Genomic DNA, 547,557 nt, shown 5'->3' with positions numbered 1-547,557 from the left:
GCATTCACTGCCAGCGACCGGCCAGATGGGTTATCTTTTCGTAGACGCTTTTCGCTACATACGGATTTTCTCAAGTTATCGGCTGCGCTCGTAGCTCGCTCTGGTCTTGTTTGTGTACTTGAAATTGAGGCTTGGCATACGTACCCTAAATTCGCCTTTAATACATAACTTCGCCTTAAGAGGTCATCCGTTAATTACATCACACGTTTAGGGGGAGGAACGGGGTCGAGAAAATGTGACATGTCACAGGGTTTGTCACGTCACTTTAACTTCGCCTGTAACCGAAAACTGTTTTTTTTAATCAATCAATCATTTATTTATTTACAAAAATATAGTAACTTAAGGTGTTAGAACTATTCAGGTACAATGTGTATTTTGTTTGCAAGTAAAATACTTCGAAAAGACGTGCAAATATAATGTCAAATCTAAGCATTGAAAAATAACAAAATTGAAATTAAGACGAGAAATAGTTAGAAAATTAGAAAAATTAGGAAAAAGTCAGTCAGTCGCCATAAAATATTTTTTTAATTCGCTTTACTAATAAATAACAAGTGTATGAAATGATAAATCGTTTTTATTCGTGATTTGTTTTTCCTAATCGGTTTAGTGTCGTAAAACCAAATGTTTTTAATTCTACTGATAAACTTGTTTGACCGGCTATATTTAATACTTTCATTGGGCGAAGTTGGGCACCAATGGTGAACTTGGGTGAATTAAGGGTTACTTACGATAAATAATTTTACTAACCCCAAGTACTTTCCATATATAAAATTACAACATTGATAACAAAATTTGATAATCACCTACTAATAATTAAGCGTTTTCTTACCATTAGTCGAACTGTACGCTTGTTTGCAACCGTCGTGATATTAAAAAAGTTACGTCTAAGTCGTAGTTATTAAACATCGTTATTTAGGTCACTAGTTTTGCTAGGAAAGAAGACATACCGATCGCTCTGTTTGTGCATTAGAGCGGCGCGGCGATGAGTAAAATGTACATAAAGTTGTTTAATCGAGTATTTAAGTTTTGTTAGATACACTTTTTTCTCCGATCAATAATGAATAGTTATTGGGGTCCTTCAGTATATCTCGGTAAATGTTGATTGGAGAACATAAGTGCACATAACACACTTATTTAAACACATTCTTTACGATGGTAAAAGTGAAAAAAAAAAAAAAAAATATGTTTCATCAAAAATTTTCTGTCCTAAAACCGACCCCTACCCCATACCCTAACCATTAATTTAGTTTACCAGCATGTGACCAGCATTAACTTAATTTTGACATATAAATTTACACATTTAATATTTACCTTGACTTTGAAAAAAAAAAATGTTTTGCGACTTCATGAATTCTAGAACCACGATATGCTACCAAAAGTCCTAAGCCTAGTTATGTTCTTTCTCGGGACTCAAAACTACATATCTCTATAATATATATCGGCATCTTGAGAGCGTTTGCGGAGATATTTGACTGCCAGTGCCTGAATCACTGTCATATGATTCACGTACTGGTGTCCAAGCCTCTCTAGAATAGGTTAAAATATGAGTATATTTGACTTAATTTAATTTAGTTTAAGTGAAATTTTAATCTTACGTTTAAATATAATAAGTTAAATGTAATATGATCCTAAGTTGGTCGAAATAAATGAATTTATATTATATTATAACAAATTCTAACTAAATTGGTTCAGCGGTTTAAGTGTGAATAGAGTTAAAAAAAGATTTTGTTTTCATACAGCAATATGTATAGTAAATGATGTGTTAATCAGTTAAGTTGGACAGGCCTAACGGGTATTAATAATGGCGCAATTAGAGCTAATATATGATGCATTATTATCATGATATGAATTATCGGAAAAGCATTTCAAATTCAATAAAGCGTGCTTCTTTCAATCCGGAGGTTGCAGACTGCGATCCAGGTTCATACCAATGAGTTTTTCGGAAGTTATGTAGGATATATCGCTTTTCGGTGACGGAAAACATCGCGATGAACACCAAAAAAAAGGCCTAGTTTCCTCTCTGGGTTTGAAGGTCTGATGTCAGTCGCTTTAGTCAAATTTTGGAATTTTCTGCCAAGCGGACCCCAGGCTTCAATGAGCTGGGAGCGGGTGTGCAATTAAGTTGAGATGCTTTTATTATTAAAAGTTACTTGAAACCTTCGCAAGGAGATTAAATGTTGTTGTATTGTGTCGCTTGCTCGGATATGAGCAAGCGACACAATACAACAACATTTAATCTTCTATTGTTCCTCTCGAGAGAGGATATTAAACAACAATTTGCCCTCTTGTAAAACAAATTATAAAGACTACTAGAACCACATAGAGTTGCGACGATTGTATAGTAATATATTTGTGTGAAGAATAACGCATGTGATAAACTGCAGATGTGTGGAATAAATATTGTGTAGAATCGCTACTAGGTAGAGTCAAGATTGTGTTGAAATAATGACTGTGAAGAATAACGCACGTGATAAACTTCAGCTGCGTGGAATTCATATTGTGTAGAATCGCGACTAGGTGGAAACAATAATGGCATAAACATCGCATAATCCATCAATTTACGAACAACTTAGTCTTTACCGACCTTATTTTAGTGCGTTATTACTATTAGTAAGGATGGTATACACATAATTAGGTATGTTGTGTGCGGAAGAATTAAATGCTTGTAATGTCTAATGTCCACTGAAGCGTGCACTCGTGAAGTCGGTCGCGGGCCTCAGTAATTGTGTTACTAGCAATTTGCGATTAATTTGCGCTACGTACAGTCGAGATGAATAGTGGTAGTAGTGTATGTTAATTAATATGACAAAGAGAAGACAGAATCTCCCACTTAAAAATACAAAAGACAGTCAAACTATTATAAATAATAATAAATAAATATCATAGGACATTATTACACGAATTGACTAGGCCCCCTAGTAAACTCAAGAAGGATTGTTTTGTGGGTATTTAGATTCAGACAATACATAGAAAACACCCATGATTCAGGAACAAATATCAGTGTACATCACACTAATAACTGCCCTTACCGGGATTCGAACCCGGAATCATCGGCTTCATAGGCAGGGTCACTACCCACTATGCCAGACCGGTCATCAACAAATATGATAAAATATGATGTATTTTAGCTACATAACGGGAAACCCATTAACATATCTAAGGACGGGCCTTACGGGCAATAAGAAAGAGGTCTGAATACCTGCCATAATAACACGTTATCGAGGCAGGCGGTAACTTGCCGCTGACTAGATGGGCCCCTGAAACTGCCGTCGTAAAGACGACCAGGAGCAACACCGGTCTGAGCGGCTCAGGGGTGTCGAGAGGTGTGCGCCGCTTTCTACCCAGTGGCTGATAACAGCCACTGTGCCAACTCGCGTCTTTTGCATCTTTCACTTCCACCCCCGGGGCATATAGCTCTAACGATTCCTCTCTGGACGGCCAAGGAAGGCAAGCCAGAGCTGAGAGTCCTGCGGGTCCCCTTGGGGTCCACTCCGACCAAAGAAGGCACGCCGGAGACGGAGACCCTACCGACTCTCGGGAGCACTAGGGTCTGTGGGGTCGTTACTCCCCAACAGCTCACCACAAGCTGCCCTGCGGGCTTATTATTATTATTATATTTAGAGGGCATTTATTCGTGTGACGAGCATGGATATTTGTTCCTGAGTCATGGGTGTTTTCTATGTATTTAAGTATTTATACATATATATATATATATATATATTATATATCGTTGTCTAAGTACCCTCAACACAAGCCTTATTGAGCTTACTGTGGGACTTAGTCAGTTTGTGTAATAATGTTCCATAATATTTATGTATTATTTATTTATTTTAGAGGTAAACTACAATGTGTTGCGATTAGCGTTAAATGGGTAAAACAGGACGAACTCTTCATAAACATAGATGAAATAAACACTCGTGCAGCGGACTGTACTAGCGATAGGTTACCTACATTGTGTAATATAACGCACTGCTTGAACGAGTACATGCAAATATGCCCGTTCCTTCGTCATAAGATGTAACAAGGTCGGATTCTGTCGTGCCGTAAAACCAGTGAACTGTCAAACTGGCATATTCGCTAGCGTGAGCGTAACTTACTTTCTATACATCTTGCTCGATTTGCTTCTATACATCTTCTTCTTCTCATTCTCGAACGGAATTAGACTAATATTATTAGTCCACGAACTGTCAAGTCTATGTCAAGTCGTATGGGTTACCATGGCAACACACTGATAATATTAGACTAATACCGTTCGAGAAATGGGCCCATGGCTGGCCTAGTGGGTAGTGACCCTGCCTATGAAGCCGATGGTCCTGGGTTCAAATCCTGGTAAGGGCATTTATTCGTGTGATGAGCACGGATATTTGTTCCGAAGCGTTTATGTGTTTAAGTATTTATAAATATTTAGGTATTTTATACATTATATATACCTATCGTTGTCTAAGTACCTGCAACACAAGCCTTATTGAGCTTACTGTGGGGCTTAGTCAATTAGTGTAATAATGTCCTATAATATTTAACGGTTGTAACGAAAAAAATCACAACATTAGTGTAAATTTATTCGATAGCAAAACGTGACGTACGCGTTTGGGTTAAGTCTCATTTTGTCCCGCTTGGCGCGCTGTTTCTAAATCCCATCCAAAATGAGACTTAACGCAAACGCGTACGTCACGTTATGCCATCGAATAAATTTAGACTAGGGGTACAGATCACGTTTCTTCTACAGTGAACTAAACTAAGAAAACATATTTACCTTTTCTCGTTTACGTTAAACATAAATCTTCATTTCGCACTTCAAAATAGCGAATCTATTTTACGAACATATAATAAGTTTACTTCTAGTTGTGACTAGTAATTGTGCCTTATGTACGATTCCCACTGAACGGGCGGAGTCGGGGCGTATTCCACATTTGTACGGCCGCAAGCCGGTCGGCTGCTCGCATAGATAATGTATAGGCACATTGAAAATGCGCTCCTGCTTGGCCCGACTCCAGCCGGTCGGTGGGAATCGTACATTAAGTGAATCGGAGCCCGATCAAAATATTATAAATAATAAGGTTTTCAACTGTTTTTGATCCTGCTAATCACCAAGACGGTCGTCAAGATCGTGTCAAAACAAGTTAAAAAACAACAAATGGCGAAGGCTGAATCGGGTTCCCTGTCTCGCGTTAGTTGCGTTGTACCAAATTGGTGGAAATATGCTTCACCAATGTTCTTTTACAATTTATTCTAATAAATCGAGATTTTATTTACAGTAATAATATACATAAGGGATATATACAAAGCAATACTATAACTAGCTTAAATCTCAAATAGGCCCTCAAGGCATTGTATCAAGGATACTGGCGGCATTTCCTTCTTGTATCGCAATAATGATACGTTGTGCGAGGAAGCCGCCAGCTCTTCGGTCACCAGGTTACGTCAACCAGACGCTTCGCGATTTCTGCAAAAAACTTGTGCGTGCTGGGGCCCCTTGTTTACTGCTAGCGACTCGCTAGGCGGGTTCTCTGTTTGTAGTCAATTTTCGTTATAATGGGAAAAATCGTATCCTTGGCTACGCTATTAGCGCGTAGCTCGCGTTGACAGTAAATGTGTTAACCAAGGTTTGCTGCAATTATGCTAGTTTTCAAAATTGGTTGCAAACCACCTATGACACGGTTAGAAACCACCAAGGTCATAGTATTGGGGAGCTTGGTTGTAAGCTGTGTAGTCAGTTCTTTATTGTTAACGGATATAAACCGATTTTGAAAGAGCAATAGGTTTTTACGTATACGAGTAGGTATAATAGTTGGGCTAAAGTTTTTTAAAACTTTGTTAGGGCTAGAACTCGGGTTTTATGGCCCCTCTACACGATGGCCCAGCGCTGGCCCAGCGAGAATGGCCATGCGATGGTTGAGAGCACGCACTATGGAATGGGCCACGTGTAGATGTGTACGCACCATCGCTGGCCCACTGCCTTTGATGTGCGGATGAAAAACCGACACCGTGGCCATCCCATCGCCATCCCGCCGCGCCATAAGCCATCTGACACCACTACCCTCTCTACACGCTGGCCCCACAAACTGCACGAATTGACTCAAATTCGTGAGTGACACCGCTGAACTAGCACTATTCATACTATTAATAGTGCCCGTAAGGCCCGTCCTTAGATATTTGTCAATGGCTGGCCCATCTTAGTGGGCTAATATGATGGCCCATCGTGTAGAGGAGCAATTAGGCGACAAATTTAAATAACAAAACTCATTTTGTTTATCGATATAAAAACTTGCTGGCATTTAATTTTGAACACTAAAATCCGATGTCTGATTAGGGCTAAAGGATCTTCCTTAATTATCTTGCGTACAAAGTATTTTAATAGTGTTAACTTTCATGTTAAGCGACCCCACCCGACCCGATAGATTCGGTCGACTGAGTTATTGGCAACGCTATATATGACGGAGTTTCATCACGCGTCCACATTCTGTGCAGTGCTGTGTTGTGACCATGAGGGTAGGTGTATTTTTTTTATGTATGGATTTGTCTATATTAAGTGGACAATATTTATAAGCTTTGAAAAGGAGTGGACCAGTTTATATCTTTACCGTAATCTACATGTTCGTTTGCCAAAACAAGGCGCGAAAGACAATAGTGAAAAATTAGGTATATAACTACATTATTTTGAACGTTACCTAAGGACGTTCTCAAGATATTATCTTCCTGAAAAGTTCCTGAAACACACAAAATTAAACTGTCTGTCATAGGCATTGTACTTATTTATATTCGAGTTAAGCTAACCTCAAGTTTTCCTTCCACATTCTAATAATACGCGCGCATTCTGTGTGCGTGTGGTCATGACGGTCGGTGAATTTTTTTCTGTATGGATTGTACCAAGTGAACAATTTCTTAGGCTACAAGTTTTTAAAAGGAGTGAACACGCTTTTATATCGATAGGCTACCGTAGCCGCTTACCATCAGGTGTATTGTACGCTCGTTTGCCATCGACGAGGTATAAAAAGAAAACAAGGCGCGAAAGCCATAAAAAGGGGAAAAAACTGTATATGTTGGTGAAACCAAAGAGAATTTGGAACAGAGGTGGATTGTCAAAGAAAACTTTGTAGCCACAGTAAATTTACTGCCATCTTTCGACACATGATAAAAAAATTTAGAACGCTATTTGACTTTGATCCTTATTCTTTCACTGATATGTGTGAAATTTGTTAAATATCATAAAGTGGCGCCATCTAATATATCAAAGGCCAAAGGTATGGCGGCATCGTTTCGAGCGATCGCGTTCCAATTCTACGTCGGTGGCAAACAAGCGTACGGCCCGCCTGTTGGTAACCTTAGCCTATTGACTCCAGAGGTGTTACATGTGCGTGTTGCCGACCCTAACACTCCGCACCCTCGTTGAGCTCTGGGAACCTTACTCACCGGCAGGAACACAACACTATGAGTAGGGTCTAGTGTTATTTGGCTGCGGTTTTCTGTAAGATGGAGGTACTTCCCCAGTTGGACTCTGCTCTGTATGACAACTGCTGTGCTGTGCCCTACCACACAAAGAGAGATGACATTCACGCTGTGCTCATACCTGAATAATGACATGAATAATAAATAAAAAAGTAAAAAAGCAACATTATAAATACAACAGCCAATACCTGCCTACTACCTACTACGGAACCCTCAGTATAGGCATGGCCAGACATGCTTTTGGCCGGTTTTTTTATTAAGTATTAAAGATGTATTAGTTGCTGTTTCAGTTATGACGGTGTAAAGTTGGTGCACGTTAAATCCGGAGTTCGCGGGTTCGAATCCAGTCTCGTACTTACATTTTCCCAAAATCATTTTCCCACATTCGGTGTAGTATTGTACCCTCGTTTTTAGGGTTACGTAGTCAACCCTTATAATTTCCCCATGGCCGTCTGTCTATCCGTCCGTGGCTTTGCTCCGAGATCGTTAATTAGGTACTACATAGTAGGTACATACACAGAAAGCTGCAATTTGGCATAGATATATAAATCAATCATGCCGACAAAGTGGTTAATTTTTTTTGGGTGTGGGTTGTCGTTCGATAAGGAGGTATTTTAAATCGAGGTGTCTTCAACAATCAATTGTTTTATAAAGTGAATATGTTCGGAAATAATCGCTTAAGGACAAAATGTGTACCTCCTAACTTAAACTTTAGGGAGTGTGAATCAGTGCGCACAAATTTTTGGCAGAAATCGCGAAGCGTCTGGTTGACGTAACTGGTGACTGAAGAGCTGGCGGCTCCAACTACAACGCATCAGTATTGCGATACAGCGAGGAAATGCCGCCAGCATCCTCGGTACAATGTTTCAAGGGCCTATTTTAGATTTAAGCTAGTTATAGTAATCCTCTGTATATATCCATTATGTATATTGTTCTTATGAATAAAATATTAGAGAATAGGCGGGTCCACACAGAGCGAGCATACGCGCGAGGCAATCTCCTAGCGCACAAACCGGCCAGTGTAGACGTGCCTCGGCCGAGGCGGCACGGCGCGCTCGGGCGCCTCGCGCGTATGCTTGCTCTGTGTGGACCCGCCTAATAAATAATAATAGAAATATTAAATCATATTTGATTTAAATTGTAATTATTAGCTATCGCACAATATTTACAAATGTGTGTTTCCAGTTGATATGCATGTGGTGTGCGGTAATGGCGGCGGCGCGCGCGCAGGAAGACTTCTACGCGCCACAGACCTTCAAGCAACACGTGAGTCCCTAACCGTTGTGCCGTTACAAAGCTAGTATAAGCGGTTCTATGAACGGGTCCGAAGTCGGATCCGATGCAAGGGTCGTTTTCCGTTTCATGAAATATCAGAAGATTGTTAACATTTAACAATATTTGAAATGAAAAAAAAGTGTAAATGTAAATATATAAATAAATAAATAAAAAAAAAAAATTAAAAATAATAATAATAATAATAATAATACGATAGTCGTTTCAGCGAACGGTCTCATAGCGAAGAGTCTCGACCAACACCTTGAGAGACTCTCGCTAGGTGGTTGGATCAAGGGTCAGATGCAGAAGGCGGTGATCTTGGACACGGCGCGGATAGTCCGCCGGTTCCTCTCTCTGCGGCCCTGACCACCGGCAGCTTGGGCCCTGCCCCGCTGCTGGCGGCACCCTAGGTTAGGTTTTTTATAATGTGTTTATATATATTTTGTATTGTTTTGTGAGTGTTTTTATATTTTACTTTTATATTCATATTATAAATGACCTAGCCTAAGACCAAAAATAAATAAAGGAAAATAATAATAATAATAATAAAAATTATAGGACATTATTACACAAATTGACTAAGTCCCACAGTAAGCTCAATAAGGCAATAATAAGGTATATCAAACAGTGAATATTTTTGGTAACTCGAGAAAAAGTATTTTTTGCATTTACTCGTAAAATATTTTAACTAAGCGTTAGAGAAGATCTACGTTTTGATTCGGATGTTATCCTCTAAGGTAGCAATTCTCAAATGAATCTCGTGAATTTTATGTACGTTTTGTTTTTTGGAAAATATTCAAAATGGTGGGAATTGGCATACTCGTAAAGGACTTAAATGCCATTACGGTCTATGGCCATTGTGAGTACGCTGTGAAAATGGCTCAACGAAGTATTATTTTTGTTTTTACATATATTAAGCTTATCGGTATTAAATAGGTGGCGCTACAATACCTAGAATACTTGAAAAAATCATAGACAGCGCATTTCACTTCGACAATAACACCTAGGTTCTTAGCTACGCTAGGGCTACTCTGGAGAGATTTGGAACTATTATTTATAGCTCACAGCAAGCTCACAGCTGGATACTTTTGCAACAGTTTTACCATAAGAGATTTCACTCCTTTTAGTTCCACACTCCATATTACATGTGTATTCATAATTTCAGCTCAATCGGAAATCGGGAAGTGGGTGAAATACCTTTCAAGATTTGACCCACAATAATTTAATTGTATGTAATGTATGTATGTATGTGGCAGGTGAGGGGAGCACTCTTCCAGCCCATGCACCAACCCTGGAACATGCCAAAGGAAATGGACAAAGTAAGGTTTAAACAAGTTCAATCCAACTTTTCACATAAAGTCCACATTCACACAATCTACAAACAACATACATCCACACAACCACACTTACACACATAACACAACACAAGTTACATCCACACTTTATCAGGCCTGATATCAGACCCGATTTCGGGCCCGAAAAATAATATTTTTCCGCTTCGCCAAATATCAGCACATTGTTTAGGTACAATATTTGGAATTTAAAAAAAATGCTTCATATGCACAAATTTTAAACATTGAACATTTTTGGCAATAAGAGACAAAGTATTTTTTTACATTTCAAATGTTGTTAAAGATGTGCTGATATTCCGAAAACGATTTCGGGCCCCTAAATAGGGAAGTGTGGATGTAATTGGAGCTTAAAATACGGACCGAAACAAAAAGTTATTAATCATTTAATCATTGCATATTAGTAAAGCTAAAGCCGTTTTCATGTCGAGATATAAATTTACTTCATTATAAAAAACCGGACAAGTGCGAGTCGGACTCGCCCACTAAATAACCACTTACTTTACCTTCCTTCTCTACCTGACAACCTTAAGGCTAAGCAGAGATATTGTGAGCGGTGCTACAATTACGACAACAAAAGCAAATCAAACAAAATAGCTTGCTTGAGGTTATAATAAATAAATAAATAATAAATAAATAAAAGAACTGCAGAACTGGGTCGGCGTCTTCGGGAGAGGGGCTGCGACCCCCGCTCTGGATCGTACCTGGTTCAACAGATCTCAATTGCAGTGCAGCGAGGAAATGCTGCAGGCATTATGGGTACTTTTGAGCCAGGTACGATGCAGGGTGGAGGCGCATATTAATATTGATGTTTGTTCGATTACACTATAGTTTTGATAATTTAAATTTAAGTTTATTGAATACCTATTGTGTATTGCTTTTTCCTTTCATATTAGATAGCTTTAACATAATATTAAATTATAAACGTCAGTAAATAAATAAATATTATAGGACATTATTACACAAATTGGCTAAGTCCCACAGTAAGCTCAATAAGGCTTGTGTTGAGGGTACTTATTAGACAACGATATATATAATATATAAATATTTATAAATACTTAAATACATAGAAAACACCCATGACTCAGGAACAAATAACCATGCTCATCACACGAATAAATGCCCCTTACCAGGATTTGAACCCGGGACCATCGGCTTCGTAGGTGGGGTCACTACCCACTAGGCCAGACCGGTCGTCAATAATAATAATAGCTAAACTTTTGTCGACAGTTGGAGTCATATCAAAAGGGCATGTTCACGCCGGCCCTGCGTAACGACGTGGATCCCCAGGCGAGTCAGAATTGGAGACCAGCTGTGAACGATCGGGATTGGCGAGGTTAGTGTCTTCTTGTTTATTATTACGTTCTAACAGTAAACACCTTGATACCTACGTGGTTATTGATGACTCTGCGTAATAATGTGGATCCCCAGGCGAGTCAGAATTGAAGACCATCGGTGAACGATCGGGATTGGCGAGGTTAGTGTCTTCTTGTAAATATTACGTTCTAACAGTAAACAACTCGATACATGGTTGTTCACGGCTCTGCATAACGACGTGGATCCCCAGGCGAATCATAATTGGAGACCATCGGTGAACGATCGAGATTGGCGAGGTTAGTGTCTTCTTGGTTAATATTACGTTCTAACAGTAAACATCTTGATACATGGTTGTTGATGACTCTGCGTAATAATGTGGATCCCCAGGCGAGTCAGGATTAGAGACCAGCAGTGAACGATCGGGATTGGCGAGGTGGGTGTCTTCTTGTTAACATTACGTTCTAACAATAAACACCTTGAATACCTTGATACAGGATTGGTCACGGTGTAATTATGTGGATACCCAGACGAGTCAGAATTGGAGACCAGCTGTGAACGAACGAGAATGGCGAGGTTAGAGTAGCTACTTAAATCATGTTACCACCACTGAGTTATTATCACTATAGAGAAGCCATATCAAACCTGTACCACACGACCAACACGTCGTAAGCGCCATAAAAGTCGCGAGATTCATACCCCACTTCCATACTTCGTTGTCAAAACAACAACAACTCATGGCATATTGGTTTTCTGTGCCAGTTCTATACGTAGTAATAATGGTTCAATGTTCAACTAAAATGTCTCTATACGTGTTTCGGCTCTCTCAGAGGAATTATCAGGCGTTGCGTGGAGATTGTGTGCCAAACTCCCTGTCTCTCAAATGACAACTGTCTGTCTGTCAATGACATTGACAAGTAAATCGACCGGCCGTTGGATCGTGACGTGTTAATAAAGTTTGAACTTTTAATGACTGGAATATGGCATGAATTGGCGTGAACAGAGGTGTTAAATAATGCCGTTTAATTTTACGCAACAATAAAATTGACTTATTGAATAGACCGAAAAGTAAAACTTTCTCTAGTTAATTATCCTGTTTTGTTTCCCAGGTTCCCCAAGCCCGCTTGCCCCCGCAGCCCCTCTGCAGCCGATCCTCCAACCAGAACCCTGGAGGCCCCCCTTCAGCCCCCAGCTCACTAAGGAACAGCAAGCCGCCATTCTGCATCATAAGCAGGCTCTTACGTCAGGTATGAAATTAACGACAAGAGAGATAAATAAATGACAAGGGAATGAAAAAAACCGGCAGGGAAATGAGAAAGCACAGGGGGATCACAAACATAATACAGTATTTGAGATCGATCATTTAGGTAAGGTACCTACTAAACATAAAATTAGATTCATCATTCAAAGCTTGTGGCTTGGTCTTTGTGGTTTATTTGAAATAAACTACTCGTAATAAACTACGTATAGATAAACATTAAAATTACCTCCGAAATTTCGAGGACAGCATCCCCGTGGTCTCGGAGAAAGACTGGTTAAATTTGACCTCAAAATCTTCTTGCTGCGCGAATATATGGAATAATATTTACAACATCAATAAATTGCTCTGATAATTATATGGAATACTGTCTTACTATTCATAAGTGCTTGTTGCTAGGCCTACATGAATAAAGTATATATATTTGAACTTGAGAACTTGTAATACTCGCGCTCTTTCTTGGTAATTACGTGTTAAAATCGTAAAAGCGTAAAACAGTGTGTTCAACTAATCATATTTGGTCATAAAACGTTTCATTCTCAACAGATGGCGCGTTCCGTTTCGAGTACGCCTCCGACAACGGCCTGGCCGCCGGCGAGCAGATTGAACCCGACGGAACCCGAGTGGGAGCATATCAATACAAGGATCCTAGCGGGCAATTAGTCAAGCTGAAGTATAGAGCTGGAAAGGAAGGTTTCCAGGTGAGAAATTCTTTTCTTAGTCAAACCCCCATGTTCAGGTGGTCGTAGGTTGACTTGATAGTTTGGGTGCCCTCCCCAAATCTATCACAATTGTTTCCGTTTACCTGGTATGTTCCCTGTTAGGGTCATTTTGGATTTAGATATCAGGTCATTGTCTAGTTGGTAATGTTTGTGGGAAGGACGATTTCCAAGTAAGAAGTAGATAAATAAATAAGAAAGTGAGAACTGGTATCAGCTGGTGAGCAGATAGAACCCGATGGGACCCGAGTTGGAGCCTAATATCATAGGATCCTAGTGGACAAATAGTCATTCTGAAGCTGAGCTGGAAAGGAAGTTTTCCAGGTACGTTTTTGTTTTCACTAAGAACTTCGATTGTATCCAGAGTTGAAGCCTACCAATGTAAGATGCCCGCGGGTCAAATTGCAGTATTTATACTTCCGAAAGGTTGGTTTCTACGACAGTTATTACTGAGAACAGATTTTATCTAGGGAGGAGTCTACTACTAAAAGGATCCCAGTGGGTAAAAAGTGAAGCTGAAGTATAGAGCTGGGATGGGAAATTTCAAGTCAGTAAATTTACTTCCCTTTCTATAAAATTTCTAGTTTGAGGGTGGAGAGCACTTTGGGATCCACCTTTACACCCATCCATCACCTCATCCTCATCCTGACAGAGTGTGGTAGAAATCTAGAGTCATGCGTGAGTATTTCATGCCAGCTATGTTCCATGTCAGGGATAGTTTGGATAAGTGGGTCAGAGAACACTTTTTAAATCAGAGATCAGTTTCTCTGTTTGTATTATTTGGATCCTGTTTGAATTTTTGCTTGAATATCAAGAATGTGCATTTAAATCCTTTTTCGTTTTTCAGATCCTCGAAGGCAGCCATCTCCCGAAGAGCCCAGAGCCAGTAGCACCGCCAACTTCTGGTGAGCTTTCAACTCGAATTTTCTAATTGATCAAATGATTGACTTTTTCGTCATCACTTTTTGAAACTTATACTTATTCTACAACTACCAATGTGCAAAAGAGATTTGACAAATTATTATTATTTTTTTATATAAAAATGGTTTATTTACCGAAAAAAATTTTTACAAGATTTCCTTAACCACTATAGGGAGCGTGCATGAACTGTAGGAGGCAGCACAGGAGCCGTCAGATTTTTGGCGCGAGGCGTAAATGTGATGTATTTTGTTCCGATGTAGCCCGCAAGATGGCAGAACCTACTATGCACAAGAAAACACGTGACGTGTAAATGTGCATGTTTATAGTTCCGATTCAGGCCACAAGATGGCAGACCCTCCAACGCGCACGGTCCCTATAATTCAAAGTGCCCATGAATGAATGCTCCCGGTACTTATTTATTTTTGCACGTTTATTACCAAATCATCTTAGAGTTTAGTTTCAATTTTTATGACACTTGAAATACTTACGATGCCAAAATGAGTGATTTATATTAAATGAAACAACATTGAGTAGGTAATAACCCCTAATCTGAACGGGAACTTTCTAAGTGGAAACTTGTATGAGAATTTTCTTATGAAAGTTTCCAGAAATCTTACAAATTTTGAGAATGTTTCGCAACTTTCACATTTTGAGAATGTTTGTAGATAGCAATATCTACAACACCTATTTTTACGGAGCATTTCGCCTGTCCTTACAAAAACTCGTTAGCTAGTTAGGAACGAACACGTATAATCTCGTCGGTCGTACATGCTTCACACCGTGTCATACTATTACGTGGAATACCTACTCCTTATTTATTTTAATACCACTTCGGTGGCAAACAGGCGTTATACGTAGGCCACTAGATAAGTTTTGCAATACACAAATATGAAACAAAGAGGTGGCCTATCACATATATTTGTTAAAATTAAAACTATATAAACATAGACAATGTTTGGCTGGACAACGTTTACTTACTTTTTAAATTTACTTATTAAAAAATAGATTTAAACGTCAGCGAAGGCTAAGGACGATTTACGCATATTTTATACAACATTTTGATTTCATACAAAGTTAGATTTTTTAATAAATAAAATTAAAAAGAAAGTAATTTTTTTCCGGCCAATCATTGTCTATGGAAATATAGTTTAAAAAATTATATGTTAATAAATAATAATAATAAATAAATATTATAGGACATTATTACACAAATTGACTAAGTCCCACAGTAAGCTCAATATGGCTTGTGTCGTGGGTACTTAGACAACGTTATAATAATTCTAAATACTTAAATACATAGAAAACACCCATGACTCAGGAACAAATATCCATGCTCATCACACGAATAAATGCCCTTACCAGGATTTGAACCCGGGACCATCGGCTTCATAGGCAGGGTCATTACCCACGAGGCCGGTCTGGCCGTCGAAATTTCGAAATATGTTATATGCTAACTATTTGTTTCAAATTTGTCTATTGCAAAACTTATCTAGTGGCCTTTGTGTTAAGCGGCTTCCATAATCTATGGACGCTGGCAACTCCAAGGATGATAAATGCGCGTTATAGAACCTAAAAACTAGCTCAGATCTATATAAGAAAATGGGAGAACTCCATAATTGTACCTACTCTCTTGAATGTAAAATGTTAAACTAGTATTTATTATTGCCCACAGACCAACATTACCAGCAGGCATACCAGCAGCAAAGACAGCAATACGACTTGCAGCAACAGTACAACCAGCAGCGGATAGAGCCGCAGCAGCAAAACTGGCAGCAGAATAATGTGAGACCACTGTTGATACTGTATCACATATACACATAAAAAGTCTTGTAAAAAACAAGATTTGAATAGCAATTTCTGTATAGCCTGCCAAACTACTTAGAAGTCAAGAAGGTCAGTAGAAAAAGGCGCGAAATTCAAATTTTCTATGGGACGATAACCCTTCGCGCCTATTTTTTTTTACTTTGCCGTTTTTTACTAAGGTAGAAGTACTAGTGCTCGACGCTGCACTAGTACTCGACATGGGCACTTTATGTCAAAGTGACAAGGATTAAGTTCGAATACAGAAAAATCTTCGTTGTTCAAATTTAACCTATATTTCCATGAAATAAAGTGCCCATGTCGGTGACTAGTGCACTAGTAAGGTAGAAGTACTAGTGCTCGACGCTGCACTAGTACTCGACATGGGCACTTTATGTCAAAGTGACAAGGATTAAGTTCGAATACAGAAAAATCTTCGTTGTTCAAATTTAACCTATATTTCCATGAAATAAAGTGCCCATGTCGGTGACTAGTGCACTAGTAAGGTAGAAGTACTAGTGCTCGACGCTGCACTAGTACTCGACATGGGCACTTTATGTCAAAGTGACAAGGATTAAGTTCGAATACAGAAAAATCTTCGTTGTCCAATTTTAACCTATATTTCCATGAAATAAAGTGCCCATGTCGGTGACTAGTGCAGCGTCGAGCACTAGTACTTCTACCTTAGCTTTTATTTAGTTTCACCTGTCCCGTTGTCTGTAATCAAATCTTGCAAGTTTTTGACCAACATCTCGATTTCCGATGAAGCTGTAAATTTTCGTATATACGTAAGCCGGGTGACGATGCAATATTATGGTACCATCGAGCTGATCTGATGCTGGAGACAGGAGGAGCTCTGTGATAATACAACGCAACCCAATTGTGTTTGAGGGTTTTTATAATTGTCTCGACGAGTAAGTTATTGCCTGTGGAAAGAAAAGTAAAAATGAAATTTTTGCCAAAAACTTATTTCTACTGACGGACTTACGGCTTGACAGACTTTAATTATGTATGTTTGTACGGGTCAATTCTGCAAGTTTAATTTGACCAACTTCCCGGTTTCCGATGAAGCTGAAATTTTGTACCATCGAGCTGATCTGATGATGGAGACAGGAAGTGGTCATAGGGACTCTGTGATAAAACGAATTGTGTTTGGATTTGTTAGAATTGTCTCGATGAGTACACACTAGTTGCCTGTTGGAAGAAAAGTACTAATATTTCTAGGACTAATAAATTCATTACATTGATATTTTGATACCGACTTCTTTCGCAGCGATTCTTTCCAAAAATATTCACGTTATGAAACAAATAGACCCAAATAGTTTTACAATTTACAATTCAACTATACTTCATGATCCCACACCACAGGGTTGAAGTGAAAAAAAAAATCACTTTATGAGTAGCAAAGAGAATTTGAAATAGAGGTGGATTGTCGAAGAAAACTTTGTAGCCACAGTAAATTTACTGCCATCTTTCGACACATGATTAAAACTTTTACAACGCCATTTGACTTTGATCCTTATTCTTTCACTGATATGTGTGTTTTTATTTAGTAGAGTTTTTATTTTACCGCTTTGCCGCTATGCCGCCGTGATTGATTTATACATATTACCTATGCTAGTCCTGTTTATGAAGCGTAAATTACAATATGATTATTCTAAACCGTTTGTTTATTATTATTATTCTCGTTTCAGTGATTTATAATCTTAGAGAAATAAATATATTTGAACTGAACTGTTTATAGGGTGGCGAGGGCGGTCAACAGAGGGCGACAGCGTCACAATATTACCCTCAGAGTTGGAGGGCGCAGGGCCAGGAGGACGATGGACAGGTAACTTCAGTCTAACATTTGCTTAAGGGGCTCCCCGAGGATTTCATCGATGTTTGACAAGTTTTGAGTCGTTACTCCTACATTTGCACTGTAGATAGAATTATAAGACAAACGGCTATCGGTTCTTTAATCTTTTATCTCCATTCTGGTCTATCGGATTTTAAAAGAAATGAACACTTATTTTATTTTTATTTTTTTTGAAACATTGTCTAAATAAATAAATATTATAGGACATTATTACACAAATTGTCTAAGTCCCACAGTAAGCTCAATAAGGCTTGTGTTGTAGGTACCTAGACAATAATATATACATATATAATATATAATTATATATACTTAAATACACAGAAAACACCCATGACTCAGAAACAAATATTCGTGTTCAGCACATAAATATATGCTTACCAGGATTTGAATCCGGGACCATCAGCTTCATAGGCAGGGTCACTACCCACTGCCTGACCTGACCGGTAGTCAAAAAAACACTTATTTCGTTATTCGATTGCTGTGAAGGATTTTACATGTACGAAGTCTACATATTTAGGTTCGTCTTTAACGTCTCTAAAAACTGGTCTGAGATTTTAATTTTAAACTAAATAACACAAAAGTTATGGTCAGAAAACCAGTTTTTTGGGCTAAAATTGTTCAATTTTGATGCCAAATATCTCGAAGACAGTGAACTTTGAAGTAAATATGGGATACTATATTGCTTAAAGTCGTTGCTGTTAATATGATAAGCTACAAAAAAACGGTTATTCGCGGATTGTCTAAAACGCAAAATGACTAGTGTAATATTTTGCCTATATCGCTTTTAGTCTACATCGCGAAAGGTCTAGAACGCAAAATGACCACTTTTTTATTTCATTAGGTAGGTTAGTTTTGTTAGTTATCTTCAAATGGCCGAAGGTCAAACCGCCCAGAATAGGAGCCCCGCGGCAGCGGGGCTCCGTCGACATCGCTAACGTAAAGATAAAACGACGAAAATTTTGCGTTCTAGACCGTTCGCGATGTAGACTAAAAGTGATATAGGCAAAATATTATGGCTCCTCTACACGATGGCCCAGCGTAGGCCAGTCCAAGGAACGCATTTATGCGTTAGAGGGAGCAAGTGATATTGCTATCTCATTCCACTGCATAGCTGCGTCCCTTAGACTGGCTTACGATGGGCCATCGTGTAGAGGAGCCCTTACACTAGTCATTTTGCGTTTTAGACCATCCGTGAATAACCCCAAAAAAACATTAGAAAACTAAGGGATTTAGACAGTGGCGGGGCAAGACCAAAATTTTATATGGGCAAGGTACATTTAGCGAGGCCCTCTGGTGGCGCATGAAATAACGAACATTTTTACGGTGCCGAGGTACAGGTACTTATTTGAGGCGCGAGGCCCCTCAGACCGCGAGGCCGTAGGCGGTGGCCCACGTCGCCTACGCCTAACGCCGCCTCTGGATTCAGATCGAAGCTCATTTTCGTTAGGGAGCCCCTTAATGTAGGGTGGCGTCAGCAGAGTTCTTCTCTCTTAGATAGATAAAATACTCTTTATTGGCACACCTCAGCAAAAATATACAAGAAAAATAACACCTCCAAGGCTACCCTCACGACCAAACCCCTTACCCTCCCATGGCCGCCTTCACAGTACCTCACGCCTAACCCACCACCATCCCCACTGCTAATTTTATTCTTTTTTTTTTCAGTACCGTCCACAGGAGAACGAAGTCCAAAGTGGGCCTCACAACTTCGGCGAAGGCTTTGCCTTCTCCTTCCAAGGTTAACCAGTAGTTATATAAACTTAGGATGTAACTTTAGACACACTTCAATCCGATATGCACGACAATGCGTCGTGCTTGGCGCTGAATGCTTAAACTGCTTTCTAAACGGATACAATTTTGCTGTGGTTTCATAAGCAGTAATGTAAACTCCTACAGCAGCAATAACTTACAGCTATCCTTCAGTGCTTCACACACGAACGCAGAATGACGACAATGTGTCGTTAATGGCGCTGGGGGTCCGCTTGACAACTTGACAACTAATCCCAAGATTTGACGTAGGCACTAGTTTTTACGAAAGCAACTGCCATCTGGCCTTCCAACCCAGAGGGTAAACTAGGGCAGAGGGTAAACTAGGGCTAATGTCGTTAATGGCGCTGGATTAAATAAAAATTAAAAGCATAGAGATCACGCGAGACGATGTCCTCCTAAGTATATTTATATAATAAGTATATTTAGGGTTAAGGTTAATAGTTTAACCTATGTTCTAATTTATACATCTAAGCATGTGATAAAGCCAGTTTAAATAAAAAATATTTTCAGTCTGTGGCTTCTACTTGCGCATTGGTTCGTACATAACAGAGGCACTAAGATGTCTGACTAAAAAAAGGATGCAATTTTTTCTAGTCTCTAACCTATTTTGCACTTCATCTTTAAAAAAATCTAAAGTATTTTTAAGGTAGTCTGAGAGCTACTTAAGCAAGAATTCGACTATGTTTTTCTCGAAACTGTCAAGTTATTGTATCACAGGCTATTTCAAATAGCAAACATTGTTTAGATAAGTATATGTTTAAATTTATATTTATGACTGTTTCTTGAACTTTGAATGACTTAATATTTATAAATATATTATAATAAATTAGTAATATTTCTAGAAATTCATTTCAAAACGAGTTATTGCTTTTTTTCGAAAGTCCGCCTTCCTTGGAATAGGTGGGATACTTTAAAATATATTACTTATGTGACCATACCAGTGTACTTAGTTTTAGTAAAAATAAATGTGATTTTTTTTTACTTATCAGTTTTTTATTTATAAAATATGTTAAATCCAAGCGAATGTACCTTTATATTATAGTTTTTATTTTATTTTATTCGTTAGCATACATGCTTTTTACAATAACAGGGTAGATGTCTCTTTTTAAGTATTCAGAGATACTTGTGATAAGAGACGCCGCTCTTCCGCAGTAAAGTATCTAACTAACAAAGGTGATACAGATTAACTAGTAGTGAAAAAGATTAAACATATTCTGAGAGCCAGGGTTCTGCTCTGCAATAAGTTTTATGAATGCGACTGCCATCTGACATTCCAACCCAGAGGGAAATTTAGGTCCTATTAGGTTTCATATACTATTAAACGATATTCATTGAATAAAACAAAAATGTAGTTCATATACCCACATTTTATTAAAATAACACCCCAACACAATTCAAGACATTTATAACCACTACAAAACTTGTACATTCATGTTATATATTGTTTCCTAAGCGACTCAAGATCAGAGACCAACTGGACAGGACTAGATATTCGCCATAACCATAATATATTAATAAAAAAATACAATACAAACACAATTTAACACTCAAAAATATAAACAGATTATCACAATGTATATTTTGTAAATTATTAACCAACGCATATATTTTATAGTAAATAATCTATAAATGGACGAGAAATAATAACTATAAAAGCCAAAACTTACTTTAACTACATAGTTATATTATTTAAATTTAAAAAGCTTCAAAATATCACTAAAACTATCACATATATTTTTATATTCTAACAAGATTATGATGCGAAAAATTTCACTACCTATTAAAATATATACTTAATATGTTATAATCGTAAAATATTTAATATATCATATAGAATAGCAATATTTTACAGAGGTTTCCGTTTATTTATTACTAACATACACTTTTCAGCTCATGGCTCTTGTACTAATATTAGTTATTTATACTAAATTTATAACTATAATATTTATACCAAATATATATTATAATAGTGATAGTGTATATATGTTATATATTTTATGATCTGTACAATACATTTAAGAAATCTAAAGTAATGAATAAATATTAAAATAACTCAATTATACATTTACTTAAATTATAATAATAATAATCTAAGGTATACTTATCATTTATATAATAAGTAATTAATTAGTAGAGGACCCAAACCCAGCTATTGCTTAATAAGGTGTTTATGCACAGTGTTGATAGATACCGAGTTCAGCATGGCTACCACGAGTTGGCATTTGACATTTACGTTAACGATTGCGTGAACTCTATCGCATTCCCTCTCTATCGCGTCAATACATTCATTGCGAGCGAGTTGGACTGCGACCGAGTTTACGCATTTACTAACGTAAACGTCAAGTGTCAACTCGTAGTACGGCGAAAGGTCGCTAAGACGAAATGGTGACTTCATGGCCAGACGATTTCGCACGCACACACATTCACTGATCGTGTTTAAGCCATTTACCGCTCGGAGTTATAAATGTGTGAGTGTCACGAATAAACACCAGGAAATTGGCTTGTTATGAAATCACAGTTTTTGTCTTAGCGACCCTGCGTCTGCATATTTTCTAACTCTGTGTGTTTATGTAATAATTTAAGCAAGTTGATTAAACACGATTACAAAAATATAATCATCAAATACGAATGGTAAAATAAGACGAAGATAAATATAATGAAATAAAACTTAATTTAATTACACTTAACAAAAGTCTGAAATGTAACATATGAAGCTTCTCATTAAATATGATGTTAATTCTAAAAATATAATGAAAATATTTCAAAATGTAAGACGATGGAATGAAGATGACTGATATTCGACTTAATATAAACCTTATGTATTCTATGTATATACAGCGCATGCAAGCTACTTTTATATCTATTACTGGAAGATTACGTGATTAAATATGTTTTAGATATATATTTCCAGCTTATTTTTGCTAATTCATTAATTACTAGAATTTTTAGAGGACACATGTTTGAGGACGATATTATATTTGATATTATTTTAACTAAGTATATTATATTTCCTTGAACATAATTATGGTAATCAAAAAATTGTCTTATGGAAGAAAAATTTGAATTTGATTTTATTTAAATGAAATCAATCAAATAGAACGGGAAGGTACATTTCTGTTTGGCTCGATCAGTGATTGACTGGTAGATAATTAAATCCGCCTTGACTGCTTTTTATTACTTATATTCGTGCAGTAACCTTCAAAATAAATAAATACAAAATGTAAAATGAATGGAATGGACAATATTTCGATCACTTCCCTTCAAACTGCCTGAGCAGCCATACACAGGCAATTTTGCTTTAAAATTATATATAGTTGTATTTTTTATTTATTTACTCAGTTTTATTTAATATAAATAAAAAACATATTCTATGTTTTGGATCTTTGCAGTGACATTTTAATTGTTTTTCAAAAATTGTGAAAAAATATTGATTCCATTCCATTTCTTATCAGATATGGGTGATATAGCTATAGACACATACATTTTAAATATTCTAAAGCTCTAGTATCTAATCTACTGAGTAATATTTGTAAATAGTTTGGTTTTGGTTCGATGTATTGAGACTATTTGGAACTTAACACGTTTCATTATTTTGACGTAATTTTAGTTATGGACTTTTGATATCGTGACTGTCTGACTGAAGATCAACCTATAATATAAATTTCACATTATATGTAGCTTATAATTAAAATCTTAGTACAAATGCACTACGGATAGCTATATATGTATTTATTACTACTAACTCTAATTATTATGTTAATGCAATATATATTTTCGTATATGAAAGATTGATTGGTTTAAAAACATTCATATTTGATGATTATAATCGTTGGTAAATAAAATATAACTGTTCTGAAATTCAGTATACTACTAGTAATAAATAAATATACTAATTTTTTTTTTTAAATAAACCTAATAATATATGGGGTTGATAATGCTGATAATACAATTTATTAAGATTATAGTGATCGAATGAAAGCTTTTATTGCCTTTTTATTTACAAATATCTTATGTAAGCTCAAAAAATATCACTCAAAAGTAAATCTACTTGTCTTTGGTCCGTCACCCAAATATTTTTCAAAATATTTGTAAAGAAAATATAAAAAGTGCTTCATTTAACACGTGTAACAAACTAAACACTTTATTGTCATTTTAATACAAAAATTAAATAAGGTAATTATTGTCTACAAAACGTTACGCATGTAGAAATATTGTCAATTTATGTCATTGGAATATTTTGCTGGAAACTTATATCTGCATACCTAATATAATTTAGGTACCGATATATTTATTATAAATGGAAAATACACTTACCTTTATTGCAATAATTATATTTATTTCCAGCAAAATATACTAAGTTACAATCAATTTTATTGTCTATAAAACGCACACAAAGTCATATTTATGATTAAATATAATGTTAATTAACATAATTATACATATTTAGAATAATAAGAAACATATTGTCCAAGTCACACATGCAAAACCATACATTTATCTTTATGTGACATAAATAGCAATATATATATTCAATAAATGAACACCCAAGTAACCTGTGGATCTAAATAAAGATTCAGAAATACAGACACGACTTTATTAAATATATTAAAACGGGTCACTCGTTTATTTGAAGTCGATAATTGCTTGACATGTTTCGCTCCATACCGAGGAACATCAATAGCAGGCGTTGGCGGACCGACGCAGACACATGGAAACAATTTTCGCTTTAATACACGCGAGCTTCCCGGTTTAATATATTTAATATACAGACACGAATTAATATTCCCTTTGTTTACTACTATTAGTGTAGACATACAATATATTTCGCACAGATATGTTTGGCATATAGTTTTCTAAAACAGAGACCCTGACTAAAAGGCTAAAGATATTCGTATATCGAAATATATACCAATAGGTATTTACATTGATAATCATATTTGAATCAGAAAATTGGTCGAAACTATGAAGATAGAATAGTTGAGATATATCGAATAAATATATAGCTACTTCTCTGGGCAATAAATAGGCCATATATTTGGTCTCATTCACACTTTTTTACATTGTCAGAATACTCCTTAGACGCCTCTAAAGCTACTAAGCAAACCCCTTGAAATAAAAACATTTTGGCACATTTAGTCATTTTAAAATTTAAATCTACATACTTGAAACCTTTTGGTCTCGGTTCAAAATCAAGGATTTTTTTTTACTTTTTCAAAATGGCGGGCGGTTAAGATGGTGGCAAAATAGATGTTTATTCTTCTTCCTCGTTCTGGTAGCTCACGTAGCGCACCGATGACTTGTCGCTTATTATCAGGCTCTGGAATTTTTTTTTAATGAATATTATAAACAAAACTAAGTTATAAAAGTTCACACATTTGATTAAAACACTTTATTTAGTTTTTAGGGCTCGTGAACGTATGTTTTTACCACACCAGCTCGTAAAGACTATCTTTATTCTTCAAACACTGATGAGAGAGTTACAATTTATCCACAAGAGTAGCAATAGTAGAGTGTTAATCAAAGGATGAAGGGCACCCATTTCTATTAAGACAGTTTCTCGACAGAAATACTCTACTTTGATTTCGAGTACAACGAAAATAAAATACATCATGTGAATTTTTAAAACATGAATATGTATAATTTTATAAAGAAATTGAAGATACTTTCAACTAACCATTTAGGTAAAAGTATCGTTAGGTATTTATGTAATGGGGAGTTAAATCCATTGAAAACCAAATTTCAATTGCTTGTTGTAAAAAAAATATTAAAAATCATACTTGGAGAGCAAAATTCTCTAGTGTACAAACGTATCAATTTCTGCACACTTTTTAGAAATACACCCTATTTCAGAGCAATCAGAATATGAGAAATAAAAAGTCTTTTTAACCCTCGTGCCATGAAACAATCGCGTGTACCTATTGTCTCTGTACCAACCTGCTTCTCATCTCTTGCTGAAAGCGAGCGTAGAAGCAACAAGCACGGTGCGTAGGCGAAGTTGATCAATGTTTGGTTGTTCTTGTTGTGTAGTGTTGTTGTATGTTGTTGTACCAACCTGCTTCTCGTCTCTTGCTGGAGGCGAGCGTAGCAGCAGCAGGCACGGTGCATAGGCGAAGTTGAGCACAGCGATGATGACGAGCATCCACTCGAAGCCGATGCTGTTCACCAGGGTGCCGGAGAACGCGGGACCTGAGCGGTAAATCATACTTATTACAAGTGAAATTAAACTGTCGCTGTGGAACGACGCAATAAACATAAACATAGCAATGTACAAGTTAGAGAACATTCACAAAATTTCTGAATTTTTTTGGAAATATTCATCAGAAAATTCTCTTGCAAGTTTCCACTTAGAAAGTTCCCGTTCAGATTAGGGATTATTACTCAATGTTCTTAACTGCTGACGACTGTTCTTAACTGCTGACGACTGATTCCTTTAACATTTACGTCACTCATTGGCGTCTATTTCAAGTGTCATAGAAATCTGAAACTAACTTCAACAAGGTCTAGCAATAAAAGTAGAGAAAAAAACCGAGAACATTTCATGAGAACTATCCAATTTTTACAAGCTTTATTTAACTTACCATGTTAGTATATGTATGTATGTTAATATTTAGTTAGTGACACGATTTCCGATAGAATTGAAATTTTTCATACTAGATGTAAGCAGACATGGAGCTAATTGAATGATGGAAACAACGTAAACTAAATGTGTTTGGGGTTGTTAGAATTGCCTCGATGAGTATTAGTTGTATTAGTTGCCTGTGGAAAGAAAAGTACAGTCAGCGATAAAAGCTTGTACAAAAAATGATTGTTTTGCCAAATTTGTTGAATTACTTGGTCCAATTAACAAGCCTCGACGCCTCGAGTCGACGCTTATGAAGGCTATAGGCTGTTCAGCAATTTTTTAACCAGGCAAACTGCTGGTGATGTCTTATGTTTTCATCATTGGTCACCATAACAATGGTGACTCCACTCATCCACGGTATAGCCCAAACAGAAGGCCGTGTCCCCGATGGCCCACACAGAGCAGTAGACCTCAGCGTGCCTGATGTCTACTAAAAAGCCCAGTTCCGGTAAGTATCATGCTATGCTCGAATCCATCATGCCGATGGCGAAACCGAGGCTGGCGTTTGGGATGATCAGGTGCAGGTCATACTATCTCCCTCTAGCTACTCTTCTCACTCACCCACAGCATAGCCCAGACAGAAGGCCGTGTCTCCGATGGCGTACACGGAGCCGTAAACCGCTGCGTGCCTGATGTCCACTAAAAAGCCCAGTTCCGGCATCATACTGGAGTCCACCATGCCGATGGCGAAGCCGAGGCCGGCGTTGGGGATGATGAGGTGCTCGAGCTTGCGGGCCATTGGGATCTGGAGGGTTTAAAAGTATTGCATCAATCTAATTACTATAGGCACTAGGCAAGTCCGGATGTATGGTAAACATCCTAATGTTCGACATGATAATGCCCAATATCTGACACCCTGTCGTCATCTCTATTGGCAATGGCTTAAGTTTAAAGATGACATGTATCGGGACAGTAACGAGCACTACAATCATTTTAATTTATTTTGAGAAAAATGGCTTGATTATTGGTCACGGATGACCCAAAATGTGAATCCACCGAAACCCCCTAAAATTAAAAGATTGTCGATTACAACCAATAGCCATCTGCTTTCTTCTGTATATGGTTACTGTACCTAATTAAGAACCATCTATCTCATGTCTTTCTCTCATTGTAAATGTATCGTATCGTATGGCACCTGGTAGAGCGCCGTCTACAATTACTTTTCATCGGACTTCCCAATTACAAATACAAATACAAACAAATAATTTTTATTGAAAACAGTATAAGTACAGTGTTAGCACTTAAAGACTAAGGATTAAGGATAAGGAAAAGTTTACAAATGCCTGAACTAGGAGTTCCTGTGTTTCAGGCAGAATAGGACCATATTAATTAATTTGTAATTATTCACTTAATTATAATAATTATAAATAGTACACAATAAAAATCTGGTAGGGTGATAACCTTAACAAAATAACTTATTTAAGTATTCTATATCCAAGTACAGTAAGAAATCATTTTACGACTATTAGTAAGTTCTCTGTATCATCGTATGTCATTTTTTGAAGGGCGCGTCGTAGAATATTCTTACAACCAACATAGCTAAGTGGGTATAAGTCTAATTTTGAATTTAACCTGTTGTACAAATAAGGGCCCAAAAAGACAAAAAATCTAGAAGAAAATACGTGTTTTCTTTGTACGGTTTGTATACATATAATATCTTTGCGCCTTTTGTTAGTATATGCAGTGTTGAAAGGAATTTTGGTGTGCTGCTTAAGTGTTGTGCTTAATATAAATAGTTGACGAACAGTTAGTACTTCACATGCTTTATAAAGGAGTTCAGTGGGGTATAAGAATGGGCGGTAAGTAGCTACCTTTAGTACAGCTCTCTGGGCTCTTTCTAGGTTTATTAGTGTTGTTTTAGCTGTACCACCCCAGGAAGAAATACAGTAACTTAGTATCGATTGACACAGTGAAAAGTATACTTGCTTGATTAAAGTTTGATCACCTATCGATCGAAGTTTTTTAAATACAAATATTAATTTTCGAACTCTATTGCACAATGCTTCAATGTGATTTTTAAAAGAGAGAGTTTCGTCAATAATGACTCCCAAATACTTAATGTTGTCAGTAATAGCTATAGATGAATTAATCGACATTCATGCCAATATCATTTCTTCCTATTCGCAATTCTACACAGTCTAAATTCCTCACAGTAAGTATTTAACCACATTCGCTATTGTGCACAGTCATTATTTGTGTACAGTAGCGATTCAGCCTTTTCGCAATTCTGCACAATCTGAATTCTACACAACGGCATTTCACCACAGTCGCTACTGTGCACAGTCATTATTTGTGCACATTAGCGATTCAGCCTTTTCGCAATTCTGCACAATCTGAATTCTACACAACGGCATTTCACCACAGTCGCTACTGTGCACAGTCATTATTTGTGCACATTAGTGATTCTCCCTGTTCGCAATCTCGCACAATCTTAATTCTACGCAATATCATGTGATAATAATATCATTATTTATTTATTAGGATAATGAAAAGACGACTAAAAGCTAAAAAATATAGTATAAATTCTATTAATAGAACATTATTACAGAGGCCGGGATGAAAGGGGTTGCCGGCCGAATGCATATAGTTATGAGGCAGGCAACCTTTTTTCACGCCTAGGTATGTATAGTGCTTCTCTCAAACTAGCAATGAAATTAAAAACAACTATTAAATAAGAAATATTGTTTTCAATTATTTTTTTCATTTCTGAATGTCATGATGCTGTGTTCCTATATCTGTGAAATGAAAATTAAAAAATAGTACTTAGTCGGCCTAGGCCTTTAATTTAATTGCCGGCTTCTTGGATGTGCTCCGCCCGAAACGAAATGTTTGAAGCCTAAAATACCGAACAGAATGACAATATTTCATTGCATGCTTGAGAAAATGATATTGCGTAGAATTAAGATTGTGCGAGATTGCGAACAGGGAGAATCGCTAATGTGCACAAATAATGACTGTGCACAGTAGCGACTGTGGTGAAATGCCGTTGTGTAGAATTCAGATTGTGCAGAATTGCGAAAAGGCTGAATCGCTAATGTGCACAAATAATGACTGTGCACAGTAGCGACTGTGGTGAAATGCCGTTGTGTAGAATTCAGATTGTGCAGAATTGCGAAAAGGCTGAATCGCTACTGTACACAAATAATGACTGTGCACAATAGCGAATGTGGTTAAATACTTACTGTGAGGAATTTAGACTGTGTAGAATTGCGAATAGGAAGAAATGATATTGGCATGAATGTCGATTAATTCCTATAGATGGGCATGTACAGGGCTTATTTGTTTCGTCCTCACAGTTATGTGCGTAAAGTGTGTGATTATTTGACATTGGGTCTGATTTCCGCATGGAAAAGCTTATAAAGTTTGTTTTGTCAGAGTTCAGTGTTAGTAGATGATGTTTTAGCCAGTTAGTTACAACATTGAATCCTCGTTGTGCGTACTCGTAAACCTCGTTTGTTGACTTTGCGGAAAAAAGTAGCGCAGTGTCATCTGCGTAGGAAATGATTTTGCCACTATCCATCTTTAGATTGCATAGGTCATTAATGTAAATTAAAAATAGGGTAGAGGCCAAAACGCTCCCTTGTGGCAAGCCGTAAGATGTGTTTTCTAAATCTGAGCTGATGATGTTATCTATTTTTACGCATTGAGTTCGTCCGTTTAGGTAGCTCGCGATTAATTTGTGCTGTGTGCCCCTAATACCTAGTGATTCAAGCTTGTGCAGTAAAATGGAAATAGAAACGGTGTCAAAAGCTTTTGCGAGGTCCAGAAAAATTCCAATTGTCTTATTACCCTTGTCTAGTTCCTGAACTAAATAGTCTGTCAATTCGTGTACAGCATCTGCAGTTGATAACTTGGACCTAAAACCAAACTGCGTCTTTGACAAAAAAGCATGCTTCTCCAAATATTGCACAAGTCTATTATTAATAATTTTTTCCAGAATTTTTGATGTCGCTGGCAAAAGAGAAATCGGTCTATAATTTGTTACTTGAACTTTGCTTCCAGATTTATAGACAGGGATTACAACGGATTTTTTAAGACATTTCGGAAATATTCCTTCAGAGATGCACTTTTGAAATATATATGTTAGTGGTGGAACCAGGATATGTCTGAATGCCTTTATTATTTTGTTCGATATGCCATCCCAACCGACCGCGGAATCGTCTTTTAGGCTCATGATAATCCTTTCAACCTCAGCTTCATCCGTGTTTAATAGGACAAATGATTTCGAGAATTTATATGTACTAAAATGTATTCTTGAGGGGGGTGAAGACGGATCCTCCTGGATTTTATCAGCCAGGTTTTTGCCTATGTTAACGAAAAATTCATTTGTGCTATTTGCAGCTAGCAATTCAGACGGGCCTACTTTCAACAAACTTGCAGATGATTCACGTTGTTTTGTTGTGTATGTTACGTTTTTAATATATTTCCAAACTAATTTACTGTTTTTTCCAGCAATTTCCAGCTGTTTTTTGTCGTAGTTTGTTTTTACGTTTTTCAATAGGTTGTTACAAAAATTACGATATCTTTTATACGACAGTTGCAATATAAGATTGTCTGGATTTGCTTTAGCTTTCAGGTGAAGTTTATCCCTGTGTCTCATGGATCGAAGAAGTCCTGGGGTAATCCATGGTTTTATATTAAAATTCTTGCTATTTAAACGTGTATTATAAGTGTTAAGTAATATTGCTTGTTGGACATTTTTAATCAAGTAGAGCATACTATTTTCTGCATCAGCAGAATTATAAACGGGGCCAAAGTCAATATTGCATAAATCATCTCTAAGTTTGTTTATGTTTAATTTAGAGACAAATTGCGTGCGAGTGCATGTGTTACGTGATTTACGATATAGGGTTAGTAGGGCAGCTCTATGGTCGGTCACTGTAGAGTTAGTAACAAGTGCTAATGCCGAATAATTCGATTTTACCATAATATGATCTAAGCAAGACCCGCTTTGGTGCGTAGGAAGCGTGTGCGCTGGGAGTAAGCCATGGAAAGAGCATAGGTTAAGGTAGCTCTGGGCTGTCAAAGACGATTCGCTGCTTTCAGCTAGTATATTGATATTAATATCTCCTATCAATATTATATTTTTAAAGGATGTTAATTTACTTAGATTTTCATCCAGAGATTCAATAAAATTACTTATATTTTTAAAGGAGGGGGGTCTATACAAGGCTAATATTGCAGTATCTGATCCGATTTTAATTAAAAGCCGATTGCAATCTAGTATATGGGGTTCCTCAACTGTGATGTTTAAGTTATTTTTAACATAAACTACTACCCCGTCGTTTTGGTTATAATTAAACTTACTGCTATACGATATGAAACCTGGCATATTTGGTAGATTAGTATGGGTATTAAGCCAACATTCTGTCAGTACAATGATGTCACAAGTAATATCCAGTCTTTGTTGAAATACATTAAAATTATCAAAGTTTTTGGAAATACTGCGTATGTTTTGAGTTAAAATTGATAATGAATTCTGACAGAGACGAATGTGTTGTTTGCAAGTTTCGACATCGCATGCTTTAGACTCTGATACAGAGAAACTATCTAGGTCAGAGAATATGCTATTATTCATAGGTAGTTAAACTAATGAAAACAATAAGTGCTATATAAATATGTGAAAAGTTAGCGCTCTTAGGCGCCTTCATAATCTATGGAGTTTATATACCTTTTTTCGGCCATTTGTCTAGCTGGGCATTCGGCGTCGCCTGTTTCGTGGTCGCATGGTTTCTTGTAGTGGAAGCATGTTGCACACTTTGGTGCTTTGTCCTTTTTTGTACATTCCTTAAATGAGTGACCCGCTTCGCCGCAATGTCCGCAGACGTTAGACTCCATTTTGCAGGTCTTCGCTGCATGACCGTAGAATTGACATTTAAAGCAGCGGGTAACCAGGGTGAAATCCCTTACAGGGCACGATGACCAGTTCACAAAAACTCTATCGTTCGTAATTAAGGCCTTGCGTATCACTCCAGAGACCTCAATTATATAATTACAGGTCTCGGCGCCTTTTTTCCCGGATTTGTGACTTAGCTTAATCGATGCCATAAATTTTTCAAGCGACCAACCTTGTAATTTATCGGCTAAGTTTTGTTGGTAAATACATTTCAGAACTTCAGGTTCCTGCATGTCCGTGGGAACTCCGATGACTACAATTCTGGGCTTGCGTTTTTGTGGCTCATCAACAGTAAGTCCAGAGGTCGTAAGCTGCGCTGATTGCTTGAGTTTTATGACGTCCTCTCTGGAGTCAGTGCTTATAACTACACCGCCGTTTCTGATCTTGCGCAACCCTCTCACGTGCAGCTTCATTTCGTCGGGCCGGATAATCTTTTGAACGAGGGATTTTGTCTCCTCGCTCGATTTCAATTTGTCGACCGGGTAAATTGCGACTGAACTGATGTTAGATGGTTGGACGTACCTTGATCCATTTTTCTTAAGGGCGTCGGCAAACGAGACAGATCCCGAGACTGATCGGCTTGATTCCTCAATCGACTCCTTTAGTTCTTTGAAGCGTTGTGCGAGGTCTATTTTTTCCTGGTGAGCTTGGCGGGACTGATATGCTTGGATTGCATGTTGTTTCAGGGCTTGATATTCAACAGCCATTTGTGAGGCATAGTGGGTCACGGTACGACACAGGTTGTTAATTCTAATCTTCTGGTCAGAGTTAAGTTTACCTTCTGCAGATGTAGCGCATACGTCTTGCAGGTTCAGTTCAATCTTCTTTAGCCAGGTTTGGATGTCACTTGTGGGAAATACCTTCGGGGGCTCTTCTTCCTGTTGCATGTTTGCGGGTGCGGGCCCGGGCGGGCCGGGCTGCGGTGTGGGTGTTGAGGGCGGGCTGCGGCGTGTTAGTCCACTACGATTAAATGGGCTATTTTCCGACATTTTTGCTCCACTTAGACATTATACTATAGCCGTGGGTGCGATAGATGACTAATGACCCAGATAATGCACGATTGGAAATGCAGACAGTCACGAAATTTGCACGCGAATAATTAATTATTTTCATAAACACGTCCGATCTCATTGACGCCTCTCTACATTCCCCAATTGAAAGTTAGTCAGAACATATGTTGAGAGTTCATATGCTAAATAAAAAATCGTCAGGCGGCTGTTATCGCAGTGGAAAGACCGTCAGCTGATGCCCTGAAGGCCGAAACTTTGACCCATTCTAAGGGAGAATCTATCAACTATTTAAATATACCTACTGGATTCTTATTTTATTGCCAAAATTGTACCAATTGTAACATGAGAAGCTGATGATCTGATTCTTCACCGACGACGCAAGGAACTTACCAGGATAAGGCAGACGCCGATGATGATGAGTCCGGAGCAGGCAGCCAGCCACCGTCCCATCTTGTGTCCGAGCGGGCCGAACAGGTTCGTCCCTGCAAACATTATACTCGTAAATAAATAAAAATAATTAAATATTATAGGACATTATCACAAAAATGTACTATATGTCCCACAGTTAGCTCAATAAGGCTTGTGTTATGGGTGCTTAGACAACGATATAGGAAAATTAAATACCTATTATTTGTACTCATCACACAAATAAATGCTCTTTACAGAATTTGAACCCGAGGCAGGGTCACTACCCACTAGGCTAGACAGGTCGTCAAATTAATTTCACATCATACGTAATTACGTATGGATGGCAATGATATCGTGCTATTAAATTTCGGTTGAAGAGGCAAAAATATTGGTCGATTGATTGATTTGGATTGGAAGATTGGTTGGATTGGTTGCTCTTTGGCCTCTTTGCAGATCGTCTTCCACAGCTTACCAATGAGATAGCAGATACTAGCGGGCAGGAACGCCACGCCCTGCTGCCAGCGGCTGGCCTGCATGGTGTCCACCATCCAGATTGGCAGGCTAGGTTCCAGCATGGCAATGCCCACGTTAGCGAAGGTTATGGCTCCTGTTAAGTAATAAATAAATCAAGTTAAGCTTTCTTCAGTATAACATATTTATTTTTAATTGGATGTCGATTTTTTTTCGCTAGATTTCGATAAAATTTGGCTGGTTTGAAAAGCTCATTCAGGGCGAGATGAAAACATTAATTTTCTGTAGAGTTACGACAATACCATACTTTATCGTAATTTGGTGGACTATTTTTAGGACATACGAGGAATTCAAATCATATTGTAGAGTGGGGAACTCTATCTATCCACCAAATTTTATCAAAATTTCGGCAACAAAACAAAGTCGGCCCTAATACCTACGCTTTACTGCTGAACACAGGCCACAAGAGGGTTTGGACTTGAAAAAGTTATGGACCGCACCGCATTAGAGCTATTTCCATGAAGTAACGTATAAAACAGACAAACAGAAAAGTATTTGCCCGCCAAATATTTTCCAAAATCTCTGATATACTTACGTAAATGTTCAGAGTCAGACCAAGACAAGTCTGCAGCGATCTTGATAGCACACGCAGTGCAACTGTTATTTTAAACGTCCAACTTGAAAGAAATTGTGACGTATAAATAACACTTATTGGGGGTATTAATGGGGCCCAACTAACACCTTCCGGGCCCCAAGTCAAACTCTCCGGCTCGTGGTATACCCTGCTGAACAACGAACGAGGCTCTGACGACCCACCAACCTGCACTGGACCAGCGTGATGAGTGGCGGAAGAAGGCCTTTGCCCAGCAGTGGGACATAAGATAGGCTGTTATAAAATAATAACACTTGCACTGCGTGTGCTATCAAAATTATATTAAATAAAGAAAAGAACAGCCACCAGTTCTATGATGTGGCCATGAATAGGAGTCGATGGAAGAAACTCATATCTACACATTACACGGTTTAAACATTTTGTTTGGACATGAGGAATAATATACAACATACCAGCAGCAACGATGATGTAGGGATCCATGATCAGCTCCTTCAGAGATGGTGGGTCACTCTCCTGCCGGACGACGCCAGGTTGCAGAATCATTAGTTGCAGTACTGTGAACAAAATTCAATAAGTAACATCTTCGAAAGAACTTCAGAGGGCCTAGCCAAGGTGAATCATAAACCGAAAAATATAGTGTCCTCTCCTTTCGCGGCATGTACCTAAGCCCCCCGGTTACCCGGGCTACGGTAGCATGGGTCAAATTTTCCAAGTATATGCAATTTCCTGTGGGCTTATGGCGCCCCCTGGCTATCCCTAAGGTAGAACGGTATTTGTCGACCTCCTAACCTAACCGAATTAACTCTGGTGATTCCGGGTTAGCGGGAGAAATGGAGCTACCCATCATCTGCAATACTATTAAAATATTTACAAAAATATTGAATTTATTGTAATACATCGTTGGTAGAATAAGTTAATCGAGACTTAAATTGTGTATGGAAATAGTCACGTTTGTTGATTGACATTAATTTATAGACAAACGCCAATGAAAAAATAAAAAGATTTTAGAATGACTGATGTGAACCAGAAACCACGACATCATTTCCAGTAATTACCTTACTTACTACCTAAATTATTCAAGTTTAATTTGGGGTTTTCTACAAAGAAGTGTAACTTAGTTAGTAGCACCCTGCCTTGATCAACCATTTACGTCAAAGGGCAATTTTATTGTACCTTTATCTATTTTTTGCTTCACATTCTTTGTTTCGTTACGCAAATTAACCATACAATCATTATAAGTTTTCAGGAGCCAAAATACACATGGAGTATAATTCTGTCTAGCTCGCACTTACATCCGTCTCCAAGTGCCAGAGCAGAAAGCATTAGGAAGGGTGCAGTCTTTCCCACGAACTCGTACATGAGGCCTCCGAACGGGGGTCCAATCAGTACGCCCAGAGCCAGGCCTCCGAGAGCTATGCCCATAGCGTTGCCGCGTTCCTGTGAACGTTTTAAATCAATTTTCATCACGTTTTACTTCACTGATCCGTTAAAGACATTTGATAGTGTTGACCACGAGAATTTGAAGAAATTTTTTGTCACTATGGGGTAAAAAAAAATATTGTCTCATATTTCTTTAGTACCTTTGGATTAGAATATATCAAGTAGTTAATGCGATAGAACTCAATCTGTTGGGTATTTTGTAGCCCTTGGAGCATTAGAGTACCTCAAGGGTCTATTTTTGGTCCTTTCGTGTTTTCTGTATAATGTATACTGTAAATTGTAAATTGACTACCTAAATTAACATGATATGCAAGATAAACATGAAATACAGTTACTTGTATTACCACAATAAAATTCGAGCTACCAAACGTCAAACAAGTTAACATCAGCAAGATTAAAAGAAAAGGTGATTTGCTGGAAGTTTGAGTTCGAACTGTTTTCTTGAGTACAAAGATATTGTTGGACCTTGTCATCAGGGTAGCGTTCTGCCAGCATGCCCATGCCAGACACGGAGGAGCAGGATGAACCGATGCCTTGCAGCGCTCGTGCGATGAAGAGGACGCTATATGAGCGACCGAAGGCGAATACTGAAAAAAAAAATTTGGGTAAACGATTAATCCTCTGATATTTACTTAAAATTTATTTTTTTAGGAAACAAAATTGGGTTAAAAATAGATTGGTTGCATAAGCTATAATGATGATATAATCAGGGTCGGTTTTTAAAAGAATGAAAGTACGGTCGTTACAAAAAAAAATAAGTACGAGTAACTTGACGATAATGATAATAATAGTTATAAGTAATATGTGTCAGAACAAGCTATTATCATCGTACTAATTCCCCTTTAGGCGGGCCAGGGCAGATTCGTATTGAGACAGTTTCGTTTTTGGGCCCGAATCTGAGTAAGCCCGACTCTGTAGAGGCCAGATTCGCCATAGGTATCTTTCTGAACAAAACAATATCGACATACGACTTATGATATAGAAGTCACTTTCTTTTTAAAACAATTTCTGAGTAGGTCAGATTCGTATATGGTCCCGTGACATGACAGTAATACGTCTGATTGGTAATAAGTTGGGATCGGATTTATGCAGTTTCTTATCTCATCCGATTAGCAACGATTCGATTAAAATATTAAGCAGATTCTTTTAATGATGAATTCTGGAAATAACGCTTTCTTATTAGGACAGATTTTATGTATATTTAATTTCGAAAAGGCCAGGTACAATCAGCAGATATCTGAGATACTGGCCACTTTAAGATTAAATATGATAAAGTAATTAATAGATAGTTCTTAATGACAATGTCACAATGGTTATGTGATTTTCTGACCTACTCAGAATCCGGCATTATGAGAATCTGAAGAGCTAGGAATTTGAGATCTTAATAACCTGACATCTTAGGAACTTGGATAACTAATAAAATGCTCTATACATTATCGAACTTACTCAGAATCAGAATTAAATAGAAACTGGCAACATTAGAGTCATACTTACTCAGATTTTGGCCTAAAACTCAACTGGTTTAATACGAACCCGTCTTGCCCCGCCTAAAGGACTAATTACTTTTATATGCTTGAGCATTTTCTACTTGTAGGTATAGTCCTCCTCATCGTTTTCGATGACGGTGACCCTAAACAAACATTATGGACGTTGTCTAGCATGAGCCCTAATGTGGCTGGCCAGACCGAACTTGCTCTTAAATACTCTATTGCACGCGTGACAATAAAGTTGGCCAGCTGCGTTGAACGTGTACACGTAGGAGGGCTTAGGTCTCTCTTTCCGTAACTTGCGTTTTATGTCTTGGCTACGTAGTGAGGCGGTTATTTTCAAATGTTTTGACACCGTTATGGATGATAGAACGCCAAGAAGACCTCCTACAAGTATTGGACCCTATACATTCCACGACTCTTCTCTTTCCGCACAGACTCCACTACGCGTAACTTAAACTTTAAAAGGTTAGGTTAGATTCGTGTAGGGTATGCAACATTTCAGCTACGAATTTAATAGAAACTTGTTGCATTAATTATCGTATGCCTTACAACGTGAAACAGAGGGCCTATAGCTGATATCGATAAATTGAAAATCGTTATATTATCTCTATTGCTCTATAGAGAGGCAGATAACGAAATTCGATTTTTCGTTGTTGGTGGTAGGTGGTAGATTTAAATATAATTTACTTACTCAGTGTAGACAGGAACATGAGTATGAATCCGGTGAACATCGGGATGCTGTAGCCGATTCTGAAAATAAAACCAAACGTCACATTTGTCCAAATACGTTTTTTTTCCAAAAACCTTCAGATTTTCAGAAGAAGGGCCGTACACTAATATATCATAAATCTAACGGAACCTAATTTTTTTACACTAATTGACTAAGTCTTATAGTATTAAGCTCAAGAAAGCTTGTCTTGTGGGTATGTAGGTAATCAGACAACGATATATATAATATTTTAATGCTTAAATACATAGCAAACACCCATGACTCAGAAACAAATATTTGTGCTCATCACACAAATAAATGCTCTTACCGGGATTCGAACCCCGGACTGTGGTGGTGGTTTGGGATTGGTAGGAGGTAAAAAAATAGTTAAGTAGATTGTAGATTTGATCATTTTGCTCCTAGATAATGCTATAATCGGACAATTATTTGTGCGCATTTTCTTAATCTAAAGGTTACAATCTCAAAATCGGATTTCGAAATTATAATCGTCAGATTAAGGAAATGCGTATGATGTTTTCAGATTAAGTGACAAAAAAAAATATAGCATTAACTTGGACTAAAATGACCAAATCCACAATCTACTTAACGATTTCTTTAACCCTCCACGAAATATTTAGAAATCTGTAATCGCTTTCCTGAGCACTGTAGAAGAAAACATTATATAACCTTTTTTTCTTCCTATCATCTTATCTATATACATATATATCTAATATCTGGGGGACTGAGCTTGCTTTGCTCGAATCTAATATAAAAACTTAAAAATGCACGTTTTCCCAAAGATAAGACCACTAGCTAGATCGATTGTACCTACGCCCCCGAAAACCCCCATTTATAATATTTCTATTTCAATAGGGCTCTACGACGCTTGAGTACACATTAGTACACATTTAGCATCGCCGGCTCTCCAGCTATAATAAACTTACTTAGGTATGCGTCATAGGTATTGGGACTCACTTGTGCGTCAGATGTCCTACGAAACGGTAGGTAAGCAGCTACAATAGCCTTGCTTGGAAACATGACTTCGACTTCGACCGTTGGACTAACTCTTGGTGGTAGGTTATTGTCAGGTGCGTCATAGGTCCTAAGAAGGGATTGGTGAGTAGCTGTACTGTATGGTGACTCCATGACGCACATATGCGTCATTGACACTACACGTATAGAAGGACTCACTTGTGCGTCAGAGGTCCTACGAAGGGGTTGGTAAGCAGCTGTACGATGGCCTTGCTTGCAAACATGACCCCGACCTCGACTGTTTCATGGACGAGCTCTTGATGGCGGGCTTCTTTCTGGGCGGTGATGTTGACTGGAAGAAATTGCACATGTCAAACGCAGTAAATATAAACTGGAGTCCGTAAGTTCATTCTGCCAGCCAAATTTGTTCTTCATGATTTAGGGGTTGGTCCCACAGTAAAAGTTGCTCAGTATGACGTATATATTCACATCGTAAATTATTGCAGATGTCTAAATTTACACCCTGTATACTACACAGGTGATTATTTTTATATACAGGTGACTTCACAGTACCTTGCGTGGCATTGCTGACGGCGAGGCTGGTGTTAAGGCAGGGGCAGTACGGTGTGGGGGCTGCGGTCGTGTCCAGAGACATGGACAGCGGCGCCTCGGGATGTCTGATGTCGTAGAGGAACTCCGGGATGATCGGGACTGTGGTGAAAGTTTATTCATTTTATAGTACATGAAACAATCCGGAGGTCGTGGGTTCAAATCCTGGCTCGTACCAATGAGTTTTTCGGAACTTATGTACGAAATATCATTTGATATTTACCACTAGCTTTTCGGTGAAGGAAAACATCGTGAGGAAACCTGCATACATCTGCGAAGAAATTCAAAGGTGTATGTGAAGTCCCCAATCCGCATTGGGCTAGCGTGGGGACTATAGCCCCAGCCCTCTCGCGCATGAGAGGAGGCCTGTGCCCAGCAGTGGGACGTATATAGGCTGAGTTATTATTATTAGTACATGAAACAAGTTGTTTAAAAAATTATACTATAGTGATTTTGATGGTCACATTGGTTCTGAGTGGTGATATTGTTAGTTTGAAAATACATGGCGCCATACATCCCATGACTGGAGCAGTAAAACTATAGTTTTAATTTATTAATAATATTGAAACCAATTGCAGCAGCTTCGATTCAACTTTTAACGCATGTTATGATTTTTTAATAATAATACTAAAATAATAGTGTAAGCACATATGAATTTTACGTTGGCAACATTCCTAAAACTTCCTTGCCAACCGCGTTTTTATCTTTTTATCTTCATTACTGTTGAATGCAATAAGGTTCATAATTGAGTGGAGAATTAAAACACGTCCTGTTGCTATGATTTTTGTAATGCTACTAAAAATGAAATGCATATATAATACTACTAGTTATGATAAGTTCGAGTGCGCGTTAACATACCGCCGGCCAAAGGACTACTAAGTCCTTTAAAAACAATTATACATTTTAATAAGCTGAAAGCATGCAAATATATTGGTACATTAATCATTAATCTGTATTGGTAATAAGCATAGTTTTGTAACTGGTCTTTTCACCACACTATCACCACTTTTAACACTATACACTCGCGTAATATGGTCTGGACCTGGATGTTTAGCGACTATTCGGCCGAGAGCCCATTTTCCAGGTGGAAGATTGTCGGTTTTAATGAGAACAATCTGTCCCTCTTTGAACTCTTCTACTCTCTTTAACCACTTTGGTCGCTGTTGCAAACGTGACAGGTACTCGTGTTGCCATCTGCACCAAAGATCTCTGACCAATTTCTGTGTGTGCTGCCATCGTGATAGTGAGCTCATTCGAACATCCTTCAAGTCGGGCGATGGGACGTTTATGGGTGCTTCGCCGATCAGAAAGTGTCCGGGTGTTAGGGGTTCTATACTGTCTGTATCGTCGTTATCAATTGGACATAACGGCCTTGAATTTAAGCATGCCTCAATTTCGCAAAGGACTGTCACAAATTGCTCGAAGGTAAGGTGAGAGGTGACGATTCTTTTTAGATGATGTTTCAGGGATTTTACACCAGCCTCCCACAAACCACCAAAATTCGGACTATAGGCGGGGATGAAATGCCACTGCGTACCGTCTTTAGCCAAGGAATCGGAAATTTCTCCTGTAAAATCTAGTTGTGCCTCTTTCCATGCGTTAATCAATTCCTTATTGGCTCCAACAAAGTTTCTTCCTTGGTCACTCCACAAATGGTTGCATCTCCCTCTCCTGGCCACAAATCTCTTGAAGGCAGCTATAAAGGCTTCAGAAGTCAGGTCACTGACTAGCTCTAGATGTATGCATTTAACTGATAAGCATATAAATATAGCTACATACGTCTTCGTAGTCTTTGCTCCTCTACCCTTAGACATTAGGGTAGTGAAAGGTCCTGCAAAGTCGACGCCACTATGTAAAAATGGTCTAGCAGGCGTAACTCGTTCTCTTGGCAGGTCTCCCATCAGCTGTGCTTTTGGAGCAGCGTTTTGTCTGACGCATACAAGGCATTTATTGACGTGAGCCTTTACTAAATTCTTTGATTTTATAATCCAAAATTTGGAACGTAAATAACTCATCGTGAGTGTTATTCCACCATGCATGGTCTTTAAGTGTGCGTCGGCTATTATCAGAGGAGTTAAGTGGTTTCTATTGCCCAATATTAAGGGATGCTTTTCTTCATTATTTATGTTTGCAAGTCTAAGCCTTCCTCCCACTCTCAGTAGACCTTCTTCCAAATAGGGATTTAAAGATTTTATAGTGCTCCGTTTATGTACTTGTTTGTTCGTCGTTAGTCTATCTATTTCTTCTCCAAATTCTTCCTTTTGTACAAGTCTTAAACATATTTGCAGTGTGTGGTCTAAGTCATGAGTAGTTAATTTTAAATTGTCTATTTGCAGTTTTTTCACGTTCAGAAATTTGCGACAATATGTTACGGTTTTTATTAATTCTTGTAAATTATCAAAGTCTTTAAATTGCTCTGTCAATTTTCTCTCCTTCTCGCTTCCATACACGTTTAAATTTGCCTGTATCACGTTTTTCCTTTCTATGTCGGTTGAAATGACATTTGGTCTTCTATATTCTATTTCCTTTCTAGATAGCCATTCAGGGCCTTCCCACCATATCTTAGAAACCTTCAACTCTGACAAGTACATTCCTCTAGATGCAATGTCAGCGGGGTTATCCTCTGAAGTAACGTGATGCCACTGGTTTTGACTAACATTGTTTGTTATTTCCACAACTCTGTTTGCCACAAACGTTTTCCACCTTTGTGGTTCGCCAAAAATCCATGAAATTACAATGGAAGAGTCTGTCCATGCGAATATTTGTGAAGCTGGTATTCTCATAGCACAGCGGACTTGTCTTAACAATTTTGCCAACACAACGGCTCCACATAATTCCAATTTAGGTAAAGAGACAGGTTTCACTGGAGAGACTCGTGTTCTCGAAGCGATTAACCTTGTTTTGACTGTACCGTCTGCCTTTTCTACTCGAATGTAAACGGCTGCACCGTAAGCGGAGATAGAGGCGTCACTGAAACCGTGTATCTGAATATTTGCTCCTTCAGTGCTCAAAGTGTCCAGCCATCTATCAATACGGACCTCATTGACCTGTCTCAAGTCTACTCTTAATCGAAGCCATTCATCTTTTAAGGGTTGACTAAGTTCCTCGTCCCAATTCACCTTTGCCAGCCACAACTTCTGTATCAGTATTTTAGCCATCAGGACACAGGGTGAGATCCAGCCCAGAGGATCAAACAGTTTCTGGATGTCAGACAAAATGGTTCGTTTGCTGATATGATTAGTTACCTCTGGAAGATTAAGGTTGTACTCGAATTGATCTGTTCCCATGTTCCATTGAACACCAAGTGCCTTGATCGTGCCATCCATGTTTAAATCAATATGTGCGTTAACTGATCTATCTTCGGGCTTCAAACTTCGCATAAACTCGACACTATTGGATGACCATTTCTTGAGCTGAAATCCTCCTTTTTGCATAACTTCTTGCAATTGTTTGCTGGCTTCTATTGCTTGTTCGATAGTGTCACATCCGGACATCAGGTCGTCGACGTAGAAGTCTTCTGTGATCATCTTTGCTGCAACAGGAAACTCGTCTCCTTCATCTATAGCCAGCTGTTGCAACGTTTTAACTGCCAGATATGGAGCTGAAGCTGTTCCGAAAGTTACTGTTAGGAGACGGTAATCTTCTATTTCCTTGTCGCTGCTACTTCTCCATAAAATTCTCTGATAGTCGGAATCTTCTTTAGTTGTTAGAATCATCCTATACATTTTGTGAATGTCTGAGACGAAGCATACAGCGTGCATACGCCATCTCATTATCAAACTTCTCAAATCTTCTTGTAAAACTGGCCCAACAAGGAGGTCGTCGTTTAAAGAGAAACCATTGGTACCCTTACACGACGCGTCATACACGACACGCGTTTTTGTAGTTTCCTTCTCTTCTCGAATAATTGCATGATGGGCTAAGTATACACTCTTCTTTGTATGTCTTTCATCGGTTGGTACCTTTTCCATGTGCTTCTGTTCGATGTAATCATCAATCACCTTTACATATTCTTCTTTAAGCTTTGGCATTTTTAGAAATCTTCTCTCTAGTTGTATTAATCTGTTCTGTGCTATTTCTCGTGTATTTCCTTCACATGCTCTTGGTACTTCTGTCTTTAAAGGTAGCTTGACGATGTATCTTCCTTCTTCATTTCTTTTGTAGGTATTTTTGTAAATTCTTTCACATGTCTGTTCTTCTTCCGTTAATGTTCTCTTTGTATCGGGTTCAACCTCCCATATAGTCTTCAATAAATCATCTACATCGACTTGATGATGCATTGTAATAAAAGATTTTTCCTGTATACTTGTATCCGTCTCTCCATTATCTCCAAATAGGATCCAACCCAAGTAGGTTTTCTGAGCACATGGTGTACCCGGGGGACCCTTGATTATTGGTGTATCTTCTTGAATAATCTGTGCATATACTTTAACTCCAAGGAGAAGATCTACTGGACCTGGTGTGTTATACTTTGGGTCGGCCAGGTGTAGATTTTGTATGTGAGACCAATTGCTTGTATTCATAGTTTTCACAGGCATTTCAGTGGTCAATTGCTTGGAAATCACATAGGCTCGAAGCTGTATGGAATACGACGTTTGATATTGCGACGAAACCTGTAATTGAACCACTTGATTTGCGTTCGCCTTTATAGGCCCCAATCCAGTTATACTTGCTCTTGTTGATTCTCTTTTAAGTTTTAATAATTGGGCCGCTTTCTCACTAATGAAAGATGCCTGTGAGCACGGGTCGATAAGAGCCCTGAGTGCAATGGTGTGACCTTGCTCACTCTTTACGTTCACGATTGCAGTTGCTAATAAGCCATCACTATGTCTAGCTGTGTGGTGTGATGCAATTGCCACGGTAGCTTGAATTCCTGGTTCAGTCTCGTTGTCCTTGGATAGCGTCGGTTGGGTATTGTTATCTTGATCTGCTGTTTCCGGGCTCTTGGATACATGGACGAGTGAATGATGGCGCTTGCGACATATTCGGCATGACATGGGCAATCGACACTTGAAAACCGCATGTCCTGGTACTAGACAATTATAACATAGCCTATTGTTTTTTACATATTCACATCTCTCATTAGGTAGCATCTTTGCAAATTCTTTGCAATGAGAGAGTGTGTGATTACCTTTACACATGACACAACTCTTCTCTGTATGCGATTCTGTGGCGTGGAACGTGCGCTCTTTGACTATGTTTCTTTCGCGCGGAGTTGATAAAGAAGCGGTGATGAGCTCTAGCGTTCGGAATTTAGCTTCCAGAAATTTGACGAAGTCTGTCCACTTGGGTAATTCCTCGGAATCATCCTTGTGAGCGTACTCCTCCCAATCCTTGTGTGACTCCGGGTCCAATTTCTGCACTACCAGAAAAATGATTAAAGGATCCCAGGAATCGGTGGCCATATTCAAATTATGTAAACTATTTAAGCATTCAGTTGTAGTATCCAATAATGATTTCAGGTTAGTGGCCGACTGAGTATTTAATCTCTTTTGCATAAATAACCGCTTCAATATAGAATTCACTATTAACCTTTTGTTTCCATAACGCTTTTGAAGAATGTCCCACGCTTGTGTATAATTACTTTCGGTAATTTGAACGTGCTTTAAAATCGCTTCTGCCTCGCCGGATACACTGGTCTTCAAATAATGCAATTTTTGTACATTACTAAGCGACGCATTGTTATGCACAATTGACAAAAACAAATCTTTAAAAGTGGGCCATTGTTCATAACCACCGGTAAAACTTGGAAGTTGAATTCGAGGTAATTTTCCCACTTGGTTATCCGAGTTATTTGTATTGAGGTTGATTTGTTTTGTGTTGCTGTTCAATAAGTCTTTCAGATCGCCTTCAATGTTCAAGTATAAATCTTCGTAAATAAAGTATTCTTCGTTAATAAAATATTGCGTAACAGCTCGTTGTTCGCGTGGCATAACCTTAATAAGTTCTTGATGTGTTTGTTTGAACGTCGCCCAGTATCCTTGTATGCAGCTTAATCTCGCCTCAACATAACCTCTTGTTAATCGTGCCTTAGAGCATTTCTTTAAATTCACTTGTGTTTTCTGAAGTAAACCTGCCGTATCTTGTAAAACAGTCATCAATTGTTCCGCCGTAGCCATTTTTCGTAAGTTGAATCTTCACTTATTCACGTATAAACACAAGTAAACACAATGATTTGAAATAAATATTTAAGTTGAAACGAAATTGCATTGAAATCTTATCTTTTAACTTGTTTCTATCGGCTTGTTTATCACATTCTTTTGTTCTCGCGGCCAGGTGTCCAACGGCGAGCGCTCGAAACACTTTTTCCTTATCCGGATCGTTTGGACCATATGTTGAATGCAATAAGGTTCATAATTGAGTGGAGAATTAAAACACGTCCTGTTGCTATGATTTTTGTAATGCTACTAAAAATGAAATGCATATATAATACTACTAGTTATGATAAGTTCGAGTGCGCGTTAACAATTACAATTTACCAAAAGTCCATAAGATGGAAAAAACACGCACACACGCATATATATGTATACACTCACTCATATAATACTTATAAAGTACACGGCACACACACACAAATTGCACAGTAGTTTTTCTTTATTTCTTGTACCAACTTAGGTGTTTAAAAAGCGTTGCCCATTTTTGTGTAAGGTACTGGCAGAATACCAGCGATGTGGCTTGCTGCATCATTATGCTTGCTTTGGTAAATACTGCTGAATTGGCACCTGTTCTCTTTGAAACAGAAGTTATTCCGCTTTCATCGCAAGTGAAGAACCTGGGACTAACAATCGACAATGGGCTCACGTGGGAACCTCAGGTGTCCGACGTCAGTCGTAGAATAATTAACACGTTAAGAGCACTCTATCGTTTTAAAAAATTTCTCCCGGTCAGCACAAAAACTCTCCTCGTCCAAGCCCTTGTTCTGCCTGTCCTTGATTATGCTGATGTTTGTTACACTAATCTCAATCAAGATTCCTTGAATAAATTTGACCGGCTCCTTAATAGCTGCATTCGGTTCGTGTTCGGACTTCGTAAGTATGACCATATCTCCTCTTTCCGTAGAAAACTTAATTGGCTCCCTATTCGAGAACGTAGACTGCATGTAACTGCGTTGAAATATCGGGAGCTCCATAAAAACAATATAAAAGGTAATCACGGTTTATATCCCGGTCGATTTAAATGTAGTGAAACTAACCGTGAATCATTCAAAACTATTTACTTATTTATTTATAGCATCATCTTTATAAGCGAAGTGCATAGAAGCTCTTTACTTAACGCCCTAGAAGCTAGCTCGCAATGTGTGACCTAGGCATTCGGCTAACTTTAATGGCTTTTGTAATCTGAGTCGAGGCGAGGGTCGCACGTCTCTAATGGCTAATACCCTGGCCGTATGTGTAGCAAGGAAAGCAGTTAACAATATACTTTTCACCACAGCAACTGGTAAAGGCCCCATTGATTGTTCAAAAAAGAATGAGACAGTTGCATTTATACACATGTGGGGTATCAGATGCAGATTTTGAGTTGTTTCCTTATGTTAGCTGGTAGAATTGACTTTTAAATCATGATTTTGAATGGTTTATTCATTACGTTCTGTTGGATTTGATTTGGTTAGATTTTTTGCTATTTTATAGTTAGTATTTTCCTTGCGTTAGTGTGGTGAAAATTGTTGTGTTTCTGAAAAAGGTTATGAACTGACAAAAACGTTTTACTTTTTAAATTGGGTCCTCTTTTAATGGTGCGAAATCTAGTATTTTAAGCCTTTGTAACCTAGAATCCGATGTAATTTCCTACATTAAAGAATGTCTGACCTTATCAAGTTTTACGCTATGCCCCCGGGATGCGGGTTGAATTCTGGACACAGAATTAGATGAGACTAAATTCTATCCAATGTGTTTTAAATTTTTGTGTCAAATATTAAAAAAGCAAAATGCTAGCGCTTTTTAATTTATTTAATAATAAAATTAAAGTTATCTAGAGTTAGAAAGATAACTTATGCAGGGTGACCTTAGCCATTGGACAAACCCTGAAACCCCACGTAGGGTTACTTCCCAGGAATGCTCTGACGTTAATATTTTTTTAATTAGAACAAAAGATAAAAAAAAAAATTTTTCCAAAAAAAGTTATTTGCAGTAATCGACAACAAAAAGAAACATACTGTGTTAATCTTTGGCAGTGTTTTTGACAATTTGTTCGAAATATTTGATAATGATGACATTTTTCAAAAGTCAGAAGCTTAGGTACTAGTGTCATAAATAAAAAAGATAATCGAAAAGGTTGAAGCAGGTTCCATACTATTCTTTGAGGATATTACCTTAGGAGCTATACTAACACATACAGGCTGCTTCAAAGTAAAAATTGGTAATTTGTTAATTTCTTCGAAACCGCTACACCGGCTGTTATGATACTTTGTACACTGGTTCTAAATACCCTAATGCATATGTACATTTTCAGCTTTGTCCAATGGCTAGGGACACACTGTATGAACATTATACTTATACAATGAAAATCACATAGATATTCGTACAGAAAGTCACTAAGCATACTTTTTTAAAATACTTTGTCGGTGGCAAACAAGCATACGGCCCGCCTGATGATAAGCAGTCTCCGTAGCCTATGTACGCCTGCAACTCCAGAGTAGTTATATGCGCGTTGCCGACCCTAACACTACACACCCACGTTGACCTCTGGCAACCTTACTCACCGGCAGGAACACAACACAATGAGTAGGGTCTAGTGTTATTTGGCTGCGGTTTTCTGTAAGGTGGAGGTACTTCCCCAGTTGGGCTCTGCTCTAGATCTGGAATGACATCCACTGGCTGTGCCCTACCACACAAAGCGAGATGACATTCACAATGCCCATACCTCTCTTTTGGTTTTAGTTTTAGAAATTTATTTACAAACTTACCTACATTTATAACCAAAAACTAAATCTGTATTATGAATATTGTACATTAATTAATTTATTTATTTGACATTTTTAGTGATCTCATGTGTTATATAAGAATTGCTTCATGACTTTCTTAAATAAGTAGATAATTTTGATAATATGTTATGAGTTATGAATAATAAGATATTATGCTGTGCCCTTGCAGGGTCCATGTGAGACATTGTATATCATATTGTATAACATCTGTACTGTACCATGGTTGCAATAAAGAATGATTATGATGATTATGATTATGATGTATCTAAGGTAGGGACGCGTACTTTATTTGATTATTACATTACGGTATACATTTAATACTTTTATATGTATTTGTATATGTAAATGATTTGTCCTTCTCCTTTGTATTATTACAAAAATAAACTTTTTTCAGTAATTCCTAGCAAATTCTGAAGACAACTTTCTCTAGTGTTCCGTTAAAGCAAAATTCAAAAACTAAATAGAATCTGTCAAAATCGTTAACCAATCAGAGACGAGAACACTCGATGGGAGTTTTGAATGCCAATTGCGGAGCGTGGCGTTGACAGCTCATTTCCCGCGTAGTGTTGTGCTGAAACCGGTATTCACTGGTAATGGGCTGCTATAAATATCGCGAAAAAACCGGAAAAATTGTAGTTCTTTTAAGATACCGATTTTATATATTTAGGGAGTTTTAGGTTTTCGTAGTTAAAAAAAATGCTATATTTTCTCCTTCTCTCGGTCTGCTCGTGAGTCAATCCGGCAGTTTATACTTAGTCGAATAAGGTCTGATTTTTCTATCATCGGATAAAATTATCTGTCAAATAAAAATAACACTCTCTTTTTCTTCTTGCTTGTGAAAGAAAGGGAGCGTGTTATCTTTATCAGCAGTGGCAGCATGGTTCCATTTTTATCGCTTGTCACTATGCCCGTCACATTCGCACTTACATACTTGTTAGAAAGTGACAGGCATGCTGACAAATGAAAAAGAGCCGACCATCTTAGCCCTACTGACTGATAATTTTATCTGTTCTGTGAAAAATCAGACCTTAGTCGATATAATAATATGAATTAGGTTAAAACACAGATTATAACGTTTAGATATACTTACTTGTCAGAAACACAAAATAATCTATAGCCTGTGGTTTATGTTGCATTTATCCATTGTGACATGGACCTCAGCCCAACATATAGCCTAGTATTTAGTCCATCGCTTTCATCCAATTTTCAGCCTAGTTCATTTTAGATGCCATCAACTCTCAATAGTCCTTGCACCCTGGCGGGTGCTGCCTCGTGCATCCCATGACATGGGCAAAGACAGCACCCACTCGGTGTAGCCCTTACATCTTATTAAAGAGTCAAAAGGGTCTCTACGTGTTGGCTCCGGCTCCGCGCACGCCTCCCAAATGTTCCAAACACCATTGTTCCGTGATGGGTACTTTCATAAACTTTTTCAGTACGTAAATAAATACAGCTCGGCCCCAAAAAAATTATATAAAAGAAAAAAGTAAAGAATTGATCAGCATTCTTTACTTTCACGAAACAAAAAGTTCTGTTGTTCGCGTTTAAGCTCATAAATAAATATTAAAATACTTTAGTCGGAGCTTTGGGTACTGACGTTGATGTATAATGAAGAATTGGGCCCTTCAGGCCAAGATAAGTTGAAGGTACTCGTACTTTCTTTAATACTGTAAGTAGGACACAATAAATAATAATATGCTTTAAAGAACAAATAATAAAAACTGGGAATTGTAAAATATAGAATCTTCGGAGAGGGAGTCCAACTCGCACTTAAGGCTTGTAGTTACTGAACGTGTTTGAACACCACACAATTAGCCGAGTAGATTAGTCAGTGATTTAGGAGAGCATCCATTTTATTCACTTTATTTATTTATCTTCTTAAGTTAGGATTTTTTTTATAATATGAATATAAAATAAAATAAAAAACACGCACAAAAACAATACAAAATACATATTAAAATGTTATAAAATGCCGCCAGCAGCAGGGCAGGGCCAAGCTGCCGATGGCCAGGGCCGCAGAGAGAGGAATCGCCGGAATATCCGCGCCGTGTCCAAGATCACCGCCTTCTGCATCTGACCCTGCGAGTCTCTCAAGATGTTGGTCGAGACTCTTTGCTAAGAGACCGTTCGCTGAAACGACTATCGGGACAATGATCGTCGAATCAACATCCCACATGGCGGTTATCTCGTGAGCCAAGTCTTAGTTACTTACTGGACTTGTCCTTCTCGAGATTGTCATCATGGGGATGGTGATGTCGACGAGCACGGCCCGGCGTTGCGATCGATTTATTACCACGATGTCAGGCTTATTGGCAACAATAGTCCTGTCAGTCATAATAGATCGATCCCAATAGAGCGTGGCACGACCATTTTCGAGAACAGGCGCAGGTGAGTACTTGTAGTACGGTACTTCGCGGTCCACAAGGCCGTATAGAAGAGCAAGTTGCTGGTGAATAATCCGGGCTACGAGATTATGTCTGTGCAAGTACTCACCGAATGTCATCAATGACAAATGTCGACCATACCGTCCTTCAGGATATATTTCCGATAGTTGTTCGTCATCATAACTTCGTTCGCAACTGCACCGACAAAACCCTCGGTTTCTCCGCAGAGGTCCCCGAATCGTAACCAGTTTACCGACGCGAACAGGGCCTTGTAGAACCCGTGTAGCACCTTATTATTAAGTATTATATATGTATATTAGTACCTAAATATTTTAGGAACTAAAAAAATATGTATTTCATTTGACAATAACAATATACATAATGGATATATACAGATGATTACTATAACTAGCTTATATCTAAAATAGGCCCTTGAGGCATTGTACCAAGGACGCTGGCGGCATTTCCTCGTTGTATCGCAATACTGATACGTTGTGCGAAGAAGCCGCCAGCTCTTCGGTCACCAGTTACGTCAACCAGGAACTTATAAATGATTGAATATTACCGACATTCGGTGAACGCTATTATATCATTGGGCAATCCGGTACTCTTATCGAAATCTGTAGGTAATTTTTAACTAGTCGTTTTGTAACTTCGGCTCTTGAAATGAAAGAACCTTATTATGTACCTGTTGCCATAGATAAATATAAGTAAAGAGGGCATGGTACCTCCACACTTTCATACCAAAACGCGTCTACGAAATAACTCGCGTTTTGGTAAAAAAACCGATGTATGGAATTACCAGTCTTACTTTTATTATATTTCTCTATGATTATGGCACACCTCAAAAAAAGAACATACAAATAGAAAACAGCAACACAAATATAGGTAAACAACAGGCGGTCTTATAGCTAAAAATAGGCCAAGAGCATATCGGGCCATGCTCAGAGTAGGATTCCGTAGTTACTCTTCTGTCACAATAAGCTAAACTGGAGCTTAAAGTATAGGGATGAACTGTGGATGGTACGTCTTTTTACTATGAAGGGGAAACTTTTTGCCATAACTCAAATATAGTTTTCATTTAATGTCTTTCTTAAGCTCTACTTCCAGGATTTTTTTTCATATTTTTTTGACCTATAGTTCAAAAGTTAGAGGGGACACATTTTTTTTTCTTTCGGAGCGATTATCACCGAATATATTCAATTTATCAAAAAATGTTTGTTGAAGACCCCTATTAGTTTTGAAAGACCTTTTTAACGATATTCCACACTGTAGGGTTGAAGCAAAAAAAAAATTTCACCCCCACTTTACGTGTAGGGGCGGTACCCTAAAAAAATATTTTAGATTTTATTCTACGAGTTTGTCGGCTTTATTGATATATATATATATATATATATCCATGCCGAATTTCAGCTTTCTAACACTAACGACCACGGAGCAAAGCCTCGGACAGACAGACAGACAAACGGACATGGCGAAACTATAAGGGTTCCTAGTTGACTACGAAACCCTAAAAAGCGATCTCTTCAAGACAACCTTTAGGTAGCGGTATTGCGAATACATTTTATAATAAAAACGCCCTTATACATCCTGTAAGTATAGAATCCCCCGATTCTCAAGATGGCCACTCCACCGTCCAATCGCCAGAGTGGCTCATGTCTTATTCATCAGGTGTTGGGTTCGATTGTACTTGCGTTGAGTACAGTCCGCTCTGTAAGTAGGAAAGTCTATCATTATGACATATCATATATCTATGTATATGTAGTCTGGCAAAAATGTTAGTGACAAATGCGGCAAATTTGAAAAATGATAGCGCGAATAATAAATCTCCTTTAAAACATTTGTATTTATAATGTATTTGTCCTACTGACAATAAGGTCCCTTTTCACAGATAACGTCACATATATCTAAAGTGATGAAAAGAATATAGCAAAGAGTATAATAATATAATAATATATTGGAATACAGAAACAAAAATGTGGCATTATCTAGGAAAAGGGACCTTATCGTCGATGGCGCTTACGCTGCACTGCGTCGCGCAGCGTTGTATTTATATCGGAGCATCGTTTATTACGGCGGAAGCGCCATCGACAATAAGGTAAGGTAAGGTAGGTTTTCATAGATAACGTCTCAAATAAGAACGTAACAGCCCCAATGACAGACGAGTCAAGAGTGACCATCAAAACCCCACTCCTTTTTGTATGGCTCTGTGACCTGTAGATCTTGTGACCCTCGCGATAAGCTTAAAAATGTAAAAATACTTCTTTGAGTCATTGTCACAGAGGAACTCACAATGGTCTTAACTTAAGTGTCATAGACCCTACTGGCGCTTAAGTACTTAATGCCAATTACCACTATTTTGAAATTTGTCCAAAAAACGAAACGGCAGAATAATTATATTTAACTACCGAACCTGCTCACAAAATTTCACATGAATCGGTTCGTCACTCGAAAACCTGTGGAAAACGGCGAATTGATATTTTAGAAATACGAGCAATATAAATTGGGAATCTAGTGGTATTGACCACTCGTTTTCAATTATATTAGTAGAATTTAAATGCCTAGTAGTGGAAATAAATTGAAGGGAATTACACAAAATCGAGCACTCGAAATTCAAAAATCGGCCCCCTGTAGGGGACAAAATCCGGACATACGAAAGCAGTTTGCTCAAGTTAAAACGGAGATTCTACACACACTATGACCTTGAGCACTATAACACTTCGGTCTATCTATAACCTTGAATGAACTATTATTTCTGTTTATTTTCTTGGTATTCGCTGTGATACTTCTCATTTGATTGTCTCATCGGAAGATCAGTGCTGGAAGTCGCCAGCAACTTGCCGAGATGCGGCCATTTGGTGTAACTTTTTTCTTTGTACGTTTTTCTTATATGTATTTTGATTTAATATTATTATTACAAGCTTTTATTAATTAGTTTCACCTGTCCCGTTGTCTGTAATCAAATTTTGCAAATTAAATTTAAGCCCCTTCTTGGTTTCCGATGACGCTGAAAATTTGCATACATATGTAAGTCGGGTGACAATGCAATATTATGGTACCATCGAGATGATTTGATGATGGAGACACGAAGTGGCTATAGGAACTCTGTGATAAAACAACGTAACCTAAGTGTTTGGGGTTTTTCGAATTGTCTCGAATTTAGAATTGCTTGTGGAAAGAAAAGTATAGTTAGCGATACAAGCTTGTACCAAAAATGAAATTTTTGCCAAAAACTTATTTTATTCTATTGTTTGTGCTGTCCATCGATTTAATTGTGACCATTAAATAACTATGCTTAATATGGAGTGTCAAGTCAAGGCCCAAAGCATTACTATGTAGCTGTGGTCCTCAGCCTTAAGCCCTCTAGCTGTAACCCAATTGCTTTGACATTACCGCCTCTACCGTACTCCTTTAACAAACTAAATTCACCATTATAAAACTAGCAACAAGGCTCTTTTTCCCACGTTATCGTAGGGTGGGGTTAGGTCCTTTTTAAACGGAGACGACGCAATTTTCCGTGATCAAAGTGGAACTCACTTAAACGCCACAGGCGCCGAGTAGGGATGGGACATCGCTTTACCGGTTTTTTGTTGAAATTTTAAATAGATGGTAGGATCGTATTGATGGACAGAACATACGCAATGCGACAAAATTAAAAACACGTTTTAACATCCTGACTACATACCAAAAACGACCCACGTATTTTGGTCGGGTTATTTGTTGCCCACCATAAACCGTACTAAAATTTACGATGGAGAATTAAAAAAATGAAACTGTGATACGGACAAAAAATAATAACGTGTTCTCTGCTACTCCTACTGAAAGATACATAAGACTATCACGTTCTGTCAGTTCCCCCCACCACTCATGCCCAATTCATACTAAATACTATAGCTGTCAAAAAAGTTTGTCAGTAGGAAAAGGCGCGAATTTCTCGTTTTCCATGGGAAGATAAACCTTCGCGCCTATTACATTTTTCAAATTTGCAACTTTTTCCTACTGACGGAAATGGCTTGACAGATTATCGATTCATGAAATAATAGCGTTTAGCCAAGTGGGGTAAACACATTTCAGAACAAGGTCACTTCTCTAGATAAAACATCAAACGTAAACAACCCCGGTGCATACCTATTATTTGTGTCTCAAGTACTGAGAAAATGTATCCCACCTGTAAATAAGGGTATGATTCAAAAATTAGCTTTTTATGCTTTTAGTTCTGAGGTGTAAGGCGCGCACGATATAAGCATATAATAAAATGTGTATGACTTAGTGACCTTTTTCAGGGTTCCGTAGATAACTAGTGTATCATACAATTTCAGTAACTAAAAATGTGCCGGCCTACTTTAAAAGACTACTGGGGGCCTACCGCGAAAACCGAAATTCACAAATTGCGGGGATCTTTTTCTTTTACTCTCACTAAGACGTAATTAGAGTGACAGAGAAAAATGCCCGCAATTGACGAACTTCGATTTTCGCGGTTATAGGCTTATAGCCCTGGGGGCCTACCGGGAAAATCGAAATTCGCAAATTGCGGGATCTTTCTCTTTTACTCTCACTAAGACGTAATTAGTGTGACAGAAAAATGCCCACAATTGACGAACTTCGATTTTCGCGGTTATAGCCCTGGAGTCTATGGAATCATGTAGCCCTGGCCGAGGTAATCTGTAACTTATTGACATAAAACACAAAGTCGAAAGCTCTTGGTTAGGATTTTAATGATAGGTACAGCCGTCATCAGATATATTGAAGCGGCCGAGGTGCTCAAAATATCTGAACAGCCGGCCTAGCCAAGGTGACACTCGCTATCGCTTCGACATCGAAACGCTTTGTGTCTCTCTATCAGTCTTCCATATTAGTACGACTGTGACAGTTGCGTTTCGATCGCTACGGAGCGTAAGCGATTTGCACGTTGGCTATGACCAGGTACTCTATCGCCTTAACAATAGAGGCGTGCTCAGATATTTGTGAGCGCGTGGGTCGCTCCAACATATCTGCGACTGTAGATTAGTTTTAATCAAAAAATAATAACGAGTAAGCCCCGTAAAAGTTTTGCTTAAAGGTTTATTGAAATCTCTTTTATTACAAAAGGTAAAGGTATTTTATCATAAATCATATAATATTATATTCACGGCAGACTTGGTTTTCAATGAGAAAATAAGGAGGTACCTACTGATCTGGAAATAGCTAATTTGCGACGGATATCTAATATTAAAAAGGTTATACACGCTGGTCGAAACCTTGACGTTCAAAGAAATAAATTATGAATGTTAGCCGCTTTTTTGTAGTTTTCGAGTTATGACTTTTTTAGCTTATAAAATCTGGGGGGAGTGTGTACATAACTTTTAAATGAGCTTTTTGTATAACAGTTTTGAAAGATTCACGTTTAGTTTTACTACACTTAAACCGACCGGGATATAAACTGTGATTAATTGCAATCCGGAGGTCGCGGGTTCAAACCCCGGCTCGTACCAATGAGTTTTTCGGAATTTATGTACGAAATATCATTTGATATTTACCAGTCGCTTTTCGGTGAAGGAAAACATCGTGAGGAAACCGGACTAATCCCAACAAGGCCTAGTTTATCCTCTGGGTTGGAAGGTCAGATGGCAGTCGCTTTCGTAAAAACTAGTGCCTACGCCACATCTTGGGATTAGTTGTCAAGCGGACCCCAGGCTTCCATGAGCCGTGGCAAAATGCCGGGACAACGCGAGGAAGAAGAAGATTGTTTTTATTGAGCTCCCGATGTTTGACGCAATTACATGCATCTTGTTCACGGTAAAAAGGTAATCACGTATGACATCCCGGTCGATTTAAGTGGAGCTTTTTGTATGTTTTTTTTTTACATTATTGTTACGAATTGTACATTAACTCAAAAAATAATCAGTTTCCATACTTACAAGCAAGTTGTAAGAAAAAAAAATCACTAATGTGTTTTAGGGTTTTACATTCGGGCAAGTCAGACTTAAATTTTGAACTCAATAAAAACATATCAAAAAATCGATTGCAAAGATTGAAGGTAAATTTACTTAACAACAATACAAGTTACTTAACAAGTCATACTTTACTAGAGTCTCTGTTCAAACGTACCTAGTAATAATCAATATATATTGCTAATTCAGAATAATTCAAAATATTGGTAAATTCCGTATATCACTCATAATTCCATCATATTAGAGTCCATTTTAGAAATTACCAAACATTCAGAGCTTCTATTGATGACCTGTCTGGCCTAGTGGGTAGTGACCCTGCCAATGAAGCCGATGGTCCCGGGTTCAAATCCTGGTAAGGGCATTTATTTGTGTGATGAGCATGGATATTTGTTCCTGAGTCATGGGTGTTTTCTATGTATTTATAAATATTTATATATTATATATATCGTTGTCTAAGTACCCTCAACACAAGCCTTATTGAGCTTACTGTGGGACTTAGTCAATTTGTGTAATAATGTCCTATAATATTTATTTATTTATTCTCGGAATTACCTGAATACACCTTAATATTCAAACATATAAACAAGGTGGAAAATAATTTATCAAAAAAATATATTAGTGGATAGTTTTCCTTAACAGACAAAAACAAAAAAATCGGTTAAAATTTCAAGGGAGTCACTACATCACTATTAGTCGCAGCTCTATTACTCACGCCAACTAGATTAGTGCTCAGTTTAGTTTCAAATTTGCTGCAAATGTAGTTAAATCTCCGTGTCCAAAGTTCAAACAACACGCCGCGATCAGCAATCTCGTTTAATATCAAAGGATATGGCGTGTAACTAATTTAAGAGTCACACTAAAGCAGACGCCACCATTCAGTTGAAGTTACGCTCTCAATTTTAGAAGATATTCTTTAATACTATGACATTTGACATGAATATTCAAGTAGTAAATCTAAAAAGGCCGGTTTCGATTTGACGACCGGCTTGGCCTAGTGGGTAGTGACTCTGCCTACGAAGCTGATGGTCCAGGGTTCAAATCCTGGTAAGGGCATTTATTCGAGCGATGAGAATAGATATTTGTTCCTGAGTCATGGTTGTTTTCTATTTATTTAAGTATTTATAAATATTTATATTATATATATATATATATATATATATATATATATCGTTGTCTAAGTACCCTCAACACAAGCCTAATTGAGCTTACTGTGGGACTTAGTCAATTTGTGTAATAATGTCCTATAATATTTATTTATTTAAAAGGGCGGCGTAATAAATATAAGAACCTCGGTAGAGAGTACCATTTTGTACCATTTGGCGTTGAAACTCTAGGGCCCTTATTCGACATGCTAAAAGTGACGTTTCGTGTTGATTTCCATTTGATGTGGGAAATATTGTGACTTGTCGAATTGCTATCATCAACACCTGTCAGTGAACAATATCCACACTAGAGGCGGGGCGTTGTACCGGAATAGTTTTTGGAACAGGTTTTTTGTAATAGACTACTTTTAGCTTGTCGAGTATTTAAAAGTACGAACTTTGATTTCTGAAATAAAACAAATATGAAACTTTCATCACCTCGTACCTCCATTCTTACCGTTACTTTAAGCAAAACAAAATTTTGTTAACAGACGGTCGTCTGGGCGTCTGTTGTATCTAAAAATAGTGTAATAATATATAATAAAAATATGTCAATGGATTCATAGCCTTCACTCAAAACGTCATAATATTTCCGACCCCTACCGAAATAATAAGTCGATATTTGCATAAATAATCCTTATTTGTAAGACGCCTAAGACAGGCAAATACGTAAACTGCCTATTGGGGGTCATACTCGTAAAAGTGGTATTTTAGACGTACTTTTGGTACGAGTAACAGAGACGTACTTTTGGTACGCAGTCCCAGCTCTAGTCAGGATTCTAGTTGTCAAATATAAGCGTGTCGAATACGTATTAGTTAACTGTCAAATGAAATTAGATCAACGGTAGACTTTTTTGTCGATGGGTATGGCTGCCATGTTTGGATTTATGACATTTGAAAGGGGATCCTAAGGCAGAGAGTAGTTTTTTCTGTACGATTTTGATTCTTCTACTCGACGCAAGATGGAGTTAGCTGCCAAATTCCGATCTTGGCGTTATAAAAATAAACCGCAAGAACCATGACAATGACATGCAGTTGCGTCGATGTAGATCTATCATAAAAACGTACATGTGACAATTGTCCAGGATTTAAAAAAATCTTGACAATTAATAAATGTCAAAAAGAAAACTGATTTATTATAAAAATACAAATTATATATAAAGTTTGATTTTAAAACCAATGATCGTGGGTCCTAACCCCGGCTCTTAACAATGAACATCTTGTAACTTGTGTGCAAAATATCATTTAACTTTTACCAATTACTTTTCGGTTAAATAAAATATCACGAGGAAGAAGTAGCCCCAATAAGGTATATTTTCCCCTCTGGGTTAGAAGGTCAGATGGCAGTGAGACAGGGAGAGATAGTGAAGAATGCGGCAAAATAATCATTAATTGTGTTGTTAGACTAGCTTTTTTTGTTAATATGAAAATTGACGCAACAGCAAGCTCAAAGCCCCCTATGAGCCAGAGCCTGTTAGGTGCAGGCTTAATTGGCTCATCCGAGGGAAGCGGAGCTTCGGCGACTAGCTGGTTGCGTCTGCTTATCAACTTCTTCCAATTCACTTTTACATCAACTCCTTATAAATTTGTAAATTAAGGTCAACTTTGTAAGAACTAATACCTGTGCCATACTATAAATTGGACGATATGCCTAATTAATTGTTATTAATGTTGAATTTTTAATGGCGTATAATATAAGACAGCGGTCGTATAATGACTGAGAAATTTGGATTTTTCTGTTTGAATAAACAGCAAACTGGAGACATTGAGATTAATTATAAACTTATTATTTTAGGTGTTATCAAGAAAAAAGGTCTTAACAGATTTATGAATAGGCATTGGCAGAAAAACAGGCGTCCGACCACGCATAATGGAGGATTCTATTTCTTTTATCATGTAGCTATATCTATATGACCTCTGCCGCCGACTTTTTCACCCGTTGGCGCCTGTGCCCAAATCCTTCTAAGACCGAAGTTTGCTGTTTCCACCTGTCCAATAAGCTGGCACATAAGACAGCCTTACAACATAACTAGTCCCCAAAGTATCTCGGTGTTACACTGGACAGAAGCCTGACATACCGATTGCACATAGAGAAGCTAAAAAGTAAAATAAGGACCAGGATATTTTAATTACGATACATAAATAACTACTAAAACATGTTTTCTGCAAGAAATTAGTTATCTTATTATATTATAAAATATTTATTATCCATCTGTGATGTTTATTTCTTGTGAAGATATCGAAGTTTCGCTGTGTAGCACTTATTGATATATAATATGATCAAAATCGACCCGTCCACATCCCTAAAAATCCACACATACACATTTTTACGCACATATACAAAGCAGTATAACCACCAAAATGGCTACGGCTTGAGTATTCAAATTTGTATTGAGAAAAGGCAACTATATCCTGTCTTTATTTGCCTCTCTATCGCTCGAATATGCAATACGCATGCACTCTTCGTCAAAATCGGTTTCAAACTTTTTCGACTGAGTACGCGCAATAAACGCCTAGTAGTAGTATTTAAATGTTTACCGTATTCATTTAAAGCATCGTAGGACAATGCCGCTATGTAAACTGTATGGTGGGTCTTAAATTAGTGTGAGTTATTTTGGCACCGGACTCAACCTTCACGTTACAATATTTAAAGTATTGCGCTGTCATAGTAACGAAAATGATAAACACGTCAATCGGAGTAAACAAGTAACTAAATGATGCAAACAAGAAAATATTGCAAAATAGGTACATATATATGTACCGATAATTATTTTGTGTTAAAAATATGAGGCAAATTATACTGCCCGATTATATGGACTACATATTAAAAACGATTATCTTGGAAACAGTCAATAGGTGAACAAAGTTATAGTAAAATTGGTGCATAATTTCAGGGCTTGCCTGGCCCACGCATGATGTACCTACCTACCACGACCACGGCCGTCTCCTATTACTATTTTTTTCTAATTCCCTAACTAGCGAACAATATTTCATGTTCATAGTCTAGAATTTAAAACCTTAGCTACATATTTGTGGCGCTTGGGGTTGAAGTTGAAACCCTGGGGTCCTAGCGTGGGTCTATGAGGAAATGTCAAAACGCCTTTTAAAGGTTTCTGGTGACCAGAGGCCTGGCCTATATTTCAATCGGCGGATCAGCATTGTTATCCAGAGGGGCAGCAGCCTTCTGGACACACCACAGACCGACCAGAATTTATTTATAAGTTTTTATCTTAAGTGTTTTTATGATATTTTATATATAAACTTACAGATGTCGAACCACCAGCAAAGTTTTTGAAGAGGTGTAGTTCCTGGTACCAACTGGAAACTGAAACTAATATCTACACTCAAGAAAATGAAATATAGTCACAGAAAACTTTAATGTTTTATTTTATTAAAGAAAAACGTTAAAAAAATGTGTAAACAGAAATGTATATTTTTTAATTCGTAGTTGAATAACAATAACATAATATGTATTTAATCTCTTGTACATAGGAATCGTCTTTTTGTAGGTTTATATAAACAATAAGTACTTAGGTCGATTTAGGCATCAACTCATCACACCAAAATTTTGTTCTAACCGGTCACACCGCCAAAAGCAGTATTATTTGTTTCAACCCGTCACAAGTAGATTTAGTTCTATTAGGACACATCGTAATTTTGTAGCTATTGGTCAAACTGCAAATCTGTTCCTATTCGTCATCCCGTCAAACTGTTCTAACTAGTGACAAGGAGGATACCTAAACAAATTTCACTACCCGCGAAACGTGTAATATAGACCATACAGTAGGTCTTAATGGTGATGGCGACTGTACAATGGGGTTGCGTATACATACAAAGAGCATTCAAATAGTTGGTGATAGACCAAGTGACCGAGTTACTAACAGTTATATTATATCTTTTTTATAAATAATGTAATAGCGTAATTTTTGGAAAAATAATAAAGGATTCATGAACCATCTCGTAATTTTAAAAAAACGGACTTTAAATCATATGCCTGAAAGATGTGTTAAGGTATACTTACAACTTGGATCGTGAACGTGGTTTAGAAGCAACTGGGTGCGGAGTAAATTGCTTGAATTTTTTTAGAATTTTGAGCGTTTCTAGGAGAATATGTGGAGCGAGCATTATTCGACGTGTAGGTGTGGGTTCAACAAAAAGATCGCATGTCAATAGTGCTTTATTGTCGTTAAAATTCAATTAATAATCGCCTTTATCGACCATCAACTGTGTGGTCACTTTTTAATTGATTGACATTGTCAGGTATAGTTTCACTACTCGCCGCCGCATTATTCATAGCGCATTACTTATCCTATCGGATACAAGATGTCGCTGATTCTTGTAAAGTTATGTTTTAAAAAAAAAGATGCCTTACTCTATGCCATATATTGTATGAAAGGAAGGGTATTCCCTGTCGTACGTCAAAAAATCCAAGATGGTGCCCAAGCCCATGGACAAAAAAGTTTAGCAATAAAATCAACATGTGTCAAAATTTGACATTAGCAATCCACAGTCAGGTGACAATCAAATCAAACCGATCCACTTCGAGTTCAGAGCCATTACAAACTGTATAGTAGTAATAAACAAAGTTGATTTTAGTTTGATTATTTTTTCTATGAATGAGTTTTGATTGTTTCAAATGATAATATCCACAGTTGATAGAATCAACACTTGATACAATCAACATGCGATAGAATCAAGTGTTGATTTGATGTGGACGCGAAATTTGACAGTTGTGCATGTCGAATAAGGCCCCAGGTCCATGGGGTCCCAGCGCGCACAAGTTTTTGGAGAAATCGCGAAACATCTGGTTGACGTAACTGGTGACCGAAGAGCTGGCGGCTTCCTCGCAGAACGTATCAGTATTGCGATACAACGAGGAAATTCCGCCAGCATCCTTGGTACAATGCCTCAGGGGCCTATTTTAGATATAAGCTAACCCGCTTGGCGGGCGCTCTGCTCGTAGTCGCTTTCCTCTACATAGCGGGAAAACGCTAGAATCGGCTACGCGTGAAGCGCTACGAAAACGTTGACAGTGAATGCGTTATAGTAATCATCTGTATATATCCGTTACGTATATTGTTATTGTAACTAAAAAAATCGCATGAAAAGGGCGGCAAATTTAAAAATTGTACACGCGAAGGATTTATCTTCCATACCAATTTCTACTTCTTCTAAAATATGGCCTCCATCAAATCTATGATGTTTTGCCAATGTCATCAAATGGTTGTTCGGTAGTTACTTTTGTTTAATTTAAAGTTAGTGTGGTCATAGTCTAAGTGTAAGGCCTGAGAAGGCGATCAAAGCGGAGCGTTCGGCGGAGCGTGCAGCGTGGCGTCGGGCTCACGAGGGATTTGAGCAGCATGCACTAAGGCCGCTCCTATATGTAGAAAACATCAACCTATCTATATCTGTACCCCTAGTGTAAATTTGATCGACATCATAACGTGACGAACGCGTTTGCGTTAAGTCTCATTTTGTATAGGATTTTGAGTTTCCAAAACGTCCCGCTTGGCGCGCTCTTTCTAAATCCAATACAAAATGAGACTAAACGCAAACGCGTACGTCACGTTTCGAAATCGAATTTACTTACACTAGGGGTACTGATCAATTAAAATTGATGAAACAGTCAATATTTTTCCACAATTTCAGGGTGGGTAGCCCATAATAAAAGCAGCTCAATTTTACAAGCTTTTATTTAGTTTCACCTGTCCCGTTGTCTGTCTGTCGGTCTGTAATCAAATCTAGGCAAGTTAAATTTGACCCACTTCCCGGTTTCCGATGAAGATGAAAATTTGCATATGTAAGTCGGGTGACAATGCAATATTATGGTACCATCGAGCTGATCTGATGATGGAGACAGGAGGTGACCATATGAACTCCGTGATAAAACAACGCAACCTAATTGTATTTGGGGTTTTTAGAAGTGTCTCGATGAGTATTAGTTGCCTGTGGAAAGAAAAGTACAGTCAGCTATAAAAGCTTGTACCAAAAATGAAATTGTTGTCTAAAACTTATTACGAGTAAAATCGCACCCTGCATTTAAAGTCCCATAATGAAAGATACGCTGTATATCGAAAACGTGATTTGTTGCATGGTTTATGATAAAGCTAGAATCTATCTGAATGTGTGTATATCTGTGTGTATCAATCTGCCCGTATGCCCCACAACCCATTTATCTTATGTAGATACATGGAAATACGGTCAGTAAGGTAATGTGTGTTTTTATCGGATTGTGGATTTCTTCGCAACAACCTCCAGAATTTTTACTTCCTTTAGTAAAGGGCTTTTTACACTCATCCTTATCTTCTTCGTCTTATCTTGGGCATTCGTGTTAATGTAATGTACTAATGATGAGCTTTGCCGATGATACTGTTCCAGCCAGAAGGAATCTAAATGGCCTTCAAACTATGCTAATCAAATTAAATGTAGTAGTAATTTCCAGTGGCGCTAGTGAGCACGTTGATGGACTCTTAAGCCATGTAGCAAGTGGTTGAAACCAAATTTTGCATGACCTTTAAACGCCCTTGGTAGACAGGCGTGCTCTACCAACCACTGGTTTTGGTCTTATTGTAAACCTGTTGTTTATTTATTATTATTTATTTACATAGGCAGCCGCGCTTCTACCAAGGTCATCTTGCAGAAACTGTGGTTGTCTGCCGTCTGGCACATGCTTTATTTCCGACGTTTCGACTAATACGTAGTGATTATATGCTCTTTGGTTTCGACGCAGGTTTCACTGGCCAAATAAATATAACAAATAAATTCGCGATAGACCCAGTTTTAAGTATGTTTTAAAATGTGTTCCAAAACGCCAGCCAGTCGGCGCTGAAGCCACTGTGATTATGGATAGTGGCGCCACCACACGTATGTTCAACAGAACTTACCAACTGTTGTAAGAAGCATGTTGTCCAGCAGTAAGGCTATGGCCACGATGACGAGCACGAGCTTGCGCGACTCGCGGCACGCGGCCACCTGCGCGCGCAGCCAGTCGGCGCTGAAGCCGTCTGATGCCGCGCCCATGCTTGTCTGTGGACAACGGAAACAAATTTGTACATAACTGGTAGTTCGCCCCGAACTGAGAACTAGAAGCCAAAAAGATAGATCAAATGAATGCATCTACGTAGTCGGCAAAAGATCGAAACCAGCATGCGATTTATTGCAAGGTATGTGGAGCCCTTAACTGATAGAGTTATTACCATAGAGATTAAAATAAACTGTATCTATGGTAGGCCATAATCTTTCTTGTCAAATGTCAAATACCTACATTATGTTTATTTTATTTCGTTTTTATCTTGCTTATTATTTTAAAATAGTATATTAAAAAACAAATGTGTAAACCGAGCACTTTCATTTGATATCAAACTCGACCATACTTTCTTGCAAATAAGATGACCAGAAAAGCAAGACCCCTTACAAATAGCTTTTTGGCCTTCTAGGCTCTTCTAGTTCCATAACCCCTTTATCCAGCTTGCTCATTATTTAATGACTAAAATATAATGCCCTCAACTACGCGTTTACCCAATTTCATTTAAATTAGAACAAATTTACCTAAGTTATTGTCCATCAAACTATCCTCTGATAGGTTATCTTAAAAACATCGAAATGCCGAGACGTGCCCTTAGCCAGCCTTGTGTTCCAAGACGAATGTAAGAACTTCACTTCGCTTCGCTCGTTTGTTCGATAATTACTAAGTAATATATCACGTTTTTCTAAATACCTGCATTTAAACTTTTTTGTCATCTTGAATGTATTGCACACTACACGTAGGGTTATCACTCGGTTAGAACAATGCTCCGTTTATTAAAATATTTATAATAATTTATATATTTAAATTCTTTATGTTATGAGTGCTACTCACTCACGTGACATAAACATAGGTATTAAATAGCATATAGCATCACCCACGATCAACCTATGGCGCACTTGAATCCAGAAATGGAGCAGATAATCAAAATATGCCTGGATTGAGCGAACGATACTTATTTATAGCTCACATCGCAATTGAACACAGAATATTTATCGTGACATAGGGAATAAATAATTTATCGTTTAATGCTGAGATTTCGGTTTCAATTAGTTGATTACTGTTTGTTTGTATTTTTTCGTCTTTTTGGAAATTTTTATTAATATTTCTTTTTACTTGTTGACATTTTTAGATTTTTTTCTCGTATTTTTTAATTATGATTGACAATTTTTTTATTACTATTCATGTTTTTTCATTGTGGGCTATATTTGCGACGGTGCGATTTATTTGAATTAGTTTTAATATTTATTTTTATGTTATGATGTTTATATTTTTTTTTTTTTGTATGCATATGCCAAGATTTATGATTTTTCAAACACAATGTAATATTATTATTGAATAAATTATGATGATATATCCCGGTCGAGTTAAGTCAAGTGAGGATAGAGTGCTAACTACATAATAAGTCGACATCTAGCGTCAAGTAATGGATTTATAAGTAGCGCTACTTGACAGCAGATGTCACAAGTGTCGCGACTGTCGAAAAAATTGCCAAAACAATTTACAACCAATATTATAAGCAAAAGGAGTTGAAAATAGAGTTCCGGTTATAATATTAGCTGAAAATTGTTGAGCATTAGACTTTTCGTTCGTCGCGACATCTATTGTCAAGTAGCAGTACTGATAAATTCGCTACTTTACGCTAGATGTCAACTACGAAAATAACCCGCCCTTGGGTAAGAAATGATGACTGATATTTCTCTATACTAATATGGAAAAGTGATAGAAAGACAACCTATGTGTAAAATAAATAAAAAATAGCGTTTCGTAAACAATTGTCATCTTGGCTAGGCCCACTGGTCTTAAATTAAACGTTCTTTGGATAGATTATGTCATGATGTGGCGCACAATTACCTAATCTGGCAAATTCACTGTCGGAGCGGTGATCGCATCACTTTGGGTACATCCGCGCCCTTAGAGCTGCAATGTCATGGTTTCTCTCCTTGTTGCAATAATATTGTTTCTTAAACTATAAATAAATAAAAATAAATAATATAATTGGGCTGACGTTTAATTTGTTGTCGATTTTATTTTCGTCAGAATTCAATCCAATTTTGTGAATATGTAGATAGAGTTCCCTATATTTATAGCTTTGTTCGGAAAACATATAAAAACTCCGAAAATGCACGTTTGCCCATAGATAAGACCCCTATATAGAAAATTTCATCGAAATCATTAAATGCGTTTCCGAGGTCCCCGATATATGTATATATAAGAATTGCTCATTTAAAGGTATAAGATATTATGTGTAATATATAAGTGTAATCTCGTCGTATATTTCCTAAAAATTCTTCCATCGAGTTGCGATTATGTATCTTTTAGGGATAAGTTCGCCTTTGTACATAACATTTTTTTGTTTGGTTTTGTCTGGTTTTTAGGGTTCCGTAGCCAAATGGCAAAAAACGGAACCCTTATAGATTCGTCATGTCCGTCTGTCTGTCCGATTATGTCACCGCCACTTTTTTCCGAAACTATAAGAGCTATACTGTTCAAACTTGGTAAGTAGATGTATTCTATGAACCGCATTAAGATGTTTACACAAAAATAGAAAAAAAACAATAAATTTTGGGGGTTCCCCATACTTAGAACTGAAACTCAAAAAATCTTTTTGCATCAAACCCATACGTGTGGGGTATCTATGGATAGGTCTTTAAAAATGATATTGAGGTTTCTAATATCATTTTTTTTCTAAGCAGAATAGTTTGCGCGAGAGACACTTCCAAAGTGGAAAAATGTGTGTCCCCCCCCCCGTAACTTCTAAAATAACAAAATGACAAATCAAAAAAAAATATATGATATACATTGCCATACAAACTTCCACCGAAAATTGGTTTGAGCGAGATCTAGTAAGTAGTTTTTTTTTAATACGTCATAAAATTAAAAAAAAAAATTTTTTTTCATCAGACCCATACGTGTGGGGTATCTATGGATAGGTCTTCAAAAATGATATTGAGGTTTCTAATATCATTTTTTTATAAACTGAATAGTTTGCGCGAGAGACACTTCCAAAGTGAAAAAAAATGTGTCCCCCCCTGTAACTTCTAAAATAACGGAATGAAAAATCTAAAAAAGAAATATAATATACATTACCATGCAAACTTCCAACGAAAATTGGTTTGAACCAGATCTAGTAAGTAGTTTTTTTAATACGTCATAAATGGTACGGAACCCTTCATGGGCGAGTCCGACTCGCACTTGGCCGCTTTTTTATTGTTTATTGTATACCTACATATACAGTACAGTGATGCATCAAGATACATGGTGTTAAATATAATTTCTTACAAATACACTGATTTAAACTTTCACAATTTTTACACATTACATTATTCACTTACACAAACGGGACTTAATCGCGTATTAAGTTTTAAATTTACCTCCGACGTTTCGAGGACGGCGTTGTCCCCGCGGTCTCGGAGAAGACTAGCTAAAGTTGACATCAACATCTTCTAGCCGCGCGAGTTTTTCGAACTACCCGCACTTGATCTTGTTTATTGACTTGAACATTCTGCGCACTAGGGATTTTACTCTGTCGACACACAACTCTAACGATATTCGATTTTTCGACTGTCGATATTCCGCTTACATGTACTAATGACTGGATTCCATGTGGATGAGATCCCCAAAACCTCGTCCCGATTGAAATTGCAATGTTTTTTTATTTCAATGGCTTCCCGCACTTTTCTACTGTAGAAATGGCGATCCGTGGAAAGGATTTTAGGGTTATGCAGCTCGATCCAGTGGTTTGATCCTGACTCCAGTAAATGCTCAGCCACAGCAGACTTGTTCACCTGACGAATAGTACATGCTGCCCTAACCTTTAACCTGTTTGTGCAATAAAGTGACATACATACATATACATACAATGTGTCCCTAGCCATTCGACAAAGCCAAAACGTTACATATGCATTAGGGTATATAGAACCGGTATACAAAGTATCATAACAACTGGTGTGACAGTAGCAGTTACGAAGAAATTAACAAATTATACTTTGTATACATATGTTAGTAGCTGGGTCAAAATTCCTTTCATTGTCTTGTTTTTTTGTTCCCAAAAAATGTGACGGAGTGTAGCATTTTGTATAAGATGAAATATAGTTTGTAATTTATCTCATGACAAATGATAGCTACAGCACCAACACACATATAACAACACTTGTCTTTTTTATTTATTTGATAAAATACAGAAATACAAGCGTGACAGAGCGGTACAAAACAAGACAACGAATATATTTAAACCCAGCTCCTCAGCTAGAAATAATACTCATAAGAATAGTATGACACCTTCTCACCTTGACCTTTTACTTATGACACTAAGAAGATTCTGACTTTTGACAAATGTCATCATTGCCGAACATTTTAGATTTTAGAACAAATTGCCAAAAACACTGCCAATTATTAAAACTGTATATTTCCAAAGAGAATTAAGAAGACTAAAAGTGTTCACTCCATACAACGGTTTTGTTATCAAAAATAATACTATTATTTTCGTAGTTAACATCTAGCGTCAAGTAGCGGAACTCTCAGTACTGCTAACTCGACAATAGATGTCGCGGCAAACAAAAACTCCAGTAAATGCCTCTTTGATATTTCTTATTTTTTGCGATTATTGGACATAACTTTTATTTGTTTTTTTTTTATCTTTTCTTCTAATTTAAAAATATGAACCTTAGAGCATTCCTGAGAAGTAACCCTACGTGGGATTTCAGGCTTTATCCAATGGCTAAAGACACAGTACTCGTATTTTGTTTTGGGATGTTATTGTATCGTATTTTTCCGCTCAGAAAGAGGAGCTTCAAACCAACCAAACTTTATCAAAATGTAACCTAAAAAAATCGACCACAAAACACATCGGCCCATATGAAACTTATACGTTACATATTATATAGTTTGTTTTTTTTTATTAGATAAATAGTAAATAATCAAAATATGTCTTATTTACGGGTTTGTGTAAATGGTTTTAGTTAATAAACATATTGTATATACTTTGCCGTATATTCTCGACTCTTCATTATTATCCGGAGATTCCATATCGTGTTACACTACATTGAAGTACATTTATGATCATTTAAACTATTCAAAGGAAGCAATGAAGATAAAATGGTTCAGGAAATATGGCTACATTACATACCGACATGATTTATTTATTCATTTACTTTATTGCACAAACTTTTGACTGTCATCCTACAAGTACATTTAGTAAAACACGTACAGTACCCCTAGTGTAAATTTAGTCGATAGCGAAACGTGACGTACGCGTTTGCGTTAAGTCTCATTTTGTATGGGTTTTTGAACAGCGCGCCAAGCGGGACGTTTTGGAAAGTCAAAAATCTCATACAAAATGACACTTAACGCAAACGCGTACGTCACGTTTCGCTGTCGAAAATATTTACACTAGGGGTACAGTTGCAGGTTGGCAATACCAATACACATGAATTATACATTTTAAGAAAAATAAAAGATCCAGCTTTAACTATATGTAAAAAAAAAGAAAAATAAATAACAAGGGATCAAAATCACCTCGAACAGGTCGCGTATTTTCGCATGTTTTTTATAACATTTTTCTGAATATTACATAGAATTGTGCACAAGTGAGACAACAAATTAAGTTTAATTATAATGTAAGTAATTCAGCATTAAATAAGCTTTCCCCCATATATATGAATAATAAGGCATCTTATCCTTTAGCTCTTTTATCAGTCAAAACCTTTTTGACAGAACTTATGACCCAACTAAGTACTGAGCCAGATTATATTCTTTTACAACAGTAGACCTTTAAATAAGCAATTCTTGTATATTTATATATATTTCGGAGATCTCGGAAACGGCTCTAACGATTTCGATGAAATTTGGTATATTTTGCTATATGGGGTTTTTCGGGGGCGAACAATCGATCTAGCGTATTTTTGAGTTTTTATATGTTTGCTCGGTCTCCCAGATATTTTTTCTTTTAAATTGATCTTTTTTTAATTCCTTTTGTTATAGAAGATAGGAATTTTAAATAGATTAGAAACAACATAAAAGAAATACAAGTTTAAGCTGTAATTTGTATTTTCTCTTCCATAGACATAGAACATAGACATAGAAAATTTTTATTCAACATCACATGAAATGGCAGAGTTAACAGACAGTGACATTTAATACAAATAAGCCTTAAATTCAGACTTAAAAACTAAGAAATTGAGTTGTATATATGAGGGAGAAATATTCATGAGTGTTAAAAAGGAGCTTGCCTCAGCATAGTGTTGCAGTGTATTTACTACAACGCTGGTTTTCAGGCAGACCCTTGATATATTATCCCTTACTCGCTGTTAGTCGGAAACTAAATGGCTTAGAGTTATGTTATTATGTTTGAGTGTACACTATATGTATTATAATTTGGACAAAACAAGTGCTAATGTGGTGTGAGCTAAAATGAAAAGTAAAGTATATTAACTTATAAGATTGATACGAGAAAGATAACATAATGTAAGATATACATGCGTGCAAATATACTTAAAAAGGTAAAAATAAATAAATAAATAAAGACATAAGGTGCATAAATATTATCATTATAAATATGACGGCGTGGCTCTAGTACCAGGAGGTAGCGTGATTTGTATTGCTATAAGATGTTGCTTAATTCGCAATTTAAAACTACTTACAGTATTTAAGTTTTTGAGGGGTGGAGGTATATTATTCCAGCATTTCGTTGCTGTATATTTGAAGCTACCTCGAAATGCAGCAGTATGTTGACGTGGTAATACCAATTCGCTACAAACAGATCTGATGCCATACAAGCTCGACCTGCTAGCGCGCCATGTGAACTTATCATACAGATACTCTGGCTCGGAGGTTTTAAAAACTCCAAACAATAAAGATGACAGGTGTAGTTCTCTACGAAGTGCCATTTTGAGAATACCCGCTGAGTTTAAATAAGGTGTCACATGCTCTCGCGGTGGAATTCCGAAACAATAACGAGCACATGCATTCTGCACTCTCTGTACTACACGGTCAGTGCGGGCTAGTAGACGTGGACCATAGACTATGTCTGCATAATCGAATTTAGAAAGTACCAAAGAATTACAAAGTTTGATTCGCAGATCGACGCTGAGAAAATTCCGGATTCGATAAAGTATTTTGAGTCTATAAAATGCATTTCTTGTAATTTCCGCAATATACCCCTCGAAACGCAATGACTGATCCATTAGTAATCCCAGATTGCGTGCCTCCGATACACGTTCGACTTCATTTCCCGCGATAATAACTGCTGGTTTATGGCGTTCGATCCTCTTAATTTGATGTTTAGAGCCAAATACCATAACTTTAGATTTACTTGGATTTAACACCAAGCAGTTGGACTCTGACCAGGCTGTAATAGTTTCTAGATCTTCATTTAGTTTGGCAACAGCGTGTCCTGTATTATTTGGATTAAATGAGATGTAGATTTGAATGTCATCAGCGTAAAGGTGGATATTACAATGCTTAATGGAGTTACGGACATCTGCGGTGTAGAGAATAAAAAGCAGTGGACCCAAGATGGAGCCCTGTGGTACTCCTCTGGAGACAGTAGATGGCTTTGACTTTACACATGACCCTGTATCATTTTGAAGTTTAACGATCTGAGACCGACCACTAAGATAACTGGCAAACCATGCAAGTGTCTGTGACTCGAAACCGTAGTATTTCATTTTGGACAATAACAATTGAGTGTTAATAGCATCAAAAGCACGAGAAAAGTCAAGGAGAGTCATTATCGTGCCTTGACCCATATTTTGTGCAGATAAGATGTTGTCAATCACATCCAAAAGTGCTGTTGTGGTGCTGCGGGACTTACGGAAACCTGATTGCTGGACAGGAAGTATTTTGCTCTTTTCAAGAAAAGCTGACAGTTGCATATATACCACCCGTTCTAGTATTTTGGATAAACACGGAAGAATACTTATAGGCCTCAAATCTTTAAGGTTAGTAACATTACTTTTTTTAGGAAGTGGCGTGACCAATGCCATCTTCCAAGCATCAGGGAAAACCGAGGATGAAATAGATTTATTTATTATGGTGGTTATGGCACCTAGAGAATGGGGAAGGGTAAGTAGCAACATGTCCAAAGAGATACCGTCATGTCCCAGAGCAGCAGACTTTAATGACTTTATTATTTTAAGTATAAGGTTTTCTCCCACTGGCTCTAATCTAAATGACGTGGCATGGAAACGATCAGTTTCAAATTTAGCGAGATATGCTTGTGATGCTACTGTGGTGCCTCCAACTTCTAGAAAATGTGCATTAATTGAATCAGGATCACACAAATTGGCAGGTATTTCTGATTTATGCGAGTTATCGGTTATCCTGACAGTACGTTTAAGGTTGTTCCAGAGAGCCCGAGAGTTGCTGACATTGCGATTAATATTTTGATTAAAATATGCCCGGGTTTCATTAAATAAGGCTTTATTGACGCAGCCCTTCAGGTCAAGATAATACTTTTTATGTTCGTCTAGACCCGAAGCTTTATATTTACTATGTGCTTCGTCGCGTAAACGCATCATTTCTTTAATCGTATGAGTTATCCATGGATAGCTTTTCTCACTAATAACGATCTCTTTTTGAGGCGCATACACGTCGAATAAATTTAAAACTATACAATTTAAGGCATTGACCATATCGTTGATGGTTAATAAGGAGGATATATTTTCCCATTTGATAGTCTCGGCTGATCGATTGAATAAAACTAGATCAATATCCTTAATTGGTCTAAAAGTTATCTTCTGCGGCACAGGTTTACTTTTTTTAACATTTAATTCGCAAGATAAGAGCGCGTGATGACTCAGGGTAGGAATATAATCCACTACAGTATTTAAAACAGGGATGTTACTACATATAACGTCTATTAAAGTACCACTATTGTTAGCAAAATGCGTGGGCGCGTCAACATGTTGTTTCAAATTAAAATAGGTTAAAAATTGTATGAGTTTGGAGGAGTTCCTGTCGTTATTTAATAAATTTATATTAAAGTCTCCCATTAACAAAATATCATCGTAATTAGAAAATGAAGAAATAGTGTCGGTCATTGCATCTATAAAAATATCAATACTTAACCAAGGCGGCCGGTACGCTGTGCCTATCAACAAAATCAAACCGTTAATTGGTAACTTAAGCCACATTTGTTCTATGCCCAAGTCAGGGGGGTGGGGACAACGCCGAGCAGTAACGCCGTTCCTCACATAGAAACCGACGCCGCCACCGCGCGAGCGCACGGACCGCGGCCGTGGGATGTGACGCAGGCGATAGTTAGGTACCACCGGCGCCTTCCCCTCCTCCCCCTCATGAAGCCAGGATTCATTGATAGCTATTATGTCAATGTTACGTTGTTCAACAGCAATTATAAATTCATCGTGACTAGTTCCGAGAGAACCTGCATTCAGAAATCCTAATTTTAAATTTTTTCGCTTACCTGCGCCCTTGCCACGCTAAGAAATGATCATTATGAAATTGATAAAATGCAGAAAGGAAAATAGCAAGTACTCTCAAAGGAACCGATTTATTGTTACTTAGATACATTCGCTGTCTAAAACAAGATATATATACATATGTCATAATATTGTCTGTAAAATAATATAGTAACGTATGATTACAATCATATAATATACTATGAAAGATTATATGCATTACAAATGTGGTATAGTAGAATATGTGTAGTTTGAGTATAACTAAATCGAGACCCTGACAATATCGCTCAAACATAATACTTAAATAATTTAGAGAAAGTTGAAAATAATAGTTGACTCCAAAACTTGAGTGAGTTACATGCAAGATAGTACGAGTAAACAGAGTTATCGCAATAGTACATTTTATGTCGCAAAAATTACTTATTATGTAGAGAAATAATGCAATGATAGTTAACATACAACGTATTAAACAATGAATGTCAAACGTTACAAGCAAACAGACTGAACACCAAAAATTTTTATCAGGTCATCTTCCGAGCGCACTCTGTGAGATTGAGTGTTAGGCTGGCGCCTGGCGTATATTCGACCGTCTCGCGTCCAGATGTATCTCCAGTTAAGGCGCGAGCCCTCGTGGCGCGCTTTGTAGAAAAGCTGCCGGTTGGTGCGCGTCAATCGCTCATTCACATAGAATCTACGGGGTGGCCCGGGCAAGTCGAAGCCAGAGGTGTCCGCGCCACGGGCACGGCGGGCCGCGCGCAAAAGGTTGTCCCGGTGGAACCGACGCGCCAGCCGCACCACCAGCGCTCGCGGCCTTCCGGCTGAGCCGTCGCTGCCCTCACTGCTGTCGGCGTCGTTCGGGCCACGTTTCATCCCCACGCGCTCCGCACTAACCACATCTTTCGACTCCATTTCCACACCCAATTTCTGCGCCACCAGAACTGCTAGATGTACCGGACTTTCGTTACTTGTTTCCACAATACCCGTAATCTCCACTTCAGTAGCAAGAAGCTCCTGGTCCCGATCGTTGAGTTCTAGCTTGAGGCGGTCTACGGTGTCCATCAAACCCTTGATATCGTTGTGCACATCATCTGGTTGCGCGGGCTGATCTTCCAATACCTGTACCCTCTGTTCGAGGCTGGTTAGTCGATCGTCCAATCCACTGACTGTGTTTGAGAGTTTTTCTAAGTTAATGTTCATTGAACTAAGTTCCTGGCGCATCCCCGCTAGTTCTAGTCGAAACAGCTGCAATTCACGAACAAGACTGCTTTCACTTTCGCCCGTCACAGAACACGATTGAATTTTGGTCTCCAAAGTCGCAGGGGACTGTGCTCCCGGGGGTTCTATGGATTTTTGAGGCTGTTGTATGGTCTTTTTTCGCACCGTAACGTTATCAACAAGTTGGTTACGAACTGGGGTAGCGGAGTTATCACCGCCTTTCTTCGATGCCGCTTTACAACCAGGGCAGGTCCAGCTTGTTTTTTCTGTTGTTGACAGATTCTTTGAAGTGATACATAGCCTGTGAAATATTTTCTGGCACGTCTCGGATGTACACTGTAACACATCTTTCATGTCCGTTATAATGTCTTTGCATCCTGCTGCACATAACAGTCCTTTATTGTTTATTAAATGCGACATAATTGTTGTTATTTGTTCTTAACACCCCGTACCAAGAGATCAGTCGCGCAGCGATAACCAGTCGAAATAGTACAGCGACTACGACGAGCTACAACGCACAGTTGCTCTCGGCGCTTTCGTGGTACGGGGGCGCACAATAAAATCTACCTCACACTGCACTTTATTATAAACCTTGTCCGAACAAACTTTTACACTTAATTATTCTTCAAATTATTTATGAATATGTAACACACTAATATCAATGGTTGAATAAAGTTTAAATATTGTGAGTTTTGTAGGAATTGCACTTATTCTAACAACTTGTACAATTTTACGAATTTAATTAACGAGAAGCCGATGTTAACGACAACAGCGCGGTGTTGCCATCTCCCTTCCCTAAATCGTTGGCATCAAACTTTACAAGAAATTAGGCTAACCGTAACTTTCGGCATAGAGAAACAAGTAAACATAGTGTTCACTCCATACATCAGCTTTCTTACCAACACGCTTATTATTTTCATAGTCGACATCTAGCGTCAAGCAACAGATTTATCAGTACCGCTACTTGACAATAGAAGTCACGGGTGTCGCAACTGACAAAAGTGTATTGCTCTACAATTTACAATTTGTTATTACAAGCAGGAGTTGAAAATAGAGTTTCGATTAATCCGGTCATAATATTAGCTGAAAATGTTTGAGCATTAGACTTTTCGTTCGTCGCGACATCTATTGTCAAGTAGCAGTACCTACTTTAGTACTATTGATAAATCCAGCATAAATCCAGCGCTTAACCTACTGATAAATCCGCTACTTGGCGTTAGATGGACATTTCAATTTTTAATTTATATCAACCTTCATTGTTATGTTATTTATTTTTATTGTTGGATTTAAGTCTGATTTGATTTGCACGCTTGCATGCAGGCAAGGCACACAGTACATCTATAAATAAAATTATATTACATCCCATTACTGTATCTAAGCAAATAAACACTTCTGATTTCTGATGTCGACTCCGAAAATAATAAGCGTTTTGGTAAGAAAACTGATGTATGGAGTGAGCACTCTATGCTTACTTATTTCTATATGCTCTCAGGCACAAAAAAAACAACTCTGTTTTCTTTAATGTATTTGTCCCAAACATTATGTGATGGTACCCCTATTCGCGGAACGAATCACACTTTTTGTTATATTTAAGTTTGAATAAAGACTTTTTGGCCGAAGATAAGAGTAAGCCAGTAAAAATAAAATAATTTAGTACTTAGGTATAAGTCACGAAACATTTCTACGCATTACGTTTTCCAAAAACAATTTACACCTCCAATGCATCTGAAAGGTTTAACAGATGTAATAAAACTTGGTTTTTTGAAATTATGAAAATATGAGCGTCCAATTAAAGCAGAGAATGGTTCCAAAACGGCGGAAATGAGCGGGAGCGGTAACGACCCGCTTCCGGAAGATGGTGGCACGTTCCAATTTCAATATCTCACTTGACTCTTACTTAAGTTAGTCGAGTTTCAATCACCGATACAAGTACGGCTATCACCAGGGGCCCATTTCCCGAACGGTATTAGTCTAACATTATTAATGTGTTGCCATGGTAACCCATACGACTTAACAGGGCCCCATTTCCCGAACGGTATTAGTCTAATATTATTAATGTGTTGCCATGGTAACCCATACGACTTGACAGGGCCCCATTTCCCGAACGGTATTCGCAGGGCCCGTACTTTTCATGCCGTTGACGCAAAAATGACGTAATTTAACATACAGGGAGTTACTACAAATTTAGATAACTTACTTATTGATGGGTATCATAATAAATACTTGTTACGTGAATAAAAGCATGTTACGCTGTTAAAAACCAAAAATATATGTATTATTTCATAAATTAATAAACTATTATTTATTTGTGTGACAATAAATTAAAAGTCAGTTAGACGTTTCTATATTGATTGTCAAGTATATGTATCAGTTACCTAAAGAGGTTGACAAATGATTAATTATTACGAAAATACTAATTGGAATCATACCCTATGTAGCGTGACGTCATTTTTCTGTCAGCGGCATGAAATGTACGGGCTCTGGGTATTAGTCTAATATTATTAATGTGTTGCCATGGTAACCCATAAGACTTGACAGGGCCCCATTTCCCGAACGGTATTAGTATAATATTATTAATGTGTTGCCATGGTAACCCATACGACTTCACAGGGCCCCATTTCCCGAACGGTATTAGTCTAATATAATTAGTGTGTTGCCATGGTAACCCATACGACTTGACAGTTTGTGGACTAATAATAATAATACCGTTCAAGAAATGAGCCCCAGTACGAGTGAGATGTATAGAAAATAAGTTACGCATACGCTAACGAAAATGTCCGTATCAGGGCTATAACCGCGAAAATCGAAGTTCGTCAATTGCGGACATCAATGTCAGTCTAATTACGTCTTAGTGAGAGTAAAAGAGAAAGATCCCCGCAATTTGCGAATTTCGGTGTAGGCCCCCTGGTCAATGCGAGGCCCCGACGCTGTCTGTTCTCAGTACATAATATAATACTCAAGCTGTGTATGTGTGCGTATAAATGTGTATGAGCATGTTTTAGGGATGTCGACTTGTCGATTTTAATCATGTTATATATCGATAATCCCCACACAGCGGAACGGAATAGCGATTGAAACTTCGATATGTTTACTAAAAGTAAAATAATGGAAATGCTAATGGATATAAGTAGAATGCTTTATAATTTAATAAAATGAATTATTGCGGAAAACATATTTTAGTTGGTTTTGGCCGGTGTACCATGGATTTCCGCGCTTGATTATTGTAATATCAAATCAAGCTCAATCTGTTTATTTTAGGTAGTTTACAACCTTACAAATAAAATAAAAAAAAAATAAAAATGCCGATAGTTAATCGACATGGCCTTGTTAATCGTACGTAAAAATGTGGCTGCGTGTGTGTGTGAGGCTACGGTGAAAGCTGGCATAGACTACATGTTTAGGAACATGGGTCTGGTCTAGTGGGTAGTGACCCTGCCTATGAAGCCGATGGTCCCGGGTTCAAATCCTGGTAAGGGCATTTATTTGTGTGATGAGCACGGATATTTGTTCCTGAGTCATACGTGTTTTCTATGTATTTAAGTATTTATGTATAAATATTTATATATTATATATATTGTTGTCTAAGTACCCACAACACAAGCCTTATTGAGCTTACTGTGGGACTTAGTCAATTTGTGTAAAAATGTCCTTAATATATTTATTTATATTTATTAATGAGTTTAATCACATGTGGTAAGCGTAAAGATTGCCTGTCAAATATCAAAAATGCGATCATAATCTCATTTCGATTTTACCAAGCAAGGAGGTATTTAATTCATAAATATGTAACTGCGTAAATTTTGTTGCTTTGTTACAGTATATTCTAAGATGTAATCAATTCATCCTAGAGCATTTTTCAAAAACTCATCTGAACGCCCTGCACCTTAATTTTAAAAATAAACTATTATTGTCTATAGTGTAAATAACCTATTTAAATTTCTGTTCTTAAAATAGGTACCGGTACACGTGAATTGGCACCTGACCAGGCCGATATGTGACCGGATTTGTGGAAAACCAGACGAACGTCAAGATAACCTCAAATATATCGCCGCATAATTTATACCGAGGGTGGGTGGTCCCGATAACGCGACCAAAAAGGTTTTGAAATTGGAACCCGGTTTTAAATATGTTTTAAAATGTGTAAATATCGTTTCTATAATTTTAATATACAGAGAGGAAAATGAGGACATTTGTATGGAGAAGCGGTCCTCTTAAGAGTCTTAAGTTTCTCTGTACAAACGTACTCGACTGTTTCCTCCGTGGTTTATGAAGCTAGAGCAATGATTTTTTCAACACAAATTATTATTAATATCTGTGTCGGACTTCGGACTGTTTTTTTTTTTAATGTTTTTGTTTCTTATGGCGCTAGTGCTCTTCAAATATTCGCAAAAACGGCCTAATTTACTAGGCCGCAAAGAGAACCATGGTATCCGAAACTGAAATCAATTAGCCTAAAAAGCAAAACAGTCCGACACAGATAATTTAATTACCATTTAGATCTCAAAATTTCGTTACATTTCGTTAAGCTTTGGAGGAGGAAACAGTCGAGTACGAAACATCGTTTTTTGAGATTTTTACGCGGGCATTTTCGCCTAACCTGGCGTTGTCCTTATCGCACTAGTTTTAGGAGCCGCTTCCGTTAGCGAGACGGATATATTCACCGAAAATATTTAAATCTCAGCTGCCGTATCCTCTTAAAGCGTTCAATTCCAAGATTTCTCTAGGGAGTGTATTATCTCCGGCTTAGTCCGTAATAGGGGAATAGGGATTTCAATATCTATTATATTTCTAAGAAATTATTCATGTCATTGAATAAATAAATAGGGATAAATTTGCCTTTGTACTTTCAATTTATATATCAGTACCCCTAGTGTAAATTTATTGACGTACGCGTTTGCGTTAAGTCTCATTTTGTATAGGATTATGAATTTTGCGTTTCCAAAACGTCCCGCTTGGCGCGCTGTTTCTAAATCCCATACAAAATTAGTCTTAACGCAATCGCGTATGTCACGTCACGCTATCGAATAAATTTACACTAGGGGCTCTGATGTAACCTACTTAGTATACAAGGTGGCCAAAAAATATGTGCATTCCCGTTGCCAGGGAGGTTTTGGGATTATACTGGGCAACTTTTACTATGGGACCAACCCCGAAATCCTGAAAAATTATTGTAGCTGTTTCATACATTTTAGCTGGTCCATTTCCATGTATGTAAGTATTTGTATTTATCTTTTTTAGGGTTCCGTAGTCAACTAGGAACCCTTATAGTTTCAACATGTCCGTCTGTCTGTCTGTCTGTCTGTCCGAGGCTTTGCTCCGTGGTCGTTAGTGCTAGAAAGCTGAAATTTGGCATGGATATATAAATCAATAAAGCCGACAAAGTCCTACAATAAAATCTAAAAAAATATTTTTTTTAGGGTACCTCTCCTACACGTAAAGTGGGGGTGAACATTTTTTTTTGCTTCAACCCTACAGTGTGGGATATCGTTGGAAAGGTCTTTTAAAACTAATAGGGGTCTTCAACAAACATTTTTTGATAAAGTGAATATATTCGGAGATAATTGCTCCGAAAGAAAAAAAAATGTGTCCCCCCCCTCTAACTTTTGAACCATAGGTCCAAAAAATATGAAAAAAATCTTGGAAGTAGAGCTTAAGAAAGACATTAAATGAAAACTATAGCGGATATGATCAGTTTAGCTGTTTTTGAGCTATCGCAAAAAGTTTCCCCTTCATAGTAAAAAGATGTACACCCACAGTTCATCCCTTGGTTAACAATCTACCATACTTTAAGCTCCAGGTTAGCTTATTGTGACGGAAGAGTAACTACAGAACCCTACTCTGAGCATGGCCCGACATGCTCTTGGCCGGTTTTTTAAATACATAATACTTTTAACTTATTATGTTATTTACATTAACAGGGTACAGTATATACAGAGGATAATTATAACTAGCTTAAATCTAAAATAGGCCCTTGAAGGATGCTGTACCAAGGATGCTGGCGGCATTTCCTCGTTGTATCGCAATACTGATTCGTTGTGCGAGGAAGCCGCCAGCTCTTCGGTCACCAGTTACGTCAACCAGACGTTTCGCGATTTTACCAAAAAAACTTGTGCGCGCTGGGACCCCATGGACTTAGAGTTTCAACGCGAAATGGTACAAAATAGTACTCCCTACCGAGGCTCTTATATTTATTACGTTTTAAAATTTCGGTGCTTTCCGCCCCTATTTATCTATATACGTATGAATATCGTTGCCTTGTACCCATAGTAAAAGCTTTGATTAGTTTGGGGCTAGGTCAAATATTTATTTATCTATTTTAAATCTGAAAACTATACACCGTGTTTTTATTGAATTTCGTTAACTTCGGGGTATCGGTAAGTACGTTTAAGGAAACTAAATGGCATAGTTAATTTTCAAAAAAAAAAAATTTTTTTGTTTTTTTTTTTACTTTTTTTATTTTTATAAAAAGTAACTAAATGTTGCATATAGCGTTGTTGAAACACGGGCATTACATTTAACTCAACCAAACAATTGAAAACTGTGACATATCAATGTCATTTCGAACGTCGATCGTCCGAGATAGTGCTTACGTTTAGTAGCAAATGTATGAACTCGCACTAAACACTAATCAATAAGTAAACAGGCCATAAGGCAAGTGTACACGCTCGTAAGGGCCTTATATGATAAAAATTTATGATTGATTATCTCCGAAATGGAGTTAATTAGAATATCGGTGTTTTTGAGAAAGTTACTTAATTTAAGCTCAGGAATGCACCGTCGAAATTAACGCAAATCAAAAAAAACACGGTGTATATGTCTTTGTAGAACATTTAAAAAAGTTAAATTTGGGTTCCAACCCTCGGTGATCGAGTCCGACTCGCACTTGTCAGCTTTTAGGGTTCCGTACCCAAAGGTTAAAACGGGACCCTATTACTGAGACTCCGCTGTCCGTCCGTCCGTCTGTCACCAGGCTGTATCTCATGAACCGTGATAGCTAGACAGTTGAAATTTTCACACATGATGTATTTCTGTTGCCGCTATAACAACAAATACTAAAAACTGAATAAAATAAATATTTAAGGGGCCTCCCATACAGCAAACCTAATTTTTTTGCCTTTTTATAGATGGTACGAAACCCTTCGTGCGCGAGTCCGACTCGCACTTGGCCGGTTTTTTTTTATAACTGTTTGCGTTTTTTTAATTATTATTATAGTTTTTTTTTGTAATACGACATTTAGAGACTTTATACATCTCTAAGTAATAATAATACTTTACTTACTTTTACTTCAAACAATAATACTTTAGTTTGCATTTTGCTTGTAATTCGACATTTAGAGACTTTATACATCTCTAAGTAATAATAATACTTTACTTACTTTTACTTCAAACAATAATACTTTAGTTTGCATTTTGCTTGTTTTTGTTTGTATGTAAATTCCATGTTGACGTGTAAAAGTGCCCTTGTGGCCTATTTGCTGAATAAATGATGAAGTTCTGTCTGTTTTCAAAGAAATTTGGCCATTTCCATGACTGGAGAAAAAACATAGTTTTAATTTGTTAATATTGTTGATACGAATTGCAGTATTTTTATCACAGAGGTAAAAAACACGTAGAAAACAGAAAAGACGAATACCTATGAATTCAACTTTTAATGCTAGCAGCGGTAGAAATTTTACAGATATCAATTAACTGTCAAAAATAAGTCCACATTTTCACTGTCAAACAGATATTATACAGACTCGAAAATATACCCTCTTTTCTTTGCGAGTTGGTAAAAAAGCCGATCGCAATTTTACGTAATAAAATCGTTTGATGGACAGAGTAATTTAAAATATTTTTTTCTAATTCCCTATTTAAAACGATTTAATTAAAGAAATTAAACATGACCAGGCTAAGCTAGATAATTACGTTTTTCAGTCAAGCAATCAAATTATACCATCTAATGAATTAACTAAAGTTTTCTTACACGTAAATCATTGAAAAAATCACAATTCATGTATTCTTTCAATCAATATGTTCAAAAAACATCAGAATTACAATAGTTTTATAAATAATACTTACATTTTACCAGTTCCCCATTTAAAAAAAACACAAAATATACTAAAACCACGTCTTGACGGCCCGAGGTCCGAAGACCGACTGGAAATTATGGCAAGAACGGTTCTTACCCAGACTCCGACCAGATTATATCGACCTGTGACTTACTTCACTCGTTTCCTTTATACTGAGGAGAACGCATTAGGCGCGGGGGGCGGGGGGGCTCAAAACAAGATGGCTGACATTATCAAGCAGTTTCATACTGCACATTAGATTTTGGACTTTATAGTTTCACTGTTAAAGTTGCTTTTAGGTTGTGGGTGTTGAGTTTTATTAAAGTGATGCAATGTTGTTGGATTTTCGACTTTAGTGAGGTAGGTTTAAGGTTGGGTTTTGGGTGGGAAAGAGACAAAAGCTACAGGTTTTCGATAAGTTCACGCTGAAAGTGCGCGTTTGTGGCGCTCCGTGGAAAAGGCTGTAACTGTAAGTGTGTTGTGTATTTTTAAGTCTGTTTTTGTTACACTTAGAAAACTAAATATTTTACAATTCCGTAAATGATAAGAAAAAGAAAACTAAATATTTTACAATTCCGTAAATGATAAGAAAAATAAATACTTCGTTCATTTATGAATATTATTTTCTCTAGGTACCACTTCAATATTTATCTAGTTCACCGACTCAATATAATAAACAAAGTGTAGGTTTTAAGCATATAGATCAGTGGGGCCAGATTTTTAGCTGCTAAGCAAAAATGCTCTTGAGAAACCTGTAGCCCTGTAGTAAGTATTCCACTTTATTTAGAAGCAAAAACTTTTAGTCGTTCTAGATTAAGATTTGATCTAAACAAATGTATATGTTTTAACACACACACATGTACATATTTGTAACTAACAAAATATGGATTGTGTCATCCGATTTTTTTTTTTAACGAGTAGCTGTAGAGCCGGTAGCGATCCTGCCTACAAAGGAGGTGTTGGGTTCAAATCTGGTAAGAGCACGTTTTTTGTGTAACTTATGTTTATCACGGATGTTTGTTCCTGAGTTATGGATGTTTACTATATATACACGGTATTTTTTTTAAACTCCTATAATTTTAAGGGTGCATTCCTGATCTAAAGAGGTACTTAAATACAAAATACAGTACGTAACGCCCCCCTTTTTTAAATATTTATCGTTATAATTAAACAATCACAATTATTTTCCAGTGGCGCTAGTGAGCACGTTCATGGGCTCTTAAAGACACCGTTATTCTAATTAACTCCATTTCGGAGATAATAAAAAATCTAGTTTTTTATTATTTATTTAGGTAAACAAACAGTCACTACAAGAAAGGCTTAAATATAAAGTATTTTAAACACTGTTTACAGTATGTGTGACCAACACCGTTCACCACTTATTAATTAGGTACAATTAGTTAGATATTCCGAGCATTTTTTTAATAAGTTTTACAACACTGGAGCTTAAGGCTCCGGGAGACATTGACATTGATAAATTCATGAAGAAGATAAAATAATCTTTAACGCTTAACAGTTAACAGTGCATGCAGTGTTACGTTAATTAATATTGAATAGTTACTTTTTTTTTTCGCTTCATATCAGTAGATGTTACATTTAGTTATTGTCTCTAAGTACATCTATTACAAGTTTTTTATATACACCAGTTACTAGTTTTATCTAATAAGGCCCGTATGAATGTGTACATTTGCCTTAGGGTTTGCTTTCATTTTTATTAGTGTTTAGAATGATAATGATATGTTTTCAATTGTTTGGTTAAGTTAAATAGCATGCCCATGTTACAACAACGCTGTATGCAGCATTTCATTACAAAAAAAGATTTTTTTATGTAACTTTGCCATTCAATTTCCATAAATGAACCTGCATAATCATACCCCGAAGTTAACGGAGTTTAAAATTAACACCGTGTATAGGTATTTAAAGATATATGCTATATATTATACATATCGCCTAGTACCCACAACACAAGCCTTATTGAGCCTACTGTGGGACTGGTTTGATTTGTGTTAGATTATCAATATAACTTAATATTCAACTAATGTCTTGGTTACAAATTCATTTCGTTTAAAACCCCTGTACCTAGTGCCTGCACCTACTTTATCCCTTTGGTTGACTAGTAGAGCTATCTATATCTATCCCTCAAGGCATTAAGTCAGCCATTTGTACTGTTAAATACAGACTAAATAAATAATACACGCTCCGGCTGTGGAATGAGCTACCTACCGAGGTTTTCCCGAGGGTCTACAGTTTGAGGTTCTTCTAAAAAGGAGTGTACAGATTTTTAAAGGGTCGGCAACGCGCATGTAACACCTCGGGAGTTACAGGCATCCATAGGCTACGATGGCTGCTTACCATCAGGCGGGCCGTATGCTTGTTTGCCACCGTGGTATATAAAAAAAATCATTGCAAGTTAAGCAAATACTTATAATAAAAATTACAGCAAAACTCACTTACATCCTTCTTCGCGTAGTCGGCTTTGGTCCTTAATTTCTATCTTCATCTCCCTCGCACCCGTGACCTCACGTATCGCCGTCTCGCTCCACCATTAAGTACAATTCCATCATTTCATTGTAGGAGAATATAGTGCGGTTTAAGATAAGATAAGATAAAATGGGCGAAAATGGTTTTATGGCTCCTATGTTTTTCATACGGTGGCAAACAAGCGTACGATCGAAAGTGGATATCGTAGGCTATAGAAGTGTATCGGGGGTGTCACATGTACGTTGCCCGGTCTTTTGAAAATAATATATTGAAAACCCCTCGGCAGGCAGTCAAGCTATTAAATGTCGATTCGGACAAAGTGACAAAAATATGTACACACTACCTTTATTTACAGGCAATAAGGTCGTGTATACATATTTTTGGCACTTTGTCCGTCTCGATATTTAATACCTTGACTGTACTTTAATTGGTATTTACTGGTACCAATTGCTTTTATTGGTAGCGTCGGCAACGCGCATGTATCACCTCTGGAGTTGCAGGCGTCCATAGTCTACGGCAACTGCTTATCATCAGACGGGCCGTATGCTTATTTGCCATTAATGTAGTATTAGAAAAAAAACAACTAAAAACTTTAATTTATTCCAATAGTCTTGAAGGAACTTTACGAGTATATTTATTATATGTATATGTGTGTATGTATATTTATTTATTCTGTACATATTATTTTTTTATATATTGTATTATATGATTTCGTATTAAAATCTTTTTAATTATAATCTGTTTGACCCTACTACCTCAAGCTTTCGGTTTAGCCCATGGTTGACTGGTAGAGAATGCCTTTTGGCATTAAGTCCGCCATTTTTACTTTCATGTATTGTGCAATAATGTTTAAATAAATAAATAAACTGCTACACGAACTATCATTTTACGCGAGGGATATATACATCGTGGGCCAATTAAACCCGTAAAACCCGTTAGAGGTGTATTCTTGACCGCATTTAGAGACTAAAATTTCATAATTTTCATACAGTTTCCTGAAATCGATCATGTTTTAGAGATAAAGACATTTTTTGTGAAAATCTGTTTCTGATATAACTTAGTGAAAAACGCCTTTTTAATTGTGTCGCTGCTACTATGTGACTTGGTTTAGACAGACACACAGACATTCAAGTTTAAAGGAAACTCGCAATTATTAAGTATATGTACATATAAGTAATCAATAAAAGTTTACTTATTCGTTGTATTTTTTTTTTCACTAAGGTGTAAGGATAAATAACGTGTCGTGTGCAGAAAAGGCAATTTTTTTTTTCGGTGAAAACTTTTGAAGCTATAGTTCGTGTCACTCAGTTCAGTTCAGTGCCCCTAGTGTAAATTTTGTCGATAGCGAAACGTGACGTACGCGTTTGCGTTAAGTCTCATTTTGTATGAGTTTTTGAACAGCGCGCCAAGCGGGACGTTTTGGAAAGTCAAAAATCTCATACAAAATGACACTTAACGCAAACGCGTACGTAACGTTTCGCTGTCGAAAATATTTACACTAGGGGTACTGTACTCCTAGTGTAAATAAATTCGATTTCCAAACGTGACGTACGCGTTTGCGTTTAGTCTCATTTTGTATTGGATTTCGAAAGAGCGCGCCAAGCGGGACGTTTTGGAAACTCAAAATCCTATACAAAATGAGACTTAACGCAAACGCGTTCGTCACGTTATGATGTCGATCAAAGTTACACTAGGGGTACTGTTCAAATATACTACATATATTCATGTAGGCCTAGCAACAAGCACTTATGAATAGTAAGACAGTATTACATATAATTATCTTAAGCTAATTATCAGAGCAATTTATTGATGTTGTAAATATTATTCCATATATAATACTAATGAATATAATTCATAGATCAAATTTAATACTAAAAATTTCACAAAATATCGTCATACAAAAAAACAATTGTATAAAAAATACTAGTCTAGATTGTTTCTAGAATAAATTCTAAATGTCAAACAAATATAATAAAAATTAAAAACAACAAAGGAAGTACATGCATTGGGATATCCATTTCATCATCATTATTCAAATATAATAAATAATTAATAATTTCGAATCCGAATTAATCCCACGTTGTTTTATCATTCATGTAGTCTTATGTGGTATAATAAGCTTTAGAAATAAGTTTACGCTTTACATGATTCTTAAATTTATTAATTGATAACTGAAGCGATCACGAAGACGCTTGCCGTAGCTCGTAATGTAATGTTATTAAAGGTTAGATTTGACAAATCTACGCGTCATCGTGGATGACACGAACTATACGTCTACGTCGTAGACGCCTACGGCGTAGCACTAACTGCATATACTCGCGTAGCTCTCGCTACACTTTTACTACGAAATTTTGATATGAAAATTTACCTCTGGAAATCCACCTTCAAAAAAGGGAATTTTTAATTTGTTAGGTACCATTCATTTATTACGTAAGATGATTAAGGAGGGAGGGGAGTCGAAGATGTCTTATTTTTCTTACATGGGGGGGAGGGGGTTTTCATAGTTCTTACGTAAGATCACAAAGATGCAAAAATTTTCAAATTTCTATTAATTTATGAAAAGAAAAGAAAGACAGAACAGTACTTGTTAAATTATGACTTATTTGATTAATTTAATAATTGTGCCTGCAGCAGCCATTTCTTAAGTCTGCTTTTAAATATAGGCGAGGACGGTGCATCCCTGATACTGTCCGGTAGCTTACGGCCCGATACGAGGAATGATAAAGACACGTTTAAGATCTTGGAAAGATCGATAACTAAACGACATATCATAATTTACATTTATTTCGATTCCGCTGTGATCCCAATAAGATCTATCTACGAAATTTCTAACGTCAAAGTGACATTAGTTGCCCGAATCGAGCTGCTTCTGTCAATTATGCGACATACAAACGACACAACATTTAGATAAAATGAGAATTTATGTAAAACTCGTATCTCATTCTTCGAATCGGGCCGTTACTGTATACTAGAGGGCCGAGGACGTATGCTGACCGTTTGGTTTTCGCAAGCCACGAACTGGCAAAAATCTTCTTACGTAATAAATGAATGGTGCCTTATGTCATTAACACATTTACCGCTGAGCTACGGTCGTAGCCAATAACATAGCTTTCCCTGTATGTAGAGGAAATGCTTCGCAGATGCACAACAACGTGTCGTGATTCGCGCTGCATTGGTATCTCAGATCATAGAAAGTACTAGATGGCTGACGGAGGCGTGGCGCGTGTCGCCGCGACATGGCCACATCGTGGCCATACCGGCCCGCCGTAAGACATTAGCAACTTAGCTGTCATTGAACAATGTGCGCGTCAATTTTATTGAAATGCCGAATTATAGCGCTATTTTGTGTCGAAATAGGAGTGCATCCAAAAACTATAAGGATCATGGAGTTACATAGTACATTTTTTTTCACGTATTAGTCAATAAAACCACACATTTTAACAAATAAATCCAGTGACATATGATTTTTCTGAGTCAGACCATGTTGTCATACAAACGCGTGGCAATTTGTCTATGCATTCTACATTGACGCTTTGGCATGGAAAACTATTTGTAGTCTCCTTAGCAACGGCGCAATGCATTAAACCGCTTACGATATTCACAGGGACATTATTGTTTCTTGGTACGACCGCCAACCGCTCCCTTCATTGACGCCGCGAAGTAGAGTGGTGCTCGTGCATATAATTGATCTTTGAGCGTTATCGATAAAAATGTTTGGATATAGTGTATACACACATTAAAAATAATTACTTTCATACGAAAGTAATTATTTTTCAAGTAAAATTTTACAATTATTTTATATGCACCTAATGTTTAATTTAATACTTTTTAATTTGGATTAAAAATCGAAAAGGTTAGCCAAAAAATAAACTGATTTAATTAAGTACAATTGTACAAATGTTTTATTTCAGAAATAAAATAATAACAGTATTACATTTATGCTGGCCCCCACACTAGGCATAGCCTGTCCTGTGGTGGATAATAAGGTTTACAAGTTAAAAAAAACAATACTACAATTGAAAATAATAATATACAATTATTTAGAGTAAACAATTGAAAAAGAAACGGTGGTGAATGGAATTTACAGAGGTACAGTTTACAGTGAGTCAAAAAAGAAATATGTTCATGATTGCAATTTTTTTCAGTTTCCCTAAAAATCCCAGTATTAACGAAAAATGGATAGATGCTACAGGAAGAGGGCCCTAACTGGTTTATGAGCGAGAAAAGTGTTATTTGTTCGGATCATTTTCAAGAAAAATGTTTCCAGTTACAGTTACAGATAGAATATAAATATGTTTAAAATAATAGTATATTGTATACTTAGTCGATCCAAAAGTTCTATCAGAAAGATTTTTACTGATAATTATGATTATTGTTTCCTTATTATTCGTACATATGATATAAAAGCTTATTTAATGGTGCATTATACTTACTATATATTTATTAACATGCTGGAATTGCTTTCAATTGGTGACGAAATATGCTATAATAAACTGAAACTTTTTTTTTAATGAAGCGCTCGCGTCTAACGACAATCCCAAAGTAAACAATTTAAACAAATATTCCATCAAATATTTACTGAAATTTAAACCAATTTGATTAGTTAAGCATAAACAAGCTTTCGCATCATGGTACATGTTTTTTTTTTAAAATTAAAACTTTGTATTACTTTTTATCAGTAAAAACCTTTGTGAGAGAACTTATGGCTGTTGAGCCATAAGTTCTCTCACGTAATATACCTTACACGTACCTTAAAATTCTAAGCTCGTAAATAAGGTCAAAAATTTAAAGGAATATAAATTAAGTCTATGGCAATTATTACTTAAAACAAATATGTCAAAACTCTAAGGTCATTTTCAGAACATGTAAAATATCGATAGCTCTATCGAATTGTCCTCACTCTAGTGCCGCCGCTCTAGGCTCCTACACCGCGCGGTTTGGCCAATCACAGCGCGTGAGTTGGTTGTCTGGCCACGCCTTTAATGATGTGGTGGGGGACAGTTGGAGACAGCGAGACTCGTTGAAATTATGCTTCGTTATAAATCTCCTTACTTCTTATATCTATGATTGGTATTGTATCTCCTTTACTATTTTTTGCGATTTATAAAATAATTATTAAACTATATTTTTTATCTCTGCCTTAAGTTTCCATTTTATATATTGTATATATGTAAGATTTTTTCTGTTAATTTCAAGGGTGCATCCCTGAGCTTACGAGTAAATTAAGTAACTTTCTCAAAGACACCGCTATTCTAATTGACTCTATTTCGGAGATACGCACTATTTAATTTTTATCTTATAAGGCCCTTACGAGCGTGTACACTTGCCTTAGGGCCTATTTACATATTGATTAGTGTTTAGTAAGAGTGTGTACATTTGCTACTAAACGTAAATACTATCTCGGACGATTGATGTTCGAAATTACATTGATATGTCACAGTTTTCAATTGTTTGGTTGAGTTAAATCTAATGCCCGTGTAACGACAACGCTAAATGCAACATTTAATTCATTTTTATAAAAATAATTTAAAAATTTAAAAAAAAAGTTTTTTTTTTTTTTATTAACTATGCCATTTAATTTCCCTTAACCTACTTACCGATACTCCGAAGTTAACGGAATTCAATCAAAACACGGTGTATATTACCTATATTATATATTTATTAGTGTATTAGGTATTATTTTAATACTTATATAAGTAGTATGTGTATGTGTTTAATAGTCTCCATTTTTAGCTCCTTGCATTACCTGTTGACTTTTATATGAGTTCTACATTTCCTGCTACCTGAAGGTTGTCTGGAAGAGATCGCTTTTTAACGATAAGACCGCCTGTTGTTACCTGGTTCTATTTTCCTTTAAAAATTATTTGTAGTTTTACATGTATGTAAAATGTATAATTGTTGGTGCAATAAAGAATATTTACTTACTTACTAATTTCTTTTCACATTCGGACCTTGATCAATAGAAAAAAAAACATTCTATAATTTAGCCTATTTGTAAGTCTCACAGTTGGGTATTATTACTCATAGTATCTGCGTAGTTTCTGGCATTATAGATATCATTAAAACATTACGAACTCTGCAGTAGCTATAATTTTGGAGATGAAATGCCTACAAGCGAAAACCACTTCTAATGCGACCGACATTCACGCCAAACTAAGCCTTATTAATATCATAATATCAGTAAAACACCTTAAGCGCCACTTATAAGGTTCAATTTCGCTTGTATAATGTCACATGTATTAGACGTGTAGATCGTGTCATTCACGAAGACGCCTGCCTTGAATCGTAGTGTCATATTAATAAAGGCTAGATTTGACAAATCTGTGCGTCATCGTTGATGACGCGAACTATCAAAATGTAAGGGGATATGAATCTTTATGCCGGTACTTACGGAATATTGGAGATTTTGCCGTTTTAGATAATAATATTACGTACGGTCACGTCTGGAAATATTGATACGGACAAAGTGCCAAAAATATGTATACACTACCCTAATATATGTGCTATAAGGTCGTGTGTACATATTTTTGGCACTTCGATCGTGTCAATGTTTTCAGACGTGACTGTGCCGTAAAATATGCTTAGTTTGCACCAACATTCGATATATAATATAATTCAATGTGAATGATAAATAGGTATTTAATACCATTTTATTCACTAATAATACAAGAAAAAAAAAACAAATAACAGAATTATATAATTAAGTAACCCACAAAACTTAAAATCTACATCTTTTATTTTATTCCACATTTATTTGCATTGTATTTTTTTATGCATGTTAGTTATAATGTAATGTTTTGAAAAAATGTGTCCCGCCGAGTTTCTTGCGGTCCCACATTGGGATACCCTCCTACAATTCAGGAGGGATTTAAATCTTCTCGGGTCAGAGGTGTAGGGTTAGAGCCGGCGTAGCTTTATTTGACTAGCTATCACGGTTCATGAGATACGGCCTGGTGACAGACGGACAGCTGAGTTTTAGTAATAGGGTCCCGTTTTACCATTTGGGTACGAAACCCTAAAAAGTAGGTGACTTGACCGTGACGTCACAGTTCAGTTTTCATATAAGTTCCATAGTGGCTAATCGTTTTGACAGTTCGAAAAAAGAAACTGATTTGACTAGTAGGAAATTATACCCTACTGCCCAGTGGGGAAGAAAGCAGCACGTTATTTATATGTGATGTATATATAACAGCTAAAATGAAATTACTATGTATACTTTAGCATCTCGAGCACTAAGACGTTTACAATACTTGTTAAATACTTAAAAAACAGGAATACATATGTATAAGTAGTCCAGCAGTCGGTCAGTCAGTTGTCAGTCAGGCACGGCGGAGTGCAGAGCTGTGTAGCGCGAACAGCGCACGCCGTGGAGTCGAAATTTAATGCTTACTTTAACAAACTTTTGCTCACTACCAATTGTAAACATTATTGATTAAATCTTACTAGTCACTACCAGCTTAAAGTTACAGCTTTTCCTCAAACCTTTTATTAATATGTCGCTGGAATAGAGGCCTACCTAATGAGACGACAGCTACGATGGTGCGGTCACGTCTCCCGCATGTCCCAAGACCGAGTCGCGAAACGCATCTTCTACTGCGAACTGAAAGATGGAAAGCGCAAACAAGGCGGTCAGTTCTTGCGGTTCAAAGATGTGTTGAAGCGGCATATGAAGAGAGCTCATATAGAGCCAACGGAGTGGGAGAGTCTAGCCAGTGCCAGTGGGAGAGTAGTCCACGTTGGAGGCATATTGTGCAGACTCAGGTGCGTCAGTTTGAAGCCAGGCGGCTCACAGAACTCAACGCTAAGCGCGACGAGCTGAAGGCCAGACCACCTGCGGCCATACTTTACAATTATGTCGGAGGGGTGCTGACTTGCAACGAGTGTGGTCGCACATTTGCTGCAAAAATTGGCTATATCAGTCACCTGAGAGCGCACCAGCGACGCTCTCAGCGGTAGAACGCAGTCGCTGTGGTCGAAAACGGCTAGGAGATGATGATGATGATGATTTATTAAACTGTGTGGATGGTTATTAGATTTTTTTAAATTCAACTAATGATTTTTTGGTATTTAATTTAATTTAACGTAGACATTTATTTTAACATTTATTATGAACTTTATCGTTATCCAATAATTATTTAAATGACGTTTCTGAATAATTTTATTTTAATATATATAGCAATAGGCGCCGATGACGCGCACCGTGCGCACACCGAACCTCACAGCCACGCCTATATAGAGCTATTCTCGTGTATGAGGGAATTCACAAGAGTAGCATTATTAACAATATGTTATATTTAATAGGTAGTATGTAGGCAAAAATATATTATTTGTCATATACAGGTTCTTGTATTTGTTTGATTATATGTTTCATATAGATGCTACAGTATGGCATTGGGTTCAGCCTGTGTCCAACCTCAGCATGTATTTCTTAGTTTTATTTGCAAGAAGTAAATTTTAGTTGTCAAATTGCCTGCTAGATGTCGCTGTGCCGTGTGTTGTACGTTGTAAATCCTAGTCTGCGGTGTTAATATTTTTATGAAAAACATGAGGTCTGGCCGGTACTAAATCTCGTCAAGATTTTAAAACAGTTGTACCTTTATTACATTATAATATAATCAACAAGAGTGCTTTTCTTTTTGGGCCTTTTTACATGGTCCTTTGAACCGGCGTCCGTTGGCCCGAAGCTTACCAAATCCGGCCATATACAAATAATAATTGTATACGTGGATATAAATAAGCAGAAATCTTATGTCACTCTTACACTTAAGACGAGGCTAATGACCACTTTCCCTCATACCTCTGATGAATTCTGTCAAAAAATAGCGTAAGCACGTTGTAGGTATGAAGTATTAATTAGTATAATAGAAGTAGTAGTACGTTACAATACAAGTGAAAAAAAAATAGGAAATTTGCAACGAGTGGCGATAAATTAAAACACGACCGAAGAGAGTTCGGTTATACAATGTCCCTAGCCATTGGACAAAGCCGAAATGTATATATGCATTAGAGTATTTAGAACCAGTGTACAAAGTATCATAACAACTGGTGTAGCGGTTTCGAAGAAATTAACAAATTACCATTTTTTACTTTAGAGCAGCTGTATGTGTTAGTAGCTCCTAAGGTAACATCCTCAAATAATAGTATGGAACCTTCTTCGACCTTTTTTATTTATGACACTAATAAGCTACTGACTTTTGAAAAATGTCATAATTATCAAATATTTCGAACAAATTGTCAAAAACACTGCCAAAGATTAACACAGTGTGTTTCTTTTTGTTGTCGATTATTGCAAATAACATTTGTACGAAAACAAAAATTACCTTTTGTTCTAATTAAAAAAATATTAACGTCAGAACATTCCTGAGAAGTAACCCTACGTGGGATTTCAGGGTTTGTCCAATGGCTAAGGTCACCCGTATACACTTATTTCTCTATGTGCTTACTAAGCTTACTGTGGAGTGGAGCTTGGAACTAGATCGATATGTAAAAAAAAATGTCCTATAATATTGATATATTTATTTCAATATCCTAATTGGAATAGTCGTCAACAATAATAATTTCCGTTGTATTTACGTTATATTATTACCATACCAATGCATATTTGTCATACAAAGCTTATTTTCATCTTCAATAATTAAAAATATTTACCCCTAATACCTACTCCACAGCCCCCTGTTCCCATTTCATCATCTCTAAGGGTCTGTTTAAGTGGCCGAGCGGGACGGCACGTCTCTCCCCCTCGAGTGCGAGTGAGATAGAAGCCGGGGTGCAAATTATAATGGAAATAGCTGAAATTCGATCTGGAATACCCGGCGGCGGGGGAGGTTCTGTGTTTAAGTGGAACGGACAGAGAAATGGGTCTTTTTGTAAGTTTTCGAGCTTTTTACGGTAACTAGGAACCCTTATAGTTTAATCATTTGGCGTGGATATATAAATGAAACAATCCAAAAAAGTCGTAAAATAAAATCTAAAAAAAATGTTTTGCGGTACTTCCCATATAAAATGTTTTTTTTTTTATTTATAAACTAAAATTAATATCATATCCTAAGCAAAAAAAAAAATTCTGAAAATTATTTAATTTGTTCTAATATTTCTAATACCTAGTATTGTTATTTTTTCGATTTATCTTATTAGTGTGGAATATCGAGCTCAGAGGACATTACTGTTGCGATATTATTACTGCATCAACGACACAGCTGTATCTGTCAATTTCCCTGATAAAAAGATAATGAAAAGAATATATTTCGTGTCATTCACGTTGAGGTGCAGATTTGTCAAATATACGCCGGGGTGCAGTGCAGGCAGACCGAAAGGAGATAGCGAGACGACTCGTACGCATTCTATCCAAAATGTTTTACAGAATTCTCGGACCGTCTCCTGAAAATTAATTCCCACATGGCGCTTTGTCTTCTATCGTTCCTGCCTTTTTGTTCCCAAATTTACATATTCTGTGCGCTGCAGTTCTTTATGGAAGTTTCCAAACATTACCGCATCAATAGACTCAATTGGACTACACATTCAACTGGAAAAAATTTTAAATGTCAAAATAAATGATCGCCAATTTCTTCATGCTACCCTACCGATCAGATTCGGAGGTCTCGGTATCCGTCAAATATCAGGTGTCGCTATACCCGCGTTTCTGTCCTCAGTACATAGTACGCTCCCCCTCGTAGGCAACGTGGTTTCGAGGACGTACATGTCTGAGGCTGAAGACGCATGGAAAATGACTTGCCCAGGAAGAGATTTACCCATTAACAAATCCATCCAGAGAATCTGGGATCAACACATCTGTTCACAAGTACATACACACCTCTTAAATTCTTGCTCCACCAGCCAGGAAAAAGCACGCATCCTGGCTGTGGCGGAAAGAGAATCTGGCTCCTGGTTGCACGCTCTCCCCTCATCAAACTTTGGAACATTGCTAGACAACAATACCCTCGGTCTTCGCTTGGGATCCAATATAGTCACACCCCATCGCTGCCCCGAACTTCTGTGGACAGCCTTGGACACCACGGGCTGTCGTGTTCTAAGAGTGCCGGCCGCCTATCACGCCACGCCTGCCTCAATGACATCCTCCGTCGTGCCTTTGTCAGTGCCAACGTCCCAGCCATTCTCGAGCCACCTGGCCTCGCACGTGACGATGGTAAGAGGCCCGACGGAATGACTCTTGTGCCCTGGAGTGTTGGACGGTCCCTTATTTGGGACGCAACGTGTGTGGACTCCCTGGCACCGTCTCACCTCGGCTCAGTATCATTGAGAGCGGGCGGGGCGGCCGTAGCTGCAGAGCCTGCAAAATGCCGCAAATATATAGCTCTCACTGACCGGCATATATTTGTGGCTTTTGCAGTCGAAACTCTAGGACCGTGGTGCCCAAGCGCTCATAAATTAATTCGGCAACTTTAAAAAAATATCATTGATGTCACAGGGGACCGTAGGGCTGGCTCCTTCCTCGCCCAACGGATCGGCATAGCGATCCAAAGGGGGAATGCAGCCAGCCTTATGGGAACCCTTCCACAGGGCTCTGACCTGGGTGATCTAGCTTAATATAAACATATTGGGCTAGGTCACTCATGTTATGGTTTTTTTTTAGGTTTTAATTTTAGTTTTGTAGGTAGTTTTAATTTTAGGTTACTTTTTATTCTAAGTTTGTTTTTATTTAAATGTATAATTGCTTGATTAGAGGTATGAGATTTCTCTATGCTAAGACTGACTGATATTTCCGTGAAAATACGATGGTAACAGAATATGCACTACATCAGAGCCCCTAGTGTATATTTATTCGATTGCGAAACGTGACGTACGCGTTTGCGTTAAGTCTTATTTTGTATGGGATTAAGAAACAGCGCGCCAAGCGGGACGTTTTGGAAACTCAAAATCCCATACAAAATGAGACTTAACGCAAACGCGTACTTCACGTTTCGCTATCGAATAAATGTACAATAGGGGTACTGTAACGCTATCGCAGTATTAATTTAGGTGTAATGGCCATCCCAACGTCAGCTTATAATAAATAAAATAAATAATTGGGGGATTGTATATTTGTATCAATGTGTAATTGTGTATTCAAAACGTGCATTTCATTAATTTCAGTAATTGTACACTTTTGTTTGTGTTTGTCATTCATTCACCGTTACTTCTGTTTTACTCATTTCCTCAAAGGTTAACTGGAAGAGATCCCATACAGGGATAAGTGCGCCTTTGTTGTATTTAATTTACTCTGTAACTGTGTTTTTCGTGTTCTTATTTCTATGTACAATAAAGTATATACATACATACATACAATCTTACACAGATCGACGTAGCCCCAAACTAAGCAAAACTTGTATTAAAAAATAAAATAAAATAAATATAATTTATTTTCAGGCAACTAAGGCCCATATATACATACCTTACAGACTAACCTAAATATTCGTACAATAATAAAAATCTTAAAATATAAATATCATTTTGACGACGCAATTTTCGGTTGCGCCACCTGTTCCGGTCCGGGATTCGGCAGATTCCCACGAAACCACCGAAATATCACACCCTTCGGCCAGAAGTCCGCGCTCGCGATGGTTTCCAGCAGCGGCCGCGGGACGCGCACCACAAACGAGCTGAAGTATGGCTGAAGTGCACGTAATGCCGCGATCGCACCTGGAATACTTTCAGCTCGTAACGGATCTTCTTGCAGGCATATTCCACCACATTTTCTGCCGTGGCGGACACATGCAGGCAATATTACTGCAATGTTCTGCCGCCAGAGTGCAGCACTAGCACCTATCGTAAACTATAGAGTAACTTATACATACTGTGCCTTAAACTGTTTTTGATAAGTTTTCACAGATAATAAAATATGACATTGATGTCTCAAGGCGGTTTGCTTACAGAGGGCCTACCGGGAAACGCGAAAATGGAAATTGAGTTATCTGCCAATTTAATGCTCGAATACGCAAGAGTGATAGAGAGACTAGATAACGACATTTCGATTTCCTTTTTTCGCGGTAGACCCTCAGATTGAGATGGATTGTGGTAGTGGCGCCCCCTACGCAGAGTTTCGCGTAATATATAGGAATACTAGTTGACGATATACATACGTGTATATATAAATACGTACTTATATACAGTGGCGGGGCAAGACAAAAATTTAGTGTGGGCAGGGTTCAATTAGCGAGGCCCTCTGGTGGCGCAAGAAATAACGAATAACGTTGCTTCCCAGTTATATGTATTTGAAGCGCGACTGGCGCGAGGCCCCTCGGACCGCGAGGCCGTAGGCTATGGCCCACGTCGCCCACGCCTAGCGCCGCCTCTGCTTATATACACAGAAAACACCAATGACTCAGGAACATCTGTGTTCATCACACAAATACCCTTACCGGGAGTCTAACCTGGCACCATCGGTTCATAGGCAAGGTCAACCCACTGGGCCAGACCGATCACCACCTTAAGTATTAAGTTTATGAAACTCTGATCCTTTTCAGAACTTCAGAAATTGTTGGCAACATTTCAAAGCCAAAAGGTCTACAATCCACGCTTATGCACAATAACCGTAAAGTACAAGGAATAGGGAAGAAAATCGCTTTCGAAATAAAATTATTTTTAGTAACAGTTGGAACTGTTTCGTGCTAAAACGATATTAGACCAATTTGGTAGTTCTGCGCCGTCGGCTAAAGGTGGTTATGTGTTTACTGTCGGTATTCAGGGAAAGATCTCTTATAAGTGAATTACGTTTACTTTTATGACAGGATAAAGGTACCCATTAAGAGGCTGTCAATACCTAAAGCGCGCACACTGTCTATTTGTATCGGAGTAAATGAGATAGCACTGTCGCATGTTACTGGGCCTGGGCAAGGGAATAATAAGAAAAATATTTAAATAAAAAAAAGTGGATTATTAGTGTAATATTTTACTCAACCACGGTTTAGATATAAATGTTTTGAAATTGTTATTTTAATTGCAGACCCATAAGTCAAAACAATAAAGACATAAAACCGTTTAATTGTGATTTTAAGACCAATCTTTGCAATTATTTTCTATCGAGCCGATTTCGTTCAATCGTGTATCGAGTACAACCACGGTCTTTGAAATATAATTAATATGAACATATATTTTTCTTACTTGACTAAAACAAATAGTCTTTCTTAAAAAACTGTTTATGTAACATCAATTTCAAGGACATTGGGTGTTGACAGCCTCTTAAGTTATAAACTAGTTTTGTACAGTCGAGGTCAAAGATATCTTTACAATTGAGCGTTATAAAAATATCCTTACATTTAAATAAGTTTACACACGTTTTATCTTTTCACTTAATGCACCAAAGTTTAATATGCAATCTTTCTTCAACAGAAGAGTTATCATACATGGTGACAAATAAACAAATGTTTACATTCAACGTTACAGAAAATGAAATTTCCAGTGAATGTGCCATGCTGACTAGCAGTACTGATAAATTTCGCTACTTGACGCTAGATGTCGACTAGAAAATAACTCGCGTTTTGGTAAGAAAACTGATGTATGGAGTTACCACTCTTTCGTTACTAATATTTCTCTATACTTTAACGCAACGAAAAAAAGGTCAATTTAACTATATTTTACACACTACTAAATTCATAACATAACCCTTCCTTTTATGCCGTAGTCGGTTTCAAATAGTTTACCGCACGATTATTTTTCACTCAAACCATAAAAGAAAAAGCTAAACTTCAAAAAGCCCATTCTTGCTCTCATTTCCGTTTCCCGAGCGGAAGGCTCCACCAGTAACCCATTTAAAGGAAATTCCTTTTGAAACCCATTTAGCCCTCATTTCATAGAAATTTGACCCCTATTTTATATATACACCCTACTTTTAACATCCTTAGACTTGACTAATGAAACTCAGAAAAAACAACCTTAAACTAATAACATTACAGTTAATATTTCAACAACGCGATTATTTACTTAAGTCGTTTTAGAACTTAAGGGTTCTTAGAGCAATACAATCTTTAAATGAATTCCAACCTAAGAACAAACAAAATAAAGCTCAATTTGATATGCTAGTATAAAATATTCAATATAGTTGATATGCGAATCAGCGCCAGGCTGAATTGGACTTTAATTCGTTGTATTAGAGTTCAATATAGCTTGTTATTTATTTACATTAATACGCTCGTAAGTAGGGCGACCAAGCGATTTTAAAACAATGGAAAGGATTTAAGCTGAAGAATGCGATCTTTATTCTTTTATGGAAGTAAATGCGATTAAAACGTTTGTTAAGAGGAAACATTAGTGGTCATTTTTCATACAAACGTTCTGGACATTTCCCTGTCTGGATTTTAGGCCTATATGAATATTATTTATACGAGAGAATATTACCATTACCTGAGTCCGTACGTTTTGCTTTTTTTGATATTCTGGCTTTTATAAGAATGAGGTCACTTTAAACAGCGCAAAAAACGGCAAATGCGCCGTAAACAGACGCATACCATAAAAAAACAACAACAATATACGCAAAAATCAAAACGGTCAAGAAACCTTGGTGAATGAGATTTTTACGCGGGGTTTTCTGCCTACGCTGACGCGACGGAGATATTTACCAAAAATTCTACAATCTCAGAAGGGTCTCAGCTGGTATTTCCTCTTAAATAAGTACCCGTTTTAGTTTTCATTCTTTAAGACAATGATAAAAGAGTAAAATTAGCTGTACTTAATATGGGGCTGATAAAAGATTCCGACAATTTGAGAAGCTCTTTCTTTTTGAAGTCTGTTACTTAAATAACTGATTTTAATCATACAGGCGTAAAGCCAAGAAATTAGAAGGTAACAAAAGGCATCGGTCGCCAAGCGAAACTTGCGATGGCAGTCGTCTTAATTATTCTGAAAATATAATTATGTTTAAAATTTTGCTAGTCGTATCCCACGGCGGTATCTCTAGCTATAATTATACTGCTATAATATGCAAGGTAACGATTTACAATTGAAAATAAATGAAAATTAAGGGTCCCACCCATTACAAGACCCTGGACGTCGTATCGGGCGGCCTTTCAGGGCAATAACGTCTACATGACATACATAAGCGATTGATGCCTGCCGGCAATAGCCTGCTGCTACCGCTGCGAATAGACACTAAGTAGTAGTTTAGAGTCATCAGCGTCGGCCGATATCTGTCGACGCTGATTGGAAATTTAATAATTTTAAACATAAACAAAAATATTAAATTATAAGCGTCATCGTCAGTACTATTTTAAAAGTAAAACTCATTTATGCTACTTGGTTTGTATGAATAAGTAACATAATTTAAAAAAGCTATAACTCCCGCGGGAGTTTTTTTTTAAATTTAATTATGTCACTTAATCATACAAACCAAATAGCATAAATGAGTTTTACTTTAAAATACTGACGTTTATAATTTAATATTTTTGTTTATGTTCAAAATTATTTAATTTTATTAATTTAACAGCCATTTAAAATATGTTTGCATAATTTTCCATCGTGGCTGAATGCCGAATAAGTCTGTGCCTTCGATGCCTAACCTGTCAAGAAATTACAAAATGGCGGACGAATGTTTTATACACCTATGGTTGGTACTCTCTCTCCATGTACTAAAAAATGTCCATCAATAAACCTTAAATATGTGGCGCTACAATACCTAGAATATTTGAAAAAAGAAAATACATAGGTATCATAGACAGACTAATCATAGACTTCACTCCGTCAATAACGCCTAGGATCTTAGCTACTCTAGCGCTACTCTGGAGATATTTGGAACTATTATTTATAGCTGACAACTGGACACTTATGCAACAGTTCTTTTCTCCACCTTCCATAATGTCACCGTATTTAAGAATTATTTCGCTTAAAATTTAGTTTTTTCTACGCAAGTGTGATGAAAAATATTGTGTGTAACCCAGAGTTATCATATTGCAAACTCGGGTCTTTAATTTACTACAGCCTGCGGCTGTCGGGAATTACCACCCTTGTATCCAAAATTTCACTCACCCCCGCGTTGCACAATGTACTATTATACAGTGTGTCCCTAGCCATTGAACAAAGCCGAAAGGTACATATGCATTAGGGTATTGAGAACCAGTGTACAAAGTATCGTAACAGCCGGTGTAGCGGTTTCGAAGAAATTAACAAATTACCAATTTTTACTTTGGTAATATCCTCAAAGAATAGTATTTAAAGGAACCTTCTTCAACCTTTTTGATTATCTTTTTTATTTATGACACTAATAAGCTTCTGACTTTTGAAAAATGTCATCATTATCAAATATTTAGAACAAATTGTCAAAAACACTGCCAGAGATTAACACAGTGTGTTTCTTTTTGTTGTCGATTATTGCAAATAACTTTGTTCGAAAAATATATTTTTTGCTTTTGTTCTAATTAAAAAAAATATTAACGTCAGAGCATTCCTGAGAAGTAACCCTACGTCGGATTTCAGGGTTTGTCCAATGGCTAAGGTCACTTTGTATATACAGAAGGTTTAAAATGAAGTGTCCGCCTAGAAGCGTCAAGCGTGGCCACCGTACGAACGATGTGTATGCGGCGCACGGCGCATAGCCAACGTTCCGAATATTCCATGCGACGCGTTTATTGATAAATTCTTTTCCGTTAAATGTCGGTATTTGTAAAATAGACTACGAATAATATGATTGTAGTCTGGGAGCGAAATTTTTGAGGTCATTGTCCTATAAAACATTTTAACAAAAAATAAAACCGACTTCAAATATTACCAAAAGCGCCATACATGTACCTATAACATTTGAAGAGTCCTCGATTTCTCCAAGACCCCGACTTGGTGCCAACGGGACCATCTCGGGGTTATACCCGTTCGAATAATTATAAATTTGAAAATCGGTTCACGATTCTCGGAGATATCGAGGAACATACATACTCTCCTTTTTTGAAGTCGGTTAAAAATATGAAAAGGAATATAGCAGAAATTGTTAAGTAATAATCTACCAGGTTTCGTTGCTAAAAATTGTTCTACGAAGAAAATAGAGCGAGTATTCGTTTTGTATGTAAAACTATACTCGCTCCAATTCCTATGTGTTAGATACAATTTCAAGCAACGAAAAATAAACAGTTTATAGATATTATGTTACTTATATTAACTGTAACTTATATTGATGATCATGTCAAAATTAATCGTCGGCAGAGTCGCTACCGACTACGCTAGGAGGATATAGTACTTATAGTAAAAACAAGAAAATCAATCTACACCGTGTTTTTATTCTTTTTATTGAATTCTGTTAACTTCGGGGTATTGGTAAGTACGTTTAAGGAAACTACATGACATAGTTAATTTTCCAAATAAACATATTAAAAAAAAATCTTTTGCTTTTTTGTTATAAAAAACATCAGCTTTGACTCTAAGTTTACATTTGCGAGGTCTAATCTTTATAATGTAAACTTAATTACTCTTTTATATTGTTATCTTTAGATAGTTATTTGGTGTTAAAGTAACATTTGCGCTTACTTGTAAAGCATGCTGTGTACACTTGTTTTGGATCTCATGCTAGTTTTTAAATTATAATATGCAATTAAGAGGCTGTCAACACCGAATGTCCTTGAAATTGATGTTACTTAAACAGTTTTTTAAGAAAGACTATTTGTTTTAGTCAAGTAAGAAAAATATATGTTCATATTAATTATATTGCAAAGACCGTAGTCGTACTCGATACACGATTGAACGAAATCGGCTCGATAGAAAATAATTGCAAAGATTGGTCTTAAAATCACAATTAAACGGTTTTATGTCTTTATTGTTTTGACTTATGGGTCTGCAATTAAAATCACAATTTCAAAACACTTATATCTAAACCGTGGTCGAGTTAAATATTACACTAATAATCCACTTTTTTTATTTAAATATTTTTCTTATTATTCCCTTGCCCAGGCCCAGTAACATGCGACAGTGCTATCTCATTTACTCCGATACAAATATGCTCAACAGTGGGCGATAAAAGGCTGATATGATGATGATGAATATGCAATTTTACGATATCTGTGTAGTGTATCTAATAAAAAAAAAGCGGAGGCGGGTGTAGACGTGTCATGATGCCATCATAGAATAACGTGAAACAGAATAGCCCGAATAGTCTGCCGGTGACTGCTATGAATATGGCTCTCAGAGGCATACTTACGGCCCGATTTGAAGAATGATTAAGACACGTTTAAGATCTTGGAAAGATGTTTAAAAGATCGATAGCTAAACGACATGTCAAAATTGACGTTTACTTCGATTCCGCTGTGATCCCATTAAGATCTCTCTACTATGAAGTGTGGAATTAAAAGGAGTGAAATCTCTTATGGCAGAACTGTTGCAAAAGTGTCCAGCTGTCAGCTATAAATAATAGTTCCAAATCTCTCCAGAGTAGCGCTAGAGTAGCTAAGAATCTAGGCATTATTGACGGAGTGAAGTGCGCTGTCTATGATTTGTTTTATTTGTTCAAGTATTCTAGGTATTGTAGCGCCACCTATTTAAGGTTTTTTGATGACACTTTATGGTATACATGGAGATTTCATTCCTTATCTCCACCTTCCATACCTACTATCTACGATAAATCTAACGTTAAAGTGACATTGGTTGCCCGAATCGAGCTGCTTCTGTCAATTATACAAACGATATCTAAATGAGATCTTACCTAAACCAGAACTTATCGTTATCGAATCTCATTTTTCGAATCGGGCCCATACTTAGTATACTCAAGCGTAGGACTCGTAAGTACGTTTTCACACTGTTCAATTCGAGCCAGTATCGAATGATCCTTGGAGAAAAGCGGTTGTTATGATAATGTTCAATGGCATCAAGTCCTTCTTGTTTGGTTTAAGGTTATCATTTAAACTATAAAAAACGGCATTTATAATATGGCATTTTCTTTATATTATAACTAAATAAATATTTACTTTTTCTACTCGTCGACTGTAATGATTTTATATACCAAACTATTATTGCATACTTTTCATGTATCGGCTCCCAACTCAACTATAACATTTATTTCGATACGATATAGTCAACTATAAAAAAAAATTACCAATCACGTGCCGCCGACTGTAGGACTTAGGTAGTCAATTTGTGTAATAATTTCCTATAATATTTAATATTTATAATACAGTCTGCTGTATCTGATCTGTGCAGAGCAGACATCGGCACGTCGGCACAGGCTTACATGGCCGCCATCTTGGATACTCGTATTAACGCATTTTATTGCGATAATTATATTTTTACTTATGTATATTGTAACACAATTTTATCATGAGCAATAATAAAGTTTGGCAATGGCATTATCAATGACAAATTTATATGAAAATATGACGTTGCCAATAATACTCCCTCACTTTGTTCTATTTTATTCGGTATAAAGTTAGCTTAGACGGACTCTAGTTATATTCTCTTCTTGTATGATTTCAAGCAGTGAAATGGCAACGCTCATGTGATACCATATGCTACGGTCATCGCTTACTACCAGTCTAGTCCGCGTGTGTCTATGTATGTGTGGTACTAAAAGAAAAGGGTACAGTCTGCATTATCTGATCTGTGTGGAGCGGACATCGGCACGTCGGCACTTACCGGCTTACATGGCCGCCATCTTGGATTCTGGTATTAACGCATTTTATTGGGGATCCTACTCTCTGTAGCCATTTGTATGGATAGTGTGTCTATGACGTCCAGACTGCCGACTTAAATCTATAGGACTATAACAGCTTTCCATACGTTTTTTAACGAAGTCTAGGTTTATTTATTTTATTTAAACTTTATTGGACAAAAGAAAAAGGCGTTGTAAAGTTTTAAATGCACAACTTAAAGAAATATAGAGAACTAAAAGAAGTACATAGAGGTAATTGGTTTTTTTCTTCATTGGAGGTGTTTATGAAATTCCAAATTCTTTAAATATTCTTGAACAAACCCCACTTATCACGCTGAATTCGGAATTGTTTATTGTTAATTAAAAACAAGTTATCAAGATAGAGGTCTGATTATATTTTTCCTGGAAAATTTATAGTAATGTTAATATAAGTAAAAAAAAAAATAGCGTTTCTTTGGTAAATTTCGGAGATAAGGATGCAGGTTTCGGAAAAAAAATGTTTTGGAATGTAAATGATATTTGATTCCCCAGTTGACCTAGTCACTAGACTTAGAAATTTGGCCCCCTCTTTATGTTGAGCATTTTCCATAGTTAATAGGAATAACATAAAATAAAATATACTTTCATTTTGTTTGGGTTAGCGTTGTTCATAACTATGCCAAATTTTAAATCGAGAGCTTAAGTGGTTCTCGAGATAATTAGCGATGTGACAGACAGACGGACGGACGGACGGACAGAGTCGCACCATAAGGGTTCCTTTTGTACCTTTTTGGTACGGAACCCTAAAAACATCTCTATAAGGAATAAAATTGGCTATTACACCCGCTAAACCTGCGTGAAATTAAGTGTGTTAAAATAAGTATGCTTAATTTTTGAGTCCGCGCCAAAATATACCACGAAACAAATATCCACGCAACAAATAAATCTTATAGCGTATTTAAATAACATTATGCAATAAAGAGTACATCAATGACCTAATCGCTTGCGGTTTACCCCGAGTTATAGCATTGTTACCTATTTACTTCGATGTTATAATTAGTTATAATCTCGACAATGAGGAAATTGTAAAAATGTAAAAATTTACCGGTTATACCTTAACTGATGCATTCGCGCTTTGGTCGATCTCCGCGCTGGTCGAAGTTTCGTTGGACAATGGAAACGTAAACGTCGAAGGAGCTGTCGGCCATACCGGCGAAAACTGAGGAGGTGGTGCAGCGAGCCGAGGCTGAACTGCAGAAATGCAGAGCAGTCTTTGCTCGCTACGCCAGTAGCCCAGAAGAAAAGCCTTCGCAGTCTTTGCAGCAGTCTTCGCAGCAGGAAGACGGGTCTGCTGTCGAAGACTGAAGAGGAAGCACGAATTAGACTGAAGGTAAGAACTAGACTCTAATAGTGAACTATTTTTGTGTTTGAGTGTCGTTCGTGTATTCTACGGTAAGTGGCGAGTCGTAAAAGTTATTGTTCATTTTTTTCTTATACCTTCTGTTGACAATGTGAAATTCGAAAAATACAATCATCCAGAACTCGCTGAGACTTGGAAGATGATGTAGGAATATTTTTTTAATTCTTGCGAAATGTAAGAGTTTACGAGCAGTGTGTATGACTGTAGCATCTGACCAGTAATGTATGTTGACACTTGACCAACATGGACAAGTTGGAAATATTCAATAACTAATCCTAATCATCGGGGAAATAGCAGAAGGTGACTTGAGTAAGTATTCTGACGTCTGCTTCGAGGCCTCACTTGCTGTTCCAGCTGGGTTCCACACAATGTTCTATACTGTCGTTGCAAAGACTTTTTTTTTCTTCGGGTATTATAATTTGGTAAAAATAATTACGTATCTGACTTGGCAATGAACCACAGCTTGTGTAAAAATTATTAATTCACATTTGGACCACCATAAATTGGTGAAATAGGGCCATGTTCCATATGTTCCGTGGTGTTCCAGGCTTTTGGGACCACAGTGTTCTCTACAGAGATCTGTACGTGATGTTCAGTGTACCACTGTTTATCTCTTATATATATATAATAATTATTATAATTAAGTATTAGAGAGTAGTAGTATAGTGTTCACCTGGCTACGGGCTTTGGGTCTCCAAACCCCGGAACACCTTGGAACATATGGAACATGAACGTTTTGACCCCCTTAATGTGATACAATAATGAAAATTGATAAGTCCACTTAACACTATGACGTTTACTTAACACTTGCACAGGCCGGGCTATCAAAATCGCTACCAACTTACCTTGGTCTGTCTCTTGGTGTATTTTAACATTATCGCCATGTGAGCCAACGTCAGAAGGCGGCGGCAAATTGGAATTTATGAATTTTATTCTCATAAGTACAATATTTATCGCCATTCTTGCCCAGTTATTTCATTATCTCCGGCCTTTCTTCGCTTCAGACCTGCTTGAGGATAATCTATGCTTGTACTATTACTACTGCCAATACTAATGTTAGGTATATATGTAGGTAGTACAAAGTGCCCGTGAGCATTGCGAGACATTTTAACTAAGCATTCCTGGTAATATTTAGAAACTAAAATGTCATATAAGATTTTCTGGATTAAGAGATAATTGAATGTTTTTCGAAATCATTCTTTCGCCATAAGGCGGTACAAAACACATTTTTGACTGCGGTATTACCACTTTGAGGTCTAGTCTGGACATAAAATTAAAAAAATGTATTCGAGAGGCTACCCCCAAATAAAAAATACTTTTTAGTTAATTTTAGGTTATGTGCAGGGGTCGGACAAAAAGTGCGCATGACGTCAAACCACTTATAGGATGATTTCAAATAGTATTTTTGATTTTCATAAACAATTATCACTTATCATTTATCAACCTCTTTATTAAACGATATCGCCACTTGAAATGAGTATGTACGTTTTTGACTGACACATTGTCAATCAGATGAACAATAAATTGACTTCGTTCTTGTTTAGCTATTGTATCTTCACGATTATATTTAGCTAAAATTTATATTTACTAATGTATAAGAAAACGCTCTAAAATGTCATCTTTACTCGAATATTGTGGCAATTTTCCGTTTTTAGAGGTACGTGACAAACACGTATACTGCTCTTGCTGTAATCAAGATGTACCAACGAAGGTAAGCAATATTAAAAGACATTTGGAGACAGCCAAACATGTCGGAAACGTAGAAAAAAAGGGCAAAGTGAATTTAATATGAACCTTACAAATTTTATGATAGCAGCAAATATACCCTGGGTGCAACTACAAAATGAAAACTTCCGTAATTTCATAAAAAATGCATAAATGTATTATTAATTCCATGGATTTATTTACGATTATTTTGTTACTTCATTAATACTAATTTGTTACTACATGTCACACGGAAGTTTAAATACAAACTCAAACATCATCCTGTGTGCAAGATTACGTCATTTTTACGTCATCCGCACTTTTTGTCCGACCCCTGGTTATGTGTTTATCAATAAAAATTACGTTTTATGTAAAAAAAAATTTTTGTCGAATTTCACAAAAAGTCATATAACATTTTTTGCTTCTGTAGCCATCAGTAATGCACCGTTAAATTCTCTCGCAATGCTCACGGGCACCTTGTATGTAGGTAGTTATAGGTAAATATGTAGGTAGGTATGGGTATATATGTAGGTAGATGAGTGAATGATTATTGATTCGTAATTTAAGAAGCAAATAGAACCAACGGAAACACACATTTCAAATTTGAATAGGGAACGTTACGCGAAACTCTGCGTAGGGGGCGCCACTATTACAATCCATCAAAATCTGAGGGTCTACTGTGAAACAAGAAAATCGAAATTTTGTTATCTACTTCGTATTCTCTCCATTACTCTTGCATATTCGAGCGATAAAGACGCAAATAACTAAATGTTGATTTTCACGTTTTCCGGTAGGCCCTTTGTAAACAAACCGCCTTGATGCACCAGTGTCGTATTTTATTATCTGTGAGAACTTGTCAAAAAACATTTTAAGGCACAGTATGTATAAGTTACTCTGGTTTACGATAGGTGCTAGTGCTGCACTCTGGCGGCAAAACATTGCAGTAATACTCCCTATTAGCGACATTTAGGTACCTACATGACGTCCTAAAATGAGATATATTCCTACTAAGCAGGGAGCGTGCATGAGCTGTAGGAGGCAGCACAGGAGCCGTCAGATTTTTCGCGCGAGGCGTAAATGTGATGTTTATTGTTCCGATGTAGTCCACAAGATGGCAGAACCTACTATGCACAAGAAAACACGTCACGTGTAAATGTACATGTTTATGGTTCCGATTCAGGCCACAAGATGGCAGACCCTCCAACGCGTACGGTCCCTATACAGTCTGTAACTTCAATACGGGCAGACCTTTATGGCTCCTCTACATGATGGCCCAGCGTAGGCCAGTCCTAGGGACGCATTTATGCGTTAGAGGGAGCAAGTGATATTGCTATCTCATTTCACCGCATAGCTGCGTCCCTTGGACTGGCCTACGCTGGGCCATCGTGTAGAGGAGCCCTTAAACGATGGTTATAAGCATAAGACCTAAGAAGTATATTGAGATAACTTTTGCTTAGAAATTTGATGAAAATATTAACCATACAAAATAATTCGACCCGCAATATAAAGCAACACACAAGTTAAAGATGACTCAGGCTAGACCGGGCCGGGGCCGGGCCGGAGCATCCGGCGCTTCGTTTTCTATGGCAAACACCACGTGATCACCGATCAGCCGTCATAGAAAATGACGTGTCGGACGCCTCGGTGAAGGCCCGGGCCGGTCTAGTGTGATCATCCTCAAGACCAGCTTTTTGGTGAAGGAAAACATCGTGAGGAAACCTGCATACTGCGAAGAAATTCAAAGGTGTGTGTGAAGTACCCAATCCGTATTGGGCCAGCGTGGGGACTGTGGCCCAAGCCCTCGCGGATGAGAGAAGGCCTGTGCCCAGCAGTGGGACGTAGGCCGAATTATTATATTATTATATAAGGGTAACTTCGAAATAGAAGTTAATTCGAAAATTGCATATACCTCTTGTATTGGGCCCATAAAGCCTTTACTTCACTTTTATATTTAAAACATACTTTTGTTATTTGTTTAAATGTAGTTAAAAACAATATCATACGTAATGGATTAACGGGTACGCGATTAGAACACATACCAGAAGATAAGATACCAATGAGTAATCAATAGATAAAAATATCGGTGAGATATGGATTGTATGTACTGACAACTTCATAGTATTTGAAGTATGTGTGTTGAGTGAGTGAAATGTTGGTAAATATAAAAGTGAAATAAGAGTATTATTTGTGAATTGTGTAAACGTAAAAAATCGGCCAGTTTGTGTCGGGCCATGGATTTCATTAGACCACAGCACACACATAAAAATATATAACTTATATAAGATGTTAGCGTCATTTAAAAAATACCGGACAAGTGCGAGTCGCACTCGCCCACCGAGGGTTCCGTACTTTTTAGTATTTGTTATAGCGGTAACAAAAATACATCATCTGTGACATTTTCAACTGTCTAGCTATCAAAGTTCATATACAGCCTGGTGACAGACGGACTGACGGACGGACGGACAGCGGAGTCTTAGTAATAAGGTCCCAAGGTTTTACCCTTTGGGTACGGAACACTAAAAAGGACATTTTACCTGTGTGAGTGTATGTGTGTGTGATTTCATTCTGTCGCCCTTCCCCTTTCTTTATTTGCAGAACCGTACCTACTAAAAGTAAAAAAAATACAAACAAATTCAAAATTCAAAAATTTATTCTGCAAGTAGGCCTCAAGGGCTCTTTTACAAGTCAATACAACATTTATAGTAACATCATATAGTGACATGAAAAATACATAACAACATTTATAAATACAACAGCCAATACCTGGGTAAACATTACATTATAATAATCTTAAAATAAATAATTACTACAATACAATAGAGATGTATAGTCTCTATGGTTAAAAACACATTAAATCTTAGTGGTACTTTAGGTTCTTTTGTTACTTAGTAGGGCTTAGGCTCAAAAATATCTCAACTAATAAAAAAAATGTTGAAAGTACAGGGTGGGCGAATAAGAAGTATCCATTTTGTTTTTAAACTTTAAGTATATTAAGTTCAAAGATTATAAAGTATAGTTTTAAATATATATTATTCAGGATTGGCAAATGTAATCCCATCGCAATTTTCAGCATATTTTCGCACGTTTTCGGCGTTAACTTAGTAAATTTGTGTCGGATGGTCGGTTTTAACTGTTTAAATTTTATCAGCGTAATTGTAGATAGCCCCACAGAAATAAATGAAGAGCTGCAAAATTAGTGGAATTTGGGTGCCATCATTATCACTGTTTCTCGAAAATAATCGGGCAAACAACGTCTTTTAAATAACACAAACATTTGAGAAAAAATTGCTTACTGCTAGAGGTAGACATTTGGCAGAAATTATCTTCCGTACCGATACAATTGCCAACCCTGAATAATATATTTATTTTAATACATTTTACACTTAATATAATTAAAATTTAAAAACAAAGTGTATCACTCTTATTTGCCCATCCTGTATAAACTGAATTACATGTCATATGTATATTGCTAAAGGAAAAGTGACGAAGCCCTCCAGTGGTGAAAACCGGTGTTTTTAGCTATGCCGGCTAACGCCATGAGCCCCGAGGCTACCTCGCCACGGCGGAATCTGTCCCAATTTTATTACGTAAAATTTTTATTTTTATCAAAAATATTTGATATAAAATTAATGTGATTTGTTCCCAAAGTTGTAATCGTTGAAAGAGTTCATAAACAATAGTTTTTCTTGAAAAACTTTAAGGAATGTTTTGGACTTTCAGTTTCATTAATTCTAGAGCTATAGGGGTAAACTACTAGCTTCATCTCCCCACCCACAATACCAGTAGGGCTAAGATGGTCGGCTCTTTATCATTTGTTACCATGCCTATCACGTTCTACCAAGTATGTAAGTACGAAAGTGACGGGTATAGTGACAAGCGATAAAAATGGAACCATGCTGCCACCAGAGGGCGTTTTAAAAAGTCGTTGAACTGAACGCAGAATACACCAAAGCAGCGAAAGCAACTTGTAGGAGTTGTAGGTATTTTTTTTTATTGCACCTGAAAAAGTTAAATAAATCTATCTACCTGGAAACTCTTCAGAACAAATTAACTTTTGTTTAATAAATATATAATAAGTATATTATAAACTTAATCACTAAACATAACTATATCTAAACCTGAAATTAAATATACATTCATTGTTAGTTAGTATTCATACATATAACGTGACTGTTTTATTCATTTATCAAGATTCACTGATCAATTTAACTAAAGACTGAATTAAATATCTTTTGAGTGATAATGATAAAGATAAGAGTGCAGTGTGTTTATCTGTCGATAATTTAATGGATATTGAACACAGTCGGCTGCTGAAGTTCCTGCTGAAAGAGTGAGTATTATTATTAATTAATTATATTTATATTCATATTTATTCACTACCACTTAGCTGGTACCTCACGTGCCCTCAATGTGAACGGGGGTTCACCTCGAAGATCGGCTACGTCAGCCATCTTCGGGCGCACGAGCGCCGAGCTAACTAGGAGTCGAAGTGATCGCCATGGTCGGTATCGGCCTGAAGCATCATCATTATTCATATTTATATTACATAAATGTTACATTTCTAAACATAATAATCTTTTATTCATAATACAAAGGTAATCCGCCACATGCTTCGTCAAAACACAAATGTAATCCCCTCAGGCATCGTCGCAAACTTATTCTATATTAATACTCGAACTAAACCCATAATTTCTGCAACAAGCTTCGCCAAAAACATCTATACACTAACGCCCATCCCTGCAACAAAGCCCTTAAGTTCCCATTATGCGGACAACATTCGCACTCTGTATGGCGATGGAAACTTGTTAGACCAGCAAGACCCAGAGCGGGGATCATTAGTTCAACCCTTCTCCCGTAAACGCCAGCCCAGATGCCTAAAAAGCTCCAGAGCCTCATTACCCCAGGGTCCAGCAGTGTTCACAGTGACCGGTACGAAATCGTACGTCACTTCCAAGGAGGATTGTTCTTTTTATATTAAACTCGTACATTTGCAATTAAAATTCATTTAATAAAATAAAACTAAGGCTTTTAGGAGTTTCAGGTAAGAAAATAAGTGCCATCTGTAGGTTATTCTTTGCTATTTCTTACAGACCGAAAATGGAGAAACACACCCTCAAAATAGAAAACCTAGGGCCAACAGACATCGAGTGCGAAGTACCAAGGCAACAGAAACTCCGAGAAGCTTCCGAATCAACCGTTGAAAACAAGGAGCCAACCCTCGAAACAGTCCAAAACGTAAGTGACGGAAAACTAACCTTAAAACAAGGGGATACGGTCGAAACTTACGCGCCCGTCATTACTGTTAAAACTGTGGAATCCAACTTCGGTAAAGAAGGCTTGAGATTCCAGAAAAAGACAGTGACAGAGGATATTTCTGTCCAGTTCCAACACTTGTTTAAGACAGAGGTAAAACCGGGGAAGACGGTTGTTACTCAGGTTCAGAGGTTTGAGTATAAATATTGATGAATAAAGAGTGAAACGAAGAACTGTTTTATTTTTACCTTAAATAGCAGAAAAAATGCTCCTGGTCTATGTAGTTATTTTTTAAAACTTATGCAGAATCATAGAGAAATAAGAAGTAATAGAGTGCTCACTCCATACATCAGTTTTGGTACCAAAATGATTATTATATACGCAGTCTGGACATCTAGCATCGTGTAGCGGAACTCTCAGTACTGCTACTCGACAATAGATATCGCGGCAAACAAAAAGTCTAATGCTCAACGATTTTCAGCTAATATTATAACCAGAGTAAGTGTAGGAGTTGAAAATAGAGTTCCAGTTACTGGTTAGCGGAAAATAGAGCGGCGTGTCCAGTCTGGATCCCAACGATACAGGCTGTGCCTAATGTGGGGATCATTATAACATTTATCTTACTCTGGCAAAGCCACTTTGACAGAAGAAAAAGTCGAGTAATTAAAAAAAAAATTAACAAACAGAAGCGTCTGCGAACGATTACTAAATTAAGTTTAGAATAAATTTACAAGAAAAATTTATCCAGATACCGTGACTTCAAGTCTCGAGCTCGACCAAGGCAGTAATTTTTCCACTTTTGAATTTATTCTAAGGTTAATAGCATCGTCCGCAGAAAACCCTGCTTGTTAAAAAAAATAGTATGGGTATCTCATCGTAACTGGTGAATGTCCAATATGACTTGGAACTCCAGTAGCGGTTTAAGAAGTGTAACGTTCTTACGGTGGATGTCGCTAGGGTCCCCTAGACCCATATGGTGGGAAAATTTCCTAGCTATGGAAGAGGTCTTGGTGGCTCAGATGGCAGAGCACTGGAGTATCGATCCAGAGGCCGTGAGCTCAAATCTCAACTAAGGCATTAATTTTTCGACTTTTAAATTTATTCTAGGCTTAATTCAAATGTGCAGTCAGCTGCAGAGAGAGGTGACCCCCCTCCCCGCATACAATCAGTCTATGCAGGGGGGTCACCTCTCTCTGCATCTGACTGTACTATTGAAGAACAACCCTTCGCACCTATATCTATTTTAATTTGCCGCCTTATTCTACTGACGGAAATAGCTTGTCAAACTTGATGTCCAAATTTTTTTGTCGTACGTAATATTTTTTTCTAGACGGGACAAATAGAATGGGTGGATCTACGGGACATGATAAAGAAACCAATCTACATGGGGCTACAAGAAGAGGTTATACGCTCGCCGCATCACATCAGGGAACCTAGAGTAGGAGATGAACCTCCCGTAAACAAGACAGGTTTATAATTTACTATAATTAATGGCTTAATATTTCCTGGTCGATAATTTTTTTGTGTCGCTTAACTTCAAACTCGGATAAATCCATTTGACCCTCTTAGGAAATATCTACCTTTACTTCAGAGTCTGTGCGGAAAGAGAAGAGTCGTGGAATGTAATATAATTTAAAAAAAATAATTTAAAAAAAATAATTTAAAAATAATTTAAAAAAATCCCCATATAATTTAAAAAAAAAATCCACGACTCTTCTGTTTCCGAACAGACTCTACCAAAGTCGCAAAATCTGACAGTTGGATGTTAAATAAAAAGCGGCCAAGTGCGAGTCGGACTCGGCCATAAAGAGTTCCGTACCATTTATGACGTATTAAAAAAACTAGATCTCGTTCAAACCAATTTTCGGTGGAAGTTTGCATGGTAATGTACATCATATATTTTTTTAGGTTTTATCATTCTGTTATTTTAGAAGTTACAGGGGGGGGGGGGGGGACACATTTTACCACTTTGGAAGTGTCTCTCCCGCAAACTATTCAGTATAGAAAAAAATGATATTAGAAACCTCAATATCATTTTTGCAGACCTATTCATAGATACCCCACACGTATGGATTTGATGAAAAAAAAATTGAGTTTCAGTTCTAAGTATGGGGAACCCCCAAAATTTATAGTTTTTTTTCTATTTTTGTGTGTAATCTTAATGCGGTTCAAAGAATACATCTACTTACCAAGTTTCAACAGTATAGTTCTTATAGTTTCGGAAAAAAGTGGTTGTGACATAAACGGACAGACAGACGGACATGACGAATCCATAAGGGTTCTGTTTTTTACCATTTGGCTACGGAACCCTAAAAAGTAAGTTTAAAGTCAAATGCGACGCATTTATTGTTTTTATTAGAGATGCAGCGGATATCCGGTTACTATCCGGTATCCGGCCTAACATGTAATTTAGCATGATATGTATGAAACCAATATGCACTAAACACTATAAAACCTGGTAATGTACCGCTCTACCGCTATTCAATACTCACTGTAGGTGAACTGACGACCCGATTCAAAGAATGATTAAGGTACGTTTAAGATCTTGGAAAGATCTTTAAAAGATCGATAGCTAAACGACATGTCAACATATACGTTTATTTCGATTTCGGTGTGATCCCAATAAGATCTATCTACGATATTTATAACGTCATAGTGACTTTGGTTCCCCGAATAGAGCTGTTTTTGTCAATTATACGACATAAAAACGATATCTAAATGAGAACTTATTTAAACCAGAACATATCGTTATCGTATCTCATTCTCCGAATAGGGCCGTTAGTTCACTTATCTATCGCACGACTCGGAACAAGTTGCAACCTGCATCGAACTGCAATCGCGCGATCTAATTTAATCGATTTTTTGTCAAATTTTTTATATTATATTCTGCGGCCGGATACCGAATATTCGGCGGACTCAACGGCCAAACCACTCTCTGTTGCATCTCTAGTTTTTATTTTGTTTGGTGAAAACTGTAGCACAGTTGGCTCAAACACATCATTTCATAATAAAATTTACTTAAAGATAAACCTTTATTAAAACAAAAAAAAATACAATCATTAAAAATACTTAAGAACTAGGGAATACATTAACAATAAACTTAATTGAATAGAAACTAATCCACTAAAATACAATGAAAAAAAAAAAACATTAAAATAACACAACATAACATTAAACTTAATTATATATTAAACTAAACCAAACTAATTCAAACAACCCAGCCCGCATCGTTCCCGGCGCAAAGGTGTCCATTACGCTTGCCGCGTTTCTGCGTTGACCCGTGATGTAGGTACAACCTCTGCGCCAGGAACGACCTAGCTCCCCGAGAAAAATTTTCGCCTCCGTGCAACAATAATTTACTTAAAAAAACCAACTTCAAAAGTGAGTTAGTCAAATATTGGGTCATTACCTATGAAATTGGCGTTTTTGTTCATAAGTATTAGTCATGTTATAGTTTATTTATTTTAATAGTAACTTCGAAGTAGTTTTTTATTTCACTAGTGCGCTACATAACAACGATTTTACATACAATTATTTGCTACTTTTATTGTTTTATGTACGGAAGTTTTATGTATTCAGAAATACCGCCCTGAAAACAGCTCTTTTCGTGTGCTGCCGGCTCGAGTATTTAAATGACTTATATTTTTCTGACGGGACAGATTAAAAAAAAATAGATAGAAAATGTGCCTAAAAATGTCTCAGATTACTGGCAAAAATTTGTTTGATATTTGTTTGGTTTGAAAATGCTATCACAAAATAATCCGCAAAATTCATTATATGAAAAATCGATTTTCGTTAAAATTCTCCATACAAAACGCCAATTTCATAGGTAATGACCTAATATTATACCTTTTTCTTAATACAAACATTTTTATGTAATTTTTATATTAATTTCTACAGATAAACCACCAATAGAAGACAACAAGCCCCAAACCAGAATACCCGTGTCCAGATTCAAACCTGCGGCCGAACGCGTGCTGAAAGAGAAAAGAAATGCCGATGCACAGAAGAGTAAAAGAGAGGTGAATAAAGTTGCTTTCGTTTTTAGAAACCAACATACATGCAGTTGCCATCGATATAGCGGCCGATCGTAAGATCAGGCATATCGTGAAATTCCTAGGCATATCGACGTTGCCTCTTGTATCTGGACAGTTTGCTCTTCGGGCATCTGAAGCACCCTTACGAACCTATCCTACTTATCCGTTGGTTTAATGTGACTACCGTCAAAACATTACACTGGAACATTACGATCAGGCTGATCTTACAATCGGCCGCCAACAGATATACTCTTGCTTAATTGTTGTAAAATTTCAGAAGAAATGGGTAAACAAAACGTGCAAGCACAGATGTCAGAACATTAATGATGACATTCACATTCATTGACCTTTGGATTTATTTTGTAATATTTTACAGTTTATTTTCCTCGTGTTGATGTGGAGAAAAAAATATTTTTCACTCGGTAGGATACTTTGTTTAATCCACGTACCTTGAAACCTTTGGAATATTAGTACGAAAACTTAAACAACAACGTTGCCCCTTATAAAACAAATTACGATTGTTCTATCAAATTCGGCGCAGAGTTAGCTTAGACAGACGCTACTTACATTTATTTTCATTTCAGGCACCAGAAAAACCACGTCATACATCCATACCCAAACTAAAAGACAGAACAATTGTAAAAAAAAATCCTCCGACAGATGAAGATCATTCCGATAAAACAGAGAGTAAGGCGGTAACAGAAGCCAAAGATGAAAGACCAGTCAAAACTAATCTAAAGAGAGCAACACGAAAAGATAGAATACCGGTTATGAGTAAAGATCATTACAAAATAACAAAGAAAGATGACGGAGTTAAAAAAGATGAACCAGTTAAAACAAAAACAAGTGAAAAGTTAGATGATGAATTTGATAAACTTTATGACGAAATAGTTGACAATGATGCAGCAAGCATACCTGAGGAGATTCTAGAAATTAAAGTCAAAGACCCTGAGAAGCTTGAAATAAGGTTTGAAGAAATAGTTCATCAATATGACGATCCACCGATAGAGCAGGTTAAATTAGAACCGATTGACAAGGCACGATATTCTAAAATACCATTACTTAGACGCAGGAGTTCGCATGACGTAAAGTTACCCGGGCAACTCGAAAGAAGGTTGTCACTCAAAACCGGTACAATTAATAAATCAACTCCAGGAGGCGATCAAGAAACAAATAATAGTACTGTGAAGAAAAAAGACATTGATAAACCAGACAACGTTACGGAAATTAATAGAGCACAAGTATCTGATAATACTGACAGTGAAATTGCTGTTGAGGAAAATAATAATGACGAAAATAATGAAGATCATTACCTCGGAACGGAATCCCCACCTCTAATACCAGATTACAATACAATTGCAACTCCAGATTCTGAACTAGTAAAAGTTGGAATATTCGGGATATCACCTCGAAACATTCCATTAGACGAAACAAATCAAATTGTGACAACGCCTGAGCTAGAAACTGTCAAAGTAGCTGTTATAGATACACCTTCTGAAGAACCACCGAAACAAAACAGTGAAGATATTCATTTAATAGAAACAAAACCAACCTACTCACCTGAAGTACAAGATGATACGTATATACCGGCCATAGATAATAAGCACGAAATAGTAGATAATGTATATTTATCTGAAGAAAATAATACTGATGTTCCGAATAATTCAACAGAAGAAACTTATTTGAAAGATACTACTAAAGTAGCAATCTCAAAGGACGACCCAGTTGATCACAATAAAATCAATCGTATCGTATATCCCGACAATGATTTAAAATCTTATAGTTTATTGAAAAATACTACTAATATTGAAGAAAGAACCAAATCTAGATATATTAACAAGCCACCAAATAAAGAAACAAAACCAAATAATGTAGAAACAATAGAAGAAGATATACCTAAGGGTAAAGTTAGTAGAATTCTGAAAAGACTCACTTCACAAGAAAATCCTAACACTGAGCACACTGAAAAGTATAATGATACAGAAGTTATAGATGCAAAGAAAGAAACAGACAATATTCCTAAAAAGAAGTCTTTACTTTCTAAAATTGCTATGTTTGAGGTAAGATATGAGGAATATTATAGATTAAATTGAAATTTACTGCATTGATAATGAAAATTAATTAATCTTATTTTCTTTTCAGCGTCGAGACCCAGACCCTCCAAAACCCAAAACTTTAACACATAAATATTCAAAACCAGTACGAACTATTAGCGAAGACGTAAAACATTCACCAAAAATAGTTCAAGAAGTCCTTAAACCCAGAGGCGTACAGATAGATAAACATACTATAGTTACTGTTGATATCGTGAGACCTGTTGAGGTTATAAGTCATAAAAAAGAAGAAGTACCAGTTGTAGAGAATTTGAAAGAAAATATAGTCACATATGATAACTTTGACGATTCTCGACTCAATAAAACCGAAAATAAGATAGTTCATGATGTTCTACCACCTAAAGGCGTACTCACAAACGAGCATACAGTTGTTACTATTGATGTTATGAAGCCAGTTGAAGTTGTTACCAATAACGAGGAGCAAGTAACTGTTGTTGAAAATTTCAAAGAAAATACAGTCACTTATGATAACTTTGATCATGATAGACTGAATAATATAGAACCCACTGAAATTGAACCAAAGAGTCTAAATATTGTGAATAATGATGCTGTATTGTCAGATATTAGTGGAAATCATGATAACTATAATAAATCAGAAAGAAGCGATAATTCAGAAGGTGACCTTAAAATTGTAAAAGAAAACAAACCAAAAGGCCTGTTTCTTAAAGATAACGACAACAACGAACCAGTACCAATTAATGAAATAAGACGTAATAATGATTACAATAAAGAAAAATGGAAAAGCACAGATGCTCTAACAGATTTCCTTCCAGTGAAAGAAAAAATAAATAGACTCAAATCTTATGAAGACACAAATATGAAAAAAGCTAAATCTACAGCAGAGTTGGACTTAGGAGATGCCGTTAAAGGAAAAGTAAAGAAGATGATTGTAAGAATGAATTCGTCCGAGTTGCTAGATGATGTGAGGCCGAAAGAGGTAGAAGTTATAAGTGCGAAAGAGAGACCTAGAAAGAGGTCGGTGTCGGAGAAAATTGCCTTATTCGAGGTGAGTAATCTATAATTCTATATCGATATACAATACCAATACTCTGGGGGCATTCCACAAAAACGTCTACTTTATCGGGGAAATGACGCGTATAGCAGCTACCTTAGGCCCTCCGTACATGTAGCGTAAGCGTAAGCGTCTCATAAGCGTATCGTAAAAACGTTACGAGTACGAGACGCGTAGAGTTCTGCGCACGAAGCGTCGCGTAAGTGTAATCGTTTTATAAGTGAAATCTCATTATTTTACGCTTTGTTTTTTACGCTACGACGGTCGTAATGACGACAGAAATCTTATACGCTACGCCACGCGCTTCGTGTATGATCTAGTTTGAAGTTGTTCGTGTTCGTAGCGCTCTTGTTCTATGCGCGTATTACGGTACGTTTGCGCGTTTCTTACGTTACGACGCCGTATACTGCTGAGCGCCTTAATATGTTCTATATATACTACTACTATTACTACTCTTTGCCTTAATAACATGCAGAAATCTTTACGGGCTTATTAGATCTCCACGGTCGCCGGGCCGCTTGCCAACGGGGCCCGATGTCAGGCCCGATGACTCTTGCAAGGGTTGTTTTCGTTTTCGTTTATCCTCACGATCTAATAAGTGGGTAAGTGCGAAAGTGATGCATGGCACGACAGGGTATAAAGAAACGACCCCGTTGAATAGGGGATATTAAGCCAAACTCTGCGTAGCGAGGGCCTATTACGAAACACAAATATCAAAACTTCGTTATCTGCCATAACTCTTGCATATTCGAGCAATTAAGAGGCAGATAACGAAATTATAATTTTCGCGTTTCGCGGTAGGCCGCTGTAAACAAACCGCCTTGGTGCATCAATGTCATAGCGAAATCTTCTCAAAAAACTGTTTAAGGGATAATCACAGAATACTTCCTACAAAACCGAAGTTTGACAGTGATTAAGGGACGAATCTTATTGTCCCTTTCGTGTGTGGCACTATTCCTTTCGGTTATTTAGGTTTGTCAAAATTCAAGTCATTATCTTATCTGTGGTTATGCACGAAAAGGAACCTGAAGTTCTGTCAACCCTAATAATTGCTTGTAGCAATGCAGGAGGCCTACCGCGAAAATCGAAGTTCGTCAATTGCGGGCATTTTTCTCTGTCACTCTAATTACGTCTTAGTGAGAGTAAAAGAGAGAGATCCCCGCAATTTGCGAATTTCGATTTTCCCGGTAGGCCCCCTGAGCCGAACGGAGTGGAGAACGCCCGAACGCTGCAGTTTCCCACCACTGGCTCTACAAACGTCACCGAAAATCGCATGCGATTTGCAATACATCGCAGAATTTGTTCGATCGATTGAATTCGTTGCTCAAACTTTAATTATAAGTACTCTTTGTCATACTTTGCCGTAAATTATCTAAAACCACATGCCATTTGTTGCAACGTTTGTAGAAGCCTTTACTGCGAAACCGTGGTGTAAAAAAATACGAACATATGCTCTTTGATACGAACGTGGAAACAAGATCTTATTTGAATGAGGTCCAAACTCCAAATGAGGTCTCAACGATTCTTACTATTTTATCTATAAGGACCTGCATGCGGAAAATACCTCATAATATATTCTTTTGTTCCTTAATTACCATAGTCATTTACTTCGAAACAGCAAAATTTACCTTTAATCAGTTCATTTTCAAGTCTTCATAAACTTAGCTGCCAGTTCAGACTTTTTACGGCTACCCTCAGTTAAAAAATGTACAATGACCATTATGGTAAACAAATATTAATTGTGACGCTTATTATAAAAATAATATGAAGTTTTACTTGTTATTATGTGTTTTTGTATTCGTAAGTATATTTAAATAAGTTAACTACTCATACCTGCAGGGTTTTTATAAAATATATTTAATTCCGTTATTAATATTCATATTTATAGTAATTTAATATTGACATGTAATTTTATCGAAAAACGCTTTTTAAGAATCAGTAACTATTACTTATGAAAGCAAAAGAATGTACATTATCGTATATGATTTAAAATTGTTACATATAATTTGTCGCGATTTTTTTTTTCAAAATTGTTTTTGATTAAAAGACACGTCAAAATCGCTTACCCTCTTTTTATTACTAAAAAACGTACGATGGGTGCCGTCCATTATTATGTTTTTGTACAATTTTTTTTTCCTGTTTTTGAAATTAGAATTAGATTTAACCGTCGTAACGCATGAACTCAAAATAGAGTTCTACATCGTGTATAGTTCGGAAAATTGAAAGTAAGTTATAATATTTTTTACTAGAACTAAACGTATTTTTAACTACCTATTAATGCAGAGGGCTGATTTCTATTTCGTTGTCGATTTTAATTTTTTTATTAAATTTAGATAAAATCTGGCTGGTTTCAAGAGCTCTTCATTTTGGGTGGAATAAATACGAAATTCTAATTGTGTACAACAGAAAATGTAATATTCCAAACAAAAATATAGATCGTGTCATTCACGAAGGCACGTGGCTTGACTCGTAATGCTATGTTATTAAAGATTAGATTTGACAAATCTGCGCGTCATCGTGGTTGACACGAACTATACCGTATGTATTCGTAGTCAGTGGAAGAATTTTTAGGTAATTAATAAATTGCGCTTATTAGTTATATACAGCAGAGAGGGAACTCTATTTAACACACCAAAATTAATCGCAATCTGACAAAAAAACGACATTCAAGTAAAAATCCGTCCACGTAAAACATCTATTCATAGATTTTTCGAATACAATATGCATCGACATTGTTGCATGCGACATGGATCAGAACAAAAAATGACTGCACATACCATGTGCAATTTTAATTTTATACTTAATTTTAATTTAATTTTAACATGAGTGGCACCCCTTTACAGTGTCAATTTAGTTTAGTTTAGTTTTAATTTAGTAATAATAACTTTGTATGCACTATGGGTACTGACTGCCTGAAACAAAAGCCTTTTATTTATTTATTTATTTTTATTGTAGATATTTTTTATCTATTTAGGATTATGGAAAAGGGGATGATAAATAAATATCTAGATTAATCGTGTCCCGCAAAACACATTTACTTTGCTTGTTATTAAATTCCATGATCTATTATTATATTTATTATCACATTTTCAAATCAAATCAAATATGTTTTGCTCATTTTTCATCCGCATGCTCTTAAAGTGTGTCAGTAGGGTTTAAAATGACACATTTCTGCCCTAACTTTCCAAGTAGAACATATCTTTTTTTACGATTGACTACAGAAATTCGGTTCAAAATGGATTACTCCTGATTCCACAAATAACGATATTTTTACCTCAAACCTTTTTTTTATATAATGGCTCCTCTACACGATGGCCCAGCACTAGACCAGCGAGATGGCCATGGGATAGTCGAGAGCACGCACTATAGAGTGGGCCACGTGTAGATGCGTACGCACCATCGCTGGCCCACTACCTTTGATGTGCGAACGAAAAACCGATACCGCGGCCTTCCCATCGCCATCCCACCACGCCATAGAGCATCCGACACCACTACACACGCTGGCCCATCTTAGTGGACCAGTATGATGACCCATCATATAGAGGAGCCATAACATTATTATTGCAGCTCTGATCGGCCAATCCGTCAGCCAAAGAATTAGATTTTTACTCACATTTTTTATTATATTTTTTCCAGAGAAAACTAACGCCAGTAACAATGGACGACGTGAAATTGAAACACAACGGCCGCGCTCTAAACCCCCACACCAAACCTGTCAAGGACACTGTCAACGCCGTCCCTGTCAACACCAAACCTGTCAAAGACGCTGTCAACGCGACAAATGGAATGCAGATAGAGACAGATATAGGTAAATAAGTTAGCTAGAACGCCGGCCGTGCTCTAAACCCCTACGCCAAACCTGTCAACACTGTCAACGCCGTACCTGTCAACTTCAAACTTGTCAAAGACGCTATCAACGCGACAAATGGCACGCAGATAGAGACATATATAGGTAAATAAGCTAGCTAGAACGCCGGCCGTGCTCTAAACCCCCACACCAAACCTGTCAACACTGTCAACGCCGTACCTGTCAACATCAAACTTGTCAAAGACGCTGTCAACGCGATAGCAGATAGAGACAGATATAGGTAAATAAGCTAGCTAGAACGCCGACCGTTCTCTGAACCGTCACACTAAAACTGTCGACACTGTCGACGCCGCCGTACCTGTCCACGCCAAACCTGTCAAAGACGCTGTCAACGCGACAAATGGAACGCAGATAGAGACATATATAGGTAAATAAGCTAGCTAGAACGCCGGCCGTGCTCTAAACCCCCACACCAAACCTGTCAACACCAAACTTGTCAAAGACGCTGTCAACGCGACAAATGGCACGCAGACTGAGACAGATGTAGGTAAATAATATGATAAGATTATTATACTAGCCGTGTCTTATCCAACCTCGACATTGGCAGAATCATAATAGTACATTACGATACAAGTGCGAAAAATAGGAAATTCGAAACGAGTGGCGATAAATTAAAACACGACCGAAGGGAGTGTTTTAAATCGACACGAGTTGCGAATTACCTATTCGCACATGTATCGTACAACGTTTTACAGTACATATGGCCCTTTAAATGTTCGACACAGTAACGTAATATGATACTTCTCGCACTAGTGCTATAAAGTAGCCCCATATGTACTGTAAACACCTTTATGGAGCCATAACACGAAAAATTTATTGATTAGGTAGTGGTCGTGCTCTGAACCACACCAACCTGTCAGTACTGTCAACGCCGTACCTGTCAACGCTGCGACAAATGGCACGCACTTTCGTGCACTAGAGACAAATACAGATAAATAAATAAGTTAAGGTAGCTACAGCTGCAGCCACTCTTGCAACACAGTACAGTAGTAGTTGCAGTAGTGTACAGTTTATAAAAAAAACGCATTTTTAAATAAGCTGTGGTAAGACTAATAAATTTAACCGTTATGTGTCTGTATGTCTGTTGCACAGTAGCTCTTAAACTAGTAAACCGATTCAGGTTCGGTTTTTTTTAATTTCGAAGCAGGTTTGATATAGATTAACGTAGAATAAATTATACTGTTTTTTATTATTATGACATAAACTAAATTTAACTATCAAATCCGGAACATTTGTTTCACTGCGTTAAGGTAATTATTAATTTTTAATTTATGTTTTTACTTCAACAGATTACGCAGCCAAAATTAAAGAGCTGAATAACGCCAAGCTAACATATGGCAGCGTCAGTGACATGAGCTACATACAGCTGAGAGACGGGAGGAAAATGCCCGTTATCGCGCTTGGGACTGCTTTGGTAAGATATTTCCATCGTTTCATTATATACCGGGTTTATTCAATATATTTAAACGGAACACTCACGTAATTTAAGTCAATTATTGCTGGACAGGTTTCGCTCCATAACGAGGAGCTTCAATCTAAACATCTTGGAATCGGGTGCCGTTCAATTTTAATACAAACTTTTAGCATAATTTCATTTAACTACTATTGAAACTCATAATAAAAATTATGTATAAAAACAAAACATATAAAGTTGTTAGTCATACTAATTTAATGACAGAATGCTCTATAATCATAAAAACATTCTTCATAACAATCCTTAGGAATAATTTTACTTGTTATAACATACATTTCGTATAATAATTAAAATATAGTACTAAATTTTGACGAATGGTGACATAGTGTTCTATGATATAAATAAATATTATAAGACATTATTACACAAATTGACTAAGTCCCACAGTAAGCTCAATAAGGCTTGTGTTGAGGGTACTTAGACAACGATATATATAATATATAAATATTTATAAATACATAAATACATAGAAAACACCCATGACTCAGGAACAAATATCCATGCTCATCACACGAATACATGCCCTTACCAGGATTTGAACCCGGGACCATCAGCTTCGTAGGCAGGGTCACTACCCACTAGGCCAAACCGGTCGTCAAACTATACTTGGTGTCAATCAAACTATAAAATTATACAACAATCTACCTTTTCAACTTCAAAGCTGGTCGCCGTTAGGTACGACGACGAGCGAAGCGAGGAGGAGTGTTAGGTAGAACTGCGACCATATGGGACCATATGTCTCGGAAATTGTATTTTTGCTTGTTCATTTTCACTCGGCGTTTATATGAAGTTTATCTGAATCCCTTAGGAACCACAGAGGTTCCAACTCACACTGGCCGCTGCTTTGCGGTAAAATGATATATGTCGACAGACGTAAAGTACGGATGTAGGTCAGTTTGACGCTTAGAAAAATCGATTATGTTCCATGCAAATATAATGTTTAAGTTTTTTTTTATTAATTAGTAATTCAGTGTGGTTAAACTTTCAGCAAACTCAATCAAATAAATAAAGTTTATGAACGATTTGCCGAGGTTTGATTGTGAAACCACACCTTCAATATTATGCTGTTGGTTTTCATGAATAAAAAACGTTCTGAGTATAAAATAGTATACAGAGTGAACATTATACTGGTTGCCTGTTATGCAAATACATTACTATGCTACTAAACTATAATTACTTTCGAAATTATGCAATTCGTTTTTATTGTATTTGTTTTTATACCAAATCATAATTTCTGCATATCAAAATTATGCAATTCAAATTATGAAAAATGAAATTTCGCAAATTGTTATTATTAAAAACATTACACACCCCTTGGAATCTTTCCCTGGCTCTAGTATCTATATTAGGGAGGTCCCTAACGCCAATGACCTTCGATCTGAATCCATTAGTTTTCTAATATTTTTTGTAGCTTATCATATTAACAGCAACGGCTGTAAGCAATATAGTATACGATATTTACTTCAAAGTTCACTGTCTTCGAGATATTTGGCATCAATGTTGAACAATTTTAGGCCAAAAATCTGGTTTACTGGCCATAACTTTTGTGTTAATTAGTTTAAAATTAAAATCTCTGACCAGTTTTTAGAGACGTCAAAGACGAACCCAAATGTGTAGATTTTGTACATGTAAAATCCTTCACAACAATCTAGTAACGAAAAAAGTTTATTTTTAGACAAAGTTTAAAAAAAAGTGTTCATTTCTTTCAAAATCCGGCAGACCAGAATGGAGATAAAAGATTTCAGAACCGATAGCTGTCTAATAATTCTATCTATAGGGCAAATGAAGAAGTAACGACTCAAAACTAGTCAAAAATCGATGAAAAACGCGGTGAGCCCCTTAACACGAAAGGTTAAACGAAAACTTTTACTCCTTGTAAAACAATAGTTATTTTTCATCACACTTGCTCGAAAAAGAACTTATTTCATGCAGGTGTACTGAAGGACAAAGGCCTATTTTGTTCCCGGGGGAGTTATGGATTGTGAAAAAAAGCTATAACTACCTAGGGAGTTATATTTTTTTTCTTAAATTATGTCACTTATTCATACAAACCAAGTAGCATAAATGAGTTTTACTTTTAAAATACTGACGTTTATAATTTAATGTTTTTAAAATTGTTTAATTTTATTAATTTAACAGCCGTTTAAAATATTTTTACATAATTTTCAATCGTGGCTGAATGCCGAATAGGTCTGTGCCGTCGATGCCTAACCCGTCCAGTAATTACAAAATGGCGGACGAATGTTTGATATGATATGTCACCGTATTTAAGAATTATTTCACTTAAAATTTAGTTTTTTCTTCTCAAGTGTGATGGAAAACATTGTGTGTAACTCCGGGGGTAAGATTATTGCATACTCGGGTCTTTAAATCCCGACAGCCGCAGGCATTACCGCCCTCGTATACAAAATTTCACTTACCCCCCTCGTGGCACAATGTACTATTGTTTTACAAGGGAGCAAAGTTGATGTTTAATTTTTAATTGAAGTTATGAAATAAGCGTTGTATTACAGCTGGACCCCAAACTAGCCACGCACATAGTGGCAGCGGCCATAGACCTCGGCTATAGGGCCATAGACACGGCGTTTATCTATGGCAATGAGAAGGAAGTGGGAGAGGGGATACGGGCGAAGATACTAGATGGCACTGTGCGACGGTAAGTCGATGTGTGGCCAACACAACTAGTCTTTTATTTACCCATTAAAGTGCCTAAGTATTACATCCACACTTTATGAGGCCTGATATCAGACCCGATTTCGGGCCCGAGAAAGATTATTTTTCTGTTTCACCAAATATCAGCATTAAAATAAATAATAACAGCATTATTATAAATAATCGTTTACAACATTTGAAAAGTAAAAAATGGTTCATGTGCAAAAATATCAAACATTAATTTTTTTTGCCAATTAAAGACATAGTATTTTTTTACATTTCAAATATTGTTAACTATGTGCTGATATTCCGTGAAACGGAAAACGATCAGGTCCGAAATCAGTCACGATTTCGGGCCCGATATCGGGAAGTGTGGATGTAATTGGCGCTTAATTATTAACTGTAACACGGGACTATCGGGTATACACGGTGTTTTTTTGTAACTCTGATTAAAATGTTAACGTAACCTAAGGGTTATGTTTTTAATCCTTTGAACGCCTCGCCTAAAATTGCCTGAAGGCTTACTGTGCTGTAGCCGCATGCGTCAGTTGACGTCTTTGGCGGTTAAAGTGTTAAAGTGTGCAGGGTTAAAAGGCTACAGTCAGCAATACTTTTCGCATGGCACCTTTGCATACAACTTCTACGTAGGGTGTAGTCACTTTTCTCTGCAGCTGACTGTATATGGAGCGCAAGCGAGCAACAAAATGGTTGTGGCTAAGGTTTTATCAGCGATCATTACACACATCAGATGCCGCTCCGTGGGCAATTTATCAAACCGAAAGAAATTAATTAAACTGTAACCTACACATATCATTCTCCATTTGTTTCTTAATCCCTTTGAATGGATGAATACCCATGTTTCAGAGAGGACCTATTCATCATGAACAAGATGTGGAGCACCTTCCACCGCCCTGACCTGGTGGAGGCGGCCTGCCGCGCCTCCCTGGCGGCCACCGGCTTGGACTACTTCGACCTGTACATGATACACAACCCCATGTCTTTCAAGGTAAGTGATGTACACACTTGTTCTAGCATGGAGCTGTTCATCATGAAGATGTGGAGCACCTTCCACCGCCCTGACCTGGTGGAGGCGGCCTGCCGCGCCTCCCCGGCGGCCACCGGCTTGGACTACTTCGACCTGTACATGATACACAACCCCATGTCTTTCAAGGTAAGTGATGTACACACTTGTTCTAGCAAGGAGCTGTTCATCATGAAGATGTGGAGCACCTTCCACCGCCCTGACCTGGTGGAGGCGGCCTGCCGCGCCTCCCTCGCGGCCACCGGCTTGGACTACTTCGACCTGTACATGATACACAACCCCATGTCTTTCAAGGTAAGTGATGTACACACTAGTTCTAGCAAGGAGCTGTTCATCATGAAGATGTGGAGCACCTTCCACCGCCCTGACCTGGTGGAGGCGGCCTGCCGCGCCTCCCTCGCGGCCACAGGCTTGGACTACTTCGACCTGTACATGATACACAACCCCATGTCTTTCAAGGTAAGTGATGTACACACTTGTTCTAGCAAGGAGCTGTTCATCATGAAGATGTGGAGCACCTTCCACCGCCCTGACCTGGTGGAGGCGGCCTGCCGCGCCTCCCTGGCGGCCACCGGCTTGGACTACCTCGACCTGTACATGATACACAACCCCATGTCTTTCAAGGTAAGTGATGTACACACTTGTTCTAGCAAGGAGCTGTTCATCATGAAGATGTGGAGCACCTTCCACCGCCCTGACCTGGTGGAGGCGGCCTGCCGCGCCTCCCTCGCGGCCACCGGCTTGGACTACTTTGACCTGTACATGATACACAACAAAAGAAATCATACAAGGTCCTAGCACTTGTCCTAGCATGGAGCCGTCATCATGGTAAGATACTAGTGGCTCTCTGAGCTGTAGACCTCACCAATCCCACACAACTGCGCCATTATGAAAAAATCTGAAATGACAATGAAACTCCATAATATATAATCATAGAACTTGCTCACAAAATTTCACGCTATACGTCCTCTGCTATCGCGGCAGGTGCCTGAGCCATTCGGCCACCGGGGTCACGGCGGCATAGGTCGATTTTTTTTTATTTATATAGGTTTAGGTATATGCATTTCTTACTGAAGGCTTACGGCGCCCCCTAGTTATTCCTAAGGTAGAGTAGTATAGTTTGGACAGTTCTGTGGTTTGGACCTTCTAGCTGAATCAAACTCAGGTAATTCTGAGCTAACGAGAGAGATGGCGCTGCCAATCAATACTATTAGAATTATTATAACAAATTAAATTTTAGTCTTAGTATTCTTTTGTCTGTATGAATTTATCCTCATGCTTAACCTATGAATCTACAGGAAGGCGGTGACCCCCTCCCAAAGATTGCCAACGTGCTCCAATTCTCCGACTACGATTACTTGGACGCGTGGTTCGCCATGGAGAGCCTGGTGTCCAAGGGGCTGGTGCGCAGCATCGGCGTTAGCAACTTCAACTCGGTGCAGCTTGATAGGGTGCTGGATAAAGGCAGGATCAAGCCCGTGGTCAACCAGGTAACTATTCTCTCCAGGAGTATAGTATTAAGTTACTGGTGTCTCTAGAAGTAAGGGTGCAGTGCGTAGCAGAGCTGTAGCTTAGTATAAGGACTATGATTATCTGGACACCAGGTTCGCCATGGAGAGCCTGGTGTTCAAGGGGCTGGTGTGCAGCATCAGCGTCCGCAACTGCAACTTCAACAACGTTGTCAACCAGCTGATTATTATTCTCTCCGGGAGTACTAAGTAACTAAGTATCTCCAGGAGTAAGGGCGTGGTGCGTAACATCAGCCTCAGCAACTTCAACTCGGTGCAACTGGACAGTGTACTGGATAAAGGGAGAATCAAGGCCGTGGTCAGGTAACTCACTTTCTCCAGTTCTGTGATTTCTACTTACTACCTGGCCCAAAGTATAGAAGTTTCACTGTTTAATAAACCCAATCTTTGATAACCTCGAGGCCATGTCATATTGTTCCTCCCTGAAGGATGACTCACGCTAGACCGGGCGGGGCCTGGACCAAGGCGTTACGACACGTCATTTTCTATGACGGCTGATCGGTGATCACGTGGTACTTTTCATAGAAAACGAAGCGCCGGACGCTCCGGACCGGCCCCGGCCCGGTCTAGCTTGAGTCATTCTTTAAACATAGCATGTTTTCTTCGACTCTTAATGTTCCTTGATTTGGGCGACAACTGCGTCACTTTACGCAAAAATAAAGTGAAGGAAACATAATTCACGGAATAAGTATTAACACTAAACGTAATTTTGTAGTAAATTTACTAAATTACTTAAGAATTGTGTTATGCAGTGGCGGGACAGGATTAATAGCTGATTTTTATTCTTATTTTCTACCTTTATATGTATTTAAGAAGACATTTAATGACTGAATACTGAAAAAATATTTATAAGACTCCAACTTCCGACCCGTATATACGAGTATCAGCTCGCCTTTCCAACTGAGATAATCTCACAAAGTGTGCGGAGAATATTTTCCTTAACCTATTTAATTTATTATGATATTAATATTTAATATTCCAGGTGGAATGCCACCCGTACCTGAGCCAGCAGCGCCTCTCGGACTTCTGCGAGGCGCGCGGCGTGCGCCTGAGCTGCTTCGGCGTGTTGGGCTCCAAGGGCACCCCGGCGGACCTGAAGGCCTCGCAGGCCGCCGCCATCGACGACCCTCTGCTGCAGGTCATGGCTGCTGGGCTGGGGATCACTCCAGCACAGCTGCTGATTAGGTAAGTCATAGAAAGAAGGAACCGTCTGAGCTGCTTCAAGCCTCGCAGGCCGTGATCTCTCCAGCACAGCTGCTGATTAGGTTAGTAATTGAGACCCGAAAATAATGTTCTATAAACCAGTTTCACGCTGATCCCGTGCCTTAACACATTCACTGCCGGGAACCCACCTGGTGGGCGCTCGTGCTGGGCGGGTTGTTTTGTACGCAGCTATAGACCACCGGTTTCTGGGGTAGTGCGCCGTTTTTTGTATGGCAGTGAATGTGTTAACTAATGCTCTCAGATAGCACCCTGAAAAAATGTTGATTTGACCGAATTACAGCTCCATTTCAATTTACTACCCAATCTTGTTTTTTTGTGGTATATTACTGATATAGTTCGTGCCGTCCACGATGAGGCGCAGATTTGTCAAATATAACCTTTAGTAACATGACATTACGATTCAAGCCACGCGTTGTCGTTGAATAACAAGATCGATCAAATGTCAGATCAAATGAACAAATTTGAGATTGAGGTTAGTCTCGCTATCGAGGAAGAACTCTCAAAGTAGAGAGAGTTATTCCTGGGTTATGAAAAATGTCTCTTAAAATTATTTTCATGTAGCGGCACTAAATCTGGCAACTGCCTCTATAAAAATTGTAAATAAGATTGTCTATAAATTGTCGCCCAAGTGACATAAAAGTCTTTGTAGGTTATTATTTAAGATACCTCAACGCACTGCACGTGGTAATAATTTTTTGCTATCCCTTTCGCTCGTACAAAATATTGCTCAAATTCTTACTTCAACCGTTATGTCAATTATTATAATATAAATGTATCCCACATTAATTTTTCTTCGTATAAAACCTGTGAAAGTTTTAAGAAACAAATTATTACTCACTTAAGATCGAAATTATAAACATTAAAAAACTGTTTATTTAAGTAGGTAACGTTAATAAAAGTAGTTATAATTATACCTTTGTAATAACCTCTGCATATTAGTACCTATAACATTGTAACATTGTAGGTATTAACTGATGTATATAATATTCTTGTGTACCCCGTGTGGATGTATGTACGAGTATCAACGAACCTGCCCGTGCATACATACATGGATGAATGAATAGGGACCGTGTGCGTTGGAGGGTCTGCCATCTTGTGGCCTGAATCGGAACAATAAACATGTACATTTACACGTCACGTGTTTTCTTGTGCATAGTAGGTTCTGCCATCTTGTGGGCTACATCGGAACAATAAACATCACATTTACGCCTCGCGCCAAAAATCTGACGGCCCATGTGCTGCCTCCTACAGTTCATGCACGCTCCCTATACAGATTCACTCAAGTTACTGATAACTTTATTGTTACTTACTAATAACTTTGTTTTCCGCTTACTGGTCCTACACTAGCTACTTTAGATTAAAACATATTATTATTAAGGTAGGGCACTCAAAGTCCATTAACACATTGCTTATTATTACATTATTTTTTGTATAAGACTGTTTGTTGCCTAAATAAATTAACAAAAAAAGGCCCTTTAGTAACACCAGGCCTGTAGTTCCTAATAACCAAAATTCGGCATGTTTGAGGGGTAATGATTTCGTTTCAGATACCAGATCGACAGCGGGCACGGCGTGGTGGTGAAGGCGTCGTCGGGCGCGCACCTGCGCGACGACCTGCGCGCGCTGCGCGCCGAGCTGCAGCCGCCGCAGCTGGCCGCCATGCACGCGCTCAACAAGAACAAGAGGACCTTCACTTTTGTCGGGTAATTGTTTAGTACCAACGAAACGGCAGCTGATGTTCACGAGGCATAAATCTCCCTTGACCTTTTGAACGCCGGACGGCGAAGGAATATGCCCTGCCCCGGACGCCAGAAGATCTTATTTAAGCAAAATTGAACTTTACGGAGTCTCGCGTGTCTCTATTGCATTGACGAAGCTGTCGGCTGTGGCCGTCGTTGGCGTCCTTGGCGAGACTCCGATGACGGCCATAGCCGACTATGACGGTCAAAAGGTTAACCACTTCAAGAGCAAAATGGGAGCAAATGATTAGTTCAACCATAGAGAAAAAAAGTACATAGAGTGCTCACTCCATACATCAGTTTTGGTACCAAAACTGAGGGCCTACCGCGAACCGTTCAACGGGTTGTCTCCCTGTCACACTTACGTACGAATTTACAAGTGCGACAGAGAGACAACACGTCGAACGTGGTTCGCGGTAAGCCCTCAGGAAGCCTACCGCGAAAACCGAAATTCGTCAATTGCGGGGATCTTTCTCTTTTACTCTCACCAAGACGTAATAAGAGTGACAGAGAAAAATGCCCGCAATTGATGAACTTCGATTTTCGCGGTAGGCCTCCTGATGTATGGAGTGAGCACTTTATGCTGACTTACCTCTAATGGTTAAACATAAGCCCCCTTATTCATAAACGTCTACTAAAGTTGACAAGCCGCTAATAATCGTTTGTCCCTTTCCGACGTATTGGTAGGATGGAAAGGGACAAACGATTATTAGCGGCTTGTCAACTTTAGTAGACGTTCATGAATAAGGGGGTAAAAGTATAAGATTTATACGGTCTAATTTTCGACCTAATAATAACACAATTTGTATTAGTAACATGATTTATTTACTTTCAGAATGGGCGACACACACAAGAATTATCCTTTCAAGATTGCTTTTTAATCCGTATGGGATTTAATGTGAAAATTACCGCCAATTTGGTATTACGCTTTTTACATGCTAATCTTTCGTAATTTGATTATCTTATTGTACCTACGAGAAATACATTTATTTATTGTCTTTATTACTATGATATGTGTGTTCTGGCAATTCAAAATTTTCCTCGTCATATAGTCGAACCAGGCTAACTCTGCATTCTTTGTTATGACAAAGTGTACTAGTGTCAGTATAAACATAGGATTTGGAACACGTCTTTACCTGAATACACTCATTTGATATAAATAAATACAAATCCATTGTAGTTAGATCTAAAGACTAAAAGTAATGTATTTTTGGTGGCGATCTTTTTTGAATGTGTGTTCAATTAATTTTCTTTCAAATATTGTGACCGTCTTAGAATAAGCTTCTCTAAATATTTTTTTTAGAATTATGTTTTTTTTCTATAATTAATCATTTTATATTCTGACATTAAATCGATACATTTATGCTCTTGTGTTGTGTGAAGAGTAATTTTATATTATTTTGACTTTTTATACTTACCATATTTTCATAAGATTAAGAATAAAATACATTTTGTATAAAACGGTATTTTTATTTACTGAAATCCTAAATTACTTAAAAACTCAATACATAACACCAACTAATAATATTTACTATAGATATTTCCATCAGAGAATGTAATGCTTCATCTTCAATAAGGACCTTTTTATCAGAATTTCCGCTGGAATTTCAGATCGAAACGACCTTATTTCACTTGAAACATAAGGACTTTCTGTGATGCAAAGCCACATATTGAAACATGATCAAAAAAAAAACAATTCATACTTAAAAGGAAAATGGAGCACCCGCGCGAAATCACCCTTTTCATAGAAATGTAGACCTCATTTTCCTCTCCGGATATTAACATTGTGGAAATATTTTTACATAACTCGATTTTTTTCGAATTTTTAATTTTTTTAAGAGTTAGAGGCATTTAAAAATTTGTCCGAAAACTGTTTTTCGCTCCTAATTTTTACAATAATCAAAAAATTTAAAAAAGACAAACGTAGTGGCATATCTATTGTTTATATACATCAAATTATGTAAAAATATGGGTTATTCCCACTAGTTACCATCAAGTTGTTAACAGTGGTAACTACTGGGATTTTTTCCCCACCTTTTACCACTGGTAACTACTGGGAAAAAAAAAACCAAACCAAATCGAGTTGGTGGTAACTACTGGGATTTTTTTTCCCAGTAGTTACCACCAAAATTTCGTTAGCGTTCAATACTAATAAAACCAGTAGAAATAGTAAAGTTGGTGGTAACTAGTGGGATTTTTTCTCCCAGTAGTTACCAGTAGTAAAAGGTGGGAAAGAAATCCCAGTAATTACCACTGGTAACAACTTGGTGGCAACTAGTGGGAATAACCCAAAAATATTTTCCATAATGTCAATATCCAAAGAGGAAAATGGGGACTACGTTTGTATGGAAACGCGGCCGTCCTTTTCCTCTTAACACTAAAACCAAGCGACAACACACAACAAATACAATACATTATCAATTAATTAATTATATTAATTTTGTACTTCATGTCACGATTAATTTAAAATATCAATACTTATACATGATAAATAATTTCAAATTTTAGCCATGTTTTAAGAGGTAAATAGACTGACCACGCTAACTGCACCAACTTGGCAATAAAAATGCATATTATCCCTATAAGCATAATAAGAAAGAAAAGTAACTCCATACATCAGTTTTCTTGCCAAAACGCGAGTTATTTCGCAGTCGACATCTAGCGTCATGTAGCGGAATTATCAGTACCGCTACTTGACACCAGAGGGCCTACCGCGAACAACGTCCTACGTGTTGCCTCGCTGTTACACTTACGTAAACATTTACAAGTGCGACAGAGAACACACGTCGAACGTGGTTCGCGGTAGGCCTGCAGATGAAGTGTCGCGACTGGCGAAAAATGTATTGGCAAAACAATTTACAACTACAGCAGGAGTTGAAAATAGAGTACCTGTTATTCCGGTTATATTAGCTGAAAATTCTGGAGCATTAGAGTTTACGTTCGTCGCGACATCTATTGTCAAGTAGCAGTACTGATAAGTTCCGCTACTTGACGCTAATTTTTTTTTTTTTTAATACTACCTCGGTGGCAAACAAGCATACGGCCTGCCTAATGGTAAGCAGTATCCGTAGCCTATGTACGCCTGCAACTCCAGAGGAGTTACATGCGCGTTGCCGACCCTAACCCCCTCCCACCCTCGTTGAGCTCTGGCAACCTTACTCACCGGCAGGAACACAACACTGTGAGTAGGGTCTAGTGTTATTTGGCTGCGGTTTTCTGTAAGGTGGAGGTACTTCCCCAGTTGGGCTCTGCTCAGAGCGGGATGACATTCACAAATTGCCCATACCTCTCTTATGGACGTAGTTTAAGGACATACCCGGGTCGGGTAGATGTCGACTATGAAAGAACTCTCGTTTTGGCATAGAGAAATAAGAACATATTATATTCTTTGAAGAAGAAGTAATAGAGTGCTAAATGATTATTATATACGTAGTCGACATCTAGCATCGAGTAGCGGAACTCTCAACGATTTTTGAAAAGTCTAATGCTCAACGATTTTCCGCTAATATTATAAGTATTATAACTAGAATAACCGGAACTCTATTTTCAACTCCTACGCTTACACTACTCGATGCTAGATGTCGACTGCGTCTATAATAATAATTTTGGTACCAAAACTAATGTATGGAGTGAGCACTCTTATTACTTCTTATTTCTCTATGCTTGGGATTAGTTGCCAAGCGGACCCCAGGCTCCCGTGGCAATAAGCCGAGGCAAACGCTAGGAAGACTTATTGAACAACAGAATTTACAATCATGCTTGTTTATTTACATTTTTGTCTATCCTTAATGTCATCAAAATGCCCCTGAATTATTGTTTACTTGTTTGAAAACCCTTTGGACGCCGGCTTGAACGTTGGCAGTTTTCCTGAAAAAAAAAAGTTTGTTAGATTTGCGAATATTCTCGATTCCTTCTCACCGTGCTGGTTTTATGTCCAACTCCTTCGCCGTTGAGGCAGTCCATCTATTTAATACTTATAAGGAGGTTTCTTACGTATTGATTCTATATTCTATACAAAAGTTTGATGCAGAAATCCTGGCTCATTTAAAATCGTTTGACACCGTTCCAGAACAGAAATAAATTTGATAGACCGCGGGCCAGGAGCATATTTTGTCAGTCATCGCCTCCCGTCTCATACTTTATCAGATAATAGTTTATGCTATCATGAATTTAAAAAACAGCGCGGGCTAAAACTCGTATACGGTAACGGCAATGTATGATGAACCCACGTAGACGTCAGCTGCTGCTCCGTTGGTGGAAACACCCCAACAGTCAGGACCCCCATTAAACATAAGTATAACGATTTACTTACTTGGGCTGTGTCTGGTGGGTAGATTTTTTGCGACTTTCTTGAAAACGGGCAGACTCTTCTGTGAAATCTTAATCTTTTCCTCCGCGTTACTATTTTTACCTGCATTGTTCATTCCTAGTTTGTTACTTAGTGAAGAAAACTTCATTTTGTTTTTCATCATTGGTATCTTAGTTTTTAACTTATCTGCGATTTTTATCTGTTTTTCTTCTGTCAGTTTTGATATAGGTAGGATTTTAGATTTAATCACATTAGGCATGTTATTTATTTTCTGGTTTGTTTTATTTGTATTGTTTTGAATAATTCTGTTATTTCCGACAGCTTTTTGTAATGTTTCATTGCGATTTGGTTTTTCTTTTAAAATTCTTGTGTTTACGGTTGCGTTAGGATTGTTTTTAGAATTTTCTGTATCAGCAGTAGATTTCTTAGGCTGTTCATTGTTATTTTTTACGTTCTTAGTTACTGGTTCTGTAGTTTTACTTTTCTTTGCTACGACGTCATCAGTTTTCTCGCTTTGTTCATCATTTCTTATTGTTTTTGTAAAAGTTTTATTGACTGTCATTTTATTATTATCTTGACCAGTTTTCTGCTCAGTGGTCTTAGGATTATTTTTTCTTTTCTCTCCTGCCTGACAGTTTTCTTTATCTGTATTGTCTTTAGTAGTAATTTTAGCACTTTCTGCCTGCTTTTCTTTAACAACTCTGCTTTCAGATACTTCGCTAGATATTTTTGTATTTTTATCATTATTGCCTTTCGTAACATCTTTGTTATTGATCTCACCATTTTTCACATCATTTGGCTTTGTTGCGTTGCCTTTAGATTTTTTAAGAACATTAGTTTTAGTTTTCTCTGATCCTGTCTTACCGGCTGCACCCTCTAAATTTGTATCTTTATCAGCATTTTTAGTAACCTTCTTGGGAACTCCGTTTTCTTCATTATCTTTGATGTTTCTTGGTACTGGTTTATCTTTTGCTGGTGATGCTGCTGATTTAGAAATTGCTCTACTAACAGTTTCCTTGTTATTCATATTTTTCTTATTACTTACATTTTCTTGTGTATTATCGTCCTTGGTGTATGTAGCTCTTTTAGAAATACCAACACCATTTAAAGTATTTTTGATTTTCGAGGTAACATCTTCAGCATTTTCAGAATTTTTCGTTACGCGTTTTGAACTCCCAATATTGTCATCGTTTTTGGAACTGACCACTTTCTTACTGTCGTTCTTAGTAGTTGTTGTAGTTTCTGAATTTGTTGAGCTTAAAGTATTGTTTTCCTTATTCTTATCTTTAGACTTGACAGTATTTTTAACAGTAGGTTTAACATTTGTAGAGTTCTCTGTATCTTTCTTCGGGTTTAAGTTATCCCTTTCTATTACAGCCTTCTCTTTTTGCTTAACAATATTCTTGTTCACAGTTTTATCATTTTGTGTCTTTTCTGTGTTTTCAGTTTCTTTTTCAGATCTTCCAGCGTTACCTGTTTTCGAATCTTTAGAATTAACATTTTTGTCATTATTTTTCTCGACCCTTTTCTTGGTAATTTTTGAACGAACCTCACTGCTATTCTTTGAACCATCATCTTTATTCTCATTGGTATTTTGAATACCAACAACTTCGGTGTTACTAGAAGTTTTAGACTGAATAATGTTGCTGTCTCCCTTTTTCGCGGCATCACTCTCAGGACGAACTATAACTTTTGCAGTTTCTTTCACAGTTTTTGTCGTCGTTTTACCAGATATCTTTTTCTGTCCATTAATTTCCGAGCCAACGTCTTTCTCTGTACTGACAAGTTGTTTGTCATTTCTTTTTTGAACTTCTGAAGTAGCAACTGCTGGTTCAACTTTATCTTGAATAGTACTACCACCTTTCAATCCAGCTTTACTCGTGTTATTATCACTATCATCAATTCTTGATCTTTTCGCGTCATACCTATTATCACTCTGAGTAGTTCTTTTAACGCTTTTCCGACTATCATCTGTATTATCCTGATATGGTTTACTCTTTTTAGCCTTCTTAGGAATAGTTTTAGGCGGCGCCATGTCAGTTTTGCGATTTTGGGGCTTATTCTCTTTGCCAGAAGGTTTTTTCGGTGATTTTTCCACGTTCGGCACGTCCGGTTCTTGATCGATTGTTGTGCGACGCTCGTGGAGGCGACCTGTGAAAAAAGTTTTTAATTGTGAGCCAATTAGAATGAAAAGGAAATACACATCCATTTGAAGTTAAGTTTTAAAGCGACGACCATATGGAATTTTATGCATCATTTTTATGAGATAATATCTAAAAAACTAAAACTAAATGTAAAAGTACTACCTATGAACAACTCTTCTTAGAATGTAAAATTTTAACAGTTTATGAAAAAGTCACGTTATTCTTAGCTATGGAACAAATGTATAATGATGAGTTTAAAACACCTATTGTCAATCAAAGGATAATAAGAAACAGAGATAATAATAAATTGCTAGTACCTAGTTTTACGAATTATTTTGGCCAGAGATGTAGAAAATATTTAGTCCCTATGATCTATAACGAGTTACCATCGGATTTGAAGACCAAAAGGATAACAAAACGAACATTTAAAAAGAAACTTAGCAATAATCTATTAAATAAAATAAAAGGTAAAATACAACCGCTATAAATTGTACACACCCACACTTCATGTCGTAAACAAAAGTATTAAATCTGTTTAAAAATAAACTTTAATAGCTATCAATAGAATTGAATATTAAAACTGCCATATAGGGCTGCGCATGCGGTAAGGGGTTAAATAGATAATAATATAAGTAACATATAGACTACCTAGCTTACATATTATAGGAGCTTCGTCTGCCAACAAACCACTCTGTGGTTTGGCAGAAGTATATTGCAAATTTTTATAAGGCATGAAACGTGAATAAACATTTATTTATATATATATATATATATTTACGGCAACCATGGTATCAATCTGTAAAAAGAGCATACTTCTTTCTTCCGATTCAAATCTCATATACAATATCTGAAAAAATCTGCTACTTTCTGAGTTTTTGTGGTGATTTAGGTGAACCAACTAGTTATTATTGTATTGTTTACTTCTTACTTCTGTCTATGTGTTTTCTTTCTTTCTGTTTCTTTTGTCTTTTGTGTGTCTGTGTGTGTGTTCTTCTTTAGAAAGGAAATAGGTTTGGTGATGCACGGAGCCCGTACATTTCATGCCGTTGACATAAAAATGACGTCACGCTACATAGAGTATGATTCCAATTAGTATTTTCGTAATAATTAATCATTTATCAACCTCTTTAGGTAACTGACACATATACTTGACAATCAGTATAGAAACGTCTGACTTTAATTTTATTGTCACACAAATAAATAATAGATTATTAATTCATGAAATAATACATATTTTTGGTTTTTAACAGCGTAACAAGCTTTTATTCACGTAACAAGTATTTATTATGATACCCATCAATAAGTTATCTAAATTTGTAGTAACTCCCTGTATGTTAAATTACGTCATTTTTGCGTCAACGGCATGAAAAGTACGGGCCCTGGTGATGCACATGTGACACCACTGAAGCTGTAAGCGTAGGCTATGGAAACTGATTATCATGAAGCGGGCTGTATGCTTGTGTATCAACATCGAGGTCTATAATACATACCAGTGGTTTCAGGGTCTGATTCGAAGCTCTCCTGCATCTCTCTGGCTGGTCCAGCAGCTTGCAGGCAGATGTCAAAGATCTTGGACAGTATAGAGGTTCGTTCTGAGGTCTCTAATGATGGGTCTTTAAACTGCTTGTAGAGTTTGCTGATGGCGCTAATGTAGTCTTTCGCTGTAGGAGTAAAAAATAAACATAAGAATTTGTTTATTATTGTTTACTATGACAGACAAGATGTTAAGTAAATAAAAATAATAGATGCAAAGTCATCCGATCAGCTAGATCAAGCTGATCTATCGTGGTCAAACGTCTGCCTATACTCCATAAAAAAAAAAAAAACTAGAATGGATGGATATTACAATACAATACAAATACTTATTGCACACCTCAACAAAAAACAATACAGAGAGAAAAGAGCATCAGAAGTAGAGTTAATCAGGCGGTCTTATCGTTGAAAAGCGATCTCTTATTATGGAAATTTGCAGTTACCAAAGTTACATAATGCGTGTGAAATTTCAGCTCAATCCGATAATGGGTAGTGGGTCTATTAATTTGGCTTACAAGATTTGACTTCAATTTCAATAAAAGCTTGTAAAGAAGTATATCCATCCAATATGTTAATTAACATATTGGATGGATATACTTCATAACATATTATATTAATATAATAACATGAATCAGTATTTGTAGCTGTATTACAGACGACGACACGACCGGTCTGGCCTAGTGGGTAGTGACCCTGCCTATGAAGCCAATGGCTCTGGGTTCGCATCCTGGTAAGGGCATGTATTTGTGTGATGAACATGGATATTTGTTCCTGAGTCATGGATGTTTTCCATGTATTTAAGTATTAGTATATTATATAAATAGAATCAAAATTGTATTTTTTCTTATTTAATGCAAGTTTATTATAATATGTAATGTTTTGACCCGCCGAGTTTCTTGCCAGTCCATATTGGGATACCCTCCTCCAATTGAGGGGGGATTTAAATCTTCTCAGGTCAGAGGTGTAGGGTTAGAGCCGGTGTAGCTTCATTTGACGTTCATAAGCGCATTGTAATATGCCTACTTGAATAATAAACTATCTTTATCTTATATTTTTGGCAAAAGATACATACGCATGTACTCCACCTCGAACTTCATACGGTGACAAAAAGGCACAATGGGAGACCACAAGTTCTCTAGCGTCCAGTCCAGTTGGAGAAGGTCCAGGAATCGAACGCAGTACCCGCCTTCTGGCTGTGAAATTGGTTTTTGGAGTTTTAATATTTATGTAAGTTCCTGAAATACTTGAGAAAAAATATAATTAAGAATTGATACATCATAATCTTTTAAGTGTAGTGTAGTGTAAAGCTACACAAGTACACATGCTACGGCTGCTTACCATCAGGCGGGCCGTATGCTTGTTTGCCACCGACGTAGTATAAAAAAAAGTGTAATTTTTATCTTTAGTGCCCAATATAAAGAGGGGGCAAAATTTCAAAGTCTAGTTACTGTGTCAAGTGGGGTATCATTTAAAAGAACTCAAATTGAACATACCAAAATATATTTTTTCATATTTGAAAAATAAAGTTTATTGAAGGAAAATGTGAAAAAAAAGAACAAAAATGTTATAAACTTATTTGCAATTCGACCTCCGTTGCGGGTGTTTATTATACTTGAAATTTCTAAAAGATTGTAACAAAAACACGTATTTTCAAAAAAAAAAACAAAAATTATTGAAATCGGTTCACGTAATAAAAAATGTCCCAAAAAACAGGTGGCGCAAATTAGTCAGCCAATTTACCGATAGATGGCGCTGTTCACCATCATGCTTAGTATATTAGGTCATTAGTGTCATTACCTATGAAATTGGCGTTTTGTATCAGAGACATGTCAGTCGCTTCGCTTGACAGACAGATGAAGTGTGCGAAAGGGAAGCCATGACGTATATGAACAAGCCATAAGTGCGAAAGAGGCAGACTACATATGAGAAAACGTAACCAATTTTGAGTTCGAAGGCGGCCGAGGCGGCCAAAATCATATTGCCGTATTTTTTAACGTGAAAAATATAAGAGAATCAAAAAGAAAAATATATATTAAGTAAATTAGGGACGATGGTGTCATGTTGTGTGCCGGGTTGTAGTGTTTCAGTGCCAAAAAACCCAGGAAAATACTCATTTCACAGGTAATTATGATATTCCTAGCGAACTTTTCGTAACGATATTTTATCAAATTAACAGCATAAAAAGAGTAAAAAACCAATTTATACAGTTCATTATAAGTTTTTCTTCAATTGTGTGTTAATATTTCATCATATTAGTCAATAATTTAGAATATTTTGTGTAAAAACCTAAACTGTTACTTTACGCTAGGGCTTGACAAAATGTTCATATGACTGTATCGATAACTTGTCGGTATATTAGTAGGTATGGTATTAGTTGTTCACAAGATATCAAAAGAGATATTACCTTTATAACCGACTTAAAATAATAACGATTGTTATAATACCTTTTTTGAAGGTGCACATGTTTAGCGATAAATTTAAACTTCACTTTCCAACACAGTACTTAACTTTTCCACGGCTTTGCCGCCAACACAAGGAAACACAAGACAGCGTATACACACCCAACCCAACTTGTCAGCAGGAAAAAGCGCGAAATTCAAATTTTCTTTGGTAAGTCAACTCTTTGCGAACACATTTTCAAACAAGTTCAACTTTATCATTTTCAACTTTTTCAAACACATTAGAAAAAGTAGTCGATAAAGCAGTTAAACATCGATAGATTATTAATATGTTGTAACATGACATCACTATTTTTGTTCGCACATAGACAATTTACGCACACACTTGCATTTCATTTTTGGCCACACTTTCGAAGTTTGACAGTCGTTCTATACTATCCTATTTCTATGTTTTGTATAGAGAACTTTATTCGATTTTTCATACAATGAATTTTGCGGATTATTTTGTGATAGCATTTTCAAACCAAACAAATTTTTGCCAGTTATCTGAGAAATTTTTAAGGCACATTTTCTATCTCACATTTTTTTTTAAATCTGTCCCGTCAGAAAAATATAAGTCATTTAAATACTCGAGCCGGCAGCACATGAAAAGAGCTGTTTTCAGGGCGGTATTCTGGATACATAAAACAATAAAAGTAGCAAATAATTGTATGTAAAATCGTCGTTATGTAGCGCACTGATGAAATTAAAAAATACTTCGAAGTTACTATTAAAATAAATAAACTATGACATGACTAATACTTATGAACAAAAACGCCAATTTCATAGGTAATGACCCAATACTTATGGTCAAAAGCCTTTGGTGTTTGTTAGATGAGACAATTAAAAGCTTGTATGGAACCCTCGGTGCGCGAGTTCGGACTGGCACTTAATAAATTAATACATAATATAGGACATTCTTACACAGATTGAATAAGTCCCACGGTAAGCTCAAGAAGGCTTGTGTTGTGGGTACGCAGACAACTATATATATAATATACAAAACACCCATGACTCAGGAACAAATAAAAAAATAAAATAAATAAATAAATAAAGTTTTATTTCAGGCAACACGTACAGTTGTACACCCATATCAGACAAATATCTGTGCTCATCATCGACGACCGGTTTGGCCTAGTGGGTAGTGACCCTGCCTACGAAGCTGATGGTCCCGGGTTCAAATCCTGGTATTCGTGTGATGAGCATGGATATTTTGTGCCTGAGTAATGGGTGTTTTCTATGTATTTAAGTATTTATCTTATACCTTTAAACGAGCAATTCTTGTATATATATAAATATATATATATTTCTGTGATCTCGGAAACGGCTCTAACGATTTCGCTGAAATTTGGTATATGGGGGTTTTTGGGGGTATACAATCTATCTAGATTAGTCTTATGCTTGGGAAAACGCGTGTTTTCGAGTTTTCATGCGTTTTTCTTTCGACGCAGAATATGGTCGCTAATTTCGTGTCACCGGCTACTGTCCGTCTGGTCCAGCGGGTTAAGACGCGGACTGCTAAACGAGTGTTACGGGTTCGAATCTCGCCCGGTGACTAACTTTTGTTTTTTTTTTTATATGTTCAAGTTTATATATAATTTTTTAATTTTTATTGTTTTAGACAAGTTTAATTTAGTAAAAAATGTAGTTAAGATTATCACCTATAGACCACCATATTACAATAAATAGTTATAACCGAGCAAAGCTCGGTCGCCCAGGTACTAAATATTTATATATTATATATATCGTTGTCTAAGTACCCTCAACACAAGCCTTATTGAGCTTACTGTGGGACTTAGTCAATTTGTGTAATAATGTCCTATAAAATTTATTTATTTTATTTTATTTTTTATTTATCACACAAATAAGCGCCCTTACCAGGATTCGAACCCAGGACCATAAGATAAGAAAACTTGATTCATAAGATAAGAAAACGCATGTAAGTAAAATTGCATAGTTACCATGGCTTGCATGTTCAGTTTGTCGGCATATCTCTCGGCCAAGTCCAGCAGCGTGGTGCGACGGGAACGGGCTGCTGTCGCGTAGCTCTTTAACACCTGCAAATCACACCATTTTATAACCATAACGATATAAAAATAAACCGGCCAAGAGCATGTCGGGCCATGCTCAGAGTAGGGTTCCGTAGTTACTTTTCCGTCACAATAAGCTACACTGGAGCTTAAAGTATAGTAAATTGTTAACCAAGGGATGAAACGGTACCTTTCACCCGAGTTAAACAAATAGGCAAATTTGCATAATCAGTACCTAATTAAAGTCTTTTTACTATGAAGGGGAAACTTTTTGCGATAACTCAAAAACAGCTAAAGTGATCAGGTCCGCTATAGTTTTCATTTAATGTATTTCTTAAGCTCTACTTCCACGTTTTTTTTCATTTGGACTTATGGTTAAAAAGTGGTGCCCTTTTTGATATTTAACAAACTTATCACATATCAGTGAAATAATAAAGATTAAAGTCAAATGACGTTCTAAAAGTTTTAATCTTGTGTCGAAAGATTTGCTTTGACAATCCACCTCTATTTCAAATTCTCTTTGGTCATGATATACTGTTAACGTGCTGCCACAATCGTTTAAAGTACAAACATTTATTTTTATTTTTTAATCTATTTCCTAGCGTAGTAGGTAGCCATACAACCTAGGTTGTACCAGCGTTACTGCCAGGTTTCTGTAGCGGTCGATGCCCCATGATAGCACCCCGTATGGTAGTATACTAACCTGCAGAGCGACGTTGGGTAACTGCAGCTTGAGTAGTATGCTCTGTGCTAGATCTTTCTGATGAGCTGGCTTTACCAGCATTCCTGCCAGGTTTCTGTAGCGGGTCGCTGCCCCATGCTAGCACTCCGTATGGTAGTATACTAACCTGCAGAGCGAGGTTGGGTAGTTGAAGCTTTGGTAGTATTCTCTGTGCTTGCTCTAACTGATGAGCAGGCTTTACCAGCATTCCTGACAGGTTTATGTAGCGGGTCGCAGCCCCATGATAGCACCCCGTATGGTAGTATACTAACCTGCAGAGCGAGGTTGGGTAGTTGAAGCTTTGGTAGTATTCTCTGGGCTTGCTCTAACTGATGAGCAGGCTTTACCAGCATTCCTGCCAGGTTTATGTAGCGGGTCGCAGCCCCATGCTAGCACCCCGTATGGTAGTATACTAACCTGCAGAGCGAGGTTGGGTAGTTGAAGCTTTGGTAGTATTCTCTGTGCTTGCCCTAACTGATGAGCAGGCTTTACCAGCATTCCTGCCAGTTTTATGTAGCGGGTCGCAGCCCCGTGATAGCACCCCGTATGGTAGTATACTAACCTGCAGAGCGAGGTTGGGTAGTTGAAGCTTTGGTAGTATTCTCTGTGCTTGCTCTAACTGATGAGCAGGCTTTACCAGCATTCCTGCCAGGTTTCTGTAGCGGGTCGCTGCCCCATGCTAGCACTCCGTATGGTAGTATACTAACCTGCAGAGCGAGGTTGGGTAGTTGAAGCTTTGGTAGTATCCTCTGTGCTTGTCCTAACTGATGAGCAGGCTTTACCAGCATTCCTGCCAGGTTTATGTAGCGGGTCGCAGCCCCATGATACCACCCCGTATGGTAGTATACTAACCTGCAGAGCGAGGTTGGGTAGTTGAAGCTTTGGTAGTATTCTCTGTGCTTGCTCTAACTGATGAGCAGGCTTTACCAGCATTCCTGACAGGTTTATGTAGCGGGTCGCAGCCCCATGATAGCACCCCGTATGGTAGTATACTAACCTGCAGAGCGAGGTTGGGTAGTTGAAGCTTTGGTAGTATTCTCTGGGCTTGCTCTAACTGATGAGCAGGCTTTACCAGCATTCCTGCCAGGTTTATGTAGCGGGTCGCAGCCCCATGCTAGCACCCCGTATGGTAGTATACTAACCTGCAGAGCGAGGTTGGGTAGTTGAAGCTTTGGTAGTATTCTCTGTGCTTGCCCTAACTGATGAGCAGGCTTTACCAGCATTCCTGCCAGTTTTATGTAGCGGGTCGCAGCCCCGTGATAGCACCCCGTATGGTAGTATACTAACCTGCAGAGCGAGGTTGGGTAGTTGAAGCTTTGGTAGTATTCTCTGTGCTTGCTCTAACTGATGAGCAGGCTTTACCAGCATTCCTGCCAGGTTTCTGTAGCGGGTCGCTGCCCCATGCTAGCACTCCGTATGGTAGTATACTAACCTGCAGAGCGAGGTTGGGTAGTTGAAGCTTTGGTAGTATCCTCTGTGCTTGTCCTAACTGATGAGCAGGCTTTACCAGCATTCCTGCCAGGTTTATGTAGCGGGTCGCAGCCCCATGATACCACCCCGTATGGTAGTATACTAACCTGCAGAGCGAGGTTGGGTAGTTGAAGCTTTGGTAGTATTCTCTGTGCTTGCTCTAACTGATGAGCAGGCTTTACCAGCATTCCTGCCAGGTTTATGTAGCGGGTCGCAGCCCCATGATAGCACCCCGTATGGTAGTATACTAACCTGCAGAGCGAGGTTGGGTAGTTGAAGCTTTGGTAGTATGCTCTGTGTTAGCTCTAACTGATGAGCTGGCTTTAGCAACGTTACTGCCAGGTTTCTGTAGCGGGTCGGCGCGAATTTGCGGTGCTAAGGACATTTATACAAATTAGCTATAGTATATATAATTACATTTTTATAGGTACTTTTTATTGCCAGTAGGTATGTTTTTATTTAAGCACTAACAACGATATAATATTGCTTCATCTCTACAAATCATTTTCGTTATACAATGTCTTTCTCTCCCCTCGAGTTGTAAGCGTACTTAGGCTACGGAGACTGCTTACCATCAGGCGGGCCGTATGCTTGTTTGCCACCAACTTATTGGTTTCAAAAGATAGATAGATAGATAGATAGATAGATAAACCATTTATTCGCTTGACACAATACACACAACTATACAAAAAAATAATACAAACAATAGCAACACCAAAATAAAAATTAAATAAAGAGCAAAAAGCATCAATAAAAGGTAATGTGTGCTGTGTGCGTTGCAGCAAAACAAAAGGGTTCTGGCTCAGTAATACGCTCCACTCTTTCGGGTGAAGCACTGATAATTCTGCTAGAACCCAGATCACGAACGATTCACGAAGTAACAAAAAAAAAAACATATATATACATAAATATTTAGTAGCATGCCTACTAGAGCTTAGGCTTAGAAATTTAAGTGTAAAAGCAAATCGGGGGTTCCTAGCATTCTCAAAAAAGCAGTAAATATTTCGTTAAAGATGATTAAAACATAGAAGGCTCACTGACCGGCTTATGAGCATAAAACATGATAGTGAAAGAGACTAGGTCAATCTTGCACTCCGCCGCCACCTCGTGCCAAACGCCATCCTCTTGCACTGGTTTCCTGGAACCACAATAATATAAATCTTAATATCATGTGTATGTCTCCGTTTTTTAGGATTAGAAAAAGGTAAACAATCTTTTTGTTTTATTATTATTATTTATTTTTATTAATACAATTATTTAAAAACTTATAACTAAAATAGTCCCCTGCAAAACTGAAAAAATAATAGTACTACGGTATAGAAATGACACTTCCTACGAAACCTAAGTTTGACCGCGATTCAGGGACAAATCATGCTGTCTCTTACTAATGTATGGCATTCTTTTCGGCTATTTAGGGTTGTCAAAATTCAAATTCAAATTCAAGTGGTTGTGCACGCAAAGGGACGTCAAGTTGTGCCAACCCTAATGATTGCTCGGAGCAATCCTGAGCCGAGATTGCCCGAACGCTCTAGTGTCTCCCCACTGCCGAAACGGAGGAGACTGGACTATGACAGACTACAGTGTAAAGAGCTAGAGGACACTTTTGCCAAGCTGCACGGTGAATTAAAGTTTTTGCCACACTGGATGCGTTCTGCGGTCTGCGGTCAGGTCAGGTCAGACCTGAACGCAGACCGCAAAACGCATCCAATGTGGCAATCCATATCTCTTAGGGATTCTGGACTCTAGTGCAGCAATACTCACCCTGCGACCTTTGGGCGTGTAGATAAATACTATGTTACATACATCTATAGAGTAGATGGGCCTATATTTTGTACTTAAATGAAAAGATCCATTCAAGAGCGGATCCAGGGGCCCGGGGCTGGATCTAGGAACTCTAGGACGACAGTCAATTATTCTAAACTCATGGAAAAAATAACAGAAACGCACTAAACTTGGAGCCCTTGGATTTGGACAAATTGTAACTTGTGGCAATACAGTTAGGCACTTAGCATCTCTTTGAAGGCCGTCACAGTTGGAGCGATAATACAGCAAAAGTTTCCTTATAGCAGGGCATCTTACGATATTACGTAACGTTTGGCAGAGTTCACACACAAAGCTATAATATATACGTCTCTCTCACAAATCTCACAATGTAGGTGCTAGACAGACAGCGATATATATTTTGGTATTGTTGGCATGTGTGGTGCTTAGCTATACTATATCTGTTGGTAATAATAATAATAATAGGCATATTCATCTATGTGAGATGTTTTATGCAGCATCCTGGTAACGACACTTGCGTTCGTGGCTGTATAGCCCTATGCGAGAGAGGATCCCACGTCGACACACGCGGCAGGTGTATGCTCCCCAGGTGGGCGAGGGTTGGAGGCCTGCTTGTGGCGCCTCATGCGTTTCTCTCTTAAAGAGGTAAACCAGGCATCGTCGTGTTTGGTTTGACCATCATGAATAGCACGACGCCATACGGGTCGGTCTTCGGCCAGTTTTTGCCATTGGTTACATGTGATATTAAAAGCAACCATATCACGCTTGACGCAATCTTGCTGCGCTTCAAAGATTGCGTCAAGCGTGATATGGTTGCTGTTGGTATGTTACGGTATATTAATATATGTTATCGCTCCGTGATAGGCTTTAGCATTTAAAAATTACGACATATGTACCTGACTTCCGGAGGTGTGACCATAACATTAACCTCGGACTGCATGATGGTCAACTTTGAAAGTTCCAGCGTCATCCTGACTTGTTCGTTCAAGCTGGCTTCCTGCTGCTTCAGCTCATACTGAGACGGTTGGATCTTGAACTTGTATGGATTCTTCACATCTTCAAAGCTGAAAGAATATTGAAACTTATATCATTCCTGTGAGAATAGGTTGATCTGTGTAAAATTGTGTTATAATTTTATTTTGTACTATTTTGGCAAACAAGCATATAGCCCGCCCGATGATAAGCAGTCTCCATAGCCTATGGCAACTCCAGAGGTGAACCCTAACACTCTGCACCCTTGTTTAACTCCAGCAACCTTACTCACCGGCAGGCAGGAACACAACACTATGAGTGAGTCATGTTATTTGGCTGCGGTTTTCTGTAAGCTGGTGGTGGACTCATTTCGCTCTGCTCTAGATTTATTTATTTATTTATATTTTATTGCACATAAAATATTAAGTATAAATGGTGGACTTAATGCCTTAAGGCATTCTCTACCAGTCAACCACTGGGTCAAAAAGAGACATTTGTTAGGTGCAGGCTAGATCTGGAATGACATCCGATGTGCCTTTCACCAGTAAGATGACAATCATAGTGCGCATACCTATCTTATGGACATAGCTTAAGGACATACACTACTGTCAAAAAGTTTAAGACCAAACACAGAATATGCAAATAATCAACATTTTAATGATTTTTTTACGAAAATACTCCTTTGCAGTAGATAAAATAAAGAATTAAACAATTTGTTAATCAGAATTTATTAAAAAAAAGCAGATATATAATAATAAAAAGTTTTTTTCACAGTTTCTCATCGAAAAATCGTCAATCTTGACATTCTTTCCACAAGTTTGTGTAGTAGCGTTGCTTGTCTTATGGATTTCCACTCATATTGCAGTATCTCCCATAAAGTCGGTCGGTCATTGTTTTCGGACCCTAAGGGCGAATTCATCCCATGAAAGCTCGATCAGGTTAAGGTCTGGTGATTGTGGTTGACAGATCATGCTTTTTAACACACCTTGCTGTGCTTTTTATTGGCTGTGTAGCCTCTACAAATATTTACCGAATGTTTGAGATTGTTGTCTTCTTGCAAAGCAAATGGGTTATCGATCAAACATGTTCCTGAAATCGAAACTAAAAATTGAGTTTGGTCTTAATCTTATTGACGTCCCCCGGGTCCAATATTTATTTATTTCATTGAATTTCGATGGGCAGGTTATGTAGCTCAACTTGAAGATGGCTGATGGCCATTAGAGATCACGAAATGGAAGGGCTCCCTAGGCAAATGTCTAGTTGTGCATGTTCCAGATAGAACAAAGACATCAAGAAAACTGATGACCTAAACCCGATCCAAATACATAAAGGCAGAGAGAGGAATATAATGAGGAGGGATGAATACCATATAGGCAAATGAATGTTAGGGATGAATGTTGATGGATGGAGAGCAAATGGTAGACCCAAAAAATTATGGATGGAAGAGAAAAACATGTTGGGCCGACCCTACATAACGTGGGATAAGGGCAGGAAGAAGAAGTAGAAATTGATGAAGGAGGAGTAACAAATTTAATCTAATATTTTGAAATATAATATTAAAAGGCTTTTTTTTTAATTCATTAAAGAATATTAGAACTCAGTCAGGGGTGTAACATTCAATTATTTGGACAAGCTTAGCTTGCAACTACTCCAAGCAATAGATTTTAGACCTAGGAGGGACAATTAGACTTGTCCTTCCACTGTCAAACATTTTTGTTAGATGAACAGGGGGCCTACCGCAAAAACCGAAATTCGCAATTTTTTTTTATATAAAGATAGGCAGGCGTTTTTCCAAGATCACCTGATGGTAAGTGATGATGCGGTCTACGGTGGAGCACGCTTACCTATGAGATACCTATTTACCCTAGCCTTGACTCTTGAGAGACTCAGATTGTACTCATGCAGAAACACAGACTCGGGCAGGACATTCCACTCCTTGGCATAAGGAATATTGAAGCAAAACGCTTCGTTCGTATTTGTGGAATACCTACCATGAAGGGATGCCAGAGTACCAATTGTCTGGTAGTCCGATGAAATTTACTCCAACAAAGGCGTAATTAGAGTGACAGAGAAAGATGCCCACAATTTGCGAAATTCGATTTTCATAGTTATAGGTTTTATTTGATTTACGCTGTATGCAAGGTATTTTTTATTACATATACTAAAATTGCAGCTCAAAAGACCAATTTATTTTATATCCCATGATCTTGCTTCTGTACCATTTTTATATCAGTAGAAAAGGTTAAGGAAGCATAGAATAAAAAGCATTCGTAACGTAATTCATTCAGCACTATCTAATAACATTGACCATTGCATCCATCATCCAAAAGATTAGCTTTTAAGTCTTGTTTTAAGCATTATAGATAGTAAACAAACAACACCCTTACATTCTCTTCATCCGAACAATTTTGAATCATAAGGAGTTAAAAGAATCTCTCCTATATTTCAACCAACTTATATATCCACAAAACCTCGAGTTTGGTTTAAATATAATTAAAGCAAGACTGTACCTTTCGTCTTCGAAGAAATTTTGCTTCCGCTTGTTCAACGCCTCTTCTATTCGTTTCTCATAGTGAGCGATTTCTGCTAGAAGCTTTTCCTTATATGCCACAGACACAGTTTTCTTAGATTTCCCGAACATTTTCACTTATTTATGACAAAAAGCGTATTAAAATAGTATCAAAACACAATCATCGCAGCGAAGCAAACGCCCGATTCAAAATAACAGATTGTTTTTTTTTTACTGACACTTGTAGTGATGTATGCATATAGCATTATCGGTTTTCGTTGACTTGGCAAACGAGTGATGCCATAGATGAGTGACTCACTGCCAAGTTTTACTTTAAAATTATTGGCGAAATAATCAATACTATTGAGGAACGGTTTTTACTATAAGTGAAACAGACGGAAGTTTTTTTTATATGTCAATTGTCAAAGTAATACGGCCAGCCAGAATTGCATTTTTCTAATGTTAATTATAAATAATAAATAGATGATAACTTAGTGCTATAATAATGCGGTCCCGCGAAATAATAACTCTAACTACAATGTACATCCGTTTGATTTATACCCCAACCGATTCTAGTGCATAAGTTACGAGATTCTTATAAGAATTGGCTTTACATTTTTTAAATGGACGTGAGTGATATAATTGAATATTTTATAGTAAACATGCGTTTGTAGAGTTCATAGTTCAAGTTACTCGTGTGTTCTGACTGTGCGGCGTCTAGCGATCGTGTAAACAGGACATTAGTTGTTTATACAACAAATTATTGAGTGATAATAAGTTTGGTAACGAAGTAAGAAAAATGGGGCAAAGTGGCAGTGCTATGCCAGGTAAGTGCTTCTAATTCGCTCTAATTACACGTTCAAACGGTATTTGATAGTTCTAATCTCGATTTTTAGCGTTTCCGCTTTATAACCTGTCTATTTTTATTAATGTAATTAATAGTACATTATCACGTGACACGCGCGTGTATATTATCTCACACGCCTGTATGTCTATTGTGGACCAATAACTATCGTTTCTATGACAAAGATTTATAATCCGTAAATATTTTAGTATTAACACATGTTACTGTTAAGAATGGCATATTTGCAACAATATTAGCATAATCTTTGATATTAGATAAACAATTTGTTTATGAACAATGTAAACAAAAGATACAGGTTCAATTTGACCCACTTCCTGTTAAAATATTATTAATAATAACACATTCAGACAGAAGTTTACATCAAATTGATTGTGTAAGATGCATAAAATTTAAGATAATTTTGTGCTTCAAATTTGACAGGTAAACGAGATGGCGCTGTACAGCTCCATACATTTTGTGGTAACTCTAATTGTCAAAGTATTATATAAAAATCGCAGTACAGCGCCATCTGTTTTGGATGTCAAACTAAGGGGCATGTTTTTTCTTAGACTTTACCTCTTTATTGTCCATAAAATACAGAGGCACAAGACGACACAAAGCTTTTGAGTGCGAAGATGGTGCAGGAATCAAATACTGAAAGCCCCCCAAGAGCGCTCTCTTCTACTACCTTTTCACATCACTACTGAAGGCTGCAGTATTTTTTATTTACTCTCTACCATCTCCATGTTTATGTATATTGTGTCTTACGTTATCTGAATAAAATACATTCTCTTTGATTTACATAATATGGGTGTATGTATGTTGGTAGTGTGTATTGATAATAATCAATAAAATACCCTTTAAATAAAAAAAATATATAAAATAAAACAGCCTTTATTTACAGGACAAAGAACAGTAGGAACTATCTCTCTATTATCTCCCATCTTTTGTATTCTTTGCCTGCTTGCCCTTCGGCAAAGGCCTCCTCCAACCTTCTCCACTCTCTCCGATCTATTGCCACTCTGCGTACGGCCAGCTACCTGCGCAACACTCTGCTCCAGGTACGGCCAGCTACCTGCACAATGTCATACCTATATAAAATACCCTTTTACTTTACAATATCTAAACACTAACCATTACTTAACTATAGTTCGTGTCATCCATGATGACGCGCAGATTTGTGAAATCCAACCTTTAATAACATGACATTTCAAGTCAAAGCACACATCAGTGAGTTTTTTTTTATACTACGTCAGAGGCAAACAAGCATACGGCCCGCCTTATGGTAAGCAGTCTCCGTAGCCTATGGACGCTTGCAACTCCAGAGGTGTTACATGCGCGTTGCCGACCCTAACAACCCTCCCTCCCCTCGTTGAGCTCGAGCAACCTTACTCACCGGCAGGAACACAACACTATGAGTAGGGTCTAGTGTTATTTGGCTGCGGTTTTCTGTAAGGTACTTCCCCAGTTGGGCTCTGCTCTAGATCTGGAATGACATCCCCTGTGCTATGCCCTACCACACAAAGCGAGATGACATTCACAATACCCATACCTCTCTTGTGGACGTAGTTTAAGGATGTACCTGGGTCCATAATTGGCACAATCTATAGACACCAAACAAATCGTTAAATGCCGAATTAACTTGTATTGTATACAACTATACAATTTAAAACTATGTGAGAAACAAAATTAACATAATAAATTGCCATAGAATAGCTAAGTTTTTACCTTCATAATAGACTTTTTCAGGAACCTAGTTTAACTACTTTTTACATTTTGGATAGATCTAAGGTATGCTCTCTAAAACGTCGACATTTGTTAAATCCCTTGAGTATTGTCATACAGCGTTTACACTGTATATAAATGCATTACACGGAAGATTAACATTTTAGTTAAATATACACGGCCTATTATAACTGTCAGATTTTAACCACGCATTCCTGAGGTCAAATTCTTTATTAGTGAAAAAAAAAAATCTTTGTGGTTTGTGCACACGCCATGTTATTTATTTTTACACCTTGGTAAAAAAAATCTTTACAACGAATAAGTTTTTTTTTACAGATAAATATTACAAGTTTACTTTAAAACTGTAATGTCTGTCAGTAAGTATAGACCGCGGGCCAGGAGCATATTTAGTCAGTCATCGCCTTCTGGCTGATACTTAGTCAGATGATAGTTTAGATGTTGTTTTAAATTTAAAAAAACCGTCAGCCGGTTGTATCGCGGTGGAAAGACCGTCAGCTGTAAAAAGTATGCCTAATTTGTAAATTGCGTAATCCGTTTATGGCTCTTCAGACGTTTCTCCTGATGCAATGCTACATGCAAAGTTTCATGATTTGTTATTGCTATCATAAAAAGGTAAGGTGCTTATTTTTTACATGTTCATGCGACCAGATGACGTTGTTACCACCGCGATACAACCGGCTGACAATTTTTTAAATTAATAATAGCATCTGAACTATCATCCGGCAAAGTATCAAACGGGAGGCGATGGCAATTTTTTTTACGTATTTCGGCGGCTGCTATTCCTCAACCCACCAACGGAGCGGCAGCTGACGTCCACGGGGGTTCATCATACATAGCCGTTAACCACTATACGATTTTTCACCCGAGAGGCGACTGGTCATGGAAATCTGTTGCTGGCTCGCGGTCTAGTATATCTCGTGTTATTTCTTGGGCTACCAGAGGGCCTAGCTACATGTACCGTGCCCACATAAAATTTTGGCCTTGCCCCGCTATTGTCTTTCTTCAAATATTTTTAAACCAAACTCGAGGTTTTGGGGATATAAGTCTGCTTAAATATAAGCAAATAGAATGATGAAGACCAAGAGTGCTCACTCCATACAACGGTTATTTTGAGTAAGCGTAGGAGTTAAAAATAGAGTTCCGGTTTCTCTGGTTACAATATTAGCGGAAAATCGTTGAGCATTAGACTTTTTGTTTGCCGCGACATCTATTGTCGAGTAGCAGTACTATGAGTTTCGATACTTGACGCTAGATGTAGACTACGAAAATAATAGTATTTTTGGTAACAAAACCGTTGTATGGAGTGAGCACTCTTTGTCTTCTTAATTCTCTTTGATACAAATATAATCTCTCGATTCATTTAATTCTCTTTATGATTCAAAATTGTTCTGATGAAGAGAATGTAAGGGTGTTTGTTTATTCTCTATAATGCTTAAAACAGGACTTAAAAGCTAATCTTTTGGATGATGGATGGAATGGACAATGTTATTAGGTTATGCTGAATGAATTATGTTACGAATGCTTTTTATTTTAATTGAATGTTTGTAATTATGTATGCTGTCAAAATGTTTTGCCGTTTTCAGTTTGCTTCTTTAACCTTTTGTACTAAAATAAAAATGGTACAAAAGGAGCAGTTTCCAATGAGGAAACGATAATTGGTCCTTTAAGCTGTAACTGGCTTTTTAGTATGTGTTATATAAAAAACAGCTTACATACAGCTTACATCAAATAAAACCTGTTTATATAACAAAAATCTAACAGAAAAAAACATAGGCTGCATATCATTAGGATGCTCCAAAAAAATACCTACCTACTTCTATTCACTAAATCTTGGCTAAAAGTTTTTTTCTGAAATATGCTTTGGCCATTAAAGAAAAGAGTGAATTCTATGCACAATTATTTGAATTGCATTCAAATAGCCTGGACGGTATTCGACTTATTAACGGAAGTTTGTGACATGGCTACCATATGACGAGTTTTAAGAGAATTATTAATCACCAAGTTTTTTCTGGTTAAAATGCCAACAGTACTAAAAGTGAAGTTAAAGATGTAGGCATATTACAATGCGCTTATGAACGTTAAATAAAGCTACGCCGGCTCTAACCCCTACACCTCTGAATCTGACCCAAGAAGATTTAAATCCCCCTCAATTGGAGAAGGGCATCCCAATATGGGTCCGACAAGATACGAGACGATTACATGTTATCACGGTCATATCACAATATTAGATATGTCACGAACTTAAACAGTAAAGTCGAGTAACGTTTGTGGACCCTGTGGTCTTGTACCAATAAATTATCGTCTACAATACTTCCAAATTCAAATTTTCAGTACGTTTTAAACAAAGAACTCGTATATTTGCCAACTTGAAAATAAACCATAACTCCTTAAACTTAAAGCGCAATTTGAAGAACAACAAAATGTCTATGTCAAAAACTTACAAACTTATCTTCGCGGTTTTGAAAGCGCTACTGACAAATGCTTATATACAAATTAATATGAGACCGCGTTAGTTCACAATTTTGCCGCGCGCAAAGTTTAAGTTTGTCGCTTGAACAGCTGAGCATCAGCTGAGTACCTGTTCTTTTTTTTTAACGCACGTGCATTCCGCCATTGTCCAGTTGTGCAAAATGTACTTTAGAAAGTACGGCCCGGTTTAAATTTGATCTCTATTTTGCTGGAAATAGAACCGATTTTAGAAAAATATTGGCATGTTTCCTACTGTTATTATTTTCGGAAATGTCGTATTATAAATACAGACTTAGTTTGTATGGTTTTAAGGTTCAATTTTACCTGTATTTTAAAGACAAAGGAGCTATTGCACAAAGTCGGGTATGTAGGTACCTGTTTTTTTTTTCAAAATCAGCTGATCCGAAAGCAGCGATCATATGATTTCTCACGTTATGCTACTTTCTAAACAGAATGGGGATGGTTGAAAAAACTCGATATGATTTCCTCTCACGTGTGGATAATTGGATATTTTATTGAATATATGTATCTTTGCCAGTATTATTTTATTAATGGGTAGAAATTTAAAAAAAAACTGTTAACATAACAAATATTCACTTAATCACTTTACAGACTTCTCTGTAACAAATCTAAAATTTAAATCACAAATTACTATGTGTACCTAAACATAATGTGTCATTTTGTCGATATAAATGCGTCACCTTCACCAAAAAATAATTATATATCTCGAAACACATGCTTGTTTAACATACAATACTATGCTATTTTTATCCTACCTTTATAGACAAGTTAATAAAAAAAAAATATATAAGTAATACAATTAACTAACCTAAAATTACTATATAAAACTAAAAATCTAAATCTAAAATGGGCCCCCGTGGCAAGGTACCGAGGATGCTGGCAGCATTTCCTCGCTGGATCGCTATGCTCAAGCGTTGGGCGAGGAAGCTACCAGCTCTCTTATCCCCGGTCACATCCACCAGCCGTTTCGCCAATTGCCGGTATAGGCCCTGCGCTGCGGGGCCCCACGGACCAAGAGTCTCGACTCCAAATGCAACAAAGTTGTAGTTGGTGTCGAGACTCCCGTATTTGCGCTTTTTGAGGGCCTCTGCCGCTTCCGCCGCCGCGCCGGCTTTGTGTGTAGTACCGTGGAGGTGGGAAGGTGCCAGCGTGTCAACACAAGTTGCGTCCCACACGAGCACACGTCCCATCCTCCACGGAATCAAAGACATCCCGTCTGGTCTCTTGCCATCGTCTCTGGCAATACCGGCAGGCTCCAGTATAGCCGGAACGTTGACGGTGGCAAGTGACCGACGGTTAATTTCGTACTCGACTCGTCAGAAGTTGCCAGTATTATTAGTTTTCATTACTAGAAATTGTCATACAAATAAATATGAGCGAGTAGATTACATGCAAAACTTTTTTATATACGAAAAACGTGCCAAAAATATGTATACACTACCTAATATATGGGCAATAAAGTCGTGTATACATATTTATGGCACTTTCGTATCGATATTTTCAGACGTGACCGTACAGTACTATCGCGCCAAAAGTATCTATCACCCTGGAACTCTCTTCCGAATAATATATATTTTTACAGTTCGCGTTGAAACTGTTATTTGTTTTACTAGGGGGCAAAATAATAATAATAATAATTTAGCCTATGTACGTCCCACTGCTGGGCACAGGCCTCCTCTCATGCGCGAGAGGGCTCGGGCTATAGTCCCCACGCTATCCCAATGCGGATTGGGAACTTCACATACACCTTTGAACTTCTTCGCAGATGTATGTAGGTTTCCTCACGATGTTTTCCTTCACCGAAAAGCTAGTGGTAAATATCAGATGATATTTCGTACATAAGTTCCGAAAAACTCATTGGTACGAGCCAGGATTTGAACCCGCGACCCCCGGATTGAAAGTCGGACGTCATATCCACTCGGCCACCACCGCTTTTTTGACGGGACAAAGTCGTTGTTTAACCGCTCGTGCTAATATTGATACCCGAGCAAGCGAAAGATTCCAAAATTGAACCACGAGCGAAACGTGTGGTTCGAAATGTTTTTTTTTTTTTATTGATTCAAAAAATGTACACAGCATTACAGCGAACTAATACACTGTGAAATTTATAATAGACAGTATTTATACAACCTTGGTACATGATACAGTCTAAAAAGGAAAAACAGAAAAATGTAAGAAAGAAGACTAATACAAGACAGAAGATTCCCGCTTATCCATCGTCTCACAGAACTTCATTTCATACATTCTTTACACAGATCCATCAAACTACTTGCAATGTTAAGATAAAGTAAGAAACTGTTAAGTTATTAGTGAATTATAGTAGATAAGTAGTATATACTTTGACGTGTAATTTAATTCTTTACTATTGATGCTGACTGTACATATAGCGTGCGTTACAAACGGAGAATCCATCGTAAAAAACGCTTTAAACATTTTAACGTTTTATTAGACCGCGAGCCAGGAACAGATTTCCATGACCAATCGCCTCCCGGGCGATAACTCGTATAGTGGTTAACGGCTATGTATAATGAACCCTCGTGGACGTCAGCTGCCGCTCCGTTGGCGAATGGCAGCCACCGAAACACGTAACAAAATTGTCATCGCGTCCCGTTTGATACTTTGTCAGATGATAGTTTAAATGCTATTGTGAATTAAAAAATGGTCAGCCGGTTGTATCGCGGTGGAAAGAATGTCCGCTGATCGCATGAAGCGTGTATTTTTTATATGTTCATGTGACCAGCTGACGGTCTTTCCACCGCTATACAACCGGCTGACGGTTTTTTTTATTTAAAATTGCATCTAAACGATAACAATCAGGAGGCAATGACAGTTTTTTTTAACTTGTTCATGTCATCAACTGACGGTATATCCGTCGCGATTACTGGCTGACTATTTTTTTTATTCATAATAGCATCTGACAAAATATCAGCCGGGAGGCGATGACAAACCGTATATGCTCCTGAACCCGTACCATGAGTCACTGACAGTGTCAAAACTGACATATACGTAATTGAGAACGTAATTTACTTTCCATACATCTCGCTCGCACTTATATGCGAGTACGAGCGAGATGCATAGAAAGTAAGTTACGTTCTCGGTAGTGTTTATGTCAGTACCGAACTGGTGGAAGCCACACTGGCCCGCGGTCTATAATGTCTATATGCGCTGTGAGAACCGAAAGCTTCGCTTCGCTCTTTATCTTTCATCTCTTTCAACATGTGTCTACCATATTAGTACGTGTCTGAGCTCACAAAAGGGCGCATTATAACATATAGCCGAACTGTAACGCATTGTTATACCCGTCTGTGGAAATCTGTTGATAAATTGGGCTTTTTCTGTGAAGAAATATACTTAGTAACAGTACTAGAGGCCGCCTAGGCATAGGGTTGTACATAATATGAAATTAAATATCCTGACAAAAATCCGGAGATCAACCTAAAAATCCTGCCATTCCCTGAACGGTCATTTCTTCAAAACCATACGCCGGGGATAGATAAGAAAACGATTAGGGGGGGACAAATTCAATAAAAATTAAAAAATTATAATAAAAAAAATGGGAATACACCCAGGGGACCACCAGCCTCTTAAGAGGCTGTCAATACCTAAAGCGCGCACACTGTCTATTTCTATCGGAGTAAATAAGATAGCACTGTCGCATGTTACTGGGCCTGGGCAAGGGAATAATAAGAAAAATATTTAAATAAAAAAAAGTGGATTATTAGTGTAATATTTTACTCAATCGCGGTTTAGATATAAATGTTTTGAAATTATGATTTTAATTGCAGACCCATAAGTCAAAACAATAAAGACATAAAACCGTTTAATTGTGATTTTAAGACCAATCTTTGCAATTATTTTCTATCGAGGCGATTTCGTTCAATCATGTATCGAGTACAACCACGGTCTTTGAAATATAATTAATATGAACATATATTTTTCTTACTTGACTAAAACAAATAGTCTTACTTAAAAAACTGTTTAAGTAACATCAATTTCAAGGACATTGGGTGTTGACAGCCTCTTAATTCAATTTCAATTTATTTTTTTGCAAAATGTACAATAGTAATACAATAAGTGGTTATTGGTGCGTAGTGCGCACATTCTACTTGAATAAGCATACAAATATTTACGTATGAGCTACTTAACTAAAACTATTCTAATAAATTATAATTACTTACTGCTATAAAATAATAATTTTTACATATTATATTGTACATTAAACATTATTAACACAGTGCACACCTAAGATTATTATGATAATAAATATATACATATTTCATGTCAAAATATTAATATATCCACCACCATATGCTGTGGTTACAGCATAGTTGCCTTAAAATACTTATTTTTTCATTTTTTTTCATAACCTACCCTTTGTCTCTACCAAACTCCAAACTTTCGGCTAACTTCTAGAAAACCCTGACACCCTGACCTCCGCAATCCTGACATAGAATCGAAAATCCTGACATGTCCCGGGAAATCCTGATGGATGGCAACGGGAACCCTATATATAGACCGTTCTTTTTCAGATAAGAAATTTTATAATCTCAAAAGTAGTGGTAACTTTTTCCTTACAACATTAAATTTGAGTAACTATGCGGTGAAATGTTAGATATCATAGGAACCCTAGCATTTCGGAAGAAAAAGTAAATTACCAATACTTTTGAGGTTAGAAAAATTCTAATCTTAAAAAAAACGGGGTATAGACATAGAACTCTATCATTTATAATATGGCAGTAGACCAGTCTAAGGGACGCAGCTATGCGGTGGAATGAGAGAGAGTAATATCACTTAAAAGTCCTGATAAGCTACTTGCCACTTATCTGACGAATAAATTCATAATAACGTCATCGTTGGCGTTTCACAATCTTCAAATAAGATTAACGTAGATAAAGTGCTAAGTTTTGCAGGAAGTTTTATCTGGCAGTTAATTTATTTGTTAATTAGCTATCCAATACTTTACTTGTACATTGTGAAACAGGCCCTTGCACCATCCCACTAACCCGGAGTTAACCGGTTAAACCGTTAACCCAGTGTCTAATGGTACTGGTAACCATGGTAACTACAGGTTTAACCGGTTAATCTTGGGTTAGTGATTGGCGTAAGTGGTCCTAATAGTAATAGTTCCCTGTACCTTTAGTGTAAATTTATTCGATGGCGTAACGTGACGTACGCGTTTGCGTTAAGTCTCATTTTGTATGGGACTTTGAGTTTCCAAAACGTTCCGTTTGGCGCGCTGTTTCTAAATCCCATAGTAAATGAGACTTAACGCAAACGTGTACGTCACGTCACGAAATCGACGTATTAAAATGACCTAAAATAGGGGTAGTGAACCTTCGTTGAAATACTCGAAACTGTTTTTTTTCCTGAAAAATTAAAGGTTCCTAGTTTAAGTTCATTTCATATGGTCATTTCGTCAAAGAATATGGGTATCAAGTTTAACGGGTTAAACATAAACGATTTATGTATGTATTAACAATTTTTGCCTTCATTCGTCATAATTTTTTAATTATAATCTCTTTATTCTTCCAAAATCTTGCTGGTACTTCATATAGGAGCAAAATACAGTAAATGCTTGAAACTTACACACTTACAGCTACGCGTACCTAAAATAAGTGAAACTATAAGAACTATACTGTTGAAACTTGGTAAGTAGATATTATGTTCTGTGAACTGCATTAAGATTTTCACACAAAAAAAAAAAAAACAATAGATTTTGGGGGTTCCACATACTTAGAACTGAAAATCAAATATTTTTTATCAAACCTGTACGTGTGGGGTATCTATGGATAGATCTTCAAAAATTATTATTTCTAAACTGAATAGTTTGCGCGAGAGACACTTTCAAGGTTTTTTTTTTTTTTTTTTTTTTATATATAGTAACTTTATTAACAGCATTTTGTTTTATACAATTACCATTACAAAAAGTGCATGCAGAAAAAACGCAAACAAAAAATACAATCAAAAATAGAACATACAGGAAGGACATGCGTATTTTTTATCCCTAGGGAATATGCTAGTCAGTTTGCTCTGGCTCCTACACTAGGCTCAGCCTGTCTCGTAGGTAACCCAGACTCAAAAGAGTTTATACAATTGATACTTAAAGCCTATAAGAAGAGGAAATACTAAAATATTATAATTTAACATTTTTACAATTAAATTAATAAACAAGCAAGCAAGCAAGCAAGTAAAAGAAGTTTTATGTGACAGTTAATTTATTTGTTAATTACAGTAAATGCTTGACATAATCCGTCGATCTCTTGCCACCATCAATGTGCCTGCTCTTCTTGAGCCGACTGGCATTATCAGGTATGATGGCAAGAGGCCTGATGGGGTGTCCTTGGTTCCTTGGAGCTTGGAACGGATGTTAGTGTGGGATGCTACCTGCGTAGACACACTGGCACCGTCCCACCTCCAACGGACTAATGTAAAAGCGGGCGCAGCGGCGGAAAGCGCCGAAATTTTGAAACGTAATAAATATAAGAGCCTCGGTAGAGACTTAGAGAGTACCGTTTTGTACCATTTGGCGTTGAAACTCTAGGTCCATGGGGTCCCAGCGCGCACAAGTTTTTTGGAGAAATCGCGAAAGGTCTGGTTGACGTAACTGGTGACCGAAAAGCTGGCGGCTTCCTCGCACGGCGTATCAGTATTGCGATACAACGAGGAAATGCTGCCAGCATCCTTGGTACAATGCCTCAAGGGCCTATTTTAGATATAAGCTAGTTATAGTAATCATCTGTATATATCCATTATGTATATTGTTATTGTAAATAAATATATATCTTTAAATAAATAAATTAGTTTGGTATATAAGTAAATAAATATGTTTTACGTAATACATACTTGCACTATAAAGTAAGAAAATATTTCTCTTATTAACTTTTGGCAACGTCAATCTAATTTGCTTATAAATTACTTGCTTTTTAAATAAGCTATAATACCTTCGTTACGATACTATCCTTGAACCATGTTTTTTTTTATACAATTTACTAGGTACTTTGTCTGGTAAATACGTATGAAATATCTTATGAACAAAGAAACTTCAATTTCATGCACAAAGTTGACCGATTTCGTCAAAAGCTGCCAAATGGCATTCCCCGCAAAAAAGCTAAAACAAAAACGCAATATGGCAATATTTGAGAAAAAAACCACCCTTACTACTTACCATTTTTCCAGAGCGTCTGAAGTAAATTTTTGGAAGTTTATACGATTTTCTCTATAAACACGCCTTGACTGTTATATCATAAGATCTAAAATGCTATAAACTTCTAGCACATTTGTCGTTTTAAAATTAAAAAGAGCCCACAATACCTTCAGACCGCTTTCTTCAAAAAAAGCCTAATGGTATATCAAAATTTAAACAGCTTAAAGACTTTATGACAATGTTATTAAGTTAAAATTCGTCTGGCTGGTTATGAGATTCTAGGCAGTTCAGACCATTTGGATCGGGCAAAATGCTGTACTCTTATTGGTGGAGACGGCACGCGCCGCGCGCGTGTCTGACAGATGTTCGAATTTTGAAATTTCCTTTTTTTTAAGGCTTTGACCGTCCTTGCTGGTGGCCGGGTGAAATTTATTTTTAGGTTGGCAATTGTGATGCGGTATGTAGTTCGGTTTTAATTTTTAAATGAGATTAAAGTTTTTTTAATCGTATCGTACTGCGATCGGAGCTCATTTTCCATTATTAAAATATTTAAGTACTTATGCTTATTTTTAAAATACATCTGGTGCCTGGCTAACACTTCAGCATCCATTTTTCGAAGCCATTCAGGACATTGACTCCTATAACTTCGTTGTGGATAACTGGACAAAGCTATAAGCCTGAATTTTTTGTGACTAGAATGATAATATCTGGTGTATTTCAGATTAAATTAAATTTAAACTTGTACTGTCAAGTGAACAACTTAGTTCATTAGTTCTGTCATATAAGCCACCCCCGAAGAAGCTATCAACTATCAAATAATTTTACACTGACGCGCTCGAGCTGTTCGGTGGAACATTCTGCCGTTAGACATTAGGTGTGCAAAAACTCTTCTAAGCTTTAAAAACCTACTGAAAAATCATTACTTGGTCTCTTCCTTAGTGTGTGTGTGTATATATAGTATATGTATGTATAAATATTTATTTTACTATTTTAGATGTATTGCTATATATTTATTTAATATGTATATTTACGAGTATACTGTTTACTTATAATGTGTGTGTAACTTTTTTATTCATGCACTGCCTGTTTTTTTTAAGTTTTTTGTTCTTCATATCCTGCTACCCTAAGGTTGTCTGAAAGAGATCGCTTACTGCGATAAGACCGCCTGTTGCTACCTTTATTTAAACTATTGTAACTCTGGTTTGAATTGGTTTCGTATGTGGTTTGCCACGTTAGTTTCTTATTTGAAAACGACCATGATATAGAGCGAATGAGAGGCGATCGGGCGGTGAAAAGAGCGTTTGAGGGAAAACGACAGCACGCCGTCCGGCCGGTCTATCTAGGTATCGAATCATCGATGGGTGGATGCGGTAGACGCAGATCTGCGCGAGGTCCAGGTGGCGAGAATCTGCACAGGACCGGGATCGGTGGCGAGTAGTCGTGTTAGAGGCCAAGACACACATTGGGTCGCTGCGACAGAGGAGTACGTAAGTATTTGAAAACACTCAAGTGAATCTTACCAACATTATTAACCTAGATGGACCGATTTTTCGCCCTCGCAAGCCTTTGGTTTGTGAATTTCTTGGCATCATTACTTTACAATTTAATATCCACCGGACTTATAGATCGTATCATTCACAACGAAGCATGGCTTGACTCGTAAGTCGTAATGTCATGTTATTAAAAGGTTAGATTAGAAGCTTTTAGGTACATTGCATTAAATTGTTAAGAATGAGCGCTGTCTCGTCACCAAACAGAAACCGATTGAAAAAAAAAAATTGTACAAACTATTTTAAAAATGAAGTCTAGTTTGATCGAATTGTCGTTTTCATCGGCCCTATAATATAAATTTCATAGAAATCACTAGAGCCGTTTTGAAAAATTCTTAAAAAAAACATGCAAATACTATATGATATATATGATTTGTTTTTGTTATATCATGTAATTTAATGTGTCTTGTTTGTGTTTACGAATAAATTATTCTATTCTATATCTGAAAAAATATAATAGATTATTTGCCGCTACTGTATGTCCAGTTAGTCTTACAGGTGGTATTAATGATGATAGTATCTACATATTGACATTCTTCACCAGTGAACCACTAGGTCAAACGCTTGTTACAGATCAGGTGCCGCAATTATATAAATTAAGCACGCAGCAAAGATGCATAGGTCGTAACGTCGATTACTGACAGCTGTCATTTCGACAGATGGTGAGAAAGGTCACAAACTTTAGTATTAAGACAAAGCATCTGCGAAGATGGTTGACCTGCGTTTAATGTATGTGTGGCGTTCACATGGGAGTAATGTGCGACTTTCGCTGCTTGACAGTTCTTGTCAAAAATATATTTTTGCTACAATCTTTTATCACTCATCGAGACAATTCCAACAACCACATTTAAGTTGCATTGTTTGTTCCCTGAGATGGCCAACGCCTGTGTTTATCATCAGTACCCCTTGTGTAAATAAATTCGATTTCGAAACGTGACGTACGCGTTTGCGTTTAGTCTCATTTTGTTGTCATTGGATTTAGAAAGAGCGCGCCAAGCGGGACGTTTTGGAAACTCAAAATCCTATACAAAATGAGACTTAACGCAAACGCGTTCATCACGTTATGATGTCGATCAAATTTACACTAGGGGTACAGATCAGCTCGATGATACCATAATAGGGATAGCATGTTCACCCAATTTAACATATCTACAGGGTAGATTTTCTTTTTTGGTCAGCGAGGGCACGGGATCTGGTAGCTACCAGAAGTGAAAATGACCTTAAAAAACCTTCCCTCGATTTCAAATGAATGAAGATTGGCATTTACAGATTTTGGAAAAAACATACAGGTTGCGAGAAAAAGGTCATTTTCGGCAATCTTTTTTTTTGTTGCCAATCGATCCCATTCCTATCGAGGATTAAAATCTCACACCTATGTCCGTTTGTGTCGATTGTCATATTTCAAATAAATATTATCGATGGCACGACATTAAGGATGCAATTTGTACATGGCCAATTGCAAATATAGGGACTTAACAGGCATACCAGCTACCGGTAATAGTGTGTTCTTTGGAAATTATGGTTAATGAAATGAAATTATAGTTAGGAAATATATCTTTATTAACTAATAAAATAAATATTAAACTAATCACTCGCCCTTTGTCCATCAAAAATGCTACAGACCAGACCAAGAAAATATACCTACACTACTCAAATACAAAGCTCTCATATTTTTTTCAGCCATTTCTATAAAACAACATTTTCTTGAAACAATAACCGAATCAAAAAAAGAAAAAAAAAGTTGACTACGCTACGCCAGATGCGCACGCGACATATGTCTGAAGCCATCCGGCTCGAAGGACCATCATAATCTGACCTTCAAATGCGTACAGCTACTAGAGTCAGTCCAAGCTAAAAGCACAGACTTGGCAGTAACAAAGTGTGAAAGTGCCACCATGAACAAAAAATTATACACTACGCCACACTGTTTTTGGGTATTTTTAACTTAGAACACGAGCTATTTCGATCCTAATAGGAGAGAAACACTCTCCCCAAAATTTCATACATTTTCGTTACTGCAATACAAAGTTTATGAAGAATGGTAACGAAATGGAAATAAAAATTTTAGGATACTTTCTATTAGGATCAAAAGAGATTGTGATTTTGAGTAGAAATTACATAAAAATACCGAAATCAAAAACTAAAACTTGGCACAAATGTGACGTCTATAGTGGTGCCCTCATATTTTGCAAAATCTATGCAGAGTTAACTTGGTCTGACTAATAATGAAGGGGTCAAGTAATACTGGACTGTGTTCGGACTTTTTTAGGTGAGTCGGCGCCTTTGATCGTAACATAAGGTGCGACTTATCGAGTGTATAATGTAATGTTTTATTTAAGTAGCGATATATGATACGGTATGTCTATACTTGAGGTTACTAATTTATTTTTTTATAGTATAGAACTATTATATAATCGGTGATACATATATATAGGCACATCCCAATCATGCCATGACGAACTCTACTGATCTACATATGCTACTATTATATTTTAGTCACATTTTTGATGTTTCAGACATATTACTCGATGAATATATAGCTACATATATGGATATTTTATGTATTTTTCCTTTTATTTTTATTTTTTGAACAAGCGGCAGTTAACAGTAAGAAAAATATTGATATATTTATCGTGAATAATGTGAAAAATATATAAAATAACTACAAAAAGTTACTTACGATTCACACTACTTCATATGTATTTGCTCCACATATAAGCCCTGGTATTATTTATGGTATGCTTGACTTAGAAACAAGACTTAAACACCTGTAAAAGTCATTATTGCCCACCTTTTATAACATTATTAATTTATTACTAACCTATCATAACTGTTCATATTCTCCATATGTGCGAAGAATGTGACCTTAAGCCACCCTAACAAGATGTGCCACCACCTTTACCATAATAGGGCTTTCTATTGAACTTTCCAAGCCCTTCAATTATTGAAAAAAAAAAAACATCTTTCTAATACGCACATGCCATTGCAAAAAAAGGTTTCGGGCCACTGTCTTGTAAATACAAAGAAAAATGTACTATACATGAGAAGATATTAGGTCGAAAATAAATGAACCAATTTTCTTATTCATTCATATGACGCGTGCGTTACAATTTTATTTTGCGGCTGTGAAATTAGATTTCTTCCAATATTGCATTAAAAATAAGATCATGTTTGTTTTTTACATAATCAAATTGAATTTTATCTTATGGACTTTTCTATTTTGCTAATCGACAATTCGAATTTACTTGAAATAAAACGATATTTCTATGGTCATAAATTGGTTAGACATTTTTCTATCCGCAAATAAGTTTGTCTTATTTTTACTAACTTACTGTTTCGTCTTTGAAAAATTCGAATAGTTTCAAAATGACCGTTATTGCTTAAGTCATAAAGCTCCAAACAATATTTCGTAATTGCAAACACAACTTTGTCTTTCATTTATTCGTCTCCTTAGTGATCATATGCCCAATGAAATACAACTCTATTTCTTTGTATATGCGGTTGAAATTAGGTTGTTTTTAATTCTGGCACGTGCTATATGCACCTTGAATTAATAGAAATATGAATTAAATCGTAACTGTACACAGCTGAAGTATGCAGTTGTCGAGTGTCAAAAAAATGTCACATGTTTGAAAAAGGTCTCATATTTTGAATTTTCGTATTTTTGCAAAAAATGCATTTGGTTACCAAGTGTAATAATTTTCATCACCATTAAATACATTTTAATAAAAATATAGAATATTAAAGGAATAATAGTATTGACTATTTTGAACAAATGGTAAACTGACATAAGTTCGTTTTCAATTTTTTTTGCGTTCCGTTCGAAAAGATTATAGAAACGGATAGTTGCTTTGTTTTAGAAAGTTTTTATACTAATACTTATAAGTACTTAATATCATTATTGTTTATCCTCTTCATAAGTTGGCGACGTTATCTTAAATTACTATTAATTTATATCGTATTATCAACTTAAAAATACCATATTAATTTAATTATAGTTATTTAAAAACTGTAAACCAGAAGATTTTAAGGACGATTTTTACTGTCATAGTTGTAGTACATTGTCATAGTATGTATGTATGTATGTATATACTTTATTGTACATAGAAATAAAAAAACGAAAAACACAGTTACAGAGTAAATTAAATACAACAAAGGCGAACTTATCCCTGTATGGGATCTCTTCCAGTTAACCTTTGAGGAAATGAGTAAAACAGAAGTAACGGTGAATGAATGACAAACACAAACAAAAGTGTACAATCACTGAAATTAATGAAATGCACGTTTTGAATACACATTGATACAAATATACATAGATAGAAAAATAACCACAAAATAATGCATACATATATATATAAATAAAAATAAATAAATATTCAATATATAATATAAATAAATATGAATTCGAACCAGAAAAGTAAAGGAAATTAAAAAAGTAGAAGTACTCCAAAGAACTAGGAAGTCGTAACCAAAGTATCGGAAAGCCACAATTTTTTAAGCTTCTCCTTGAGTGATGCTACAGATTGGGATTGCCTCACGGACACCGGAATCTCGTTCCATAACTTGACGGCATGGACAGTAAAGGATTTCTTGTATGTGCGCGTCGTATTGGAAGGAATCGTAAGTAAAAGATTGGTGCTTGATCGAAGGCGATGACCACTACCAGCAGCTAAATAACTAAACCTTTCGGAAAGGTAAGGTGGCGAAGCAGGATTAAATAGAACATTGAAAAGCAATGATAGGACATGCACATCTCGTCGACGACGAATCGGAAGCCAGCCAAGCTGAGATCGAAACTGGGATACATGATCAAACTTACGTAGACCGAAAATGTATCGAATACAAATATTTTGCAATCGCTCGAGTTTGTCCAGTAACTCCTCACTAAGGTCCAAGAAAGCAGTATCAGCGTAATCTAACAACGGGAGTAAAAGTGAACATGCGAGAGTTATTTTGGTTTGAAGAGGAAGGAAATTTTGAAGACGCCTTAGTGAGTGGAGAGACGCAAAAAGTTTATTGCTAATGTCAGAAACATGAGCTGACCAGGACAAGGTTTGATCAATGATGATACCCAAGTTCTTAACTGTAGAAGAAAAAGGGATAATTGTTCCGTCAAAACGCACTTTGGGTACCACCATCTCGGACAATTTGGACACAAAATAAGGACCACCAATGACAATTGCTTGCGATTTTTTTGTATTAACTTTCAAACCAAACTTATTCGCCCAGCAACGAATTGACTCAAGGTCGCCATTTATTCTATCAACTAAAGATGAAAAATCATCAATGCTAGCCGCTGCGTAAATCTGTAAATCATCCGCGTAAAGGTGGAAGTTACAATTTAAGGACTCAGTAATGCCATTAATGAAGATCGAGAAAAGGAGAGGAGAGAGTATCCCTCCTATAGTATATGCTATAATTGTCATTATATGACATGAATCGTATAATACGAATTTATCCGTTCAAAATATCCAATTTGTAGAGATGTGTTACTTATGTAAGAGAATAAAAAATCCGAAAGTTTGTTTTTTTATTGAATTTTTTTTTTCATATACAAAGACGTGTAGCCTGAGTTTATCAATTACCAGAAAAAAAGTAACATACAGCGTGTGTTTTGATACGACTGCATAATCAAAGGGTCAGGGATCGGAACCGGTTTTTTGAAAAAACTCTGAAATAAACATATATTTCGGTTTATTTTATACTCCAAATATAGGACTCGGTTGTGTTGTTAGATAACGACTTCGTATTATTAGATTGCCCAATTAGAAATGAAATAATTAACAAAGAACGAAAAAATACCGTTATCGTTCCTATACAAAAAATACCGGTTTCCGATCCCTGCAAAGGGTACTTAATTTAGGCTTTAATGAACACACTATCATAGGTTTTGTAAAAAATATACTACTTTTATTTTTCCATATAAAATAATTCAGCAAACAATGTATCACTACTTTGTTTTAACTCAAAACGTCGCATTTAATGTCGCGACGTCACAACTGTCACAAGTCATGTACGGAATACATTGTCGGTCGAAAAAAAGTCAAAAATTTATTATGTTCTGGTAATTAGACTAAATTTAAAAAAAATCTGAATCATTTTATAACATTAAAACCTACGTCTAGTTTAATTTTGCGATTATATCAAAAATACACACTATTGTCATATAATTAAATAAAAATGTGCGTCTAAAATATTGGAAAGTTTCCGTCCCGCTCGTGCCCTCGCTGCGGATGTAGTTAACCTAATCAAGGGTCTAATTGGCCCCGTAAACTAATTACGGGTCCCAGGGGCCCCTTGGGGGCAGAGCAATTCAAGTTATTGAAGTTACAATTACGTGTTGAGCTGTAAGTGCTGACTCATTCAATATATTAGGTCTAAACACTAAAAATGTGACGGGTGCAAGAAAATCGTGACGGGTGCAAGAGCCACCAGCAGCACACACGTCCACACAAAGACATGGAATGACCTCCCCACATCGGTGGGGAGCGACCCGCTACAGCCGTCGCAGCCTAACGGCGGAAACGGCCACTCATACCTCCCAACAGGAAGGTATCGTACGATATCCAGTCCAGCAGGGGTAAGAGAATTTGCTGGCTTAATTCGAAAACAGACGCATTGTGTTATTTTTTGTGGTTCACATAACATAATCAGATTTCCTATTAATAATAACATTTAGATTTCCATACAAATCTATCACATTTTGGTGAGTTCCTTGACCCCGCAGCTGTCAAAGTGCAAAAAAGCCGCACGCGCAGCCTCCGGCAAGGTGCCCGCGCATCTGGCAGTTGGCATTTGCGGCTGAAGTTCACAATAATAATAATTGTGAAATTACCTTTGTTTGGCATAACTATTTCTTATGCATGGAAGTAATTACTTTCATTTATTTTATTAACTACATATTCTAAAATACCGTGATAGATAATTGTATGACTGTTTTATGTTAAGCAATTATATGTATATCAAGTAAATTGCAATTAATTAAAATAATCACATGTGTTCTTTCATAAGTAGAAAATTAATGATATCTACTCGTACTAATTAGTGAGTACATATCGTTAATACTAATTGATATAGTTTATAGCTATCGATATTATAAATTGATATAAGATAAGAAAATAATGCTATATATTTTTACTATTATTATTATAATATGTGGAATTGTGTGACCCCGTTTGTTGTGTGTTTTAGATTTTCTTTGATTATTGTAAAAGTTATGAGCGAAAAACAGATAACATATTTTTAAATGCTCCTAAGACCGGCGCCCCACTGCTGCGCACGCTATGTACGCGATCCACGTTCCTATACAAAATTGTGTGGGCTTGCCCACGGTTTGTATTAAAACTTGGGCCGTGGATGTAGCGTGCGCAGCAGTGGAATGAAAATTTTGTAGAAAATCACATGTTTATAGCTATGGGATAGCTGTGGTTGATATACAAAAAATTGTGTCAACATATTATCAATAATTATCATAACCAGAGAGAAAAGTGAGGACTACGTTTGTATGAAAAGCCGATTTCGCACGGGAGGACCAAAATTAAATTATTTATTCGTTAGCATACACAATTTTTACAATAACAGGGTAGATGTCTCTTTTTAAGATACTTGTGATAAGAGACACCGCCATTCCGCAGTAAAGTATCTTAACAAACAAAGATACAGATTAACTTAAAAGTACAGAAAATGCAATATCCTATATCATTGCTACATTATGAGTTAATCTGAATTATGTATTTTGTTTTATTACTTGTCGCAAACTGAGGTAAAAGAACGTTCAGAGCCCCTAGTGTAAATTTATTCGATAGCGAAACGTGACGTACGCGTTTGCGTTAAGTCTCATTTTGTATGGGATTTAGAAACAGCGCGCCAAGCGGGACGTTTTGGAAACTCAAAATCCCCTACAAAATGAGACTTAACGCAAACGCGTACGTCAAGTTTCGCTATCGAATAAATTTACACTAGGGGTACAGAGAAACAGTCATACTATGAATTGGTCATATCCGCTTCTAACGGTTACACCAGTACCATTATGCCAATTGTACTAATGGTATGTCAAATTATGGCACTTGGTGCCAATCTTAAGCCTAAGTAGAACCTGGATCTGAGGCCTAGACTAGAGAGTTGAGATTAAGAAAAGAGAAAACATTTTACCACTTCTAAATATTTTCTATTCTCCGTGATTTATTAGTATGTTATTGACACAATGAAAAACTAGGTTTATAGGTATTCCTTTTTTTTCAAAATTTTGCAAAACAATTTTTTTTCACTTTTTTCCAAAAAAGCGAAACCTATAAACTTAGAATATATTATGCTGAAGCGATCGACATCAAAATCAAAGTGATTTAGTGGAAACAGTTTTCTACCGAAATGGAATTTCATAAAAAAATACCCGTTATTTCGTTAAATTCAAAAAGCTATTTTTCCCTAACAATTGAAACTAAAATAAGGCGCTCTTGTTACGCATGCATGCTTACATTACATCTAGGGCTAAATCTAATAACATAAAGATGCCATTTTATTTAAAACTTACACTTTTGTTCAAATCCAATTTTTTAAACGTTATTACTATGAGGTCAAGTTTCTTTGCAAACTTTTTGGCTTGAAACATATACTTACATATGTAATGTATTATATAGTATAAAATACATAAGTACTACAGTTTCATGTCTATCAGCAATCAACACTGTTATAACTCAAATAAGTACTTGCATCTCAACGGGAGCGTTACATCTGCCATTCTCTCCCTCGTAGTTAAACGGCCCATATGTACCTAAATAACAATACACATACGTCACTATGCACTAAGGGGATTACAAAATACGCAGTAAATCGAAAAAAGTCCTAACTCTTTATATCTCGAAACATACTTACGCAGTTTTAGCGCTGTGCCGTTGTGCGCGCGCATCGCTCCCCTGAACATTTCACGCAAGCGAGCGTCACTCCGCCAGTAGGGCCCGTGCTGAGCGGACGTCGACGCGTCATAGCTTCGCCGCGTACGTCGTTCGTCATTCGAATTTTGAATTTAGAACTTTCATTTAAATAGTGATTAATTTTTTTTTTAAACAAAGTGCGTTTGTAGTGCCGTTTGGATTTGGAATTTTTCGGACGTTACTGTGTATGGACCTATGTTTTGATCTGTAACAATGATGGGTGTCAGTTGTATGAGCGTACGGCAGGCTAGGGGCGCTTGCCACTGCCCCGCGTGCCCTAGGGCTTCGCATTTGCCCCCGCAGACGTTGGTGCTGCCTCCGATGGCTATGGAGCCCGAAACCACCCCCGTTAAGGACAAAAAGGGGGGCAAGATGAAGGTGCTTAAGAAAATTAAAAAGAAGATTGGATTAGGTGAGCGATTGTTTTCTTAGTTTTTGTTTTTATGAAAGTAAAAAGCTCATATATTACCAACGCCCAACAAATCTATAAGAAATATTGCAAATAATATTATAACTAATTACATAATAATGAAGTTGAAACAACTTATTCATAAAATAACTGAAATAGTAATCAAAATATAAAAGAGTACGGAACAATATGAATACATATTTACATATCTAAATTCAAATACCAAATTAAATTCACCTACCTTCAAACATGTAATGTCAAAGCATGCATATTTTTTATACTACCTACCAAACTTATAAAAACCATATTGCATTAAAGAACACCGCACGCTATTCCACTTTTAATATCCGTAATAATCGTAATGTATTTAAAAAATAGTATTAATTAGTGATTCAGCCTCCATTAAAAGTGACTCAAATCCAAATACTGCAAATACTGCAGTTTTATAGTTATGGCACTTTTCTTAAAGCGTTCCGGTAAGTGAATTCAATTTAAATTCGTTCTTATTGTCGTTATATTACCAAGTTGTATTTGCCGTCGGTAGCGGCGCCACTGTCCTTAAATTTGTATTAAGAAACCAGAAATTCAAAATTTCGCCACCGAATTTAAGTTTGGAATTGAATTTGTTCTTATAATTGTCGTTATTTTACAATGTTACATTTGCAGTCCTAAGAACGCTAGTAGTCATACTTCAACATTTATTTGCACGCGCTTCGGCTGATTTAGCTGTTGGCCACTGGCATATGTAATATTGTAGGCGGCACGCGACATCTGCCCATAATAATTTAGTTTTTTATTTTGTCTTAATCTGACAGCTGTTAAAGCACCTTGCGTTTTTGTTATTTAATTTAAACTTGGTAATGCAAAATACGGTAACTTAATATATGGCATACATTTTGCTTAAAATAAAATACTATGAAGTCGTTACCTCGTCTGTCGTCGGTAAAATTTTGAAAAAACAATTTTAGCTTTAGTTTTGTTTTTAAATTTGAGCGCAAAGCGGAATTCCAAAGCGTGCAACGACGATAAATAACAACATTTTAGTGACACAATACAATACAAATAAAAGGGACCTCAATTTCTCCCTTAAATTGTCCTTTTGGACAAATCCTGATCAAAAATACACTCCTCTTTTGTGAAGGGTTTTCATAACGCCTTATTTCTCTACCATATAAAAACCATCCAAAAATACTTAAGCCATTTTGAAAACACACTTCCCAAATATACTGTCTTATCATTATATCAACTATGATTATATATACAACAGGTGTGAGATATTTTAAATCCACCCAATTTAACTCACCCCTGCACAGACATGTCAGAAATACATATGAAACGGAAGGGAGGTCACTTCTCTACTCTTGACCATAAATTTAAATATAGAATCATGTAAATTTCCAATGCAATGTACTGGAATTTTCTATAAATGCATACATTTATTATTGTCCAGACTTAGTAATTACACAAAAAAATCCGACATCTGGCAAAAGGCAATAACCAGAAACTCGCAAGTTTCACGTAATATCCGCTTACTCATCAAATGTCGTTTCTCACACCAGAAAATAATCCTAAAATCGACCTTAACCACTGCAAAATACAGTCCAAATATAACTAAAGAAATTGACAAGTGATCACATCTGGCAGTTTAAAGTTCCTTAGTCCATAGACTAAAGACTTCCGGCTTTATGTTCCGTTTTCAAATTTGAAAATAGAACATCTGGCGGTTATTTTTAAATGACTTGTATTGTTTCGCACTTTTGTTTCAAATCACAGATGTTCTGACTTAGGGGACAATGATTGTTTGAAATCGTGTTTTTTTGTGTTTCTCACGCATTGGTTACAGTACAAGACGAGACATTTTCATTAAAATTTGAAAACAACACAATTTAGTATTATGTATTATCATTATGTATCAATATACAAAAATAACTAGTATATACTAGTTATTTTTGTAAATCAACATTTAAAGTTACATTAACTAGTTCTTTCTTCACCGTCGATCTATGTCTGTCAAGATAGGTTAGATAGGAATAGCAAATTCATTCGTTGTAATTATAGTAGCTTAATGAGAAGAAAACACTTCTGTAAAAGACAAACAGTCATACAACAGATGCGCAATTTGCTAAAAGTTTCCAAGAAGTTATCGAGAATTTAAGGAAAAATTCAAAGGAAACTTGTTTTGGAAGTGGAAAATTTCGATTCCATATCGTATACCTTTAAACGAGCAAGTCTTATCTAAGATCTCGGAAACAGCTCTAATGATTTCGATGAAATTTGCTATATATTATGAGGTTTTTGGGGGCGAAAAATCCATCTAGCTAAGTCTTATCTCTGGGAAAACGCGCATTTTCGAGTTTTTATATGTTTTCAGAGCAAAGCTCGGTATCTCAGATATTAAAAAGAGAACGTGGCACATGGGTAACACGGCCTAATGTAACTCTACACAGACTCAGTGACAACCTGACAAGGTGTTGACGTTCTGATATAAACGTCACATTTTCACAGGTATAAAATGGACGTAATTAGCAGGCGCTTTGTCAATTAAAACTTTTATAGACTTTGCAACAAATCGCATACGCTTGCCAATGCCAGCCAAATAAGGAGCAACGAATTCAATCGATCGATCAAATGCCGCAATTTGCAAATCGCATGCTATTATCGGTTATATTTTTAGAGGTTTTTATCGGGTGCAGAGTTACCTTAGACGGACTATAAACACAAAGAATTAGTATATTCATCGATTTAAAACGTGATTACGCGATCGCGTGACGCTCGTGCGTCCCGCTCGTGAGACGTGTCGATTGTCTATTCTACGACCGTAGACTAATGGGTAATGGTTCACGTTTTACATTTGAGGTGGTATATGCTTAAAATATCCCTTGAGACGTCTTAAAAAATATTTGGGATATACAATATGACCAGTGGTGGGCAAAACCAGTACTAGACCAAACCAAACCAAGCTCTAGTAGCTTATAGATTTCGGGTTAAAGTTTTTTTTTTATTTATCTCAAAAGATTTCTGTAACCCATTCTCTTATAGCTTAGAAATACAATGATAAATACTTTTAAAAACCTATATTCAAAAATGATGCAAGGCATATTTGACATAAAATCCATTTTATGTCAAATTTATATGGCTTACATCATTTTGGGAGCTGAAACTCTCCAAACTGCTTGATCGATTTTTATCAAACATAGCTAAGAACCACCGCAATAAAACTCGCTATTACGTAAAAAAAAACCGCATCTAAATCGGTCCATCCGTTGGAGAGCTACGATGACACAGACAGACATTGGCGTCAAACATATAACACTCTCTTTTTGTGTCGGGGGGGTTAAAAATGAGATTGTGAAAGATTTTTTAAACGCGAATTGTAGAAATACATCGCTATTGTGAAAAGTATTCCAGGGTGACAGGTACGCTACTGTTCAATGAATATCTTTTCACCACACCAATTGGTAAAGGCCGTCTTGATTGTTCAAAAACGAATGAGAAAGTAATTAGATGCAAATTTTGAGTTGTTTCCTAAATGATGATTTAGAATTTTTTTTATGGCGGTCGTGGGATTTGATTTGGTTAGCTTTTTTTTTGCAATTTCATAGTTAGTATTTTCCTCGCGTTGGTCTTGTGAAAAAAATTGTTTCACACCGAAGCAAAGTTTGTAACCCTCGCAACGCTCAAAATTCCATTTCTCGAACCAAATCTTTCGTCTGCTCGGGTGTAATTTATTTATTTATTATTTATTTATTTCAAGAGAAAACTTAAGTGGTAGGTATACATATTTTTTCGCCAAACTGTGGACAGTTTGTTGGCGAATAGTGCGCTCCAAAATAAGGCTAACAATGTTGTGTCATACCTACTCATACATTATACAAACTTATTTTAGTAGGTGAGTACTGAGTTAAATGATTAATTTACAATGCTTACTTGTAGGTATCAAAACTTACACACTATTTAGTTATCTATATATCTAAGAAATATAAGTACTATGTATCGATAATAATGATAATGTATGATGTTTAATATTAGCACGAGCGGTTAAACAGCTTTGCTCCCTTGTAAAACAAATAACTATTTATTTTTTATTTATTTATTTATTTATTTCCTTTTAATACATTTTAATATTATTGCTTACTTGTACATGGGAACAAAGCTTTGATGCTGAGTTGCTGTTGTCTCCAAACTCGTACATATGTAGGAACTGGCTGGATCATTCGCTACACTATTTACTGCGGAAGGTCGACATGTCGACAATCGACTTGGATCGACATAAAAACACAATGCACAGCTGTTTTGGGCCTCTTAGAGGCAGCTGACTACCCTTAGTTAGGGTTGACACTGCCAAGTTTTACAAACCTTAATTTCTAATTATACGTAGACTACCAAATTGAGATATTAGGCAATAGGTAATAATATGTTTTTTTAAGGTAATTTTAAGTATTCAGCTATTAAGGTAAACTTACTATACCCTACTCAGGGTCCATGTTGTGACAATTTAATTTAAGATAACATCTGTTCTGTATATACCATGGAAATCAATAAATGAATTTTTTTTTTTTCAATTGCTTTAACTGCTAATTCACTATATGTATAAAACAATTCTTTCGCTGCCAATTAATTCACTGTATAAAACAAATTCGCCTTATAAAACAAAGTGCCCCGCCGCGTCTGTCTGCTTGTATGATGTTCGCGATAAACTTAAAAACTACTGAACGGATTTTCACGCGATTTCCAGTAACCAATAGAGTTATATTTTAGGAAGGTTTAGTTGTATAATTGATTAAGGTTTTTTGTAAACCGTAAAAGGGTCGCTAGTAGTATGATAAAAAAATTAATAAAAATGTAACACTAAAATTTCAATCTATTTAATTTACGGCATAATAATCACGTTCAGAGAAAATCGCATAAGTAAAGATCATCATTAGTATTTTATGGGTATTTATAGGTAACCCATTAGCTGTTAATCCTATAATTAAATCAGGTCTTTTTTTTTAGAACCCGTGAAGCCTTAAATGATACAAAAACAATATGTCGAACACTGATTAGTAACGGATCCATTCATTTAATTACAACACTTATAATAACTAAAGTTCAAAGCCCATTAGTGAAGGGATTCATAGAACATTGATCTTTATCGATGACGTCATAGTAGTTAAAGATTTATGGACATGACGTCACATTACAGCTCATCGAGTTAAATGTACTTAGTCATAGAAGAGCTATTAACTGAGTTTTAGCTTTCACGAGCACCTACTTAATGGTGTTAATGGAGTTTTGAACATGATTGTTTCCATTAAGTTTTTCGTATAACCATAACCATTTAACCATAGATAATGTCCTTACTTATATTTAATTCGATAGATTTATTGATATACATGTACGAAATTACTAATAAAAATAACAATGCTGATTGAAAATCTTAAAAAATGCATGGTATTCTAGCAATATGTCATTAATTTTATGAAATTATCTGTGTTGTTTATAAAAAAAAACACCGTTTATATCCCTATATTCTAAAATGTTTAACAAAAAAAAGCTAAATTATTGTTTTGTATAAAACACACTTACTACACTTTAGCGACAGCCCTGAGCTGAGCTGAGCGCACGGTCCCGTTGCAACAGCTGACGTTTGGAAACGCGTGCGAGCGAGACGGCGCTATACCAACATCGCAGAGTAAAAAGAGACGCAAAATTCGCAGATAAGATATGGATCCTGATAGAAAAAATGTGTACTTTCTGATAAGAGATTCTTGCTCCTTTGCTACGCTTTCGAAAAAAAAATGGTTAACGTATTTCTATTTTAGTACTGAAATTATTAGTTATTCGCGTGTAAAATTCATAGTTTGGTAACTTTATTTTTAAAAAGAGTTTTTTATTAGCCGTAATTTAGGAAAAAGGATCCAATCCACGAAAATATAACAATAGTATTTGAACTTAATCTCAAATAAGTTAAAATGACAAATTTTAAAGTATAGATCCTTTTCATTGTACTATGTCAAATTTAAATAATTTAAACCTGAATAAAATATATGATTTTTCAGAGGTCTATCTAAAATAATGATTCAGTCGTTTTTATTTTTATCGTTTAATTTATAATTTTCTTCACCATTTCCTTTCAGCTAGAGGTTGACATTAACCAATAAGCGTTTCTCTCTCAAAGATGTTCAATGCCCGTATATTTCACAATAAACCTTTATATGGAACCGTTTGAGCCCAACTAGAATCCTAAACGATCACCCGAACTAAATTATTGTACCCGTACTAGAAACAGCTGCCTTAAATAAAACCCAGTCAAAAATCAACCTTGCACCCGAAGAACAAGTCTCAAATTCCATTGCGAATATTTCTCGCAAAAGGTGTAAATAAAATGGTAATCGGACGATGAAATTTCAGTCTTATTCCTGAATAAGAAGTATCAATTTCATTTTGAAACGGCACGCGGCAAGGTGTAAGGTAACAGCTGATGATTTTTTCTTAAAACGGCTGATCCAGCCAGCATCTTTGTATTTTTTCTGTAATGGCCAGTATTTTTTTTAAGATATGTGGTTTTACTTGAAATTGTGCAACGGATATTTTTGAATGTGTTCTCGGAACGAAACGCATGAATGAAGTTGAAGTATCGTTTATCAAACGTTTAAGTACCTTATCGGTTTGAAATTCGACGGTTAAATGTCAAACTTACATAACAGACGTGTATTGTAAATGATATATGAAAGTTTTACGGTATTGTAATGGAAAAATGTGAATTTTATGCAAGTAGTAAAGATTATTCGTTTAAAAAGTGAATTTTCAGTTGCTCACGAACATCTGACACGAATAACTGGCCAGATAACCAAGACTTAAAAACTCACAAATCAGAAGACAGACGAAATTTTAAAAAGAAAAAGTAAAACCCAAATTCCAAATTTGAAAATTCCTACCATCAGCCTCCCCAAGTCCAGTACACGTTAACCGAAATAAGACTTTATTTCAGTTGTGATAAGAGTTATGGTGGAATGGAACTATACAAATCAACGGCTAATGATCGTGAGAACGGAGAATGGAATCTTGAACGCGTGATTCCAAATTCAAAATTTCAATTCCATGTTTGATAATGTTGCCGTGTTTTAATTAAACTACTAAATTGGTGGATTTGAACGTGTAATAAGATATTTTCAATGTAATTTTATACATTTTCGATTAGAATCTTGTTAAGTAATTTGTACATTTTGTGATTGTTTAAGTTTTTATGTGTCGAATTATGTTTTGATTGTTTTGCTTTGTTTACAGTACATATAATGAAGTCATGTCATGGCGTAAACAGTAAATTTCTACTAGTTTCCTATACAATAATAACATATCTTATTAAACTAAATCATAAATATCGACTTCACGATGCAAGAAACATCTGAAACTTACGATAAATCAAAAGCGGTCCATAAATTCAAGCTCTAGCACTCTATACTCTATGCCACTTGTCTATAACTCCACACTAGAGGTCACCGGGTCGTGGGAGATGCACGCAACGTTACGGTTCCGGTATCTGGCATCTGGTATCTAATTCACAAACTCTGCACATCACTAGTGTAACCTGATCTCGCGATAGTAGTAAATGTGAGTATTTTGTGGTTGCACTTATGCTAGTGATGTGATCGATTATCGTCAATAAGATTAAAGAGTATCGTTAAGTTTTATGCTGATTGTTTTGATTACGAATGAATGTTACGGTGTATATTTAGATTTTATAGTAAGCTATCATAAGGCGCTGATGGCCTAGCGGCTAGAGCGTACGACTTGCAATTCGGAGGTCGCGGGTTCAAACCCCGGCTCGTACCAATGAGTTTTTCGGAACTTATGTACGAAATATCATTTGATATTTACCAGTCGCTTTTCGGTGAAGGAAAACATCGTGAGGAAACCGGACTAATCCCGACCAGGCCTAGTTTACCCTCTGGGTTGGAAGGTCAGATGGCAGTCGCTTTCGTAAAAACTAGTGCCTACGCCAAATCTTGGGATTAGTTGTCAAGCGGACCCCAGGCTCCCATGAGCCGTGGCAATATGCCGGGAAAACGCGAGGAAGAAGGAAGTAAGCTATCATAAGAAAATGAATGGAATACCTACGTGTAACGCATTTTATCTTTATCAAAATGTTAGAAAAAAAAAAATTCATTGGCATCGCGCTGATGACTCCAGAGGAAACCCCCATGGGCTGCGGTATCCGCTTCCAATTAACCAGGTTATTATCCTATTTTCCACCATTGTGACTTGAAAAAGTATTTTTTTGCTGTAGTAGGTAAATGATTCATTTATTTTATTTCCGCTATTAAACGTAACCGGGAAGCAATTATATCGTTTTTTAAACTGTAAATATACATATCTTCAAAATAACAGATAATCCTTTAGTAAACTATCAAAAACAGATAAAAATGTAGGTTAAGTGTTATATCTAATCTCACCAAGTATCAAGAATCAACAGAAACTTTCCCACGCATGAAACTAAACTAATTATGGTTCTCTATAGAATTCGACAAAAGGCTTATTAGGGATCCTTAAATGAAAACCCTTAGTTGTTTTATAAAAACGGACACACAGTCGCCATTAGATATATCGGAGCTGCCAAGGTGTGCATAAATATCTGAACAATGCTTCTATTATCAATTTATCACCAGTACCCCTAGTGTAAATTTATTCGATAGCGAGACGTGACGTATGCGTTTGCGTTAAGTAAGTCTTGTTTTGTATGGGATTTTGAGTTTCCAAAACGTCCCGCTTGGCGCGCTGTTTCTAAATCCCGTACAAAATGAGACTTAACGCAAACGCGTACGTCATGTTACGCTATGGAATAAATTTACACTAGGGGTTCTGGTCGCTCCGATATATTTGAATTCAGATGGTAACTGTAGATTTAATGTTTTACATTATCTGTATAGGTCGTGTCATTAACGATGACGCCTGCCATGACCTCTATTGGCATCTTATTAAAGGTTAGATTTGGCAAATCTGCGTGTCATCGTCAATGACACAAACTATAGCGAATAATATTGCAATTACTATATATAATACGAATACTATTACAATAAAAATAAAAATTGGTCTCCACGGTTCAGCAGTGGGACACTAAACTAGGCTAAACGAAAACAAAAAAAAATTTCTTTGAGAAACGACTCGCACTTGGCCAGTTTTTTACTTGCGCCCACGCAGTAATCCGATTAATTTTGATCACGAGCGTCGACTTAAAATGATTCAACGTGACGAGTCCGGAACGCCTTTTAATGGTTTCTTTAAAAATTGGCCTTATTGTCTATCGCACAAGGTCTTAAGACAAATGAACAGAGAGTTATTATGATGTTTTATCAAATGTACTTACTTAAAGCTTATAAAACACTCTCTACTCTACTCATATTTGAAGAAAGGCCTATTCTTCTTCTAAATTATAACAATAAGCTCTCAACTCTACGCGTAACTTTTTTCTTAAACTTACATTTATGGAGTTTTACAAAATAAAGTGTTAGTAATTTAAATATTAAAAAAAATTAACAGTGTTAAAATAGCAGTTACTACAAAGAAACTTTGAATATAAGAATTCTGAAGCATTATATTTAATGAAACTCACTGAAATATAAAACAAATATTTCATCGTGTCGAAGCTTGAAAAACGTCATAATATTTTTTAAAATTACTAGGAAACGCACTGTGTGAAATTTACACCGGAACTAAAATTGCCAAACTACAAAAAATAACAGTTGTTACAGTTGAACATCGACAATACAAATTTATCACCTGCAATTTCAAAAACTACTAAAATCTACTAAACATCTGGTACCAGTAAAACATCTGGTAACCCTTTCCGATTCAAAAATCGAATTTCTTCGAATATCGTGGGAAACATTTGACATTCGCATTTTGCAGCCGGACTAATTACCAATGGACTCTATCGCATTCTAATAAAACAGACATTGTTGCAATTTGTAATTTTGTTTTGCATGACACATTGTGAATTGATAATCGATAACTTTCGCGAATTAGCTTCCGTATAGATTTAAAATTGAATTCTATTCTAATGGAATGAAGGTTGTTTTTACATTCTCATAAATTAGCGAGATGCGAGTTTTCGAAAGTTCTTTAAAGTTTTGAGCATTTGAATTTGGCGAATCCTTCCTGTGTTTTTTTTTTCGTCACCTGTTCCTGGCAGGTTGTACTGACAGTATTGTTACTATACAAGGTGCAAATTACACTTTTCAAATGCCATTGTAGTTGCAAGTACACTTGACGTTTCCGTTCACATAATTTTATGGTTGTATTATGAAATGAATGTACTTATAAATTGGGATGTATTAATTTCTTTATTTAGTTTTGTAATATGGGCTAAAACCAATAATTTGGCAACTATACAAGCTTTTATTTAACTAATATATGTACCTATGTATGTTTGCACGGGTCAAATCTTGCAAGTTAAATTGACCCACTTCCCGGTTTCCGATGAAGCTGAAAATTTGCATACATATGTAAGTCGGGTGACAATGCAATATTATGGTACTATAGAGCTGATGATGGAGACAAGAGGTGGCCATAGGAACTCTGTAATAGAACAACGCCACCTAATTGTGTTTATGGTTTTTAGAATTGCCTCGATGAGTATTCGTTGCCCGTGGAAAGAAAAGTACAGTCAGCGGTAAAAGCTTGTACCAAAAATGTTTTTTTTTTTGCCAAAAACTTATGTAATTCAGTAATATTCTAAATTTCAATCTCCTTGATGAGGGCAAACAAGCATACGGCCGGTCTGATGCCCTTAAGTATAAACATAAACAGTAGCCTAGAGTTAGACCAAGCTAAGTTGGCAGCGATTTTGATAGCACAGACTGTGCAAGTGTTATTTTAAACGTAAAATTTCTATGAAATTATAACATTTATGACGTTTAAATAACACTTGCACTGTCTGTGCTATTAAAATCGCTGGCAACTTAGCTTGGTCTAACTCTGACAGCTTGCAACCGTGATGTTGGCGTGATGGAGGCTTTCCTAACTTGCATGATGTGAAGTTTTTTTAGATCTAGATACATCAAAATGCTAAAGTTAGTATTGTGTGAGATCTATAAAGCCTAGTTCTCCCAAATCGACATATAAATCCTAAATCAAATCTCATTAACTCTGTCGCAACGCTCTCACGGTCCGTGGGAACCTCACCTTTCGTTGTCAACGAAGAACTAACTACACAGCTGACACAAGCCACAATAAACCTTAACTCGACCGTATAAGTGTTATAACGATCGCAGATTAACTGTGCTACCATTCGATGGTGTACAACATTATAAAAGCGCTGGCACAAGCTAAAACAGACCGTGTTACAATGAAATTAAAGGTAGTATATACGCACGTTTAACGTTGTTGTGAAGACACGGTGTATTACAAGCGAATAGGCCAATTCGAGTTTTAGTTATTCGATGTATTGTCGATATGATATTGATCTGCCAGTGTCCAAATTCACGTTTTTGTTTAAAGAAATGTCTCTTTTGACACTGACAGATCAGTATCGTATCGGAAACAGATCGAACAACTAAAACTCGAACCGGCCTGATAGTCAATAAACAGTGTACAAGAATGAAGATAGTATAAGGGAATTAAGACCTTATTTTTAAGGGCGGAAGAGTGGTAAGAAATATATTTTGATATTTGTTTGGTACAATTTTAGCGTTCGATTTGGATGTTAGAATTCGAAATAGGAATTCTATGGCTGAATTCACTGGATGCAATTCTCACGTTGCTCCGATGTGCGAGCGGAATGGCGCTATAATACGGACATAGCGTTGACTCGCTCAAAAATCGTAGCGACGTGCGAATCGCATCCAGTGCGATAATGATAACCGCCTGAGGAAAAGTTCACTTCGAAATTTAAAATTTAAAATTAAAATGTAAGATAACATCACGTAAGTCAGAGTGAGATAGCTTTGACATCCGTTCCCGTTTTCCGGATAGATACATGTAAACATTGTAAACAAACGAAATACCAAGCAACTTTAAACAGGTAGTGTTCCAAAACCAAAGCGATATAAGTCGTCGTTTAAATGTTCTTTAATTTTAAATACAAATTTTCTTGATATAGAGTCTAATAAAGAAAAATGTACATTGTTGTAATTAACGGAGTTTCAAAACTCCGTATAAAGCCGTTATTAAAATAAATGGCTGCTGTAGCAATATAACGTGTTAAAATAAAAACGTGTACCTAATTACCTATGGCAATTTTAATTTTATAATGATGTAAGAAGTTGGTATAATTTACAGCTAGTTTTCATTCTAATATTACATATTATACTGTTGGCATTTTAGTGGTAAACCTTAATTTATTTTGTGTACTTGGGTATTCTAGGCTAATAGCCAGAATCGTCCTAAAACTAGGTCAAAATACAGCAATCAAAGGAGCAGTCTATAAATAAAAAATATAAACAAATGGCTGTATGATCAATTTCCCACGCCTTGAGATTGCAAGTATTGCCACCGACTTGAAAAAAACAACCTGTCATACTGGCTGAAATCGAGTGCACTTGCCAACTTACATCATACAGCCGGCAAAATATTGTCACATATCAATTTCTAGCAGACCTAGGACTTCACGACAGCAAAAGCAAAGTTTGTAAAGAAATATTCCTTTTGGCGCCCGTTTCAAAAATAGAACAAAAGCCGTGTCCCACGGATGTGTCGATTAAAAATATTGTAACCGCTTTTAAAAAGTAAAAACAAAACGGCCTACGTGAGGTGAATTAATTGTGGGAAACGCGATGTGGACCGTTACGAAGGGCTCCATTTTTGCTTTTAAAAATAGATAATTGCAGATCTATAAAGATGGCGAAGCGATGTGAGATAAGAATTATGTGGACTGGCTGGATGGACGTTCCAAAGTTTATTGGCAATGTAGTTAGAAAAAGTAATCTATGGTTTGTTACGCGGGAAAATGGAACCCAATTTTCAAAGGCAAAATATAAGTTTATGGTGTGAATGTTGCCGCATTAAATATTTCCCGGGTTTTGGGGTAAAGTTGTATGTAATGCTTTTGATGATTTGATAACTTTTTTTCAACTGCCAATTTTTCTTTCAAATATATTCATAATCATAAATTCAGTGTCTTTAGTTTATAACATACAAGTGACTTATGTTTTTAATTGTCTATATCGTATATACTACTAAATATTATAGGAATATAAGATACTGGTTTACATGCTCTTAAACCCTATCATTTTTCATTCATAACTAAGGACATTTACGATGCAGCGAGGCATATTTGTTTGTCAACATATCATACAAGAAGAAAAAAGTTGCAGTCGTCGTGAGAACCAGGCTACCTTGTTGGTATAGCCATTATTACTATCGCAATAAAGGTTTAATTTGTTTAATAAATACCAACTGTCTATATCACTTATACATGTATTTAACTGGAAATGGAAACTACTTTCATCAGTTTTATTTGAATGCTACTTGGGGGCTACCGCGAACATTGAAAACCGAAATTATCTATCGCTTGAAAGATGGAACTTCGGTTTTTGATGGGCTATTGATACCGGGGTCTAAATTCTTTTCGTTGTCTTGTTTTGGACCACTCTGTCACGCTTGTATTTCTGTATTTTATCAAATAAATAAAAAAGACGAGTGCTATAGCATGTCTTTTTAGCTGTTGATTACATTTACCATGAGGAAACATAAAAAAAAAAAATTGAATCTCAATCAAACAGCTACACTCCGTCACATTTATTGGGGACAAAAAACATGTCTACGTGAAGAATTTTGACCCATCACAAATGTGTAAAGTGCTTGGTTAGGGAAGTATACTAGTAACAGTGCCCAAAATGCGATTTTTGGTGGTACTGCGAATGTTTAAAAAAAAAAACACTATTTGAAATCTGTCTACTGTTGACCGTTGACAGCTGTCAAATAATATTACTATAACGTGTCCTAAAGCCGCCAGGAAGGCACTAATGTCGCACACACGGCCAATAATGCTTCCATGGCCTTGCTTTCAATTGTGAATTCGTACACTAACAATTACGTTCACATATATCTTAGAAGAACGAACGAAATACCCTTGAGTGTACTGACTGAATTAATGTTTATTATGAACGCATTGCATCAACATGTTTTCAATGTAAAAAGATCTTAAGTTTACGTAAAACGTATAGGGTTTTTCGCGTTAGGAGTATATCTAAGCCACATTGTGTAATAGAGTTTTTTGTTTTGTAGTTTGTGGTTTTCATTTCAACCTATAAAATGAAAAGGATATAGGTATTATGTGTTTTATTTTATTTTTATGTGTTATTTGCCATATACTTACATATTATTGGGTTAGTATTGTCAAGACCGCAATTTTTTTAATACTTAGTTAAAAGTATCCAGAAATATAAGGACAGTTAATTTTTTTTTTTTTTTATTAATTTATTTTAAACTTTAAACGATTCTTAATTAATTATATTACTCAAATAAATAAATCTAAACTAATTATTGTAATATCGATTTCTCGTATCATAGATTACATAAAGAAAACACGTTTTCTTCTCTATGGTTCCCACGCCCTCAACAACATAATGATGGACTAACCTTATCAATTAAATACCAACCTTATTCGAAGCTTAATAAAATTTAATTTTATTTGAACAATGACTTGACGGTGTACGTATTACCAACTTTATATTTTCCCTTAACAAAGGCCTTATTTAGCTGTAATTAGGGTTTAAATTCCTTTGGTTCGGGTTTGTAGTATTTTCTGTGTGGCCAGCATCATTGTTTTTAATGAACCGGTCACGTTTTGTTTTTAAAATTGGAACGTTTTGGAGGTGTGATGCGCCCATCACCCGTGAGATAGTGAAAACTACTAATTAATTAATTACATATATATAAATTATGTAACTGAACTTGTTTTTATTTCCCAGATAGCAAATTGACCGTTCGATTGCCCCAATTTGTCAAGATCTGTCATTTTACTGATTTTTGTACAAAATTGATAGTAGAAATGTCATTTTAATATCGGCTTAGCAGAGGCAAAGTTACTAGAATTAGCTGGGTTAAAGAACTATGCCCCTTAAGCTTAGAATGGGCAACGCGTGAGATCTCGGGAGATACAATACAAGACTGTATTCAAACTTTAAGGTGGTGGGCCCGTATCCTTGATTACAACCATTGTGTTAAAATAAGGTTTATAAAGCAAGACAAACAAGAATCGACCACACAGGAAGGGATCTCCCGGATGCTGCCAACTTGCCAAGTCGAGTGAAACCTATCTATACGTTCAAGTTACCAACGGATTAAAAAAAACTTGTCTATGAGAACTTAAACCTTAGTCTAATTATTTTAGCGCCTTTGAGTTAGACAGATAAAACTGAGGTTTTTTTAACGGTCGGCTACGCGCATGTGACACCACTGGTGCATTGCATGCATCCATATTCCATAGGCTTACTGTCCCTAGCATCAGACAGTAAGCTTGTTTGTCAATGATAAACAAAAACACTTTTACCGTCTTATGTTGTTATATGGTTTAAAACATTAGATTACTCTCGAAAATCGCAAAACGTTTAAGAAAACTGGAATAGAAATTTACCGCAAGCAACTCATCTGGGGTACTTTCTTACCTTTAACACACAGCACTACAACTAAACAAAAGTTTCTGTTACTCAACTTCTTAAAACCACGTAAAGGCTTTATATGTTTCAGCCGCCCCTGAGAAACAATGAATTTTAACAAGGACAACATGAGAAAATAGACCACGCGTGTGTTAAAAACATAAATAGAGCCCTCCAGCCCCCATGGGTACAGCCATGTGTGAACGTGACAGTTGGCTTACTTTACTCCCCCGCATTTATCTGTGGACTAAATTTAATGCTATTATGCGAAAATACCTATAAGAGTAAAGGTAGGGGGTTTAAAAGCATCTTACAAAGTTGGCATCCAAATCTAGTAATCTGAATTATAAATGGCTAAAATACTAGATGTCAAAGCATAAAAAAACACTTGCAACATCGAAAATTTAAATTGGTATTACTATTCTGCATTTAAAAATCGACGCTGCACTGAATACAAATAAAAAATTGAATTTTGAACATACCAATGCGAGTTTTTAAATTGACACTGCTTCGAGTAGAATTTAAAATTTGAATTTGGAATCTTCGATGCTTTATAAGCAAATGTTTCGTTCAGAAACACTACCATAGACAAATCCATGACTTTTTGCGAGTTGCCAGCTCTACGAGTAACATCATCTCCCCATATCCATGTTGATGCAAAAGCAATAAGACGTAACTTCCTTTAGTTTTTTACACAAAAACTTCGTTTAGAACACTAGGAGGTCATAATTTCCAAGCCACAGGTGCGTGATCTTCTGTCACGCGCCAAAGCTTTTTAGAACACCACGCTTTGCTGAGCAATGTTCATACATATCATACCTTATTGTACTTTACTAAAGGTTTACTTTTGCCTATTTTAAATGTATTGGTAATTATTGCCGTGTGTATTACTTTATTCGCGTTCTCTAGTCCTTATGCCATGGATTAAAGGTTCTGTTTTGTTTGTTACAAATGTATTGTCAAGTTTGTTCATATCATACATTAGATCGCTACATTTTGCTGAACAAATAAAAAATACTCATATGAGCCTTGTTCTTAAGGTCTGTAAGTTTATTTTCGCTTATTTTATATGTATTAGTTAGATGCATATGCATTTTCTTTAACACAATGTATTTAAAGTACATATTTACTCGTTAACTAACGTTGGTTTATTATGATTTTTCTCGAACATAACTGCAACTCTTGAGTTCATTTCACTTTTTTCTCGTGAGCTGTGAATGTGGTTAGCAGATTTTGTTATTTTCATTATCTAAATCGTGCTACCTATAGAAAATAATCCTGACTTGAATATGTAACACAACCCCTAAACTAAAACAGATTTGTTATGAACATATTTAATATACTTGCTTAACTGATATGAGTATGATTAAAATTGTATCGTTGGGAAAACAATAAGCGTTGTTCTTATCCTAGAAAAGAGCGTATTATCTAAATTTTCACAACTGAAGTAAACTGAAGTAAATAAGTAGTAACTGAAGTAAGTAGTTTATAAGGCCTCTTATAAACATTCAACTTATCCTTTAAGTCGGTCAGTATTTTATACTACTATACCTACGTCTCATCACACAATAGTTTCTCCAAAACAGTGCGCAAAATGTTGTTTTGATAATACCCTCTAACCATCAAAAACTCAAGGGACGCAGGAGGGTCAAAGGCACTTACAACCCCTATTTTATAAATTCCTCCGCTTTGAAATGCGAAATGGGCCACTCAAACAAAGTCAAAACGTTTTAAAACATGGCTTTAAAGTGTAAAAGTATATAACAAAATGCATTCTTGTTACTTCACTTTGTTACTGTATTAAGTTAAAATGTAAGTACAAACAATATTCAAAATACTCAAATATAAAAATGACATTTAAAATGCTCTCGGTCAAATATAAAATAAACGTCCTTTCTAAAGTACAAACTATTTAAGGCGTGTCAAAGCTCAGACTTTCAATTTGTATTAAGCGTTTGAGACTTTTGAATTTCGAACTTGAAGCTTGCTTATTGAAATCCCTAAGGATATTCAGGACAAGGACGCGTATAACAAGTTCAAGACATGATTCATCCTTTTGTTCAATATTTAATCTGTTGTTTAATCTTTTGTTTGTACTTAAACAGGTTTGAACTCACTTTCGTATAGAGGTCATCTTTGATTTCTTTGTTTACGACTTTTTTATTTCAATAAATGTTCAAATCAAAACAAGAAAGACCTTGCACGTATATTTATTATAGGTACTATATAAAGAACAAATTGACCTGAAAATAAAATGGTTGTTTTTTATGGTTACCTACTGAAGGGCGGTGTAGATTCAAATTAAACTTTACATCAATTCCAAGTATTAGTTCATCTTTCTTTTTGTGATTCATAAAGTACATCTCGAACCTCGATGTTTTAATCGTTGAAATTCGTTTTAGCTAATAGAAATAACAGTAAGTTAACAAGTGCGGCGTTCTTTGTGTGAACGTGCGAAATTAGCACCGAAAAACGTGACATATGAATTACAACTCTAAATCCATTCAGGCAAGGTCCCATTTTGAGTCCAACCGACACGCACGAGCGATACTTACATCGGTTAAGATCTTTAGATTCGCGGCCGTTAACTTGTACAGTCGCCATCAGTTATATCGGAGCGGCCGTGATGCCTAAAAACATCTGATCGCGCACTCTAGCTCCTTAACAATAGAGGCGCGTTCAGATATTTGTAAGCACCTTGGCCGCTCCGATACATCTGATGGTGACTACTTCAACAAGAATATTAACTGATCATCGGTAGACTTTATCTTGTTGCAATAAGCACTAAAAATGATCAGTTACTTTTACAGTGGTACTTCTACGATTCATTTTCACGTTCTAAATTCAAAAAGCCGTCGCACTCCATTACAAAGCGTTGCTAACGTTATAATTTAATTGTGATTTCGAAAAAAGAATCGGTACGTTTGTTCGTCACGGTCTTGAACCAACGGTCGTCGACCTGGTGTTGCTAGTCGAGAAAAAATCTCCCCGTTTTGTGGAGTTTATGGTCATATCATGTGTTATGGTTGCGGTTGGTAATTAAATTTGTTTTTTTAGTGTGTGCTAAGTTGAAATATTATGTGCAGTCGTTAGCCAGTAAGCTGCTTTGTGAGACATAGCAACTTTGCCCCCTTGACAAACTCTAATCAAAATATGTATCTACTATTTTTGCTTTATATTATATCTAACTAAAAAAACAAGTCTTAATAATGACCATTGACGTAATGACCCACATTTTTCTAACACTTACTGTGAAAAGGAAAAATTTTGTGATATGATAAAATTACCATTACTTACCAACAAATTACTATATTTGTGACCGCGGCCGGAAAAACGTCTCACTTTGTCGCTTGCGATAAGGATAAGATTTGCTTGTATTTCTATACGAACAACCTGAAAAGGCGTCCTTATGGCAAGCGAAAAAAGTGTGACGTTTTGCCGGCCGCGGTCACATTTTGTCCACTGAAGTTTTCTTCATATCAACATAAAATCATATAGGTACTACCTACCTATAACGCAACATCAAAAAAAAATGTACGTCATTTCATAGAAACAAAAATCTTTAATACAATCTCAAAAGATTAATAGCGTCTCTTAGCGTAATTTGGATATATTTGCATAAGTTTCAACTTTAATATTCTACTCCTGTTCCCCTCTGTCCTACTCTGAATTCCCACGAAACTTACCTTTATACCGTTTATTAGCTTTCCTTCAAACGATTGTTCAAACTGTTTGTAAACCATGCTGTCATCCATACGCGTCATTCGTTTGTAAATCATTGTTTACCAAACATATACGGCATGGTTCCGTCAAATACCGAATTGTGTACGTCAGAAAATCATGCATAGCTTCCTAGGACACAGCTTTTGTTTAGAACCATCCTGTCTTTATAAATCTAACTTGAAATTTATTTTTGTCCATTAAATGTGATTATTATTGTAAATATAATCAACTGAGTATTTGCATGCCATTTGTCGCTAGACATGTACTATTTATAGCATGTCATTTCACATTAATTTTTATTTTAGGTGTAAAAAAATAATAATTTGCTTGCCATTTTGTGGCTAAACATGTATTGCTACTCAACAATAACGCACCTACCATATTTATCGCAATAAAGTATTTCATTCATTCATTCAAAAGGCCTCAGTGCAGACAGAACCAGCCAGAAAATGGTCATAACTTGGATTTTCTTTCTACACACAGGCTGCCGTTTTCTAAAAGGTATGCTTATAATACCTAAGTGTGAACACAGGTCTATTTATAACGAGGCACGCGCTCATAATATAAACTATATTAAAATATAAACACACATAAAGTGTAAACTAGTCTACCATCCAACTAATAAAGGTTATTGAACTTACTTTGGATATGTATTGGTATAGTTACTATAATTTTATTGATAGAGCAATTATAAACACCTGATTACGTTACCGTACCCCAAAACACCAATAAACTGTATTTTAGCAAGTACATACATATACACCGTAGCAAGTACATACATATACACCGTGGGCTGGTAAAACCCGACAGAGTTTAAAGGTGTATTCTCGACCGCATCTAGGGACTAAAATGGCATACAAAGTTTTCTGAAATCGGTTTTGTTTTAGAGATAATGACAATTCTTGTGAAAATTTGTTTCTGTAATAATTTAGTGAAAAACGCCAGTTGCACTGAAAAAAATAGATAGCCGAACTGGTTTTGTAACTTTACTAAATAACTAAACTACGGTTATAAGAAAATAAACTTTGCATAAATTTACAAACTTATTTTGTAGTGTATACCCAGTACCTGAACACTGATAGCCAAACACGGTTTTGTAACATATAACACATAGTTCGCAAGTCCCAATTTTTGTGTAAACAGTAACCAAAATTTTGTTACAGTTATGCAAACATTTCTTTCAGTGTGGCTGGGACGCTGCCACTGTGATTTGATTTAATTGATTTATGTAGATATTACCTACTGACAGACATAAAAGTTTTAAAAGAAAACTCACAATTTTTATCTGTAAATAAAGAAAAACTATACTTGTTTGTTGTAATGTTTTTTTTGCCAAAACGTGACGTGTGCTGAGAAAGCAAAAAAATTACCAAACCTCATTTAACGTTTTTTTGCTTCTTATGACCATGAATGCGTGGTTAAAATGTATCTGGTTTTACCAGCCCACGGTGTATATCAAATGTCACATTTTCCCGAAACTTAATATAATACAGTAAAACTTAATATTGCTTAACTAAAGTGTAGAAGTCTACACTTTAGTTAAGCAATATTAAGTTTTACTGTATTATATTAAGTTTCGGGAAAATGTGACATTTGATATACTCCTGTTCTATATGATTATCCTCTACACTCTAGAGGAAAGACAAATTAGAACCTAAATCTTCCAATTCCAACAATCGTACATACATAAACTTGAAAAATATACGCCGTGTGTCGCAGTCGCAGCAATGGCGGTTGTCGTATTATTTATTTAAGACGGACATTGGGTCAAGGATTTAGGACTTACGAAGCCCGACAAGAAGGCTTTACATTAAATAATCCAGATTATTTACTAGTAATGCTCGCGTATTTCTTGTTTTAGGGATAAAATAATATATTACGAGTACGAGTATTAATAAATAATAATAATAATAAATAAATATTATAGGACTTTATTACACAAATTGACTAAGTCCCACAGTAAGCTCAATAAGGCTTGTGTTGAGGGTACTTAGACAACGATATATATAATATATAAATATTTATAAATACTTAAATACATAGAAAACACCCATGACTCAGGAACAAATATCCATGCTCATCACACGAATACATGCCCTTACCAGGATTTGAACCCGGGACCATCAGCTTCGTAGGCAGGGTCACTATTACCCACTAGGCCAGACCGGTCGTCAAGTATTACGGAAAACAATATTTGCTTTGCTTACCCGGGTACGTCCTTAAACTACGTCCGAAAGAGAGGTATGGGCATTGTGAATGTCATCTCGCTTTGTGTGGTAGGGCACAGCACAGCGGATGTCATTCCAGATCTAGAGCAGCGCCCAACTGGGGAAGTACCTCCACCTTACAGAAAACCGCAGCCAAATAACACTAGACCCTACTCATGGTATCGTGTTCCTGCCGGTGAGTAAGGTTGCAAGAGCTTAACGAGGGTGCGGAGTGTTAGGGTCGGCATCGCGCATGTAACTCCTCTGGAGCTGCAGGCGTACATAGGCTACGGAGAATGCTTACCATGAGACGGGTCGTATGCTTGTTTGCCACCGACGTAGTATAAAAAAACTTCTCGAATGATTGTTGCGATAAAAAAAAATGTGTCCTTAAAAAAAATCATCACTATACATTATACCAGTGGCGCTTATGAAAGTTACTCACAAGTGCTTCTGAAAATTCTACGAACTGAAAACCTTAAGGTTGGGCTGAAGACTTTAACGATATTAAAACAAATCAGGTCTAAAAAAAACCTTTGTAAACATCATTAGTATATTCTTCTTCTTCTTACGTATATTCATTAAATTCTGCACTATATATAGAAGAGATCCGTCCTATATATAGTTCACAAGGGAAGATTAAATCGGCAGCGTAACGTTAACCCAGTAAGGCCCTTCATCCCTTGGGGGTGGATTCGATTTACTTTTAATAGGCACAGATGTCGGGTAGTTTCGCGCCTGAATGCGTTTCTAGGTTAATTTGGGGTGAAGAAAATTTAAATTTAAGTAAGTAAGTTTGAGGTTATGGTTTATCAGAAGATACACCAAGCTTGGTTACCGTGAGGAAGAAGGAAATGGAGCGCATCTCCTGCGTCTTGCGATGTTGCCATTATGACAACGTAACATGATTTCCTTTGCCTAATATTATTATTTAGTAGTTTCTTTAAACGGGGTATTTACATATACTAGTATATCTTCGTAATAGAATTAATTGAAAAGCTATACATAGGACAATTTATAAGTATAACATATAAAATTTTGTATTGCATTTTTTTGCTGATAAAAGTCAAATCACAATTTAAATTCTGTTTTAGATATGTTCTAACTTACTTCGTAATAGAATTGATCGAAAAGCTCTATGTCCTGTACATAAGACAATTTATAAGTCATGGGTGTTTTCTATGTATTTAAGTATTTATAAATATTTATATATTATATATATCGTTGTCTAAGTACCCTCAACACAAGCCTTATTGAGCTTACTGTGGGACTTAGTCAATTTGTGTAATAATGTCCTATAATATTTATTTATTTATTTATTATTTATATATTATAAGCATAAGACACAAAAATTCGTCTTGCATTTTTTTTCCTGTTAAAAGTCAAATCACATTTTATATTCTGTTTTCGATATTTTTTAACACTTGTACCTTACTTAAATAAATTACTATCGTAGTAAGCTAATAAAAAAACTATCATCTCCCATCTTTAAGTACTAGGGCGCCATAAACGCAAAGAGTCACAATGGCCTTTTCATTACACAAATCCCCTTGAGATTCGACACATGCACAGCTGCAAGATTAGGGAGGGAGGAGGGACCCTCCGAGTTGACGCGCTAAGAATATTTACACCCCCGCGTAGCTCACACGAAAACTACTAATCTGTGCTTTTGTATTCCATACTAAAAGACACATCGATTGGTCAATATATCCTAAGTCCCAGATTAATTTTTACATGTTTCAATTTGGAACCTACTTTTATTCCATTGCAGTTCAAAAATCGATGGAATTTTGTTCTTTTAAAAGGAACTTGGGAGTTAGGAGGATATTACAGATCTATATAAAATGACAGGTTTGTCGGAAAAATTTGTTGAAATCGGACTGACATTTTAGTATCTTACATATAAAACGAGGTTTACATTGAAATCCAGAATTAGAATAAATTAACAGCAGATTAGAAATTTTTTTTATCGTAATTGACGCATTTTTTTGCAAAAATATATTAAAAGAATTAGTAGAACCATGAAAATAAAAGTATCTTCAATTCTTAAAAAGTATTGAATTTGTATCTAAAAGTCTAGTTGAATATTTGTGATTCTGAATATCAGGGTGCGTAGCCAACGTGCCAATCGTTAACGCTCCGTAGCGAACAAAACGCAACTGTCACTGGCGCACTAATATGGAGTGATAGAGAGATATGACTACGCTACGCTACGGTGCGTTAACAATTGGCACGTTGGCTAAGCAGCCTGTTACAGTTCTACCGGTGTAGTTAAGTGTGTTTCTGTTAAATTTAATGTTCTACGAGTAACATACAGTTACATTTGTTGGCGCGTTGCGTACAAAACTAAATTCAGCTGGATGTATACAGGTTGCTGCTGTGTTCTTGGTAATCGATTGGCTAAACATGTGAAAATTAAAGGGAACATAGATATATAGACAAGTTAGTCAAGATCCCAATTGAAAACGTGCTAAGAGTTCTAAAATCCGTTCGAAATCTACAAAACATATATTTGAACTTAAAGCCACTTTGACTAACATGAAATTCAATGGTTAAGTCATGTAAATAGTATTGCGTCACTCACTGGCAAGACAATGCATATACAACTCTCTGATTGGTCGCCTTTCCACCAATCACAGGCCTCGTTACTCTCGGAGATGCGCACCGATGCGCCGGCGACCCGCAGTTCCTTTTTCGAAAAAGGAAATCTGATAGTTCTCTATAATTACACTAGGGGGAGTTTTGAAGTTATTCGACCGTTGATTTCGTTAGAAGTTCTATAGATAGAAAAAGTAAACTTCCGTTTATGGTTGTTATTGTTTTATAATATTTTTAACGGGCGTAAAATAATCATGATTCGGATACATTTTGACTTATCTAGAGTCCATCTAATGTGTAAGCCAATTCTGCACGGACTAGAATTGAACAATTAAATTTAATAATAATAATAAATTGCGGGGGTCTCATTATAAACGTCATATTTTCATAGAAATTTGCCATTTACGATGACATTCCCTTCCCAGTTATTACAAAAGCCATGCACAGTTAACTTGGCCCGACTTTAAACTGTGTTTTAATATCTCAAATATTAATGACAGTTCTATTTACTAAACTTCCTATTTAAATACTAAAGTGACAGATGAATCGGACAAATTATTATTTTCGATATAAAAAACAGGAATAATATTTATTTTAAATTACCGTTACACCTTGTATACTTTGCGTTTCGTTCCACGATTAGCACAACAAAGGTTCTATTTTCAAATCAGACCATTGACGTCACAGTCCTAGAATTAGACCAGGGATTGCACCAGGAAGACGTCATGACGCACGGGGTGACATTTAGTGCGCTTGCGTTCTGAGAAATGCGTTTCGTTACTGCTATTAATGTTTTGGCTTGAGTGACAGTTATTGCAAAATCGATTTGGTTAAATAATAGGTAATTAGTCTATTAAACTTTGAGCGTATAGATTTAAAGTTTATGTTCTTAGAAATAATTATGTTTTTTTTTTATTCTTGCAATTTGTTGATAATAAAACGCAAAGACTAAAGTAACGAAAAAACTTGCCTATGCTCGAAATACATGTTCTTCGAAATAAATGCCTAGCCTAAGGATGGTATTTGCTGGAGTTCCAAATCATTTAGTAACAGCTTATAAGTAGTTGAGTTCTTATCAGGTGAACTTTTTTCACTCTACTAGCCCAAGCTGGAAAGTTCGCCTGATATTATCTCCATTCAGACTATTCTGCGAAAAGAAATATTAGATTTTAGGATTACTAGTTAAATCTACGTGTCTAATAATACGAAACACCCCTATATTTGCGCCCTACACCCTCAAATAATTAGCCAAGGGAATTAGTCAATATTTACGGCCCTGTCAACATTAATTGACAACACGTGACTGTCCTATAATTAGATTTACCGAACAGATGTTTGGTGTTACGATATTTTGACAACTATTTCTCCTTGTCACTTTCAAATTACAAATTCTATATAGTGTTTTCGATTTCCAAAATGGTGGTCGAATATAACTGACGCGTAATATTAACGCCTTTTAAAAAAAAAACGGCAAAGTGCGAGTCGGATTCGCGCACCGAGGGTTCCGTACAAAAATTTACGGTTTTCGCAATTTTCCTTTATCTGTGCTATAAGACGTTGCTTCGTACCAAATTTCAAGATTCTGAGTTCACGGGAAGTACCCTGTAGGTGTCAATAATTTGCGGAAATTTGCGGCATAAACGGCTGTATATTTTGATTGCGTTGGCTTAGAAGTTTGATTTTTTTCACAGCTCCAAGGGACAGTAGACCTGAGTATATGATATAAATTCCAGCTTGATACATCCACGCGTTCCTGAGAAAAAGGGTCTTGACAGACAGACAGTCGGACGGACGGACAACTAAAGTGATCCTATAAGGGTTCCGTTTTTTCCTTTAGAGGTACGGATCCCTAAAAAAGGTCGATTCTACGGAAAATACACATCGATCTATGAAAATACATAGCAAATTGTCGTCCTTTTAAAAAAGTATTCTCCAATTTTTTCATATAAGTATTGTATATTGTACTGTTATAAGGGCGAATCAACTCTTAAACAGACACTTTTCACGTCTCTCGCGTTACCTAAAATATCTAAAATATCAAAAGTTATAAAAAAAATCACGTTTCCACGTTAATATTTGTCTACAAGTTGATTCGCCAGTATACATCTAATTATGCTAAACGGCCGAAATAGAAGGCAATAGCTAATTGTTCATTGTTATGTTTTCTTCATAACCTAAACTACGTACTGTTATGTGACCTGTTGAAACTAAAAAATACATTTAATTGGCATTATCTCCGGTATATCGAGTGATCTTTAAAACAGGTGAAACGCAGGTGTGTTAGCCACAAAGAAGATGGCTGTTTAATTGGGAACAAGTATTATTAGTTATTAGTATTTTAACAAGTGGCCTAAGAGCCGTTTTAGAAAACTTAGAAAGGACTAAATAAAAAATAAATAAATACTAAAATTCAACGGGACATTAAAGGAATATTATCGCGGTTTTCTCTTATTGGCCTTTGATACATTACTTAAACGTGTTTTTAGATTTTAGGTTTTTGTCCTATGTATAGGACATTAGGGTGTTTATGGCCAAGTTATGTCATATTTATATAATATGCGAAAGAGCTATCTGAAATTTTTAAAGTAAACTTGCTTATATTATTAGCATACCTTAAACTTTATTTAATTTTGAAAAATCATATATGCCTATATTCTCTTATAAGACGTTTTTGAAAAAAAAATCTATGATAGCAAAAAAAGAATCAATTTACAATTCGCACGCCATAACATATAGTTTTTACCAACTTCCGACTCCTACGCCATTTCCGAATCATCCCCCGACCAATTGAAAGAAAACCGAGATCGATCTGCTTCCGGCGGATGTGCCTATATTCAAAATGGCCGCCCCCTGTGACAGCCACCTGGCACGAGTACCCTCATAGTTTTTGTATTATCTTACATTAGGGCGTTTATCGTGTTATATTCTTTATTAGATAAGTGTTAGAACGATTTTAATATCAATCATTGACTTGTACGAATATAAGTTTTTTTTTACAAAAAAAAATTGGTTGAAAAAGCATCCTTGCCCAAACTGAAACGGGAACGTTTCGTTCACGCTCCGCGCTTGTTGGTTCATAACTAGTGATAAATAGGACCAAATAGTTGAAACAGTACAATGAAACAGACCAGAAAGCCTACTTTCGTCGTAAATCCCCGCGTACTTGTAGAAGTACAAATTAATTTCAAGTTAACTTATAGAAACAGAAGAAAGTTCCAGGCTCAAAAGCACGAAAACTGCCCTAGCTCTTGCAGAGGATGAATTTTGCGATAGGCATTCTCTACAACTATCGGTCCAAATAGTACAGTCGGCGTAATTGAGGCAAGCTGCGCACGCATCTGCCGCGCAGGTGGCCATCTTGTGGGGTGCGCTGACGCAGGGGAGCGTCTTGAATTGAGTGCCGTGACTCGGACTGTGCCACGAAAATGTTTATTATACTTAAAGCCCGTCACAGAATATACCAAAAGATATCTTATATCAAGGCTTCTTACGATATATTTTACGTATGTGACAGAGTCCACACGCGAAGCTATAATATATATTTTGGTATCTTACGATATCCTATAGCAAGGCATCTTAACATACCTTGCGATATATAGCTTGGTATATTACGATATATTTTGGTATATTTCGTATTTCTTACAATGTAGGTGCTAGACAATATATTTTGGTATCGCTGGCGTGTGTGGTGCTTAGCTATACTATAAGATATCTGTTATATTAATATTTATTATGGCTCCGTCTGTGACAGGCTTTAAGGACACACGCTAGCTCTGCGTGACATTTGCAAAGGCAATTTCATCAGTAAATTGTCAAATGTCTATAAAAATAAGACATTTACAATGACACTCGCACACTTTGTAATATCCAAGATGGTGCAGTTAGGTTAGACGTACTCTAAAGTAGATGCCCTAGTGCTGTGTATGCTAATAATGCTAATACCCAATATATCCTGCTGTCAACTCTATAGACAATGCCTTACAGGGGACAGGTACTGACGGAAAGAACGGAACCATAAAAATAAGTATAGTGTAAACTCCAAATAACGTCAATCGATATAACAATTCACTTCCTATAACGCCGATATTTTTTGTTGCCTATAGTTGGTTTACTTTCGTATTATTTCTCTCTATATACCGAAAACTCTATAACGTCAAAAAACGTCCGGTCCTTTGAGTGTCGCTATATATAGTTTACATTGTATATTCAAAGTATGATGCATGTATTAAGACCACTTTTTTTTTTATCTTAAGTCCTCTCTAAAAGGACTAGCGTATCTAGAGTTCTATCTTCGAGATAAACTGAAATAGCTAAGACAACGCCGTTATTCGGCTTAACCAAATATTGTTTAAGACTCGACGTTTGAACGCGAAAATGATGTCAAGAGCTCCGAGCGCTAGCGCTAACCATTTCTAATCTAAATACAATTATATAAGATTTGTTTTTATAGTATTAACATTTTAATTAAATAAAGAACTTGATATGAAAACTGTGTGAGAGTTTTGCGCGCCTGCTTACTAACATCTAAAGAGGGGATATATTTTCTGTTTTTATAATTGTTTTATTTATTATTGCTAAGTTTTCCAAAGGTTAGGATCAAACATGGTTTGTTGCCTGATATAATATTTATATTTCTTGCATTTTACTTTAGAAACCTACACTTTCTGTCCACCATACCCATACAGTACAGGTCATTCCACTACATTACAAAAAATACCTAGTAGTTCACATTATACCCCTTATTCCGTCGTCATAAGGCGCCTGTATACATATTTCTGACGCCCGCACCTCAGGGTTCTGATCGATGACGTGTTTAACAATTTTGTACCTTGCTCCATTATAATAAGAGCTGTCTTTTGACACGAGCAACAAGTAGCCCTCACAAGCGTCGAGGCGGAACACCCCTGCACGTGCTTCCTCTGCTCAATGGCGTGAACTATTGGGGGAGAGCTTTTGTTACAACATTCTGTAAAGGGTAATACGTGGAATATTGTGTTTTAACGCTTTGTAATTCAATAGTAGCCGTATAAAACAATCTTAAATCAATCAATTGCGATTTACATTTTAAATTATGTAAGATTTAGGATGCCTTGACTGTCAGTGAGGGCTTGTAGAAGCACCTACAACAACTGAAATAATAAAATATGTATTATTCGTTAAAATTACCTTGTTGGGACAACCATTCGAATGATGATCAGAATTAATATCATCATTTTTGATAGGTAGAAACACTTCTTTCCTTAAGCTCCCACACTGTTACTATTCGTTCGCAACGAAACCTTTATAGCCAAGAACGTTAGTGCTTCCAGCCCCCACCTTATAATAATAAAAAAAATCTTTAGCACATTTTAAATAGCCCCTTCTTTGTTACAGCGCCCCGCACCTCCTGCACCGGCGGCGCCCCCAACAACCTGCCCCCGCTGGGATTTCACAGCGTCCACGGAGAGAACATCAGGATATCGAGGGATGGATCTGTCGCCCGACGAGTCGAGAGCTTCTGCAAGGGCGTCGCGTTCAGCGCGAGACCGGTCAGGGTTAATGAGAAGGTGAGACACTTCTGATGCTGTTAAACACTCTGAAGACAACATCAAAATGTCAAACAATAGATCAGTAGCCAAGTGTGTGAAAACTTTTAGCAAGTGCGTCACGTTTAGTGCGAGGGTTAATAAGAAGATGGCATATATCCCAATTCTGTATAAAGCCACTAGCTTCTGCTCGCGACTTTGTCTGCATGGAATGATGATAATGATTAATAAAAAACTATCTTATGTCCTTTCCCGGGCCTCAATACCATATTTTATATAAATGAAAAGAAGTAACAGTCAGACAGACAGAGTTACTTTCGCATTTATAATATAACCTAGTAGGGATAGATCTTATTTCTGATGTCCTGAACTCCTGAAATATGTAGACTGCTTTCATAACCTCAATTCGACCCTTGAAGAGGAAGTGTTTTTCGGGTTATTGTTGAATAATTGCTAAAGGCACTATTTCTTTTTCCAGGTCTGCCTTCGCTTCGTCGAGATCTCCAACAGCTGGAGCGGCGTCATCCGCTTCGGCTTCACCACCCACGACCCCACGACCCTGTCCCACTCGCTCCCTAAATACGCCTGCCCCGACCTCACCAACAAACCAGGGAACTGGGCCAAGGCTTTAGGCGAGAGGTTCTGCGAAAAGGACAACATCTTGTACTACTACGTGAACTCCGCTGGAGATGTCCACTTCGGCGTCAATGGAGAAGATAAAGGGCTTTTCTTTACAGGAGTAGATACTCGCTCGCCGCTCTGGGCGCTAGTAGATGTATACGGAAACTGTACAGCAGTTCAATTCGCTGATCCGAGAGTCCCGAATCAAGTTAGAAGACCGAATCAAAGTCCTGTTGAAGAAGACAGGCTTATATCAGGAATGCGATCGCTGTCTGTCGAAGAGTCACTCCCGCAGCCTAGATACCAGAACCCATTAGTGCCTTTAAGCCTACACAGGACTAAAGGCAGGAACGTGCAGTTTATTAATGATAGAGGAGTCGCAGCTAGGATTGAGGCTGAGTTCTGCCAAGGATACGTGTTCACTGCGCGTCCTATGCGTCCAGGGCAAACTATCGTAGTCCAAATCCTGTCTACAGAAACCGCCTACGCCGGCAGCTTAGCTATCGGTCTGACCTCCTGCGATCCGGCGACATTAAGACCTTGTGATCTGCCTGATGACGCCGAACAGCTCCTAGATCGACCAGAGTATTGGGTAGTGCGTAGAGACGCCGCCAACGGTTTACGCAGAGGCGATGAGCTGGCTGTAACTTTAACTTTAGACGGTGAAGTCCGTGTTAGCAGGAATGGATCAAATCCTATCACAGTCATGCACGTAGATCATACCTTAAGATTATGGGCGTTTGTGGACATCTACGGGGCTACGCAGAAAGTAAGGATGCTGAGCTCTCAGACGGCTCAAACGCCGCCGCAGCAGCTGAGGGTCCTGGCGGGCTCAGCACAGCCGATACAGACTAGTGCAGGTGGAACTGTGCTGGTCGTGAGTCTGCCGCCGCAGAATGGTGCTCAGAATTTGGCCAATCAGCAGATGACGTTGGCCAGCGCGCATTATATTGAGGTGAGTTTAACTGAACCGTTTTCTGTCGAATTACGGAGTTTTAAGTTGAGTTCGAAAGTCATTTTCTCTATTCAAAACGGTCTTTACCCCGTATTTATAGTTAAAAGGTTTGCCCTCTGTAAATACGAATAGAAGAGCCAAGGTGATATCTTAAGTCTCTTTAAGATTTCCTAACAAAGTTAACAACTAATAACTGCTTTGATCATTTGGAAAGCGGCAATTAGGCCTATCCCGTCAGAACGTTCTTTATTTATTTTTTCTTTTCTTTCCAGCCAATCCAGTCATCCCAACTGTGCCTGAGCAGCCTCGCGGCCATGTCGCCGCCGGCGTGCCCGGCCGCGCCGCCCTACCCGCGCCGCGCGCCCGCCCCCGCGCCCGCCCCCGCCCCCGCCGCCGCCCCCGACGCCTGCTCCGCCACGCAGAACAGCTGCAACGAGCTCGTCAACATCCAGCCCGAGCGCGTGGAGCGACCCTCCACCTCTAGACAGCCCGCCCACCACCAGCCCATCTACTCCGTCATCGGCGAGGGGCAGAACCTCACCGGCACCGAGTGCACCATCTGCTACGAGAATCCTATAGACTCTGTGCTGTACATGTGCGGACATATGTGCATGTGCTACAGGTGCGCGGTTCAACAGTGGAGGGGCAAAGGTGGCGGCCAGTGTCCGCTCTGCAGAGCTCAGATCAAAGATGTAATTCGTACGTATAAGTCTTGATTTAATTTTACTTTTAGGGCGTACGGTGTTGCCAGGTGAGATTTAAAAAATGTTATAATTGTTGATTTGAACTGGCAATACTGTTTAATTATTGTACTTATTGATTCGGTTTAGAGATTGCCAAATATCACTTGACGTTATTTATTTTGACATTTGCATTTGGCCGCTCGAACTTATCTTTGGTGATTTGCCTGTTCAAATGTCAAGGATAAGTTCGAGCTGTCAATTTAAGTTAAGACACTGACACTTAGTTTAGTATATGACGTGACATTGATATGAGCACCTTATTTCGTCCACTTAAAGAAATTTTACATTGCTCCAAAATATTGAACTGTTTCGAATTTTGGAGTTCTGTTGTACACTATTTGGACTTATGATATATGACAAAAACTATTTATAATAATGGAAAACCTAATATATAACCTAAAATATGTAACTATTGGTATATTAGTTGCTTTATAAGGTCAAAATTATAATTTCGAATTGACATTAACTGTTTTGTTTTATGGCTATGAAAAATTTATGTAATGAATACTGGCAGTTTAGAAAAGAAATTATCGCCAGTATTTTTTAACCATCAACACTTTTTTTTCAATATTGGCAACTTAAAAACCTGACTGTCAGTTTGACAGCATTAAATGCAGTGTTCAATATGAACTCGCTTGCATTCAAAGAAGTTTCAGTTGCCATTTTGGAAATACTTGTTTACTGACTGACGAAGGTAGACTTTCACAAAAGGAATTTGAATGTAGTTAATTCAAATGAATGTATGGAATTCACATGTAATACCATATGGAGTCAATATAACAAAATATTTTTTAGCAATAATGTATAAAATTGACCAGGAATCTTAACATGACAAACAAGTTTTCAAAATAAAATTGAAAAGAATTAAAAATGCACAAATGCTACTACATCCATATTGATTTATACGCAATTTTTATATAGCATTACATGTGAATGATATAAATATGTATGTATGAAAGCAGTAGTAACGGCTAGGTATTATAATAAGCAGATAGGATTCCTAGCTTACAATATTCACTGTATATGCGTATACCGGAACGTACCATAATCAATGAAAAAAAAGCTATAAAATATGTGGCAACACTTTTGGTCAAAGTGTTCGACATATTTATATGTAACCAAATCTGTTAAGTAACGCAATGGATTTTTTAATTGAATAATTAGTTGATTTGATGAATAAAATGTCAATTCATGATCTTCCATAGACTATACCTTCATTTTTTTGATTGTGGTCCGTTTCGATGCACGCAAAAAAAACATGGCTACGAAAATACGTACGTCCATATTGATTATAAATTGATGATAGATGATAATCGCATTTAATGATTTTATGATCATATCATTGTTTCTATGTGTTACCGAGGTCATTCGCTTACATTTACTATAGTACAATAATTTCGTTTTACATTAGTGAATGTTGGGCTATGGCCTATGGGTAGGGAGTTCCTATTTACGGTTTTTTGGTAAATTTTCTCTTTGGTCGCTCGATTGATGCTTCAAAATGTCATTTTTAAAGTAAATACGAAGACTAACGTCAAAATGACATTTGAAGAGACCAAGCGCCATGACAGATAAGCGGAGTTGCCAGTAGATATAAAGCTACCGAGCATTATTGCCAGTGCTAAGCTGCTCGGGAAAATTTACCTAAAAAAACGTTTTCTTCGAGACAATAGTTAACCAGTAAGCTTTAAAAATCTCTATTGGTATCATTCCTTTCTTGCTCAAATATTTTTCTTCATGGCAATACTGAGTTGACATATCTAGACTTTGACATATCTATCCTTTTGAATTTGTACATATATTTAATAATCATTCCTTAGTGTGATTGTACTGAAAGTTACATTGGACTTTTGAATCATTAAAAATGCAATTTTTTAGTAGAATCACACTTAATTTTTAAATTACCATTAATTTTGTGTATACCAAACGTTTGCAGCCAGTTTTATATTTGATTTAATTTGTATGTTTAATTTATTTAATTAATATTTTAATCAGTGGAATTCTAAGTTTACAGAGACTGAATATGATAGTTTCTTGATAAAAATATCTCGAGTTGGTGGCAGACGCATGTAACACCCATGAAGCTATCCATAAGCTGCGATGACCACATTAATTTTGGTGAGATGGGGAGATATAATAAGTAAATGTTTAGCACAAAAAATACTGCCACTGCCTCAGATATTTTTGTATGGCAATACTATATTAAGACTACTGATTCTACATACCAAAACAGTGTGACCAGTTTTCGACTACAATATCACAGTTTCAAGCCAAATCTTTGTATAAGTTAGCATTATAATATGTAAATATTAATTGAGATTAAGATGTTTAGATGCTGGTACATGTCTGACTGATATTTTTCTCACTACTCTAATTTATTTTTCTGAAAAAATATTTTATTTTATTTGGCAACACTTTTGATCAGTACTACCAACTGAAAGTAACAAGTTTTCCTTCGAATAAGAGGTAGCCCACATACGAAGAAATCCAAATCACTATTTCTATAGTTTTGTGGAAAAGTTCTTCGAAAATCTGTTATTTTGTTCTGACAGATTTTCGTGGACATGACCCTGATTTCCGACGCGTCTGTATTGGCCATAAGGTTGTCAAAAATACTAGAAACTTTATTTATCTTCGATTATTTTAAGTTGTTAGGTCTTCTAAATTTCTTCATTTTTCTCTATTCATTTGGACATGTACCATCATCGCGCAACCAAGGTTTTCTGATGTACTAACTTCAAAATATCATTCGCTGTGTTGCTTTTAATGTGTGTCTCAAAACGAAGTGTTTTGCTTTTGCTATCCTGCTAGAGCGGAGATTTTTACTTGAGCCTCCGATTCCTATAAGATACTACATTCTTACGGTAGATGTCGCTATGCACCTCCCTACGGAAGATAAAGCCAGACCGAGCTAAGTTGGCAGCGATTTCGATAGCCCAGCCTGTGCAAGTGTTAAGCAAACGTCATAATTTCATAGAAGTTTGACTTTTAAAATAACACTTGCACTTTCTGGGCTGTCAAAATTGCTGCCAACTTATCTTGGTCCGACTCTATGGAGAAATTCGCACGCACGGTGAGCTGCGGTAACTCAGTTGCTTAACACATTCACCGCTGAGCTACGGTCATAGCGCTACGTCGTAACAGATAATATAGGTTCCCCGGTATGTAGAGGAAATGCTTCGTAGAGGCAAAACGACAACGTGTCGTGATTAGCGCTGAATGGGTTAAGATAGACCAAATGTTCCAAAAGGTCGCAAGTTCGAATCTTGCCCTAAGTGATGAATTTTTCCATTTTTCTTTAAATTTAAAAAAATATAGCTTTTTATTCCGACCTCATCTACCAGAAATCTCCAACTCTGAAGTATTGTGCAAAGGATTAACAATTTTACGTGACTTCCAAGAAAAGCCTTCAAGAACAAAAAGCTTACTCCCATCCTTTACATCACGTAATGCACTTGCAACATCTCTGGTGTCCATGAGCATCGGCAATTGCTTACCATCAGGCGATTGTCCTCAAAACAAGCAGTTATAATATGTGTGAAAGAAAGTTTTTTTGTTATTTTTGAAGTTTGGCCACCGGAGAACCTCGGTGTATGTGATATGATTATTTCTGCGGCTCACGTCTGTACAGCTGTCGTCTAGTCGTTAGTATATTTATTTACGTTCTTGCTACGATGTTGGTTAGATTAAGTTTTCGAATAAAAATGATTATTGAACACGTTTTTGTATTCCTTTCCTACCCAAAAAATTGGTAATATGAGGTTAGAGAAACACTGTCTTGTCCCGAGCTAAAATAAACTACGATTATCTTACACCACACCATATGCTGTTCTTTATAATGAATATCCTAACAGGCGGGTATACACATAAAACGGCCAGTGTAGACGTGCCTCGGCCGAGGCGGCGCGTGCGCTTACTCTGTGTGGATCCGGCTAACGATACAGAGGGCCTATCGCTAAATTTCGCTATCGGCCTCTTCTTGCACATGCGAGTGATGGAGAGGCAGAAAAATGAACAAAGTTGTTCGCGGTAGCACACAATAAATAATAGTACTACCATACAGAAAAGAAACTTCCTACAAAGCCGAAGTTTGACAGCGATTCAGGGACGAATCATGCTGTCCCATTCTAATGTCCCTTTCGGCCATTTAGGGTTGTCAAAATTCAAGTCATTATCTTATCTGTGGTTGTGCACGGAAAGGGACGTCAAGTTGTGCCACACGGTGCAAGTGTTGTTTTAAACGTCAAACGTCTATGAGATTATGACGTTTAAATAACACTTGCACCGTCTGGGCTATTAAAATCGCTGCCAACTTAGCTTAGTCTAACTCTATAACTTTTGGTAATGACACCAATTATTACTGTAGTCTGTTTAATTCTTCATGTATCGTATGAAGCTATTTAATATGTAAGTTATAAAACGTATAAATCTAAAAGTCTTAAATTAATAAATATTATAGGACATTATTACACAAATTGACTATGTCCCTCCCACAATAAGCTCAATAAGGCTTGTGTTCGAGTCTTGCGAGTCTTAACCGGTAACATTTGAAAAGCTGGCACTCCATTGGGCAAGCGCCTGTCAATAGTAACAATGTTGCCGGTTTAGTGTGGTACTTTCTACTTTTATCAGCTTTTATTTATTGTGTGCTACTTAAATACTCGAAAACACGCAATCGACAAAAAATAAGCATGATTTGACTCAGACATGAAATAAAAAGATTGATATTTTTTCTATAAATAAGAGATAAAGGTTAGAATATTTAAAGCCTCGGCGTATGTGATAAGTCGGGTCCACACAGAGCGAGCGAGCGAGCACGTACGTGCGAGGCAATTTCTCACGCATAAACCGGCCAGTGTAGACGTGCCTCGGCTTAGGCGGCGCGTGCGTTTTCCTCGCCCGAGCGCGGCGCCTCGGCCGAGGCACGTCTACACTGGATGGTTTGTGCGTGAGGAAATTGCCTCGCGCGTATGAACGCTCTGTGTGGACCCGGCTATACACCTACGATCCTGCCACAACAAGGCAGTCTCGAGGAAATACTCAAGCAATGGTTTGAAATCGCGATTTGAAAGTTTTCACAACTTTTTTGTCTGACATAAAGTATTGTAGAATTTGTAGATGCAAAAGGGACAAAATAAATGCAATAAATCATTGTCAGACATGAGATACGATACGATCGTGCTACCGAGCGTGATGTTGACAATTGTTGTAGTATAGAGATAGTATGCTTAAAAACTAGCTACTTCACAAAATACCGTGGAAAAATTAAAACCATACAAACATAAGTAATGAATCATTGAACACCGTTATTTGTAATATTTAACGAAATATCCGGAACTAACACATGAGTCATATTTAAAATGATTGTGAAATCGGGTAACATTATTTTATGACGTGCCACCCCACAAAATGTCAAACAATAGAAAAACCGTTCTAGGCTCAACTAACGTCAAAAACACACCTTTTTTATATAGTTAGCAGTAAAAAATAAACCCTATCATAATCCAATAGAGTCTATTATTGTTTGATAGATTGTAATGTTTGAGGTTAATGTTTGCATGATTAGTACCAACATAACAACTTAAAACGTAGCGTCTGATTGAACGAACGGAACGATTTGTTATTATTATAAGTGGGCATAACCTTTATTCTTTTTCGCTTTTATTTTAATCGAGAATCGGTGCAAATCCTTATTAATTAATTCTTTTTACTTACACTAAATGCTTCATTGACTAATTGTGCCGTATAAAGTGTGAGAAGGTATGTTTTTCATTCAATATAAAAGATATTATCGGTAAGAGATAATTAGATCAAGTACTACGCGTAGCTTTTTAGTGGCATGTGCAGTTATTTCATGTGATCCTCATTGTTTCGTACTTTTACAAATTATAGCGCCATTTTGTTGTTTCCGTAGCTTTTATATGCTATTTCGACGTTTATTTGATTTATGGAAGAATTCTCGACATTGAATGGTGTTTTTAATTTTTGATTTTGGAATCGTGAGTAGTGTTTTGTTTTTATCGGTCGTGAATTTTAGGATCGGCAAACACTGGAATTGTATGATATAAACATTTTAAGCTACTTGTAATGTTATTTGACTGAATATTTCATGAGTTATTGAACCCTGGTAAATCAATAAGTCAAACAATGTTAACTGTTATTTATACAAATCATATGTAAATTATGTTTCATCTTTACCATGTGGCATTTTTGTTACTAACCAGTTTTTACAATTTGCTTAATATAGTTTAAATTATACATGACATGGCATTTGTTTTATTAAATTGGTTTTTGTCATAGTTATTTACATTAATAGTAACATGGGGGTCTAATAATAAATAAATAAATTATATCTGTTGACTATAATCATTAGTACAAAATTTTGCTTAAATAAATTTTAACTTAACATTTAATTCAAATAAATGTAGCCAGCAATAGTGTTCAACCAATATCTTTGCAAACAAGTTTAAAAAAAATGTCTACAGTATAACTTAAAGCAAAAACATATAAATAATGTATATATTTTATGACAAATGACAAAAGCACTTGAAAATGCCAAAACTCCTAACTCCAAAGCGTTTTTGATTTTAATAACTTTTGTACAGCTGAAAAATTGTAATGGAAAGAGTTGAGATGTTAATAATTCAATTAGGGAACAACTAAAACTAGAACTAGGGAATTATGTTATTATTTATGTATTGAAATAGTCTAACTACTGAAAATAAATTATATACTGAAATAGATGTCTTAAACTAAAAAGTCAACAAGAACTCTGGTGGCAGACGGTGGCAGAAATCTATCATCATTTTCAGTTTACATTGGTAACATCCAGACCAGTATACCGGCCATGACAGTACCCATATTCACATCTTAAGTATATAAACAGAAAATTAAAAAAGTAAAAATTGTTTATTTCTTACCATCAGTATCCATAGTAAAGGTAATCTTTACTTTGGTTTTTTTTCATTTATTTTAAGAGTAAAGGTTAACATACAAAAAGAAAAAAAATGGTAATTTTTTTTAATTTAAAGGTGCATTAGCTAGGTATTTTGATGCGTAAATTAAGGAAACTAAAGGTAATTTTTTTATAGCCTTATATCACTTTAAAAAAAAACCTTAATCTACGATAACCGATTCTGTGCCTTTGAGCAAATTCCTCCCCCAATTTTCTCCACTCTTCCTTATAAATAGACCTTTCCAATTAGGAAGAGTGGGAAGGTCCATTTACTGCTGCTTAATCTACTGATTAATGTTAATGAATGACTGTTTGTTTCTCAATAGGCGTGTCCACACAGAGCGAGATGTGTGGACCCGGCTAATAAATAAAAAAAACAGACAAGCGTGAGTCGGACTCGCCCACCGAGGTTTCCATACTTTTTAGTATGTGTTGTTATAGCGGCAAGAGAAATACATCATCTGTGAAAATTTCAACTAGCTATCACGGTTCAGGTGACAGATGGACGCACAGACAGCAGAGTCTTAGTAATAGGGTCCCGTTTTACCCTTTGGGTACGGAACCCTAAAAAAGACATAAAACTACTTACAAATACTTTTGGACGACTTGTACTCTTAGCGCGCAGTCAAGACGCTCAGCCATACACCTCAGCATGCCGTTGCCTGCTGTTGCCTTGCTCTGAAGGGGCCCACTACCAGTTCGCCGGATGACATCAGCCTGTCTGTTATTTGGAAAAGCTGACAATCACGAATAACAGACAGGGCGATATCGGCGAACTGGTAATCAGAGGGCACCTTTCAGTGGCGGCGCGTCACAAACATTCGTAGGGAACCCGGAGTTAATTTTGCTTTCCTTTTCTCCATGAACCGATCGTGAAAGTACTCAACGGGCTGAAGTTTAGACAAGCCGGTGGGAATCGAGTTCTTTGAACGATCCGCCACTGGCACCTTTATACCTGTGTTAATAAAACATCATTCTCACTTAATTCTTTAAGGTGCTGACAATTTCAAGAGTAAACATACACAATTGTCTGTCTGAGACCTCTTCATAGTTCTTAGTTCTCTTCTTCTTCTTCTTCTAGTTCTTAGTTAGCCATTCTCTCGTCTTCCTTATAAGAGTAAGCTATGCCTTGCAGTTACTACTGCAGCTAAGTATGTTTTACGATTTAAAGTTACTAGTTTTTTTAAATAAAAAAAATGGTTTTTTAATCTTTTTCAATGCCGTGTCAAACACAAAAGCTGTCACTCGGATGCCATGTCGAAGTGTAAAAACTGAAATTGAACTTTATGTATATGCATTTAGGTCTATGTTGCTCTGTGGTCTGTGACGGATTAATCCGTCTTTGGCGTTGGACCTACAGTGCGGATAAATCAGTAATTGGTTAAAAAGGTTATAACAGTTGAGCTACTATTATTATATTCATCATTTAATAAATATAACTAAAAACCGAACAAGTGTGAGTCGGACTCGCCCACCGAGGGTTCCGTACTTTTTAGTATTTGTTGTTATAGCGGCAACAGAAATACATCATCTGTGAAAATTTCAACTGTCTAGCTATCACGGTTCATGAGATACAGCCTGGTGACAGACGGACGGACAGACAGCGGAGTCTTAGTAATAGGGTCCCGTTTTACCCTTTGGGTACGGAACCCTAAAAATGATAGCATCGTATTATTATTTTAGCATCGTTAATAAGAGCGTATTTGGCAACCCCCATAATATCTTTAGCATTTAAATAAAAATACACAAAGAAATTGTACATTTTCGGGTAGTTATAACATTTATTGGCTAGCCAACCAAATACAAAACCGCCTGGATCTGTCACTGAACAACCTGACTTTTTCAACTGGCTTAAGGAGCCATTTGAGGGTACATTTTGTTTATATTTACTTTAATACCTAAAGATACAGAGTATACAAAAAAAACACACTAACATAATAATTTATTATTAAAACTTCTAATTTGTTCCAGATGTTCTGCATCCAAGAAAAAGACTCTCACACGGACCCGTTCGCCACCACTGAAAAAGACCCGCTAGCAGCCCAGTCCTCCTCCGACGATGAACCAGCCCCGAAGCGCCTCAAAACCTTCACACCATCCCTCAACCTTCAAGTGTACCAAATACCTGCTTTCAACAAGGGTCTATCCATATTCCCGACCCCGGATGTGAAACTGCCAAAATTTGTGAACAATCCATTAAACTTGGCTAATCCTCTGGCGTTGCCAAGTATCCAGGCCAGTAATGTGGTCAAGTCGCTGCATAGTAGATATTCACTGCCGGCCAAGCTAAGCATAACGCCGGTGCAAACACCGAAGAGTTGTGATTCAGGTGGAATTGTCAGGTAAATATAGCCATTTTTTTTTTATTAATGCTATAAACATAGCAACAAGCGCTGGTGGCCTACTGGTAAGAGCGTGCCACTTGCAATCCGGAGGTCGCGGGTTCAAACCCTGGCTCGTACCAATGAGTTTTTCGGAACTTATGTACAAAATATCATTTGATATTTACCAGCCGCTTTTCGGTGAAGGAAAACATTGTGAGGATACCGGACTAATCCCAACAAGGCCTAGTTTACCCTCGGATTGGAAGGTCAGATGGCAGTCCCTTTCGTAAAAACTAGTGCCTACGCCAAATCTTGGGATTAGTTGTCAAGCGGACCCCAGGCTCCCATGAGCCGTGGCAAAATGCCGGGACAACGCGAAGAAAAATGATTAAAGCCCTAAAAATTAAATTAATCGCAGTTTCTTAACTGCTAAGCCAAAAATGGCTTGTTTACAGCCAAAGTATGGCTTAATTCACTATTTAGGTATGTTATAATATTGTACACATGCTACCGAGTTGCGTGATAATATTTAAAAACCTGACAAGTGCGAGTCGGACTCGTCCACCGAGGGTTCCGTACTTTTTATTATTTGTTGTTATAGCAGAAACAGAAATATATCATCTGTGAAAATTTCAACTGTCTATTACGGTTCATGAGATACAGCCTGGTGACAGACGGACGGACAGCGTCTTAGTAATAGAGTCCCGTTTTACCCTTTGGATACGAACCCTAAAAACAAAAAACGCAGCCAAATAACACTAGACCCTACCAACCACATGTCAAGCGTAAACTAAAGACATAATTACACAAATTGCCTAAGTCCCACAGTAAGCTCAATAAGTAAGGCCTGTGTTGAGGGTACTTAGACAACGATATATATAATATATAAATATTTATAAATACTTAAATACATAGAAAACACCCATGATTCAAGAACAAATATCCAAGCTCATCACACGAATAAATGCCCTTTATACCAGGATTTGAACCCGGGGACCATCGGCTTCATAGGCAGGGTCACTATCCACTAGGCCAAACTGGTCATCAAAATATGCACTTGGCAATACATATTCCTTTCTTCTATATTTCTTTTTTCTTTCTTTCATATTCTTTTCTTCTTTTTAAATTCCGTTGTCTGTGTTTTTCTTTTCATATTTATTTTTTTATTTAGGATCATCATTGGCCACAGCATCTTTGCAGATGATAGTTGCAGCGAATGAGGTATTTTGAGGAAGTAGTCTACAGCCTACATCGACTGCGATGACTGTATAGACCAATGGCCGATCGGCATTTCTTGCCGCATCGATCACAGATATGTCTTGACTCCTGGGGTGGTCCAGCAGCTCTGCAAGTTCGCTTTTGCTGGAGGTGGTCCATCCAGAGCTCGTCATGCTTTGCCATGCCTTCCCGCAGGTTACGACGCCACTCCGGTCTCATCTCCGCACGTTCTTCGCATTTTTTTTATTAAGGATATATTGTACAATTTTTTTTTTATACTACGTCGGTGGCAAACAAGCATACGGCACGCCTGATGGTAAGCAGTCTCCGTAGCCTTTGTACGCCTGCAACTCCAGAGGAGTTACATGCGCGTTGCCGACCCTAACCCCCCCCCCCCCCCCTTGTTGAGCTCCGATAACCTTACTCACCGGCAGGAACAACACTATGAGTAGGGTCTAGTGTTATTTGGCTGCGGTTTTCTGTAAGGTGGAGGTACTTCTAGAGTTGTGCCCGCTCGGTCTTTAAAAAGAGCGCTCCGATCTCGGTCAATCGGTCAAACGAACTAGTTCGCTCTTTTAGGTCCTTTAGTTCCTTTAGTTCAGGAGCAAATCTCGAGATCTGAATGAGTATGACTAGGTTATATCTTGCTCTCGCTCGCAAATAAACAGAGCGAGAGCGTGAGAGAGCGAATTTCTTGACCTTGACTCATTCCGATCATTCGCTCCCGACCGATTTGTTACTTGGTACTGAGGGCCTACCGCGAACCACGTTCGACGTGTTGCCTCTCTGTCGCACTTGTAAATTCGTACGTAAGTGTGACAGGGAGGCAACCCGTCGAACGTGGTTCGCGGTAGGCCCGCTGACATACCGACTACTGAACTAAAGGACCGAGACCGATTAAGAGCGCTTAAGATGAACTAGTTCCTTTCGGTCTGTGGTGGGATTTCATTCCTTTTAGTTCTTCGGTCCTGACCGACTCAAGCCTAGGTACTTCCCCAGTTGGGCTCTGCTCTAGATCTGGAATGACATCCACTGGCTGTGCCCTACCACACAAAGCGAGATGAAACTCACAATGCCCATACCTCTCTTTTCCAGGTATAAGAAGAATGGTGAGGTCGCCAAGAAAAGGGGCCCACCAAAAGGTTACAAGAGGAAACCTAAAGTCGATCTATCACAGAGTTTAAATAACGGAGCACTCTTACAGGTATTTAATTCATTGTTATCTACTATTAAGTAAATAATAAGTAGTAGATAGTTTTTTCTCTTTGAACAGTTAATACGATTAGCGACTACGACGTCAGGTTCTTTTTTTTTCTCAATAGCCGGGTCCACACAGGGCGAGAATACCCGCGAGGCAATTTCCTCACGCACAAACCGGTCAGTGTAGACGTGCCTCGGCCGAGACGGCGCGTGCGTTTTCCTCGCTCGAGCGCACGTCTACTCTGGCCGGTTTAAATAAAATAAAATAAATAAATATTATAGGACATTATTACACAAATTGACTAAGTCCCACAGTAAGCACACTAAGGCTTGTGTTGAGGGTACTTAGACAACGATATATATAATATATAAATATTTATAAATACTTAAATACATAGAAAACACCCATGACTCAGGAACAAATATCCATGCTCATCACACGAATAAATGCCCTTACCAGGATTTGAACCCGGGACCATCGGCTTCGTAGGCAGGGTCACTACCCACTAGGCCAAACCGGTCGTCTAAACCGCCGGCCGGCCGGTCGGTTTTTGCGTGAGGAAATTGCCTCGCGGGTTTGCTCGCTCTGTGTGGACCCGCCTATTAAAGAATAATTTGCAAATGCTATAAACTAAAATGTATGATTTCTATTAATAGTATTTGACATCTATACTGTGCCTACGTGTATTTCTGACTCTGATATCCTAATCTGTAATGCATTGTTATTGTTATGATTGTTTTATTATGTTTTTTGTTGATTTTATTGTGTACAGTCTTGACTGTAATATATATAATCATCATCATCATCAGGCCTTGTACATCTTTACAGATGATTTAAGCCTCATCTATGATCTAGCGACAGCGCCGCTCGTGGCTATACAAACCGATTCTCAGTTTATTTGCCATAAATGTGGGCGATTATGCCGTTCAAGAATCGGTTTGTATATATATAATACCTTGGTATTAAATATCGACATGGACAAAGAGCCAAAAATATGTATACACAACCTTATTGCCTCTATATTAAGGTCACGTCTGAAAATATCGTTACGAAAAATGTGCCAAATAATATATACACAATCTTAATATATGGGCAATAAAGTCGTGTATACATATTTTTGTTACTTTGTCCGTATCGATATATAATATCTTGACTGTACCATAGTATAGTATTTGAATGCATTTAACCTTTTGACCGCCAAAGACGTCATATGACGCGCGCGGCTACAGCCCAATATCAGCCTTCATGCATACCGATAAGGTTCACGATTACGCGCCGCGTGCGATAGGCGTGGCGTTCAAAGGTTAAGGAAGTTCTATAGAAAATAAATTGATTGATTGAATGTTTCAGGCACAAAACACGATCCTGACGAGTCTCCTGGCCGCCACCAACACCACACTGAGCGTGAGCCAGCCCAGGCCAGTGCCTGTAGCGCCCAAGGTCACTATAGTGCCCAAAGTTAAAGTTCCAGATGGTAAGTTACAATAGTATGAATAGTACATTATTGCAGAGGCCGGGAAACGGCAATTCGTGGATGAGTTTCGAATTGCTGTTCCTGCCGAGGCATATACAGGGCGTCCCAAGACTATGGGACATCAAGGAAAAGTACCTTAAATATTGTAGATAGGATATTTTGCTGAAAGAAGACTTTATTTTATTTTTAAGTCAGTGATTCTGCATGAGATACAGCCTGGTGACAGACGGACGGACGGACAGCGAAGTCTCAGTAATAGAGTACCGTTTGACCCTTTGGTTACGGAACCCTAATAAACATACAACCGAATTGAGAACCTTCTCCTTTTGAAATTTTGTTATCGGTTAAAAAAACACGGGTAGATTTGAGCCCATGCCTTTATGTTCCAGGCGTGGAGCTCGTAGAAATGACCTTGGACCCTGAAGACTGGTTTCCTGCGGAGCCCTACCGCATGTCGTTCAGCCGCAAGAAGAACCCCAAGTGGAAGACCTTCCCCTACAGATGTGAGCACTGCTTCAAGGTTAGTATTGAAAAAATAGTACTAAGAAATAAAAAAATAAGTAAAGGAGTGGTAACTCCATACATCAGTTTTACCAAAACGCGAGTTATTTCATAGTCGACATCTAGCGTCAAGTAGTGGATTTATCAGTACCGCTACTTGACACCAGATGTCACAAGTGTAGCGACTGACGAAAAATTTATTGTTTAAACAATTTACAATTAATATTACAAGCAGAAGGAGTTGAAAATAGATTTCCGGTTACTCTATAATATTAGCTGAAAATCGTTGAGCATTAGCCTTTTTGTTTGCCGCGATATATATTGTCGAGTAGCAGTAGTGAGAGTTCCGCTACTCGATGGTAGATGTCAACTGCGAATATAATAATCATTTTGGGACCAAAACTGATATACTCATACTCATTTATTCATAAAGTCAATTTACATGTCAAAATAAAATTACTACTAAATTAAAGTTAAAACTAACTTAAAATTAAAATAAAAATTAAAACAAAGCCTGTATGGAGTGAGCACTCTATTACTTCTTATTTCTCTATGGTACGGGTCAAATCTTGCAAGTTAAATTTGACTCGCTTCCCGGTTTCCGATTAAGCTGAAAATTTGCATACATATGTAACTTGGGTGACAATGCAATATTATGGTACCATCGAGCTGATCTGATGATGGAGACAGGAGGTGGCCATAGGAACTCCGTGTAAAACAATGCAACTTTATGGTGTTTAGGGTTTTTAGCATTGTCTCTATGAGTATTAGTTGCCCGTGGAAAGAAAAGTACAGTCAGCGATGAAAGCTTGTAATTGTTTGTTCCAGGGCTACCGAGTAGCCTCAACCCTCCTGCAGCACTCCGGCGAGCGCCACGGCTGCGTGCCCCGCGCGCTGGCCGTCCCGTGCCCGTGCTGCCCGCACGTCAGCCCGCGCAGGAAGCTGCACAAGAAGCATCTCGAGACGCACGAGGGCAAGAGACGGAGGATATTCTGTCTCTACTGCCTGCCACCTAGTGAGTCAAATAACATTCAAAGCGTTCAGTTTTACGCCCACAAATGGTCTCGCCAGAAGACCAGCGCTGATCTTCAGGTCAGCGTTATGCTGAGGCGAGCCCATTTCGTGGTAAACAATTTCAATATGTTATAATTTTTTTTTATGTAATATGTATATATTTCTATATGTAATTTAAGTTTTACCACGGAATAAAAGATTTATGATTATGAAAAACTGAAGTTGGGAATAAAAACTGCGAAAGGATATCTTTCAAATTCTTTGACGACCAGTCTGGCCTAGTGGGTACTGGGTAGTGAGTTGCTTATAAAGCGGATGGTCCCGGGTTCGAATCCCGGTAAGGGCATTTATGTGTGATTAACACAGATATTTGTTCCTTAGTCATGGGTGATTTCTATGTATTTAAGTATTTATATATTATATTGTTGTCTAAATATTCACAACACAAGCCTTATTGAGCTTACTGTGGGACTTAGTTAATTTGTGTAATATCCATAGGAATTTTCAACTATAATAAACACCCGCAAACCGGATTAAATAATTTGTGTAATATCCATAGGAATTTTCAACTATAATAAACACCCGCAAACCGGATTAAATAATTTGTGTAATATCCATAGGAATTTTCAACTATAATAAACACCCGCAAACCGGATTAAATAATTTGTGTAATATCCATAGGAATTTTCAACTATAATAAACACCCGCAAACCAGATTAAATTGCAAGTTAAATTACAAAATGTTTTTTGGTCATTAAAAAAAAGTTATCAAGATAGAGGTCTGATTTTATTTTTCCTGTAATTTTTATGACAATGTTATTATGAAAAATTTCTTAATTTTTCATTCGTAAACTTCGGAGATAGGGGGAGGAGGGGGGGGGAGAATGGTATTTTTTTTGCCAATGCTTTGGCAGAGGGGAAATAGTATGAATGCCGTCGCCCTTCCCTGTGTTGCCCGGAGATTAATATACATGAAATTATTTAAAAATATTTTTTATAATGTCAATATGCAGAGAGGAAAATGGGGACTAGGTTTGTTTGAAAAAGCGGCAGTCCCCTTTCCTCTTAAATTTTTATCTCATTGTTTCTAGGAGACCCATCAGAGCCCTACGTGAAAGAATCCGAGAAGTACCCGTTCGACAAGTTCCCACAATACTGGTACGCCTCCGAGGAGTCCCTCCGGCTGCACAAGAAGCGGAAACACCCGTACGCCGCCATGCTGCACTACAACTGGTTCAACACGTGGACCGACGCTATACCTAATAGCTAGTAAGTTTCATTTCTAACTTAGGGTTAGCCGAAGAATTCTACGACATAAACATCTGGCTGAATTGCTCACTGGATACAAGCGACGATAACGCATGGTGTAACAAAAACGTGAATACGCAACGTAATATGACATCTGTCAATTTTCAGAACGCCAGGGATATGGAAGGTAGAGGCAAGGAACAGAATCTCCTTAGGCAGAACTGTTGCAGAAGTGTCCAGCTGTCAGCTATAAATAATAGTTCCAAATCTCTCCAGAGTAGCGCTAGAGTAGCTAAGAACCTAGGCGTTATTGACGGAGTGAAGTGCGCTGTCTATGATTAGTTTTTTTTCTCAAGTATTCTAGGTATTGTAGCGCTACCTATTTATGGTTTGTTGTCGGACACTTTTTGGTATATGGAGATTCTGTTCCTTGCTTCTACCTTCCATAGCCAGGGAGGCGCCATAGTTTGGGCACAGAGCGTATATTTTATCAAAGATAATTTGAGTATTTGTAGCCATAGCGGCAGCATGTTTTCGAGTGATGATCTATTAGATGGCGCCACTTTTTGATATTTAACAAATTTAACACATAAGTGAAAGAATAAGGATCAAAGTCAAATGGCGTTCTAAAAGTTTTAATTATGTGTCGAAAGATGGCAGTAAATTTACTGTCGCTACAAAGTTTACTTTGACAATCCACATATTTCAAATTCTCCTTGATTTTACCTACAAAATCACGTTAAGGAACCTTTGAAATGATTAGTCTCAGAAATCAAGACGATTGGACCAAAAATGCAGAAGTTCAAGATGGCGACTACTTTCATTTTTAAAACTTTTTGCTTCTAGCACTTCTGGTCGATAGTATCTCACGCCCAGGCAGACCGTACGCTTGTTTGCCACTATGTTAGTTCAAAAGTGACAATTGTAGTCGCCTCTGGATCCAGTGTAGTAAGAAAGTATAAAATATGTCAATCGTAGAAATTTTCAGTAATTTAGTAGAATTTTAGTTGACAGCTGACAGCATTAGTATTCCTTATACTGGAATGGTAGATTTTAGTAGAATTTTTAGTTGTAATTATTTTATAATGGTTTTTACCGACAATCGTTTTTAACATTTATTTTTGGACTAAAATTGTCTAATCAGTGAATCAGAGCCATTTAATGGTCTTTATATTAATAAACTGGCAAATTTTGAATAAAAAAGTCAGTGTTTCGTTTTTTGTCACGTTTGTTCTGAGCAAGAATTAATTTATTTTTAATTTTAACATTAACTCTTGCGTTGGCAAATTTTAACGGAAGCTAGCAACACAGCTAAATAACTTTGTCGAAAAAATATATAATTAGTTAAAAAAAAAAAGCTTTAGAAGGCAGCTAAAATGCTACTTATTTAAAAGTAAATTAAGTATAAGTGTAGTGAACATTTTGATGAAGGAATAGAGAAATAGGCATAGAATGCTGACTCCAGCTCAGTTTTGTTACCATAAAGCTTATTATTTTCGTAGTCGACATCTAGCGTCAAGTAGTGGATTTATCAGTACCGCTGCTTGACACTAGATGTCACCAGTGTTACGACTGACGAAAACTGTATTGATATAAACTTTCTGGATTTTTACACGTTATTAAATTTACCTCCGACAAATAAAATAGGTAAATTTAAAACTCAATACGCGATTAATTCCCGTTTCTATAATTTAATAATGAAACTTGTATTGTTGAACAATTTACTACTAATAGTAAAAGGAGTTATAAAAAGACTTCCGGTTAATCCGGTTTTAATATTATCTGAATATTGTTGAGCATTAGACTTTTCGTTCGTCGCGACATCTATTGTCAAGTAGCAGTACTAATAAATCCGCTACTTGACGCTAGATGTCGACTAAGAAAATAATAAGCGTTTTGGTAAGAGTGAGCACTCTATAAGGTAGAAGTACTAGTGCTCGACGCTGCACTAGTCACCGACATGGGCACTTTATTTCATGGAAATATAGGTTAAATTTGAACAGCGAAGATTTTTCTGTAAACTAACTTAATCCTTGTCACTTTGACATAAAGTGCCCATGTCGAGTACTAGTGCAGCGTCGAGCACTCGTATTTTTACCTTACTTACTTATTTCTCTATGACAAAGGCAACCAATGTTACATCAAAGTTACAAAGATTTGATAAATTGAAGCGTTTTCAATGTACCCTGATTGCTAATTAGATATAACATTTCAAACTTCGCGTTTTTAAAACATTTTAAACCGGATCTATCGCAAACTTATTTTGTTACCTTTATTCTCAACGCTTCGACGCATGTTCAGTCAGCTGCAAAAATATGTATCGAGAGAATCGTCTCATAAATATGGTGCTACGCTCTTATTACACTGGAATAAGATGCTATGGGACATATTTTTGAGTAAGATGTGTACAACCATATTTTTACACTTGACTGTTCACTGGGCGTGGTCGCGGATAACTAAATAATAGTAAAAGGGAATACTGGACTTACTTTGCTCACTTCAATAGCAGAGTGAATAATCTCGCACGAGTCAATAATATCAAAGCGCGGCTGACCTAGAAATGCATGGTAGACATTATTTGTATATTTTTTGAACTATGTAGGAACCTAGGTGTAGTAAGATTGCCTTAGCATTGTGAAACTTGTAACATTTTGAAATATTTATTATACTTAAAGGCACTTTTTGTGTGAAGAAAGGCAGAATTTGTAGAAAATAGAACATTCTGGTGGGCAAAGTTGGAGTGATATCATAGAAATAGAAATGAGGTACTAGTAGTTACCACCAAACCGAGTCGGTGGTAACTAGTGGGATTTTTTTCCCAGTAATACCAGTGGTAAAAAGTGGGAAATAATAATCCCAGTAGTTACCACTGGTAACAACTTGGTGGTAACTAGAGGGAATAACCCCCTTTTGTGCATTCCGATAATGTCGCGCCGCAAATGATAGGCGCGGCGTTCAAAGGGTTATAAAATTCCAGATAACAAGATTTTGGACTGATAATTTTGAGCACTTCATCAATTTAGTAACTTCAGCTATGCAATGATTTTGATATGATCACAAAATATTTATTTTTATTACATACATGGAAAACCAACAGCTTTAAACATCTCTATAAGATATAATAGAAATACAGAGCCAAATACAGGTTCTCACTTATAAAAATTAAATATAACAAAGATCAAATATAATAACAATTCAGTTACAAACACAAGTATATATATGTACTATGATGCAAAGTCTGCGTTCCTTCTAAATACTACAATGTGCCTTCGATGTAAAATGACAACATTCCTCAGGCTTCTTATGATAAATGCCTTGTACTCGTATATCATACATGTAGTAGTCGTATGTGTATTGTACTTTTACATATAGTTCAGTGATGTAAAGTTAAATAGTGATTTGATTGTGTGTGTTAATTCCGCTAGTTTGGGGCCAAGTTGCCACTCTTAAAGGAACTTTAACGCGGGCTGTTTTAGCTCAAATGGGTAACGTTTATTACAAATAAAATCTGTTTCGAAGGAAAAAATATGAAAATAATTTAAGAAATTAAAAATACTATGAAATGAATAATTGTTAAAATAAGAATAGATTATTATGAGTGGGCAATGTTACCCTTTAGGGCTATAATAATCCGCGTTTACGGTACTTATGATAATTCCGATGTATCCAACCTCTCAAATGTATTGTATTATTGTATAGGTATTTTTGATAACTAACATAAGCAGCTTATATCAGCAAAGATTCATTGAATGTATAAGATGTGTAAAGTCTAAGAAAAATGCTTAATATTTGACAACCATGTAGGCGCAGTACCACATTATATGGTCACTCTGTCAAAAGTTGACGTTTGACAATTCAGTTAGGTACCACAAAACATGACGGTTTTTTGTTCGAACTTCAAAATGGCGAAGTCATGTCGAGAATATTTTTTATTGTTTATTGCGCATTAATGTTGTTTAATAATATATATATCTTATACCTATAAACGAGCAATTATTATATATTTCGGGGATCTCTGAAACGACTAACGATTTCGATGAAATTTGCTAAATGGGGGTTTTCTGGGGCGAAAAATCGATCTAGCTAGACCTTTCTATGGGAAAACTCACATTTTTGAGTTTTCATATGTTTTCGAAGAACAAAGCTCGGTCTCCCAGATATTGTTGTTTCAAGTGTTATATTATTGATCGGTAAATTTGCAGTAAACTAATGTGGAAGTGTGCAGCAAATAAAGAATTAATCTCGGAACGCGTTTAAACCATTCTTTAGTCCACACCCGGCATTCCATCGTGGCTATTTGCTACTAACTATAGCTTTACACATCTTATAAAATCAATGAATCTTTGGTAACAGTATTGAATTACACGCATTTACTTAGTATTATATTACAATACTAGAGCTTAAGTCTTCGCAGTAGAGACCAAAACCAAAACAGTATTATGTTCCACGACCATTTTAGAAATATCACTAGATTTAAATAGGTAAGTTTTATTTAATCTACTTATTATTTCTATATCATACAGGAAAATATGTTGCACCAGTGAAAAACAAAAAAAAAACAATACTTTATTATTTTTACACGAATCGTCATTAACTGAAAATATTTGAATGAATGTATTATAAACACTAAATTGGTTAATGTAGAAAACTGTTTATAATTATGAAAGTGAAGATTACCTAAAAATATGAAAGTTATAAAAAAACAACAATCATGAAAATTCAAATTTGGTGTATTTTTTACATACAGAAACAATAATATGTACAAAACTACCACTATTTAGTTTTTCTATATTGTAATTATTGAGATTATATTAAGACTTATTTTTACCAAGTGACAAGTATTGAAAATGAAATAAAACCTAGTATTTTTTTCGCAAACATTTTTATATTGTTCCAAGCTCTAACATATACTTTTGTTGTATGTTGAGCCTTGCTAATTATAGTTGGCGTTCTGTAAGAATATACTTTTGACAATTATGAATTGACCGTTACATATATGAATCTAAGACCTACCGTTTAACCGGTAGCATAAGCTTGAATATTCAGTATGTTACTTATGTCTGCCCATACGCTGAGGGGTGAATATGTATACTCTGTATCTTCAGGTATTTAAATAAAAGTAAACAAACAATTTGTACATTTTCGGGTAGTTATAACATTTATTGGTTAACCAACCAAATACAAAACAACCTGGATCTGTCATTGAACGACCTGACTTTAAGCTACATTATTTGATCATTTAATGTTTTCATCCACCCTCAACTGGCTTAAGGAGCCATTTGAGGGTAGATTACGTTTACTTTTATTTAAATACCTAAAGATACAGAGTATACATATTGTACGTACTGAAAAACCCACAAAAATTAGCTCTCATACGTTTCGGCGAATCATATGATTCAGAATGTCAAATTCTATGGAATAGCACATTTTTTCGCGATTTCAAAATCTGTTCGGTATGACCTACCCTTCAGACTATTATCAGATATAACAAATCACTGTATTTAACACCCAGTCTCGTGTACCTGCTCGGCTGGTTCTCTGTTCGTAGTCGCTTTTCTTTACAAAGCGGGAAAACGCTGGGATCGGCTACGAGCGTAGCGCTACGAAAACGTTGGCAGTGCATACTATAAGCGTCAAATCCTGTCTATTATATATATATATATATATAATAGACAGGACTCCGACTAAGTATAACATTAAAAAAGACTTACAGACGCTCTCAAAATGCGGGTTAGAAGTTTAAAAACACGTCGTTCATTTAGGCAATACAATTGCGATGTAAAAAACGGGTTATTCCCACTAGTTACCAACAAGTTGTTATAATTGAGAAGTTTTTTCTCACTTCTCACCAAAGTGGTGGACTGGGAATTATTTTACTCAGTTGTAACTTGGTGGTAACCAGTGGGAATAAAACGGCACATGACATCTATAAGCTATGTAAGTCTTGGACCTATTACCACGTATATCATCAATATCACAATTGTATTACCTAAATCTAAATGAACGACAGATCTTGTAAATAAAATAATTTTAGATATGATTTTAGCTAAGTTTAAACCTGTATATATTTAGTATGAGCCATTTTAATAATAAGTTGTCGCATGGATCAAACTATTTATGATTTTATAGAATTTGTTTCATGAAATCTATTTTTAAACCTTTGGCCGCCAAAGACGTCAATTGACGCGCGCGGGCTGCAGTCCAATTTCAACCTTCGTGCATTCCGACTAGGTTCATGATGACGCGCTGCACACGATAGACGTGGCGTTCAAAGGTGTGTCTATATTCAAGCAATATAATGCCTGTATTTATGTAATAGCATAAGTAACGCCTGTGTAGACGTGCCTTACGTCTATTGACTGATAAACACCACACATAAAGTGAAATATACATAACTGTAAAAAAAACTTCTGAAAAGTTACCTGTCAAAAATAACTGTCATTCTTGAAATATATTGAAAACCTAGAGCTATATAAACATGTAGCTAAAGCAGAGATGCTTTACACATAGATGTTTGTACAATGCCCACCTGTTGCTATCTCTATTGCACGCGAATATTAAAATTATATTGCTGTCCCGCCCATGATGTCGGTTGTTAATGTCATTGTGCGAACTTGACAGCAATATACATAATGCGCGTGCAATAGAGATAGCAATAGGCGGTCAATGTACCAAAATCTATGTGGAAAGCATTTTTTCTTTACTATGTAGCTGCTTCGAAGGCAACTTGACCACAACATTAAGGTATTGTCTCAATTTTTTTTATGTAACAAAAGCAGTACACATACTTAGTAATTCTGGCATAAATACTTTGCCCGCATGGCAAAGTTACCCTCATTCAATGGGCAATGTTGCCTAGTTATAGAATAGACATATGTAATACTCTGCATGGATTACATTTTGTACAAGTAATTTTGTAAATAAACAGTATTTTAATATAAGAGTTGTTTTCTTTAACCGTTAACGCCAAAGACGTCAACAGACGCCCGTAGCCCGCAGCTTCAGTCCAATATGAACACGAAATTGAAGGACCCGTGCGCAATCGCCTTATCATACAAACTTAGTCCTCATTTTCGTCTCTGAAAATATTTTAACACAATTTCTTGTATGTCAATCACAGCTATGCCCCACGTTCGTATTTTTAATTATTATACGAGTTAGGAGCATTTAAAAATTTGTATTAAATCTGTTTTTCGCTCCTAATTTTTTCAAATAATCAAAAAATCGAAAAAAGACAAACGTAGGGGCAGACCTATGTCAATATCCAGAGAGGAAAATGGGGACTACGTTTGTATGGAGGAGCGGCCGTCCTCTTTCCTCTTAACCCATTCATGGCCACATACAAAGCGTTTTTAACTAAAACGTATAACTGCCTGCTTCGTAGACATATGTAGTTTGTATAAGTAGCGCCAGGCCACGGTGACCCATACCTTGAGCCATGTCAATAACTTCTGAGCGACCGAGGGGGTGGGCAGGTTTCGGATACATACATCTGCGAAGAAATTCAAAGGTGTATGTGAAGTCCCCAATCCGCATTGGGCTAGCGTGGGGACATGGTTGGGACTATAGCCCAAGCCCTCTCGCGCATGAGAGAAGGCCTGTGTCCAGCAGTGGGACGTATATAGGCTCAATTATTATACTGTTTGCTTGCAATGCTGTATCTATAATTTCAGTATATTTACTATATTGCACTGATAGTAATAGACCCAGTTTTCATTAAAAAAAATGTGTTTATAATTTTATCGTAATATACCTTTTAAAAATGGTTGTTAGCTTATATGATATTTATATATATAATTAGAATTTATTCAGGACTCACATGCGAGTCACTGGCCCTGACACCCGTAAGCAGAGTCTGGCCCTGATTGCCTTAAGGTGGTGTAGGTTCAGAGAACGGAGTAAACTATTTAAAAATCGTACCGTTTTTTAGATACGGTTGTCAAAAAATTTATTAGCAATGTAAAGAATTTTCTCTAGTGACTTCATCGATTCGAATCCTGGTTTTTTGACTTTGGCTCTATAGAAAAAAAATCACGAACATAGGTCTAAAACGGGCTTTTTTTTCAATTTCAGCACAAAAACTAAAAATATGAAACTTGCGTCTAAAAATGCGTATGTTAACGGCAATCATGGAACATCTAAGAGAAAAATTGGAGTATTTTTGATATTTCACTGACATCTATAAAATTCGTACCGCTTTATGCTTTAAAAGTTGAATGTCCAATTCGTCGTCTATGTTTTCTATGTATTTAATGAAGCTAATGCAATTGGTTTCAATATTACTAACCAATTAAAAGTATGGTTTTTTACTCCAGTCATGGGATGTATGGCGTCATTCGTTTTCAAACTAACAAATATCCATGAAAAATAAAACTTAAGCAGCTCTTTGGCTCTTGTTTATGGTAAAATGTTGTAAGCGTTTTTAAACTGATGGTAAATACTTGTTTTACAGGATTTGTCCATTACTTGTGCCTGTTCCATTATAGGGGTGTTTACTATAATTTTATATTTGAGGAAACTCATCAATTACTTTTTTTTTAAAGCTTTCAACAACATTAATTCCTATATTATATTTCACCTGTCCAATGCGCATTGCGTCGCACTCTCTCATTAGGAAAATGTAAGATGCAAATACACATTGCACCAAGAAACTGGGCAGAAAGATTGTATGAGTTTTTCTCAAATTCAACACTAGATGTCGCTGTGCTTAGCGGAAAATAGCTAACGATATTGTCACAGATTATGTTCAAGTAGCCTTTATTTTATTTATGTGCCATTTAGCTGTAAAGGAAATTTTTGAATGTGATGTCAGTATAAAATATCTATACATGCGATAACGGTTGTTATTTTAACAGAAAAAAAAACCGGCTAAGAGCATGTCGGGCCATGCTCAGAGTAGGGTTCCGTAGTTACTCTTCCGTCACAATAAGCTAAACTGGAGCTTAAAGTATGGTAGATTAGGGATGAACTGTGGGTGTACGTCTTTTTACTATGAAGGGGAAACTTTTTGCGATAACTCAAAAACACCTAAACTGATCATATCCGCTATAGTTTTCATTTAATGTCTTTCTTAAGCTCTACTTCCAAGATTTTTTTCATATTTTTTGGACCTATGGTTCAAAAGTTAGAGGGGGGGGACACATTTTATTTTTCTTTCGGAGCAATTATCTCCGAATATATTCACTTTATCAAGAAATGTTTGTTGAAGACCCCTATTAGTTTTGAAAGACCTTTCCAACGATATCCCACACTGTAGGGTTGAAGCAAAAAAAAATGTTCACCCCCACTTTACGTGTAGGGGAGGTACCCTAAAAAAATATTTTTTTATATTTTATTGTACGACTTTGTCGGCTTTATTGATTTATATAGCCATGCCAAATTTCAGCTTTCTAGCACTAACGACTACGGAGCAAAGCCTCGGACAGACAGACAGACAGACAGACGGACATGGCGAAACTATAAGGGTTCCTAGTTGACTACGGAACCCTAAAAAGTAGTCACAAAATCGCCTCGCAGTTATTCTTTGATTCGCAACGGTGGTTGAAAATAGTACATTAAGATACAAGTGCGAAAAATAGGAAATACGAAACGAGTGGCGATAAATTAAAACACGACCGAAGGGAGTGTATTAAATCGACACGAGTTGCGAATTACCTGTTCGCACGTGTATCGTACAACGTTTTACAGTACTTATGGCTCCTTAAAGTTTTGACATATGCACAGAAAGTGCTCATTCCCGCACGGGTGCGGGAAAGTAGCACCATATGTACTGTAAAGTAAATTATGAAACTATTTCTACATTAAATAATATGGCTTTACAAAAAAATTTATCGAGTCCGTTCAAGGTAAATGCCCGTCCAGACTAGATGATCAAGGGTAAATTGCAAGAAAATTATACATACTAGGAAGTTTTATACTAATCAAAACGTAATATAATTATTTTAAAATTTACATAGCATATTTTGTTACTACTTGATTACTTTGCGATTTTCGTTAGACGCGAATACGCGTCTGGATTGTGAAAAATTATACTTTACTAAAGGAAGTAAAAATCAGTGTCACATTAATAAAATAGATAAAATTGTTTATTTGTTTGAACCTACTTTATTAGGACTTTATTTTATCACCAGCATTTAGTTCTCCCGTCAAGTCGCCGTTCAACTGATACCCTTCAAACTAAGGGGACTTTCCAGTGATTGTATACCCTTCAGGTTATTTCGTTCAACAAGCTGTATGAGCACTTATACCTACATTTATAACTAACACGTATCTAGTTCGCTCTGCTTTCCGGGCCGCCACGGCTTTAGGTACATGAGACGAATAAAGATGGCCGCTGGGTGACCGACCTACGTTCCACCTTGAACACCTACCTATCTACTACCGACCTACCTTGACCTTCTGATTTGAACAGGAGCCGATGGGCTATAACCATGAAAATTGAAGTTAGTCAATTGCGGACATTTTTATCTGTCACTCTAATTACGTCTTAGTGAGAGCAAAAGAGAAAGATCCCCGCAATTTGCGAATTTCGATTTTCGCGGTGGAACCCCAGGGACGAATCCATGTCATACGGCAGACATGCGCAAAACAGTGCTTAAAAAAGTAATGTGATATCACATCACAATTTCGAAAACGTAATATTACACTGAGTTATCACATCACTCATCACTCGAAACATAACCCGAACGTGAACAGCGCTCGGGCGCGGGAGATGGCCACATTACAGCTATCACCTACATTACGCAGCGCATCTACAGGACTCTTGAGACTTTATGATGTCTCGTATCGGCGATCGATCTATTTAATTATGCTGACGCATGACCTTTTTAAATCTATTACAGATGCAGAAAATCATATAATATAAGTGAAATTTGCGACAACTAAGTTGTCGCAACCGCGATCGGCTGAGCGGACCGATCCGAAGATAGCCGAAAGCATCGCAGAGCGAGCGAGCACTGAGTGCGAGTGCGAGCGAGATAACAAAGTAATGATGGCTTGGCAAACCAACATGACACTATCACAAGTGGCAATATACATTATGCGCACTGTCTATAGACTTGGAACTGACCATTCCTATCGGCGCGTCAATCTATATCGAATTGAATCCATTACGCGCGCCTCGGCCGGTCGTTCGCGCTCGCGTAATGAGTGATGGTTGAAGTAATGGTTGATTTCTCCGAGTGATACGTAATGCCATATTACGCGTTCGAGGGATATCTCATTTGTGATATTACGAGCATTACTTACACATGTCTAGAGTTAGTCAATCATTCACTCGATGCCGTATTAGGTTATGTTTCGAGTGATGAGTGATGTGATATCACATTACTTTTTGAAGCACTGTTTCGCGCATGTCTACTAACTACCAGTCGCAGTTCATTTCCGATTGTTTTTAGGGTTCTGTACCAAAAAGGTACAAAAGGAACCCTTATGGTGCGACTCTGTTCGTCCGTCCGTCTGTCTGTCTGTAAATATCTCAAGAACAAGCTATCGATTTGAAATTTGGTATAGTTATGAAAAACACTAACCCAGACACATTAAACTAACTTAACTTTGGCTCAGCGATCCAAAAAGAATCTTGGCCTCCGAAACGAGAGAACGCCACACACACACACACACACACACACAAGACACACAAACACACACACACACAAGAGACACATTAAAAGTATTTTTTTATTTTATTATAAATGGAAAATGCCCAATATAAAGAGGGAGCAAAATTTCAATGTCTAAGTGACTAGGTCAAGTGGGGTATCATTATAAAGAGCTCAAATTGTACATTCCAAAACTAAAAAATGTTTTGGAATGTACAATTTGAGCTCTTTTTTATAGAGAAAAAAAAATTGTTTTACGAAGGAAAATGTAAAAAAAAAAACCTGTCCCCCCCTTATCTCCGAAGTTTACCGACGAAAACTTATGAAATTTTTACATGATATTAACATTACTATACATTTTACAAGTTAAATATAATCAGATCTCTATCTTGGTACCTTTTTTTTTAATTAACAAAATACCTTTCGGTTTACAGTTTGCAATTTAACCAACTTTACGTGTTTATTACACCTGAAATTTCTATGACATTACATTGAATATACCTTTTTTCAAATAAAATATCAATTTTTGAAATCGGTTCACATGATACAGAATTTTTCTCGAAAAACCAACATTACGTATGTTGCATCGTGCAAATTAGTTAGACAATTTGCCGATAGATGGCGCTGTACAAAATTATACTTAGTATAGGTACTTCTGTTCAAGTCTTTCGCCTTTATACACGAGATAATGGATAATTCAAAGTTTGTACGGAACCCTCGTCGCGCGAGTAAAACGAACTCGCTCTTGACCGGTTTTTTCAAATTACGTTGAGCTTTGTATTCTTGACCATTTGGCATGAACAGTCGGGAATGTTAAAACGTGTTTTTAATTTTGTCGCATTGCGTATATTCTGTTCCTCACGGGCGCACACGCATAGCACATCTATAGGATAATACCATCTATGAAATGAAACGAGTAATACAAATTACGTATTTAATTTCATACTACATTGCACCGAGTGCCGCACCAGGCCGCCCTTCCGCTTCGTCGAACAGTTGCATAGATGACACCTGTCAATCACAAAACAATTTTCAATCCCTACTATACTTAGTGTTTCTCAAATTGCTTTGGAGACAGCTGTCGTCTGAATAAATGTTTTGCTAAGTAATTTTCATACCACGTCCTTCCACAAGTTCAAAATATTATTCCGAACATTCTCCTCACGTGTGAAAGTCAACACCGACATTGGCGAATTCACCCTGTGCAAATTGGCAGGGAGTAAAAGCCAGAGGGAAAAAAAAAGTAATTTTTAGGGAGTAAAAACACTTGACACACATGTCACAAGTGTCTCGATTGACCAAAAATGTTTCATCTAAGAACCAACGCAAGGAAACTCGCTTTCATGTAAAAAAACGCATCGAAATCGATCCATCCTTTTGAGAGTCACGACTCCACAAACAGACAGACATTGGCGTCAAACATACATGTTTTTGACCCAGATCTTTGGTTTTTAAGATTTAAATACACTCAATACTATGGTATTGCCTGGTTTTACCTGGTTTCTTAGGTGTATTATGGTCTTACCTGGTTTCTTAGGTGTATTATGGTCTTACCTGGTTTCTTAGGTGTATTATGGTCTTACCTGGTTTCTTAGATGTATTATGGTCTTACCTGGTTTCTTAGGTGTATTATGGTCTTACCTGGTTTTTAAGTGTTGTATTAATTCCTTCAGAGTTTTCACACGATGATCACACTCTGTGCACTTGTAAGGTTTTTCCTTCATATGAATGCTGTAATAGGAAAGAAAGTAGAATTTAATTTTAGAATGATAAGAAAATACAGACATATTTAAAAATTATGCCCACAAATTGATTCATTATTTCTTTTAAAATTATGGCTAGTCCAGTGGAACTATTTCGCCTGTATCAAGGTATTAGGAGCTCTAAATAAGACTATAATTGTACAGTTAGTACAAGACAGTGTATGGTGATTTTAGTAACTATTGTAAAGACATAGCTGGACTCTACAAGTAGCATGTGGACTACAGGCTGTTAACTCCCAAATGGTGCTTAAACGCGTTTCAAGATTAATTCTCCATTAGACGGGTCCATACAGAGCGAGCATACCCGCGCCGCAATTTCCTCACGCACAAATCGGCCAGTGCAGATGTGCCTCGGCTGAAGCAGCGCGTTTGCCTGCTGTTTGGTGCACAAGTAAATTGCCTCGCGTGTATGCTTGCACTGTGTGGACCCACTTCTCTGCACACTACCACATTAGTTTACTATATAATCAGCTATCAATATTACACTTTAAACAATATTAATGAGCATAAAAAACGAAGAAATTAATCACGAGCCTTGACTATCAAGATGGCGCTTCAACCGGAAGTCTGCACACGAATGAACTTACCTCATATGTATCTTCAAACTCGCCTTCCTCTTAGTATAATAACTGCATTCTGGACACTTCTCTAACTTTTCCTTAACATTACAGCTCGGGCACGGAATGCACTGTCTCTTTGGTACCGGCTGCTCTGGCTTCTTGTGTGTAAGCGAGTGAGCCTGCATTGCATCCTTCTTTAGCGTAGCATAGCCGCATATGCTGCAGTGGTACAGTGCTTTTAGCTCCCGTATTTTGACGTTGTTGGGTATTTTAGATAGTGGCCTCGGTTCAGTTAAGCTGCAATATGAGGAAGTTAAGGTAATCAGGGGCGTATTTTCCCTAGGGCTAGGGAGCCATGGCCCAGGGCGGCAGGCTGCAAAGGGCAGGCGCCGATTAATGGCGCAAGTGTTATTTTAAACATCAATCTTCCATGAAATTATGATGTTTACTTAACACTTGCAATGTCTGGGCTATCAAAAGCGCTGCCACTTATATAAATGGTCACAATCATCTCTGTTTGAACACATTGTTTAAATACCTATATGAGTTAAAGCTATGTTACCACCCCATTGTCCCATATGCGTTCCGAATAATTATAACAACCCTAAGGGCCCATTTTTAGACGCATGAATTGGGAAAACTTTGGGCTCAATATTAAAGGGAGAAGACTCAATCACCTACGGTTCGCAGATGACCTTATACTGGTAACAGATAACCCTTCAGTGCTGAAAACTATGTTAGAAGATTTAGACACACAAAGCAAACTGGTAGGCCTCTCTATGAATATGTCAAAAACAAAATTAATGACGAACAGTACTAAAAAGCAAATTATACTGAATGGAAAGGAAATAGACTATGTCAATGAATATGTATACCTTGGGCAGATAATATCACCTGAAGACCAGACGGATAAGGAACTCGAGAAAAGAACCACAAATGCATGGAGAAAGTTTTGGTCTTTGAAAGAAGTATTTAAGACAAAAGAAATACCTACAGGACAGAAATTTAAAGTTTTCAATAGTTGTATAATACCAATAATAACTTATGGTTGCCAAACTTGGGGACTTACAAAAAAGCAGCACCAAAAACTTAATGTGTGTCAAAACCATATGGAAAGAAGCATACTTAATATAAAACTTAGAGACAGAGTCAAATTGTCCATAATTAAGGAAAAATCAAAAACAATAACTAAAACAACAGAAGTGGCGCTGGACAGGCCACATGATGAGAGAAAACATAGATAAGTGGACAAAGGACCTTGTAGAGTGGTGCCCTAGATATAATAATAGAAAGAGTGGTCCACAAAAGTTTAGATAGTCGGATGATCTGAGTAGAATAGGAGGAGGTAAATGGATGCAAACAGCAAAGGAAAGAAATAATTGGAAAGAAATGGAGGAGACCTACGTCAAAGGACGAGTTGAGGTCAATGTTGTGAAACAAAATTAATGTAATTACATTAATTTTGTTTCACAACATTGACCTTGATTGTGATACCTGAAGACTTCAATAATAAAGGCTATTTACATTACATTACATTACATTACAAGGGCCCATTTAGACGGTGCGAGAACTCGCACGCGAGTTTAATTACATTGCAGTATTTGCTCGGTCGGCCGAATTGGTTGTAACCTCAATAGTCCGCAATGTAACTAAAATCGCATGCGAGTTTGCGTGCCGTCTAAATCAGCCCTTATTATTATGGAGCCTCGAACCTTGAGACCAATTTTCTTAGATTTCATACTTCACACTGGTAAACAATTTCGTACATACTTATAGTTGTGGTCCAATAACGGATCAAGCAGGAAAGTTTCGCTTGTTTCGACTTCCACCTCTATCTGAGCTGGAGACACCTCTTCAAGAAACAATACAGGACTTTCAAAGTTCATGACGAAAATCCAAGTCTAACACTGTATAATTATTATTAGATATTAACTTATTAAGATTACTTAGACAATATGTGGTAAAATTAGGTTATTGCTATTTATATATCCTTCAATCAATTTTTCGTGTTATGGCTCCATCAAGGTGTTGATGATTCTGGATAAGACACGGCTAGTATACTTAATTTCTTGAAAAATACAGTGAAAATGATGATGCTTTTTTTATTTATCATTTTGACATGGTTGACATTGACAAGGATACCGTTCAGATACTTTGAGAAGTTTGAGATGTAATTGAAAATAATGTCATACAAATCCAAAATTATACAGTATGTTTATATTATTTAGTTATATATTTTAATTTGGAGATTAATCAGCGTGATCATAGTAGATTTTCTTCGAAGAAAAGAAGTAATGAGGGGTTTAGCCCAAAGAATACAATACTCACAAGTTTAGTCTGAATCTGAACGCAGTGTATGTGTTGCTAACTTCATGTATTCCTACTATTTTGGTATTAAAATATAGTTGGTCAAGCAAATCTTGTCAGTAGAAAAACGCGGCAAATTTGAAAAATCGCGGGTTTGCAACACTGTGTTCAAATAATTCCAAAATCGCGTGTCGTCTGTTTTATTTGTGGTCTGTGGAACGTCCATTTTGTTTGTTTACATCAGGGCGGCTACCGGGAAATCGAAATTCGTCAATTGCGGGCATTTTTCTCTGTCACTCTAATTACGTCTTAGTGAGAGTAAAAGAGAAAGATCCCGCAATTTGCGAATTTCGGTTTTCGCGGTAGGCCCCCAGAGACATGTCAGTCGCTTCGCTACTATCCTATTTCTATGGTTTACATTCTGAATTGGTGCCATTTCAAGAGAAATTTCCGCTCTCACCATTAAAATAAATACCAATATATTAAATATGAAAGGTAGAGGCAAGGAACAAAATCTCCATACCAAAAAGTTTGCGACAAAAAACCATAAATAGGTGGCGCTACAATACCTAAAATACTTGAGAAAATAAATCTAATCATAGACAGCGCACTTCACTCCCGTCAATAACGCCTAGGTTCTTAGCTACTCTAGCACTACTCTGGAGAGATTTGGAAATATTATTTATGTCTGACACACTTGCAACCAGCGATTGATAATAAACATAGATGACGAACTAGCTCTGCAAAATGACCCCACACATATTGTGCCGAAGCGGGCGGGGCGTCAACTTTGTGCCGCGGAGCTATTTAGTTCGCAAATGGCGGCCCGTTGTCACAGTCGTAGTAAGAAGTATTAAAATTATATCTTTAATAAAAGAAATATGCCTTATTGTGCGGATAAATGATGTGCTAGTAGTTCCAACAAACACTGGAAACAATATGGGATTACTTTTCACGTATAGTTTAGCTAGGATCATATTATTTTGATTTCTCTTGATCACAACAGGCTTTATATGGGGATGATGTTATGCATTTTAAACAATCGTTGATATTAAGAAACTTTCATTTTAAATTTGTTCAGGTTGTTATTTTGACAATTTAAATTCGTGATAGTAAATACGAATCGTCGTTGTAGGTGGCGCTTTTTTATGTGTAGGTACATTTTCACTAAGTAAAGTAAAGATCTCGCTGCTATTTATAACTTTTCGTTAAATTCGCGGAAGGCTGGACCGATTTGGCTAATTTTGGTATTGCAATATTTCTAGGTCCAGGGACGATTTGAATGGTGAAAAAATATGGAAAGAATGCAAGTGTGGGTGTTAAACCTACGTGGATCGTAAATAATAATGCACGCACTTAATAAACAATATGTAATGTTCGAAATACAGTTAAAAAGTTATTATTATTTAAGTTAGTATTAAACACAAGCGGTTAGCACAGGCACATACAGTTCACCGAAACACTAGTTAGGTTCATGCACCATACCATTTATATTAGTCCGTGAATCCATAGGTTAGTATCACGATAAGCTACTAGTCAAGTACGCGGATAGGATTTAACTGGCGTTGACGATGTGCGAGCGATCGATTCCGTGACGTAAGTAACACTGATGACAGACGCGGGCGCCGGGCGGCGCGGCGCACGCGTTACGCGTTACCGACGGTCTAGCAACGGTTGCCAGCCCGCGCGCCGCCATGTTGTCGGCTGTCGTGATTGGGTCCACCCGAAAAAGGTTTTGTGACTCTGTTTTGTTTGCGTACTTTGATGTGGAGTAGGCCCCACAAAGAAAATACTTAGTAAAAACAATAATGATATTTTCCCATTCCCATACAAACTGTTCCTACGACGACGTGTTCAATACGAATTTCTGCATGAACGATACAATGTATTAATTGGTTCGGAGGCTTAATTCCCTTTAAACATGTGCGACAAACGAACAAATAATAAGCCTATATAAATTTACTCTTTAAAATAAAATAACAAATTATCATACAAAATATAGCATTTAAAACGTTCTATATCGCATGAAACCGTCTACGTGGAGTTGGTTTCCATTGTCATGTATTTTCAAGTGTCAATGCTACAGCCAATCACAGCGCCTTATTTTATAATACACCAATCGTAGTTTGGGTGGTTTAAATTGACTAATCATGGTCAAACGCAGTTTCGTCGTTGAAAACAAGATGTCAACATCGACGAGTTGCAATTGGTCCGTTATGAGTACTGCGTGTTTTAATAGTGGGGCCACTTTTACGCTGATATTTTGTTTGAGATTAGTCTTCTATATTTTTTTCGTTCGCTGCTTGCAACAGTTCTGCCTAAGGAGATTCTGTTCCTTACCTTCCATAATAAAATACCATGTAGCCAACCATATTTGTAAGAAAGAGAGGCAACCAATTTCCGGACCGATACGACCTTCACACATTCAAGAAAGCGTACTCCCATCTTATATTTCGGCAACGTAGGCGATCTGTCTGCTCGTTTGCTATATCATTAAAAAAACCATGGGCCACGATATAAAACAGCGAAACAGGCAGGTTTTCAGATAGTCATACTCAAACGCCTCATCATAACTGGGTGCGTAAACAAGATGCAAAACGTTCACGCTCTGTAGCGTAGCTATCTCTCTTCCATATTAGTGCGACAGAGACAGTTGCGTTTCGCTCGCTACGGAGCGTTAACGATTGGTATTTTGTCTAAACACGCTGGTATTTGACATTGTACAAAGTTCATTTAATTATATACTTTATTTGAAAGTATTAAGCAGCTCATTTTGCCGCAGTCTGATTAAGACAAAACTTCAAATAACTTCGTACCGGCGGCCACTCGAGCACGTTCAGAGACAAATCCTAAGCGGTTAAAAGGTTAAATAAAGCGTTAAAAGGGTTAAAGGTAGCAAAAAGAGTTTCACTAATGCCATCTTACTATGAATGGCCAAACTTATATAATTCACTGCAGAGATCATAGATGGCGCTAGTAGTATCGCACTGAATAATATTAAAAACTCAACTTTGCGAGTTGAGTTTCGGCATATTTCGGTACGTTTAACGCTGATATATTTTTAATAATAAAATAAATAGTATTTCAAATGTAATTTTATTCCTAATTCTATTTACACATATTTATCATTGATTGAGTTTTAGAGTGTAGATAGATCGTGTCATTCACGAAGACGCGTGCCTTGACTCGTATATTAATTTATTAATTCATCGCGGATGACACGAACTATACACATTATAAAAATACACATAAATCTAAGTATTATTATATTAAACTACCCTTATGCGAGTAGAATCGTACAATGCGATTATCTAATGTTTATGATACAATAATTTACACATTATTAATAATAAACAATAATTCAGTCAGATTTTAAATGCATTTTGCTTATATACCTATCGACTGAAGCAACTATTAGTATAAGTATTAATTTTATTGTATTTTAGTTCTTATTTTTACCTTATTCTATTATTATGGACTTTTGTCTGAATTAAAGTGATTTTATTTATTTATTTATTTATATCACCTGTCTGGCCTAGTAGTGACCCTGCCTATAAAGCCGATGGTTCCGGGTTCAAATCCTGGTAAGGGCATGTTTTCTATGTATTTAAGTATTTATAAATATGTACATATTATATATATCGTTGTTTAAGTACCCACAACGCAAGTCTTATTCAGCTTACTGTGGGACTTAGGCCCTTAGCACACGAGGCGTCAGCGTAAGCGTATCGTAAAAACGTTACGAGTACGAGACGCGTAGAGTTCTGGGGGCCTACCGCGAAAACCGAAATTCGCAAATTGCGGGGACCTTTCTCTTTTACTCTTAGTAAGACGTAATCGGAGTGACAGAGAAAAATGCCTGCAATTGACGAATTTCGATTTTCCCGGTAGCCGCCCTGGGCACCAAGCGTCGCGTAAGCGTTTTATAAGTGAAATCTCATTAGTTATCATGGCGTCACTGGCGTCAGATGTCTTCGGCGGATATATTGACGATCTTACTTTCTCGTCAGATGAAGATTTTTTGGGTGAATCAATTTTTTTTGTTTTGTTATCCTGTCCCGTTATCCAAGGGACAACAGTGGCACAGTTTGTTTGAAGAGACGTTGTATGCCGTTCTATTGACATGCTTAGTAGGGGGTCCATTATGGACATTGGTTATAACGACCACAAAAACGCAAGTTTAATACATTTAAGTACCATAAAATCAGTATTTCAATGAACTTTTGTCCCCTGGACAACTAATCGTAACCATGGCAACGAGTGACGCTAAAAAGTTGATTCTCCCTTTTATTGTTTAATTATGTGAGAAGTTTTGTTTTTTACGTCTTACACTACGCCTGTCGTAACGACGACAGCAATCTCATACGCTACGCTACGACGACGCTTCGTGTGCGGACTTGTTTGAACTTGTTCGTGCTCGAAACGCTCTCGTTCTAAACGCGCGTATTACAAAAAAATTAACAAAATATTTATTTTTTTCATTACACTTGCTCGAAAACGATCTTATTTCATGCAGGTGTGCTGAAGGACAAAGGCCTATTTTGTTCCCGCGGGAGTTATGGATTCTGAAAAAAAAAAAACTATAACTCCCTAGGGAGTTACTGTTTTTTTCTTAAATTATGTCACTTATTCATACAAACCAAGTAGCATAAATTAGTGTTACTTTATATACTGACGATATATAATATACTGACGTTTACACTTTAATATTTTTGTTTATTTTTAAAATTATTTAAGTTGATTATTTAAACAGCCGATTAAAATATTGGCTGAATGTCGAATAAGTCTGTTCCTTCGATTATGGTAGGTAGAGGAAAGGAACAGAAACTCAATAAAATGTATCCTCGTATAGAAAAGTGCCACTTTGATCCCTAGCTCCTAGCAGGGAAGAAAAAGCCATTTTCGATTAATTGTTAAATGACTGATTGATGATTTCGTCATTTGAATTTGACAGGTGACGTACATAGATGGCGCTGTACGGCGCCGCCGTTTGTCAATTCAGTGACCACAAAACATATGGCGCCATCTGGTTCGAGCTTTAAACAACAAGCAGGTTTTTTTCTTAGACTTTACCTCTCTATTGCAATCAATAATTGCGCAATACATGTTCAACTCCAACTGCAATCCTCATTACGTACAAGGAACGCTTTCTCATCAGAAATACTCATACAAAACTTCCGCTTAGCATGCCTGTAAAAAGTGTCTTTTCTAGAAAACTGCGTTCCGCACTTATTGCACGAGTATGGTTTTATTGCACTATGAGATAACATATGTTCGTTTAAATCCGCAGACCGAACAAATTCCTTATTACATGTGTTACAGGGATACGGCTTTTGCGTATGGGTTAATAAATGTATTTTCAAACTATATTTCTGTTTAAATTGTTTTTGACATACGTCACAACTGAAACGTTTCTCATTATTATGGGTTTGTCTATGATCCTTCAAAGCGCCAGCATTGGAAAAACATTTTTCGCACATTTCGCACAAATACGGACGCTCACCGGTGTGTATTCGCATGTGTCTTTTCAATTCGTACGCTTCCTTAAACTCCTTATTGCATATATTGCAGGAGTATGGTTTCTCAGAATGAAATCTCCTGATATGGTTTCGCAGTTTCTTCCTTGTTAGTAAATCTTTGCGACAAATATTGCAATATTGTTTTTTATGCGTTTGCTGGTGATTTCTTAAGTTGTTGATTCGGTTGAATACTTTTTGGCATATGTCGCAAGTGTGCTGTTGTGTGGGCTGCTTTCTTTGCGGTTTCTGCGGCGTCTCTCGTTTTTTCTCAGCTTGTCTTAGTATACCTGGAACAATAAGTACGTGTAATATATTAAAGAAAAAAAAAATCTTTTAGTGCATGAATTTGTCAAGAGATGGCGCCACTCCCGAGATAGAACGCGCTAACGATGTGTCGACGTAGAAACAAGACGTCCGAGATGCAAATTACCGACCGATATCAAAAGTTAGAAGCGAATTAGTGCTTGGTTGGCTGCATTCAAGCTATTGAACACCTAACTTTAATCTTGCGAACTATTCTGATAACAGCGCGGTGTCTCGGTCGAAACGCCTGCTGACTTTACGGTAGTTCCGTCAGTCTTAAGTTAAATCTGTAATATTAGTAGTTTTGTAATTAAACCGACTCAGATCGCCTGCGGAGTAACCCTCACTATAATCTGATTATTTTCATTTAGAGTGTTGAGATAGGTACAGTCCGAACTCAGTTTCAATCTCTATGTTTGGAGATTATCTTAACTAAGTTTAACCTTAATTATATAATTAGTTTAAGCGATGGTGGAAGAGTGAATCTGACGTCCGACTTTCAATCCGGAGATCGCGGGTTCAAATCCTGGCTCGTACCAATGAGTTTTTCGAAACTTATGTACGGAATATCATTTGATATATACTCGTACCAATAGCTTTCCGGTGAAGGAAAACATCGTGAGGAAACCTGCATACATCCGCGAAGAAATTCAAAGGTGTATGTTAAGTCTCCAACCCGCATTGGGGACTATAGTCAAAACCCTCTCGCGTATGAGATGAGGCCTGTGCCCAGCAATGGGACGTATATAGGCTGAATTATTATTATTATTATGTATATTGGGTCATTATCTATGAAATTGGCGTATTTGTTCATAAATATTAGTCATGTCATAGTTTATTTATTTTAATAGTAACTTCGAAGTATTTTTTAATTTCATTAGTGCGCTACATAACAACGATTTTACATACAATTATTTGCTACTTTTATTGTTTTATGTATTCAGAATACCGCCCTGAAAACAGCTCTTTTCATGTGCTGCCGGCTCGAGTATTTAAATGAGTTATATTTTTCTGACGGGACAGATAACAAAAAAATATGAGATAGAAAATGTGCCTTAAAATGCCTCAGATTACTGGAAAAAATTTGTTTGGTTTGAAAATGCCATTACAAAATAATCCGCAAAATTGATTGTATGAAAAATCAAATTTCGTTGAAGTTCTCCATACAAAACGCCAATTTCATAGGTAATGACCTAATATAATTAGTTTAATTAGTTCTGTTTTAGGTAGTTAGTGCTTGCATATTATTTTAATGTGAATCAGTGCTTTCTTAAGTGTACTCTTTATTTTATCGGGATGTTGTTCTAGAGTTTCTACTACTTGTTTGGGCAAGCTGTTCAGGATATTAGTGAGGTACGTTGGCTAGAGTCATTTCCCATATTCATTGGTACTTTTAGGTATTCTAAAGTATGGTATGGTTATGGTCCCGAGGTGGGATGGTCTCCTATACCTGTCCAGCTGGCCCAGCAAGTGGTTATATTCTAATATCACAGCACGTTTTGCTTTGTCATATACACTAAATATTCTACAGTACTTGGACATTTATGATAATTATTTTTATATTGACGTTTTATTTTAAAGGAACTATAGTTTTTAGTAATCTAATTTGATTTAATATAATAACATGCATATGCATAATATTGTAGCGATAGTTACTCGTGAAACAAAACTATTTAAACATATTATTTCGCGTTTATAATTATATAATATAATTAGTTTCATGTTTATACTTTCAATGAACTTTTATTTATACAAACAAAATCTTAAGCAATGTCTAGTAGGTATATGAGTCGACATCTAGCGTCAAGTAGCGGAATTTATCAGTACTGCTCGTTGACAATAGATGTCGCGACGAACGAAAACTCTAATGCTCAACAATTTTCAGCGATTATAACCGGAACACTATTTTCAACTCCTTCTATAGGGCTAAGATCGTCGTCTCTTTATCATTAGTTACCATGCCTGTCACGTTCTAACAAGTATGTTAGTGCGAAAGTGACGGGCATAGTGACAAGTGATAAAAATGGAACCATGATACCGCCGCTGCTTGTAATATTAGTTGTAAATTGTTTTTCGTCAGTCGCGACTCTTGTGACATCCGGAGGCCTACCGCGAAAATCGAAGTTCGTCAATTGCGGGCATTTTTCTCTGTCACTCTAATTACGTCTTAGTGAGAGTAAAAGAGAAAGATTCCCGCAATTTGCGAATTTCGGTTTTCGCGGTAGGCCCCCTGGTGTACTGATAAATCCACTACTTGACGCTAGATGTCGTCTACGAAATAACTCTCGTTTTGGTAAGACCTCCATAAAGTTAGCTTTCTTCTTATATTTCTCTATGGTCAGCATTATATGAACGGGCTATCTTTACTTTTGAAATCTGTGGATATTACCGGTAAGGCTTCCTTTTTATCAGACGTGCGCGGTAGCTAAGCAGAGGGCCTACCGCAAAACACGTTCGACATGCTGCATCCTTGTCATACTTACGTACGAATTTACTAGTGCGACAGAGAAGCAACATGTCGAACGTGGTCCGCGGTAGGCCCTCAGTGCGAGAATGTGGAACGTTTGAGTGTTTCGTCTCGCAACATATCCCTCGCACACATCCTTGCCTTGTTTCGTATGTTTATTGTAAAAACCTCGTTCCACTGAACTGTTTCCACTAGGGTTGTGTATGGGACTACAACTAGCATGGTTCGCTACGCATTCTCGCACATCTCTGGTAGAAACGGTGCCTTACATTGGAAAGTTACTGTGAATATTCCCAAATGGAAAAATACTATAATATACCATAATAAAATACTATTTAATTGGAAATGAAATGTCAATCAGGTCAAACACAAAACCAGGGCTCGGAACCGGTTTTTTAAATACAAAACCAGGGCTCAGAACCGGTTTTTTTAAATATAAAACAAAACCAGGGCACGGAACCGGTTTTTTTTAAAATACAAAACAAAACCAGGGCTCGGAACCGGTTTTTTTTAATACAAAACAAAACCAAAGGCTCGGTACCGGTTTTTTTAACCCTATTCTATTTCGCTCAATATTTTTGAGTATTTTATGCTGTTTACGTAAGAAGGAATCATTTATTTAGTTAACAAGTTCGTATTATTACATTCTCCCATTAAAAATGAAATAATAAACCAAAGAACGAAAAAGGACGTAATAATAACGGTATTTTTTGTGTGAAAGTAAAAGCCGGTTTCGAGCTATGCACAAAACTTGCCGTTGAAAATTTTATGAAATAAAAAACTGCGTGTGGTTTTTAAACTTTTTATTTATTATAAACATATCCTGATCACTCCTACAAAAAACAACGAACGAGATCAGTTCACTTAATTTTTTTAGTAAAATCACTTTTTTTACAAGCTTTTAGTTAAATGAGACCACACCCCAAATTATTCGTTTAAGCTGAAACGTTAAATACACGAACATAAGTAAGGGTGATAATGCAATGGTGCCATCGAGCTGATCTGATGATGGACACAGGAGGTGGCCATAAGAACTCTGTGACGAATCAACGCAACCTGTGTTTGGGTTTGTTAGAATTGTCTTCATGAGTTTAGTCGCCTGTTGAAACGATAAAAGCTTGTATTAAAACTGAAATTTTTGACAAAAAACTTATTTCTTTTACTGTTCGAGATCCACTTTTTACAAGCTTTTATTTAACTTGCCCTGTTAGTATGTATGGGACAAATCTTACAAGTTAAATTTGACCCACTTCCCGGTGTCCGGTGAAGCTGAAAATTTGCATACATATGTAAGTCGGGTGACAATGCAATATTATGGCAATAGGAGGTAGCCATAGGAACTCTGAGATAACACAACGCAACCTAATTGTGTTTGGGGTTTTTAGAATTGTCTCGATGAGTATTAGTTGCCTGTGGAAAAAAAGTGTAGTCAGCGATAAAAGCTTGTACCAAAAATGAAATATTTGCCAAAAATTTATTTGAGCTCATCTATTGTTCAGTAAGCTTTTCATACGTCATCACATAGTTCACATACTGTATTTTGCATGAAAATATTATAACTGAATCATGCATGAGCGGTGGAGGGAAATAACCGAACGGGATAGTCTTATGTATATTTCAGTAGGACTAGCAGAGAAAGCGCTATTATTGTTTGTCCTTGTCACAGTTTCATTTTTTTATTCCCTACCGTAAATTTTAGTATGGTTTATGAGTAACAAATAACCCGACCAAATTACATAGGTTGTTTTTGGTATGTCATCAGGAATGTTAAAACGTGTTTTTAATTTTGTCGTATTGCGTATGTTCTGTCCCTCACGGGCACACGCGTAAAACACATCTATAGGATCATACCATCTATGGTATTTTGCCACTAGAGATTCAAAGTTTAATCGTTTTCAGCCTTAATTATACGTCTTTATATTTTTCTCCCCACATTTTAACGAGAAAACGAATAGCTTGCAAGCGCAATATTTTTAAGTTTTCTCCTTGTAAAAACTGAAATATGTTGATGTCATATACTCAAGACGAAAGTGGTGGACCCGCGCGAAACTTTTCATACAAACTTAGTCCTCATTTTCCTATCTGGGTATGAACATTATTGAAAATATTTTGACACAATTTATTCTATATCAACCAGAGTTATGCCCCTACGTTTAATTTTTTTTTTTCAAATTTTTGATTATTGTAATACTTAGGAGCATTAAAAAATTATATGAAATCTTTTTTTCGCCCCTATTTTTTACAATAATTAATAAATCGAAAAAAGTACGTAGGGGCATAGCTATGGTTAATATACATCAAATTATGTAAATATATATTATAGAACATTAATACACAAATTGACTAAGTCCCGCAGTAAGCTCAATAAGGCTTGTGTTGAGGGTACTTAGACAACGATATATATAATATATAAATACTTAAATACATAGAAAACACCCATGACTCAGGAACAAATATCCATGCTCATCACACGAAAAAATGCCCTTACCAGGATTTGAACCCGGGACCATCAGCTTCGTAGGCAGGGTCACTACCCACTAGGCCAAACCGGTCGTCAAAAATAAAATAATAATAATTTTCCATAATATCAATATTCAAAGAGGAAAAGGGGCTACGTTTGTGTGGAGAAGCAAACGTAGTACTCATTTTCCTCTCTGTATATTACCATTTTGATACAGTTTGTTGTACATCAACTACAGCTGTGCCCCTGTTTGATTTTTTAAAATCTAAAAAAAGGCAAGGGTAGGCGCATAGCTATGGGTGATATACAACAAATTGTGTCAAAATGATTTCAATAATGCTCATACCCAGAGAGGAAAATGGGGACTACGTTTGTATGGAGTAGCGGCCTTCCACTTTCCTCTTAAGAAAAAGTGATGAAATCGTCCAGTGATGCAGGCCGAATTCGAACCGGCTTCTAGCTACCCCGCCAGACCACTCCGCTACGGCAGGACCGGTCCCAATTTCTCGACTATATATCTTCGAGTCTAGGCGTCTTTGACCAACTCTAAGGGTGCTCCCATATGTACCCCTTATGGAATTAGAATATTGCGAGAAATTTTCTCCTTTTCTCGTTTCCTTGCAGCTTTTTCTCGCCAAATCTCTCTAGCTTCCTTTTGTTCACGGGGTGTTAAATCTTTGATTGTCTTAATCAAACCTTTTGTTTTTTTCTCAAAGTATCTTTCGCGGTCTTTCCTCCTTCTCTCTTCAAGTGCCTCCTCTGTCATTTTAGCCCGAGCCCGCCGATTGCTCATTTTTTTTTCTTCGCGGCGAAGTTCTTTCTTTTCTTCGTCGCTTAAATTTATTCTCGACCTGATTGTTCGTGCCATCTTCTCTGAAAGAAATAAACACCCATAACATTGGTTTAGAACCAATAGAATAATGCCCACCTAAGCTGCGCTGAGCGAGAACAGGTAAACGAAACGATTCTATTGGTGCATTCTCGCACATACCTGGTGGAAACGCCGCCTAAACGCTTCATATACAACAACAAGCCTCTCCCAAGCAAGCAAGCAAGCAAGCTCTTTTGTAAGCTTCATTTACAAGCCTTATTGAGCTTACTGTGGGACTTAGTCAATTTGTGTAATAATGTCCTATAATATTTATTTATTTATATACATTGGCGGGGCAAGACCAAAATTGTATAAGGGCAAGGTACATTTAGCGAGGCCCTCTGGTGGCGCAAGTAGTAACGAACTTTTTAACGTTGTGTCCGAGATATACTTATTGAAAAAGCGAGGCCGAAACGCGTTATTTATGCTATTTTTGTGTTGTTTTATAGGAGTACAGTACCCCTAGTGTAACTAAATTCGATTTTGAAACGTGACGTACGCGTTTGCGTTTAGTCTCATTTTGTATGGGTTTTTGAACAGCGCGCCAAGCGGGACGTTTTGGAAAGTCAAAAATCTCATACAAAATGACATTTAACGCAAACGCGTTCGTCACGTTATGATGTCGATCAAAGTTACACTAGGGGTACAGAGGAGGCACAAAAATGATAATAGTATAAGTGTAACGGGTCTCTATTGCTTCCCGTAAAGTTTTAAGTCATAATGTATGTATGTATGTATGTATGTATAAACTCTTTATTGTACAAAAGACAAAATATAAATATGGCACAGGATAAGCAGTACAAAGACGAACTTATCCCTTTAAGGGATTTCTTCCAGTTAACCTTTGAGTAGATGAGAATTGATGAAGAATGTATTGTTTGTCCGCATTTTCGTTAGCCATAATTTGGTTTATCTCAGAAACGCGTAACTTTTCAGGATTGCCATAAAACAAACCTAGCCTAACCTAACCCATCTATAGGATAACCTGAGGAAATTCCTGAAAAGTTAACGGTTTCAGGGTTATGACTAATGATAATATGACTATCATTACATTATGACTTTCGATAATTATGCGAAATAAAGGGATCCGAAGTGTAACGCAATGCAACGGTATATGTAAAACGCTAATCAACATTTTGTTATATTCATAAAGTAAAGGTTATTCTCGATTCCCAACAGTAGAACGTGTTATGCACAAAATATATTCATAAGACGTGCCTGCAAACTATTTAACGAAAATGACAAGCTCTCTAACATAGATATATTTACTTGTTCCATTAATACTTTAAAACGTGCTTTTCTTTAGGTAATAAATGTAATTATGCATGTTTTATTTTCTTTACGCTCTCAAATGTTTAATTTTGGGTAACATTTAAAATTGTAATCTTAAAGAAAAAAAAAAAAAAAACAGACTGATTTTATGTAAAAAATGAAACTCTAGGTCTAAACTTAAGCAATTTTGTATAAGTACTGTTTGTAAACGACTGTATGTTTCTAAAATATAATAAATAAATAAAATAAAATAATTTGCGGTAATTTTTTCCCTTAAATAGAAAAAAGAAAACGTTATTCTTATGACACTAAAATCATTATATTTTGGTGCATTTTGTGTTTGACAAAATTGCAAACAGTGTGATTTATCATCGCAATAACGATCGAACGGTACGTGAACACATCCCAGAGAGCTTACAATGTGTGTGGATAAAGCAGTGTATATAACTGTACATAATTAGGCATTAAAATACGAGTGTGGGTTTATGAAACGAGCGAAGCGAGTGACATAATAAGCTCACACATGTAGTTTCATAATAATAATAATACCACATTATGTAGCGGTGACATAAGTTATTATCGCATGTAATCCAATGATATATGTATGTATATCATTGGTATGTGACGACCAGTTTCGCCTAGTGGATAGTGACCCTGCCTACGAAGCCGATGGTCCCGGGTTCAAATCCTGGTAAGGCCATTTATTCGTGTGATGAGCATGGATATTTGTTCCTGAGTCATGGGTGTTCTCTATGTATTTAAGTATTTATAAATATTTATATATTATATATATCGTTGTCTAAGTATCCTCAACACAAGCCTTATTGAGCTTATTGTGGGACTTAATCAATTTGTGTAATAATGTCCTATAATATTTATTTATTTATATCGTAATAGGGCAGATAAATGCTCAACACGTTTTGATCCGTTTTTCAGGATCTACAACTGGAGCACCGACTGTACCGTCTCTACTGATACCGCGCGACGTGTACGCAACTGATCCAAACATGTTGAGCATTTATCACCCGTTCAAAACAATTTTAGTATGTCTGCCTATCCCGCGTGGAACTGTCAAACGACAAAATGATGTAACTTTGACATTTTTCCGCGAGACAGCGCGTTGTCGCGCGTGTCTTATGCTACCGATTCGCGAGAAAGCTCTATGTCGCGGCGTTTTCTCGCCTGTCGACTGACGCGCCCATCATGTGCTAGCCGTGCTGTTCTACATGAGATTTCAGGTGAATACCATATAAATACAACGCAAAATATGCGCAATTTATGACGTCGAGTTACGGTAATCAAGCCCGCGGGTGCCTATAACCATATAGTCTGGAACATGCCCGGAAAACGGAAACATGGTCGCTCTAAATTTACTTGGCGCCGATCCATGGAGCAAGAGTTGGGTATATTGGGGATGGGGTGGGAGGTTACCCAAGCTACTCAGGGCCGGAGTCAGTGGAAGAAAATGTTTCGAGCCTTACACCCTAGCAGGGTGTAACAGGATGGGAAGAAGAGAAGTAGAAGATATAGTATAGGAATGCCCCGCCGGGACAGTAACCTGCAGCTCCAACTGGCTTAATGAATGCAACAAGTGATCGACAGCAACCTGTTTACGGCCAGGTGACCCTGCACTACAGCTAAGGTACTTACTGCAGGCGATAGCCGCAGCTGCTCTCAAATGCTCTGGTCTCAGCTCTCTCCTTGCCTCCTGGATGGGGTGTGGTGTGGTTCCGGCCTCCTGGATGGGGCGTGGAGTGCTTCTGTCCTCTTGGACGAGGTGTGGTGTGCTTCTGTTTTCCCAGAAGGGATCTTCTGCCTCATTTTTAACTGTCAAGCAAAATAAGTTTTTTGTCAAATTCCATTTTTGATGCAAGTTTTAGCTTAGTTTGGTCTAACACCATATTGATATACATTCTTACTAGAGATGCCACAAATATCCAGCAACTATTCGGCATGCGGCTACTGGCAAATATTTGTTATTCGGTCAAATGGTGTCTAATAAAGTATTATAACAATGTAAAGAAAGGCAAAAAGTTGATTCCCAAAAAGATGTCATGCTTAAATGTCATCAAAAAACTCACAGAAATTACCTTTTCTTAACTACTCATGCTAATCGGGTACACTATTTACTGAAAACTCCCTTAAAATGTATTCTTGGAAAGTTGTTAAATATGCAAACCTTTTTTTGAGAATTATTTGGTTTCAAATAGTTTTATTTCTATCATGGGTGTGATTTGATTGGCCTAAACCACTATCTCTATTTCTAATTTTGACAATGGGCAGGCTTGTGGGTAGTGACCCTGTCTATGGGTTGAAATCCCGGGAAGAGCATTTATTTGTGTGATAAGCATGGATATTTGTATCCAAGTCATGGGTGTTTTTATGTATTTAATTATTTACATATTATATTTATCATTGTCTAAGTACCCACAACACAAAGCCTTCTTGAGCTTACTTGCTTATTAATTTGTGCAAGAATGTCCAATATTTATTTACTGTCCAGTTTGTGCATAGTAAGCTTACTAATTGTGGTCAGTCTTATTAACTCACCTGCCAGTATCCCCGACAGTTCAGGCTCCACCACAATCTCTTCTTTCTCTTCATTTTCATATGTTCTACCAGCTTCCGTCTCACTCGCACCCGGTTGTGAACTGTCTTTGTCTTCACGTTCCTCCTTTATGTATACTTCTAAGATTCCACTCATTTTTTTTAAAGCTGACTTAAGTAACTATATTATGCCGGTGTCTCTAGATATCACAGACTATTCAGGCCAGGAATACGTTTAGTTCAAGAGCATTTTAAACTGAGATAATGGTACAAATATATGTGAGTAAACTATAGATTTTTACTGCACAAAGCTTTATTATTACTTATAAGATTATTGTGTTTAATATAAACTGCTATAAAACAGTAAGAAAACGCGGAACTATACAATTTAATCTGGAAAGTAATTGAGCGTCACTATCAACATGAACTCCTCGTAAACGCTGTGACAACTGACACTGACACTGTCAGTGACAGCTCAGTGCTGGTATCTGGTATAACCAGTTTTGATTTATAAAAACTACTATAGTCTGTTAAGCCACTTCCGTCAGTAAAAAAAAACCGGTCAAGTGCGAGTTCGTTTTACTAGCACACCGAGGGTTCCGTACAAACTTTGAATAATCTCGTGTAACTATAAAGGCGAAAGGCTTTTGATCAGATGTCCTATACTCATTGTAAGCATAATTGTGTACAGCGCCGTCTATCGGCGAATTGTCTAACTAATTTGCGCGATGTAATGCACGTATGTTGGTTTTTCGTGGTCAATTCTCTATCATGTGAACCGATTTCAAAAACCGTTATTTTATTTAAAAAAAGGTGTCTTTGATATAATATCATAGCAATTTCCAATGTAATGAACACACTTATAGTTGGTTAAATTGCAAACTGAAATCGGAAATGTTTTTTATTAATTAAAACAAAACTTACCAAGAGAGAGGAAAATTCGAAGATAAGGGGGGGGGGGAATGGTAATTATAATGGTATTTTGGTACAATTTCCTCCATAAATCAATTTTTTCCACTGCTAAAAAATAGTAAAAAATTGTGTTGGAATGTTCAATTTGAGCTTTTTCAAATGATATCCCAATTGACCTAGTTTGAAATTTTGCCCTCATACTTATTAAAATAACAAAAGTTAGCGTTGTTCATAACTATTCCAAATTTCAAATCGATAGCTTAAGTGGTTCTCGAGATATTTAGCGTTGTGACAGACGGACGGACGGACGGACAGAGTCGCACCATAAGGGTTCCTTTTGTACCTTTTTGGTACGGAACCCTCAAAAGGGGCAAATCACTAGGGGCTAGTCTCGTGTAGTCATTCTCGACACGTCGAAAATCGAAGTTTGTCAATTGCGGGCATATTTCTCTGTCACTCTAATTACGTCTTAGTGAGAGTAAAAGAGAAAGATCCCCGTAATTTGGGAAATTCGGTTTTCGCGGTAGGCCCACAGATGTCTCAAGTGTCACGACTGACAAAAAATTAAATGCCAAAACAATTTACGACTAATAGGGCCCATGCGCGTTGGAGGGTCTGCCATCTTGTGGTCTGAATCGGAACCATAAACAGGCACATTTACACGTCAAGTGTTTTCTTGTGCATAGTAGGTTCTGCCATCTTGTGGGCTACATCGGAACAAAAAACATCACATTTACGCCTCGCGCCAAAAATCTGACGGCTCCTGTGCTGCCTCCTACAGTTCATGCACGCTCCCTATATAACAAGCAGAAGTTGAAAATAGAGTTCCGGTTAATCCGGTTATAATATTCGCTAAAAATTGCTCAGCATTAGAGTAACGTAGTGATTATATGCTCTTTGATTAGAGTTTTCGTTCGTCGCGACATCTATTATCAATTAGCAGTACTGATAAATTCCGCTACTTGACGCTAGATGTCGACTACGAAATAACTCGGTTTTTGCTAAGAAAACTGATGTATGGAGTTACCACTCTTTCTTTACTTATATTTCTCTAAGTCTATTTAAACACATATTTCTTCTTGTTAAGCTGTTAAAAAAAATTATACTTAAATTGATACTTTTGATGCTGAATATAATGTACCTACATCTTTAAGATAACGAGTCGGGTAAAAATAAAATATATACACTGAGTTTTTTGTATAATGTTTAATTTGTGAATAATACTTATCTATAACAATTAAATTAAAATGAATGAATTAATAACTTAGTCTTTACGAATAAATTAGTTATTAACCTTATTTGTGTATAGTGTACTTATATAATATAAAATATCTATATAAAATATATATTTTTTTAAATTTGCCGCCATTATCTACTGATGGAATGGAAATGGCTTGCCTAGGGCTTATTACATCCATCTTAACGTTAACGATAGGAGACGACGTCGGGCTCGATGTCGGACCTGTTGACTCTTGCAAGGTTCTTTATCCAGTTCACGAAATATCAGATTATCGTTAACAACCCTTGAAATGTAAAAAAAATAGTTTAAATGCAAAAATACCGTACTTTGTCTCGAAGTGCCAAAAATATTTAATGTTTGATATTTTTGCACTTAAACAATATTTTTTACATTTCAAATATTGTAAACGATGTACTGATTCGTATTTCGTGGAACGGAAACGACCCTTTCAAGAGTCATCGGACCATGGATCATAAGCTCGGCGGCAGGATGGATGAAGCATTTAACTCGAATGGATCAATAGATGTTGCCATATTCTAGACAATGTATTTCCGACGAAAATAATTATTTGAAGTAAAATCTCTAATGTGTAGGTACGCGGACATTTTAGCAGTGGTAGCTAAAGTTTTATGTAACTTGTACATTTTTATATACTCCACTGGTAATGTTAGGTAGTTTAGTTTACTAATGTAGTTTTATAAGTGTCTTGCGTGTCTTGTGACTAACAATCTATGGATCTGAGGAATCTGAAAAAAAATTTTTTTTGCAGCAACGTTCTTCTTGACGGCCAGCGCGGTCCGCCGCTTCGCCTGGATATTCGCTTCCTGGCTCTTTGGTAGCTTGGCCCGATTCTAAGTCCCTGTTTCACAATGTCCAAGTAAAGTCCTAAGCTACTTGCCACTTATATGACGAATAAAGTCATCGTTGGCGTTTCACAATCTTCAAATAACCTTAACTGGTAGATAATGTGCTAAGTTTTGCAGAAAGTTATATCTGGCAGTTATTTTATTTGTTAATATCCATTTATTTTCGCACTACATTGAAGAATAAGTCACTTAATACAAAATATATATCCACAACAAGTTTCGTCAACGGCCTACCTAGCATCTATATATATATTTGTTAATTAGATATCCAATACTTGGACATTGTGAAACAGGCCCTAAGACATATTGTTTACTAAGGAAATAACTATTTAAAGTAAAACTAGTAACTACGCGGACATTTTAGCAACAGCAGCGGCGGCTAAGGCAGCAGCCTTCTTCTTGACGGTCCGCTGCTTCGCCTGGATCTTCGCTTTGTGACTCTTTGAGAGCTTGCGTTTCTTTGTAGCTTCGTTTGTTAAATAAAACTTCCAAACTTTTTAACTCCCCGAAAACCAGCTAGTATCCAGCTAGCTAGACAAAGTCACAAAACTAAATGTAACAGGGTTATCCACAAAATCGCGTCCATAGGACTTGGCGGTAACATTTCTGCCAACGCCAAATTTTTTTACAATTATTAATATGTTATTAAACGAAGTAATTTAGATGGTGCCATATTTTAAACAATGTATTTAGTAACGTGTACTGAGTGTTTATATATATATATATAATTAACTTTAGTTTATATTTATATTTATTTATACATGTTTAGAGTATTTTTATATTTAAGTTTAGTATTTATTGACTAAGTTTAGTTTACATAACGTCGTTGAGAATGCCAAATCCATAATGTGCTCGATTTTTTACAAATAGTTACCTAGATAAAAAATACATAAGGTATTATTTAGTTTGATAAAAACGCGCTCATACCGAATTTAGCATTCTCAACGACGATAAGAAATACGTCTTCTCCAGAAATATTTCTTATGAACAATATAAGTTAACTAAGGAAATAACTATTTAAAGTTAAAGCTAATAATGTCTAATGTCTACGCAGACATTTTAGCAGCAGCGGCGGCGGCTAAGGCAGCAGCCTTCTTCTTGACGGCGAGCGCGGTCCGCTGCTTCGCCTGGATCTTCGCTTTCTGGCTTTTCGAGAGCTTGCGTTTCTTGTTCGCTTCGTTTGTCGCTGCTGTAAACAAAGACTTTTTATTTGAAAGTTTCTAAATAACTTATAAAATTTTATAAGCAGATAGGTTTCGAAGTAAATAAGTAAGTAGTTCAAATCTCGCCCGAGTCAGCCCGCGCCTAGGGGCCCAGGCAACCTGGCATTTTTTTAAGATGGAGAAGGCGGCCCCGATAAATTTAGGGGGGCCCCCTGGAATTCCAAGAGCCATACCTACCAAGTGCCTAGGGGTCTCTAAATCGGGGCCTCAGGGCGTTGACTACAACTAGATACTTATAATTCAAACAGGGTTGCGGGAAAATATTTCTTCAAATGATTTTATGACTGCCTGTGTGTTTTGTGGCCCGCGTGAGGACTATATAGCCCAGCCCAAGCCCTCTCGCGCGTGAAAGGGGGCCTGAGGGCCTACCTCGAACTGCGTTCGACGTGTTGTCTCCCTGTCACAGTCACATACGAATTTGCAAGCGCGACAGAGAGGCAACACGTCGAACGTGGTTCGCGGTAGGCCCACTATGCCCAGCAGTGGGACGATACGGGTTGAATTGTTACTAATGACTGTACCTTGGTTGAGCGCGTGCCTGTTGGCGGCGGTGCGAGCAAGCTCGCCGAACGTGTTCGCGAGCGCGACGCCGAGCCGCGAGCAGTCGCCGCGTCCGGCCGAGTGCGCTCGGAGCGCTAGGGCCGCTAATCTGTTGAAACTTGAAAGTTAGTTATTTGTTTAACGAGGAAGCAAAAATGTTGTTTATCACCCGAGGAAACGGTATTAAAATAAACCGGCCAAGAGCATGTCGGGCCACGCTCAGTGTAGGGTTCCGTAGTTACTCTTCCGTCACAATAAACTAAACTGGAGCTTAAAGTATAGTAAATTTTTAACCAAGGGATGAAACGGTACCTTTCACCCGAGTTAAACAAATAGGCAAATTTGCATAATCAGTACCTAATTAAAGTAAGTCTTTTTACTATGAAGGGAAAACTTTTTGCGATAACTCAAAAACAGCTAAATTGATCATGTCCGCTATAGTTTTCATTTAATGTCTTTCTTAAGCTCTACTTCCACGATTTTTTTCATATTTTTTGGACCTATGGTTCAAAAGTTAGAGGGGGGGGACACATTTTTTTTTTCTTTCGGAGCGATTATCTCCCAATATATTCACTTTATCAAAAAATGTTTCTTGAAAACCCCTATTAGTTTTGAAAGACCTTTCCAACGATACCCCACACTCTAGGGTTGAAGCGAAAAAAAAAATTCACCCTCACTTTACGTGTAGGGGAGGTACCCTAAAAAAAAAAAAATTTTAGATTTTATTGTACGACTTTGTCGGCTTTATTGATTTATATATCCATGCCAAATTTCAGCTTTCTAGCACTAACGACCATGGAGCAAAGCCTCGGACAGACAGACAGACAGACAGACGGACATGGCGAAACTATAAGGGTTCCGTTTTATGCCATTTGGCTACGGACCCCTAAAAAAGTGGAAACTGGAGTAAGCTCAAAAGGCGAGGTTTTCAATTTTACTTGTAAGGCACAAGATGTAACTTAAGCTGAGTAAATAAATAAAAACACAATAGGTAGTTATAGTTTTACAAGGGGGCAAAGTTGTTGTTTAACCGCTCGTGCTAATATTGACACATGAGCAAGCGAAAGAATCTAAAATTGAACCAACAGCGTAGCGAGTGGTTCCAAAAGTGGAATTTTGACCGTTGCGTTGCGAGGGTTTCAAGGCACGATGGTTGCAAATTTTGCCACCGAATAAAACACAATATTTTTCACCGCACACACAAGAGGAAAATAGTAAAATATCAAACAAAACCAAACCAAATTAAATCCGTGAACATTATTAAATATTTATCATTCTAAAACATAATTAAAAAGTCAATTCTACCAGCCAATATAAGGAAACAACTCAAAATTTGCATCAAATTAGTGTGTAGATAAAATGCAACTTTTTTTATCTGTTTTTGAACAATGAAATGAGCCTTTTCCTGGGGGCTTAACACGCTAATATTATTAGTGATTTTGTATGTTAAATTACTAATAGTATTAGCTTTTATATTATTATGCAATAAACCCCTGTGGGGTGAAAATGTTTATTCGTCAAGTCACAGTTTAAACTTCGCCTACTTTTTAAAATCCTACTTTATCAATTCTGTGTTAAATGCCAATTACATCCACACTTTATTAGGGCTATAACCGCGAAAATCGAAGTTCGTCAATTAAAGACATTTTTCTCTGTCACTCTAATTAGGTCTTAATGAGAGTAAAAGTGAAAGATCCCCGCAATTTGCGGATTTCGGTTTTTGCGGGAGGCCCCCAGACCCGATTTCGGGCCCGAGAAAGATTATTTTCCCGTATCACCAAATATCAGCACATCGTTTACAATATTTGGAATGAAAAAAAAAAATGGTTCATATGCAGAAATATCAAACACTGAACATTTGTGGCAATTAGAGACAAAGTATTTACATTTCAAATATTGTTAACGATGTGCTGATATTCCGTGAAAAGGAAAACTATTATCAAGCCCGAAATCGGGACTGATTTTGGGCCCGATATCGAAAAGTGTGGAGTGGGCTCCACAGGGAGCTTGGAAAGCGATTGAGGGAGGCAACGGGAGACCCTCGCGCAGGCAGTTTTCTCGCGCAAAGGCTTGCCGTCGCGATACAGCGCGGGAATGCTGCCTGCGTGATGGGCACCCTGCCAAGAGGCCAGGGTCTGATTTAGGTATCTTTTGTTTTCTAGGTACGTTTAGTTTTAGTAGTTTTATTTTATAAGTAGTCACAAGGTTGCTAATCCAAATGAGAATGTAGGAAAGATAGTAAATTTAGATGTAAAGAAAAATCAAAACATTAGTACAATATATAAGTAACTGGGAATAAATGATTCAAATAAGTAACATAAGTACCTATATCTATGTTCGATACTAATTCTCTACGTTAGGAATTGTAATACAAATAAATTGGAGCGAAATTAGAGCTCTATTTTATTTGTAGTACAATTTTTAGCAACGAAAAAATACTTACTTGATATATATATTTGTTACTTAAATGTTTATGCCGAAAAAAAAAGTGTGGATGTAATTGGCGCTTTAGTGACAAGTGGAATACAGTACCTTCCAGCGAGGTCCTGCTGCTCCGTGTCCAGGTCGCAGCTGACCGCGGTCGCGTTCTTCGGCTTTGGCATCTGTGAAAGATACTACATTACACACGGTTATTTAGCTCTACTGAAGAAACGAAATAGAAAGAGAGAGAAGGGATGATAGAGTGCGATAGGGTGATTCCAGCCTAGTTAGAAAAATATTTTTCTGCCCTCCGGGCGGAAAGCGTCATCTTTGCTCCCGCTGCGCTAAACGAAGTTGCCGCTTTCCGCCTCCGTCGAGCAGAAAAATAGTATGCGCACCACGGGAGGAATCATAGGACATTCCATCCTGCGTGTTTGACAATTTTACACGCGGCACGCGATGTCCTACTTTTCCTCCCTTGGGACACAAATAACTGTTGGTTAGGAAAATGTCAGAAATAGAATTTGGTTCACCTGAGCCGGCAATGTATCGAAAATCGCACGCGATTTGTTGCAAGGTCTGTGGAGCCCATAAACTGAACAATTGACTGTTACTGTTTTGTTGAAACATAGGTAGTTCACAGTGTTTAAATAATCTAGAAACCGCCATTATAAAGCCGTAAATGCGGACATTTGAAAACACTTCAGAACAACCGCAAACCGTTAAACACGACATTAAAGTTATTTCCAGAATTCATGGTTTCCTTGAAATAGAAATGTGGGACATGAAAGTTATGTAGAGATGATCCCTGATACTAAATTGACAATTCTATTGTTTGATCTACAACGCATTCCATCGGTTCCATCCCAGGGCGGCTACCGGGAAAATCGAAATTCGTCAATTGCGGGCATTTTTCTCTGTTACTCTGATTACGTCTTACTAAGAGTAAAAGAGAAAGATCCCCGTAATTTGCGAATTTCGGTTTTCGCGGTAGGCCCCCAGAGCCTACCGCGAACACGGAAGTTTATAAATTGAGGGCATCTTTCTCTGTTACTCTATAGCCTGACCAGTAATATATAATCACGCGCCATATTGCGAAATTTCATTGGAACTAAAATTTTCATACTAAACTGGAGGCCTACCGCGAAAATCGAAGTTCGTCAATTGCGGGCATTTTTCTCTGTCACTCTAATTACGTCTTAGTGAGAGTAAAAGAGAAAGATCCCCGCAATTTGCGAATTTCGATTTTCCCGGTAAGCACTCTGAACTGTCACCCTATACATGAAAATAACAGCGCCCTTTTGACAATGGTCATATATTTCTGGTCCGGCTTTAATTAGGTACATACACCTTAATGAGGTGACCTGCGGTGGCAGCATGGTTGCATTTTTATCACTATGCCTCTCACTTTCGCACTTACATACTTGTTAGAACGTGACAGGCATGGTGACAGACGATAAGGGCTCCTCTACATAATGGCCCAGCGTAGATCTGTCTAAGGGACGCAGCTATGCGGTGGAATGAAATAGCAATATCTCTTACTCCCTCAAACGCATAAATGCGTACTTTGGACTGGCCTGCGCTTTTATCTATTTATATTTATCGCGAATTTTCACTCCTTATTCTCAACTGTGTTGCCATCTTTGATTAATCATGGTATTCATGGCAAACATTAGATATAGTTCAAAACGTTAGTAGTTAAAAAAAAGCGGCCAAGTGCGAGTCGGACTCGCCCATGAAGGGTTCCGTACCATTTATGACGTATTAAAAAAAAAACTACTTACTAGATCTGGTTCAAACCAATTTTCGTTGGAAGTTTGCATGGTAATGTATATCATATATTTTTTTTAGATTTTTCATTGTGTTATTTTAGAAGTTACAGGGAGGGGGACACACATTTTTTCACTTTGGAAGTGTCTCTCGCGCAAACTATTCAGTTTAGAAAAAAATGATATTAGAAACCTAAATATCATTTTTGAAGACCTATCTCTAGATACCCCACACGTATGGGTTTGATGAAAAAAAATTTTTTTTTTAATTTTTATGACGTATTAAAAAAACTACTTACTAGATCTCGTTCGAACCAATTTTCGGTGGAAGTTTGCATGGCAATGTATATCATATATTTTTTTTAGATTTTTCATTCTGTTATTTTAGAAATTACGGGGGGGGGGGGGGGGGGACACACTTTTTACCACTTTGGAAGTGTCTCTCGCGCAAACTATTCAGTTTAGAAAAAAATGATATTAGAAACCTCAATATCATTTTTAAAGACCTATCCATAGATACCCCACACGTATGGGTTTGATGAAAAAGGATTTTTTGAGTTTCAGTTCTAAGTATGGGGAACCCCCAAAATTTATTGTTTTTTTTTTCTATTTTTGTGTAAACATCATAATGCGGTTCATAGAATACATCTACTTACCAAGTTTGAACAGTATAGCTTTTATAGTTTCGGAAAAAAGTGGCTGTGACAGAATCGGACAGACAGACGGACATGACGAATCTATAAGGGTTCCGTTTTTTGCCATTTGGCTACGGAACCCTAAAAATGCCAATTAAAATATAGGTATGCAAAATTAAACAGATTTAAAAAAGGCAAATTTAGACTTTAAAATACCATGTGTATATTAGAACATTTGAATTTTTAGATCTGTTTTTCTGGACCTCGCTCTACAGTGGCGCCAACTGGTGCCCACAAAAACGGTAGCCCTCACGCAGTAGGCCCTCAGACCGACAATTCGATTGGGCAAGCTGTTCCAGGCTTACCGCGAACGCCGAGGTTTGCAAATTGCGAGCATCTTTCTCTTCAGATATTGAGCTTTCGTGTAAACTATACACACCTTGTAGCCACTGGGACACATCCCGAAGAGGTACTTCTCCAGCGTCTGTTTTAGTTCGTCGGCGAACATCAGCGGGGCGCCGGTGTTGACCTGAAAAAAAAATAGAATTAAAAAACGCTGGTGAGTTCATTTTGATTAAGAGGGGGTATAACGTAAGCCACAGGTACAAGGCCGTCGCCAGCTGACGGGCGGAGAAGCTCCCCGTTACCAGTGTGGATGAGGAGGAGTTCACACTGGTACCAAGAAAGAAGAAGGCGCGCACGGCGCCTCATAAGACTCAGTGTGGTATTATTTCTGTTTGACTCATTTCCTCAAAGGTTGACTGGAAGAGATCGCATACAGGAATAAGTTCGCCTTTGTTGTATTTAATTTACTCTGTAACTGTTTTTCGTGTTTTTATTTCTAGGTATGTACAATAAAGTATATACATACATACATACATACATATATGTGTTTTGTTATTGTAAATAAACTAAATGTAAAAAAAATAGGTAAGTAAGGATTATCAGAATCACCCCAAGCCCCCTAAAGTGCCTAAATAACCTCAAAATTTCAATTTTAGGTTGCTGAATCATTGCAATCTGTGATCCGCGCTAAAAAAGCAGTAACGTGTTTAATTCAGCGCAGACGCGTTATAGGTAGCTACATAAATATTAATAATGTGTTTGGCTCGATGCCAGATCGCGAAATTATCGAGAGGGTTGAGATGCGAGCCAATATGTTTGGATACTGGAAAGTTGTTGATACATTTTAATTATGACCTTAACCTCTTTTTTAGGGTTCCGTACCAAAAGGGTACAAAAGGAACCCTTATGGTACGACTCTGTCCGTGCGTCACATCACTAAATATCTCGAGAACCACTTAAGCTATCGATTCATAATCGATATATACATATAGGCTAAGAGACAGACTAAGATACTACTGAGAGAAGCTAAATAGTCACTAGAACTAATAAAACAAAGTCCCCCGCCGCGTCTGTCTGTCTGTATGTTTGAGATAAACTCATAAACTACTGAACGGATTTTCATGCGGTTTTCAGCTGTCAATAGAGTTATTCTTGACTTTAGGTGTATAATTTATTAAGGTTTTATGTAGGTAACCCGAGCGAAGCCGGGGCGGGTTGCTAGTTCTAAATAAATTAAGTTTTGGTGCGATGATGCAATGCACCAGCTTTCATCTCGTTAAGCTATTCACGTGTATTTTAACATCAACGAAATTAACTTAACTTTTTACAGTATACGGAAACATACCTTCATCAGATATATATCAAAGCGGCCATGGTGTTCAAAAATTTCTGATTATGCACCTTAACGTTAAGTTATTAAAATGCACTTATTGAAATCAAATGACACAAGCTACTTATACTAAGAATACTACAATGTTTTTTTTATTAGATATAAGACATTAATATATGTATTGTTCTTTTTTCTCTGAACTCTTGTATTAAATTCTAGACTGTAAATTGTTTGTTTATTCAATAAATTAATTAAAAAAAAACCTATTGATGATAGCGGCTTTGTTCAGATATTTGTGAGCACCTTGCCCGCTCCGATGTATCTGAGGGTGACTGTACTAACAGACACCCTTGACTCGATTGTTGGACCGTAAATCTTTGCGATATTTTTAATATTACAGAGATAATGAAAAAAAATACAAAAGCTGCAAGCTTTCGGAGCACCGATCCAATCGCTACTACCAACTATCGTACAGTCACGTCTGAATATATTGGTACAAAAAATGAGCCAAAAATATGTATGACACTACCTTAATATATGGGCAATAATTGAAGCGATATTTTCAGACGTGACCGTACATGTAGGTACGATATCTATATGTTGGGCTCCGGTACGATTTACGTTCCAAAGAGCATAAGTACGATAACCACGCAAAAGTACGATAATTTGCCCCAGCCCTTGGACGACACCACCCAACAAGTCTAGTATTTGAATCAAAATATGACACTTTCCTTTAGAAATAGGCTACAATTAGCACCTTTTGGGTGTTCGGCACCTTGGTCTAAGTCAAAAATGTCAACATTTCCTGTAAACCGTTTGGATCTATCACAAAAATGTCCAAATATTAAACTGATTTTTGCGCAATATAGACGAAAATTGTGTTAGCTTTGATTACATATTGATGATTTAAGCTTATTTTGGAAGAAATTTTTGGGGTTTTGCCTTTAACATAATAAAGTTGTAGTATCGCTAGCAGACGTTTCGCTTGATATAAATCACTTTGCGATAATGTTTACGAATTGTGAGTTCACAGCGTTTACGCTGAGTATTTATGAAGTATTTGTAAACATTTGGTTAATATACTGGTGATGACGCAATTAAGCCGTACACAGATTTTAAGTTTTCTGAAATGTGCGTTGGAAATATGAAATGTATGTGGTAATAGACCAGGATGACTCACGCCAGGGTCGGACATAAGGGATCCCACTCTTTCTGTTAATATTTTCTCATCACACTTGCTCGAAAAAGATCTTATTTCATGCAGGTGTACTAAAGGCCTAAGTATATTGTACCTGTGGGAGTTATGGATTGTGAAAAAAAAAACTATGACTCCCTACGGAGATATAACATTTTAAATTCGGTCACTAATTCATACAAACCATGTAGGTTTACTTTTAAAATACTGACGTTGATTTTAATATTTTTGTTTACGCTTTTAAAAAATATTTTCATTAATTTAATAGCCGTTAAAAACATTTTTACTCAATTTTCAATCGTGGCTGAATGCCAGGTAGGTCTGTGCCTTCGATGCCTACCTGTCAAACAATTACAATATGGCGGACTTATGTTTGAAATGTCAACTAATTTAAGAATGATTTCGCTTAAAATTTATTTTTTTCTTCGCAAGTGTGATGAAAAGCTTTGTGTGTAACTTCCTGGGGTAAGTATACTCGAGTCTTTAATTCCCTAGTGTCCAATATTTCACTTACCCTCTCTTTGCACAATGTACTAATACCTACGTGTGGTAGCCAACACGACCATTAAAGCGAGGCGCGAACGAAATATGTCTTAATCCAATCTCAAACATGAATGGATACTGTTGAATGCAGAAATTAACTCCACACCTGCGCTCGGCGATTAATTCTCGAATATCGCTGGAGCTGCCAAAAACAACACTCCGAGTACTCCGACACAGAGTCGAAAGATACTCAGAGGTAGGATAGCTCAGGATTAAACCATGGCCACAGAATAAATAATAGTACTATCGTACAGAAATTACACTTCCTACAAAATCGAAGTTTGACAACGATTCAGGGACGAATCGAGCTGCCCCTTTCTAATGTATAGTACATCCCTTTACCAACCCTAATAATTGCTCGGAGCAATGCTGAACCGAGAATGCCCGAAAGGAAGAGTGTCGCCCCACTGCTATGGTTTCAAAACAAGCCGATTTTTTAATCGCACACAATGATTCACACTAATTTATCGGGTATCCAACCTTGGACGTATGTTGTACCTCGTATACCGGTATTGAAATTAGATATTGCCTCTGTAGAGAAACCCAGAGAGATGTAATAGAGTTTAGGTACTCTCTCCAGGCGAGGCGAGTGTTATGCCTGCGAACCGAAGTCTACCAAATGTTGGTCAGGAGTAGTATTTATGGTAACTGATAAGGTAATGGCCACTAATGGCTGTCATTCGGATCTCCATAAGCGCGATGTAGAAAGTGCTAACTCCATCTGTTACAATCTTGCAGCACAATGTTGCCAATGACTGGAGACGCCACACCTAATACCGGAATTAATACCGGTATTGGACCATTTAAAAAGTTATTTTCATGTAAATGTGACTACTTGTTTGTCTATAAATAACGCAGTGTAGAATAAATAAGTATATAATATTATAGAATCGATCTATTATTAAAGTAAAATGAAATATTCGCAAACATCGCAGTCGTCATTTCATATTTTATTTATAAAACGATATTAAAACTTAATTTCAATTGCTGGCGGCTTCCTCGCACAACTTATCAGTATTGCGATACAACGAGGAAATGCCGCCAGCATCCTTGGTACAATGCCTCAAGGGCCTATTTTAGATTTTTTTTTTTTATTTCATTTTTTTTGTTTTTTTATTCATTATGTATATTGTTATTGTTACAGCACAACTCACGCGCGAGAGAAGCGACAAACTAGAGATCGAATGTCATTGTCACAAAATGACAGAATATCGCGACTTTGAACTAAAATCCGTAGCACAACTGCCCTTCTCGCGGATGTAAGTTAGTCAGGCTTTACATTCGTTCTGTTTATACGTGACATCTCAAAAATACTATTTTGTTATGCATTTTTTTCGAATTTTAAAACCGCTATTGTAAAGGTGGGAGCGTGCACGACTGTCACGCAACCTAGTGTCCGCAAGTCTAGGGGAAAACGTCAATTCACTACATCTTATAAAACTACTCCAAAACTAAAAACTACTGAACGGATTTTCATACGGCTTTCATAGAGTGATTCTTGAGGAAGGCTTAAGTATATAACTTGTTAAGGTTTTGTGTAAATTGTTTGAAATATAACGATGTTGTCGGAAAAAATCACGCTCGCTGGCCAGGAGCTTTCATCGAAAACGCTGCCTAATCCGTTTGAGCTATAACAACATAATGTATGGTGGGGTTGTTTCTCATTCATAGGTCTACAAAAACGTCCGCGATGTTAAATGTCTATCTTTTAAGGATAACTTACTATACATATTCGTAACCAGTTTCGTAACTTCTAGAAAAAGATCACGTAATATGTGGCATTTGCAAAGCTATTTACATGGATACATTATTAACAATTATCAAAATGAATACGTTAGTTATATTAAGCATTTCACACAGCTTACAATGGTCCCCGTTACACCATACAATTTAAATGAATATTTCAGGAGTAATCGTAAATCAAAGTTTCATTTCGAGCCATATAATTGTACGAAATGTTAAAGACGCTATCCGCAGTTAGTTCAAATTTTTACCACCTTATGCGCTGGGATCGCTTTACTTACCCCCACCATGCACTTCGCACGGTCCCACGCGGGCATTTTTCTCTGTTACTCTAATTACGTCTTAGTGAGAGTAAAAGAGAAAGATCCCCGCAATTTGCGAATTTTTCGCGGTAGGCCCCCTGAGGCCTTCCAGCCTAGCCAAGGTGACAATCGCTATTACTTCGACAACGAAACGCTTTGTATCTCTCTATCACTCTTCAATATTAGTGCGACAGTGACAGTATCGTTTCGATCGCTACGCAGCATAAGCGATTTGCATGTTGGCTACGCGACCTATTTTATTTTATTGGCTACTATTTTAGTTTTATGTTGGTAAAAATACTTACAATAAATTGCGGTGACAAAACGAGAGGCGATGACAATTTCATATCGCGAGGGGGCGTTCGAAAATTTGTAAACAAGTGGCACAACTTTTTATGAAAATAATAGTTGTAAAGAATAGATAGTGGCCTATTGTGTTTACCACTGTGGATAAAATAGGTATCTGTACTTTTTGGGTATGGTAAAGAAATGAACGCTTTAGAATTACGTCGCATAAAGACGATAAAACTTTTTTGGTTTGGATAGCGATTGATTCAAAGTTCAAAATGTTTTTATTTTGGTGAATTTTAAAAGTTTAAACTGACTTAGTAGCCATACCTATCTACCTATATTTTCGTAAGAGTCACATTTGATAAATTCATTAAAAATTTCAGTATAATTGGGTGGGTAGGAAACCCCTCTACTCCCCCTTAGTATAGAGAAATAAGTAAGCATAGAGTGCTCACTCCATACTTCAGTTTTCTTACCAAAACGCTTATTATTTTCGAGTAGTGGATTTATCAGTACCGCTACTTGACAATTGATGTCTTTAATATTCCTATATTCAATATTTCTGTCAATTAATAAATTGTGTTTTAATGTACATATGTATTTTGTTTTGTTAATCCTACTGTAGCCTATAGCTAGTTTGTAAGTGATTTAGTGCACCTGTTAAGCTTATAAATGTCTAATAAATAAATAAATGCACCAATCGGAGTATCGAAACAAGATCAAACAAGTATCAAAACAGAATCCTGTTCTCCGCCCTCGAACGATTTGCCAAAACCCTCGATATATTTAAAATTCAATAAAAACGTAGGAGCATACGAGTATGTCACCTTTCGCGCGACTAAAATATAGTTATTGTTTACGTAGACTGAAGTCAATGGCTTCTTTCTAACTGTGGATTATTTATATTGCAATCAACTACTTACGGATCTATTTAATTTAAAAATGCATTGTAATGTATTTATTTTGTTATTTTTACCCAACTGCTTTAAGTGATATAAAATTGTATAAAACTTTTTATTTTTCCCACTGGGGTAAATACACGAAAAATTACAATCTAGTTTTTTTGAAGTGAAAACTTCTTTAGCGGCGCTGTGCACTTTTTGTGATGGGGAAAAAATGTTATACTCACGTCAGGTGTCACGTGACCGTCAGATTGAAAATTCGTAAGACAATCAATCAATTTTTCGTGTTATGGCTCCATAAAGGTGTTGATGATTCTGCCAATGTCGAGGTTGTAGGTATATGAATCTTATCATATTACGGTCATAGATAGAAAATTCGTAAGATGGACAACGTGACATCATGGTGACGTGCAAATTGAATGTCATCGAAGCCTGGTTATATGAAGTGTGGAATTTAAATTATCAACAATAATAATTAAAATTATTAATTATTCCACACCCCATACCTGGTTACTTTTGAAAAATCGTATCTCATTCAAGTGTGACATTTTATTTTCTTCATAATTAAAGTGCTGTCATAACGGTTAAAGAGGTTTAATCTTTGTTAATTGTGTTGTATTGTATCTTTGTGTTGTTGGGTGTCCATGATTGTAACTAGATACTTAAATTGTTCCTTACCAAAAAGTTAAATAACAGAAAAGAAGCGTGATTGTTTTACTTAATATGATGGTGAACGATTCATTAACATTTACTGATTGTGTAGGCTGTAAACCTGCTCACGTCTCATGAATTACTCTGTATAGGTTATACAGGGTCACCTTAGCCAATGGACAAACCCTGAAATCCCACGTAGGGTTACTTCTCAGGAATGCTCTGACGTTAATATTTTTTTCGAACAAAAGTTATTTGCAATAATCGACAACAAAAAGAAACACACTGTGTTAATCTTTGGCAGTGTTTTTGACAATTTGTTCGAAATATTTAATAATGATGACATTTTTCAAAACTCAGAAGCTTATTTGTGTCATAACATAAATAAAAAAGGTAAAATAATCAAAAAGGTTGAAGAAGGTCCCATACTATTCTTTGAGGATATTACCCTAGGAGCTACTAACACATACAGGCTGCTCCAAAGTAAATAACCGGCCAAGAGCATGTCGGGCCACGCTCAGTGTAGGGTTCCGTAGTTACTCTTCCGTCACAATAAGCTAAACTGGAGCTTAAAGTATAGTAAATTGTTAACCAAGGGATGAAACGGTACTTTTCACCTGAGTTAAACAAATAGGCAAATTTGCATAATCAGTACCTAATTAAAATAAGTCTTTTTACTATGAAGGGAAAACTTTTTGCGATAACTCAAAAACAGCTAAACTGATCATGTCCGCTATAGTTTTCATTTAATGTCTTTATTAAGCTCTACTTCCACAATTTTTTTGGTTCAAAAGTTAGAGGGGGGGGACACATTTTTTTTTCTTTCGGAGCGATTATCTCCGAATATATTCACTTTATCAAAAAATGTTTCTTGAAAACCCCTATTAGTTTTGAAAGACCTTTCCAACGATACCCCACACTCTAGAGATGAAGCGAAAAAAAAAATTTCACCCCCACTTTACGTGTAGGGGAGGTACCCTAAAAAAAATTAAATTTTTAGATTTTATTGTACGACTTTGTCGGCTTAATTGATTTATTTATCCATGCCAAATTTCAGCTTTCTAGCACTAACGACCACGGAGCAAAGCCTCGGACAGACAGACAGACAGACAGACAGACGGACATGGCGAAACTATAAGGGTTCCGTTTTATGCCATTTGGCTACGGAACCCTAAAAAGGTAAAATAATCAAAAAGGTTGAAGAAGGTCCCATACTATTCTTTGAGGATATAGGGACCGTGCGCGTTGGAGGGTCTGCCATCTTGTGGCCTGAATCGGAACCAAAAACATGTACATTTACACGTCAAGTGTTTTCTTGTGCATAGTAGGTTCTGCCATCTTGTGGGCTACATCGGAACAATAAACATCACATTTACGCCTCGCGCCAAAAATCTGACGGCTCCCGTGCTGCCTCCTACAGTTCATGCACGCTCCCTATTACCCTAGGAGCTACTAACACATACAGGCTGCTCCAAAGTAAAAATTGGTAATTTGTTAATTTCTTCGAAACCGCTACACCGGCTGTTATGATACTTTGTACACTGGTTCTAAATACCCTAATGCATTATGTTCAAGCATGCTGTAGCGACATAAAAACAGCTAATTTGGCCTAGTAGCCCCTTAAAAACTAGCTTAAATCTAAAATAGGCCCTTGAGGCATTATTCCAAGGATGCCGGCTTTCCTCACTGTATCGCAATGCTGATACGTTGTGGGAGAAAGCCGCCATCGCCAGCTCTTCGGTCACGGGTTACGTCAACCAGACGCTTAGCGATTTCTGCAAAATACTTGTGCGCGCTGGGACCCCATGGACCTAGAGTTTCAACGCCAAATGGTACAAAATACAAACTAAATGGGATGCAGTCCATCTGTTTAAGCCCTCACACCCTCAGCCAATTAGAAAATTGAGTGAAAATGACCACAAATCGGACACTCGACATTATTATATTTTAGTGCGTCTTCATATTAATATTTGTTTTAAGCAAAACATAACCGGAATTAAATGTGTTGGATATTAATAGATTTGGCAACAAACTACTTGAAGTGGCTCAAAAAGCAGTCCATATTATATTAGGTCAAGAGCAAGCGACGCAATAATCATAAAGAGTTTTCATTTCTCATGTTCTGAGAGTTGTTGTTCTAAAAAGTGTGCAGAAAATGATAAGTACGTTTCTGCTCTAGAGCACTGTACTTTATAAGTTTTTGCTTTTTACCAAGACCACGTTTCAAAAATAAAACGCAAAATAAAATATCAAAGGAAAAGTTGTTCACTAGTCTTAATATGATATTTTCCCGAAGTTTCTATTGTGGGGGCCCCTCTTTTGTGGAGGCCCGGGGCTGTAGCCCCGGTCGCCCTCCCCTAAATCCGGCCCTGTTAAAAACCAAGCGACAAACGAAGATTTCGTTATATTTTTCGCGGTAGGCCCTCAGTACCGTCACATACGTAGTACGGGTACAGCGGATGTCATTCCAAGTGTAGAGCAGAACCCAACTGGGGAATTTACTCAACCTTACAGAAAACCTCAGCCAAATAACACTAGACCCTACTCATAGTGTTGTGTTCCTGCCGGTGAGTAAGGTTGCAAGAGCTCAACGAGGGTGCGAAAAGTGTTAGGATCGGCAACGCGCATGTAACTCCTCCGGAGTTGCAGGCGTACATAGGACGGAGACTGCTTTCCATAAGGCGGGCCGTATGCTTGTTTTCCACTGACGAAGTATAAAAAAAATATCGAAAATTGGTTCAACATTGCCTACAGGGGCTACCGGGCTTGGACAGTATAGACAAAGAGCATAAGTATAGACACTTGAGCTGACAGTGACAGAGAAAGGTAGGTATATGTTATTTCGTTGCCCTTCTTTGTTAAGCTTTTGTTTCACGATTTTTTTATTTTATTTTTTGACCCATGGTTCATAAGTTAAAGGGGGGAGACTTTTTTTTTCTTTGTTGTCCAAAAAATGGTTTTTGGTCTTTTTGGAGACCCTTATTATAGATCTATCCAACGATACCCCACACTATTGGGACAAAGGAAAAAAATCACAAAAAATCTATTTTTATGGGAGGCACAGTAATTTTTTTTAAATAGTTTTTATTTTAACGTTCTATTGCAATGCACGATATATGTATCCATGCCAAATTGCAACTTTCTAGCACTAACGAATACGGAGCAAATCCGCGGACGGACGGACGGACGGACATGGCGAAACAATAAAGGTTTGTAGGTGACTACGGAACCCTAAAAGCGGCCAAGTGCGAGTCGGACTCGCCGATTAAGGGTTCCGTACCATTTATGACGTATTAAAAAAACTACTTACTAGATCTCGTTCAAACCAATTTTCGGTGGAAGTTTGCATGGTAACAACATTTTCTTTTTACTTTTATCATTCTCTTATTTTAGAAGTTACACACATTTTACCACTTTGGAAGTGTCTCTCGCGCAAACTAGGTATTCAGTTTAGAAAAAATATAAACCTAATATCATTTTAGAAGACCTATCTATAGATACCCCACACCCCACCCTTTAGGCGGGGCAAGACGGGTTCGTATTGAGACAGTTTCGTTTTTGGGCCCGAATCTGAGTAAGCCCGACTCTGTAGAGGCCAGATTCGCCATAGGTATCTTTCTGAACAAAACAATATCGACATACGACTTATGATATAGAAGTCACTTTCTTTTTAAAACAATTTCTGAGTAGGTCAGATTCGTATATGGTCCCGTGACATGACAGTAATACGTCTGATTGGTAATAAGTTGGGATCGGATTTATGCAGTTTCTTATCTCATCCGATTAGCAACGATTCGATTAAAATATTAAGCAGATTCTTTTAATGATGAATTCTGGAAATAACGCTTTCTTATTAGGACAGATTTTATGTATATTTAATTTCGAAAAGGCCAGGTACAATCAGCAGATATCTGAGATACTGGCCACTTTAAGATTAAATATGATAAAGTAATTAATAGATAGTTCTTAATGACAATGTCACAATGGTTATGTGATTTTCTGACCTACTCAGAATCCGGCATTATGAGAATCTGAAGAGCTAGGAATTTGAGATCTTAATAACCTGACATCTTAGGAACTTGGATAACTAATAAAATGCTCTATACATTATCGAACTTACTCAGAATCAGAATTAAATAGAAACTGGCAACATTAGAGTCATACTTACTCAGATTTTGGCCTAAAACTCAACTGGTTTAATACGAACCCGTCTTGCCCCGCCTAAAGGATTTTTTCCTTTTTTCTGTTATTGTGTGATAATCTTAATGCGGTTCACAGAATACATCTACTTACCGAGTTTCAACAGTATAGTTCTTATAGTTTCGGAAAAAAGTGGCTGTAACATTCGGACGGACAAACAGACATGACAAATCCATAAGGGTTCCGTTTTTTGCCATTACGGAACCCTAAAAACGAACTATAGTATGGTCAAGCTACCATCAATAGGTGAACTTTTTTTTTCAACCAGCGGCCAGCCCATGCCGGATAAGTTCACCCGATATTCGCTCGATTCAGCAAATTTCCGACCTTCACACGTTGGACAGTGTTATTTTCGAGAATATTTATATAAATCCTCAAATAAACGAGTTTCCATTTATTTACGTCCGTGTAATACTCATAAACATTTGTGACAACAGTAATAAAAGCTTTTTTTGTTCCGCGAATATAATGTGATAATATTAATTGTGATGATTTATGATTTGCGTAGGAAAGTTTTTTAAATACTTAAAGGGTGTCTATAATTACAAAAAGGTTTTAATATTACAGATGTCGCTGTTCTGGTATACCTAGTTTTCTCTGAAATGACTTCAACAGAAAAAAAAACAATATTTTCCAAAAAAATACATCATCTTAAAATAATGTAGTACTTATTATACTATAACTTAGATTTGACGTATTACTTAATGCTGAACGGTGCATGCATTTTACTGGTTCTAGTTCTAGCCAAGAATAATGATGTTAAAACAATTATTTCATTTTCCAAATAATACATTCGAATGAAAATATATAACCGTGAAAATTCTAAAATTAAAATAAATGTTAAAAAATACCTTAACGGTCTGTTTAGTCTCTCCAACAGGCTCCGTCAATTCCGCCGAATCCTTCGCCATGACATCCGCACAAATAAATACCAATAAAATCAAAGGCGGCAATCTCAAGCCCATTTTCAACGCCATCATTATAAAAAAATCACCTATTAAATATAAATTTTAATAACACTATAATTGCAGTTGTTCCAAACAAAAAAGTATTTTACGAAAAATATATGTTGCGAAAAGCGCGGTAAAATTGCGATCTCAATGGCGGCCTCCAGCAGACTGGAGGTGGAGGTGCGTTCGAAAACCGATAGACTGCAAGACGCGGGTATTTTTAGACGCATCGATGGGGCGTGATGGCGTGCGTCAATAAACGTGAACTTTGATGTTAAACGTGTTATTTACGCCGGCCTGCTGAATAATATGACTAATGCTGACAATCGAGGTGTTCCTTGGTTTCATGTTGCTTTATTAAATACAGTTCAAGCTGAAATCAAAACTACCTATTTTTTTTTTAACTGCCAAAAATGTCTTCTATCATTTTGAAAAAACATTATGCTGGATCGATTTCTATGAAACATAGCCAAGAACCACAGCAAGGAAACTAGCTTTCATGTGAAAAAAACGCATCGAAATAGATCCAACCGTGGAGAGCTACGATGCCACAAGCAGATAGACAGACAAACAGACAGACACGTGGACGTTAAACATCCCTATTTTTGCGTCGGAGGTTAAAAATGCAATTACGGAGACAAGTGGGCAGTTCGTAGCCAAGAAATACATCCCGCTAAAATATTTGGAGCATGCGAATCTGGGAAATTGCCTTCACCTAGTTCACCTTATAAATAAAAGGCATTTATTAAAGGTCACTGCATGCAGTCGACTTTATTTTTAGAGTTCCGTTCGTAGGTATCCAGAGGGCACCCAAACAAACAATAATTTATTCGCAGTAAAAGGGTAAAGACTACATAGGTATGTTAGTGTAAAAAAAAAGTATGTTTCACCTTTTTCAACTGTTTTAAACCTGAGTTTTAAACAGTATGCAAATGTTACAAAAGACATTCAAATCCTTAGGATAACATACACAACTTAGTCTAATGCGACAAATGGTAACATAACATCAGTAAAAAATAGAGTCAGTAATATAGAGAGAAAGAGTCAGTTAGATTCAGATTAGAATTAGAAGACACTAAGTACTAATAAGTAATAATATAACACATCACTCCATATGGTTTATAAAATCATTTACAGTATAAAATCAGTGAGCCAATCTATATCTCAGTTTTTGAGTAAATTCTTTGCCCTCGATTGCTTTTATTTGTACTGGTAATTTATTGTATATTATAAATATTATAATATTCGCATTGTAAGCGTTCTGTAAATGTCAGTCATGCAGCGCGGTTGATTTAAAATATTTTTGTATTGTGGTCTAGCACAACTATATATATCAGAAGTCAAAACGTTTAACATAGTATTTTAGAAACCTTTTAACAAAATTACAAAATTTTTAGAATGTAAATACATGCTAAAGGTTAAACCTTGTGTCCGATATACTCCTCAAATTAAGCTCTTCTGATGAAGAATGAAAAACTCCAGGATAGTACTATCGTATTTTTTTTTATTAACTTGATAACTATATACAGTATCGTTGATGTATTTTATATATTATCAAAAATACATCAACAATACTGTATATAGTTATTAAATTAATAAAAAAATACGATAGTACTATCCTGGAGTTCTTCATTCTTCATCAGAAAAGCTTAATTTGAGGAGTATATCGGACACCTTGAACTCTTTAAACAATGGTCTACAGCTACTGCTAATTTGAGCGTTACGTATTGCACGAACTCATTTTTTTTGTAATTTGAAGGCTCTTTCCACATCCACAGAGTTACCCCATAGGATGAGACCATAGTTGAGAATAGATGAGACGTAACCGTGGTAAGTTGTAAGGGCCGCTCCATAGGACACAGACTGACGTAGTTTTCTTAGGGCGAAAATGAAACGGTCCAGTTTTTTACACACTAAACTAATATATTCTCTCCAGTTTAGTGAGGAGTCAATATTTAAACCTAAAAATTTAATGACACTACTTTTCTGTAAGGGAATGTTGTCAATATTAATATGGCGTTGTTCTGGAAGAATGAAATTGCATATACCTATTGCGTTTTACACAGATTAATTAGAAAATTATTATCAAGTATCCAATCATTCATGTCTGTCAAGACTTCGTTAATATCTGACTCATATGTAAGTTGGTTTTGACTCCTGACTACTAATGGAACACTAAGAGACCTTGAAAATACCTTTACAGTAGGTACCTACGATGCTACCTAGTGCGGGAACAATATAAGCACTTTCCGTGCATAAGTCAACAATTTAAAAGGCGATATGTACTGTAAAATTTAACCTCGTACAATACAGGTGCGAAAAGGTAATTCGGCACACGTGTCGATTTAAAACACTCCCTTCGGTCGTGTTGTAATTTATTGTATTGTAAACTACTATTCTGATTTGTATATTCTTTTTGTATAAGTATGAAACTGCATTTATAAAAATTATTTTCTCAAATCGTTATTCGATAAGTAAACAACCATGATTTAAAAATCTATAAAACAGTCATGCCAACCCACAAATATCGATTTTTACGATATTTTTTCCCGCCAACCGCGCTGTCAACCTGTTTGCGTTTCAGACCGCGCTAGCGTCATTTATTTACCTTCGTTTTTTAACGATTCGAACGTTAATTTAACGATCGTTTAGACATCATTGACATTTTTATAGCGGCAAACACAAATTTATTTTTACATCTGTCGATGGCATACTCATGTAAATTTTGTTTGAGGTCTAAATTCAGCCGACAGCATTAGATATCTTTGTACATTATCAATAGTTTGTTTTCATTGTGTCAAAATATAAACAGCCTGAGTATTGTTTGAATTTTCTGTATTTCAAACAGATGTCATATGTAGACTAAACTCGTGACGGAACTGTTATACCTGCCGTAAAACAGTTTAGTCTGGGATAGACACCTATAAATTGTACAAAAAATAGAAAACGATTGAAGTTAGCTGTGGAAAAATTTGCTGCGCGTAATTGAAATTGTTTTTCTTTTTCGTACGGTGATATCTTTCTAACAAATATGATTGTTGGCCGAGATTCCCGGACCAACGGTCGGAAAATCCTTTTTTTTTTCATACTGCGTCGGTGACAAAACATACACAAGGTAAGCATACAACATACATATGGTAAGTAGTTTTCGTAGCCTACGAACGCCTGCAACTCCAGAAGAGTTACATGCGCGTTACCCTAACACTCCGCACCCTCGTTGAGCTCAGAAGGCCTACTGCGAACCACGTTCGACGTGTTGCCTCTCTGTCGCACTTGTAAATTCGTACGTAAGTGTGACAGGGAGGCAACACATCGAACTTGGTTCGCGGTAGGCCTTCTGGCAACCTTACTCACCAGCACGAACACAACACTAATGAATGAAATGTAGTGTTATTTGCCTGCCGTTTTCTGTAAGGTAGTTTTCCCCAGTTGGGCTCTGCTCTAGACCTGGAAAGACATCCGCTGTGCTATGCCCTACCACACAAAGCGAGATGGCACTCACAGTACCCATACCTATCTTTTGGACAAAGTAAGGACATACCCAGGTCCAATCTATTTAGCGTTTACTATCTAAAAATGCTACTATCAGACAGATATGTTTAAGCGTTCTGGCCTGTCAGCCATTATTGCAGACGACTATGCGGACTATACCTGACGCCATTGCCCAGACCTGCCTGTCTCTACATTACGCCAATAAGTCTAACGCGGATATACAGAGCCCGATAAAAAATAAAAACTATCAATCTTAAGGTTGACTGGTAGACGCCTTTGGTTTAACAAGCTTTGTGTAATGCAGTTTAAATCAAATCAAATCCTTTCGTAGATGCCGCGCCCATATGCCACTTGGCGACACGTCTGACCATTACCGTTGAAATCAATTTATTTCATGTTATTTCCGAAAGAGTAAAATCTTGCAATTTGTAGAAAGTTTCCCAAAAGTTCTTGAACATTATGCATAAAATAACAAAACTTTCATTTTAGGAATGAAAAATTTCGATTTGCATACAAAAATATAAAAAGTTGCCTTTACTCTGTGGAAATATTTTTTAAAAAGTGTCCGAAGGCACAGTAGTTAATACCTAATAATATAAAGCAAGAGTCTGTGCGGAAAGAGGATAGTCATAAAGGCGCGCTGTGCGAGTCGTCGACGATCCCAAACCCACAAGCGGTATTGAACCTTTAAGTCTAAGGAGAGATTTGCCTCCTGTGTGTGTTCTACCGCTTGTACAATGGGCTGTGTTCTGAAGAATCGTTTGACATGATGCCAACGGCCACTTTTCTTTCACCGCACCGCTCGCCGTCGGCAGGGTGTTCATCCTACCCTACCCTACCTACCCTAGAACCTAAATGGTCGCGTACTGTGCGGTTTAAGAGGAATTTCCTCCCGCAGACGCTCCGGCTGTGGAACGAGCTCCCTGCCGAGGTTTTCTCGAGGCGCTACAGCAGGGGGTTCTTCAAAATAGGGGTGTACAGGTTGAGGTTTTAAATTTAGGTAGGGTCGGCAACGCGCATGTCATATCTCAGATATTGCCGGCATCCATAGCCTACGGTGACTGCTTACCATCAGGCTGGCCATATGCTTGTTTGCCAACGACGTGGTATAAAAATAAGAACGTATCGGTTCCCATACATTTCACGACTCATCTCTTTCCGCACAGACTCTATACACTACAATTATGGAACAAAATATCCTTAGGCAGAACTGTTGTAAAGTGTCCAGCTGTCAGCTATAAATAATAGTTCCAAATCTCTCCAGAGTAGCGCTAGAGTAGCTAAGAACCCAGTTATTGACGGAGTGAAGTGCGCTGTCTATGATAAGTTTTTTTTCTCAAGTATTCTAGGTAATTCTAGCGCCAGCTATATTATGGTTTTTTGTCGGACACTTTTTGGTATATGGAGATTCTGTTCCTTGCCTCTACCTTCCATAACTACAATGATGACAAACAGAGGGCCTACCGCGAACCACGTTCGACGTGTTGCCTCCCTGTCACACTTAGCTACGAATTTACAAGTGCAATAGAGAGGCAACACGTCGAACGTGGTTCGCGGTAGGCCCTCAGAACTCTGTGGCACAGATTATATAATAGTTCTTACGAATCTGTAGACTTTATTTTCCATGTCTCTGTTTATATGTACAGCTACAGAATATAGAGATCCAAACCACTTGACACTTTGATGCGGGTACTGACGAAACGCAGGCGCGACTGAAATAGAATGGCAATTAAACTGCTCGCTGGATAGGGACATAGAGAACTAACAAGTCAGCATAGATGCTCACTCCATACATCAGTTTTGGTACCAAAACGTTTATTATTTTAATAGCCTACATCTAGCATGTAATAGCGGAATTATCAGCTAGTACTGCTACTTGACAATGAATATGGCGACGAAAACAATTTTCAGCTAATATTATAACCGGATTGACCGGAAATTTATTTTCAACTCCTTCTACTTGTAGTATTAGTTCAATTAGTTGTAAATTGTCGAGAATACAATACAATTTTCGCCAGTCGCGACCCCCGCGACATCTAGTGTCAAGTAGCGGCACTGAACTGATAATTCTGCTACTCATGCTAGATGTTAACTACAAAAATATTAAGTGTTTTGGTTTGGTACCAAAGCAGATGTATGGAGTGATCACTCAGGGTCACAGGCGATATTATTCCTAAAAAAATATAATTATAATATTTGTCATAAACAATCCAATGTAGGTTAGCGACTCTGCCTACGAAATAGACCCATATATACCTCTTGCGTCAAATGATGGTCCCATAAAATAGCTTCTCGCCCACTCACGACTCGCTAGGCGGGTTCTTTGTTCGTAGGCGCTTTTCGCTATGTATATAGAAATTTTAATTTTTATCATTCGTCGTAGAGAAAAACGTACAGTGTGCTAGGGTTGCCATTCAGGCCACAAGATGGCAGACCCTCCAACGCGCACGGTCCCTATAGTAAAAGTGGCTCAATTTGTAATAGTAAATTATTTTTCTATACAAACGCTCTCGACTGTTTCCTCCCTGGATTTTTAACCTAGCGCAATGATTTATTCAAATATCATGTCACATCTGTGCCGCTGTTTTGTTTTTTTGGATTATTGTATTTTGAATAAACTTACAAGTTACAGCACCCCGAAAATCGCAAAAACGACTAAATTGAATTGGCTGTAAAAAAAAAGGCGCAGTATACAAATATTGCAACAAATATCCAAAAAATCTAAATATAGCGGCATAGATTATTTCTTACTCTTGCAGTTTCCAAAATTTCATAATGATTGGTTGCGTTTCGGAGGAGGGAACAGTCGAGAGTGAAACCACGATTTTTCGAGTCCGAGCTGCAGTTGTCCTTATCGCACGCACGCACTCCCGCCCACCGCAGCGCGACAGAAACATAACCTCAAAAATTCAAGATTTGGAAATTTGCTCAGCTAGGAATTTCGCAGACGTTACTGCTTGATACAACATTAATTTAGCTTAGACCGACTCTATGCAGCTCTCTACTCGGCTGTTCGGTAGTTCAACAAAACAGTACTAAGGGCCAGTTGCACCAAACCACCTGCTAACGTAAGCACAGTTCGCTAAATTTTAACGTTTACGTGGGGGTCTTAACGATTGCTAAATAAAATGCGTTGCACCAACTATAAAATAACAGAATGTCGGCGCTAATCGTGTGGCCATACTATGAACGCGTTCCTACCAAAAAATTTATGGTAGAATTATTTTTTCATATAGCAACCCAGTCATAAATGTCAAAGTTGTCAAATTTTTCAACAACGAGAAAACTTGTAGACGCGAACTAGTTTCTTTTCAGGTTTTAAATCTAAATATTACACAATTTATGCCATGCCAATCTTGAATATATTTATGATTATATTAATGGCACATTAAATTAAAGTGAAACTGCTGACTACGATTGTGCAGTGTCCAAGTGCTTTCCAAGCTGCAATACCGAATTAAACAAGGGGCTGCATTGCCCGGTAAGTTATCTTATTCGTTTAATACGTATCCCTAACTACTTTCAGAGCCCTAAGCACAAGGAATTACCTACGCTACCTACAAATACCGACAGTTGGGGCAACATTTCCAATTACATATATTGTTGACACAATAATACATAACTGTTAGTTCTGTTAGTAGCAGATATTCAAGTTACTTTTGTACTTTAATTTAAACCTGCTTGATCTAAGCATTTTCTTTTTGCCAATGGTTGAAACGGATCACAATATATTTTTATGCACAATAATTTCATGTTACTTTCTTTTCAGGTTTGATATACACCATTTGATATGGAATACAAGATGAAAGTTACACACAAGTGAATCGATTCAAGAAATCAAAGAATCATACACTAGATTAACTGGAAAAACTTGTTGCGAAAAATAAAGTATTATAAATGATATCTGAATTTAATTTTTGATAATAAAATACATTTTTAGTTACCCTACCTTACTTTATTTTCTATCTTACACTAAATCCTTTTTAGGTAGTGACTAATGGAGGTAAAAGGTTATCCGGAGAGAAATCAACAACTCATTGACATATATTATTTCACAATTATATTTAAGTGCCTACTTATTATATTTTCTGTCATACTGGTGACTTCACTTGTTTATTCCAACTATTATTTATTTTTTTCTTTGTTGGGGTGATCATGATATAAATCATTTATGAAACATGCATGGGCTGTTGAAAAACTGGTATGGGGAAAACAAATAAAATCAATCTGAGGGCCTTTTATTATGACTGATTTTAGAGCTATTTAGGTATATTAGGTTTTAAATGATGATGAATAGGGATTGGTGGGTTAATATGTAGGTAGGGTATTGTCAGTAGTCAGTCATGTGTATAATAAATGTGTAGTCAGGTTTAAAAATAATGGGTTTACACATTCTCTAAAGTATGTTGTAATGCTCTTTTGCAAATTAAGACCTATGGATTATATTTTTACTAATTAACTGTTATGTTATTTCCAATACATGGCTAGGGTTACATACAATTGTTACATTGTAATTTATTTATATGCGACTTCACTGTATGACTGGTTGAATACAAGTAAAATTCAGGTGACAGAAGGGAGGCCATATTATATTTTATCTAACCCAGGTATTGGCTGTTATATTTATAAATGTTATCCAGTATGAAAGGAAACAATTAAGATGGTCAGCTTTTTATCATTTGTCACCATGCCTAACAAGTATGTATGTGCAAAAGTGACAGGCATAGTGACAAGTGGATAAAAATGGAACCATGCTGCCACTGCAGGTTATACCTATTAAACTACTCAGTTGTTCTCATGTATATTCGATATTTCCAGAAGAATTACTTTATTAGGCTCGGAGGCCACTATTGTCTAGACACAGTAAGAGATCCTTTGGCGTAGTATCAAGGTAAGTATGTCAGGGCATGCCGAAGCATCCCTCACACAAACAAATGCTAAGAACATCTGGCATTTCTAAGACACTGTGGTAAACCTGAAAATTCCAGAGGGATACCTTGACATTCACAAGCAGAGCTCAATGTGTAGGGATGCCTCGGCAATATGCTGAAGGACGCCCTGCCATGCCATGTCGCTAATGGGTGCGGGACCCTATAATAGGTATAATGTAATAATTGAAGATAAGAGAAACCCAGGTAGCCCACACTCAAAATAAATGTAGATTTTTGGAGCTGTTAATTGTTAAATCTAATTGTAACTTTGTATTCTAATAAATATTAATTTAAATATAAATATCACCATAAATAAAACTGTTTTAGTTAATTACTTGCAAAGTTGTTGTTTCTAGGGTTAATGAATAAGATATGTTGTAAAAGCAAATAAAACACAAGCAAGTATGTATGAATTGAAGTATTATAATCAGTTTTACATTAGGTACACATTTTGCCCACTTATATATAACCTATTATGCCGACTGGTCTGGAATTGTCCAATACATTTTCTTCTCACCAAAATACTTGATTTCATATGTAGCATCTTGTTTTATGTGATTTTATAGTTATAAATATAGTTCACTTCTCTTCTGGGTTACGATTTTCAGAGGCCGACTTTGTATATGTTTATAGTTGTCATCTCGCTGTTTTCGAATATCATAGTTAGTCCACTAATATTTCCAAGGGATATAACATTCTTATCTTGATTCCAATAAACATAGAGCGTTTTAAATTGATTTTAATGACCAGTCTGTCGATAAATAGTTTTCATTACATGCCGTCGAGTTTCACTTTATGGGACGTATTTGTTAACCTGTGATAGCATCAATCTGGTCTTATCCTCAACTTAAACTCATTCTGCACTCGATTTCAATTTAAAACACACCTTTTCTTTGAATATCCGGAACAAATTAATGTATTTTATGAAACACAAGTAGTCTCGCAACTAAAATGACATTTAAAACCATTATGTCAACTATCACACGTTTTTGCGTTTAGATATTTCCACCTTTTTATTGTTATAAATATATTTTTAATAATTTACATTACTTTTTACTCAAATTATTTAATAATCAAACATAAATTCGTGAAATACGGACGATTTCCAAAAAGCGCCGCCATATTTATCGAACGACTTTGCTGTTAACCAGTGCTCTGCCACCGGTTAAGGGCAGCGTAACTTTTTAACGGACACATAGCGTGGTGCAACCCAAATATGCAGTTAGCATTCGCTAGCGCCATATTTACACATGATCAGTACATCAAATGGGCATGGTGCAACTGGCCCTAATACGCTGTCCATTGTCGTAAACACATAAACCGTTTATTAATAAACGGGTTAATGACGGAAGCGTTTAATGTGGCGTCCATTCGGTACCGTGGCTATTGGTAAATAAAGTCGAACTTGTTTACGATGCAAACCTTTGATGAGATGGATTACAGGAGAACTACTTCCTATCCATAATTATCGTGGTCGGAATAGGCAAAGTATAAATACCTAAACTTGGTAGAACACATAGGTAGAGTAGAGGAATAGAATCGCCTTGTACCAAAGATTAACAGATTTCGTGCCTCACACCACTATTGAGCACATTGGAAATGAATCTATGGAATTCGACAAAATATTGTCGCTGAGCGACAAGAAAGACGACGGGGTAAGGAAAAGTTTACAAATTAAAACTACAACGTTGAATGATAATTAACACCTGTGAAGAAACAAATTTCCACACTCTTATCGAAGTTTGAATAATTGTCGCCGTGGCACATAAGTATACAAGTTTCATTTTTCAATTAATTATTGATATCATTCTTCGTTTCCAAAATATCGAGCGCCAAAATCAAAAATTCGGAGAAAAAAATGTTTTTTGCACTATTTCGGCCATAACTTTTTTCGTTTTTGACTTTCTCGAATAATTTTTTTTGCACCTTACAGCTCTTGCAAATATGCGTATTGCAGCGTATGGCAGTGATTTTGATAGCTAACACTTGCACAGTGTTAGCTATCAAAATCACTGCCAACTTAGCTTGGTCTAACCTTACAAGCTTTTATCGCTGACTGTACTTTTGATTCCACAGACAACTCATACTCATCGAGACAATTCTAACAACCCCAAACATAATTACTTACGTAGCCTCTTGTTTTATCACAGAGTTCCCATGGCCACCTCCTGTCTCCAACATCAGATCAGCTCCATGTCATCATTTACATATGTATGCAAAATTTCAGCTTAATCGGAAATCGGGAAGTTGGTCAAATTTAACATCCAAGATTTGACCCACACTAAAATACTCACATGGCAAGTTAAAAAAAAACCTGTAATAAGTTTTTGGAAAAAAAGCATTTTTGATACAAGCTTTTATAGCTGACTGTTCTTTTCTATCCACAGGCAAGTAATACTCGTCGAGACAATTCTCACAACCCCAAACTCAATTAGTTTGCGTTGTTTTATCACAGAGTTCCCATGGCCACCTCCTGCCTCTATCATCAGATTAGCTCCGATTGTCATTGCTGTATGCATAATGTCAGCTCAATCAAAAATCGAGAAGTGTGTCAAATTTAGCTCTCAAGATTTGACCCACACAGACATAAGTACTAACAGGGCAAATTAATTAAAAGCTTGTAAAAATGATACATTTAAAATCTTATAGGGACCGTGCGCGTTGGAGGCTCTGCCATCTTGTGGCCAGGGGGCCTACCGCGAAAACCGAAATTCGCAAATTGCGGGAATTTTCTCTTTTACTCTCACTAAGACGTAATTAGAGTGACAGAGAAAAATGCCCGCAATTGACGAACTTCGATTTTCGCGGTAGGCCTCCTGAATCGGAACCATAAACATGCACATGTACACGTCACGTGTTTTTTTATGCATAGTAGGTTCTGCCATCTTGTGGGCTACATCGGAACAAAAAACCTCAAATTTACGCCTCGCGCCAAAAATCTGACGGCTCCTGTGCTGCCTCCTACAGTTCATGCACGCTCCCTATGGAATCAACCCCGAAATGGGGAATGTGTCATATATTTTGGCTGCCTGACCTTGACATTTTCTATGGGAGAGGACTTTCGGCCATTTTTTTTCGCGATTTTTTTTTGTTAATTTATTCAACATTAAAAGTCATGTCAAAATCTGACGGCTCCTGTGCTGCCTCCTACAGTTCATGCAGGCTCCCTATCATTACTTACTGAAAAAGTTAGTCGCACTGTTAAAAATGGCAAATCACTTCAGTACTAGATAAGGATGCCTACAAATCACTATAGGTAATAAACTTAAGTAAGTCACCTGTAGTTGTGACGTGTTCGAATAGACAATACATGTTTAAAAGGCACACACAAACAAAACAAATGTCTATTCGAACACGTCACAACTACATACAGCAGGTGACTTACTTAAGTTTTTTACCTATACCAATATTATCTTTGTGACATTACAACGTAACTATTTATTATGTATACTTACGAATTTATAAATAATTAAAACTTTAGTACTTTAATCTGGCTTCACTTGACGAACACTTGAAATTAGACATTTTTATTTATTTATAAGTTTTATAACTTTTAAATACGATATCAGTAGCATTCCGTGCCCTTCACTCGGCTCCATAAAATTAAAAAATCATTCATGGGTAATTGTGTGAGATTTTATAATAAACTTCCAAACCATATTACTGAGTTACCAATTAATAAATTTAAGAATCATGTAAAGCGTAAACTTATTTCTAAAGCTTATTATACCACACAAGACTACATGAATGATAAAACAACGTGGGATTAATTGTGATTCGAAATGATTAATTATTTATTATATTTGAATAATGATGATGAAATGGATATTCCAATGCATGTATTTCCTTTGTTGTTTTTATTATATTTGTTTGACATTTAGAATTTATTCTAGAAACAATCTAGACAAGTATTTTTTATACATTTTTTTTGTATGACTGTATTTTGTGAAAGTTTTAGTATTAAATTTGATCTATGAATTATATTCATTAGTATTATATATGGAATAATATTTACAACATCAATAAATTGCTCTGATAATTAGATTAAGATAATTATATGTAATACTGTCTTACTATTCATAAGTGCTTGTTGCTAGGCCTACATGAATAAAGTATATTTGAATTGAATTGAATTGCATCACATTTTATTATTAACGTTATTAGAATATGTTATACAGTTCATGAAAAAATGTTCTGTTTCACTCGGGACAATAGAGGTGGATTGTCAAAGAAAATTTTGTAGCCACAGTAAATTTACTGCCACCTTTCGACACGTGATTAAAAGTTTTAGAACTCCATTTGACTTTGATCCTTATCATTTCACTGATATGTGTTAAATTTGTTAAATATCAAAAAGTGCCTCCCCCCCTCCTAGAGAACAAAATTTCTAACTATATGTATGCCTCTCCCCCCCCTTGGCCATCGGCCATATGAACTACCCCTTTCCCGCCCTAGCCCATCAGCTGACATTACCCTTGGATCCTCACTTATAATTAGGTACGCATGTAACTTTGCATCTGTGTAATAACTGCGTTACATAATACATACAAACAGATAAACAATATTTTATGTTATATGTAAACTTAACTGATAACGAGAAACGTGATAAACTCATCGATGTAAAAACTCAACGGCTGTTCACTTCTCATTCCTGTGCCCGGCGAGTCGGACGCTTTGAAAAAAAATGGTCAAGGTTCCGGTCGTTACGTTTAACAATGGGAAAACTATTCCCGCCATCGGTCTTGGGACGTGGAAGGTAAGTTAAAATGTCAGTGGAAACTTGGATGGAAACTTGGACTTGGAATAATTCTACATTTTAATACCTTAAGGTTATTAAGGCGCGAAGGATTATCATCCCATTGACAATATGAATATCGCGCCATTTTTTACTGACAAAGTGGTTTGACCGGGTTGATACCAGGTCGATACGTTGTCAACAAGGATGAAAATTATCTATCGAACCAATGCAAGGTTTGTAAACCCCATAATTCGTACCGCGTTTTACCGAATAACCATTCCTTGTGGTTTTTTTTTAATTGAATTCTACTGTAGCTATTGGACGCTAGATGGCGTTAAGATGGTTTTTATAATTTGATCAGTTATATTACTAATTATTTTGAAAATATCCTTATTTTATCTCAACCGTATTACTTCTAATCACTTTATTTCTAGACACGTTTAAAATACTTTTCTATTATTAGTAATTAAAAATATTATCTTTAAATATCCAACTTATCAGTCATACACGTCACCCTGACGTCACCGGCAGCCGGCATTTTGTGACTGTTCTGTCAAAACAAAGTTTCCTGCGAGTTATCTTTATCTTTTCGCGTCTTATGTTGTCTAGCGCTATCATTCTCTATCATCGCTAGTAGAATTTGAGTTCATCAGTGTTTTACTATATTTCAAGACGTTTCTAACTTTATTTGCTTCTAAAATGGCTTCAAAAGTGCCTAAAGTAGCATTTAACAACGGATTCGAATGTCCAATACTTGGCATCGGTACATGGAAGGTACTGTATGTATTCAATTGTATGTGATAGAATTTTATTTGAAAATCTGTTTATTCAGTCTTCATTGTGGACAGGAAAGGTTCAAATTCGAACCCGGTTTAATATGTACTTAACCTCTAAAAGTTGTACTTCTTTATTTTAAATATCATCATATTATTGGAGTTTTTGTGATGCAAATTGTATAAATTTTAACTTTTTGGGTGACATTTGATCTTCCTATTGAGAGGGGAACAATTTCCTCAATCAATCAATTCATACTTTATTTCTCATAATATGATTTACATAGGATCTTAATCTAATGAATAATACATGCGTATTCAACCTGCATGCAGGTGTACAAATATTGCATTATTCTATATAATTACATCAATAATATTAATGTCTTATTATTCTATTCATTTAATATATATATTATCCTATATTATTTACATTCAAATCATTTAGAAAATCCATAACTATATCACAAACACACAAAAGAAAAGATGCAAGACATAAAATAATATACAAATTAACATAATTTAATAAAAGTGAAATATTAAACATAATTAAATAATTTAAAAAAAATATAATAATTATATTACAAGTTAAAAATCAAAATTCCACTTGGTCATCAATATTTAACAACATAGTATGACGACCGGTTTGGCCTAGTGGGTAGTGACCCTGCCTACGAAGCTGATGGTCCCGGGTTCAAATCCTGGTAAGGGCATTTATTCGTGTGATGAGCATGGATATTTGTTCCTGAGTCATGGGTGTTTTCTATGTATTTAAGTATTTATAAATATTTATATATTATTTATATTGTTGTCTAAGTACCCTCAACACAAGCCTTATTGAGCTTACTGTGAGACTTAGTCAATTTGTGTAATAATGTCCTATAATATTTATTTATTATTTATTTATAGTTATAACATATCTAAGTATTCATTACACTATAAAAGCATTTTTCCTGTAGCCATGTTTTTCTAAACTACAAACTCATTGCAACAGAAAAATATTTAGAAATGCTTTTGTTTGTAAGTTGTTAAAGAACATGATCAGATATTTTCGAACAACTTGGCCACCCCAATCTATTTTGATAGTATTACTGGCTGCCACAACTATCTATAAAATCTGAACAACTAGTAGAGTAGAGGTACTTAACATAGTTTGCTTATCTCCAATCCCGATGTAACTGTAGAGATAAATTAGTATAAACACTGCATAGATAAGACTTTCAACCTGAATTTGAACAGTTAATGAAGCTTATAGCTTATGGTCCTGGGTTTGAATCCCAGTATGGGCATTTGTTTATGCGATGAGCACAAATATTTGTTCCTTAGTCATGGGTGTTTCTATGTATTTAATTATGTTATGTCACAAAGTCACTGTGGCAGTTCAAAAATGAAACCAATATTTCCGTGTCCAACTATATAATATTGATCAATTCAAAGACGTTAAAGGAATTTCCTCCCGCGAACGCTTCGGCTGTGGAATGAGCTTCCTGCCGAGGTTTTCCCGAGGGGCTACAGTATGGGGTTCTTCAAAAAAGGAGTGTACAGGTTTTTAAAGGGTCGGCAACGCGCATGTAATGCCTCTGGTGTTGCAGGCGTCCATAGGCTACGGTGACTGCTTACCACCAGGCGGGCCGTATGCTTGTTTGCCACCGTCGTGGTATAAAAAAAAAAAAAAGGTATGAAGGTTTTGCCTCAGAGTTAACTCATTAAACGGGTCCACACAGAGCGAGCATTAATTTCCTCGCGCACAAAACGACCAGTGTAGATATGCCTAGGCTGAGGCGACGCGGAAACACACGCGCGCCGCCTTGTCGACACATTGTCGTTTTTCTGCTACATACCGGGAAACCCATGTTATCGGCTACGATCGTAATAATTAAATAAATAAATATTATAGAACAATATTTCACAAATTGACTAAGTCCCATAGTAAGTTCAATAAAGCTTGTGTTGAGGGTATTTAGACAACGATATCTATACTCGTAATATACACATATTTATAAATACTTAAGTACATTGAAAACACCCATAACGCAGGAACAAATATCTGTGTTCATCACACAAATAAATACCATTACCAGGATTTGACCGGGACCATCAGCTTCATAAGTGACGACCGGTTTGGCCTAGTGGGTAGTGACCCTGCCTACGAAGCTGATGGTCCCGGGTTCAAATCCTGGTAAGGGCATTTATTCGTGTGATGAGCATGGATATTTGTTCCTGAGTCATGGGTGTTTTCTATGTATTTAAGTATTTATAAATATTTATATATTATATATATCGTTGTCTAAGTACCCTGACCACAAGCCTTATTGAGCTTACTGTGGGACTTAGTCAATTTGTGTAATAATGTCCTATGATATTTATTATTATTATTTATTTATTATAAGTAGCTTGCAAGTAAACGTACCTAATTTACTGTACATTCATGCATGTGGTCTTTACCTATAAGTAATTGTTACGCTTAGCGTTAATAGTCAAAACGTTTGTATTTATAACTTACAAAGTGTAAACATTGTTGGAGAACCAATAAAAATTAAATAAAAAAAATAAGTAGGGTCACTACCCACTAGACCAGACAGGTTGTCAATTGCTGATGTGAGGTTTTACTCTCATTAAAAATATTTAGGAATGTCTTCCTAATTGCATAATGTAGAATTAACTCAATTAATACATATTAGGCGCATTAAAAACACGTGACTAGTGGGGAGACACTAGAGCGCAACTTGGCATAACTTGACGTTGATGTCCCTTTGCCTGCACAACCACCACAGATAAGATAATGACTTGAATTTTGACAACTCCAAATAGCCGAAAGGGATAGTGCCATACATTAAAAAGGGACACCATGATTTGTCCCTGAATCGCTGTCAAACTTCGGTTTTGTAGGAAGTTTCCTTTCTGTACGGTAGTATTATTTATTCTGTGACATGACTTAGGCATTTATTATCAGTGACTTACATAATATGCTGGTTATCAACATTGACTTATTATCAGCATGGGAGTACGTATGGTGCCTTGACCTCTTGCCAAAGACCTTAATCATGTTATTTGTGAAAAACATACATGGTATAAATACGAATAATATGATAATTTGACGACATTTCTGGCCTAGTGGGTAGTAGAACTCATAAAGGAAGCGTGCAAAAACCGTAGGGGGCAGCACAATAGACGTCAGCTTTTTGGCGCGAGGCGTAAATGTGAAGTTTATGCTTCCAATGTAGCCCACAAGATGGCAGAACATACTGTACACAAGAAATGAAGTAAACGTACGAGAACGGTAGATGACAGCACTTACTTTGGCGTGAAGTGACAATCATGTATATGTTTCCGATTCAGGCCGCAAGATGGCAGATCCTTCCACGCACACGGTCACTATACAGGTCTTTCAGAGATTAATGACCAACTTTTACTAGAGGATCAACATTGAAGTCGCGAAAAAAATTTGTCTGCATCATATTTTGGCTAATCAGATCAGATGTCGATGTTGTCTATGGGATAGATACTTGGCCGTTTCATATTGTGGCTGATCAGATTAGATGTCGATGTTGTCTATGGGATAGATACTTGGCCGTTTCATATTGTGGCTGATCAGATTAGATGTCGATGTTGTCTATGGGATAGATACTTGGCCGTTTCATATTGTGGCTGATCAGATTAGATGTCGATGTTGTCTATGGGATAGATACTTGGCCGTTTCATATTGTGGCTGATCAGATTAGATGTCGATGTTGTCTATGGGATAGATACTTGGCCGTTTCATATTGTGGCTGATCAGATTAGATGTCGATGTTGTCTATGGGATAGATACTTGGCCGTTTCATATTGTGGCTGATCAGATTAGATGTCGATGTTGTCTATGGGATAGATACTTGGCCGTTTCATATTGTGGCTGATCAGATTAGATGTCGATGTTGTCTATGGGATAGATACTTGGCCGTTTCATATTGTGGCTGATCAGATTAGATGTCGATGTTGTCTATGGGATAGATACTTGGCCGTTTCATATTGTGGCTGATCAGATTAGATGTCGATGTTGTCTATGGGATAGATACTTGGCCGTTTCATATTGTGGCTGATCAGATTAGATGTCGATGTTGTCTATTGGATAGACAACAATTTTTTTCGGATTTGGTTCCTTAGTAAAAGTTGCTCAATATGCTCGTAATAATAGTAATTTACTCGCAAAATATGACTAAAGGGCTTAATTAAAAGCAAAACGGTTGTGGCATCACTATGGTCAATTATATACTAACTTCGTAAAAAATGGCTAAAGCTTGAATACACCTGTACATTGTTTATTAACAATTTTCAGTCAAAACCCGGCGAGGTGACGCAAGCCGTGAAGGACGCCATCGACATCGGGTACCGCCACATCGACTGCGCGTTCGTCTACGGGAACGAGCCAGAGGTCGGCGCTGCGCTCAGCGCCAAACTCCAGGACGGGACCGTCAAGAGGTCAGATTCTTAATTCTATTCTTAATAATAAATACTAGATATACCGCCACATAGACTGTTCTTCTACGGAAACGAGCCAGAGGCCGGCGCTGCGCTCGGCGCCAAATTCCAGGACGGGACCGTCAAGAGGTCAGCTTCTTAATAATAGATACTAGATATACCGCCACATAGACTGTTCTTCTACGGAAACGAGCCAGAGGCCGGCGCTGCGCTCGGCGCCAAATTCCAGGACGGGACCGTCAAGAGGTCAGATTCTTAATAATAGATACTAGATATACCGCCACATAGACTGTTCTTCTACGGAAACGAGCCAGAGGCCGGCGCTGCGCTCGGCGCCAAATTCCAGGACGGGACCGTCAAGAGGTCAGCTTCTTAATAATAGATACTAGATATACCGCCACATAGACTGTTCTTCTACGGAAACGAGCCAGAGGCCGGCGCTGCGCTCAGCGCCAAACTCCAGGACGGGACCGTCAAGAGGTCAGATTCTTAATAATAGATACTAGATATACCGCCACATAGACTGTGCGTGTACGGGAACGAGCCAGAGGTCGGCGCTGCGCTCAGCGCCTAACTCCAGGACGTGACCGTAAACCTATAGTTTCGCTTTTTTGAATTATAAAAACCTTTTTTGTTTTGCAAGTTTAATAAAAAAGAAAACCTATTACTAGTTTTTCATTGCGTGAATAACATACTTAAAAAAATCATAGAGAACGGAAAAACGTTTTCTCTTTTTGTTTGGTTGGACGACCTCGTGGTATACTTCTCTTGACCTATCCCATTCGACCATCGCGTAATTGTTGGCTACGAAATATCTTATGACACGATTATATTACGGATGTCATGTTGAACACCCGCGTACAAAAATTCCAACTGTAATTTTCTTTCCGACAGTCGCACATGTGCAGTTGCCACATATTAATTTTTAAGAAGTATATTGTTGGCCAGTTTGTGCTCGGAACAGCGACATCTAGCGAACGTTTTGTACTATGTCGCAGTATTTTTCTTTTTAAGCGTTATCCGAAAGGGACTTAGTATTCCATCTGTCCAATATCTTGGTATGTAGAATGTGTATGTGCGTCTAACATTTTGCTTAATGAGAGAGTGAGACGCAATGCACATTGGACCAAGATATTGGCAGATGGAATACCACCCTTACAAACTCCAATCATTCATTTAATTTATTTCATTGCATTAAGTTATGTTTTACCCATTATGCAGATGTACAAAATGGTGGTGCTTATATCTAAAGCTAACTGAAAATTTAGTCATTAATATACTACTTCAAATTTAATGTTAATACCCGGGTCCACACAGAGCGAGCACGCGCGAGGCAATTTCCTCGCGCACAAAACGGCCAGTGTAAGCGGCGCCGGTTTTCCTCGCCTGAGCTTAGTGAGAAAAAACTGACTAAGAAAGCAATAGTCTTACAAAAATTAAAATAATACATATATCTTACACATATTTTAGATGCTTCTCCTAGAAATTTTTATTGTAGCTTTCACAGTTTTCATGAAAATGTAAAACAACTAAAAGTGGGGTTGGGGCGGCGTGTATCTACTTCGGCTATTATTATAAACCTAAAAGCTATATGCATGCCAAGTTTCGTGCTTTTTGCCGGATGGACCATACAAACAACAACTCTTAATTTTGTAATAAAGTTTACGAACTCTCAGGTAACATTTATGGGCAATGGTGCCTCCATACTAAATCGAGCTAAGGGTCCACACTATATTATAAGATTTATAAGCTTTTCATCACACTTTGCTAGAAAAAGATCTTATTTCATGCAGGTGTACTAAAGGACAAAGGCCTTGTTCCCGCGGGAGTTATGGATTGTGAAAAAAAAAACCAACATAGGGAGTCATAGCTTTTTTTTTAAATTCTGTCACTAATTCATACGAACCATGTAGGGTTACTTTTAAAATAGTGTCATTTATAATTTAATATTTTTATTATGTTTTAAAAGATTTTATTTCATGCATGTAATAACCGTTTAAAATATTTTAACACAATTATAATTCGTGGCCGAATGACGGATAGGTCTGCAGCTTCTTCTTCAGCCACGATTGGAAATTGTGAAAAAATAAGTATTTTAAACGGCTGTTAAATTCATCAAATTAAATAATTTTAAACATAAACAAAAATATTAAATTAAAAACGTCAGTATTTCAAAAGATGGTACTTGGTTTGTATGAATATGTAACATAATAAACATAAACTCTCTAGGGAGTTATAGCTTTTTTTTCCACAATCCATAACTCCAGCGGGAACAATATAGTTCTAAGGCCTTTGTCCTTCAGTACACCTGCAAGAATAAGATCTTTTTCGAGCAAGTGTGATGAAAATGGAATTATGGCCGAGGTAAGGAACTTATTTTTTATCAAAAACTGAATTTATAGCGGAACAAGTATTTTGTTTGCATGAAATGTAGTAAAATGTGTGTGTCCCCCCCCCCCCCCCCCCCCCTCTGTAACTTCTGAATTAAGAGAATGATAAAACTAAAAAAATATATGATGTACACAGTGGCGGGGCAAGACCAAAATTTTATATGGGCAAGATATATTTAGCGAGGCCCTCTGGTGTCGCAAGAAATAACGAACATTTTTACGTTGTGTCCGAGATATACTTATTATATGAGCCGCGAGGCCCTTCCGACGGCGAGGCCGTAGGCGGTGGCCCACGTCGCCCACGCCTAACGCCGCCTCTACATTACCATGCAAACTTCCACCGAAAATTGGTTTGAACGAGATCTAGTAAGTAGTTTTTTTTTATACGTCATAAATGGTACGGAACCCTTCATGGGCGAGTCCGGCTCGCACTTGATACGTGTTTCTTGTACACATTTTTTAGTCAAACGCAATTTACACTATCCAATTCAGTAAGTATTTTCCGATCCCACCTTTTGTAATTTTTTATCACTTAAGAGGCGTTTTTCTGTTGTTTGCTTCAAACCAACAACCACAAACAGCTACAAAAGTAAAAACGCCTGAAGTGTGAACTGAATGGTTTTGACGTTTCTCTTTTTTTAAACAAGTAATTGGCCCTATAAATAACCTAATTTTATTTTTGAACAAGTTGCGCCACACAAAGACCTTTTACCATCACCAATGATGATGATAACAATGAAATATTGTAGTAGTAATAGTAATTTATTTTATTTGCTTTAAATGTAGTACAATTGTGGTGTTACAATGGATGAGTGAGCGTACATTCAGACTTTAATAAGTCATGCAAATTATTTCCTTTGATATCTAAATTATTTCCTTTGATATCTAAATTATTTAGTTTGATATCTAAATTATTTCCTTTGATATCTAAATTATTTCCTTTGATATCTAAATTATTTAGTTTGATATCTAAATTATTTCCTTTGATATCTAAATTATTTAGTTTGATATCTAAATTATTTCATAACTTATTACTAATTACATATTTCGCTTAATTTTTAACGACACATGAACATGAACGACGAGGACATGAACAGCTACTGTTGTGGAGGGAGTGTTACAATTTAAAAACAGAATTCAAAATAAATTAAAAACACATTATAGCAAGTTAATAAATCATTATACAAATATTTGAAATATTAATGACATTCTTAAAAAGATTTCAATGTAAAAGGAGAATGAAATATTAACCGTTACTTCTGTTTTACTCATGTCCTCAAAGGTTAACTGGAAGAGATCCCATACAGGGATAAGTTCGCTTTTGTTGTATTTAATTTACTCTGTAACTGTGTTTTTCGTGTTTTTATTTCTATGTACAATAAAGTATATATATACATAAAATAAACACTATTAATTAAAATATGACTAGGTCGCGAAGAATAAAAATTCCAGAAATTACAAATACACAATAAATTAATGAATTAGAAAAAATAAGTAATTATTAAAATCAATATTAAGTGTACCTACAAGTTTTTAACTAATAATACTATGTATTTTATTTAATAATCCGTTTGGACATTATTGCAATTTTGGTGGTGGTTTGGTAGTGGTGGTTCAGGTGCTACAGCTATTGCCTGCTTTCCAGCTTGGTTTAAGGGCTCCTCTACACGATGGCACAGCGTAGGCCAGTCTAAGAGATGCAGCTATGCGGTAGAATGAGATAGCAATATCACTTACTCCCTCTAACGCATAAATGCGTCCCTTGGACTGGCCTGCGCTGGGCCATCGTGTAGCGGAGCCATTAGACCATTTCCGAACAGTGGCGAGAAAAGATGTTTGTAACCCCCACATATATCGGCTAACACTCTTGTCACCCAAGTCAGGTAATAAAATATGTAGCACGGCAAAATCACTCATGGATAAATTTATAGGAACGCAAAAAAAAACTTGCGTTCCTCTAAATTTGTCTGAGTGTATGTATAATAACGACATTTAAATTAATGTTAGTATCAGTGTTGCACTAATTGTCCGCTAGATGGCGCTGTCCCCGGCGCAAACTAGCTAACGGTATTCGTTTTTGAAATGGTTAGTTTATTTTTATAACGGTTTTGTTAGGAAAAGTAAATCTCAACGTTATTTTTAAATTTTTTGCAATCGATGTTATTGTTTGAATACATTGATTATTATAATTTTATAATTAAATAGATATTATTTGTTTATTATACAAGGGGCACGGTTATTGTTTAACATCTCGTGCGATTGCTAATATTGATACCCGAGCAAGCGAAAGATTCCAAAATTAAACTGAGAGCGTAGCTAGAGCTAGAGGTCCGAAAAATGGAATTTAGAGCGTTGCGAGGGTTCCAAGGCACGGGTTTATATAAATTTTGCCATTGAGTGAATAAGTGAAACACAAAATTGTCTCGGAATTAAATATTCTCCCTCTACCCTGTCTCTATGTGTTTGAAGTCTCTAAATTTGTAAAAATGAATATGAACTTGTTTAAAACAGCAAAGGAGGTGTTTCCTAGAAACACAAGGAATACAAACAGGCTTGTTGTACCTAAACAGCAAAAAACTGCTGCTTTTAAGAAAAACTGTTACTCAATGGGTATTGCCATATACAATAAGCTACCAGACTATACAAAACATCTGCCATATACTAAATTGGAAACAGCGCTTTTTAAATGGCTACTGGAAAAAAATCTACTCTATTAATGAATTTATTGCGGATAGTAATGTATAAAATACATATTAGTAAAATATATATTATTTATACTCTTATTTTTAGTTTACTACGGAACCCTAAAAAAGAACTGACTTTACAAAACAATTAAAAATGTTGAGAATTGCAATCGCAATCCAGCGCGGGAACACTTCCTGCGTAATGGGCACCCTATCAAGGGCGCAAAATCTTGCTAGGTATTTTTAACATTACATACTTAATTATTTTATTATCTATTGCTGGCACTGTACACTGCCAAATTGACTTATTGTTTATTCTATTTTAGTTTAATATAAGTTAATGTAGTTTAGTAATTAAGTTAATTTAAGGTAGTCTCATGTAGTACAAATTTTATGTATTATAAGGACCCATTTGCATGCTGACAAAAACGGCTAAACAGGCTAGGACATGTAACTTTTGTAACCTTTTATGTAAACCCATTTTATGTGCAAATAAATGATTATGATTATGATTGTTCACCACCAACACAAGGAAAATACTAACTATAAAATATCAAAGCAAATCGATTCAGAATGAATGTTATTAAATTTGGACCCGGGTACGTCCTTAAACTACGTCCAAAAGAGAGGTATGGGCATTGTGAATGTCATCTCGCTTTGTGTGGTAGGGCACAGCCAGTGGATGTCATTCCAGATCTAGAGCAGAGCCCAACTGGGGAAGTACCTCCACCTTACAGAAAACTGCAGCCAAATAACACTAGACCCTCTAGTGTTGTGTTCCTGCCGGTGAGTAAGGTTGCCAGAGCTCAACGAGGGGGGGCGGGTTTAGGGTCGGCAACGCGCATGTAACTCCCCTGAAGTTGCAGGCGTACATAGGCTACGGAGACTGCTTACCATCAGGCGGGCCGTATGCTTGTTTGCAACCGACGTAGTATAAAAAAAAAATTAATCATTCAAAATCATTATTTAAAAGTCAAACCAGCCAACATAAGAAAATACTCCAAATTTGCATTTCATTACTTTGCCTCACATGTGGATAAAATGCAACTTTCTCCTCAGTTTTTGAACAATAAAGAGCGCCTTTACCAGCTGGTGTGGTGAAAAAAAATGTACAGTCAGCTGCAAAAATATGTATCGACAGAATCGTCTCATAAATATGGTACTACGTTATTACACTGGAATAAGATGCTATGGGACATATTTTTGAGTAAAATTAGTACACCCATATTTTTACACTTGACTGTACTACCGTTTGGAAATTATAATTTAAGTCAGACAAGAACAAAACAAGGAGATTTTGAAATTAATATTATTTTTCGTACAGATTACAGGTAAGCCGAATACTAATGTTTGGTTCAGATCTTACCGGACCGAATATTCGGCCGAATTATTCGGTTCATCTGTAACATTTGAAAAACGCCTTAATTACATTAGTAGCTTAACCCTTTAGCGCCCACACCCACTTTTGGGAACCATTTTTAGGATTCCGTACCCAAAAGGCAAAACGGGACCCTATTACTAAGACTCCTCTATCCGTCTGTCACCAGGCTGTATCTTATGAACCGTGATAGCTACAGTTGAAATTTGCACAAATAATATATTTCTGTTGCCGCTATAACAAACAAATACTAAAAAGTACGGCACCCTCGGTGGGCGAGTCAGACGCGCAGTTGTCCGATTTTTTCAAATTTATTTATTCAATAGTTTAATTCTAGTAACTTTAAGACTAATACATATGTTAGTATACACTTATAGCTATGTTAATATATGTACAGACTTATCACTAGATAATTACTAAAACTGTTAGAACATATAAACCAAACAGGTTTTAAACCCAATGTTCCTTAGCTGGAAGCTATTTTGTTTTGTGTGTGGTTTTTATTTTGTCAGTTTACAAACAAATGAATACACTTATCGTTTTGCTGTCTGTGACAAAATAATGTTTTACTCTATTCAATCCTGGTAGAATTCCACTCCAAACCCAGGTTTTGGGCCCAGGGTACGCGAATAATTAGTACGTAAATAGTTTTCGGCAAAAAGTTCAAAAATTAATTCGAAAATGTCGTATGAAAATTTGCCGACGACGACCTCGTCTTCCACGCCGAGTTCCGGGATCGCAGTCAACTTTGAAAAGCTCAGTGGCATAGCCAACTATGGAAACTGGAAGTTTTTGATGCGTTTGTACTTGATTCACGAAAATCTATGGGATTGCATACAAGAAGAGTCTACCGGCGTTCCCAAGGTCAGCGATGAGCGTCAACAACAGAGAACGCTTGCAAAAATATGCCTGATGGTGCAGCTGTGTCTAGAAGTACCTAATGAGTGGTTAGACATAATAAGTACTTCTAGAAGGCATATCATCACAATGCTTCAAATATGGGTAGTCAATCCTCCGCAATCGAAACCAGTAGGGCTAAGATGGTCGACTCTTTATCATTTGTCACCATGCCTGTCACGTTTTAACAAGTATGTAAGTGCGAAAGTGACGGACATAGTGACAAGTGATAAAAATGGAACCATGATGCCACTGCTGGATTGGGATCAAATGCTGAAATAACGCCTCAATACGCCTAACGCCTCTTTAATGGTAGTAATCGAATTATACGCCGTAACCCAGGTGTACCCAAGTGGGTACAATGCTTCCTAGATAATTCCCTAGAAAGAAACAGGTCTGAAGGCAAGGGACTCACAAACAAATGTTCAACACTACAAATAATCAAAACGTCCTATGGATGCAATATGTCTCCTCATGTAAAAAATATTGCAAAATACAATTATAAATATGGAGTCAATGAAATATAAGGATATTTTATTAGAGATGTATACAGTCTCTAAATGTCGAATTACACAAAAAAATATGATAAAAAAATACAAACAAATACTAAAATTCTTTAGATATGTAAAAGTCTAACTGTCAGAGATAAAATATAATAAAAAATATATCATTAAATTATCCTTAGAGATGTAAAGGGTCTCCAAGACTTGAATTCTTATAAATAATTAAAATACAAGAAATAACTCCAAGATGGACCAAAAAAGTTTCATCAATTTTTTTGAATGCCTAAACGTTTGGTTTCAGAGAGGATCTCTTTATCACCTCCAAGCTTTGGAACACGTTCCACCGCCCAGACCTGGTGCGTGGCGCTCTGCTCAAGACCCTGGAGAACCTCGGCCTGCAGTACCTAGACCTGTACCTGATCCACTGGCCTCAAGGCTACAAGGTACGTCGTAAACTTTACTTATTCAGTTCATGTAGTTATGTATAAGTATTGCGATAGACAAATATGAAACACAGAGGCCTATCACATGTACTTTTTACAAGCTTTTATTTAACGTGCAATGTAACTATGTATGTACGGGTCAAATCTTGCAAGTTGAATTTGACCCACTTGCCGGTTTCGGGTAAGTCGGGTGACAATGCAATATTGTGGTACCATCGAGCTGATCTGATGATGGAGGTGGCGATAGGAACTCTGTCGTAAAACAACGCAACCTAATTGTGTGTGGGGTTTTTAGACTTGTCTCGATGAGTATTAGTTGCATGTGGAAAGAAAAGTACAGTCAGCTATAAAAGCTTGTACATAAATTGAAAATTTTGCCAAAAACTTATTATAACTATATTTCCACAGACAATGTTTGGCGCCATATCATAAAACCTCTATGATGCTTTCAAAATCCGCAAATAGCGACCAGCATTAAGATAATCAAAGTCAAATGGCGTTCTAAAAGTTTTAATCATGTGTCGAAAGATGGCAGTAGATTTACTGTGGCTACAAAGTTTTCTTTAACAATCCTCCTCTATTCCCTCTTTGTTTGAAGTGAGGCATGTCCACATTTAATTGCAAATTTAAGATGATAATGAACAGGAAGACGGGGATCTGTTCCCCGCGGACGCCTCCGGCAAGATCCAGTTCTCGGACGTGGACTACGTGGCCACGTGGGCGGCGCTGGAGCCGCTCGTGGCGGAGGGCCGCGTGCGCTCGCTCGGACTCTCCAACTTCAACTCCAAGCAGGTCGCTCGGGTGCTGGAGGTCGCCAACGTCAAGCCCGTCGTCAACCAGGTATGATTCTCTGGATATTTTATTATTGGAATTCGAGGGAATTGATAACTTATTTTAGGTTACTTGTCGAAAAAAAACCAGGCGAAATCAGCATTGGCTTGAGTTTTTAAGTATGTTTTGCCAACAAGAAACATACCAAATATCAAATGTCAAATTACAAAAAAAAAACCAATAAAATCGAAATTATGTCCATTTTGACAAACAATATAAATTACAAAATACAATTACAAATATGGAATCGATGAAATAACATATACTTTATTAGAGATATAATGTCTCTAAATATCAAATTACATAAAAAACTATGATAAAATATAAAACCAACAAATATTAAAATTCTTTACAGATGTAAAAGTCTCTAAGTGTCAGAGATAAAAAAAAATATATAAAAAAAACATTAAATTATCCTTAGAGATGTAGAGGGTCTCTAAGACTTGAATTCTTATATAAACAATTAAAAGACAAAAAATTAAATCAGACAAGAAAGTCCTGGAAGCGATTGCTGGTCTATATTTTCCTCGGAAAATTTTCTAAATTTAGTAATAATGTCTTATAATATTTATTTATTTATTATAAATTTAATGTATAAAAATTGTCATTTCCAGGTCGAATGCCACCCGTACCTCAACCAGCAGCGCCTAAAAGAGTTCTGCGAAGCTCGCGGCATCAAGCTGACCGCCTACTCGCCCCTGGGGTCCCCGGACAGACCCTGGGCCAAGCCTGGGGAGCCGCTGCTCATGGAGGACCCCAAGCTCAAGGCCATCGCTGACAGACTCGGCAAGACCCCTGCTCAAGTGCTCATCAGGTAAACACTCGCTAGTCTCGGGGTTCAATTTCCGCTCCTAGCATTAATTACGCTTGTTATTCAATTTCGGGTTGTCTCTCAGTAAAAAGCTACCATTATACACCGTGTTTTTATTGAATTCCGTTAACTTCGGAGGATCAGTAAGAACGACATAGTTAATTACCAAAAAAAAAAAAAATTTTTTTAATAATTTATATTTTTATAAAAAGTAATAAAATATTGCATATAGCGTTGTTGTAACACGGGCATTACATTTAACTCAACCAAACAATTAAAAACTGTGACATATCACTGTCATTTCGAACATCAATCGTCCGAGATAGTATTTACGTTTAGTAGTAGACATGTGTAAGTAATGCGCGTAACATCACAAATGAGATATCACTCAAACGCGTAATGTTGCATTACGCATCACTCCGAGAAACCAAGCATTACTTCAAACATCACTCGAGCATATGACTGGCCGAAGCGCGCGTAAACTCGTAAAGCATCAATATAGATTGACGCGCCGGTAGTCGGTACGAAAGGTCCGTTCAAGTACAATCCGCGTAATGTATAATGTTATGAGCAATGAGACGTGATGGTGTGATGTGTGATGTTTGTTTGCCATGCTATCATTACTTTGCTATCCCGCTCGCACCCGCACTCACTGCTCGCTCGCTCTCATTCCGCAATGCTTTCGGAACACTTCGGATCGGTCCACTCGGCCGGTCGGTAGCAGTCGCATTTGAGTTATTGCAAATTTCATTAAATTGATACGATAACGGATTTTTGCACCTGCAATCGATTTAAAACTGTAATGCGTTACCATAGAGCTTACAATGTTTTTAGTATTTTACCTATAAGGATGCGGCTAAATGATAATTCGCTTGCGAGTTTGAATTTGACGAACAAAAACGTATTTACTGTTTATTATTGTTGTGAAATGTTTGGTTTGGTTGACTTTCGCGGCAAATTAAATTAAGCACGAGTGAAGTTACTTATTTATCTTTAATTTAATAGTGAGCTAGTGTTTACAGTACATTCTCGTATCAGTATCATATCATAATTTTATTTATGTACATAAATAAAAATACTACCTAGTGACTCGATGGCGTTATCTCATTAATTAACAGATATTTTCTTTTATTTTTTATCTATGATGCATATTTTACGACTATAAAAATAAAAATATTAAGAGGAATTCCTAGTTGCGATTTTTCCATACAAACGCTCTCGACTGATTCCTCCCTAGATTTTTAACCTAGACCAGTGATTTTTTCAAATAAGATCAATATCATCAATATCTGTGCCGCTATGTTTTGCTTTTTTGGATTATTTTATTTTGAAGAAAGATACAGCGCCTCGAAAATCGCAAAAACGGCTCAATTGAATTGGCTGTAAAAAAAGGCACAGTATACAAATATGACAAAAAATATCCAAAAAATCAAAACATAGCGGCATAGATTATTTCTTCCTCTTGCAATTTCCAAAATTTCATAATGATTAGTTGCGTTTTGGAGGAGGAAACAGTCGAGAGCGAAACCTCGATTTTTGAGTTTTTTGCGAGTGAATTTCGGTCCGAGCTGCAGTTGTCCTTATCGCACGAATTGGAGGCGGAGACAGTTTCTAAATATACGTACACAGAAGGAATAGTGATGGGCATAACATCCTTATTAGGGATTGCGGAACCGGTACTGTTTTAAAGAACCGGGATTTCCCGGTACTTTCGGAACTGGTCTAATTATTTCATTATTTTAAATAAAACGACAGCATTTTGCGATTTGACCACCTTTCGTATTATAATTTAATAATCACATTTTCTTTTATTACGTAGTAGGCAATTTTAGTAGTAGGCTTCTATCCGATCTTCGCTCTGTAATTTATTTTGCGTATTGTGATGAAACTGTGTTTGTTTTTGTAATTGTGTTAACAGACCTAGCACTGCTGTAGACCGATATCCGATCTTGACCCTTCCAGGTAAAGATCGGACCAGAAACAATCAGATCTTTACCTATTTAAAAAACAGCAGTGATTATCAAACTTTAAATTTTCTTCAATTTACCTACTGACCTTAATTATCACATTTATTGTTTTCTTGATCACACTTTCCTACCATTATTTTTATCCAGTACCACTACCAGCGCGACGGTTACTGACAATGTAATTTTTTTAATTTCCGCAACCCAAAGGTTGCCTTTTAGCGATAAGACCGAATGTTGTTTACCTGTGCTTATGTGTTTTAAATTTTTCTTTTGTATTGTTTTCTTTTATTGAGGTGTGCAATAAAGAGTATTTATATTGTATAGGGATGATGATACATGTTGAAATTTATAACAAAATCGAGTAAAATAAATGAGCAATTTTTCGCAATAACGTACCTACACATACGGATGCATATGTAGATGTGCACGCATACATACATTGCTAGTTTCGGATACAAAATAGAGATAGGGCTTCGAAATTAGTTTCCTTAAAATGCTTCAAGAGGGCTCTCTTTTCCTATATATTTACTTTACTCTTTACATACGATCCTTACATTTTAACAAAAAAAAAAAAGATTGTATTGCAACTATGTATGTATATATATATATATACATAATTGCAAAATTAAACCAACAAAATCGCAATTTTAATTATTTTCCATACTTCAAGATGGGCTCTCAGTGACCTTGACCTTTTTAAAGAACTACTTAGTCTTTTTGATTTCTAAGTTTGATTCTTATTTTTTTGGCGACCTTCATTAAAAATGACTGGGCACAATTATTTTTTATTTTGATTTTTGTCCCTCCTACTTAAGTACTTAATATCTTCCAGTACATTCCATTCAATAAACAATACATTTATATTTTCCCTAAACCTCTACAGTTCACGAAATCTTAAATTGTCAAAACTTCGCAACGTATCTATTATTTTAGTGGTTTTTTTTTATTACTTCGGGTAAACCTTACAATAAGAGGTTTCTTAGCACATTGTTTACTTATCAAATTGCCTTATGACATATGTATCAAGTTTGAGAGCCACAATTTTATCAATTTTTGTATCAGGGTTAAGATCGGATACAAAAGGGTAGACACCGGACCTATTTCTTTGTGATACCTTATTCTCTTTCCATTAGAAGCAACTTTTTTTCACCATCCAATGTTCTCTTGATGGCAAAACACTCGTTACCCTAAAAAAATTATGTCTCATCTTTACACAGGTACAAAACTAAAACCGTTCTATATTGAAGATTACCAAAATTCAGGCCGAATCTACGGTTATTATTTAACGATTCGCTACGTACTTCAAGAATCTGTCACGTGTTGAGATCTCGAAAAAACATTTTTTCACGAGTTCTCTCAATTGGTCCCAAAATTGTCCGGCATTATCCCAACATACTTTACCCAGATTGTCATTGCGATACGTTCTTCAATAAGGCGGCCCAAGTTTAGCCCCATCGTACTACAAGTTAAATAGATTGTAGTTTAACCATAGGTATATTTATACCTACTTACAAAATTTCACAACACACCATGATCACTCCCAACTTACTGATACGGATAGGTACAGTCAAGTGTAAAAATATGGGTGTACACATCTTACTCAAAAATATGTCCCATAGCATCTTATTCCAGTGTAATAAGAGCGTAGTACCATATTTATGAGACGATTCTTTCGATACATATTTTTGCACTTGACTGTACAACGACAACCGAAGCTGAGACATCATTCTTTTTTGCAGTTTTTACCTATATGGTAATTAATATCAATCAATCAATCAATCATTTATTATTTCGTCATCATAGGTGTAAAATACATTTAGTACAGGTGATAGGGTGTTTGGTATTAGGGTGTAATAGATACAGTATAATATAAAAATGAAAAACAATATTACGTGGTAACAACAAAAACAACTTGCGTCGGGCAGCGCAGAATAAATTCCGTCTGGCTCGCGGGCGATGTCGACGGAACGGCGCGCAATGAGCGAGCGCACGAGTCTCGCGTCTGTGTGCGCGCACTCACACTTAGATAGCTCCGGCTCCCGCCCACCGCAACGCGACAGAAACATAGCTTCAAAAATTCGAGATTTGAATAGTTGCTCAGCTAGGAATTGCTCTTAAGAGGAATTCCTAGTTGTGATTTTTCCATACAAACGCTCTCGACTGTTTCCTCCCTGGATTTTTAACCTAGAGCAATGATTTTTTCAAATAAGATCAATATCATCAATATCTGTGCCGCCATGTTTTGCTTTTTTGGATTATTTTATTTTGAAGAAAATTACAGCGCCTCGAAAATCGCAAAAAACGGCACAATTGAATTGGCTGTAAAAAAAGGCACAGTATACAAATATGACAACAAATATCCAAAAAATCAAAACATAGCGGCATAGATTATTTCTTCCTCTTGCAATTTCCAAAATTTCATAATGATTGGTTGTGATTTGGAGGAGGAAACAGTCGAGAGCGAAACCTCGATTTTTGAGTTTTTTGCGTGTGAATTTCGGTCCGAGCTGCAGTTGTCCTTATCGCACGAATTGGAGGCGGAGACAGTTTCTAAATATACGTACACAGAAGGAATAGTGATGGGCATAACATCCTTATTAGGGATTGCAGAACCGGTACTGTTTTAAAGAACCGGGATTTCCCGGTACTTTCGGAACTGGTCTAATTATTTCATTATTTTAAATAAAACGACAGCATTTTGCGATTTGACCACCTTTCGTATTATAATTTAATAATCACATTTTCTTTTACTACGTATAATCACAATAAACAAGTAATTTTTTTTTAGAAATATAGTATTTTACATTGCTCATACTTGTGCGTCACAAGTAAAAGATAACTACATTGATGTTTGCCACTAGATAGCAAATTAAATGAAATTACATTGACAAGGGGATTTATATAAATATAAGTATCGCAGTCGTATTGTATAATCCGCCGTATTACATTACGGCTAGCCGATATCAAAATAAGGGCCATTTTGAAATGCGGCGGTTCAACGATTAAGGTATGTTGGGTAAATACCGGATGCGGGTAAAGAACGTAGGACATTCATTTCTCCCTAATTTGGCTTTATTTTTTAATGTTGGCAACATTGTGTAAGACGCCATTTCATTGCGCCTCGACTGCCAGTGTTCCCGCGTCGCTCAGGGAGTCGGGCTTGTGCTATGCGCAATCACAGAGAGCAAGGTAAATTTCGCGAATTCTTTCTTCTATCCGATCTTCGACCTGTAATTTATTTTGCGTATTGTGATGAAACTGTGTTTGTTTTTGTAATTGTGTTAACAGACCTAGCACTGCTGTAGACCGCTATCCGATCTTGACCCTTCCAGGTAAAGATCGGAAAGAAACAATCCGATCTTTACCTATTTCAAACACAGCAGTGATAGTCAAACTTTAAATTTTCTTCAATTTACCTACTGACCTACTTAATTATCACATTTATTGTTTTCTTGATCACACTTTCGTACCATTATTTTTATCCAGTACCACTACCAGCGCGACGGTAAATCAAAAGGAAGAGAGTTTGGCAGTCTATTTTGTATGTTTGTATATTGTATGTGTATGTACACCTACTTACTGACAATGTAATTTTTTTAATTTCCGCAACCCAAAGGTTGCCTGGAAGAGATCGCTTTTTAGCGATAAGACCGCATGTTGTTTACCTGTGCTTATGTTTCTGTTTTCTTTTATTGAGGTGTGCAATAAAGAGTATTTATATTGTATAGGGATGGTGATACATGTTGAATAAAATTGTATAACAAAATCATACATAGCTAGTTTAGGATACAAAATAGAGATAGGGCTTCGAAATTAGTTTCCTTAAAATGCTTCAAGAGGGCTCTCTTTTCCTATATATTTACTTTACTCTTTACATACGATCCTTACATTTTATAAAGAAAAGATTGTATATCAACTATATATATACATAATTGCAAAATTATACCAACAAAATCACAATTTTACTTATTTTCTATACTTCAAGATGGGCTCTCAGTGAGCTCAACGAGGGGAGGGAGGGGGTTAGGTCGGCAACGCGCATGTAACTCCTCTGGAGTTGCAGGCGTACATAGGCTACGGATACTGCTTACCATCAGGCGGGCCGTATGCTTGTTTGCCACCGACGTAGTATAAAAAAAAACCTTGACCTTTTTAAAGAACTACTTAATATTTTTGATTTCTAAGTTTGATTCTTATTTTTTTGGCGACCTTCATTAAAATTTACTGGGCACGATTATTTTTTATTTTGATTTTTGTCCCTCCTACTTAAGTACTTAATATCTTCCAGTACATTCCTTTCAATAAACAATACATTTACACTTTCACTAAACCTGTACAGTTCACGAGATCTTAAATTGTCAAAACTTCGAAACCTATCTATTATTTTAGTGGTTTTTCTTACTTTATTACTTCGGGTAAACCTTACAATAAGAGGTTTCTTAGCACATTGTTTACTTATCAAATTGCCTTATGACATAGGTATCAAAGTTTGAGAGCCACAATTTTACCAATTTTTGTATCAGGGTTAAGATCGGATACAAAAATACGAAAAAAAAAAACTTTCGTTGACAATTTTTAAGTTTGTAATTATTGGTGACTGTAATGTAATTTATATACATTGGAGAAGGGTAGACACCGGACCTACGAATACGAACGAATCTACGGTTATTATTTAACGATTCGCTCCGTACTTCAAGAATCTGTCACGTGCTGAGATCTCGAAAAAACATTTTCTCACGAGTTCTCTCAATTGGTCCCAAAATTGTCTGGTATTACCCCAACATACTTTACCCAGATTGTCATTGCGATACGTTCTTCAATAAGGCGGCCCAAGTTTAGCCCCATCGTACTACAAGTTAAATAGATTGTAGTTTAGCCATATATTTATACCTACTTACAAAAACGGATAGGTACCTACAGTCAAGTGTAAAAATATGGGTGTACACATCTTACTCAAAAATATGTCCCATAGCATCTTATTCCAGTGTAATAAGAGCGTAGTACCATATTTATGAGACGATTCTTTCGATACATATTTTTGTACTTGACTGTACGACGACGACCGAAGCAGGGACATCACTCTTTTTTACAGTTTTTACCTATATGGTAATTAATAGATGCAGTATAATATAAAAATTAAAAACAATATTATGTGATAACAACAAAAACAACTTGCATCGGGCAGCGCAGGATAAATTCCGTTCGGCTCGCGGGCGATGTCGACGGAACGGCGCGCAATGAGCGGGCACTAAAGTCTCGCATCTGTGTGCGCGCACTCACACTTAGATAGCTCCCGCTCCCGCCCACCGCAGCGCGACAGAAACATAGCTTCGCGCATGTCTACAGTATTTAGTAGCAAATATACACACTCGTACTAAACACTAATCAATATGTAAACAAGCCCTAAGGCAAGTGTACACGCTCGTAAGGGCCTTATAAGATAAAAATTAAATATTGATTATCTCCCAAATTGAGTTAATTAGAATACCGGTGTCTTGGAGAAAGTTACTTAATTTAAGCTTAAGGATGCACCCTTGAAATTAACGGAAATAAAAAAAAACACGGTGTAGAAACGCTCGCAGTGCTTAATATTCAATATCGACGCTCGCTCCGTGGTCGACATAACAGATAAACGTACTATTGTATATTGAAGAGGAAAGGGGACGACCGCTTCTCCATACAAACGTAGTCCTCATTTTCCTCTGGATATTGACATAAGGGATACATAATATGATGTAAATTAAATCATAGCTATGTATATTAAACGTAGGAGACATTTTGCTTTTTTTGATTTTGTGTTTTTTTTTTAAATTAGGAGGCTCAACGAGGGGTGGGAGGGTTGTTAGGGTCTAGAGTTGCAGGCGTACATAGGCTACGGAGACTGCTTACCATCAGGCGGGCCGTATGCTTGTTTGCCACCGACGTAGTATAAAAAAAAACGGATTCATACAAATTTTTAAATGCTCCTAACTCTTATAATAATTATAAATTTGACAAAAATCAAACGTAGTGGCATAGTTGTGGTTGATAAATTGTGTCAAAATATTTTCAATTATGATAATATCCAGAGATGAGGACTGCGTTTGTATGAAAAGGCGATTTCACTGGTTTCCTCCATTTTCGTCTTGAAAACAGTTTTTGATGAAAAGTTTGACCAATTCGTCGGTAGATGGCGCTGTACTAGACACAAACTGACTAAATCTGACTAAATTGTAAATGTACTGTATGTACAGTCAGCGTCAAATACTTAGTAGCAGTCAAAGTGGCCAAATAGTTCGGTACACCATACTAAATATATGGTGTACCGAACTATTTGGCTACTTTGGTTGCTACAAAGTATTTGACGCTGACTGTACTGTCTGCTTGATGTATGTGTAATTTTCCTATTCCTCTAATTCATTCGTGCACTACCTGTTTTAAAAACTTACTGTTCTTTATATCCTGCTACCCTAAGGTTGTCTGGAAGAGATCGCTTACAGCGATAAGACCGCCTGTTGCTACCTTTCTTTACATTGTAAATCTGTTTTTTAAATTTGTTTTCTTTGTGGTGCAATAAAGAATATTTACTTACTTACTTACTTAAATCTGTACCTTTCTAGAGATTACCCTCATTGCTCGAAACAGATCTTATTTCATGCAGGTCATTGTTCCCGTGGGAGTTATGGATTGTGAAAAAAAAGCTATATCTCCCTAGGGAGTTTTAGCTTTTTTTTATTATGTCACTTATTCTTAAAATACCAAGTAGCATACATGAGTTTTACTTTTAAAATACTGACGTTTATAATGTAGTATTTTTGCGTAATTTTAGTTTCAGTTTTCCTACCTTACCTTATCTTTTTCCTCGTGTCGTCCCGATTTTGCCACGGCTCATGGGAGCCTGGGGTCCACTTGGCAACTAACCCAAAGAGTTGGCGTAGGCACTAATTTTTACGAAAGCGACTGCCATCTGACCTTCCAACCCAGAGGGTACTAGGCCTTGTTGGGATTAGTCCGGTTTCCTCACGATGTTTTCCTTCACCGAAAAGCGACTGGTAAATATCGAATGATATCGTACATAACTTCCGAAAAACGTTTTGGGCCGGGGTTTGAACCCGGGACCTTCGGATTGAAAGTCGCACGCTCTTACCGTTGGCAAGAGCGCTTTATAGTACAATAGATAGTAGGTAGTTTTTAGGGTTCCGTACCCAAAATATGAAACGGGACCCTATTACTAAGACTCCGCTGTTCGTCCGTCTGTCTGTCTGCCACCAGGCTGTATCTCATGAACCGTGATAGTTATAGTTGAAATTTTCAGAGATTATAAAATAAATGATATTAGAAACCTAATTATCATTTTTGAAGACCTATCCATAGATACCCCACACGTATGGGTTTGATGAAAAAAGATATTTTGAGTTTCTGTTCTAAGTATGGGGAACCCCCAAAATGTATTGTTTTTTTTTTCTATTTTTGTGTAAAAAATTTAATGCGGTTCATAGAATACATCTACTTACCAAGTTTGAACAGTATAGCTCTTATAGTTTCGGTAAAAAGTGACTGTGACATAAACGGACAGACAGGCGGACATGACGAATCTATAAGGGTTCCGTTTTTTGCCATTTGGCTACGGAACCCTAATACCACTTGATTTGATTTAACAGTCAACAACCATAAGCATTAAATACAGCGCAGTAGCAATAAGTATACAACTTTTAAGAACTATAGTACAGTCAAGGTATTAAATATCGACACGGAAAAAGTGCCAAAAATATGTATACACGACCTTATTGCCTATACTTTAACCTTTTGAACGCCACGCCTATCGTACGCGGCGCGTAATCGTGAACCTTGTCGGTACGCATGAAGGTTGATATTGGGCTGTAGCCGCGCGCGGTCTTTGGTGGTCAAAAGGTTAAGGTAGTGTATACATATTTTTGACACTTTGTACGTGTATATATTTAATACCTTGACTGTATACCATGTAAATGTTGTAAGTGCGACAATGGGCTCGGGACTCAGCTTTGGCCGCGAGTCTGGTGACTGCACAGCGCTGTTTTTCAGCCCGTACCTATCTCTTAGCTTATATATAAACTAATATTACTTGCTAGCTCGACCTCTTTGACGACCGGTTTGGCCTAGTGGGTAGTGACCCTGCCTACGAAGCCGATGGTTCCGGGTTCAAATCCTGGTAAGGGCATTTATTCGTGTGTGCATGAGCGTCTGGTAAGGATATTTGTTCCTGAGTCATGGGTGTTTTCTATGTATTTAAGTATTTATAAATATTTATATATCTCTAAGTTAATTTTTAGATTTTGAGGTATGTTTCAACATTCACTATCATTTACAATAGCTATATTATCAAAAAACTAAGCCTAAATTAGCCTGAGGCATTGTTCCCAGGACACTGGCCGCGTTCCCTCTCTGCACAGTGAGGCTAAGTTTTTGTGCGAAAAAAGCGCCAGCTCGTAGGTCGCCAGACACCCAGACTAGTTTAGTAGAAATTTCTTTTACTAGTTTCTTGGTGTCGGACGACCAAGGACCGAAAGTTTCAATCGCAAGTGCCGCAAATACATAATTACTTTTTAAAAATGCATATTTGCGACACTTGGCAATTTGGGCGTCGTCTGCTGCCGTCCCCGGCATACATATATCGTTGTCTAAGTACCCTCAACACAAGCCTTAGTGTGCTTACTGTGGGACTTAGTCAATTTGTGTAATAATGTCCTATAATATTTATTTAGCTATAGGGAGAATACATGCCCTCATAGCCTGCGTTCACATTTAAGTAGGTGCTCATTTAAATAAGATTATGTATTTCCGTTGCCGCTATAACAACAACTAAAAAGTACGGAACCCTCGGTGGGCGAGTCCCACTCGCACTTGTCCGGTTTCTTCACTACCTGTGGTGATAAAAACTTGCACCAAAAATGATTTTTTTGCCAAAAACTTACACAGATACCAGATCGACCGCGGCGTCATAGTGATCCCGAAGTCCGTCAACAAGTCCAGGATCGCCTCCAACTTCGACGTGTTCGACTTCAAGCTGTCCAAGGAGGACCTCGACCTGATCGACTCTTTCAACGTGGACGGCCGATTCGTTCCGATGACCGCGTGAGTAACGTCATAATCAAAGATAATTAAGTCCAAGAGTGCTCACTCAAATACTATTATTTTCGTAGTCTACATCTAGCGTCAAGTAGCGGAACTCTCAGTACTGCTATTCGACAATAGATGTCGCGGCAAACAAAAAGTCTAAATCTCAAAGATTTTTCGCTATTATTATAATCAAGAGTAACCGGAGCTCTATTTTCAACTCCTACGCTTACTCTGGTTATAATGTTAGCTGAAAATCTTTGTGCATTAGACTTTTTGTTTGCCGCGACATCTATTGTCGAGTAGCAGTACTGAGAGTTCCGCTACTTGGCGCTAGATGGACTACTAAAATAATAGTATTTTTGTTAACAAAACCGTTGTATGGAGTGAGCACTTATCGTCTTCTAAATTCTCTTTGGTCATAATATAGAACATAGAACTTTTTGTGGCAAAAAGTGACAAAATGAAATACCGACATTAGGGTGGAGCGAAATTCTTTTTTTTTTTCGATTTTCGACATGGGCCATATGCGAAAAGATGCTCCATAATAAACTAAATAAAAAATAGCGTATCTGTTATCGATGTTACCTTAACGTTACCTATATACCTATATTTTATGAAGTGAAGATAGCTACCACAAAATACACAACACGTTCGATATCTAAAAATATATTCTTCTTTTTCTATGCTTTTAGCACTGTTTACCACGGTTTATGTTTTTATTTTAAGTACAAAATAAATGTAATAAAGAAATTATCTAAAGATTTAATTTTTAACAAGCAAACGATGCTATTATAAATAATAAATAAATAAAATAAAAAGCCTTTTATTTCAAGTCCAGGATTACATTACATTACATTAATTTTAAGTCAGCGTTTACATAATTTAAGTAGGTATGTCATTTTCTTTTAATTTAGATTGTTATTTGTTCAGTCAATTTTTAGATATTAAGTAACATATTATTTTTTATAACAAATGATTAACTATTTGTAGCGGACAAGAACCCCTCATCGGGTGAAGGCCTCTTCCAAGGACTTCCATCTATCTCTGTTTGCAGCTATATATACAACGATGCTATTAAGCTTAGAATAAATTTAAAAGTGGCAAAATTACTGTCTTGGGTGAGACTTGAACTCACGGCCTGAGATCGATAGCCATCTGAGCCACCAAGACCTCATCCACAGGCAGCAAATTTTCCACCATACGAGTCTAGGGGATCCTAGCGACATCTACCGTAAGAACTTTACACTTCTCAGACGGCTACCGGAGTTCCGAGTCATATTGGAAATTCACCAGTAACGATGTGCTACCCATACTAAATTATTTTTTAATATAAATATGCTATTAAGCTTAGAATACTGGAGTATCGATCCAGAGGCCGTGAGTCCAGGTCTCACCCAAGACAGTAACTTTTCCACTATTAAATTTATAAAAGGTTTGTAATTAATTTTCATTCTTGAAATTTCTCGGTAATTAACTGCAAGTAGAATTTACATCTCTTAATTATTGCTCTTAAGCTATGACTGACTTATCGATAACATATTTGTCGATGTTTCAGTTTCTCAAGCACTTGTTTTTAGCCACAAAAACTTCTATGTCTGGTCATAAATACAAACATCGTCAAGCTCCCGGGCGTAAGCGAGCTAATGAAACTTTAAAGTGGGAAGGTTACTTTGACGACACTTGTGACATCTATTGTCAAGTAGCGGTACTGATAAATCCGCTACTTGGCGCTAGATGTCGACTCCGAAATAACTCGCTTTTTGGTAAGAAAACTGATGTATGGAGTTCCCACTTTGGCAGCGTACGCCATAACCAAAGAGAATTTGAAATAGAGGTGTATTGTCAAAGAAAATTTTGTAGCGACGTAAATTTACTGCAATCTTATCGCACATGATTAAAATTTTTAGAACGCCATTTGACCTTGATCCTTATTCTTTCACTGATTGTTAAATATCTAAAAGTGGCGCCCCTCTTATGTTGAAAATAGGTTGAGGCCACTGTACCCGGCTTTTTTCTATCGAGCCACTGTTCCCTCCTTGACCCTATGCATATTTATGAACTCAAATTAACGAGTGAGGTATGAGGTATTAAAAATAGTGACAACAAATTGCCATAATTTAAATAGTTGTAGCTTTCATACAAAAACCAAGGGTTATTCCCACAAGTTACCACCAAGTTGTTACCAAACCGAGTTTGGTGGTAACTACTGGGATTTTTTTCCCCAGTAATTACCAGTGGTAAAAGGTGGGAAAAAAACAGTAATTACCACTGTTAACAAGTTCGTGGTAACTAGTGGGAATAACCAAAATCAATGGTGTTGAACGGATCTCGCCGTAACTTTTTTTTTGTTACAGATCTCTTGGCCACAAGTATCATCCTTTTGAAAACGACGAGTTCTAAACTATCTGTAATGGTTCTGTTATATGTATATTCTGTTAGTGCGTGCACATTTTATCTATAATAAATTGTTATAATTAATTGTGTTTCACTATAAAAAAAGTCCGTACAGAATTATATTTTTATATATATATTATATTTTTTTAACATTAGAAAAAATGGTAAACGAGCATTTTTTTTAAAATGCCACTTTCATTAATCTTGTTTATTTTTCAGAAATTTTGTGTTTTTTTTACACAGAATCACGAACGCTTTCGATTCTAATGGGATAAAAATGTCCCAGTTTTTTCTTATTGTGTTACCGTTTCCCCATATACTTTATATGGCGGTAACAAAAAGGAAAGTTTGAAATATGTATGGAAATTTCGGGACACTTTCACCTATAAGGATGAAAAGGGCTCGCGATCCTGACTAGAAAAATAAAACTGGCAAAAAAAAGGTCACATACAAAAAGTCGAAATAAAAAAAAGAAACGCTCAAACAATCTTGATCAAGTCGGCTACATAGGCAGCACAAACTATATAGAGATACTACGCCATTAGGTCCTTATTAGGCGAGTCCACACAGAGCGAGCATACGCGCGAGGCAATTTCCTCGCGCGCAACGGTCAGTGTAGACGTGTCTCGGACGAGGCGGCGAGGAAAATGCCTCGCGCGTATGCTCGCTCTGTGTGGACCCGCCTATTAGCTGATTAATTGTCATTCTTAATTGGGTATTGTTGCTAGCTTAATGACTTGTTTGCCACACAAAAAAAAAAACAATATTATATTTAAGACCATTGTAAAAACGTTAAATTGAAATTTCCACGCAAAACATACTGTGTCACCTGTCACAGTACAAATGCTATGGGAGGGTACTCCCTATCCCTCCCTTTTGTTTGTTATGTACAGTCAGATGCAGAGAGAGGTGACCCCCCGCATACAATCAGTCTATGCACCTCTCTCTGCAGCTGACTGTACATAATTTTGGCTTAATTTTGTTTACTTTTATTTAAATACCTAAAGATACAGAGTATAGCGCCAAGTCACGATAGGAGTTATTAGCATAGGTATACGCAATATACCATACAAGTACAATAAAACCCAATTTCATTTCTATAGGAATGCTTTATTAACAAAAATGTCTACACGTTAAAAAAACAGTACAAATATTTCCAAAATTGCTTTAGAACAATTAAAAACTAAAAATAAATAAATACAATCTAAATGACTGAATTTTACGCCGAGGCGTAGTGGCCATGTTCTAACCGTGGAGGATTTAACAACTGGGGGCCGGAAACCGAAATGCGCAAATTGCGGGGATCTTTCTCTTTTACTCTCACTAAGATGTAATTAGAGTGACAGAGAAAAATGCCCGCAATTGACAAACTTCGATTTTCGCGGTTATAGCCCTGGAGACTACGTAACACATAAATAGCCATGTCAGATAAACGTCAGTCCTTACAATACATATGACCTTTGGCCGAGTTTCTCGACAGCGACTCCAGTTGTTAAATCCTCCAAGGTTTTAACGGTTTCATTCCAAATCAGACTTTATCTGTTTGACAATAACGTCTAATTTCGAACCGATATCATAATGGTAACAGCTTCTCATGAAATTCCAATGTATACTTGTCTATTCTTGTCCGCGGCCGGCAAAACGTCTCAGTTTGTTGCTTACCATAAGGATGAGATTTGCTTGTACGAATAACTTGTCAAAGCATCTCTATGGTGAGCGGCGAAGTGGGACGTTTTGCCGGCCGTTGACACATTTGTCATTGCTGTCTACAAACAAGAGAATATTAAGACGCATAAAATAGTACAGTCAAGATATTAAATATCGTTACGGACAAAGTGACAAAAATAAGGTCGTGTATACATATTTTTGGCTCTTTGTCCGTATCGATATATAATAACTTGACTCTACGTTCACAAAGATTCAATGATTGTGCAAAATGTCCAACTCGAGCCTTGAGTTTAACGGGTGAAGTAGAGATGGCGCTGTTCGGCTCCGAACATTATGCGGTAACACCATGAGTCAGGTATTAAGTATGGTTCGGGCGTGAGTGGTGGGGGGGCACTGACAGAACGGGATAGTCTTATGTATCTTTCAGGAGTAGCAGAGAAAGCGTTATTGAGGGTTTCTTTACAAAAAAATGCCACTTTCATTAATTTAGTATTTTTTCATATAATTTGTGTTTTTTCTACTCAGAATCACGAGCTCTTTCGATTCTAATGGGATAAAAATGTCCCAGAGGTTTTTTCCTATTGTGTTACCATTTCCCCATATATTTTGTATGGCGGTAACAAAAAGGAAAGTTTGAAAAATTTATGGAAATTTTGGTTTTTTTTTTCTCCTATAAGGATGAAAAGGACTCCCGATCCTGACTAGAAATAACACAAAAGTGCAAAAAAAGTCACAAAAAAAGTGTTAAAAAAACGCTCCATTATTGTTTGTCCTTGTCACAGTTTCATGTTTTTTTACCCCCCACCGTAAATTTTAGTATGGTTTATGGTGGGGAATAAATAACCCGACCAAATTACGTAGATTGTTTTTGGTATGTTGTCAGGAATGTTAAAACGTGTTTATAATTTTGTCGCATTGTGTATGTTCTGTTCCTCACGGACGCACGTATATATATCTATGCGATCCTATCATATAGGGACCGTGCATGAACTGTAGGAGGCAGCACGGGAGCCGTCAGATTTTTGGCGCGAGGCGTAAATGCGATGTTTATTGTTCCGATATAGCCCACAAGATGGCAGAACCTACTATGCACAAAAAAACACTTGACGTGTAAATGTACATGTTTATGGTTCCGAATCAGGCCACAAGATGGCAGACACTAACGCGCACGGTCCCTATATGGGTAACACTGTTTGTCAAAAGTTGATGTTTGTTAAATCAGTTACTACAAAATGGTGTTCGACTCAGGGTTTTATAGACATCTTATACTATCAATGAATGCGTAGTGGTTCTGATTAGATCTGTGATCTATAGACCCAGTCAAACGCCAAACTTCAAATATGATTTAATAAAAATCAAGTGAAATTTGGTTTAGGCCATAGAGAAGTAAAGAAAGTGTGGTAACATAAGTTTTCTTACCAAAACACGAGTTATTTCGTAGTCGACATCTAGCGTCAAGTAGCGGAATTTATCAGTACTGCTAGTTGACAATAGATGTCGCGACGAACGAAAACTCTAATTCAATTTTCAGATATTATTATAAACAAAGCGTTGTCTCTTTTTTAAATTTTGGAAATTGGATATTATTTTTAATTTCTACCCGGAATGAAAAGCATTTCCAGCCCTAATATTATACAAATTTCTAGTATATTTCCAAAATCTAATAAAAAATGGAGATAAATATGTTTTTTTAATAGCCCAATCAATCATAGAGAATACAAAAAAAAACACAACTTGATGGGAACGCGTAAACACTTTGATCATTTTATACAAATGGTTACATTCAGTTAGTTGTTCATCTAAAAATACATGATTTTAGGGTAAAATTGTGTCAAAACATTAAGAAAACTACTCGCGCAGTTTCTACCAATAACAAGGTACATCTCAAAGATTAAAAAGTTTCAAATGGGTAAACGTTTTGGATTAAAATTGCCTGTAAAACAAGGCTCGTGATACCTGAACTACAGCATATTACAGGAAGTATATGAAATTAATTTTTCAAAACGACTTATAATAACCACCCCTATGATGGAACTGGCGCCAGTTATGGGATGGTATTGACAAATCCTGTAAAATAAGTATTAATCATCAAACATTTTACCATAAATAACCGCCGTAGAGATGCTTAAGATTAATTTTCATAGATGTTTCTTAGTTAAAAATTAATGGCGCCATACATCCCATGACTGGAGCAAACACTATTTTAATTTGTTAATAATATTACAAACAATTGAAATATCTGTAATTAAATACATAGAAAACATAAAGGACGAATAGGACATTCAATTTTTGACGCGAAAGAAATTTTGCAGGTGTCGGTGAAATATCAAAAATACTTTTTTTTTTTATACTACGTCGGTGGCAAACAAGCATACGGCCCGCCTGATGGTAAGCAGTATCCGTAGCCTATGTACGCCTGCAACTCCAGAGGAGTTACATGCGCGTTGCCGACCCTAACCCCCTCCCACCCCTCGTTGAGCTCTGGCAACCTTACTCAAAATGTTCTCTTAAATGTCCCATGATTTGTGCCATTAACATAAGGGCTTATCGGTCGAAAATTGTATTGCTGAATTTCACTTGGCAACCAACTTTTCGCAACTTTACCTAACCTAACCCAACATTTGGTAAAAGTTAGTTGGCAAGTGAAATTCGGCAACGAACATGACTCTAATCATATTAAAAAAATTGTCATTTGCTTTAACTTTAAACCATTTTATACATCTTATACATTCAATGAATCTTTAGTTCCAAATCGAGTCTGTTTCACAATACACAATAGGGTGTATTACTGCAATGTTCTGCCGCCAGAGTGCAGCACTAGCACTTTTCGTAAACCATATAGTAACTTATACATACTGTGACTTAAACTGTTTTTGACAAGTTTTCACAGATAATAAAATATGACATTGATGCATCAAGGCGTGTTTACATAGGGCCTACCGGGAAACGCGAAAATCGAAATTTAGTTATCTGCCTCTTTATCGCTCGAATACGCAAGAGTGATAGAGAGAAAGAGTAAAATTTCGATTTTCTTGTTTTGCGGTAGACCCTCAGATTGTGATGGATTGTGGTAGTGGCGCCCCCTACGCAGAGTTTCGCGTAATATTCCCTATAGTCGCATCCCATGTTTAATTTAATCATCAAAAATATATTGCTTTGCAACTTTCTCATACAATGATACTTAAATTGGTAAATTCCTTTATGACGATGTTTGATATACACATCGCGTAATATATTGGTATTTTTCTATATTATTTAAAATAATCATCCATGATTACTTTTAGCTATATAACAATATAAGCCCACCACTAAATCAGGCGGTTGTTAAGTAATAGTACATTACGATACATGTACGAATCACCTATTTTCGCACTTGTATCGTAATGTACTTACGGAAAATAGGTGATTCGCACATGTATCGTACCACGTATTACAGTACATACGGCCCTTAAAATATTCGACATAGTCACGCATTATCGCACTAGTACTGTAAAGTGGCACCATATGTACTGTAAATGTATTATGCTTAACACAGCTATTAGTATTTTTCAAACAGGAAGGGTATGCTGACAGATATCATCTTAATACAATTTTGCGAGATTTGGTGTTTTTAGGTTATAAATTTTAAGGAAATGACACCTGTCTGCGTACCCTTCCTGTTTGAAAAAATACTATAAGTCTTCAACCAGTTCTTAGTTAATCAGAATAATGTCTTCCGCCCCAGTTAAACGGACGCACAGAATCCCTGATGAGAGGTGCAAGGACGTCCTGCTCGCCCTTAGAGAGTAGAGATGCAATGGATAGTGGCTTGGCCGGATACCGGATATCCGGCCGTTGAGTCCGCTTAAGATCGAAGTATACCAATACACATACCATATACAAACATTAGATTGTATTTTGTTATTATTTGTGTTTTCTCGTATCTTTGTATTTTTTTTATATGTTTTGTAGTTCGCAGTGCCTTAGTAGTAATACTGTAATGCTGTGTAACTAACTTGAATAATAAAAAAATAATAAAAATACCACGTGGTAGCCCATACAAAAAGAAAAAACGTTTTCCACTTCAAAATATTTTCCAACCTCACGATTTTTTTGTATGTAATTGACACAATGAAAAACTATGTTTATAGGTTTTCGTTTATTTCTATTTGAAATACAAAAAAAAGCCTATATGCCTATAGCCTATAAGCCTATATGCCTAAAACCAAAAAGAAACTTATATTATACCTAGAATATATTATGCTGAAGCGATCGACATCAAAATCAAAGTGATTTGTTAAGATTTAGTTAGTGGAAACCGTTTCCTCCCGAAATGGAATTTCATAGAAAAAGTACCGTTATCTCGTTAGGATCGCAAACCTATTCTTCCCTCTTAATATTCGGTATTCGACCGCCGAAAATCCGGTTAAAAGTTTCGTCAAAAATTATTAAATTAGATCGCATGAATGCAGTTTGATGCAGGTTGCAACTTGTTCCTAGTTATAGGCAGTCGTTTATAGATAAGTGAACTAAATTCACTTACAGTCAGTATTGAATTGCTTATTAATTTTCTTTGTTTTGTTATTTATAACATGTTTTAGTGTTTAGTGCATATTGTGTTCATAAATATCGTGCTAAATTACTATCCGGTATCCGGCCAGATAGTACGGAACTATCCGGTATCAGGCCGGATAGTACGGAACTAACCGGTATCCGGCCGGATACTAAAAATATGGCCGAAAACCGGATAGTAACCGGATATCCGTTGCATCTCTATCAGAGTCAAAGGCGCCTCGCTATTCGGTCGTTTTATGATAAGAGACCCTCTTAAGACTCATCATAATATTGAATACGTTAAGGGGCCCGCTGATTATTAATTCTCCGGGCGATATCGGCCTGTCAGCCTTTGCGAATACCGATACAGGCCGATATCGTCCGGCGAACTGGTAATCAGTAGGGCCTTTAGCCACATCTGGTACTGACGTAGCCCGTCCTTAAGTTACATTTAGGCCCTGTTCATTCGTCATTATGGAGGGCAGAGGTAAGGTGAACCCTCTCTGTGTATGAGAAAGTGTCCGTCAAAAACCTTAAACAGGTGGCGCCACAGTAGCTAAAATATTTGATTTAAAAAAATTAAATTTTCAAATTAACAGCCCACTTCACTCCGTTTATAACGGCTAAGTTTATAGCGACTCTAGAGCCACTCTGGACAATTTTGGAACTGTTTATAGATGACAGCTGAACACTTTTACAAATGTGCTTCCTGCATAGAGAAATATGTAAACATACTCTATGCTCACTCTATACATCAGTTTTCTTACCAAAACGCTTATTATACTATTAGAAGTAATAGAACAAATTAAATTATTTTTAGAAAATATTTTATTTTATTTAAAGTAGAAACACTACTATATAAATTATAAACTGAAATAAATGTCATATATTAAGAAAAAGTGACCAAGGCATCCAGTGCCCCAGGCTGGAATCGAACCAGCGTCCTGTGCTATCGCGGCAGGTGCCTGAGCCACTCGGCCACCGGGGGGAGGACGCTGGAGCTTGGTCACTTTTTCTTAGTATATGACATTTATTTCAGTTTAAAACGCTTATTATTTTCGTAGTCGACCTCTATCTTCAAGCCGTGGATTTATCAGTACTGCTACTTGACAATAGATGTCGCGACGAACGATAAGTTCAATGGAACTCTATTTTCAAGTCCTGTTCGTAATATTAGTTGAAAATTGTTGAGCACTTTTCGTCAGCGACACTTGTGACATCTGGTGTCAAGTAGCAGTGCTGATGAATCCACTACTTGACCTTTGATGTCGACTACAAAGGTATTCAGCGTTTTGGTAAGGAAACTGTTGTATGAAGTGAGCACTCTATGCTTATTTTTCTATGTTGAGAGTTTTCTGCTTACCTCTACCCCCCATATTCGCCATGTTGCTTCGGTAATTTTGTCATTTCAGCTATTTAAACTACTTGCCAGCAGCAGGCGTATTATGGATGGTTTTATCCACGTGATAAAATAACTGTCACTTGTTAACACCGCGGGATAGAAAGTGACAGGTGCTGTTTTATCACGCTGTCACGCAGACAAGAACGACCATCATACCCGTACAGATGGCGTTAGTAGTACCGTTTATTCAAAGATATATGTAACTCTGTATAAGATAAATCAAGTTTAAGAAAAAAACGTGGCTCGAAAATTAAAAAAAATAATCATGCTCGAATAGATGGCATTATTACTTTTGACCTATACTCGAGTAGATGGCGACACCGTTTGATATTTAACACATCAGTGAAAGAACATGGGTCAAATAGCCATATGTCATTTATTCATCAAAATTTACTTTGACTATCCACCTCTATTTCAAATTCCCTTTTGTTTCTACTCCCCATATTCGCCATGTTGCTTCGGTCTTGTGATTTCAGCCGTTTAAACTACTTGCATGCAATTATATTGAGATCATAAAAAAATACAAGGGTCCAGTCTCAAAAAAAAAAATTTTTTTTGTCTTTCAATAATATTAAAGAAAATGGTACCATACGATTCCTAACATTTTATTGAAAAATAAATTGTATGACAACTATACACATAAACGCAATATTTCAGGGTCAAAACGGCAATTTCCTTGATCTTCCATACATTTAGCACAGACTTATGTGATGTGACGTCACATCACATTATCATTTTGTTAGAAGCGTTTCAATCGTCGAGTGCGAGCGTCAGACTTTAACTCTCATTTCTGATGCCAAAGTACTGGCACAACTGTGCCTATGGCGGTGCGTGTTGTGACTCGTCCGTACACAAAAAGAGATCGAGGTGTGCAAGATTTGTCTTTGACGTGTGTCATTTTCTATGTATTTGTGTCGTCATTACAGATTGGATTTTGTATGTAGTGTGTGAGAAGTGCGACTGTGTGCACGTTCCCCCCCCGCAAAAAATGGCAGAATGATTTGTTCGGTAAGATATCACTTAGGTTCCTCCCTTCTGAAGTCGGGATGGTTCACCATAGGCTTGAGTCGGTCAGGACCGAAGAACTAAAAGGAATGAAATCCCACCACGGATCGAAAGGAACTAGTTCATCTTAAGCGCTCTTAATCGGTCTCGGTCCTTTAGTTCAGTAGTCGGTACGTCGGTACCTAGTAACAAATAGCGGTGTCCCTGTCGCCCACTAGGTAATGTCAGCCACGGACCGGATCGATTTAGATTATCTTTCCTTCAGACCTCGAGATTTGCTCCTGAACTAATGGAACTAAAAGAGCGAACTAGTTCCTTTGACCTATTGACCGAGATCGGAGGGCTCTTTTCAAAGACCGAGCGGGCACAACTCTAGTTCACCATTACCTATTACTAAAAATTACGAACCAACAGACTAGTCCAGACTCTATACAGAGCTACAAAAATTACTGATATTAAAAACTGAGACCAAGTATTTGAAAAACATAAATAATGTTATAGAAACCACGTACGCTAACCGTTAACTAGTTTAAGCATGTTACAGCGCCATCTACCGTCAAATTCAGTAAATACTCGATTAGTATTGGTATTGGCATACAATATTTTTGTCTTTTATCGACTTACAGCGTTATTTGTTTTCTTTTTCGCCCTGTCTCCAATATTCATGTCACTGGCCTTACAATGTTGAAAATTTGGTAAATGTCGAATACATACAGGATCAGAAAAAGTAATGCTCAAATTTGTTCTTCGGCTTGTGGTTCCAAATCATATCATATATCATTTTGGAAATGAAAATTAAGAATATAATAACGGCGCCCTGGCTTAAGGGTCCCCAGCAAGCTCGGTTGTTCATACAAACGTAGCTAATAAATAATAAATAAATAAATATTATAGGACGTTATTACACAAATTGACTAAGTCCCACAGTAAGCTCAATAAGGCTTGTGTTGAGGGTACTTAGACAACGATATGTATAATATATAAATATTTATAAATACTTAAATACATCGAAAACACCCATGACCCAGGAACAAATATCCATGCTCATCACACGAATAAATGTCCTTACCAGGATTTGAACCCGGGACCATCGGCTTCATAGGCAGGGTCACTACCCACTAGGCCAGACCGGTCGTCAGCTACGCTCACATTTTAATACGACTAGCTAGATTGCTCTGAAACTTTGTACTTACAATAGGATAAGGTATATCTATGCCTGTAATGTAGCTTTAGATACCAGTACCTGGGCGACCGAGCTTTGCTCGGTTATAACTATTTATTGTAATATGGTGGTGTATAGGTAATAATCTTAACTACATTTTTTTACTAATTTAAACTTGTCTAAAACAATAAAAATTAATTTTTTTTATATAAACTTGAACATATAAAAAAAAACAAAAGTTGGTCACCGGGCGAGATTCGAACCCGTAACACTCGTTTAGCAGTCCGCGTCTTAACCCGCTGGACCAAACGGACAGTAGCCGGCAATACGAAATTAGCGATCATATTCTGCGTCGCAAGAAAAACGCATGAAAACTCGAAAACACGCGTCTTCCCAAACATAAGACTAATCTAGATAGATTGTATACCCCCAAAAACCCCCATATACCAAATTTCAGCGAAATCGTTAGAGCCGTTTCCGAGATCACAGAAATATGTTACTATACAAGAATTGCTCGTTTAAAGGTATAAGATATTAAAAAAAAATACAGCGAATTTCAAATTCTTATACAAAGCTTGTTTATGCTCTATTTCGTTTGTTGTATAAGGTGGAGCAATATAAAGAAATTTCGGCCCTAGATATACCTCGTGTTATTGTATGTGCAAAGTTTCATTACAATCCAACACGTAGTTTTAAAATGAGAACGGAACTCCGTTTGAATGTGAAGGTAAATTTTACGCTACCACGACCACGCTAAGTTTTCATGCCAAGTGCTACATCAAGTAAAGATTATAGGGATGACAAAGATAATTTGAAATAGAGGTGGATTTTCAAAGAAAATTTTGTAGAATCTTTCGACACTTGATCCTTATTCTTTCACTGATACATGTTAAATTTGTTAAATATCAAAAAGGGGCTCCATCTAATAGAGCCTAGGCCAAAGGTATGGTGGCAATTTACCTCTATTTCATACTCTTTTCCGTATATTATATTTTACATGAGAAAAATTTAAATTTAAATTTCATCTCATACATAAAGCTCCACTCTGTCACATTTTTTGGCGACAAAAAAACCAAGAAAATGAAAAGAATTTCGACACAAGTGTCATTCGTAATATTTGATATAGTTTTGGTGTTTCTAGTAAATTTGAAGAAATCGCCCAATTTCTTTGATAAAATGTACATTGAACATATATTATATTGGGGCAAATGGAATACCTCCCTTATTAAAAACGGGAGGAAAGTATTCCTTAAGCCCAGAATAGATCTTGGCTTTAGCTATATCTTATAGTTTTTCATTCCTCTCTACTGTATGTTACATTAAAAAAACTAGCATACTACCAAAGAGAATTTGAAATAGAGGTGTATTGTCAAAGAAAACTTAGTAGCGACGTAAATTTACTGCCATCTTTCAACACATGATTGAAACTTTTAGGACGCCATCAAAAAGTGGCGCCATCTAATAGATCAAAGGACAAAGGTATGCCACAACCTTTAGGTTGTGCCCTGCAGACGGCGCCACTTTTTGATATTTAACAAATTTAACACATATCAGTGAAAAATAAGGATCAAAGTCAAACGGCGTCCTAAAAGTTTTAATCATGTGTCGAAAGATGGCAGTAAATTTACTGTGGCTACAAAGATTTCTTTGACAATCACCTCTATTTCAAATTATCTTTGGCTATATCTTATAGTTTTTGATTCGTCTCTACAACCTGTATGTTACATTAAAAAAAACTAACATACTACCTAAGCAATATGGCTCCAAATATACACAATACGCTCAAAGCGTAACTAATAAAATACTAACGGGTATTTTCCATACAAAACGTATACTAGTTATAATAATAACTCACTCACTTTTAAGTCACATTAACACTCAGTACATTTCCCTGTTCCAGGTATCGGCTGGTATTTACCAGGTATTTTTACCTGTTACTTTAACCAGGTATTTTCATTCGCCTTTTAACCGTTTGCTGAATTCTTCTTGTTGTAATTCTCGCCATTCTTTCTTCGCCTTCATACGTTTCAGTTGGCCGTCCCTGGAAGAAAATAAAAATATTACTAAGTATTAGAACGTAGAAATATAAGATATATTTCAATTATAGAACACAGGCACAGGGGGACAGAGAAAAATGGACGAGTGCGTTTTATTATCAAATATCTAACATTTATTCAGCAAATAGGCCACAGGGGCACTTTTACATGTCCATTTAATTTACAAACAATAAAAATTACAAAAAACAATTACAAATATGGAATCGATGAAATAATATATACTTTATTAGAGATGTATACTGTCTCTAAATGTCAAATTACAAAAAAAAAAACTGATAAAAAAATAAAACCAACAAATACTAAAATTCTTTAGAGATGTATAAGTCTCTAAGTGTCAGAGATAAAATATATAAAAAAGATATTAAATTATCCTTAGAGATGTAGAGGGTCTCCAAGGCTTGAATTCTTATATAAATAATTAAAAGACAAAAAATTAAGTCAGACAAGAACCGAATGAAGTGTCTCACGTTAATGCCACTCAAAAGTAAAGTTAAGTTATCAGACTAATCAATGGGTATTGTTACTGTCTTTTTTCTTAACTAACAGCGCCATCAATTAAGTACATAGTTTTCTAAAGCAGTACATAGGTGGCGCAGTTATAAAAAATGCTGTAGTCATTTAAAATGGGCAACGTGCGAAGTGCATGGTGGGGACATAGTTAAGCGATCGCAGCGCAAGCGGTGGTAAAATTTGGCACTAAAAAAGGTCAGCGTCTTTAACATTTCGTACAAATTATATGCACGATATTCATTTAATTGTATGGTGTGAGGTACCATTGTGATCTGTATGAAATGCTTAATATAACTAACGTATTTAATTTAATAATGATTAATACTGTATCCATGTAAATAGCTTTGCAAATACCACATTATGTGATCTTTTTCTAGATGCTAAGAATGGGTAAAACAATGAAAGAGAGACAACCTTTTTTTTTATACTACGTCGGTGGCAAACAAGCATACGGCCCGCCTGATGGTAAGCAGTCTCCGTAGCCTATGTACGCCTGCAACTCGAAAGAAGTTGTTGTAGCTCAAACGGATCAGGCAGCGTTTTCGATTAAAGCTCCTAGACAGCGTGATTTATTCCGACATCGTTAGCAAAAATCGTCATATATGAACCAATTTTCCAAAAAAACCTTAATAAATTATACACAAACCTTGCTCAAGAATCGTACTATTGATAGGTGAAAACTGTATGAAAATCTGTTCAGTAGGTTGAGTTTGGGGGATGTTCTATAAGATGTAGTGATTTGAAGTTTTCCGCTAGATTTGCAGATGTTAGGGGGCGTGCCAGTCGTGCACGTAGCGAATAAGTAAGTACGCATTATCGTGTATAGTGTATAGTTATTATTTTGCTACACAACCCCACCCACTCACAACTGCAGGTCTATCAGCCCGCCTCGGGCCGCCACGGCCGCCTTGACGCGGTTGGCGAAGGCCACGGCGTCCTCGCGCTCCGCCCTCCTCATGGGCGGCAGGTACCACACGTGGCACACTCACCACTGCAGGTCTATCAGCCCGCCTCGGGCCGCCACGGCCGCCTTGACGCGGTTGGCGAAGGCCACGGCGTCCTCGCGCTCCGCCCTCCTCATGGGCGGCAGGTACCACACGTGGCACACTCACCACTGCAGGTCTATCAGCCCGCCTCGGGCCGCCACGGCCGCCTTGACGCGGTTGGCGAAGGCCACGGCGTCCTCGCGCTCCGCCCTCCTCATGGGCGGCAGGTACCACACGTGGCACACTCACCACTGCAGGTCTATCAGCCCGCCTCGGGCCGCCACGGCCGCCTTGACGCGGTTGGCGAAGGCCACGGCGTCCTCGCGCTCCGCCCTCCTCATGGGCGGCAGGTACCACACGTGGCACACTCACCACTGCAGGTCTATCAGCCCGCCTCGGGCCGCCACGGCCGCCTTGACGCGGTTGGCGAAGGCCACGGCGTCCTCGCGCTCCGCCCTCCTCATGGGCGGCAGGTACCACACGTGGCACACTCACCACTGCAGGTCTATCAGCCCGCCTCGGGCCGCCACGGCCGCCTTGACGCGGTTGGCGAAGGCCACGGCGTCCTCGCGCTCCGCCCTCCTCATGGGCGGCAGGTACCACACGTGGCACACTCACCACTGCAGGTCTATCAGCCCGCCTCGGGCCGCCACGGCCGCCTTGACGCGGTTGGCGAAGGCCACGGCGTCCTCGCGCTCCGCCCTCCTCATGGGCGGCAGGTACCACACGTGGCACACTCACCACTGCAGGTCTATCAGCCCGCCTCGGGCCGCCACGGCCGCCTTGACGCGGTTGGCGAAGGCCACGGCGTCCTCGCGCTCCGCCCTCCTCATGGGCGGCAGGTACCACACGTGGCACACTCACCACTGCAGGTCTATCAGCCCGCCTCGGGCCGCCACGGCCGCCTTGACGCGGTTGGCGAAGGCCACGGCGTCCTCGCGCTCCGCCCTCCTCATGGGCGGCAGGTACCACACGTGGCACACTCACCACTGCAGGTCTATCAGCCCGCCTCGGGCCGCCACGGCCGCCTTGACGCGGTTGGCGAAGGCCACGGCGTCCTCGCGCTCCGCCCTCCTCATGGGCGGCAGGTACCACACGTGGCACACTCACCACTGCAGGTCTATCAGCCCGCCTCGGGCCGCCACGGCCGCCTTGACGCGGTTGGCGAAGGCCACGGCGTCCTCGCGCTCCGCCCTCCTCATGGGCGGCAGGTACCACACGTGGCACACTCACCACTGCAGGTCTATCAGCCCGCCTCGGGCCGCCACGGCCGCCTTGACGCGGTTGGCGAAGGCCACGGCGTCCTCGCGCTCCGCCCTCCTCATGGGCGGCAGGTACCACACGTGGCACACTCACCACTGCAGGTCTATCAGCCCGCCTCGGGCCGCCACGGCCGCCTTGACGCGGTTGGCGAAGGCCACGGCGTCCTCGCGCTCCGCCCTCCTCATGGGCGGCAGGTACCACACGTGGCACACTCACCACTGCAGGTCTATCAGCCCGCCTCGGGCCGCCACGGCCGCCTTGACGCGGTTGGCGAAGGCCACGGCGTCCTCGCGCTCCGCCCTCCTCATGGGCGGCAGGTACCACACGTGGCACACTCACCACTGCAGGTCTATCAGCCCGCCTCGGGCCGCCACGGCCGCCTTGACGCGGTTGGCGAAGGCCACGGCGTCCTCGCGCTCCGCCCTCCTCATGGGCGGCAGGTACCACACGTGGCACACTCACCACTGCAGGTCTATCAGCCCGCCTCGGGCCGCCACGGCCGCCTTGACGCGGTTGGCGAAGGCCACGGCGTCCTCGCGCTCCGCCCTCCTCATGGGCGGCAGGTACCACACGTGGCACACTCACCACTGCAGGTCTATCAGCCCGCCTCGGGCCGCCACGGCCGCCTTGACGCGGTTGGCGAAGGCCACGGCGTCCTCGCGCTCCGCCCTCCTCATGGGCGGCAGGTACCACACGTGGCACACTCACCACTGCAGGTCTATCAGCCCGCCTCGGGCCGCCACGGCCGCCTTGACGCGGTTGGCGAAGGCCACGGCGTCCTCGCGCTCCGCCCTCCTCATGGGCGGCAGGTACCACACGTCGCACACGATGGCCCACGACGACATCATGTTGAGCAGGTAGTGCAGCATGCCGTAGCGGGAACTGTTCCAGAACGCGTCGCCGAAACGGGGATCGTATCTAAAAATAAGTGTTTTTTCTCTAAAAACCCATTTTTAATACAAGCTTTTATTCGCTGTCTGTAAGTAAGTAAGTAAGTAAATATTCTTTATTGCACCAACAATTATACATTTTACATACATGTAAAACTACAAATCAACGGGAAATTAATGCTCATCAAGACAAGTCAAACATTACAAGACACCATTAGATTACGTTGTTTTATTACAAACTTCCTATAGCCATCTCCTGTGTACAAAACAGCTCGATGCTACCCGAATATAGCATTGTCACCCAACTTACAATGTAATACGTAAAATAATATATATGTATGTGAATTTTTAGCTTAATCCAATTTACGGGCTATTTACCGATATTTCATGCGCAATCGATCCTAAAGACTGCAACTTCCCACGCGTGGATTTGTGTGTTGGATTTATATGTATATGTCGACCGGTCTGGCCTAGTGGGTAGTGACCCTGCCTATGAAGCCGATGGCCCCGGGTTCAAATCCTGGTAAGGGCATTTATTCGTATGATGAGCATGGATATTTGTCCTGAGTCATGGGTGTTATCTATGTATTCTATGTATTTAAGTATTTATAAATATTTATATATTATATATATCGTTGTCTAAGTACCCTCAACACAAGCCTTATTGAGCTTACTGTGGGACTTAGTCAATTTGTGTGTAATAATGTCCTATAATATTAAAATATATATATATATATATATATATATATATATATATATATATTCTACATGAGCATACAATACTCTGGACCAAAAGACAGCAGTACCCTAAAGTTATTTTTTATCTTCTAACGACGCTCTATTGAATTACTGTGGAGGTATTTAAATTTGCAGATCCCTGTATTTGTCTCGTAAGGAGTTACTTACTTAATGGCGACGGGGTAGATCCACCCGCCGACCTCGAAGCTGCCCTTCTTGAACTGCATCACCGAAGTGTTGTTGATGCAAGTCCCCTCCGGGAAGATCAGGATCGGGGGATTATCGGGAACTGATATGTGCTCTTTTAGTCTGTTGAAAAAAAAAGTTATGACATGATGACCCTTTAACTGACAGAGAACATCTCTCTTATTCTATATTTTTACATCTATCATTCATTTCTAAATCCATTCCACATCATTATCACAAAATGGCCTTATATCAGCAATATACTGGCTCCATCTCTGATCTGAACCGATGAAACCATCAGGTGAAAGCGGCACGAATGAGAATAAATGGCTTACAGCTCCATTCATTAAATGTTTGCCAAATATGGCACTAGATGGCGTCACTAGTATTAGCGAAGCGTGAAGGTTTCAAAATAGAGGCGTATTGTCAAAGAAAACTTTGTAGTCACGTAAATTTACTGCCATCTTTGTATCGACAGATGGCAGTAAATTTACGTGGCTACAAAGTTTTCTTCGACAATCCACCTCCATTTCAAATTCTCTTAGGTGATGTGTCGCCGCTCGCCTCACCTCCTGGCCACGGCGTGGCGGTCCTTGACCTCGGAGCGCTCGAACCAGATGTGCGGCGACGCGCGCGCCAGCGCCCTCTGGAGGATCCCGAGGAAACCGCCGTGCCGCTGCCCTATCTGAAAACGGTAGGCACTCCTATGAATTTTTGTACATTATTAACGTTCATTTTTGAAACGGATCATTCATGTTCTATCTCGAAGAAACAGAAAAATCGAATTATAGCCTGGCAGTGGCATAGGTCATTTTAAATATTTTTATGAAATGGCTTCAAATTTGAGTCAACTACTTGGCTTGAAACCACGTTCCCTTTTAAATATTTAAAGCAATACATCATCCCAAGCACATGTACCCACTTTTAGGTTCCCATGCTAATATATAATAAAAATGTTGCATAAAAAATGTTCACTTACCGATTGAAGAATTGATATACCTATTAATGTATTATTATTGTCAGATTGATAGTGTCCTAGCCATTAAAGGTTGAATGTCCATGACTCATGAGTACGTCACGATCGAGCGGCCGGTCCACTCGAGTTGACTAGTTTAATATTAATTCTGTCATTTCAGTCAGTCATTAATTTATTTTCACTACTTAAATCTATCATTACAGGTTTTGCCTAATACGGTAGATAAGCGATAAACCAATAATCAAAATTATTGACAATATAAATATACCTAAAGTTAACCTACTATTGTGGACTTTGTGAATTCATTCGAGGAGCATGTAATTCGAACGGAGCCTAGGGATTCTGCACACATATTTTGGTGGCCCATGAGGGGAGATTATCAGCACGATGTCAATTTGAGTGTTTTGTCAATGAAGGATAAACTCTCACCCTTTCTTGGGCGTAGAGGCCATGTCATTTAGTAATTCAAGCGTGCAGGTCATATTGTAAGATCAGTCAGTTTATAATTGAGGGTGGTAAATTGAACCGACCCATTGTCAACTTGATGTAATGTAATGAACTTCTCAAAGCTTCATGAATTATCAATTAATGTGTGTTCAACGTCTAAACAGTTTCTTCACTTATGGCGTTATTCATAAACGTATTATTACAAACCTGAATTTTCTATGAATCGTTTGATTGAATCTGTCATTTGTTTGTAATTATTACTTGGTATTCGTTTCTGTTTCACATGTCAATATTATCACTTCATATCATATCAATTACTTGTCATGTGATCATCGTTGTTAATATCAATAAGTTAGATTAACTTGGTAGATATGCACTCATGTCTTCCTTTTAACTTTAAGCTGTCCCGGCCAGGAATATTCAAGTCTTTTATGGTCGGATTTACGTTACAATAATCAGATGAATGTTATGGCCTTACCAGTGAATACGTATTGTCGCACATGAGCACCAACGCATCAATTGGGCTAGTATGGTTCGCAACGCATATCCCACTCCTCGGCTTGTTGTCCTCGTCGTGGTAAGTTATCACGGCGCTGATACACCGAGACAGGAAGTTGAAGCACATGATACTGACGCCGTAGTTGACGCGCTGCTTGAGGCGGCCGTCGGGCAGCGTGCCCACGCACGCCGTGCACAGCACCAGCCACCACACCTGGCCCAATCAACATGCCGATGCCAATGCAAATACCAGAGACGATACTCTCCATATCATAAACAATAGACGTATACAGTTGAATCGTGGAGGTTTTGACAGCTAAACTATGAAGCAGTGACTTAATTCTGACATCTGTCAAACACGACAGAGACAAAAACGTAACGTGCAACGCCATCTAGTTAGAATGTAAAAAAAATCCACGAAACACTTACGTCCATATCTCGTCTATGATACAAAGTTATTTGTCTCTGATTTTCAGCAAAACAACCCAATTATCTCTAAGGGCTCCACTCACGTTGCAACAAATTGCATGCGATTTTAGAAATTTGGCGGCTAATGTATCGCAAACCCTTTGCAATAACGTGGGTGGAGGCCTTCACCAGACACATTAGGCCAATGAATCCGGGACGAACACAAATGAAACATAGAGTAAATAATAGACAACACACCCGATAGCCCGGAAAAAAATATATACCATAGAGAAACACTGATTGCAGCTTAAGACTGCCACGTCTATGATAGTGGTGTGGTTGGCAGCGCAGATTCCGCCTTTAGGCATGTTTTGCTTATCGTAGTAGTTGATGACCACAGATAATGAACGTATCATAATCCGTATGGAGATCATGTAGGACATCATGCCTATGAACCGCTGTATTCTGCCGGGCGGTAGCGTGCTGGCGACAGTTGTCATTGTCAGCATGAATATTATCTGTGGTTGGTTAGTGAAGACATAGGTTAGTTACAAAATAATAAAACGTTTTTAGAAAAATATATAGTGTGGCAAATCATTTGGCAAACAGGCGCCAAATTTAAAAAATGTAGGAGCGAAACATCGTTCGACAAAAAAATTTTTTAATTACGCGCCGTTTTTCACTGACAAAGTAGGCTTGCCAGAGTATAGTGCTAATTTTCGTAAATTAAAAAAATTATGTATATTTATACTAAAAATCATGAGTACTATTTATCGACTTATAAAAAGATAGTGTCCTCATATTTTTGTCATCTTCGTTACGTTTTTTTTTTTTTTTACATACATTTTATATAACTTCATCATGTTGTATACTGTTCGGTGAAGGAAAACATCGTGAGGAAACCGGACTAATCCCAACAAGGCCTAGTTTACCCTTTGGGTTGGAAGGTCAGATGGCAGTCGCTCTCGTAAAAACTAGTGCCTACGCCAAATATTGGGATTAGTTGTCAAGCGGACCCCAGGCTCCCATGAGCCGTGGCAAAATGCCGGGATAACGCGAGGAAAAAGATCCTGTTTGGTATACTGTAAGTGACATTATAATAATAATGTGTAATCACAAAACTGACTTTAACCTTTTGACCTGTTACATTAACATTTGAGAACGTTTTATTCCTTATATATATCTTATGTACATCGGATTTTGAGCATTAACGAACCAACATTTTATAATGTAGGTATCAACAAAAAAAGTAATAAGCACTAGTTTTTTTAAAAACGACAAAAATGAATAGAAATTAGGCATAGACAGAAGTATATTAGAGAATATGTTAAACAAGAGAAAAGTTAGGCATTAGTCAACATAATGAATTAAGTAAACAAAACTCCATAAATAAGGGCAATGAACTGTTGTACAAATAAATTACGATCAAAAATGATAGGCCAACGCTATCCAATCTTAGGTACCTAATAACTGTAATTAGAATTGCTGGTTACGATTTATTGGTATTCTTTGTATCTTAATACACACAGAAATGTAGTCCTCCTTTCTTCTTAGATACTGTAGTATTATTTGAAATTGAGTAGTAGTCGCCATCAGATATGTTGGAGCGGCCGAAGTGCTCAAAAATATCTGGACACGCACTCTAGCGCCTTGACAATAGAGGCGTGTTCAGATATTTGTGAGCGCCTTGTTTTCTCCGCTATATCTGGTGACGACTGTAATAAAGTTTTGTATTATTTTTTCTTTTTAACGCAACTCATAAGTCAAATCGAGACCTAAATCTATGAAATATAAATATTCTATACCCCGTTTTTTTTAATCATAATGTTTCTAACCTCAAAAGTAGTAGTAACCAACTTTTTCTTCCGAAATGCAATACAATAATATGTAAACGACACTATAATTCAGTGCAAATCTTGGGATTAGTTGTCAAGCGGATCCCAGGCTCCCATGAGCCATGGAAAAATGCCGGGCAACGCGAGGACGAAGAAGACTATAATTCAGTGCAAGGTTAGTCAGATTTAATTTTTGTGGAATTAAGTTACCACTATTTTTGAGGTTACAAAATTTGGAATCAGAGGTTTTTTTTTTGGCAAACTTAAATTTTTGGTACAAGCTTTGTTTGATCAGAGTTCCCATGGCCACCTCCTGTCTCCCATCAGATCAGCTCCATGTCATCATAATATTGCATTGTCATCTGATATACAAATGTATGCAAAATTTCAGCTCAATCGGAAATCGGGAAGTGGGTGAAATTTAGCTTCCAAAATTTGATCCACACATACTAACAGGGCAAGTTAAATAAAAGCTGCTAGTAAAGAATCCTCACCCCGATGACGAAGATCATGATGCGCAGCGGCAGCAGGAAGAAGTAGCGCACCACGAACCCCATCATCCAGATGATGGTCAGCCGCCAGGAGAGGAACTCGTACTGCCTGCAACCAAGCAACGACAATGATTAGAGAACGTTACAAAAGAATGTACTTAAGAACATACAAATACATCCTTCCTTCTTCCTCGCGTTGTCCCGGCATTTTGCCACGGCTCATAGGAGCCTGGGGTCCGCTTGACAACTAATCCCAAGATTTGGCGTAGGCACTAGTTTTTACGAATGCGACTGCCATCTGACCTTCCAACCCAGAGGGTAAACTAGGCCTTGTTGGGATTAGTCCGGTTTCCTCACGATGTTTTCCTTCACCGAAAAGCGACTGGTAAATAACAAATGATATTTCGTACATAAGTTCGGAAAAACTCATTGGTACCCGCTGATAAGAACATACAAATACATAAGGACTAAAAATAAACGATCAATAAACTTAACTATAAATAAAACTAAACCTAAACCATGGATAAATAAGAATAGTAATAGAGTGCTCACTCCATACATCAGTTTTGGTACCAAAATGTTTATTATTTTCGTAGTCGACATCTAGCATCGAGTAGCGGAACTCTCAGTACTGCTACTCGACAATAGATATCGCGGTAAACATATAACCAGAGTAAGCGTAGGAGTTGAAAATAGAGTTCCGGTTACTCTCGTTTAGTAGCAAATGTACACACTCGTACTATACATTAATCAATATGTAAACATGCCCTAAGGCAAGTGTACACGCTCGTGAGGACCTTATAAGATAAAAATAAATTATAGATTATGTCCGAAATGGAGTTATTTAGAATACCGGTATCTTTGGGGAAGTTACTTAATTTAAGCTCAAGAATGCAGCCTTGAAATTAACGGAAATAAAAAAATACGGTGTATATATATATAAAATTAGCTACAGATTTACGGCGTTTGGGATTGTAACCCTAGGGCCATGGGGGCCCCTCTATAAGGAGTTAGCAAAGCGCCTTATACAGGCTTTGGGAGACCAGAGGGCTGGCCTGCATTTCGCTCAGCAGATAAGCATTGGTAAGAAAACTGATGTAAAGAGTTGGCACTCTATGCTTACCCATTTCTCTATGGTTCTGCTTCTGGTGAGCCGGTTCTAGCTCCTGAACTCCTCAGCCTCGAAGACGGGGATGATTTGGTCTTGATATACTATACCTTATGACCTCGATAGAAGGTCTAATATCGCTTGTACGGTCAGCTGTGGGAAAAAAGTACCCCCTGCATACAAAATTTCTATGTAGGGGGGTACATTTTCTCTGCAGCTGACTGTACATACATGTTTGTTCTGGTCAGCAGGTTTCAGTTCCTCAGTTCCTCGGCCTTGAAGACGGGGGTGACCTGGTCTTGATCATGGGCTAAACGTTATGACCACGAGATAAGGTCTAATATCGCTTGTACATACATGTTTGTTCTGGTGAGCAGGTTCCAGCTCCTCAACTCCTCGGCCTCGAAGACGGAGGTGACCTGGTCCTCGATGATGGACTCCATGCCGGCCTTCACCAGGTCCATGCAGTGGTGGAGGTGGAACTCTAGGTTGTTCTGTGGAAAATTTAAATTATGGTACTCGTAATTAATGGGGTTGTCAAAGGTATGCATAGATGGCGCCATCATAGCCTGCCCCTTTCTCTAGTTTTGTTCTACGAGTATGATATTTGGATGAAAAGGCTGGAATCCTGGCCATAAAAAAAAACAATAATTGAAAGTAGGAATTGACATCTGTAAAATACTTTGACCGGCCAACCCCATTTGTAATCAACGCCAGTCTACATACAGTGATTTCGCTATGTACGAGTATGACCATACTCTGAGGTAGGTCATACTCAACAAATTTACTATGGGGCCAAAGCCGAACACGCAAAGAAAATCTGCTGTGTCATGTTTCGGGGAATCTCATATCAGTGTTTTCTATGGAACAGTATTTTTTTTTCGCGATATCGGGTTTGGATCTGTGCTCTGTAGTAAAAATTGTGCAGTATTACCTATACATATACTATTCAGTCTACACAAATCTCACGACACCAAAGAGGCAGCAGGAAGGTCAAAAAATCCTCAAAAACGCCTCACGTAATTAATGGACGCCCCCAATTAGACTGCAATGCAATAGCTTGTATTAAAAAAAATAGGTACCTCTCTCGTCCCCTCCCCTTTCCCCGCGGTATCAGGCCGCACGCCGTTAGAAACCCTCTCCTGGCTCGTGCTCCTCTTGTAGTTGAGCTCCGGCGACGGCCCCAGTATCTCTTCTCGCTCTATCACTGTCATCTTAGTACCTGCAATAAAATAAAAATATAATATAAAATATCTTTATTTCAGAACATTTAGATTACATAAATCATTGTCATGTATTGTTTAATAAAATAAACAAATATTACGAAACAATCTTACAAAAATCTACCTAAAACAGTATTCTCATTAACATTTAAATACACAGAACTGACAATAGCAATGGTTTACTTGTACTTCTGATGTATATGTCCACAATTTAGGGCGCAGTTTTACAAATTAGGCTATTGACAAAACATACCAGCATTGTTATGGCAGAATTTATAACAAACATAGGTTTACACAACTCGTAAGGTATGTACAATACACGAATACATTTTTATTGGCTTCGAAACATTCTGACGATATCTGTCCCATTGCCCCAGATCATGAGCCCATATGTGAGAATTGCTTCGACATCTTCGTGACCGTAATAAGTAGCTATGAGAGTTTTGTGATCAAACGTTCTACGCTGATCTCTAAACGTTGTAATTCTTCTTCTACCTAACGTTAGCCTTTGCCAGGGTCCGCTTTCCTACTTGCTTTCCTCCACTTTGCACGATCCTGGGCGTCCTGTCATGTGAGCCCGTTTACGCTCATATCTGCTTTCACGACATCGAGTCATCGCTTTTTTGGTCTGCCGTGGGGTTGGGGGCCGTCAAATTTTAATTAGGTCATGCTATAGCCATAAACGTCTATTGTAGTTTATAAGAAAATTGTAGATTGACTAGAACGACTAGATCTTAATACGCAGTTATTTCTAAATTAACTTGGAGATTGACTCCTTCAAGGTACATTACTCTGGATTCTATTGCATTATTTATGCCGGATTCATGATTTACTTGTGTTTCTGATTGATTACTTGACATTATAATTGATATGTCATCATGAATAAAATGCATTTTGAATGTGTCACGTCAGGAAGGTTGTTTACTTTTAATAGAAATAGCAGAGGTCCAAGGCGAACCTTGAGGCACTCCAAATGTTTAATAATAGAATACATATTTAGAGTTATCAGGCTCTAATTATTATTTGTATTGTATGAAATACAATCAGTTGATCTTCAACACCATAGCTAGCCTTTTTCGTCTATTCCGGTATACATTTAATTTCTCGCGTTAGAAAAAATAACTTTTGTGTAGAATAGGCTGTTAAGTTTTCCTTAACTTATCTCAAACAGGATTTATAAGTTTTTGTCTTAACCAGATTTAACTTTAATATTCACTAGTAGCCCTGACCAATCCAAAAGTGGGCCTGACCTGGAAGATGCCCCGAAAACGGAAACATGGTCGCCGTAAATTTACTTGGCGCCGTTCAGCAAGAATTGGTGTATTGGGGATAGGGTGGGAGGAGGTTACCCAAGCTGCCCAGGACCGGAGTCAGTGGAAGAAAATGGTTCGAGCCCTATACCCCAGCAGGGTGTAACAGGATCGAGAGAAGAAGTAGATTATTATTAAAACGCTTATTATTTTCGTAGTCGACATCTAGCGTCAAGCAGCGGGTTTATCAGTACTGTTACTTGACAATAGATTAAGAAAAACGAAACCCTTATACTTATAAGAGTTCCGTTTCTATGGAATGGAATCCTAAATACTTAGGGATTTTTAACCCCCGACGCAAAAAATGGATGTTATATATTTGACCCCATTGTCTGTCTGTCTGACTGTGGCATCGTAGCTCTCCAACGGGAGGACCAATTTCGATGCGGGTTATTTTACCTGAAAGCGAGTTTTATTGCAATGGTTCTTAGCTATATTTCATAGAAATCGATCCAGCAGTTTGAAGAGTATAAGCTTTTTTCCAAAATTATGTCAGGCGTTTTAGTATAAAATTTATTTTGTTGGCATATGGCGTATGGGGTTTTAATTATTTTTTCTTTAATAGTTATTACCTAGAACCGCTTATCGTCATGCCGACGCCGGGCGCGTGGTATTAAGAGAGCGCTAACTTAAACTTAATTTTTTTAAACATTTCTGCTCGAAACAATTAAAAGACGTAGTTTAGTTAGTCAGTTACAAGACTTACAAGTGAAGTTTAATTTTATTTTATATGGGGCATCAACAGCATTACAAATAGTCGAGTTGGATTACAAAGATTTATGTAAAATACGTGAACGATTTACCGAGGCAATTGGTTAAACAATGCAACGTTATGCAACGTCCTTGACATATGTAAGCATTAGTTGAATTGAGATAACCGTCACGTGTTTCTAATGTCTCAAATACGGGCAGCGGTCGTCTGTTTTTAGGGTTGCGTAGTCACCTAGAAACCGTTATAGTTTCGCCATGTCCGTTAACGCTTTAATCTGTGATTGTTAGTGCAAGAAAGATGCAATTAGGCAGGGATACATGAATCATGCATGGCGACTGAACGGTTAAATAAAAAGTAGAAAAACATTTTTTAGGGTACCTCCAAATACAATTTTTTTTAATCGTTGGATAGGTCTTTCAAAACGAATAAGGAACTCCAAAAAATCAGGATTTTAAGTGTTTTTCTTCTAAAGTAATCCCAGGGTTGGGCAACGAGTGACACAAAAAATGTAGGCCTCATCTCATCCGCGAGAGGGCTTGGGCTACAGTCCCCACGCTGGCCCAATGCGAGTTGGGGACTTCACATAAACCTTAGAATTTCTTCGTGGATGTATGCAGGTTTCCTCACGATGTTTTCCTTCACCGAAAAGCTAGTGGTGAATATCAAATGATATTCTGTACATAAGTTCCGAAAACTCATTGGTTCGAGCCAGGATTTAAAGTATTTAAACCCGCGAGCTCCGAATTGAAAGTCGGACGTTATACCCACTACCACCAGCGGGTCAATTTTTTTTTTTACAAATAAGCTGTTTAACCCTTTAAACGCCACACGTAGCGTGTGCGCCAATGCGGCGTCATTGTGAACGTTGTCGGAATGTACCAAGGTTGGTATTGGGCTGTATTAGTCGCGCGTATCAGCTGACTGCTTTCGCGGTCAAGGGTTACGAGTATCATATCATATCAATGCTTTCGTTCAGACTCGTTCTAATTACGCGGAAATATTCGTTGCAATCATTTTCTTTTGTGCACTTTGTACACCAAGTAAATTACAGTTGCATAAAATATCATTTGGTACAATATAAATATTGGTACATTAAAATATGTTTTATCAGCATTAACATCTCTGATAAACTACTTTATGTTGTTTTCCTCTTTTGAACTCCGAGACCTCAGTTAGTGTAAGGCCCGAGTGGACGCTGGAGTTGGGAGTGCAGCGGGGGCGTGCGGCGTGCATGTTAAACAAATGCAAACGTATAGGAGCGGCCGCAGTGCACGCTGCTCACAGCACTTGTGAGCCCGACGCCACGCTGCACGCCCCGCCGAACGCTCCGCTTCGAGCGTCCACTTAGACTTTGGGAGCTTGTAAACTAATAAGTTGTTCGGAACCTAATATTAGGGTCTATTTGTAAGGCTTCTATTTTCATTTTCAATTGTGTTTATATTTTTCTCTCTTTGTAGGGTGCGTAAGTGCTATTAGCATTACTTTTTTTTAGAATATTTTGTATCTACCTGCGAGTTCCTGTAATTGGCTTTTTTTTAGGGTTCCGTACCCGTAAGGGTAAAACGGGACCCTATTACTAAGACTCCGCTGTCCGTCTGTCATCAGGCTGTATCTCATGAACCGTGATAGTTGAAATTTTCACAGATGATGTATTTCTGTTGCCGCTATAACAACAAATACAAAAAAATGTACGGAATCCTCGGTGGGCGAGTCCGACTCGCACTTGTCCGGTTTTTTAAAATCTTGTTGTCGTATTGTAAGTTTAAAGCTATTGTTGTCTCCTTAACATAAATATATCCATTTTTGCCCCGTACTATTACATTTTTTTTAAATTAGTACGAGTGTGCACTATGGTATCGATATTTGGAAAAAGTGGGCAGAGTGGGCACTGACCGTTGATGCCGTTCTCCTTAAAGATGGCGGACGGCGGCTTGTCGTCCGGCACGGGGGGCTCCTCGTCGTCCGAGCTGTCGTTGCGCTGCAGCTTCTTTGCCACTTCGATGTGTTGTCGGCCATACTGGAATTAAAAAAATAACAATAAGTAATAGGATCTAATAGATGTAAGCATCACAATAGTTAATATCCTGTATGTGGCCTTATACTGATAATAACGTGTAGTATGCACCGGGCTTTATACTTTTTGGTTGTTGTGTTTATGGTCATTTTAGTTTTATATAGAGAACTGTCAGATTTTGGCGGAATGCCGTCGACCGATGTTATGTACGATTTGATCTTAGTTAATACGGTGTATCGATGTAATAAAAGAAATATCAACTGGATGCAGTGGTTTGTATGATAAATCCCATTTACTGAGCTTTATATAGATTAAAGGACAAAGATATGGCAGCATCGTTTTGAGCGAAGGCGCCATAACCTTTAGGTTGCGCCCTTGCCGGGCAAAACGCCTTTTTATTATTTTAAACTTTATTGCACAATAAAAAAAAGTACCGTACCGTTAAAGTATGGCGGACTTAATGCCTTAAGGCATTTTCTACCAGTCTTTTTGATGGATTGAAACGGCGATGATGCCATTATGGGGCGTAGTCTAAATATCCTTATTGATAGATGTCAAAGTGTTAAAAAAGCGCTGGTGGCCTAGCGGTAAGAACGTGCCACTTGCAATCCGGAGGTCGCGGGTTCAAACCCCGGCTCGTACCAATGAGTTTTTCGGAACTTATGTACGAAATATCATTTGATATTTACCAGTCGCTTTTCGGTGAAGGAAAACATCGTGAGGAAACCGGACTAATCCCAACAAGGCCTAGTTTACCCTCTGGGTTGGAAGGTCAGATGGCAGTCGCTTTCGCAAAAACTAGTGCCTACGCCAAATCTTGGGATTAGTTGTCAAGCGGACCCCAGGCTCCCATGAGCCGTGGCAAATGCCGGGACAACGCGAGGAAGAAGATAGATGTCAAAGTGACAAGTAACCTTTGCAAAAAGTAGGTTTTACAAAAAAATAATCGTAAAAATTCATTTTCAGTGTCAGTTTTACCATAATCTTAACTTTTTATGTACCTACACAAAACAACATACTTAAACATGAATACATTCAAAAATTTGAAAAAAAAAAAAAAACATTTTTTGGCGAAATTTATTTCTAGTCTTCCTCGCGTTTTTCCGGCATTTTGCCACGGCTCATGGGAGCCTGGGGTCCGCTAGGCAACTAATCCCAAGATTTGGCGTAGGCACTAGTTTTTACGAAAGCGACTGCCATCTGACCTTCCAACCCAGAGGGTAAACTAGGCCTTGTTGGGATTAGTCCAGTTTCCTCACAATGTTTTCCTTCGCCGAAAAGCGACTGGTAAATAACAAATGATATTTCGTACATAAGTTCCGAATCCGTAAAACTCATTGGTACGAGCCGGGATTTGAACTCGCGAACTCCGGATTGAAAGTCACATGCTCTTACCGCTAGGCCACCAACTTCTTCTTCTTTTTTTTGGCGAAATTTACTTAAACTCATATAAATTTTTTTCCTTGTCTTGGCCTCAAAAAAGCGTGGTTAAATCTTTCGGGTTCCTCGTGTTACACCGTATATCTTTGTCTGAAGTTCAACTTGTTTTAAAGTTGAATGTACCACAATAATATACGAGTAGGTATTCCAACTATTCCTTTACAAAAGATTATAACGATTGAAACACATGTTATTGGTTGCATTAGCACAGATAAGATAGTTATGGATTAATGGCTGAAATTATAAGCATCGAGAGGTCAATCAGGTCGATAAGTAGCAATAACAACTTGGTAAACATGTATTCTAACACAATATTGATCTATTTGTGACTAGCTTCTGTCAACAAGGCTCGGAAACGGTTAATTTTCCAAACCGTTATCATGTACTTGGGGCAAAACCTTTTCATTTCGGTTTCGCTCTTAAAACCGTTACTTTTATACCTGTTTTTAAGAGGACAGTTCTTGTCAAATTAACCGGTTTAGAGAAATAAAAACCGGTTTCTTCCTATGTCGGTGTCTATGTTTACATGGCACACCAACAGACCGGCCGGCCGTTTCGTCGCTCGTCGAATAAACCGAATTTTTAGGTTACAGTAAAGTTCTTAAAAACGTTCGCGTTCTTATAAGTTCGGAGGAAAACAGAAATAAAACCGGTATTTTATAATCCGGTTCAGAGTCTTGTCTGTGAATAACTTGGGGTACGTAGAATTATATCCTCTAGGGAGTTTTCGTACCTTTTCAAGCTATATTCAAATATGGCGCGCAGAGTTTAGCGTTTGCGACGAGTTAGCGACTTTCGTTTCCGTTTGCAAAGAAACCATTTAAACCCTTATTTATGAATTAATACGGGCAACGACGGGAGTAGTATGGTATAAAATTGTAAAAATTAGTCACAACTTACAGCCTATTGGATATGTTCCCTAAGGGTTCCGTTATATTTTTCTTTTGAGGTACGGAACCCTAAAACACACCGTATGGATCTACCCTTCTTCATCATCTGGTTAAAAATTACATATTTCGTTTACTACACCAAAAACCCGCGAAAAAAGCTTATCTCTAAACGTGATTTTCGTAATTTTATCAAGTCATACGTCACCATTTTGTTTCTAAGTAGAATTATCTTCGTGCAAATAGGTATTGTACAGATAAGTAAATATTGAAAAATAGAAACAGTAAATAATGTCTATTTTTATCCTATTGTCATAACTATTTTAAAAACGATTATTATCATAGATTTAAAACTGCTTTTATTTCGAGTGAGGGCGTTTGTATTTGAAATATTCAATGTCCAAATTAGCAACACTGATTTTTTTCTGTTTTTCTTTTTCTTTTATAGGACTCCGTACCCAAAGGGTAAAAAACGGGACCCTATTACTAAAACTCTACTGTACGTCTGTCTGTCTGGCACTAGGCTTAATCTCAAGAACCGTGATAGCTAAACAGTTGAAATTTTCACAGCTGATGTATATCTGTTGCCGCTATAACAAAAAATAGGTACTAAAATCAGAATAAAATAAATATTCAGGTTCCAATACAACAAACGTGTTTTTTTTTGCCGTTTTTTTGCGTAATGGTACGGAACCCTTCGTGCGCGAGTCCCGACTCGCACTTGGCCGGTATTTTTTAAACTTTCCGCAACTTACGCGTCTGTAGGCTACAGCGTCCTCTTAGAGGTCGCTTCCGTTCATTATTTTAACCTTCTTCCAACCTCGGTGTTCATTTACCTTATTACTTGTGTACTCGTGTAATTAATTAGCTAATATACCTAATAAAAAATCCGAATATCATATCAGGGTCTCGCATTTGTAATAATAGATTATGATAATAATTCAGCCTATATACGTCCCACTGCTGGGCACAGGCCTCCTCTCATGCGAGGGCTCGGGCTATGGTCCCCATGCTGGCCCAATGCGGGTTGGAGACTTCACATACCTTTGAATATCTTCGCAGATTTCCTCACGATGTTTTCCTTCACAGAAAAGCTAGTGGTAAATATCAAATGATATTTCGTACATAAGTTCCGAAAAACTAATTGGTACGAGCCAGGATTTGAACCCGCGACCTCCGGATTGAAACTCAAACGTCATATCCACTTGGCCGCCGCTTTTTTTTGATGTCAATTTTCTATGAAAATATGAGGTTCATAATGATACTCCCTCACTTTGTTCTATTTCAATCGGCGCAAAGTTAGCTTAGACGGACTCTTAACAAGCTAGATGATAAACATAAACAAATTAGATGATAACCAAGTGAGATAAAACGATGTGACCTCGCCAAGATGGCGGCAGGAGTCAAGGATTGACTTAGGGCCGGTTGACCACAGTCGACGGACTAACGTCACTCAGCAGTGAACTGACATCTGAGTCAAATCTCGTACAAGCAGCTCAACTCCGTCATATTTTTTGGGTACCAAAAACAAGGTCAACGAAATAGTTATTTGTTTTACAAGGGGGCAAAGTTGTTGTTTAACTGCTCGTGCTAATATTGATACCCGAGCAAGCGAAAGATTCCAAAATTGGTTAAGCAAACTTTGCCTCCGAGTGAAACACACAATTTTTCACCACACCAACGCGAGGAAAATACTAACTATGAAATACCAAAAAAATCAAATCCAAATAAACGTAATAAAAAAATATCATTTAAAAGCCAGTTCTACCAGCTAAGCTAACATAAGGAAACAACTCAAAATTCGATTATTTTATCCACATGTGGGGCAAAGTAATCAGAGGCAAATTTTGAGTTGTTTCCTTATGTTAGCTGGTGAAATTGGCGTTTAAATAATGATTATGAATTATACATTTTTTATTAAGTTCATTCGGAATTAATTTGTTTTTTTTTTGGTGTTTCATAGTTAGGACGCAAAGTTTGTTTAACCCTCATGCTTTGAAACCCTCGCATGAACGCTCAAGGATCCTCGCTACGCTCGTGGTTCAATTTTGGAATCTTTCGCTTGCTCGGGTATCAATATTAGCACGAGCGGTTAAACAACAACTTTGCACCCTTGTAAAACAAATAACTATGTATAAACATTTTACATGACAGCTTCTGCATATAAATATTAACTGTCATAGTCATCATTCGACGTGACAGGTAATTTCAGTGACATTCGACGTGACAGAATGTTCAAAATATCGGTATTTAACTTTTAAGCGACGAGCCATTTTACCAGCTGACATGAATAAAAAACACAAAATTTGCGTTATGTTCCTTATTGTTTCTCTCATAGAAACATCTGGTCTTTCGAGTGGTAAAAATGATATTTGTAGCTACATTTTCTTACCAAATAGCGACTTTACCGCATATGAAATAATATACAAATTGCAATAACAGCTGTTAAATTTATTTAACTCTAACTATAAATATATTCAGCTAATTTACATATACGCACTACTGGGTGCAAAGGTTTTGTTTACGTTTTTCAATAGCAAGGTTAGACTTATCGATTGCTTTATGGGAAGATTTTTATTGTGCGGTAAATTTTTTTCGCTAGTCTATTCTGAAGGCCTACCGCGAACGTTCGACATGTTGCCCCTCTGTCGCACTCGTAATTTCGTACTTAAGTGTGACAGGGAGGCAAGACGTCGAACGTGGTACGTGGATTCCCTCTGGGCGGGAAAAATATGAAATCACAACTTGTCCCGACAAAAATGTATTTAGACTCGTTATAAAAATGATTTTATTTGTTCCCAAAGTTGAATAGACAAAGTCAGATAGGAGCAATGTTGCTGTAGCAAAATATTTTTATATAACGTCTAATTTTATTCTACAATTTTAAAGGTATTAACTATACATTGAACAAGGAACTTAATACATATAAAACTTAAAATCTAAATCTAAAAATAAATAAAACTAATCTTAAAATAAATAATTAAAAACTATCCCCCTGCGGCATGGTGCCGTAGATGCTGGCAGCATTTCCTCGTTGTATCGCAATACTTATTCTCTGTGCGAGGAAGCTGCCAGCTCTACGATCACCGGTAGCGTCTTCTATTTTTTTGGCTAATTCCTTAAATAGTGTAGATGCATTCGGACCCCACGGGCCAAGGGTCTCGACGCCAAAAGGTACGAAATCGTATTCGGGGCCGAGACCCCTATATTTGATCTTTTTTAATTTTACGGCCGCCTCTGCCGCCGCGCCGGGTTTTGCAGTTGTGCCGTGGAGATGAGACGGGGCTAGAGTGTCTACACATGTGGCGTCCCACACCAGCACCCGTCCCATCTTCCACGGAATTAGTGACATTCCGTCCGGTCTCTTACCATCGTCTCTTACAATACCAGCTGGCTCAAGAAGAGCTGGCACGTTCACGCTGGCAAGAGACCGGCGGAGAATATCGTTAAGCGCGGCGTGTCTAGAGAAGCGGCCGGCGCTCCTTTGGCAGGAGAGCCCGTGGTGTCCGAGGGCGTCGACATCAGTGCCGCAGGGGCACCTATGTGGAGCACAGACCCGGACGCCGAGTCGCAGGCAGGTTGCAACGCGCAGAGTGTGCGGTTCCAAAAATGTGCCTGTGTGTACCGAAGGAAACGCGTGCAGCCAGGCTCCGGATTCCTTCGTACCCGCTGCTAAGAGTCTGGCGCGTGAGGAACCTATGCTGCGACTTAAGAGAGAGTCATAGATAATTTTACAATGGATGTCATCCCAGGTCCTTTGGGAATTTAGATTTTCGGGAAAATCCTTACCCGGGCAGGCAATGGACCAGGCGTTTTTAGACTCCGTTAAGCCAGCAATCTCATAGTTTGGAGGGCAGGCCCTTAGGATTTTGCCTACGAGAATTGCTGAGCTATGAACGGAAGATAAAAACGCCGGGGTAGAAACACTAGAAATTTTGCGGATCCCTATCCCACCGTGACGAATGGGAAGGGATGCCTGGGTCCAGGACTCTTCACTAAGCTGCAAGTTCAAAATCGATTCCAAATTATTTTTGATAATGTCGTCTAAAGGTATTAACAAATTTTGAAATTTTGAGAAAGAGCAACAGCGAAGTACATACATTAATTTTGGTACAAAGAGGCAGAATTTAATAATAGATAAAGCGAAATGCGGACTAATTTCGAGAAGACGACTTTCATAATTTTGGAATTTAGAAGTTGTGTCGGAAATGAAATTTGAATAGGATTCTTCAAAAATAGGAGACCCAAGGAGGCAAAGAGAGCTTTTGTCTATTATTTTAATGTTTGGTGTAAGGAAATCAAATTTTTGCTTTACATCCAGAAGATTTAAAGAGGCGTTATGAATAAAAAGTTCACATTTGCTATAGTTTAGGTCTAAGCCAATTGTTTCAAATTTTGATTTAATGGTCGAAAGGTCTGATAGCACGGATTCGAGGTCGCCTCCCAGGGTTCCGTCGTCTAAATACCAAACGTTAAATTTTGATTTTAAATTTTGAATAATTGGATTAATGGCCAAACTGAATATTGCCGGCCCGAGAGGATCACCTTGCTGGCAGCCGACTTCTGAAGATATCATATTATCGCGGTAAATTAATTTGGTAGGGTCAGCATAGCAATGCAAAAGGTAGTTATAAATTTCGGGTATGTTGTTCTTTATTTCTGTCAGCAAGGTATCCCTATTTACCGAGTTGAATGCGTTTCGAACATCAATTTTGACCAGCACATCACAAGATGAATTTAAGAGGTACGTGCGTAAGGCATGGACGGCTGGCTCACAACCTCCTTTTATTTTTCGTTATTCAGTGGACGATTTTTGGGACATACGATACAGTGAAATTGAGCTTTATATTGTACAGTCGCTATCAGATATATCGGAGAGACCGAGGTGCTCACAAATATCTGGACACGCACTCTAACGCTTTGATAATAGAGGCGTGTTCAGATATTTGTGAGCACCTCGGCCGCTCCGATATATCTAACGGCGCCTGTACAGAATAGGAAACTCTATCTAGGTATCCACCAAATGCTGGAAATCTGATTTAATCGGCCATGATAAAACTAATTACGAGAATGGTGATATCCTGTGGTTCTGTCTTCTAATTTCGGTAATTCGGCCAAGTGCAAGGCGGTCTCATAATAATAATAATCCCAATAAAACTGACTGATGTGAACTGAAAAATAAAGCGCACAAAGGTCAGTATTAAAAGTAATGTCACAATAAATAATAGTACTACCGTACAAACCGAAGTTTGACAGCGATTCAGGGACGAATCGTGTTGTCCCTTTTAAATGTATGGCACTATCCCTTTCGGCTATTTAGGGTTGTTGAAATTCAAGTAATTATCTTATCTGTGGCCGTGCACGCATAGGGAGGTCAAGTTGTGCCAACCCTAATAATTGCTCGGAGCAATGCTGAGCCGACAGGGGCCGGGAATGCCCGAAAGGAGGAGTGTCGCCCCCCTGGTAATGTACAAGAAGCCCTTATTCCAATTCCCAACAAGCCAGCTGCTGTCCGAAACTAACTCTCTCAGTTCGCTAATTGTTTATCCTCAAGGTAGCCACGAGATAACAGAATAAAAAATATAATAAGATATATATTTAGTTTCACCTCACAAAGGAACATTTAACAAGAACTATTAAATAGAGTAAAGGCAAATTAGATTTATACCCTTCGTGAGAGAGAGTGTAATACAGATCTCCAGCTAATGTAGTAAGTTTTGACTTACATACTTTAAGTGTTAATTTATAATATCGTCGGTTATGATTGTAAACCTGCCAAATCCATTTTTAAAAACAGAGAAATTTGTACCTACTAAATAAGTTAAAAATAAATAAATTTCAAAAATGGATTTAGCAGGTTTACACTCGTATATAACCGACGATATCATTTATTTTATTAATTCGATTATATAACTTTGGGCTCAGCGGTGGCAGTATTCTATTTTTATCACTTGTCACTATGCCCGTCACTTTCGCGCTTACATACTTGTTAGAACGTGACTGTCATGGTGACAAATGACAAAGAGCCGACCCTACAGCTAGTGACATATAATATACGAGTAATACATCGTAACAATAAATTCTCCCGTTTTCGCATCGATCCGTAGTAAAAGGATTTTCCGCGTCCTTCAAAACAACGCCTCATGCAAGACGTTTCCCACAATTCCTCCATCCGTTTATATCTACATACCAAAACTCTTCAATGTGCAACATATGACAGTGAAAGAATTTCAAACCATTGTTCGTAGGTGGTTTATCTCTCGTATCAGGCAACGGATGATACATTGAAACCTTTGCAGTAAACACCACATCCACTCCTACGTTCGCATAGCTTGTACCATAAGTTTAAAACATGTAAAAACAATAAAATACTTCGTTGAGCCATTTTCACAGCGTACTCATAATGGTCTAAAATGCCAGAAACCTTAATCGCACTTAAGTCCTTTAGGTGTGCCAATTTCCACCTTTTAAAACATTTTACAAAAAACGAAACGACAGAAAAATTATATGTAGCTACTGAACCTGCTAACAAAATTTCACGAGATTCAGTTGAGAATTGCGACCTAAATTATTTCCTATTTTATCTGTATTTTTCGTGTCATCTTATTGATAATTCTAGTTTTTATTTTCTAAATTAACAATTTGACATCCTACATTTATATTGTAATTAAATCCTAATTCCCATTTTGTTACTTTTCGTGTTTTTATGTCTTAATTTTAATATTAGTTGCATGTTTGTTGTTTTTGTTCATGTAGTTTTAAGTAGTTTTATAATAATTATAATTCAAACACAATGTAAATATTGTTTTATGAATAAATAAATAATAATAATAATAATTCTTCTGGTATTCCCTAGTCCTCACGACGTGTCACGACACAGTGTGAAGGCTACTGCTAACCAAATTGTAGTATTTGTAAGTGAAACCGACTCGTGTTTTATCCTATATTTCATTTATGCCTGGTAACGAAACGTCACGTCACCAAGTTGGTGTGGTGAATTTTTTTTACAAAGGCCCTTTTGATTGTTCAAAAACGAATGAGAAAGTTGCATTTTATCCACATGTGGGGCAACGTTATCAGATGCAAATTATGAGTTGCTTCCTCATGTCAGCTGCATAGCTGGTAGAATTTACATTTAAATGGTGATTTTGAATGATATATTTTTTATTGTGTTCACTTGGATTTGATTTGGTTTGATTTTTTCCTCCTCGTGTTGGTGTGGTGAATAATTGTGTGTTTCAGTAAAGTGGGGAAGAGTGGGTGGGGTGGGAGAGTGGGAGAGTTTGGACCCGGGTGTCCTTAAACTACGTCCACAAGAGAGGTATGGGCATTGTGAATGTCATCTCGCTCTGTGTGGTAGGGCACAGTACAGCGGATGTCATTCCAGATCTAGAGCAGAGCCCAACTGGGGAAGTACCTCCACCTTACAGAAAATCGCAGCCAAATAACACTAGGCCCTACTCATAGTGTTGTGTTCCTGCCGGTGAGTAAGGTTGCCAGAGCTCAACGATGGTGGGAGGGGTTAGGGTCGGCAACGCGCATGTAACTCCTCTGGAGTTGCAGGCGTACATAGGCTACGGATACTGCTTACCATCAGGCAGGCCGTATGCTTGTTTGCCACCGACGTAGTATTAAAAAAAAAAGAGTGTTTAACCCTCGTGCATTGAAACTCGTAACGCCCAAGATTCCACTTCTCGAATTTTAGAATCTTTCGCTTGCTCGGGTATCAATATTATCACGAGCGCTTAAACAACAACTTTGTCCCTTATAAAACAAATAACTATTCTATTTGTGTTTGTATGTTATGCAACCGAAGAAATGTAACTGATTAGCTGCAAATCTTATCCACACGCTATCAGTTCGTTAATCTTTGTATTAACTATATCATCACGTAAAAAAATTATAGTGTTATTACGGAGCCATTTATTTATTCAGTTTTAAGCTATGTCGACGAGGTCTACAGGTCACAAAGCCACTGGTTTATTTGAACAAGAGGTTCTCTAAGCTGTAGACCTCGCCTTAAGCTTAGTAAATGTAACAGTGAAAAATACTTAGTTCGTTAAATCGTTAACACAGTGAACTCATAATAGACGCTATTGACGCTTTTATTTTATTTTATTCTGCGTCGGTGGCAAACAAGCATACGGCCCGCCTGATGGTAAGCAGTCTCCGTAGCCTATGTACGCCTGCAACTCCAGAGGAGTTACATGCGCGTTGCTAACCGAGCCCCCCCCCCCCCCCCCCCCCCCTTGACCTCTGGCAACCTTACTCACCGGCAGGAACACAACACTATGAGTAGGGTCTAATGTTATTTGGCTGCGGTTTTCTGTAATGTGGAGGTACTTCCCCAGTTGGGCTCTGCTCTAGATCTGGAATGACATCCGCTGCGCTGTGCCCTACCACACAAAGCGAGATGACATTCACAATGCCCATACCTCTCTTTTGGACGTAGTTTAAGGACGTACCCGGGTCTAAAAAGTCCTTTATGCCAATTTCCGCATTTTGAAAAATATCCAAAACTGGATCGACAAAAATCTATTTAATCATAGAATCTGGTCACATGATTTCTTGAGAATCGGTTATGAATTGCGACCTGTAGAGGACATCCGGACATACGAAAACAAAATGCCGGAGTCAAAATGGAGACCTTCGCTAACGCTTCGGTCAGTTAATAGTACATTGAGCAACGAGGGGGATAAGTGAAATATTGTACGAGAGTCTATATATTCACGACAGCCACAGGCAGTAACAATATTCTTGCCCCTGGAGTTATACACAATGTTTTTCATCACTCTTGCGAAGAAAAAACTAAATTTTAAGCGAAATAATTCTTAAATACGGTGACATTTTAACATTTGTCCGCCATATTGTCATGTTTTGAGAGTTTAGGAATCGAAGGCACAGTTGAAAATTGTGTAAAAATATTTTGAACGGCTATTAAATTAATCAAATTAAATATTTTTAAACATGAATAAAGTACTAAATTATAAACGTTAATATTTTAAAAGTAAAAGTCATTGATACCTAGTTAATTCGTATGAATTACTAGCAAAAAAAAGCAAAAAACCTTTTTTTTTCACAATCCATAACTCCCACGGGAACAATATAGGCCTTTGTCCTTCAGTATACCTGCATGTAGGGCTGCCATCCGTCCGGGTTTTCCCGGATTTGTCCTAGTTTGGAGGCCGGCCGGGGGAGCACAAGCACATTAAAACTACATGTAAAATTAAAGGTCTTGTTTTTAAAAAATATTATTTTCAGACACGTCCGGGAAAAAAATGCGATTTACGCCAAATGTCCGGGTTTTTTGAATCTTTGTTCGGGTTTGGCGAAATTCGAGATGGCAGCCCTACCTGCATGAAATAAGATCTTTTTCGAGCACGTGTGATGAAAAAAATCTTGCAGATATTGCATTATATGTAGGATGTATTGAAATATTATGTTAATGTGATATTTGTAGAATCTGGTTACGCCTATTTTAAGGGGCCACAGTACTGGCAGTAGACGGCACCCTGTCAAATTTGTATTTGTGTAGCAACGGTTCTATAAATTGTTTGTTTACTTTTATGTATGTCAGTCGGTCAATAACAGTTCTCATGTAAACACTGAATAAATTTCTAGTATACACTTTCTTAGTTTAACTGTGCTATAGATCTCTGCTAAATAATGGTAGGTTTCTTCCCCATAGTATTAGGTATATAAATGGGACTACTCAATAAGGAAGTAAACGACTTTTCCCCATTCGTTATAGAATTCGTTCCAATGCGTATGAAAATTGCCAACATTGTCAAAGAATGCTTGAGGCCGTCTATATTTAGAGACAATAATGCAACTGCTTTGTTAATTTACAAGCTCTCAAAAACTTGCATGTCATTCACTACCATGTGGCATACGGGAACGTATGAACGCATTCGCTGCATACTGAAATAAGTAAGTAAATATTTCTTAAGGATCTCATACGTGGACATACAGCTTATAATACACAATTATATTGAATGAACGAATATTGAATGGTACTGAATGGCAGAATAACTTGTGCCTTTGACTTTTAAAAAAGCGGCCAAGTGCGAGTCGCACTCGCCCATTAAGGGTTCCGTACCATTTATGACGTATTAAAAAAACTACTTACTAGATCTGGTTCAAACCAATTTTCGGTGGAAGTTTGCATGGTAATGTATATCATATATTTTTTTTTTTGATTTTTCATTCTGTTATTTTAGAAGTTACAGGGGGGGGGGGACACATTTTTCACTTTGGAAGTGTCTGACGCGCAAACTATTCAGTTTAGAAAAAAATTATATTAGAAACCTCAATATCATTTTTAAAGACCTATCCATAGATACCCCACACGTATGGGCTTGATGAAAAAAGATTTTTTGAGTTTCAGTTCTAAGTATGGGGAACCCCCAAAATTTATTGTTTTATTGTTCTATTTTTGTGTAAACATCTTAATGCGGTTCATAGAATACATCTACTCACCAAGTTTGAACAGTATAGCTCTTATAGTTTCGGAAAAAAGTGGCTGTGACATAATCGGACAGACAGACGGATATGACGAATCTATAAGGGTTCCGTTTTTTGCCATTTGGCTACGGAACCCTAAGAAATGAATTAAAGTGGGAAATAGTTTTTTGACGTTTTTGAGTTCGATTTGAGTGATGCTTGATGTTTAAATGGTTATTATGACGATCGGTCTGGCCTAGTGGATAGTGACCCTGCCTATGAAGCCGATGGTCCCGGGTTCAAATCCTGGTAAGGGCATTTACTCGTGTGATGAGCATGGATATTTGTTCCTGAGTCATGGGTGTTTTATATGTATTTAAGTATTTATAAATATGTATATATTATATATATCGTTGTCTAAGTACCCTCAACACAAGCCCTATTGAGCTTACTGTGGGACTTAGTCAATTTGTGTAATTATGTTCTATAATATTTATTTATTTATTATTTTACCTTATTCCTTCGCTTGTTTGTAGAAAAGCCCTATATATGCCTCGCCAGGAACAGCAATTCGTGGATTCGTCTTTGTCGCTTCGCGTCGTCCGACCAAATCGAAACTCGTCCACGAATTGCCGTTTCCCGGCCTCTGCAATAAAGTACTATTACAGTACATATGGTGCTACTTTACCGCACTAGTGCGAAAATTAGCATATTACGTTACTGTGTCGCACATTTAAAGGGCCATATGTACTGTAAAACGTTGTACGATACATGTGCGAATAGGGAATTCGCAACTCGTGTCGATTTAAAACACTCCCTTCGGTCGGTTTTTAATTTATCGCCACTCGTTTCGAATTTCCTATTTTTCGTACTTGTATCGTAATGTACTATTATTGCACAAATAACGAAGAAAATGAAAACTAAGTAACAACAGTTATTTCCCCTCTGACTTGGAAGTTCTAGCCGCGGTTATACTAACTGTTCTGAACAGTTCTGAGCGAGCAATCGTTTGTTCGTTAAGAGTCCTTATTCCTACAGACGAGCGTATTTTGTAAAATGCTTCCTTTTTCATTCAAGATTACGACGTAACTATTAGTATTTATTCAAAAACTGGTAACGTACTTAAATAATCGTTTCCTAAACTAGCGGCTCCAACAGTTCAAATTTTCATTTTCTCTTTTAAACCTCTTTTTTAATGAGGTTTTTTGGGAGTCTTTTCCAAATTTTGCAGTGAGATGTGGCGTTTCGGTTCTCAATTTTGCTGAAAACAAGAATCATTTGGTACATGAATGACTACAATTTGAACACTTGGTCCAATATTAAATGGTTAGAGCAAACATTTCCTCAAAACTAAATGTTTGCTCAGAACACTAAGTGAAAACGCGGCTTTCGTAAAAACTAGTTCCTACTTCATACGCCAATAGGTTAGATGACAATTTCTTATTAATGGTATCAATCGTTCAGGTTCGTTTTTAGAATCAAATGTCTATATGGGACCCATTGCATTAAAGCCAGGGATCGGAACCGGTTTTTTTTGGAAAAACTTTGAAATATATTTCGGTTTATTTTATACTCAAAATATAGGACTCTGTTGTGTTTTTAGATAACGACTTCGTATTATTAGATTGCCCAATTAGAAATGAAATAATTAACAAAGAACGAAAAAATACCGGTTTCCGATCCCTGATTAAAGCAATACAAAAGTCAGAAATGATAGTCAAAGTCCGACAGTCGTACTCGTACTTCACTCGCGAAACGCTCCCAACAAAGCGATAAGCAAACGTGACGTCACGGTCACTGAGAGCCCATCTTGAAGTATAAAAACATGAAAATTGCGATTTTGTCCGTGAAATATTGCGTTTATGTATATATTTGCGATACAATATTTTTTTGGATAAAATGTAAGGAATCGAATGGTACCCTTACTATATTCCTTTTTGGAAAAAAAAACCTTTAATTTTGAAACTTTGAGGTCCTAAATTTTTTTATCATTTTCATATATTATTTTAATTACCACATTATTGCGATAAATTGCTCATTTGCTATCTATTTTACTAGATTTTGTTATAAAATTCAACGTGTCATCATCCCTATTCTTGGGATTACTTGCCAAGCGGCTCCCATGAGCCGTGGCAAAAAGCCGGGATAACGCGAGGAAGATTATAATCGTGAACTAAACACACATTCACTTCTTTCATTCACGCTTCGCACGAGGCTCCGAAACCGGTTAAATTTCCAAACCGATGTACTTGGCGCAAAACCATTGTCAGCTATTCAGGGACGAATTATGTTGTCCCTTTCTAATAACTATCCCTTTCGGTTATTTAGGGTCAAAATTCAAGTGATTATCTTATCTGTGGTCGTGCACGCAAACGCAAGTTCTCAAGTTGTGCCAACCCTAATAATTGCTCGTAGCAATGATGAGCCGAACGGAGCCGAGAACGCCCGAACGCTGCAGTTTCCCCCACTGGTTTTGGTTGCTAGTGTTGCTACTCGGGCTGAATGACTTCAATTATATTTTATTTAATAGCGTAAATTTTATAAATATAGCTTTATGTTCGAGCAGTTTCAAAAGTATAAAGTAAAAGTATTAAGTTTCGGGCTTAAAGGCGTATGTATTTATTCGTTTATAACTCCCCCGCTGACATGTATTAATTTATGCCGGAACTAGATAAGCTAATGATTAAAACAATCAACTGATTGTATTAGGTAATCGTCAAAAACAAAATATGTACTTTGTACCACACCGAACCAGGCTATAGAAACAACTGTGTGAAACTTCTAAGCCGTACGCGCCTGCATGGCTCGGAAACCGGTTAAATTTCAAACCCTTATCATGTACTTGGCGCAAAACCTTTTAATTTCGGTTTCGCTCTAAAAAACCGTTATTTTTATACCAGTTTTAAGGAGTTTTTATACAGTTCTTGTCAAATTAACCGGTTTAGAGCAATGAAAACCGCTTTCTTCCTATGTCGGTGTCTATGTTTGTTTACGTGGCATACCACGAGGCTGGCCGGCCGTCTCGTCGCTCGTCGAATAAACCGTTTTTTAGGTTACAATAAAGTTCTTACAACGTTCGCGTTCTTATAAAAGTTCGGAGGAAAACCAAAATAAACCGGTTCCGAGCCTTGCGCGCGTGTGACCTCGTAAGTATAGACCAAATGTAAGAAAAAGTAACGCGCGTGTAAGCTCGTGTACCCACGAAACGACCGTGTACGCGCAGAAGCATACGCTTTTTTTTAATACTACGTCGGTGGCAAGCATACAGCCCGCCTGATGGTAAGCAGTCTCCGTAGCCTATGTACGCCTGCAACTCCAGAGGAGTTACATGCGCGATGCCGACACTAACACTCCGCACCCTCGTCGAGTCTCCCTTGAGTACGCATGTCTGAAACCACCCTGAAACTTATCTGTAGTATATGTAAGTAGGTTATATAAGGAATCTCTATTATTACTGGCCACCTATGAAGTTGTATGTAGAACTAAATAATAAATGATATTCAGTCAGCTGTCAACCGGCCTTTGATTCACTGCATTGGCGACGAAATTTAAATTTTTTATGTGTTTTTTGGGTTAAATTCGTTAAGTTGTGTGTGAAAAATGCATATCGATATCGGGACATTAGAGCCGTTTGATGTATCAACCAAACAGTGGTCGGTGTATATTCGTCGAATAAAACAGTACATTTTGGTAAATGAAGGTGCCGTTATTGATTACTGCTGTCGGAAATACAATGTATTTGTTAATGTGCGATATATGCTCGCCGACATATCCCGAAGATATGACATTCGACCAACTTGTGAAGCTAGTAACCAAACACATGGAACCCACGGGATGCGAGAAGGAAGAGGTTGACCTGGCTCATACACTCGAGGCCGCGGGGAGGCACGCGGAGGTGAGCGGCGTGATTGCGGCGCCGGTTAGCACCTCGGGCGGCGGCGGCAGCGGTGGTGTAGTTGAGGAGCTGCACCACGAGAGTGAGCGACTCGGGTGGCGCGGCGGAGGGCGCGGGCCCGGAACCGGCAGCGTTGAGGCTGCAGTCCGGCACGACACGCCGTGTATCGACCCGGCGCGTTTATGTGAGTGCGGAAGGGAGTACCGAGCTGGAGCCGGCGGCGTTAAGGCCGTGGCCCGGCGAGAGTCATCGAGCGGTAGTGGTATGCGCGCCTTGAGTATTAGGCGTGGGCGGCGCGACGGAGGGCGCGGGCCCGGAACCGGCGGCGTTAAGGCTGCGGTCCGGAGCGACACGCCGTGTGTTGACCCGGCGCATTTATGTGGGTGCGGAAGGGAATACCTAGCCGAAGCCGGCAGCGTGGAGGCTGTGGCCCGGCGGGACTCATCGAGCGGCGGCGTGGAGGCTGCGGCCCGGTGCGACTCATCGTGTGACGACCCAGCGCAATTCTGTCAGTGCGGTAGGGCACACCGATACCGAGCTAGCGGCATAGAGGCTACGATCCGGGATGAGTCCTCATGTGGTGACGAGACGGAATGTATGAGTATGGAGTGCGGGAGGGCACGCAATGTCGGAAAATGCGGCGAAGAGCCTGCGGCCCGGTATGACTCATACGACGGCACGATTGTATGTAGCTGCGTGTTGATAGCGTTGATGAGCATCTTGGGCGGCGGCGAGGCTGTGATCCGGTCGTTCTACGGTGGCCTAGTACAATGGTATCGGGCTCCATCATTCGCTCAAGAGACGATACTTATCAGTGGAGAGTTTAGCGAGGATATATATCGTTTAAAAGAACGTTGGAGGAAAGGAAATGAATGGCGCCTAAGTAGCGTCCATCAAAGCAACGGACGAAGTACCTGGTGGTTGCTGCATCGTCTTCATCTTATGCTGCAAAAGGGCTTTCATTCCACACGTCCGCCCGATCGGAGTACGAATGAATTGAACTCAGAAATTGGCCAATCCGTTTGATTATTTATGTTGTTAACTTACTCATTTTGGTTTATTTGTGTTAAACTGTTATGTTATGTTTTGTTAGCTTATCTCTTGAATTGTATTTCATAACAATGTTATGTTTGTGGCTTTGCCGTAACTTCAAGTTTAAGAGGGAGAGATGTAGTATATGTAAGTAGGTTATATAAGGAATCTCTATTATTACTGGCCACCTATGAAGTTGTATGTAGAACTAAATAATAAATGATATTCAGTCAGCTGTCAACCGGCCTTTGATTCACTGCATTATCTTCTCTTTCTCTTCTGTAGGTTTCTCAGGTTCTTCAGGTTCTCTTGATTTTTGAGATACAGCCCGCTGACTAAGGGACGCACAGTGGAGACTTGCCCTTCATTCATTCATTCGATAAATCCCATTTTACCAAACACAATTGTCATTTCGACGGATTAGGACGAACGATTATTCAGGGCTTGTTAAGTTGCTCCCGCATTGCCAGTCTCATCATGCTGTGATTGTCACACGAGGTTACATTTAATTTAAGATATGTTATCATATATATAACATTTAATTTAAGATCGATCACACACCCTTGCGTCGGATGCCTGACCGTTCCAACAGCCTGCTTCAGCTCATCAATGAAAATACTGCTCGTACATTTTGGAGGCACTGGAATGATACTACATACATAGATCAACTATATGTGCTATACGCGTGCGCCCGTGAGGGACAGAACATACGCAATGCGACAAAATTAAAAACACGTTTTAACATTCCTGACGACATACCAAAAACAACCTACGTAATTTGGGCGAGTTATTTGTTGCCATAATAAAAAAAATGAAACTGTAACAAGGACCTACAATCATAGCGCTTTCTCTGCTACTCCTACTGAAAGTTCCATAAGAGTATCTCGTTCGGTCATCTGCCGGCTCTACCATTTCATATCTATTACTTATTGTACCTCTACGCCTTCATAATTGGCCTAGGAACTGTTTATAACCTTATTATGATGATATATTTTTATTTATTAGTTTGAATGATGATTACAATGAGTTTTTCGGAACTTATGTACGAAATATCATTTGATATTTACCAGTCGCTTTTCGGTGAAGGAAAACATCGTGAGGAAACCGGACTAATCCCAACAAGGCCTAGTTTACCCTCTGGGTTGGAAGGGCAGATGGCAGTCGCTTTCGTAAAAATTAGTGCCTACGCCAAATCTTGGGATTAGTTGTCAAGCGGACCCCAGGCTCCCATGAGCCGTGGCAAAAATGCCGGGACAACGCGAGGAAGAAGAAGGAAGAAGAAGATATTTTTATTTATTATTCAATTTGTTTTACTGCAATTTAAATATTTAATATCGACATGTATTTTAATTAATTTTTAACAAGCAGAAATGTCTGCGAAAGATGCTATTAAGCTTAGAATAAATTTAAAAGTGGAAAAATTACTGTCTTGGGTGAGACTTGAACTCACGGCCTCTGTATCGATACTCCAGCGCTCTGCCATCTGAGCAACCAAGACCTCATCCATAGGCAGCAAATTTTCCACCATATGGGTCTAGTATTTTAATGTTAATCTGATTTATTGTTATTTTTGTATTATCTATAGGCGTTTTAGTTTTAAATAAACATTTTGAATTTAATTTAAATTCTTTATGCAAACTGCATACTTAAATACAAAAGAAAATCCTCCATTGTAAACATGTAGGTAATTTAAAGACAATCAGTAAATCACTTCAATGCTATTAAATAAGTGATTCTTGTTCACACACGACCTTTGGCTTGTCCATATCGTACACACGTGCTCTGCCATATTGGTTATGACAAAATAAGTGTGATAGTATACGTATCGGCGGGAGAGTTCAGGTGAATGCCACAGACACGCTAATTCCGCGTCATGATCTGCCAACCCTCATAATTGGGTACTTGACAGTTGACACATGTTGAATATTATAACAAAATTTAGCTAAATGGATAGAAAATGGGCCATCTATTATAAAAAAGTGGAAAATAGAAAGAAATATTGAGATTAAAAAAAATACAAGGCTCCAAAGTGTCAAATATATATATTTTTTACTTTCAAAAAAAAAAATTGGTACGATTCGATTCCTTACATTTTATTGAAAAATAAATTGTATGACAACTATATACATAAAGGCAATATTTCAGGGTCAGAATAGCAATTTTCTTGATCTTCCATACATTTACTAATGTAATGTGACGTCACATATTACAATATCATTTTGTTAGAGGCGTTTCAATCGTCGAGAGCGAGCGTCAGACTTTAACTCTCATTTCTGATCTGTGTTGCTTAAATGCCATGAGTCCTATATAGACATTTGATCCTCAGGAAAATCAAGGTCGTTTGACATTATTTACAAAAAACTGTCAAGTAGCCAATTGCTCGTAGCAATAGCAATGCTGAGACGAACGGAGCACAGAAAGCCCGAACGCCGTAGTATCCCCCACTTTACTGCCCATACTTGCTTCACCCCGCCCCTAACGAATTACCTCATCCTGCTGCAGCATTGACATCTATTGACAGAATCTCATATGGCCGAATTATGTATATACCATTGGGACGGACGCAAGGCCACTCGGACCGCGAGGCCACTCGGACTGCGAGGCCGTAGGCGGTGGCGTCCGTGGGCTATGCCTAAGAGCGTTTTCACATTCCTCATGTTGTGTTCTTGCCGATGAGCAAAATTTGCCAGAGCTCAACGAGGGTGAAGAAATAAAAATGTATGCCTATCAGCTGGCAACGCCCTTGGGCTCCATCGCCATTGGGCTGTAACTGCCCCTGGGTGACCGCTGCCCATCAGACAGGACGTTTGCTTGTTTGCCACCGGCGTGTTAAAAGAAAAACAAAGCGTGTCCACCGTGTGACCAGGTGGCGGCAATCATGTGTGGGTCACAAGTCAATAGGTCAACCACGTGTTGAACGAACGAGATATGCAAGTCAAAGGTCGAATGTAAACAAGTACACAGTCGTATTTAATTGCGTGTGTATTAAGGCCTTATTCTTACACCTATTTTGTAAATCCCATGCTCTGAAAGTGGGTCGTTGTTGATCTAAAAAGTGTGCAGAAAATGATACGTTTCTGCTCTAGAGCACTGTACTTTATAAATACGTTTTTTCTTTTTTTATAATATAATTCCCTCCCCTATTATAATTATAATTAACTCCCCATTCCTTAAATAACAATATTTTTCCATAAAATTTTAATTGAAAATACTACGTGTGGGGTATCTATGGATAGGTCTTCAAAAATGATATTGAGGAGTGACATGCGCGTTGCCTCCCGGCTGATACTCTGTCACTTTTGTCAGATAATAGTTTAGATGCTGTTTTAAATTTAAAAAACCGTCAACCGGTTGTATCGCGGTGGAATGACCGTCAGCTGTAAAATTAACATGTAAAAAATATGCGCCTTACCACTTTATGTGCGGCAAAGTATGCGTAATGTGTAAATTGCGTAATCCGTTGATGGCTTTTCAAGCGTTAACACCTTATGAAATGCTACATGCAAAGTTTCATGATTTGCTATCATAAAAAGGTATAGCGCTTATTTTTTACATGTTCGTGCGACCAGCTGATGGTCTTACCGCCACGATATAACAGGCTGACGATTTTTTTAAATAACAATAACATCTGAACTATCATTTGACAAAGTATCAAACGGGGGGCGATGAGTTTTTTTATTTTATTTTACGTATTTCAGTGGCTGCCATTCCTCAACCCACCAACGGAGCGGCAGCTGACATCTACGAGGGTTCATCATACCTAGACGTTAACCACAACACAGTTTTCGGCCGGGAGCCGATTGGCCAAGGGAATCTGTTCCTGGCTCGCGGTCTATTATATTTCGAGCGCTCGAATCTCACCATTAATAAAATAGTACATTGTGCAACGAAGGGGGGGGGGGGGGGGGTGTAAGTGAAATTTTGGAAGCGAGGGAATTAGACACAGATTAGATTTTTCATCACACTTGCGAAGAAAAACAAAATTTATATTGTCATTTGTTGACAGGTTAGGCATCGAAGGCACAGACCTATTCTATTCGGCATTAGACGTGTGCGCCGATTAGGCGGCGGTGGCGTGTTTTAGGCGTGAAATCGGCGTGACCTTGACTTTCAGGTTTTTTAAGACAAATGAATAATTTGTTATTTTTCTTGATAATTTGATTTGCATTAAGGGGTTACCTGGTCCCAATGACCTTCAATCCGATCTATAACTCTCCTTTTTCTTATGATTTCCATGGCATATCGTATTAAAATTAAAAATGACGTACTATAACAAAATTCCAAAAATCCTTGAAATTTGCTGGACTGCTAATACTTATATGGCTTCCATTTAATGGTTTTCTTGGATAACTAATTAAGTATAGCGACGATATGGTGATTATGACGTTTAACCTTTGCACCACAGAAAACAATGCCTATGTGTGTCAGAGTTAATTTGAATTAGTGGAAATTGAACTTTAACTCTTTGTATCACGGTCCGATTTCCTGATACGCACTCATTCAGGTTATCACATAAACTTTGAACTAGTGTCATTCGAGTGGACTAGTGTTCAGAGTGAGATGGTAATATTGCTTTCTCACTCGGGTCACGGTATAATGACTCCTCCGGGAATTTGACTGTTCTGACAGGTACGATCTAAAATAGTTCATTACGATACAAGTACGAAAATAGGAAATTCGCACATGTATCGTACATTTTACAGAACATATGGCCCTTTTAATTTTCGACATACTCGGAGCGACGTGTGGCTCGCATCCAGTCCATCCCTACATCCAAGAAAGTAGCTCAATTTGAGTAGCAGCGTCTGGAAGACCTAGATGCTAAGCGTCATATCCGCAAGACGCGACCTAAGCCCTCCTACACATACACCCGCAACTCGACTGGACAACTCCATTGCGCATCGTGTGACCGCATCTTCAAAACAAAGTTTGGTTTTGCGAGCCACATAAGGGCATTTCATAATCCGGATAAGAATTGTTGACGGAGTCGCCATTGCCGGATACGGCAAGGAAGGAGTGAATAACCGCCTTAGTTTTGACTTGTCTTATAGTCTTGGTCAGCTCGTGATCTTTGTGTGAAATGCCGATAATAATTTGATTAAAATGCGTGAGAATTAATCACACGCCGTTTATAAACATTGTAACCGAGATGTTTGTGTACTTATTAACCAGTTACCTATATCAGATACTCTACTTAGAGGTCAAAACGATTTAAAACCCACAGATTACCTATACTGCTTCCAACTGTTTTTTTTTTTGGAGTCTAACAAGTCTTTAGTCTATGGTATATCTTCCGTGTCACTTTTTAAAAGTATTCTTTTATTCATTCTAAGTCCTATGCATTGAAATATTATCATTAGGTAAGCTAGCAAAATATGAAGTATTTTGAAGCCGTGACCTATGATTAGTTAACTCAATTAAACAAGAACTTGGTACATTTTCAAAAAAGAATCTCGAAAACACACATCGACATCTACATCTACATCAACTGTCAAATTCTAAACCATTGACATATATATCTAAGGACGGGCCATACGGACAATAGTACGGTCAAATTAACTCAAATTTCACTAAAGTCAGGAACTAATTCTAAGGACTAATAAAATCACTACGGATTGTTTTGTATGGGCTAAAAATCGAACTTTATACAATCGTTACTAAATTCACCCCCCCGGAAAGGGGTGAAATCGGCTGAAAATAATGTAATGGTTATAACTAAGAAGAGAAAAAAGGTGTACTCGGTGTAATTTGGCGTACGTTTTACAACACTTATATCTAAATTCGCACGTGTTATTTATGTTAATTTAAGCTACGGAACAGGTAAAAAAAAAACAACATTAAAATAAATCTATTTTGGCCATTGCGGGTCTGGGGAAAGTAATGTACTCGGTGCAAATTGAGTAAATAATTAGAAAAAATATCTAAATCCAATGTCAAATTCGCACTATGGTGCGACACCCGGAAAGTAGTTTTTCATGTTTTACTGTCGTTGTACTTCGGGGGAAATTTTAATACTATTGGAAATTGATGCAATCATATTCATTTGATTTTGTTTACATTCGCACCCCATAAAAAATTGGCATTTTTATACGGAACGTGCAGTTTTGTAATCAAGTACCAAAAACGTAGAGCAATAAATACACAGAAGCGACAAGCGCGTGATTAGTGGCAAGAGAAGGAACGCGCGTAGATGCACCGACGAAGCACGGCTCTTGAGGCACGAGTAGTGGCATGTACTGCAAAAATAGTAGGGTTTCTGAGTATAATAAATAATAATAATAAATAAATATTATAGGACATTATTACACAAATTGACTAAGTCCCACAGTAAGCTCAATAAGGCTTGTGTTGAGGGTACTTAGACAACGATATATATAATATATAAATATTTATAAATACTTAAATACATAGAAAACACCCATGACTCAGGAACAAATATCCATGCTCATCACACGAATAAATGCCCTTACCAGGATTTGAACCCGGGACCATCAGCTTCGTAGGCAGGGTCACTACCCACTAGGCCAAACCGGTCGTCGAGTATGCAGACAGACAGTCAACAAATTAAATACAGGTACACTCAATGTTTGTTAAATTCGAAAAATCGCGTTTTTCCATATACTTACGAAAACGTTAGACTACTTAGTTCACTCAATGATTGTTTAAAACAATAGTTCCGTTTTAATGCCAGAAGAAAGATTTGTGCTCGTTGCCCGTCAAAAGTGTCAAACAAACTGTCTCGGAACAATCGCTGCGCGTAGGGTTTGAGATCCGGATATCCGAAATATCCGGATATCGGGTCATAAGATCCGGATATTACGGATCCGTTAAATATGGTTATTGACCTATAACGGGAACAATTTTCTAATGAAATTTATGAATAATTTCATACCATTTTATCATTTAAATATAGTATTTTCATATATTTAATCAATTCAAATACTAACAGCACATCAATTTTGATAGGTACATCATGTCACGCAGTAACTTTATACAATGAATGCGAATGTTGCTTAATGCAAACATTAGATCATTGGATATCCTGATGACTTGGGGCTATAGGCTCAAAACAAAAGCAACCTGAAGGCCAAGGCTAGGATAGTAGAGTAGGAAGGAGAGAAAATTGGTCTGATAATCAACCACTAGAATATCTCCAAATGAATAGGGCTAAGATGGTCGGCTCTTTATCATTTGTCATGAAGGGCATAGTGACAAGTGATAAAAATAGAACCATGCTGCCACCGCAGATCGAAAAGAAAAGACCTACCTAAAGTAATCGGGAAGAGGAGATAGATGTTCGAATCCAAAATGCCCTAAGATGCTCAGCAGCGCTTCGCCGAGTTCTAGTGTCCAAGCTGATCAGTAGACTGTCCATGATTCAAGTCTATAAGACAATAATTAGATTTTGATGAATGACATCGGTAAGTATTACACTTGGACTCTAAATCAGAAAAAAAAGAACAAGTTCTTAGTGAAGAAGACGAAATTCTGGCGGAATATTCTGGGACCTATCAGAGATGAAGATAGAGAAGATGAAAGCGTAGGAAAAATAGGGAGCTAGAGTAGCTAGTTGCGGCACGCAATATAATTAGCGAGATTATAGCCGCACGACTTCGCAGGCTTGGTCACTTGGAGTGGATGGGAGAGAATCGGGCTGTGAAAAGATATACCACAGGAGCGATGTAGCCCTAAAACGCCCTCGGAGTATCCAACTAGCGTGGAGTGGTGCAGAATAGAGCAGAGTGACGTTGTTCTTGTGTCAAAGGCCAAGATTCTTTTTGGGTCACTTCATAGTTAGTATTTCATGACGAATGAACACGAGGTGAGGCATTGGATGTATTTCCAACTATGCACCAGCTAATCCAGATATAAACCCTCCTTATTAAGTACGGTTTTAGAGATAACATTATGTTAGCTATTATAGTAATCAAGTAATCATTTAAAATTAGTTGGGGTGATATCATTGTATTAAAACATAGTTAAAAACGTTATTTCTGTGTTATCTAAATCAGTTTATTCGGATATTTATTTTGGTGGATATTCGAATAATTAGAATATCACAATATTCTAATTGCAAACCCTACATATAACTTCCCAGTAGGGACACAAATAGGTAATGTAAATACTGCGAGGAGGATCTTGTTTAGGAAAAACCAGAGCGATCGAGTATATTCCTTCAACAGGATGCTCTCCTACAGCATATAAAAAGGGCTTAACAGACCCACATTGGGACCAATTTACCTGAATAGCGACCCACAAATGCTAGATTCTTGCAACTAGGCTTGGCGAAAGAAAAATGATGGACCAGCGTACACCTCTGCAAGGAGCTATTGTCTTGCAAGTGCAAAGAACGCTGTACAGGGTGTGGGTGAGTATAACACGGATTTAAATACACTATGCTTTGCGCATGCGAAGGTACATGCTCTGGGACAAAATAATACGTAAAAAAATAAATATTTTTGTTTAATTAGTGTGTAACTTTAATTAGCTAGAGCCGGAGTAAATTACAATAAAACGATCTCAGTATTCTTAATTTTGATAATAATACTTTTATCGAAAATATTACTTTACTATAAATATCGTTCAGCAAGTTACCTTTACTTAAACATCATTTGCCTTGCAAATTGTATTGAAACAGCCATCCGACTCTTGGTGGTGTCATCCGGTATGGAACAAAAATAGTGTAATTTGCTTGTTTATAAACCGATTTTCAAAATTTTAATGGAATTTTATAGCTTATTAATGTAGCATTCATATCTTGTAAAGTTGATGAAAACAAAAAACGGATTTTTTTTCGGGAAAATTTAAATAAAACTTAAAGTTTCTCGCAAACTATGGTATTTACAAGATCAAATGTATAAACGATATTGTAGCGCATTTAATTTTGCTTTTTATGACACCCCACACAAGCTTACATGTGATATACTTGCTGTGGTATACGCAATATTCTGAAGACGGCACCGGCCATTTTGATGACGTCATAACTGGTGACTTAACCACGTTAGAAACTGTCTCCCGATGGTTTTTTAGTCAGAATAACATGCTTAACAACATACTAAAATATGATGCTGGTTTCATCAAAGGCACCTTTTGGGCCCTATATGACCATAAGGGAAGCGACTTCATACCTACTCGTATAACATTTTTTTACAATCAAACACATTTGAATAAGTAGTCGATAAAGCAGTCAAACACCGATAGATTATTAATATGTTGTAACATGACATCACTATTTTTGATCTCACATAGACAATTTACGCACAAACTTGCATTTCATTTTTGGTCGCACTTTTGAAGTTTGACAGTCGTTCTTGATATCCTATTTCTATGTCTCCGGATCCGAAAAATTGTCGGATATTGCAAACCCTAGCTGCGCGCTGCGCTATCTCCCCGCCCCGCGCGCCCCGCGCCGCGTGCTGCCAACCACCTTCGCTTGCAGTTCGTAGCGATTAATTCTATTTACTTTTTGACAAACTTCCGGTAAAAAAAATCTATTTTTTATTTAGTGCAAATGTAGTGTCTTTAGATAAGTACCGTTTTTAAAATTTTCACGTCTCTCTTAATTTCCCCCGAAGCACAATGTACAAAATAATTAAAAATAGATGTTCCATAATTTGCCCAGGCGTGCAAAGTTAACTGAATGTTTATAATGCTTTAAAAAGCTTAACTTGAGATTCCACCAACCGACTGAATTATCCTCGAGCCGCAATCGAAAAAAAAAATTTTTTTAGGGTATCATACATTGCACATCTTTTTAATTAAGATATACTATACACCAAGGTGTTCTCTATACACTACTTAGCTTGAACCTAATAGCTTTTAATTTACTCCAAAATTACGGCACTTTATAGTTTATACCTAAAATTTAACGGTCTTCCGTACATAATAGAAACGGTGCAACTCGGGGGAAACAATCTAGTTGCGCCATCTAACAAATCCAAAAAAAGCACGACTACACGACTTACTTCCATACTTTTTCTTAACTTGACTATACTACAATAAGATTGGGGCCAGTACAGCGGTGTCACGCACACGAATTCGAACCAATCGTGCAGTATAACGCCGCAACGCGATTGGTTGATGAGTTCGCATCACGCGCGCGATTGGTCGCAACTAGTTCCGTTAGACTGCACGATTGGCTCGAATTCGTGAGTGACCCCACTGTAAGGCCCGTCCTTAGATATATATGTCAATGTTCTAAACACTATTTTTTCCTAAGCCCCATTTAGATGCATGCATTACTCGATACATTGCTAACTAGTACAATTGTGTAACGAAAATCGCATGCAAGTTATTGATCTGTCTAAATGGGGATTTGGCTTTAGACTTAACTCTTCAACCATTGATATCTAATTTGTACATGTTTCTATATATTTTATACAAACCTCACTTTTTTTTATAAATATTTTTTTAGTTAGTGGATCGTGATTTCCATATATGACATAAAAAAAAATTCTAACACTAGCAAGATTGTGATAGTCTTTGTTTTTAATTTATATACCAGATACCAAAATTACAGTTCAATTGGCCAATTTACTACCCAAACATTATGACTTAGAGGTCAGACAAATTAAGGCAGCGAAGCTGTCATTTTAACCAAGAATAATAACATAATACCGTATAATACTCGTACCCTGGCAAGCCAACTTTTTTAGTAGACAAAGACGCGAAATTTGTATAGGAACTTGATCCTTTGGGCCTACATTTTTCTAACTTGCCGCCTTTTTCTACTGACAAAACTGACTGGCCAGAGTATAGAAAGGATTTTGCCCAGGCACATTCTCCCAGGATAAAAAATCACTGAACACTCTCCTCACATGTGAAAGTGAACAACGACATTGGCAAATTCACCCTGTTTTTATTTAAAGTATGTTAGTCAGAAAAAAAAATAAGGAGCACTTGGCCAAATCAGGATCCAGAGACAATTCCAAGTTTTTTTCTATGGGCGTTTTTTTATAATTTATTTAGCTGTGCATTGGGCACGAACAAAAGGCAGGAAAGAGGGGAGGTCTTTGCCCAGCAGTGGGACATAATTTTTTTTTACTATCCTATAGGAGATATGATAGTAAAAAAAATTGTACTTATTAATTATTTGTCATCATTGTATAAAAGAAGATAGTCCTAATTAATTAATGTTATAAGTTTTATTAATGTGTGTGAATTAACTACTATCAGTAATTATAATTATCATAAATATTCTCATTATTAAGCTTGACTCACGTAACATCTGTCAACACTTTGGACATCAATCAGCCATCAACACAATCAAATATTCAGATAATTAACATAATGCAATACAAAGGGAACATAAACATGCATGAATATTTAATTAATTTGTCAGCACTCTGTACAGTTATGTGTTTATTTATTCAAATTTAACAACACAAAAATATGTCAATAATAAGATCTTAACTGATTAAAACTTTTCAAGTAAAATGGCTTTAAATAAAGTCAAAATAGGCACTTCCTGTTAAAGTGCCATCTTGATAGCCTCATGTTTAATTCCTTTGTTTTTTGCTCATTATTATTGTTTACAGTGTAATATCAATAGCTTATTATACAGTAAACTAATGTGGTAGTGTGCAGTGAATGGAGAATTAATTTTGAAACGCATTTAACCACCATTTTGGAGTCAACGGCCGGTAGTCAACATGCTACTTGTAAAGTCCAGCTATCTCTTTACGATTTTAGTCGTATTTAAAGCTTCTACTACCTTGATACTGGCGAAATAGTCCCAGTGGTCTGAAGCCATAATTTAAAAAAAATATATGAAAAAGTCACTATACCAAAGAAAAGTTTCAATTATAAATACAATCATTACAGGAGTTGATACAAAAAAATCTGTCACACTGCTCAAAACATTCCTAGTACTTAGTAAAGTATATTTCACAAATAATGTCTGTTAGCTCTTCAACTGGCATGTGTCGTTTTTGGAATTTTGATTTTATTTCAATTAGGTAATAAAATTTGAAATTTAAATGACATAATCAGTTGGGAGTCCGCCACTCCAAGGGTTAGGGTTTCTTTTTAAACACAAGATAGACTAAGTAAGGCCTTATATCCACTTCACAGTGGTGTAGTGGTGTCAAGATAAGTTTCTGTAATACAAATAGGATAAGGATAAACAGAATTTAATCATATGAAATGATATTCAAGTGTTATTCATCAGTTATATAGATCTGAGTAATGTGTGATTTCAACTGAAATCAAGTTAGCTACATAAATATTGTCATAAAACTGTGTATAGTTATTAATTCAGCTGTTTTACAGTTTTACCTTGTCTAAAAATTGCAAGAAAACAATATAATGAATGGACAATAAAATAAATCTTTTATCTTTCTTTAAACCCGTCGTAAATCAGGCAAGATAACATGGCTGAGGAATTTTTAATCTACATTCACAATGCCAAGCACAATAAATTAAAGAGGGTTCTAATGAGTCAGATATAGACCAGTAAGGTACTACTACGACCTAACCTTTCGTAACCTGATGCCATTTTAGGCAATCAAAATGTAAGAAACTCATTAACTACGTCATACGCATCGATTCAAAAATAAAAACACGCAATACTCTATTTACCCGGACGTTAATTCCAGCGTCCTCGAAAAATATTAAAAACGCACCGTACAATTTTCTTTTTAAAAACATGGCACAGGCACTTACCTCGAAAAGTTTGAGTAATATGTTCACATATAACCGACGCACGCCCAAAGATTTTCCGATAGAAGCCAGGAATATTATGCACAGAATGAGAAGAAGAAACGGCGTGTAAAGTATAGACACCGCGACCGACACAAACGACATGATTAACGCCATTTTGACGACTGATTGACTAAATTTCGACGTCATTCATAGCTCACCGCTAGCTGTCAAAAGTTATCTGAAATAGTATGTCAGCTGGCTACGCTAATTAAAAAAATAATTTTATTAATATTTACTTTGATATCAACTTTATTACAATCCAATAAAGAATCGACCTTTGAAGGAAAATGTTTTGATTGATATTAACGGAAAGAGCGGATACTTAAACAGGATTTGACAAACACTTTCTTTACGTTCAGAAACGTAAAAATATTGATCCTAAATAACCAAAATGACCGATTTTTTTACATTTTAACTTTAAAAAATAATTCATTATAAAATCCATATAATAGTGATTTAAATATCACGTATTCCTTTTTTCATAAGTCTACACAGCATCATATTTTTTATTTCATACGTTTTTTTGTTGTGGCATTACGATCACGACTTTGCAGAACCAGTACTATCAGAAGGGAATCGTCCTGGGATTTCCACGAAAATCCTGTTTGGATTCGTAATTAATTCCCGATTATTATAAATAACACAATGTCTGCCCTTCCCTACGGACCTCCCGTGCGAGTATCTCCTCTGATCAGGGTATTTATACTTTTTCATTAAAATATACAACCTCCATCATTATGTAACATTATGTTTTTTTTAACGAGTTTTCTATATTCGAAATCCATGTCTTTTTAAATTCTATCGCCTATTTTAATGGCAAGTATTTATCTTATTATTTAATGCTTTGCTGCCAGTAACATATACAAATAAATATAGGGCCATTAAATTCTAACCTCAACCCAGTCATCGACCAGTTTTCCTTTAAACTTTAATGTGTCTTTACTCTTCTGTTACAATTACAACCGGTATTCAATCATGTAGTTTTAGATAAGTGTGATTTTGATGATTGAAATCTTCGACTTTGGTGAGGTTGTACTTCCAATGTACTTACCATAAAATTACTTATGTTAAATAAATCATAATACTGGGACATATTTTTACTAAATTAACGTATTGAAAAGTTCTTATAACTAATATTTGAAGCAGCTTAAACAATGATTGTTCAGAATGAATCCGAATTGCAGTATAATTATTTTATAAATAATTTAGCTGACTGAGCCTTTTTTTGCGTTAAGTAAAGAATTTGTGTTTATCGAGTAATGAAAAGGAGGTGTTTTATAATATGAAAGGTAATCACAGTTAGCCAATTTTTATGTCATGGGTAAATTTTTTCAGTAAATGAGCCTTTGCTATATAGATACTAGACCTACCAGCCTACCACACACATTAACAGTTTTGGATATAATGTGTTGGATGATTTTATATTTGGACATTTATAGAATAAGTATGTAGAATTTTGTACACAATACACTTTTTTCGACTGGCATTCAACTTGAGAAACCCTTGGAGGATTTGACAACTGGAGATGCCTTGTCTGTAATTTTCTGTACAAAACAGTCTAGACAGCCAGATAAACATCAGTCCATACAATATATATGACCATTGGCCGAGGTTTTTGACAGAGGGGTAAGCTCTTAAAGGCAACTCCAGTTGTTAAACCTAAGGAGAAACCCATTGCATGCTATGCCTATATATATGTATGTATAAACGCACCATCATATAAGTTTACTGGAATGCATGAAGGTTAGCAGTACACGGGTAAATAAGCAAAGATAGATAGATAGATAGATAATCCGTTTATTTGTTTGCCACAATACACACAGGAAATACAATTAATAAAATGACAAAAAAAACAGATAATACAAAATTATATGAGAGAAATACACATTTATACAAAATAGTAGTAGAAAGAGAAAAATAAATAAATAACACATTTAAATAATACTGTTCCATACATATAGGAAATGTTGTGTGCGTCGCAGCAAAACAAAAGGGTTCTGGCTCAGTATTACGCTTCACCCTATGGGAGAGGCACTGATATTCTGCCAGGACCAGCAAGCAAGGAGTTACGTAGTTTACCACCATCAGGAGGCTCTCAAAATTAATGTCATAGGTTAGAAGGGAATTCATGACCCGGAATTGCTTTGGGCATTAACTATTGTCATCAAGCCTTTAGGCACCTGCTGCCTGTCTTCACCATGGACATCTTTGAGGAACAAATAGTTTAAATTATCATTATACTGTTCTAATTTCCAGTTTGGTCGCTGGTCTTTCCTCACTGTGGGCATCGTCTACGGAGCATTCCACCAGAGCAGGCTCTCGAAAAGGGAGGCCAAGCTCCGAGAGATTGAGGCCAAGGAGAAGCCCATCAGAGACGCCAAGATCGCAGCAGAGAAGGCCCTTGCAGCTGCGGGTAAGTTGTACTTTAGTCTCTTTATAACCTTATAAGGCCTAATTTCAAGATCAGGCATTTAATAATCAGAAACAAGTCTAAGATTATAGATGCACTAAGTCCTAAGGACCTTACAAGTGTCAGCCTGGAAAGGTCCAGTCGGAAAAAGAAAAAGAAGACGGCCAGTGGCACCCTGGGCTGACATAATAAAAGTAGTGGGGGCCAACTGCATAAAGGCCCAAGCCCGCAAAAATGAAATAATCTGGAAGAGGCCTATACCTCTTAAAAGGGTTCTGGAGTAATATTACTACTATTATTATTACCAGTGATCGGTTATTTGGATTCTCCCTCGCGGGATATCAAGTAGAAAAGTTAATATAAATACGACAGTTTCCCGCGATACCGAACAAACCGTACAAAAATAAAACAATTTAAATTATCTCTAAGGAATTTTTTACTCTTACATGGCAACCAGTTGAGACAAAAACTTCTTATTCTTTTCCTAATCTTAACATTTTATTTAAAGAAAAATATATTAAAACCTCCACAAAGTATCTGCTTATATATCTGTCATGATGGAAAAAAATACTTCAAAATCTTGACACTTCATTATTTTCATTATTTTCTCTGGATTTCAGTTCTAATTATTTTTGGTGAGCAATAAAACCATTTGACATTGTGGACATTGTTTTTCTCAAACTACCTCTCAGTTGAAAGAAGTGTAATTCACTTTTTGATAACGAATTCATTTAATCAAACAATTAACCCGTAGTAACCATTGTAGCAAAATTGCTACATAATCAACATCTGTCGGTTTATTTTTAAACTTCTTCTTCTAGTTGTCAGCTGGCTCAGTTCTCTTTCTGTTGTCTCTCTATGCGGTTTCATAATTCAGGCGTTGATGGTTAGATGGCGCTTTTAGCAAAAAAAAAGAAAAAGAAAGCGCCGACCTTTTTTCGTATAATTCCTGGCCGTTTCTAATAAATTAAGTGCTTATTTGCGCTTATTTTGAATTTAAATTTTTATGGAATATTCGAAAAAGAGAAGATTGAAGTTGTTTTTCGGCAGATGGTTTGGTGAATTTGGAGTGGAGAAGTCGTTTGTGTTCCCGGGTCGTTTTAAACCAGTTTTGCAATTTATAGCCAGTTTAATAGTTAACACGAAGTCTTTTTAAGTGCGCATAAATCCACGGGTGGAGAAGCTCCTGGTAACAGTTGACTACCAAAGGCGCGCATAAATCGGCGTTCGAAGAGGAGAGGCCTCTCATAAACAGTTGGTATCCAAAGCCGTGCGCAGGTCGGCGCTAAGCAGTGGTGAAGTGAAGAAATCTCATCGTTATCGCCCGGTCTGCTGCCATACGTGCTCGCCAGAAAGCGAGTAAGGCTTACCTCGTCGGCTTGTTTAAAGTCGCCAACTTGTGCGCCATCCATTCTACACGAGTAAACCTGAATCCAGCTGCCGGTACCTTGGCGTGTGCCACATTCATCCCCTTTACCCTGTTTCCACTGAAATATTTTTTGTTTTTAAATTTTAACAGTATTATCTAGTTCTAATTATTTCTTGTGTATTTTTGTGTTATATTTTTAATTTATCCATTTGCTAAAGTTCTGTGATCCGCCATACTAAATTTTCCTAAAAATTCTAAAAGCCTCTTTTGTTGGGCTGTTTAATTAACCGGTTAAAAATTTAGGTATCATGCGCCATCGTATCAACCCTCATAGTCCATAATTATTCATCACATTAATTCATTTTTTCTCTAAATTTTCAGCCGTATTTTTTTATTTTCCTTGCAGTTTTACCCCACCTTTCCCCTTATGCGGAAGGCAGACTTTTAGTTCTACTATTTTAAAGTGATTTTATAAATTTTGTAAATTTTAATTTTTTATACAGGGTGAAAACAAACTTTGATTTTTTTGAAAAAATGTTTTAAAAATTATACGTAATCTGCAAAAGTTCTTGTTTTACTGCACCATATATTAGCTGATAGACACGCGTACTTACTCGCCGAACTTTTATCCAAACGGTACAAAATGTGCCGCTTTGGAGGCAGCAAATGAGCTGTCAGTGTAAACACTTGTGCTCATTTGTTCGATTTAGACAAAAGAACGGTGAGTAATAGTACTCGTCTATCAGCTACTTAGATGTTTTAAAGTGTAATAAAATAAACACATTGTATTTTTTTGCCTTTTCTAACAACATAAAGCCCGGATTCCCGGGGCATATCCATACTAACATAATGATTGAGGTCGTTCACCCCATGTCAAATCCAAAAAACCGATCGCTGATTATTACTATTAGTATTTAAATCCTAGATTAAGTTGTAAACATATTTTTCTTTTTTTATTCTTTTACCCAGAAATAAAAAGGCTTTTTATTTATATAAGGCCTAATGTGTGTTGTCGTCCTATGGTGGGTACCGAGGGCCTAATGTGTGTTGTCGTCCTATGGTGGGTACCGAGAGCCTAATGTGTGTTGTCATCCTATGGTGGGTACCGAGGGCCTAATGTGCATTACATATATTACATACAGTATATTACATATGTTTATTTAGTCACCTGCATTAATTTACAGGGTGAATAGACATATAGGTCATACTGAGAAACATTTACTATGGGACCAACCCCGAAATTGCGAAAAAAAATTGGTTTCATACATTTTGGATTTTTTTTCGCGATTTCGGTATTGGTGCCCATAGTAAAAGTTGCGCAATATGACCTATATATTCAGTCCGTAAATGACTGCAGGTGACTAAGTATTAGACCCTGCCAAAATTAAAGTACCATTTCTTTTGCTTTATTCCTATCCAAACAAACGAAATTTATCTCAATTTACTGTCAAATAGGAAAATTTTGTCTGATGGCCGAAGATAAACTGAAATACATAATAATTAATAATAAAACCTCTTCATTTCCATCTTGGAAGTTAGTTTCAAATGTATGGATCCTATAGCCGTTTGGCTAAAGACCTAGTTCTTCCAAAAAACCTTTATTTTTCACCAGGCCACCGTTATATCACTGCCAGCTCTTCTTATGGCTGGTAGTGGTCCCTGGCTGTGAAATAGATTTTTTTGTAGGGCAATTCTGGTAGCCTAGACCAGTGGTGGGCAAATTACGGCCCGCGAAAGGATCTTAGCCGGCCCGCTGCCGGTCCTATGAAATAATTAGTAGTTGGCATTGGCCCACGATAATTGTAAATCAAAATACAATTTTTGCCCTCTTAAATTACTTAAACTATTGCCTCCATGAAGAAAGTTTGCCCACCACCGGCCTAGACGATGCAAGTGTTGAGCATCATAATTTCAAAGAAGTTTGACGTTTAATATAACACTTGCACCGTCTGAGCTATTAAAATCGCTGCCAACATAGCTTGGCCTGACTTTAAGAAACTAAAATGTGATCTCATAAGACTTGTTTTTATTCAAGATGTAATTTAAATGATAATTTAAAAAAAAAACAGTCTTTATACGTCCCACTGCTGGGCACAGGCCTCCTCTCATGCGCGAGAGGACTCGGGCTATAGTCCCCACGCTAGCCCAATGCGGGTTGGGGACTTCACATACACCTTTGAATTTCTTCGCAGATGTATGCAGGTTTCCTCACGATGTTTTCCTTCACCGAAAAGCTAGTGGTAAATATCAAATGATATTTCGTACATAAGTTCCGAAAAACTCATTGGTACGAGCCAGGATTTGAACCCGCGACCTCCGGATTGAAAGTCGGACGTCATATTCACTCGGCCACCACCGCTTTTTTAAAAGTATTTATTTAACAATTTCTTTTCTTGTTTCAGCCGAAATCAAGGCCCTGGAAGAGATGGTTAGCAAGAAGTAAACTAGAATTAAGGCCCTTCCACACATTTGTAGCCAGTCCACCCGGCAACGATCAGTTGTAAAGATATTTAATGAATTATAGGTAATTGTATAGATTTGTCTTTTATTTCTTATTCTTATCCTGCAGTCTTCTTTACTTACAGGCTATTTACACTTATTGGTTGTGCACAATACCCATTGAGATGTCACGAATCCTCTATAGGGAGCGTGCATGAACTATAGGAGGCAGCACAGGAGCCGTCAGATTTTTGGCGCGAGGCGTAAATGTGATGTTTTTTGTTCCGATGTAGCCCACAAGATGGCAGAACCTACTATGCACAAGAAAACACTTAACGTGTAAATGTGCCTGTTTATGGTTCCGATTCAGACCACAAGATGGCAGACCCTCCAACGCGCACGGTCCCTATATTAGACCGCGGGCCAGGAGCATATATCGTCAGTTATCGCCACCAGGCAGTTGCAGGCGTCCATAGGCTACGGAGACTGCTTACCATCAGGCGGGCCGTATGCTTGTTGGCCACCGACGTAGTATAAAATAAAACCCGGCTAATACTTTGTCAGATGATAGTTTAGATGCTATCATGAATTAAAAAATAGTCAGCCGTTTGTATCGCGGTGGAAAGACCGTCAGTTGATCACATGAACAAGTAAAAGATTTGTTTTTTTCTACAGTCGTTGCCTCCCGATTGTTATATATTTTATTTATTATTGTGTGTTAGTTTAAATGAATTTTAAATAACAAAACCGTCGGCCGGTTGTATCGCGGTGGAAAGACCGTCAGCTTGTCACTAGAACATGTAAAAAATACGCGCTTTACCACTAATTTCCGCAAAGTATGAGTAATCCGTTTATTGAAACGCCTGAAGGAATGCTACATGAAAAGTTTCATGATTTTCTTATCACTATAAAAAGGTAAAGCGCTTATTTTTTACATGTTCATGCGACCAGCTGACGTTCCTTCCACCGCGATGCAACCGGCTGACGATTTTTTTTAAATTCACAACAGCATTTAAACTATCGTCTGACATAGTATCAAACGGGAGGCGATGACTAATTTTTTTTACGTGTTTCGGTGGCTGCCATTCCTCAACCAACTAACGGAGCGGCGGCTGACGTCCACGAGGGTTCACCATACAAAGCCGTTAACCACTATACGAGTTATCGTCCGGGAGGCGATTGGCCATGGAAATCTGTGCCTGGCTTTCCTTGGTGCATTCCTGAGCTTAAATTAAGTAACTTTCTTTACAGTACATATGGTGCTACTTTACCGCACTAGTGCGAATTAGCATATTACGTTACTGTGTCGAACATTTAAAGGGCCATATGTACTGTAAAACGTACGATACATGTGCGAATAGGTAATTCGCAACTCGTGTTTTAATTTATCGCCACTCGTTTCGAGTTTCCTATTTTTCGCACTTGTATCGTAATGTACTATAAATACACCGGTATTCTAATTAACTCCATTGTAACTGTCTTAATTTATTATTTACAAAGATTAATGGAATTGATGGTTCCAAGATGTACAAATCAATTGCTAGATGGCGCTCACACATGCGGAAACTAGCTAACGGTAATAAAATACCTTAATTGTATATAAGAGCATATAGGACTTTGCTCCTAGTTACATGTACGTTTTTTAATGATAGTTACATTGATATTTTTGCAGCCTTTGCATGCGCTCTACGCATTTTCGTGAAGGCAAGTAAAAGAATTGGTTTAATTATTTTTAAACGAGTCGGTGGCAAACAAGCATACGACCCGCCTGATAGTAAGCAGTCTCCGTAGCCTATGTACGCCTGCAACTCCAGAAGAGTTACATGTGCGCTGCCGACCTAATTTTTGGACAGTATACGCACAGATCACCTTGCATCATTCAGTATATAGGGACGTGACCTTCCTTCTGAACTCTCCTACTATGTTTCTCCATCTGTCTCTGACAGTGTGGAGGGCCGTATGAACTGTAGACTTGTATTCATGAGCGGTGCGGATCTGGGGCCTATGGCTCGAACGGCATTAGTCTAATATTATTAATGTGTTGCCATGGTAACCCATACGACTTGACAGTTCATGGACTAAATGGGCCCCGTGGTCAGATCATCGTATTAGGCTGCGTCCACTAAGGCCTTTTCCCATCTACTTTGCCGGTCACAATGAGGTTCTCGAAGTTGCCACCGTGCGTATCAATCGGGAGGCAATAACTGACGTAATTTGCGCGTGGCTGCGGTCAACCCTCAATGGATGGAATGGATGGTTCCAAGGTGTACAAATTAGGTGCTAGATGGCGCTGTCACATGTGCAAACTAGCTAACGATTTTTTGCCTTAAATGTATAAGGGCTACATTCTCTAATATATCCATATACTTTTTAAAATGATGGAGTAAGACTCCGACGACTTTTTGAGGCCTTTACACGCGCTTGACGCATTCCGTGAAGGCACATGGATGAATGAACTTATAATTTATGTTATTTATAGCACTCGTCGCAAAGATGAAGACCTACACTCGTGGTTCAATTATAAGAATCTTTCGCTTGCTCGTCGGGTATCAATTTTAGCACGAGGGGTTAAACATCAACTTTGCCCCCTTGTAATATTTATTTATAGTTCGTGTCATACACGATGGCCCAGCGTAGGCCAGTCCAAGGGATTTATGCGTTAGAGGGAGTAAGTCATATTGCTATGTCATACCACCGCATAGCTGCGTCCCTTAGGCTGGCCTACGCTGGGCCATCACTTGGAGGAGCCCTGACGGCAAAATATTGTGTTTATGTATATAATTGCAATACAATTTATTTTACAATAAAATGTAAGGAATCTACATTAGTTGTTTGCACTATGGTTAGTGCGGCCATAGAGAATTATAAGTAAAGAAAGAGTGGTAATTCCGTAGATCAGTTTTCTTACCAAAACGTGAGTTATTTCGTAGTCGACATCTAGCGTCAAGTAGTGGATTTATCAGTACCGCTACTTGACACCAGATGTCACAAGTGTCGCGACTGGCGAAAAATGTATTGTTTAAGCAATTTACAACTAACATTAGCAGGAGTTGAAAATAGCGTTCCGGTAAATCCGGTTATAATATTAGCTGAAAATTGTTGAGCATTAGAGTTTTCGTTTGTCGCGACATCTATTGTCAACTAGCAGCACTGATAAATTCCGCTACTTGACGCTAGATGTCGACTACGAAAGAACTCGCGTTTTGCCATGAAAACTGAACTTTTTGATATTTAACACATATTAGAAAGAAAAAGGTTCAAAGTCAAATGGCGTTCTAAAAGTTTTAATTATGTGTCTAAAGATGGCAGTAAATTTACGTCGCTACCTATAAAATGTTCTTTGACAATACACCTCTATTTCAAATTCTCTTTGCTTTTATCTCTATATGGTGCGCCAGTATATATTTGACTCTTAGTATTTAATTTTTTTCAGAACACATGTACATACCATTATTATTATTATTATTATTATTTAAGCCTTTTATTTCCAATAGAAAAAAATACATAGCATAAATATACTATGGTTGCAACGAATAAATTATCTAGAACGCAAAATGACTGCTGTAATATTTTGTCTATATCGCTATTAGTCTACATCGCAAACGGTCTAGAACGCAAAATGACCACAACATTTTATATAGGTAGGTTAGGTTCGTTAGGTATCTTCAATTGGCCGAAGGCCAAACAGTACAGAATAGGAGCCTCGCGGAAGCGGGGCTCCGTCGACATCGCTATAAAGTTAAGATAAAACGGAAAAAAATATGTGGGCATTTTGCGTTCTAGTCCGTTAGAGCGGTAGACTATAACCGATGTAGGTAAAATATTACACTAGACATTTTGCGTTATAGACCGTCCGCGAATAACCCTTATTATGATTATTCTATTGGTATCTTAGTTCGGTAGGATTGGTATTTTATTTTCTAGACTTAAATTTGAAATAGGCAGAAATGAAAAAATAATGTGTTCGACAAAAAATAATTTAATTCAAATACAAAAAATGCCTTCAGCATTAAATACTAAATCCATGCTTATAACTAACTAAAGATACTATAATTCACATATTTGCAAAGAAAGAGTGAGCACATAATTTTAGCAGCTTTTTTAATATTTAAAATTATATTATTTAAAGATGTAAATATTATTTTAACTATCTTTTAACTAATATACAGGTGATATTATGATCTGACGCCAATTTTGATGTTAATACAAAAATATAGCCAAATTAAGGTTAAGTAGCGCTTTCGTCTAATTAGCTTTCATAGAGGTACAATAATATAGACATGAAATGAGGGAGGGGGAGAGGACCGAACGAGATGCTCTTACGGAACTTTCAGTAGGAGTAGCAGAGAAAGCGCTATTATTGTTTGTCCTTGTCATAGTCTTACTTGTCCTTTCTGCCTACTTCTAAAAAGTCCTAAAAGACGTAGACGTTTTTTGTTGCCCACCGTTTTTTATGATGGGCAACATATTATCAAGTAAAACCCGACCAAATTACGTTGGTTGTTTTGGTATGTCGTCAGGAATGTTAAAAAGTGTTTTTAATTTTGGCGCATTGCGTATGTTCTGTCCCTCACGGGCGCACGCGTATAGCACATCTGTACGATCCCACCATCTATGTTAGCTTTAGAATATGGAACTTACGTTAAAATTCAAATATGGAACGTCAACTTGTCTACACGTATACTTAGGCAAGCCAGCTTTATAAGTAGGAAATGGCGACTTTGGAAAAAATAGGCGCAAAGGATCGATCTCATACAAAATTTGGAAAATTCGGAAATTTTCTATTGACAAATTTGGCTTGCCAGAGTATGCCTACTTAACCCGCTATCCACAGTTATAGAAAATGTCAAGAGCTATATAGCCCCAGGGGTTTTTAAACCAAAACTTTTTAGGGCATTTTAAAGATATCTAGCTGTGAGATCTGATGAATATAATAAGCCAATACGGAATATTAACCAAGACTGCGTAGGGGGCGCCACTAGCACAAACAGTAAGCAAACTGGCATAGTACTCTATAGTTAACGGTTTGTGTTAGCGCTGCACTCTGGCGGCAGAACATTGCATCAATACTCACAATTATTATCATATCAGCCTGTAAGTGAACATATAAGCATTTTAACATACACATATAAGTTAAACATTCACTCGATCCATTCTTCAGCATTGGTGAGATAACGTTTCTGTTGTTTTAATATGATTGCACTGGATGTCTTTCATTAAAATAGCTAATATAATATCATATAGACAACAGTATTAAGTTGCCGTTTTTTCGCTACTTGTTACTAGATGGCGCTAGTAGTATTAATATATTAAAGAGTCTTACTAGCTAAATACGGAAAATTATTAACAATGTTATTGTTTACTAAGTAAGTTAAAGAAATCGCGCTAAATTACATTGATACTTTTGTTTATTCAATAAATGCTCAGCAGATCGTTTTCGAATCTTTCAACCACATTAGTTTGAAAACTCGTCTCACGAAAGTTTACATTTCTAACATTTTTCAATTCATACATATCTTGGGAAATTTCATTGTACTGTTTGGCATAACAGTTATCTGCGTAACGTACAAACAGCCATGTCAGATTAACGTGAGTGCATACAAGAAATATGACCATTGGCAGAGGTTTTCGACACAGCGGTAAGTTCTTAAAGGCGACTCCAGTTGTTAAATCCGCCAATGATGTAACCGACTTAAAAATGCCTATATGGCCTAAGCCTAAGGTGTCTTCAAAAGTTAGTGACCACTAGTGTCATCTAGCGGCGAATAGCGTGATCTGAAAGTTTTTCTGCGCACCGCAGTAACGTAGTCGGTTCAAGCTAACTCTAAGGTATTTATAATAACAAAGCGTGGAATGTCATTATAACTCTGAAATTTGTATTAAATTTTTTAACGTTTATAATGGCATTTCCATACTTAGTTCTATTTAAGTCGATGCAGGAGTTAGCGCTGACGGACTCTATAGTGTTGCAGTTTATAGACATGTTATTAAATGCTACTAGCGCCACCTGTAGCCGAGTAGCGTGATTAGAAACTTTTTCTGCGCAGCGCAGTGTGATGTCATCATAAAACTGAAATTTCTATTAAAATATGACACTTCCACGCTTTGTTTTGTCAAAGTAGGTGCTAAGTTAGCTTAGAAGACTAGTGTTGCAATTTATATATATGACACTACTAGCGCCTGCTATCGTCGAATAGCGTAATTAGAAATATGTTCTATACTACTAGCGCCACCCGTCGTCGAGTAGCGTGATTAGAAAGTTTTCCTGTGCACGGCGCGGTGTCCCTCCTCGTCGTATTCACGTTTGGAGACCCACATCTTGCGGAACGTGTCGAGTGAGGCCAGAATCGAACCCCCTATCCATGTGGAGTAAAGGCGCTCCTGTGGCGCTGAGATCTAAAAACGAAATAATAAAAATATGAAATCAATCCAGTGGACGTAAGAAAATCGCAATCGTGGACTCAAGGACAAGTGGAAAAAGTTGTTGTTATTAGACACCTGATGTTAGAATTGAGTACTTTTTATTTATATGTTTATGTATACATATATGTATATTTTATATATAGGTTTATTATATGTTATAGTTTACGTATTCATACTACTGGTTTTCTACTTTTTATTTTATTATTAATGAGTTTTTCGGAACTTATGTACGAAATATCATATGATATTTACCACTAGCTTTTCGGTGAAGGAAAACATCGTGAGGAAACCTGCATACATCTGCGAAGAAGTTCAAAGGTGTATGTGAAGTTCCCAATCCGCATTGGGCTAGCGTGGGGACTATAGCCCGAGCCCCTGCCCAGCAGTGGGACGTATATAGGCTAAATTATTATTTTATTATTATTTATGGCCAGTGATCGGAACTATGGGAGTAAAGCTTTAACAAAACTTATCAAGCGGACGTAAAAAGAGTGCTTATAGCCTTAAACATATTCGAATATCTATGAATGTAAATATTTTTATGGCTGTAAGTACTATACTATTCCTATCCCTATGGACATGAATATTTTTAGGGCTGTATGCACTATTTTATGTCCGCTTAACAAGTTTTGTTAAAGTTTTACTCCCATAGTTCCGATCACTGTTTATGGCTCTCGTCCTACTTTAATGTGTATCCAAAATTCTCATATTGTTCATATTGATTTGTCTTTCATCTGTTAGTGTTTAATCCTTTCGCATTCTCTGAAAGGTTAGCTATATATAAAGTTCCAGAAAATTATGGAAGATAGAGGCAAGGAACAAAATCTCCATATACCAAAAAGTGTCCGACAAATAAATAGATGGCGCTACAATACCTAGAATACTTGAGAAAAAAATTTAATCACAGACAGCGCACTTCACTCCGTCAATAACGCCTAGGTTCTTAGCTACTCTAGCGCTACTCTGGAGAGATTTGGAACTATTATTTATAGCTGACAGCTGGACACAACAGTTCTGCCTAAGGAGATTCTGTTCCTTGCCTCTACCTTCCATAATTTTAAGTAAACACTGAATTGTCAAACGCCAACGCATTTTTTGTCTTTGGGTAATTCCACGAGACTATAACGTCAGTTATCAATTCTTTCGTGTGTTCTTACATTAATTATGCAAATTTAAGTATCCAGATATCTACCTGTAGGGCGACGCCAGACATACAGACCCTTCATTTTGCTTAATTAATGTAAGAATACTCTAAAGAATTGGTAACTGACGTTACAGTCTCTGGAATTACCCCTTTTTAGGGTTCCGTAGCCAAATGGCAAAAAACGGAACCCTTATAGATTCGTCATGTCCGTCTGTCTGTCCGATTATGTCACAGCCACTTTTTTCCGAAACTATAAGAGCTACACTGTTCAAACTTGGTAAGTATATGTATTCTATGAACCGCATTAAGATGTTTACACAAAAATAGAAAAAAAACGATAAATTTTGGGGGTTCCCCATACTTAGAACTGAAACTCAAAAAATCTTTTTTCTCCAAACTCATACGTGTGGGGTATCTATGGATAGGTCTTTAAAAATGATATTGAGGTTTCTAATATCATTTTTTTCTAAACTGAATAGTTTGCGCGAGAGACACTTCCAAAGTGAAAAAATGTGTCCCCCCCCCCCTGTAACTTCTAAAATAACTGAATCAAAAATCTAAAAAAAATATATGATATACATTACCATGCATACTTCCACCGAAAATTGGTTTGAACGAGATCTAGTAAGTAGTTTTTTTAATACGTCATAAATGGTACGGAACCCTTCATAGGCGAGTCCGACTCGCACTTGGCCGCTTTTTATTTGTATTTTTAGGGATCTTAACCTTAGGTAAATGTTTTTGTGTTAACTATTAACTTACCCTAATCTTCATATCCTTAGGAGCCAGCCTCCGTATCTCGGCCAGCAGGCGGTCGCCGAAGCCCCGGAAGAGAGTGGAGCCCCCGGACAGCACTATGTTCTGGTAGAGGACCTTGCGGAGGTCCATGTCGGACTTCTGAATGGCGAACATTAGCACCTCGTGGAGACCTGTGGGGGAAAAATTAGTAGATTGTGTCACAAGGGAGCAAAATATATAATATAATTTTTGGGATCGTTGAACATCGATTAACTATAGCCGACGGTGGCGGTCAACAGGATAATGGCTCTTCTACACGACGATGGCCCAGCGTAGGTAGGCCAGTCCAAGGGACGCATTTATGCGTTAGTGGGAGTAAGTGATATTGCTATCTCATTCCACCGCATAGCTGCCTAGCCCTTAGACTGGCCTAGGCTGTGCCATCGTCTAGAGGAACACTTAAATACACAAATTGCACTGGAAGTCATACCAACCTACCCGCCGCCAAAGAATAAGTAATAGTACAGACACGGATATATATAGGAGCGGCCAAGGCGCTCACAAATATCTGGACACGCCTCTATTGTCAAGGCGCTAGAGTGCGTGTTCAGATATTTTTGAGCACCTCGGCCGCTCTATATCTGAAGGCGACTATACTATCGTACAGAAAATAAACTTCCTACGAAAGTTTGACAGCGATTCAGGGACGAATCAAGCTGTCCCTTTCTTATGTATGGCACTATCCCTTTCGGCTATTTAGGGTTGGCCACGTTACTTGTGCCCACCGCTCCGTATTTTGTCCGTTTTTTGGTCAAATTGAACTATATCCAAAAGAGAGGTATGGGCACTGTGAATTGACACCTCGCTTTGTGTGGTAGGGCACTGCACACCGGATGTATTTGTTTATATACTACGTCGGCGGCAAACAAGCATACGGCCCGCCCGATGGCAAGCAGTCTCCGCAGCCTATGTACGCCTGCAACTCCAGAGGGGTCACATGCGCGTTGCCGACACTAACACTCCGCACCCTAGTTGAGCTCTGGCAACCTTACTCACCGGCAGGAACACAACACTATGAGTAGGGCCTAGTGTTATTTGGCTACGGTTTTCTGTAAGCTGGAGGTATTTCCCCAGTAGGGCTCTGCTCTAGACCTGGAATGACAGTGTAGTATTGGGTTCCTGCCGGTGAGTAAGGTTGCCAGAGCTCAACGAGGGTACGGAGTGTTAGCGTCGGCACTCCGCCTGCCCTCTGGAGTTGCAGGCGTCCATAGTCTACGGAAACTGCTTACCATCAGGCGGGCCGTATGCTTGTTTGTCACCGACGTAGTATATATATAAAAAAAACATCCGCCGTGCAGTCGTAGTATTTTTTTTTAACAGGTAATATATAGTGCGGTGCGTCGCGAATCGCGATTAATCGCGCGAATATATGTATATAGTATGAACTAGAATAAAAAAATCAAGTGCGAGTCGGGCTCGCGCACTAAGGGTTCCGCACTATTCCCTATAAAAACGGCAAAAAAATCACTGTTGTATGGGAGTTTAAATATTTTTTTTATTCTGTTTTTAGGGTTTCGCACCCAAATGGTAAAACGGGACCCTATTACTAAGACTCCGCAGTCAGTCCGTCTGTCTGTCCGTCTGTCACCAAGCTGTATCTCATGAACCGTGATAGTAAGACAGTTAAAATTTCCACAGATGTTATTTCTGTTGCCGCTATAACAACAAATATTAAAAAACCGGACAAGTGCGAGTCGGACTCGCCCACCGAGGGTTCCGTACTTTTTTAGTATTTGTTGTTATAGCGGCATCTCTTTCTCACCTTCGCACTCTTCTCCGATGAGGTCCGGCCGGAACAGCACCTCCGGCGCCCGGAACCGCGCCGGACCGATCTGTGGACAACCAAATACAAGTACTCATAAATCAAGCTCACTCTGTGAACTGTGTACTTTGACGTAACGAAGTGCGGCAGTGCCATATTAAATGTCACATTATCAAAGTAATTCGACTAATAAGTGATTTTACAAGCTTTTATATACTTATGTACGCACGGGTCAAATCTTGCAAGTTAAATTTGACCAACTTCCCGGTTTCTGATGAAGCTGAAAATTTGCATACATATGTAAGTCGGGTGACAATGCAATATTATGGTACCATCGAGCTGATCTGATGATGGAGACAGGAGGTTGCCATAGGAACTCTGTGATAAAACAACGCAACCCTAATGGTGTTTGGGGTTTTTAGAATTGTTTCTATGAATTTTAGTTGCCTGTTGAAAGAAAAGTACAGTCAGCGATAGAAGGTTGTACCAAAAATGATATTTTTGCCAAAAACTTATTTGGGGGCACGTCGAGCAAAAAAACGGCACGGCCGGACCATCCTTTTCTCGGAAACATTTCAGGCAATCGCACTAAACAATCTAATTTAATATAATATGTCTAATTTAATATATTTGACGACCGGTTTGGCAGTGACCCTGCCTACGAAGCTGATGGTCCTGGGTTCAAATCCTGGTAAGGGCATGTATTTGTGTTATGAGCATGGATATTTGTTCCTGAGTCATGGGTGTTTTCTATGTATTTAAGTATTTATAAATATTTATATATTATATATATCGTTGTCTAAGTATCCTCAACACAAGCCTTATTGAGCTTACTGTGGAACTTAGTCAATTTGGGTAATAATGTTCTATAATATTTATTTATTTATTAAATTTTTATCACCTTATATAAAAAATACTATTATAACATCATCTAATCAGTATACAATATCATAATAAGTAATATAAACTAACTAAAATTAAATCTAATAAAATAAGAAACGTAAATAAGACCCGGGTACGTCTTAAACTACGTCCAAAAGAGAGGTATGGGCATTGTGAATGTCATCTCGCTCTGTGTGGTAGGGCACAGCCAGTGGATGTCATTTCAGATCTAGAGCAGAGCCCAACTGGGGAAGTACCTCCACCTTACAGAAAACAGCAGCCAAATAACACTAGACCCTACTCATTGTTGTGGTCCTGTCGGTGAGTAAGGTTGCCAGAGCTCAACGAGGATGCGGAGTGTTAGGGTCGGCAACGCGCATGTAACTCCTCTGAAGTTGCAGGTATATATAGGCTACGGATACTGCTTACCATCAGGCGGGCCGTATGCTTGTTTGCCACCGTCGCAGTAAAAAACATAATTAAAAAAAACCCTCCCATGAAGTTCCCTAGGTTAGTCCCCGGAAGGCTGGCTACGTTCCCTTGTTGAATGGCGACCCCTATTCTTTGGCCTAAGAATGAGCCAGCCAGGGTCACCTGTGGTCTCACTCAAGCAGTTTTTTTTAACTCTCGTAAAGGATATGGGCGTCATTTTACCTTAGGGGTCAGGACCTCAGACTCATTGACAATGCTTTAACGCTTCAGATGATGATGATGATAAGTTATTACCTCTAATTGTGAACCAGGTAGTGTACTGAGCTCTCTCTGTGTCTAAAGTTTCCTCTTTAACAGGATTGGGGTAGACAGCATGCGCGTTCTTTGATAGTCTTTACTATTTCTACAATCCTGTACTCTCATATAATTTTATATTAAATTTCAAAAAAAAATTAGACGTTTTTTAGATTTTTTACGTTTTTCGTCAGATCGTGTTCACAATTGATATCACCTTTCTATCAGTATTGGGCGATATGTCGCCTATGTCCTATATAATATACATCCCTAAGCCCTTTCAATTAGTTTCTAAGCATTGTGTACTTTATTATGTACCTATGTTTAAACTTTTTGAATAAACGTCTTTATTATTATTGTATGTCTTTCCCATCACGGAACAATGGTGCTCCGGACCTTTGGGAGGCGTGCGCGGAGCCGAAGCCAACACGTAGAGGCCCTTTTGACACTTTAATGAAATGTAAGGAGTACACCTAGCGGATGCTGCCCTTGCCCGTGTCATAGGACGCACGCAGAGGCAGCACCCGCCAGGGTGTAAGGACTATTTGAGGGTTGATGGAATCTAAAATGAACTGGGCTATTGAGTGAAAGCGATGGACTAAATACTGGGCTATGGGATAAAAAACCGGACGCCTGCCTAATAAAAGGGTATTCAATTTTATTTCCGGCAGACGGTGACTCGCCCCCACAAGATGGGCCCCCACAAGATGGGCCCCCACAAAAAGCGACATCTAGGATGGCTCAAGGGCAACACCGGTGTGAGGGCTCAGGGGTGTCGAGAGGTGTACGCCGCTTTCTACCCAGTGGCTGCGAGCAGCCACTGTGCCAACTCGCGTCTTATTATTATTATTATTATATATTCTAACATCTATAAGTTTTTACCTCTAGCTGTGTCCCATCAGGTAGAGTGTACTGCGCTCTCTCTGTGTCCAGTGTTTCCTCTTTAAGAGGATTGGGGGAGAGGTAGCACGCGCGTTCCTTGATGGCCTTGACTATCTCCAGCTCGGCTGACGTACGGAGGTTCACGCCTTCTTTTCGGAGGAGGAGTCTGTAATTTGTAAGTGTTTTTTATAAATATGTTCATGCTTAACTAAGTCAGTATATAAACTTCACTTTAAGATCCTAAAGTGGAATACCAAGTATATATTTAAGTATTATTAACGCCATACATTAATCTTAGGATGGTATTCTCTGTCCAATATCTTGGTCCACTGTATTTTTGCATCTCACGATTTGCTTAATGAGAGGGTGAGACGCATATATCAAACACCTTCTTTGACCAAGCGAAAGCATTTGATACCATCTCAGCGCTAATTTTCCTATTAAAAGTTTGAAAACATCGGTATACGGCTTTCGGCGCTAAGATGTTTCAAAAAATATCTTACTAACAAAAGACAGCACGTCAGAAACAGTGACAAAGAAAATCTAAGTTGCCTTTAAGCTTCGGAGTCCCACAGGGAAGCATCCTTGGACCAACACTATACCTCAAGTATCTGGTGGCGTCTCTGCCAGCCACGTCGACTCTCATGATGGAGTGCGGCATGGCGAAGCCCTCGTAGATGGGCACGGCGTGGGTGACGCCGTCGCCCGAGTCCAGGACCACGCCTGTGGTGCGCCCTGTGGCGTATCTGTGCAAAATGATATACAACCATTTAGAAAAAAGGTTTTATTGGAGATCCTTTGTTTCTTCTCTTACCCTGCTTCTTTGGAAGTAGGGTGTATGTCATTTTACAGTACATATGGTGTTACTTTACCGCACTAGTGCGAAAATTAGCATATTACGTTACTGTGTCGAACACTTAAAGGGCCATATGTACTGTAAAACGTTGTACGATACATGTGCGATTAGGTAATTCGCAACTCGTGTCGACTTAAAACACTCCCTTCGGTCGTGTTTTAATTTATCGCCACTCGTTTCGAATTTCCTATTTTTCGCACTTGTATCGTAATGTACTATTTTGTGCAAAGTAACATAAACTCATGAGTTATTATAACATTAACAAGTAACCCCTTATACACCGATTTTAAAGACTTTAAAATAAATTAGAATCGTACACCTCCCAACCAAACTATCTACATAGATATATATCTGTGGCAGGGACCGGTCCGGTATCCCCTTCGAGGGTTTTGGAAGGGAATATTTCGTAAGGCTTTGCTTACCAAAGCCGTTGCTAATTAAAACCCTTTCATTTTGCTTTTTAAGCGCTTCATGATAAGGGTAAGCTGATACCCGTTCCTAAGCGCTAACCTCTTGAAAGGGTATCGATTATAAATTATAACGCTTACACCATTTTCAACTTTCTCTCCGTAAAAATAAAATCAAATATTGCTTATTTATGTTTAAAGTGAAGGACTGGGTGTCTAGCGCGTTGACAGTACAGGTGTCATAAATTTAAATTAGGAAGGGGATACCCTTTCATTTTAGCAGTATCTCTGAACGGTAAACCCGTTTGACGCATTTTTCTGGGAAGGGGTGGAGGGTTCCCTGATCTCGTACATTAGTGCCCCTGCCAAGGGAAGTAAATATGAACAAAGACATTATACGTTTTATGTTACTATGGCCGAGAATACTAGAGATTATTGAATATAAAAATTTGATATTAGCTGAATGCACCAGCTGTCATATAAAGCACTTTAGTTTTTATTTTTAATTCCATAAATGACCTTGTGGCGCTAGTAGTACGATGGTAGACGTTTGGACGTATGCGTTTACATAACTGTGTTATTTAATCTAATATATGTGTCGCTTCCAAGCAAAAAGTCCCACTTTGTTGCTCGCCATGAGGACGCTTTGACAGGTTATTCGTATAAAGGTACAAGCAAATTTCGTCCTTATAGTAAGTGACAAAGTAGGACCTTTGACTAGACTTGGACACTTATTATTATTGACCGAAGAGTTAGCGAAAGTCTACGTTTTGACTCGGGCAATTTGCCTTCTACAGCTCGCAATTCTCAACTGAATCTCGTGAAATTTTGTTAGCAGGTTCAGTAGCTACATAGAACTTTTATGTCGTTTGGTTTTTTGGAAAATGTTCAAAATGGTGGAAATTGGCATAAAGGACTTAAGTGCCATTACGATATATGGAACTTAAGACCATTGTGAGTACGCTGTGAAAATTACCCAACGAATTATTGTTTTTGCATGTTTTAAGCTTATCGATCTTATCGCGAGATCTACAGCTGACAGAATCACTAGTTTACAAATATATTCTTGTTTTTGTTTTAACTGAGATCAGTAATCTTTATTAATTTTAAATGTGTTGAAATCCTAGTATCCTGTAATTATTTAATTTTGAATTGTTTTTTTTTTGTTTTTTTTTTTAAATGAAAATGATTAATTTCATAAATGTCGGGTACACATATGACAAACAAGGTTGGGTCTTCCTAGTAGGTAAGAAATACCTGTGTCAGGAAGTCCCTCCTCCTCCTCCATAATAAATAAACAGTGGTTGTTCGTAACAATTGTAACTATTTAATTACTTATCTGTATCTTAAAAACTAGAAGTACTTATTACTCATTACGACGACAGAGCAGTTGTAGTAATGATAGCCTTACGGCTAAATAGGAACCTGTAGTTGGGTGCCTGCGTGCGTGCGTGCGTGCGTGCGTGCGTGCGTGCGTGTGTGTGTGTGTGTGTGTGTGTGATTATGTTCTCGTATATCTGTTTTGACGCGGATCCCTTTGTTTCGCATAATTATTGAAAGTCATAATGTAATGATAGTCATATTATCATAAGTCATAACTCTGTAACCGTTAACTTTTCAGGAATTTCCTGAGGTTATCCTATAGATAGGTTAGGTTAGGTTTGTTTTATGACAATCTTGAAAAGTTACGCGTTACTGAGAAAAACCAAATTATGACTAACGAAAATGCGGACAAACAATGGATTATGACTTAAAACTTTATGGGAAACAAAGACCCGTTTTGACGACCATAATACGAATTCTTGTAGATTGACATGCCTGCAATTGACAATATAATCTGTATTATGAAATAAATAAATCTAAATCTTTACTTACAAGCTGAGCACGGCTTGCATGCTCAGAAACAGCGCGGGCACGTTGAAGGTTTCGAAGAACACTTCAGCAGCCTTCTCGCGATTCCGGCGCGGGTTCAGGGGCGCCTCCGTCAGGAGCACCGGGTGCTCTTCCGAGAACGTCGATAGTTGATCCTGGATAAATAAACGTCAGTAAGATTAGCTAAGAGTGCCCAGCGGCTGATATCCGATTTAAAATTGAATATTTTTTTAACTCGAAGTGCAAGAGAGAAGAGTGGGGTGTTTTAGATTCATGAGTATAGGGTATTTCATACTAGTCAAATCAGTTTCTTTTTACGAACTGTTAAGACGATTTTGCTACCAAGGAATTTATATGGAACCTGGCATGTGACGTCACAATCAAATCACCTACTCTTATTAGTTTTATACGGGTTTTAACACATTCACTGCCGGGAACCCACCTGGTGGGCGCTCGTGAACTTTGTTCAGATGCCGGACAACCCGCTGGGCGGGTTGTTTTGTACGCAGCTATAGACCACCGGTTTCTGGGGTAGTGCGCCGTTTTTTGTCTGCCAGTGAATGTGTTAAAATAGAAATTGTGTCTAAAAATAACTGCTATCTACGTTTCTCTATTAATCTGCTCGCAAGCTACACAAGAAAAAATTAAAAACAACTGACTCTGCTGAGGCACGTCTACACTGGCCGTTTTGTATGCTCGCTCTGTGTGGACTCGCCTACACGATTACACAGATTCATATCAAATCTAACCTTAAAACAAAAACTCTCCATATATGATTGGTGAATGTTTACGGTAAGACAAAGAAACACCTAATGCTTACTAGTCACACTTCTATACCATTTATAAAAACACCACCCCTTAAATAAAATCTGCGGGAAGCAAACGATGGCGCGATGTAGAATTCGCAACGCTGGAAACAGCGCCATCTCCCGGGGGATTGGGTAAACTTTCTTTTAAAAGTAACTTCACTTACCTTGCTGTAAATGTAGTTCCAGACGCGCTCCATATCATTCCAATCGGTGACAATGCCGTGCTCCATCGGGTACTTGATGCTGAGCAGCCCCCGGTGCTCCTCGGCGCGGGGCCCGACAAACAGCTCGCCTTCTAGGGCGCCCGCCATCACGCGGATGTGCTTTGGTCGGCCGATGCTAGAAAAGGTTAGCAAAGTTAAATGTGTAAGTCTAAAATTTTATCTGTAGTCTTCAGAAGCTGTCATTTTGTCTGATACAGAAAAAAATGGTGGTGGTTATACAGTTACAGCTTATGTGACACTGCAAGTTGAACAAACACATGTTTCTAATTGGAAAGAAACAAGACGCGACATGAGGTTCTGCCAGGAGTCCGAAGAGACTGCAATGCACATCCTCTGTTCCTGTGGACCACTAATGTCAATAAGATGTACTTACTTAGGGTGGCACGTATTGCAACCCTATGAGGTACAAAACATAACGGCTCAAAGAATATGGAATTTCAATTTCAATTTCAATATTTATTTGCAACCAAAGTATTTATTTATTAAGAATTTTCTAGATTTTTTTTTTTATGGTAGAGGAGGCAAACGAGCAGACGGATCACCTGATGCTAAGCGATTACCGCCGCCCATGGACACCTGCAACACCAGAGGGCATGAGGGGATATTGAATGGGCATTAGTAATGAACTGTAAAGGGTCGCTACAATAGATCAATGCCTGGTCTCTGTGGCACCCAAAAGGCCCATGAACACTACAATAATAATAATATAAAGTTATGAATCTATTGAAACTGACCTGATGAAAAATGGTAGACAAGTACAACACTTTATTAAACTTTTGTCAATAAACTAATATTCAGTAAAATAAAAAAGTGGGGGCAATAAATAATAACCGGCCAAGAGCATGTCGGGCCACGCTCAGTGTAGGGTTCCGTAGTTACTCTTCCGTCACAATAAGCTAAACTGGAGCTTAAAGTATAGTAAATTGTTAACCAAGGGATGAAACGGTACCTTTCACCTGAGTTAAACAAATAGGCAAATTTGCATAATCAGTACCTAATTAAAGTAAGTCTTTTTACTATGAAGGGAAAACTTTTTGCGATAACTCAAAAACAGCTAAACTGATCATGTCCGCTATAGTTTTCATTTAATGTCTTTCTTAAGCTCTACTTCCACGATTTTTTTCATATTTTTTGGACTTATGGTTCAAAAGTTAGAGGGGGGGGGACACATATTTTTTTTCTTTCGGAGCGATTATCTCCGAATATATTCACTTTATCAAAAAATGTTTCTTGAAAACCCCTATTAGTTTTGAAAGACCTTTCCAACGATACCCCACACTCTAGGGTTGAAGCGAAAAAAAAATTTCACCCCCACTTTACGTGTAGGGGAGGTACCCTAAAAAAAATTAAATTTTTAGATTTTATTGTACGACTTTGTCGGCTTTATTGATTTATATATCCATGCCAAATTTCAGCTTTCTAGCACTAACGACCACGGAGCAAAGCCTCGGACAGACAGACAGACAGACAGACAGACAGACAGACAGACAGACAGACAGACAGACAGACGGACATGGCGAAACTATAAGGGTTCCGTTTTATGCCATTTGGCTACGGAACCCTAAAAATGAGTGGATCAACTTTATGACCAACAGTTTTGAGTGTCTCTTGTATTACTCAAAATTTCTCTGGAGTTACCAAGAAATCAGGCTTCTAATATAGTTTTTGTTTATTAGGTTTAACAGTTCAGGACTTTAAATTAGGGGTTATTTAAATTAACCAAACTGACCAGACTCTAAATCATTATAGACAAGAAAAATTTTGATAAATATCTGCTATAATAGGCTAGAATCTAGATGACAATTTTTTATGAATGAATGCACTTTATTTTAGGCAACAAATGGTCCATAGATAAGTACCGTAAAACTAGCATAGGGGTACATATTACAAAAATATATTTTAAAACTAAAAACTACAAAACACATCATGGTTGCCATACTTGTGATGTATTACGCAGCCCGTAATGTGAGGTAGCAGTGGGTGGGGAGGGGGAATGGGAGGGAGGGATGAATGGTATGAATCAATCAGGTTTGTATTTTATTTTTACAAGCAAATGCCTATTTGGGACCCATTGCATTAGGGGCATGGCACACTGCAAATGCATGTTGCTCGAAAGTTTGAGCGAGGCAACGCAATGCGCATATTATAGCGACATGTGAATCAGACGCAGTGTGGCATGCCCCTTAAAGCAATACAAAAGTCAGAAATTATAGTCAAAATCCGACAGTCGTACTTCACTCGCGAAATGCTCCTAACACAATGGTAAGAGATCATTCTCTTACCATTTTGACATCACAGTCACTGAGAGCCCATCTTGAAGTTGAGGTTGAGGGAAAATTACATAAACCAAATCTCACGGGGGCATAACTATAGACACAATTAGTAATAAGTACAAACTGTAAATGACCCACTCTGCTGCATGATGCATAAGTTAAACAACTAATATATAGAAACCGCTTTAGATTGTATAAGATATTTTGCAGAAAAAAGCAAACAATTAAATTATTTATAAAAAAAAATTTTGATTAGTGTGGCAGCACAGGTTAGTCAGTGTTAATAACAGGAGCATCAATATAAAATGTTAAATACTTTTTATATGTAATTTTTTTCTATGTAGTCACTCCTTAATTCTAAGTTAATAATAAATTTACTTACTAATTCGGGAATCTGCATTTTGGTATCTGGTCGCCCGCGAAGCCAGCTTTGATGACACCGGAGCCCTGGCAACCGGAAGGATTAGCATCAAACACTTATGGACATGCCAACGTAAGATCATGAGTCATTTCGGATTATAAACTGATGAAAATACTATTATACGTTATTTATTACATGAGTTAAGGAATTTTAAGAATGTTTAATTAAGATTAGAACTGCTTATGAAAGAAATTTTGGCAATTTACACGTAAAATACAAGCAAAATGTTCGTGGTCACAAAAGTTGTAGAAGTATAATTATATGGTTCATTACATTATCTATAACGACGGGCTGGTTGACTATAACATCATTTAACTCCATTTTCACTAATTACAACTAAATTACAGTCTTATTTATTGATTTGTTCTGTGAAAATCCACATTCGAGCAGCTTTCAACAGACAGGAATGACATCAGATTTTAGGTGTTGCCATTTCTTTCGCTACAGATAAGGCACACAAGTATTTTAATAATCCTTAAGCGGGGTATACACCTCAAAGTCGCCAAGACTTGGCGATATCACCTTTTTAAAACATCTAGTCCATTTCCGAACGAAGTAAACAAAACTGACAGTTCATATTAAAAAAGAAAACATAACCTTTTATAAGTAAATAGTTTTCAGGAATTTGTTTTTTCTATCACGTATTGAATGAAATAGGTACTCCATTCAAATAAAAAATGGTGTTTATTTGCGTCTTCCTTATTAATCTGCTATTTGCTGCTGCTCAAGACTCAGGCTACTGTGATGCTTCCTCAAAAAGTTGCGATCTCAAAGTAGACGAACAAAAACTCATTTTCTATGATGTAAATCCACCAGAAGGTTTTAATTTACGTCGTGATGTTTACATGAGATTCGCTATAATGCTTGCCGAAGCCCAGAAGCATGGAAAACGGAATGACTGGCAGTTAGTTTTGCCACCTTGGTATCATTTATACCATTGGAAAATATCACGCAAACCGACTCCATGGGGCCATTTTTTCGACTTGAACTCTCTTAAATCGTACGCCCCCGTAACCGAAATGTACGAGGTGATGAGTAGAACTCCCAAACTAACCATTGACAGATTGTATATACTTCAAAACTTCGAAGATGCGTTTGAAGGTGGCAATTTTAAAGAAAAATGGGAAATTAGTAAAGACGAATGTTACTACGAAGGCTTTTGGGGCTATAACAATATAACTGTTAAAGAGAAGGTTTGCGTTAAATTTCAAGGGAAAATTTCAAAATTATGGGAGCTTGTACAACTCCATTCGAAGGACACAAAAATAATGTTTTCACACGGAGAAATACCATTACACGACTCTTATGGTACAAAAAGTTTTTGGGACTGCAGATGGAGCATGAAATTTAACAATAAACTCATCAAAATTGCAACAAAATATATGGCAGATAACTTGAATTGTTATACAACACAATGCTCCACATATTTAAGCATACACTGGAGAAGGCAAGACTTTATTTACGGTAGAAAAGATTTTGTCCCATCTATTGAGGGTACAGCTAAACAAATAGACAAAGCAATCAAAACCAACAATTTAAAGATTGATAAAATCTTCATAGCCACTGATGCATATAAATCAGAAATAGAAAAACTGGAAGAGCAATTGAAAATACTTAATTACAAGCCTTTTCTGTACATACCTACTAGAAAAGACATAGAATTGCATGGAGATGGGGGAATAGCGATAATAGACCAAATAATATGTTCCCGGAGTTCATATTTTATAGGAACTCATGAAAGTACTTTCTCATTCCGCATTCAAGAAGAAAGAGAGATCTTGGGGTTTGATAGTCAAACAACATTTAACCGTTTCTGCCCAGACAAGGGAAAATGTGATAAGCCATCAAAGTGGACTATTGTGTATTAATATTAATAAATTAACAAGGATTTAAGAGACAAAACAGGATATACTGATGTAACATACAAAACAAAACAACTGAAATGGAAGTGGGCTGGACATACTATTAGAGGAGATAAATGGAGTAAAATTTTAACACTATGGCATCCTAGAGGACATAAAAGAAACAGAGGTAGGCAATTTAACACAATCACTGCCTCACACCTGGTGGGCGCTCGTGTACTTTGTTCAGATGCCGGACAACCCGCTGGGCGGGTTGTTTTGTACGCAGCTATAGACCACCGGTTTCTGGGGTAGTGCGCCGTTTTTTGAAGGACTAAAACATGGACCAGATTAGTGCAAAATAAGGAAGAGTGGAGAAGATTGGGGGAGGCCTTTGCCCAAAGGCACACAGATTCAGTTATTGTAGATTAAGGAAAACTATAGATACAGTAAAAAAATGTATTTCTGATATGAGGCTATAAATAAAATAAATAAATAAATTAATACATTCACTGCCAAGAACACATATGTGTGTTCATTTTGTATTGGAAATGGGATGCTTGGTACTGATAGTGTTAACACACCATGGAATGTCTGCATAATCTTGACATGTCCACTGTGGGAGGACCTTGGAAAATCCCATGCAAAGTATGCTTTATTACAAGTTTCACTACTTGCTGCAGTGAAGGTGATAATGGCAAGCAAGCTGTATTTATCATATTAATACATAAGCAAAAATAAGATATGCAACCAAGTACATAATTTAGAGGATGTTACATAATATTGAAGACAGAAGAAATGATTTGTACCTAATATTATATTTTTTCTTTAATGTAAATCATGATTTCTCATAAGTGCCATATTAATTTACTTATTTTTATCATAGATCTGTAAGTTTACACTATTACGAAATAAAGTCTTTTTTTATTTTATTTTGCAATGTAAATATTTGTGTTAACCTTTTGGACACCAATAACGAATATATCCACACTGTAGGTCCAACGCCAAAGACGGATTATCGGGATTAATCCGTCACAGCGCAACATCGACTTTGCATAATTCAACTTCAGTTTTGACACTTCGGTACTTGTAGTTGCCATCTCTAAAATTTGGAAACCAGGGGCCTAGCGCGAAAACCGAAATTCGCAAATTGCGGGGATCTTTCTCTTTTACTCTCACTAAGACGTAATTAGAGTGACAGAGAAAAATGTCCGCAATTGACGAATTACGATTTTCCCGGTAGCCGCCCAGAACCCCGATTTGTCAACAGGTTTTTTTTAAGCAGGTTTAGCGTGCGTCGCAGGCGGCCTAAGACTTAATTTTTTTAAACCCGGACTACAAATGAAGCCCTCCCCGGACGCTCCCCAGATGCCCTCTAAACTGGTTCCGATTCAGGCCACAAGATGGCAGACCCTCCAACGCGCACGGTCCCTATATGCTCTTTGTCTGACAACTTTTGTGTTTGATACGGCGTCCAAAAGGTTAAATTATCTCCTCCTTCCGTAGGTTAAATGTCATGTAACAAAGTTCGCCTTATAAACCTTTTATTTTGTGCAATAAAAATTTAAAATGAACAAATGCTATTGTGACTTTAAATCTAAACTTATGACTTATAACAAAGAATTATTGAGTGTACTGGATTCTCTTATTTACTTATCTCAACACAAATGTAGTTGAATTAATGAATTTGGTTCTAGCGCCAATTCTCGTTATCTCGCCAAGTGGCATCTAGCGAGAATTTAAATAAGCACATGGCATGGCAAAGCTTTGTAAGTGAAGCTATGGTACGGCTATTCGACACTAGATGACGCTGAAAAACCAAATTCAACTACATTTGGGTTGAGACAAGTTAAGTAATTTTTATTTAAGATTTAACTCTGCAATGAACAAATAAATGCTTTATCATATATACTGAAGGCAGAAAGTCACATGCCTATAGTGTTATCGTTTTGTAAAATAACGCATTTAGCTTTGTCCATTTGTGAATTTACAGATTTTTTTGCGAATAATGAATAATTAACCTTCTTTGTAATTCGTCCTAAGAAGCATTATTTAGATACGATCTAAATAAATCTTGACGTGTTATGGACGACAATGCAACTGATTTCACTAAGAACGGTATGTAAATCGTGTTATTTACAGAAATATACCCAATTTATTAATAGTAAACATAACCTTGTTTGGAAAGGTTTTTTGTATTTGTTTACACGTTTTTGCTATATGAATGGGTTGTTATACTTGTTATAAAAGGAACAATACCTAGCCACATCATTTAAATATATTTTTAACACGAATGATTCGTCAGGTAAGATGTATTCGTCCACTTAATTCACATAACATATAAATCATGTAATGCCGCGCAAAAATGGACAGAAATTTGTATTCAATGTTTCATATCTATAAGGATGAATAAATGTCCCATTGTATTCTAAATTACATTGCTAGCCTATCAAAGCATCATTATGCATCCGTCTTGACCCGCAGTTTAATATTATCAAACGAGTAGTCAAATAATTTTTTTATCATCCATATTTTTAGAAGTGCTTCAAGTAATTTGATAACTGTTTTACTTTTTCCGTTCATTCGACGTTATTCAAACTTGAACGTTGTTTAGATAAGCAAGTATTTACATAAAAAGGAAATTTATATTGGTAGGTATGAATTGTGTAACATAACAATAAACCATTATGATTTTGAGAATTTCTGCATTTCCTACCTAAGATACATAAACGATCTTTTACTTTATGATAAAGTGTTAATGAAAGTTGTTTTTCTTTTCAGATAGTTTTGAAAGTTGGGTAAGTGTTAACATTGTGTAATTTTAACATTAATATTAATTTTGTCAACGCTATATATCTTACACATATTATCTATTGCTTCATTCACATCTTTTGAATTCCACTGGTGCAATGTTATCAGAAATCACTACCAATTTATTTGTCATAATATTTGAGGGCCTATGGAGCCAGGCAGGAGGATTTGAAGATTCATGTTATAATACAAAACAATTAGCCTTTATTCACTAGGCATGTCCACACAGAGCAAGCATACGCGCGAGGCAATTTCCTCGCGCACAAAACTTTGTTGTTGTTTGTCTAAAGAAACGGGTTAAACGGGGAAAATAAGGGGTTAAACTTTATGTGACACTGGCTCATTATGTACATTAAATTGTTTCATCTTTCATATCATCAGTGGCGGATATGGAGACAAAAAGACAGATCAAAACCTTAATCTGTGCTTGTGCTGCTCTCACTGCTTTATAGTCTGTTACTGTATTTCAAGGTATGCATCGGAATATCTACTAAGGCTCAAGACCACTTCACTAATAAGTACTATAGTTATTTGATTTAATTGTTTTACAAGAGGCAAAGTTGTTGTTTAACCGCTCATTGTATTGTATTGTATTGTAGTTCGGGCGATTTTCCGCAACTCGACGACTGGCGCCTATTTTGCGTGACAAGGGGGGGTGGAGGGTTGGCTACTCTTGCCAGCCCAACTCCTCGAGGAATCCTATCAAACCTTTGATGTTGAGTAGGACCTCAGGGAGGTCTCTCGGGGATCCGAGATGTTTTGCCCTGTATGGGGCCACTCCGCTGCATTCCAGCACCACGTGAGAGGCTGTTTCTTCTGTCTCCATGCATCCTCGGCATAAGGGACTGTCTGTGACACCTGTTATGAAAAGATGTTTGTTAAATAGTCCATGACCTGTTATGACACTGGTTACCATACTCAGTCGGACCTTCCCTAGTTGAAGGAGCGCCCTTGTGAGCTTTCCGTTGATGCCAGGCATGGCTTCTTTTGCCTGTCTGCATCCAGTCTGGTTCAGCCAGTGTTCTGTGTGTAGTTTCCCTGTACGTGCCAGCAGCATTGAGCGTACCTTGCTAAACGGTATCGGAAGAATCGGTTCCGGACCAATCGCCCCCGCACCCGATCCTTGCCTGGCAAGCTCGTCCGCAGCATCGTTACCCCGGGATCCACTGTGTCCCTTGATCCATTGTAAAGTGATCTTATTATTATTATGACATACCTCCATTAGTCGTTCGTGGCATTCGTGTATAAGTTTGGATGTAATTATATGGCTATTTAGAGCCATTAAGACTGCTCTACTGTCGGAGAGTATGCGGATGGAGGATCCTACTACCTTCCTTGCAATGATGGCAGCCGCCGCGTTTAAGATGCCCATGCACTCAGCTTGGAATACCGAGTTATGGGCTCCTAGCGGTGTGGTGATTGACATGTTCAGGTCTTCTGAGAAGGTTCCGGAGCCCGACCCGCTGTCTGTTTTGGACCCATCAGTGAAGATTCTCAGCTCCCGGAGATTGAGTCCTTCGTGGTTGTCGTCCTCATATAACTGTATTTTGTACCTTTTGTCAAAGATAGCTTGTTTGTGAATCCGATCCGTGCCCGACCTAAGCACTGGAAATTCGTCATATACCTTTTCCAGGCATGTTGTGTGGAGAGCTCCTATGCTGTTAGACCATATATTAAGGGTTCGCAACCTTACCGCTGAGAGACTGGCCTCTTGCTGTATGTGTAGGTGCAGCGGTGGAAGGTTTAACATGACCTCCATGGCTGCAGTTGGAGTGGACCTCGTGCAGCCAGTGGTGGCCGCGCATGCGAGCCTTTGGAGTCTTTGTAGCTTGTCTCGTACGTTGCCTATGTTTGTTCTTGGCCACCAAACCAGGGCACCGTAACAGAGTAGGGGGCGGATTATCGTCTTATAGAGCCAAAGGGTGATTTTCGGGTTCAGTCCCCACCTCTTACCAATCATCCTTCTGCACTGCCAAAAGACAACTCCCGCCTTGTCTATACGTTTGTTGATGTGTAACCGCTCATATTGATACCTGAGCAAGCATAAGATTTCAAAATTCGCTATCTAGGAAAGATGGTTAAACAAATTTAGCCACCGGGTGAAACAAAATTTTTCACCACACCAATGTGAAGAAAATTCTAAGTAAAAATCAATAGGGCGGCAGTCTATATGATGGGGGCTGAGAAATAGGCAGCTAACACTTACTACAAGGCCTGTAGCCTAGCGTGACTAACACTGCAAATCCGCCATTTATTATCTTTTACTTTCTTGTAAGCATCAGATCACATTATTATTTATGTTTTTCTTGCTGAATTGAATCAGATACATGATTTTGACTTGCCACAATGTTTTTTTTAAAGCATACCACTCTTTGTGTGTTATTTAGTTAGTGTTGGTTCTGAATGTTGTGATTCATTTCATTAGGAGGGTCCACATAGAACGAGCAGCCTCGCGAGGAAATTGCCGCGCAAAGCAGCTCGGTTGGTGGAGGCGTGTCTTGTCCGAGGCATCGCGGAAGCAAGTGCGTTTACTTCGCCCGAGGCACGTCTACACAGACCGAGCTGCTTCGCTCGGCATTTTCCTCGCGAGGCTACTGCTTCTGTGTGGACCTATTGGTGCATTTATTTATTTAATCTTTATTGCACAAAAGAAATACAACGTACAAAAGCACAACCACCATTTGTGTAGGTTTTAAACTAGATTTTCAGGGAGTCTAAATTTATTTTGTAAAAGTACAGGACTTCCACTCTAGTTAATGGTTTCTGTATGTTGCAGACATCTAGCGGAGATATAAGTTCTACATCCGACTTCGTGATGCCAGTCGAAGAGACCATAGGGCAGAAAAGACCTTACCCTGGTCTGCGGTGTGAGTATCTCTTTAATTGTAGTGTATACGCGTTACCAAACATACAGTGTTAGAGTATATAAGGTCTACACAGACCCACCCAGCTGCCTCGCGCGGCAATTTCCTCACGAGGCCTAATGATGGATGTAAAGCAGTTTTTTAGCATTTCCATAACGCGACTCAACCTTCCGCTGCTTGAATCCTGTAATCAGTGAAAACCCCCACAACCGCTTAAAATAAGCTTTGAACCCTTAAGGAAACTTAAACTTACTGGTTTAAGTAATTTCTGACAAGGACCAGAATTGCAGCAAAAATGCATTTTTATTATTTCGCGGTCCATATACTAATTATTTCGAAGGACCGGCAGCGGGCCAGATAAAATCCTTTCGTGGGCCGATGTTGGCCCACGGGCCGTACTTTGCCCACCACGTCCTACTGTATTATATAGTCTGTCAGACAACTTTGTTAGTAGACGGCGCGAAATGATTATTTTCTATAGGACGATCGCTCTTCACGCCTATCATTTTCTAAATTTGCCGCTTTTTTCTACTGACGGAAATGGCTTGACAGACTATAGCCATGTTGTATGTTTCCTCTCTGTTTCCTCGCTGTAACCTTTTCCTCCGCAGTACCCTACCCCTACCAGTCCCGAGTCCAACGTAACCTGCGCCGTCTCTACACATATCTACAGTACGAAGAAGGTATCTTATATATATACATAATTCTTTTTTTTTATACTACGTCGGTGGCAAACAAGCATACGGCCCGCCTGATGGTAAGCAGTTTCCGTAGCCTATGTACGCCTGCAACTCTAGAGGAGTTACATGCGCGTTGCCGATCCTTAACCCGCCCCCCCCCCTCGTTGAGCTCTGGCAACCTGGCTGGTTGGCAATTAGATTAATCCAGAAACAGTTCATAACGATATAATAAAAAAACATAAAACAATAAAATAAATAGTCTGTTTTTTTAACTATAAAGTACTACGCCATACACTTTAATAGCCCGTTGTCAGCCCGATATGGTTGGCTTGTAGATAATGCCATTAAGTCAGGCAGGCATTAAGTCCGCCATTTGTACGGCAACCCCGTTTATCGCCGAGATTTGTATAGTGTTTTTCTCAAACTTGCAATGAAAAAAAAAATGTAGTTAATTGGCTACATTTTTTTGTAAATAATGTCAATCGATCTTGATTTTCCTGGGGATCCCATGTCTATATAGGACTCATGGCATTTAAGCAACACAAAGGTCAGAAATGAGAGTTAAAGTCTGACGCTCGCACTCGACGATCGAAACGCCTCTAACAAAATGATAATGTAATGTGACGTCACCTTACGTAGTATTTCCGGACCCATAATTTGAAGTAAGTCGTGTCAACATTTCATTGCAAGTTTGAGAAAAATATATTCTTAGATTCGGGTACGTTTCTGTAAAATTATAGTATGAGGTATGAAAACACGAAAATAAAAGTAACTAAGCTACATTTATCTTTGACGACCGGTCTGGCCTAGTGGGTAGTGACCCTGCCTATGAAGCTGATGGTCCCGGGTTCAAATCCTGGTAAGGGCATTTATTCGTGTGATGAGCATGGATATTTGTTCCTGAGTCATGGGTGTTTTCTATGTATTTAAGTATTTATAAATATTTACATATTATATCTATCGTTGTCTAAGTACCCTCAACACAAGCCTTATTGAGCTTACTGTGGGACTTAGTCAATTTGTGTAATAATGTCCTATAATATTTATTTAATATTTATTTATTTATCTTGAAGTTATGAACAGCTATTATACTAAAATAAGCTGCATTTTTTAAAAATACCTTCTTATTTTTTTGCAATAAAGAATAGCTTTTCGTTGCTATTTCATTGTATTAAAATAGAATTTGGCATTATATCTATCCGACCATAGTCCCATTCTCCCATAAAAAGCATATAAAAGAGGGTAATTTATTTATTACCATCTACCCTACACTGTCAATTATGATAACCTTGTGTCACTCGGATGTATTGTTGGTTTTTTCCAAATAACACTTCACGTAATTGTAAAATGTGTTTTAATATTTAAAAGTTGAATTCGGCATATAATTGTGTTATTAACAGTCTCAATAGCTTGAGGATATTGTGCAGATGTTTTGTGTTTAGTCAAAAATACTTCAATGGTGTCTCGTTATTTTTAACCCCCACGAAAAAAGAGGGGTGTACCTGTGTCTAGCATTTTAGCTCCCTAACGGATGAACCGATTTGAGTGTGATTTATGATTTAAAATTGATTTCTAGTCGATCGGTGGTGGTTGTATGGCAATAAAAAAGACAACTCCAATATTATTACAAGCAAGATTCTTTATTGTGTACCATAGTGATTTTTGTATATTTGTGCAAGTTATTAACTGATATATAACCGATATACCATCAAAAAGTTTAAGACCAAACACAATTTTTAGTTTCATTTCCAAGAACACGTTTGATCGAACCCATTTGTTTTGCAAGAAGGCAACAATCATAATCATAATCATTCTTTATTGCAACCATGGTACATATTATACAATCTCACGCATTCGGTAAAGATCTGTAGAGGCTACACAGCCAATAAAGAACAGCAAGGTGTGTTAAGAAACATGATTTGTCCACCACAATCACCAGACCTTAACCTGATCGAGCTTTCATGGGATGAACTGGCCCGTAGGGTCCGAAAACAATGTCCGACAGCAAAAACTCTATGGGTGATACTGCAATATGAGTGGAAATCCATAAGTCAAGAAACGCTTCTACACAAACTTGTGGAAAGAATGTCAAGATTACTCTGTAGTGGAAAAGCGTCAAGGATTTTTCGATGAGAAACTGTGAAATAGTACATTACGATACAAGTGCGAAAAATAGAAAATTCGAAACGAGTGGCGATAAATTAAAACACGACTGAAGGGAGTGTTTTAAGTCGACACGATTTGCGAATTACCTATTCGCACAAGTATCGTACAACGTTTTACAGTACATATGGCCCTTTAAATGTTCGATACAGTAACGTAATATGCTAATTTTCGCACTAGTGCGGTAAAGTAGCACCATATGTACTGTAAAATACTTTTTATTATTATATATATGCCTTTTTGAAATAAATTGTTTAACGCTTTAGTTTTCGGATTGTAGTTATCTACTGCAATGTAGTATTTTAGTAAACAAAATAATTAAAATGTTGATTATTTGCATATTCTGTGGTCTTAAACTTTTTGACGGCAGTGTACACACACACACAACCTCAATAACTGCTTGGAAGAGATTGTTAATAACACATAGACCAGTAACGCCTAGTTAAAAAATGGAAATTGAGGATTTGGAGGTATTGTATCCTCTTGACAGAGTGGAAGGTGAGTCCCAAGTTCCGTTAACTGTTGGTCTCCGATTGCTGTCATACTTATTGTTGCTGAAAACTAGTAATTGGAGTTCTGATCATATGGACTAGAGTACTGATACATTAACGTGAGACACTTCATTCGGTTCTTGTCTGTTTTAATTTTTTTGTCTTTTAATTATTTAAATAAGAATTCAAGCCTTGGCGACCCTCTACATCTCTAAGGATAATTTAATATCTTTTTTATATTTTATCTCTGACACTTAGAGACTTATACATCTCTAAAGAATTTTAGTATTTTATGGTTTTATTTTTTTATCATAGTTTTTTTGTGTTTTTTGACATTTAGAGACAGTATACATCTTTAATAAAGTATTTATTATTTCGTAGATTCGATATTTGTAATTGTTTTTTTTTTATTTTAATTTATTGTTTGTAAAAATGGACATGTAAAAGTGCCCCTGTGGCCTATTTGCTGAATAAATGTTAGATATTTGATATTTGATCTTAAAGGGTTGACAACTGCTACTGACCTGCAAATTGACTTAACAGTTTTATAACAACTATTTGTGTTTCGGAAAAAATAAAACAAATTAATAATACATTTTCTTCATATACGACATTATTACACAAATTTACTTAGTCCCACATTAAGCTCAATAAGGCTTGTGTTGAGGGTACTTAGACAACGATATATATAATATATAAATAATTAAATACATAGAAAACACCCATGACTCAGGAACAAATATTCATGCTCATCACACGAATAAATGCCCTTACCAGGATTTGAACCCGGGACCATCAGCTACCATATTTGATGTTGTAATATACGATTGAACGAAATCATGCCAAAATTAAATGTTTTTTTTTTTAATATAAGACAGTGTACTAAAGCTGTCATTACGTTGTTACATTGCACAGTTTTTTTTAAATTCATGTTACCCCTTTCTGTGTAAGCTCCCGTCGCCTTGGAGGATTTAACAACTGGAGTCGCCTTTAAGAGCTTACCCCTCTGTTGAAAACCTCGGCGAATGGTCGTATGTATGTATGTATGTATATACTTTATTGTACATAGAAATAAAAACACGAAAAACACAGTTACAGAGTAAATTAAATACAACAAAGGCGAACTTATCCCTGTATGGGATCTCTTCCAGTTAACCTTGTATGTATTGTATGGACTGACGTTCATTTGACATGGCTATTTGTACGTTACGTACAAATTTGCGGAATTTACTTAAAATTGTACATGATTTTTTCCTTCTTATGACCTCAGGAATACGTGGTAATTTTTTTCCGTTTCCTTGCGGGCACCTTGTATAACTCTTTGCTAATGACATACATTGTGTACAGATGGCGCCCCTCCCGCTAAACGCACGCCCTCCATACGCCTCGGCGCTGGCTTCAAATGGAACCTACAGGTATGTTCAAATCCAAAAACTCTCACATCAAAATACTAAGGCGTGTGGGCGTGCTATACGCAAAAACAGTACAACGCTCTTCGTATACAGTATAACAACGCTTTCAGGGTGCTGATGGGACTACCTCGGTTTGGTAGTGCGTCGGGGATGTTCGCGGAGGCCAGAGTAGACTGTTTCTACACTACAATGAGGAAACGCTGCACATCCCTGGTGCGCAGGGTGCGGGCTAGTTCCAACGGCATTTTGAGAGCGTTTGCGGAGAGATTTGACTGCCAGTGCCTGAATCACTGTCATATGATTCACGTACTGGTGTCCAAGCCTCTCCAGAATAGGTTAAAATATGAGTATATTTGACTTAATTTAATTTAGTTTAAGTTAAATTTTAATCTTACGTTTAAATATAATAAGTTAAATGTAATATGATCCTAAGTTGGTCGAAATAAATGAATTTATATTATATATATTATAAGGTGTACCAACCACAGTTGACGTACTTACTGATGAAGTATATGAACTTTCTTTTTCAACAAAAAAACGCCAAGATTGTTTTCCAATTTTGTAATGGTAAAAAACCGACCAAGTGCGAGTCGGACTCGCCCACCGAGTAATAATAATACTTAGTAATACATTTAGTATTTGCTGTTATAGCGGCAACAGAAATACATCTGTGAAAATTTCAACTGTTTAACTATCGCGGTTCATGAGAGCCTGAACAGACAGACAGACAGGCGGACGGACAGCGGAGTCTTAGTAATAGGATCACGTTTTACCCTTTGGGTACAGCACCCTTAAAAAAACAAGGTATAGTTTCTGTCATGTTAACTTGCATAAGAATTTCATACAGCCAAGCCTTCCATCCGTCCGAAGCTGACTATAATACCTTCTTACCAACTACCTCAGTGAAACGGTAGATCTGTAAATACTGTGTGCCACTTTCCCGAATGAAGGTTGAGGGAGGCGATGGCTGAGATACACGTCATACTCGTGAACGGGTGCTGTTTGTGGAGACCGGTCTGTTTAAGCTTACACGGGGTACAGGTTATGTTAAAGTATGTAACTTTACTTTTGAGTGACATTAACGTGAGACACTTCATTCGGTTCTTGTCTGTTTTAATTTTTTTGTCTTTTAATTATTTATATAAGAATTCAAGCCTTGGCGACCCTCTACATCTCTAAGGATAATTTAATATATATTTTTATATTTTATCTCTGACACTTAGAGACTTATACATCTCTAAAGAATTTTAGTATTTTATGGTTTTATTTTTTTATCATAGTTTTTTTTGTGTAATTTGACATTTAGAGACAGTATACATCTCTAATAAAGTATTTATTATTTCATAGATTCGATATTTGTAATTGTTTTTTTTTTTTAATTTATTGTTTGTAAAAATGGACATGTAAAAGTGCCCCTGTGGCCTATTTGCTGAATAAATGTTTGATATTTGATATTTGGTAATAAATAAGAAATAAATAAATATTATATGACATTATTACACAAATTGACTAAGCCACAGTAAGCTCAATAAGGCTTGTGTTGTGGGTACTTACAACGATATACATATATAAATACTTAAATACATGGAAAACATCCATGACTCTATTTTGCTAAATATTTGTTCCTGAAAATTTTGAAGCCCTTACCGGGATTTGAACACAGGATCATCGGCTTCATAGGCAGGTTCACTACCGTACCGACTAGGCCAGTCCGGTCGTGGCGTGTGGCGGGGCGTCCATGTTAAACAATACAAAAGTCAGCGAGCCTCAGTGCACGCTCAAATCCTTTGGACGCGCGACGCTACGCTGCATGCCCCACCGAACGGGCCTGACCGTCTGGCTGTACAAATATTGCAAAAAGGACTAATTTTTTTGATCGGTGGAACAGTTGTCTTTTAATATGATGAATAAAAAAGTTTTGATAATTTTCGTAAATATAGATAAAATACCTATGATAAATTGCTTGATAAAATTGAGGTCGCCCGGATAACAAACAGAGCAGCTACTGTTTAATCGATCTGTGTGTTTTAATTACATTTCGCGCAAACTTTCTTGTTAAGTACAGTGACAAAATGCGATGCGTGTAGTGTATAAAAATATACTTACCCAGTACCACGATACCCAACGTCTGTATCGCTCAACTGTCGCTAAATAATCGCTTCCACCTTGGGAGTGACTGGAGTGAGGATGTGGAATACGAGAGAAATAGAAAGACCTAGTCCCAATACAGGCAGTTGCTGCGTGGACTGCACTTCAAAAAATGGAGACAGTTCTGCAAAATCAACAGAATTAGAAACTAACCTTTACCTATTAGACAAGATGTCAAGTGATATAACCCATGTTAGACAAGAAATTGTAAGCATCCGATCTGACTTAAATGCGGCTATTACAACAATCCGTCAGTGTGAAATAAAGATACAAGCATTAGAAGCCTTGAATACCGACCTAACTAGAGTCGCGAAGACAGAATACTTAAGTGATATACGAAAAATAACAGATAATTTACAAGAACCAGTAACTCGAGCACAAAATCTGTATTCGCAGATTGAACAAACCGAAGATCAAAACTTCCGTGAGACTCACATCCATAAGAATACTATCTTCTTAAGTCCCAACGGTAACCCAATGTCCTTTTAAAAGGACGAAATCAAGTCGAATTTTGAACTATAATGTAATAAAAGAAGTTTCCAAATTCAATACGGCAAAAATGACTCTGGGGCTTAGGAGGACATAAGTGCGATAGTAACTGTTAAATACATTTTCACGCTTTTACCACTTAACCGAGGGGTTGAGTCCCAGGGAGAGTCATAAGATAGTTATTAAGGGTCAAAAAGGGTGAAAAGAGGGTGGAATTTAGTAAGAAAACGGTATACACCGTGTTTTTTTATTTATGATAATTTCAAGGGTACATTTCTGAGCTTAAATTAAGTAACTTTCTCAAAGAAACTGGTATTCTAATTAACTCCATTTCGGAGATAATCAATAATTTATTTTTGCGTGTACACTTGACTTAGGGCCTTTTTACATATTGATTAGTGTTTAGTACGACTTTATAATTGCTACTAAACGTACGTACTATCTCGGACGATTGATGTTCGAAATAACATTGATATGTCACAGGTTTCAATTTTTTGGTTGGGTTAAATGTAATTTCCGTGTTTGAACAACGCTGTATGCAACATTAAAATACTTTTTACAAAAAAATATATATATATAATTTTAATTTACTATGCTATTTAGTTTCCTTAATCGAACTTAGCCATACCCCGAAGTTAACAGAATTAAAAAAGGAAAACACGGTGTATATGAAAATACTAATTCTACATAGTGGCGGGAAGACGCCATTAGGTAAATATATTAAAACGGGTCTCACGTTACACAATAGTGTCAATAGTGTATGTAACTACATAATTGGGCATTAAAACACTCGTCTGATCCTTTTATGAAACTCACTTCGTTCGTTTCTTAAACTCACACTCGTGTATTTTAATGCCTTTTATTATTTAGCAGTCACATAAACTACTATAAATTGCTCGAGATTGTGTTCTCTCTTAACGAACTTCAACTGTAGTCGCCGACCCACTCAGTAAGTCTGAGTTGGTCGGCGAACGCGCTAAAATTGAATATTCTCGTTATGGAGCAACATATCGAACAATTTTCGACTTAATAACGTGAATGAGTCGTTTTAAAATAAGTTGTTCGGTCTAATGTATGGGGAAGACAAACAAATTATATCCAGCTCAAAATGAATGTAGTATGATACCTTTGGGTATGGTACTTTACGTACACTAGCGTCCCCTCCCCTCCCCCTGACGCAACCCCCCCCTTTTAGCATGAAACATGTCCCGGTTGACGGTTTATTTCCATTTATGAGAAAAGCATTAGAATTAAGAAAAGTGTCAATGTAAGAAATCATCCTTAATAAATTCTTAACAAATAAGGTTATATTCATTTTTTTTTTTGTTATGATGCACCATTTTCATATTGTAGATACATGAACTTCAGAAATCAGAGATCATAGCATTTATTCGTCATAAACTATGACATACAAAAGTATAACAACATAACAAAGAAAGAAACAGAAAAAGCCTCAGCATTAATGCTGACTTTAACTATTAACTTCGACATCATTTAGCCGTAGAACAAGCTGGTTCTCCCTATATGGTTTCTTTCACTACTATGTTATAATCTAGTTCATCTAGGTAAAACATGAAAATGGTGCATAAGGTGCATTATAGCAAAAAAATAATACAACATTTTTGTTAAGAATTTAATAAGGTTTATTTCTTTCATTGACCCTTTAATTTATAATATGTATACTTTTCCCAAAAGAGACAGACCGAGACATATTTCATGCTAAAAGGGAGGGTTGCGTCAGGCGGAGGGGAGGGGACGCTAGCACCATACCCAAAGCTTTGGGTATAAGATACCTTTGCAAAGGTATCTTACTGCATTAGTTTCAATCTGGATATAATTTGTTTTTCAAAAACATAATTTGACCGAATCAAAGCTGAAGATCAAGTTACAAAAACAAACGAAATTCTGTGGGCGCAATTGAACTCACAACAAGCAATGCCATGGAACGATATAGACATTTCAGGAGCCCAGTATAGCTCCGGTGAAAACTCGGTATTTTTGACCATAGCTGGCATGAAACTAAACGAGGCGGATATTGAATATACGGTAAGATCCATCGATTTCTCGTCCAATCCAAACATACAATGAAATAGGGGGAATATTGTTAACCAAGGGTGGAAAGTGAGATGGTTACTTTTACCCGAGTTAAACACTCTACTTTTCATTTAGACTATGAGAAAAGTCAAACAAGAAATGTAAGTTATGACTGGAATTGGCGCCATTTGCATTTTGATCGGAACAAAAAAAACAAAAACCATAGACAATCCGATCTTAAATTGTGATGTGTCTGAAACGGCCTTAATGTATCCGCTCCTTAAGAAAAGTGAAACTGAATGAATGGATGTAATGTAATGATAATATTTTAAACATTAATCGTCATTTATATTGATTTATCAACAAATATTTATGTTTCTTTCATATATTTAAATATGAAATGCAAGTAGTATATTTTTTTAATAATGCAATGCAATGTACTTTTAATTTCGATAATACTTGGACTAAAAATACGGAAGCTAATATGAGAGCTTATAACTGAATAATATGGCATATATGGCTGTTAGCCGTTGCTCTAAGTACAAATTAAAAAAAAATGCTTTCCACCCTAGGATGAGAAATACAATTTTCCACCCGACTATCAGCATATGAAAGGTGAAATTTCCGAATAGGAGAGATGAAAATATGTAATTGAAACTCGAGGGACCGCCGCCTTCTTGGGAAATGTGTTTTCCTCCGGAGACATTCGCTTTTACTGCACCATGAAAGTTTGTCCTAGGACAGAACAACATGAAAGCATTCAAAGCTCTGCACAAAAAAACCTACCTTTTCGGAAATAATAAACAATCTTTGAGAACGCACTTCATTTCTTTATTTTGAGTTCCTGACAGGTTCCGTACCCAAAGGGTAAAACGGGACCCTAATAATAAGACTCCGCTGTCCGCCCCTTTGTCTGTCTGTCTGCCCGTTTGTCACTAGGCTGTATCTCATGGACCGTGATAGCTAGACAGTTAAATTTTTCACAGATGATGTATTTCTGTTGCCGCTATAACAACAAATACTAATAAGTACGGAACCCTCGGTGGGCGAGTCCGACTCGCACTTGTTCGGTTTTTAATTTCATTGCAATTACGATAATATAATTAATATAATGTAATCTTATTTGATATTATATGTGACGTGTTCAACTAAAAGGGTAATTGTCTGTTGTCGACAAATTGAAGCTTTATGGGAATAGCGCCTTATTGAAAACCGACAATATGTACCCTTTTGGTTGAAAATGGCACATATTATGCGGTAAATTATTTTAATGGCATTTCGATAGGTTTTTGAAGTTAGTTCTTTCTGTTATACATTATTGTGTTTTTAGGCACTCGCTCAAGCAGCCAACGCGGTGGAAACCGGCGGCAAGTCGCCAGTCTCAGCTCTAAACGAGCTGGGGGTCAAGGTCACATATAGTGTGCTACGGCAGGGTGGGCCTGCGCATTGTCCAAGCTTTACTGTGGTCGTTACGGTGAGTGACGCAGCTATGCAACAAGTCGGTGACAGCCCTGAACGTGGGGATCAAGGTCACATCGTGCTACGGCAGAGCGGGCTCGCGCACGCACATACTTGTGGGGTATCTATAGATAGGTCTTCAAAAAGGATATTGAGGTTTCTAATATCATTTTTTTCTAAACTGAATAGTTTACGCGACAGACACTTCCAAAGTAGTAAAATGTGTCCCCCACCCCTGTTATTCTAAAATAACAGAATGATAAAACTAAAAAAAATATATGATGTACATTACCATGCAAACTTCCACCGAAAATTGGTTTGAAAGAGATCTAGTAAGTAGTTTTTTTTAATACGTCATAAAAGGTACGGAACCCTTCATAGGCGCACGCACTGGGCCGCTTTTTGAAAAATGCTTTTTAAAAATTAGTACTTGTGAAAGCAAAATAATGTAAAAGATCGTAATAATTATGATTTATAATGGGTACATATTTGCCGTGACTTATTTTTCAAAAGAGTTTTTCAATTTTACGCTAGAAAAACGGACTATAAGAGGCAAGCGCCGCCATTTTAGATGGATAGATAGAAACATTCTTTATTCATATCCACAACATATATGGCATTGGCATCAAAACAAACAAAAAAGAAAAGTGTAAAATAAAAACATGCAAACTTAATTTAATAAAAAACATTTTTTAGTTAATTAATACGCCATGTGTCGTGGCACAGAAAAGGCGCTGACTCAGCATAATGATGCAGCAAGCCACATCGCTGGTATTCTGCCAGTACCTTACACAAAAATGTGCAACGCTTTTTAAACACCTAAGTTGGTACAAGAAATAAAGAAAAACTACTGTGCAATTTGTGTGTTTGATTTGTGCAATTTTGAACTTTTGGCTTACCATCTAACAAAAAATTCTTTTTTTTAGACTTTTTCTTACTGTATTTTTGTAATAAATGAATGAATTGAGCAGGTGGCAGACATGACGTTCGAAGGCTGGGGCCACAGCAAGCGCGAGGCGCGCGCGTCGGCCGCCCGCGCCTGCCTCGCCGCGCTGCTGGCGCGCGCCGGCCGCGTGCTGCCCGGCGCCGCGCCCGCCGACTTCTCCAGCGACGAGCCGAGGCCGCCACGTAAATATACCATTTGACGACCGATCTCGCCTAGTGGGTAATGACCCTGCCTGTGAACCCGCCGGTCCTGGGTTCGAATCCCGGTGAGGGCATTTATTTGTGTGATGAGCACAGATATTTGTTCCTGAGTCATGGATGTTTTCTATGTAATTATGTGTTTGTGAGTATATTATATTTGTACCCACAACACAAGCCTTCTGAAGCTTACCGTGGGACTTAATTTGTGTAAAACTATCCCTATAATATTTATTTATAATAATATTTATACTCGTAACAGCAACAACCTTACTATAATATTTTTCAAACGGGAATGGTAGGGGCACATTTGAATATTTTTCATGCCAATGACATTTTGAGCAATCCTTTTTTTAACGAAAATAACTTGAATCCAAATAGGAAAAAAAAATACATATCTTCATACCTTAGAATATCTCATCATATCACACACACAAATCACCAAAACATATATTATTATGTTATAAAAACTAAGATATACATTTAAATATCGTTCAGTTTCATTATGTAAAACGGAACTCATTTACAATAGAGTTTGACTCTATTTATCGACCGAACCGATTCCGCTCGTGTCAAATCGTTTCAGTCGCGTCCAATTGTAGAAAGTATGTTGACTTAAAAATATAAATCTTCACCAATAGAATCGATTATATGGCCTTTGCAGATTTAATCGAAAATCTTAAAAAGTCGTTTTTAATTTTCATTCACAACCCTATAATTTCTTTTTGACATGTCTACCCTTCGAGTTTGGAAAATACTTATTCTTAACCACAGAGTAAGGAATAATACTACCGTACAGAAAAGAAACTTCCTACAAACCCGACGTTTGAAAACTATTCAGAGGCAAATCATGCTGTCCCTTTCTAATGTATGCCACTATCCCATTCAGGTATTTAGGGTTGTCAAAATTCAAGTCATTGTCTTATCTGTGGCTGTGCCCGCAAAGGGACGTCAAGTTGTGCCAACGCTAATAATTGCTCGGAGCAATGCTCAGCCGAACAGAGCCGAGAATGGCCGAAAGGATCATTTTCGGCCCCCTGACTTAATTTAGAACTGACTACAGTTAGTGAACAAACTCACATGTTAGTTCAATGATAGTTTTCTATAAAAAAAGTAGTATTAGAACCAAATATTTTCTGAACATAACACAAATCATCATACAAGAAACGATCATCAAACATCTTTATTAATTAGACACTAGATCTAGAATTCTAGACCAAAGCGCGAGGACTGGCTAACAGTCGTAATTTGGCACATTTAGTTTATTTCGATTTCCAATGTCGCTCCAATACGCGGGACCGCACAGAACGAGTCGCCTCGCGGGGAAACTGCCGCGCGAATCAGCTCGTTCTTTAGAAAAGTGCCCGAGGCATTGCGGCCGCGAGTGTGTTTACTCCGAGGCACGTCTACACAGACCGAGATGCATCGCGTGCCATTTTCCTCGGGAGGCTACTCGTTGTGTGGACCAGCCTAAACTGAGCGTTTCTTAAAAAAAATTGCACTTTCATAAATTTTGTATTTTTTTCATAAATTATGTGTTTTTTCTACTCAGAATCACGAGCTCTTTCGATCCTAATGGGATAAAAAAATAGCCCAAAGTTTTTTCCTATTGTGTTACCATTTCCCCATATGTATGGCGGTAACAAAGAGGAAAGCTTGAAAATGTATGGCAATTTCAGAATACTTTTTGTCTCCTATAAGGATGAAAAGGGCTCGCGATCCTGACTAGAAATAACTCGAAAGTGGCATAAAAGGTCACATAGTGTCAAAAAAACACTCATCTAATACGTTTATAATTTTATAAAACTAATCATTGTGTCCAATTAATCATATCAAGCTGCAGCGGTATTATGGTCACATTTTTTATCACCTATCATGTCATACTTGTTAGAACGCCACAGGTATGGTGACAAATGATAAAGAGCCGACCAACTCAGCCCTACTGATGATTGTTACAGCGTCAGACTTCCAGTGCCTGGAGGCGCAAGCGAAGCAGGTGGAAGTTGAGGTGAAGCCGGCCACTCCACCAGGTATATTTACACTACACTAAATAGTAGTTTATGGGACTGCTATATAACGAAAGGCATTAAAATACGTGTGGGTTTATGAAACGAATGCAATGAGTTTCATAAAAGGAACACTAGATCTAGAATTCTAGAGCAAAGCGCATGAAGAACTGGCTAACAGTCGTAATTTGGCACATTTAGTTTATTTCGATTTCCAATGTCGCTCCAATACGCGGGATCGTACAGAACGAGTCGCCTCGCGGGGAAACTTTACACTAAATAATAGTTTATGGGACTGCTATATAATGAAAGGCATTAAAATACGAGTGTGGGTTTATGAAACGAATGAAATGAGTTTGATAAAAGGATCACACTCATATGTTAATGCCTAATTATGTACAGTGATTTCACTGTTCTTCATCAATACAATATCATAAGCTTCAACAAAAATTTTATACTTACAAACTAATTAAACGTCAAAATGGCGGTAATGTAAACTTTCGCGCATGTCACGCTTTCGTATTTTTTTTTATTCATAGACAAACTAGAGTCGAGCCGACTGCCATATCGTTCAATATCAAGTAACATGCGAAATTTGACAAAATTGTTTGCAACTGACACTTCATTTCGAATAAAACGTCATCTCGAGTGATATTAGAATAGAGGACAAATCAAATTTCCTTGTTTCTCAGAGATATTCTAAATTTGAATTTAATTAACTTTTTTTGAAGACTGGTTTGACCTAGTGGGTAGTGACCCTGCCTACGAAGCTGATGGTCCCGGGTTCAAATCCTGGTAAGGGCATTTATTCGTGTGATGAGCATGGATATTTGTTCCTGAGTCATGGGTGTTTTCTATGTATTTAAGTATTTATAAATATTTATATAATTTATATATTATATATATCGTTGTCTAAGTACCCTCAACACAAGCCTTATTGAGCTTACTGTGGGACTTAGTCAATTTGTGTAATAATGTCCTATAATATTTATTTATTAAGATATCGGTTATCGATAAAGTAAATTTAAAATTACGATGTACCTGTTTCTGTCTCTATCGCACGCGCATAATTATATTGCTGTCCCGCTCACCCAGTGGCATAGACTACCCGTATCATTGGCGAGACAGAACTTCTTCGAAATTCTTCTTGCTTAGAATCCTTACTTTAATAAAGACAAATTGTCTTGATTAGTAAGTAGGTTCGATTCCCCGGACGCTGATCTAATAACGAGCATTCTTCCAGCCGCCCCTCCCACCCCCGCCGCGGCCCCCTCCCTGTTCGGCGCCTCGGGCGTGTCGGCGGCGCACAAGAGCCCCATCAACTCGCTCTACGAGACCTGCCCCGGCCTGAGCTTCCACTGCACCTTCGGAGACGGCTCCTCACTCGAACAACCCAATGGTAAATATTGTAATGTGAAAGTGTTGATCTGTATGTACATTTTTCACCATTTAGAGTCATCATCATCATGATGGCTACACAATAAAAAACCGGCCAAGTATCTATAAAAACTAGCAAAAAAATCACGTTTGTTGTATGAGAGCCCCCTTTTTTTCTGTTTTTTTAGTATTTGTTGTTATAGCGGCAACAGAAATACATCTGTGAAAATTTCAGCTGTCTTAACTATCACGGTTCAGGAGATACAGCCTGGTGACAGACAGACAGCGGATTAGTAATAGGGTCCCGTTTTACCCTTTGGGTACGGAACCCTAAAAAAATCAGCATGTATACTCAATGCTAATGGAAATAAGGTAAACCGTCTATTACTGGCCACCCTCCAATTACCGGCCACTCTGTACTAAAATGGCTAAAATAAGAATTCTATTTATTTATTTACACAATTAAAGTAATTAAATTACTTGAATTGTGTAAATAAATAAATAGAAACCAGCGTTCTTATGATTAACTTAGATAGATAGATAGATAGATACATTCTTTATTCATACCCACAACATACATGGCATTAGCATCAAAACAAACAAAAAAGAAAAGTGTAATAAAAACATGCAAACTTAATTTAATAAAAAAAAACACATTGTGTGATTTCTTAGAATCCTCTAATGTAAATCGGATTAATGTTTTAATTATTATTTAAGGGCTTAGGGAAAAGCACAATGAAACCATCGGATGTAAGACATAGACAAGAAGAGATTTATTTTTTAAAAAGTGTTGCCAGGTTGCGGTTAATTATTTTAACATCCTCCCTTTAAGCGCAAACCCATGGCACTGGAGCATTTGTGAATCTTCACTTGTGAAGTGGATTTGGTCAGGATATCAGCCACCATGTCCTCGGTTCCAAGGTAGATGACTTCTATTTCCTTTATGGCTACTTTCTCTCGAAGAAAGTGGTACCTGATGTCTATATGTTTGCTGCGGGCACAATAGGATTCTGTACCTGCAAATTTAATGGCACTTTGATTATCACAATATATAACAGTCGATGATGTCCCAACATCATGATGTAATTCTGACTCCAAGTGTCGGAGCCACATTGCTTCTTGTACAGCAGCAGCAAGCGACATAAATTCTGCTTCCATAGTCGAAAGGGCAATGGTGTTTTGTCGTTTAGAGCACCATGATATTGCTGCACCCTGAAACAAAAAAGTGTAGCCGGAGCAAGATCTTCGGCTGTTAATGTCTGAAGCCCAGTCAGAGTCACAGTAGCCAGATGTTCTTTTTTCTTCAGTATTTTGGCTATATATTAATTTCATTTCCTTAGTACCTTTAATATATCGCAGCACTCTTTTCAAAGCTAGCCAGTGCTGCTGTTCTGGCTTGTTATTAAAGCTACTTAATTTGTTTACTATAAAACATATATCCGGCCTGGTCCCTTGGGATAAATATAACAGGCTTCCAATTGCTTCTTGGTAAGGTATGTCTGTTAGTATATTTTTCTCATCTTCTGTGCTGATCAATTTAATGCTAGGGTCACATGGTGAATGCACAGGATTACAATCTGTCATCTTGAATCTTTGCAGAATTTTTTCTATATAAGCAGTCTGATCAATATAAATTTCGCTTCTTGACGAGTTTTGTTCAATTCTCCAACCGACAAAATGATGTATGTAACCAAGCTCCTTCATGTCGAATTTACTTTTTAATTTTTTTTTTATTTCTTGACCCATGTGTTCATTGTTATAAAATATCAATATGTCATCAACATAAATGAGTACAATTAAAATGTTTGTTTCAAATGTTTTGTAAAATATACAGGGGTCCACTGATGAACTTTTCAGCCCCAATTCCTTTAAAACAGATGTAAGTTTCAAGTTCCATTGACGACTCGCCTGCTTCAGGCCATAAATAGATTTATTCAACTTACATACTTCTTCTCCATGTTCATAAGTCGGTGGTTGGTACATGTATATTTCGGTATCTATATCCCCTTGTAAGAAAGCCGTAACTGCATCCATTTGTTCAATGAATAAATTGTACTTAACAGCCAATGCTAATAAATATCTGATTGAAGTATGACGAACAACTGGAGCAAATATTTCATTATATTCCATTCCTTTTCTCTGAATAAAACCTTTAATGACAAGTCTTGCTTTGTATCGTACAATCTCGCCCTTAGCATCAGTCTTTATTTTAAAGACCCTTACACGGAATGGCTCTCTTGCCTTCTGGTAAGGGTACTAACGTCCATGTATTATTTTGCAGGAGTGACTCATATTCATTACTCATGGCATCTTTCCATTCTTTTGCATTCGGGCCTGAAAGAGCTTCTTGTAGGGTTTCTGGCTCTTTTGCGAGAAAAGCTACTGCTTGGTTTGAACCATTCATGCTTTCTTGACATAAGTAGGTGACAGGCTTGTTATTTCTTGGCCTTAGCGTCATTTTACGAGATAATTCATCACTTACTTTTTCATCTGGTATGTACTCCTCATCGGCATTATCAGTGAAGTAAGTATCCTCATCCTCAGATATTTCTTTCTTAAGGCTCCCATTTAGAGTTGTATCTGCTGGACTTTGAGGCTCAGATGTGTCAGGAGATTCACTGGAAGTATCAGCTGTTTGGGACAAGTCTTCCGTCTCCTTTTCCTGTAATTCTGATAATGGTACAATAACGCTATTATTTTGAACTGTGTGCTCAAGAAAAACGGCATCCCTGCTTTTGTATATTCTTCTCTGCTTTAAATCATAAAATCTGTACCCCTTTGTGTATTCACAATATCCGACAAATAACATTTTGACTGACTTGGGGTTCCATTTTTGTCTTTTCTCTTTAGGCACATGAACCATGGCTTGACAACCAAATATTCTTAAATTTTCAATATTAGGCTTCTTACCAGACCACATTTCATATGGTGTTTTGTAGTCCAGAGCTTTCGTTGGTGACCGATTAATTATGTAAGCAGCCGCAGATACTGCTTCGGCCCAAAATGCCTTTTCTAACCTGGAATTTAGAATCAAACATTTAGCTTTTTGCACCAGATTTTGATGCATTCTTTCAGCCATCCCATTCTGTTCACTGCAGTAAGGATTAGTTGTTTGATGTTGTATGCCAAATTTATTCAAAAAAAATTTAAATTCCTTATTAATATATTCTGTTCCATTGTCAGAACGGATCATTTTTATTCTTTTTCCAGTCTCATTCTCTACTAGGTTTTTAAAATCCTTAAAGCTCTGTAAAGTTTCAGATTTATTTTTCATAAAATACACATAAACTTTCCTACTATAATCGTCGATAAAATTGACATAATATTTGGAACCTCCTATAGAGCTAGTTTCCATCGGTCCACAAACATCGGTGTGAATTAGTTGCAAAGGTTCGGTAGCCCTGGTTCCAACATTTTTAAATGGTTGTCGTTTCATTTTACCTGCCATACAGGTTGTACAGACTTGGCTGCCTTTCTTTGATAATTTAACACCCTCTGTACAATCAACAATTTTTTGTAAATCAGTGAAGTTCAGATGAGCCATTCGAAGGTGCCAAATATTTATATCTTGTTCTTCAACAGTTGATAAAAATGCCGGTGCTACAGAAATTTCTTTCAAAAGATACATGTTATTGCACTTAAAAGCTGTCAAAATCAGTCTTTTATTTTGGTAGACTGTACAGACATCTTTTTCAAATTGAAGCACACAGCCATTATTTGTCATCTCACTTACAGAAAGTAAATTGGTTGCCAGAGTAGGTACATATAACACATTTCTAACCTGAATTGTCTGAGGTTTGCCTTCGGAGTCTTTTATTTGCAAGTTAACATTGCCACATCCTTCCACTTTTAAAGTCTTGCGATTCTCATCCAAAGTGTCTGCAACAGAAAAAGCGGCAAAATAACCATTATTTTGGGTATTTGTTTTATTCTTCTTCTGGAAGTGACAGAAACTACTGAAATGGCCGTATTTATTGCAATTATAACATCTTGGCCCCTTCTTTTGTTGATTACCATGTGAACTTTTCTGAGACTTAGGTATATTTTTAGCTTTATTATGGTTTACATATAATGCTGCAGAATCTGACACTTTCACCTCCTGGAGCAGCTTTGTTTTAACAAATTCAGCTGTAATAGACACACCTGAGCTCTCAATAGCCATTATCATCGGTTTGTAGACATCAGGGAGGCCAGCGAGAAGCAAAGTACCAAGCCACTCGTCTCCGACTACAAAATTAATATTCCTAAGCTTATGAGCTGTTGTCATTACTTTATTTACATACTCTTCAACACCAGAGCTGTCATCCAAAGTTGTTGAAATCAGATCTCGTAACAAACCTACTTTTCTACTGAGCCCGGAGTCGTCAAACACTTGTTCCAATTTTGACCATACCTGTTTCGCCGTGGTCGCCTCCTGTACATGAACGTAGTTAATTGGATCAATCAGAAGTATTATTTTCGACTTCGCCTTTATATCCTTCTTGTTGTCTGCTACATAATCGGCACTTGGTTCGATAGTATCCCACAAGTCTTCGTGTTCCAAGTAGTTCTTGACCGCAAATTTCCATGTCGGATAGTTTTCCCTGCCAATTAACTTCTCAATTGTGCCCATTGATATTTGCGAGGCCATGATTTAATGATAATTTAGGCTGAAATGGCTGAAAAGATAAAAACTTGCCTCGCAGCGCGTGGGCACTTTTAGGTTAAGTTAACTTTTTTGACAACTGAGCCGCGAAACTTATCGGTAAAACACTAATTTTAATTATTTGAGGAACAAATGGCCCATGACCTCTTAGAATCCTCTAATGTAAATCGGATTAATGTTTTAATTATTATTTAAGGGCTTAGGGAAAAGCACAATGAAACCATCGGATGTAAGACATAGACAAGAAGAGATTTATTTTTTAAGGCGCTCTTATAGACAGATTTTAGGTTTTTGAGGGGGTGAAGCAGACGAAGTGGTAAAGCAGGCAGGCGGGCGCCCCGCGCGCCGCGCTCGCAGCAAGCCTACGTCCTTATTCTGACGCCATCCGTATTCTGGTTTGTTAGTTCTGGGATCTTTTCCGGAAATTTATATTATGATTTAAACTTAATGAAATTAAAAATTAGATAATTATATATAATACTAGAGTATACCGCGGCAAATTGAGAATCTAGTAAAATGATACCAAATCGTTTTGTGTCGAAATAATATTACTTACTAATTCAGACAAAAGTTACAACGGTCTGCTTTAAATCATATATAGATACCTATTCAAAACTTAGTTGACCTTAAAAATGCAATATAAGTCAATTTCGGGCAAGTAGTGAAAAAAGGAAGAATACTAGCAAAGCTAAGTAATTTGTGGAAGTGAACGTAAAAAGGTAGCATGTTTTTGCTGGTATTGAGATAACTGAAAACATAAGCATAAGGTATGCACAAGCATATGTAGCTCCAAAAAGTAGATAAATTATGCTATCTTCTCAAAAAAGAACCATGACTCTAACTGTAACGACTATTTCTATATTATTTTTTGAATTGACGACAATGAAGACGATTATAAATTTTAAATGCAAAAGTCGAGAAAACTGCTATTATTATTTATTATTTAAAGTTTTTAATGGCAAAAATGCACTTATACTACTACTACTACTTCGAAGTTATATAGTAATGAGTATAATTGACTGACTTTAATTAATGTCTAATAAAGAATCAGTCTGTTGTCTGTCTACTCTGTCTGTAATCAAATATTACAAGTATATTTGACCCACTGAGGTTTCAGATGAAGTTGAAAATCTGCATACATATGTAAGTAGGGTGACAATGAAATATTATGGTACCATCGAGCTGATCTGATGCATGAGAGAGGAGGTGGCCATAGGAACTCTGTGTCAAAATATCGCAACCAAATTGCGTTTGAGGTTGTTAGGATTGTCTCAATGAGTATTATTTTCCTTTGGAAAGAAGTACAGTTAAGACCTGTTCCGTAAAGTTAATTAACATACAAAACTTTCCGATGAACAAAATTATTTTATCGTCAACTATGTTATTTATCCCTTCAAGTGGTGGCACACCACTCACGGGTCGATGCGATAGCCAGAAAGCTGTCGGCCAACAGAGGGTGGTTAGTGAGGTGTTGCCATATTTAGTGGCAAAATTAAAGGCTTTGAAGTATATTTACGCTCTTCTAGCGCCCAAAAGTAGCTAGCAAGTTAGACAAGGAAAACATACATACACACGCTTGTTAACGCTTGGTTGCTAAGGACCGTTCATCCGGGATCGAACGTCTAGGTCGAGTTCTGTCTTGATTTTTAAAGAGGTTATTTTGTAAATACACGGTACCCTCGAGGAAACGGAAAGATTTTAACAGTATATTCCGGATCGTATTTAGAAGCAAAAATGTCATATAAACTTTTTTAATTCGCCTAGTTTCAGAGTTAATACCAATTAAAAAAAATATTTTTCGTTGTGTTTTAGTGCATAACGCCTTTTTGATGGCTATGTCGCCAGTCGCCACTTTGGGACCTAGTCTAGACTACCTTCTTGACAGATATCAAAGTCACAAGGTACCATTTGAATAGACTAATTTTTACGAAAAAAAATGTACCAATTTATATTAATCCATAAATTTTCCAAGAACATGAACTTAATATGTTTAAAGACATACAAAAAGTAAAAAAAAAACAATTTTTTTTTGCGGAATTGACTTAAACTTGTACATGAAATTATTCTTATGACCTCAGGAATACGTGGTAAAAAAAAATCCGTTTCCTCACGGACACTTTTTATGACTTAACCTTTGAATTTTAAGCCCTACGTAGAAAATTAATTAACAATTACCTCCAATCATAACTTTGTTTTGTGGTGGTAGTCATTTTTAATAAGGAAACTGGAAAACTGTCACTGTTGCTAGGTTTGATTAGTTAGGTGCATGTGGCGAAATGCATAAACATTACAATAATTTAACAACAACAAGGACAACTTCAACAGAAGGACATGATGTCACGATCCTCAGCATTGAGGGACCAAGAAGAAGAAGACAATAATTTAATTGTTCTATTCGAATAGCGTATTTAGTGCTTATTTTAACGATATATGCTTCAATATATACTTTTATACATAGATAAGCTTAAATAGTTGAATTTGTAATATTCTCTAAAGCCGCGCTGAACACCCGACGGGGCCCCGCCACGTGACTACTTTTTACGTTTTGGCTTCTGCCACTTGAAGGGATATACTATAGGCCTTGACTAGTGATTCATTTCAAAATAAACTATTTTAATATATACATATTACACATAAGCACCCTAATGCAAAAATGAAGAAAATATATTTTGCGAAACTTTCGATCGATTTTTCCACTTATATTTTGTATTGGCAGGAAAAATAGTAAAAGCATATCACAAAGACATAACAAGGTCCAAGGTTTTAAAGAAGAAGGTAACATTGGCCGAGACCTGAAATTGACGGCAGAGTGTCATCGAAATTTATACTTGAAAAAAGAAATAAAATGTCACCAGTTTTCATTTCATACAAAACAGAAATAGCATGGTATAAAAGTATTATACCAAACTTTTACAAAGGACTTTATGTTTAACATTATCAAAAATGGAATTTAGTGACATTCTTGAATTTACAGAATAATTAACCAGTGAAATAAAAATATTGGCGAGAGGTACAAATATATACGAACTTCCGAACCGAGTACTTGCAAAATTTTGAATGGAATTTGAAGGGTAAATATCACTCCTGCTCACCTTACAAAATAAAATAGTTGATAAATGTTGTAAATAAAGTCTTAAGTGTATACCATATGAAAGTTAATAAACCAGAAATACCAAACAAATTCAACACTTATAACATAAACTATTAGCCATTTGAGCACTTCCACAAAAACGTGAAATGGTACCTTTCACTAAGCACTATTTAAATCCCACATATTTAAATCCAGTATATCTCCTGCATCCTGTATGTGTTAAAAATGAAGCTGTTCCAATATAATGACTTATATAAATTAAACAAGCGGATTAATTTTATTTGTTTACGTTTAAAAATAGGTATTCAATTTGATTATTACTGTAATAGCCATTTAAAATATTATTTTACCTAAATTGATAATTAAAAGTAGGTACCCCTCACGAAATAAATACTACTGAATTTTATACTTAGCAATGTTTTTTAAAATGTACATGTATTTTACCTTCCTCGTATTAAAAATGAAAAGTAGAGTGTTTAACTCGGGTGCAAGGCACCATTTCATCATTTGGTTAATCGTGGCTGTACAGGTCGACAGGTGCGTGTGTAAAACTTGTCAAAAAAGATAATATGACGGATGGATGTCTGAAATGTCACCGTATTTAAGAATCAATTAGCTTAAAAATTAGTTTTTTCTTCGTAAGAGTGATGAAAACATTGTGTGTATAACATATTTGTGTATTTATAGTGTGATTATCCATTTTATGTAACGTCCGCTAAACTAGCACAGGTCCGACGCTGACAGTGGTCACGGGCGTACTGGCGTACTGACGGTATTGCCGCGCAGGGTAACGTTTAGTAGACAAAATGTTGAATTCATAATTATGAATGAAAAATTTAACGCATCGATAAACTGACAAGCAAAATGTTAGAGTTACTTAAAAGCTATTGAATGAAGTAAATTTCATATTGATATTCATCATAGTACTTCTAAAATATCGCAATAAATACAGTTTTAAGCATATTTTCAAAGCAAAAATCTATCGAGAAAAAGATGAGCCATCGTGTTTCTGACAAGCATACGGCTAGTTCAAAGACTGAAGTTATACATACTAGAAAATAATCGATGAAATCCTTGTACAAGCCTGTAAATATCGATTTAAAAATAGCGCATTTTACTATACACCGCGCCTTAAAAAGTGTTGCCAGGTTGCGGTTAATTATTTAAACAATCCATTTTAGTATAAGGTGGCCAGTAATTGGAGGGTGGCCAGTAATAGACGGTTTACCCTACGTAATTTTTTAATTTTAAAGAAATATTGGCCGCCATTTTCAATTATTTACTTAACGGCCGACTGCATTTTGTTACCTTTGATTAAAACTGACTCCTTCTTCAGCCGCAAGTGGTATCTATGTGAAATGTAGCACACAAACATATGTGCCATTTTCAACCAAAAGGGTACTATTGTAGGGAAAGTGCCTTAAAACCTTGCCGGTTGTCAATAAGGCACTATTTCCTTATAGCTTCAATTTGAAATCAAACCATTGACAACCGACAGGCACCTTTTGGTTGAAAACGTCACATATATCCTCCTAAGTCCCAGAGTCATTATTGCAGTTTTGAATTTAGTACTTTCGAATTTAGTTCTAAATTCGATTTGATTTTGTCCCTTTAAAAAGACATTGGGACTTGGAGGCTATATTAATAATTACCGCTGTTTTTTCAATTTACTTACGTAAGTACCTTCCTTCTGTGTCTGTGGGCTCTGTGGCATCGTAGCTCTCCAACGGACGGACCGATATCGATACGGTTTTATGTGGAAGCGAGTTTTGGTTCTTAGCTATGTTTGATAGAAATCGATCCAGCAGTTTGAAGAGTATCAGCTTTTTCCAAAATGATATAAGGCATTTTTGGCATACATTGTTTTTTTTTTGCATATGGCTTAGAGGGTTTTTACTTTTTAAATTGAATAGTCAATATAAAAATGGTGTTATGTCCACAGCTCCTCTTCAACTGAGCCACAGCATGCGTTTCAAGGTCGTCTGCCAGATCAAGGATCAGACCTTTGAAGGATATGGTAAGAAAAAAAAATAGTATTAATAATATAATTATTAAAAATAAATAAAATAATATTTTATATCAAACGAATTATAATACCCTGTATATTTAGGTATTTAAATAAAAGTAAACAAAATCTACCCTCAAATAGCTCCTTAAGCCAGTTGAGATTACATGATCAAATAATGTAGGTTAAAGTCAGGTCGTTCAGTTTTGTATTTCGTTGGTTAAATGTTATAACTACCCGAAAATGTACAAATTGTTTGTTTGCTTTTATTTAAATACCTAGAGATACAGAGTATAGGTATATCCGTTTTTGGGTTCAGAAATCAAAAAGGAACTCTTATAGCGTCACGTCAATCTGTCTGTCTTTGTCTGTCAAAGCTGTAATTTGGCATGGATATAAGTGGGTCAAAATTCGTTTCGTTGTCTTGTTATTTTGTCCCCAAAAAATGTGACGGTGTGTAGTTCTTTGTGTAATAGGACTTGACTTTATTTATTTATTTGTTAGAAGACACCCAGATGACAGAGTGGTCAGAAAAAAGACAACGAAGAGAATTTTGACACAAATATGCCGTAAGGTGGTAAAATTAGAATTTTAAAATCAGGGTAATATTTTTTTTATTCCTTAAATTAACACAGTCAAGCTACACATGTAATTAACACAAACAGCATAGTTTATGTGTGAGGTGTATTTTTTTACTTATTATAATTTTCTTAATAAGTGTTCGTAAACAACTATCGATCGCGGGAACCGTTTCCAAAATATTATGTTTTATGTAATTTTTGTTATAGTCTGGTTTCTAATGTATCTCGTTGATGAAACTTATTTAATTTCGTGTCTACAGGTTCAAGCAAGAAATTAGCGAAACTGGCGGCGGCTCGGGCTGCGCTGGCGGTGCTAGACGAGGGCAAAGCCCCCACGGCCGCCGATGAACCGGGCTGCCTGCCGCAACCTCGAGCGGATACCATTGGAAAGTGAGTAAAACACACATCTAACTTTTTTTATATGAGGGCAAAGTCGCCTCGGTCTTAGATGTGGGCAAAACCCCACGATGTTAGATGAGGGCAAAGCCCCACGGTCTTAGGTGAGGGCAAAGCCCCCACGGTCTTTGACGAGGGCAAAGCCTGCCTGCCGCAACCCCGAGCGGATACCATTCGAAAATAAGTAATACACTGCCCTGTCACGGTCGCCACTATTGTCCAGGTGGAGAACTCCAGCAATACTTTGACTAATTTACTACGAAGTTCACAATTTGAAATTAAATAAGAAATTGACTCTGAGCGGCGTGCGCGCGCTCCAGAGGTGACTCGCCGACTGGTTGGCCGATCGCCGCGCTCTACTCGCTGCGTCTCGGGAGTCCTCGTCCCCGCGCACACATCAAGAATTTAGCGAAATTGGTGGCAACTAGGGCTGCGCTGGCAGTCTTAGATGAGGGCAAAGCCCCCACGGTCTTAGATAAGGGCATAGCCCCTACTGCGGGAAGCAGGGCCGGATTTAGGGGAGGGCAACCGGGGCTACTGCCCCGGGCCTCCACAAAAGAGGGGCCCCCCACAATAGAGAATTCAGTAAATTTACCATTTTATTTGGAAAAAATTTGGGGCCAGGGGGCCTCCACTCCTTTATTGCCCGAGGCCTCCAGACCTCTAAATCCGGCATTGGCGGGAAGTAAATAACCCACTAGACACAGCAAGAGACTAGCTAAACTGCCGCATCACGATGGCCAGTCCTTCCGTCGCAACTTTCGCTGGGCGTGACATATATTTTGTCCCCTTCCAATTTCCTGGCTTTACCCCTTAAGTAAAAATCGAAAGACTGTTTCATTTATTTGCTATACCATTCGTAACCTTTAAAATGCATGAAAAACAAGAGTTATATACTATACCTTCTTACATCCTTAGGTTGGTGAATGAGAAATTCCACGAAATCATGAAGGGTGACCTGGTGCATTCAAAAAGAAAAGTGTTGGCTGGCATCGTGATGACCATCGACAATAGACCTAACGACTCCAAGGTAACTTCTATTACTACAAGCAGACAGTGACAGAAGATTGCTAAAAAAGTTGTGCGATGATTATCTAGCTACTAGATAATCATCGCGCAACTTACATACTAGATTCCAGTATATCTATGGTAACTGAAAATAAAAATAGCAATGTGGAAAATACCTTTTATTGAGGCTTGAGGAAAAGTGCCTTAAAACCTTAAGTTAGCTCATTTTATTAAGAGGAAACATTATTTTAGTAACAAAAAAAACACGCAGTTAATGTTAAATTTCTCCAAGAAACACTTCTGTCATACAAAATAACCATTAAATCGAATATTTAGTACGCAAATGTAGAGCGAGGCCAAACAAAGTAATGTTATCCACCTAGTGCCGCCTATTTAATTTATTTGTATAATAATTAATTATGTTATAGCTTTGGAATTTCTTTGAATTATTTAATGTATTTTATTTACAATCCTTTTTATTTTTAAATTTTATTTTGTTATACGGGTTATACCTGAAATATTTTTTCTTTTTATATTACATTTTTATATTATTTATTTATTTAAACTTTATTGCACGATATAAAATTGTACAAATGGCGGACTTACTGCCTTAAGGCATTCTCCAGTCAACCCTTAGGTCAAACAGAAACTAATTTAACGTGATACAAATCAGCTTCATTATGATTAGTTGCCAAGTGGACCCCAGACTCATGAGCCATGGCTAAAAGCTGAGACAACAATAGCAAGATGAGAGAAATGTTTTTAGGTGATAGCAGTGACCACGGGCACGAAGTGCGTGTCCGGAGAGCACATGTCGGTGCGAGGACGTGCAGTGAACGATTGCCATGCCGAGGTAAGCCCCCAGTTCTTTTTGTTCTGCCAATATCAAACGAATGGTGAATGAATGAAATTAAAAAATAATACAAAAGGCTGTGTTAAATCCCTATTTAGTAGACAAAGTAGGTGTAGTGTGAATAGCTCAGACAGACAAAAATCATCATCTACAAGTCAAAGAAGAATTGCATCGCGTTTTGAGCGCGAGATGGAAAACAATTTTTTCTACTCCCGTACTTTTATTTGTCATTTAAAGGGTCGTGCACACATCTTTAAAACCCTACTCAATGTTAGTTGTCAAGACAAGCCTTTAGTCTATTCCCCAAAAACGCATTTTTGCATACACGCACTATCTTTTTGGCGTTTTTCGATATTTCGTGTAATGACCACTTAAAGAATATTGTATGAAATACATTGTTGCCAACCTTGTTTTAAATGTCATCTGTGACAAATAAGTGAACCATATACAAGTGTTTTTAATTTCATTCATTCATTTTCCCGCCCATACCCTACATTCTTTGTTACTTCTGGAATGAGGTTGTCGAATAAAAACTTAACTTTTGTGTTAAATAAGAGTATGTCTTTCAAGTTAAAATGGATGAAGACGAAAACTTAGTGTCTACGCCTGAAGAGATATCAGTGATAGCCCAACAAGTCACTAAAAATTTTCTGCCTTCAAAATCGCGATAGATGAAATGAAAAATATTTGTTAAATTTACAATTTTATTTCAAAGTAAGTGCTTGGTCGTAGAAAAAGTATTGTATGCAACGTTGTTTAACTGAGTCAAAAAATACTCGAGGCGTCTTTATTAACAATTTTCGGCTTCGCCTCAAATTGTTACTCACGCCACTCGCCTTTTTTGACCTCTCTTAAACAACGATTGCATAAAATACTATTATGTTAAAAAACATGCACTATTTTTTTGTTATTAATTGCCTAAGATGTTTTGTATACTAGTATAATAGTGATCTGTTTTACAAGGGGGCAAATTTGTTGTTTAACCGCTCATGCTAATATTGATACCCGAGCTACCGAAAGAATCCAAAATTGAACCACGAGCGTAGCGAGGCTGACAAGGCACGAGGGTTAAACAAACTTTGCCTCGCGAGGAAAATACTAACTATGAAGTACCAACAAAATCAACCAAATAAAACCCAAATTAACGTAATAAAAAAATATAATTCAAAAGTCAATTCTACCGGCCGACATAAGGAAACAACTCAAAATTTACATCTGATTAGTTTGTCCCACATGTGGATAAAATGCAACTTTCTCATTAGTTTTTGAACAATTAAGAGGGTCTTGTGCCTATGGTCTGTGGTCTGTGGACGAACTTGTGGTGAAAAATACATTTTTTCTAGGTGGCAGCGCGACGTTGCTTGCAGCGACATCTGTACGCACAACTCCTTATGTACGCGGAGGCTAAAGGTATGGTCACAGATAACTCAATTATTGAGCTATTTATTTATAAGCTAAAAAGTTTTACAAAAAAAAAAAAAAATTTAGTTCAAGCTTATCTCTGACTGTAATTTTCTTTCCACAGGCAACTAATACTCATCGAGATTCTAAAAACCCCTAACACTAGGTTGCGTTGTTTTATCACAGAGTACCAATGGCCACCTCCTGTCTCCATCATCAGATCAGCTCGATGGTACCATAATATTGCATTGTCACCTGACTAGTGCAAAATTTCAGCTCAAAAGGAAATTGGGAAGTGGGTCAAATGTAGCTTCCAGGATTTGACCCACACTCTAACTAACATGCATACTAACAGGACAATATGGTGAGACCAAGCTAAGTTGGCAGCGATTATGATAGCCTGTGCAAGTGTTAAATAAACGTCATAATTTCGTAGATGTTTGAAGTTTAAAATAACACCTGCACTGTCCGGGCTATCACGCTGCCAACTTATCTTGGTCTGACTCTAAAAAGCTTGTAAAAAAAAACACGTAATAACAATGCAAACGGCCTTGAAACTTTCAACAGATGAATTTTCTTTTATCTTTGTGATAGTTTACTTTGAGTCGCCTAGTACCCATAGTACAAGCTTTGCTTAGTTTGGGGTCGATTTGGGTATGATTGTCCCCAAATATTTATTTATTTATTTAAAACTTTCGAGATACGTTTTAGACTACTTACTCATTTTATATATTCAATATTTTTTTTACTTTAGGACTATGTTAGGAACGAAATCAATAATAGAATTGTGTTTCCGTCAGCTAACTTACCTTTTTTAGTACCCTGTTATATCTTCCACAGATCCAACAATCCCAATACCAGAATCGGACCTAGAACCGGTCCCAGGCGGCGGCTATCAGCTAAAACCGGACCGGCAGCTACATCTGTACGTGAGCACGGCGCCGTGCGGTGACGGACGTATCTTCAGCCCGCATGAGCAGCCGGACCCGACGCCGGACCGGCATCCGAACAGGTGAGACACGGACGGGTAGTTTCTTCTATACGTTACCGTGCCGTGCGGCGACGGACGCATCTTCAGCCCGGAAGAGCAGCCGGACCCGACGTCGGACCGGCATCCGAACAGGTGAGACACGGACCGGCAGCTACATCTATACGTTACGGTGCCGTGCGGCGACGGACGCATCTTCAGCCCGGAAGAGCAGGCGGACCCGACGCCGGACCGGCATCCGAACAGGTGAGACACGGACCGGCAGATACATCTATACGTGAGGACGGCGCTTAATGTTGGCTATTATTTACAAATTTTGATGGCATCATAGATCATAGAGGATTTATGTGTCTAGATAAAAATAATTTAACGAAACTTTAAAGAGCCATATCCATATGTACTGTAAAACGTTATACGATATCAGCTGCGAATAGGTACCTCGCAACTCGTGTCGATTTAAAACACTCCCATAGGTCGTATTTTATTGATCACCACTAGGGTGGTCCAAAAAAATTTTTTTTCGTTTTTCTGTCAGGCCACCCCGTATTTTTGTGATACCTACCCACAAACTTATAATGCTAAAATTTTATCTTCCTAGTGATAGCAGAAGTCAGTGCTCAACGAACTTAAAAATTTATATTTTTCGTTAAAATTGACTATTTTGATTTTACTCGCAATATGTATTAAAATCATTATAAAGAAGTTATTTTAATGAAAACAAAGTGTTATTGAATCAAAATTACTATAAATTAACCTAAAACTTGTATAAAGAAGTGTATTAGTGTTTGAAAATGGCTGTTTCTACCCGTCATAAAGACGATATTTTTCTTATCGGCGGTCGCGATTTGGAGCCTCTTTGTAGATTAAATAAGCTGCCTACAGTGAGACAAGTTCTTCAGCGGTTCCATCAATTTCTAAACGAGAAAAAGAGTGTACGAGTTGCTTCACATTTGCTCATAGAAGAGGTTATAGAACTTTGGAAAAAAGCCTACGTGCCCACTCAACAACAAAAACATTGCATTGAAAAACTAGAAAAGATTCACAGCCACTGGCTTCTTATCAAGAAAAACAAGGGACGGTCTTCTCAAGCTCAGAAACAAAGGGAACAACAATTTGTTAGTGACTTAGATAAGCTTTTTGATATCGCACACTCAGCTGCTCTTCAAACCATAAAGATTAATGAGGACCGAGATTTTCTCATAGACCAAAGGGGGGAGCGTAAGATGGTTATGACTTCTGTGGATAAAAAACTAGCAGGGCAACAAAAGCGTGCTCAGAAGCGAAAGTTACGTGTTGATACACTTCAGCAAAAATATACACAAAATCTTGCTTCCACGTCATTCGCATTGTCAAGCCAAGAACTAAGTTTCAGTGACAGCAGTTCATCTGAAGAGAAAGATGAAAACGATGAATTTAAACCGTTACAAAAATGTCAGTCCACAGACACAAACAACTCAGTTTCAACTACTTTAGACAGTATTTTTACATCACATGTTACAAGCGCTTTAGACCGCAATAAAATTACAGATCGAGAGGCGGTGCGACTGATGATTCCGCTGGCTGCAGCTCTCGGACATGACCCGTCCATTCTCCCTATTTCACGGAGTACTATACGTCGAGTGCGAAAGAAAGCGAGATTGGAGTTTAATGATGACGTGAGAACTTCATTTGCACCTGACTACCCGTTAGTGGTACACTGGGATGGAAAGATCTTGCCGGACATTCTGGATAACAAAAAAGTGGACCGTCTTCCAGTCCTTGTTTCTGGAAACGGTGAAGAGAAGCTTCTTGGTGTGCCTAAACTTTCATCCGGGACTGGAGAACAAGTTGCTAGTGCTGTATGTAAACTATTAGAGGAGTGGAATGTCAAAGGCCAAGTTCGAGCTATGAGTTTTGATACAACATCATCAAATACTGGGCACATAAAAGGAGCATGTACTCTGATTGAAGCTAGTTTGTCTCGTGAGTTGTTGTGGCTAGCCTGTCGTCACCATATGATGGAAATCATTCTTGCTAAAGTCTTCACCTTATGCTTTGGCCCATCAAGTTCCCCCGAAATACCTTTATTCAAAAGGTTTAAAAATGGATGGGATAATATTTCTTGTGATCATTTCGAAGGCCTTGACTTAAGCTCCGATACAGAAATGTTTGTTAAAACTACCCTAGAATCGATTTATCGCACATTGAGCAGCGGAAGACAATGCCGGGATGACTATCAGGAACTTATCGAACTGACAATGGTAGTTTTAAATAAACCTCCCGAGAAAATTCATTGGCGTTCCCCAGGGCCTATCCACCATGCACGCTGGATGGCAAAACTATTATATGGTATAAAAATATTCTTATTTAAGAGTCAAAAAGTAATGAAACTGACAAAACGAGAAGAGACTCAATTGAGTCGTTTTGTGCGCTTTGGTGCACTTTTGTATACAAAGGCGTGGATTGAAGCACCACTAGCAGCAGAAGCTCCGGGTGGAGATCTTCAGTTATGGCGAGACCTTAAGGCATATGAAGCTATTGATTCTGGTATTGGAGTAGCTGCAAGAAAGGTTCTAGAGCGGCACTTGTGGTATCTATCGGATGAGCTCGTAGGCCTTGCTTTATTTTCTGATCGTGTTTCTACCGCCGAAAAAGTCGACATCGTTAACGGAATGAACACTGACCCTACCTGCCGTCAAGTAAGGGGGCAATCTACACTCCTAACAACTGATTCCACATTGGCAAGCTTTGCATCTAAAAGAACTTTACAAATGCTTTCCCTTTTGGATATAAAAGATACTTTTTTGACTCAATCTCCCGAAATGTGGAAAGAAAATGAAGATTTTCTACAAGGCCAAGACCGAGTTATGAATTTACGAGTAGTAAATGATACAGCCGAAAGAGGTGTTAAGTTGTTTGAAGAGTATAACCGGCTGCTTACTAAAGACGAAGAAGAGAAACAATTCTTACTTCAAGTGGTTGAAAAAAACCGGAAAATTGTACCCACCCAGGCAACGAAAAAGTCACTTGTAAATGTAGTTTTTGATTAAGTAAAAGTACTATTAATTACTAATAACTTGTGCAATAATTTTTGAAATATGAATGTTATTACTTATTTTCATTTAATAAAAAAATAATTTTTGATGGTATTTTGTTTTTTCTGCTTTTTCTAGGTAAAACAAAACAAGTATATTTTTCGCTAAAATTTCAATATTTGACTTTCGATGAGCACCATCTTCCCATTAAGTTATAAAGCTGAAATTTTATGAATATGTTTTTATATGTGTATGTAACAAAATTAGGGGGTGGCGTGAACAATAGGAAAAAAAAAAAAATTTCCCCATACTAGCGTGGACCACCCTAATCACCACTCGTTGCGAATTTCCTATTTTCTGCACTTCTATCGTAAATAACTATTTTTTGTACCTTATAGATTGGCACGCGGTCAACTCAGGACCAAGATCGAGTCAGGAGAAGGCACTATCCCTGTTAAAAACTGCAGCAACATCATACAGACTTGGGATGGAGTCATGCAGGTAGTTATACTCAGTTATGTCTGAGATAATTATGTAAAGATTTTTATTGTAGAAGATATGTAAAGTTTAAAATATAATCTGAAGTAGACGACGCTCTACCGCGCCATGAATGATTAAACTTAGAGTTAAGGTCAATACGGGTATGTGTCCGCCGCAGCCCGAGCTGCATTCAGCCCGCTTAAATCTGTGTGGAACTCCTCTACCCTAACGAGAAGAACTAAAGTGAGGATATTCAATTCCAATGTAAAGGCCGTGATACTGTACGGGTGCGAAACCTGGTTTGTCCGCCAAGACCTAATGACTAAACTCCAAGTGTTTGTGAACAAATGCTTAAGGAAAATTCTGCGCATCTTTTGGCCTAACTGGATCACAAACGGTCACTTATGGAGAATAACCGGACAAGCACCCGTGCACAAGAAAATCCAGACGCGCAAATGGCATTGGATTGGGCATATCCTCAGGAAGTGGCCCTGACCTGGAAGATGCCCGGAAAACAGAAGACAGAGTGACAATGCACTCTAAATCTATTTGGCGCCGTTCCGTGGAGCAAGAGTTGGGTGTATCGGGGATGTGTGGGAGGTTACCCAAGCTGCCAAGGACCGGAGTCAGTGGAAGAAAATGGTTCGAGCCCTACACCCCAGCAGGATGACCATTGGCTTCATAGGCATTGTCTACCCACTAGGCCAGACCGGTCAATAATATGCCAAAACACTGTCCTTTATTTAACCATACGAAGACCGAAATCCCGCGGCGTATCCATATTAGCATAATGATGAGGTCATTCATCCCGAGTGGCATCTTCAACTAAGTGTGGCTGGCCTTCACATTGGGGCTGTTTTAGTAATTGACATGTAAAAGTGCCCTTGTGGCCTATTTGATAAATAAATGAGTGACAGATTATGTTTGTTCTAGGGCGAACGTCTCCTAACCATGTCGTGCTCCGACAAAGTGTGCCGCTGGTGCGTCGTCGGCATGCAGGGGGCGCTACTATCGCGACTTATACGACCTGTCTACCTGCGATCGCTGGTCCTAGGGTCCCTGTTACACCCACATCATATGTATCGGTAAGTGATAGTTTTAAATTTCATTATTATCTAACACTTTTGACTATACATAGGAGTAGGCAGGTAAAGGCAGCAGGCTGGAGCTCAAATTTTACATACAATGCATGTCCCTCTGCGGCGTCTGCCCCTTCCTAGGACCCAGGCGATATATACGCTGCCCCCCTACTGGACCTAGGGTCCGCATCATATGTATCATATCGTATTCTAAAAGGCCTCGTTGGGCTCAGTTTGGGTACTATAATATACTTAACACACTAATGGCCTGTGGACTACTAGGACATTGTGGCACTTACAGTAATGCCAGTAATAAATAAAAACACAGATTTAAATCTACAACAATATATATTTTAAATAATGTACATCTTATGAATATAACTAAAACTTATATGAATATATTTATTCAATGGAGAAGGGGGATTGGCGACGAGTCATCAGGTAAAAGTTACCGCGTAGCCTGCAAGAAACGGCACATGAGTGTTGTTAGGATCAGATAATTATTAGAGAGCCAACGAATATTCGGCCATTATTCGGTATCCGGCCTATTCGGCCTCAATATCACGGCCGAATACCGAATAATGAAATAAATGTTTTTTTTTTAATGAAATAAATGTTTATTCAAAAGACAAACCTTAAAACTAAATCACAACTTCCGCCAAACCAGAGTATGGTTTGTTGGCAGACAGGCGAGGAATGGCATAGTATTCGGCCGGATACCGAATAGTAAGTTAACACGCAGATAAAAAAGTAACAAACTACAAGTAATCAATTATTAAGATCAGTATAATCTTCCAGACTACCTTTAAATTCATAGATAGTACAAAAACATGAGAAAAATATTACAAAATAATTTTTTTTACACACACGACAAAAACTAACGCGGCGCAATGTGCGCAATTCAATACGCACTGCGTGTAGAATAAGCGCAATTTCTATAAAAGACTGCCTACAGCGAGAAACAAGTTGCAACTTGCACAGCGCACGCACGCGCGCGTTTCGAATTTAATTCATTTTAGGTAAATCTTTCAGCCGAATATTCGGCTATTCGGCCGATGGCTTAGCCGGATATTCGGTATTCGGCTAAGCCACTATTCGTTGCATCTCTAATAATTATTATCAGATATCGAAAATATTGTAGTAATTTAGGTGCTGCATTTGGGACCGTGCGCGTTGGAAGGTCTGCCATCTTGTGGCCTGAATCGGAACCATAAGCATGTACAGTCAACCAATTTGAATCCTAGGCAACTATAGAACCTTGTCGCTTTAATTACTAGATACTTGACACGCATCACTCAATAAGCACTGTCGTAGAAGTCATTATGGCATGGTTCTATAGTGGCCTAGGAATCAAATTGGTTGACTGTACATTGACACTTCACGCCAAAGCAAGTGCTGCCATCTACCGTTCAAGTACGTTTTCATATGCATAGTAGTGCCATATTATGGGCTACATTGTAAGCGTAAACTTCATATTTACACCTCGCGCTAAAAATCTGACGTCTCCCGTGCTGCCCCCTACAGTTTATGCACGCTCCCTATCGCGTTAAAAGATTCTTTAATTTAAAAGTTTCCCGACCGCCGCTCTACCGACGAAGCTACTGAGAATTCTCCGTTTATAGACAAAGATATTATATATCTATATATAAATATGTTATACTCATACCAGGAGAAGGAAACTAGAGCGTTCGGGTTTTCTCGGCTCCGTTCGGCTCAGCATTGCTCCGAGCAATTATTAGGGTTGGCACAACTTGACGTCCCTTGGCGTGCACAGACACGGATAAGATAATTACACATGAATTGTGACAACCCTTAATAGCCGAAAGGGATAGCTCCATACATTAGAAAGGGACAACATGCATCGGCTTTGTAGGGAGTTTCCTTTCTGTACGGTAGTACTATTATTTATTCTTAGCACAAAAAATACTTATGTATTTCTATACCTACGAAGAAATTTTTAATTTTTGATTTATTTTCGCATTCCATTCATCTTTGTCATACTCGTTGTTAAATATGAGATTGTCTCTTTCTCTTTCGGTGAGCGGGAGCTCGTTAGCACGTGCATATTTCTCTCTTGCCCAGGTGCGACTAAAAGCAACTTGTACAATTTTTCGCAAGGCATTTCATATTTGGAACGCCTATAACGTATCTTGAATTATAATAAATAATTGGAAATACTTTTATTCATGAATACTTTACTTAATTAATTAATTTACATTGCCTCGTTTATGCTTAAAACAATGTTTGTGCTTTTAATCACATTGCTCATGCATAAGCCCGTATCCCGTATTGTTTGATATAATTATTGTAAGTCATAATGTAATGATTGTCAGATTATCATTAGTCATAACTTTGAAACCGTTAACTTTTCAGGATTTTCGTAAGGTTACCCTTTAAATAGGTTAGGTTTGTTTTATGGCAATCCTGAAAAGTTACGGGTTTCTGAGAAAAAAACATAATATGACTAACCAAAATGCGGATAAGCAATACATGATGACTTAAGACTTTATGGATAACAATAGAGACCCGCTTAAGCTAGGTGTATAGGCTGTGTACATGACAGAGGCGCTCGCTTATATGGGACATATAATAGTTGCTTAAAAGCTGACAAACGTCAAATAGTAAAAGATCTAAGCCCTCGAAAGTTCGCAGTTTTGCCACGTGAAATGAATCATCGCTTTTAAATAGTTGCCTCAGCACATAGTATGTGCTATAACTAAATATTGTATTAAAATAAAAAAAGCCCTATGCTAAATACCAAAAAAATCCATTTTATGCCACTAATTTCAAACTGCTGGATGAATTTCTATCAAATATAGTTCAGAAACACGGCAAGTAAACTCGCTTTCACGTAAAAAAACCGCATAGAACTCGGTGCATCCGATACAATGCCACAGACAGACAGACATTAGCGTCAAATACATTTTTGCGTCGGGGATTAAAAAGTGACGTATTCACAAACTTTACTATAATACAGTATGATAATCAACTGCAGAAGCTTACACTAAGCCTTAACATGTTTAAGTATATCTTTATATAGTAGGCTTTAGATGATGTTTCAAAGGTCAAACTATCATATATGCATCTCATTCTGCTGCATAAGTGCGTCTTGCACCTTAGCTGTTTCCCACCATGTAAATGCAGCATTTTGTTTTGTCTGAATGGTATAAAATATGTTTATCTACATCCATGTCCTAACCTGCCTATAATATATTCAGAAACGATAATCTAACTGCCTATATTAAGAAACCTGTATCTGTGGTGGCAATATACTTCAGAGAGCCTATAATATATATACACACATTGTTTGTAGATAAAAGTAGTGTAACTGTACATAATTAGGCATTAAAACACTTGTGTGATCCTTTTATGAAACTCATTTCATCCGTTTCAAAAACCCACACCCGTATTGTAATACCTTTCATTATGTAGCAGTCACATAAACTACCATAACTCCTCCAAATTTAATTTGGTTTTTTTATCGTCGGAATGTAGATTAATTTTTATTTCCCAGTGATAGTCAACCGATCTCCCTCGACCTTCAACCCTAGCAACCTTTTCACAAAAGCCTTCACTTTCGAATCGCTGCCCAACTCCAAATTATAAGTAGCCAAAGGCAACACGGGAGGATTAAGTCCTATATAATTATTCCTTTCCTTAGTCGAATGATTCAATTCTCCATTAGCACTTTTGACCAAAGTATTTATTTCTCTCATGACCGTGAAGACAGGTAAAGCATGTCTACGATTCTTATTCAAGAATTCCAAAATTTTAAATAGGAAGTTTTCGTTTTCGGCTGCCTCTGATTTTTGGAAGATGTTTATGAATCTTTTTTGACGTTTTTTCACATTTGATTTTGCTTTAGTTGTGTTTAAATCGGAAATTGAGTATGTCTCTTTTAAATTCAAGCCTAAATTTGAGTTTTCAAATGAGTCTATTAATGTTGTTCTTTTTATATTGATATCTTGATACTTGTTATGTTTTGTAGTCTTTTCTTTATTGTCTATGTTTTTTAATTTAAAACGTGTCAGTGTAGTTTCTAAATCTGCCTCTTCTGCCGTTAAATCGAAGCTCGATTCGTAAGTTTCTTCATCAGATGTCGAATCTATATCTGTTTCATGTTTATCTACATTTATATTTTCATTAGGAACAAATGTAGTTGCTTTGTAAGAGTCTTTATTGTTCATATCATATTTGTGTGCTTTCTTGTTTACTTTGTCTTGGTTTAATGTCATTCTTCTCAAATTATTAATCGAGTGTGAGTCATCATTTATGTCTTTTTGTGGTATTTGTCTCATGTTATTTTCATATGTTGAATCCAGTTGTATCATTTGTGTTTTATGTTTGTGTATGTCAGTTCTTTTTGACAGATTCTTCGCGTCTGCTTTGACGGGTAGTAAGTCAAATGTGTAGTACCCTTGCGTTTTCATGTTTCTGTCACCTGAAAAGTGTGAAAGGGATGGAATGAGTGTAGATTATATTTACAAAATTAGCATATAGTCTATCTAAGCTGAGTTTGCGCCGCATTTAACAGAACAAAATGAGGGAGTGTCATTATAAATGTCATATTTTCATAGAAATTTGACATTAATGATGTCATTGCCACACTTTGTCGTTGTATGCAGAGTTAGCTTGGTCCGACACTAGTGCGCAGTGAGTTGACGTATGGAAGGTGGAAGCAAGGAATACAATCTCCACAGGCAGAACTGTTGCAATAGTGTCCTATAAATAATAGTTCCAAATCTCTCCAGACCAGCGCTAGAGTAGCTAAGAACCTAGGCGTTTCTGACGGAGTGAAGTGCGCTGTCTATGATTTGAGTTTTTTTCAAGTATTCTAGGTATTGTAGAGCCACCTGTTTAAGGTTTTTTGACGGACACTTTTTGGTATATGGAGATTCTATTCCTTACCTTTACCTTCCATAAGTTGATGGAATGACATTTTTGACGTATGTTTTTCAAGAGTGATCAATTGACCAATAATAATCTTATGTACCCCACCACCAAATATTGTCACCACTTTATCCCGTTTTCTTTTCAGATAAGAAATTTTATAACCTCGTAAGTAGTTGTAACTTATTTCCTCCAAAATTAAATCTGAGTAACTGTGCACTGAATTATAGTGTCGTGTAGATATTATTGTACCGCAATATTAGATATCATAGGAACCCTAGCATTTCGGAGGAAAAAGTAAATTACCACTACTTTTGAAGATAGAAAAATTCTAATCTTAAATAAATAAGCCTAATATCGGCCGAAACTAGAGCAAAACCTTTGACTCCGGTTTCGGCAAAAACACTGGTTTCGGTTGGACACTACTTCTAATACGTAATTATTAATAATTATTGACATGCAATCAATAAATACAGTTACTGTGAGTGACTTATACATCAATCATGCTTTTAATGACTACATCAATAGACCAATCTTACGTAGGGTCAGCCGCGACCCCCATATGGGGCAAGTGCGACCGCTTGCGTCTCGAGTACGCACACGCCCCGCTCTTGTAGGCCTTCCAGGATTCGCACGGGGACGCGATGAAGGCCTCGGGTCTTAAGACTGATTCAGCGTAGAACATGTACGAGCGCCAGTGGCTGCAGAAAACTGGAAAGGGGTTAGTTGGGTTAGTAGGTTAGTTAGGGAGGGTTACCTTAGTTACCTTAATATTTATAATAATTACATCGTTATATATATTCTTATAAAGTTGTCTTTCACCTTTAAGTGTTTGTTCTTTCTCATTTAACAAACGTTAGCTGAAAGATCCCCTTTTATGGAAAAGTTCGCCTTTATACATATACCTACTTACATGTTTTACTTTGCCTTTTTTGTATTAACTTGATTACGTGCAATAATGTGATATGCATATACATTCATCTACTCCAGCATTTCAATCTCCCAATTAAATTACTAGAATAACCCGAATTTAAATTTTAACGGGCTTATAAAATACAGAAAAATTTAATACGGCTGTATTTTATAAGGCCATTCGAATCTAAAATTGAGGTTTTAGAAATATTTAATGATTCGTTTCAATTTCTCCTTGAAAATTCGCTAGTCGGTGCGCAGTTAGATGAGACGACGAACGAAGCGAGCCCATACGATGAGTGAGAACAGGAAGCTATGATAAGGAAACGGTTTCCCAGTAAATTTGGATGCCCAATTGTTCATGCAAGAAACAGTTACGGGTATAGGTATTGTCACCATTTTTAAAAAGGTAGTAGTCCCCGTAAAGTTGTGTATGAATGCCTAACAATACGTACATTTGTTGAAGAACTGATGTTGATGGAGAACCACTTCCAGCTCGCAGCCCGAATGCGGGCTGATCCCACCGTTGGGGTACAAGCCGACCTGTGGGCTAGTTGGGACAATACGTACATTTGTTGAAGAACTGTTGCTGATGTAGAACCACTTCCAGCTCGCAGCCCGGCTGTGGGCTGATCCCACCGTTGGGGTAGAAGTCCGCATGTCCTAAGGAAACTGGGAAGCCTGCGAATAATTGAATTAATATATATAAAATACTTATATTTATAATTCCAGAAATGGAGCTAATAAATTATGTAGTATAATATATTGGCTTTTTGATCTTTTCGTTTTCGTATTGCTAATCTAAGATTCTGTCAATTTGATGTCAATCACCCGAGGTGAGGTAATTCCGTTCGAGGCGGACTTTCCATTGTAATGAAATACTATTATTTATTTTGGTAGGAAATCTATTATGTATAGGTGGAAAAATACTAACGACAGGGTCGCAAGTGGAGAAAACGAGGGGAGGCCTTTGCCCAGCAGTTGGACACTAAGTTAGGGCAAAAAGGTCTTAGAAAAAAAAATACCCACCAAATATCCCAGCGTCAGTGTGTATGACATCTACAAAGTGGGCATCCGAGGGGTCCAAGCGCTGTTCGAGCGGTAACTTAGTGAAAAGCGGCCCGGCGGGGTCCAAACCGGTGATTCTTGAGACGCGACCTGATAAGAATTGATAAATTAACATAAATTCGACACATATAAGGTCAATGTGGTGAAGACCGTCTATCTGGTAAGATCATCTACCAGCTTTTTCGTCGTTTAAACCTCTTGCGTTTGTACACATACTCCACTTATAGGAGGGTGGAGCAGAAGGAGCAAAGGTCTTCCTATCTGTGTCTGATCAAAATACGTATACAAAAGTCCTTGCCCGATGGCGATCTTCCTAATACATACATACATATAATCACGCCTATTTCCCGAAGGGGTAGGCAGAGACCACGGATTTCCACTTGCTACGATCCTGACATACCTCTTTCGCTTCCTTCACTTTCATGACATTCCTCATACACGCTCGTCGGTTTAGGGTGCTCTTGACCTGGCTTTTCTTCAGGATTTCCCCGATTATATCAGAGAAAGTCCACCGAGGTCTACCCCTTCCAGCTCCCTCTTCTACTTCTCCCTTATACACTCTCTTTGTTAACCTTCTTTCTTTTTTTATCTTCCTGATGAAACATATTATATGCCAATCTTCCCCTAATTAACTTAAATAAATAATTAAGTTAAAAAATTATAAACGATTTGTGTATCTATACTTACACTTCCTTGTATTACGGTAGAAAAAAATCAAAATTTTCATACAATATTAGTTTTATTAATGCTTATCATTGGAGTTCGTTCGTTGCGTACGCCTTTTAAACTATGCTTACCTAGACTCCATCTTAGTTAACCTTTTTTTAATAGAACAAAGTAAGGTCTTTACAAATTTTTCATTTGAATTTGACATTAATAAAGACAATACTATACTTTGTCATACCAAATGCTAAGCAGAGTTATCTTAGTCCGACTCTAGTATATTTTACCTGAAGTTATGTATGCGCCCGCCACCCCCGCCGCGTGCGCACCCAAACTGTGCCCGACCAGATGTGTCTTCGACAGATCCAAGCCTCTGTAACACATTATGAACTCAAATAAATGTCATATAATACGAGAGAAATATCGACCAGTTTATAATTTATTTGCTTAAAACACAAATAACAATTTTAATAAAATTATAGCCAAATTATTACGGTGAGAGCCTCTGGTCCGGTCCGTCAAACGCGCTCGCCGGGCCATTTTAATAATAGTACTTTATTGCCGAGGGTTGCAAAGAAAGGCATTTTCTGAGGTACAGTCAGCGTCAAATACTTCGTAGCAGTCAAAGTAGCCAAATAGTTCGGTACACCATATATTTAGTATGGTGTACCGAACTATTTGGCCACTTTGACTGCTACGAAGTATTTGACGCTGACTGTACCTAGATGCAAAAGGTCCGAAACAGAAAATGCCTGTTTCTACTGAGGTACTTATCCATAGTGCTTTTCTTGAACATGTGAGTAAATACAATCGCGCAAACACAGTAAAATGAATCATATGAATTTCATTTTTGTCCGCTACTTCCGTTGTCGACGCTGGGATAAATAAATAAATATTATAGGACATTATTACACAAATTGACTAAGTCCCACAGTAAGCTCAATAAGGCTTGTTTTGAGGGTACTTAGACAACGATATATGTAATATAATAAATATGTTCTGGGCAAAAATTTAATTTTTGGTACAACATTTCATTACTGACTGCACTTTTCTTACCACAGGCAACTATCGAGACAATTCTAAGAACCCTAAACACAATTAGGTTGCGTTGTTTCATCACAGGTTCACAGGGTTCCTATAGATACCTCACAATATTGCATTGTCACCCGACTTACATATGTATGCAAATTTTCAGCTCAATCGGAAATCGGGAAGTGGTTCAAACTTAGCTTCTAAGATTTGACCCACTCTAACACACTAACAAACATACATACTGACACGACAAGTTAAATAAAAGCTTGTAAATCTTCGATTTACGAACAAAATGCGACTGTTTCCGAACATCTTTGAGAAAAATAATTTCTAGGCGTAGTCAACCCTTGTGTTGTTTCTTCGGCGCGTTGAAGGTCGCTCTGTATTATTATGTAGGTATTAAGAATAGTATCTTTATAAAAACTAACCTGGAAACTAGGTAGTCGATGAATTTAGCAGCAAAACGACCGATGTACCAAGTGTTGTCCGCCGCGGTGAAGTACCAAGGACCAGCCTCCAGTTGGGACACGTCCAGAATTATGAAGTTCACGTCGCCTCGTAACATATATGCTGAACGAGTAATTTGTAAATATTAATAAGTTTTTGGCAAAAATTGCATTTTTGGTACAAGCTTTCATCGCTAACTGTACTTTTCTTTCCTCAGGCAACTGATAATCGTCGAGACAATTCTAAAAACCCCAAACACAATTAGGTTGCGTTGTTTTATCACAGAGTCCATATTGCCACCTCCTGTCTCCAGCATCAGATCAGCTCGATGGTATTGCAGTCATAATATTGCATTGTCACCCGACTTACACATGTATATGCAAAGGTCAAATTTAACTTGCAAAAATTGACTCTTACAAACATGCAAGTTAAATAAAAGCTTGTAAAAAAACTACTATGCAAAAAATATATTCAGTTAATTTTAAATGATTTGTTTTTAGTCACTCGCGCGACATGTTTCGGGAAGTCTGTCTTTTTCACTTTGACCAACCTTAACTCAATGAGGTTGTGTTATTTCAACACAGAGCTGCTAATCCTGCAGTCTCCATCGTCAGATCAGCGATGTCATCATAATATGCTGCCGGTCTTTCCTAATTATACCAAATTTCAGCTCATGTGATGCCAACAAGGTGTCGAAAAACGGTTTGCAAATTTTGATTTTGAGTAAAACCTCCTATTTATGGCATGATTAATCGCTTCGATCAATTTGACGAAAATCGTGACGATCGGTCGCTTTGAAAATGCCAGTCGACACAAGGAGCAATTGGTCGTTACGATTGATGCGCGTGCGGCACCTGCTTCAAGAATGAGACAAAAAGCAAATCGTTGGTCGCAAATTGATCTGTCGAAATGGCGATTCATCGTTACGATATTCATGATTGCACGTGTTTTAGTAGCGATTTCCGATATCGTCTTCGATTAAATAAATCGTTAACGATATTAACATACACTATCAATCCGCCGTATTTTTATGATTGTAAAAATGTTACATGTAAAAGTGCCCCTGTGGCCTATTTACTGAATAAATGTTTGTTTGTTTGTTTGTCGTTTCGATCTGTCTGTAACGACGGATTGTAAAGATGAATCGTACCATGAGTTAACCCCTTAACAATGTCGATTTATCATTAGATCGTTACGAAATTCCTGATTGCACGGGTTTTCGTCTTCGATTAAGTAAATCGTTATCGATATTGACATATTTTATCGACCCGTCGTTTCGATCGATCTGTTACGACGGATTGCAAAGATGAATCGTACTATATAGTTGGCTTAAGATAACTTCTAAAATGAAACAAACACTTATCAAGACATACCTTCGCGGACCAACAACCCGCTTCCATCGTCAGGTTCTTCCATGAACGCTGTGAAGTATAACACGGTCTTTTCTTTAAAGTTCATGTGGGACGCGAAGAGTTTCTCATCATCACCGATGATCAGCTCTTGGTATTGGGTCGGGTTGTACCTGGGGCAGAACAACCTAATTTAAAAAAAAGCCGGCCAAGAGCATGTCGGGCCATGCTAAGAGTAGGGTTCCGTAGTTACTCCTCCGTCACAATAAGCTAAACTGGAGCTTAAAGTATAGTAGATTGAACAACCAAGGGATGAACTGTGGATGTACGTCTTTTTACTATAAAGGGGAAACTTTTTGCGATAACTCAAAAACAGCTAAACTCATCATATCCGCTATAGTTTTCGTTTAATGTCTTTTTTAAGCTCTACTTCCAAGATTTTTTTCATATTTTTTGGACCTATGGTTCAAAAGTTAAAGAAGCTTATATGACAATAAGATAGAAGATAGAGAAAGCGTATATTTGATTGCTGGAAATACACACAATTTAGAAACGTAAGCAAACAGATGAATACACAATTAACAAAATACAAAATCTTATAAACATTAGAGACAAGGACATAACAGTGGAACAGTGGAATAACTTGCAGTAGTTACACTGTGTACATAGCAACAACAAAAAGGTGCCGACTCAGCTATACGCTTCACTCTTTCGAGCAAAGCACTGGTATTCTGTCGGAACCCAGATCACGTGGTGAGTGTGATGTAGAAGTGTGGATGAAGTGGTAATACTAAATAAGATGCAGATTTAAAAAGTGATAATTGTTTCTAAATAAAACAAATAATTGAAATAGTACCGAGAAATAAAAAAAACATTATAAGTGTGTAGGTGTTCGGTGTAATATCTCCTAGAAATCCTCCGAATACTAATACTTTTTTTCCAATAGTCCCAATGCCTGCTGCGACCGGTTCACGGGTGTCTATTGTTGCGTCTGTGAACGCGTTCCAGCAGGCGTTCTACATGTCATTAGAGCTCTCCATGGGGTCTCTACGTATTGGGGATATGTATCCCCACGCAAGCCTATCAAAAAACTGAGATTTATAGGCCCGTGAAATCCAAGGAAATAGGTACCTATTGTATTCTAAAACCCGCAACCAAAAAGCCGTATGTTATCCCTGATATTTCTTTTGCAAATAATAACTTTAAAGTTATGTTTGGAAGCAATAAATACCTGGTGTAGAGGCGGAACTGCACGTCAGTCGAGTCCCGGACCAGGGGACACTTGGTCTTGTCCACGGGGGCTATTTGGAGTAACGCGTTGTCAAATTGTACGCCGGGCGGCCCTGAAAATAATAACTGGTTTAAATCTATTAAGCCATGGACGGATAATACTAAGGACGTAGTTTTTTTTTAAATACTACGTTGATGGCGAACAAGCATACGCTCCGCCTGATGGTAAACGGTTACCGTAGCCTATGGACGCCTGCAACTCCAAAGGTGTGGCATGCGCGTTCCCGACCCTAATACCCCGCACCCTCGTTGAGCTCCGGCAACTTTACTCACCGGAACACAATACTATGAGTACTTTCGCTAAAACACAACTAGGATTCCATCATCCACCAATCTATCATCATCCATCAATAAGGGAAGTAAATTGGTATAGTTTCGTAATTAAAGTACACGAATGACAAAATATATAGGTAGTTACAGGGATCACATACAAAAAAGACAGGATTTTGTAGTCATTGGAAGATCAAAGATATATAAATAATAATAATAATAATAATTTAGCCTATATACGTCCCACTGCTGGGCACAGGCCTCCTCTCATGCGCGAGAGGGCTCGGGCTATAGTCCCCACGCTAGCCCAATGCGGATTGGGGACTTCACATACACCTTTGAATTTCTTCGCAGATGCATGCAGGTTTCCTCACGATGTTTTCCTTCACCGAAAAGCAAGTGGTAAATATCAAATGATATTTCGTACATAAGTTCCGAAAAACTCATTGGTACGAGCCAGGATTTGAACCCACGACCTCCGGATTGAAAGTCGGACGTCATAAATATATAACTGTAAATAACACGTAACCGGTTATTTGAGTTTCCAAAAATTGGTTATGACTTATGAAATTTTGTCAAAATAATCGGTTAAAATCGATTGCCGTTATAACCGATTTGGATTCCCTAATGAATACCTATATCGACACAACTGTCTCTACTCGCGCACGCTTAACTAAATATGATTACACTGAACTATTACGTTGTGATAAGTGCAACTTTGTATATATTTCTGACTTAGTGCATATGCAATTATGAATAAATGCAAAATGTATGCTCCAAATACTTGTCTAGCCAAGCGGACCAGGTTTGTAAATATAGTGATTAAATGTGAATGTTCTTACGTAGGTTTTAGCAATTTACTGTTTTATTACTTGACGACCGGTCTGGCCTCGTGGGTAGTGACCCTGCCTATGAAGCCGATGGTCCCGGGTTCAAATCCTGGTAAGGGCATTTATTCGTGTGATGAGCATGGATATTTGTTCCTGAGTCATGGGTGTTTTCTATGTATTTAAGTATTTATAATTATTTATATATATATATCGTTGTCTAAGTACCCTCAACACAAGCCTTATTGAGCTTACTGTGGGATGTAATAATGTCCTATTAAAAAAAAAAAAAAAAAAAAAAAAAAAAAAAAAAAAAAAAAAAAAAAAAAAAAAAAAAAAAAAAAAAAAAAAAAAAAACTGTGGCACCATAGTCAATTCTGGCAAAAGTAAAGATCGCCTGTCAAAATATCTAAACTGACTTTAAATTTTGACCCACTTCCCGATTTCCCATTGAGCTGAAACTTGGCATACTTTCGTATTTCCGATGACGATGCAATAATATGTAGCCACTCGGAAGGTAGCCAAAGAAAATCGATGAAAAAACACTGAGTTTAGTGCTAAGGAAAGTAATAAAAGTCGGCAATAAAAGTGTCAAGAAATATTTTTGGTGGTATATCGGAAATATCCATAATAACAAATGGTTCAAAATATAATTATAATTATAGTTGTTGTTGCTCCCTTCCGAGGTCTTCCCGAGGGTCTAAAGTATGGGGTTCTTCAAAAAAGGAGTGTACAGGTTTTTAAAGGGTCTGCAACGCCCATGTAACACCTCTGGAGTTGCAGGCGTCCATAGGCTGCGGTGACTGCTTACCATCAGGCGGGCCGTATGCTTGTTTGTCACCGACGTGGTATAAAAAAATGACCTCTAGGTTTAATGTTAAACAATAGTAATAATACTGTTTACGAGTAGGTTGTAAGTGTATCGAAATACAGTATGTATTTATCTGAACGTAAAGCAATTACTAAAACCCGTCAATGTGTAGGTCATATTGAGCAGCTTTTACTATGGGACCAATCATGAATTCGCGAAAAAAAATTTGGCTGTCTCATATACACCGTGGGCTGATAAAACCCGACGGATTTAAAAGATGTATTCTTGACCGCATTTAGAGACTAAAATGTCACAGAAAGTTTTCTGAAATCGGTCTTGTTTTAGAGATAATGAAAATTTTTTGTAAAAAATTGTTTCTGTAATAACTTAGTGAAAAACTCCTTTTTGGCTGCGACCATTGATATAAGTAAAAGGGGTAGATATGTGACGTTAATAGTTGACAAAACTAAAATCTGGTCCAGCACCCATACATTTGCAAATACTACACACCATTATAATGTACATGTGCACAACGAGCAACAAGGATAACCAAATATAGTTAACAGTGCTGCGCAAGCGAGACCCCTATATTTTGCGTATTCCTCGAGGTGCAACAGAGAAAAACTAATAACATTATACAAATGTGTAGGCGAGACGTACATACTTCTTACATTGTCGTCTTAAAGTGATATTAAGTCATTTCGATTTTTAAAAAATATCAATGATTTGATATTACCTAATCTTAGACCGTCTCTCTCAAGCAAATATCTGAGCGAGCGAGTTGCACTGAGATTAATATCAAATTATTGACTATCATATTTTTAAAGCATGAAATTGACCCTCGTTTTTTACTTCTGAAACCCTGGTCGACTATTCACTATGTTCAACTAACGTGTCGCCTCGAGAAAACCAGTATAACGATATGATCTTAGTTGATAGGGATCTCGAGGTTTCAGGGTTTCACTTCTGATGGTTTTTCGGAAAAGACAGGTACGCTTGACAAGAGCCAATATTGTAATCACTGGTAATTCGTAGTTACTCCTGGTATTTATATATTCCAATCGTTCACCGAGCGCACGACTCAAGAGAACCAATATAAAAGTGTGAACCTTGTTTATTCATAGCTACGATACGTATACGGATTCACTTATATTGGACAAGTTGTAAGTCATGGGAATAAGCGCCTTCAACGTCGGTCTTTATAAGGTAGCGTCAGGAAACAAATATTTATAGAATATATACGAAATTAAAATAAATAGGCACTTTATTTATTTTATGGAAAACAATTATTTTTTCGCTAACACACTAAATAAAATATGTAAAACCGTATGTATTTTATATGTAAAACCGATAGTTTATCTATACAATTAAAAAAAATATGCGTAGAGGGCGGTATAAAAAGGAAAATTATAATGTATGGAGAGAAAAAAATTGTATCAAAAACGAAACCGAACATCATTTTTAATTTTCACAATTCAACGCTAGGCATTTCCACTGCTGCAGCTCGTTTTAAAATAGAAACAAGTTAAAGTTTTTTCTCTAAACATAATAGTTTTAATTTTTTTAACGTTCATACTCATTTTTGGTTAAAAAAATTGCAAAAAGTTATATTTTTTTAAATCATTCCCTATCGAAGGCGAAATTAGCAAAGTCCCACTTTTCTCGATTTGAGACGGCAGCGTGCCCTTACATTAGAATGTTCAATTTAAAGTATTCGTTCTGATTTTCATCATTTTCATTTTCATCACCTTAGTTGCTCTACAAAGAGGACAAATTAAAACAAATAGTCAAACGGTAAATACGTAGTTAGGGAGTTTCGTTCTGTTCATCATCAGCAGTTCCACTACACTAATTGCCAGTTTTTGGATGAAAATGCTTAATTTGTAAACAAAAACCACAAAAATCACTATATGTGTACCTATAAGACTTTAAGTGTTCCCTCAATTCTTCATGGATTCCATCATTAGAACTTTGAACCCGGGACGGAACCATCGGCTTTATAGGCAGGGTCACTGCCCACTAGGCCAGACCAGTCATCATACATTTTACTTGACAAATAGAGATGATTATTATTTATTTCTTTTGTTTATGATAAAAGGTTAAATTTGATTGATCTAATATCTGTTCTAAATATTTTTACACAGTTTTCAACATACATAAATACATCTTAAAACTACACTATAACTCGCATATTAAAATTGTAAATCGAGCTCTCGTTAAAAATGTTGTCCATAGTTTTCCTATTGTTGTACAAGTACTATTTAGTAATTTTTGATGGACTATTCCCGATATTTGGATTTCAAGTTAATGCAAGATATTGTTTTAACAATACTATCAGAAAAACTGAATTTTTGGTTAACAACCGGTTATTCGTATATTAAAATAAAAACCGGTTACATTCTATAGTTTCAAGGAATAGGAGCACATGATTTAAAAAGTTGCATTATTTATAAAAAAAATTGCTGACTCTACAATGCATGAAGTGGGCAGGCCTACTTGACACTCGGATAAACGTGTTACTCACATGGGTAATGCATTATTTAGCTGTCGCGCTCACTCAATAACAAGGAAATTTTTAATTTTATTTAGAAAAAAATATGTTTTCAAATGTTATAACAGTACTTACGAATGAAAAGTGATACCGTGAGCTTTGTTTTTGTGCTTGGAGCTATTGAAGCACTGGAAAAAGGCGCAACACGGCATTCTTTGGCAATATTTTATCGAATTTGATGACAATGTTGACACTTCAGCGTCACCCGTACGACTAATTCAATATAGGTCCCGGAACCTATATTTTGTGGCTCACGATCGAGCGCCTGGTACCTCATCTACCCCTATTACGTACATCAATGGCTGCGACGCTGTTACTATGTGACTTGGTTTAGACATACCTATTGGCAGACATAAAATTTTATAAAAAACTCGCAAATTTTAGTGTAAATAAAACAAACTTTACTTATTCGTTGCAACTAATTTTTTTTTTCGCCAAGATGTAAGAAAAAATAACGTGTCGTATGAAGGAAAATAAAACAATTTTTTTTTTTGTCGGATAAAAATTTTTTTTTGCCGAATTTTCCCAAAACTTATATAAAATTTTTTGCTCCTCATGACCTCAGGAATGCGTGGTTAAAATCTGTCGGGTTTTACCAGCCCACAGTGTATTTTGATACTCTGATGTTGAAATTTCCTATAGGACAGTTAATTTTTTGCGATTTCGGGGTCCCATAGTAAAAGTTGCTCAATATGACCTGAATGTTAACGGGTTTGAGTAATTGCTTTACGTTCAGATACATACTGTATGTAGAATTTAAATCGCAGCCAAATAAAACTAGACCCTACTCATAGTGTTGTGTTCCTGCCGGTGAGTAAGGTTGCCAGAGCTCAACGAGGGGGAGCGGGTTTAGGGTCGGCAACGCGCATGTAACTCCTCTGTAGTTGCAGGCTTACATAGGCTACGGAGACTGCTTACCATCAGGCGGGCCGTATGCTTGTTTGCCACCGACGTAGTATAAAAAAAATTGATATAAATACGTTAAAACTTATACATAGTTCACTAGATAAGTTTTGCAATAGAGAAATATGAAACAAAGAGGGGGCCTATCACATATACTTTTTAAAACTATATTTCCATAGACAATGATTGGCCGGAAAACGTTTACTTTCTTTTTAAATTTACTTATTAAAAAATCTTAACTTTGTATGAAATGAAAATGTTGTATAAAATATACGTAAATCGTCCTTAGCCCTCGCCGACGTTTTCAAAGTTAAAATTTATTTTTAAATTTGTAAATTTAAAGATAAACTAAATGTTTTCCGGCCAAACATTGTCTATGGAATTATAGTTTATAAAATATATGCGATAGGCCACCTCATTGTTTCATATTTGTATATTGCAAAACTTATCTAGTGACCTACGTATATTAGAATGATATAGAAAGTGAACTTGTACCATTATAAAATGTTATTTTATAAACAACCGGAATCATAATGAATGAATTTATATGAATAATAATAACCATAAAATATCTAAAGTATAAACGATAGTTACACAACTGGACCCTAGGACCTCACACGTTACCTAACCAGTCGTTACGAAGAAACTGGAAAAGCAAGGAAATACCTAACTTGTTGGGATGCTGGAAAATCTGTATTATGTAACTCTTAAACGGTTGTACTGAGTGGGTACTTTTAGATATAAAACTAAGTTCTGCCTGTGACTTTGGCTGCGTAGTTGTTACTTACTTACTGCCGTGGTTTGACGACCGTTTTGGCCTAGTGGGTAGTGACCCTGCCTACGAAGCTGATGGTCCCGGGTTCAAATCCTGGTAAGGGCATTTATTCGTGTGTTGAGCATGGATATTTGTTCCTGAGTCATGGGTGTTTTCTATGTATTTAAGTATTTATAAATATTTATATATTATATATATCGTTGTCTAAGTACCCTCAACACAAGCCTTATTGAGCTTACTGTGGGACTTAGTCAATTTGTGTAATAATGTCCTATAATATTTATTTATTATTTATTATTATTACTTACTGCCGTGGCGCAGCGACCCGAAGTCGATCTTGGCCTCCGACACCAAAGACCGCCATGCTTCTCTGTCCAAAACCACTTCCGTCCAGTCGACGGAGCCGAGTTGTCTATAGTTATTTGTGCAACAAGAGAGGAAAGTTGGTTTTTCTTGCGAGTTCTGATTTTGAGTCCCGAGTAAGCGAAAGATTCTAAGTTAGAATCTTGAGCGTAGAGATGTAAAATTGCTCTGGTGTGACACACAACTTTTCACCTCAGTAGTGGGAACATATTAAAGGTTAAAAAAATTCAACATTAAGTAAAGTTAACCACATTTGTTTACATTCATAAATGAAAGACTGGAGAAAATGATCATTATGACGAAAGCTTTTAGAAATATAATTAATAAGCCGCTTTGTCTCACTCCCTGGAGTGACGATAGTAGGCTTGTTCGAGCTGCTGAGGTGAAAAGGTTTTTTTTGCACTTCGTCGCTCCAGCGGTACCTAGGGCGTCCAAGACGGTCTTCGGCCATTTGGAACTCCTCTTGTTTGGTACTCGGTATGTCTTCCCATCAGTATGATTTTAGCCTACTGTCGTCCACTGCTGAGCATCTCTTAGTTTTATCTCGACACGTTTTTGGGGGGTTTTCAGAAAAAAAAATTGTACCCGTTTTGACTTCATATTCCATACCAAATGTATTAGTCAGTTTTGTAACGGTCTATACAACCCTCGCAACGCTCAAGATTCCACTTCCCGAACCACACGCTACGCTCGTGGTTCAAATCCAAATTTGAACCACGAGCTTGCTCGAGTATCAATATAAGCACGAGCGGTTAAACAACCACTTTGTCCCCTTGTAAAAGAAATAACTATTTAACGAATACAATCAATATTATTGAACGAGATTCGTAAATCATGTTTAATATATGTATTGTTAATCTATATGTGTAAATAAGATATTGTATCAAACCGCGATGTTCGATGAGTTGTGTTACATAACGCACGCAATCCAAGTAATGCAACTGCAAAATGTATGTCACATTGTAATTTGTACAATCCATAAATCTAACTGCAATTACTTTTACACCAGTCGAAACCACATGTATATCTTATCTTCATTTCGGTTATGCGATTATGTCATTCGGTTGTGGGAAGTACAAATCAAATTTTATTTTATTGCTTTATTTATTTTTGAACTTAGGCTAAGTCATTTATAATATCTATATAAATTTAAAATGTAAAAACACTTACAAAACAATACAAAAGATATAAACACGTTATAAAAACCTAACCTAAGGTGCCGCCAGCAGCGGAACAGGGCCCAAGCTGCCGGTGGTCAGGGCTGCAGAGAAAGGAACCGCCGGACTATCCGCGCCGTGTCCAAAACTACCGCCTTCTGCATCTGACCCTTGATCCAACCACCTAGCGAGAGTCTCTCAAGATGTTGGTCGACTCTTCGCTATCAGACCGTTCGCCGAAACGACTATCGGGACAATGATCGTCGAATCAACATCCCACATGGCTGTTATCTCGTGAGTCAAGTACTTACTGGACTTGTCCTTCTCGGCTTTCACGAGATTCTCATCATAAGGGATAGTGATGTCGACGAGCACGGTCCGGCGTTGCGATTATTTATTATTAATTGTTAGCCTATTGTGTTCCACTGCTCGACAAAGGCTTCTCTCGCTTTCTTCCACGCGTCTCGGTCTATGGCAGTTAACAAATCTTTCCGAAAGACATCAAGATCGTGCCGCCATTTCCTTTGAGGTCTGCCGAGACGCCGCACTAAGTTTGGTGTCCACTCGGTAGTTGGCTTGGCCCACAAGTCGTTTGGCATATGGCAGATATGTCCGGCCCAGTCCCATTTAAGCTTAGCGGCTGTCAGGGCTACGTCGGCTATTTTATTAAATACTAACGACCCGCTCCGGCTTCGTGCGGAACCTTAACAAATTATACACCTAAACCTTCCTCAAGCGTCCCTCTATTAATAGGTGAAAACGGCATGAAAATCCGTTCAGTAGTTTTTGAGTTTATCGCGAACATACAGACAGACAGACGCGGCGGAGGACTGTTTTATAAGGTGTAGTGATTTTCATTTGTGTTTTAAGTAGTCACTAATATATCTTATACCTTTAAACGAGCAATTCTTGTATATATATATTAAACGAGCAATTCTTGTATATATATATATTTCTGTTATCTCGGAAACGGCTCTAACGATTTCGCTGAAATTTGGTATATGGGGGTTTTTAGGGGTATACAATCGATCTAGATTAGTCTTATGTTTGGGAAAACGCGTGTTTTCGAGTTTTCATGCGTTTTTCTTTCGACGCAGAATATGGTCGCTAATTTCGTGTCGCCGGCCACTGTCCGTCTGGTCCAGCGGGTTAAGACGCGGACGGCTAGAAACAAGTGTTACGGGTTCGAATCTCGCCCGGTGACTAACTTTATTTATTTGTTCAAGTTTATATGTAATTTTTATTGTTTTATACAAGTAAAAAAATGTAGTTAAGATTATCACCTATACACCACCATATTACAATAAATAGTTATAACCGAGCAAACTTTGGTCGCCCAGGTCCTACATTATAAAGTGTGCAAGGACTTGCCCTTCAACATTGGCCTTAAAGTCGATTACAAACTATAGAAACAGTGTCAGGCAGGGCAACAACGTTTTTCATGGCTATGTAAGCCAATACGGTACAAGTCTGACTGAAATGTGCCCGTGGCGAACAGATGTCGCGTTGATGACGCTTGGCTCGCGTAGTTGCGAGAGTTTTGCTTGCCCTTAGAGTTGGTCAAAGTCGCCTAGTCTTACATATTTTTGGTACTTTGTCCGTAACGATAATTTCAGACGTGACTGTACAAAATAAAATCGGGTAAATCGGTTATTACTGGCCACCTTCCAATAACTGGTCACATTATACTAAAATGGCTAAAATAAGAATTCACAGCGCGCACAAGTTTTTTGCAGAAATCGCGAAGCGTCTGGTTGACGTAAGTGGTGACCGAAGAGCTGGCGGCTTCCTCGCACAGCGTATCAGTATTGCGATACAACGAGGAAAGGCCGCCAGCATCCTTGGTACAATGCCTCAAGGGCCTATTTTAGATTTAAGCTAATTATTAATTTAGTTTAGTATTTATATCGTACTGTAATACCTCTGTATATATCTATTATGTAAATAAAGACATTAATATAATAATATTAGTTCTGAAAATGAACTTTGTGTGAATATTAAACATCCTAATTAGCATAAAATAGCCAATTATTGGAAGGTGGCCAGTAATAGACGGTTTACCCAGGTTTACCCTACTTACTCATATATCCGAAGCTAATTTTATTTAGTCAATTATAAGATTTATAAGTAGATATGATATCCATCTTCATTGAATATTCTCTCTATTACAGTTCAACACTTAATGGAGTCACGCAACAATGCTTCGCAGTTATTTTTATGGAATCGATGTTAGGCTACGTTCACACTTTTCCACATCATTCTGTGGTTTTTAGGCTGTCCGCTAGCTGGCGCGGGTGCACGGAGCGGGCGCGCGCACGCGGGTGCCATTGTAGGTCAACTCCGACGCACGCGTTACTCATATATCGGAAGCTAATTTTATTTAGTCAATTATAAGATTTATAAGTAGATATGATATCCATCTTCATTGAATATTCTCTCTATTACAGTTAAACACTTAATGGAGTCACGCAACAATGCTTCGCAGTTATTTTTATGGAATCGATGTTAGGCTACGTTCACACTTTTCCACATCATTCTGTGGTTTTTTAGGCTGTCCGCTAGCTGGCGCGGGTGCACGGAGCGGGCGCGCGCACGCGGGTGCCATTGTAGGTCAACTCCGACGCACGCGTTACTCATATATCGGAAGCTAATTTTATTTAGTCAATTATAAGATTTATAAGTAGATATGATATCCATCTTCATTGAATATTCTCTCTATTACAGTTAAACACTTAATGGAGTCACGCAACAATGCTTCGCAGTTATTTTTATGGAATCGATGTTAGGCTACGTTCACACTTTTCCACATCATTCTGTGGTTTTTAGGCTGTCCGCTAGCTGGCGCGGGTTCGCGGGTGCCATTGTAGGTATAATCCGTCGCATGCGTCGCGTTGCTCGTACTATTTTTCGTTAACCCACTCACCCGCTGCAAGCAGGTGAGCGGGTAAACAAAAAATAGTATGAGCAACGCTAACTGGCGCGGACGCGTGCGTCGGAGTTGACCTACAATGACACCCGCGTGCGCGCGCCCGCTCCGTGCACCCGCGCCAGCTAGCGGACAGCCTAAAAACCACAGAATGATGTGGAAAAGTGTGAACGTAGCCTAACATCGATTCCATAAAAATAACTGCGAAGCATTGTTGCGTGACTCCATTAAGTGTTGAACTGTAATAGAGAGAATATTCAATGAAGATGGATATCATATCTACTTATAAATCTTATAATTGACTAAATAAAATTAGCTTCGGATATATGAGTAACGCGTGCGTCGGAGTTGACCTACAATGGCACCCGCGTGCGCGCGCCCGCTCCGTGCACCCGCGCCAGCTAGCGGACGACCTTAGACATACGGTAAAATGGAGCAGGTGAGCGGGTAAACAAAATAGTATGAGCGTTGCTAACTGGCGCGGATGCGTGCTACGGAGTTTACCTACAATGGCACCCGTACCAGCTAGCGGACGACATCAGACATACGGTGAAATTGCGCTTATATTGTGCACAATAGGCAACTCTATCTACTAAATTTTATCTAAATCGGACATGTGGTAAATATATATAAATAAATATTATAGGACATTATTAGCATTATTACACAAATTGACTAAGTTGCTTGTGTTGAAGGTACTTAGACAACGATATATATAATGTATAAATATTTATAAACACTAAATACATAGAAAACACCCAAGGACTCGGGAACAAATGTCCGTGCTCATCATACGAATAAATACCCTTACCACGATTTGATCCCGGGACCATCGGCTTTATATGCAGGGTGACCACCCACTAGGCCAGGGACAGACCGTTTGTCAATGTGGTAGTGAAATCAAAACCGTGGTCAAATGCGACATGTTTTTCATACTGTCTTTTCGTAGTATGTAAGGTTAGGTTTCGTGTACATAGTCAATTTAGTTTGTACGCCAGTCATGGCAAAACAATGATCGTTCAAAAAACAAAAATATAACACCTTTGTATATGCGCTCGTTTGATTCAAATAAACATGAATTCATTCATACTCCGCTATGTATAAGACCTAACACTCACTGGACCGCATCGCTGCCATAACACTCTTAATAAGGATACCTATATATGCCACGATTACGTTATGAAGTTAGTAGCTAATTATGTTTAAATGTATTATGAAAAAAAAAAAACGCGTAAATAAATAGAAGTAAGTAATGAAAATAGAGTAAATAAATAGTATAGGAAAATTTTACACAGTTACACAAAGTACGTCCCACAGTAATACGCGGATGCACTTCGACATAATAAATTGGTTTAAAGATTTTTTTCACCACACCAACTGGTAGAATTGACTTTCAAATGATGATTTTGAATGATAAATATTTAATTACGTCCATTTGGATTTGATTTGGTTTGTTTGTTTTTTTTTTTTTTGCTATTTCATAGTTTTTATTTTCCTCGTGTGGTGAAAAATGTTGTGTTTCACTCGGAGGCAAAGTTTGTTTAACCCTCGTGCCTTGAAACCCTCGCAACGCTCAAGATTCCACTTCTCGAGCCACTCGCTACGCTCGTGGTTCAATTTTGGAGTCTTTCGCTTGCTCGTGTATCAATATTAGCACGAGCGGTTAAACAACATTTTTGCCCCCTTGTAAAACAAATAACTATTTCTTACTCATAATCATAAAGAACAAAAGTTCACTTACAATGAGCTTAAACTATAAACAATTTCATACGTGGTTTACAATCACATCCAGCTAGTCGATGATACTTAATATACATTATCACTGATATATTTCTTCAACTTGGTTTTAAACATTTTTAATGATTTGCAATTTTTCACTTCACTAAGTAACTTGTTGTACATGTGTGCTCCCTCGGACATGATGTTTATTTTGCCGTATCCTTTTCTGTGCTTAAATAATTTAATTTTGTCTGTATTTCCCAGGCAATGTCTAAAATTTTGTTTTGTTAATGTAATGTTTGTATGTATTATAAATAAATAACTTAAGAGCGAGCAGTACATGTTTGCACCTCCTATGAGAATTAGAAGTCGGTCATTTTTCCTGCGTTGCCAGGCGTGCGATAATTAAGTATCGTACATGAACGATAATTTGGGCTCCGTTAGGATGTACGTTCTAAAGAGCATTATCGTACGCTAAAGTACGATAATTTCAACCCTTGGACGATGCCACCCAAAAAATCCAGTATTAGAAGCAAAATCAGCACCTTTGGGGTGTTTGGTTCCTTGGTTTAAGTCTATGTAATATGTCGAATTTTCCTGTGAACCGTTTGGATAATTCATACCTAAATTTCGAAAAACTCATTGGTACTAGCCGGGCTTTGAACCCGCAACCTACGGATTGAAAGTCGCACGCACTTACCGCTACGTACAATATATAAATAAATAAATAAATATTATAGGACATTATTACACAAATTGACTAAGTCCCACAGTAAGCTCAATAAGGCTTGTGTTGAGGGTACTTAGACAACGATATATATAATATATAAATATTTATAAATACTTAAATACATAGAAAACACCCATGACGCAGGAACAAATATCCATGCTCATCACACGAATAAATGCCCTTACCAGGATTTGAACCCGGGACCATCAGCTTCGTAGGCAGGGTCACTACCCACTAGGCCAAACCGGTCGTCAAAAATAGTTTATAATAAAACATATAATTTTAATAATACTTACGTATCATAGACAGGAAGCAAGCAAGCGGCACCGCGTTTATCATTATCACCAATTTTACTAAACCTATTTAAATACACTTTTTCTAAATAATAAAGAAGCTTATAAAAACGTTTCTTCAGAAAATCTAATTTAAGTCTAAAAATGTTCTAATATTGATTCAAAAACAACAGTTCTAAATTTAAAAATTCAAAGACGTTCTAATAAAACCGTTAAATTTAAATGTAAGTAATAACCTCACGGATGCGTGCGTAAGTTAAGGTGTCTAAACAACTTTGATTGAACTAGGGGGCTGTTAGGGCCGGGTGGGGCGGCTTGTAATATGTAGAGATAGGTATGAAAGGAGACCTAGATTACCTAATATCAGTCTAGTAAATAAGAAGACATATTCAACCAAATTTAACTTAAACATGAAGATGTCATGGTTGCTAAATAAATGGCAAATTATTGACAGGCGCATACGGAAGGTTAAGAGGGAAGTATAGTTAGGGGAGAACGAAATATTGGTACTTTTCCTATGAAATTCCATTAACGGTTTCCAGTAACTATGTAAATCTTGACAAATCACTTTGATTTTCATGTCGATCGCTTCAGCATAATATATTCTAGGTGTATAGGTTTCGTTTTTTTGAAAACAAAAATAAAATAAAAGATAAAATTGTTTTGCAAATTAAAAAAACTTATAAACCTAGTTTTTCTTTGTGTTAATAATATACTAAAAAATCATGGAGATTAGAAGTGGAAAGACATTTTTTCTTTTTGTATGGACGAGTTTGTTCTATACTTCTCTATTACAAATATTCTTTACAGTACATATGGTGCTACTTTACCGCACTAGTGCGAAAATGAGCATATTACGTTACTATGTCGAACATTTAAAGTTCCATATGTACTGTAAAACGTTGTACGATACATGTGCTTCGGTCGTGTTTTAATTTATCGCCACTCGTTTCGAATTTCCTATTTTTCGCACTTGTATCGTAATGTACTATTATTGCACACCTCAATACAGAAACAATACAAATAATACAACACATAAAGAAGGGTCGGCAACGCGCTTACTATTTTCTGTCGTTTCGTTTTTTGTAAAATGTTCAAAATGCTAGAAATTGGCATAAAGGACTTAAGTGCCATTTGCGTCTATGGCACTAAAGCCTATTGTGAGTACGCTGTGATAGTGACTAAAAGAAAATAAAGTAAGTAAGTTTCATTAAAGAAATAAAAACAAAGGTTGCTTGTCGATGTTTTTACTCAGTTGAAGAATTCTATAAACATGACCAATTAGAAAATAATTAATTGAGTCTACCAATACAGTATCTAATTGTTTTGATTTTATTTATGGTGTAATAATGTTTATTAATGTCACGCAAAATAGGCGCCAGTCGTCGAGTTGCGGAAAATCGCCCGTACTACAATACAATGTTTATTAATTTATTTTTATTAGGTTTGACATTAGTTTTGATCATTGTATTTTTTTTTTTGTTTCTAAACCTTATATGATTTATTTTTTATTTATCTCTATTTGCACTGACATTTGTATTAATTAACAGTAATGCGCATTTTATTATAATGATACCTTTTTTATTAGTGTCATTTTTAAAATTGAACTGTATATAAATAGATTTGACCGTATTCATTTGCATGTTAATATGCGACGAGGTAGTTGATTCCTACTATGTGTAAACCTGTTTGAACCTGTATGTATACTATCTTATGCAAATAAATGAATTAAATGAAGTAAAATAAATAAATAAATAATCTTTATTTAGTACCATAAAAGTAACAACTGCTTACATTTGGACAACGCTAATTTAGGTATACATATATTATATATGCACTAAAGGCTAAAGGTACACATCATTTAATTTGTTTAAACATAGGAGTAGGTAAGCGTCTTCTGTTCCCCGTACTAGTTATATAACTGTATCACGGTGGAACAGCATTCGCCGTTCTATTAGTTTTCTCTGGATTTTATCTGTAAGCGTTTGACAGTATTTTTTGTTTTTACATATTTTAAGCTCATGAAGTTTATCACGAGGTCTACAGTTCACGGAGTGTTTAATGATCTACACACAGTTTGTTTCATTTTAGACTTATGTAGGTAAAAAACGATTGTGGACATGCCCCAGTAAGCCGCGATATGTCTCGGCCTTTTCCAGCAACTTTTCACGGCTTGCGACACAGCAGAACGGGTTTTATAATTGAAAATGAATGTTGCGCCTGCTGGTTGTTACTCGTACTATCCTGTGACTAGTTTTATAGTAAATTGTGCAACGAGGGGGGTAAGTGAAATTTTGGATACGAGGGTGGAATTAAAGACCCGAGTTTGCAATATTCTTACCCCCGGAGTTACACACAATGTTTTTCATCACACTTGGGAAGAAAAAACTAAATTTTAAGCGAAATAATTCTTAAGTACGTTGACATATCAAACATTCGTCCGCCATTTTGGCAGGTGAGGCATCGGAGGCACAGACCTATTCATGGCTGAATGTTTGGCATTCAGCCACGATTGAAAATTATGTAAAAATATTTTGAACAGCTGTTAAATTAATCAAATTAAATAATTTTAAACGTAAACAAAAATATTAAATTATAAACGTCAGTATTTTAAAAGTAAAACTCATTTATGCTACTTGGTTTGTATGAATAAGTGACATAATTTAAAAAAAAAGCTATAACTCCCTAGGGAGTTATAGTTTTTTTTACAATCTGTAACTCCCGCGGGTACAAAATAGGCCTTTGACCTTCAGCACACCTGCATGAAATAAGATATTTTTCGAGCAAGTGTGATGAAAAAGTAGTTTATATAGTTTAGACTGTTGTTAAATTATAATTATGTTAATATAGGGAGAAGCAGGATCAATGATTTGTCTAAACAATTTGATAGATATATATTCAACTGTAGAATTCCTAGCGTGAGACATAATTTAGTGCAGAGATATTTCGAGTCTTGAGTGAGCGTGTTGTCGCCTTCCTGATGCCTATGCCGATTACTTACTTATTTATTATTCATATTCATAAACCACGAAGTGAAACGCAAAATTTTCACGACACCAACGCAACGAAAATACTAACTGTAAAACAAACAAAATGGAACCAAATCAAATCCAAATGAACGTTATTAAATATGTATCATTCAAAATCATCATTTAAAAGTCAATTCTAACAGCTAACATAAGTAAATAACTCAAAATTTGCATCATATTACTTTGCCACACATTTATTATTTATGAATGCACAGGCAGCTTATAGCTGATACGTACACATGAATGTCCTGAACTTGTGTTTTGTCCATTTATAAAATGTTTAACAAGTCTGTTTTTAAAAGAGTTCACTGAGGGTGCTGCACTGATTACGGATTCGGGCAAACTGTTCCACACTTTCACTACGCGGTTAGACAGGAAGTGTCGTCTTGGGTTGCTACTACTCTGCGTCCGTGTCATGTGGATAAAATGCATCTATCTCATCCGTTTTTGACCAATCAGGAGAGCCTTTACCAGATGGTGTGGTGAAAAAAAAAATGCGTGAGTGTCGTGGACGTGGAACACTCGGTTGGAACGAAGTTGAGAAAGGGTCGTGACGGAAAACTTACACTTTTTTTCGCCTAGCCCCCACCCGCCAAGTCAGTATTATTAAACCGCGATTAGCAATACCTAAGTGCCTATAAAGTAATATATATATCTAAATCATATAAATGATCTCACCCCTTCTGTCACGCGCGTTTTAGTTGACGTCACTAGTGTTTGAACGGTTAAGTAACTTTGGTTCCTGTTGCAGCGCCATCTGCGGTCGCATAGAATCACATCTACAATCGCTGCCGCCTCCCTTCCACCTGCAGCGCCCTCTACTGGCGCGAGCGGCCAGCACCGAAGCTCGAACTCCAGCGCGAGCACCTTCTTTCAGCGTGTGCTGGAGCTCCACATCTCCAGTAAGTCACTTATCTTATTGTTATATCATAGAGTCACTCCTTCAAGCGCTGCTGACCCCCTTCCTCCTGCAGCGCATCAAATGAGATATGACCTTGGCAACAGAGCGCAGTTAGCGGGAAAAACATCAAGGACGTTGCTATGCAATTCAGGGATACGAGTGGTTGGGGGATTATCGGAATAGTCGGGAAATTTGGCCGAATGTCGGGAGAATGGAACGTTTAGATATCTTAATGTAACAAAACGAATGTTATTTTAAATGACCATTTTAATTACTTGCATTAAACTCAAACAAATAAAATATGTTATAAAAAGGAAAATGGCAAACCAATTGACGTAATTATAGATAAAAACATGTAGATTCATCAAACAAACGGATAAGCTAATGTGGAGAGGAGACCCTGCAGGGAGGTTCGAGTCCCGGTGGGGGCGAATGTTTGTGGGATGAGCGAGGATATTTGCCCTGAGTCGTGGGACGTCTAGGTGTCTGTCAGAGTCGCCGCCAGGTTTCCGCGGAACAAGTTTTGTTTAATGATGGGGCTGGGATGATAATAATAATAATGAAATCCTTTATCAAATGATAAAGTTCGTAAAACAAACAAAGACAGGATTTAAAATGGGTAGATAATAAAAGGCGGGCTTACCACTATAAAACGATAAGTCTAATCTCTAAATGAAAAATTGATTTATTTGTATATAATTGTCTCCAAATAATCGGTAAATTTTATTATTATTTAAAAGTCATTTCTTACGCTAATTACCTAGTACCGATATTGCTTACTCGTACTACTAAAACTCCCCTCTGTCGTCAATAACGAAACGAGTGTCGGGAAGTATATTAACGAAACAGGAGTTTTGTCGGGTAATTCAAAGATTCGTATCTGGTATCTCCATAAGGTATCGTAATGCGCAGGACGAACGAAATTTGACATATTTTATCAATTCGGAGAATTCGAAGTATTTTGTAATCTAACAGAGATACAAAAATTAATCGAGATACCATCGGAATAAGTATCTAAGGCGAAGCTCTGTTCATACGCGGGAAACATCGAGCTCTGGGCCTATTTCGGGAAAATCAGTTAGTACGGTAGTTCTCCAGTTATCTGGACAGTCAATTCTGAAAATTCATACGGGTAAGGGGAAACTCTGTTTGTGCGAAACATTGAGCCTAGCCCTAGACCTAGTACGGGAACTTATTTGTGTGAATGTATAATATAATTAAAGTTAGCTCTGACGTCGCGCCGTATGGAATTGAGCTTCGGTCTGTGTTCTGACAAGTTACGAGGAGGGCTGGCAGGTGAACCTGACTGTAGGCGGAGTGCGAGCAGTATGGGACATCCGGGAGCACTAGGGAAACTGCAGAGATCCAGATCGACTAGGGGGCAGATTAATCTCATATTTTTCTGACCTAGTGGAGTAACAGAACTTTTTTACTTTCATACAAATTTTGTGAACTTTTAGAAGGTTTATTTGACCTAGATCTTAATTTATACAACTAGTAACTTTTAATTGCAGTTTAGTAACAGTAGTAGTAGTGCAAACAAGTAATTAGATCTGATTGATTGCTTCGAATTTACATTAATTTCTCATTTATAAATGAATGTGTGTACTAATTATACAGATTTAATAGCACTGTTAGACTCGGGGTTGATATCTAACGATGCCAACGAAGCCCTGAAGTCTACCTGTGATTTCAGGAGTGTAAAATGTGTTTTGGTTCGAAGTGAGTCAGGCAGATGCCATAGGTTGCAGATTGACATAGAATTTGATATAGAACGAGTTAGAAGAGCTCCCGTATCGGTAAGGGAATTTACTCTAACCAGTCTATTTTTCTTGTGTTCATTTGCAGGGATTGAAAGTACAAAATGTTTTTCCCATTTTTGAGTGTGTGTGTGTGTGTGTGTGTGTGTGTGTGTGTGTGTGTGTGTGTGTGTGTGTGTGTGTGTGTGTGTGTGTGTGTGCGTGCGTGCGTGCGTGCGTGCGTGCGTGCGTGCGTGCGTGCGTGCGTGCGTGCGTGCGTGCGTGCGTGCGTGTGTGTGTGTGTGTGTGTTTCAGGCCGAAATCTTAGAATAATTAATTTTAGAGCGACACGGTTAACTTCGGTATTAATAAGTGATTTGTTGAGATATCATGAGTCATGACTTTTGATATATTTATGGGATTAATCTCATACATAACTTCATCATTAAACTTTTGGGCTACTAACAATCATTTATCTCTGTAATCTTTTAAACTTACCTTTATTCTGCTATACTTGTACTCAAGTATTTATTACATTTATTCTTTAGATGTTATATTATTATATGCTTATACTTATTGTATATACATCTCCCGTAGCGAGCTTTCTTCTGGAGAAATGGGAGTGAGCGAAAGTCTGACATTTAATATAATATAAGATAAAAAAAAAAATAATGCTTCAAAAATAATCCATCTAGATTTATTATAGCGTAATTACATACAAAAGGATAAGTTAAAACATAATAATCTAAGGAAGGCAACGCTTTTTAGTAAAATGATAATTAAAGTCTCATTATTTTGATATTAAAGGGAATTTAATTTATTATACAACGTAATATTTGTCTATTATCATCAAGACGCTTAAAACTGTTTGTCATATTAATTGTTTTTTTTTTTTTTTTTTTTTTCATGGAATAAACTTATAATCTAGTACAGTTTCCTGCAAAACTGTTTACACAGTTTGACTGCAGGCGCGAGTCTCTGTTATAAGTTCTTAAGTACAGTTAAGTACAGTTATTTATAAATTATTTATAAATTTCTGATGCTTAGGCTATTTAATTATGGTAGAATTTCGTCTGAATCACTGAAAGCCTTTGCTCAAAATAATGACTAAAATCTATCAAGGTAGATTGTCGTATGTGCTATTTGCTGATAATGGCAAGTTTGGCATCAATAGTTCCATTTTATTATCATAAACTAAGTGTTAAAATATCATTCAGGACTAACAAGGAAGGGTACTGTGAAGGTTGGAAACCTTCACAGTCTCGTGGTAGATAACTGGCAACGATTATTTAAATTCAGAACTATCTGCAGGCGAATTCATTCTGAAAGTTCCAAGCATCTGAGTTACTCGATAGGGACCGTGCGCGTTGGAGGGTCTGCCATCTTGTGTCCTGAATCGGAACCATAAACGTGTACATTTACACGTCACGTGTTTTCTTGTGCATAGTAGGTTCTGCCATCTTGTGGGCTACATCGGAACAATAAACATCACATTTTCGCCTCGCGCCAAAAATCTGACGGCTCCAGTGCTGCCTCCTATAGTTCATGCACGCTCCCTATAGTTGTATTGTGTTGTTTGAAGAAAAAATATACCTGGAATAGAATCTACCTGGAGCGTTTACATTCCCCACCTCAGCTAGACCGTAACCCTTTTACAGTACCCAACTGTCCGGCTCCGATTTGATATATTTTTATATATGATATAGAGTATTCTAAAATAGCTTAAATAACGGACACGTATTTTTTTAGCTGCCCAAACTCGACCTACTTGGAAAAATTGGCCTCCAAAGTACTGAAAAGTGACAAAACCCTCTAATTTCTGTAGAGTTTTGTTTAAGCTAATTGCTAGTTAATCACTGGTTTGAAGATATGTTGGAGAACATAAAAAAATGGACACGTGTTTTGTTATGTTGGCTAGGTTTCGGGCTTTTAACTGTTGGGGTAGCCGGGTATGTAGAGTTAAGAAGTGAGTGTAATTTGCGGGTTGTTATATTGCGATAAAAAATGAATAAAAGCACGTATGAAAACAAGTAGGTAGTAAAGTAATAAAATATATATCGCTATAATGTATACTTACTGAACAATTTTATAGACGATTCTCGTTTATAGTTCGTGTCATCCAAGATAACGCGCAGATTTTTCGTGGATGACACGATTTATAAGTGGTTTAATAATTGTGGAGGTGCGGAGGGATTCTGATCCTGGCTGAAAAACAGCGGTAAAGACTCACCACGTGGGAGGGCATTTCGTGCATTATACCATTTTTATTATTTATTAGATATAACTTTAGACATAGACTTATGACATATATATTATTAGAATAGTCCACTTAAATTTGTCTATTTCTTTATTAATGTTTTTATACTTATCTTGTTATCTTTTCTTTACTTTTCCTGCATTAGTTATCTAGTGCATCAAATTTCTAAAAGAAAATACCTATTGTATGTTACTTTATGTTTTTTTTAATTACATATTAAATTGTATTTTTTATTTAATGTATGTTAGTTATGAGATGTTTTGAAAAGATGTGTCCCGCCGAGTTTCTTGCCGGTCCATATTGGGATACCCTCCTACAATTTAGGAGGGATTTAAATCTTCTCGGGTCAGAGGTGTAGGGTTAGAGCCGGCGTAACTTTATTTGACGTTCATAAGCGCATTATAATAGTAGTAGTATATAGTAGTAGTAAAACACTTTATTGTACAAAAAGAAACATAAAACGGGAAAGAACACACATTTATACAAAGGCGAACTTGTCTCTTTCAGGGATCTCTTCCAGTTAACCTACCCCTGTAATATGCCTACTTGGAAAATAAACTATCTTTATCGTGTTATTTTTTTCTTTAGCAATAAAGCATTTTTTACATTCCAGCTCCCCGAGGTATTGAACGCCACGACGGGTAAACTCGAAAGCGGGCAGCCGTCCCTTCTGTGCAAGCAGAGCATGTTCGCGCGCTGGCAGTATCTGGTGAAGAGACTGCCTTTGCTGCCGCAGGTACGAATATATCACGTTAATATTTATAACTTTTATTACAGGGAACTGATAAATACCTTAAAACTAGCATATATATCTCAAAACTAATCTTAAAAACAGTTTGCGATGAAATTTATTACGTAATCTAAAATGTAACGACGTTTGGTTGGTTTGAATTAGTACTCGTTAAAAAAATTTTTAGGATCGTTTATTTCTACCCAAGGTACTAGTAATTTTTTTTTGCAATAATCATCTTTGCTTTCCTTTTTTAAGTCTTCGTTTATATCAAGGTATAACTTAAAAATGTGAATTCTAATTATTTTTTTTATAATTACAATTTCGTCCGTAACATATTCGTAGTTATCTAGAATTTCAAAAAGTATAATCTTTAATAGAAATAAAAGCGATTTCTCAAAACAGTTTGAAATGCCATATACATTATTAAAAACCATAGTGCATTTCATATTAAAATTCAAGTAGTTTTAAGGCTTAGAAATTGATTACCTATCTCTATTGATCCGATTTTTTCAGTCCATAACGTTTTCCATCATAATTTTTTATAGTCATATTTTCAATAGTCATAATATTTAACAATATAAATTGCAGTACCGATATTTCGTAATTATTGTTAATTATAATATTCGAAGTCCACATGCACCATTACATAAGGTATAATTAACTTTGCGCATTTTTGCGATCATATGTACGAACTATCAAGACTCCCTTATAAGAAAAATGAACACATGGCCCCTCTCCACTCCTAAATCGTCTTATATATTATAAATGGCGCTCTACAGGTTTCAGAGCTTATTCCATTTATTTTGCCTGCAACCCCGAGCAGCATCTCACATTGAGCTCAGATCCCACCCATGTTCCAGGACCCGGACGGCACGGACCCCACTCCGCTGCCTCCTGACGTGGACCAGCTGTTGTACAACGAGGCTAAGCAGTTGTGTCCCGCTTATCAGGTATATCTCAATCCATTATCCCCCAAATATTTATTTCATTTATTTTTATCTTAACCTCTGAAATGACACACAAATTTATAGTAAATATTAGAGAGTCTATCGCCAAAAGGTCCTCAGGTGAACTTTTCAACTTTCCAAGAGTCCAAGCAGAAGAGTTATTTAAGTACTACCTTTTAATATTTTAGACAATCTTTATTTTATGCTCTTTTACAATCTCTTATCAGAAAAATGTAACGTTTGTAAGTAATTACACATGTTACCAGATATCATATAAAGATATTCTACAAATTTAATCATCATACAGCCCGACACCGCGATTCTGACTGTCACACGTCTTCGCGTGCAACGGAACAGGTTATTCAAACTCAATTTACTCTTAGGTGGCAAAAGAGCGTCTCATCGAAGCCTTCGACAAGGCCAAGCTCGGTCGCTGGATCAAGAAGCCGATAGAACAGGACCAGTTCGTGTGCGAGATCCGCGACGCCGCGCCCGCCGCCCTGTTCGCCTAGACCGGCGCCTCCCAGCGTAGCGCCGCGCAGCCGGGGGGGCACTACACAGGGAGGGGGGGGAACAGTCAAGGTAGTCAATTAAATGAAGCAGGTAGGGACGAAGACGGTTTAGGCATTGTAGGCAGGACTGGAAATTATGTAAGTAGAAGTAGAAATTATGCAGGTAGTGATAAAAATGATCTGAGTAGCGGTAATGATGGCGATAAAAATGATGTCGGTAGCGGTGGAAATAATGGAGGAAGGAAAAACGACCAAGGTAGGGAAAGAAATGATTTTGGTAGGGTAGGGCTTGATGTAGGTAAGAGAAACGATCCAAGTAGCATTGTGACTGATCAAAGTTACATCATTGATAAATGGGACATAAATGGTAAAGGTAGGGAGAGAAACGATCTTCGTAGAATTGCAATTAATCCAAGTACATCGAATCAAGCTAGCTATTATTTTGAAACAGAAAATAATAAAGGAGTTAAAAAAGATAATAACAGAAGTGTACGTATTGACCAACAGAACGAGGAAGATTGTCGTAAGGTTATAAGTGGTCTTATACCCATAGGTGAACAAAGATTAGGGGCAAGCAGTATTGGCGAAAATAAAAAGTCGAATGTAGACGATAGCCCCATAACCGGTCCATTAACTAAAAGTTATTGGAAACAGATAATAAATGAATACCGTGCCAGAAATATGATTGAAAATAAAACTGAAAGCGTACTACATTTACAAAATAAATCAAGACAGGACAATCAGGTAGATGAGAAATATTTTCATAAGCGAGAAAATACAGATGGAAATGAATGTGATAAGTGTGATAATGATGGAAACATGGCGATTGACAGGAAAATTCATACAAACAAAAATGCAACTGCACAAAAGAATAATGAGAATACATTTAAAAGAATCTCTCGTATTGATAAGTTCATACTGTTAGGAAAACGAGCAGGTTACAGAAACGAAGATATATCTATTGACAAACTACGTCAACCGAAATTACATGTTAATGCAAAAGATGGCATTTTAAATAACGATCATTGGGATTCACATAGGATCTTTGAAGGCAATACAGAAATAACAATGGAAAGCATGCGACAACCTACATTAAACAGTAATGTGAACGCTAGTCATAGCAATGAAAACAATGCTTCAGATTGTAACTTGCATCAACCTATTGAAAAGATGAAAAAAGATTTAAGAATTATTAAATTGCGTCAATCAAGGATGAATGATTTCAACCCTAAACACGACAGTAATCAGAATAATATATTTCACGATTATCTATGGGATTCAGACTTTGATGATAATGATGCAAGAGAACTAATTGGAAATCTGCGACAACCCAAATTAAACAATAAGTATGTCGCTAAAAGCTACAATGAAAATAATTGGCTAGAAAATAAAGATTTAATTAATCAACAAGAATTAATTCATCAACCGACGGTGTATAATGACATGCATGCTAAAAGCAGTACTTCTGATATTCATAATTGGAAATCACGTGTATCTATTGACGCAAGAAATATTGATCGTATTTATAAAAACTCAGATATATTATTGAATGTAACTAAAGACAATCCCGATGAAACTGTATTTAAAAATAAATCGAATAAAAATGAGGATGCTATATTTGTCGGTGGATTTGGCAAAATAAGAGATCAACTATCCAAAAACGATATAAACAGGTTGACAGCAAAAGTAAAAGCGCTTCAAATAGAAAAAGAAAATACTTTACTGCCTGAGAATAATGCTAAAAACGGTATTTGGTTAGATAGATATAATTATACAAAGTGTAGAAACGTATTTAATGATAACACTAATGGTTTAGGCGAAAAAGATACCAGAAATAACAATCTGAATACAAATAATTGGGATCCATATAAACCTGCTGAAGAACGAGAAAATGATGATGAAGATATGACACAAAATAATACTGAATTACACTCAAACAGGTTAAAACGATTATTGGCATTGCGAAAAAGCAGAAAATGATTGTTTGGGTCAATAAATATTACCCCAAACTATAGGGAAATTAGTGAACATAGAGTGCTCACTCCATACATCAGTTTTCTTACCAAAACGCTTATTATTTTCGTAGTCGACATCTAGCGTCAAGTACAGGATTTATCAGTACCGCTACTTGACACTAGATGTCTCAAGAATCGCGACTGACGAAAAATGTATTGCTCAACAATTTACAACTAATATTAAAACAAAAGTTGAAAATAGAGTTCCGGTTATATTTTAGCTGAAAATTGTTGAGCATAAAACTTTTCGTTCGTCGCGACATCTATTGTCAAGTAGCAGTACTGATAAATCCGCTACTTGACGCTAGATGTCGACTACGAAAATAATAAGCGTTTTGGTAAGAAAACTGAAGTATGGAGTGAGCACTCTATGCTTAGTTATTTGTCTATGCCCAAACCAAAATTACCTAGATTTGTTACGTTTGCAAAACTTGCAATGTTAACTTTATAATTTTATATTTAATTGAAATATTTAATTTTGCATATTTATTATTGGCATTAGTTGATATTATATTAGTGATTATATATATTAATTTGAAACTGTACATTGACTATGTCCATGACATTTAATATTGAAAGATTATAGAATAAGCGACGCCATTAAAAAAATAACATTCTCCAAGAAGCAAAATTGCTAGTTGTCAAACTGTAAAATTTCAACTTCTATGGAAATACTTGGACAGAATTCGGATATTTCGAAGAGTAGATAAATGTGTAGGTATTAATTTAAAAATCTTTAACAAAACCAACCTCTTTGTCTCCACGATATAAAAAAAAAACTAGCTGCTTTGGCTCAGCGATCCAAAAAGAATCTTGGCCTCCAAAACGAGAGAACGCCACCTGTCCCGATCCAGTGCGGATTTCCAAATTTCCAAATTGGGCGACTGCCGATTAAATACATGAATTTGGGTGTAAATAAGCAAAAACGGATAATGAAAAAGGCCATATAGGGATTTATTTTAAATAGAAGGTCTGATGTGTTATTAAATAAATTTAATTTACAGTTAATAACGGGTGCGATTGTTGGTCAAAAATTGGTGAGCCTAAAAGGATGAGGGATGTTTTGGAATCAACGGAAATATTAGGTAAAACTGCGTTAAAATTTGTTAATATATCTAGTTTCGTGTTCGAAGGAACATGATCTGGAATAAAAATTTCACATTTCGCGAAATTTAATGATATACCGATTTTCGAAAAAAATTCTATTAGTGAACGAAAGATTTCCTTTTACATGCTTTCCCGTTGCTAGGTTACATGGATCAAACTTTAGAATGACCAATTAAAGGCATACTTTCTAATTAGGAACGTTTTAATTGGTTCCGATCATCGCTAGGCCGGCGGACAACGATGATTTGACTCCATTGTTATCGCGAACGAGGTATAACTCTGTATCAATGCTTGATTATTTTCTTCTTCTACTTACTAGATATTTTTTATGTTGCCTTAATCACCAACATTCAATAAAGAAATGCTATAGTCTAAGAAAAAATGCACTGTCAAAATTCGATCTACAATTTTTTTGACATGACTCTTCTACTATTTATAACTCTGTGATTACTACTTATACTCTGTATTTTTAGGTATTTAAATAAAAGTAAACAAAATCTACCCTCAAATGGCTCCTTAAGCCAGTTGAGGGTAGATGAGAACATCACATGATCAAATAATGTAGGTTAAAGTCAGGTCGTTCAGTGACAGATCCAGGCGGTTTTGTATTTGGTTGGTTAACCAATAAATGTTATAACTACCCGAAAATGTACAAACTGTTTGTTTACTTTTATTTAAATACCTAAAGATACAAAGTATAAATAAACAAAGGTTTTTAGAAAAAAAATACTACCATGACTGTTCCGATATAACCTGAATATTTTATTAATATTTATAAGCTTATCCCTTAAAAACATTTCATCCCCACTCGCTGCACTGCGCTACATATAGGGTGCGACCAATCTAGACGGAGGGGCCACAATCGCGCAATAACATCTACACATCTCACGCTCCACTCATATGTGAAAGGCTATCGCGAACTTCGAAACGGTTAACTCCATCTCTATCTTACCGTATGATGTATGAGTGATAGAAATGGAAATAATCAATTTTTGATTTGCGTGGTTTGCGTTAGGCATCTGTAGATCAATTTTTACTTGGAACTCGTTTTCATGGTTAGTGTATGTTATAGTCGTTAGCGTTGTAGCTGGCCCCTAGCGGCTAATCATTTGTCTATTGTTAATTAAAACCGGGCGTGCCACTACCTGCAAAAAAAGGGTCGTATAATTCTAATTGGCATCAGAGCGCGGGCTAGTCCAACGCTCAAAAAACCAGTGTAGGTCCGATAACGCGCCTTTGTTCCGCATACCGAGGACATATTTTAGACTGGTTCGGTAGCGTGCGACTCGCCGGCACTCAGTAACCGTAGAGGGACCACAAATTATTTTTCCATTTGTTCATTTTGAATCTTATTTCAATTGTCATAGTTGTTATTCAATAACCGGTTAAATAGACTGGATCATTTTTTATGCAGGTAGTGGCACGCGCGGTTTTAGTTAACAATAGACAAAGGATTAGCCGCTAGGGGCCAACTACACTGCACACACACCGCACTCGAGGGGGCATTTTGCGGGCAGGTCAATTAGTAACGTTTTCAAATAAATTAATACATTTTCGAGTTCTCAGAGTAAAGTATTGGTACTTACTTAGTATTTGTAACCTGGTATTTAATCAATAATCATACACTGTAAAAACTATAACAAAAAATTGAAATTGCATTAACGTTTAATGCTTTCAAAAGTTCCATATGACCCTATCGAACAAAACAGTAACTTTTACTGTTCCGAAAAGACAGTAAATTTTACTGTTTTGAGTAGCTAAAATCAAAGATACATTGATTGAGTAAGATGTGTAAAACCTAAGACAATTTCGTGCTTCGAATTTGACATTTAAACGAGATGGCGCTGTACTGCGCCATATGTTTTGCGATCACTAAATTGTCAAACGTCAACTTTGGACAATCAAAGTTATGAGAGACAATCTGCTTTGGATGTCAAACTGAGGTGCACGTTTTTTGTCTTAAACATTACCTCTCTATTACAATCAATTCTCTTTGCTGAAATGTAGTGACTGTTCGTTTATTTTTATAGTTTTTTCAATACTTAGAAATGTTCAAACAGTAAACGTTACTGTTTTTCAAACATTTGTTGATATATTGTATAAAGCAGTTAATCTTAATGAAAATCGCTTTAATTTGTGCACGAATGATTTTATTTATAATTTTAGACGAATCAACAATTGTGTGTGTTATAAGTTATAAGTTATTTGACAATTAAATGTATAAAAACCATCTTCAAATAACAAACTAGAAGTTCTATCATGTAAAATTTGTGTGTATATTTTTTTGAAATATCTTAAGCTTAATAATAGCTTAAGAAAAAAAAAAACTGTTTTTGATTGTTCAATTTGAGTTTCAAACCAGACTTGACCTTAGACTTCAAATTTTGCCCCCTCTTTATATTGAGAATTTTATATACTTAATAAAAATAAAAAACACTTTATGTATCTGGGTTAACCTTGTTCGTAACTATTCCAAATCGATAGCTTAAGTAGTTCTCGAGATATTTAGCTATGTGACAGACAGACAGACGGACGGACAGAGTCGCACTATAATGGTTCCTTTTGTACCTTTTTGCTACGAAACTCTAAAAATTGATTGACCTTACATCAAAAATATGTATGCACTGTAGATGTGTTTTTGTTACAAAGAATACAATACATAATATACATTGTATATTCGCGCGTGAAAGTTATTTAACTCTTCATTATATCTGTTTTTATTTTATTTTACCTCTTAAGTTAATCTTTGCGTATGTACAGTCACGTCTAAAAATATTGATACGGACAAAGTGCCAAATATATGTGTACACGACCTTAGGGCCAATGTATTAAGGTATTGTATACATATTTTTGGCACTTTGTCCGTATCAATATTTTTAGACGTGACTATATATGGGAACTTTTCATATAGATGTAATTAAAAAAAAACCTTATTAAGAGTATCATGTCTTATTAAGAGGCTGTCAACACCTTATGTCCTTGAAATTGATGTTACTTAAGCAGATTTTTAAGAAAAACTTCTTAATATATATAATATTTCAAAGACCGAAGCCGTACTAGATACATGATTGAAATCGGTTCGTTAGAAAATAATTGCAAATATTGGTTTTAAAGTCACCATTAAACGGTTCTGTCCTTTTTTTTACTTATGGGGTCTGTAATTAAAAGGACAATCTCAAAACATTTATACTTAAACCGCTAACGAGTAATATTACACAAATAATCCACATTTTTTTTCAATAGGTTTATAATCGGATCCAGTAACATGCGACACTGCTATCTCATTTACTCCGATACAAACAGACAGTGACTTAGGACTTTTATGGTCTAGATAAATAAAATAAAATAAAGGCCCTATATATCTAAATGTATATTTAGGTATTAACAGCCTCTTAAAATTATAGAATAATATTCATTCATAATAGTCAATGAGGGCTACCGTTTTTTGTTCTCAACAGTTGGCGCCACTGTAGACGGAGGATTTAAAAATAATAATACGTTCTAATATCCACAAAAAACAAAGTAAATAATTATTCTTTATTGCACCACAAAGAAAACAAATTAAATAAACGGTCTTTTCGCTGTGAGCGATCACTTCCAGATAACATTAGGGTAGCAGGATATCAAGAATAGTAAATTTTTATTACAGCTAGAGCACGAATTCATTAGTAGAAGCAAAATTCCACAGTACATGCAGTAGATTAAATAATGTCTAAATTTGCCGTTTTTTTAAACCTGTTTAATTTTGTATATATTTTTTAGACGGCACTTTTTCTTAACTAACATTTATTGAACTATATACATATAATGTTTACCAGGAACATAGAGAAATAAGAAGTAATAGAGTGCTCACTCCGTACATCAGTTTTGGTACCAAAATGCTTATTATATTCGCGGTCGACATCGAGCATCGAGTAGCGAAACACTCAGTACTGCTACTCGACAATAGATATCGCGGCAAACAAAAAGTCTAATGCTCAACGATTTTCCGCTAATATTATAACCAGAGTAAGCGTAGGAGCTGAAAATAGAGTTTCGGTTACTCTGGTTACAATATTAGCGGAAAATCGTTGAGCATTAGACTTTTTGTTTGCCGCGATATCTATTGTCGAGTAGCAGTACTGAGAGTTCCGCTACTCGATGGTAGATGTCGACTGCGTATATAATAATCATTTTGGTATCAAAACTGATGTACGGAGTGAGCACTCTATTACTTCTTATTTCTCTATGCCATGAATAATCAAAAATAGAAAACAGATTTCCCACAATTATGAATAAGGAGTGAAAATTCGCGACAAAAAAGCTAGTAACCCCCAAAAATGCTATGCATTTGACATTTTGACAGACCTCCATCTACACTAGCGCCCCTAGCGGCGAATTTAAACGTGTTAGCCCTCATTAGAAAAAAGTACCAAAGAGGCAATTTTGTAACTGGCCTGAATAGGTTTTTTAGTGTAATGATGTCGATATATTACTTGGTACATTCGCCAGCAGATATATCGGAGCGGTCGAGGTGCTCAAAAATATCTGAACACACACTGTAACGCCTTGACAATAGAAGCGTGTTCAGATATTTGTGACCACCTCGGCCGGTCCGATATTTGTGATGGCGACTGTACCTATTTAGTAACTTAAGTCGTGAATAGTGTTTATAGAGTTGACCAAGCTAAGTTGGCAGCGATTTTCATAGCACAGACTGTGCAAGTGTTATTTTAAACGTCATCGTTTAATGGAAGTTTGGCGTTTAAAATAACACTTGCACAGTCTGTGCTGTCAAAATCGCTAGTAGATTTAAATAGAGATGCTCCAAATAGTGATTTGGCCGGATGCCGAATATTCGGCCCCTCTCTCGGCCTTATTATGAAAACTGTTGGTTAACGAAGCACGTTTGCCAAGATTTAATTATTGTTGCTCAGAATTAGCAAAGAGAATTTGGAATAGAGGTGGATTGTCAAATAAAACTATGTAGTCACGTAAATTTACTGTCATCTTTTAGAACGCCAATTGACTTTGATCTTTATTATTTCACTGATATGTGTTAAATTTGTTAAATATCAAAAAGTGGCGCCATCTAATAGATCGAAGGCTAAAGGTATGGCGGCATCGTTTCGAGCGATGCCGCCATAAACTTTAGGTAATGCCCGGTAAGATGGCGCCACTTTTTGATATGAAACACATATCAGTGAAGAATAAGGATCAAAGTCAAATGGCGTTCTAAAAGTTTTAATCATGTGTCGAAAGATGGCAGTAAATTTTCGTGGCTACATAGATTTCTTTGACAATCCACCTCTATTTCAAATTCTCTTTGGAACTAGTGAATGTAGTTAATAATAAAATAGACCCACGATAAAAATAAAACTATGTTTAATCGACAAATTCTAAACAAAGGATATTCGTACTTAACAACTTTGCCACAATACATTTTAAATATTAAATTTAATGGCCTGCGGTTATTTGTATTGTGTAATTTTTATTTTTAGTTAGGTGCAATAGATATTCGGCAAAGTGGCCGAATACGCCGAATACCGTATAGTTGCGCATTATTCGTGGCATCTCTAGTTTTAAATGTAGTTACAACAAAATTATGGTAACTCCAAGCATATTTTGTTGCTTTAGTGAGTCTTTGTCGTTTGTCAACTATTTCACGATACGATTTAGTGCATGACATTGAGACACTCCCTATTCTCATAATGTTAAGTCTTCTATTATTACAAGTGTATATTTCTAGAAGTATAATAATCTCTCAGTATTGTTACCAGTAAGTAAATGCACAATCCTCATGAGGGAAGAATAGATTTGCGATCCAAATCGCACGTAAATTTGATAAAATTTCCATTTCGGAACAAAACGGTTCCCACTAACTAAATCTTAACAAATCTCTTTGATTTTGATGTCGATATAGTTTTTATTAAACAAACGTATAAAATGTGATTAAAACTTGGTCGAATCAAGCCGTTTGTTGAATAAAAACTATATATTTTTTTAAAGCGCTAGCTATAAACCTAGAATATATAATGCTGAAGCGATCGACATCAAAATCTAAGTGATTTGTTAAGATGTTGTTAGTGGAAAACGTTTTGTTCGAAACGGAAATTTCATCAAAAATGTACATTCTTTCCTCTTAACCTTTTGAACGCCCGACGGCGAAGGAATATGCCCTGCCCCGGCCGCCAGTCGATCGCGGTTATTTAAGCGAAATTGAACTTTACGGAGTCCCGCGTAACTCCATATTGCACTGGCGAAGCTGACCGCTGTGGCCGTCGTTGGCGCCCTTGGCGAGACTGACGACGGCCTCAGCCGCCTGTGGCGGTCTAAAGGTTAATTAATAATGTTTTTAATAATAAGTATTTGGCTGTTTAGTAATAAGTTGATTAAAAATGAAACAATATTTGGGCAGGATATTTTATTAATAATAAAGTCAATTTACAGGTAACGATGTATTTTTATTTCATAACATAACTACACAATAACATGAGTAGAATATAACATTTATCTTAATATCACTGATTTGTAGCAATTGCTAAAGTACGCTGCTAGTAAATTTGACCGAATTATAAATATATCAGATATGAGCGTTAGCGAAGGTCTGAGTTTTTAGCTTGGGCAAAAATGCTTTTGTACAGTCAAATAATTAAATTTCAGTATCTAAGGAGAACAATTTATGTGTACGAAGTTTTCATCCAAAAACCTTAAATAGGTGGCGCCACAATACATCGCGAACAAATTTTTGACTGATAAAAAAATCAAAATACAGCGCACGTCAAAAATACATATCTACTCAAGCTTTCCTAAAACTTTTGGTATAAGGTTATCAGATTTCAGAGGTGAGGAAACCGGTCTAATTTACCCTCTGGATTGGAAGGTCAGATGGCAGTCACTTTCGTAAAAACCTAGTGCCTACGCCAAATCTTGAGATTAGTTGACAAGCGGACCCCAGACTACCATGAGCGGCAAAATGCCGGGACAACGCGAGGAAGAAGAAAAAGAAGATAAGGTTATCAGATTTGACGTTGAGATATTTGATGATATACTTGCTATGGAATGATAGTTTCATAAGGGCGTATTTACACTTAGCTTTAGAACGCGGGCAAACTAGTGTAAACACAGCTTTAATATTTCGTTAAAAATATAAAATATATCCAAGAGAGTATCAATATAAATAATGGAATATGTCGCAGGTACGATAATTCCGTAATGGTACTGGTAATTCCGCTACTCGATGCTAGATGTCGACTACGAAAATAATAAGCGTTTTGGTACCAAAACTGATGAATGGAGTGAGCTATGTACTATTTTCTCTATGGTTTCGGCCCTAAGAGCATTTTCTTAAAATTTAAAATAAATCTTTACAAGCTTATCACAAACAACACAGCCACATTGTGGCACTTTTTATGGCATTCAATTTTTTTATAACTAACCTCAAATAGCACTTATAATTAAAATAAGTGTTTTACTGCACTGTTCAAGTTTTACTTAAAGGATGACTTTACATATTCATGTTTTAAAGTTGTGGTATGCGATTGGTACACGATTTTACGATTCAGATAAAGAACTTTTGTTTTTTGGCCGTTTCAAAGCTATTGCCCGCTAGATGGCGTCAGTGCCTCGTTCTAAACGGCATATAAATAAGGTATACGTGCTTTATGGTCTGTGTAGGAAATGCTTTAATGTCTGGAGGGCTTGCAGATTTCCCTGTGGTCTATCTATGCGCTTATACCATCGAAGTAAACCTACTACGATCGGCTGGTTGAAGCATGGGCAGTTCAGCTATTGCCCGTTAGATGGCGCTACTGCTGAAATTTTTTCAATGTGAAAGGGCTTTGAGTTTATCATGCAACCAGCTTCGAACTGGCAATGGGTAGTTAGCTATTGCCGCGCTAAAGCGGCGTGAACAACCACTGAGCTTCATTTACAGAATGCAGGCTTGCGATCTACCGCGCGCAGATAGTGATGGTAGTTTAGCTACTGCCCGCTAGATGGCGTTACTTTCCGCACTTTTCTAAAGCTGCGTGTATTAGCGCTTTGAGCTCCGTGTAGAGAATGCAGTGTCGGCTGGAGGGCTTGCAGATTTCGCGGTGGTCCACCGAAACGCCGCATAAGGCGCCTATACCGGCATCTGAAAATAAAAACAAAGATTGAGTCAGATGTGTAAAACCTAAGACAATTTCGTGCTTCAACTTTGACACGTTAACGAGATGGCGCTGTACAGCATCATACATTTTGCGTATGGTAGGTAGAGGCCTCTACCTTCCATAATTTTGCGGTAACTCTCGTTGTCAAAAGATGATGTTTTGTCAATTCAGTGACCGCAACTGTTTTGAATGTCAAACTAAGGGGTACGTTTTTTCTTATACTTTAGGTACCTCTCTATTACAATCAATTCTCTTTGGTACTAGTAATGGCTGCGCACATGAGGATACAGCAAGTAGTGTTACCGGCAGAGTCGGTGCTGACGATCCGCAGCCAGAGCACGGCCATGAGCGTCCTTGCGGTCTCCACCAGGCTGCGCACGTGAGGATACAGCAAGTAGTGTTACCAGCAGAGTCGGTGCTGACGATCCGCAGCCAGAGCACGGCCATGAGCGTCCTTGCGGTCTCCACCAGGCTGCGCACGTGAGGATACAGCAAGTAGTGTTACCAGCAGAGTCGGTGCTGACGATCCGCAGCCAGAGCACGGCCATGAGCGTCCTTGCGGCCTCCACCAGGCTGCGCACGTGAGGATACAGCAAGTAGTGTTACCAGCAGAGTCGGTGCTGACGATCCGCAGCCAGAGCACGGCCATGAGCGTCCTTGCGGTCTCCACCAGGCTGCGCACGTGAGGATACAGCAAGTAGTGTTACCAGCAGAGTCGGTGCTGACGATCCGCAGCCAGAGCACGGCCATGAGCGTCCTTGCGGTCTCCACCAGGCTGCGCACGTGAGGATACAGCAAGTAGTGTTACCAGCAGAGTCGGTGCTGACGATCCGCAGCCAGAGCACGGCCATGAGCGTCCTTGCGGTCTCCACCAGGCTGCGCACGTGAGGATACAGCAAGTAGTGTTACCAGCAGAGTCGGTGCTGACGATCCGCAGCCAGAGCACGGCCATGAGCGTCCTTGCGGTCTCCACCAGGCTGCGCACGTGAGGATACAGCAAGTAGTGTTACCAGCAGAGTCGGTGCTGACGATCCGCAGCCAGAGCACGGCCATGAGCGTCCTTGCGGTCTCCACCAGGCTGCGCACGTGAGGATACAGCAAGTAGTGTTACCAGCAGAGTCGGTGCTGACGATCCGCAGCCAGAGCACGGCCATGAGCGTCCTTGCGGTCTCCACCAGGCTGCGCACGTGAGGATACAGCAAGTAGTGTTACCAGCAGAGTCGGTGCTGACGATCCGCAGCCAGAGCACGGCCATGAGCGTCCTTGCGGTCTCCACCAGGCTGCGCACGTGAGGATACAGCAAGTAGTGTTACCAGCAGAGTCGGTGCTGACGATCCGCAGCCAGAGCACGGCCATGAGCGTCCTTGCGGTCTCCACCAGGCTGCGCACGTGAGGATACAGCAAGTAGTGTTACCAGCAGAGTCGGTGCTGACGATCCGCAGCCAGAGCACGGCCATGAGCGTCCTTGCGGTCTCCACCAGGCTGCGCACGTGAGGATACAGCAAGTAGTGTTACCAGCAGAGTCGGTGCTGACGATCCGCAGCCAGAGCACGGCCATGAGCGTCCTTGCGGTCTCCACCAGGCTGCGCACGTGAGGATACAGCAAGTAGTGTTATCAGCAGAGTCGGTGCTGACGATCCGCAGCCAGAGCACGGCCATGAGCGTCCTTGCGGTCTCCACCAGGCTGCGCACGTGAGGATACAGCAAGTAGTGTTACCAGCAGAGTCGGTGCTGACGATCCGCAGCCAGAGCACGGCCATGAGCGTCCTTGCGGTCTCCACCAGGCTGCGCACGTGAGGATACAGCAAGTAGTGTTACCAGCAGAGTCGGTGCTGACGATCCGCAGCCAGAGCACGGCCATGAGCGTCCTTGCGGTCTCCACCAGGCTGCGCACGTGAGGATACAGCAAGTAGTGTTACCAGCAGAGTCGGTGCTGACGATCCGCAGCCAGAGCACGGCCATGAGCGTCCTTGCGGTCTCCACCAGGCTGCGCACGTGAGGATACAGCAAGTAGTGTTACCAGCAGAGTCGGTGCTGACGATCCGCAGCCAGAGCACGGCCATGAGCGTCCTTGCGGTCTCCACCAGGCTGCGCACGTGAGGATACAGCAAGTAGTGTTATCAGCAGAGTCGGTGCTGACGATCCGCAGCCAGAGCACGGCCATGAGCGTCCTTGCGGTCTCCACCAGGCTGCGCACGTGAGGATACAGCAAGTAGTGTTACCAGCAGAGTCGGTGCTGACGATCCGCAGCCAGAGCACGGCCATGAGCGTCCTTGCGGTCTCCACCAGACTCCGCACCCGCGGCGCCGCGCGCGCCGCCGCGCCCAGCCAGCGCGCGTGCAGCTCCGTCACCAGCGAGCAGTCTGCGGGTACACAATTGCTGTGTTGAGAACGCTTGTATCAAAAAATGTTGAGGAATTGTAGAGAATTTTGATAGAATATACAGGGGCGTACCTTAGGGCCAAGGGGGCCCTGGACGGCAGGCTGCGTAGGGTGGCGCAGGCCGCCCCTTGCTTTCAGTTTTTGGTAATTAGCCAACTTCTCAAATTGCGCCATTGTCGGCCCAGATCCACTGGCCCTGGGCGCCAAATATTAATATACGCCTCTAAGAATATATCCTTTATCCTAGGTGGTTAAACTACATAGCATTTTGTTAAGACTCAAACCATAGATGCCAGAGAAGACCCTATGTAACCATTTTGACTCCATCACTATGTTGCATTGCGTCAACACACGAAACATTATTATAAGTACTTTTATAAGTTAAGGAGAGGGAGCGCAAAGCCAGGTAATTTGAAACTAGGGACGGAAGAAATGGCCAACTATGGTTTATACTAAATCATATTTAAAAAAAACATTCACCAACTTGAAATTGGTAATACAAATTCAATGTTCTACACACAGTTTGTCACAGGTGAGTGTGTTGTGAGATTGTTTAAGGAAGATTCCGTAAACTAAGCCCCTCCAACAAGTCTCATGCTTTTAAAAGAATCAAAAGGTTTTTTTTTAGTTTTAATGTATGCTTTCAAATGAACTCTTTCCTCTTTGATTATCAAATCACCTGCCACCTGCCTGCCACAGTATTTATGAAGTGAACTTGTTCTGATTAGTGATTGTCACTTGTCAAGGAAATAAGAGTGACAGGTATGACTCCTTCAGCCAGTTGAGTGTAGATGAAAACATTACATTATCAAATTATGTAGGTTAAAGTCAGGTCGTTCAGTGACAGATCCAGGCGGTTTTGTATTTGGTCGGTTAACCAATAAATGTTATAACTGGGTGAAAATATACAATTTGTTTGTTTACTTTGATTGAAATACCTAAAGGTACAGACTATTATTTGCAAAGGAGTTAACGTTGCAGGTGTTACCTTGTCCCATTTCCAGCAGTTCGATGGAGCGAGCCGTCAGGGGAGTCTTGATGTCCGCGAGCGGCGAGCCGCGGTGCGGGACGGAGTAAAACATGAAACCTGAGCTCAGCGACCACAGCTGGGCACGCTGGGACAGGCCTTCTGGGAGGGCAAATTAAGTTTATTGTAACTGTATGGTGTAATAGGCGGTGTATGTCAGCTACAGACTGGTTGAAGCGGCGGTCGTATGAAGCTGAGTAAGAAATCCAAATGTTATGACCTGAGGGCGACGGCCAGCGGCCAGGCCTCCTGTTCTTAGGATTTATATTTTTGCAATGGCCCTTGGTTCTACGGTTTTTTCCGAGGACCAAAATGAAGGATTCTCGTGCCGGATTTTACAGAAATAAGAAGTAATAGAGTGCTCACTCCATACATCAGTTTCGGTACTAAAATGATTATTATATACGCAGTCGACATCGAGCATCGAGTAGCGGAACTCTCAGTACTGCTACTCAACAATAGATATCACGGCAAACAAAAAGTCTAATGCTCAACGATTTTCAGCTAATATTATAACCAGAGTAAGCGTAGGAGTTGAAAATAGAGTTCCGGTCCGGTCCGGTCGGAGTTACTTCTTATTTCTCTATGCCCGTGGGCAATAAAAATATTTTAAAATTCCCGGATAAAGGGGTGGTAAATTAAGGAAATTTCAATTTTAGGAGACGGAAGGCAGCACAGTAGTGATCGTCCTTTTCAAAATCAGTTCTGACAAAATATTTGAAGAAAAATTATTTTCCTCATTACTAATTTTAAGTAATTAGAAATTGGTATTATTTAAAAGAAACATTATGCTTACCTTCACTGTTTGAAGACCCTGGAATATTTCCATCGTTCGCTTGTCTTAAATCACAAAAACTTTCACTAGCTGAGCTATCATCATAAATATCATTCTCGTCATATCTTAATTCTAAATTATTCTTACAATTATCATTTATATTGCTGGAATTATCATCCTCATTTCTATTAGATTCTATGCTTTCTTCATAAACTTGTTCATAAATGTTTGTTTTACCCGTATCGTCTAAATGTCTTTCTTTTACACCCATTTCATCCTTACCCTTATTTTCTTCAATTGTCAAATTATTTTTGTCATTATTGCTGTCAGTTTTGTGATTCATTTCGTTGTCTTTATCGTATTCGTCGCAGTTTTGTTTCATGTCCATATTATCATTAATTTCTCCACTTTGATTCCCATGTAATTCGATATAGGCTTCGTAAGCTGAAAACAAGGTAAAATTGTGTTTTTCTAAAACGTGTTTTCCAATTTTTGCAATAAAAAAGTCAGCCCTATTTTAGATTTTTCTCGCCCATAACCGTTAGCGTTATTTTTATACAAAATTTAATGTTTTGTGAGTAATATATTATTTTGTTTGACACAGCGAATAAAAGAAATTGGAATATGATTTGAACATTATTCCGCATCAGTTCTAGATCTAAAATGCGAACGGCTCAGAAAAAGACATGGAATTAAAGTAGAATTTGGAAGTGCAGTTGCACAAATTACGAGTATTACATTTTTATTTATCATACTGAGACATGGTTAGGTTAAAGACAACTTCTGTTGGTTAGTGAAAAGTGATAGAATAAACAATCAACTTGTTTAAAACTTATATCCCTTTTCACTAAATCTATTACTGTAGGTACTTATAGGTTACCTTCACAATATATCTGCTTGATGAACAACCCCCCCTTGGAGTGCCCCACCCACACGATGGGCAGCTGCCCCACACCCAGGGCCAGCAGCTGCGCGATCATCTGCTCTGCTCGCTCGTGCAGGTGCAGTCTGCAACCAGACTCAATTTTCATTTCAATTATTTTTAACTTTTTATTTAGTCTGGCAAACTATTGTTAGTGAAAAATTAGTGAAATTCAAAATTTTGTATGGAGATAGTTTGAGTCCCGGGGAACGATATAGGATAGTTTTGTCACGGAAATTATCACTCTACCCATAGAGAGAAGACGCAGGCAGATGCTCACAAATATTAAATATAAATATTTAGCTAATGTTTGTGAATTTACACTTTCTACCTATGACGGTTGTAAAGCTACATCCCAACCGCCCGCTCACACAGACAGACAACTGAGGCCTGGGTACAAAATTATCTGCAATGTCATCGAATTTCGAAGATAAAATTGAGGTTATAAATTATTATAGTGATAGAAATAATAATAATGATAAAAGTGTTAATAATGCGAGACGTATCGCTTAGACAATACAGGATAAACCAACACCACACTAGAACACGTGGGTGGCTTATTGTCAATGATAATAAAACAGTGAAGTTTATTGATATACCAAAGAGAACCTCAATAAATCTGATGAACACCGAAATAATGCAGATGATGACTTTCTGCTTGTTCTGTTAAATCACGATGCATATTGCGGCATAAGTTGATGATGATGATACTACTAATAACTGTAACATTGACGATGATAATAATTGTACACTTGGTTATGATGCAAATGACTACTATGATGCTAATACTAGAAATAATGAAGATAAGAACAATATACTGATATTACCTCTTGCACTGCTTGATCCACAAAGGTCTCCATAGATGAGGGTCACTGGTGTAGTTGATGGATATGACCCTGGCGTGAGGGTAGTCCTCCTTGATCCAGTCCCGAGGCCAGCACTCGGAGTAGCACTCGTCACAAATGCAGCCACAACCCACCTGAGAGATTAAAATTAAAAATTGTTTACTTTCATGAACAATTTTAGAGAAGATGTTGGAAGGTAGGAAGTTCCATTAAAATATTCTAACGAACAGTACATAATTTCATATAATCTATAAAATTTCTGAAAATGCTACGAAGCCGATTGGTCAGATGATATTTAATGACTAAAAAAACCAAGACTTTATTTCCTAGCTTTGTCAGAAAAATCCAAAAGGGTCATTCTCTGAGATTTCTGAGAATATGTCCGTGGTTGTGTCTAATTGCCACGACTCTTTTCATTTCATTTTTATTTTATTTTATACTACGTCGGTAGCAAACAGACATACGGCCCGCCTGATGCAACCGCAGACATATTTTTTGAGGATGATCGAAAAACTTTTCGTAAGCGACGATCTGGTAGAATGCTTCCGCAAAAACGTGATACTACTTGTGCGAAACTAAGTGATATTCGTGAAGAATTACAAGTAGGCAAAACTAACCATGACACATTTGCGTAAACCCATAACAATGTAAAATTCATATATAAGCTTGAAGATGTCCAAAATGATAATAAAAATGAAAACTTCACAACTGACCTCACACCGTTTCTCCTCCGCCCGACACCTACAATTATCGTTCTCCTTTTTCTCCACTTTCAAATTCTCCATATTAAACAAATCCCTGACAAACTTCGCTTGCGTATCATAATTATCAATAACTTCACATTGGTCCCCGCCTTTATAAAACTTCTCTGTTATGAACATTTCATCATCCGTAATTCTTTTATAATATTCATCTATGTTTGTAAATGTGATTTCTTTCTCGTTAAAATTGAGTATATTTTCGTTTTCTAGTTTGATACTGTTCTTAATACTTTCAATTTTATTTGCATCTTCAATAAACACATCTTTTGCTTGTTTGTCACAATCGCAGGACGGGATGGAGCTGGGTCGCCTGAGGTTTATTTTGTTGGGTTCTATTTTGTATTTGGACCTCCATTCTCCTTGTCTCCAGGTGTTGCCAAGGGAACCTGGAAAAAACAATAAATCAATCGATTACAAATAGGAAATAGCGAAAGAAGAATATTAAAAATAAGCCTTACGTTTTTCAAATAGAACTCTGGCATTGGTGTTCAAGATTTATAAGTTTGTTTTTAAATAATAAATCAATAAATAAAAGAAAAAGGCTTTATTGATTCTCTGCGAGATTACAGTATATGTTAAATACATATAAAATTTATTTATGTTTAAAGTTTGCTCGTAAAGATCCTTCTTTGGGTGAAGGCCTCCTCCAGTTTTCGCCGAGTATTTCCATCCTTGGCCTTCTGTGGCCAATCTTTGCCAGCTGTAGCCACTATTTCATCGGTCCACCTTTCTTTGGGCTTCCCGGGTTTCCTGGTCCCAGTGGGGTCATCCCACACCGTGGTTATTTTTGCCCATCTTTCTTTGTTTGAACGTGGCCACACCATTTCAATTTCAGTTTTTGTGCGTATGGCAGAGCGTCTATTATGCCACTTTTCTGTTGTATGTCCATGTTTCTCTTTTTAAGTGATATGGAACTGAAAAGATGCTCCTTGTACAGTCACGTCTGAAAACATCGACACGGTCGAAGTGCCAAAAATACGTATACACGACTTTATGGCCCATATATTAGGGTAGTGTATAGATACTTTTAGCACGTATTGATATTTTCAGACTTAACCGTATTACTCGTGCCTGGAGAGCAGCACTTTATGAATGAGATTCGTTCATTTTTTTCTGTTAGTCAGGGGCATAGATAAGTCAGGAGATTGGACTGTAATATGTTCATTTACAGTTCGATCTTAAGGCCTACTGTGACCTACAGGAATATGTCGTCAGCAAAGCGAAGGTTAGAACTATCTGCAACTCCTATCAATGTGCTTGTCTTTGGATGGATGGTATCTAAATACCTTCAAAAAACTTTTTGGTTTAGTAAACTTTTGTTTAACATAACAACTAATAACATAATATACATAGAATTACTATAACTAGCTTAAATCTAAAATAGGCCCTTGAGGCATTGTACCAAGGATCCTCGTTGTATCGCAATACTGATACGTTGTGCGAGGAAGCCGCGCCAGCTCTTTCGTCACCAGTTAAGTCAACCAGACGCTTCGCGATTTCTGCAAAAAAACTTGTGCTTTTTGGCTAATCTTCCAGCTGGATGTCACACTTGCTATCGCCTATCGGTACCAGAACACTATTTCAATATCCCGCTTTGTGTGCATGTCCTCACCTCAGCTCTAGTGCTGAATACCTTCAGCCTACATCAATTGTCAGTGAAGATATTATTAAACTGTTGTAACTACTGTGGCCCATATCAACACAACAGCGACATCCGGCGATTTGCGCTGCGACCTGTCGGGCACGGACAATACGACAATGGCTATAAATGTTTCACCGATTTAGATCAGCCTATGAAAAGCAAAAATAGATATAGATCGTTTATGACATATCATTTTTGCTTTAAGTTATAATGGATGCTAACATGATCTAAATCCTATTTGAAGTATTAGAACAAATTAAATTATTTTCAGAAAATATTTTAATTTGTTTTTATTTCAAGTACACACACACACACACAGACATACACACAGATATTTGTATAGTAGTATCCACCGTTTTGTAATGTATTTTTGTGTGTTGTTATATTTTAGTTTTTTAATCTTCTCTTCCTGATTTGTAACGTCTGTACATATTTGTAACGTTTTTATACTTATTGCCAATGTATTGCACTCAAGGGTCCCGAGATACAGGCTCAGCCTAGTTTGAGGTCCGCCAGTATACCAATTATGTTTTTCTGTGTTCTGTATAGAAATAAATACTTTTAATTTTAATTTTTTTTTAAGTAGTACAAATTAAAATATTTTCTGAAAATAATTTAATTTGTTCTAATACTTCAAATTGTATTGATTGGCAGCGCCATCTCTCTCGCTAGCTCGGTATCACCTGAGTTGATCCAGTTAGAAGGTATGAACCATACTGTTCTACCTTAGAGATGGCTAGGGGGCGCCGTAAGCCTTCAGTAAGAAATGCTTGAAAAAACTTGAAAAATTCGACCAATGCTGCTGTGACCCCGGTGGCCGAGTGACTCAGGCACCAGCCGCGATAGCAGAGGACGCTGGTTCGATTCCAGCCTGGGGCGCTGGAGGCCTTGGTCACTTTTTCTTAGTATATGACATTTATTTCAGTTTATGATCTAAATCGTTATATACCTAAAGGTTATTAACTCGTAGAAACGGGACTTACTTGCGTATTAAGTTTTGAATTTACCTCCGACGTTTCGAGGACGGCGTTGTCCCCGTGGGCTTGAAGAAGACTGGCTTTTGATATCATCTTGAGCGAGTTATTCGAACTACCCGCACTTGATCTTGTTTATTGACTTGAACGCCGCCCTCGAAACGTCGAAGGTAAATTTAAAACTTAATACGCGATTAAGTCCGGTTTCTATGAGTTAATAAACCTAAAGGTGTTCCAAAAATCCGTATAAAATGGTACCCCACTATAATTGTCGACATATCGCCACACACGCCAGCTAAGCTGCCGGTCGCCTCCTCCGCGGCTCCATAACCTGGCCCCGCTCAAACGGTATCACCAGGTTAGGGGCCGTGGGGTTGGATAACGATCGGTAGCGAAGAGCTGGCCTACACCAGCTACCCACACCGTCCCCAAAACGACGGCCATAAGACCACCCCACCAGTCGGTGGGGAAGCGACCCGCGACAGCCGCCGCAGCCATGGAGCGGTAGCGGCCCCTCATACCCCCCTGACGGGGGGTATCGACAGATCACTCACTCACTTGTCGACATATTGTTTAGGACAGTCAGCCAATTAAGACAAAGTCGTTGACATAAGAATCATCACCATTGGTCGCACTGGTCTCACGCAATTGGTCTCTTGAGTGCCATAAAGTAAAAACCGTCGTGCAGTCGGGTTGAAAACTACAGTAGGGCGCCTCTTGCATGTAGTTGAACAATTTACAAAACCAACTAACATTTTGTTACTTCGAATGGTTAATTTAATAACTAATCGCCCTGTTTTTTGGGGGCGTTCGAAGTGTCATTTTTTAAAGTTCCGTACCCAAAGGGTAAAACGGGGCTCCATTACTAAGACTCCGCTGTTGGTCCGTCTGTCACCAGGCTGTATCTTATGAACCGCGATAGTTAGACAGTTGAAATTTTCACAGATGATGTATTTCTGTTGCCGCTATAACAACAAATACTAAAAAGTACGGAACCCTCGGTGGGCGAGTCCGACTCGCACTTGTCCTGTTTTTATCTTACCTATCACATATCTAGGCTTTTAAAAAAAGGTTATACTCTGTATCTTTAGGTATTTAAATAAAAGTATACAAACAATTTGTACATTTTCGGGTAGTTACAACATTTATTGGTTAACCAACCAAATACAAAACCGCCTGGATCTGTCACTGAACGACCTGAGTTTAACCTACATTATTTGATCATGTAATGTTTTCATCTACCCTCAACTGGTTTAAAAAACCCATTTGAGATGTTATTAATTTTATTTAAATACCTAAAGAAGAGCTACTGAATCAAGTAGGTAAATAAGGAATACATTTGGCATAACTAATTAAAGAGACTCTATTTACATACAGAGTAAAAAAAAATGAAATACACGTAAAGTGGAATTACCTATCTTCGATTCAACGCAAAAGAAATACGTCAATTCAAAAATGGCGGCATGCTGGCAGGTCAGTTCATTTCATTCCTTGCGTTCTTGCTACATTATACCTATTTGATGTCATTGACACCTTTTCTGTTGCTTTAAAAACCGAGTGAAATGAGAGTTAACGAAGGTGTCTTCCTTTCAGCTTAGCTTGGGCAATAAATATTTCGTATGTCCGGGTGTTCTCCTCGGGAGGTCGCATTTCTCAACCGATTATCGTAAAATAATTGTGAGCAGGCGTAATAATTTCTTAATTCTAGGGTTTGCACGACGAATCTGAAATGTATGGGATGATCCGTGGATCCGCATAATTTCATATATTTCTCCCCCTACTGGAACTGGAAACCTGGCATCTTTACCCTGTAAATTTATTAATTTTATTTTCTATTTTCTACTCAACTCATAATGTAGTAATATAGCATTTTCTGTTTTTTAAGTTAATCTGTATCAGCTTACCTTAGTTAAGATACTTTACTGCGGAAGAGCGGTGTCTCTCATCACAAGTATCTCTGAATACTTAAAAAGAGACATCTACCCTGTTATTGTAAAAAGCTTGTATGCTAACGAATAAATAAAAATTTATTTTATTATCATTTTATTATTTCTGATCCGAATTGCAAACCCTACTTACTTCAGTACAGGTTTTCTAACTTTGAACAGGTACTATACTTTTAGTCAAAGACTTATGCTTTTATTTCTGATAATGAGGTATATTATTTGACGACCGGTCTGGTCTAGTAGTTAGTGAGTAGTAACCCTGCCTGTAATGCCGATTGTCCTGGGTTCGAACCCCGGTAAAGGTGTTTATTTGTGTGATGAGCACAGATATTTGTTCCTGAGTCATGGATGTTTTCTATGTATTTAAGTATTTGTATATTACATATATATCGTTGTCTGAGTGCGAGTACCCATAACACAAGCCTTCTTGGCTTACCGTGGGACTTAGTCAATTTGTGTAAGAATGTCCCTATAACATACTATAAATACTTATATGTGATATTATTATTCTTATAATTGTTAATACTTATAATTATTATTGCTGTTAGTCTAAGTTTCGTGACGCATTGGTTCAACTGTAATGAACATTTTTATCAATAAAATAAATAAATATTATATTTCCAATGATGATGGAATTTACCTAATCATTAATTTCATTCATGTCCTCATATAGAACGCATGTAGTACCTATTATTGTATTGTAGAATAGATTAGCTCCATGTATTTAGTAACATAATTAACTAAACGCAGGTCACAAGTCAGCCATTGTGATGAAACAATGCTGAATTGTCTTGACTTCCGCGACCCACATCTAACTGCTTAAGGCGAGGTATGCCCGATGATTTGTGGTATTTCTGATTTAATTTGGGACTTTCCGATATATTGATCCACTGGTATAAGATATATTGATCCATTGGTATAAAATATATTGATCCACTGGTATAAGATATATTGATCCAATGGTATAAGATATATTGATCCACTGGTATAAGATATATTGATCCACTGGTATAAGATATATTGATCCACTGGTATAAGATATATTGATCCACTGGTATAAGATATATTGATCCACTGGTATAAGATATATTGATCCACTGGTATAAGATATATTGATCCATTGGTATAAGATATTAAGAGGAAAGTATAAGTACCTCGTGATCGTCCATACGAAAGGAGAATACGTTTTTCCACTTCTAAACATTTTCCATTCTCCATGATTTTTAAGTATGTTATTGAAACATCAGCGGTGGTGGCCGAGTGGATATGACGTCCGACTTTCAATCCGGAGGTCGTGGGTTCAAATCCTGGCTCGTACCAATGAGTTTTTCGGAACTTATGTACGAAAATCATCTGATATTTACCACTAGCTTTTCGGTGAAGGAAAACATCGTGAGGAAACCTGCATACATCTGCGAAGAAGTTCAAAGGTGTATGTGAAGTTCCCAATCCGCATTGGGCTAGCGTGGGGACTATAGCCCGAGCCCTCTCGCGCATGAGAGGAGGCCTGTGCCCAGCAGTGGGACGTATAATTATAGGCTAAATTATTATTTATTTTATATTGAAACATCATCATATCAGCCTTTTATCGCCCACTGCTGAGCATAGGCCTCTCTTCTAGTACGCCACTTATCCCGGTCCCGAGCCAATCTCATCCAGAAGTGACCCGCAGTCTTCCGAAAATGTTATTGACACAATGAAAAACTAAGTTTATAGGTTTAACTTTTTTTCGAAATTTGCAAAACAAAAGAAAATGTTTAAAGCGAAACCTATAAACCTAGAATACATTATGCTGAAGCGATCGACATCAAAACCAGGCGGACCATATGCTTAAAAAAATGTTAAGAAAAATAAATTTCTTCTACTCACCATACAGTCCATGTACGAAGATGACGTCAACCTTAGGCGTCTCTGGTTGGTAGAGAACCACACATTCAACTTTAGGCTCCGGGTGCAGATGTTCTTTGCCAGCTGGCCGCGGTTTTGAATACTTTGGAGCTTTAAACAAACAAAAACATAAGTTTTGGCTTCCTCGGACCTGCTCATCTGCATCAAAGAATATCATACTCTCTGCTATGTATAAAGTTACCTGTGATCTGCGGTAGAGGGTTGGTCAACAGACGATACAGCATGGCGGAGGCGGTGCTCCACAGGCAGGACACGCACCATCGTCTGAAACAAACATATTCTTTATTTAAGCATTATTTTTTAGTATATTTATTAAAACGCATAAAATACCTAAAAGAATATAACTAAAGTAAAGTACTTAACATATCTAAATACATATATTTACAAATAAAAAATGGGGGCTAGCTCGTCGCCCGATGGTAGGGTGCCCAGAAGGCTGGTGGCATTACCGCGCTGTATGGCGATGCCAATTCGCTGGGCAAGGAAAGAACCAGCCCTCTAGTCACCCGTAGCATCAATGAGACGCTTCGCCAGCTCTCTGAAAATACAATGGGCTCCGGGTCCCCAGGGTCCGAGGGTCTCCACCCCAAACGGCTCAAACATACAACCGGAATCAATGGATGCATATTTGCATATTTTTTTAGTTACTTGTGTTAAAAAGCACTATTTGGTGAAGTAGGATCGCTGGTAATGAAGGCATGAGTGGTATGACTGTTTTGTGAACTTCTTCCTCCGACATTTTGAAATTCATTGAAAATAGTGCCATAGTCATGTCACGTGTGATTTGCGTGAATCGGCTTCAATACTTTCGGCATTCGCTTCCCCTTTAAAGACAACAACAAATCGTTAAACGATATATAAAACGACAATATTATAAAAACAGTCGCCCAAACACGGTTGATTCGATCTAGAAAATAAAACTCGAGTTATTCGTGTGAAAACGTAAGTTTGTAACTACGAGTAGAGATATTTCTGTACCTACCAACTGAACAAATGTGTGATTTTTGTACAAGTCACCTTGGCAGTGAATGTGTATTTAAATTAGTAATTAACATGAGCGAACTTATTCTTAAAACATTATTAATAAATCAAATAAATCATTTTTATTCCAGACAACATTGATCCATAGGTATATATTTACATTTACATTAGGTATACAGTACCGGCGACCGAGCTGCTCGGTTATAACTATTTATTGTAATATGGTGGTGTATAGGTGATAATCTTAACTACATTTTTTACTAAATTAAACTTGTCTAAAACAATAAAAATTAAAAAAAAAAAAAAAAACTTGAACATATAAAAAAAAAAAGTTAATCACCGGGCGAGATTCGAACCCGTAACACTCGTTTCTAGCCTTCCGCGTACCAGACGGACAGTGGCCGGCAACACGAAATTAGCGACCATATTCTGCGTCGAAAGAAAAACGCATGAAAACTCGAATACACGCATTTTCCCAATCATAAGACTAATCTAGATCGATTGTATACCCCCAAAAACCCCCATATACCAAATTTCAGCGAAATCGTTAGAGCCGTTTCCGAGATCACAGAAATATATATATATACAAGAATTGCTCGTTTAAAGGTATAAGATTTACAATAAAAATTAAAAATAAATTAAATTAGGTGTATAACAGAAAATTTCTTGACTAGACATTAAAACTAAATTAACTGAGCATTTGATAATTGATAAAATAAAAATAACTTGACAATACATTGATAGGATTTAATAATATTCATTGATTATTAAAAGATTAAAATTAAAATAAAAGTTAAAACGCTTAAAGGTATGCGCATTGCGCAGTCAAATTTAGTTAAAATGTCAAAACTTAAAACTGAGAAACAAATAAAATTAGGTGTGTAACATAAAAATTCATGATTTCGTAATTGCTAAAATATAAAATAACTTGACAATTAATTGATAGATACGTAATAATAAAATTCATTAATTATCAAAAGATTAAAAATTATGAACCATGAAATTGGAATTAAATTTAAAGTTAAATGCTGTAAAGGCATGCGCAGTCAAATTCAATTAAAATGTCTAAACTTAAAACTATTCTTAAGTTATTAGGATAATGTGGGAACATGGAGACTATCCCAGTGCCAAATAGGATTGATTGATTGAGGATTGTCCTATAGTCTTGCTATAGAACAATCTAGCCTATTAGCCACCATATGCCGTTGGAGCTCTCACGTACTCGACGCATAAGGGAAGCGGTCCGTTTGCGCATCATGGCATGGAAACCATCTACTATTAGTCCGCAATATAGATAGACCGGTGACCGCAGAGCTGGCAGCTTCCTCGTCCAAAGAAGTCTTGCAATACCACCATGCCGCAGGGGAATAGTTTTAAGGGCCTGTTTCACAGTGTCCAAGTAGAGTACCTATTGTACAGTTAATTAACAAATAAATTAACTGCTTCCTGCAAAACTCAGCACTTTTCATCAAATCGATTTTTCGATCGATTTGCTCGAAAAAGATCTTTTTCATGCAGGTGTGCTAAAGGACAAAGGCCTATTTTGTTCCAGCGGGAGTTATGGATAGTGAAAAAAAAAGCTATAACTCCCTAGGGAGGAATAGCTTTTTTTTAAATTATGTCACTTATTCATACAAACCAAGTAGCCGAACGAAGACGTTTATAATTTAATATTTTTGTTTGTGTTTAAAAATATTTAATTTATTTGGACGATTGTTTGATATGTATACCGTATTTAAGAATTATTTTGCTTAAAATTTAGTTTTTTCTTCCCAAGTGTGATGAAAAACATTGTGTGTAACTCCGGAGGTAAGAATATTGCAAACTCGGGTCCTTAATTCCCGCGAGCCTCCGGCTGTCGGGAATTACCACCCTCGTATACAAAATTTCCCTTACCCCCCTCGTTGCACAATGTACTATTATCTACTAGTTAAGCTTATTTGAGGATTTTGAAACGCCAACGATGACTTTATTCGTCAGATAAATGGCAAGTAGCTTATTCAGGACTTCACTTGGACATTGTGCAACATACCCTTAGTATTTTATTTCAAGATTAGTATTATTATTATTATTTTTTTATGTAATAGTTCAATCATTTATTGACAATAACAATATAAATAATAATAATATAGTATTATTTATTTTTACATTTAGGTTTTAAGTTTTATAGTTAAATTGTTTACGTATTTATTTAGTTATTTATTGTACTTAAGTATGTTTTCGGTAGAAGTATTTGACCTTAAAACTTAGCTAGATCAGGGTCCCCACTCGCTTCCCGCCGTCGCCCCACATGTAGGTAGATAAATAATGTTTGGCAAGAATAAACATTGAATCAGACAAGTTTCTTTATGTACCAAATATAATATTTAAACTGCGGGCTTTGTGACAAGAATTTAAAATTTAAAAATCTGTAAGGCTTAAGGTATGATAGGTATGGGCATTGTGAATGTCATCTCGCTTTGTGTGGTAGGGCACAGCACAGCGGATGTCATTCCAGATCTAGAGCAGAGCCCAACTGGGGAAGTACCTCCACCTTACAGAAAACCGTAGCCAAATAAAACTAGACGCTACTCATAGTGTTGTGTTCCTGCCGGTGAGTAAGGTTGCCAGAGATCAACGAGGGTGCGGAGTGTTAAGGTCGGTAACGCGCATGTTACTCCTCCGGAGTTTCAGGCGTACGTAGGCTACGGAGACTGCTTACTATCAGGCGGGCCGTACGCTTACGCTTAGTTGCTAGTATAAAAAAAGGCAAATAAATACAGGGCTCCAAAACCAATAGTGACAAGAAAAAATAATCTCAAAATGGCGGAGCCATGGGGATCATGAAACCTGCTCACAAAATATCATGAGAATCGCTTGAGCATTTTGCCCAAGCTGAATCAGAAACCTTCGCTCTCGCTCGTTCAAAAATGTAAAATTAGCACAGCAAGTGGTACTTTACCGCGCACGTAATAAATGATATCAGCAAATCTGTACCCACTCGAGTAATATGGACAATTTGCAGCGCTTCCTCACAGATCGAGCAATTGAACCAATTGAACTATTGAGATATATATTGGCGTAGGTTTGAGCTAAGTATGTTGTACAGTCGCCATCAGATACATCGGAGCGCACGAGTTGCTCAAAAATATCTAAACACACACTCTAACTAGAGTTGCCACCCATACTATAATATATAGTATCATACTATATTTTAATCAATTACACTATATATTATACAAAAACAATATAGTACGAAAAATACTATATTTTCAGCACTAAGAGGCATACAAATGTCACCGATATCGCATCGTAGAGCCAAGAACCAAGATAAGTTGGCAGCGATTTTGATGGCCTGACTCTATGCGACTTGGATTTTTAACGCCGCAATTCGCCTCAAATCGGTGTTCTATTTTTTCCGATTTTCCCAGTATACGAGTACACTAGGTATACTTTTTCCAATATTTTGACAAAAATACTATTTTTCGAAAAAAAGGTGGCAACCCTAACAATAACGCCTTGACAATAGAGGCGTGTTCAGATATTTTTGAGCACCTTGGCCGGTCCGATATATCTGATGGCGACTGTACATTGTAGAGTAAGCGTCCTGACAGTAAACACCTAATGGCATAAACCACACCAACTTCGCAGTTACTAGACAATTTATTGTGGCAGTGTGCATGCATGACCGCGGCTCGTCTGGTGGCTGTGGCGCTCATTATTTAGCTGGCAGGTAACTTGTTAAAGCGTATGAAACTAAAGCGTGTTTCACACTATCCGATCCGATATACGATGTTGAATCCTTAGGAGAAATTGTTAGAAAATACGTAAAGGTATCCAGTTCTTTTTCACCACACCAACTGGTAAAAGCCCTCTTGATTGTACAAGAACTAATGAGAAAGTTGTATTTTAACCACACGTGGGACAAAGTAATCTGATGCAAATTTTGAGCTGTTAGAATTGACCTTTAAATGATGATTTTGAATGATCAAATTTTTTGATTGTCTTGTTTGGTATTTCATGTTTTGTTTTAATTTTTTTTATAGGTACAATGTGTTTGTCCACGTATAGTCGAGCTGTTAACCACGTATAGTACGATGAATTTTATCGACAAATCACCCCCCATGCCTATGTTTTTTCTCAACCATTTTAAAAATGCACCATTTCAAAGTTTTATGGTGCCAAACACTACTGCACTCGATAAATGTACCATTATTTGTCCATTTACCTATCGCACATAAAAAAAAATCATTCGCTAGCTTATGAATTAGGGCATAAATTTGAAGCATAATGGTCACAGAGAATTGTCCACAATTATTAGAGAATTGGTAACAAAGATAAAATTGTCTTCAAAAATAAACTATTTTCTACGTTTCTGTAATATTGTATAATATTCATGATTTGGTAGATACTTAGTTATGCATTCTGTAGCATTAGTTTATGAGACTGCTAGCTTAACAGTCCAGACGCGATTTATTTATTTAGCATAAATTTTATTTTGACACTTGGAGAGACTTTACACCTCCAAATCTTATTAGTATTAGTACTCTGACATTGGGGACATCATTTTCTGAGTTATTTGAACTTAACAGATTAAACATTAAAGGTACTAAATCCTGGCGTAATAAAAATAATTGTACCTTAGCGTTTTTTCTTAAAAATTAAATCGATAACTTGAAAAATTATAACGCCTGCAAAATTGTAATAGCAAGCAAAATATAAAATGAGTAAAACTTGGAAAGCACAAATAAAATGACTCATATTATAATTGAATATGAAGGTACAAAAAAGGTACAAAAATTTGGCTTTTATAGAATTTATCAATAACCACGGCAACATAGCGTAATAAAGTACACCCGCCATTCTGACTGTCAGGATGGCGGGTGACCTGTTTTTTGATGATAACTTTACGTACGAGGTACTAAATAGTACAAATTAGGTACAAAAATATGGTATGCTTTTCATTTGATTTTATTTAGGTACACCCGTCATTCTGACTCTCACCGTGAAAATGTAATAAATAAGCGATAAATAAATCATGAAACTTAGCATTTCATCAGTCGTTTCAAATAAACGGATTACGCAATTTACGCATTACGCATTACTTTGCGGACATGAAATGGTAAGGCGCGTATTTTTTACATGTTAATGTGACCAGCTGACGGTTTTTCCACCGCGATACGGAAAAAATATTTCCACGGAACATTGGCTTCAACAAACCCAGCTTTCTACGATCAATATCCTCAACTACAACCTCCGGGCCCAGTACTCGAGACAGACAAAGAAAGGTGGTGGAGCCTGTATTTACACAAAATCGGATATAATCACAATGGAACGCAGGGAGATCGCAGAGTTATCCTTCGAGGCCCACTTCGAAGCCTGTGCCATCGAGTGCATTGGACTGGACCTTATCATTGTGTGTATCTACCGCCCGCCCAATGGTGATGTACCTTTATATCTTACTAAGTTAGATGAATTACTAAACCTAGAATGTATACAGAATAATAATGTTGTACTGGTAGGAGACATTAATATTGATCTCCTAACTAAATGTTCTAACACCAGATGTCTCCTAAATATAATTAAACAACACAATTTTAGACAGCTAGTAACCGTACCTACTAGAATAACTGCAACATCAGAAACTTGTATTGACCATGCATATTCTAACATACACAAAAGCATGATTTGCGATGTGACTTGTAAAGAAATGTACCTGTCAGATCACTTGAGTGTAAATGTAATCATAAATACTAAAAATTCCTTTTCTCCCATTAAGTTTACAACTAAACGCATTTTTTCAAATCAAAACAAATACAATTTTATTCAGAGCCTCGAGTTATATGACTGGGATTGTGTTTTTATAAAAAATAAATGCCCTAATAAAATAACTACATCTGTAATGAACATCCTTAAACACTATTATGATATTCACTTCCCTAAGCGAAGACAACCTATTAAAAAGATTGTAAACACCTGGGTTAATGACCTCTTACGTAAACTACGCCATAAATTGCGTGCAACGAAGGTTAAGTTATCTAAACAACCTAACGACATCGAGCTACACTCGAGTCTATTAAAATTGGAAACAGCGTATTGGGCCACATTACGTAATGACCGTGTAGAATTCATAAATAGCAAAATAGTGTGTAGTGCAGGTGGCAGTGTCTGTCGGGCTATGTGGAGCGTCATCTCGTCGGAGACATGCCGGCGCAGTAGCAGCAGGAGCGGCCCCCTGGACGTGCTCGTGAGCCGTGCGCCGGGCGACTGCGAGACGGCACGCGCAGCAGCCGCCGCCGCGCAGCTTAACCACTACTACACTCACACGAACAACGACTCGCGTCCGTGCGTAGGTGATGCACTCGCATATCTCGACAGATATCTGCCACAGGTACCATCTGCATTCCTATTTAAACCGTTTACTCTTAACGAAATGCTGAAAACATGTAAGGACGTGAAACGAAAACATTCTAAGGACATCAACGATATGACAACCTATGTCATTGATCTTCTCCCTCCTACTGTCATATCCTTACTGCTATCTATATTCAATAAATGCGTCAATGCGGGTGTATACCCCGACACGTTAAAGTTAGTAAAAATTCAGCCCATCTATAAAGGAAAGGGTGAAATGCATATACCTAAATTCTATAGGCCGATTTCCCTCATACCTGTAATTTCTAAGGTTTTTGAGCGTCTACTAAGTAAGCGAATGATGGAACACTTTATATCAAAAAATCTTTTAAATAACCAGCAGTATGCCTACCAGACTGGCCGTTCGACGACGGACGCGGCGCGCGACGCGGTCGCACGAGTGATGGCGCATCTCGAGGGCGGGCGGCAGGTCGCAGCGATATTCTGTGACCTTTCGCGCGCCTTTGAGATGATCGACCACTCATTGCTCCTCTCGAAATTAGCACGCTACGGCTTCGAGGGCAACTTTCTTAACACGATCGCCTCATTCCTCAGCAACCGACAACAAAGCACAGTCGTTCGTGGCGCGAAATCGAACCTTGAACCCATAGGAGATTGTGCCGTACCCCAAGGATCGATGATGGGTAATAACCTATTTTTAATACTAGTTAACGACATTATGACGGCGTGCTCTGAGCCTGAGTATATTATGTTTGCAGATGACACGTGCATAATATTAAATGAAGATAATTTCAACAACTTAAAAATTAAAGCCCATAAAGTAATACACAACATTGCCAAGTGGTTTTCATCTAACGGTATGCTTCTTAATATAGATAAAACAAATATTATGCACTTTCAACTTCGAAAAATTGGTATATGTCCGCTAGAAATATATGTGAACAATATAAAACTCCCACAGGTTGAGCAAGCAAAATATCTCGGTTTTACTATTGACTCGGGACTAACTTGGACCCCCCATATAGATGCGGTAGCCGGCAGACTAGCATCGGCGTGCTTCGCCCTTTCTAGACTCGCGCCAACTCTAACGCCTCAAAATCTTAAAACGGCATACTATGGGTATTTCCACTCAATTTTGATTCAAGGTGTAGAGCTGTGGGCCACTGCAGCCGAATGCAATAGACTGTTTAGACTACAAAAGCGTGCCCTTAGGATAATTTCGGGCAAGCCCAATGATTATCCAGCGCAGTCGTTATTTAAGGAACACAGGATCCTCACGCTGCCATGTGTTTATATATTAAAAGTCTGTAAATATGTGAAGGCAAATCTCGGGCTATATACAACCCGCGGGCAGAACCACGGCCGCAACACGCGTGGCGAGCACCTCCTGCTGGTCCCGCGCTGCCGACTGGCAAAGACTCGGAAGTCACTCGTTGTCATGGGTGCAAAGATTTATAACACTCTACCGAAAGAGGTCATTAACTCAACTAGTGAGGCAATATTTGAAAGTAAACTTAAGAAAATTTTAATTGGGTTAGCGTGCTACACAATAAGTGAATTTATGTTAAGGACCACTGATACCTCCAACTGAATGATGTAATCATAAACTATGTACCTAATTATACTACTAAACTAAGATATGAAAAAGTACCATTATAACTGACCAAATCTGCTAAAACTGTACCTAACGATAACAGCTAGTAATAATAATATGTTGTGATACTTATGTATATACTACTGTGTGACATGTAAAATTATTTATAATTTTATTAATAAATATCTTAATCTTAATCTTAATCTAATCTTAGATACAACTGGCTGACGGTTTTTTGTATAAAACAGCATCTAAACTATCATACACAATATCAATCAGGGACGATGATTGTTTTTTTTTATTACATGTTCATGTCATCAATTGACGGTCTTTCCACCGCACTATTTTTTAATTCATGATAGCATCTAATCTATCATCTGAGAAAGTATCAGCCGGGAGGCGATGACTGACGACATATGCTCCAGGCCCGCAGTCTATAAGTACCTACACTTATTCAGTGTAGGCGGTAATGCAGTTAACCAACCGTATCGTGTAGGGTTTCTAGACCTTGGCCGTGCGCGTGTACAACGTGTATGAGTTGTGTGGATATGTTTACTGGTGTGTTTATGTTTATTTGTGACGTCCACGAACACACGGCAGTTCGTTTTTTTAGCATTAGAAATAAGGTAAAACTCTAGAATTGTCTCTTTATTGAAAAACGCTTTTTAGGGTTCCGTAGCCAAATGGCAAAAAACGGAACCCTTATAGATTCGTTATGTCCGTCTGTCTGTCCGATTATGTCACCGCCACTTTTCTCCGAAACTATAAGAGCTATACTGTTCAAACTTGGTAAGTAAGTAGATGTATTCTATGAACCGCATTTTTTTATTTTATCAGTAATTATTACTTATGAAAGCAAAAGATTGTAAATGATCGTATATGATTTATATTATAATTGTTATATATTTGCCGTGACTTATTTTTCATGAGCGTTTTTCAATAAACACACACCAAAATGACTTATGTTAACGGCACCAATCATGGGACATTTAAGAGAAAAATTGGATTATTTTTGATATTTCACCGACATCTGTAAAATTTCTACCGCTTTATGCTTTAAAAGTTTAATGTCCTATTCTATTCTATTATTTATAAAAAAAAATGAATTTTGAATTTTGGATGCTGGCGGCATTTCGTTACCGTTGTATCTACGTTGTGCGAGGAAGCCGCCAGCTCTTCGGTCACCAGTTATGTCAACCAGACGCTTCGCAATTTCTGCAAAAATCTTGTGCGGGCTGGGACCCCATGGACCTAGATTTTCAACGCCAAAAGAAAGAAAAGAAAGAAAGTTTCGACTTAGGAAATTCTCTTTCAGCTTAGGGTAGGGTAGGTAATTACTCAATGTAGGTACTAAACAGTTAATAACGACTGTTTTATCTAACATTTACGTAATAAATTGGCGTCTGTTTCAAGTGACATCGAAATCCAGACTCAGTCAGAACGATTGACGAGAAAAAAATACCGAGGACTTTTCCCATGAGAATTTTGTAATTTTTGATAATAAGTAGTGTATTTGACTAATAATCAAATCAGTTACTTTTTTCGAACTGTCAAAACGATTTGCTACTAGGACATTGGCAGAATCATCAACACCTTGATGGAGCCATAACACGAAAAATTGATTAATTTATATGAAACACTAGCAAATTACGTCACGGTCAAGTTACCAACACTTTATAGTTCTAAATTTAAACTACGTCTAAAAAAATACGACTATGTCCTCCCGCCATCTCCTTTTCGGCCTGCTGCACCCCGGCCAGCACATCTATGGTGTCCCGTGGGTCCCACTCGGGGTCCCTCTCAGGGTGCATGCGGCAAATTGTGTTTAAAAATTACTGCTGTCTACGTTTCTCTATTAATATTATCGTGCTTTTTAGTGTATGGTATGAATTAATTTATTTAAATGCAGTAAAATACCCTATTTTCTTTGATGCATTGCTACCGGCGTATTTAAAAGTAGGCAGTCGGCCAGGCGAATCCTATGCCATTTGTAATGACAAAGTGAGGTAATGTCATCATTAATGTCTAATTTCTATGAAAATATGACGTTTCTAATGACACTGCCACACTTTGCGCTGTTCAAGTCGGTGCAAAGTAAGCTTGGACGGCTATAGTATTTTGGTTAAAATCGAATTAAACTTGACCTATTTAACAGACCATTAACATTTCATATCAAGAAACCAGATAACTAGTTAATAAAATAAATTAAAAGTAATCTACCGAATAAAAATATATGAAATATATGATAGTTGAGCCTGACCCAATGTATATTCTTTGTTACCAGTATCTTAACCTTTTATATTGTGTTTTTAGTCAAGAACCGTGGCACAAAACAAACCTTGGTTGTGCAAAAATCGTTCGCTGTATGTCCGAACTTCTTATTCTTAGATGTTTTTAATGATTATTTGTAGTTGAGTATTTATAAATATTTATATTATTATATATCTCATTGTCTAAGTACCCTCAACACAAGTGTTATTGAGCCTACTGTCAATACCGGATTTAGAGGTCTGGAAGCCTCGGGCAATAAAGGAGTGGAGGCCCCCTGGGCCCAAATTATTTTCCAAGTAAAATGGTAAATTTTCCGAAGTCTCTATTGTGGGGGCCCCTCTTTTGTGGAGGCCCCGGGGCTGTAGCCCCGGTTGCCCTCCCCTAAATCCGGCCCTGCTTACTGTGCTTAAGTTAAAATGCTGGCCCTCATATTGAAGCTGCGCAAACTGGTTGTCTTCTCGCGCAATCTGGTACCTAGTACCAACAAGGGCATAGGTGTCGACGCGACCTAAAAATGCGCAGTAGGTGCAGTCAAGTGTAAAAATATGGATGTACACATCTTACTCAAAAATATGTCCCATAGCATCTTATTCCAGTGTAATAAGAGCGTAGTACGATATTTATGAGACGATTTATTCGATACATATTTTTGCACTTGACTGTACGTACTTACTTGACAGTAAACTTATGCCTAGTTAAGCTAGGTAAGAAAACCCTCTGCAGTATGCAGTCATTAGTGGAAATACTTAATCGGGCTAATTGTTCCTTAACCTTATTCTTTTCGAAATTCAAATTACTTACCTTACCATCTACCTATATACATTCAGGAAACAACGTTTGTAAGAAAACACTTACACCTATATGAAATGCGCAAAGATCTAGTAGCTGGCAACACGATATGTAAAAATGTACTAGCCATCCCAACGTGCAAATTGGTAATTTATAAAAACCCACGTAAGATCTATACAATTATATAACAAATTACCCCACAGTATGTCAAATGAGATTAAATATTCAAGCCTAAACTTGTAAACCTACTGACTAAAAATTTTTACTATAGTATAGACGAATTTCTTAATGATAAAGATTTAAATTAACTAGACATATTCATGTAGATATACATACTAAATCAAAATAAATTTAAATGTATGTAATTAAATTGCATAATATCATTAAACATTAAATATTAGTTAATAGAATCAGGCGTTACTTTGCAGAAATCCATGTAATTAAAGCCAGAAATATTACTTTGCTAATCCGCGAGAAAATAACGTCAGATCAGTCAGGCCCAGGAGGCCAACCGCGAATCACGTTCGACGTGTTGCCTCTCTGTCGCACTTGTAAATTCGTACGTAAGCGTGATAGGGAGATAACACGCCGAACGTGGTTCGCGGTAGGCCCTCAGGTCAGTTGTCGGGTGTCAGATCGTCAACATCTCCAGCATCTCCTGAGGATGCCTCGTAGAGAGGCGAAACACGTGTCGAGTTTTGTACTTTTCGTGGTGGGTTGTTATATTTATTTGCGTATTTATTTTTGCGGTGGGAGGGTGGGAACATTAATTGCATGTAAAAATACGCAAGTAAGTATAACGGGTTAGCACTGATTGACTAACACGTTATTTTCTCGCGGATTAGCAAAGTAATATTTCTAACTTTAATTAAATATTAGTATTATTAACATAAGATGGACAAAATATAGCACCTAAGCAGCAGCACCTAAAGGCGTCGTAACTAGTCGTACCCACAGCGCCAAAGACATTGATATATATCTAAGGATTCTAAGGGCTAGTTGCGATTGCGACAAATCGCGCGCGTGATGCGAACTCATCAACCAATCGCGTTGTGGCGTTAGACTGCAAGATTGGCTCGAATTCGTGTGCGTGACTCCACTGTACTGGCCCCATTCTTATTGTCCATAAGGCCCATTCTTAGATATGTATATGTGAATGGCCTAAGACAACTATAGGTATTATGGCGGACGCTGTCAAAGTAACCTTCACACTTTCGAATAAGGTTTACATTAGCTCGCTTGCGCCCGGGAGCTTGGCGTTTGAGTGATGTTTGTGTTCAAAGGGTTAACATATTTTTTTACAAGCTTTTATTTAACTCGCAATGTTGGTTTGTAATATGTTAATTCATGCGTTTTGGGCGCGAAAGCATCTGTCAAAATATATTTTGTTAATTTAACATCTTTAAAGCCGTTTTTAGTATAAAAGTTGAATTTTAGGGCAACTTTTAGTTAATATAGAACGTAATACAAGCGTTTCAAAAATTGGAAACAACCCTATTTCATTTCATTTCATATCGCTTATCTTATCTTACTTAACTTATCTTGGTTTGACTCTATGTAAGTTACAACAATATTATGGTACCATCGAGCTGATCTGATGATGGAGACAGGAGGTGGTCATAGGAACCTAGTTAGAAATGTCTCTATGAGTATTAGTTACCTATTGAAAGAAAAGTACAGTCAGCGATAAAAGCTTATATCAAAAATGGATTTTTTGACAATAAACTTATTATACACATCCTGCTCTCACTCTCACTAGTTCCGATTCCAACAATAGTTTTTTTTTTATACTACGTCGGTGGCAAATAAGCATACGGCCTGCCTGATGGTAAGCAGTCTCCGTAGCCTATGTACACCTGCAACTCCAGAGGAGTTACATGCGCGTTGCCGACCCTAACCCCACCCCCCTCGTTGAGCGCAATAGTATTTTATACAATCGTAATATAATAGAAAGCTTTTCAGTCGAGTACCGTGTTTAGGCAGCTTGCTGAGTTGCCTTAATAAGGTATGAGATTGAAAAGCTTGATTATACCACTATTGTATACAATACTTTTTCTACGAGTCATCTAAAATAATACTTTACTATAAAACCTAAATAATGAATGTAAATTGTTAAGTATCTCAGAAGACAAAACTGTAGACAATCAGACATAAACGCGCGACTCCCGCCCCGCACCCTGCGCCCGTTTTTGTCTTGGTCTATGGGAGCGCGGCGGCACGTGATTGGTCAATTTTTTTTCAGTCGACTACAGCGTATGGAAATTAATCTTATAGTTAAGTTGGGAGTCCATACATGAAAAGCACGAAATTATAGTTTGCTATACGAAATCTTAGTTCAAGCATTACAGTCGGCGAGCAGAAAAAACCCTTCATAAAATACATCAATGAAACAAAATCCTCTTGGGCTCCGACATACATTCGTTCAACATACTAAAAACTACTTTATCCATAAACAATAAGGCATATTTTCCAGTAACGTGATATATTATCACGCGTGCGATGCCCACACGTGCGGTGAAACGTGACGATTCTTTTCGTCTTGAAGGTCACTTGTCACTTCTAATAATTATGTAAGTTTGGTAAATATTCGGTTACGAAGTAACGATAGAAACATTAGAAACGGACGAATTAGGACTTTAGGGCAAGGCTTTCCAAACTTTTTGACCCCAGGGCCATATTTCACTTTAGTTCGTGCGGGTCAAAACATGACTTATCAAGACAAATAACATTTATTTTTAAGCAACTGATGCCTATAATACTTCCATGTCATAGACATACCTTACAGACCAACATACATCATCACTACATAGTATAAAACAAAGTCGTTTTCCGCTATCTGTCTGTCCCTATGTCTGCTTAGATCTTTAAAACAACGCAACAGATTTTGATGCAGTTTTTTGATAGATAGTGATTAAAGAGGAAGGTTTAACTAGCGAATATACTACACCTCGTGTGCGAAGCCGGGCGGGTCGCTAGTTCCATATTAAGAGTCTTTAGAATAGAACAATTTTCTTAATTCATACGAGGAACTTTGGAAGTCAGTTGGATCATTTAAAATGCCCTCTAAAGTTGTTCGTGTTTGTAATGAGTTAAATTGTACTTCATTACCACGATTAGATGACCTTGGTTCCAAAAACTCTTTTAAACTGTTTCTGAACCTTAAGGCTTGGATATTAGACATACACTTGAATGTCCGATCGTCTAAATCGTTAGATAAGTACTAAGTACCTGGGCGACCAAGCTTTGCTCGGTTATAATATAACTATTTATTGTAATATGGTGGTGTATAGGTGATAATCTTAACTACATTTTTTTTACCAAATTAAACTTGTCTAAAACAATAAAAATTAAAAAAAAATATATAAACTTGAACATATAAAAAAAAAAGTTAGTCACCGGGCGAGATTCGAACTCGTAACACTCGTTTAGCAGTCCGCGTTTTAACCCGCTGGACCAGACGGACAGTGGCCGGCAACACGAAATTAGCGACCATATTCTTCGTCGAAAGAAAAACGCATGAAAACTCGAAAACACGCGTTTTCCCAAACATAAGACTAATCTAGATAGATTGTATACCCCCAAAAACCCCCATATACCAAGTTTCAGCGAAATCGTTAGGGCCGTTTCCGAGATCACAGAAATATATATATATTTGGAAATTAAACGAACTTCCCTGTAAGTGAAGTTCGATTTCAATTATATTAGCTGCACAAATTTCGAAATGATGGTCGAAGGCTTTATGGTAACGCCTACTACATAGTTATTATACATCATTGAAGAAATTTGTGCAGCGTAATAATAAATATATATATATACAAGAATTGCTCGTTTAAAGGTATAAGATATTACCACAGAATAAATAATACTACCGTACAGAAATTACACTTCCTACAATGAACGTAATGTTCATGTTAGTTATATACCATTTACGTTCATTTTTCCGTCATACTACCCATTTTGGATTATATCCTCTCATTTTGGATTAGATCATGAAAACTATCGACTGAAAAAAAAGTCAAAAAGTGTTCACTTACCAAATTAATGGTTAACTGGAAGAACACCAAGTTAAAAGGATATGTTTGCCTTTGTACTGCCTATTCTATGCCTTATTTGTGTTTTGTACTTTTACAGTAAGGACAACTGTGTTTCCTAAATCTAACATTGATTTTTGACGGTCCATACAAAATATGACAAAATGCAAAAAGTAACTGTGCGACGACTTTGACAGAGCTAACTTTAGAAACGTATTAAGTACAAGTAGTACAACACATGTTTTAGAACAATACCAACGTACATTAATTTTAAATAAATAAATATTATAGGACATTATTACACAAATTGACTAAGTCCCACAGTACGCTCAATAAGGCTTGTGTTGAGGGTACTTAGACAACGATATATACATAATATATAAATATTTATAAATACTTAAATACATAGAAAACACCCATGAATCAGGAACAAATATCCATGCTCATCACACGAATAAATGCTGTAAACAAAACGATAAATAGTCTATTGTAATTAGCTTATACTTAAAATATCAGTCGCCATGTGCTTTGTGTGGAGCTAACATATCAACTTTAAATAGTGTATTTTAATTATGTTGTTAATCAGTCAGTAACAAGTATAATAACAAAAGATCTGAACATAAGTATGTACATGTAGGTTAAGCAGATAAGGCACTAATGATAAACGTGCCGTTCATATGAGGTAGTCTAATTGCTTCATTAGATAACTATCAAGGTCAGGCTAATGGATGACTCAAGCTAATTAAGTTTATTGTCAAAACATTTTTTTATTGACTACTTTTCTTAATACAGTCATCTAGTTTTCATCAAGTCTATGGTGATGTAGGTACCATGTAGGCAGGTATCAGAAGGTTCTTGGAGTGAAAGACGTTTTTAGCTATGTACAAGATTGAATGAATTTATTTACAAAAATGCGCGTAATTTATACAAAATTAGAGAAATGTAAGAAAGAGATCTATATACAGGAAAGAGCGTGATAAATAATAGTAGCCGCGCGGGACGCGCGGGGTGAGGTGCGCGGGCGCGAGGTTGCGGCGCGTGGCCGCGGCATTCGCGCGCGCCTATAAAATAAAGCGAGCCAACGTTCCCGTCCTTTTCTCGGCCGGCCTCCGTAGGGTGCACATCGTGTCGTCGGTGCGCCGTGTCCCGCTCCGCTGCTTGATACTCGCTGGTAGAAGACACGAAGAGGATGCTGCAGGCTCCGCATATGCATAAACTGCCCTTGTCAGGGCAACATAAAACTGCTCTTGTTAGAGCAAACGTCACCGTTTCTCTGCTTAACCGCAGAGTGTCAATCGATCGATCTATAAACTGTTCTTATCAGAACAATTTCACTGTTTCTATAACGGACACGACGTCGGTCGATGTATATGTTTAAGTATGTATATATGTCCCCACAGGCTCCCTCTCAAGCGAAGCGTACCGGCAGGCGAATAGTGCGGCCTCGGCGTGTTGTGCTTGTGCTTACTTGAGTGGTCGTGGTTGTGTCGGGTCCGTTTCTTCTTTTCAGGATGCCTTTTTTCTGTTGTTGGTTGTTGTTGTTGTCGTTTTTGGTGTCTTGTGATGTCGGTAAACTCGGTGATAGCGTAGGTTGCGTAGTACTCGATGTTGTCGTAGGTATGTTCGTTGCGGTCGTTGAACTTGTAGTTGTAGGTATATCTGTTGCGCTCGTAGATGTAGGTATATCTTGCTCGGTGTCGGCGATGATAAATGCGGGTTTTAGGCGGTCGATCGAAATGTTCATCTGGCGGTTAGGTAGCTGCAGGGTGAATACTTTATCGTTGCGTTTTAGTACTCGGTAGGGTCCGTCGTAAGGTGCTTGTAACGGCTTCTTTACAGCGTCGACTCGTACGAATACTTGTTCGCAGGTTTGAAGGTCACGGTGGACGAATATAGGCCTCTTGGTGCTATGTGGGATCGTTGATATGGGCGTTAGGCTTTGTAGTGTCGCTCGAAGTTTCTCGACGAAATCGGAGTCCATGGTGACGTCATTGCGCGTAGGTAATAATAGTTCGCCGGGTAATCGTACACTGCAGCCGTAAGTGAGTAGGGCTGGGCTTACACCGGTGTCTGTTCGTAGTGCGGCTCGTAGTCCAAGTAGAACACTAGGTATTGTGTCGATCCATGACTTCTCGCTTTGTAGTCTAGCTTTGAGTGCGGCCTTGAGACTTCTATGGAAACGTTCTATCATAGCGTTCGATTCAGGGTGGTACGGCGTTGAACGGGTTCTTTCGATGCCGAGTAGGCGTGTGAGTGACGCAAATACTCGACTTTCGAATTGCCGTCCTTGATCGGTCGTGATCGTAGCGGGGCAGCCGAAGCGGGAAATCCAGCCTTCGTATAGTGCTTTGGCGACGTCTTCGGCGGTGATCTCGCATAAAGGTATCGCTTCGGGCCATCTAGTTGCGCGATCGATCATTGTGAGTAAGTAGCGATGTCCACTGGCGGCCGTAGGTAGAGGTCCTACAAGGTCGATGTGTATATGTTCGAACCTTGTAGTTGGCGGGAAACTTGAAAGAGGGCTTGAAGTGTGTCGTTGAATCTTGGCGCGTTGGCAGTGTACGCATACTTTTGCCCATTTGCCTACATCGGCATTTAGGCCGGGCCAAAAGTAGCGTTGTGCGACGAGTTTTCGTGACGTTTTGATTCCGGGATGACTGATGTTATGTACTGCGTTGAAAGCGGCACGGCGATACTCTTCTGGTACGTAAGGTCGTAAGTGCGGCGTTGATGTTTCGCAGAATAGTTTGTAGGTAGTTCCGGGAATTTCAACTTGTTTTATTATTAAGTTATCTTGCTGTGCGAGTGTTTTGATTGTGTTGCTATCTCGCTCTTGCGCTTCTGCCAGTAGTTTGTAGTCGATCGGAGATGGACAGGAGATGGCTTCGATGCGAGATAGGGCGTCGGCAGCGGCATTTTGGGTTCCAGGAATGTGTCGTATATCGGTTGTAAATTCACTAATATACAACAGCTGACGAGTGCGGCGCGGTGACTCGTTGTTTGTACTTGTTTTCGTAAATGCGTATGTAAGCGGTTTGTGGTCGGTGAATATGATCAATTCTCTTCCTTCGAACATTTTTCTGAAGTGCTTCGTACTTAGGTAGATAGCGAGTAGCTCACGGTCGAAAGTGCTGTATCTAGTCTGGGCGTCGGAGAATTTCTTGGAAAAATAGCCAAGTGGTTGCCAAGCGTCGTTGACGAATTGGTTTAACGAAGCTCCCGCGGCTTTGTCGCTTGCGTCACAGAAGATTGCTAGCGGTGCGTGGTGGGAGGGGTGCGCGAGCAAGGCGGCGTTTTGTATGCTCACTTTGCACGCGTTGAATGCTTCGTCGGCTTCGTTGTCCCAGCTGATTTCTGTCTTGTCGCGCTTCTTCGCATTGTGTAGGTATTTGCAGAGCGGTGCTTGAATCTGTGCGGCGTTTTTGATGTTTTCGCGGTAAAAATTCAACATGCCGAGAAATCTTCGAAGTTCGTCGATGTTTTTCGGCTTAGGGTAGTCGATGATTGCTTGCACTTTTTCGGTAGGCGGTCGTATGCCATCTTTGCTGACTTCGTAGCCCAAGAATTTGACCGATGGCTGACCGAATACGCATTTCGACGGGTTGATTGTTATGCCGTAGTCTTCGAGTCGGCGTAGTACGGCGCGTAGGTGTTGCTCGTGTGTTTTTTCGTCGGCCGATGCAACAAGTAGGTCGTCGACGAATGGGAACACGAAGTCAAGGTCGCGTAGTACTTCGTGAATAAAGCGTTGAAACGTCTGTCCGCAGTTTTTGAGTCCGGGGCACATTCTCGGAAATTCGAATAGGCCGAATGGTGTTATGATGGCGCTCTTCTCGACATCTTGCTCTGCTATTGGTAGTTGCTGGTATGCGCGGTTGAGGTCCAATGTTGAGAATATTTGTTTGCCGGCGAGTTGGTAGGTAAAATCACGTATGCGTGGGATTGGGTAGCGGTCGGGCTTAGTGATTGCGTTAAGCCGTCGGTAATCTCCACACACACGTAATTCGCCGTTCTTCTTAGGTACCACGTGAAGAGGTGATGCCCAAGGGCTTTTGCTTGGTCTGCATAGGCCCTGCTCCATCATGTTGGCAAATTCCTTCTTCACGAGTTCGTAGCGGTGCGGTGCGATTGGACGTGGTCTGCAGTGAAGTGGTGGTCCAGTTGTTTCAATGAAGTGTTCGACGTTGTGTTTCGGGCTGAGTTTCATGGATGTTAGGCGAGTGGTACCAGGGTAGTCGGCAAGAATGTTGTGGTACGATTGTTGCACGTCTATACTGCGCACGGTAGGTATGTTAGCGTCAGTACAGAGCTGTGCGTTAGTGTACAGTAGGGTCTTGCCGTCGATCAATCTTCTCTTGGTGATGTCCACGACGATGTGGTGGTAGTCCAGGAGATCTGCGCCGATGATGGGTTTCGAAACTGCAGCGATGATGAATTTCCACCGGAATGGTCGGCGTAGGTTGAGATCGAGTTCTAGCGTCTTCTCGCCATAGGTAGGAATGACGGTGTTATTAGCGGCGTAGAGTTGAAATGGAAGTGGTTGCGCCTTCGTGCCGGGTGTCCTTGGTAGAACGGAGATGTTCGCGCCGGTGTCTACCAAGAAGACGAGTTTGCTGGTTCGGTCTCGTACGAAGAGGCGGTGGGATTTGGTGGTAACGCCGGTTTCCGCCGCAGCCAGCGTTACATTTAGTTTTCCGACGCTGGTGATGATGGCGGGATCGGCTTGAAGCTGCACGGTTGTGCGCATTTCTGTGCGTCCATGCCGAAACGTCGATGGTAATGGCAGTACGGCAGTGGTGAGTTTCTTGGGCTACGCGGTCTTCGATCTTGCGATTGAGAGTTGTTACGGGTACGTGATGGAAATCGTCTGCTTGAGCGGCTGTAGCGTTGATTGTAGTTTTCACGCGGTCTCGAGCGAAGCTCGGCGACTTCGAGTGAGAGTCTTCTTATTTCGCCGATGAGGTATTGCGTGTCGAGAGCTGACGCAGTTGGTTGAGGTAGTGGCGGTGGTAACGAAGGTGGTATGACGGCGGGAGGAGCGACTGCGGCGATTTGGTTCGATGATGATGGCGTGTGCTCCATCATTTTGTCGGCGAGCAGCGCGAGGTCCTCGAGCGTAGTTTTGATCTGGAACGCTTCGCTGACGGTGAGCACGGAGCGTACGTGTGGCGGAAGATGATCGAGCCACATCATCTGTATCGTTGTCTCGGGAAACTTGTCCTTATTCAACGTCTGCATCCGTCGTAACAGCTGACTGGGCTTCTGCTCCCCGAGCTCGACCTGAGATAGCAGTTTCTTCGTCTGCGCGCTGTTACTCTCCTCGTATACAGAGATGAGTCTGTTTTTTATCGCTGTATAATAATTCTCTTCAGGCGGTGAGTAGATGAGGTCGCTAATGTTCTGTATGTCTTGCTTTTCTAGCTGCGCGATAACCATCTGAGCGAGCTGCGCCTGGCTTCTCTTCACCTCTGCCGTTGCCGCCTCGAAACTGCAAAACCAGAGTACTGGTTGGTCTCGCCAGAACGGTGGGACGCGAAGAGAGAGCGATATCGCCGCCACGTCGTGGGATAAAGTTGCTGCTGCTGAAGATGGGCTGCTCTCTTCTTGCGGAGTAACGTCGTCCTTCGGGTTGGGAGACATCTTCTTGCTTGATTATCTTCTGCTCAGTCGGTGGTCACCACTATGGTGATGTAGGTACCATGTAGGCAGGTATCAGAAGGTTCTTGGAGTGAAAGACGTTTTTAGCTATGTACAAGATTGAATGAATTTATTTACAAAAATGCGCGTAATTTATACAAAATTAGAGAAATGTAAGAAAGAGATCTATATACAGGAAAGAGCGTGATAAATAATAGTAGCCGCGCGGGACGCGCGGGGTGAGGTGCGCGGGCGCGAGGTTGCGGCGCGTGGCCGCGGCATTCGCGCGCGCCTATAAAATAAAGCGAGCCAACGTTCCCGTCCTTTTCTCGGCCGGCCTCCGTAGGGTGCACATCGTGTCGTCGGTGCGCCGTGTCCCGCTCCGCTGCTTGATACTCGCTGGTAGAAGACACGAAGAGGATGCTGCAGGCTCCGCATATGCATAAACTGCCCTTGTCAGGGCAACATAAAACTGCTCTTGTTAGAGCAAACGTCACCGTTTCTCTGCTTAACCGCAGAGTGTCAATCGATCGATCTATAAACTGTTCTTATCAGAACAATTTCACTGTTTCTATAACGGACACGACGTCGGTCGATGTATATGTTTAAGTATGTATATATGTCCCCACAAGTCGATTATTGATTGTGATATCTGTGGAGTGCATACTATGTACATCGGAAAGAAGATTGCAGCTGTAACACGAAGGCTTGGCAACTCGGCACGAAACGAAGATTACCGAGGTTGGGGACTTCATTGTTGATTAAAACTACATGATTTGTTTGAATAAAAATATGTCCATGGTGGCATTTCCACGCTGTCGTAATTTGGTTTGACTCGTCTACAACTCCGATGTCTGGTCTGACGCACTCTAACGCCTTGACAATAGAGGCATGTTCAGATATTTTTGACCACCTCTGCCGCTCCGTTATATCTGATGGCGACTGTACACTGCTGTTTGTTAACTATTAAAATGCCTGTCATAGGAGACATGTTTTAAGTCAAAATAAAACATTATTTGCCTCACAAACAAAATTCATCAGAATACCGCAAGTGGCCCTTGCGGTATTCTGATGAATTTTAGCATATGTTTTATTACACATGTTTTATTACATATGTATACTAAAATAAAACGAAATCGACCGTTTTGCCACACAATCGTATGTGTACGTATGTCCGTAGAGACATACGGCCTTTGACTACGTTGCCGCGGTTGGCATGGATCCACAGCATACGCGCTATTCTTGTGGCTATTGAGAATTAGCCTCAAATATCTTAGATACTGAGGGCTCCGAACTCCTTTCTGCGTACGTTCAAAAATACATGAGGCTCATGTAAGTAGCCGTTTTCTACGCTTGCATAAATAAATAATTATAAATATGTGTTCAGTCCAAAAATTACGATATATGTAAACGCTTATGAAAATACAACTATTATACATTCAAACAACATGCAGGTGTTGATGAATATTGCGAACTATTATGATTAGTTCTTCATAAAAGTTTGCCGACCTCCTGGTCAGCCTGGTCTAGACTCTAGACTCACTAGAGCAATAAAAACAGTGCGATAACTGCCTAATCTCTCGTTATCTTGAGCCCGTGTCCCGCGGGTCAAAAAGTTTGAAGACCTCTGTTCTAGAGCTATACTACTTATACTAGCCACAGACGGTGGTATATGTCTATAACAATGGTCACAATGGATAATTTTATGTCTATACTGTGTCTTCCACCTAAGGTGTCGCTCTCTGACGCTTCATCTAAAGACTCGTTCAGACGGGATGATCAACTTGACAATATGATCATAAAGAATTGGAGTCAATGTCATCTAGCGTCCACACGTACACAATTTAATCATCAGATTCAGATTTTCTTAAGATTGTACTGACTGGTTCAGAGGCGCGCTCAATGCGATGACAATGGCATAGGTCGACGACCCGGTGCGCGCGCCGATAAGCGTCACGTGTGGTATTATTAGCTAATACACATGAATATACATAAATATATTTACTATATTAGCATAATATATTTACTATAAATATATTTACTATAGTTATCGTAGCTTGCAACCTATTCCATGACCTAATTATGTAATTTCGATCATCCACAAACAGTAATATTTGTAGTCAAAGTCTCTGTAACGACTGCTTGCCGATTTATTATTTTAATATTTTTGTAATCAAATAATTTCCCTCACCCAGCATTAAATACCCTATTAATTAACCTTTGCAATGGTCCGAATCTTAAAAATTGCAATAAATATGACGCATACGCATAAACGGCCATATACGGCACGGCATCGTCTGAATGCAATTAATGTTATGAATGGTACCCATGTCAACATACCTAATTAACTCAAATTAAGCTTATAAGTAAGAACCTAGCAAGCTTACATACATTCTCACTATAGCAGATGCTGTGCTGAGGGCTTACCACGAAAACCGACATTTCGTTAGGTCTCTCTTTCGCTCTTGCGTATTCGAGTGAGAGAGAAGCAGGGCCTCTGTTTACTGGCTTCCGATCCTGGAAAAAAGTGGCTGTGACATAATCGGACAGACAGACGGACATGGCGAATCTATAAGGGTTCCGTTTTTTGCCATTTGGCTACGGAACCCTAAAAACACTAGTGTCGGACAGACAAGGCCACGCTGGCCGTGGAGTGGTGAGGGCCTGCCGCGAACACCGCAGTTCGCAAGTTGCTGGCAACTTTCTTTTATACTCCCATTAAGGCGTAATTAGAGTGACAGAGAGAGATGCCCGCAATTTGCGAAATTCGGTGTTCGCAAGATATGCCTTTGCCTTACACAAAGTACAATATTGACAATTTGACAGATTGCTTTTTGTCATTGTTATGTTATAAGTACCTACAGTAAGGAACGAACACAAACGAATCGCAACCTGTCTTGCGAATGTTCGTCGCTTGTCAGGGGAAAAGTTCCCGACGTTAGGAAAGTTTGTTTGACTTTCCGATGTTTTTATTATTGCTTGTTTACTGCGAATCTTGTTATTATGGTCTCTGAGATATATTTTGTTGCTGGAAATTATACTTTTAGGAGTAAGTTAACTTGAGAGTTATTTTTCACGTTCGAAGTTTACTAAGTAGCGACTTGCGTGCGGTACAGTGCAGACGTGTTACAATTTTGTGCAAAGAATAAATAAAATACACCGTTGTTATATTGTGGACCCTATCACGAATAACTTAAAACTCAAATCACAGTTACGAACAGTGCATTCGTTATCAGATTCAAGCCGTAGTCCGCACTTTGATCGCTCAAGCGCCACGAAGCTATAATGAGTTTGAGTTTATTACAACGACCAAATGGAGGCGGTGTTAGTGGCAGCCGTGAACTCAGCGGATCACAATCAAACTTTGCAGTGGGTACTGAACTACATTTACAAAGACCAGGTTTTCGTAATAAACGTAAACTGTCTGATTTTTCTGGTGACCTTTTAACGGAAATGGCAGAAATAAAAAAGCAGATGGTTGAAATGATGACTCTACTAAAATTTTCTAGTAAAACCCAAACAGAAAATATAGAAAAGCTCTGCCGGGATGTGAGTACCATTAAAAATCAAATTGGTAACATATCGAGCCTAGTATTGACACTATGAGTGCCGAACAGAACTAGTTAAAGACCGATGTAAGAAACTTGACCACATCTGTAACGGCCGCCGAAAATAAAGTGAAGGTAATAGAAACGGATCTTCAGTCACTTAGATCAAGTGTTACTCGAACACCCATTGCGTTAACGCCTGACAGTTACAATCAGCTCGTTGCAGAATGTCAACAGCGATCCATTCGAGATAAGAATACCATTATAGTCGGTATCCAAGAAGCAGGTCCCGAGGCTGCTGATAGAGATGTCCTTGACAAATATGAAATTGAAAAGATTATAAAAACAATATATAACGACTGCCCTGATCCTCTGCAGATCATTCGCCTAGGTAAATACGTCGAAAACAAAGTTCGCCCAATAAAGGCGACCTTTGCATCAAAGGCTACAGTGAACAACATACCCCGAAATAAAAATAAAATACATAATGTTAAAATATACTCGGACCAAACGCCCTACCAGAGAGACTTTCTAAAAAGTGTAAAAGAAGAACTTCAAGCTCGAATATCTAATGGTAAGCCAAACTTATACATCAAATATGTAAAGGGCATACCAAAAATTTTATCTTCACATCCAAAAAACCATGTACAAGTAACGGTGACGGAGACTCCGGCGGTGTAAAATTAAACTCATATATACTAATATAGCTAATATTACGTACCAGATTTCAACTAAATATACTGGAATCGAAATCCATGGCTAGCTTCAACAAGCACCTAAAATTCTATGTAATATATAATGTAATAATTAAATGAGCCTGTGCATGTATATTTGTTAAGCAAATAGTACGTACATATAATCAAATACATTTTCAATTAATCCAAATAAATATTATTTTTAAGTATTATACTTTAAAATAATAATATCCGAAAAAAATCACGCATGTAATTTCATATTCAATATATATACTATATTACTACATGTATCCTATATGTCTTACAACCGTTAATATTCATATGTAAACAATACTAATTCAAACTATACTATTAAACAATATACTAAAATAAACATAAATAACAATAAACTAAAATGATAAATGCAAAAACTTTATTTCCCTACTTATTATTTTATCCATAAAATTACATAAAAATAATATACATCAACAAAATAACTATAACTATAAATAAAAAAGTTACAACTACTATAAATGAAAAAAATATATATATAAAAATGAAATCATATATAAATGAAATACCGTAAATAATTGTAACTTGTTATATTATTTATAACAATTATAATAACCAAAAAGCGGTGGTGGCCGAGTGGATATGACGTCCGACTTTCAATCCGGAGGTCGCGGGTTCAAATCCTGGCTCGTACCAATGAGTTTGTCGGAACTTATGTACGAAATATCATTTGATATTTACCACTAGCTTTTCGGTGAAGGAAAACATCGTGAGGAAACCTGCATACATCTGCGAAGAAATTCAAAGGTGTATGTGAAGTCCCCAATCCGCATTGGGCTAGCGTGGGGACTATAGCCCGAGCCCTCTCGCATGAGAGGAGGCCTGTGCCCAGCAGTGGGACGTATATAGGCTGAATTATTATTATTATTATTATAATAACCAATTGACTTCTCCATGCTAACTGGTTCGTAGCTCGCCGACATTTGTCACGCAACGAGTTTTCATTGCCCCGCTGACGGACGCATAATTGGTAAACCAATATAACGCGACTCACAATTCCTACTAACCGCGCTTAATTGGAAGTCACACATATACTTGATGGCGTAAACTCACATGCGCTAGGTAAGCGCTGGGAATGCACCATAGTTACTTGTACGAGTTAAGTTATCCAAGTCGGCTAGTTAAGTATTTCTTTTCTATTCTACCCACTTTGTAACATAACTAAAATTTTGTATCGATTAATCTTACATTTTCTGCATGTTAGTCCTAAGATATATTATATAAATATTGTATTCTCAAGTAAGCGAATTTTGTAAATTCTTTTTGAGAATAAATTTCTTAAACCATAATTGAGTTTGATTTTTTTCCTGGTTTTCAACGTGGGTTCATACCCCGGTAGTACCAATAATTTTCTAAAGGGTTATATTTTATAATTTAATTTGTCATTTCAGGTATCAGCTCCGTTTTTTTTTTCAAGAACTTCGAAATTAACCTTATATTTCGGTTTATTTAATACCCCAAATGTAAGAATCAGTTGTGTTTTTAAATAACGACTTCGTATTGCATTAATTAATAAAGAACGTTAATATACCGTTTTCGTTCCCATACAAAAAAATACCGGATTTCGATCCCTGTGTTATTTACGTTCATTCCCATTTGTCCCCACCGGGCACAAATGGGAACTGGCACTGCATATAAATCATTCCCATCTGCCCCCGCATCATGTATGCCGGTGGTCACGTGGGGCGGGGACAAATAGGAATACATCTTATTTACTACTTAGTTGCTTGTTTTTCGGTAGCAGAAAACATCTTGCGTCACCGGATGGTCTCATCAGGAGTTCTGCGTTGGAAGTCGCCAGCATCATGCTGAGATGCATTGTATATATTTGTATCTAGAGCCCTTTCATTTGTTACCCCACATGACATGTTTAAGAGGCTGTCAATACCTAAAGCGCGCACACTGTCTATTTGTATCGGAGTAAATGAGATAGCACTGTCGCATGTTACTGAGCCTGGGCAAGGGAATAATAGGAAAAATATTTAAATAAAAAAAAGTGGATTATTATTTTCTATCGAGCCGATTTCGTTCAATCATGTATCGAGTGTTCGCGTCCATACTTTTGTAAGTTCTTTAATATATAAACTGTTACCAAATATCCCGTGAGATGGCGCTGTACCGGGAGCGGCGATTTCTACATCACGCTATCGAAATGTTTATAGGGATTGTATATAAGGGTTCCTCACTGTATAGTTTTTAACCCTTCGCATAGCCCGACTATACCACGTCATTCTACTCTCTTTGAATAACTCGAAGGGAGTAGAATGTGTCAGACTATGCAAAGTGCCAAAAACTACACAGTGAAAAGGAACGCTATGAACATCCCAAGCAAGTGACAAGCAAGTAGCAACCCCAAAGGAAGAGGCAGAAGACCAGCAACCTGGTGGTCCTATGTCGAAAGAGAGATGAGGACAGACACAAAACTTGACCACGCGGACAACCCAGGATAGACTGTCCTGGCGCCGACGTACGAGGAGGCCCGACCCCAGCTGAACTGGGAAATGGGCTGGACTAAGAGAAGATATAAGGGTTTGAGATTATTTTGAATATATTGGCTTTATTTGTGACTGGTTATTTATTTTCATAGTCAATCCTCCTAAAGTAAAGAGCGCCCTTTTTGAAAGAGTTAGGAGTACATACATCGAGTACAACCACGGTCTTTGAAATATAATTAATATGAATATATATTTTTCTTACTTGACTAAAACAAATAGTCTTTCTTAAAAAACTGTTTAAGTAACATCAATTTCAAGGACATTGCGTGTTGACAGCCTCTTAAGATAAAGAAAAATTATTTGTACCGCCGACATTATGACGTCACAGTTACTACCTCCACTATGTTCTCGGTTGCCATCTCATATATTTGTTTTTTTTTTTACTATGTCGGTGGCAAACAAGCATACGGCCCGCCTGATGGTAAGCAGTTTCCGTAGCCTATGTACGCCTGCAACTCCAGAGGAGTTACATGCGCTTTGCCGACCCATACACTCTGCACCCTCGTTGAGCTCTGGCAGCCTTACTGACCGGCAGGAACACAACACTACGAGTAGGGTCTAGTGTTATTTGGCTGCGGTTTTCTGTAAGGTAATATACTTCCCCAGTTGGGTTTTGCTCTGGATCTGGAATGTCATCCGCTGTACTGTGCCCTGCCACACAGAGCGAGATGACATTCACAATGCCCATACTCTTTTGGACGTAGTTTAAGGACATACCCGGGTCCAAAAGGGGTTTGTATTCATTGATTTGATACCATATATACCCATATCCGAGATGACTTGGACGGACTACGTATTTCAATATTTTTTATTTCTTAAGGAAATCTGCACATACCTCCGAATAGTGCAGAATTTTCTAGAGCCTTTAATCTGCATTGAATGGCCTATAATAATATTATATAACTATAGATAATTTATAAGTACTTATACACAAAAAATAATTCCATGTTTATTTCATTTCCTACGTATGAATGTTTCTGTTGTTCGCATAACATTCACCTTTGTTAAACTCAATGTTGAACATAAGCTTATCTCTTTGGCGTCATCCATTTGATCCATTACGTCACACAAAATTTCGAGGTTTTGGACCCCCTCCCCCCCTTCTCTTGTTTTTTCCTATCTATTTAAAATGTACTGCTACATTTGTCATACCTCCCCCCTACCCCTGTTGCTGTGACGTAATGTGGATGACCCCGGGAGTACGTTAGCAAATTAGCAAGCAGATTAAATTAGGAACAGACAAGTAAGTAGGCGAACTTTAAGGGATATCTTCCAGTAAACCTTTGAGCGGATGAGAATCAGAATCAGAATCATATTTTTATTTGCTAAAACAGGGTACAAAAGGTCATCCATTGGCATAGCTTAGGTATTTGATAAAAGGACACGTTTCGTCACAAAGATATGCAAATACTTAAGTATACCTACTCTATTACATATGTATGTCATTAAGAGGAAAATTGAAAATACCAGTGCAGTCATGACTCCACCATATTTGAAAAGCTCTTTTCACTTTAGTATCTAATATTAACTTTTACCTTTTTGATATAAATATTAATTTCAGAATAAGACCCGGACCCGGGTACGTCCTTAAACTACGTCCAAAAGAGAGGTATGGGCATTGTGAATGTCATCTCGCTTTGTGTGGTAGGGCACAGCCAGTGGATATCATTCCAGATCTAGAGCAGAGCCCAACTGGGGAAGGTACCTCCACCTTTCAGAAAACAGCAGTCAAAAAACACTAGACCCTACTCATAATGTTGTGTTCCTGCCGGTGAGTAAGGTTGCCAGAGCTCAACTAGGGGGGGGCGGGTTTAGGGTCGGCAACGCGCATGTAACTCCTCTGGAGTTGCAGGCGTACATAGGCTACGGAGACTGCTTACCATCAGGCGAGCCGTATACTTGTTTGCCACCGACGTAGTATTAAAAAAAAGTCTGGCCATCCAAAGGGGTAACGCTGCCAGTCTTCTGGGCACCATAACACATGATAGCTATCTGGGGAGCATTTCACAAGCTTTTATTTAGTTTCACCTGTCCCGTTGTCTGTCTGTCGGTCTGTAATCAAAACTTGCAAGTTAAATTTGACCCACTTCTCGGTTTCCAATGAAGCTGAAAATTTGCATACATATGTAAGTCGGGTGACAATGCAATATTATTTATTTATTTATTTATTTATTTATTTATTTATTTTATTTACATGGAGAACCAACAGCTATAACTATGCTAATAACAACATAAATACACACATATTATGGTAACATCGCGCTGATCTGATGATGGAGACAGGAGGTGGCCATAGGAACTCTGTGATAAAACAACGCAACCTAACTGTGTTTGGGGTCTTTAGAATGATCTCGATGAGTTGCCTGTGGAAAGAAAAGTACAGTGAGCGATAAAAGCTTGTACCAAAAATGTTTTTTATTTATTTATAAGTTTATTTAAAGTTTTAGAATACATGTAGTTGTTTTATTGATTACTTAGAAATTTTATGTCCCATTTCAGTGATAAGTGTTTTCCTCGAAAAAAATACATACAAAGACTGACGGGCAAGAAAGCAAGGCGGTCTTCACATTGCATGCGAATTCGCACGTGGTTCCGGTCTGGCCCTACCAGATCCTCGTCCATCTTGCGGCACCCATACGTGATGGTGGTTATTTTAGCCCACCTCTGTGGGTGATGCGGCAGACATGGCCGGCCCAGTCCCCATTTGAGCTGGCACTGGCAGTCTTAGCTCCAACAGTAATGTGCGTTTTTGAGCGCAGCGTAGAGTTACGGACTCGGTCAATCCGTTTTACTCCTAGTTTACCTACTATAGGTAAATATTGATATTAGATGTTACTCACGCTAAAGCAATCAGGTACGGATGCAATTTGACTCCTCCGTCCTCGTACACCTCGCCGGAAACCGCCATCTTGTTTCCTGAAACATACATGTGAATTACAGTCAATTATCGACACAGCTGACTTACATTGTCAAGTCATCTATTATGATTATAGTTGGTTGAGAAATTAATGCAAATTCTTGATGTTCGCATATATTCAAGTATTCAAATATAGGTACCGGGTGTTTCCTGTAAGGGGTCATCCATTTCACTCACATTTGGTGTGACGTCACATTTTTTGGCAATTTTTTTTTAACAAAATCGGCGAATCGAATTAGGTAAGTACTATTAACATTTTATCAAAATATTTTTGATAAAAGAAATATGAGTAATCATAACATAAAACCGATTAGGAAAGAAAATTAATCGCATAAATCGATTATCGTTCCGAAAACTCGTTATTTAACTGTACAGAGATTTAAAAAAAAAAAAACTGATGAAGTTGAAGTGACGTCACAAAGTTTGTGAATCCCCCCTCCCCTTGTCACAACATGTCACATTTTCTTGACCCCCTCCCTCCCCCTAAACGTGTGATGTAATTAATGGATGACCCCTAACAAGAGCAAATAATTTAAACATATATTGTACTTTTCAAACGAAAACACGTTTGTTCAATAACTTTTAAAAATTATGAAGTTTTATATTTCTTATTTTTCATACAAAATAAATATTGACTTTAATATACACCATCATCGTGGTAATTGACGTTACTTGTCACGCTTTAAACATGATAAAATTCGCAATACATTGCGTCGTAGAAATAAATGTTAAAGTGTAATAAAAATCAAAACAAGCAATTTTTAAAAGTCGCTAAACAAATGTTGGTCACTTTGAGGAGTACAGCGTAGGTACAGCCTACAGTTTAATTTATTGTTCCTGTTATAGGCAACACCCGGTATACAGTGCAAACTTAAACTAGTCGTAGGTTTTAGTGCTATAAAACAATTCAGTTTTTTATTTTAGTCTTAACTACCAGAGCATAATTTATTTTTGATTTTTTTTCGAGCTGCAATGTCCTTCGCACATCATGGTCACGTGTGACAGTTGTGACGGCGCGTCATTGAATGCGACGTTTTGAGTTAAAACAAGGTAGTGATACATTGCTTGCTGAATTATTTTGTATGGAAAAATAAAAGTCGTTTTTATTTTTTTAAACCTATTAAAGTGTGTTCATTAAGGCCTTAACTACCCTTTGATTATGCGGTTGTATCAAAAACACCTCTATGTCTGGAAATAGTTCTCGTTGCTAGGAATTATAAAAAAATTACTGAACTACTTACAATAAAAATACGATAAATTATATTGCAAGTAATTCAGCATTAAATAAGCTTTCGGCCCATATACATGAATAATAAGGGATCAGTACCTATAGCTTTTTTATCAGTCAAAACCTTTGTGACAGAACTTATGACTGGACTAAGTATTGATGCAAAGAAAATACGTCAGCCTGTAATTTTCATGACGACTTAAGCACGTCACAATATACTATAGGTTAACAGTTTTAAGGGTCGTACACCCTTTTTATTGTTAATTTATCAGATGTGTATTATTTTTATTTTTTTGTGTTCGAGAAATTAAAGGCTTTTTTATTTTTATTGTTATTTTTTATTTATTAACAGTTTTGAATGATATACGGTTAGTTTCACTAGACTTATATTGACCGGGATATAAACCGTGATTACCTTTTGTATTGTTTTCGAGCTCCCGATATTTCGACGCAGTTACATGCATCTTGTTCGCCGGTAACTGGAAAACAATCCCGGTACAATACCTTATAACTAATATTTGTCTAGTGATACTATTAGTTGACTACATGACTCCTGGGTTTAACTTCATTAACTACAATTCTGTGGTCTGTGACGACTGTGACGCTAAAACATTATTACTATGTCCGTCAAACATTGACATACATATATGACCCCAGCCATTGGACAAAGCCGAAATGTACATATGCATTAGGGTATTTAGAACCAGTGTACAAAGTATCATAACAACCGGTGTAGCGGTTTCGAAGAAATTAACAAATTACCATTTTTTACTTTGGAGCAGCCTGTATGTGTTAGTAGCTCCTAAGGTAATATCCTCAAAGAATAGTATGGAACCTTCTTCGACCTTTTTGATTATCTTTTTTATTTATGACACTAATAAAGCTTCTGACTTTTGTAAAATGTCATCATTATCAAATATTTCGAACAAATTGTCAAAAACACGCCAAAGATTAACACAGTGTTTCTTTTTGTTGTAGATTATTGCAAATAACTTTTGTTCGAAAAATATTTTTTTTATCTTTTGTTTTAATTAAAAAAATATTAACGTCAGAGCATTCCTGAGAAGTAACCCTACTTGGGATTTCAGGATTTGTCCAATGGATAAGGTCAACCTGTATATATATAAGGACGGGCCTTACGGGCACTAAGAATGGTGCTAGTTCAGTGATGTCACTCAGGAATTCGAGCCAATCGTGCAGTCTTCGCGCGCGTGATGCGAACTCATTAACCAATCGCGTTGTGGCAATAGACACGGACGTACAATTGCAATAGACTGTACGATTGGCTTGAATTCGTGTGCGTGACACCGCTGTACTGGCCGTCATATATGTCAGTGCCTTCAAACATCTCGGTCAAAATTATGTTTGTGAATTAAGTGGTGAACCTCCTAACTCTTAAAAAAATTAAACATTCGAAAATTAACATTGGTGATTGGTTGTAGGTTGGTTGTTATTCACATATCTCTTCAGCTCCGCTGGATATCTACAACCAATGCTATCGGTTGATTCCAGCATTTCCAGCACGTTTCCTCTGGTTGAAAGGCTTCCTTAAGACCAAATTCTGTCTATGATTTAAACATTTAAATAGTTAATTAATAGGTACCTAATACTACATATATAGGTAATACATATTAGAGCTCCGCGAGGCCGTAGGCAGTGGCCCACGTCGCCCACGCCTAACGCCGCCTCTGGCCCGGAGCTTCACCCCGAGTGTCCAAGCGTGTCCCACTACCCAGTAATTTTGAGCGAGGCCGAAGGCCCGCGGGAGTGAGTGAAGACTGCACGATTGGCTCGAATTCGTGTGCGTGACGCCGCTGTACTGGCCCCATTCTTATTGCCCGTAAGGCCCGTCCTTAGATATATGTCAATGGTAGTGTAAAGACCCTGCCTATGAAGCCAATGATCCTGGGTTCGAATCCCGGTAAGGGCTTTTATTTGTGTGATGAGCTCAGATATTTGTTTTTGAGTCATGGATGTTTTCTATGTATTTAAGTCCTTGTCTATTATATATCGTTGTCTGAGTACCCACAACACAAGCCGTCTTGGCTTACCGTGGGACTTAGTCAATTCGTGTAAAAATGTCCCTATAATATTTATTTATAACAGTAATGGCGTCATTCTGAAACACTCTACAAGCCTTAAGTAATACTTATATCACAATAATCCATGGATTAGAATTAGAAATTATACCAATCCGGCTCGAAGGACCAAAATATTTTAAATATTAATATTATAACGAATTATTGGCTACATGAGAATTGAAATACTAAACAATAAACTCTAAGGGGCCTACCGTGAAAACCTAAATTCGCAAATTGCGGGGATCTTTCTCTTTTACTCTCATTATGACGTAATTAGAGTGACAAAGAAAAATGCCCGCAATTGACTAACTTCGATTTTCGCGGTTATAGCCCTGTTCTGTAACAAAACAAAAAAAAACAATGTCTATAAAAGTTTGCACATTTATATTTACGAAGTAATTAAGGAAACCGTAGGCCTAGCTTTAAAACACCACATTGTAAATGACCGTTTGTTTTTTAATAAAAGAAAAAAAAAGTTAATTGACACTTGACATGTGCCAAAAACTACGGAACCCTAAAAATATTGGACCCACACACACACACGTCCACAATGCCACATATGGCCATCATATGGGTCAATCCTGTGATACAACATAAAATAAGTACCATTTTACTAAATTTATTGATAAATATTGGTTTGTTTGTATGCTTTTATGAATGTTAAACGAATAAAAAGGTTGAATGCTCTGGCAAATCGGTATGGAATCTAGAATAAGGTCATCTAATACTTTTTATTCCATTACGGTGTAGTTAAAAGCAAGGTTATGATTTATCTAATACCTACTACCTATACTTATCTATACCAACCGAAAATTACCAATCATTACTTAATTGCCATTACCAAATCTAATTACGAAAATAATCCCTATTAAAAAGTTACGTATGTGACATAAGTCTTTCTAAACACTACCTTAGTCAACGCAACAAATATTAAATCCAATTACGAACTCACCTTTACATTATGTGCATTCCAATTTCAAACGACATTCCACAACCATAAACAAAAGACACAGTAAACAAATAATTAATATTGAAAAGAGTTTGTAAATAGAACACCGTTTCGAATTAGTTACGATTTCCGAGGTTTGAAAATGGAACGCGCGGCCAATCGCTGCGCAGTTTCGCGGGAAACTGGCGCGTTTTGTTTTGTTTAGAATGTTGCTAGCGCGTTTTGAATGATTTCCATTAGATTTTAGGCGTGCATTTTATTAAAGCCCGACCAGAAATATATGATCATTGTCAAGAGGGCGCTGTTATTCTCATGTATAGGGTGACAGTTCAGTTTAGTATGAAAAATGTAGTTCCAATGAAATTCCGCAATATGGCGCATTATCAGGCTTTACAAGCATTTATTTAACTAATAACTTGCAATGTATGTTATGTATGTTGCACCTATGTTCCTATGTACCTATGTCTGTACGGGTCAAATCTTGCAAGTTAGATTTGACCTACTTCTCGCTTTCCGATGAAGCTGAAAATTTGCATACATATGTAAGTCTGATGACAATGCAATATTATGGTAACATCGAGCTGATCTGATAATGGAGATAAGAGGTATTTGTATTGTGTTTTGGTTTGTTAGAATTGTCTCGATGAGTTGCATGTTCAAAAAAAGTACAGTCAGTGATAAAAGCTTGTAAATATCAAAAATTCTTTTAAAACCTATTCTTTTAGAGTCCGATAAAAATTATCCACGCAATTCATCGATAATAGCATACGATTTGCTTTAGATTGTGGCATTTGATCGATCGGTTAAATCCGTTGCACCTCCTTAGCCAGCAAGTATCAGAGGGCCTACCGCGAACCACGTTCGACGTGTTGCCTTCCGGTCACACTTACGTACGAATTTAAAAGTGCGACAGAGAGGCAACACGTCGAACGTGGTTCGCGGTAGGCCCTCTGGTCTCTTACCGAAAACCATCGCGAGACACTTGCAAGGTGTCAAAGGGAAATGGAGCGTAATATGTTAGGGATTAAATTATCGGATAAGATCAGAAACTCAGAGATAAGAAAGAAAACAAAGATTACGGACACACTTGCTCACATTGACCATGTAAAGTGGGGATGGACAGGCCACATGCTGCGATGCCCAATAGAGAAATAGAGCAGAATAACTAATAGTACTACCCTAGAGGCTGTACTAGAAAGCAAACGCATCCAATACAAGATGGAAAGATGACATTCGTCTGACTCTGGGGCCATACTGGATGAGGGTTGCTGCAGACAGTTGGAGGAGGCTTTACGGCACACCGATGAGGGATATGTTATAAAAAAAAAACTCATTTGAAATGTATATACTTCGGAATAAATGGCGGTATTATTATTATACCTAAGCTCAAGGCAAGCCTCCTTGTTGTAGGTACTCACACAACGATAAATATAATATATAAATACTTAAATACTTATTCATAATAATTAAGAAAACTGATGATGTATGGGGTGCCAACACAATTTATAATTTCAGGATTTTCTTCACAGCACAGAACTTGGCACTCTATAAGTCTCAATTCTTTTGTCGGCAAGTCAATAACGACACATATTCTTATCTTAATATTTAATTCCTTATTACTTATTTCTCTGTACTCTAGTATAAGTTCTTGGGCTGTAGTTACGTCACTTTCTTTACCATTAAGTACATCAATATATTTATTCTTTAGAAAAAGTTTTTATAGGTCTTTTGGTCTTACCGACGCATTATCTCTTAATACAGCCTATATTATTTGAACATTACCATCCGATAACACCTAATAACAAATTATCAAAATCAAGAAAATATCATAAGGTGGCAACACAGTATAGATCGGCAAACTTATGATCGCTATCGGACAAAATAGGAACTTAACACACATAGTATATAATCTTATAGATAGACAATAGCGCTACACTTGGACGCAGAATTAAATATTAATGTTTTGAAATTTTGTATACACACTCGTTTCAATTTGTAAGAAAACTTAATTAAAATTATGGAAATATTAGATTCCCTTAAAAAATAATCTCTCCAACGTTTTAAATAAATTATTCAATTCACTATTTCATAATTTCTTCATAAGTACGAGTTGCGGGGTTGAAAGCCTTTTGCCCCATTTGCCATTTAGAACAAAGGCATTTGTGTCGTCTCATACAGTTTATCTACATTCCTGTGACTCAGATACAGTTTGGACTCTGTATTATTGAGTAATTATAAGTACCAATAACAATAACTATCAATTAGGTACTTACTTTACATACATACACGAATCACGGATATATGTATGTTAGGCAATTGTTAGGTATGTATTTACAGACAGTGCAGTGTAACTACATACAAAAATAATAAACAAGATTCGCAAGCACTTATTATTGATTATACCTAATATATTAGGGGTAGGGGGATCATTTTCACTTGATTTACACATATACAAATACAACTATACAATTTATACAATAACTGGAAAATGTAAAATAAAATGTAGATATTTGTATAATCCCGCCATCTATTGTCTTCTTGATGAACTACGTGCACAACTGTTGTATATAGGTTAGTTAACTTGTTTTGGTAATAATTCCGTTTATAATCTTAATTTAACTTAAAAAATAATATTCAGTACAATATTTTAATTAATATAAACAGTCTTACTTTAAAATTATTTAATTAAAAAACATAATGATATAAAAAATGGGACGTGACCTTGAAGCGTTGACATAAGATAAACAATGTTGCCAGTAAAAGAAGACTGACCCTTACTATGAGTAGAATATGAGAAGTTATGAATACAATACATATGTACAGAGTGTATATTCTTGATACGGCCAAATAACCAATGGGTAGTTAGTGTACGCTTTAATGAACACACTTTTATAAGTTTTATAAAAAAAAAGACAATTTAAATTTCTCCATACAAAATAATTCAGTAAGCAATGTATCACTACTTTGTTTTAACTCAAAACGTCGCATTTAATGATACGACGTCACAACTGTCACAATATACGAAATAATGTATGAACATTTACGAAATACATCGCTGATTGAAAAATTTCCAAAAATAATTATGATCTGGTAGGTAGAGTCAGACCAAGCTAAGTTGGCAACGATAAGTAAAAAAAGAACTATAATTAATAAAAGTTTGACCTTTAAAATATCACATGCCCTGTCTGGGCTGACTAAATTGCTGCCAAATTATCTTGGTCTGATACTAAGACTAAATTTTAAAAATCTTTCAGAATGGTTTTGTAGCACTAAAACTTACGTCTAGGATACGTTTGCGGTTATATCAAAAATACACACTGTGCACCTGAAAATCGATCCCTAGGTCGCCCGGCTGGGCAGCGTGCTGTCGGTTTTCCCGCAAAAGATCTTTTCACCGCTCGATTAACCTCCACCCATTCGCTCAACATGTCCGAGCATCTTTGTCACACCAATGATGTTTGGTTCAGCAACTATCTGGTCAATTTCGGTGTTTTTGCGGATTCTCCAGCTACCATTGGGTCTCTGTGTTTTGAGAATCTTCTTCTCAGCCACCAAAAGCTTACGTTCTTCTTTCAACATTCAGTGTCCAGGCTTCACATCCATGTTAAGATTGTAAATTCGGATCTTAGTTTTTCTGCTAAGAAGCCTGGTCACCAAGGCTTTGTGCCGAGCTAAGCTGCACCACACTGCAAGGCATTCTGAATATATATGTCGATTTTTCGTCACGGGTACTGTTGTCGAATCAGTAAATACTTTTGATAAAATACTTTACGACTCTAAAGTAGGAGAAGGATCCGCAATTTGACTGTGTATGATTTATAATTTTATCTATAATGCTGGCTGTACCTACATACTAGTCGAGAGCCTCTCACAGAGAATGTTGGCAGCGCCCCGACCCAATTGGAGAAGGAAGAGACGAGGCGAGA

The 547,557-nt window shown here is 37.6% G+C and overlaps 20 protein-coding genes and 2 long non-coding RNA genes across 37 annotated transcripts; 10 read left to right on the top strand and 12 right to left on the bottom strand.

The window, feature by feature from the left end:
• The first annotated feature begins 6,472 nt into the window (after positions 1–6,472).
• LOC133531477 (uncharacterized) lies at positions 6,473–20,693 on the top strand. 2 transcript variants are annotated; one of them, XM_061869725.1, is made up of 10 exons: positions 6,473–6,489; positions 8,632–8,712; positions 9,978–10,040; positions 11,301–11,406; positions 12,494–12,631; positions 13,189–13,343; positions 14,209–14,266; positions 15,955–16,064; positions 17,827–17,913; positions 19,606–20,693. In XM_061869725.1, the coding sequence occupies exons 1-10, from the start codon at positions 6,484–6,486 to the stop codon at positions 19,681–19,683; spliced, it is 882 nt and encodes a 293-aa protein (XP_061725709.1). In that variant the 5' UTR covers positions 6,473–6,483; the 3' UTR covers positions 19,684–20,693. The 2 variants fall into 2 exon arrangements, with proteins under 2 accessions (XP_061725709.1, XP_061725710.1); XM_061869726.1 differs by lacking the exon at positions 9,978–10,040 and having other exon boundaries at positions 6,474–6,489.
• Positions 20,694–21,059: 366 nt separating this feature from the next.
• LOC133531469 (synaptic vesicular amine transporter) lies at positions 21,060–84,195 on the bottom strand. Its single transcript, XM_061869713.1, has 13 exons — positions 84,046–84,195; positions 65,211–65,352; positions 39,915–40,052; positions 39,561–39,693; positions 38,352–38,410; positions 36,636–36,757; positions 36,023–36,167; positions 35,183–35,284; positions 34,119–34,253; positions 33,629–33,720; positions 26,894–27,077; positions 25,763–25,896; positions 21,060–25,027 (listed from the first exon to the last, which is right to left on the bottom strand). Exons 2-13 carry the CDS (start codon positions 65,344–65,346, stop codon positions 24,962–24,964), a joined length of 1,446 nt encoding a protein of 481 aa, XP_061725697.1. The 5' UTR covers positions 65,347–65,352; positions 84,046–84,195; the 3' UTR covers positions 21,060–24,961.
• On the bottom strand, positions 30,811–33,380 carry LOC133531472 (uncharacterized). The gene has a single exon (XM_061869717.1). It carries the CDS (start codon positions 33,215–33,217, stop codon positions 31,970–31,972), a length of 1,248 nt encoding a protein of 415 aa, XP_061725701.1. The 5' UTR covers positions 33,218–33,380; the 3' UTR covers positions 30,811–31,969.
• On the bottom strand, positions 40,723–46,425 carry LOC133531457 (uncharacterized). The gene has a single exon (XM_061869684.1). The coding sequence runs from the start codon at positions 46,067–46,069 to the stop codon at positions 40,889–40,891; it is 5,181 nt and encodes a 1,726-aa protein (XP_061725668.1). The 5' UTR covers positions 46,070–46,425; the 3' UTR covers positions 40,723–40,888.
• Positions 59,182–60,537, top strand: LOC133531484 (uncharacterized). The gene is made up of 2 exons (XR_009801542.1): positions 59,182–59,635; positions 60,122–60,537. It is a non-coding gene; the product is annotated as an uncharacterized LOC133531484 (long non-coding RNA).
• Positions 60,921–62,282, top strand: LOC133531483 (uncharacterized). The gene is made up of 2 exons (XR_009801541.1): positions 60,921–61,182; positions 61,595–62,282. It is a non-coding gene; the product is annotated as an uncharacterized LOC133531483 (long non-coding RNA).
• On the bottom strand, positions 75,256–76,404 carry LOC133531281 (uncharacterized). The gene has a single exon (XM_061869412.1). The coding sequence runs from the start codon at positions 76,402–76,404 to the stop codon at positions 75,256–75,258; it is 1,149 nt and encodes a 382-aa protein (XP_061725396.1).
• Positions 84,196–112,299: 28,104 nt separating the features above from the next.
• Positions 112,300–137,572, top strand: LOC133531458 (uncharacterized). Of its 3 annotated transcripts, none has more exons than XM_061869688.1 (15): positions 112,300–112,318; positions 114,359–114,497; positions 115,258–115,402; positions 116,751–116,889; positions 119,321–119,442; positions 120,042–121,517; positions 121,600–122,577; positions 126,220–126,391; positions 127,741–127,865; positions 130,439–130,581; positions 131,442–131,583; positions 132,918–133,109; positions 134,131–134,333; positions 135,920–136,075; positions 136,947–137,572. In XM_061869688.1, the coding sequence occupies exons 2-15, from the start codon at positions 114,454–114,456 to the stop codon at positions 136,990–136,992; spliced, it is 4,083 nt and encodes a 1,360-aa protein (XP_061725672.1). In that variant the 5' UTR covers positions 112,300–112,318; positions 114,359–114,453; the 3' UTR covers positions 136,993–137,572. The 3 variants fall into 3 exon arrangements, with proteins under 3 accessions (XP_061725672.1, XP_061725671.1, XP_061725670.1); XM_061869687.1 differs by having other exon boundaries at positions 112,304–112,322; XM_061869686.1 differs by lacking the exon at positions 112,300–112,318 and having other exon boundaries at positions 114,340–114,497.
• A 2,060-nt stretch (positions 137,573–139,632) lies between these two features.
• On the bottom strand, positions 139,633–156,267 carry LOC133531460 (GATA zinc finger domain-containing protein 14-like). Of its 2 annotated transcripts, XM_061869690.1 has the most exons (9): positions 156,021–156,267; positions 153,435–153,602; positions 151,798–151,894; positions 151,009–151,131; positions 148,497–148,592; positions 145,170–145,290; positions 144,055–144,225; positions 140,424–142,571; positions 139,633–139,978 (listed from the first exon to the last, which is right to left on the bottom strand). In XM_061869690.1, the coding sequence occupies exons 1-9, from the start codon at positions 156,149–156,151 to the stop codon at positions 139,929–139,931; spliced, it is 3,105 nt and encodes a 1,034-aa protein (XP_061725674.1). In that variant the 5' UTR covers positions 156,152–156,267; the 3' UTR covers positions 139,633–139,928. The 2 variants fall into 2 exon arrangements, with proteins under 2 accessions (XP_061725674.1, XP_061725675.1); XM_061869691.1 differs by lacking the exons at positions 151,009–151,131; positions 151,798–151,894; positions 153,435–153,602; positions 156,021–156,267 and adding an exon at positions 149,414–149,509.
• Positions 156,268–156,381: 114 nt separating this feature from the next.
• Positions 156,382–214,800, top strand: LOC133531466 (protein neuralized). Of its 3 annotated transcripts, none has more exons than XM_061869706.1 (4): positions 156,382–156,846; positions 208,612–208,784; positions 209,242–210,339; positions 210,612–214,800. In XM_061869706.1, the coding sequence occupies exons 1-4, from the start codon at positions 156,819–156,821 to the stop codon at positions 211,053–211,055; spliced, it is 1,743 nt and encodes a 580-aa protein (XP_061725690.1). In that variant the 5' UTR covers positions 156,382–156,818; the 3' UTR covers positions 211,056–214,800. The 3 variants fall into 3 exon arrangements, with proteins under 3 accessions (XP_061725690.1, XP_061725689.1, XP_061725691.1); XM_061869705.1 differs by lacking the exon at positions 156,382–156,846 and adding an exon at positions 178,095–179,135; XM_061869707.1 differs by lacking the exon at positions 156,382–156,846 and adding an exon at positions 179,446–179,608.
• Positions 214,801–214,912: 112 nt separating this feature from the next.
• LOC133531473 (uncharacterized) lies at positions 214,913–228,068 on the top strand. Its single transcript, XM_061869718.1, has 7 exons — positions 214,913–216,842; positions 220,009–220,379; positions 222,675–222,783; positions 224,131–224,254; positions 224,644–224,774; positions 225,584–225,770; positions 226,861–228,068. The coding sequence occupies exons 2-7, from the start codon at positions 220,009–220,011 to the stop codon at positions 227,037–227,039; spliced, it is 1,101 nt and encodes a 366-aa protein (XP_061725702.1). The 5' UTR covers positions 214,913–216,842; the 3' UTR covers positions 227,040–228,068.
• An 11,466-nt stretch (positions 228,069–239,534) lies between these two features.
• Positions 239,535–242,985, bottom strand: LOC133531478 (zinc finger protein 271-like). The gene is made up of 4 exons (XM_061869727.1): positions 242,708–242,985; positions 240,965–241,234; positions 240,256–240,345; positions 239,535–239,625 (listed from the first exon to the last, which is right to left on the bottom strand). Exons 1-4 carry the CDS (start codon positions 242,821–242,823, stop codon positions 239,541–239,543), a joined length of 561 nt encoding a protein of 186 aa, XP_061725711.1. The 5' UTR covers positions 242,824–242,985; the 3' UTR covers positions 239,535–239,540.
• A 3,338-nt stretch (positions 242,986–246,323) lies between these two features.
• On the bottom strand, positions 246,324–259,123 carry LOC133531475 (zinc finger protein 596-like). Of its 2 annotated transcripts, none has more exons than XM_061869721.1 (3): positions 258,688–259,123; positions 257,788–257,964; positions 246,324–249,050 (listed from the first exon to the last, which is right to left on the bottom strand). In XM_061869721.1, exons 1-3 carry the CDS (start codon positions 258,839–258,841, stop codon positions 248,353–248,355), a joined length of 1,029 nt encoding a protein of 342 aa, XP_061725705.1. In that variant the 5' UTR covers positions 258,842–259,123; the 3' UTR covers positions 246,324–248,352. The 2 variants fall into 2 exon arrangements, with proteins under 2 accessions (XP_061725705.1, XP_061725706.1); XM_061869722.1 differs by lacking the exon at positions 246,324–249,050 and adding an exon at positions 254,274–254,867.
• A 3,237-nt stretch (positions 259,124–262,360) lies between these two features.
• On the bottom strand, positions 262,361–281,183 carry LOC133531479 (uncharacterized). Of its 2 annotated transcripts, none has more exons than XM_061869729.1 (5): positions 280,644–281,183; positions 268,730–268,819; positions 265,998–266,080; positions 263,447–263,574; positions 262,361–262,891 (listed from the first exon to the last, which is right to left on the bottom strand). In XM_061869729.1, exons 1-5 carry the CDS (start codon positions 280,770–280,772, stop codon positions 262,749–262,751), a joined length of 573 nt encoding a protein of 190 aa, XP_061725713.1. In that variant the 5' UTR covers positions 280,773–281,183; the 3' UTR covers positions 262,361–262,748. The 2 variants fall into 2 exon arrangements, with proteins under 2 accessions (XP_061725713.1, XP_061725712.1); XM_061869728.1 differs by having other exon boundaries at positions 265,998–266,068; positions 280,644–281,158.
• A 12,619-nt stretch (positions 281,184–293,802) lies between these two features.
• LOC133531476 (aldo-keto reductase family 1 member B1-like) lies at positions 293,803–322,588 on the top strand. Of its 2 annotated transcripts, none has more exons than XM_061869724.1 (7): positions 293,803–293,921; positions 298,989–299,131; positions 307,285–307,426; positions 308,072–308,266; positions 308,872–309,071; positions 319,970–320,125; positions 322,465–322,588. In XM_061869724.1, exons 1-7 carry the CDS (start codon positions 293,850–293,852, stop codon positions 322,508–322,510), a joined length of 954 nt encoding a protein of 317 aa, XP_061725708.1. In that variant the 5' UTR covers positions 293,803–293,849; the 3' UTR covers positions 322,511–322,588. The 2 variants fall into 2 exon arrangements, with proteins under 2 accessions (XP_061725708.1, XP_061725707.1); XM_061869723.1 differs by lacking the exon at positions 293,803–293,921 and adding an exon at positions 294,455–294,677.
• A 1,005-nt stretch (positions 322,589–323,593) lies between these two features.
• Positions 323,594–380,574, bottom strand: LOC133531470 (glycerol-3-phosphate acyltransferase 4). 3 transcript variants are annotated; one of them, XM_061869716.1, is made up of 12 exons: positions 380,287–380,574; positions 349,806–349,929; positions 345,750–345,889; positions 345,025–345,161; positions 343,563–343,668; positions 341,518–341,751; positions 340,806–341,039; positions 339,474–339,589; positions 338,887–339,027; positions 337,799–338,008; positions 326,662–334,315; positions 323,594–326,507 (listed from the first exon to the last, which is right to left on the bottom strand). In XM_061869716.1, exons 1-11 carry the CDS (start codon positions 380,470–380,472, stop codon positions 334,228–334,230), a joined length of 1,716 nt encoding a protein of 571 aa, XP_061725700.1. In that variant the 5' UTR covers positions 380,473–380,574; the 3' UTR covers positions 323,594–326,507; positions 326,662–334,227. The 3 variants fall into 3 exon arrangements, with proteins under 3 accessions (XP_061725700.1, XP_061725699.1, XP_061725698.1); XM_061869715.1 differs by lacking the exons at positions 323,594–326,507; positions 326,662–334,315; positions 341,518–341,751 and having other exon boundaries at positions 337,655–338,008; XM_061869714.1 differs by lacking the exons at positions 323,594–326,507; positions 326,662–334,315; positions 340,806–341,039 and having other exon boundaries at positions 337,655–338,008; positions 380,287–380,572.
• A 227-nt stretch (positions 380,575–380,801) lies between these two features.
• LOC133531481 (ATP synthase subunit e, mitochondrial) lies at positions 380,802–386,639 on the top strand. Its single transcript, XM_061869730.1, has 3 exons — positions 380,802–381,021; positions 382,582–382,738; positions 386,507–386,639. Exons 1-3 carry the CDS (start codon positions 380,971–380,973, stop codon positions 386,545–386,547), a joined length of 249 nt encoding a protein of 82 aa, XP_061725714.1. The 5' UTR covers positions 380,802–380,970; the 3' UTR covers positions 386,548–386,639.
• Positions 386,640–390,504: 3,865 nt separating this feature from the next.
• LOC133531787 (alpha-centractin) lies at positions 390,505–406,467 on the bottom strand. Its single transcript, XM_061870184.1, has 9 exons — positions 406,296–406,467; positions 405,984–406,048; positions 403,269–403,443; positions 402,299–402,450; positions 399,763–399,906; positions 399,161–399,326; positions 396,671–396,740; positions 394,873–395,039; positions 390,505–392,939 (listed from the first exon to the last, which is right to left on the bottom strand). Exons 1-9 carry the CDS (start codon positions 406,341–406,343, stop codon positions 392,796–392,798), a joined length of 1,131 nt encoding a protein of 376 aa, XP_061726168.1. The 5' UTR covers positions 406,344–406,467; the 3' UTR covers positions 390,505–392,795.
• A 101-nt stretch (positions 406,468–406,568) lies between these two features.
• Positions 406,569–408,794, top strand: LOC133531786 (GDP-fucose protein O-fucosyltransferase 2). The gene has a single exon (XM_061870183.1). The coding sequence runs from the start codon at positions 406,700–406,702 to the stop codon at positions 407,888–407,890; it is 1,191 nt and encodes a 396-aa protein (XP_061726167.1). The 5' UTR covers positions 406,569–406,699; the 3' UTR covers positions 407,891–408,794.
• A 988-nt stretch (positions 408,795–409,782) lies between these two features.
• LOC133531462 (double-stranded RNA-specific editase Adar) lies at positions 409,783–483,915 on the top strand. 3 transcript variants are annotated; one of them, XM_061869695.1, is made up of 21 exons: positions 409,783–409,981; positions 410,645–410,661; positions 413,451–413,541; positions 414,150–414,221; positions 418,220–418,287; positions 424,286–424,429; positions 425,385–425,541; positions 427,515–427,586; positions 428,806–428,961; positions 438,618–438,692; positions 439,522–439,651; positions 440,576–440,687; positions 441,432–441,518; positions 442,862–442,928; positions 443,760–443,931; positions 447,320–447,422; positions 448,335–448,486; positions 477,237–477,387; positions 481,996–482,118; positions 482,976–483,065; positions 483,446–483,915. In XM_061869695.1, exons 1-21 carry the CDS (start codon positions 409,948–409,950, stop codon positions 483,572–483,574), a joined length of 2,202 nt encoding a protein of 733 aa, XP_061725679.1. In that variant the 5' UTR covers positions 409,783–409,947; the 3' UTR covers positions 483,575–483,915. The 3 variants fall into 3 exon arrangements, with proteins under 3 accessions (XP_061725679.1, XP_061725680.1, XP_061725681.1); XM_061869696.1 differs by lacking the exon at positions 414,150–414,221 and having other exon boundaries at positions 482,958–483,065; XM_061869697.1 differs by lacking the exons at positions 409,783–409,981; positions 410,645–410,661; positions 413,451–413,541; positions 414,150–414,221 and adding an exon at positions 416,661–416,879 and having other exon boundaries at positions 482,958–483,065.
• On the bottom strand, positions 448,810–473,835 carry LOC133531468 (pancreatic lipase-related protein 3-like). 2 transcript variants are annotated; one of them, XM_061869712.1, is made up of 9 exons: positions 473,460–473,835; positions 460,073–460,184; positions 458,866–459,014; positions 457,474–457,615; positions 456,301–456,386; positions 455,312–455,440; positions 454,853–454,963; positions 453,910–454,081; positions 452,828–452,921 (listed from the first exon to the last, which is right to left on the bottom strand). In XM_061869712.1, the coding sequence occupies exons 1-9, from the start codon at positions 473,500–473,502 to the stop codon at positions 452,918–452,920; spliced, it is 948 nt and encodes a 315-aa protein (XP_061725696.1). In that variant the 5' UTR covers positions 473,503–473,835; the 3' UTR covers positions 452,828–452,917. The 2 variants fall into 2 exon arrangements, with proteins under 2 accessions (XP_061725695.1, XP_061725696.1); XM_061869711.1 differs by lacking the exon at positions 453,910–454,081 and having other exon boundaries at positions 448,810–452,921.
• A 9,169-nt stretch (positions 483,916–493,084) lies between the features above and the next one.
• Positions 493,085–543,816, bottom strand: LOC133531467 (uncharacterized). 2 transcript variants are annotated; one of them, XM_061869709.1, is made up of 12 exons: positions 543,635–543,816; positions 541,017–541,080; positions 539,297–539,372; positions 508,192–508,274; positions 507,972–508,100; positions 501,493–501,926; positions 500,762–500,913; positions 499,893–500,020; positions 499,034–499,456; positions 498,199–498,339; positions 497,051–497,191; positions 493,085–494,812 (listed from the first exon to the last, which is right to left on the bottom strand). In XM_061869709.1, the coding sequence occupies exons 2-12, from the start codon at positions 541,063–541,065 to the stop codon at positions 494,679–494,681; spliced, it is 1,890 nt and encodes a 629-aa protein (XP_061725693.1). In that variant the 5' UTR covers positions 541,066–541,080; positions 543,635–543,816; the 3' UTR covers positions 493,085–494,678. The 2 variants fall into 2 exon arrangements, with proteins under 2 accessions (XP_061725693.1, XP_061725694.1); XM_061869710.1 differs by lacking the exon at positions 541,017–541,080.
• Between the last annotated feature and the right edge of the window lie 3,741 nt (positions 543,817–547,557).

Source organism: Cydia pomonella, chromosome 25, assembly GCF_033807575.1.
Source record: "Cydia pomonella isolate Wapato2018A chromosome 25, ilCydPomo1, whole genome shotgun sequence".
Classification (NCBI taxonomy): domain Eukaryota; kingdom Metazoa; phylum Arthropoda; class Insecta; order Lepidoptera; family Tortricidae; genus Cydia; species Cydia pomonella.
The sequence above is the reverse complement of the archived record's forward strand: the minus strand, read 5'-3'. Positions and strand labels throughout refer to the sequence as shown.

Excerpts from the sequence above, each read along its gene's own strand:
- LOC133531477 (XM_061869725.1), top strand. Across the intron at positions 10,041-11,300 it reads TGCCAAAGGAAATGGACAAA|TTGGAGTCATATCAAAAGGG; the intron begins GTAAGGTTTAAA and ends TTTTGTCGACAG. Across the intron at positions 13,344-14,208 it reads CTGGAAAGGAAGGTTTCCAG|ATCCTCGAAGGCAGCCATCT; the intron begins GTGAGAAATTCT and ends TTCGTTTTTCAG.
- LOC133531472 (XM_061869717.1), bottom strand. The coding sequence starts at position 33,217 with ATGTCGGAAAATAGCCCATTTAATCGTAGTGGACTAACACGCCGCAGC.
- LOC133531457 (XM_061869684.1), bottom strand. The coding sequence starts at position 46,069 with ATGGCTACGGCGGAACAATTGATGACTGTTTTACAAGATACGGCAGGT.
- LOC133531469 (XM_061869713.1), bottom strand. The coding sequence starts at position 65,346 with ATGGGCGCGGCATCAGACGGCTTCAGCGCCGACTGGCTGCGCGCGCAG. Across the intron at positions 39,694-39,914 it reads CGTCAGCAATGCCACGCAAG|TCAACATCACCGCCCAGAAA; the intron begins GTACTGTGAAGT and ends AATTTCTTCCAG. Across the intron at positions 25,897-26,893 it reads CTGTCTGGGCTATGCTGTGG|GTCCCGCGTTCTCCGGCACC; the intron begins GTGAGTGAGAAG and ends TTTACCGCTCAG.
- LOC133531281 (XM_061869412.1), bottom strand. The coding sequence starts at position 76,404 with ATGTCGCATTTAATAAACAATAAAGGACTGTTATGTGCAGCAGGATGC.
- LOC133531458 (XM_061869688.1), top strand. The coding sequence starts at position 114,454 with ATGGATATTGAACACAGTCGGCTGCTGAAGTTCCTGCTGAAAGA. Across the intron at positions 114,498-115,257 it reads CTGAAGTTCCTGCTGAAAGA|ACCGAAAATGGAGAAACACA; the intron begins GTGAGTATTATT and ends TATTTCTTACAG. Across the intron at positions 133,110-134,130 it reads TCAAGCCCGTGGTCAACCAG|GTGGAATGCCACCCGTACCT; the intron begins GTAACTATTCTC and ends TTAATATTCCAG.
- LOC133531460 (XM_061869690.1), bottom strand. The coding sequence starts at position 156,151 with ATGTTCGGGAAATCTAAGAAAACTGTGTCTGTGGCATATAAGGAAAAG. Across the intron at positions 153,603-156,020 it reads AATTTCTTCGAAGACGAAAG|CTTTGAAGATGTGAAGAATC; the intron begins GTACAGTCTTGC and ends ATATTCTTTCAG. Across the intron at positions 151,132-151,797 it reads TGTTTTATGCTCATAAGCCG|CACCGCAAATTCGCGCCGAC; the intron begins GTCAGTGAGCCT and ends AAATGTCCTTAG.
- LOC133531466 (XM_061869705.1), top strand. The coding sequence starts at position 178,937 with ATGATGGGTGTCAGTTGTATGAGCGTACGGCAGGCTAGGGGCGCTTGC. Across the intron at positions 179,136-208,611 it reads TAAAAAGAAGATTGGATTAG|CGCCCCGCACCTCCTGCACC; the intron begins GTGAGCGATTGT and ends TCTTTGTTACAG. Across the intron at positions 208,785-209,241 it reads CGGTCAGGGTTAATGAGAAG|GTCTGCCTTCGCTTCGTCGA; the intron begins GTGAGACACTTC and ends TTCTTTTTCCAG.
- LOC133531473 (XM_061869718.1), top strand. The coding sequence starts at position 220,009 with ATGTTCTGCATCCAAGAAAAAGACTCTCACACGGACCCGTTCGCCACC. Across the intron at positions 220,380-222,674 it reads GATTCAGGTGGAATTGTCAG|GTATAAGAAGAATGGTGAGG; the intron begins GTAAATATAGCC and ends TCTCTTTTCCAG. Across the intron at positions 225,771-226,860 it reads TCTCTACTGCCTGCCACCTA|GAGACCCATCAGAGCCCTAC; the intron begins GTGAGTCAAATA and ends CATTGTTTCTAG.
- LOC133531478 (XM_061869727.1), bottom strand. The coding sequence starts at position 242,823 with ATGAACTTTGAAAGTCCTGTATTGTTTCTTGAAGAGGTGTCTCCAGCT. Across the intron at positions 241,235-242,707 it reads TTATTGGACCACAACTATAA|CTTAACTGAACCGAGGCCAC; the intron begins GTATGTACGAAA and ends CTCATATTGCAG. Across the intron at positions 240,346-240,964 it reads AGTTTGAAGATACATATGAG|CATTCATATGAAGGAAAAAC; the intron begins GTAAGTTCATTC and ends TTCCTATTACAG.
- LOC133531475 (XM_061869721.1), bottom strand. The coding sequence starts at position 258,841 with ATGAGTGGAATCTTAGAAGTATACATAAAGGAGGAACGTGAAGACAAA. Across the intron at positions 257,965-258,687 it reads ACTGTCGGGGATACTGGCAG|TTAAAAATGAGGCAGAAGAT; the intron begins GTGAGTTAATAA and ends TTTGCTTGACAG. Across the intron at positions 249,051-257,787 it reads AGCTGCGGCTATCGCCTGCA|GTATACTAAGACAAGCTGAG; the intron begins GTAAGTACCTTA and ends TTATTGTTCCAG.
- LOC133531479 (XM_061869729.1), bottom strand. The coding sequence starts at position 280,772 with ATGATGGCGTTGAAAATGGGCTTGAGATTGCCGCCTTTGATTTTATTG. Across the intron at positions 268,820-280,643 it reads AGACTAAACAGACCGTTAAG|GTCAACACCGGCGCCCCGCT; the intron begins GTATTTTTTAAC and ends TTTTTTTTTCAG. Across the intron at positions 263,575-265,997 it reads CAGCAGGACCTCGCTGGAAG|ATTAGCGGCCCTAGCGCTCC; the intron begins GTACTGTATTCC and ends AAGTTTCAACAG.
- LOC133531476 (XM_061869723.1), top strand. The coding sequence starts at position 294,603 with ATGGCTTCAAAAGTGCCTAAAGTAGCATTTAACAACGGATTCGAATGT. Across the intron at positions 294,678-298,988 it reads TTGGCATCGGTACATGGAAG|TCAAAACCCGGCGAGGTGAC; the intron begins GTACTGTATGTA and ends AACAATTTTCAG. Across the intron at positions 308,267-308,871 it reads TCAAGCCCGTCGTCAACCAG|GTCGAATGCCACCCGTACCT; the intron begins GTATGATTCTCT and ends TGTCATTTCCAG.
- LOC133531470 (XM_061869716.1), bottom strand. The coding sequence starts at position 380,472 with ATGACGTCGAAATTTAGTCAATCAGTCGTCAAAATGGCGTTAATCATG. Across the intron at positions 345,890-349,805 it reads TAAGGAGAACGGCATCAACG|GTACTAAGATGACAGTGATA; the intron begins GTCAGTGCCCAC and ends ATTTTATTGCAG. Across the intron at positions 343,669-345,024 it reads CTGCTCACCAGAACAAACAT|GCAGTACGAGTTCCTCTCCT; the intron begins GTATGTACAAGC and ends GCTTGGTTGCAG.
- LOC133531481 (XM_061869730.1), top strand. The coding sequence starts at position 380,971 with ATGTCTGCCCTTCCCTACGGACCTCCCGTGCGAGTATCTCCTCTGATC. Across the intron at positions 381,022-382,581 it reads GAGTATCTCCTCTGATCAGG|TTTGGTCGCTGGTCTTTCCT; the intron begins GTATTTATACTT and ends TCTAATTTCCAG. Across the intron at positions 382,739-386,506 it reads GAAGGCCCTTGCAGCTGCGG|CCGAAATCAAGGCCCTGGAA; the intron begins GTAAGTTGTACT and ends TTCTTGTTTCAG.
- LOC133531787 (XM_061870184.1), bottom strand. The coding sequence starts at position 406,343 with ATGGAGTTAAATGATGTTATAGTCAACCAGCCCGTCGTTATAGATAAT. Across the intron at positions 402,451-403,268 it reads GGAACTACATTTACAGCAAG|GATCAACTATCGACGTTCTC; the intron begins GTAAGTGAAGTT and ends TTATTTATCCAG. Across the intron at positions 392,940-394,872 it reads CTAAGGATATGAAGATTAGG|ATCTCAGCGCCACAGGAGCG; the intron begins GTAAGTTAATAG and ends TTTCGTTTTTAG.
- LOC133531786 (XM_061870183.1), top strand. The coding sequence starts at position 406,700 with ATGGTGTTTATTTGCGTCTTCCTTATTAATCTGCTATTTGCTGCTGCT.
- LOC133531462 (XM_061869695.1), top strand. The coding sequence starts at position 409,948 with ATGGACGACAATGCAACTGATTTCACTAAGAACG. Across the intron at positions 424,430-425,384 it reads GCTTTACTGTGGTCGTTACG|GTGGCAGACATGACGTTCGA; the intron begins GTGAGTGACGCA and ends TGAATTGAGCAG. Across the intron at positions 427,587-428,805 it reads GAAGCCGGCCACTCCACCAG|CCGCCCCTCCCACCCCCGCC; the intron begins GTATATTTACAC and ends GCATTCTTCCAG.
- LOC133531468 (XM_061869711.1), bottom strand. The coding sequence starts at position 473,502 with ATGATAAACGCGGTGCCGCTTGCTTGCTTCCTGTCTATGATAC. Across the intron at positions 457,616-458,865 it reads CGGGTTGTTGGTCCGCGAAG|CATATATGTTACGAGGCGAC; the intron begins GTATGTCTTGAT and ends TTACTCGTTCAG. Across the intron at positions 454,964-455,311 it reads CACTGACGCTGGGATATTTG|GCTTCCCAGTTTCCTTAGGA; the intron begins GTGGGTATTTTT and ends AATTATTCGCAG.
- LOC133531467 (XM_061869709.1), bottom strand. The coding sequence starts at position 541,065 with ATGCATGTAACTGCGTCGAAATATCGGGAGCTCGAAAACAATACAAAA. Across the intron at positions 501,927-507,971 it reads CTTCGTACATGGACTGTATG|GTTCCCTTGGCAACACCTGG; the intron begins GTGAGTAGAAGA and ends TGTTTTTTCCAG. Across the intron at positions 498,340-499,033 it reads AGGGTCTTCAAACAGTGAAG|AAGGCCTGTCCCAGCGTGCC; the intron begins GTAAGCATAATG and ends TTGCCCTCCCAG.